The sequence below is a fragment of the Aethalodelphis obliquidens genome, unplaced genomic scaffold (assembly GCF_003676395.1).
Source record: "Aethalodelphis obliquidens isolate GAN/ISIS:26980383/991018 unplaced genomic scaffold, ASM367639v1 scaffold41, whole genome shotgun sequence".
Lineage (NCBI taxonomy): Eukaryota > Metazoa > Chordata > Mammalia > Artiodactyla > Delphinidae > Aethalodelphis > Aethalodelphis obliquidens.
In genome coordinates, this window is record NW_020837985.1 from 3,123,466 (window position 1) to 3,700,181 (window position 576,716).

Consider the following 576,716-nt stretch of genomic DNA (forward strand, 5'->3'; position numbering starts at 1 on the left):
GGTTAAGAATCAGCCTGCCAATTCAGGGGACACGGGTTTGAGCCCTGGTCCGGGAAGATCCCACATGCCGCGGAGCAACTAAGCCTGTACACCACAACTACTGAGCCTGTGCTCTAGAGCCCGCGCGCCACAACTACTGAAGCCCGTGCATCTAGAGCCCGTGCTCCACAGCAAGAGAAGCCACCGCAATGAGAAGCCCGCGCACCGCAACGAAGAGTAGCCCCCGCTCGCCGCAAATAGAGAAAGCCTGCACGCAGCAACGAAAACCCAACGCAGCCAAAAATAAATAAATAAAATAAATACATTTTTAAAAAATTTTAAAATATATATATATATATACAGTTGACCCTTAAAAAACAGGGGTTTGAACAGTATGGGTCCACTTATATGTGGATCTTTTCCAGTAGTAAATACTGCAATGCAAGGTTAGTTGAATCCAGAGGTGAGGAACTGTATATATGGCGGAAACGTGTGTGCGTGTAAATACTTGGATTTTCGACTGCGTGGAGGGTGGGTGCCCCTAACCCCCACGTTGTTCAAGGGTCAACTGTACATGATTTTACAAAATAATTCCTAGATCCTTTAGAAATACCTATTGGGTACGTACCATGTACAAGGCACTGGACCATCTGCTATGAAGGGTGCACAGGGTATAAAACAGGGTCTTTGTCCCAAAAGTGAGGAGGCAACATTAGCAACTACCTGCTGCACTTGTAAGTTGCAGGGGTAGAGCTAGAGAGATCTGTAAGCACACAGAGGCAACTGAAAGATAGTCTCTGTTCCGTTCAATTAACTTTTACTGAGGAGCTATGTGCCAGACCCCCTCCTAGATGCTAGTGATACCAAGTCAAAACAGAAACTATCTTCGCCCTCCTGTTGCTCAGTCTAAGGAAGTGGGGTGGTAATTTTTATATAATGCACAAAGTGAAGAGATAAATGTAGGCAGGGAAACAGGGGTGCATGGAAGGTGGTGAGTTCTGAGAAGGCTTCCTGGAGGAGGTGATACCTGAACAGAATTTAGTGGGATGAACAGAGTTTGCCAGATGAGAGGAGTGGGGAGGGATGGAGGAAGGTGTTTCATGCAAAGGCCAGGAGGTGCAAAGACCATGGGGGGAGCAGAGAACTAACTATATTTGATATTCCTAAGCCTTAAGAATGTTGTGGTCATCAACAGGGGGGCAGGCACCAAGTCATGAAGGACTTAGTGTGCACCACCAAGTGCTTGGACTTGGTTTTGAAGGCAAAGGGGATTTTAAGGAGTATGACATGATCACATTTGCATTTTAGCTTTGCTGGGGGTGGAATTGAGGGTGGGGGGACAGCAAGACTGGAGACAGGGAGGCCAGTTAAGAGGAGTCTATCTCATTAGCTTAAATTAGAGATGATGGAGAAGCCCTCAGTAGAGCAATGAAAGTATGGAGAGAAAGAAGCAGACTGGAGAATTACTTAGAAGATAAAATATGCAAGATTTGGTGATAGGCTAGAGCAGGGGGTCTCCAAAATTTGTTGTAAATGGCACGGACTTCCTCCCCATAGTGGAGGTCAAAAAAAAAAAAAAAAAGTCAAATACTTGCTTTATCAGTCTCCTTTGAAGCTAGGCCTAAATCAGTGGTCCTGACCAAAGGCCCTGAGTGAAAAAACTGCTTGGAAATGTTCCCCCTCTTCTGCTGTTTGCTGCCATGTCCACAATGTGATGCCCGGAACTGTGGCAACCATCTTTCAAACATGAGGTGGAGGCGGTAGGGAAACCTAAGGATCGAGTCAGTATTCTGCAGATGGCTGAACTGAAGGATGGAAATTACATGCCTGGGCCCGTGGACTACTGAATTAACCAATTCTAAAAGCTTTCCTCTGGATTTCTAAATACACGTGATAATGCGCTCCTCTGGTTAAATCCCTTTCAGTTAGGTATCCTTTTCTTGATGCCAACAGAAGAAGTGACTGCACAAGCAGGTTGTCTGAGTGGGTGGTAGGCTTCAGGTGTACACACATGAAGTGTGAGTTACCCACCAGACACCCAAAGCACAGTTGGGTGTATTAGTCTGATAGGTACTATTATGGTAAGAGCTGAAAAGTAGTCACGGGATCTGATAATTATGCACTTATTAGTAGCTTTGAACAGGACAGCCTGGGGGGAAGAACGGAGGCAGAGAAGCCAGATTGAGGTGGGTTCAGGAGTGAACCAGGAACAGGAAAGCACAGATGGTGGATATGGACTAATATGCAAGACAGTTGGTGATTCAGAAGGAGAAAGATGGGTGATAGCTACAGGGGTTCACACAGGATCAAGATTTTTTCCCCTCTTTTTTTTTTTTTTTATCTAGATGAAATTCACATGACATAAAACTAACCGTTTTAAAGTGTGCAGTTCAGTGGTATTTAGTACTTTCACAGTGTAGTACCACCACCACCTCTTTCTAGTTTCAGAACATCTGGATTTTTCCCACCTTTTGGCAATTGTGAATAGTGCTGCTATAACATTTGTGTACAAATGTTTAACTGTTTTCAATTCTTTCAGGTATATGCCTAGAAGCGGAATCACTGGGTCATAGGGTAATTCTAGTTTTAACTTTTTGAGGAACCACGATCAAGTTTGTCTGTTTGTTCTGAAGAATAATGGAAGAGACTTGAGCATGTTAAGGGGCTGAGGGGGGACATCTCCTGGAGAGGAGGAAACAGAGGACACAGAGAGGGGAGCTCATTTATGGAGCAGGACCTTGGTGCAAGTGGGAGGGGATCAAGCATTAAGCGGGATGGGAGTGCAGACGGAGAGGCTGGACTCAGGGAGGAGCTGGGACATTCATCCTCTGAGACAGGAAGGGATGTGAAGATGAATGTGGAGATCGATGCCTTTAGACGTGGGTGGCAGGAAGTTAAGATGCTTTACACCTGGTGGTCTCAATTTTCTTCACCAAAGTGAGCGGGTGGAGGGTGAAATAGCAGGGGCTTTGGAGGCAGGCAGACATGGACTTGAACTTTCACCTGCTGCTCACACCCTGCCAGCTGCCACTTAGTAGCCCTGAGCCTCAGGTTTCTCATCTGCAAAACAGACCACGTCCCCTCCTGCTGGGGATTCCGTAAGCAGCTGTGTATAAAGTGCCTGGCAGGCTGGAGGCTCTGTGCTGGGCCGCCCTCCCTGTTGTTACCACGGGTGTGAAAAGAACAGAGACGATTTGGAACAGGCATTTATGGGGGAGGAGAGGAGAAGAACGTGACAGTGGATAAGTAAAACCCTCATTGAGCGCCATTGAAAAGACTTACCTGGGAGCCATCCTCAGGCTGACGAGCTCGTTGTGAAGACAGAATATAAAACATGGAACTTCAGGGCTTCCCTGGTGGCGCAGTGGTTGAGAGTCCGCCTGCCGATGCAGGGGACACGGGTTCGTGCCCCGGTCCGGGAAGATCCCACATGCCGCAGAGCGGCTGGGCCTGTGAGCCAGGCCGCTGAGCCTGCGCGTCCGGAGCCTGTGCTCCGCAACGGGAGAGGCCACAGCAGTGAGAGGCCTGCGTACCCCAAATAAATAAAAAAAAATCATGAAACTTCAATCACAGTGAATGCAGCTCTGGGTGCCGGGATAGTCAGAGGTGTTGCCCTTGTTGGCAAGGAGAGGAAAGGAAGGCTGACAAATAGAGAAGGTAGGAGGTCTTGACTGTCAGGCAGGGGGGTTAGCAGTGCTTTTGTAAAGTGTCGGGGAGGAACGAAGGTTCTTACCACACTGGCACAACTTCCCATCAAGCAAGAACAGCAATGGAAGTGAAGGCACTTGAGGAAGCTCAGGTTGGGAGTCCCGTGTCTTTCTGCCTGTGTCCTTTTTCGCATCCCTGCATCCCGGGTGGTGACTCTCTGGTGTCTGCCACAAGCAGGGGAAACCTTCCTGGAAGAACACATTCAGGGAATTTTTCAGGGGTCAACAGAGGTCACATGGTGAACCAGAAAAGAGACCGTGACAGCCTGGTCGTCAGTAGGTCTGGGCCTCGGTTTCCTCATCTGTACAATGCAGGGATTCGTCTGGCTCACAGTGATTCTGACAGCTAAGATCCTGAAAAGACGCGGCCGGCACTTAACGCCACTGCCTGTGGAGCGCCCTCTCCCCTGCTGCAGAGCCCTGCCTCTGCTCTGCAGCCCCCTGCCTGCTACCAGGCTCCTCTCTCAGCCCTGATCCTCTCCACCTGAATCTTGCTTCCCCCAGCTGTCCTAATTAAATATGCAAGCTACACTTACCCTCTCTCCTACTCCCCCAAAGCCCTCACTGGAGAAAACTTAGCCACGACTATTGGTCTAATAAAAGCTTTATTGCCTCTTCTAAGTTACATGTTTAAGGTTTACTGGAGGCCTCCGACAGATATGGTTTAAGGCCAAAGGGTGAGTCTTCTGGCGGGAATTGTGGAGGAGAGGTAGGTAGGGCAAACTGACCTAAAATGTGCCCCACGTCTGTTTCTGTATCACTGCCTTGATTCCAGCATAAAGGACGACACAGGGACAGACGAGAGACTCTTCGTTTTTATAGAGCTTAGAAGGCTCCCCAAGGCATTGTTATCTAATTTGGTCCTCCCAGCAGATCTGAAAGGGAGGTCTGGCAGATGTGAGCAGTTAGGTGTAGCAGATCAGCGTGCTGGCCGGCCCTGAGGATATTCAGTTGGGCCGGAATCCTGGCCTCGCCCCTCACTAACTATCAATCTCTCTGTGCCTCAGTTAACGCATCTGTAAAATAAGGGTGATGATGATAATAATAAGATGCACTCCATGGGGTTATTGTATTAAATGAAGCAGTATCTGTGAAGCACATTCTGGGAACTCGAGGAGTGATTAATATTATCACTATTATTCTTCTTGCCCCAGCGTCCCAGCGGTCCCACTGGCTGGGTACCTGGTAAGAAGGGTGTAGACACCCTCTGGGTATTTGCTCAGCCCACCCCCTCCCAGCATTGCTTCCCTTACCCATGGGGGAGAGGTGCAGGCCCAGCAGCCCTGCTGGACGCTTAGATGAAATCAGGGGCAGCTACGTGACCCAGGCTGGGCCAGTAAGACCTTGCCTTGGGAACTTGGTATTTTCTGGAACGGGCATTCTCTCGTCAGCTTGGGCAGGTTCTTGAATCTAGGACTTAGGAACTGCGAGGCAGAAATGGATGCACAAAAGCAGAGAGAGGAAAATAAAGCGCAGGGAGAAGCATAAAGAGGGTATCACGTGGCAAGAGAGAGCGAGAGGCCGGGAGAGAGACACAGAGAAAGAAAATGGTACCTTGGCCCTGCCCTTTCCGGTGCCTAAGGGCATCCGAGAGTGGTGGGGAAGCGGGGGAGCTCTAGGGCCAGGAGTCTTTGGATTAAACTCCACCCTGCCTTTCTCTTCCTTAAGCATATAATCTTGGACAAATAACTTAACCCCCCTGTGCCTAGCTTCCTTGTCTGCCCCGCGGGTGCTATACAACAAAACCCTACCTTTTAGTTACTATGTCTTTCCCCTATTGTTCTACGATACCCTTGGGTGGGTGTGGCCTGGAATTACATGAGCTCTCATTGGAATCCCAATTCTAGCTTTCAGTAGCTTTAAGATTTGAGACAGTTCTTTGACTCCTTTAAACCTCACTTTCTCATCTGTAAAATGAAAATGTACCAGTCTCATAGGACGGTTGTGTTGCTGATAAATGCTTAACCAGCTGTGCCGATGGGGGGAACTCCTGATTTATTATAGCATTTGCTAATTTCCACGGTACAAATACTCCCACCACAGCTGATTTTAAGATAGCAATGTAACATCTTTGAATGTGGAGTTGGAAAGAGATGTGCTCTGTTATACCCTGTCCAGGTACAACAGACATAATTTGAGCCTAGAGAACAGTTAAGGGTAGTAAAATAAGTAGGAACTGATGAGTCTTCGGTTTTCAGCACATTTGTTGTTAATGTAAACTTATTTAATTGTGGGTTAACGTAATTTAATTTTTAAATAATTGTTGTGTTTAGTAGCTGGATTGCAAAATTCTTGAAAATTTAACCATCAGCCCTGGCGAGCGAGTCCACGCTGCCTTCCTTCCCATGCTTTTGATGAGCTACAGCTCAGAACCGACTTAGGAGAGAACCCAGCACATAGGAACTGCTCAATGAATGGTAGCTTATGTGATTCTTGTCATTTTTTTTTTTACACAATTTAAGATCGTAGTGGAAAAATCAGGAAAAAACACATTCCAAAAGCACCTTTTAAAGGAGCAACATACACTTGAGGTTTATGCAGTGTGATTTACTCATAAAATCACTGTTCTTGGCGTAAATACAGAACTGACACCAAGAAAAGAACTGAAAAGAACTGAAAAATGTTGGGTTAAAAAGTTGATGAAAATTCGGGACTTCCCTGGTGGTCCAGTGGTTGACTCTGCCCTTGCAATGCAGGGGGCACAGGTTCCATTTGTGGTAGGGGAATTAAGATCCCACCTGCTGCGCAGCACAGCCAAAAAAAAAAAAAAGAAGTTGATGAAAATTTGGATTTAATGTGGTGTTGCCTGTGAAGGCTGGAAGTTGGAGGCAGTTCCTCATTAGGGGCTGGAGAAGTAAGAGGAGAGATGCACGGGAGCAATGCTGCATGCAGTTAGAAGCAACAACCTCGAGTGTTTACGAGAATGCAGGCCGTATAAACAGTGTTATGCTAAATGCATAAGAAACAGGTAATATTCTACTCATTAAATACATAGGAACACACACGTGTGCATACAAAGGAACATTCCATAATTTACAATGACACATACATTTGTGCATCTGACAGGATCCAGGCAAGAAAAAGATAGGCATACACATTGCAGAATTGCAGAATTAATACAAGGACTATTTACAAAGACAGGAGCAGTGTTAGGAAAAGCAACCGTCAGTGGTAAAGTGTCCAGGAGCTAGGAGCAGCCCTGGGACCTCCACATGCCCTACACCTGAAGAGCTGAATGAGGTGAGAGAGCTCCCTGGAGAGGACCAGCCTCCAGGAGCTGGAGGATGCAGCCAACACTTTCTCCCACCAGAGGACCTTACTCACTGGCAGGTAAAGGGGTCAAATACCCCAGCTTCTCCTTCCTGCCACCTTCTGGCTCTCCTGACAGTACTTTTCATTGGCCAAACCCAGTAAAAACCCAGGGGGCAAACAAGCTGTTGATGTTCACCCTACAGATGAGCCGCCAGGGACTCAGAGCTGGACCAAGAGAAATGGAGAGTGGCCCTGGAGGTGCAAATAGAAGCTGCCCGGCACAGTCTTCCAGGATGGATGTGAATGGGGGGAAGCGAGAAGAAGTGGAGACTTGGTGTGTAAAGGAACATACTAAAACCCAGGAGTTCTTGGTCCAGGTGTGGGGGATAATCATGTCTTTAATGGAGGAGCGTAATTAACTCAACTCTCAGCACCTGAGGTCTAAAAGAAAACGCAAATCTGATATCTGGGGAAAGGTAACAACTATTCTAAAGAAGCCTTTGGAGATCACCCTTTTCTCTGGTGCTGTTTGCGTGGTAATCCAGGCCTCCCCATGTGAACTCAGGGCTGGAGAGAGAACTGACTCCTTGTGTGAAAGAATGTGGTGGCCACAGGAAGGGGCCCCGGGAGAGGACGGTGCGATGCAAATCAAAAGCAGAAATGTGTGGTGGGGAGGTAGAATGGGTCTCAGGAGTATTTTTAAAATCTGTGTTTATCAAGAAAAAGGAAGCAAAGACACGGAGGCAATTAGGAAGTGATGGTATTTCTCTTGTAAAAATGAAAATATAGATACGTGCAAAGGAAAACATCTGGCAGGCAATAAGTCCAAGTGTGAATGGTGGATGTTTTGGGGTGTGGATTATGAATAGCTTTTATCTGCTTTCCTATATTCTCTGATTTTTGTAAAGTAAACCTGAATTATTATGTAATGAGCAAGGAGTTAAGTAGAAAAGGTAATGCTATCTTTGCATAACCTTAATAGTTGAGAATTAGGATTGATGATATTTGAAAATTGTGCCACATTTCTTCCCTCTGCTCACTTTCTCCTCCTTCCTGTGCCTCCAGGTTCTGTAATGACTTTCATGCTCAGGGGAATGGGCTGATTCAATCATTTCCATTGTAAGGTCAGGGAGATGACCTGGGCTTGGTCAACAAGAGGGTTATCAAAATGATTACTTTATAACCACCTCTTGGGAACATTTTCTGCCTTCTACCAAGAGGCTGAGTAGGGATCAAAAAGTAATCCTGCTTAGAATTTCGTACTTATATTAGTTTCCTAGGGTTGCCCTAACACGTTACCACAAGCCGAGAGACTTAAAACAACAAAAATGTATCGTCTCACAGTTCAGGAGGCAAGAAGTCAGAAGTCAAGGCACTGGTGGGGTGGGTTCTTTCTGGGGGCTCTGAACGAGAATCTGTTCCATGCTTTTCTCACAGCATCTAATGGCTGCCGGCAATCCTTGGCGTTCCCTGTTTTGTAGTCGTTGGATTTAGGGCCCACCCTTATCCAGTATGACCTCGTTTAACTTGGTTACACCTGTAAAGACCCTATTTCCAAATAAAGACCATATTACACGTAGCCAGGATTAGGACTTCAACATTTTGGCAGGACACAATTCAACCCAACCCATGGTAGTGCCAACTGCCAAAAACTTATAAATGGCCTTAACAGAGAAAATTCATACTTGGGAATTTTCCTGATAAAATAATCATGAATATTTTAAAACTCCTTAATGAAGTATAATATAATACAGGGAAGTGCAGAAATCATGTGTTCAGCTCCATGAATTGTCACAAAGTGACACACCCATCTAATCAGCACCTAGGCCAGGAAGCAGCACGTGACCCTCTGCAGAAGTCCCCCTCTCATCCCCTCCTTTGTTCCTTACCTCCAACACCACAGATACAGTTTGCCTATTTTTTAAAAAAATATTTATATATATATATATTTTAATTTATTTAATTAATTAATTTATTTTTGGCTGCATTGGGTCTTTGTTGCTGCACATGGGCTTTCTCTGGTTGTGGTGAGCAGGGGCTACTCTTCGTTGCAGTGCATGGGCTTCTCTTGTTGTGAAGCACAGGCTCTAGGTGCGCGGACTTCAGTAGTCGTGGCACATGGGCTCAGTAGTTGTGGCTCGCGGGCTCTAGAGCACAGGCTCAGTAGTTGTGGCGCACGGGCTTAGTTGCTCCGCGGCATGTGGGATCTTCCCGGACCAGGGCTCAAACCCATGTCCCCTGCACTGGCAGGTGGATTCTTAACCACTGCGCCACCAGGGAAGCCCCAGTTTGCCTATTTTTGAAGTTAATATTGGCTTGGCCAAAACGTTTGTTCAGGTTTTTCTGCAACATATGGAAAACCCAAACAAACCTTCTGGCAACCCAATACATGTGAAATAATGTAGAGTCTACCTTTTTGTGTCTGGTGTCTTTCACTCAACATTACATTTGTGAGATTCATCCATGTCGTGGGTAGCCATAGCTTGTTCAGTTCTGATGGCTGTAAAGATTCCATTATGTGGCTGTTCCACAGTTTACTGCTGGTGGATATCCGGGTTGTTTCTGTTTTGTTTTTTGCTACTATACACAGTGCTGTTGTTAATATTCTCATACATGTCTTTCGTTAGATATACGTACATACCTCTGCTGACTATCCACCCAGGAGTAGAAGTACTGAATCACAGGGAAAGTGTATGCTCAGCTGTAGTAGGTTCTGCCCAAGCCTTTCAAAGTAGTTGTATCGATTTACACTTTCATCAGCAGTGTATGAGTGTTCTGGTTGCTCTCTACGATCGCCAACACGTGGTATTCTCGCTTTATTTTTAACCATTCTAGTGTATGTGGATATATTTTAGAATAAAATATTTAGCGCAACATTGTTCATCAGAGCAAACAAAACAAAACAAAAACGGGAAATGGTTGACATGAAAAGATGCTTTTCATATATTAAGTTAAAATGAAGTTATAGGGACTTCCCCGGTGGTCCAGTGGCTAAGACTTCACGTTCCCAATGCAGGGGGTCCGGATTTGATCCCTGTCAGGCAACTAGATACCACATGCATGCCGCAACTAAGAGTTCACATGCTGCAACTAAAGATCCCGCATGCTGCGATGAAGATCCCACACGCAGGGCTTCCCTGGTGGTGCAGTGGTTAAGACTGCCTGCCATTGCAGGGGACACAGATTCGAGCCCTGGTCCAGGAAGATCCCACATGCTGCAGAGCAGCTAAGCCTGTGTGCCATAACTACTGAGCCTGCGATCTAGAGACCATGAGCCACAACTACTGAAGCCTGCGCACCTAGAGCCCATGCTCCGCAACAAGGGAAGCCACCGCAGTGAGAAGCCGGCGAACCGCAACAAAGAGTAGCCCCCACTTGCTGCAACTAGAGAAAGACCACGCACAGTAACAAAGACCCAGTGCAGCCAAAAATAAATAAATAAAAATAAATAACTTTATTTAAAAAAAAAAGATCCTGCATGCAGCAACAAATATCCCGCATGCCGCAACTAAGACCTGGCGCAGCCAAAATTAGTAAATAAATAAAAATAAATAAAATAAAATGAAGTTATAAAACTCTATTAACCCCATTTTAATTTTTTTTAAAAAGAGAAAGACAGAAAGAAATCTGTGCATCTCTCTTTTCCTCACCTCCCTCCTATCTCTATAACCCCTAGGGTGTTCTGATCCCTCTGCCCCAAATGCTTCTCCCTCGACTCTTTTCACAGATGCTCATTCTCATGCTGAAGGCCTCATTTTAATCACCCCTCCTCAGAAAGGCCCTCCCCATCACTCATTACAAAATATGCCCTCTGAGCTCCATTTAGAACCCAGTTTTTTTTCCTTCCCGGTGATTAACAAGTTTCTAAATTTGTATAATGTTGTGTTGTTTGTCTTCCCTATAAATGCAGGGACCGTGGGTGCCAGACCATAGATGTGGAGCTCTACTCACAGCATTCAGACATGCATAGAGCTCACATTCTACTGGGGATAAGACAGACAAACAACATGATTGCAGATGGTAATAAATCCTTCAAAGGATACAGTAGAAATTAATACAACACTGTAAAGCAACTATACTCCAATAAAAATTAAAAAAAAAAAGGACCTACTGTATAGCACAGGGAACTCTACTCAGTGCTCTGTGGTGACCTAAATGGGAATGAAATCTAAAAAAGAGGGGATATATGTATACATATAACTGATTCACTTTGCTGTACAGTAGAAACTAATACAACATTGTAAAGCAACTATACTCCAATAATTATTTTTTTTTAAATCCTTCAAAGGAAGTAAAATAAATGGCAACTGGAGGAAGGCAATGCTGAAGAAGGGGAGTTGAAACTCGAAAGAACGATAAGAATTCACTCCTGAAAAGATGTGACGGAAATTATTTCAAGCAGAGGGAGGAGTAAGTGCCAAGGCCCTGGGGCAGTTTGACTAGAGGGTAGTGACAGAGTCAGGGTGAGGGTTGTAGATGATGAGATCAGAGAGGAAGGGGTGAATGAGATCATGAAAAGCCTGGTAGGCTATGCTAAGGAGTTTGGATTTCATTGTAAAGCGAATGGTAAGGCAGGGGAGCATTTTAAGCAGAAAATGATATGAGTTAATTTACAGCTTTTAAGATATCCATCTGGCTGCTCCATGAGTTGTTAAGGGGAATAACAGAGGTAGAAGCTGGGAGGCTATTTCATTGGTCTCAGAGAGATCCCAATGGTTGGAACTAGGGTGATAGCGGTAGAGATGGAGAAGGCTGTTTGGATTCCAGACATAATTTGGAGGCTGCACCACCAGGACTTGTTGATAGACTGGGTGTGGTTTATGAGGACATAGAGGAATCAAGCATGACTATTTATGATCTGAGTTACTGGGTGAATGATGGGGCCACTAACTGATGGGCAAGCATAGAGGAACAAGTTCAGGGAAGAAAATCAGTTTTGTTTTAAGCCTGCTAACTTTATGATGAACTTTCAGATGACTATTACGCATCCAAGTGGGGATATCAACAAGCTAAATGGATACATGAGTCTAGACTCCGGGGTGGGGAGGGGGGAGAGATTGGGACTAGAGATAAGGACTTGGGAATTGTCAGCACATGGATAGTATTTGCAGCCATGGGACCAGAAAAGAGCCTAGGGAGACAGTTGGATGGGCAGGAGAAGGGAGCCCCAGACTGAGCCCAAACTGATCAAAGGAAAAGCAAAATCTCAGTAAAGGAGACTGAGGAGTTTGGCTTTCTGCAAAGGAAAAACTCAGAGTGTTCGGTTCTATGAAAGCCCAAGAAGAAAGTGTTACAGAAATAGAATAGCCAACTCTGTTAATTGTTTTGAGAATTGGACTTCAATGAGAATGAAGAACTGACCCTTGAATTTGGCAACCTGAGGTTGTTGGTACCTTAATAAGAGCAAGGTTTTCTGGTTTTCTCGGTTGGGGTGGGAGTAGGAACAGTGTCTCAAGGGAATGGAAGCCTGTTAAGAATGTGTTGAAGAGAGACTTGTGGTGAGGAGGAAGTGACTAACCTCTTACATGTGTGTATATTATAATGTAAATCACACTGTGGTGGTCATGGCTGTCTCTGCTCCTACCCAGACAGCTCGCTATGCCTTATTCACCTCTGTATTTCCAGTGCTTAGTACAACACACCTGACATAGTAGATACTCACTAAATTGTTGAAATAGTGCTTGTAAATAAAATCCTGTGCCCAAGTCCTAGACCAGCCAGGTGCTCCGTATATAGCCTGGATACTTCACTTGAACTCTTATTGTTTCATCTATTAAATGGGAAAACTGCAAAATGGGGAGAACAATATTAATCCCACAGGGTTATTGCACAGATGGAATGTGAAAATTTAGAGCTTTGGAAGCTGTGGCTCATCAAACAAATGTGAGTTGGGGTTATTATGAGCGCATGACAGAGAATCCACCAGACTCCAGCTCTCTGACGCACCTGGCACATTGTCCCCTGAAATTTTACTTGCAAAATCAATTCAAATTGGTTTCAATACAGACACTTTCTCATGAACTGAAAGTCAGCCAAAAGACACAGAACAAAGAGCTGCAGTAATTGTTAGCATCTCACACAACAGGGCCGTGTTTACCAGAGATGCTGGTTTTAGGATCAACCTTCTCGGAGGAGGTCTTTCGTGCAATCGAATGGGGAGTTCTACCAGGCAGAATTTCAATAGCATTTCCCAGGGAAACAAAATTGAAGGGTTTTGCCAACACCCATTAGAACCAGGAATTGGCAAATGGATTTGAAGGGCTGAAGTCTGTTCATCTGATTTCCCCTCCCAGGCCCAGCTATGGGGAGGGTTCCCAGGCATTGGTGGTTGTGACAGAGGCATCTGTCTCCTCCATTTCACCCTCTGAGTGGTCTTTACCCTCACGTTCACCATCAGCATTGTCAGAGCAACATCAGTTTTTTGATCCAGGTGTTTCCTCCGGGCTTGATGCTTTGCAGACATAATCTTGTTTGCTCTTCACCACTGTCCCATGACAGAGGATCAGTGATGATTCCCATTTTACAAAAAGAGGAAATAGAGGCTCAGAAAAGTTGTCTTGCTCATGTTCCCACAGCCAGGAAGTAGCAGAGTAGGGATTTAAATTCAAGTCTTCCTTACAAATTCAATTTCACTACCAGCGATTGGTCTGTTCAAATTGTCTGTTTCTTCTTGAGTCAGTCTTGGCAGGTTGTATGTTTCTAGAAATTTGTCCATTTCTTCTAGGTTGTCCAGTTTGTTGGCATATAACTGTTGGTAGTATTCTCTTATGATTTTTTGTATCCCTATGGTATAGGTTGTCTTTTCTCCTTTCATTTTTTTCTTTTTTTTTTATAAATTTATTTATTTTGGGCTGCATTGAGTCTTCGTTGCTGTGCGCGGGCTTTCTCTAGTTGCGGTGAGCAGGGGCTACTCTTTGTTGCAGTATGCGGGCTTCTCATTGTGGTGGCTTCTCTTGTTGCGGAGCATGAGCTCTAGGCACGGGCTTCAATAGTTGTGGCATGCGGGCTCAGTAGTTGTGGCTTAGTTGCTCTGTGGCATGTGGGATCTTCCTGGACCAGGGCTCAAACCCATGTCCCCTGCATTGGCAGGTGGATTCTTAACCACTGTGCCGCCAGGGAAACCCTCCTCTTTCATTTCTTTTTTTTTTTAATTTGGGTCCTCTCTCTTTCCTTCTTGGTGAGCCTGCTTAAAGGTTTATCAATTTTGTTTATCTTTTCAAAAAACTACTCTTGGTTTCATCAATCTTTTCTATTGTTTTTTATCTCTATTTTATTTATTTCCTCTGTGATCTTTATTATTTCCTTCCTTCTGCTGACTTTGGGCTTTGCTTGTTCTTCTTTTTAAAATTCCTTTAGATGGTAGGTTAGGTTGTTTACTTGAGATTTTTCTTCTTTCTTGAGGAAGGCCTGCATTGCTATAAACTACTTTTGCTGCATCCCATAGATTTTGGAGTATTATGTTTCCATTTTCATTTGCTTGAGGTATTTTCTGATTTCCTCTTTGATTTCTTTACTGACCCCTTAGTTTTTTAGTAGCATGTTGTTTAGTCTCCACATGTTTGTTCTTTTCCCATTTTTCTTTTTGATTTCTAGTTTCATACTGTTGATTGGAAAAAATGCTTAATATAATTTATATCCTCTTAAATTTTTCTTTTTTAACATCTTTATTGGAGTATAATTGTTTTACAATGGTGTGTTAATTTCTGCCATATAACAAAGTCAGTCAGCTATCTGTATACATATATCTCCATATCCCCTCCCTCTTGCATCTCCCTCCCACCTACCCTATCCCACCCCTCTAGGTGGTCACAAAGCACCGAGCTGATCTCCCTGTGCTATGCGCTGCTTCCCACTAGCTATCTATTTTACATTTGGTAGTGTATATACGTCCATGCCACTCTCACTTCATCCCAGCTTACCTTTCCCGCTCCCTATGTCCTCAAGTCCATTCCCTACATCTGCGTCTTTATTCCTGTCCTGCCCCTAGGTTCTTCAGAACCATTTTTTTTTTTTTTTTTTAGATTTCATATATATATGTTAGCATACGGTATGTGGTTTTCTCTTTCTGACTGACTTCACTCTGTATGACAGACTCTAGGTCCATCCACCTCACTACAAATAATTGTTTTATTTCTTTTTATGGCTGAGTAATATTCCACTGTATATATGTGCCACATCTTCTTTATCCATTCATCTGTCATGGATACTTAGGTTGCTTCCATGTCCTGGTAATTGTAAATAGTGCTGCAATGAATATTGTGGTACATGTCTCTTTTTGAATTAAAGTTTTCTCAGGGTATATGCCCAGTAGTGGGATTGGTGTGTCATATGGTAGTTCTATTTTTAGTTTTTTAAGGAACCTCTATACTGTTTTCCATAGTGGCTGTATCAATTTACATTCCCACCAACAGTTCAAGAGGGTTCCCTGTTCTCCACACCCTCTCTGGCATTTATTCTTTGTAGATTTTGATGATGGCCATTCTGACCGGTGTGAGGTGATATCTCATTGTAGTTTTGATTTGCATTTCTCTGATGATTAGTGATGTTGAGCATCCTTTCATGTGTTTGATTGCAATCTGTATATCTTCACTGGAGACACGTCAATTTAGGTCTTCTGCCCATTTTTGGATTGGGTTGTGTTTTTGATATTGAGCTGCAGGAGCTGCTTGTATATTTTGCAGATTAATCCTTTGTCAGTTGCTTCATTTGCAAACATTTTCTGCCATTCTGAGGGTTGTCTTTTCATCTTGTTTATGGTTTCCTTTGCTGTGGAAAAGCTTTTAAGTTTCATTAGGTCGCATTTATTTATTTTTGTTTTTATTTCCATTTCTGTAGGAGGTGGGTCAAAAAGCGTCTTGCTGTGATTTATGTCATAGAGTGTGCGGCCTACGTTTTCCTCTAGGAGTTTTATAGTGTTTGGCCTTACATTTAGGTCTTTAATCCATTTTGAGTTTATTTTTGTATATGGTGTTAAGAAGTGTTCTTATTTCATTCTTTTACATGAAGTTGTCCAGTTTTCCCAGCACCACTTATTGAAAAGGCTGTCTTTTCTCCATTGTATATTCTTGCCTCCTTTATTAAAGATAAGGTGACCATATGTGCGTGGGTTTATCTCTGGGCTTTCTATCCTGTTCCATTGATCTATATTTCTATTTTTGTCCCAGTACCATACTGTCTTGATTACTGTAGCTTTGTAATATATCTGAAGTCAGGGAGCCTGATTCCTCCAGATCCATTTTTCTTTCTCAAGATTGCTTTGGCTATTCGAGGTCTTTTGTGTTTCCATACAAATTGTGAAAGTTTTTGTTCTAGTTCTGTGAAAAATGCCATTGGTAGTTTGATAGGGATTACACTGAATCTGTAGATTGCTTTGGGTAGTAGAGTCATTTTCACAATGTTGATTCTTCCAATCCAAGAACATGGTATATCTCTCCATCAGTTTGTATCATCTTGAATTTCTTTCATCAGTGTCTTATAGTTTTGTGCATACAGGTATTTTGTCTCCTTTGGTAGGTTTATTCCTATGTATTTTATTCTTTTTGTTGCAATGGTAAATGGAAGTGTTCCAGATTTTTCATCATTAGTGTATAGGAATGCAAGAGATTTCTGTGCATTAATTTTGTATCCTGCAACTTTACCAAATTCATTGATTAGCTCTAGTAGTTTTCTGGTAGCATCTTTAGGATTCTCTATGTATAGTATCATGTCATCTTCAAACAGTGACTGCTTTATTTCTTCTTGTTCAATTTGTATTCCTTTTATTTCCTTTTCTTCTCTGATTGCTGTGGCTAAAAAGTATTTCTGCAGTGTCAGTTATTACTTCTTCTTTTTCACTTCTAATTCTATTGATTTGAGTCTTCTCCCTTTTTTTCTTGATGAGTCTGGGTAATGGCTTATCAATTTTGTTTATCTTCTCAAAGAACAAGCTTTTAGTTTTATTGATCTTTGCTAACATTTCCTTCATTTCTTTTTCATTTATTTCTGATCTGATATTTATCATTTCTTTCCTTCTGCTAACTTTGGGGTTTGTTTGTTCTTCTTTCTCTAAGTGCTTTAGGTGTAAGGTTAGGTTGTTCATTTGAGATTTTTCTTGTTGCTTGAGGTAGGATTGTATTGCTATAAGCTTCTCTCTTAGAACTGCTTTTGCTGCGTCCCATAGCTTTTCGGTCGTCGTGTTTTCATTGTCATTTGTTTCTAAGTAACTTTTGATTTCCTCTTTGATTTCTTCAGTGATCTCTTGGCTGTTTAGTAGTGTATTGTTTAGCCTCCATGTGTTTGTATTTTTTACAGTTTTTTCCTATAATTGATATCTAGTCTTATAGCATTGTGGCCAGAAAAGATACTTGATATGATTTCAATTTTCTTCAGTTTACCAAGGCTTGATTTGTGACCCAAGATATGATCTATCCTGGAGAATGTTCCATGAGCACTTGAGAAGAAAGTGTATTTTGTTGCTTTTGGATGGAATGTCCTATAAATATCCATTAAGTCCATCTTGTTTAGTGTGTCATTTTAAGCTTGTGTTTCCTTATTTATTTTCATTTTGGTTGATATGTCCATTGGTGAAAGTGGGGTGTTAAAGTCCCCTATTATTATTGTGTTACTGTCGATTTCCCCTTTTATGACTGTTAGCATTTTCCTTATGTATTGAGTTGCTCCTATGTTGGGTGCATAAATATTTACAATTGTTATATCTTCTTCTTGGATTGATACCTTGATCATTATATAGGGTCCTTCTTTGTCTCTTGTAATTGTTTTTATTTTAAAATCTATTTTGTCTGATATAACAGTTGCTACTACAGCTTTCTTTTGATTTCCATTTGCATGGATTATCTTTTTCCATCCCCTCACTTTCAGTCTGTATGTGTCCCTAGGTCTGAAGTGGGTCTCTTATAGACAGCATATATATGGGTCTTGTTTTTGTATCCATTCAGCCAGTCTATGTCTTTTGGTTGGAGCATTCAATACATTTACATTTAAGGTAATTATCGATATGTATGTTCCTATTACCATTTTCTTAATTGTTTTGGGTCTGTTTTTGTAGGTCTTTTCCTTCTCTTGTGTTTCCTGCATACAGAAGTTCCTTTAGCATTTGTTGTAAAGCTGGTTTGCTGGTGCTGAATTCTCTTAGCTTTTGCTTGTCTGTAAAGGTTTTAATTTCTCCATCGAATCTGAATGAGATCCTTGCTGGCTAGAGTAACCTTGGTTATAGGTTTTTCCCTTTTATCACTGTAAATATGTCCTCCCACTCCCTTCTGGCTTGCAGAGTTTCTGTTGAAAGATCAGCTGTTAACCTTATGGGGTTTCCCTTGTATTTTATTTGTTGCTTTTCTGTTGCTGCTTTTAATATTTTTTCTTTGTACTTAATTTTTGATAGTTTGATTAATATGTGTCTTGGCATGTTTCTCCTTGGATTTATCCTGTATGGGACTCTCTGCACTTCCTGGACTTGATTGACTATTTCCTTTCCCATATTAGGGAAGTTTTCAACTGTAATCCCTTCAAATATTTTCTCAGTCTCTTTCTTTTTCTCTTCTTCTTCTGGGACCCCTATAATTCAAATGTTGGTGAGTTTACTGTTGTCCCAGAGGTCTTTGAGACTGTCCTCAGTTCTTTTCATTCTTTTTTCTTTATTCTGCTCCGCAGTAGTTATTTCCACTATTTTATCTTCCAGGTCACTTATCCGTTCTTCTGCCTCTGTTATTCTGCTATTGATTCCTTCTAGAGAATTTTTAATTTCACTTATTGTGTTGTTCATCACTGTTTGTTTGCTCTTTAGTTCATCTTGGCCCTTGTTAAACGTTTCTTGTATTTTCTCCATTCTACTTCCAAGGTTTTGGATATCTTTACTGTCATTACTCTGAACTCCTTTTCAGGTAGACTGCCTATTTTCTCTTCATTTGTTTGGTCTGGTGGGTTTTCACCTTGCTGCTTCATCTGCTGTGTATTTCTATGTCTTCTCATTTTGCTTAACTTACTGTGTTTGGGGTCTCCTTTTCACAGGCTGCAGGTTCATAGTTCCCATTGTTTTTGGTGTCTGCCCCCAGTGGGTAAGATTGGTTTAGTGGGTTGTGTAGGCTTCCTGGTGGAGGGGACTGGTGACTGTGTTCTGGTGGATGAGGCTGGATCTTGCCTTTCTGGTGGGCAGGACCACATCCAGTGGTGTGTTTTGGGGTGTCTGTGAACTTATTATGATTTTAGGCAGCCTCTCTGCTAATGGGTGGGGTTGTGTTCCTGTCTTGCTAGTTGTTCGGCATGGGCTGTCCAGCATTGGAGCTTGCTGATCATTGAGTGGAGTTGGGTCTTAGCATTGAGATGGAGATCTCTGGGAGATGTCTCGCAGATTGATGCTATGAGTGTCCAGGAGGTCTCTGGTGGACCAATGTCCTGAACTGGCTCTCCCTCCTCAGAGGCTCAGGCCTGACACCTGGCTGGAGCACCAATACCCTCTCAGCCACACAGCTCAGAAGAAAAGGGAGAAAAGAAAAAAACAAAAGAAAGAAAGAAAAAATAAGTAAAATAAATAAGGTTATTAAAATTTCAAAATTATTAAAAAAATAAGAAGAGAGGAAGCTAACCAATAAAGAAATCTACCAATGATAACAAGTGCTAAAAACTATACTAAAACAAAATGGACAGACAGACCCCTAGGAGAAATGGTAAAAGCAAACCTATACAGACAAAATCACACAAAGAAGCATACACATACACACTCACAAAAACAGAAAAAAAATGTATACATAAAGAAAAAGGAAGCAAGCAACCAAATCAATAAACAAATCTACCAATGATAATAAGCTCTAAATACTAAAGTAAGATAAACATATAACTAGGGAGACTTCCCTGGTGGCACAGTCATTAAGAATCCACCTGCCAATTCAGGGGACATGGGTTCGAGCCCTGGTCTGGAGGATCCCACATGCTGCGGAGCAACTAAGCCTGTGCACCACAACTACTGAGCCTCCGCTCTGGAGCCCATGAGCCACAACTACTGAGCCTAAGAGCCACAACTACTGAACCCCACGCACCTAGAGCCTGTGCTATGCAACAGGAAAAGCCACCACAATGAGAAGCCTGTGCACCACAACCAAGAGTAACCCCCACTCACCACAACTAGAGAAAGCCCATGCACAGCAACAAAGACCCAATGCAGCCAAATAAATAAATAAAATATTTTTTAAAACACAAATATATAACTAGAAACAAATTAGAGGCAGAAAGCAAACCCCAAGTCCAGAGTTGCTCCCAAAGTCCACCACCTCAGTTTTGGGATGATTCGTTGTCTATTTAGATATTCTACAGATGCAGGGTACATCAAGTTGATTGTGGAGATTTAATCTGCTGCTTCTGAGGCTCATGGAGAAATTTCCCTTTCTCTTCTTTGTTTGCACAACTCCTGGGGTTCAGCTTTGGGTCTGGCCCAGCCTCTGCATGTAGGTCGCCCTCTGGTGTCTGTTCTTCACCCAAACAGGAGGGGGTTAAAGGAGCAGCTGATTAGGGGGCTGTGGCTCACTCAGCCCGGGGGGAGGGAGGGGTATGGAATGTGGGGCGAGCCTGTGGCAGCAGAGGCCAACATGGCATTGCAACAGCCTAAGGTGTGCCATGTGTTCTCCCAAGGAAGTTGTCCCTGGATCATGGGACCCTGGCAGTGGCAGGCTGCACAGGCTCCCCGGAGGGGAGGTGTGGATAGTGACCTGGGCTTGCACACAGGACTCTTGTTGGCTGCAGCAGCAGTGTTAGCGTTTCATGCCTGACTCTGGAACCCACGCTGATAGCCGCAGCTCACTCCCATCTCTGGAGCTCATTTAGGCGGTGCTCTGAATCCCCTCTCCTCGCGCACCCCGAAACAATGGTCTCTTGACTCTTAGACAGTTCCAGCCTTCTTCCTGAACTCCCTCCCAGTTAGCTGTGGCGCACTAGCCCCCTTCAGGCTGTGTTCGCACAGCCAACCCCAGTCCTCTCCCTGGGATCTGACCTCCGAAGCCTGAGCCTCAGCTCCCAGCCCCCACCCACCCCAGCGGGTGAGCAGACAAGCCTCTCAGGCTGGTGAGTGCTGGTCAGCACTGATCCTCTGTGTGGGAATCTCTCCGCTTTGCCCTCTGCACCCCTGTTGCTGCGCTCTCCTCCGTGGCTCTGAAACTTCCCCCCTGCCCACCCCCATCTCTGCCAGTGAAGGGGCTTCCTAGTGTGTGGCAACTTTTCCTCCTTCACAGCTCCCTCCCAGAGTTGCAGGTTCTGCCCCTATTCTTTTGTCTCTGTTTTTCCCTTTTTCTTTTGCCCCACCCAGGTATGTGGGGAGTTTCTCTGCCTTTTGGGAAATCTGAGGTCTTCTGCCAGCGTTCAGTAGGTGTTCTGTAGGAGTTGTTCCACATGTAGATGTATTTTTGTTGTATTTGTGGGGAGGAAGGTGATATCCACATCTTACTTCTCCGCCATCTTGAAGGTCCTCCCCCTATCCTCTTAAATTTGTCAAGGCTTGTTTTGTGGCCTAGCATGTGATCTATCCTGGAAAATGTTCCATGTGCACTTGAAAAGAGTGTGTATTCTGTTGTTTTTTGATGGAATGTCCTGTAGATATCTATTAAGTCCAACTGGTCTACTGTATCATTTAAGACCACGGTTGCCCGACTTCCCTGGTGGTGCAGCGGTTAAGAATCCATCTGCCAATGCAGGGAACATGGGTTTGAGCCCTGGTCTGGGAAGATCCCACATTCCGCGGAGCAACTAATCCTGCGCGCCACAACTACTGAGCCCACGTGCCACAACTTCTGAAGCCCACGTGCCTAGAGCCCTTGCTTCACAACAAGAGAAGCCACCACAATGAGAAGCCCACACACCGCAACGAAGAGTAGCTCCCCCCTCGCCGCAACTAGAGAAAGCCCGCGTGCAGCAGCGAAGACCCAACGCAACCAAAAATGAATAAATAAATTAAAAAAAAAAAGACCACTCTTTCCTTATTGATTTATGTCTGGATGATCTGTCCATTGATGTAAGTGGGGTGTTAAAGTCTCCTACTATTATTGTATTATTGTCAATTACTCCCTTTACATCTGTTAATATTAACTACTATGATATCCTCTTCTTTATTGATTCCTTTATCATTATACAATGACTTTCTTTGCCTTATGTTATAAACTTTGTTTTAAAGTTTATTTTCTCTGATATGTATATTGCTACCCCCCATTTTCTTGTCGTTTCCATTTGCTTGAAATATCTTCTTCTATCCCCTCACTTTCAGTCTGTGTGTGTCTTTAGCTCTGAAGTGAGTCTCTTGTAAGCAGCATATAGATGGGTCTTGTTGTTTTATCCAATCAGCCAGCCTATGTCTTTTGATCAGAGCATTTAGTCCATTGACGTTTAAAGTAGTTATCAATAGGTGTGTACTGATTGCCATTTTATTATACTTGTTTTCTGGTTGTTTTTGTAGTTCTCCATTCATTTCTCTTTTTGTTTCTTCCTTTGTGGTTTGATAATCTTCTTTAGTGGTATGCCTGTGTTCCTTTCTTTCTAGGTTTTGTGTATCTATTGTAGGTTTTTGATTTGTGGTTCCCATGGGGTTCATATATATTGACCTATAACTATAGCTACTTGTTTTAAACTGGTAGTCATTTAAGTTCACATTCTAAAAGATCTACATTTTTTATTCCCCTCCCAACATTTTATGTTTTTGATGCCATATTTTACATCTTCATGTTTATCTCTTCACTGTTTATTGTAGTTATAGTTGCTTTTATAATTTTTTCATCTTTTAATCTTTGTACTAGCTTATTTAAGTGGTTGATCCTCAATCCTTACTATGCATCTGCCTTTTTTTAGTGGGATTTTTCCTTTCCTATAGATTCTTGCTTCTTGTTATAGCCTTTTCTCTTCCACTTAGAGAAGACCCTTTACTATTTCTTTTAGGGTAGGTTTAGTATTGATGAACTCTTTTAGATATTGCCTGTCTGAGAAGTTCTTTATCTCTCCTTCAATTCTAAATGATAATTTGCTGCATAGAGTATCCTAGGTTGCAGGTTTTTCCATTTCAGCACTTTGAATATATCATGACACTCCCTGCTGGCTGCAAAGTTTCTGCAGAAAAATCAATTGATAGCCTTAATGGGGGATTCCTTGTATATGACTCTCTTTCTCTTGCTGCCTTTAGAATTCCATCTTTTTATCCATAAGATGACAGGGTTGATCTTTATGGCCATGTCCACTTCTAATTTCTCTCATTTCCTAGAGGAGGAAGCAAGCAGGGTTGGGGGCCACAAAGGGCATAGTGGTCTGGCAGACAATGTACCAGCAAATTCCCGTAATGACAGGTCTCCCATTCTAGATAAGTCTGCGATAAAAAAACAGCTCCTCCAACAGCATGCCAGTATTTTCCATGACTACATCTGATGGGCAATGGGTGGGATGTATTGTTCTTGGTCCAGATGAGACCATAGCTGATGGCCTCCCAGAAACAACCAGGAAAATCTTCAAAAGGAATAGTTAGAATCTGAAAGAGATTGAGACTTGGCCTGAGGTAGAAGGGTAAGAATGAGCAGCACAAGTGGTCTTGGTTAAGGAAGGTATATGGGTACATTTGGAAGATTCCAAATAGGTTAAATGCTGGACCCCAACAAGAGGCTTTAGATGTGCAATGTGATAGTGTGACATTAGAAGGTGGGCTTGCCAAGAAAGTGGTAGGCATTATACTAGGACCTTATATTATCTTATTTAATCTTCAAAACAAGAAATTACAAGGTAAGTCTCATTCTCCTTATGTACGTATGTATGTACACACTGAACATGAATTCAAACAAAAGACTCTGAGGGGCTTCATATTTGTGACTTCCAACATTCACACTTATGTGCATGAATGCAAAAAAGACTGGAAAGGGATATACTAAAATTATACAATTATTAGCATAATTTTAACCATTTAAATTTTATTTTCCTTACATCTTTGCATTTTCTAAATTCTCTCCATGTATTTCTTTTTATGATCAGAAAACTCATATGATTTTTATCTATCTGGTCATCCTTTTATTTCCCCATTTAGAAGTTGTGAAAACTGAGGTTCAGGGAATGACTTGCTGGGGGTTGTACTGTTAGTAAATAACAGAGCCAGGAATTCAAACTCAGGTCGGACCAATTCGCAGCCCTGGGCAGAGTCAAGCCTGGGTGTAAAGCTTTGGTTGGGGCTCAGGGTTTTGTTTGTTTGGGGCATTGCGCTCCCTCCTGCCCGCCCCCCATACACACGTGTCTGTAGGCCTCCCTGCCTCTGGTCTCCAACAGTGGGGCTGTCTCATTTTCCTTCCCTCCTCTGTGTGAGGACAGTCAGCTATCTGTCCTGGAGCCAAGGACAGGATATCAAGGGCTCGGACTCATTTTACTTCCTGAACAGGGAAGTGGCCTAGCTCTGTGTAAACCATCAATTCGAGGGGGACGTATTTAGCTGCCCTCCCTAGTTGGCAGCGGGGAGGCGGGCAGGGTCCTGTCAGCCAGAGGATGCAGGCCCAGCTCCAAAAGGGTTTTTGTCTGAGGCTGGGCCCCAGGCCAGAGTGACATTCTTTGGAGGAGGCTGCCAGGCCACTGCTGAGAGGGGCACCTGTGGGCCAGCGAGGGAAGGAGTGAGAAGCCCACCTTTCTTCCAGAGAGGAGAGAGCCTGGGGGTAGGAATCAGCTGTTCGGGGTCCCCCGGGGTGCTGAGGCCATGCCAGCAGGTGCTTCAGGCTTGAGAAGAGAAGCGGAGACCCAGACTTCCACTGCCTAGAGACACGGACTATTCATTTCTCAGCCTTTGTTACGTCTGAATAAAATCCCAACAGGAGGAAAGAAATCCATTCCTTCCTTGACAGGTTTCTTATAAAAAAAACCTGAGTTCGGGCTTCCCTGGTGGTGCAGTGGTTGAGAGTCCGCCTGCCGATGCAGGGGACACGGGTTCGTGCCCCGGTCCGGGAGGGTCCCACGTGCCGCGGAGCGGCTGGGCCCGTGAGCCATGGCTGCTGAGCCTGTGCGTCCGGAGCCTGTGCTCTGCAACGGGAGAGGCCACAGCAGTAAGAGGCCCGCGTACTACAAAAAAACAAAACAAAACAAAACAAAAAATATGAGTTCACAGACCTGTCTAGTGGGAAAAGATATCCTATTTTGGAATTCTCCTCTTCTAACTCCCCACTTAGTACACAGTCACCGTTTGTGGTGGATGCACTGCCCTGATTCCCTTCGCAGGGCGGGTGCAGCCACATCTCTCTGTTGTTGTGAGTGTTGGCTGCTAATGCTCACAGCTGCCCCCTTCTCTGCAGAATCGCCCTCAGCCGTCAGAAACCATCTTCCCCTGGAGGTTACCCTCCTCCAGTCCCCCACCCTCCCAGCCACTTGTAGTCAATGACTGACACAGGGTCTCAAGGAGGCGCCAAGTTTGTGGATCAGTTCATGCCCCAGAGCCCCCTGTGGGATCAGGCTGAGGCTAGGCTGACTGAGTCCACATCCTTACTCAGCTCTTTCTCTGGCCTCTCCTGCTTCTCTCACTCCCATTCTTCTGAAGGTCCTTCCTTTACAAGTCTCATGCAAAAGAATCCCCATGTTAGGTTCTACGTCTAGAAAACCTGAGCTCAGAAACCCTTCTTTCATTCATTTATTTCTGTAAACAACGTATTGAGCCGTGTTATAGATGTGTTTGTATGTGTAGGGAATGCGGTTGTGAACCAAATAAACGTGGCTTTGCCCTCAATGAGCTTATATGGTCTAGTGGTAGGCGACACATACTAAAAAATCACGCACACAAAATACAATTAAGATGATAATTAGGGGCTTCCCTGGTGGCGCTAGTGGTTGAGAATCTGCCTGCCAATGCAGGGGACATGGGTTCGAGCCCGGGTCTGGGAAGAATCCCACATGCCGCGGAGCAACTGGGCCCGTGAGCCACAACTACTGAGCCTGCGCGTCTGGATCCTGTGCTCTGCCACAAAAGAGGCCGTGACAGTGAGAGGCCCGCGCACCGCGATGAAGAGTGGCCCCCGCTCGCCGCAACTACAGAAAGCTCTCGCACAGTAAACGAAGACCCAACACAGTCAAAAATAAATAAATTAATTAATTAAAAAAAAAAAGATGATAATTAGCACTGTGGTCAGAAGTGTAGAGTTACGAGTAAACATGACTGAAAAGTTCTAGTAATTTACCTATTGTCTCTCAGCTCCACAACTCTCCTACATTTTGCTCTAAGATGCTGGGGCTGGCACTCTGCTAACTACATTTCCCAGGTGCCCTTGCCCACTGTCTTTTTGCTAGGTTCTGCTAATAAGAGGCACTAGAAGGAAACTGGAAGGCAGAAGGGATGGAGAAGGAACTCACTTCCTGTGTTCTCTTCTTCTTGCCAATCTTTGCATCTGGCGGGTGCCCCCCTCTCAGAGGACTGAGCACCAGCTCTGCAGAGCCCCAACTCCACTGTAGCAGTAGATGGCTCCCATCCCCAGAACCAGCCTGCAGTGCCTCTTCAGATGTTCCAGCAGTAGCTCCATGCATCTAGGTTCTGGGAAATTCACCTCTTCCCTTTGTTCCCTAGTCCTAAGGTTGGCAATTGCTTCCTGCCACTTTTTTCCCCTGGGTTGCCTCAACATCTCTTTTCGCTCTTTCAGTCCTGTAACACCTGTATAACCACCTCCCTGCATTAAATTCCCTCTGGTTGAGGGAACCAGCCTCCTCAGTGTGGGCTCAACTTTGACAGTTTCCTTGGCTTCCTGTGAAACAGGAGGGAAGAGGGCAGGGCATAACCTTCTAAAGAACGACATAGCTTGAGGACACGACATAAACTGATTAGAACCAAACAGGTCCAAGATGTCAGACTTCCACTGGACCTTGAGCCTCAGTATACCCTCATTGTAACACATCAGTATGCTAAATGACACACCCACAGGTGCCATGACAGTTCCAAGGCCGACCATAAAGGTCAAAAAGTGGGTGGTGGCCCAATTCCTGGAAATCCCCACCCCTTTCCCCAAATAGCTGGAATACTCATTAGCCTATGCAATTATCCACCCCTATAAAAACGGACAACCCCATACCCTAGGGCCGCTCTTGCCTTCTGACATGGCCCACACTCTGTCTGTGGAGTGTGTTTCTCTCTAAATAAATCCACTTCTTACCCATCACTTTGTCTCTCACCGAATTCTTTCTGTGACGAGACATCAAGAACCTGAGCTTCATTAAGTCCTGAGACCAGGTGTGTGATCTCAGTTAAAAGACCGTGGGTTCAAGTCCCAATCTGAGTGGCATGGTTTCACTGGCTCAAGCGTGTCTTCTGCCCTCATCATGAGCTTCAGACTGAACTTCATGTAATCTGATTCTTCAGTTTGACCCAGCATCCTTCTTTGGGCAGTGCCTTTGGGTCTGGCTCAGGCCCCTTCTCTGGCTCTGGCCCTACATTGACAGTACCTGAAAAGTGGGGAGATATTTCAAAACCGTAAGGTCTTATTGGTGCCCTGCAATCAAAGCACATCTTCTTGGTTTTGTTGTGTGGCCCAGACCCATCTGGGTGGGCCTGCACAGGTCACATTTCCCTCATGGTCTTGTGGGTAAAAGGAACATACCTTAGGTCAGTTTTTCTCAGAAGCAGACCCTGAGCCGGAGATTTGCGTGTAACTAATTCATCAAAGAAGACCTCCCAGGAGAAATGAGAAAAGGAGTGGAGGAAGCAGGACAGGAAAGAGGAAGAAGGTAGGAAAGGGTGTGATTTCAGCTAACGTCCCAGCCTCACCCATATCCCCTGGGGGAACTCGAGCATAAATTACACCTCATAATTTGTCCCAGCTCCAGTCAAAGGAACTGTACCCTTGTGCCCCAACGATGCCCGCCCATTACCCGAGGGCAGTGCTGTGAGGAAAGTCACAGGTGTGATCAGTTCGCCTACAGCGGTAAGGGATAGGCACGGACAGTCCGCTGGTCCAAGGGACATGGGGGTTCTGGGTGGGGCACCAACACTGTCCATCATGGAGTCAACTCTATTAATCTCTCATTCCAAGAGTGATCACCAAGAAGGCTTCAAAAAATAGGAGAGGGGAGACTTAAGTTCACTAACGTTTCTTTGGTCAAATCCAAATTGTTGACCTCCTGTATTCCTTCTGAATTCCAGATTCTGACCGGCCCAGATGGTTTCCTCTTTCATTTCAATATCGGCCTAAACAAAACCCAGCTAGATTGATCCACAGCAAAAACAAACCAACACAAAAGCACAGCATGCTTCCCTAAGCCAAAGAGAAATGATGTTTTGCATAATCTGTTCTTTTTTTTTCTGGATATCAACACATCTGCTTGCCTCCAAACCTTGGTAATCAAGTGCTCATTATATGACGGTCCCATCAGTGAGTCTTTGTTGAGTATTTCGAAAGGTACTCCACGCTTCCTCCTCAAAAAGATACCCTCTCTCTACTTACTATCAACAGCTGATGCAGGATGCTAAAGAAGGCACAGTTTAGGCATGGACAACTTTCAGGTTAAAAATTTTTTAATGCCATATAAATAGCCCATCAAATTTAACTCTTCAGTGTGGGAGTACAATCTATAATTTACTCATCAAACATAAAATAACCCCCAAAGTGCCAAATTTTAGAACAGTGGTTTTACAGCCGGGGCAATTCTGCCCCACTGGGGGATACTTGGCAACACCTGGAGGAGACAGCTTCGGTTGTCATAAAGGCGGGGGAGGGGTGTGCTGCTGGCATTGAATGGACAGAGACAGTGATGCGGCTGAACAATGCACAGAACGGCCACCACGACTGAGAACTACCCAAATGTCGCTAGTGCTGAGGCTGAGAAACCCTGATCTGGGCTGTTTCATTTCATGTGAATTTTACATTGATTCTCTCTATCTAGGCTTATTTTCAGTCATCTGAACTTCCCAAATCCCAGTGTTTGAATAGTTTTGAGCACCAGTTAAGGGTAAAACGCTGTCCCAGGTGCTCCCGTATTGACTTTCGTGGTATTACTGAATTAGGAAAATAATGATTCACTTAGGGATGTTGAATGCCCTCCATCCGAGTTTTCTGAGTTCCAGCATCAGGGCCCTGTACTCAGTAGGAGGTCCCATGCTTGGGGCTTAATGCTCTGCAGTAGTGGTCTTGAAATTCTTAATACTTTTGTCTTTGAATTTGTGTTTTGATAGCAACGTCTGATGGGACAATGATGTATGTCCCAGGCTTGCAGCCTCAGCTCACACAGGATCCTGCTACCTTGCACCTGCCTGGCTGCCCGCTCTTCCGCTTCCACCCAGTGACCACTGCTGCCCTTTGCCCCTGGCAGGGTGTGGAGGGGCCTATGGTTGGTTTTGACTTCCTACTGGTTACTGCCAACCCTTGGGTGCCTGGGGCCACCCACACCCAGCAGGCACAACTATCAAGAGGCCACACCCTTGACTCTTAGGCAAAAATGGACCCCACTGGTTTCTCAGAATGGAGCCCGAGAACCATCTATGTCAGAATGATCTGGGGGGTTGTTAAAAATGCAGATTTCTAGACCTGGATCTGAATGCTGTACAGAGTCTCTCTGAGGCTGGGGCTCGATAATCCGTGTTTTAACAGGTACCCCAGGGCACTTCTCTGCCTTCTAGCAGATTTCTTCTGTGCCTCCTGCCGACTGCTTTGCTCTGGCTCTGAGCCCAAGGCTGCCCAATTCCAAACTAACGCTGGGCTCTGTCCCTGACCCTTCTGTGGCCTCTTCTGTCCTCCATGTTTGGTGGGTGTTCAGTCTGGCCTGTGTCAGAAGCCTGGCTTTCCTTCTGGGACTCTCCACTCAGCTGGCACCTTTACGGCTCTGTGCTGCCTTGGGTGGCACCTGGCTCTGGGGAGATGCAGATCCCGGCCCACCGCAGGCCTTGGCTGGCTGCTCGGAACCCTGGCTCTTGCCTCAGCCTTTGGATCCTGCTAACTCCTCTGGAACTTCATTTCCAAGTCCCCTCTAGTCCCCTCTAGTCCTGGCCACAGAGACACTCCATCTCACAGCCCCCATCTCTGTGATACCCTCAGAGTGCACCTTGGTCCTGAGTGTGGCTGCCCAGGGGCACAAGAGCTGTGGCAGAGAACACCATACTGGCTGGGGAGGTCTCTCAGCATCCCCCGTCCCCAGTACGTTTTGTTTGCTGTCTCTGGCCCAGGCCTCCTGCCCATGGCCTGTGGTCGCGGAGGCATGTAGTGCTCTGGGTTTCTGGTTTATGGATTTTAGGAACTACAGGGGAAACCTCAATTCTCATATGTGAATCACTCAGAGTAAGTGTTAAGGCTGAAAATACCTTTTTGTTTGTTTTTTTTAAACAAGTTAAAGAAGCCAACAGTAAAAGACTGGATGTTAGTATTTTACTGTTAAATATGTCAGTTGGTAGCACCCACCAACACCTCAGCGTGTTATTATAATGATACTAAGTCATTACGGTAATAACCAACATGGTATTTTATAGGTTACTTATATTGTATTTCATTTGAGCCTCATAGAATACTAATGGCTAATAGTTAGTTACTTTGTGCCAGGCACTGCTTTATGACTTTCATGTATGTTAATTCCATACCAACACAGGAAGGTTAATTAACTTGCCCACAGTCACACAGCTTATGAGGGGCTTAACCAGGATTGGCACCCAGGCAGCCTAGTTTCAAAGTCTGTGTTTAATGACAAAGCTATAACTGACTCCTATCAACCCAGGAAGGTAGATTTTAATATTCCTACCTTACATATAAGGGATCTGAAGATGAAAGAGGTGAAGTGACTCGTCTTGGTAAGTCACTGCTGCATTTTTAAGGGGGTGGCTTGGGATGTTTGGGCACATCGTCTGAATTTTAGTGGCCGTGTTCTTGAGGCCAATGGGGAAATGCCTGAGAAGTTGAAGAGCGTCATGAGAGTGCGTCTGGAAGTCCTGGTGGTAACGTCCATGGTCCAGGAAATCCCATTTCTTGTTCGTTTGGCTGACATTTTAATGCTTTTCTGAGCATCTATTGAGAACCAATTAAGTTCACACTAATGCACACGTTTTTGAAGCTAGGCGTTGTACTAGGCATGGAGGGTACTGAGATGAATAAATCCTAGTCCCTGCCTCCACGATGCTCATGGTTTAGTGGGGAAGAGAGAGAGAAAAAAATCAGGTAATTATTAACAATGATTTACATGTTGAGTGGAAACGATATGAAGATACTATGAGATAATAGCTGAGGAGGTGTGAGGGACCAAGAGAGAAGGGTGGAGTTGGGTGAACACACTAAGGGGAGATTTTCTAGTGAAGTGGTGCTAAGGCTAACAGGGTGAGTTTGCCAGTCAAAAAGTGGGTGGAGGGACATCTGCTTCTATGCATTAGATTTAGCTTATGATGTATCAAGTCTCCTGCCAAGAATAACTGGAAAGGCTAGATTACAAATCAAACAAGCAGTCAAATTAAAACAGCTGTTTGAAATGATTGGCGAGCAACCAAGGTAACCAGGACTTGAAAGAACAAGATCATAGAGAAATGAGTGATATTCTACACCACTTTTCCCCTTAAGGCATTTGTAGTTCATCAGGAAAGTCAATTAGAAGACTTTAAGAGCTAGAAGTCTAAAAATCTAAGCAAAATTTTTGTCCATCTCAAGGTACTGAGGGAATTTGAGTTCTTCCCAAAAGGAAAGGTGCTGGTAAATAGGCCAGATTTTTAATGAGACCACTGAACGTCCATGTCCTAAGAGTAAGGGCAAATGGAAATAGATCAAGCCTTACAAAAACAAACTCACACTCAAACCATCTCAATTTCTGATCTGATTAAGGTGATTGTTCTGTGCTAACTGCATCCAAGAGGAAGAGTAGTAAAGCCTCTCTGGAGAAATGTAACATCCAGATTCTCTACAAGTTTTCAAGAGAATGCCCAGCCTTTAATAAAAAAGTTACTAGATGTTCCGATAAAAGAGAATCAAAAGATCAAAACCCAAAGGAAAAAAAATCAGACAATAGAAATAGACCCACAGATGATCCAGACTTTGAGATTAACAAGCATAGTCTTTAAAATAACTGGGAAATTATTTCAAGAGAATGATGACAAGGTAAAGAATTGGATATATAGAAAAAAGCAAATAGAAAATATAGAATTAAAAAGTCCAATAACTGAAATTAAGAAATTAATAGATGTGTTTAACAGCAGATTTGGCATGACAGAAGAATAGATTAGTAAACTTGAAGAGATAATAGGAAATACCCAGATGTAAGCACAAAGAAAAACTACATGAACTACAGAAAAGAAAGAGAGAAACATATAAGATGTGGTAAAAAATCTAAAATGTAAGCAATTAAAGTACCATAAGAAGAAGGGAGAGAAAAGGGCAAAGAAATACTTGAAGATACATAGGCTGAATGATTTTCTGGAGAATTAAACTACCTTAAGTCCATTATCCCATTTGATCTTCATGGCAATTTTGTGAAGCCTAACAAAAGATATTCTTATATACATTCTACATTTATTATTATATCTCAGAGAGGCTAAGGATCTTCATTCGTTTAAAATGAAGTCATTCATTTACTCAGCAAACATTTATTGACTGGCATCAGTTGCAAACTTGTTAAGCAAAGCAATAAAGAGCATTGGAAATAATAAATATGGGAGTAAGTATCAATGAATTTTTCTTATTTTTAATTAAAAAATAATTAACTGTTTAAGCAAAAAATTGTAGATCTTATATGTGGGAGCTTAAATATGACAATAACAGCACAGAAGACAGAAGGGAGAGAATGAAAGTGTATTCTTATCAGCTCCTTACATTACACATGAAGTTTTATAATACTATTTAAAGATAGAATGTAAGTCAAAGATACATAATATAAAACCTAGACCGACCACACAAAGTACATTCAATAATCCAAAAGAAGGCAAGAAAGGAGGAAAAAAAGGAACAAAGAACAGATGGGATAAAGGGAGTATAAATAAATGGTTGACTTAAACCCAACTATATCAATAATTACCTTAAGTGTAAATGGTCTAAACACTCTAATTCAAAGGCAGATATTGTCAGACATAGTTTTAAAAACCCAGTAAAATAGGTGAAATTTTAAAAACCTGACAATCCCAAGTATAGGCAAAAATATGGAGCAGCTAGAACTCTCATATATTGTTAGTGGGAGTGTAAAGTGGTACAACCACTTTGGAAAACTGGTTGGCAATACTCATTAAAGCTAAATATATGTATGGCATGCAATCCAGCAATTCTACTCAGCAGAAATGCATACACATGTTCACCAAAAAAAAAAAAAAAAAAAAAAAAAAAAGTAAAAGAATGTTCATAGCAGGACTTTTGTAATAGCTAAAACCTGGAAACTACTCATATTTTTTTCAATATTAGACTGAATAAATGGTGGTATATTTATGTGATCGAATACTATAAGAAAAAAGAACAAATGGCTGCCATATGCAACAACATGGGTGAATCTCACAAAATAATATTAAATGAAAGAAGCCCAGATAAAAAAGCATATACTGTATGATCCTGTTTAAATGAAGTTCAAAACTGGGCAAAACAAATCCATTTGGAATGACGTCAGAATACTGGCTACCTTTTAGGGGATGGTATCTGGGAGAGGCCAGGAAGGAGGCTTCTGGACTGCTGATGATATTCTAATCCTTTTTATGCATAGTCGTTACTTGAGTATGTCAGTTCTAAAAACGCATCAAGCTGTAAATTTAGAGCTTGTCCGCTTTGCTATATTCATAGCATATGTCAATAAAATGTTACCTATTAAAAAATGGGGATGAATGACATTCCAGGCAGGGGAGATAGCATAAGCAAAGGCACAGAGGAATAAATAATATGGTGTGTGGAAAATTACAGGTGGCTGGATGTTGCTGGAGCATAAAATGTGAGGTAGGTTATAGCAGGGCTTGGGGAAGATGTCACAGTGGCAGCTCATGGAAGGCTTTGTGTACCCTGCTAAAGAGTGTGGACGGTCTTCTGAGGTCAGTTAGATGCTGAAAGATTCTAAGCAAGAAGTGACATATAAGATTTGGAATTAAAAAGAAATCCTAATGTCAACTGGCAAAGAGGGACAAAAAGAGGTGCAGGGAGACTAGTAAAGATGCTCTTGAAAAATCCAGATGAGGGATGATGAAGGATTGAATCAGGGCAGTGGTTGCAGGGATACAAAGAGAACAGACTTCAGCACTACTTAGAAGACAATATTAGTAAGCCTTTATTGAATGTAGGAGGTGAAAAAAAGTAGACCTGAGGATGATTCCTAAATTTGTAACACAAATGACTGCATGGCTGGTGGTTCCACCAGACAAGGCAGGGAGCATTCAGGAGTTCAGGGCTGGGGCAGAAGACTAGTTTAGTTTTAGACAGTGCGGACAGGTTTACCAGATAAGGTGGCACTCAAACTGAAGGGGATTCTTGGGGAGTTATTTTGGGGTCCCGTTACCTGGAATTGATGACCAATTTAAGTGCCAGGTCTCTGATGTTCTCTACAATTACTGCTTGGTTTTCTTGCCTTTTCTGGCTGTACTGCACATTCAAGACACAAAGCCACGGTTGTCAGCAGCAGATCCAGCAGCGCGGCCGCCCTGGGGTCTGAAAGACTTCATCTCGCTTTCCTCTGCGGCTCCAGACAAAGGCCGTCTTATGCACCATCTATTTCAGTCATTTTTATGAGTGCTGTGGAATATTTTCAAGCTATCCCTTTTAAGCATTATCTCTTGGCAGTTAAGAAAATAGATCCATTGCAAGCACTGGGGTTTCTGAAAAGGGGTTTAAAAATAGCTCAGGGCACTACACAGCTGCAGCTATCGGGAAATTGAGCCCTTTGCTTGCACTTTTGCTGGTTTCCATTTCAACATTGCAGCTGGAAACCGGTAGCTCTTCCTCTGCTGGGAACAGATGCAAAAAGAGGAAGGAATGGGCCAGGACCCTCTCTTGACTTGGGGTCACACTTGGCATCTGGGAATGCTAAGAGGCGCTGGGGTAATGGAGAGTGGGCGTACCAAACTCTTGGGTTTGAAAAGCCTATTCAATATTATGATATATCTTTATATTTGGAAATGAAAAAAAAAAAAAGAAGCCTATTGGTTTTGTCATGTAAATTATAGGAAGCAGATGGGATAAAATCCTCTTGGCCAATAGGGATAGGCAGAAAATACATTGACTGATAACAATGCTTTCTGGGCAGTCTCTCTGGAGGTGGTGTTATCGTCATTCCCACCTTGCAGGTGTGAAAACTGAGGAAGGGAATGGTTGAGGGACCTGCTCCTGGTCACAGAGCCAGGGAGTCAGGGAGGTGGGGTCACAGCACAGACTCCAAAGGCCTCGCTCTTAGTTATTGCTCTAGGTTGTCTTTTAACTGGGGGTGCGTAAGATTTTAAAGTGTCTCAAAAGGGAGCATGGATGTTTAAAAGAAGAAAAAGCTGGGACTTCCCTGGAGTCCAGTGGTTAAGACTCCGTGCTACCACTGCAGGGGTGGTGGGTTCGATCCCTGGTGGGGGTACTAAGATCCCACATGGCCCATGATACAGCCAAAAAAAAAAAAAAAAGCCAAGAATTAACATGAACAAATCTCTATTCTAAGCATCAGCTCTACCATGATGCCACTCAATGTTTGCTGAGTAAATGAATGACTGCATTTTAAATAGATGAACGAAGACCCTGAGCCTCTTTGAGACTCCAATTCTTCATCTGTAAAATGGATGCAATAATATCTTTTGGCAGCCTTCACAAAATTTCTGTGAAAAGGTCAAATGCGATAATGGGCGTACCCTGGAAAATCGTTCAGCAGTTAATTCAACCAATGGTTACTGAGCACTTACTATGTAGCAGGCACTGTTCTAGGTGCTGGGGATACATCAGTGCACCAAGTAAGCAAAGTCCCTGCTCATGTTCTATCAGGGGGAGATGGAAAGTAAACAGGAAATCTAGTAAGTAGGTAAAAATTCTAAAGTATGCTCCAATGATATATACATGTAGGTGATAAGAGCTATGGAACAAAGGAAAAGTAGAGAGGGGTAGGGGTGACTGGGGTGAGGACAAGTTTCAATTTAAAATCAGGTGTTCAGAGTAGACCTTGCTGGAAGGTGACATTGTGTTGACATTTTAAGGTGAAGGTGTTAGCTCTGCAGACTCCTGGAGTCTGAAGAATGTGACGGGTGGTAAAGTGGAGTTATGTCTAAGGTGTCCCAGGCCAGCAGGGCTGGTGCCCAAGAGCAAGGGAGCCAGGGGAAGGCGGTGGGAGAGGAGATTAGGGACTTGATGGGGGGGTGGGAGGGGGACGCTTTAGGGCCTTGTATGGATGTGGACTTTCACTCTGAAAGAAGTGGGCGCCCCTGGAGGGTTTGACTCGGACGAGTGACATAGACGGGCTTGTTGTAAAGGCATTACTCTGGCTGCTGAATTGAGAAGGGATGTAGGTGGCAATGGTAGAAGTGGGGATATGAGACTAGCTAGCAGGCTCTTCCAGTAATCCAGAAGTGAGGTCGCAAGTGTTGCCTTCTGTACACATTCTGAAGAAAGAGCCAACGGGACGAGATGAGCTAGGTGGACACGCCAGAGTGTGTGAATAGTCCAAGCGGAGAAAGGGGGTCAGGAAGGAGGCAGTGGTCACGCGTGGCAAATACTACGGACAGGTCAGTCTGGCCAGGGCAGTGACTGCCCGTGAGACCTGGCAACGTGGAGGTTGCCGGTGACCTTGACAAGGGCTGTCTCAGTGGAGTGGTGGGCATGAAAGCTGACTGGAGTGGCTTGAAGGAAGAATGGGAGGAGAGAAAAGTTAAAAAAGGTTTTTTAACTTTTAACTGTGACAAAATACACAAAACATAAAATTTATTTTTTTTTTTTGGCCGCACCTTGCAGCTTGCGGGATCTGAGTTCCCCAACCAGGGACGGAACCCACGCCCTTGGCAGTGAAAGCGCGGAGTCCTAAACACTGGACCGCCAGGGAAGTCCCCCAAAATTTATCATCTTAACCACGTTTAAGTGTACAACTCAGGAGTGTTAAGTACATTCACATTGTTGTGCACTCTACACCCGTTAAACAACAACTTCCCATTCTCCCCTTCCCCCAGCCCCTGGCAACCACCATTCCACTTTCTCTAAGAATTCACCACTTTAGATACCTCATACAGTACTTGCTTCATTCACTTAGCATAATCTCCTCAAGGTTCAGCCATGTTGTAGCATGAATCAAAATTTCTTTCCCTTTTAAGGGTGAATAATATTCCGTTGGATGTATACACCACGTTCTATTTATCCATTCATTCATCAATGGACATTTGGGTTGCTTCCACTTTTTGGTTACTGTGAATAATGCTGCTATGAACATGAGTGTGCAAATATCTCTTTGAGACCCTGCTTTCAATTGTTTTGGGTATATACCCAGAAGTGGAAATGCTGAAAAGGCATTTCAGCAGAGAAATGAGGCAGAGAAAAGTTTTGCTGCAAAGGGAAGCATAAAAAGGGGGTGGGGGTGTGTAGCTGACAGCAGAAGTAGGGTCACGAGAAGGTTTTTTTTTTGTTTTTTAATATGGGAGAAATAGCAGCATGTTTTCACTTGATGGGACTGATCCAGTAGAGAGAGAAAAATTGAAAATGAATTGCTGGAGCAGTGTTCTTGGGTAGGTGAAGGGGACTGGATCTTGTGCACAAATGCAACGGCTGGCTCCTTTGGGGCCAAAGGTGGGAAGGCAGAGTCTGTGGAAACAGGTGCAGGAAAGGCAATAGACTGGTGGCTGGAATTTGTGGTCGTTTCTGGTTATGCCAATGTTCTCAGTGGACCAGAAAGCAAGACTGTCAACTGAAAGTAATACATAATAATAGCTACCAACTTTGAGAGCTGAACACTATGCTTGGAGCATTGCTTCATTATCTGTAAGCTTCACAGTTAGTTAGCAAGGTAGCTATCTTTTTTTTAATCCTCATTTCACAGATGGAGAGAATGGAGATTCAGAGAAGTTAAGAAACTCGACAAAGTCACACAGCTAATCAGCAGAGGCACTTGTCTTCTCTCCAGGTTTGCTTGACGCTGAGGCCCATACTTTTTCTGCTACACAGCCTAAGATGTTCTCATTCTGTAACACCTGTCCTGTCATGAAACTACAATATTGATCTTCAGGGACCCAGGGCTCCAGGTCCCCTCCTCAAAGCATTGACTTGATATTTCAACTAAATATCTGTGTGGGATTGATTTGTTGGAGGTGGGAAGGTAATGAAAAGGGAACAAAAGAAAAGGGAACAATTCTAATAATTTTAAGGCACATCTTTTCATTCTCAATCTTGCTATTTAGAACCTGGTTGGAAACACCAGGTCACTAAGCATCAGTGACCAATTGCTCTCGCATAATTACACTTTGAATCAACTCATCCTTATTACACTAGGAGGTAAATGTTATTATTGTCTCCATCTTACAGACGAGAAACCTGAAACCTTAAATGTCCAAGAAAACGCCTTTGGAAAGTCATAGAGCTGCAATTTGAATCCAAGTCCCCAGCTTCAGAGTTTGTGTCCTTAACCTCTGTATTGTTCTGGTGGTGGGACTCCCTCCCCAGGGCCCCTGGGCCAGCATCTGCCTCTCGGCTCACAGTTTGGACAGTGGGCTGTGGTCCTTCACTCCTTCAGTCTCACTGTTCTGGTGACTCAGCCAGGCTGGGGCCTTCTCTTGAGGTGGAAGGGCCTGCCGTAAGAGGACTGACCCAGGCTGAGGGGACATCTCCCAGCACAGCCAGTTTGGCATGAGGACAAGAGCTGTGATCTGGATTTAGTAAAATCCTGGCTGAAAACTCATGTTGTAAAACAGGGACCATACTTTGTTTTCACAGGGTTGCTGTGATGATTCCAGATGCACATTTATAGCTGCTGAAGGTTCTCGAAGAAGGTGCAGAAGAGAAACCTTCGGACAGCATTAAGGTGACTCATTACAACTTGAAGCGACGTCTTCTCTAGACAAATGATCTTGTATTTTTCACTTCCAGATATCTCTTCTGCAGAAACATTGGCTCATGGCCCAGAGGTTTATATACGAGGAAGTTCATTGCAGTTGTGACTGCAATAGAACAAGATGGGAAATAACCTGAATGCCCCAGGATAGGCAAATGGCTAAACACACATTGTGGTACCTCCATACAATGGAATACTATGGAGCCACTGACAAAATGCCAAGCAAGGTTCTAGAAAGACCAACACGAAAAGAGTTCCAAGATGCAAGGTTAAGTGAACAGAAGAAGTCTCAAAACGGTATAATTTGATCTTATATTTATGAATGGGCCGATATATAAATTGGATTTTAAAATATATACCTACATTTACAATATATAATAATAAGTGCACGTTTTAAAACCCAATCACATATTGAAAATGTCTTCCTAACTGCATTGAACAAGGCCTGGATGGGTGTGACACCTATTTGCTAACACTGGGTGCCCCTGGGGCAGGGAATGGGATTGGGGAGAGAACAACGAGGGGCAAAAGAGAACATTTATAGACTCTGTAAATATATTTCAGCCTTAAAAATGTTTTATAGGGAATTCCCTGGTCGTCCAGTGGTTAGAATTCCTCGCTTTCACTGCCAAGGGTGTGGGTTCGATCCCTGGTTGGGGAACTAAGATACTGCAAGCCACGTGGCGTGGCCAAAAAAAAACAGAAATAAGTTTTATGATGATGAAATATTTGTTTACTACTCATATACCCAAATAAGACTATCAAATAGTGTGAAAAAAATAAGTAACGACTCCTAATGGTGAAATTTCAGGCACCAGGAAATAGATTGGTCCATATTCACTGGGACCCAGGATCCCTGGGTTCTGTTGGTTCTATTGCTGCCTCTGACACTAGCCATGTGATTTTGGACAAATCACCTTCTCTCCCTGGGCCCTAGTTTCCTCTTGTAATGAGGAGGCTGAGCTACAGTACCAGTTGATAAGCATTTTTATTATTAACTTCCAAGCATCGGGCCTCTCTTTGCAAATGCATTTTTGTATGTAGAAGACCAAAATATGAAACAACCCAACAAGAAAGTGTGTCAACAACCCAACCATTTGTGCCCCAGACCCATTATCAGGGCTGACATTTTCTGACTCTAGTTGAAGGCAAGGAACCAAATCTACCAAACAGAGCTGTACTGCCTCTCAAGTGAGTGGAAAATAACTGGGAGATCTGAAGTGACCGAGAGCTCACGCGTAACAAGTTGCACTAGCAAAATGTTTCCCTGAGCGTTAAACCCACAGCCTGGCAGCTGTCTGATAGCTCAGGGAAACACTTGGGCTCCAAGGAGACCATTGCTGTTTCTAGAGAGTTCTGTAAGGACCCCAGGTCTTTGGAAGAACCATACATGGGTGTTTTTCAGGGGAATCAAGTCCCAGGTTTTTGTGCCCAGATCCTCCAGCCCCAGCTTCAGCCCCTGACCCAGAGCTATGGCTCTGGGATGGCAGCAGGAAGACAAGGCCACTGGAGAAAAGGTGGCGGCAAGAGGAGAGGTCAGGTGCAACACACACCGCGTTGTGAAACATGAGGAAGGCTGATCGGTGTCCTTCCCCGGCTCTGAAAGGCGCCATCTCGACTTCTGTGGACTTGACTGCAGCCTCCTCTGGCTGGAACTGGCGTGATAAGGATCGTTTTGTCTCCTTTAGGAGCAGGGTTGGATACCTCACAGTTCTCTGCATCATTAGAGCCCAGGGACTGTACTGTCCATGTCCTGAGTTATAACGAGCAGCTCATCACTCAGAATGAAGCCTGGGCCTTGTGCTCATGGGATTCTATTCACATTTGGCCCAGACTGACCCAAAACTCAGAGGAGGTGGGGATAGAGGGACTGGAGTCCCAGAGGAGGGAAAGACAGATGTGCAGGGCCATTCAGTAGGATTCCTTCCTGGCCCAAGTCTTCTCCATGCGCAGAAGCCAGAGTTTCACACCTCCCTGACTTTTGCTGCCCATTTGTGGGATGGAGAGCTAGGGACCTGGGTGAATGACCAGTTAGAGTCCAAGTCCCCACTCCCACCAGGGCACACCAGCCTGGGGGTGAGGAGACCTGGGTTCATGTCCCAGTTGGGTCACTTTCTCATTGCAAGGCTAGTCACATGCCTTCCCTGGTTCTCTGTTTCATTTTCTTATGGGGTATTGGATTAGCTACTTTTCAAGCTCTCTGCCAGGCCTACCAGTGACTCTAGATCTAGACTGTAAGAGCCTTGACAGGGTTCTGCTTCCTCAGTAAGACAAAGGGAGTGAGGCACAGTGCTGAAGCGTGTGGATCCTGGGATCAGACTTCCCGAGTTTAAATCCTGACTCTCCTTTCCACACTGTGACTCTGGCAGCAAGGTTTTCAATCTCTCTGAGCCTCAGTTTCCACACTGGCAAAGTGAAGGTAAGAATTGTGGTTACTCCATATCGTGAGGAATGCAAGCGAGAATCCCCATGGAGCTCAGGACCCAACTCAGTAAATGTTCAATAATCCTTGGCTTATTATTTTGAATTTCTCTAGTCTATTATGGTGCCAAGATCACAGCAGGTATTAGCTAAAATTGTTGCTAGATAAAAACATCACATCTTACCTACCGGAGATTCAATTATACCACAGGCCAAATCACGTACCCCGTAGAGTTCATTCATTCGTAACCGATCAATCAATATTCTTTGAATGTCTTAGGTGTGGCATCCCAGACTGAGGATGCAAAGACATCAAGATCTTCCTCTAGAATTTACTCTGATACAATCCTACCATAGAACACACTTTACTGAGTAAGAAATATTTGTTGAGCATTTACGGAATCCAGAGAACTGTCCCGGTGTCATTGGGGACTCAATACGATGGCCCATTTCCCACCCACAAGTTTAGAATTTTAAAGGGAAGGAAAAGCACATACTTGTGAAGCAACTTAAAGTAAATTTCAAGTCCTCCTCCTATGATCCCCAGCGGGGACCAATTTGCATATCTGTGATAAGCGCTGAGCATTTGTGTGCCAGGGACAGGATCTACAGCATTCCATGCAGGAACCCACTCAGCCTCATGAGGCAGTCACTAGTGTTAAACCCATTTCACAGATAAAGGAACTAGTCTCACTGAGACTAAATAACTTCTCAAGGGTCACAGAGCTGGCAAGAGGCAGAGGTCTGTCCCCTCTCATCATACCCTGCTGTATCCATTTGCTGGGGCTGCCTTTACAAAGTACTACAGATGGGTCACTTAAACAACAGGTATTTGTTGTCTCACGGTTCTGGAGGCCGGAAGTCCAAGATCAAGGTGTCAGTGGGGCTGGTTTCTCTGGCAGGCTGAGAGGAAGAATCTGTTCTGTGCTGGAGAGGAAAGTCCCAGTGGTGCCAGCCACTCTCCCCATTGGGATGGACCAGCTGGCATGACAGGAGGGCAGGTAGAGAAGGCGACAGGTCACCTTCTGTGTATCAAAGTGTAACTGCAACAAGAATGAGAAAACAATGGCTACTGATTGATGAATTATTGTACTCCAGGCACTGAGTAAGGTAGTTTGCATGCATAATCTATTTATTCTGCACAGCAACCCTAACAGATAGATATTACCTTTTCATTTCCTAGATGAAAAAACCTAGATTCATAGAGATTAGGTTCTTATTCAAAAACACTGACCCCAAGGCTTAACCAACATGGTGTCTGGCATTTAACAATTAATGAAACATTAGTAAATATTATTTTACTACATGGCCTCCTTTCCCATGGAGCTTTTGGGTTAGAATAACACCCTTTTCCCCTTCCCTCTATTCTGGTTGATTTGGATCCCTGCCTGGGCCTGATTAGTTCATACCCTGGGGCTGTGGATGAAGCTGGTGAGTTACAAAGACAGTAGCCACAGGCTATGTGCCTTTGGAACAAAGCTGGGCAGGGCCACAGAAGAGGAAACCTGCCCACCCCTGTGCAGTTTTCCCTGAGCTGTGGGACCTTTACACACTCCACTCCCTGTGCAGGACTGAAGTGAGCCCAAGGTTTTATGCTGGAGGTCGCTCTTGACGTTGCTGAAGAAAACACCATTGTTTTAATTGTTCCAGAAAGTGGGCTGGGACAGACTTTCCCAGGGGCTGAGTCCTTGGTCAGAGACAGAGCAGAGGCTGGGTAGCAGTAGAAGCAGGGCCGGGGCTGGAGGGACCCAAGCCGGGGCCCTCTGGCTGCCTCTTGGGCTCTCCAAATGTTTTTCTGATTATAAAAGTAATGTTATCAATTATTGTTTTCTAAAACCTACAAAAGTCTATAAAATAAAAACCGACAGTTCTCCTCACAATCCTAGCCATAGGTTTCCACAATTATTCTGTTCAGAAATCAAAATTATATACACATATAGTCAATAAAAAGGATCGTATCATTCTTCATCTGCTTTTGCCACTTAATGATATGGGCACATCATGTTCTGTCTATACAGAATGCAGTTCTATTTAATGGCTGTACAGAGTTTGATTGTTTCACTGTGTGGAAAAAGCACAATTTATTTAACTGGAATTTACAGACTTTTATATTGTTTCCTATTTGTGACTCTCACAATATTGAAATAAAAATTCTTGTATATAAGTCTTTGTCTTCTTGACCAGTTATTCCTTTAGGATTAAGTCTTAAAAGTGGAGTTGCTGTATATTGGGAAAAATGAAAACTCTAATTTTAAAAGATACATGGACCCCAATGTTCATAGCAGCACTATTTATAATAGCCAAGACATGGAAGCAACCTAAATGTCCATCGACAGATAAACAGATAAAGAAGATATGGTGCAAATGCCATTTGCAGCAACATGGATGAACCTAGAGATTATCAAACTAAGTGAAGTAAGCCAGAGAAAGACAAATATCAAATGATGTCACTTACATGTGGAATCTAAAAAAATGACACAAATGAATTTATTTAAAAAACAGAAACAGACTCACAAACATAGAGAACAAACTTATGGTTACCAAAGGGGAAAGGAAGGGGGACGGATAAATTAGGAGTTTGGGATTAACAGATACACACTACTGTATAAAAATAGATAAACAACAAAGACCTACTGTATAGCACAGGGAACTATATTCAGTATCTTGTAATAACCTATAATGAAAAAGAATCTGAAAAAGAATACATATATATCTGAATCACTTTGCTGTATACCTGAAACTGACACAATATTGTAAATCAACTATACTTCAACTTTAAAAACGTGGAGTTGCTGGGTCAAAGGATAAATGTATTTAAAATAAAAAATTCGATGTGTATATGTGTATTTCCAGGTTGACCTTTGTAAGTGTTAGATGTGGTAACATACCCACCAACACTATTTGAGACGACCTGCTTCCCCTCCTCTGCCTACTAAGCACTGTACATTGTACATTTATGTCGTATTTGAAATTACATTTAAAAAAATCATGAATGAGGTTGACCATATTTTCTTTCTTTCTTTTTTTGGCTATATGTATTTTTCTGTAGTTGCTGGTGATATTGTTTGTCTCCTGGGGTGTACTCACAGGATCTTGAGGAAATTATAACCTTTGCTTGTATTACCAAGACAGAGATCTTCACATTGTTGGCTTTCAACTGTCTGGGGAAAAGGGACCAGTGACCGTAAGACTCAGAAGTCAGTTGTAATCATTCCTTCATTAATTCAGGGCAATTCATTTATTTATTCACTTGGAATTTATTCACTCTTTCTGTAGTAATCCATTGCTCTGGTTTTTTTTATTGGAAATTATTTCTGTAGTAATCCATTGCTCTGGAAATTATTTCTGTAGTAATCCATTGCTCTGGTTTACTCATTAATCATTTTTTCAAGTAGTTATTGAGCATCTGCTGCCTATGAAATAGCAGATCCCCTGGGGAACTCAGGGAAATCTGCTGTGGTGACTGTTCTTCCTGCCTAATGTGGACATCAGTCCTGTAAATGGTGCCCCAGGAATTCTGAGCCAGCAGGGTGGAAAGGATGGTGGGAGAGTCTATGATCTGGGAAGTCCTCCCAGAGGCGACATTAAAGGATCAGCAGGTTGGGTATGGAAAGATGCAGAAAGGGTCCCAGTAGGGAAGCAGAGGGAAGGGAGAACTTCACAGGAGGAGAAAATGGTACAAAGACAAAGGCGGTAGCGTGAGGCTGGCATGAGGGTGGCTGGAGCAAAGGTGCTTCTAAAACGTGATCAGAGGGAGATAATATGGGATTGGGATAGTGGTATGTGCCTGCTGTGCTAATGCATGTGGACTTTGCTCTGTAACCACCAGGGAGCTAGGGTAGGGCAGAACTGTGCTTTAGGAAGATGATTCTGGCAGCAGCGTGGAGGACATGTTGGAGGGGAAGAGACAGAGGCAGTGATGGCTGTTGACAAAATAGCAAAGGTGAGAGATGGAGAGCCTGTGTTGTTGAGGAGAGGACTGGGCTGGGAGTCGGAAGAAGTGGGTTCCTCTTCTCACTCTGCCACTAGCTTGTCTATAAAGGGAGCTGCTTTCAGAAGGGTCGGAAGACCATCTCTCAAACAGCATGAACCCAGCTTTGCATCACTCCACAAATCCCCAGCTCTTTGTCGAATATCCGCTGGTCTCAAGGTTCTCCTCCAGGTGTGGGGCAAATAATGAGAAGGCATGATCACCAGTAGTGAGGAAGGCAGCAGGCATTACGGCAACACCGCACACGAAGTCTTGCTGGAGAAGCAATGAGCTATTGAGATATTCTCTTTTCTTCTCTTTCATTCTTTTCGACAGCTGCCAAGCAATCCCATCCTATGAGTGCTCCATAATTTATTTACCTATTTCCTGATGAATTTCCTGAACATTTGCAAATTTTTGTTATGAACACTGTTGCCATGGAACTCTTGGTGCACTGGATCTTGAGCACAGGTAAGAGCACTTCTGCAGGGCAGGTTCTTGGTGGTGGAAGAGTGTACTTCAGACTGTGAGAGCTTTTACTGAATTGCCCTCCCCAAGGGTCCTCTTTATTATTCGAACGACTAAAGTGAGCTGCAGAGAAGTTGTGTCACTTGCCCCCGGACCATATCAATGCTAAGATTTTGCCAGAATCTGAGTCTAGGCGGGTCAGTCTTCAAACCTCTGTTCTCTCCATTACTCTATGCTATAAATTCCTGAAGATCTTTCCATTGTGACCCTCTGATGTTTATTTTTTGCTCCCTCACCCCAGAGCAACCAGCAAGAAAAAACCTTACAATGAAAGGTACCTGTTTGGGAGACAGAAGTGGGTCGGGGGTGGGAGGGCTGGAGTTCCACTCTAGGGTTGGCACAGGGAGGGGGACATGGCAACTCCCCAAGACAAGAGCTGGGGCGCTAGCTTAAATACGATGAAGAAAGGCTGAGTTTCTGAGGTGTGAGCACAGCAGCTCAGCCTAAGAGGGAGCCCTGGAGGCTTCCTGGGAGAACAACTGGAAAGCGCCCAGACGGCCTGCACGTTCATCTGGAAAATCTTTGATAAGGGGCTCTCAGCTCCACATCCTTCCTATTAGCTGAATTACCTGGGGTCCTTCTGACATCTCTGCCTAAAGGGGTGGTGGTGAGGAAATGGAGCGCTGGTGTCAATAGCATTTTTCTTGAGTCCCATTCCTGGCTTCTCCCCCTTTCTGCTCGCCCCCTCCTCCCGCCCAGGCTTCCACACACCGCCGTCATGGAGACTTGAAGTGACAATGCACGAAGTTGGGGGTTTCCCACAGTGAAATTCAGCCTCCATATGCCGTGCAGTGTCGGATGGGGGGGTTGAAGTCAGACAGCCAGGGCTCAAATCCTGGACCTTCGTCTTTGGAACCTAAGGCAAGAGACTCAACCTCTCATCATCCACAAAACAAAGATACCAATAAACCTGGTCACAGGACTGCTGTGCAGGTTGGGTGAAATCGTCATTGTGTTGCATTTTCCAGACTCCCCAGTTTGCTGAGGTGATGGCTTCTGACATTTGGCACGGAGGGGAGTGAGGATAAAAATAATGACAGCACTGGAGGGATGCTGACCACATGCTAGGCAGAGTTCTAAGTCTTCACATGGCTTGTATTAGCTATCTATTGCTCTGTAACAAACTCCCCCCAAACTTAAGTAATAGATGTTAAACATTATTTTACTTTACTCACACGGTTTTTGTGGATCAGGTGTCTAGGAACAGCTTAGCTGGGTGGTTCTGGCTCAGGGTCTCTTGTGAGGTTGAAGCCAGGATGTCAGCTGGGGCCGGAGGATCATCTGAGGGCTTGACTGGGGCCGGGGGATCATCTGAGGGCTTGACTGGGGCAGGAGGATCATCTGAGGGCTTGACTGGAGCCGGGGGATCATCTGAGGGCTTGACTGGGGCCGGGAGATCATCTGAGGGCTTGACTGGGGCCGGGGGATCATCTGAGGGCTTGACTGGGGCCGGGGGATCTGTTTCTAAGATGGCTCCCTCACATCTCTGACTTGTTTGTGCTGGTTGTTGAAAGGAGGCCTCTGTTCCTTGCCATGTAGACCTCTCCAGAGTTCTGCTTACGTGTCCTTATGCCATGACAGCTGGCTTCCCCTAGAGCGAGTGCTTCAAGAGAGCTGGAAGCTGCAATGTCTTTTATGACCTAGTGTTGGATGTCACACTCTGTCATTTCTGCAGGATCCTGTTGGTTACACAAGTCAGCCCCATCCAGTGTTGGAGGAGACTAGATAAGGACATGGATACCAGGAGGCGAGGATCACTGAGGTCATCTTGGAGGCTGGCCATGCATGCATTAACTCACTTAACCCCTGAAACATGCTCAGGGAGGCTTAGTTAATTAGAAGAGACAGGTGAAGAAGGAGGTGCTACGTGGAGGAGACCCAGATTTCAGAGGTCGTAGAGGCAGTGCTCCACGCCAGCACTGGCAGCATGGTGCCTTCCTGTCTAATGGCAGCAATGTCGCCAGTGGAGAAGCCCAGTCAGGGGTGGTTCATGAATTGTTCCTGGCTCTGTCGCTTCCAAGCCAGACTCTTTGGCCCTGCTGGAGATTCTGTGAGCGACCAAATATAATATGCTTGACTGCTGAACTAGTTGGAGAGCGTTCTACTACCTGCAATGACTGTTACAAACAGTTCAAAGGGCAGGGGACGTATCTCTCTTGTAGGCTGACTATAATGAGTACGAGGGAGACATCACGGTAATGTGATGACGCCAGTGCCACACCATCTTAGGCTTTACTGGCATAAACATAGCACCTAGAATAAAGGAGATGAGAGTGTATTTCTATTCTGTACTGATCAGAAGACGGTAGGAATATTACGTCTAGAGGCTAGTTTTTTAAAGAGGGAGAGTGACAAAATTAAACATGCCCAGAGGAGAGAGGCCAAGATGGTAGGGGAACATAAAGCATATTCCCTGACGGGTAGGGGATGTTTTCCCTGGAGAGAAGAAGACACTGAGGGGGCCATGGAAGCTGTTTCCACATACGTGAAGAATTCTCTTGTAGTGTCATAGTACAAATGGTTGGACAGACTCAGGTTCAAATCCTGGTCACTTCCTCTATGTGACCCTGGGCAAGGGCCCTAGCTTCTCTGAGTCATTTATGATAACACTTGGCACATAGGAAATGCTTAATAAGCACAGGCCCCCTGTCTCTTTACCCTCAGCACCAATGAGGGTATAAGAGGCAGATCTGCATTTGGTCTGAATACGTAATACAGGCAGTGAGTGCCTTGTCCTTGGAGGAATCCAAGCACAGGCTGGATGACCCCCTGGACTGTCTATCCTCATCAAGCCCTTCTGGAAGGCTGTGTTCCAAGCGAAGCATGTTATATGCATTTTCTCACTTATTCCTTTTCGTAATCTTATGAATTAGGCATTATTACGTCCATTTTACTGATGGGGAAACTGAGGTTTGTTGAGATTAAATAGCTTGCCAAGTGGCAATGTCAGAACTTGAACCCAGCTTTCTCTGACTCCACAGCCTGTGCGTGGTACCACTGTAAGTCTGCTGAAGGTGGAGGAGGGAAGGCAGGGAGGTAAGAGTGGGGGAGGGCAAACATAGGAGGTACTGGCACAGACGCCCTCAAAGACTCTAATTCAGAGCTTCAAGACACTTTGGTTTCCTCCTGGCTGTGAAACAAAGTTTGTGGCTCAGGCCAGACTCCCAACTCCTTGCAGAATGTCTGGCACACAGCTTCAACTTCTTGCTTCTGCATGCCTGGGAGGAAAGAGGCAGTGCAGGGGCCGAATGCTCCCTGAATGCCACGGCAGGCCCTCACAGCGGGGCCCCAGCGGCCAGCATTGTGCAAGCAGGAGAAGCGGGTCCTGGAATCCTTTCTTTTCCGGAGAATTTATGTGCAGGACAAAAGGAGCCATTATCCCCAGGGCTGCCGCGGCTGCTGCCCAGGCCTGTGGCCCAGGTGTCACGTGCTGTCCCCATCTCTCAGCCTGCTTTCTCCCTTTGTCTGCGGGAACACAGAGGCTTGGTCTCTGCTCTCTTCCCTGACACTGCCCCAGCCCCCTTCAGGCTTTGGACCCTGGCCACTGCTTTTCTGAAATGAACTTGAATCCTCGGTAGACTTGGAGACACTACAGTCAGCTCTGAGGGTGAAGGACCGGGTTTGGCTTTGGGATGCTGCTGCCTCTGGCTCCCCACTCTAGCACGTGCCCAAACCTGGACCCCAGCCCCGTCAGGCGTGCCCTGGCACTCTGCATAGTTTTCACCAGGCTCCTTCCTCTGTGCTCCTGTAGCACCTGGAGAGTTGACTCACTTCAGCTGTTAATGCCATGGGTGATGCAGTGTGCTGGTTGCAAAAGGGGTCTCTTGGGTCAACTCCCAGCCCTGCCGCTTACCAGCTGTGTTACCCTCCCTGGGCCTCAGCTTACTTGCCTATGAAATGGGGATGACTGGGCTGCTGTAAGGATGATGTGACTTTACTGTGGTCAGTAAAGCCCCTGGCACTGGTGAGCACTTAGTAGACATGGCTGTTACCATCATGCAACAAAACATGGATCCAATGCCCTCTGCGTATCGGTATCTAGGCTTGGCTGGGGAGACACAAAGGACAAGAGAGATGCAGCCGTGCTGCTCAGGGAAACATGCAAAACAGGAACCTGGGAGACTTCGCAGCCCCTGGAATACAGGTGGTGGGAGAATGAAATAATGCCATTTGCTGCAACATGGATGGACCTAGAGATTATCATACTAAATGTAGTTAAGTCCGACAGAGAAAGACAAATATCATATATCACTCATATGTGAAATCTAAAAAAATGACGCAGATGAACTTATTTACAAAACAGAAATAGACTCACAGACATAGAAAACAAACTTACGGTTACCAAACGGGAAAGCAGCAGGGAGGGATAAATTAGGGATTCAGGATTAACAGATACACATAACTATATATAAAATAAACAACAAGGTCCTATTGTATAGCACAAGGAACTATATTCAGTATATTGTAACAACCTAAAATGGAAAAGAATCTGAAAAAAAGAATATATATATACACATATAACTGAATCACTTTGCTGTATACCTGAAACACCGAAAATCGACTATACTTCTATAATATAATTCACAGACTAAAAACAAACAAACCAAGAACAGAAACTTTCTATTAAGGCCACACCCATCTCTACCCCATGTCTCAGCTTTCTTTTCCAGAAAATTTCCTCCAGAGACTAGCCTATCCCCAAACTCTACCGCCTCTCCTCCCATGTTCTCTCCTTGGTCCTCTCCCATCTCCTTTCATCCCCACTAAACTAACATGGTCAAGGTCCCCATGATCTCCATTTTGCCCAAACCACTGGAAAATTTTCATTCCCGTTTTACTAAAGCTTGGCTTGTGATTTGACCACCTGATCACTTCCTCATTGTGCTAGTTTTCTATGACTACTGTAGCAAATCCCACAAATTTAGTGGCTGAGAACAAAACAGCTCTGTAGGTTAGAAGTTGCTGGGCGGGTCTCACTAGGCTAAAATGCAGGCAGGGCTGTGTACCTGTCTGAAAGCTTTAAGGCAGAATCCACTTCCTTGCCTTTTCCAGACTCTAGAGGCTTCTAGAGGCTGCTCACATTCCTTGGTTTGTGGCCCCCTTCCTCCATCTGCAAAACCAGCAACACTGAATTTCACCAACCATTCTTCTGTAGCCACAGCTCCCTCTGACCTCAGTCAGGAAGGGTCCTCTGCTTTTAAGACCCACCTGGATAATACAGCATAATTTCCCCATTAAGGGACTAACCTTCATCACCTCTGTGATGTCTCTTTGCCAGGTTAGGTACCATATTCACAGGGTCCAGGGATTAGGATGTGGATATCTGTCCAGGGCCATTATCCTACCTACTACACTGATTCTTAGAAATTATTTTCACTTAGCTTCTAGAACTTTACTCTTCCCTTGTTTCTCCCCTACGGAAGTGGTTTCAGCCTCCTTTACTGGATCTTCCTTCTCAACTTTTTTTTTTTTTTTTTGCAGTACGCGGGCCTCACACTGTTGTGGCCTCTCCCATTGCGGAGCACAGGCTCCGGACGCGCAGGCTCAGCGGCCATGGCTCACGGGCCCAGCCGCTCCGTGGCATGTGGGATCTTCCCGGACCAGGGCACGAACCCTCGTCCCCTGCAAAGGCAGGCGGACTCCCAACCACTGCACCACCAGGGAAGCCCTCATCTCAACTTTTAAATGTCCAAGGAGCCCAGGGCTCAGTCCTCAGACCTCTGTACTCACTTTCCAGTAATCTCAGTCAGGCTACTTGCCCTCCATATGTCCTTGGCCTCTTGTCTCCAATCCCAATCTCCCTCCTGAGTTCCAGATTCGAAGACCATCAAGACACCTGCTTGACATCTCCTTTCCTGGCTCACAGATGCCTCAAACCTAATATATCCCAAACTGAACTCCGAATTCTACTTAAGTATCTTCTCCCTCCTTAGCTTCCTCACCTTAAGAAAAGGCATCACCATTTAGCTCAGGTCAAAAGCCAGGAGCCATTCTTGAGAAAGTACACTTTCTTGCACTCCACTTCCTAGGTAACAGCAAGTCCTGTTGACTATTCCTTCAAAATAAGGCTGGAGGCCACCCATCCATCATCAGTGTCACCATCAGCACACCGGTCCAAGCCACCTCTTCTCACCTGGATTACTGCAACAACCTTCTAAGAACCCTGCTTCCACCTGTGCCCCCCTCCCTGACACCCTCACCACCTATTCCCCACACAGCATCCAGGGTGAAACTTGTAAAATGGAATCAGCATCCCTTTTCCTTGCTTGAATCCTCCAGTGGCAACAGCTTACCATCCCTTCAAATAAAATGCAACATCTCTGGCATCATCTCCTAGTTTGTATGACATCTGACCCCTGACATCAGTCCAGTCTCTTCTCACACCCATGATCCCCTAATTTTCTGCATCCCAACCTCTTCACACACCATCATGTGTGTTATTGATGCAGTCTTCACGCGGCTGTTCCTTTGTTTGGAAGGCTCTTCTCCCAGATACCCATGTAGCTGTTCCCTCATTGCATTCAGGCCTCTCTGCTCAAACATCATCTCCTGTGAGAGGCCTTTCCTGCCTTAATTTCTTTGTATCATGTTTACTCTCTCTCTTCCCCACTAGAATATAACCTCCATGAAGACAGGCACTCCATTCTCTTGTTCAATTCTGTACCTGCAGCACCTAAAGCAGAACCAGACATAATAGTCGGCACCCAATATACGTTTGTTACCTGAGTGAATGAATGAATGAATGAAAAGGGAGACTTCCCTTGGGGAGGAGTAAGTCAGCCTGGGTGGGGAAGGCTCCTTGTAAAGAACATGCAGGAGTCAGAGACGGAGGCAAGGCTTCTGAGGGACGTCGTGTTCACGGCAACAGAGGCAGGCCAGAGGCTTTTCTTGGGGGAAGGCCAGAGGAGGCAGGTGAGCTGATGGAGTCGGTGGGGGGGGACCCCCAGGGGAAGCAGAAAGTCGGTGCCCAGGCTGGCATCCAGCTCAGACACTGGGACTCCTTTCCCTTCCACCTCATCGCCCTGGCCTTGGTAAACCCAGCAGATGGGCTCCCGGCAGGGACCTGCGTATCAGCTGGCACAGGCTCTGCTCGTGCAGGACAACTGTCCAGGCTTCTGCTCTCCAGCCAACACAGGCGTCCAGAATCACGGAATCCTGGATAGTAAAGCTCAGAGGAACCCCACCAGCTAGAGGCCAGCCCTGCAGCCGGGCTGTAGGTGAGCGTGCAATAATTATGCAGCCTAGAGCGGTAACAAGAACAGTGAAATCAGAGTGGCCAGCCGGCCTCTCACTGCGTGCCAGGAGCATCACTTAGCTTACCCCACCTCATCCTACAACAGCAACTCTGCGAGGAAGGAGCTATTTATCCTCATTTTAAAAACGGGACCTGCAGGCCAGAGAGGTGGAGGGGCTTATCCAAAGTCACACAGTCCAGAAGAGCTGGAACTGGGACTCGGTGCCCCTGCTCCTCCTGTTCTTCCTTCGTGCCCAGCACGCGAATCCCTAAGGGGTAATCAGGCACGGGGCCCCACCTGCACCCTCTTCTCAGCCTGCTTATCAGAGAAACCGTTTTTTTCTCATGCAGTGTGTTCCACTTCGTGTCTTGTCCTTTGTGTGTTGATTCCGGGCCATTTTGGAATCATATTTTGGTTGCTATTTTGGTAATGAATACACGTCATTAATTCTTTTGACAAACGTCCCCGGTGACCCGGCTCTGTGCCAGGTGGGCAGCGATGAATAATAACTCCAATGCTTACTGAGAAGCGTTTCCTCTGTGCCCGGCTCTGTTCTATGCGCTCTGCATGTGCATACCCTCTCAGTTCTCACAACGACCCTCTGGGGTAGAAAATGTCCTTGTCCCCATTTTTCAGATGAGGAGACTGAGACGCACCAGGTTAGTGAGTGACAGGGCTGAAACAGAAACCAAACCCACCCGACTCCATCAAGCGATAAGGTCTGAGAAAGAGAGGAACGGACACAGGGCTGTAGGGGTGAAGAGGAGGGAGTAACACGTGAGTTCGCACGTGAGTGGAAAATGAAGGATGGGAGGGATTCCACCAGGTAGAAGAGACAAGGGCATTAAAGAGAGGTACGAAAGTCCAGACAAACGCACGCAGGCCTGAAAGTACCGAGTGGCTCCATATACACGATGGTTTGTAGGCTTGGAGGTAAGAAAAAAGTCTTGCTTACCTTTTTGTTTATCCACTTGGCAATAAATATTTGTTGAATCTTTAAAAATTAAAGATTTCCTCTAGCTTGCCTCCTAGCTTTGGCGAAAGAAAGACGGAAAAAAGAAACGCTTGTTTGCGGGGCTCCAGCTCCGAGCCACGCCCTTCCACGTATGCACGTCAATCAAACCTCAGGACACGTCTGCGTGGTGAGCAGCGTCACCGCTTTTCAGTCGCGAGACTGAGCGCAACCCGGAAGTGCAGCGTTACGCATCCCACTCCCTCCTGAACCCGTTTCCTCCCCACTTTACCACAGTAAGGCCTCTGTAGGTGCTTCCACCTCTTGAGGTGACATCTGTGAAGCCAGCGGAGGGGTGTCCTGTGACATCCCTGCCTCTTCCTTCTGAGCACTTCCTCTTGCCCCCTTCCCATGACCTACCAAGACCCTGATCTCCTGGTGAAACCGCACAACTCCTCTCAGGACTTAATGAGGCTCGGGTTCTTTAAGTCTACGCACAGAAGGAATTCAGCAAGACGCAAAGTGATAGGTAAGAAATAGATTTATTAATATAGGACACTTGTGAATGAAATAATAACTGGACAGGCTAGAGTGCTCTGCCCTGAGAACTAAGTGGGCTACGTTTTTATAATCAAAGGAAAAGTGCGGAGGGGGAGAAGAGCACCTTCTTCCTCTTCCTCTGTAGAGATGTTGCAGGAAAACGGGGTGCGAGAGGCCGGTCACGTCCCAGGTCTCGGGTGAGTTTCTGGGATGGGCCGCCAAGTGAGGAGAGCATTCAGGGGCGAGCCGTGGTACAGTGGAAGCAGGTTGACTGAGAGAAATACACATCCCATAGGCAGAATGTGGTTCGTCTCAGAAGACAAGAGCGGCCCTGAAATATGACGTAGTCTGTTTTTATGGGCTGGGTAATTTCATAGGCTAATGAGTGGGAGGATTATTCGAACTATGTTGGAGAAGGGGTGAAGATGTCTGGGAACTGGGCCACCACCCACTTTTTGGCCTTTTATGGTCAGCCTCCGAACTGTCATGGCGCCTGTGGGCGTGTCATTTCGCATATGCTAGTGCATTACGGTGAGTGTATAATGAGGCTCAAGGTCTACTGGAAATCGAATCTTCTGCCATCTTGGGCCTAATCGGTTCTAACCAGTTTTTGTCATATCCAGTTTTTCTCAACGGCTATGTCATTCTTTAAGGGTTGTGACCTACCCACTTCCTTCCTGTCTCACTGGGACCTAATAGTCCCCTTGCTTTCAGAGCCATGTGAGTGATAGGACTTTCAAGGGAATAAGCATTTTTTTTTTAAGAAGATGTTGGGGGTAGCAGTTTATTAATTAGTTAATTTATTTTGGCTGTGTTGGGTCTTCGTTTCTATGCAAGGGCTTTCTCTAGTTGTGGCAAGCGGGGGCCACTCTTCATCGTGGTGAGCGGGCCTCTCACTATGGCGGCCTCTCTTGTTGCGGAGCACAAGCTCCAGACGTGCAGGCTCAGTAGTTGTGGCTCACGGGCCTAGCTGCTCCGCAGCATGTGGGATCCTCCCAGACCAGGGCTCGAACCCGTGTCCCCTGCATTAGCAGGCAGATTCTCAACCACTGCGCCACCAGGGAAGCCCATGTTGTTTTTTTTAAACTAAAAATTGACTTTATTATTTTTTTCTATTACAAAATGCTCGATTTCGTTGTTGAAAAAATTAGAAGATTCTGAAAAGCCTCTTTACCACTATGTGACTGAGGGCAAGCCTCATTGGCAATGAGCCTCAGTTTCTAGAAAGTGTCAAAGTGGATCAAAAATATGTATCTGGAGTGCACAGAGTTTGTATCCACAGATCTTATTGCAGCATTGTCTATGCTCTTGAGAAATTAGAAACTAATTGCATGTCCATCAATAAGGGATTGGTTAAATAAATTTGGTATATCCAAACAAGGTCCGTTAAAAAGTATGATGTCACTCTATCAAATATATTTGTTGAGTTAGAAACGTCTTGGCTTACCTTGGAGTGAATGAAAGCAGCAGTATAGTGGATGTAATAGATATTTTCTCCTTGCTTCTCCTGTCTACTCTCCGCCAGTCTCCACCCTGCTTTGTGCCCTGGAGTATTGGCCTGTCTGGACTGCTGTCAGTGGGCTTCCATGTCTTCTAACTCTGGCTGGGTTGGCCAGTGGGAGCCACTGACAGTTGGAGGCTGGTGGGGAGTAAGGTCAGAGTATTTATTCCTCTTGCTCCATCTCTGTTGGTTTTCCAGAGCTGACTGTCTCTCCTGACAGGTACAGTTTCTAACTGGCAACCCTTTCCATACAGCTCTCGTTTGCAGTAACCACTCCCTTCCCTTGGCCTTCAGACCTAGGGGTGACAGTGGCTCTCCCCTGTTGTTGTCCCTGATGTACTGCGCTATTCCTTGCTGGTGTTCCTAACCTGTGTCCCTTTATTAAATTCTCTTCAATTACTCACGTGAATGTTCCATCTATTTCTACCAAGAGCCTAACTAACACAATAATACAATCCCATGTAGGTAAAATTATATCCACCTATAATTCAATAAGGGAGATTTGAAAGGAAGACTTCCATGAAAACATTGTTGTCTTAGTGTGGTGAGATCTGGGTGGGACTTTTTTCTTCTTTATGCTTTTCTGAAATTTTTAAACTTTTCAACAATAGGCAGGCATTATCTTTGATTCCAATAAAACAAATGAGCTAATAAAACAGTTGTCATAAAGGTCAGATAAGAGCAGAACCTGAAAAGCGCTTTGTGTGTTGGGAGCTGCTGCTCAGTCTTAAAGTCCCTGTGAGTGTGATGATGTACAAAGATATCTAAGAGATTTGCATTGAGACCCAATTTCCTCCAGATAGAGATAAATTTCCCTCTAGAGAGGGGCTAGAAAATAAATGGACCAGGCCAGCATCCCTGGATTTTTTATTTTGGAGCATCTCAGCAAACAGTCAAGTTCAGAGCAGCTGTCCTCTGCCTCCTCCTGCCCTCAGGTCAGTGACCCACCAGACTTTCCCTGGCCCCCACTGCGTGCAAGGGCAGAGAGAGCCAGATGAAGCCCAGGGCAATAAACCGCAGCAAAACTGCCCCTCTGGTCTCCTGGGTCGGCATGTCTCTGCCCAAATGAAAGAGAGGACTTCCAAAGGAATGCCTCCTTTTTTCATAGAACTTGGTAATGAATTAATCATTGTTCATCTGGGCTGTGTGATCCTTGGTCCTAGTAATGGTGCTAAGACATAAATCACAGCTCTTTGCAGGTGGGGTTGAGGAGGGGCCCCAGGATAGCTGTGAAGAGCTGTTCTTCCAACACAGGAAAAAAATATCCTTGTTTTCAAGCGGCTGGGAGGGCATTCTGGGCTATTTATAATCTGCTGCCGAGCTAAGGCATTTTTGCAGCTGGGCCTGGGAGATAATCAGCACAGTTTTCTTCTCAAGCCAGGTCTGCAAAACAGACCCGTCTCCTTCGGTAGCCCACCCACCCCATCTGCCCTGGGCCCCCCCAGCCCGGCCTCCCTTTCTCAGCTTCAGTTTCCAAGAAAGCAAGGAGTGCATTTAAAAGCAGAAAGGCCAAAATACCTCAGCTCAGAGATGAAGGCAAGGATTGTGACCCACTGGCAGATGGATTTGCCTAGAACAGGCCTGTGGAATGTCCATGGAACTTGGCACAAAGGGCCTTTCAGAGCTTTGGGGAAGGGGCACATGCCACGGGCTCTGCTTCCTTCTCCCAGAATTTGCTCCAGATAGAAAAACAGGGTCCCAGGGAGAGCAAATTCCAAAGCACTCCCATTGTATGTCTTGGCAGGAGAGCGAGTGTAGAGACAAAACTTCTGGAACGCGGCTCAAAAGACCTGACTCCTAGTCCTTCTCTCCCGTGACTGCCTGGTGACCCGAGGCAAAGCCCTTTATGTCTCTGGACCTTGGTTTCCTCATCTATAAAATAAGGGACTGGGCTCAGTGTTTTTTCACACTTTTTTTTTTTTTTGCGGTACGCGGGCCTCTCACTGCTGTGGCCTCGCCCGTTGCGGAGCACAGGCTCCGGACGCGCAGGCTCAGCGGCCATGGCTCACGGGCCCAGCCGCTCCGCGGCATGTGGGATCTTCCCAGACCGGGGCACGAACCCGTGTCCCCTGCATCGGCAGGCGGACTCTCAACCACTGCGCCACCAGGGAAACCCTCACACTTTTAATTAAAGCTCATTCATAAAACAGTATTGCATAGGAGTGGAGTATATAAAACAGATACAAGCAGGGTAACTCGTTGAAGTGGAGGGGGTACAGGGGTTGAGACTGAAAGCCCACTGGCTTGGCCTCCTTCTCAGTCTGACGTGATAGATGAAGAATGTCCAGGAGTTTAGGGTTCCACAAGAGTTTGACCGTTGCTGGCTTGGTAGTGTCTAATATTCTAAGCTTTGAAATTCATTCATTCATTCATTCATTCATCCTCCACAAATATCTATGGAGCTCCTACCACATATCCGGCTGGACTTGGTGTTGGGGATAAAAAGATGGGTAAGAAAGCCATTGCTCTTCCTCATGAAGCTTGCAATCTAGTTAGGGAGTTTAAATATTGGTTAAATAAATAATTTATTCAATACTGATATTGATTAAATATATATATATTTAAGTTATATATATAAATACATGTAATATACAGAATATATATCTGGGTTGAGTGGTGTCCTCTCCCCAAAGCTGATGTCCTTCCCAGAACCTCAGAATGTGATCCTATTTGGAAATACAGTCTTTGCAGATGGAATTGGTTAAGAGGAGATCATACTGAAGTAGGCTGAGCCGCAAATCCAGTGTGGTTGGTGTCCTTATAAGAAGAGGAGAGGAGACACGGACAGAGACGCGTGAGGGAATGCTCTGTGGTGACCGAGGCAGAGATGCAGCTGCAAGCCAAGGGATGCCAAGGATCGTTGGCAACTAAGAAACTAGGAGGAGGCAAGAAGGACTGTTCCCTAGAGGCTGGGAGGAAGTGTGGCCTGCTGACACCTCGATTTTGGACATCTGGCCTCCAGAACTATAAGAGAATAAAATTCTGTTGTTTTAAGCCACCCAGTTTGTGGGATTTGTTATAACAGCCCTGAAGAAAGTAACAAAGATACAGCTGATTCTCACTCTTCGCAGTAGTTACATTTTATAAAGTCACCTCAAGTGCCAAATTGTCAATATTGAACCACTGCTCTTAGGGGAGATATAGGGTTAGGTTCCTGTGAGCCTCTAGTCACAACATTTTCATCAACCAATCAATACATAACCTTATTCTACGTGTGCTTCTGTTCAAAGACGTCTTATTTAATAAGTACTGTTGAGTCATTGAACTCATTCCAACAGCAACACAACTCTTACCTGAATGAATCTTATCTAACATGCATCTTTTCTCCATAAGGCACATCATGGCCTTCTGTGCTTAGGACACTAGACAGCACTTTGGCATTGTGCTTGGAGGCCATTTTCAACCGGGAAACCACCAACTGAAAGCCCCCAAATGCGAAAAACATGGCACAAAACTGACTGCAGAAAGGACAAATGCTTAGAGTCTGAAACAAGAAGCAGAGTGCCACCTTGTTGGACCTCAGCTGGGAAAGTGTGCATTGGGGAACTCAAACTTTTTACTTCTCTGCACGTACCCACAAATGACCTCAAAAGCACTGGGGGTATTGATCTGGGGGGTACAAATATATTTTAGGGAGAAGGCAAATTTACAAATACAGAATCTGCAATAGTGAGGATGGACTGTGGACACACACACAAGCACACACACACATTCAAATTATAAGAAACACTGGGAAGGAAAAGAATAGAGTATTTGAGAGAAGAGGGAACACTTAGCTGGCATAGTCAGATAAGTGGTGGCATTTTAAGCCGAGGCCTGAAGGTAGAGGGGAGCCAGAAGAGGAGGGCAAGATCGACCAGCAGAGGAGGGGCAGCTGGGAGGAAGTCTGGGGCATGAAAGAGCTTGGTGCATTTGAGTGAAGTGGGATGCATGAGCAAGACGGTGAATGGTATGGGGCGAGGGTTCTTCTTAAAGTGCAGCGGGACACTCTTGGAGTGTTTTGAGCAGAAGAATGAAATGTACAAGGCAGAGCTGATGTTCTCTCTAGCTGCTCCATGGATTCACGGGAACAAGATCTGGTTCCCCCCGCTGGCTAATCTGAGAAGTAAATTTGTGACGCTCTCAGATCCTTCTCTGGATTTATGCGGGCATATATAAATGCCAAACAACGTGTCACGGCATGGTCAGACCTCAGTTTGTTCTGCACGTAATGGTATTTAATGTTTAAATCAGATCTACTAGGCATGTGATGCCTCAAACCAAGGGAGTAAGACTTCCATGTGACCATTTCAGCTTGTACCGCAGGAAAGGGGAGGGAGATATTTTTAGCAGGGAGACCTCTCAGTGCCCCTAAACCACGCTGGAGGCACTGCCCTGCCCCGGCATTTGGTGGGCCTGACCTATCAGCTTTCATACTGAGGGCGTGGGCAGGCCAGGGTAACCCATGCTGCCAGGAATGCCTGACCAGAAACTGCTCTCGGGTGTGTCCTGGAGCTGCCTCCCCTTCCCTTGACCCCAGGACTGCTGGCTTCCTGGCCTTGTGAAATCTTCTAGAAGCAGGAAGGAGCCTGAGCTCTGTGCAAGGCTGCTTGAGTTTGACTTCACGGCTTTGCCGCGTGCTCTTGAACAACTTCCAGGCATCACTTCATTATGTCCGTCTAACATGAGTTACCATCCCCCTCGACCCCCACCAAACCCACCAGAAGAAACAGGATGGCGTTTCTATGGAGACACTTGGAACTCATTGGCAAGTGGTGCTCTGTAAGTGGAAAGCCCTGTGGCTGCCATTTTCTCTCCTTCCTTGAGGAGAAAGTCCCTTGTTAATCATGGAGACAATCTGAGTAAGCTTGTTCCTTGGCATTTGATGACTGAGAAAGCCCCTCTTGCTATGTCATCATATTTTCTTCCTCTTCTCTGCAGCTTACCAGCACTCCCTTCTGTAGGACATGCTGAGGAATGATTGTGAGTCAAAAGAAAGAATGACCAAAAAGTGATTTTTCTGGTCTGGTATTTAGAGAGAAAGTTCAACTCAAAAGTGAGCTATTCCAACCCTTGAAAGGTGAAGAGGCTCTTAGCTGAAAACACTTGGTCTTTTAATATGAAGACTGCCTGCCTGCCCCAGAGAAACTGCCTTTGTTCCTCAATTTACCTCAACCTTCAGCCTTTTCAGTCCGCAGGGGTTTGTAGAATCCATCCTGGCCAGGAACTGAGCTGTTGTCCCTGTCCTGACATCTTCTTGTGAGACCTTGGGCTAGTCTCTCACCCGCTTGGGGGCCTCCCTGTCTGCAAAGGGTGAATACAGGCAGCCTGCTGGGCAGCAGTCTCCACTTCCTTGGAGCAGGTATTTTATTGCATTCTTTTGTGCTTAAGGAATCCAAAATTAGATCCCCCAAATATGCCTGAGAAACCTTTACTCCATGGGAGCTCAAACCAAGTAATGAAAACCATCAAAAACAACTAGGCAGCCTGTGTCCTTAAGTCACCTCTTCCTGGGAGGTCCAGGAGCATCCTTTCTACTTTCCCTGAATTCTTCCCTGCCCTCCCCACAGGGCCATGCCCCCTGGTCTGCAGAGCGCGTGTTGGCACAGGGATGGACAAGCAGACCCTTGTGTGAAACTGTACTGGGGAGAGGACACCACTTTATAAAGCAGGACCAAACCGCTGGCTTCTGACCTCAGAAGCAGGTCTCCTGGCTAAAATCCTCCAAAGGGTTGCTTCAAGCCTCCCAAACTCAGTTGATGTCAGCAGAAATTTACAAAGGTACCTCTGGGTGTGGGTGCTGGGCTGGGTGCTGGGACGTGAATGTAGGAGGACAGAGTTCCTGCCCGAGGGTCCCAGTCAGGGGAGGCAGAGAGAGGCCTCTGAGGAATCTGCTCCCGTGGAAGGTGACAAGTGATGTGATGGGATAAACACAAAGTGCTAAGAGAAGGCAGACAAAAGGCTCAGCTAAGAAGTGTGCACAGACCCAGAGCCAGGCACGATTCCTGACCCAGCTGTCTATCCCACATGCAGCCTCAGTAAGAGACGTCATTTCCCAACGTTTTTTCTGCAGCAGTTTATGAAGCTTTTTCACACATAAGAGCTCACTTGTTCCTCACAAGCACTTGGGGAAACAGATGAAACAGCAGCAGCGACTTTCTCCGCTTGATACGTGGGGGGGGCTGAAGTCTCACCAGGGATGGTTCCCATGGCAGATGCACAGCGGTTACTGATAGTCATGTAATGAGCATCACTTCCATTGATCTTCCCCCGGGCCAGGCCTGTGCTGAGCCCTTGACAAACACGATCTCTTTTAATTCTCACAATTCTGCAAAACAGGTCTTTTTTCTTTAAAAAAAAAAAATTGCAATAAAATACATCTACCATAAAATTCACCATTTTAACCATCTTTAAGTGGCATTAAGTACATTCACATTGTTGTGCTGTCATCACCACATCCATCCACAGAACTCTTTATCTTGCAAAACCGAAATTCTATATCCATTCAACAACTGTCAACCTTCCCTCCTCCCGGTTTTTATCTTTTTGTGACTGGCTTGTTTTACTTAGCATAATGGCCTCAAGGTCCATTTGTGTTGCAGCATGCGTCTGAATTACTTTGCTTTCTAAGGCTGAATAGTATTCCTCTGTATATACATACACTGCATTTTGTTTATCCATTCCTCAATTGATGGACACTTAGGTTGCTTCCACTTTTTGGCTATTGTGAATAATGCTGCTATGAACGTGGGTGTACAAATATCTCTTCAAGAAAACAGATATTATGCATCCCCCTTTTCCAGAAGGGGAAACTGAGGCTCCGAGATGTTAAGTAATATTAAGTAATTGCTCCTGGTTCATCAATAATAAGTGGGAGAACCAGAGACAGGGTTCCTAACCATTGAACCATAATGCCTCTAAAAAACATGGATTTTAACGTTAAAAATATCTGAGTTCACATCCCAGCTCTGCCATGAACTGATTGTGACATTGGGCAAGTCACTTAGCCTCTCTGAGCTAAATTGTAAGGATACTGTTGTAAGGATGACGTGAAGTGATTTGCTAATTATAGTGCTGTCACATAGTTGGCGCTGAATAAATATTGGCTTTTGTTATCACTGTAACAACATGTAGCAAGTATGCAGGAGAGCTAACCCAAGAACCCGCACCCTCTGATCCCTTGGCTAGAACCTGCCAGGTGGGCTGCACTCCTGGCCAGATGCCAGCTCTTGCCAGCCTGGCTGTGAGTTGTGCTTAGACTACCTTTGTTACCTCGCACCTGGGACAGGCCAGGTCTGCAGCCTGGACCTGCCACCTGCACTCTGTACCAGCCCAGGGCCGAGGACGTCACGGCACTTGTGTGACAGCAAGGTACAAAAAAGAAAGCAGTGTCTGGGAGTCAGGAGAAGGGGGTCCTAACGCAGCGTGGCCACTAAGCAGACCCCTTCCCCTCCCCTCTGGGCCTCTATTTCCTCACTCATAGATCAAGGTTTTACAGGTGATGATTGCCATGGTCAGCATGTTCTGGAAATGTCTAAGCTGTGGCCTCAGTGTGGTGTTGTGAAGGCTTTGGGTTGAGCGGTCAGACTGTCTGGGCTCAAACCCTGGGACTGCTGCCTTCTCGCTGTGTAACCTTGAACCCGGGTCTTGTTACCTCTCCAGACTTGGTTTTCTCTTGACTAAAAACAGAGCATAAGAACAGAGCTTGCGTCATGGGCTGCTGTGAGGATTAGGTGAGAGTATGTGCCTGGCATAACTAAGTGCCCACTAAATGCTGGCTGTTAGTTTCCTCTTATGGTTATGGGAACAAATGCCTATTGGCTTCTTGACTTCTAGATGAGAGGCCAAGGGTAGTGAGAAGGGGTGTGGTGGAGCCAAAGGTCCCTCACCTGTGAACCTCGGGTTTCCCCGTGGCAGCAGGAACAACCATAATCTATGTCAAAAGGTTGTGATGGGGATTAAATGAGATCAGAACTGTAATTCTCCCAGCACAGTGCCTGGCACATAGTGAGGGCTTAGTCAATGGATATTGGTGGTAGAATTATTCCTATTTTAAAGTTTTAGAAACCTGTTTCTTCTCATAGATTGTTGGGAAGCATGTAAATTCATGTAACACCTTTGGAGGACGATTTAGCAACAGCTTTCAAAACTAGAAGTCCATTTGCCCCTCAACCGAGCAACACCACTTCCAATTGCACGAAATAGTCAGGAAATGATATATGTCCAAAGTTATCCACTGTAGCACTGATTGCAAATGTTCACCAGTTTAGAGCTGACTAAAATAAGTTATGGGTTGGAAAACTATACAGCTATGAAAATGATAGAGGAAACTCTTCATGTTCTAATATGAAAAGGTTTCTAAGGTATATTAGTTGAGAAAATTAAGGAGCAGAACACTATGTACCACTATACAAGGCTTGTCACTTGCATAGAAAGGAGGGGAGGTATATTATCATACAAGCACATAAATGCTTGTATATGCATTAAAAAAAATCTGTGGAAAGCTACACAGCAGGCACTGAGTTCCTGAGAGATAGTTAAGAAGAGGGAGAATTTTCACTGTATCTTCTTATAATTATTTTTGTAACCTTGAGAATGTATTAACTATTCAAAAAAATTAAGTAGAGTGAAATTTTATTAAGGAAAGAAGAAAGGGGAAGGCAGGGAGGAAGGTAGGGTGGGAGGGAAGGAGGGGGATGAGGGTGAGAGAGGGAAGGAGGGAGAGGAATCTGTTCCCAGCATCCTGGGCGGGGTAGAGTCATCAGATAGGACAGGAGAAGAGCAGGCCTACCCAGCCAAGGAGGGGCCGGACGTGCTGAGCATCACAGTTCACCACATCTGGCTGAGCTTGAATGTTGATTATGATAAGGAAGGGGACGCTGACTTACCAAATAGAACCTGGCACTGGGAGAAGTCTGGCAGCCCTACAGGCAGGCTGTCTTTCAACAGGGGTATGACAGAAAGGGCTGCGGCTCGCCCTTCTTTTTAGCAGCTGCTCCCACACTCATGGCCCCCTTCTGGGGTCCCTGCCACTCCCAGAGAGGACAACACAGGCTTAGCCTGTTGACACTCCTTCTCTCCTGAGAAAAGAGCACAGACAGAAAAGGAGGAGCCTATTGCCATGTTTTCTCCTTTCATTGTCTGATTTCTTAAACTCGTTTACATGGCAAATGTAAGAGCCAAGGGTACAATATTTCCTGGAAACAAAGTCTTAAACACAGGAAAGGCAGACGTGGTGATATTCATTCCCCAGGCCAGCACCCCTCTGTCCTCTTGGACGAATAATTTAGAGATCTGACTGTTGTCCAGGAGTTATAATAATTTCTTGTCATTGATGGTATGAATTTAGAGATGAATACAAAGTTGTATATATAGATGCATATTTCTGATTGTTTTCTCAACATTTGACTTTGTACACATCTTTTTGCCTAGGTTTTGGTACACATTACTATTATAATAATATATACACACGATATGAGTTTGTATAAAATTCATAAATACTGTATATCCATGGAAAATAATTACAAACATAGTAGTAATTTTGTTTGTTTTCACATCCTTTATCTCATTTGATTTTCAAACACCCCTGTAAATTAGGTATTTATTCATCACTTACTGAGCACCCATCATGTCCAAGGTGCTGTGCTAGGTCCTGGTGTTTCAGAGATAAAATGACACGGCCATGGTATCTAAAAGGTCTAGTCTAGTCACAGAGACCAACCAACACACAAACAGGTATGCAATTAATGAAATATATACAAGATGATGTGGGAGCACTGAGAAGGGGCACCCAACCTAACCAAGTGGTGGGCAAAAGATCAGAAAAGATTTCCAGGTGAGATGTGGTCTGAACTGAGACTAAAAAGATGAATAGGATATAATCAGGCAAAATCAGGGAGCCGGTTGACCTTGGACAGTAAAAACAAGTCTTCGTGCTCTGGGAGGAGGGCATAGGGAAAAAGCAAGGGAGTGTAGGGGAAAAGATGGATAAAAAAAAGGTTTTGAGGGAGAGTATGGGGATGGGGAAGAGAGAGAGAGAGAGAGACCCATTTTATAGATGAGAAAACTGAGGTCCAGCAGAGATGGATACTGACCACCCTTCAGTTCCCAGGTCAAGCTGCCCTTACCCCACCCTTTCCCATTTGAGTGGAAAGTAAACCACTTAGATGGTAACTAGACTTAATGTGGTGATCATTTTGAAATGTGCAGAAATATCAAAACACTATGTTGTGTAACAGGAACTAATGTACTGTTGTAGGTCAGTTGTACTTCAAAAACAAACAAACAAACAAACTCAGAAAAAGAGATCAGATTTGTGGTTAACAGAGGCAGAGGGTGGGATTGGGGATTGGATGAAGGAGGTCAAAACGTACCAACTTTCAGTTTTAAGATACGTTAAGTATGAGGGATGTCATGTACAACATGATAAATATAATTAACAACGCTGTGTGTTATTTGTGAAAGTTATTATAAGAGTTCTCATCACAAGGAAAAAATTTTTTTTATTTCTTCAATTTTGTATGTATACGAGATGATGGATGTCCACTAAGCTTACTGTGATAATCATTTCTTGATGTACATAAGTCTAATTATTCTGCTGTACACCTTATATCTCAATAAGACTAGAAGAAAAAATGAAAACAAATAAAAAATTAAATTTTTTTTTAAAAAAAGGAAAGAAAGTAGATCAGTTAGGCAGTCAAACATGGTGGTTGCAAACAGTGCCTGGTGACTTAAAGTCTTGACTCCTTATTCCACTCGGACCAATATATGGGAACCATTGGGTCAGCCGTCTTAAAGGGACCACTAGGTTCCTAGCATTTTTCTTCTGTGAACTGTAGCCAAATGATGGGAAAAATTTGACTCGATCTTAGGTGACTATGCCTAATTTCATGCTACATATTCCTCGGGAAACTTGTCAGCCCAGGACCTATCCCTTCATGCAGGGCCTTTATTTACTCGTTTGGCTCCCTTCCCTGGGGAGTGCTCTGGCTGGTTCTCTCGCCCCAGACACACCAGGGTTGATCCCTCACACATCTGGCTCAGCACCACCCACAAGTCTGAACAAGGCCCTGCAAACCACCTCTGACTTCACGGCCCAGTGTCCCACGCCCTGGGAGATGGGCTGCGTCTGGGCTCACTCAAGTCTGGGAACTGCAAGATCTGGGTGGACGGAGCTGGCCCAGTTCAAACCCTGCTCAGAGCTGGGCACAAGCCTCAGACATTGGGCTGTGGCTGGGAGGTGGCCCCCGGAATTTCCAGAGGAGAAGCCCTGTGGAGCGTGCAGGCAGCCGGAGAGGGGCGGGAAAGGAAAGCTCGTCTCAGCTCCCTGGGGGAGTGAGAGCAGCTCTTAGAAAGTGAGGGTGCTGAGCAAAAACATGGTGCCCAGGCTGGTGCTTAAGAAGCTAAGGGGTGTCCTGGGCGAGGGTCTGCAAAGTAGACCTTGAGAAGAGGGTTCAAGTGCAGGAGACTCATTAAGGAAGTGCTCCCAGGAAAAACCAGAATGGGAATGAAAGACATGGGACAGGGAAGAGGAATAAGCTAAACAAGGAGAGGCTGACCTTGAACCCAAAGAACCTTCATCCTTTGGAAGGATGGACTGATTTCCCGCAAAGTCCCAGCCTCCTCCTGATCCCAGGAAGAGAGCTCTGGAGAATAAGTTATACTTTCAGAGTTGGTCCCACAGGAGAGGCAGGGCCCTCACACTCCCACACTTAGGCATTGGCTAAGGGCTGCCTCAGGACATAAACTCCCAAGCACTTCCTGTGGGCAGAGTAGCCTCGTAGCCCAAGGGCAGGCCTGGGATGAGAGCCTCCAGTACAGACAATCAACAGCAAAATAGGATAGAAGCTGGGGAACGGTTCTCAGAAACTGTAAAAGGGAGTCAAAGGGATCTGGGGCAGGTAGCATAGGACTAAATTATATTCATGTCCCAGCTCTGTGTCTACCTTTGTGACCAAGGGCAAATTATTTGACAGTTTCTCAACTGTAAAGTGGGGACACTCATATCCCTTTCACAGGGATGTTGTGCAGGGTAGACAAGATAATGTGAACAGTGTTTAGCACAGGGCCCAGTGCATGTTAAGAATTATGGTGTCTGGATGCAGCAGATGCTCTTCTGGGAGGATTTTACTGGGGAAATTCTGGCGCCAGTCAACCTGAGATCCAATGCCTCTGTTTCTGCTCTTGGTGTTCCCCTCCCCCTGCTGGGAACTTCCTCCTTTCCCTTCTAGGAAACCCACTGGCTCCACGGCCTCTCCAAAGCCTGGTCAGGTAAAGTCTCAGGACCTCCCACCTGATCCCATCCACCGCCCAGTTGCTATCTCACCTTGGCCTTGCTCCCCCGAAGTATCAGAGCAGGGTGTTTAAGAGCCCAGGTTCTGGAGCCAGACCGCCTGGGTTCCAATCCTTACCCTAACACAGAGTGTGCAACCTGGCAAAGCACTTAGAATCTCTGTGCCTCGGTTTCCTCATCTGCCTAATGGGATAACAATCACCGTCCCTCTTAGCTGTTATGAGGCATTAGTGAACTAATGCATGCAAAGTGCTTAGAGCATAGTGCTCAGTGCCTGTTGGCTAGTGTGGCCATGGGCATAAAAAAGTCCTCGTGAGTCAGATCCCGCCCTTTTTTACAGCCCCCTGATTCTTGGGTTTATAATTTCCTGATCAGCCCCTGCTATTTTCACCCTCTGGCTCTGGGTTGAGCACCCACCCTCATTGCTGGAGCTCCAAGGCCACTTCCTGTTGGCAGCCCCAGATGGTCAGCACAAGGACAGTTACGAGCGTGTGCACAGCACTTTCCCATTTTCCATGCAGCACGTGGCTGATTTGACCCGTGCCTCCTTTTTAAATGAGGAAACCGAGGCCAAGAACGATTAAACAACTTGCTGAGTTTGCCCAGCTCCTAAGCAGTGGAGCCCAGATTACCACCTACCAGGAAGAACCAAGAAAAAGAAAGATTTAGGGGGCCACACAGGCTACCTTCAACATGTAAAGAGCTGTCACGAGGAAGGGGGAGCAGACTTATGGTGTGGCCCCAGGAAGTGGGACTAGGCCCAGTGGGCCCTGGTGGGATAGGACCTCCCCGCACAGGCAATGAGCTGAGGTGTTGTCTGGGAGAACTTAAAACAACGATAAAACTCATGAAAAGTTGATATGCTTTTATTAGCATCGCACAGTAGAAATTCTAAGCAACTTTAGTGATAAAATATTCTCTTGCCCCAGGACAGACAGCTCCCACTGCCCCTCTACTGGCTTGATTCACTACTGCCAATGAGGAGGAATTATAGGGAGTTAAGTTTCAACTTTGGTAAAGAAAGATCTTTCCGACAGGCAATAATGGAATGTATTATCTTGGGTTTGATGAATTATCCATCAATGGCAGTATACAAATAGAGATTAATAACGGCTTTTCTGGGATACTGTTCAGTAAACTACTGAATTCATTTGCAGCGGGGCCTGTGGGGGGAGGGGGGTTACCTTAAATGACCTTGAAGACACCATCCAGTTCCACGAGTATCTGTAAGGAATGACAGGGGAGTGATTGAAGCAACTCTGTTAAAGTTAGAAAAGGGTCTTTGAGTGAAAGAAGGATATTTGAGGTCTCCCCCACTAGGATGTGAGTAACAATAAGATAGAAATATTCCAGGGCCATCTGAGGACTGATGCCCTCATGAGCATTGGAAATGAAACCACTAATGGTCAGAATCTGGAAGGTCACAGAGAAGAGGACCCAAGTACTAGCAACGAGACCCCCAAAGGGAGCATAAATAATTCCGTCACACAAACCTAGGGCAGATTATTTAACCCCTCTGCATAGTTACCATCTTATTGGATTATAAATATTAAATAAATTAATATGTATAAAGCCCTTAGCACAGTGCTACATAGATATTAGCTATTATTATCTTTTCTTAAAAGGCCTACCCTAATGAGCTGTAAGCTTCTTTCTGCTCTGTGCATTTCTGTGAGCTCTCTCTTCTAGGAGGTCACAACGAAGTTATTTATCCCATCCAGATCCCGTTCCTGCTCCTTAATAGCTGTTAATTGACTTCTCGGGGGCTAAAAGCTTTTATATTTTTCCAGAATAATACCTCAGTGTCATTAGAATATGTTTAATATTACATATTATTTATTTGTTCATTTATTTCTTCATTCATTCAAATACTTACTGGACACCTACTTGGTCCCTAGAAATTGATGTCCAAGGGATAGAATGGTCAGTAAAAATAGGTTGGATCCTTGTCTTCACCGAGCTGACAGTCTAATCGGGATGGGGTGGGGGGAGTGGGTGTGGGACAGAGGTCACTTATAATATGGGATGGATGCAGGTGCAGTCACAGCTGCGGTGGTACTATCAAGAAAAGCATACAGTGCTGTAAGCCTGTGAAGTTAGGCAACACCCTGGTCTGGGGTGGAGCTTCCCTGAGCAAGTAACGCTCGAGCCAGGTCTCAAATGCATGTGTGTTAACTAGGAAGTTAGGAGAGTTCCAAGCAATGTCCTAACATCCATTAACTATCATTTAGAAAACACTGACTTTTGTGTCAGGCACTCTGATAATAACTTTATGTTGTTATTTCATCTAGATATCACCTCAACCCTTTGAAATAGAAATTGTTTGATCCATTTTACGGATTTGGAAAGTAGGACTCAGAGTGGTCCATTAACCGATGAAAGGTCATATATCTTATAAGCAGGATTTAAATTCAGCTTTAACTGCAGTGCCTGCGCTCTTAACCCTGTGGGCAGAACTGTCTTTGTATCTAAAGTCTAAACTATGCCTGGCATGTAGTAGATGTCGATAAATGCTGTTATATAAACGCTAAACTGAATAAAATTGTATTGAGGGGGAAGAAAGGCTCCCATGTTTAGGGGAGAAGCATGGCTAGATTGTATATCGGCAGTGGGTAGAGAGGGAAAGGTTTCAGGAAGAAGGAATTTCAGTGGCAAAGCCAGCAGGGGACGCCTGGCTTGAGTGAGGATGCTGCTTGAAAGAATTCTCTTCTTTGATAGGTAGTGAGCTCTTTGGTCATTAGAAGGTATTGAAGTTCAGACAGGATGAACACTTTGCCTACCTCTGAAAATGCAGTAGGTCTAAATTATCTTTCTTACATATTTCCATTCTGGAGCTTATCTAATATAAAGTATTCTTGCAAACAAGCACCCCAAATTCACCAGTTCCCAAAACCTCTTACCTAAGTGGAAACCTAAGTTGAATGAAGGTAGAAGGGTGAGCTGGCAGCCACTGAAGGAAGCCAGACAGCGTGAGAGACATTAGGAAAGACAGCCACCACCTGAATATCAAATGACTTTCAAACCATGGCCTTAGACAGAAGAGGTGGTTGTGAGCCTCTGGGACACTGCCTAGGTTCAGCATTCAATAGGTGGTAGATTTTTTCTTATTGGGCGCTCAAGTTTTTAAAATTGTTTTTTGACAGATCATTGCTTTTATTTCATAAACGAGGGCTTTTGGTCAAACTGGTATCTGAGGGGTTGAGGAAGAAAAGATTATTTTCCTCTCCTGCCAAGAGATTGTCCTTTGGCTCTTGCAAGAGTGGATCTTGGCAAGCCCTGTGATTTCATTCCATCTTCCTCATGCAGGTTAAGTGAACATTGCCAGAGGCCGAGGTCCCAGGCCTTCTGTGGACTGCAGAGTCTGGAGATGTGTGGTTGCTGGGAAGGGATGCCTGAACTTCCATTCCCCTTTCCTAGAGTTCAAAAGGTAAATGTGAGTATTCAAGTCACATTTGCAAATCCCAGGTCTTCAAAGCACAGAACCATAAACCTTGTACATTGTGGGCAGTATCTGATCCTATCCTCACAATACTGCATGACGGGTACCTACAGGTGAGTAACCTGTGGGTTAACTGTGCCTGAGGTTATGCAGCTGGAAAGTGGTAGAGGTTGTAGTTCCCTTCTCAGAAGGAAGCTAAATGTAGCAATTAAGAGGACAGTTCTTCATGTTGTTAAGAACTGGTTCCATCAAATTCGAGTTCCATCACTTTTTGATTGTGTGGCTCTGGGCAAGCTTTTAATCTCTGTAAGGCTGTCCCTTTGGAAAAAGTCTTCATCTTAGTTCTTGGGATACTGTGATTCTCAGGGTCTCCCTTCTGGATACTGTTCTTTCTCTTCTTTTTCTGTTGGCTTCTCTTCTTGTCTCATACATTGGATGTTGTCAAACAGTCCATTTTCCTTCCTCTTTTCTTCCCTTTTTCTCTATATTCCCTTCTCCTTGGCAGTCTCAGTCACTGTGGCATGGGAAAGAGCAAAGAGGGACTTCACACTGGCCTTTTAATCTTCCACTTGGATGACACACCACTTGTGCTCACATTTCATTGGACAGAGCAAATCACTGGTCCATATCTAACTTCAAGATGGATGTACTCTTGAATGAGAGGAACCCCAGGTGAGGAGAGCATTGGGTATCTCTTTTGGAGCCATCTTATACACACATCAGAGTCCTCAACTCTGCCTCTGTCTAGAAGATTTACAAATATGTATTTTTTTGTCCATTAGAAATCTTACAACTAATCATGCTTCCTTCTTTGCTTTGGCTGCTAGGAAGTTCAAAGCCAAATTTGCTGTCCACCTCTAGCAATTTTACAGGAACTATGGCATAAAGGTTATATGTTAACCTTATGGCTTAAATTTAATTTTATTTCATGTCCTTGTGTTTTCCTTTGTCTGCTATAGTATTTTTTTAAATTTTGTTCAAATTTGTGTATGCCACTCAGATCATTATTTGAATGAACCAGGGTAAAAACAAATGCATGCATATACACCTACCACACATCCGTACAATAGTTCAGCGCTCATCTCTCAGAAGAAATACTATTACTTCATTTCTCAGAAGTAATTTATCACTGGGTGTCTCCACTGGATGTCCTACAGTTACCTGAAATGCAGTATGCTCTAAACGAAACTTACCATCTTTCCCCTAAATGGTCTCTTTTACTTAAATTCCTCTTTCCATGAATAGCTTAACCATGTGTGGATGATTGAAAAAAAAATCTAACAGTCTTTCACCCCACCCTGTACCCTCATCCTATTGGTTTATCTTTCACAACTTCTTGACATCCAGTCAGATGAGTCATTCTGTGCTTTCCAAATATGCCATGTGTTTTTCCATTACCATGTCTTTGCTCATGCTATTTCCTCTGTTAGAAATGCCCGCCACCAACTCCCTACCTGTAGGAATGCTTCCCATGCTTTAAACCTCATCTCAGCTGTCTTTCTTTTATAATGTCCGGCCCCATCAGCCAACGAAATGAGAGTATCCTTTCCTTCCAATCTCACTGATTGCATTTGACTTGATTGACCTTACACTGTGCATTTCTCATATACTTAGTTTAGCTTCCTAACATTTAGGAGCTCCTTGGGGGCAAAGACCATGCCTTACTTTGCTTTGTTATTTGCAGCACCCAACTCTTTCTGGCAAGGTTTGAATTGCCTTGAGCCTGAAGTTCATCACAGGTGAACTTGACTTCATATCAAATGGGATCAAGCGTATGCCTGGCTCCTCCCTCTCCTTCATCCATCACATCTACAAGCTCTTCAAGCATCTCCTCCCAACGTATCCTAAATCTATTCTCTCTTCATAATTTCTACTCCTTTGGCCCAGACTCCATCATCTCTCACATGGGCAATTACAAAAGCCCCCTAATACCTCTTCCTGTCTTCAAGGCTGGTAACTCTAAAATACATATCCCTCTGTCGGCTTAAAACTTTTCAGTAGCTTCCAAACAGCAGTGAGATAAAGTCCAAGCTTCTTTCATGGCATAAAGCATTCTACGTAAGCTAGCCTTGCCCATTTCTGCTGTCTTGATGCCTCTCAGAATCTGTACTTTTTCTGGTCATACATTCCGTCCCAACCCTACTTAGGCAAATAGGACCAGCCATGTGTTGGGCATTTATTGTTTTTGTCTGCTCACTCCTTCTCTCCTTCTTTGGGTAACATATCCTACCCTTCTAAGAACATAGATGGCATGTGACCTATGCTGACTAGTTAGAGGATTTCACTCTCTTCCCCAGTGCCCAGATTTTCAAATTGGAGTTGAATGAGAGGTTTAGAGATCAGAATTGCCATTTTACACCCTGTGAAAATAAACCAACTCCGAGAGACAAGTAGAAACAAGATACTGGGAGCAAGTCCTCCACACAGCCCTGAACACCCTGGCTCTGGTTTCCAGGCTGATGCCAAGCCTGTTTGCTCAATTCTCCTCTCTATTCCATGAGCCATCCCATGAGCCTTCATTACATGTGACCATGTGGTTACTCTTTCTCTTCTCCACTAGACTGTAAGCTCCATGAGTGCAGGAACTATATTTATTTTGTTCTTAACTGTCTCTCCAACACCTAAAGTAATTGAAGGGCAGGTCTGTGGAGGAGAGTAGAGGGGTACGAACTACCAGATGGGCTCCCAGAGGCCCATCCAAGGTTGACTTTGCATGGACAGATACGTGATTCAGTAGTGAAAGAAGGAACTGCCTCATCCTCCTCTGTACTCTACATAAACAGGTGATCAGCTCAAGGTAAGACTTTCTTTCTGGTAATGGACTGGAACTTTGCACTTCCATCCATAATGGGCAGACATCATCTTGAAAGTATAATTTTTGAGGGGAGGTAATCTCATATTATTTATGAGACCTGAGTTTAGTGCCTCAGAATCCTTCTCCAGCTAGGCACCAAGTTCTCAAGGGCAGGTATATATCCAAGAGAATTGAAAACATATGCCCATGTAAAAACTTGCACATGAATGTTCATAGCACCTTTATTCACAACAGCCCCAAAGTGGAAACAGCCCAATGGCCATGAACTGATGAGTGGATGAACAAAATGTGGTATGTCTATACCATGTAATATTATTCAGCATAAAAGGAATGAAGTACTAATGCACACTACAACATGGATGAACCTTGAAAACGTGATGCTAGGTGAAAGAAGCCAGTCACAAAGGACCATATGTTATATGATTCTATTTTTATAAAATGTCCAGAATAGACAAATCCATAGAGACAGAAAGCAGATTAGTGGCTGCTAGGGGCTAAGAGGAGCAGAAATGAGGAGTGATTATTAATGAGTATGGGTTTTCTCTTTGGGGTGATGAAAATGCTCTGGAATTAGATAGTGGTGATGGTTACACAACCTTGCAAGAATATTAAACCTACATAATCATATGCTTTAAAGACTGACTTTTATTATATGTGAGTCATGCCTCAATTTTGTAAAGATCTTAAGGGTAAAAGTCTGATATTTTATGTTTTTTGTATTCTATACAGACTCTCATATCATTTCCTATTCTGACTGGAGCTTGACGCTAGAGTTTTGACTTTTGGTCAAGACTCTCTAATGCAGCCTTGCCAATCTGAATATGTGTTAGGCCTAGAGAAGTGTGGAGGAGGAAACTGGAATGAGGCACTGTTTAGTTGTCCATAAATAAGATAAATAAGACACCGTCATTGGACGGAGTGAAAAGGGGACCCAGAGCTTTCATCATCTTCTCCCCAGCAACACTCACAGCCTCAGCCCCACGAGTTTAGAATCATCAGGACTCACCCATCATGTTCTTAGCCCTGCCCACTAGAGGCCCTACACAAAGGTCCCGATCCCCAGGTCAGCACGCAGACTCTGTACAGTCCTCGATTTTGCCCCATCTCCCATCTTGCCACTTCCCAGCACATCTTCTGAAATCCATTGATCATAATCGGCAAAATCTTTTTCTCACCGAACCTCTTCTCTCTGTTTTCATGATGCTCTTGCTCTAACCATGCCCTGGTGATTCCCTGAGGACCAGCAACTCTGCAGGTCATGTGAAGAGATAATACCGTTCACCACCCTCCTGGTTGCAGTCTTCACCAGACCCAAGTGACTTGCCATAATTTCCTGAGGATTCTAGTTCTTAACCCACTGTCATTCTCTCCATCACTACTCCTAACCTAACTTGTGGTGATTTCAGTGTCCATGTAGATAAATAATGCTTCCAATGCCCTTGGCCTCTCAGTTTCCTGATTTCCTGTCCTCCAAGGACCTTATGTCTTAGCTACCCACTGCCATGGTCATACCCTAGACCTTGTCATCATCAGTATTTGCAACCTGACTACAATCTTAATTTTATCCATCCCTCTTTCCTGATCACCACCTCTGACTTTTCCAGCTCACTGTGTCTGGTATCCAATGTCAACAACTTTTCAGCATTTTCAGCATTGTCAGGGTAGGGATTGGTCAACTAAACCATGGTCTGCTGAAAAGTACAGCACTTGCAAAGACTGACTCCAGGGCCAGACAACCTGGGATCTTACTTACTCCTGCCCACTACTAGCTCTGTGACCTTAGGATAACTATTTAACCTTGATAAGCTTCAGATTCCTATGAAACAGTGAGACAACAATGGCCACAGACTCCTAAGATTGTTTGAGGATTATTATGAGGTACTGTAAAGTGACTAGCATAGTGCCAGCCCTATATGGAATTCTCAGTAGAAGAGAGTGATTATGTGGCAAACATCACACGTTTTGGTCAGTCTAGCAATTGTTCTTTTTCATTCAGGAATAGCACCCCAACTTTACTTGAGAATCAGCTCTTTTCCTGGTGTTGGAAGGGGCTAATCCCTAACCCTACTCCACGGGAAGTCACGGGAAGCCAGTCCTGGCCAGTGGGAGCATTCCAACCCCTGACCATAGTGAATAGTGACTGATTCAGGGATGGGCACATAACTAAGCTGGGTCCACGAGAGTCTCTTCAGGGGCTTTTTGTTGGAACAGTTGGGACAGAGAGGTCCTCCACTGGATGTGGGGCTGGTAGGACCTAAGCAAAGCCCACCTGAGAGCAGCCAACACAGAGGCATGTGGAAGAGAGGGACTGAGGGCGGCTGAGATCTGAGTCCTTGTGTCCAGCCATGTTTAAAATCTGCCTCTGGACTTGCAGTTACACAGGGCAATAAATCCCTTCCATGGTGCTTAAGCCAGTGTGAACTGGGCTTCTATCTCACCCAGAGTTATGACTATTAGATTTTATAGTGAAATACTAGTCTGCCATCAAAAATGATGATATAAAGCCGTACTGGGACACAGAGAGATGCTTATTGAATATTCTTAATTGAAAAAACAACCAACTTAGAGCATAATAAGATATCAATAAGAATGAGATTCCATTTTATAAAAAATATGTAACTATTGAAAGAAGTCTGGAAGGCTCTATGACAATAGGTTAGCAAAAGATATCTATGTTAACGGTTATATGTGCTACATAGCTTAACTTTGGATTTCTGTGGGTGGCGGGACTGTAGATAATTTGTATTTTCTCTTCTTTTTTGCCCGTATTATCTAATGTTTTAACAATGTGCATAGATTATTGGTTCAATATTTTAAAAGGAAGTTTCCCAAGTGAGAAAAAAAAAACAGCCCTTCCTTGCCACACCTGTAATCAGAGCATTAAATTCCGTCTTTCCTAGGGGCGTCTCTCAGGATCGTTGAGGGTGTCTGGGACTAGGTGAACTTGTTCTGTGGTTTCGTGGCTCCTAGGTGTGCCAGGCCTTATAACCTTGAACTGATGAGAATCACAGAACCACCATTTACAAGTTTAAATAGGTCTTGGGGCAGTTGAGAAATCAGAATTAATCAACTGTGCCCTCTTGGGAAAGGGGCAAACAGAGTGATATGTGTACAGAACTTTCCAAAGGGATTAATCGCGGCTTTGGGAATTGTGTGTGGTAGTGGGTGGGACTATGGGAATATTTACATGTGGTATTATTATCCAGCAGGCACGCTGCAGCCTCTTCACTGCTAAATGTTGTATGTCATCAGTTTCCTAGCAGAGAAAGATAGTTTTGCTCACACTTGGAGGGTGGAGATGCTCAGGACCTAGAAATCTTAAGTGACTCATTGAGGGGTGCACAGCAAGAACTGAGTTGTGATTTAGGGTTCTTGACTCCGTGCCCTATCTGGGTGCCAGTCATTTTCTTTCCGGGCTGCTTCAGACATGCACAGGCTGCCTCAAGCAGGACGGGCCTCCCTCCCCTTCTGTGAGCATATATTTTTTTTTTTGGTCGCACCACATGGCATGCAGGATCTTAGTTCCCAGACCAGGGATGGAAACCGTGCCCCCTGCAGTGGAAGCGAGGAGTCTTAACTGCTGGACCTCCAGTGAATTCCCCTGTGAGCATATTTTAAAAAGTCAGGTCAAAATAATTTTCTCCGGGTTTTTCCTTTTAGAAACACTCAAGTTCTCTCCTAGAGTCTATTCCTATCTATGCCCTAACTCAGAAAGCTAGATTCTCATGTGCCTGCAAATGTCTCTGGCTCCAAATTGGGATTACTGCCTAGAAAAGTTGCTACATTGTGTACATGGGGGAGGGTTCGCATTCTTGGGGTGTGGTGAGCCCTCCCCCAGTGGTTTGGTGCATCTCCATCCTATACGCCCCCCCCCATTCCCACCTCAGACCACTGCTACCACTCATCCCCTCCTCCGTGCACTCAATGCTCTAGCTCCCTGGATCCTGCACTGTCCCCACTTGCCATGCACAGCTCCTAACACCGAGTGGTGGTTCTACGGCTGGGATACCATGCCGGGTTCTTCTCTACCTGTTCATCCTATATTTTAGCTTCTCACTTACAGAGTGCTCGCTTGGTGTCAGGTTGCTGTTCTAAGACTTGACAAATGTTGACTCCTCACAGGAACTGATACTGATACCATGCTGATACCATGATTATTAGCCCATTTTACAGATGAAGAAACGGAGGCACAGAAACTTGCTCAAGATCCTAGAGCTAGCTGGTGCTGGAGGCAGGATTTGAATCCAGGCAGCGGGCTCCAGAGTCCGCCCTCTTAACCCCGCTGCTTTGCTTGTCTCCTATAGATGCTTTTAGCCTCCTGCCCTGTGAAGTCACCCTGATATGTGTTTTGGGAATTGCCCACATCCTGCTTTGTGCTTCCAGAGCACTTTGTTGGTCCCTCAAGGATTCATTTGTCATTGGCAGGGTTTTTATTAGCCTTGGTCCCCTACCAGCAGGGAGCTTTGCAAGGACTGGAACTTGGTGTGTCCATCTGTATATCCATGGCATTCTCACTTCCAGATCCTTTCCAAGTCTTTTTAAACACTGGAGATGTGAAATACATGTGGGCTAAAATGAACTGAAATTTAGCGAATGAGAAGGTCCCATAACAACTAAACCCTTGAAGACAGTCTTGGTGAGATGCTTCCGTAAAAAGTTTAACTTAAGCACAAAAAAATGCATAATTCTCATCCATCCGAGAGCTAGGTATTTTCTTTTGAGGATTATTCAGCGTCGTACTTTTCCTTCCATTTCTTCCAATCTTTTAGACATTTCATGACATGAGAGAAGCACCCATAAGTAGATAGTGATGAAAACACATTGAGTCATAGCATCTCCATTCTTGCCAGTTCTGTGACTTTGGGAAAGTCACTTGAGCTTCCTGAATCTTGGTTAGGTCATAATTATACTTAGTGACCTGACACTGCATGTAAGGCAGCTGGCCTAGGGCTTGGTTGACAGTAAAAGCTGTGTAAACGTGACTGTTGTCATCATTATCTCCATGGCCTGTCTGGCAACACCAGGAAAAAGAAAAGGAAACAGAAATCTCTGATATGTTTCTTAACACTCTGGAAAAAGGGTGAAGGAGTATAAAGTGAAGATGACTGGTCAAAATGAGAGCACCATAATAATGAATTTTATTTTCCCTTGCAGTCTTCAGTTCCTTCCTAAATAAATAGAAATGGGGGAAAAATATCTGCAGCAGTGCAATGTCCTGAAAGAAACAATTGCCTAAATTCAACTAAAACCATACTTACTCATTCAATGCACAATTACAAAGTATCTATACTATGTGCCAGGTACTGAGCTAGGTGTGGAGTTACAGAGCCACCTACATAGTCCCTGTCGTCAAGGAGCTCCCGGTCTGGTGTGGAGACAGACATGTAAGTGAATAACTCAAAATCAGAGCCAATTCCAAGGATATGCTTTTGTGTTAGAGAATTTATGGGAATGTAGAAGAAGGGCTATCTTGAAGGAAAGCTTTGTGTGGGAAATTGAGGTTTAAGTTGGGCCTTAAGGGGAGTATGTCAGTCAGAGTTGTTGGTTGCAAGCAACAGAAAGCTTCTCTAGCTAGCTCAAACAAAAAAGAGGAAAGTGTGGGAAGGAGACCAGGGACTCACAGAATTGTCAGCAGGCTGAAATGACCAGATTTGGAAAACAAGCAGAATCAAGGGAGCTGTGGAAGATGAAGACTATGACCCCCAGCAGAGATCACACAGAAGGAATGGGCTAATTTGGCTTTGATGCTGCTGAGAAGATCCTTTATCACTCTCTCAAGGTCAGAGTCCCAGGACAGCGTGTATGACAGGCTGAGCAAAGTCACATGATCAGCCACTGGCCAAGCCAGGGTAGGGGTAGAGAAGGCTCTTTAGTGGGAGTTGCCCGTTCTCTTCCATCAAGATCATCCACATGGAGAATTCCCCCGGGGCGATCAGTACTCTTAATAGTAAGTGATGCTGGGAACCAGACAGCAAAAAAAGACAACCGTCCTTTATGGGAGGTAGGATTCCAACAGTAGTAAGTGGCCGGGCAGCAGAGGCAGGCCCGGAACAGAACTGAATCTGCAAAGGTAAGGGAGGAATAAAGTTCATGGGAGGCACTTCAGGGCCGTCAGGCTGTGGTGCAATTCGGTAAGAGTTACATTGAAAGACAAAGGCAGATAGGTTGCGCCCAGATCACAGAAGGTCTTATAAATGCCACGAGTAAAAGTCGAGACCTTATGCTGTAGCCAAGCGCAGGGGCAGAAGTCTTTTGAGAAAATAAGCAGACATGCCTGGGAGAGAAGATTAGATCGAGGCTGTGTTTCTCATCTGTTTTCTCTGCGCGCTTGCACGGTGCTGAGTGCACTGTAACAACAGCAGCGAAAACTACAGGAGAACTTTGAGGGAAGAAAATGAAGCAGCGCAGCCTGTGGAAGCCCCCATCCATCAGACTCTAAGTGCGTGAATTTTTAGGAGTTGGCCCTATATTCTGGCTTGGCGGGGGGCGGGGGAGGGGCATGTAACCCAGGTTTAGCCAATCAGAGTATCTCCCCCACCCCCCGCCATTCTAATAGTAAGAATGGCTTAGGCCTAGACACATGACCCAAGGCCACAATGTCAGCGGCAGTAATTCGGGGCGCATTGGGAAAGAGGGCACCTCTTTCTGCAGAGTTGCTAAGTGGGTATAAGTTACAGTGGAGCTGCTGCTGGCTGCCAGGCCCGCCTCATTGGGAGACTCTGCCAGATAGTGACGCCAGTGCAGAGGAGCGTGGAGCTGGGATGGAGAGCGAGAGCGCTGGGGTTCTGGATCCAGCCGTTATCTGACCTAGATTTCCCAGAGATCAGTCTCCAGTTTCTGGAACGAACACGTTCTTTCTAGCTCCTCCTCCTTTCGTTCTCTCCTTTCTCAGTGAGGCCACTTTGCGTTGCTTTTGTTACTTGCAGCTAAAAAAAAGTCTGAACTCATAAAATTCTCTCTCACAAAAAAGGGGTGGAGTCAGGTGAGTGGAGGAGGGAGGCCTGAGGACTCGGTGGGCGCAGGAGAGGTCTTTACCGAGAGACGTCTGAGGCACCATAGCCAAAGGCAGCATCTGGTTCCTTTGGCCCCTCAGTCCAGCACATTTAGATAGTTTTAAAAATGGACTATGTCACCTTCAGAAGGGGGTGCTTGAAGTATCTGATGGCTGTTTTGCATAGCATGGTGATGGGACTGTGCAGGTTCTCTCTCTCTGCCGTAGTGTTTTAATGAACATGGAAAACTCAATGTTAACGTAGAGGATAAGTTAATAATAGTGGAAATTCAGGCCACGCTGGGGGAGATATTTAGAGAAATGAGGTCACGTCCCCAGTGCTCCTGTATAACACTTGGGAGACCACCCTCTCAATGTTCATTCAGGTCAGAATTTACAAAATGGGCGGCCTGTGGACCATAGCTGGCCTACAGATGGATTGCTTGGCTTGCAAAATATCGCGTCGGTGCGTACACACACACACACACACACACACACACACACACACACACACACACAAGTTCACCAATGTTTGAAAGTCAAGAGATTTTACATTTCTGGATTCCCTTGAAAAAAAATGGGAAGGTCTGTCCGCCCTGGACGCGTTTTGCTGCCGGCAACTCTAGGCTGGGCTGACGAGCAGCTCCCCCTTTAGATGGTGTGAGCGCCCCAGTCTGTCCCAGCCTCCCGCAGCTGCTGCATTCACCTGCCCGTCTCACCTGTAAGCACGTGATTCACTGGAAGTATTGCAAATTCTCCCGGACCCTTAGCTTTGGCTGCACATCTGCTTGTGAGTTAATTTCACTACTGCTGGTAAAATAATTCCCTGGAGCTATGAAGAGACAAGTTCAAAATCCTGGGGGGGCGGGGGCTTCATCCTGTAACACACACACTAGTAAACATCTTTGGGCTGGAAGCAGAAGTGAAGGACGTGAGGAGAACAACAACTAGGAAAATGATGCCCTTGTTTTCCTTTGGTTGTGTAACTCTAAACCCAAAGAACGGCGTCCTCTGGGGTCAGAGTGCCTAACTTTGAAACCCAGCTTTGCCAGTCATTGCCTGTATGCTCTTGGTCATGTTCATGAACTTTGCTGTGCCTCAGTTTCCTCCTCTGTACAAAACCCTATATTCTCTTTATAAAATGTAATACATTCTCTTCTCATAGGATTTATGAGTTATTATCTTTTGAGTCATTCATGAGTTTATTTATGAGTTATTTGAGAGTGAGGATTAAATGAGTTAACACACTTTAGAACAGTGCCTGGCACACAGTAAACACTCAATAAATGTTAAAGTATATGTATATATTATTTAATGTTTATATATTTATATGTAGATTACATATTAATTTTAAGGCTGTATTAATAGAAATATCATTTATCATGCAAAATTTATATGTTCTACATATATTTATACAAAGTACATTTTTGTGAAGTAAATCCTTTTTTTAAAAAATAATTAATTAATTTATTTATTTATTTATTATTTGGTTGTGCCGGGTCTTAGTTGTGGCAGGCAGACACCTTGGTTGTGGCATGCATGTGGGATCTAGTTCCCCGACCAGGGAACAAACCTGGGCCCCCTGCATTGGGAGCATGTAGTCTTAACCACTGTGCCACCAGGGAATACCCAGTAAATCCTTCTTAAAATCAGCTTCCATTACAAAAAAATAAAGTATATGTTTTAAGGAGAAATAATTTGGGAGAAAAGTTTTGCTTAGGAAACAATATGACAATGACAAATCTCAAGTCCCTGGGCATTGCTAGTATCTGCATCAATTTTTTTTCCTTCATTAATTACAATCCCTATAAATACATACTTCTGATGAGAGTGTAAATTGCTACGAGTTTTTTAAAAAATGCAATAAAACATTTTCTTTAAACATAATAAAACACTGTCAGCCAATAGCTCCTGAACACCAGAGCTCACCATGTGGATAGTTATTGAATGGGATAATATTAAAGCCCATCACGGGTGTTACCTCTCTGTCAAGCCAGAGTTTGAGTAGTTGAGCCAGATTCATAGAAATAGCATTTTTTACACAGAATTGGTATGTTCCAGTAAGCAAGAACGTAAAGTAACTTCTGTAATGGAATCCTTTTCTTTTCCCATTAGTAGTATCTAATAAAAATAAAGTATGTGTTCCTAGGGTATAAATAATTCAGATAGAAGAGTTTGGCTTGGAAAGGAATTAGACAATGTAATGCTTAGTGCCCAGGTGTCCTGGCGTTTACCTGTGTGGAGGCAGGAGAGCCTCTTGTAGCTCACAGGCTCAGAAATCAAAGTCTGGGGTTCACAGACTCCACCATTGATTGGTTGTGTGATTCTCGACAAATGGCTTAGCCTTGCTAAGCCTCAGTTTTCTCATCTGCAAAGTGACAGTGACTGTCTCACCCACTTCCAAGAGTAATTGCAAAGACTAAGTGAGATGATTCGGGAAAGAGCCTTGTTCAGGGCCTAGCCCTCAGCAATTTGTTGTTTTCCATATAGAGCCTGTGTTGCTGTAATTTTCCTTTGAAGCACTTTTATGATTCCAGGATCATATCAGTCATGCATTCCTTTCCCTCTTTTCAGGGGTAACAGAAAGGTCTCTCATGCCTGGTAATATGCTGGCAATGACATAACTCCCTGCACTCTCCCCACCCCTGCTTTTTCTTTCTTTCTTTCTTTTTTTTTTTTTTGTGGTATGCGGGCCTCTCTCTGTTGTGGCCTCTCCCCTTGTGGAGCACAGGCTCCAGACGCGCAGGCTCAGCGGCCATGGCTCACGGTCCTAGCCGCTCCGCGGCATGTGGGATCTTCCCGGACCGGGGCACGAACCCGTGTCCCCTGCATCGGCAGGTGGACTGTCAACCACTGCGCCACCAGGGAAGCCCCCTGCTTTTTCTTTGTTCTTTAAGTGCCAATAATGGTAATTGTATTACCATGTGATGGCATTAGAGGCTTCTCATTCATATGTGATGTTTGAGGTTTTGAAAAGCTGAAGTTTCAGATATTTTTTGAATATATCTTTTCGAACAAAAAATTAGATGTGTGAGGTTATTGTGTTGGAGGTTGGGTTCCATGGGAAGCAGAGTCTGAGATGGAGATTTGCATGTGGGATGCTTTGGAGATCAATGCCTGTGGAAGAGTGAAAGGAGCAAAGGGAAAAGTTGGTCTGTGATCCAGTCGAAACAGAGACCTCAGCCCTGCCAGGGAGACTCCGCAGCTGAGGATGGCACTGAGGAGTTGTCCTCAACTGGGGCAAAGGACCCAGCAATTAGAGCCCTGTGTTAAGCAGTCATGGCATGCAGGCCGCTCGGGGAAGGAGCTGTGACCTCGGGTGAGGAGCCCTCTCCACCTAAGGACCATTGTGGCAGTCGGGGGGTGGAGTGGGGAGCCCAGCTGAGCTGTCTGTTATTAACACTTTCAGCCACCAGAGAAATGATGCTTCAGTCCCGAAGGAGAGGGTCTGGATGGTGTAACTCAGAGTCCCCTAAACTCTACCCTGTGCCACTTAGACTCTTTTATTTAATATAAAGGAAAAGTGAATGGGGTGAACTTCAGCCCCTACTACTGTCGCCTGGCCCGAGGTAGCACTTAATACGCACAGTCCCCCTTCTCCACTACCCATCTCGGATCACCCTCGCCCTCAGCTAACATCTCTGCTGATCTAGTTGGCTTACCTGGTGGAGTGACAGACCCCCATGCAAGTGGCCTGAGCCCCTGGACACCCTGCCCTTCTCTGTGACTGTTGCATTTGTCCACGTGCCTTCTACATTGGGACGTCTTCACTGACGGGATAGGCCGCTGGATCTTCACAGAACGTATTTCCTGCCTTCTTGACCACTTGCGGCTTACCAACATCTCCCATGTATTTGCCACTTCTTACTCATCTGGTCTGATTAACATGATGTCATCAGTACCGTGAACCAGTGTGACACACTTTGAAACGTCTAGACAGTCTAGACACCTTGGCATATATTAGCTCCGTCCTGATGCTCATTTGGCATATAGTTTCATTCCTCCCTATGCGGCCAGATTGTAAATGGATACTGCTGTCCATTTCAAGTGAACGCAGACTGCTTTTCCTTCTCCCTTCTAGTAGGGATCAAAAAGAACGCATTCACTAGATCAGTGGCAGCATACTGTGTGCCTGAGAGCATGTAGTCTAATCTAATTAAGGCCCTATTTCTGACGTGGCAGTTGCAGTTGAGGCCACTGTTTTGCAGAAGGCCACTGGCATCCTCCGCGATGCATCTGGCTTTGGAGGCGTCACGGTAGGGATCACTGCCTCTCAGCCTTTGGGTCTTTAAAGGAGGCACTAATCTCTGCTGTCCTCCCAAGGATACAATGATATTTGGGATTATTCTGGATTAACCATGTTGGCTGTGGGGAGGGCCAATTTCAAAAGCTTCCACTGCATCTTTCCCATGATAATAGCTCTTACCCCACAAACCAAGGAACCAATGTGGATGCTCAGTGAACTGCCAAGTATAGCTATTAAAATTACATATTTGGGGACTGACCACTAGGTTTGTCCGTGGACATACTGGACCCACAGTGAGCCAGACTCAATTTATTACCTGGTCCCCATAAGCCCCTAATATCCTGAGGGGCCAGCTGACACTTCAGTTCTCAGATACCAATAACTTAGACCTGTGTCCAACAGTCCTTGAGATATTTGGATATCTGTCTTTCCCCAAGGTAGGATTACTTGAGTAAATGGCCATAGGTCTCCATAGCTCTATATGGGTCACCCCTAGTTTGGTCAACCATCCTGATTTTCCCAGGGCTGTCCCTGTTTAAACACTGAACAACCTCCTGCATCCCTGGAAATCCCTTAGTTCCCGTGCAAAACAAAATAGTTCATCACCCTAGACTCCCCCAATTCCCCAGGATGCACTACCACCTTGCCACTCATTATAACAACTGCATCCACTTTCCTTTGTTGGTTAAACATTACCTGGCCTCTATTATTTTAGAATTGCTCACCCCCAGGGAGCCCAGTTCTGTTACTGCATCTCCTGTGGTCAGCTTGGGTCGTCAGATGAGGGTCACCACCGAGCTTCTCAGAAATGCCAGTGACCCTTACACCAGAACATTTCCTATCACTTTGGCAGAGTTTCCTCTCCTCAGGAGGTTTTCAGACCTTAAGAGTAGATCCCTTCTAACGTGCCCACTTCCTGAAGTTGTGATTCCTTCTTCCATACCTGCCATGGTGATTTGGTATTTCTCTGTCACTTGGTGTTGACTATTGCTCTTTCCAAGCTTCCAAGGGCTCTTCTAGCGGTATGCTAGCACCATCGTTTATAGTCCTTGCCAGGATATCAAATCCTGTATCATGATAGAGTGCCCTCACATTGATAAACTCCACCTTACCCAACCTGATATTCTGACCCCCTGGATCCAGGACCCTCAGGATCCAGTCCCCACTCTCTTGCTTCTGCCTGTACATGTCAGCTGCATCATGCAGTCAGTTCATTGAGTGGATAATTCCATTTCTCCCCTAGTAGACTCAGGACTCCCCCGTCTGGTTTATGTTGTGACTTAACCCTAACAGCTACTGGTCTAGTGCTAGGAGGAAGGTGGAGGTAGATCCCAAGGAGGGTGAGTTACAAGACGGGGAGGCCTCTGAGTCATCTCCTAGGTTGGGGGGATAGCCTTTAACAGGGAGGAGTGGGCAACTTCTGCAGGCCAGAGGGCTCCGGGGTATCCCATATTTTCTAATGCATCAACATCAGTGTCCCTGTCTCATCTCAGGGTCCCATTCTTTCTTATCAGAGCCTGACTTGGGCATAGCAGACCTGCCTTATTTGGGAGTTTAACCTTCTTGGGAGCTTGACTCCTCTTATGATTAAGCCCTGGTCCTCATCTTCAGCTCCATCTTCTCTCCTGGCTGTGAGAGATGAGAGTTTCTTATTTGCTGGCAAGAGGCCCTCTGGCTTTCACACTTAGCCTTTAATTGCTAATAAACCACCATTAGTGTTTTATCATTTTTTTTTCTTTTCTAAAGCATCCATTTTCTCCATCAATAGCTATCCAATTCTATTTTATTATACTTATATTAAATATAATTGTCCACATATTTCTCAGCCTGATATATTGTCGCCATGTGGTGAACCATCCCAGTTCACAGCTGGGACTGTGTTAATAATTGCACTGGTGCACATGTGCTGGGGGTTAAGGCTCCACCCACCCCCGTGATGGAGTTCTCAGAGCCTGTTTCCTAAGACCATTCCTCAGACTCTTCTGGCACAGGTTGCAACATGTTCGGTTCCATGGGAAGCAGACTCTGAAATGGAAACTAATGGAAATGGAAACTAATTGTAACCACACTGCTGGGTGGAAGGAAGCTGTTAAAAGCCCCAACGTGGTCACAAAAAACTGAGATGAAATAAATGAAAAATCAGTTTTGCACGTTTGACTTTGGAACCATGTAAATATATTATTAAAAAATTAAAATTTGAAATTTCATTTCATAGAAAACTAAATTTTAAAAGCAGTTTATAAATGTCAAAAGTGAAATGAAATAAATGAACCTAATTGTGCATCTAGCTGGTGTTGTAATCACTCAGAAAGGAACTAGTTCTTTAAAACTCACTGATTTGACTATTCATCACGAGTGAGATATACTCTAAGGACAGAAATAACTTCAAAAAAATGTTTTAGCTGCTTCCAGTGACCGTATTATTGGTGGTAGCGTTTGAATTGATATTCTGAGCCTCCTGAGACAAACAGGAGCTCACACTCGGCCACACCTTCTCCCACCCACCCCAGTCCTGTCGCATATGCACTGGCTGCTTTATTTGGATAACATGAGCATCTTCGTCATTTCACCAGATCATCTGACAAGTCTTACCCCCAGAAAATTCAGAATAAGTCTATGTGCAACCCGTAAACACAGTCCCTAATATTCATGGCATACGCTTACAGTGGCCATGATTTCAAAATTATATTGTTTTAGTTATGGTTTTTTCCCTTGGCTGTGTGATGACAGGGTAAATAATGATTGAAATATGAGTGTTCTCATATGTTTTCCCACCCTCTGCTCATTAAGGAAGATTCTGACTTGGACTACTTAGGTCCTTGTCCGCCTCCACCCTCCAAGGAGGACCTGGTCTCGCTAGACCAGTTCTTGGGCTTTTGTGATGGGTAATCATAAGACGATGGAGAAGACAGGAAGACAGTAAGATGCACACGGGAAGCAGAGCTAGGAGTAGTTCATGGGGGATTATTGAGAACACGTGCAGCTGTGGTGTGTGAAGACAGTGGCCATTAGGGGAGAAAAGTGTTCATCGTGTTTGATAAATACAGGTTATATTGACATCGATTTTTTGCATGAACTATGTTTCTTTAACCATAACTCTACTTCTGAACTGGACCACATGGATCATGAATTTATAAATGATACACTTGCAATGAACAGAGACTTGCCCAAGTTTCTCAGAAAAGTTGCAGAGAGGATTTTAAGGACACAGAAGGGCTGTGATTGGGATTTTGGGGGCATGTCTGAAACAGAAGCAGTTCCAGGGATGATCTTCTCATGGGCTCCATTGTCTCATTCATATGGCTCCTCTGCTTCCTTTCCTCTGCTTTCCTCATGCCTTTGCATAGCCTCTCGTTACACCTGGCATCTGCTCCCACACTTCTGTTCGCCCATGGCACGTGTGACGGTCCCGCTCTACTACTGAATTAATGCCTCACGAGGGGGAATCTGATGAGCCCAGCTCATCTTTTTGAGTTGACCCATTCCATATGTGATAACTTACACTATGGTTTGGCTGCCTTGGGACTGGTACATACTTCTAATCTATCAGGTTCATTCAGAAGTGACAGGCTCAGTTGGAGGAAAATTTGGCCTCGGTGGCTGTCCCCTGAGCAAGCCTGTTGGTGGCACAGATTCTCCGTGAAGTGGTGTTAGATGTTGGCAAAGTGAGACGTGATGGTCAGGTCCCGGTATAACGGAAAGTGCAAGCCTGGATTCTGGTCCAGGCTCTGTCTAGTGTTGTCACTTGGAATGTCATTAACTTCTCTGTACCTCAGCTTTCTCATCATGAAACCTCCCCTCTCAACAATCACAGAGTTGTTAGGAGGACTAAGTAAAGTCATATGTGAAAAGGATTGGAAATTTTTTTGGTGCTTCACAAATGTAATAATACATGTTTCTTTAATACCAAGATACACATTTTTTCATTTTATTACTTTTAAATCAGAATATCTTTCAATTTATGCCTTATGATTGATTGGAACATTTAATGCTGTAGTTGTGTTGTTTCCCCAAATGTTATAAAGTCAATGGTACGTCTTAGAATCAATGGCATGTCTTACAGTAAATACAGTCTCTGTTAGTTTTCTATCACTGTGGACCACAATTTAGCAGTTTAAAACAATGCCCATTTGTCCTCTCACAGTTCCTGTGGGCTCGCCTGGGTTTCTCAACTCAGCTTCTCACAAAACTGAAATCCAAGTGTTGGCATTAAGGGCTGCTGTTTCCCCTGAGGGCGGGGGTCCTTTTCTAAGCTCACCAGTTGCTGGCAGAACTCAGTTCCTTGCAGCTGTACGGCTGAGTCCCTCAGCGTCTTGAGGCCGCCTACAGTCCCCTGCCATCCGACCCTCTTCAAACATGGTAATTTGCTTCTTCAAGGACCATGGAGAGGGTGCCTGCTGCTTCGAACCTCTCTGAGCTCTTCTGCCTCTAAACCCTAACTTAAAGGGTTTACCTGATTGGGTCAGGCCCACCAGGATAATCTCCCTTTCGATTTTGCTCGAAGTCAGGTAGTCAGGGACATCTGCAAAGTCCCTTCACGGTTGCCTCGCAGCAGCATGACCTAATCACAGGAGTGAAATGCCTCATGCGCTCAAGTCCCGGCCACCCTCAAGGGGAGGGGGTTATCCCTAGTGCGGACACCTGGGGGCAGGAATCCTGGGGGCCATCTTAGAATTCTACCACAGCAGCTAAAAGTCTAGGAAATACGGCAGAGCGATGAGGAGACTTTCCTTTTGTGTCTTCCTCCTCCACCTGAGCACTGAGTATCCAAAATGACTCTCAGACGCCCCTAGTGGAAAACTTATTTCTCACTCTTTTTGTAGCCTTTCCTACATTTCCCTCAGGGAGCCAGGTGTCCAAGGTGGCGAATAAACTTCAGCTGCTGGGATAGGCAGCTGGTGCCGAATGCTGCCCTTTGAGGAGGATTGCCCAGCTGTATTGGGGGTTCCTCAGAGAATTAAGCCCCGATGCCCCAAGGCACTAATTGTAACGGATTCACTTCTTTCTTATGCATCTGCAGTGGGACGAGTTGTGTAACATACTTAGGAGACTGATGAGAATCCTCATCAGAATCAGAGAAGAGTTGGTTCTGATGAGTAGCTGTGGTTGAGATCAGGTGGCCTGACCCCTTGCTGTTGTTTGCCATGGGTGCTGGTGAGGGGAGTAATAGCGTGGGTGCCGTGAATTTGCCATCCCTGCTTCCCTGCCTTCAGGATTTCGTGCATCACCATCGCAGACCAGCTCCTCTCCTTCAGTGTCTCCCAGATGGGCGATTGCACTGAACTCCACTGCAGGGCACGCAGAACATGTAAGAGAGAGGGTCCTTCTAATGTCTGATGGCCTAAGAAGTTTCCCACCTTGCACTCACTTCCTAACTTTACTATACTTTTTCCTCCTCTCCGTTCCTCCTAGTGTTAGTAGAAGGAGTCAAAGATCGTATCCTTAGAGCTAAAACTGAAGGCACTGGTGATCTTTGGGCAAATCGTGACTATACATCAAAGCCTTGCTTTGCCTTTAGAGGGTCCTTAATACATTATTGTTAGTAATGAAAATGCCTTGACAACTTCAATCAGGTCAATTCAACAGAAATCATCCCTCTTCTTTCTTTAACTAAAACCAGCAGTAACAGTCAAGCTTATTCACAACACCCTCTCTTGTAAATATCTTGTTTTCTGTTTCATTCCTACTGCCTGGCAAATGGCCTGTGTATAGTAACCTCTAAGTAAGTTCTTGATGGGATGAACAAATGAACGAATGAATTTACTAAACTCCTTCCAGGTATTCAGGACCAGATAGCTTTGTGTTTAATAATGTCCAAAGGTGCCACCTCTCTCCTCCCTTCATCATCATAAGACAGTTTAGGTTGATGGCAAGGAGAAAAAAAAAAACAACCGTGGGAAGAAGGTAAGTGAATTACACCAGGATCTGAGAGGAAACAGATAATGCTAGTGATTGTTCTTGTCAGCTTATAATAGGCAGGATATAAATACATGTTATAGAAGAGGAAATTCAAAAGAGACACAGGGAAACAAATTTGAGATTTTGAAAAATAGCATATTCAGGACCTGCTTACTCAGAGGCAGTTAGACTGTGACCCAGGGCAAATCATGCTTCACTTTGCTGTTATTGTTTGAATGAGTTGAAATTTCATAAGCCTGGGAGCCCCACCCGTTCCTGCCTATTTCATTGGAGCATAAACTATTTTTCAAGGGGTGAGGCTTGGGTTAAGGATGAGTGCTGTCCCCTCATCATAAGCCCAAATTCACAGAGATAAGTGCTGTCTTCTCGGTGACTCCACCCCCCCATCTAATCTTTTTTGCTAAACTTTAATTTTCAAGGCATTCATGGGACATAAAACCCTCATTTCCAGGTTTTCATTAGACATACCACTGACACATTTATTTTGTTTTGGGGTTTTTTTTTTTAAGTAGCTGCTTTCATCTAAAAAGAAAAAAGTAGTTAACACGCAGACAGCTATTCTGAGTTCAGGAAAATGACGTCCCTTGCCCATGGCATCTTGGAAGCAGAACTCAAAGTTCTTTAGCTATCATGTGGGCTAGGTGGCTGCTACCCTAGATGACAAGATGGGGTCTGCAAATTGTGCCTCCAAACACTCCAGGGATTCAGAGGCCAAAGCTTTGCAAAGGAAACTGTGGGCCTGATGGTGGTGTCTGGTTAAACTCCAGACCAGACAGATGGGGTCTACAATGGAAACCCAAGTGCTTGGCCAATGGGGAGCTAGCAAGCTTGGCAAAGCACAGGAAGAAGACACAGAGAGGATTCTCAGCCCACTCCCTCGAGCCTTCCACCTCAACATGTCCCAGTTGCTGACCTGCAGCCTTCTAGCTCTGGAAAATGCGACTGCCTCCTGTTCCTGAAGAAGTCCAGGAAAGAACCCAGCCCGTTTGGTCTTTCTTAACTCGCTTGCAGGGTGCACATCATGGCTAATTCACAAAGCAGAGTCCTTGCCTACATGTGTTACCCTCTTGGATAGAAGAAAGGTCTGTGCATATTAGATGGCAGATATCTAAAAGCTTAAGTCATTACTTAGGCTCCCAGTCTCTGATGCATCCCACAGTGACTGGAGAAGGGCTCAGGAAAACTTGCTCAACTGGCTTCTGGTGCTAAAGAAAGGTTTTTCTAGAATGGAGGCCACATTGACACTCAGCTGCCTTTGGGACCAGGCAGCCAGTAAACGAGAGAGTAATGTGGGAGATTATGACAGATGCAGACCGTGCCCTGCCTACAGGCTTCACATTCAGTGGTTGGTTTGTTTGTTTAAATCATTGGCCGGAGAAATCGAACACAGCTGCAGCCCATCTTTGGTTACTAGGCCAAGGGTCTGCAACACTCTGCCCAAGTGCTCTTCTGGACAGATTGGATGTGTTGTGTTCCCCTGCATTGCCTTGAGTTATGGGGGAATTAGACAAGCCCTCGATCCACCCCCACCCCAGGCCCCACTACCCACTCAGTGACTTTGGACAATTATCTTCTCCTCTCTGAGCCTCAGTATTTTCATTTGTAAAATGGAGACGATGCCCACCTCATAAACTCAGTGTGTGAGGGTGAGGTGAGATTCTGTACTGAGAGCATTTCCTGCTGCGTCCTGCCCACACTTAGAAATGGCAGTGAGCCCACAAGCCACGCTTACACATCGAGCCCCCAATACAAAGCAATCCTGGTGTCCAGCCAGGTCACGTCTGAAGTCATCCTTGGAGCCTCAGTTTGCACACCTGTCTGGCTCCTCATCTCCTGACCCATTCCTCTTCCTGCTGGGCTCACAGTCGCTCCTGGGCCCCAGCTGCACATCCAGCTTCTTGGCTGGACTTGGGGCTCCCTCCTGGAAGAGGGTTTGTATTCGTCCTCCAGAGGCACCTCAGCCATCCCTTCAAGAGGTATTTGGACTGGAATCAGCTGTGCTGCCTCCCGTCTAGGTTCTGAGGTGCCCAGGCTACATCACCATGGGTGGGGGACACCCATGGTGAGATGGAGGATTGTGAGATGGAGGACAGACTGAAGGTTCAGCACAGAGGGGCTCTGCTCACATGACCCTTCTTGGGGTCCCAGCAGTGGTCAAATGCTCTGTGGCTCAGGAGCTGTCTCCTTGTTCTTCTGTTTTTCCCTGACCAAAACCCTACCCATGCCATCGGTCTCAGCAAAATTCCTTTCTCTGAGAAGCTGCTATGAATGAATATTTGTGTCCCCTGCCCCCAAATTCATATCTTGAAGCCCTAACCCACAAGGTGGTGTTATTTGGGGGTGGGACCTTTGGGAGGTAATTAGGTTTAGGTGAAGTCATAAGGGTGGGGCCCATGTGATGGGATTAGTGCCCTTATAAGAAGAGGAAGAGACAAGAGCCCTCTTTCCCTCTGTCATGTGAGGACACAGTGAGAAGGCAGCTGCCTGAAAGCCGGGAAGAGGGCCCTCATCAGACAACAAATCTGCCAGCACTTTGATTGTGGACTTCCCAGACTCCAGAACTATGAGAAAGAAATGTTTGTTGGTTAGGCCAGCCAGTCTATGGTATTTTGTTATAGTAGACTGAACTAAGACAAAAGCTCTCCTTGGGTGACAATTATTAGCCCCCCTTCAACTACATTCTCTCAGGAAATAGTCTATGTGTGTCTTTTTCATTGCATTTATTACAATTTGTATTTATACAAATTGTATACTTGAGTGAGGATTTGTTCAATGTTTTCTTCCCCTATATTTTTTAGGCTATAATATATTAGGATATAGAGATATATTATATATGAGAAACTCCAGATGACATAACAGAAGTTTATTTTTCTCTCAGGTAAAACTTGAAGTTGGTGTAGTGTCTCTGCTCCACAGAGTCACCTATTTTGCCATCCCTAGGTGTCACCTCATTTATATGGCCCAAAATAGCTCATAGCCATATCCTCATTCCTGCCAGTGGAGGGGACAGAAGGGGAAGGGGCAGTGACACCCTTTCCTTTCAGGGCTGGAGCACAGTGCCTGACGTATATTGAGCAGCCAATAAATCACCTGTGGCCCTTATACTGCTTACCCGTCCTAGAACCCAGCGCAAGGAGTGTCAGTCACTATTTGTTAGTGGATAGCTACATAAATAGGGAAGTATCGATGCTCTGAAAAAGCCACACAACATTTTCTAAAGAAGAACTGGTGTCTGCTGGATCTTCTTCTGGCTTCTGGTTCCTACTGGTGCCTTCTCCATGGGCTCCTCTTTCCCAGGAAACAGCCTCTTCTTCTTGGATTAGACAGGCTGACATCTGTGAGATGACTGGTGGCTGATTTTCAGAGCCCAGCATCCACACCCAGTTCAAATGTCACCTCTTCTGTGAAGGCTTCCCTGACCCTCTTCCTCCCACTCGCTTCCTGCCCAGGAAGGCCTGGAAGAATGAATCACTTCCTCTGTACTCTTGCTGCTTCCTGCCCATTTCTGTTTGAGCTTTTATCCCACTGGAAACAGAGAGACCTTGGGCTGCTTCCATTTGGTATCACCGAGGCACAAGCCTATGAGGCTTGTCCTTCTACCCTCAACTATTCAGAGCCTTTGGCCATTAAAAAGAAGGTTGTCTCTACAAGATTATCAGAATGCGATTGAGCAAAGTCTTGAGGGCACACATGGGCACCACTTCTGCTGATTAACAAAGGACAGTATGCTGGTTGCTAGTAAGAAGTTCAGAGGCCAAGGAGAAGGACAAAGAGTATTGATCCCCAGCACTGGCCATCTGTGATGCTCTGAGGAACAGAAAGGGCACAGGCTACAGACACTGCTCAAGTTTCCAGGAACTCCCTGGTTCCGATGTTGGGTGCTGTTTGCTGGATGGAGACCAGCTGGGTCTAGAACACTGGCTCCTTTATATGGTGCCTCTTGGTTGAGAGCTTTCCTCTTGGGCCCCACGGGCTCCACTGACATCTCCCCTTCAGGGTGCCCCCAAAGGCTCGTTTCTAGGCTCGGATGAGGAGGGGGAAGCTTTACCCTGTTTCCCTTTGGATTTCTAAACCTCCAGTTTCCTCAAGGACAGGCTTTTGACAAAACACTCAGAAACTTTCTCTCTAGTTCTTCAGTATCATCCCTGTGCTGAGGCACAGATGCAGCCCCATCCGTTTTATAAAGAAAAAGTGGTCACAAGGCAGCAAGAAGCTTGAGTGGATGCTTGGGGGGAAATTCGGGTTAAGATGTCAAAGATCTTCTACCTCGTCACACTGTTTCGCTATTGTTTATACTCATCTTCCCCGCTCGACCGAAAGATGCAGGATGCAGGCTAGAACTCTGCATTGTTGTTTTTGCATTCAGGGCCTGCGTTAGGCCACATTTTTGCTAAATATTAAATGAATGGCCATAAATCTACATGACAATTCTTTGCTGGAAAGTGGTCATCACTTATATTTATAAGCACTTTCCAGATTTGTCTCCATTACTTTGTTTAATCCTCAAAACAATCTCAGTAAGGGAAGGTGGGCACTATTACTTCTCACTTGATGGAGAACAGAGAATTAAGAGACTTGCCTAGGGTCCCCTTGTTGGCTGAAAGCAGGGCTGACACTGAGCCCAAGGTCTGCTTGCTTCAAGGCCCACGTTCTTTCCAGTAGGAGAGTGAGCAGGAAAGGGAGACAGAAAGGGTGTGGACCGTTATCGGAACCCTGGGTCCCCTGTTAACATGCTCAGCTGTCCTTTGAAACAAAGTCCCTTATTTCAGGGTCAGATTGAAGTCTGTGGTCAGAGAATAATCTAGAAAAGGATGCTCATGCTGAATAACGCATCACTTGGTCACAGTGGCTAATTGGAGCCTTCACCAATTTAGCATGAAGTAGTTCTTCTCCAACTGTTTGGTCCCCTTTACGTTCTTAAAAATTACTGAAGACCTAAGAGAGCTTTTGTTTATATGGGTTGTGCCTATCTATATTTGCAATAATAAAAATTGAAGCTGAGGAATTTTTAAAATATTTATTAATTTAAAAATTAAAATTTAGTGTAAAGATCATTTTACAGTTTTACATCTTTAACGTAAAAGATGCTTTTGTCATTGTTGTTAGTTGTTTTTTTGATTTTTATCTCCAGCAAACATCATCTTCCTGTCCCCGATGGGAAGTGAGTCCCAAGTGAAGGGGCCCAGAACCCACTTTGGGAGTTGGAGGCAGAGACTTGGGAGGTCCTCAAGCTCAGACTCCCCCACTGGGTGTGAGATATATTTGAAGGGCCCATAACCGTCCCCCAGGGTAGGTTAGATTTCATCTTCTTGGCTGCAGGACCCTGGGACCCCTGTCCTGAGACAGAAGTTTGGAGGCACCCCTGACCCCCTGGGAGCCAGTAGCGATTAGGGAAGGCTGATCCTCACCCCTAGGAAATGTTAGAGATTTGCTGGGGTCAGCGGGGTCAAACTGGGACCCCAGTTTGGGGAGGGAGTTATAAGGAGATTGAGGAAACTGAGAGACCCACCAGACAAGAGCTGCGAGTGAGGGGAAGCCAGCGCTGGCTGGGGCTCAGCTGTCCGTTGCACTGTCTGGCTTGATGGAAGACAGCTGGATTCTCCAACGTGCCTCTGCATTTAGTCTCTTCCAACATGTTTTTTTCTTTTTAGTTGAAATGCATGTAAGATGTCCAATCTCTCACAGCTAGGTAGTGGGAAGGGAGGAGTATTTTAACAGCCTCTTCAGATAACTGTGGATATTCCTCTCTGATACCCGCAAAACTTGACAAGTGAAAGTCTCCTAAAGATTAGTTGCCATGTGGAGTCTGAAATTATACCAATGAATTGTTCATATTCTGTCATATTAAAACCCATTGATTGATCTTACACTTTGAATGGATCTTTGACCCGTGCTGATTTGTGCCATCATGCATTGGTCAGCGGGAAGCTCCTAGTGTACTGAGTTATACAGCTCCTCTACGTGTAAGCACGTTTCTTTACACAATATCAAACAAATCACATTTATTAATATTACCGCTGATATCATCAAAAAAGTATTTCAGTATTGGAAAGCTGTCAGGCTCATAGCAGCAAGTGAATTTTTTCCCCCCAAATTCTAATTTTCACTCAAAATCTCAAGTTTTATCATTAGCAACAAATATTGTCAGTTGCTTTCCTTTGTGTGATGGTCTTACTTTGTTTGTTTGTTAAGAAAATGTCTGCTAGATACCTAAGTCTGAATAACTATAGTTTGTCAGTCATTCTCTCAAGTACAAAATTGTATTCCATGGGGGAAAAAAGAGAGAACAAGTTAGCTTGCAACTCATATATTTGCAGAAGATTTTCCTTAAGACAAACCATCTTATTTTGGTATGCAGCAGAAATGCTCTTTGTGTAGTTCCCATTTAATTACACATTAGTGTAAGACTGGCTGTTTTCTCCCCTGTGAGTGCATGGGGGTGAAGAATGCAATGACAACCAGTATAGGTTGGTGCCACTGCCTTGGTTCGTGCTAAGATATCAGCAGTTTCACTGCCTCCCACCCCCCGCCTTTGCTTTTGCACCATCAGTTAAAATGTCAACACAGCAAAAAGCAAGTAACATCTTAGTTTTATCAGGGAAATAGCTTTGACCTTGAAGACCCTCTGAAAAAGGTCTTGGGGATGCTGGGGGTCCATGAACCATCATTTGATGGTTCAGAACCACTGACCTCAAGCAATAACTAGCAGTAGAAATTCAGAGTCAGCTGGTAGAGGAGAATAATCATTCCTCTTGATATCAGGAGATTTGTGTTTAGTCCCAGCCCTTCTCTGGGTCTCAGTTGTATCTTCTGTAAAAGGGGGTAATAATATCTTCCTTACAGAGTTGTTGTGAGAAGTAAGTCATGATGATGTAGTGAAAGTACATTGTTGTGAATAAAAAGAACTAGAGTCTTTCAGAGTCTATGAGTATCCTTAGGGAAGGGGGAAGCCCAGGCCTTGGGTCATGTTGCCAAGATGGCCTCTGCTGTGCTCACATCAGTCAAACTAGAAGGGAAAGGAACTTCTACCCGATAGTGTACTCTCCAGGGAATAGAAAGTAACTTGAAGCCTCTTCCCTCTCTCACTCCTTTGCCCCCCATGCTTGAATCTCAAGTGGGCCCTCAGTTCTACCCAGCAACCCTACATTTATTTCATCAGTTTACTCTTCCACTGTCCAAGACAACCACAGGAGAAAAACTGTGGGCTCTAGGGCTAAGCAAAGAGTTCTTAGACTTGACACCAAAAAGCACAATCCATGAAAGGAAAAATTGATCAGTTGGACGTCATCAAAATTAAAAGAGTTTGCTCTGTGAAAGACCCTGTTAGAATGAAAAGACAATCTGTACTCCGGGAGAAAATATTTGCAAGTCACTTACCTGACAAAAGACTTGTATCTAGAATATATAAAGAACTTTAAAAAATGAACAATAGGGCTTCCCTGGTGGCGCAGTGGTAAAGAATCCGTCTGCCAATGCAGGGGACACGGGTTCGAGCCCTGGTCCGGGAAGATCCCACATGCCGCAGAGCACCTTAGCCCACGCACCGCAATTACTGAGCCTGCACTCTACAGCCCACGAGCCACAAGTACTGAAGCCCACGCACCTAGAGCCCGAGCTGCGCAACGAAGAGTAGCCCCCGCTTGACACAACTAGAGAAAGCTTCACGCAGCAACAAAGACCCAATGCAGCCAAAAATAAATAAATTTATTTTTTAAAAAAAGAACAATAAAACAGTGTTAGAAAATAAAACAGAAAATGAGCAAAAGACCCTAAACAAACGTTTCACTGAAGAGGATGTATAGATGGCTAACAAGAACATGAAAAGATGTTCATCATCATTACCAGCAGGAAAACACAAAACACACTGAGATATCTTGGTTGTGATGTTGTGCTATAGTTAGGCAAGATGTTACAACTGACGGAAAATGGGAAGAGTGTTCACAGGATCTCTCTGTATTATTTCTTACAACTGCATGTGAATGTGTAAGTACCTTGAAATAAAAAGTATAATTTAAATGAATAGATTGATGATGTCACAGCCCTGCTCCAGACCTCAAAGAGTTTCCTGTCACAGTTGGAATAAATCCAAACTACTGATCATGTCTAACAAGTCCAATAGGGTCTGGCCCCTGCCTTGAATTTCATCTGCTACCATTCTCTTTCTTAACTCACTCTTTTCTTGGAACACAGGCTTTCTTGTGATCCTTTGAGTGTCCAAGCTTATTTCTACCTCAGGGCCTTTGCATGTGAAGTCTCCTCTGCTGGGAACCCACTTTCCCCAGATCTTTGCGTGATTTTCCCTCATCACTCCGATCTTGATCGGATACCCAATAGCGTGCCTTAGAAAATCCTTTCTCAACTACTCTATCCAAAATAACACCCATATCCTCTCTCTCATGTTACTCTGACAGTTTATTATATATGTATTTGCTAATTTGTATACTGCCTGTCTCCCTAACTAGACTGTAGGCTCCATGTGGGTAAAGTCCTTGCCTATTATATTTCCCACTGCAACCCTACAGGCATGGCACATGGGAGGTGCTCAATAAATCTGTCAAATGAATGAATAAATGTAAAAATGGCGAGTTGACATAGGTAAATGTTTGCTTTGCCACACATTATTCTGTACTAAGCTCTCCTTACATTCCTTGCAAAGCAAACCTACTGAGGCCTGGGACACTAATTTTTCCATAAATAGAAAGACCTCGGTTTGAGTCTCACCTCTGACACTAGGGTGGCCATGTGAATTTGAGCAAATCACCTCAGCCTTTTGAGTCTGCTTTCCTCGTCTGGAGTAAGGATTGCCCTAAGGGGCCTGGGGTAATAGATGACAGTAGCTCTTTCCTAGACCTTCTCCTCCTCCTGACTCCCATCTCAGCACATGGGACCACCATCCGCCCATGTGCCCAAACCAGGAAGCTGGAGGACTCAGTCTCTGTGCCTTCCTTCTCCACTGCCCCACACCCAAGCAGGTGCCAAGTCTTAACTAGTCTTCTCATAAATCTCCCCCACAGTTCCTCCACCTCTGTCTGTCTCTTCTCGAGTCAGCATCTCTTGCCTAAACCATTGTAATATCCTCCCTAATTGGTCTTCCCTGTATCATCCATACCACTGACGAAATAATTTTTCTACTATGCAAATCTGATTATATCAGTACCTTACCTAAAACACTTAAGTCATTCTCCATCGCTTTCCAGATGGAGAGCAGATTCCTTACCTTGGCACAGATCTGGCCCCTGCTCATCTCTTTTTTTTAAATAAATTTATTTATTTTATTTATTTATTTTTGGTTGCATTGGGTCTTTGCTGCTGCACACAGGCTTTCTCTAGTTGCGGCGAGCCAGGGCTACTCTTTGTTGCAGTGCGTGGGCTTCTCATTGCGGTGGCTTCTCTTGTTGCGGAGCACGGGCTCTAGGCATGCAGGCTTCAGTAGTTGTGGCACACGGGCTCAGTAGTTGTGGCTCGTGGGCTCTAGAGTGCAGGCTCAGTAGTTGTGGTGCATGGGCTTAGTTGCTCTGTGGCATGTGGGATCTTCCCGGACCAGGGCTCGAACCCATGTCCCCTGCATTGGCAGGCGAATTCTTAACCACTGTGCCACCAGGGAAGACCTGGCCCCTGTTCATCTCTTAATTCTGTTGCTCATCGCTCCCTAATACTTCCTATAAGCTCCAGCCACATGCTGAAATGAGCCATTCTCAGCCCCCTCTCCCTGACTTTGCACATGTTGTTCCATCTCTCTGCTGCCTGGCACCTCTGAGACTGTCAGGGTTCAGCTTAGCATCACCTGGTGGCAGCCCTGACTTGCCAGTCTGTTCAACATCCCTCTCTATACTTCCATGATAACCCATGGGCACAGGGCTTAACAGCACTATCACAGCACAGGGATTAACACACTAGGCACTGAATAAATGTTTATCAAATTAATCATTTGTGTTAGACATTAATAAGAATGTTAAACGCAAAAATCACCCATTTTCAGAGCTCCTCCAGTTCGGTGGGTGACCTTGGCCAGAGAATGAAGTCTGGCTTCAGAGAGACATGGGATTGAATCCCAACTCTGCCATCTAGTAGCCAAATGACCTTGAGCCTTAACCTCAATGAGGAAAGTAATGGGGCTTCTACAAAGTGTTGTCATGAGCATCGAATGAAATCATGCAAGAAAAGCACAGAGAATGTGGAGCTTGGCACATAGTAAGCATCCAGTGAGTATTAGTATATCTCCCTCTAGTGGTCTTGGCACAAGAAAAGAAGGCCAAAAAAAAAAAAAAAGAAGAAAGAGGATCAAGAGGCGCCAGGGGAGTGAGGATGGATGAGGAAGGGTGGACAGGGTGAGCTTGGTCTGAAGAGCTGTAGCTCTTTCAGTGAAGAGCAGGAAGGGAAGTGGGCAGGAAACAGCTTGAGGGAGTGGATGTCACCTTTTATAAACAATTAGAGCAGCTGATGTTGAGGGGACTGGGTGGATATTCCCAGCCTGCCAGTGGATCTGAGTGCACGGTGGCATTTTCCAGAGTTAGAAGAAGTAGAGGCTGAGGCTCACCTCCAACTTGAGGTAATCCTATCTAAAGGCCATTTCCCTGCCTTCCTTCCACCAAGACATTACAAGCACCTAGCTGATGTTCAGCACTGCCGCGCTGAAGGGTGAGCGCCAGGGTGAGTGCTGAAAGGGAAATCCACAATGGTCAGCTTGGGGTACTGCAAAGAGCACTGGCTTTGGAGTCCTAGCGGCCTGGGTTACACTCTGGGTGAGCCAAACACTAGCCGTTTGACGTTGACTTCATCATCTAACTTTTCTGACCTTCAATTTTCTCATCTGTAAAATGGGGATAAACTACCTACTTCGAAAGGTTTGGGGGTATTGAGATAAAGATGGAAAATGTTTAGTACAAAATAGTCTAAATTGCAGTTCCCTCCCTCTCAACCAACTTGCTCAGTCTTCTTTTATTCTTAGCACTCTGATCTAATATTTTATAGGATTTACTTGTTTATTTTCTCTTCTGTCTGCAATAGAACATAAACCCCAGGAATGCAGGGACTGTCCAGTGTCTCGTGTGCCACTGTAGTTCTAGCGCCCCAGCAGGGCCTGGAGGTGCTGAATAAATGAACAAATGAATTCTGTTCATTGAATCTCTTCCACTAGAATGTAGACTCCACGGCAACAGGATTACATCAGTTATTTATTGCTGTAAAACAAATCACCCCAAAACTTAGTGATATAAAAACTTTAAAACAATGAGAATCGTGATATCTGTGGATCAGGAATTTGGGAGGGGCTCAGTAGGGTGGTTCAGCTCGGGGTCTCTCCTGAGGTTGAACCTCAGGTGCCAGTGGGCTTATAGTCACTCGAAGGCTTCACAGAGCCTGGAGGATCCATCTCCAAGGAGAGGCTCACTCACGCGGCTGACAGTGTCTGCCAGGTTGGTTCCTTTCCCCATGGACGTGTGTCAGGGCTGCACTGACTGCCTTCCTGACATGGCAGCTGGCTTCCCCTAGAGCAAACAATCCAAGAGACCATGAAGGAAGCTGAAAATGCCTTTATGACAGAGTCTTATGCTACAGGGCATTAGAGCCACATGTCATCCCGCGTGCTCTATCGGTCACACAATCCAATCTCAGTTCAGTTGGGAGGAAACCATATGAGGGCGTGAATCCCAGGAGGTGAGGACCATTGGGAGCCATCTTGGAGACTGGCCACCACAAGGGTAGTTTGTCAATGTGACGCCAGTGCCTGATACACGCTCGGCATTCAAAAAGCATGTGTTGAATCTGTGAATGGACACTTATGTTGCCATGCTAGGCATTGCAAGGATCTCAGGCCCTGCCTTGAAGGAGCTGGGCTTCTAGTGGAAGAGATAGATACATAAAGAGATATTTATAGCTCTGTGTCCCACAGTGGAAGACGATCTAAAAATTCCAGGGAGGTGTCTTCAGTCCACTGCAGGGCAAGATGAGGGAAGAGTTCCTGAAATGGGTGATGTGGGTGGGGTTCTGAAGGCTGAATTGAAGTATCCAGGGGAGGAATGAAAGGAAGGAAGTTCCAAAGAAGGGGGAGAACATATGCAAAGGTCCAAAGAAAGAAGGGGAGACAGAGGAAGGGTGAAAAGGAGAGAGGGAGAGATGTATCATCAGAGTTGTGTTTATTCCCCTTTTATAGCCATCAGACTTTCATTAGTGCCCTTGCCTATAGTAATAATAGCATTATAGAGAGAGTAATAATAAGAATATAATAATAGGTACTATAATAATAATAAACAATAATGAGGGAAGAGTTGAAAGCAAATGACGGAATGACGTCTTGTTTCACTATCTCACAATTGTGTCTAGTTAACACGTGTGGAGCACCTATCAGGAGCCAGGCTCTATGCTAAGTGCATGGAATGCAGAGATTAATAACGTGGACGGCTTTGGTTTGTAAGCAGCTAAGAATATGAAAGGATAGGGCAAAGGCACATGCCTTTGTAGTAAGTACAATAGTTTGTAAGTATTGTGATGCGTTTCAGAATACTGTAATATATATTCCCTGAGAGGCACATGGCAAGGACTCAGAGGGCCAAAAGAGGGCGCTATTGCAGACATTTGGAGGAAGAACCAGCTGAGAAAATCTCAGACCAACCTGATCCCTTGTCAACAATGGTACAGTTTCTTTTCTAGACGGATTCAGTCTTTTGCAACACCTTTCCTGCATGCCTTCATCACCCCTCACCCCCAAGGGGCTCAGGGGAGAGCCCCTGACATAGGGTCGGTGGGGTAGTGGCAGAGGAGTTACGTGGGCTCTGGACGCCCCTCCGGTTTGCTGATCTTCTTAAGCAGTGTCAGATGTTGCCCAAGGGGAGAAGTGTGAGGAGGAAAATAGGAACAGCAGCAGCCGGGCTTTCCGAGACCCAGCTCCCAACATCTTGAGCTAAAATGATGACTTCATATTCATTCTCTCTGGGGCTTCCTCCGCATCCTTTGTCCTAAGAAAATGGAAGTCCTTCTCACGTGTTCTCCCCTGGCGCCCATTGCCAAGTACAGCAGGTGCAGGAGCAAGCAGTTGCTTCCTTTTAAAGTGAAGTGCATTGAAGCCAGGAGGCAATAGCAGACTTGTTCAAGCAGTGAGCTGGGGAGGGAGGCAGGGCTTCCGTGCACCAAAGCCAGGGTGAGGAAAGGCCCGGGAGATGGCCTGGGAACAGAGTCCCGAAGGAGGAGCCCGAGGAGGGCCTGGAGGAGCAGACGCCTGCCCCACAAGGAGGGGACCGGCTGAGGCTGCGGGGCGTTAGAGGAGAGCCTGGCAGAGCCTGGGCCGCAGTCCCACCTGGTACATCCCACCCCATCGTGGACGGGCTCTAGTCTCACAAGACTCCTTGAGGAGTCGAGGAATTCAGAAACCGAAGGACAGAGACCAGTTCCTCCCACCTCTCCTGAGCTCCCTGTGATCTCAGGGCAACCACTCCACAGGCTCTGAGGGTCCCCAGCACCGCACCCCATAGCGCAGCCCAAGGATATCAGCTGGCCCCCCGTGAACTCTTCTTTACACTAAGGGACAACAGCTTCACCCCGGTCACTGTCGCCCACACCACTGAGACAGTGAGAAACCTCCCTCTCCAGGTGGCATGAATCAGTCAAGCCACAGCCCCCGCAGTAATAATCTCCATGGAACACGAGCACACTCTGTCCCTGCCCTCACCCATGGTGACGAGTGAGGTCATGATGCGTGGGACTGGCTACAGCAAAGCCCAAGGGAGGAAGAGGTCAGTTCTCCAAGGGGTGGGGGCAGGACGCACTCTGGAAAGGCTTCATGGAGGGGGCGTCCTTTAAGTTGAACCTTGGGAAATGTGTCTGCCGAACAGACTGGATGGGGAAGGGTCTTAGGGAAGGAAACAGCTTGAACAAAGAGCAGCAAGACACACCAGGCACCTTTGAGTAGCTTTAGGAGGCTTCATGGGGGCGGGGTCAGAATGGAGCACGAGGAGTGATGAATCTGGAGAGAGGCAGAGCCTGAGTCACAAAGGATCCTGTGACCAAGTTGAAAGTGTGCACTTTGCCCTGAAGGTCAAGATTTGGGGAGTCATTGAAGGGTTCTAAACCAGAGAGTAACATTGGAGCAGGCTTTCCCTTTTAAAGGCTGTATGACCCCAGACAAGATGCTTAACCTCTCTGTGCCTCAGCTTCCATATCTGTGAAATGGGGATAATGAGAGTATCTTTTTCATAGGGTTTTAGCTTTTAAAAGAGATTGTATGTGTAAAGAGATTATACATGTATAGAGCTCAGCACGGTGATTAATATACAGTAAACGCTCCAGGAGTCATAAACTCTTACCATTGATACATTTTTGAAAGTTCACTCTAGTTTCCAGGTGGAGAAGGAAGTAGAAAAGAGCAAGAATGGACCAGGGGGAACACATAGGAGGCTCTTGCTACAGCCCAGGTGTGAAGTAATGATGGTCTGAGCTAACACGGAGGCACTGGGGAAAGACCACAATGAGCTGGAATGGGAGATGTTGAGAACCTTCTGGAACGAGTGGCTCTTGGGAAGTGGGGGTGGTGAAGGAGAGTTGTGGATGTGGATTTGCCTGCTAGTCACTGAGGTAGAAAATACAGCTTGGGAGACCAGGAAGGGGAGCGGGATAGTGGTGGTTGGTGTGTTGAGTTTGAGGATGTTGACTCGCTGGGAGACCTCGGCTGGAGGAAGGTCACCCAGGGAACAGAACTGAGAGTAGGCAGCACAGAGCTGGCATCTGAAGCGACCAGAGAAGACAAGATGGCTCAGGGACTGTGTGCAGCCTTGGAGAGAAGCTTGCCAAAATCTTTGAGGAGGTGGGCTGACGCCTCCTCTCACCCACAAGAGTGGGAACTAAAGAGACGCTTGAAGTCCTTGGCTGTATCGGCCATTAAGAATGCTGGGTTTTCTGTAAACTAAAGTTTATTTTCCAGGCCCTAGAAGTGGTTGAAAATAAAAGTGAATCACGAACTTTTTTTTTTTTTACACAGATAATTCTTTTCTATTTTTTAAAAATTTATTTATTTTATTTATTTATTTTTGGCTGTGTTGGGTCTTCGTTGCTGCGTGTGGGCTTCAGTTGTGGCGAGCGGGGGCTACTCTTCGTTGTGGTGCGCAGGCTTCTCATTGCAGTGGCCTCTCTTGTTGCAGAGCATGGGCTCTAGGCACGCAGGTTTCAGTAGTTGTGGCTCGCAGGCTCTAGAGCACAGGCTCAGTAGTTGCAGCACATGGGCTTAGTTGCTCCGTGGCATGTGAGATCTTCCCAGACCAGGGCTTGAACCTCTGTCCCCTGTATTGGCAGGCAGATTCTTAACCACTGTGCCACCAGGGAAGCTCACGAACTTTTAATGTGGTCTATTTTCCACATACAGATCTTCATATCTTGGGGAACAGGACCCCTCTAATATTTGAAATTTGAAATGGGGCATTACCACATCCCATGGTTTTAATCCCATGCCCTCTGTGGTCAAGGTCATGAGAGAAGTGCTTCCCTACTCTGCTGAGCCAGAGCCCACCTATCTTTCTAAACCCGACACACCTGCCATTATTCCTCTCCCATCCAAGGCAGCCAACGTGGAAATCATTCTGAATTATGTTCCACAGCAAAAGCAGTGAGATGTGATTTTTGGTAAAACAAATCTCTCAACTCTGCCTGCACATTAAAGTTACCTGTGGAGTTAAAAAACAAAAACAAAACGAAAAACCCCGTCTGGGCCCTTTCCTGGAGCTATCAGCATCCCTGGGTAGACTTGCTGTGAGGCCAGGATGGAGAGCTACCAGGGACCCATTTTCCTTGACTGACTAGCCTGGTCACTGATTACTGGGGAGATAACAGCACCACAGACCTGGGTGAAGAAGGGCAGCCCCGCCGCACACCCCAGTCCCCAGGCTCACGGAGAAGCCGCTTCTCCATGTGGCAGGCCCTCGGTGATAGCGGCTGGCTCTAGCTCCGTTTGTCAGGCCAGACAGAGCTGGCTCGTGTCAGCTCTCCGCATCTTTTCCAGGCCACCGATGTCTGCGATTGCATGGAAAGGGCTGTGAGCTCAAGTCTCAGCTCCTCCTTGTCCCAGATCACAGCCTGCTGTGATGGAAGCCTCCCAGGAGGACGCTTTCTGGCTGGAGTTTCCCTCCAGTGATCTTCGTCGGGTGAGCCTCCGGCACTTCCCTCTGCCTTGCTGGCAGTTTTCATGTCCCACCCTTGTCACTATTGACATTTTGGGCTGGATCATTCTTCACTGTGTGGGGCTGTCCTGTGCCTCGAAGGCTGTTTAGCAGCATCCCTGGCCTCCACCCACTAGATGCCAGTGGTACCACCCCCTCCAGTTGCGACAACCAAAAATACCTCCCACCATTGCCAGATGTCCCCTGCACAGCCCAAATCTCCTTTGCTTGTCACCCACTGCTCTAGGGGAAGACTCTCTGAGGGCAGGGTTCACGTCTAGTTCGGCTCCTTATTTCTTCCAGTGCTTCGCACAGTGCCTGGCACTCCGTTGATGTTTGCGCGGTGACTGTGAGATGAACTTTCTTTCTGATGGTTCATGTTTGTAGATGTGGGGAATGGAGAGCTTTGTGAGTTTCCCTCTATTGTCTCTCCTCCTCCCATGCAAGTATGTAGCAAGCCCTGTTCTTTGTCTCTGGAAAGACTTGTGCCCAAACTTGTTACCAAAAATCCATGAAGGTGAACAGGCTTTGAGAACAAAATGATTTTCCTCTGGATTAAGCAGAGATTTCCAGAGACTTGGGCAAGAGGTAAGAGAAAAGTCAGTGTGTTCCAAGGCTGTGGCTGGAAATGATGTACCAGGAGACGTGATCTTGGGCAGAGGCCCACGGCTTGGCCAAGACCTTGGGTCCCAAGTGTGGTACAGAAGCGGCAGAGACCACCTGGCCTGAGATAATAGGCATCTGAATGGGGGTAGGGGTACTGGTGACCAGCAGGACCCTCTGGAAACCTGGGCACTATGTATGATCTCAGATCCCTGGCACAAACTCTGGAGGACTCAGGGAAGAGAAACTCCAAGAATGACTGAGGCAGTATGAAGCTGGAGATGAAATCAAGTTGATTTATTGAAAACAAAGAGATGCCAGTATTTCCGGCACACAGGACTTCCGGGCTTAAGATTTGTACCATGGTTAAGTATGAAGTGTCAGATTAGTAATAGCTAATATTTATTGAATGCTTCTTATGTACCAGACACTGTTCTTTCAGGTTTTAGTGAATTGTCTCTTTTAATTTTCACAATATTCCTATTAGGAGGTTCCACTGTAATCATCAATTTAGGGATGAGGAATTGGTGACATAGTCTAGCTGGATGACTTGCTTCAAGTTCTGGTTCTAAGTGGTGGAGGCCGAATATGTAATAACAGTAGCAAACACAAGTGACACTTATTGTGTCAGGAACCATATAATGGGCTTTACATGTAATGATTTATTTAATCTTTACAACAGCCTAATGAGGTAGGTATTATCACCATCCCCATTTTATAGAGAAACAAATGGAGAAGTAGAGATTAAATAATTTGCCCAAGTCTTCCAGCTCATAGTCAGCAGACTTGGAATTTGAACTTGGAAAGCCTGACTGCAAAGTTTGTGGGTCCAACCACTAAGAAGTGCTCCTGAGACTCCAGGAAGGACCCATGCTCTTAACCATACTCTGCTGGGTGGGCACCTGGATATTCGTAAATGATCAAGTGGTATAACAGGATTTTAGTAGGAACCAAAGGGTGGTTAGAACCAAAATGGCTTGTTCATGTTCCTAAGAGAAGAATTAGGCAAAGCTATGAGCTGTTGGCTGAGCTCTGGAATTTCCAACTAATACTGAGCTGGAGACCAAGGCACCCACCCATCAAGTCATTAGTTTTCTTTATCTCTACAGTGGGGACCTCAGTGCTGATCTGAGGCTTGGTCCCCGAGGCTAGCAACTCCTTGGAATATGCTCACCAGAGACATTAACCATCTGAAGCCTGTTAAGAGGAGAACCCATGTCACAGAGGAACAATGGAAGCAATTGAGAATGTTCAACTTGGAGAAATCTGAGGGGGCACACAGGTGTTTTCAACAAGACCAAGGATCTGGGGTCAAACCAAGCAGGAGTCTGGATATCTCCTGATGCTTGATGGTTTGTTCTCAGCCACCTGGAGTGTTTTGGGTCCTGCTCGATCAGTTCAGGTTCCATAGCAGGCTCCCCAAATACAGCGAGCAGACTTTGTTTAGACCTTGATTTTGAACTAACAGTAAAGACAGTCATTGGGATTTTTTTGTTTGTTTTTGATAACCAGAGAAGTATAAATTTGGAAATGATAGTGGGTGATATTAACAAATTCATGTTATTTTTTAATAGGTGTGATACTGACATTGCAGTTATGCAGGAAAATGCTCTGTCCCACTCCTACCACCTACTTTTTTTTTTAAAGATCTATTTAAGAGTGAAATGACTTATTATGTAGAGTTTACTTTAAAATACTTCCAAAAAAATAGGTTGGGCTAGATAAAACAAGCGTGGCAAAAGGTTGATGGTTGTTGAAACTGGGTGATGACTACGTAGTGCGTTGTGGTCTCTATTTTTGTTTATGTTTGGAAATTTTTATGATAAAAAGGAAATTTATTCATGTGTCATTTTTACCCATAGATATTTTGAGTTAAGGAATACAGAGGTCAGGGGGCTAAATTTGACTCTGAGATTTCTTGATGATTCATTTAATAGAATCCAGTAGCCAACACACGTGTAACGGCAGAGGTCTGGGTCTAGGTCACTCCTACACTCATTTCTACACTTGCTTAAGCCTCACTTGAGGTGTTTTATGAACACATCCCAAGCAGGTCAGGGAATATTCTCTAAAGGAACTTTGTCCCAAGCAAACTGCCTCGCCCCAGTTATTTCCTTATCAAGGACATCCTCATTCATGGTGACATGAAGGCTTCTTGGCAGGCACATTTATCCCCAGAGATGACCCCTTCATTAGAAGTCAAATTTAGATTGGCCCTCAATCACATGGGAGAAGTCAGCCATAGGGTTGGAGACCTTGAAAACTTGGCATTGAGTCATGTCCTGCGTCAGTCTTTCTTCTCCATTGACTGCAGAGACTCTTAGTGCCTGGGACAGACCTTTACATATAATAGGCACTCAGATACTTCAATTACTACGGATAGAAGTTTTTGATTTTAGGTATACACAGCAGTGTTCATAGTATGGTAACTTTTGTATAAGGAAGGGGGTAATAAATATAAGTAAATATGCATATAAGCATGTATAAACACATATTTGCTTATATTTCCAAAAAGAAACAATGAAAGGATAACCCCCAAACTAATGAAAACGGTTATCACAGAGGAAGGGGAGGGAACAGGGTAGAGAGATGAAATTGAAACTTCTTTGGCAGTACCAGTTTCAATGTTATGTTTTACATGATTAAAAAACAAAATTGAACTTAAAAAAAAAACCCAACTACCTGGCTACCTGTTTTGACTTTGGAACGATGTAAATGTTTTACATAAGTTTAAAAACTATTAAACAAGTAAAAAGCAATCTCTAAAAGCTGAAAACCATTGAAATAAACAAACCTAACTATATATCAAGTTGGTGTCATAGTCACACAGAGAAAAGTAACTTCAGAAGACTGTAAACTCTGTTTTGGCTGAATATCCCTTGAGCAGTAGTCTTTAGCTTGGGGCACTTTTGCTCCTCCCCGTCCAGTGGATATTTGGCAACGTCTGGGGACATTTTTGGTTGTCACAACTGAAGGGTTGCTGCTGGCCTCTAAGTGGGTAGAGGGTAGGGGTTACGATGCACAGGGATATTCTTAAATAAAGATAAAGAATATATCGTAAAGGCAAAAAGAACTAAAAGTTGTCTTTTCAAGATCACCATATCAATGTTCTACTAACAATATAGGTGTTGAAATGTTTATAGGTACATTGTAAGATAAAGCACGTAAGTGATTATGTCATTGTCATTAGGTTTCAAGATTTTGAGCATAAAAGAAAGAGACACAAGTACAAAATCAGAAGCATTAAGTTAAAATGCTATAATCTAGATGCTACCAGAAAACTACTAGAGCTAATCAATGAATTTGGTAAAGTAGCAGGATACAAAATTAATGCACAGAAATCTCTGGCATTCCTATACACTAATGATGAAAAATCTGAAAGTGAAATCAAGAAAACACTCCCATTTACCATTGCAACAAAAAGAATAAAATATCTAGGAATAAACCTACCTAAGGAGACAAAAGACCTGTATGCAGAAAATTATAAGACACTGATGAAAGAAATTGAAGATGATACAAATAGATGGATAGATATACCATGTTCTTGGATTGGAAGAATCAACATTGTGAAAATGACTCTACTACCCAAAGCAATCTACAGATTCAGTGCAGTCCCTATCAAACTACCACTCTCATTTTTCACAGAACTAGAACAAAAAATTTCACAATTTGTATGGAAACACAAAAGACCCCGAATAGCCAGGCTAAAGCAATCTTGAGAACGAAAAACGGAGCTGGAGGAATCAGGCTCCCTGACTTCAGACTATACTACAAAGCTTCTGTAATCAAGACAGTATGGTACTGGCACAAAACAGAAATATAGATCAATGGAAAAGGATAGAAAGCCCAGAGATAAACCCACGCACATATAGTCACCTTATCTTTGATAAAGGAGGCAGGAATGTACAGTGGAGAAAGGACAGCCTCTTTAATAAGTGATGCTGGGAAAACTGGAGAGGTACATGTAAAGGTATGAGATTAGATCACTCCCTAACACCATACACAAAAATAAGCTAAAAATGGATTAAAGGCCTAAGGGTAAGGCCAGAAACTATCAAACTCTTAGAGGAAAACATAGGCAGAACACTCTATGACATAAATCACAGCAAGATCCTTTTTGACCCACTTCCTAGAGAAATGAAAATAAAAACAAAAATAAACAAATGGGACCTAATGAAACTTAAAATCTTTTGCACAGCAAAGGAAACCATAAACAAGACCAAAAGACAACCCTCAGAATGGGAGAAAATATTTGCAAATGAAGCAACTGACAAAGGATTAATCTCCAAAATTTATAAGAAGCTCATGCAGCTCAATAACAAAAAACAACCCAATCCAAAAATGGGCAGAAGACCTAAATAGACACTTCTCCAAAGAAGATATACAGACTGCCAACAAACACATGAAAGAATGCTCAACATCATTAATCATTAGAGAAATGCAAGTCAAAACTACAATGAGATATCATCTCACACCAGTCAGAATGGCCATCATCAAAAAATCTAGAAACAATAAATGCTGGAGAGGGTGTGGAGAAAAGGAACACCCTTGCACTGCTGGTGGGAATGTGAATTGGTACAGCCACTATGGAGAACAGTATGGAGTTTCCTTAAAAAACTAAAAATAGAACTACCATATGACCCAGCAATCCCACTACTGGGCATATACCCTGAGAAAACCATAATTCAAAAAGAGTCATGTACCAAAATGTTCATTGCAGCTCTATTTACAATAGCCCGGAGATGGAAACAATCTAAGTGTCCATCATCGGATGAATGGATAAAGAAGATGTGGCACATATATACAATGGAATATTACTCAGCCATAAAAAGAAACGAAATTGAGCTATTTGTAATGAAGTGGATAGACCTAGAGTCTGTCATACAGAGTGAAGTAAGTCAGAAAGAGAAAGACAAATACCGTATGCTAACACATATATATGGAATTTAAGAAAAAAAATGTCATGAAGAACCTAGGGGTAAGACAGGAATAAAGACACAGACCTACTAGAGAATGGACTTGAGACTATGGGGAGGGGGAAGGGTAAGCTGTGACAAAGCGAGAGAGAGGCATGGACATATCTACACTACCAAATGTAAGGTAGATAGCTAGTGGGAAGCAGCCGCATAGCACAGGGAGATCAGCTCAGTGCTTTGTGATCGCCTGGAGGGGTGGGATAGGGAGGGTGGGAGGGAGGGAGACGCAAGAGGGAAGAGATATGGGAACATATGTATATGTATAACTGATTCACTTTGTTATAAAGCAGAAACTAACACCATTGTAAAGCAATTATAGTCCAGTAAAGATGTAAAAAAAAATAAAATAAAAAGATGAGGTTTTATAAAATATATATTTTCTTTAGAAAACATTTAATGTATAGAAAATACATCATTTTCCCTCCAAATCAAATAAATATCTATCATTGAGAAAAAAATGCTACAATCTTAAATGTTCCTATGCCTGGTGTCTCAGTGGTCGTTGGCCTTTCTGTCTCCACTGGGCAGCTCATCCTCCAGGGCCCCTCCAAAGTGGGTTTTGGGTTCACAGCAGAGTGGTCTCAGGGTGTAGACAAACTTCTTACAAAGTGGCTGGCATCCAAGAGGCAGACAGCAAAGCCCCCCAGGCCAGTTACGACTATGCCTGAGCATGACCCAGCTTCTCTTCCACTGGGTTCTATTAGTCAAAGCAGCCCCAAGGCTTCCTGGTTTCAAGGAGGTGGTGAAACACGCTCCGCCTCTTGATGGAGGGGCGGCAAGGTCGTGGCACAGAAGAGTGTGCAGGATGGGAGATACTGTGTGGCCAACTTAAAAAAAACATGATCAATGATGACGAGGCAGGGCCCAGCCTCCCCACTGTTGGCTACAAACAGGGCTTCTGAATCCAGGCACCTCAAGGAATGGCAAATTCCCAACCCACTCGACTTGGAAATTGGTAAATTTCCAATCTACCTGACATTAGCTTATCAACCCATTCAGATTCATCAAGAATCTTCCTCAGGCTTCCCTGGTGGCACAGTGGTTAAGAATCCGCCTGCCAATGCAGGGGACACGGGTTCGAGCCCTGGTCCAGGAAGATCCCACAGGTCGTGGAGCAACTAAGCCCGTGTTCCACCATTACTGAGCCTGTGCTCTAGAGCCCGCGAGCCACAACTACTGAGCCCGCAAGCCACAACTACTGAAGCCCGTGCGCCTAGAGCCCCTGCTCCACAACAAGAGAAGCCACCGCAGTGAGAAGCCCACGCACCACAACGAAGAGTAGCCCCTGCTCGCCGCAACTAGAGAAGGCCCGTGCGGCAACAAAGACCCAGAATTCTGAGTTACTCTTGATTTCCAGACACAACTCCGTTTCCTCTGAGGGCAGTGTCGCGGACCTGAGAGAGGAAATCCACAGCAACCTGTGCACTGGAGGATGCTGAGCTTGGAAATCCCAAACCAGGAAATCCCCAAACCAGGTTTTCTTCCTGATCTGAATCCTCACGGTGAATGCTGCCTGCAGGCTGCTGATGAGGGGGAAGGGGCAGGGACAGAAAACCATCGCTCACAATGTGTCAGGGACTGTACTGCCCCTGCTCCACTCTGCTTTCTGGCCCACATCTGCCTCTCAGTCATCCCGCCGGTGGGAGTGGGGAGAGAAGACAAAACGCTGGAAAATGAGCAAGATGGGTACTCGGGGAACTCAGGAAAGGTGGGTGCAGGAAGGATGGTGGGATGGAGGGACACAACTTTAAAGGAACAATGTTGTCCAAGTGCTTTATCATCCCGGCAGCCACTCAAACCCGTGGAGACCAGCAGCTTTGTTGGTGTAGTCCTCATGCTGGGAAAGTTCTAGGGATGAATATATGGGTGAAGGGAAGAGCCAGCTGGAGAAAGTGGGATCATTTGGGGGAGCAGAGGGACTGTCGACAGGTGTGGGGTGCAGGCCCAACACTCCCCAGTGGGGCTGGTGTGGAAGGGCCGGCCTCTGCCCTTCACCCGTATATTCACCTCCCTCCAGGGGTAAAAGCTTTAGCTTTAGCCGTGCTTACTCCCTGCCAAGCCCAGCACCTCTCTTTCAGCCCCACACTCAGAGGCTCACCCCTGGCCCCGATCAGAGTAAGCACAGGAGCATGAGGGACTCTTTTGGAGAGGGAGGCAAAGAGAAGGCAGCTGAAGAGGAGAGAGGAGATTCAGTCTGAGCTTTGTGCAGCTCGGGGGCAGGACCGGGGGCAGGACCATGGGCAGGAACATAGCACACACAACTGGACCAGCGTCAGTTTTGGAGAGTGAATGGTGCTCTTTTGTCTCCATGTGGTTTCCACCCTGGCCTTCTCTGGCTCTCCGTAGTAACAGTGAACTCTTGGTAACGGGAAGTTGAAGAGTTATAGCCTGAGTTTTAACAAATATTATTAAGTGAAACTAAAAGTAGTAGTTCCACCCACCCAGGTCCTGAAGAGCACTGTTGCCTTAGCTTGTGGCCAGATGTCCCGGGTATCTTTCATTTTTTGCTTGCCAGCTATACCTTTCCCTTTGCACCTGACAGCACCTCCCTCAGTTTCTTTTGGGAAGCTGACTCTTTTGCCCTTTATGTGGTCCTAGCCAGGTCCCCTAATCATGATGCTTTACGCTATGGTACATAAATGACTCAGGCTAACAAAAGAGCTCCATCTCCTGGGCATAATGGCTGCTTCCGTGTGGGCATGTGACATAATCTGGGTCAATCAGGAACTACTCTAAGATTTTATGCATGGATGCTGGAAGAGATCATGTGCAACCTCCTCCAAAAGCTGTCAGGACTCTGTAAGCTTAGGAAAGTTGGTGAAGCTTGCCTGAGTGAGAATAAACCCAGAGGACTGCACAGCTGAGAGATGGGACAGTGAGAGAGGGAGAGGAATCTGACGACACATGTGAGTCCCTAGTGGGGACTCTAAGGAGCTTTAGCAGAAAACTAAGACTTTGTCCCAAGCCTTTCTCAAGCACCGCTATCCAGAGTTCTCTGCCAGAGCTAAGGATGCTGCCTTTCCACTTAAGCTTCTTTGTTCTGCTGGATTCAGGACAGTTGCACTTAGATTGAGACACGGGGGCTAGGCAGAGCATGGGGGTCAGTAAACAAAGTGTTCAGGCTGAGCCTATGCTAAATCAGATCGTGGCTATAGTTATCTGCACATGAAGTGAATTGGAAGGAAATAGACTAAAGCCTACTTGGGGTTTCTTGGGGAATTTTATTGCCTGGGAAACTACCATTCTGCCCTTACAAAGCCCTTGACCCAGAAGCAGGTCTAGGCTCCAACCCCACACCTGCAGGAAGGAACTGTGTCCCCAAGAGGGACGTGACCTTGAATGCTGTTTCACATGAACCAGGCAGATGCTTCCGAAGGGAAAAGTCAAAGGCCACGGAGCGTGTCAGCCAAGGGAGGTTCCCATGAAGAGCAGAACCAGGGTTGCCAGATGGACCCACCAAGCGACTCACTCACTGGCAGAGATGACAGTCTTTCCAGTCCCTGCCTGGTATGATTTGATCATTGCTATGGCCCAGCGACTCGTGTGTTATTTTTCATCCCCCTTCTGAGTGGGACTTATTATTGCAGTTTTCCTCTTCCTCTGCAGCCATTGTCTATTGGGTGTTGGAAGAGTTGCAGGGAGATCACTTGTCTCTTCAAGTTGTTGTGACACCAGGAGCTACACCTGGGCCTGACTGCTTGTCACTCAGGAGCTCCTGGTCTTTGAGCTGAATCAAAACACTTGGGATTTGGGGCTTGTCTCCCTTAGAGAAGGGGTAGATGTGTCTCTGTGTGAGGAGTGCCTGCAAACACTTGGTGGCCAAAAGCGTGGGTGGTGGCAGAACCCTTAGGCACCACCCAGTGCTAGTTCTTCCCTTCTTTTAGACTCATAAGACTCTTGATTCTTGGGTGCCTGGCCAGCATACTTCCAGCCTCCCTTGCTGCTACGTGTGGTCAAGTTCCCAAACGAAAGTGAGCGGAAATGATAAAAACAACTTCTGGGTCATGCCCTTAAAAGGAAGAGGCATATCTCCCTTCCCCTTCCCTTACCCCACCCTGCTGCTGGAATTCAGATGTACCTGGGAGCCATTTTGGACCATGCAGAGTAAGGGTGATCCTAGGAACAGCCGATTCTGTGTCCAAATTTCATAACCTATAGAAACTCGGCTGACCAGAACAGAATCTTTTCATTTTTGAGGCTTTTATAAATTCAGCAGCTCTGTCTGGGAAAGTATAGAAATCATATCCTATAAAAATTACTGTAATACTGGAAAGGTATAAAAGTGTTAACCTTGGGAAGCTATAAAACTAAAAGTAAAGATTACAATGAAGAAAATAAACAAATTTAAATTCCTCGTATTAGCACTTTTACTACTGGTTTTAATAATGCAAGTGTATGCAGCTTTTCAGATGGGCTACCTATGGGCTACCAGTAAGATACCTTTCTTGTTCTCACTCTTGCTTTCCATCTCTCTGTAACATTCCTCATAGAATTAGCCAAATATACTGAATGTTATCGGAAGTCTGGGGCCATAAAGAGCTGGATATGTAGCTAAACACATCTGTAGTGCAACTCTTACCCCCAGAACTCCCAAAAGAAATGTGTCCCTCCAGTACTATCTCCAGGGTAGGAGACTGACAGAGTTAAGGAGCTCATTTCCAAGGCACCACAGCCTCTGCTGTGGGAGTATATCATCATTTCAGGAAGAATGTATACCAACAATCCATGCATTCAGTTGAAAATATGCTCGTAGACCTCCTCTTAGTTTGCGGTACGCGGGCCTCTCACTGCTGTGGCCTCTCCCGTTGCGGAGCACAGGCTCTGGACGTGCAGGCTCAGCGGCCATGGCTCACGGGCCCAGCCGCTCTGCGGCATGTGGGATCCTCCCGGACCGGGGCACGAACCCGTGTCCCCTGCATCGGCAGGCGGACTCTCAACCACTGCGCCACCAGGGAAGCCCTCTCCTCTTAGTTTTTGAGCCACATATCAGCAGCAAGTCCGCTCCTTGTACAAGAGGAGGTGGAAACAGTAGTTTCCCTCACATCTATGAGTAGTATCTCCCCTCTGGCTTTCCAGTGTCTCAGAAAACATTTCCCTGGAGTATAATCATTTCTGTAATCAAAGTGACATGCTGTGCGTGTGCTGTCTCCTTCATAAGGTGTTTAGAGCATGTAAAAGAATCTGATTTATTAGATTCATAGTTTTAATTATTTGTTTATATAACAGCTTGATTACAAATTTGAAATCAATGTTTAAAAGTCAGGGGAAATTTAATGTTAATTTTTACTGCTTTAGTTGATTATGTGTAAATAGTGAATAAATATTTAGAAGTGTGAATGCTAAATATTAAAAGAACTGTTGTTTTAGAGGTTAATGAGTTAGTACATGCGTTAAATAAAAGACAGCTGAACTTTTCTGTCTATTAATAGCCACTCAGACATTAATGCTATGCCTAGCCAAGAATAGGTGTTATAAAAGCTAGTTTATTAACTTTTGAATTTCAGTCTCCTTATCTGTACAGGCAAGGGGTTGGACTCCATCATTGCTAAGGTTTCATCCATCTCTAAGATACTGGATTATTAAAAGTCAGGAACTCTTTTGCTCATGTTTATACCAGATTTTTACCATCCCAGAACAGTCAACCACACAGATACATGGAAGTCAGATCCTCCACAACAACTTACACCTCCAGCATGCCTTGCATTCTTTTATAATATCACAGCTACCTCTGTGTAAATAGACTGTCAACATTTCGTCAAGGCACATGGCTCATTGATAGGTTTGCCAGGCACACTCACAATCAAAACTCAGCCGGTCTCGTGACCAGCTTCAGCACGTCTTGGCTGCTGTCAGTAAACTTCTTATTCTGTGCGCTAGCTTCCCACAGCAATGGAAGAGAACAGAACTGCCCACTTCTTCTGACACGTTCCGTCAAATTTTTACAAAGGTTGAACACTTGAATAGTGCTTCACTGTTTACAGAGCAACTTCCCTTTCTCACGATTACCCTTGTTTTATAGATGAACTAAAACTCAGAGAGGTCAAATGACTCCTCAAAATCTCACAGCTAGTAAGTAGCAGGGCAGGACTCGGACCCAGGTAAGTCTGACTTTAAGCCCAATGGATTTTACATAAAAATAGCTCCAACTGATAGCAACATCTGTGGACCACATAAGGTGGTCATGAAAGCTGTTTTCCCATTTGCTAAAATAGAAACACTGAGTAACACTCATTCCAGTATCTCCTCTCCACTATATTAGTTCTTGGCCAAGGTTGTCTTTAAAGGCTGGACAGAAGGAAAAAAAACACCTGTGGTTTCAATTAAAGTGTATCAATCCATAAAGAGAACTAAGAGGAACTCCAAAATGTTGGTGCCTTTCTGCCTGCTGTCTGTGCCTGGTGCTTAGCTCTGTTATAGCACCATGGAGGAGTGTATTTTTTCCTTCCAACTGTCAATTGCCAACTGCTAACTGCTAACTGACCAAGGTTGCCTTGCTGATATCACGCCTGGTCATGTGACCTGCTTTGGCCAATGAAATGTGAGCAGAAGTGATATGTACCAGGTACCAGCAGAAGCTTTGAAGAGCTACTCTCTTATTTCCACTCTCTCTCTTTTCCCTCTGTCATGAGATCAGCATCTTCTAGACACAGGCTTCTCCTACTAGCATGGTCCCATAATGAAGATGTGGAGCAGAGTTTTAGGCAACCTATAAAGATCAAGTAATGTGATAAACCTTTATTGTTGTCAGCCACTGAGATTTGGGGGACCATTTGTTATTGCACCATAATTTATCCTAAGCCAGCAGATTCAAGCAGTTATGCCATTGTATTGGAAATTTTGGTCAATTCCACGGGACACTAGGCTCCTCAAGCAGGTACTATTCTTTACCATCTTTCAGTCCCAGAGTCTAGCAGAGTGCCTGGCATACAGTAGGTAACAAATAAATCTTTGATGAATGGATGGAAGGAGGGATGGATGACCAGTAGGATCTAGAATGATACTGTGAGTTCAAAATGGAGCATAGATTCCTCAGGATAGAACCATGCACTAACAAAACTCACATGAATGCCACTGTGGGCTCTGATTTCATCAACTCCACTGCTATCCAAGTAATCGTGTAGGACATAGCTGATTACCTCATATCATAATATTCTAGCTCCTGCCGTCCAAATCTGCACTTCCTAAAACATCATCTCTAGATCTTGCTGTTTGTGACTCCATGAGCCAGCAACTTCTGTAGACTAACCAGGAAAACACAATAGGAAACATGACACAATAGCTGTCTTCTCTGTCCCTGATGTCTTCAATGTGGCTGACCCCCCCACCCACCATGCCCATGTGAGTGGGAGAAAGGCAGGTTCAGGCAACAGCTCTTAGCCCAAGTATTCACCAAGAAGACACTGTGATGTTTCTTCCTTCTTTCACTGCCTGCTGTTTTCTACATGGCTCCATGTTAACAGTAGAGCATAGTAGTTCAGAGAACAGTCTTGATAGAGTAAGAAAGACCTTGATCAAACCTTAATTACACTATTCACATAGCATTGATGCCATTTGGAACTCTGGAACTATCAATAGAATGGCCTTTCAGGATTGTCCCAAGTTCAGCCAAGATGAACAGGCCAGTATAGAGAGATCCATTTCTTAAGCCCTTTTTTCCATCTCCAAACCCCGTCACATTTACAGCCATTCAGCCTGTTTGCTCTGACCCTGAGCTCAGGAATGTGGCTAGACCACAGTCTGGGAGCTGGAATATGCAAGTTGAAAGAATTTTTTAGACTTCTCTTCTTGCCTCTCCTCCAGTTCTGACAATAGATCAATGCATTTCTCCAGAATCTGCCATGAAAAACCTTACCTGAAGCTGTCAGGACATGTCAGATGTCACCTGCTAAATCATAAAAGTCCTTCAGAGTTATCAGGAACTTTTCTTCCCTGGCACCTGCCTCCTAAATCACGACCCAAACAACTCTGTCTGCTGTTCCCAGGGGAAGGAGAAGCAGCCATTCATCCCATCCTTTTCCTTCCTGCCCCCAAATGATCAACTTGCAGCCCCTTTTTCTCCTCTGGAGCTTTGTTCCAGGTCACAGCCAGCAACTATGGGTTCAACCACTCCCTTCCTCTGAGGAATCCTGTTGACAGAATACATACAAGATGATGCACCCTAACAGCACAATGACTAGGTGTTCTTTGTGGTTTGACACCTTAACCTAAAGTTTGCATTAAGTTTCTCAGACTTTGCCTCTTTTCTAGGACAGTTCCACCAGGCTGCTAATGTACTAGGAAGCTCTTCCTGCAGAGCCCCTAATCGGCTGCCCCTACTGGAGCCTGTCTCCCTCTGGCTCTGTCCTGACCCCTCTCACAGGCTACATCCACTGTGGACAGACATTCTAGCAGCTGGGGAGGGGCTCAGTGCCTCACCAGCAAACACCACCCTCCCTAGGAGCCGTGAGGAGTCATGCCACAGGTTGGGAAGTGGCAGGAGGGATGGGCTGGTGAAAAGTAGGAGAGCACAAAAGGTATGGCTGGTGGCCTAACACAAGTCTGTTCGTATAAAGCTTATTCAACTTAAATTTCCAGTAACTTCGTTAGAAATTCTGATGACGACAGTGGTTTTCTAAGGAAACAGAAACACAAGTGCAAAAGGCAATTCTCAGGAAAGGAATTCCATGACTTTTTTCTACATGAACATTTTCACATGATTTCATGCTTAGAAACATGGGGAAGTCCCAACATGGATGCTGTGTCCAGCATTCTGGCGACAGGAGGAAGAAAACCTAATGTATTTACTGTATGCCAGACCCTGTTCTCAGCACTTCCCCATGTTAATTCCTTTAAACCTCCTAACACCCTATGAGATAGGTTCTATTACGATCATCCCCACATGACTGATGAGGAAACTGAGGGATACAGGTGTTATTTAACAGAAAGGAGAGAAAGAGTGCAAGAGTGCTTGCCCGGGTGGCAAGTTTGCCAGGTGGTTACAGAGTGGCAAACCTGGGTGTCACATGTTATCACTATTTTTCTGTATGCAAAGTAATGTCCATTGAGTACATAGGTATTCAATCCTCTAATTCTCTAATGAAACTCTCAAAAATCCTAGGTAAGTATTATCAACTTCTGTTTTACAGATAAGAAAACTGAGACTCAAAAAAAAAAAATTTAGTGACTACCGATGTCACAGAGCTAGCAAGCCAGGATTTGTTTGTTTGTTTTGGGTTTCTACTTTTTATTTATTTATTTTTTGTTTTTTATTTTTAAAAATTTTTGGCTGCGTTGGGTCTTTGTTGCTGCGTGCAGGCTTTCTCTAGTTGTGGTGAGCAGGGGGCTACTCTTCATTGTGGTGTGCCGGCTTCTCATCGTGGTTGCTTCTCTTGTCGCAGAGCATGGGCTCTAGGCATGTAGGCTCAGTAGTTGCAGTGCATGGGCACTAGAGCATGTGGGCTTCAGTAGTTGTGGCATGCAGGCTCAGTAGTTGTGGCGCACAGGCTTAGTTGGTCCGCAGCATGTGGGATCTTCCCAGACCATTGTTCGAACCTGTGTCCCCTGCATTGGCAGGTGGATTCTTAATCACTGCACTACCAGGGAAGTATGTGGTTTCTACTTTTTAAAAAAAATTTTATTGAAGTATAGTTGATTTATAATGTTGTGTTAATTTCTGCTGTATAGCAAAGTGACTCAGTTATACATATATATGTTCTTTTTCATATGCTTTTCCATTATGGTGTATCACAGGATATTGAATATAATGCCCTGTGCTATACAGTGGGACCTTGTTGTTTATCCATCCTATATATACTAGTTTGCATCTACTAATCCCAAACTCCCAGTCTTTCCCTCCCCCACCCCCCCCACCCCACCCCTTGACAACCACAAGTCTGTTCTCTATGTCTATATCATATGGTATTTGTGTTTCTCTTTCTGACTTATTTTGGCAAGCCAGGATTTGAATGTTGAGATGGAATTCCACCTTTTAAGGTGGCTGAACAGCAGAAAGATACTACTTTCCCAAGGAGATGAGAAGCAGTGGCTGTTTTCTGTACACTTGTTCTAGGACAGGCTTGTGGCCAGAAGTGGGAATGAGCCTGGACAGTGATGGTGGGCACTGCCCAGTGTCCCAGCAGATGGCTGCCCTCCGATTCCAGAGCCTTGGCCAGCAGCCCGTCTCTCTTCACGCCATGACCTATTTTTGCTCACCCACTTAGCTCTCTGGCCTATTTCTTTCCTGAAGAGTTATTTCATAACCTTCGCTGAGTAACTACCACATGCTGAGCATAGCATTCGTGAACTTGGAGATGGAAAAAAAAATGTATCTTCAAATGATGCAGAGCAGTATTCTCAATCCAGGTAGAAAAATCAGAAGGAAAATTAAGAAGATTCTTGGACCTTCCCTTTCCCTTGCATTCAGGTTGGCTCCTTTTTACTTGGTATGCCTCAGATGGTGACAGTCAGAGGGCATCCTTACTTGGTATGCCTCAGATGGTGACAGATCATCAGCGATTGGGGGCCTGGATTGCTAGACCTGCTTTTCAGCTGGTTCCTCTGCATCCAGAAATTTCCACAACCTATTAGGTTAAAATCTTTCTCGACCCTGCTTTTCAGCGTTGCATCTTAAGTACGTCAAGCTGGTTTCCCATTGCCAATAAAACCCACTGTCCCTGCCGGGTCCTGCTGCCAAAATCAAAGAGTGAGTCAAAGAGTGTTGGTAAGTGATATAGAGGTGTTAATTTGGCAATGTGATTGGATACTGTTGGAAGAGCTGAGCTATAAGATGCTGGGACAGAGGGGCTGCCTATACAACTAAATGGGTGTCATTAGACGTAAAAGCTCCCTTTTTCTCTCCTTTCTGTTTCTCAAGTGCAAACCTGCTGGTTCTGGTGTTTCTTCCTTTTCTGTTTGTTTGTTTGTTTGTTTGTTTTGCTGTAGGCCTCCTACCCTACTCCTCAAGGTGTCTTATCTCTGGCTCCACCTTATTGCCTTATTCTCCAAAGAGAAATCCATGAATCTTAGGATTTTATAGAACGTAAGGTTAGAAAAACAGCAAACATAGGGAAGTTGAAAATCTCACAAATTTCTTATGGACATGGCCTCTTGTCGTTAGCTCTTGGCTCCCTCACAAATGTTGATTGGAAGCCCAGTTGGACCAGGACTCAGCTCTGAAGGTGGGGCTCACTCACAGTCACTGTCCTGGCCTGACTACCACCCTGGGATTTCAACATCCAAATCAGAATGTCTTACTCCCCCTGCTGGAAACTCCCCAGGCTTCCCGGTGCTTAGAGCAAGCTCTGCACTCCTTTACCTGGGCCTCCAGGCCCTTCAGGATTTGGATTCTGTTCCTCCAGCCTCATCTTTACCACTCTTCTCTTCATCCTGTACTCCACCCGATCTGGTCCTCTTGCTGTGCTTTGAACACCTCCAAGTCTCTGCACCACAGGAGCTTTGCACAGGCTAGTCCTTGTCCCTAGAACACCGTCATCTGTAAGGATGATTCCTTCTCATCTGTGGGTCTCAGCTGAGACAGCTAAATGCAATATGTGATTCTGAACTGGATTCTTTTGTTGGCATCACTGACATAACTTGAGTAGAGTTCTGAGAATTAGATAGTAGTCATTATCAATGTTAATGTCCTGATTTTAACACCTATATTTTGGTTATGTAGAAAAATTACTGAAAAATCATACTGACAAAGAGAGGTGATTGCAGTAGCTTGTCTCCAGCATGGCTGGCCACCACTAATTCTTTCTCCCCTATACACGCAAGCCAGAGTTGCAGCCTGCTCCCTTAAATGTGTCCTGACTTATGACTGTTTTGATCAACAGAATACTACTGAAGTCAGGCTGTGTGACTTCTGAGGCTAGGTCCCAAGGAGTCTTGCAGCTTCTGCCTGTGTCTCTCAGAATGCTTGCTCTGAGGGAAGCCAACTGCTATGTAAGAAGTGTGAGTACCCTGAAACCACCATGCTGTGAGGAAGCCCAAGCTAGTCACATGGAAGGATCAGGTAGAAAAAGATGCCCTCTGACTGTCACCATCTGAGGCATACCAAGTAAGAACTGCCCCACTGAGCCCATCAGGCCCAGGACTCTGAAAGATAATAATAACTTGTTTTAACCACTATGTTTTGGGTTTGTTACACATTTGTATATAACAAGAACAGTGGTTATATTTGAATGGTAATGGAACTATGATATATATAAGCTTCTTGTTTCTCTCCCTCTCTCTCTTTTCTTTCTTTTTTTTTTTTGCATTAAGCATTTATTAAATTTATAATTAAAGAAAACACTTATTTTCCCCTAGCACTTTGGGTTAAGAGTAGCATTACCTAGTGTACCTCCCAAGATATGGCTGTATCCACTAGGCAGAATGAATTACTCACCGTGATATCCATAGTATCTAACACAATGGATGGATACAGCAGATGCTTCGTATTTGTTGAATAATTGATGTATGGGCAGCACATTGAATAAATTCCTTCAGGATAAAAGGCTGTTTATTTATTCATCCATTTAGTTACTTAGAAAGATTTATGTTAGTCTGGCATCATGCTTTTTCTTTTTTTTACAATTAGTTCAATGCTCTCTTTAAAGGAGCTTAAAGACACCAAAAAGTGAGGCCATGTGTTTAAGGTATGATTTATCGTCTTTTCCCCCCTATACATTTATATCTCCATGTGATTTTCTCCTCTGCTTCCTTCTATAACTTCTACTCTATGTGGACATTTTGCCACCATACCTCTCCCTTTGTACATGTCTAAGAAAAGGTAGCACAAAAAAATAAAATTATAAACCAATCTCTTTTAGGAATAAAACTTAGATGAAATACCAACAGCTCAATTAAATCAATATATAAACAGACTACTACTTATGATCAAGTAGGATTAATTTCAAGAATACAAGGGTAACATAACATTAGAAAATTGGTTAATATTAATGAGTATGTTTCATAGATCAAAGGAGAAAAATGTGATCATCCTAATTTAAAAAAAAATTCTTAGTAAACTGTATCTTGAGGAATGCTTCCTTAACATCATAAAAATTAATATTGAACACTTACTGGGATATAGTACAGTGCATTAAGTTTTAGGGACTAAAACATTAAATAAGACAAGTTTCTGCTTTCAAGAACCTGAAGCATGTACTATTGATCACAAAACATTACCAGTCTCCTTTTTCTGCAAGTGGACCTTTGATCTCATAACTGGGAATTAATCCAATAGATATATTTCAAATTAAGATATTTTCATAATGTTTACTGCAGTATAATTTTTAGTAACAAAATCTCTTAACCTTAATGTCCAATAATAGGGGGATAGTTATGGAAATTTCTTCGTATTAGCTCAATGGAATATTATGCATTCATTAATAAGTTTCATTCAGTACCCACAATGTGCCAACAAGCTACCACATAGACTAAATTAGTTCAAAGACAATGTAGTAATGTTGAACACTGTATATTGCAGTAAAACTAGTTGTAAAAAGTATAAGAGAGTTTCTCAGCATTTTGGATCAGATAATTCTTTGTTGGCGGGTGTGGGTTTGTCCTGTGCATTGCAGGTTGTTTAGCAACATCCCTGGCCTCTACCAGCGGGTCAGTAGCACACCCTCCTGCTTAGCTTTGACAACCAAAAATGTCTCCGCACAGTGCCAAATGTCTCCCGGGGAGCAAATTTGCCTTTGATCAAGTATAATACATATTCAACATATAACACAATTTTCCATATATAGTTTTGTCTACAACTATATAAAAACCTATATGTAAATGAAAAAAAAAGTGGAAGAAACAATGAGGGAATAATACTTGCTATGATTATTGACGGAATTCTGGTTGTAATTTCTTTTCTCAGACTTTCTAATTATTTTAGCAGTAGATACAGCCCTTTTTTTTTTTTTTTTTTTTTTTAATGGCTGTGTTGGGTCTTCGTTTCTATGCGAGGGCTTTCTCTAGTTGCGGCGAGCGGGGGCCACTCTTCATTGCGGTGCGCGGGCCTCTCACTATCGTGGCCTCTCTTGTTACGGAGCACAGGCTCCAGACGCGCAGGCTCAGTAATTGTGGCTCACGGGCCTAGTTGCTCCGCGGCATGTGGGATCTTCCCAGACCAGGGCTCGAATCCATGTCCCCTGCATTGGCAGGCAGATTCTCAACCACTGAGCCACCAGGGAAGCCCAATACAGCCCATTTATAAGATGTGCCTTTTGAACAGATTTAGGAAGAGCTTTCAGTCCAGGAACAGCAGTACTCGGTGGCAGTGCCAATTCACCTTGGTGGGTGGATGTGTGGTCTTAATTTCCCTTATGTATCCTCTGAGTTCTAGCACTCCACAAAGTGCCTTTGGCTAGCTGTACATCTCCCTACATGTGTGTATCAGGACCACCAATTTCTGCTTATAGCAGTTCCCAGATGACTTGGTCTATAATTTCTGGTGCACCTTTGATACCAGCTGTGATGGTTAGTTTTGTGTCAACTCAGTTGGGCTACAGGGTGTCTAGATATTTGGCCAAACATTTTTCTGGGTGTTTCTATGAGAGTAATTTTGGATAAGATTAACTTTTAAATCAATAGACTGAGTGAATCAGATTTCCCTCTATAATGTGTGTGGACCTCATCCAATCAGTTGAAGGCCTGAATTGAACAAAAAGGCTGACCCTCACCTGAGTAAGAGAGAATTCTCCTACCTGACAGCCTTGAACTAGGACATTGGTGTTTTTCTCATCTTAGACCCAAACTGAAACTTGGACGCAAACTCGGGTCTTCCTAGGTTCCAGGTCTTTGGACTGAGACTGGAACTAAAGCATTGGCTCTTCTGGGTCTCCACCTTGCTGAATCCGTCTGCAGATCTTGGGACTTGTCAGCCATCAGGACCAGCAGGCGATAGTTACAGAGATAGATAGATAGATAGATATAGATTTGTTATAATATAAGGAATTTATTTGTTTTATTTATTTATTTGTTATATTTATTTATTTGCATACTATTTACATACTACCTCCTGTTTCTCTGGAGAACCCTGACTAATACACCAGCAAAGTTTCACCTCCAGGTCCAAACTGGGCCTTTCCAGAGAAGTCCAAACAAGATGTCACCAGCCTTGTAAATTCATCAGAATCAAACACGAGCCCCCACTAGTCTGGTTTCCATGTCTAATTCTCAAAAGGCTTTGACCTTGGGGGATTTCCCTGGTGGCGCAGTGGTTAAGAATCTGCCTGCCAATGCAGGGGACATGGGTTTGAACCCTGGTCCAGGAAGATCCCACATGCCACAGAGCAACTAAGCCTATGGCCACAGCTACTGAGCCTGTGCTTTACAGCCCACAAGCCACAACTACTGAGCCCATGTGCTGCAACTACTGAGGCCTGCATGCTTAGAGCCCATGCTCCACGACAAGAGAAGCCACCGCAATGAGAAGCCCGCCCACTGCAATGAAGAGTAGCCCCTTCTCGCCACAACTAGAGAAAGCCCGGACGCAGCAACAAAGACGCAATGCAGCCAAAAATTGATTAATTCATTTTAAAAAAAGGCTCTGACCTTGGGCTGGCCCACCATGTTGCTTATCACTACTCAGATCTGACCTTTCTCAATGGGTGAACCCACACTAAGCCTTTGTGCTCAAGGGCAAAGGTAACCTTTCCCTTTGCTTCTTCTTTTACTCTTAAGACATGATTTTGGCAAACTGTCTACATATACCCTAGAAACAACCTCAACTTGCTTTTGTATTGATTTCACTTCTCCACTTTCAGTGTTGGAAAATGATGGAAATCGGCAATCAGCAAGAGACGGCAATGCCCTGCTGTGTGACTGAGAGAGGACAATTCTCTCCTAGCCCACTGAGCTTTTTTTTTTTTTTTTTAGAAATGCAGCAAAAATGTATTCTGACAGATGCCTTCGGCTCCCTTTGCAAACACAGCTATATAGAGTAGGCTCAAAAAAGTGACAGGATGTTGCTTTAACTGCACTGGTGATGGAGAATGAGTTAGATAGGACACAGCACACACTGACACAACAATCACCCATCACAACTGTGGCCTTAGGATGCCCATGAGCTTTTGGGGGCAGGCAGACTTGCTTCAAGTTTCCATATATCTAAGTGTTCCCAGACTATGTTACTTTGTGACACAGGAGGGAGTTGTTACCAACCAGTCTCCTTTGCCCACCTCACAGCAAGCCAAACGCTGAGATGCTGAAGTTCATAGCTGAGAAAGAGTTTATTCACAAGGCAGCCAAGAGACGAGACAGGAGAACAAGTCTCATATCCACCTCCCCGGCGAGGAACTTGAGATATTTATGGAATAAAGAAGCAGGCTGGTCTTAGGCACGGGGAAGGGGGATTGGAGGTAGGGAAAAGGTGAGGTAATTGGTGTCCTAAGCAGACATACCTGGGTTACATACTTCTTCATGGGACACATGTTCAAAATTAGAGGCACTTAGCATGATCTGAGGGTGAAGTTTTCAGCCCTCTGACTTCAAAAGGTCATTCATTGGACAGCTGCACAGGCCCAGTTTTGTGATCAGTGGGTCCAAGCAGTGTTGGCTGGCTGGAACTGGGCAGCAGCTGATTACAGGTTCCTGGAAAACAACTTAAGCCTCCTCCTGCCCCATTACTATAGTGACCCATACGTCAGAGGCATTGTCTATAAGGGTGGTTAAGAAGTCTGGTGACCTCTTTGACATAAATCACAGCAAGATCTTTTTTGACCCACCTCCTAGAGTAATGGAAATAAAATCAAAAATAAACAAATGAGACCTAATGAAACTTAAAAGCTTTTCCACAGCAAAGGAAACCATAAACAAGACAAAAAGACAACCCTCAGAATGGAAGAAAATATTTGCAAAGGAAGCAGCTGAGAAAGGATTAATCTCCTTTTTCAGCTCATGCAGCTCAATATCAAAAAAAAAAAAATAACAACCCAATACAAAAGTGGGCAGAAGACCTAAATAGACATTTCTCCAAAGAAGATATACAGATTGCCAATAAACATATGAAAAAATGCTCAACATTACTAATCATTAGAGAAATGCAAATCAAATCCACAGTGAGGATTTGATTCACTTCACACCAGTCAGAACGGCCATCATCAAAAAATCTACAAACAATAAATGCTAGAGATGAACTGTGTTACTCAGAACTGAAAAGGCAGTAACTTTCAAAAAAAGATGAAGATTTATGTCTCTTGCTGAAGAAAAAAATGAGCAGGGCAGTGTGCAGTGTACCTGTCGCCTCTGCCTCTTCCCACTGATTAAGGTCAACATTCATCCAAGTATTCCTGAGACAGTCCTGGTTTCCAGTTATTGTCTCAGAATAATTATTCATAGAGCTTCTCTCACTTTCTGAAGTGTACTGGTTTGGGCAATAAATCATATGTTTACTTTATTGATGAACCACCGTGGAGTGCTGCATCCTGATGTAGCGCGAGACATGCTAAGAGTAGGGGCTGGAAGACCAGGGCTCTAGACCCACCTACACCACTGGGCCATGGGCTTGGGCAACTCACTTACCCTCTCAGAACCTCAGTTTTCCTGTCTGCAAAATGGACATGGTTCCTGCTCTGTTCTCTTCGCAAACTTGCAATGAGGAATAGGTGGCATTTTGGTATGAAAGTACTTGATCAGCTTTGCACTACCACACAGATGAAAGTTCTTTTTATGATGACAATATAGATCAGATTATTTCATCCTATTATCTAATACCTCACTAGGAGTTTTCTCCTTCATGCAGATGAAGAGAATCCATTTTAGAATAGGGACTGTCATAGGTAACAACTGACTTGTTCTGCACATGAACTTGACATTATGCAGGTGTCACATTGTAAAATGCCACACCCTTTGTGGATTTCCCCTCCCCCCTTTCCTCTCCCACCCTAATAAAGAGTCTCCATGTAATTCATCCCAAAGGACATGGTTGATCTTTCTGGATACTAATAAACAAAGAACTTGATGGTCCCAATCCTTTGTGAAAATTCACATTCTTGGTCATTTGTCCTGATGTTTCCTAAGACATTTATTCTTTTGTGGCAAAGAAAAATCTCAACACTGATTGCCAAACGTTGGTGATCTGAATACACAGGATTTCCTGATAGAATTGTTTTCTAGTGCAGAATCCTATCTTCACCTTTTCACCCATATGCGCTTCCCACAGAGATGGTGGACAAGGAGGCATGACTTCCTTCAGAGACATGACAGGCTTGTCTGGGCAGCTCCACTAGGACTTAGGACCCATGAGGTTCCACTATTGAGAAGGAGTCACCATTCATGGAATACATCCCCAGCTTTGCTTACCAGAAGCAGGCAGGCACCCAGGGCATCAGCTTTATTTTATCTGTACTTTCTGAACAATTAGTGGCCCAGTGCCATTAGAGATGTCATTTGTCACACTATAAACTTTGCAAAAGGAAGCAAACATGGAGAGCAGAACAATGAACAGTAAGTCAGAGATGCTCCTTCCTTAGATCTTTCAGGATGCGATTTAATGAAGTCAGTTCTCAGGATTTCATCTACAAGTAGAGAAATCCAGTGAATGAATTCAAAAGCTTTAAAGATATCCTCTCAAGTTGAAGTGTTTCTTCTTCTCCTTCTTTAGATGTGAAAGAGAGATGAAGAGGAAAGAAAACGCATTCATTCATTCAATAAATATTTATTGAGCTTCCAGGTACGTTTTTGATGCTGGGAATACAGTAGTAATTAAATAGGCAAAGAACTGCCTCGTGCAGTTAACATTCTAGTCAAAGAGAAAGGGGAAAAGCAAAGAAACAAGTACAAAACAGAATGTCAGGTAACAGTAAGTGACTGGGGTGCAATTGTTAGACAGGGGTGCCAGGGAAGGACAGAGTGGGTAATAACTCCGTGCTTCCAGTGTTACCTTTGCCTTCAGCCAAAGGGCTTCATCTTCTTTCTGCAACGCCCTTAGGAAGAGCTCTTTGACTGAGTCCCAAACCAGGCCCTTGATATGCTAAAGGACTTTAAATAATCCTCTCTCAAAACAAGAGCTTGGTAAAGAACGCAATTATTGTCTTGCAGCAAAATCTTATTTTTGAATGTCAAAAGCTAAATATTACCCCAGTCTGTCTCTTTGTAGGCCCTCAACAATAAGTCGTGATATCCCCCCCAAGCAGATGAATGGCTCAGGTGAACTGAAAAAAAAGGTAAAATGCATAAGCACGTGAATAATTTGCATAAGCACCCTCATAATTTCTAGGCTCCTACTGAGCCGCAGACACTATGCCAGCTCCTGACAGAACAATGTAAATAAGATACGGTGCTTTGCCTCAAAGACAAGTCTCATGGAGTCATCTATAAGATGAAGAGCTGGGACCAGATCGGTGTTTCTGAACAGGATGCTTTTGCATTTGGGACAGGACAAATTTTTGGTGTGTAGAATCTACCATCCTGTACTGTGTAGGGCATTTAGCATTCCTATCCCTTGCATTCTTAGTTTGCTAGGGCTGCCATAACAAAATACCACAGACTGGATGGCTTAAACATCAGAAATTTATTTCTCACCATTCTGGAGTCTGCAAGTCCAAAACCAAGGTGTCAACAGGTTTGATTTCTCCTGAGGCCCCTCTCCTTGGCTTGCAGATGGCCATCTTCTTGCTATGTCCTCCCATGGCCTTTTCTTTGTACACTTGCATCCCTGGTATTTGTCCCTTCTTCTTATAAGGACGTTAGGATTAGGGGTCCCACCTTTATGACCTCATTTAAATTACCTCCGTAAAGCCCTGTTTCCAAATACAGTCACATCAGGGGGGTTAGGGTTTCAAAGCATGAAATTTGAGGGGACACAATTCAGTTCATAGCAATTGGCCAACTAACTACTGGTAGCACCAACCAAAGATAGTCAAATATATTCTCACATATTCTCAAATGTCTTCTAGACTCCTAAGAGGAATTCCTGTTCTGTGTTCTACAATGCTGAGGATTTCCACATCTACTTTACATAGTTACAAATACCTGTTTGCCTGCCAATTTTGGCTCTCATTTTCTGATGACTGGGAGATGGTTCTCTGAGAAAAGTGCTTTCTTAACCAACTTCAGTAGAAATGTAATGCAGTACTTATATCATTAGGTAAAGCTGATAATATCAACTCTCTTTCAGAGTTTGCCAGCCCTAAATTCATATACTATTAAACACAGGCAGATAGACTTAAAGTGTTATTTATATAGTGCCTCCCTAGACTGAATACATTTTTTTTGACAAATGAATATCATAAAAGTCAATAGCATCTGTTTTGAGATCTAAAGCAAAAAGTATTTAATGAGGAGTGTAGAGGGAGGAAGAGTCTCAGGGGAATAAAATGTGAGTTCTAGATAGAAGGAGAAGACAAAGCATGACCCTCCGGCCAGCTGAAGTTAAGACATTAAACACGGTGACCAGGAAGTCTTTTGCATGTGATTTCCATATTAATACCAGCCCCATGTATCGAGTAGTTACAGTGCCAAGCGTGGTAATATGAACGTTCCATATATGCTCTTATTTGATTTAATATTGTTAAAAGCCAATTAAAATATAAGGATATTTCTGCAGCTCTTCACTCTTCCTCAACGTCCCCCTTCCCCCTCCATACACACACCTCTTGATCCAGTTTGGAGACAGAGATACCATGAATGAGAATGATGGTGCACTGGCCTAGGAAAGTGACAGTGGGAGAGCTGAGAAGTGGACATATTTGAGACTCATTTAGGAGGTGGGATCAGCAGAATTTAGTGACTTTGGGTTGTTTACGGGCTAAGGGAAAATGAATAGTCCAAGATGGTGCCCGGGACAACTTTTTGCCAGGGGCTGGCATACACTGCAGAATAAAATACTGGAGAAGGAATGGGTTCAGGAATTCAAAAGAGATCTATAGGGCTGCCATTGGGCAGGAAAGATTTTGTTGAGGGCCTTCACTCCCTCTGCTTCCTAGGGGCTTTGTAATTATCTTAAGCTCTTTGTGTCAGTTTCCTCAAAATGCGAAAAGCTGGAATACTCATTCCTACATCATACAGGATGGTTGTGAGGATGAGGTGAGAGAACATACGTGACAGTGTCTGGGGCATGGAAGGCATTGATCAAATATTCTTCTTCACCTTCTTTCTTCCTGCCAACTCTGGGTCTGTGATTCTACAGATACCCTCGAGTACATCAGCATCTGTAGGGATGGGCTGAGAGACAAAGGGTAAAATGCAGAGGCTGGATGAGGTAACATCTGGTATATTGGAAGATCAATCTGAAATTAGAGTTCAGGTGAAGAGTGGTATCCAAAAAGAGCAAGTGGAAAAATGTCCCAAAGAAATTATGTTGCTTTCACAGTTCTGACTGGTAACCACTCTGCTTTCCAGAATTTGGTGTATTTAGAAATGAATGAAGTACCCTTAGCCACAGACCAGGTTTCATAATGTGTACTCACACCTCAGATTTCCAAATGGTGTCCTCCTCTTCTAGGTTCCTGCATAATTTGAGACCAGTTTTCCAGCTTTCTACATTGTACAGCTCTGTGGCTCTAAGAACTAGCGTGCGCCTCCATAGCCAGGAATGAGGCCTGCTTCTTCTTGATCTTCTGTCTTCTGGAGGAAAATTGGTTTGCAGTAGGGTAGGGGCCAAGATGAGAACACTGCAGACAACTAACCTTAGAGAAAATCTGGCCAAAGAGGAGAGGTCAGACCCTTAATATTCTGGAGACTCTCTCTCTCTCTGTGTGTGTCTCTCTCTGCCTCTCCCTCTGTCTCTGTCTGTCTGTCTCTCTCTCCAGTATTTAATTCCAAATGGTTCATATTAGAAAGTATCCATGCTCATAATCCACTCAGGTTTATTTTTGTTAAATCTAATTGTTACAAATAGCACCTTATGTTTGCACAAATATTCTTTGAGATTACACAGGGATGGGTTACTCTGCAGCATAATTTATATTCTGTGGCAGGCTCACCAAACAGCTGCCTCTGGAGCCACCTGCTGACACAGTTTAGGATCCCGAGCATTTAATGTGACTAAGGAAAGAGTCATCCAGGCTAATATGAGAAAGGCACAATCTACACCCTGCTCTCTTGATCCCCTTGACTTACTGTAACACCAGAAGCAAATCCATACAGACATTTCTTTCCCCTCGCAACCCACACACCCAACCCTCCCACCCACCTTCAAAAAAGATGTTGCAATTTCCTTGGTATCTGTTTCAATCAGGCAGTCCTCTGTAGTGGGAGTCTATGGTTCTTGGGCTTCTGATATCTTTGGTGCTCTGTGCCAGCTCCTACTCCTTCCCTAAGCTGAGTCTCTCCTCCATTAAACTCCACCTCGGAGGTGCTGAGTCACAGGTACTTGGAGCAGTGATTGTTTCAGTAGAAAATCTCTGCACATATTCCCAGGCCAAATAATGCCAGGAGAAGTGGGAAGGGGAATGACAAAGAAAAGGAGCCAAAGATCTGCTGAAAGCACCAGAAAGCCCACCACTAAAAGTAATGAGGATAATCCTCAGGATGGAGAAGATGGTACCCAAGTTACTTTGGCTTAGAGTAGTTCAATTTCTTAGTAAAGAGTCACAAATCTTGTATGTGAGGCAAAGAATTTAATGATTAGGACATCACACTGCTACTCACCACATGGCTGTGTACCGTCTGCCAATCAGTGATTCCATCATTTAAAGCACCTTCTCTTTTAAAATGCAAATATCTCTGCAAAGGTTAAAACCTGACAGTGGACAATTTAGTGTGAGCTGTTCTGATCATACAATCAGATCAGCACTGTATTACTCAACAAAATACCATATACTCAGTGGTTATGGTTCTGGAGGTTGAAAGTCTGAGATCAGGGTGCCAGCGTGGTCCAGTTCTGGTGAGAGCTTTCTTCTTGGCCTTCTGACTGTGTCCTCACATGGTGTGGAGAGAGAGGGAGTGGGGTGGGGGGAGAGAGAGATATCAATCTTTGGTGTCTTATAAGGGCATTAATCCCATGAAGTTCCCATTCTCATGACCTCATCTCAACCTAGTTACTTCCTGAAGGCCCCATGGCCAAATACCGTCACATTGGGGGTTATGGCTTCAACATACGAATGAAGTGGGGGGCACAATTCACTCCATAGCAAGTACCAAGTTTATCTCTCAGGCACAGGAAAAGAGGAGAGAGGATTTTTTTCCCCTGGTGGTGGTGGCGGTGGTGATGGTGATAGTGGTGGAGAATCAGCAGTGGTGGGACACTTTTCACCATCTTAGGCAAGCAGGAGGATGCAGGGAAAGAGGGTGGGATTTGTAGGCAGGAAGGTTCCTGTTGTATAACAAAGAATTTGGCTGGTCTTTGTCCCCAGGTCCTGGGAGGGAGCCTCTAAATACTTGGAATTTCCCAAGTGATAGGCGTGTCCCCTTGGACCACACCTGAGTTCATGCTAATGAGGAAACTCCTGGTAGGACCCTAGAGAGCTTATGCAAATGAGATGGTTCAGGGTGGGGTTTGGCACACTGAGGAAGACCAACTATGTGATTAGAGGGTTAGGGCTTTTAACCACATGATATCAGTACAACCTCAGAGAGGGGAAGGGGGCTGAAGATTGAGTTTAACCACATGAGCACTAATTTAATCCGTCATGCCTACATAATGAGAAGCCAATAAAACATCTGGACACTGAAGCTCAGAGAAGCTTCCTTGGTTAACAATACTCTGTGTATTTTTACACACTGATGTGTTAGGAGGGTGATGTGTCCTGACTCCACGGGGAAAGAACACAGAAGCTCCATGTCTGGGGCCTTCCCAGAACCTCACCTTATGCATCTCTGCTTTTGGCAGGTTCTGATTTGTGTCCTTTTGCTATAATAAAACTGTAATAGCAAGTATAGCTCTTTCCTGAGTTCTGTAAGTCATTCTAGTGAATTATTGAAGCTGAGGGGATAGTGGGAACCCTAAACTTAGTCAGAAGTGCTGGTGACCCCCTAATTTGGGACTGGTGTCTGAAATAAAGGCAGTTTTGTGGATGACTAAGCTCTTTACGTGTGAAGTTTGGCCTGACTTGTAACTATATTCTGTGTATTACAAGTGTCAGTGTTGCAACTCACCAAGCAAAAAATGGCCAATTACACTTGTAATTTTGCTGAAGGTCTCAATGGGGCAGTTGTTTCACTGGAAATGAGCCTGGGTTCAACTTAAAGGTGCCATTGATCACACCTGGCCATAAACATCAAACTCCCCTAAGAGAGCCTCCTTCCCCAGTCTGCCTCTCAGGTTAGTCATTTTCCCTTTCCCTTTCCTCTCCAACTCTGTACCACACCCAATGGGAGAGAAAAAATTTGATGAGAAGAAAAAAGGGAAGATACGGGCAAAGCCCTAACCCCTCTCCCCTACCCCACGCCTCCACTACTTTCACCCTCCACTGCTAGGTTACCATGTGTTGGCGACTGTGGTGTTAGTGGATTCCGTATCAAACAACAAGAGATCACAAATGTTCACAAGGATGTGAAAAAAAGGGGACCTTTTTACTTTGTTGATGAGAATGAAAACTCGTGGAAAACAGTGTGGAGGTTCCTCAAGAAATTAAAAATAGAACTACCATTTGATCCAGCAGCTCCACTTCTGGGTATATATCCAAAGTCAATGAAATCACTATCTTGAAGACATATCAGTACTTCCATGTTCATGGCAGACAGTTTTAACTGTTATTCTCATTGGTTCTGGTGCCTGGGAACAGCCACGGTTGAAGAAAGGCAGAAGCTCACTTGACTAGTCCCCTATATCAGCCAGCCAGGGGTCAGGGCAATCTATTCAAACTCCTGTTCAAGTTGACCCTCTCAGAAAATCAACAGCAGGTAACACTAAATATTTGTTGAATAAATGAGTGGAAGAACAGAGGAAATAAGAGAAATGAGAGGAGAAATAAAAGAACTGGATAAGTTTTTCAAGCTTCAAAATAGGATATGCCCTCAATGCCTTCCAGATCTTGTATCCTAAGGAGTTAATTTAACCATTCAATATTCCCTGCCTCCTACTGTGCTGTGTGCTTGGAATATAAGAATGAGACAGGATTCCTGTGCTCAGAGAGCTCACCTGTTCACCTGGGTAAAGACATCTACACAGCCTGCTGCATCATAAGACAATATGGTAAGCAAATTCATTCATTTATTCATTCTTGAATCCATTTCAAGATGTTTACTGGATGCCATCCTCAAGAAGCTTGTAGCTATAGAAGAAAAGCCATTCTTTTCTGCTCCCCACATTCCTGCAGCCCCATAATATAAGAACTTCCTTTTTTTTTTGGAAATAGCAGAAAGTATCTTCTGCTCTTTATACCCCTGCCTCAATCCTTACCCCTTACTCATCTATGGGGTCAGGAAAAGCAACTTATTTCAGAGGTGAGATAGGGCAGAAAAGACTGAACATGTGTGTGTTGTTCAACCCACCATGGGCTAAGATTTTCCTGTTCATTTTTCACTTGCTCTCTGCTTCTTGTGCATATGATCAGTAACATTTCTGGGCAGGGTTTTTCTGCCTTGCAGCTGGGAGAGTAAGCCCATCTAATGCACGGGAAGACATAGAAAACCTTGGACCCAAGGCCAAAGTCTTGGGTCCAAGAAAGTACATGATAAAGAGGTCTTGGGAATCCCCAAATTTTACTGGCAGGAAACAGGCTATGAAAACTACTCAGCCACAAACATGGGCTACTGTTCAAGGGAACCAGAATATGACACCCCAAAATATGCCTCTTTGACATAAAAATTGTTTTAAGCTGAAGGCAGTTAAGAAAGAGCAAAGGTAAAAAAAAAAAGCTCTCTCTACCCTCCTCCTTTTCTGCTGAAAGGCAGGATATAAATTCTCCTTCACTGGAGATGACTCTAGACTCTTATCAGTACCAGAGGAATCTACAAACAAACCTTACTCCATTAGGTTCCTCCCATATATTTACTTTTTCACAGTTCGCTGCCCTTCGAAGCCTAAACTGCTTTCCTTTGTCTTATCATTTCTCTACTGATTTATTGTGCTTTGTTGAAGATGCTATGTAAGCCAGAGATCTACGCCATCTCTTTGAGTTACTCTTTCCTTGAGTCTCTCCCGTGTATATATGAAATGTACATATTAATAAACTTCTATTTATTTTTATTTTGTTAATCTGTTTGCTTTTTTGTTTTGTTTCATTTTTGTTTTTGTTACAGAGGGCCCAGCTGAGAACTTAGAAGGGGAGAAGAAAAATGTGTTTTTCCCCTCTCCTACACTGGCAACAAGATAATATCTAAATTTTAGGACCTTTCTGTTCAGTCTTATTTCTGGCCACCATGCTCTTCCTACTGAATGCCAAACTGTTTGTGGTTCTCAGAACACAGCTTGTTCTTTCACACCCCTGTGCCTTACTCTCCCCCACAATGTCACTGCTCCTGGCATCCCTACCCTCATCACTCTCCCCAACTCCCATCTGTCTGTGCAGAAAACGTCCACTCCTCATTTCAGCTCAAGTTTCATCTCCCAAGTTCAGCCTCCTCTGACTCTATGCCTTTCAGTCCCAGCTGACATATTACTTTCAGAAATCTTGAGGCTTTTGTTATGTCAACATATATTTCGCTCACACTATTAGACAAAAGCAACACCCACAAATCATGAAATAACCTGCTTCCACCTTGGCCTCTTTGATGGTTGCTGCGGGCAAGGCCCTACAGACTCTTTGAGAGAAGCTCTTCAATACAAACACTTAAGATCCTTAAAAGGTCTTTTGTAATTTGCTGACCCTTATTTAGACTATATTTTTTTCCCTAGGAGCACCTGATATTTGAACATTTCCCAGAAGCTATTTCATAATTTTAACCTGTTCTCCATCTGGAGAGGCTGAGATGAGAAAAGAAATTTTTTTCAAATGCAGCAGGTTCTAACTCCTATATATTCAAGGGCTGGTACTTTTAACTTATCTCTCTTCTCTCACATTTTATCACAGGCAGCAAGAAGAGGCCATGTGGCACTTTTAATATTTTATCTTGAAATCTCTTTAGCTAGAACAAGGGTCAGCAAAATACTACTGATGGGTAGGCTGTCCATTTCTTTGTAACTAAAGTATTATTGGAACACACTGGTGCCTATTTGCCAATTTTGTAGACTCGTGCCTTCGTGAGGAGTTGAGTAGCTCCTCAGACATGAAATAATTACTATCTGGCCCTTTACAAAATGAGTTTGCTGACTCCTGACCAAGATTGTTTAGCCCACTAGGTATATTTCTTATTTTCGATGTTGGCACAGATGACAGTGTTGCCAAATTTCTTCCACTACATAACAAGGACCTCTTTCCTCCATCTTCCACTTCTCCTCATTTCCCTTTAAACCCTCACTGACAATCTCCTCAAGATCCTTAGTCTTCCACTAATACTGCTCAAGGACCTTCCCTTTTCTGCTTGCCACCTGTTTCCATAGGCAATATCACATGTTTTGGGTTTTTGTTAAAAGTAGTACCACTCTTCAATGTACTAAATGTATTCTGATTGTCCATAGCTGCATAACAATTCATTCCAAAACCTAGGAGCTTTGAGTAAAAATAATCATTTTATGACTTCCTCTCATAGTTCTGGAGGAAGACTGGACTCTGCTGGTTGTTCTCACTTGGGGTCTCATGTGGTTGCAGTATGATGTTGGTTGGAGCTGAAGTCATTTAAAGTCTTTCTCACTCAAGCCAGGATAGCTTCACGTGGCTTCTCCAAGTGACCTGGGCTTCCTTGCAGCATGGTGGCTGGGTTCTAAGAGCAGGCATCGCAAGAGAATAAGAATAAGTCACATTTCGTCACTTCCCTCAGACTCCACAGTTTGAGACAGTTGTACAGGATTACTCAGTTCAAGGAGAGGAGACACAGAAGCCATCACTGGATATAAGGAGTGTCAACATCACCTTGCAAAAATAACATGTAGTTTGGGATACACTGTGGTGACCATCTTGGGAAAATACAGTGCTACACACCCTGCTACTCATCTACAAGAAATGTCATATTTCTCTACTTTTCCAAATCGTGGTTTGCCTTGGTGCACCCCACTGACAAGGGTTGGTGGAAAGTTCAAATTCACTCCTGTTCTTGTCTTCCTTTGGAGTTAAACTAGAGCTCTGAGTCTTTGTACAAACCAGAAATTTTGAGTAAAGTCTTTTTCTGTCCAGTGGTTGGTGTTGACAGATTGCCATGGCCAGAGTATTCAATTATAAGGCAAGCAGCACTGTTCATTCAGCACCTAACTCGGACTGTGGTGCTGGCCACAGCCACCTTACATGTATCACTCAGCCATCCTCCCATTGGGAATTCTGTCTCCAAGCTAGCCAAAGGTCTCTGCCACTCAGTGGAACTTCTATAAACTTTGTCCATGTGTCCCCAACCTTAAATCCATCTCTGTAGCTTCCTTACTAGTAGCTTTCATCCTTAGTTAGTTTCCATTGCAGAGAACAGAATCTCCTTGATTTGACATAAGGAGAAGATTTGCTATAACCATTAAATGGCTTTTGGAATCCTTGGGAGGGCTGAAGAAACAGATTGGGGGCTGAGTTTTCAGGAATGCCTCTCAAAACTGCTGCTTCGGGACTTCCTTGGCGGTCCAGTAGTTAAGACTCCCCCTTCCAATGCAGGGGGTGCAGGTTCGATCCCCGGTCGGGGAGCTAAGATCCCACATGCCTTGCTGCCAAAAAAACAAAACATAAAACAGAAGCAATATTGTAACAAATTCAAAAAAGATTTGAAAAATGGTCCATATCAAACAAAAACAAAAACCCTGCTGCTTCAGCTACTGCCATTACTTCAGATAAGTCTGGTAAATGTAATTTTAGCTTTCTGACTATATTAGTTTGCTTGGGCTGCCATAAAAAAAAAACCATAGGGGCTTCCCTGGTGGCGCAGTGGTTGAGAGTCCGCCTGCCGATGCAGGGCACATGGGTTCGTGCCCCGGTCCGGGAAGATCCCACATGCCGCGGAGCGGCAGGGCCCGTGAGCCATGGCTGCTGAGTCGGCCAGTCCGGAGCCTGTGCTCCGCAACGGGAGAGGCCACAACAGTGAGAGGCCCGCGTACCGCAAAAATAAAAAAGAAAACAAAAAAAAAAAAAGGAAAACTGAAGGACTGTTTTGGTGTGGAGGTGGGAGAGTCAAGGGTTTTGTTGATAGTGTAAGGCAGGGGTCCCCAACCCCTGGGCGGCAGATGGTACCGGTCAGTGGCCTTTTAGGAACTGGGCGGCACAGCAGGAGGTGAGAGGCAGGCGGACGAGCAAGCTTCCTCGGCTGCTCCCCATCGCTGCCATTATCGCCTGAACCATCCCTCCCCCCAACCCCGTGGACAAATTGTCTTCCACGAAACCAGTCCCTGGTGCCCAAAGGGTTGGGGACCACTGGTGTAAGGATCCCATGAAGGTGGGAAGTAAAGTGACTGGTAGTAGAGGGCTCATTTTCAGTGCCAAGCACCAAGGCTCTGTTGTGATAGGAAGGAAGGAAGAGATGGTTGCCGTGCATACTTAGTAGACTTGCATGTTTGATGTGCGGGAGATGACGGCTTCTGTTTTCTCTGTAATGAAAGAGGAGAGTTTAACTGCTTCTCTAAGTGTTATTCATAATGTTGCCTCCTAAACTAATTGTTTTATATGTGGATGGATGCCTTAGCTCTCTCACTGTTTCACAGGTAGCTAAATATACCTCCTAGTTCACAGCAGTGGGAACACACAGAAGGCGCTTAAAATACTCGCTTCATTTTAATTCTAATGATGATGAGAAATCTAATGATGGCAAAGAAAAGTATAAGCTCCAGTTGGGCCCCTATGATAAGGCGCCTGATAAGCGTGAGGGATGAGAATCAGAGTTGGCAAAAGACAAAGGCCACAAGGAAGAGAAATCCACCAGGACGCTCCTTCTTGTCCGGTAACCTAAGGGTTAAGACCAACGAGAACGAGCCATCACTGTTTCCTAGAGAGGCCCCAGCAAGCCCGCTGGGGGAGATGGGGGTACTTCCTGTTTCTGTCTTCCGGGTTTGAGAGGTTAGGAACGTGGGTTGGTGGGGTCGGAAGCAGAGGGGTCGCTTAATTCCGGGACGGCTGGGCTTGCTGGGGGTGCGGGGCGCCTTGTGTGTAACCCCCAGCACAGTGAGTTCCTTCTCGGGTGGAAGGGAGCCGAGGGCTGCGGGCCAGAGGAGCGAAGATGCGCCGCCCAGAAGAGGGATGTCAGTCCCGGAGAGGGATGCGGTTGCTGTGAGGGGCGAAGGCCCAGCCAGCATCTCTTGCTGCACGGGCAACTGCGCCAGCCTCGCCTACGGGGTCCCTTGAAGGACCGTGTCGACTGGAGATGATCTCCTCCCCTGGAGCTCACCCCGTAGTGCACCCCCGCCTGTGCTCCCTGCCAGCGCTTCTTAAAGCTAAGCTTCAGGCAGTGCATTTTCTTTGGAAGTCTTTTTAATCCAAAGCACTGCCCCATCGTAATCACCTCTTTGCTCTAGGAGAGTGAAAACAGCCTTTCTCTGTGGAGTGACATTTTTTAAAAATTATTTTAATTTTTTTTGGCTGTGTTGAGTTTTCATTGCTGAGCACGGGCTTTCTCTAGTTGCGGCCAGTGGGGGCTACTCTTAATTGCAGCGTGCGGGCTTCTCATTGCGTTGGCTTCTCTTGTTGCAGAGCACGGGCTCTGGGCGTGTGGGCTTCAGGAGTTGCAGCACGTGGGCTCAGTAGTTGTGGATCGCAGGTTCAGTAGTTGTGGCTCGCAGGCTCAGTTGCTCCGCGGCATGTGGGATCTTCACGGACCAGATCCTGAACCCATGTTCCCTGCATTGGCAGGTGGATTCTTAACCACTGAGCCACCAGGGAAGTCCCTGGAATGACATATTTAGGACAGCCTCTTAATACCATTTATGGCCTTGAGTTTGCTACCCTTTTGCTGAGAAGAACCTGAGGGCTCTTCTGTTACCAAAATTAATAGTTTCTTAGCAGGGAAAATGGTAGCATGTGTATCTGTTACCCAGACTCTTGCTTCTTTTGTAAAGACTTTGATAGAAATACGTAACTCAGATGGCAAGACATATTACTCCATTTGAACAACTTTCCTTTTTTTTTTTTTGCATTCAGGTATATGTTTTTTTCCCCCACTTAAACACTGGGCATATTTGTAATTTAGACAAGTTTCTTTTAGACTGAGGGTGCTTAGAGAATGCCAGCTTCCTTTGGCATAAGGTCTAGGGATGTGAATTGGCTTTCTAAAAACACAGTCAATATAGGAATTCCCTGGTGGTCCAGTGGTTAGGGCTTGGCGATTTCACTGCTGGGGCCAGGTGTGGAGAGTGGTGGTGGAAGTCAATATATTCCAAAATAAAGGTCCTGATCATTTGCAGGTTGGGGTTATGCCCAGCTCTGCTTTCTGCTCTAGTTGTTTACTGTATCAGATAAGAATGTTGAAGTCAGTGTCCAAACAGGTTTGGGACTGAATCCTGCTCTACTACTTTCTGGTTGTGTGTCCTTGGGAAAGTTTCGTAATGTCTATTTTGTTCACCTACAGCATGCTGGTATCTGTTTATACACTTCAGAGGGCTGTTGTAAGAATTAAATGAGACACGTGTAAGGTATTTAGTTCACTGCATGCCACATAATAGGCAGTAATAGGGTGAAAATGATAAGTACACCATCTTTTGTTTTCCATATGTGTGCCTTCTTTTAAGCTCCCATTTTTCCTGAATTGTGCTATTCTTTATATCCTGAAATGCCAAGTCCATGTATAACTGCCTTCCAGTGAAAGGTCACATTTCCAGTCCCATAAAGGAGCTCAGGGATTGTAGTTGGGTCCAGAAGATAAAGTTTAGGCTGAAAAGGATATTGTGATTATGATAGAGAGGAAGAGGCAAGGAAGAGTTTCCTCGTTGGCCTCCCTTTTATGTTTAGAGATTATTGGCTATAGTTATTCTAGCCCTACCTTGTCTTAATTTCTTGTTACTAGTTAAGTAAATCCTAACTTTCTTTTGAAATTGACTTCAAAGGTTTCATCCTTCTGTCAAGGACCCACTTATTCTTTGTAAACTAAACAGGGTGCTTTCTCTTTAGCTGCTTCTTATACCTGCATATTGATTCCTTAATATCTTATTGTTGGTGCCTTTTCCAAAAAACTACTTCATTTTTTCAATTAAAAGTGTTTCTAAATTCCAAGTGGACAGTGAGTATTAGTATTCATTCTGTTTTTGAAGCTTGATCCTCAGACTTTAATGTGAAGGTTTAATTTTTAAATTATTTCCCTAGGAAAGGTAAATCAGGTAAACGCGTAATTCTAAATACTTGCATCTGAGATAAGATTTTCTAAAAGAATTTCTAAGGCCCATGTTTCTTATTTTTAGTATGGTCCACAGAACATTCTATGCTTACAGTTGTTATGTTGCAGTAGTTGGAGAGGAAGGAAGAAGGAGAAATGTTAACAAATGCCTTCAAGCATAACCTGTTTCCTTCCACAGGATTTCTGATCCCTAACCTGACTGTGAGTGACCATTGTGATGGAACAAGAGCAAAAACTGTTGGTCTCAGATTCTAATGGCTTCACAGAGAGGGAGAGTTTGAAAAGCACTTTTACAGGTGAGGGATCAAGAAGATCTGAATCCTTTGGAAATTCGTTATCCAGTGCACTGTAGAATGTGTAGAAAGATCAGGGCATTAGAATGAGACAGACTTTAATTTGATTCCCTACTCTGTCACTTCCAAGCTATGAAAACTCCTACAGCCTCAGTTTTCTCATCCTTAAGAAAAGTGAATAATAATATCTGTCTCACATATTTTTTAGGATTAATGATACACTATATGTAAAGTTACTGTTCTTGCTAAGTAGTGGGTATCATTGTTATTTCTATGTTTGCTTAGGTTTAAAAAGAAATTTTTTTAATTAATTTATTTTTGGCTGCGTTGGGTCTTCGTTGTTGCACACGGGCTTCCTCTAGTTGCGGCGAGTGGGGGCTACTTTTCATTGCATTGCATGGGCTTCTCATTGTGGTGGCTTCTCTTGTTGCAGAGCACGGGCCCTAGTCGTGCAGGCTTAAGTAGTTGTGGTGCACGGGCTTAGTTGCTCCATGGCATGTGGAATCTTCCCAGACCAGGGCTCGAACCTGTGTCCCCTGCATTGGCAGGCGGATTCTTAACCACTGCACCACCAGGGAAGCCCCTGTTAACATGCTCAGATTTTAACTAAGGTTTTATCTAGTTTTCACCTCAGAGAGTGTTCTATTCATCTTCTCCCTTACTTTTTTCTATTAAGTCTTTATTTTTAGCTTGATATCCCTTGTGGCAATCGGTGAGAACTATTCAGATACCTCATTAGTGTTGTTGTAAGTACAAAACGTTCGTCTACTTGGTGAACACATAGAGTAAAAGAATTAAAACTAGCTATAAAAACTTTTTTTCATATAAAATAGTTTACGAGGTTTGAGTTTGTTATTCCCTCTCTTTCACCATGATTCAGAATTTCTTTCCCGTGGCAGAGACTAGCGAATGTGTTTAGACTATTTGTTTATTCTTGCAGGAGATGAAAGTAAGAATAATTTGGAAACTGTTCAACACAGTAACTCTAAGGCAGATAAAGAGAGAGCCTCAAAATGGTCTAAAAGTGATGGCCCACAAAATTGTAAGCATGAGGACACAAAAAAAATGCCATTGACATGGTCCCAGGGACGTGAAACTGAGTGTGATGATTCCTATGAGAATGATGGCAACTTGGAGAATCAGGGAAATTCTACAGGAAAAGAGGAGGAAAAACCCAATCACTGGGAATGGGACCCAGGACAACATACCAGGGCTGCCATCCAGCAGACTTCATCCTTTGGGGACAAACCTTACAAATGTTCTGAATGTTGGAAAAGCTTCAATAATAGTTCTCATCTTCGAACTCACCAGAGGACCCACTCAGGAGAAAAACCTTATAAATGTTCTGAGTGTGGGAAATGCTTCAGTAACAGCTCTCACCTGATTCAGCATCTGAGAACACACACAGGCGAGAAGCCCTATCAGTGTGGTGAATGTGGGAAAAGCTTCAGCAACACCTCCCATCTTATTATCCATGAAAGAACTCACACGGGAGAGAAACCTTATAAATGTCCTGAGTGTGCGAAGAGTTTCAGTAGCAGCTCTCACCTTATTCAGCATCACAGATCACATACAGGTGAAAAACCATATGAATGTCCGGTTTGTGGGAAATGCTTCAGCCACAGTTATGTCCTAGTAGAACATCAGAGGACCCACACTGGAGAAAAACCTTATAAGTGCCCCGACTGTGGGAAGAGTTTTAGTCAGAGTTCTAGTCTGATTCGCCACCAGCGGACACACACAGGTGAGAAGCCCTACAAATGTCCTGAGTGTGGAAAAAGCTTTGGTTGCAATTCTACTCTAATAAAGCATCAGAGAATACATACAGGAGAAAAACCCTATCAGTGTACAGAATGTGGGAAGAATTTCAGTCGAAGTTCAAACCTTATTACACACCGGAAGATGCACACAGGTGAGAAATCCTATGAAACGTCTGAATATGAAGAAAGTTTGAGTCAGAACTGCAGTGTGATAGACGAATGCCGAATCCAGCCAGGAGAGAAACCATATAAATGTTGTGAATGTGGAAAGAGTTTTGGCCTTAGCTCCCACCTCATAAGACATCAGAGAACACATACAGGAGAAAAACCTTACAGATGTTCTGAGTGTTGGAAAACTTTTAGTCAGAGTTCCACCCTGGTGATTCACCAAAGGACGCACACAGGAGAGAAACCTTATAAATGTCCTGACTGTGGTGAGTGCTTCAGTCAAAGCTTTAACCTTATCAGGCATCGGAGGACCCATGTAGGAGAAAAACCTTACAAATGTACTGACTGTGAGAAATGCTTCAGCAGAAGTGCCTACCTCATTCAGCATCAGAAAATTCATATAGAAAAGTCTTCTGCATCTCCTGAAGTTGAAGATTTTCCTCATGAATGGACTTGGAAAAACTGTTCTGGGGAAATGGCTCTTATCTCTTCAATTTCAGTCCCAAATTCATCTCCCTCCTGAGTCCCAAAGTCTGTTTTGTTTCCTTTCTTTTCTTATCGGAGCATTACAATTAAGGTGTTCTCTGATCACAGGGTTATAAAATTTCTTTGGTTTGTTTGCCAAAACATTTGGGAAAAGTCAACCTCCCACCTTAGAGGTTGGGAAGACCCAGATCATCGGGTCATCGGATCTGCCCAGTGAGAGATACTGCCAATGATGGAGAGAAAGAAGAATATTTTTTATTTAAGGTAAGATAGGAATAGCTTCAAAGAAAAACATGGAGAGAAATCTTGGGAGTCTGAAGATGAGATTGTCATTGAATTTCCTTATTTCCTGTTGCCTGATTGGGTAGCAACAAATCATTTCTGTCCTCGGGGATTTACCCAGAGAAAGGTTCATTTTGAACAAATAATGTGATTTCCTGGCTATTTTGTTGGGTCTTAAGGAAGAAAAGACTAATTTTTTTTTCTAATGTGTTTTTATTTGCTGAAAATTAACTTTTACAGTATCTGGAACTGCACTGCCTGGTACAATAGCCACTAGCCACGTATGGATATTTAAGTTTAAATTAAAATGAAATGAAATTTAAAATTGACTTCCGCAGTCACACAAACCACTTGCTGAGTGCTCAGTAGCCACACATGACTGGTGGCTGCTGTATTAAATATCACAAATAGTTCTTTCAAGATCATCATTCTTGACAGATCTAGTTCCTATAAGACTGTAAGAAACATGCTCTGGGGTTTCCGCTCTCCAAGAGGAATTTCAATATAGAATAGAAATGGTATAGAGTTGTTTTTATTTTTTTAACTTTGGCCACGCTGTGTGGCTTGTGGGATCTTAATTCCCTGACCAGGGATTGAACCTGCGTCCTTGGCAGTGAAAGTGTGGAATCCTAACCACTGGACTTCCAGGGAATTCCCTGGGATAGAGTTTTGAAGGTACTCAGGCCAAAAATTGGCTATTCTGATGATTGTATGTTTTATATTCAGCCATCTCAGTCATCTAGAGACGTGATCCCATTGTCTGGGCCAAAGCCAGATTAGGACGTAGGATTCTTGAATTCTATTTTAAGGTTTCCTGTCAAATGGTCCTTTCCCCTCAGTTTTACTATTCTATAAGTCCTCATCAGATCAGAAACTGGGTTCTTTTTCTAATAATTAACTCACTGAGTCTGAGCCAGTGTCCAGGGACAGTTTGCCATTGGAGCCCCAAATTCCTTAGTTCCAGCCTTGACAATTTTCTTTTGCCCTTTGGCTTATGTGGTGTGTGGATCTGGTAACTGAGACATAATCCTCCCTGCTCGTCTGTCCAATGGGAATGGTGCTTTGTAAAGTATTAAGATATTCCCTATGCCCCCACCTCCAGTTCTTCCTGCAGTGCAAAAGGTAGATGTACAGGAAGGTCAGGACTTGCCTAGGATTTCATCTTTTTTTTTGGAGTCAAAAATATATTTTATGAAGAATAGGTAGAGATGAATATTAGGAATGTGGAGCCAGAGGGGCCAATTACAGCTGCTGCAAAGGGCTATAGATACTGGTGGGTAGCTGAATTGCATGGGGATTATTTCTTTCGTGATTGTGGTGCTCCTGATACTGGTGAGGCAATTGTGTCTTTCTGTATTGTGATAGGATTTTAAAATGAAGCAAAAGCTAACAATTAAAAGTATTCAAGAAGTCTTTGGGGGTGATTTTCTGCTTTCCGAAAGGGGGAGAATATTATTGGGCATCATTGGCTTTAATGTGACCCTTACCTAAGCATACTTTTACCTATGTGTGTTACGTAGTATTACCCAAATTGTCTTAAACTCTAATATCTGAGGATAAGTGTTCATAGTATTTTTTACCACAGACAACTGAGTTTGATTAATGTTTGATAAGAGTTTGATTAACCATCAGTTGCAAGGCAGTAGCTGATGAGGTGGTGCGCAATCATCGATCCCAGTATGTATGGCAAGTAACCACTCTGAACCCGTTTCCTCATCTGTAAAGCAGAGATAATGCCTAGCTTGTGGGGTTTCGGTAAGGGTTAAATAAATGTTTGTAAAGCAGCTAGCCCAGTGCTTAAAATATAATGGGTCTAAATGTAATTGTTTATTATTAATGGAAACAAATTGAAAAATATCCTCCACACATTTCAGAAGCAGCAATACAGCCCCAAGCTTTCCTACTTGGGGATTCTTTGTGACAAACCTCAGGAACTCTGAGGAATAAGGTAGTATAAAAACACAAGACTGTATTGTGTTTTAAGTTTGCAGACTGTTGAAAACACTTTTATTTGATTCAGCTAATTGAATTTTCTTGTTGTTCATGAAACAAAGGATTTTAAGTTTAAGTCAGGAAAGAACAAAACAGCAAGTTCAATTTCAGTTAATTTGCATCTGAAAGAGATTAACAGTTGGTACAATTTATGTCTTATCACCATCCCTACACTATGTTTTATGACTGCCCACAATTATATAAAACCCACTCCACAAACCTCAAATATCTGTAGGAGCATAGACATTCACATTTTAGATGGGTAAGATGGGCTTTATTAGTAAAACAATTTGTCAAGAATCATTGTCTCTTTGGATTAAAAATTAGGAAAGCAGAAGAGAGATTTGTCACTTACCATGGAGACTTTAACATAGTCAAATTTAATCCTATTTGATGCCTTTGCCTCACTTTCATTAATCAGCAAATACGTTCTTTGTTTAGCTCCCAAAGAAGTAAATATTCTGTATTCTCTGTTTTTCTTGCCAGCACAAAGGATTCAACACCTGATTAAATAAAGCATTCTTTTTTACAAGTGATGTGTTTCATAGTTTCTTTTTAATTAAAAAGAAGACTCTTTCCTATATTCATTTTTTCGTACTCAGAGTGAGGGTTTGTATATTTTTTCCCTATAGTGGAGTGGGGAAATTCATGTTAATGCATATATTCACAAATATAGCAGGGAACTCACTCCCCAGCTGCTTTATAGCCTACAAGGAGGTATGCAAACGTATGTCTCTATTAAGTACCTGAGATAAAAGTTTGCTTCCATCATTCTAAGCCATTGAAGTTTGATCTACCAAATGGTCTTCTCCTTGGTGCTGTAGAAGTTTCCTTATTGATGGTGAGAGGTAGTAGAGTATGGTATGTGACAATTGCTCCTTATACATTAGTCCCACATATTCACCTTTGCCCATATCTCAGTTTCTGGTAATCATTGTAGTGATAAAACTCATTGCTTTTTATTCTGTATTTGAGTTTGTGTAATTCCTTTCAAGCAGCATAATCATTCATTCAACGAAAATTTACCTGTTGCCTAATATGTGTCTAGCAGAGGTCAAATGACAGTAGGAGGGACAGATGTAAGGATAGGTTAATAGTAGGAAAATGTGCAGCTTTTCAGATGACTCCTTTCTCCTTGCCAACTCCTAAATTATATTTATTATGCTGAACCCTCCATCTTCAGATTTAATAATTTGATAATCTGAGGAACTAGAGGTAACTGTAGATTAAAGTGGGTTAGGTCTTCTCTGAAAATGCAAGCTTGGTGAAGTTTGACACAATACTTTGCACATAGTGGTGCTCAATAGTTACTGAGTGGGTGTCATGTGCTTATATGTTTTATGGTAATGTCCAAGAGTATGTCCTTCCAGGATGGGTGTTTCTACTAGACTGTCAACTCCTTGAGTCAGAGAATGGACTTCATTTTTTGTAATCCCAGAGCCTGACAAAAAGCCTGGCATGTGAAGTGTTTGTTGGTTTTGGTTGAAGGGTATTCACCAATGGATAAAGTCTACTGGATTAGGCTGTATAGTCTCAGTGTCCCCCTGGGCCCTATAACACCATTGCTTGCCCAGTTCACAGAGGCTGGGGCTGACTTGGAAATGAAAGTGACTGTCCTAGGAAGCTGGGCCTATCCTCACACTAACACTAGAGGACCCTAAAATGTCCCAATTGTTCAGAATCCTATGGAAGTAAGACCCTGGGCTTTTGATTCAGACTGTCTAGGAGGGGTTTAAAACTTGTTTCAAATTCATGTTTCAGTCACTTACTAGCTTTGTACTGTGTACTCACCTTGTAAGATTTGGTAAGCAGTGAATGAGGTGAGATACCTGACATAGAATAGGTGCTAAGGAAATGTTTTTCTTCCCTGTTCACCCTCATTTGCTCATAATTTTGCCAAGTGTAGGCTCTAGGCGTGGAAATGTTCAATCGTTTTTCGGATTGATTGTTTCTATGTTTCTAAATTAAAGATATTAAGAACATTTAGTTCATGGCTTTGTTGTGAGGGTCAGTGAGATAATATATATAATATGCTTAGCATTGCTGATACCTAGTAATCACTCAATATTAGCTATTGTTACCATCATAAAGTGGCTCGAGACCACAATGGGTCTTTGGATTATCTTTGAAGTTAACCTCAGAGACAATCAAGTCAAGGCTAAGGATGGTCCAAATGCTTGCTTGTAAAGATAAAAGATGGAAACAGAATCTTGGTAATCATGACATAGTGGACACATAGTCACTTACAAGCAGAGGTAGCTTATGGGTGCTAAGATAGCTAGCTTGCTGATCTAACGTTGCTTAATTGGTAAAATCAGTAGATATTCTAGGATCTGACACAGTGAGGGATGAAGTGGAAGCTTTGGTTGAAAAGGGATCATGATTAATTTTGACCCATGCTAAGTCATATGGATAAATGGTCAGATTAAAGAAAATATTGACTAGACTGACAAACACAGGTGAGAAAAATTCCCCTTAAAAATAGCTTACTTTCTGATCATTAAATTGTACTTCTTTGTATATTTTACCATTAGCAAGTATTAATGTAGGAAATACATAAAAGTATGAAGACCAAAATACAAATGACCCATAATCATTTTCTCCAGAGATCATTCACCATGGAAGTTCTGGAATCTCCCAGTAACCTCTTTTCTGAGCATGTATCTGAATAAATATTTTTACAAAATGGATAATATGGACTATGTATATAGTATTGTCTTGATTTTTTCCTAATCATATAATTTTTCAACTAATTGTTTTAAATTAGTTATGAGGTTTTTAATGGCTTGATAATATTACACTGAATGATGTACCATAACAATTTAAGTGTTCTGACGTTGTATGTTTATATCGTTTCCTGTAATTTGCTATTAAAAATAACACTTTTTTGAATAGGTTTTTTTTGGCTGTTTTTGTTTTGGTATTGTGGTTGTGATTGTTTGGTTTTGCTGTTTTGCTTTTTGTTGGTGTACAAATCTTACTGTCCATCTCCTTTCTTAGAGTGAATTCCTAGAAGTAAGATTATTGAGTCAAAGGGCATAAAAGTTTTTAAAGGTATATTACTTCATTGCTTTTCAGAAATATGTATCAATTAAAATTGCCCCAATGAAATAATTTTGTTAAACATCTTATGGAGGTGATGGGGGAGATAAACATGTAATTCAAGACAAATACATCTAATTGATGAAAACCTTTTTTTAAGGCAGCTTCTTTGGATATGGATAATCTTTTTCCTTTTTTTTTTTTTTTTTTTTTTTTTTCTCATCCCTCTTACCCTGTCTTGGGTTAGGATCAGCTGAGACTCACTTTGGGTTGAAACACTTTAAGAACTGCTTGGTGATATGAAACTGGAAATCAATTACAAGAAGAAAACTGGAAAAGTAAAAACACCTCACAAACACATGGAAACTAGAAACATGCTACTAAACAATCAGTGGGTCAACAAAGAAATCAAAGAGACAGATGAAAATGGAAACACAACTTTCTGAAATCTATGGGACACAGCACAGGCAGTTCTAAGGGAGAAGTTCATAAAGATACAGGTCTACCTCAAGAAACAAGAAAAATATCAATCTAAATTAACATTAAAGGAACTAGAAGAAGAGTAAGCAAAGCCTAAAGTTAGTAGAAGGAAGGAAATAATAAAGATCAGAGTGGAAATAGATGAAATAGAGACTAATAAAACAATAGAAAAGATCAGTGAAACTAAGAGTCGGTTCTTTGAAAAGAAACAAACTTGACATGTCTTTAGCGAGGCTCATCAAGAAAAAGAGAGAGCCTAAATAAATAAAATCAGAAATGAATGAGGAGAAATTACAACCAATACCACAGAAATACAAAGGATCATAACAGAATTCCTTGAACAATTATATGCCAACAAATTAGACAACAAAGAAGAAATGGATAAATCTCTGGAAATATATAATCTTCCAAGACTGACTCATGAGGAAATAGAAAATCTTAATAGACCAATTATTAGTAATGAAATTGAATCAGTAATATAAAAACTTCCAACAAGCAAAAGTCCAGGTCCAGATGGCTTCAAAGGTGAATTCTACCAAACATTTAAAGAAGAGCTATTACCTATCCTTCTCAAATTATTACAGAAAATTGAAGAGGAAGGAATATTTCCAAACTCATAGTACAAGGCCAGCATTACCCTGATACCAAAACCAAAGACATAACAAAAAAAGAAAATTACAGAGTAATATCCCTGATGAACATAGATGCAAAAATCCTCAACAAAGGGACTTCCCTGGTGGTGCAGTGGTTAAGAATCCACCTTCCAATGCAAGGGTTTGATCACTGGTCAGGGAACTAGATCCCACATGCATGCCACAACTAAGAGTTTGCAAGCCACAACTAAGGAGCCCACTGGTCTCAATTAAGGAGCACATGTGCCACAATGAATGAGCCAGTGAGCCTCAACTAAGGATACCACCTGCTGCAACTAAGAAATAAATAATTTTTAAAAATCCTCTACAAAATATTAGCAAACCAAATTCAACAATACTTTAAAAAGATCATACACCACGATCAAGTGGGATTCATTACAGTGATGCAAAAGTGGTTTAACATCCACAAGTCAGTCAACATGATACATCACATTAAGAAAACAAAGGATAAAAATCATGTGATCACCTCAATAGATGCAGAAAAAGCATTTGAAAAAATTTAACATCCATTTATGATAAAAACAAAGTGGATATGGAGGGAACATACCTCAACATAATAAAGGCCATATGTGACAGACCCACAGCTAACATCATACTCAACAGTGAAAAGCTGAAAGCTTTAAGAGCAGGAATGAGACAAGAATGCCCATGCTCATCACTTTTTATTAAACATAATGTTACAAGTCCTAGCCACAGCAATTAGTCAAAAAAAAAAAAAAAAAAAGGCATCCAGATTGGAAAGGAAAAAGTAAAACTGTCACTATTTGCAGAAGACATAATACTATATACAGAAAACCCCAAAGACCCCACCAAAAAAAACTATTAGAACTAGTAAATGAATTCTGTAAAGTTGCAGGATACAGTATTAATATACTGAAATCTATTGCATTTCTATGCACTAATAACAGACTATCAGAAAGAGAAATTAAGAAAATCCCATTTATAATTGCATCAAAAAGAATAAAATACCTAGGAATAAATTTAACCAAGGAGGTGAAAGACCTATGCTCTCAAAATTATAATGAGGAAAGAAAGGTAACACAAATAAATGGAAAGATATACCATGCTCATGTATTGGAAGAATCAATATCAATAAAATGTCCATACTACCCAAAGCAATCTACAAATTCAATGCAATCCCTATCAAAATACCAATGGCATTTTTCACAGTAGTAGAACAAATAATCCTAAAATTTCTGTGGAACAACAAAAGACCCCAAATAGCCAAGCAATCTTGAGAAAGAAGAGCAAAGTTGGAGGTATCATGCTCCCAGACCTGAAACTATACCACAAATTTATAGTAATCAAAACAGGATGGTATTGGCACTAGAACAGGCACATAGATCAATGAAGCAGAATAGAGAGCCCAGAAATTAACCCACACTCATATGGTCAATTAATCTATGACAAAGGAAGCAAGAATATACAATGGGGAAAAGACAGTCTCTTTGATAAATAGTGTTAGGAAAACAAGACAGCTACATGCAAAAGAATGAAATTGGACCTCTTTGTTACACCATACACAAAAAAAAAAAAGAAGAAAAAAGAAAACAAATGGATTAAAGACTTAAAGGTACAAACTGAACCCATGAAACTCCATGAAGAAAACATAGTAATCTCTTTGACCTTGGTCTTAGCAATATATTTTTTTAAAATATGCCTCCTTAGGCAAGGGCAACAAAGTAAAAATTTAAAAATGGGACTACAGCAAACTAAAAAGCTTTAGCACAGAAAAGGAAACCACCAACAAAACAAAAAGGCAAACTCCTGAATGGGAGAAGATATTTGCAAATGATATATTTGATAAGGGGTTGATATCCAAAGTATACAAAGAACTCATACATCTCAACATCAAAAAAACAACAGCCCAATTTAAAAACATGGGCACAGGCCCTGAATAGACATTTTTTCTGAAGAAGACATACAGATAGCCAGCAGGCACATGAAAAGATGTTCAGTATCACTAATCATTAGGGTAATGCAAATCAAAACCACAATGAGATATCTCCTCACACCTGTTAGAATGGCTATTATCAAAAAGACAAGAAACAAGTGTTGGTGAGGATGTGGAGAAAAAGGAACACTTGTGCACTGTTGGTGGGAGTGTAAATTGGTGCAGCCACTGTGGAAAATAGTGTGGAAGTTCCTCAATAAACTAAAAATAGAACTACCATGTAACCAGCAATTCAACTTCTGGGTATTTATCCCAAGAAAATGAAAAGATTTTCATCAGGGGCTTTGATTTGCCTGAACAGAAGAACTGCTTGAACCTTTATTGAAGCCATTTTGGTTTGCATAAGCAACCAAAGAGTTTGCCCAGAAGCTGGGCAAATCTGTGCAGAAGATCAAGAGTTTCACCAAGTCCTTGGATTTGCTGCAAATGACAAGATTTCATTCTTTTTTTATGGCTGAGTAATATTCCATTGCATATATACCACATCTTTATCCATTCACCTATCAATGGACCCTTAGGTTGTTTCCATATCTTGGCTATTGTAAATAGTGCTGCAGTGAACATAGGGGTACATATATCTTTTCAAATTAGTATTTTCATTTTTCTGGATGGATCTGGAGGGTATTATGCTAAGTGAAATACAGGCATACTTCATTTTGTTGTGCTTCACAGATAATTGCATTTTTTACTAATTGAATACTTGTGGCAACCTTTCATCAAGCAAATCTATCATCACCATTATTTCAACAGCATTTTCTCCCTTCGTGTCACTGTGTCACATTTTGGTAATTCTCACAATATTTCAAACTTTTTCACTATTAATATATTTGCTTTGGTCATTTGTGATCTTTGATGTTACTGTTGCAAAAAGACTACAGAGATGATTAAATGACGGAATGAAAAGATCAAATGTGCTTTTTGTTTGTTTTAAAGGTTAACTGAATATTTACCTTAAAGGAGAAAAAAAAATGCATTCTAGTCAAACATTCCTAGATTCCTAAGCCAGATTTCCTGGGCTTGGATTCAGGCTCTGGTATGTATTAGCTACGTTACCAGTTCTCTGTACCTCAGTTTCCTTGTTTGTAAAATGGGGCTAAAAATAGTACCTGCCTGATAGTGTGGTTGTGAGGACAAAATTAGCTAATGTACGAAAAGAAGTTTTAGAATGCTGCGCATACTATAAAAGTGTCAGCTCTTGTCATGATTACGAAAGTATTATTACTTTCTGCCAGTAAGTGGGTGATTTTGTGTCATATTTTGTTGCCTTCACTTCAGGCTTGAGTGACAGATTTTTGTTTTGGAATAAGTGCAGCCAGGCCAACATTCAAACATACTTAAGTGATGGTTATATAGCATTTAATTCAGTTCAGAAAGTATAGGCATTCAGAACGTGCCTTATGCTAGGTATCACAAATGCTCTTCTTGCCCCCAGTTTGGAAGTGTATCTTTGACCGTACACAATGAAGAACGTGACTTTCAAAGGATTAAAAAGTTATCTACTTAGGGAATTCCTTGGTGGTCCAGTGGTTAGGACTATGCACTTCCACTGCAGTGGGCATGGGTTGGATCCCTGGTCAGGGAACTAAGATCCTGCGTGTCGTGGACAAAAAAAAAAAAAGTTACCTACTTAATATGAAAAAAATCCTCTTATGATAATCTCTAGTACAGGGTAATCAAGTAACAATCATCCTGGTCATAGTTGTATTCTCTTCTACAAGATTCAGCTGGCCAAGCTGTCTGTCATTTTAGCAGTATAGGAACTCACAGATACCAACAAGCAGTTTATTGAAGAATTATCTTCAGGAAAACGATTTCCCACACGTTAAATTGATTTTCTTTTCTTGAGTTGTTTTTAATTTGATGTGTATTTCAAGCAGCTGAATTTGTTACCAGTGAGGAATGTCAAGGAAAAAATCAAAGTTTTGGTTTTATAATGGGGAAAAGTTAAAGAAGTTATTGACTAAGAGTATTGGGGGGCTTCCCTGGTGGTGCAGTGGTTGAGAGTCCGCCTGCCTTTGCAGGGGACAAGGGTTCGTGCCCCGGTCCGGGAAGATCCCACATGCCGCGGAACGGCTGGGCCCGTGAGCTATGGCCGCTGGGCCTGCGCATCCGGAGCCTGTGCTCCGCAACGGGAGAGGCCACAACAGTGAGAGGCCCGCGTATCGCAAAAAAAAGTATTGGGGAAACACAAGATTTGGAGACCAGGAGTTTAACTTTTGGTTTCATCACTTATAAACTGATTTGGCCAAGCCACTTAACCTCTTTGTTTCATATTTGTTATTTTTTAAATCACAGTGGTTTTGAGTGTTAGATGATGCCTGTGAAAGCGTTTTGACACATAATTATTTCATTAGCAGATAAAACATAATATTTGGGGTAAAAAATGATAAGGACTACACTTACATAAACTCAGTAAACTGCAAGGAACTTTAGATTTCATGAAGACCTTGCCCTCTCCCTTCAGAGGCTGACTGATTTGACTTGTGCAAGGTCACAAAGCTGGTTAGTGGCAGCCAGAATATAGGTCTCCTGATACTAGTCACCTGGCCTTCCTACTACACCACTGTCATTCATCATTCATTCATTCATTTTTATGGACGATAAATTAAACGCAAAATACTGTGCCAGGTGCTGTGGGTGATTCTGATTTATCAGACAGATCCTCCTTCTCTCAAGGAACATAGGAGCTAGTGGGGTAATAACCGTAAGTGTATAGTCAGAGATTGGGATGATAAGGTATGAATAAACTATTATGTGACCTGGTGAGGATCAATGGAGACTTGGTAGAAGAGGTGACAATTCAGTCGTGCTCCAAATGGCAGAAAGGATTTGTACATGTCTTAGGGTTTAAAATAGGCAGTCCGGGGTTACAATAAGGTGAGCAAAGGCCTCAGTAAATTCTAGGAAGTTTCATTTTTTCATAACAAGGGCCATCTCTCACCCTGCGAATCTTGTAGATTGTATTGTTCCCAACAGAATGCTTGCCCTGGAAACAATTCATGTAACTTGCCCGGTGGCCTTGCTTGATTCACTCCAGGACGAGTGAAGGGCTGCTTCCCGTTTCCATGGTTCCCTGCCCACCCACTTTCTCAGGGCACTTACGACACATCTCTATTTATTTTACTTCTTTGCCCCGCACCCTCCTCCCTGTTTCTGATGTTAAGAGAACAAGGGCTACGCGCACAGTGTATCTTCAGCCTGAGTACAGTGACAAGTGCACAGCTGCCCGACAATTTGGGGTGAAGGAAGGGAACACCTGGCATATCCTCTCCTTTCTTCCTCCAGCAAACGCCTGCCTACTCCTTCTAGATTCAGCTGTGAACGTCACGTTCTCCATGCACCTGTAGCTGTTTCTACCGCCTCCCAGCACACAGTAGGCACAGGACAGAAAGCCTGTGTCTGATTCCTCTCTGTGACACCTGGGCCTGGCAGGTAGTAAGCGTTCCACAAATGCTCGCCGGATGAATGGAGACCTTCCGACATTAGGCGGCGGATCTACGGCGGGGTTTCCTTGGAACCAGCTCCACCTCTTTCCGGGTTGAATCCCAGCGGCTGGGACCGCGGCACTCAGGGCATCACCCCCTCCAGCCATACTGCCTCCCGAGCCAGCCAATATCTTCCCATCCGCCCAACGGGCGGCGGGCCCCCATCCCCACGCCCCCACCCCACTCCACGCAACCTCGTCCCAGCTCCTCTCTGGGCGGCACCTCGCGGGCCGCGCCGCCTACGATTGGCCAAACACGGCATAGCGCCATCTCGGCCTACGGCGCGGTGCGCGCCGTCATTGGTTGGCGGAGGCGGAGGGCGGTGACGGTGGGCGGGGCCCCGTCCTCTGGTCCCTGGCCCAGGCCTAGCCCATCCTCCGCGGAGGTGCACTGGGCCTGGCCATCAACTAGGGCTCCAGGCGGTTACTCTGGTTACTGCCGAAGCGCCGCGCTGGAAGGCTGCCGCCGCCCGCGAGGGATGCTGGTGAGGAGTCCGTCGGGAGCCCCCGCCGCCGCCGCCGCCGCCGCCGCCGCCGCCGCCGCCGCCGCCGCCGCCGCCGCCCTCTAAGGGTAGCGCTGTGGAAACTGCCGTGCAGCGGCTGGAAGGTTCGGGGGCTGGTGCCTCGGGAGCCGCGGTGAGGTGGAGGTCTCGAGGTAGGGGCTGCGCTTCCCTGCCCTAGAGCCGCAGTCTCCAGTCCGAGGCCATCTTTGGTGGGCGAAGGCGGTCCCGGCGAGAGAGGACGCTCACTCCTCACCGCCGCAGCCCTTGGCGCTTTCCTACCCGGCTGGGCCATCGCTGTCGGACGAGGCGAAGCCGCATTTTTCCCAACGCGAGATATTTCTTTGATGTTTCTCCCCCTGTTCCTCTTCTGAAAGGGCACCTGCTGCTGGTGAGAGAGAAGAGCAATTTTACTGCGCGACGAGCCAGCAACAAAATTTAGAACATCATCCGGAATAGCCCCCAGGACCCTCCTCGCCTTCCAGAAAAAAAAAGGGGGTGGGGAAATACATGGATTGCTTGAAAGGGGAGAGCCTGGTCGGAAGCTGTTGGAGCAGATTTTTAAATACTGTTTTTTAAATCCTGGAGAACGTTCCCCTCTTCTGATACTTTTATACTAACTTTATGTGATTTTGTAAATTAGTCCGATTTGAATTGTAATCCTGTGACGGTGTTTACTGGACTTTGGCCGGTCCCCCGTGCTACTTTTGGCAACACCTTTTGGGGAGAACATCTAAACACCAAAACCCTACCAGAAAAGATCGGATCTGAACATTGACCCGGTGTCACCGAAGAAGCCTTTAAACCATGTGGACTTTTCTTGGCATTGCCACTTTCACCTATTTTTATAAGAAATGCGGAGACTTCGTCTCTCTGGCCAACAAGGAGCTCTTGCTGTGCGTGCTGGTGTTCCTGTCGCTGGGGCTGGTGCTGTCCTATCGCTGTCGCTACCGGAACGGGGCCCTCCTCGGGCGCCAGCAGAGCGGCTCCCAGTTCGCGGTCTTCTCGGATATTCTGTCAGCCTTGCCTTTCATTGGCTTCTTCTGGGCCAAATCCCCCCCTGGATCAGAAAATAAAGAGCAGCTCGGGTCTAGGAGGGTAGGTTGAATTCCAAGTGGGCAAATGAATGAGTGTGTTATATTAAAATTAGGACTGGGTTTACTCAAATGTAAATATTCTAATTTAAAGGGCGAAAGGCTGCAGGTTAGATACTGTGGTAGGAATTCTCATATAGCTGGGTTGGTTTGTTTGTTTGTTTTAAAAGCTCTTGACTGTTCCTTGGCTAAATCCTTGAGGCTCTTAGGAATGATTGAAAAACCTTTGTTTCATTTAGTGTTGGTGGTGCCAGTGCTAAATGAATGGGTTTGATTATGGATGTTGATTTGATGATGAAAGTTGAAATGTTTGAATCACTAGGACAGAATCACCATCTGTGTTGGAAAAAAATATTTTTTTAATTTAAATCCTTTGGTAAGGATTATGTTTGAACCTGGGAAGAAAGAAACCCGCTGCAGGTTAAGTCTGCGGCTTATAAGAAGGGACAGCTGCCTGGGGAAAGTCACAGAACAGTGGGAAGAGCTGGCAGAGTAAAATGCTGTGTTTTAAAGTTTTAGGCAAAACACCCTCCCCTCCCCAAGTCTGCGGAGCCTTGAGTAAATCAAGGTCCTAAATCAGGAGACTAACGTGTGCAGTTCAGCCATGTTCCTAAATCAAAGGTGGGTCTTCAAATACGCGTGAAGTTATGATGATCCCTGCAAAGACAGCAGAGGAGGACGATGGTGGGAGATGAGGGGGGGAAGGTTGTTGAGGTCAGAACATTTCGGATTTGTTGCCCTTGGGTGTTTATACTTTTTCCCAAGAGCACTGGAGGATTCTAAGTATGGGAGTAATGATATTTGATTTTTACTTTTTAAGAAGCACATTCCAGTTTCTGTGTGGAGAATGGATTGTAGGAGTACAAGAGTGGAAGCAGGGATGTGGGGTGAGAGACTCCAGCAGTAGGCCAAGTAAGGGACGACAGTGACTTGACGTTAGGGTGCGTGGCCTACAGAATAATTCACTCTTTTTGGGTCCTGGATCCACATCATTTTCCTGTATCTGCAGTACAGATCAGCACGGTTTGCAGAAGAGGGGGGGCTTGGTTTAGAAGTTTTGCTTCACCACTGCTGACTGTGAGACCTTTGGCAAATTGCTTAGTTTCTGTAAGGATCCGTTGCCTCTTTTAGGTGGGAACAGCACTAACCTTGCTGGTAGTTATAGCGAATTGAATGAGTTAATGTTTGCAAAATGCCTGGTTCATAACTGTGATAAATAGTAGCTATTAACATTAGTCTAAAGGTAGTCTCCGTTAGGAACCTTTGGAGTGGTGCTGAATTCAGTGATAGGGTGGGTGTGGGTTGGAGGAATGGGAGGGGAGGGAGAGGGAATCTTAAATCCTCAAATTGACGTCTTTGGTGTCTTTGTCTGAGATAATGTCCCTCGAGGTCGCTGAGCACTAGTCCAGGTGGCTGGAATGTCGTTATACCACAGAGAAATTTGGGGGTAGGAAATCGGATTACCAGCAGTCACTATTGGTTCCACTCTGTGAACACCTCAGGCTTTCTGCTTATTTCCTAAATACCTGGGAATTGGTAGACTGTAATGAGTACTAAGTTCCCATTAGTGGGAGCTACTAATCTACTGACCAGGCTCTGAAAGATGTAACTTTCTCCAGAGTTCTCCTTCCAGGATTGTGTGTGTGTGTGTTTAACAGGGAAAATTTAGGAAGAATAACTAATAACAAATGGCTAAGATGACAAAAGGGGCTTTTCTTGCTCTCTGAACAGTAATTTAAATATAGACAGTTGCTCTGGCCATTAAGAAATACTGAGAGTAAGAGTAGACTCTATTGTGAAAAGATAATTTCTCTAAGAGAAATTATAAAAAAGTAGAATGGACAGGAAGGCCCCAGTCCATTATACAGGCTGAATGAATATTAGAATCACAGAGAATTAAAATTCTAAAGGATTTTAGGTTTTATCTCCTTCCTTTTTTATTAAAACCCTGTCAAAATGGCATTAAAACCCCATCAAAATTGCATTTAGTCTTAATCGATAAGGTCAGAGAACTCAAGGAAGATGGTTCCTTGCAGCTCTGAATCTGAAATGTATTCATATTTGTGAATCCACATACCAAGAAAAAATACTTATTACAGTATTGAACTGGTACTTCCCTGGCGGTCCAGTGGTTAAGACTCTGTGCTTCCCATGCAGGGGACGAGGGTTCAGTCCCTGGTGCAGGGACTAAGATCACACATGTGCAGCACACACGGCTAAAAACAAAACAAAAAATATTGAATTATTCTTTAAAAAAAAAAGTAACAGGCACTGTTATGCTCAGTGGGCATACATCTCTCAAAACAGGCTTTTTCATCTTCTTATAATCAAAGTAAAGGTTTTTACTGTCAGCCCAACGAGTGATAGGTTTAATGTTTGTCCTTATTCCTAAACTGCAGGGCCACTTGTTTGACTAGGCTCTCTTAAGAGTATCAGGATAGGGGGAAAGGAAGGTAAATTAAATATATTCTTATATGTAAGGACTAAAATTGTGAACAGGTCGAATCCCAAGGGACAGAATGAGTTATTCTCTTGGAATTTTACGATAAATATTCTCAATTAATAGATCAATAGCCAGGATTTGACAGTCTTTTTGTTATATAAAAGTGATTTTAGATTAAGGTAGATTTTTCAGATGAAAATCCAGAGGGAGAAAATAAAGATGAATTGTTGAAATATCTACAGGGTGCTGAATAATTTGCAACATGAAGTCATATCAGAAATTGTGTATGGGATTCCCTGGTGGCGCAGTGGTTAAGAATCCGCCTGCCAATGGGACACGGGTTTGAGCCCTGGCCCGGGAAGATCCCACGTGCCGTGGAGCAACTAAGCCCGTGCTCCACAACTACTAAGCCTGCGCTCTAGAGCCTGCGAGCCACAGCTACTGAGCCCGTGTGCCACAACTACTGAAGCCCGCACACCTAGAGCCCGTGCTCCGCAACAAGAGAAGCCACCGCAATGAGAAGCCCGTGCACCGCAATGAAGAGTAGCCCCACTCACCACAGCTAGAGAAAGCCCGCGTGCAGCAATGAAGACCAAATGCAGCCAAAAATAAAATAAAATAAATTAATTAAAAAAAAAGTTGTACATGATTTGCATCTGGTAGATGCTCAGTATATATTTGAAGCATTGAGTAATTAATGATAGAATTTTCCCCGTAAGTCTTTGAAGCCCCTTGTAAACATTTTTTATGTTTGGCCTATTATGGATTTATAAATATGTGACAGCATTTTCTAAATATGTCTGAATGATGGAATACACATTGAATTTTATTGGGATATTATTATACGTTTTTGTTTAACCAATATTTTGATATCGTTTTTTATATATGATCTGGATTTAAAAACATAACAGTTCATTTGGTTTGATAATGTTTAGGGTATAGTTTTTACCTAAGATGCAAATGTCCAGTGTGTCTATATAGTAGTATGATTTAAAGATAACAAATGTGGCTACATAATTCACTTTTTTTTTTAAAACAGTGCAAAAAAGGAACCAGTATTTCGGAAACAACCTTAATAGGAGCAACTGCCTCTACGTTGATATCTTCTCAAAATGATCCAGAAATTATCATCGTGGGGTCTGGTGTACTCGGCTCTGCTTTGGCGGCAGTGCTTTCCAGAGATGGAAGAAAGGTGACGGTAATTGAGAGAGATTTAAAAGAGCCTGACAGGATACTCGGAGAATTTCTGCAGCCAGGCGGTTATCATGTCCTTAAAGACCTGGGTCTTGAAGGTAGGTTCATAGTGATTTTCAGGAGTTATGTGGCATAAGCAAGCACTCCTTGCTATGACTGGTAAAAAGGTATTCCATTTTATTTTCATGTATAAAAGTTACTCTATTCATTTACCGACAAATTTGCATGAAAATGAGAGCAAAGGAGAAAATAAGCATGAGGAGATATGAAGTAGCCTTAGTGAGATAAATGAAGTGGCTAAAACATTGTAATGGTCAAAATTGAAGACTGGAAAACCAGAATGAGGACATGAAATTTAGTGAAAGGTGAAGGGAACTATCATTTGTGGAGTGCATATGATGTACCTGTTATGGAACCTTTTTTTTAAAGCATCATTCATCCATTAACCCAGTGCTTTTTAAATACTACTCATTTAGGAAATACTTATATTTGCTGTATGCTTTGCATGAGGTGCTGTACTGGGTGCCAAGGCTATACCGGTGAACAAGACAGATCAGCTATCTACTCTTGGGAATCAAAGTATAAATCTAGGCCCAGGCTGTGAACTGAGAAGAGCTGGCTTGGTATGTAGGGTAGGCAGTATGTTGTAGTAATTACCAGCATTGGTTCTGGCAGTAGATTGCCTGGGTTTGACTACCACCTCAGATACATAAAAAGCCGTGTGATCTTGGCTAAGTTACTTAACCTCCTGTGTATTAGTTTCCTCACCTGTAAAACTGGCACACTTAAAACAGTCCTTGTCTCATAGTTTAAGAGGATTAATTGAATTCATAAAGACAAAGCATTCAGAACAGTTCCTGGTATGTAGTAAGCACTATGTGAATGTTTGCTATTTTATTCAATGAACTGAAAAGGAGACCGATGTCGCCAGAAAGTATTGGGTAATGGGGAAAGGAGAGTGGCTTGAGATTAAGGTTGGAGAGGTAGGCAGCTGCCAGGTCATGCAGGGCTTTGAAGGCAGTGGAGCAGGAATATGACAGCATCCTGTTTACGCTTCTATAAGGGCTTCAGACCTTTGACAGCTACTCACAGTGACAGACACACCTTACATCCTGACTCAGTACCTACAAACATACCTAAATCAGACTGAAATTTTACTTTTTAAATACTTGTCATGATTTTACCCAAGTGTACAATTCACAGCTCGAAAGTCACTTCACAATTTACCGCTGAGTCACATCCTGCAGTTTGTAGAAAGCTGTTTTAAAAGAATGTGTGGATATGGTGTGGTGAATAGCCTCCAAGACTGTGGTGGTGCGGTAGCAAGAGTCAACTCAAGGAGTCTGGTGGGAGCTCATTGCTAAGTCCAAATGACAGATGATGGTGATTTGGACTAGTATGGTAGAGAGGATGTAAAGAGAAGTGGACAGATTCATGACCAAATTAAGAGGCAGGAATGGCATGATTTACTAAAGGATTGATGTGAGGTATGAGAGAGGGGGTATTAAAAAATGATTCCTAGGTTTTGATTTGAGCAACTGGTAGATGGCGGTGCTGTTTGCTGATAAGAAGACCTAGAGAGGAACAGGCACTGGGAGGAAGTTGGGAGACCTGTTGAGATATCCAAGTGGAGATGTCAAGTTGAATATATGAATCTCGAGTGCAGAGGAGTGAGTGATTTGAGCTGGCTGGAGTAGACACTTCAGAGATGTCCGCATATTGGTAATACATAAAAGCCACAGCAGTGATGGAGACCAGCTAAGGAGAGTGTGCAGGGAGAAAAGAGAGGACAGAATAAACCAAGTCCTGGGAAACTGATGTTCAGAGATTGGGTAAAAGAAGAGGAGCTTGCCAGGGAGACTGAGCGGGAGCTGGCAGAGTGGCAGAAAAGAGCCAGGAGAGTTTGGTGTCCTTAATCCAAGAGAGGAAAATGTTTCTAGCTGGAGGGGACGGGTACGTATCAGGAAAGGAAAGGAGCCATGTCATGGTTTGCTAATGAAGGGTCAGGTAAGATTAGTGTAGAGAAAGGGCCATTGGATTTGGCCATTTGGAGGTTGCTTGTGACATTGACGGTATTTTGGTGGAGTTGTGTAGACGAAACGTAGACTGAAGTGAGTGGGAGATTAAAAATTTGAGACTAGAGAACTACTCTCGAGGAGTTTTTCTCTAACAGAATACAGAAACGGCAGAGGTGAGATGCAGATGTGAGGATAAAGGAGGGTTTTTTAAAAAAATTAATTTATATTTGGCTGCATTGGGTCTTTGTTGTGGTACACGGGCTTCCCATTGTGGTGGCTTCTCTTGTTGCAGAGCACGGGCTCTAGGCGGTGGGCTTCAGTAGTTGTGGTGTGTGGCCTCAGTAGTTGTGGTGCACGGGCTTAGCTGCTCCGCAGCATGTGGGATCTTCCCGGACCAGGGCTCAAACCCGCATCCCCTGCACTGGCAGGCGGATTCTTAGCCACTGCGCCACCAGGGAAGTCCCCAAAGGAGGGGTATTTTGATACTAGATAGAGCATGTTTGTGTGGTGACAGAGAAGGTAAAGTTGAGAGGGAGGCGACTAAAGGGGTTACATTCATTGCTTCATTTAACAAATATTTATTAAGCATTGGCCGTATTGTAAGTACTGTTCTGGGTGCTGAGGCTACAGTAGTGAACAAAACAAAGATCCCAGCCCTCATAGAGCACACATTCTAGTTGCTAGTGTAGCGCGTGGTGATAAAAGATGAATAAATACAATTTAGAGTATATATTATGGTTATAAGGGCTTTAGAGAAGAATCAGAAAAGGGACATAGGGAGTTGAGGGTGGCGTGTAATTTTAAATAATGAAGTGGGAGAAGGGAAAGCCTCGCTGAGAAGATGACATTTGAGTAAAGGACTGAAGGTGGTGAAGGAGTTAGGGCTACCTGGAGGAAAGGACTCTCTCTCCAGGCAGAGAGAGAATCAAGGGGAAAAGCCTGGTGGGAGGAGTGAGCCTGGCCTCTTTGAAGAGCAAGGAAAGAGAATCGTGTTGACTTGAGTGGTGTGAGTTATAGAGAAAAGGTCAGATGGGCAATGGGGGCTGGATTCCACTGTGGTCCACTATATGGATTTGGCTTTTACTTCAAAGGGAAGCCACTGGAGAATCTTAAGAAGAGGAGTTATTAGATTTCACATTTTAGAAGTATGATTAGAAATATTATTTTAAAATATTCTTGTTATTGTGTAGAAAAAAGAGTAGATCATAAAGTGGCAAGTCAGAAGCAGGGAGACCTGTTAGAGATTATTGCGGAATCAGTGAGAGTTGTTGGCTTGGACTAGGGTCGTAGCCGTAGAGGTGGGGGAAGTGGTCACATTCTGGGAATATATTTATCTTCGGAAGGAAGAGTCAGTAGGACCGGCTGATGGATCAGATGTGAGGGATGAGAGAAAGAGAGGAGTCATGGTATTTAAATGAGACTAGATGACATTGCCAAGAAGAGGTGCAGGACGACCCCTGGGGTACTGTAACGTATAGAGGTCAGTGAGGTGAGCCGGGGCCAAGAAAGACGACCGAGAAGGAGCAGGTGAGGAGGAAAAGCAAAAGACTGCAGGGCTCTGGACCCAAGTGGAGAGAGTGCATTGTGAGGAAGGGAGGTCCACCTCTGTCCTTTTAAGTTTCCTAACCACCACCCTTCATGAGACGGTCACTTGAGGCAGATGTGACAGTATCCTGAGACAGGATTTTGTTACCTTTATCGTTGAACATCAGGCAACTGGAAATGCCCTCAGACTAATGACTGGACTTAGAATCATTTAGAAATCCAGCCTCAGGGGATATGTCCAAGGTTGTGGCAGCAAACCTCAGTGGGTTCTTATGGGTAGTTCTTGTAAGGGTGAGGAGAGCCGTGCAAGAGGGAGGGGAGCCACTGAGGTATTTTAGCCAGTCCACGCATCATGCGTACCTTTACTATCATAGCAAGAGTCCTTTTTAACATTCATTATGCTATCAGTTCCCCCTCAGGTGTGATGAGCTATGGATAATAGAAGCCCTTGAAATAGTTACTTTTCGGAGTGTGGACTTTTAATATAATACTGACTGACCCATCCTGGTGTGTGGGTTTTTAATAAGTGAATTGATTGCCCTTTGGCTTAAGCTTAATATCTAGAACTCTTCAAATTAATACATTATAATTTAAATGCTTTATCTTTATAATAAGTCTCATTATCCAGTGGGGAACCTCCTCCTCACCTCACTTTCTTTAGGATTATCTTGACTTTTCTTGGCCTTTTTGCTTTTCTGTATATAAAATTTAGAATCAGGTTTCAATTCCCATGAAAACAAACCCTGTCAAGATTAAGACTGAAATAGCATTAAATGTCTAGCTCAGGTTTAGAAAAATTGTCTTGGACTTCCTATCCATGAATGTGGTATACTCTCCATTCAGTTAGGTCTTGAGTCTATTTAAATAAAATGTCATAAATTTTGTTTGTCTTTTGTTATATTTACTCCTTGACTCTGATTTATATTTGGACTTCCATAAGTGATACCTATTTTATTATGCACTGTATACTCATTTTGAGGTTCAGACTTCACACCAGGTCATGGTACAAAGTTATGATTGGATTTCTTATGGATGACTCCACCCATGGCCTATGGTAGATGGCTTACTTCCATGCCATGTCTCAGGGCGTTGAATTGATTTTTTCTGGTCTCTGTCGTATTGACAAGAAATTTACGTATGGTGCCAAGTTCCAATGTCCATTGCCTGTGGGGGCCCCTACCTCCTATCCAGGAGTGGCCCTTATAACTCCAGCCTTTTAGGCTTGTGGTTCTGATGCCCTTATGCTATTGCCTTTAAAACTTGCTCACTGGTTTGACTTTGAAGTTGCTTTTCATTTTTAGCATATGCAGTTTTTTTGTTGGTTTTGTTTTTTAGCTTGCCTTTTCATAGAAAGCAATTCTGCATTTTTCAATGTGGAAGAGTTTTCCATGCCAGTTTATCTGATATGTTGATAGTAGTAGTCTAATATTGGAGCTATATGGTTAATAGTTAGTGACAGCTCTAAGTCCCATCACTGTCTTCAAAGTTATTAACTATCTAGTATTTGTGAAGCCTGAATTTCATTAAGGTTTAGGGTGCCATCTTCCTGCCTGCTTAAGGAAGTAAAAGTGCCAAAGTCTGTCATGTTTGATTTCATCAATAAAGTAGAAAGAGAGAGAAAGATTTTTCAAGAAATCTTAAATTAGACCTTGTTTATATACTTGACTTAGGATAATTTACCCAAGGAAAAATTTTACTGTGCTACTATATACTTTTCACATCATCTATATACTTTTCACATTGTCTGTTGTGTTCTAAATTGGACAGTTTTAGCATTTAAAGTTCTTCCATAATATAATTATGGCTTAAGAAAAACAAGCTATCTCAGTAGCTGACAAAACAAAAGTAGAAATACTAGATGGGCTTTAAACATTTACGTCAGTAAAGACTGGCAAAGAGATCCAAAGTGAATACACTGCTAACTGGAAGCTTTTAGGATGTATGTGTACTTTTCTCTGAATGAATTTTAACTGGAATAATTTAGAAACCATACCAAAAAATTAACTTACTTTGGTCCTAGGTCAGATGTGTGACAAGTATTCATCCAGCTTGTCCCTGACTGGACTTTAAGTGTGACTAAAAAGCATATCAGAAACTGATTTATTTTGATCTTAGCATAGATGTGTGATAAAAATTGTTTATTATAAAGTTTTCCTTTCATCAGAAATGAAGTTATTTTAATGTACTTAATCCTAATATATTTTAATGTATTTAAATATATATTATGTGACTATTTTAATATACATGCTAAAGTCCACTTTTTCACAGAAACGTATTTCCAATACTGTTAACCATTCTTTAGCATAATTTTAAGCCTGTACATAGTATTTTCTCAGTTCATACTTAATAACATACTTTACCTAACTTAGATTCATATTTAGGTTGTTTACAGTTATTCTTATTAGAGGTAACACTGTAGTGAACCTGTTTTTGTATATACCTTTAATAATTATTAAAAATATGAATTATATCTTTAGGATGAATATCTTAGATGGATTACAAGACTAAAATTATTATATCAAAGGATGCTAACTTCTTCATGGTTCTTGATAATTATTGCTGTACTTATTTTCTAAAATGTTATTACTTTATAATATGACCAGTAATATATAAATTTATCCATTTTATCTTTATCTCACTAGCAATTTTGAGAGATTTGGTGTCTTATTGTTTCAGTTTTATTTCACTGATTTTTTTAAATCAAGTTTTGAACATTTTTCCTGATATGTTCAATGTTTCTGTACTGCTTAGTGTGAATCATCTATACACTTTTACCCATTATTGTTAGGGTCTTAATACTTTTCCTATGAATTTTAATGAGTGAATTTTATATGTAAATATTTACCTTTTGTGATATTACGAATTTGCTAAGACTTGTCTTCCAGAAGCATTAAGATTTCTGAAATAGTTATAGTAATGTCCAGTTCTCCAGTTGGTATCATAGCTTTATGAACAAAGAAACTCATTTTCAATGGTCCATGTCCTCTTGGTGCCTAGTGTGACTCTGGGTATATTACAAAATTGATTTTTTTGACCTGAATTGTTTTGCAGATACAGTGGAAGGTATTGATGCCCAGGTTGTAAATGGCTACATAATTCATGATCAGGAGAGCAAATCAGAGGTTCAGATTCCTTTCCCTCTGTCAGAAAACAGTCATGTGCAGAGTGGAAGAGCTTTCCATCATGGAAGGTTCATCATGAGTCTCCGGAAAGCAGCTATGGCCGAGCCCAAGTAAGACTACAGCTTCAAATACATGATGTTAAAGAAACACATTTAAACTTGGCCTTCCTACAAATACTGTTTTATACATTTTCATAAGTGTTTGGGTATGGGTTAGAACATAGCTATTATACTAAAATAACCATAAGTTAGAAGAATGTTAGCTCTTCAATGCCTTTGTTAAGAGTATCATATAGATAACCTTCCTTTGAATGACATAGAACTATTGAGAATTTTCCTTTGACTAAATATGTGATCTTTTATGTGGTTGGAATTTAGAGGATATAGTTGTTGTAATTAAGGTTTAAGTTCATATGTGCCCATTTGGGAGTTGGGGTTTGTGGTTATGGTACTTTTTATTAAAAGTCAGGTTAGAGAACTTCAAGAGAAGATCCCTGTTCCATTCATATTAAGGACCTAGACTGACAGAACTGGCTGCTGCTCTCTCTCTTTTTATTGAGCTATAGTTGATGTACAATATTATGTAAGTTACAGGTGTATAGTGTAATGATTCACAATTTTTAAAGGGCTTCTCCTCTTAACTATTAACTTATATTTGTCTCTAGCCCTATGCATTATAATGGAGGTTTAAGTTTTAAACATGAGAACCCTCATGTCATTGGCAAAGGCTTAAGTGTTGACAAAGCAAGTGAAATGAGTGGATTATTCTTAGAACTGAAAGAATTTGATATCTGTGGAAGTAGTATATGTTCACTGTAGAAAAATGGAAAAATACTCAAAAATATAAAGAAGATTGTAAAAATTATCCATGATCCTTCTAACTAGAAGTAACTACTCTGAATAATTTGGTAGATAAGTTCGAATTCCGTGTATGAATTTGTGTGGGTATGTAAAATTTTTCTGCATGTATTTTATTTTTTAATGAATGAGATAAAACCGCATGTTACTTTTTAAAATGCTTTTTAAAAAATCATTACATTAGTAATATGTATTCCATTTTAAGAAATTAGAAAATTAAGGGCTTCCCTGGTGGCACAGTGGTTAAGAATCCGCCTGCCAATGCAGGGGACATGGATTCAAGCCCTGGTCTGGGAAGGTCCCACATGCCGCGGAGCAACTAAGCCCGTGCACCACAGCTAGTGAGCCTGCGTGCCACAACTACTGAAGCCCGCACGCCTAGAGCCCGTGCTCAGCAACAAGAGAAGCCACCACAGTGAGAAGCCCACACACCTCAACGAAGAGTAGCCCCCGCTCGCCGCAACTACAGTAAGCCCGCGCACAGCAACGAAGACCCAACACAGCCAAAATTAAAACAAATTTAAAAAAAGAAAGAAATTAGAAAATTGAAACCACACCAATTCTAAAATCCGTTAATGATCTTTTTGCTTTTCGTCATTCCAGACCTTTTTCTATGTACATGTGTGTCCAGTTTACATGGGTAAAGTCAAGATACAGAAAAGGGAATTTTTCACTCCTTATTTAAATTGTTCAGTTATGCTACCAGAGCATTTATTTCTGTTTATTTATCTTGTAGCACAAGGTTTATTGAGGGCACTGTGCTGCAGTTACTAGAAGAAGATGATGCTGTGATGGGAGTTCAGTACAGGGATAAAGAGACTGGAGACATCAAGGTGAGATATGTCAAATATTAGCTCTTCCTAAGAGATTTTTATTTTCTTTTTCTCCTACTCCTTTAAAAAAGTAGGCTCACCAATTTATTATTCATCAAAGGGACCAAGATCTCAGCCCTCTGCACCAAACTGAACACATTGTTCTTTAGAATTGTTCAGAATGCTGTTCAAATAACTTCAGAAACAAACACCACGATTTTAACTGTATTAAAAACTGAAATGAGAAATGTACCCTAGGAGAGAAGCAGAGGGGAACTGGAAGATGCAAAAAGGAAGGATTCAGCATAAAAGAAATAATTAGAATAAAATATTGTTTAAGTAAGAAAGGCAAAAAGTAAGAGAATGTCTGGGGAAATAGCAGAATAAAATAGTTTGCTCCTGTTGGTTTAGTAAAGAAGAGAAAGTCCAAGGCTTATCTGTTGATTCTTCCCGGCTGCTCCATAGGGTAACCACGTCCTAGGAATTATACTCTAATGGGGGCAATTACAAGATAGTATAAATACATACATCTACATGTACAAAAATTCTTCTAAGCCCTAGCCACTAACTGAAAGCACTATGTGAAGTTAGAAAATTCTAGCATAAAAGAATGTGGTTAGTCCTTGGAATTTGTAATGAGATTCAATCCTCTATGGGCTGTGCTTGCTTTGTAGCAGTTTCCCCCAGTGTCCATCAAAGTAGCTTAATCCCAGATGGTTTGGATGGTAGGGCTTTGGAGGAAGGTGATCCTCAGGGACTCAAGGGGAAGGGTCTCTAAAGATTGGTCGTGCATTACCTTCAGCCCATGTAACAGCTCCTTCAATAGCATCATCTTCAAATACTCTGTAATGCCCCATAATGTATTTAAATTTGTTCATGTACCTTTTAAAAGAATGTCCTTTTCACTGTGTACTTCTAACCATTTAGCTGAGTATTCTTTGTTTTTGTTGTAGGAACTCCATGCTCCATTGACCGTTGTTGCAGATGGACTTTTTTCCAAGTTCAGGAAAAACCTGGTCGCCAATAAAGTTTCTGTTTCTTCACATTTTGTTGGCTTCCTTATGAAGGTACCATAGGAATGCAATTGTAGGAAATTTATTTTTTTTAATTTATTATACCATAGGAATGCAATTGTAGGAAATTTATTTTTCAACTTGAAACTTGAAAATTATTAAAATATTTTATTTATTTGTTTTTCTAGAATGCACCACAGTTTAAAGCAAATCATGCTGAACTTATTTTAGCTAATCCGAGTCCAGTTCTCATCTACCAGATTTCACCTAATGAAACTCGAGTACTTGTTGATGTCCGAGGAGAAATGCCAAGGAATTTAAGAGAATACATGACTGAAAACATTTACCCACAATTACCTGGTAAGAAATAGTATTTCACTGCCATTGTAATCTACTGTCTGCAAGCAAGTCTCACAAGAGGCCCTTCATTTCCAGTTCTCACTGAAGCTTTGTCTAAATTAGGCCAAAGATAAGGATGGCAGGTGAAAAATTCATCCAGTCAGCTACACTGGAGCTGAATGAACTATTTAAACTAGCACATAAAAAAATCTCCAAGTAAAAAAAATAGTTTCAATGTATTTTTTCTTAGTAATAATTAGTTTTCTGAATAATCATTAATAGTGGCATATATGGTATTTTTTAAGGTAGTCTGGATAGCAGTCTAGGTATGTGAATTCTTGAAATAGCTCTTACACTTAATTACTTCTTGTGCTTGGTTTTTGTAGAAATGATAGCTACCATATATTGAATGTCTACCATGTAAGAGGTGTTTTACAAACATAATTGAATGTCTACACAACTACCCTATGAGGTAGGCATTATGATCCCCATTTTACAGATGAGGAAACTAAGATTCAGAGAGGTTACTTAGCTTCTCCAAATACAAACCTTTAGTAAGTGGCAGAGCCAAGGTGGAAAGCAGGTCTGTCTGGCTCATACATCTCTGACCTCAGAACATGAGGGCTGTAAGGGGTCTTTCAGACATCTTTGTAAAACACTCATTAAAATTATTATTTTTTGAGAATAGGAAGATGTAAGAAAGAAATGTAAACAAATTATTAAGAATATTGATAAAATTGAAGGGAAACCCTGCTTGCCAGTTATGATATGATTATAGTAATAGCACATTATCCTTGGTATGAGTACGTTTTATTTAAATATTATGTTTTTTAAGTTATTTTTTAAATTAAGCAAAGTTATTTTTTAAACTAAGTGAAAGCACTATTTAATAATTAATGGAATATTAACAGAAATTAAGGTATACATGGACCAATTTAGATTTTTAACAATGACATTTTCAGCACTTCAATACATTTTCACTCAGTTAAGCCACTTTTGAAGCTTTCAGATGGAAAGAATGAGTTATGCATATTTAGGAAAAGGATAGTTAATAATGTGATAGTTTTAGCATTTTTTTCTTTTATATAGATTTTTTTCCCCCAATCCGAAATTTAGTTGCAGCAGACTGCCCTGTGTAATTTTATGCTCAAATTAGTTAAGTTATGGAAATTCTACTCATTGTAGGAAGGAATAGTTTCAGCATAGGCATTCTGCTCCTATATTCCAAGATTACGAATTGTATGAAAAGAAAGTTTATTTTCTATGCAGGTAGAAGCACAAAACTTTAAAACTGGGAAGTATCTCAGAGATAAGCTAATCCAACTGTTTCATTTCTAGATGAAGAAACTAAAGCTCAGAAAGGTAGTGCTCTATACACCTTACCCTTTTTCTACTGTACATACCCTCCTGCTGTTTGTGAATTGGTGGTATATTTCATCTGATCTTACAGAATATGGTGGTGACAGTAAATTAGGCGTTAAATATATGATACCTAGCACTTAACATTTGGAAGAGAGGTGGGTGGTTTTTCTCCCTGTCTCATCTCATCTGGATTTGCTTCACTTTTCCTCAAGTTTTCTGGTTCACCCAGCTCTATGTTTATCTATTTACATTAATTTTCTCTTAGATTCCTTAGTAATTCCTTAGCTTGAATAACTAGGTGCTTAATGAACAATTTTAGTAATAATTAGTTCTTGATTTTTCGCAAGGAATATATGTAACAACCATAACAGATGTGTAGTAGGTATTTGTTTATTCTTGATAAGAAAATGTGGTAACTTGAAATTGGCATGTTATAAACCATTTATTTGGTGGGGTGGGCTTTACTGCAGATCACCTCAAAGAACCATTCCTAGAAGCCACTCAGAATTCTCGTTTGAGGTCGATGCCAGCAAGCTTCCTCCCTTCTTCACCAGTAAACAAACGAGGTACTATTTTATTGGACTGATTTTATAAAAGATATTCCAAATATTCAGATTCATTACTCCAAATGACATGTATGTGGTACAGTTTGTAACATGTGGTACGGAAACTTGATTACTGTGGATTAATGCATTAGTAATACCAAAATTAGTTTTATATCTACTATTTAATATTCAGTACATATAGGTCACTGTTCTAGTTATTGGAGATACAACAGTTAATTAAATACAGTCCTTAATCTAGAGAAGGCAGTTTTCTAGTGAGAGATATAGACATATAGTTTCAGAACACTGATCATAAAGGCTGTAATGAAAGCCCACTCATGGTACCCCAGATTCACTGCGAAGGGGTGGGGTGTACAAGGCAGGGAGGGGAGCCTGTGAACTGGGAAGGGTGATTAGGGAAGACATTGCTCTGGAAACAAAGCTGGACTTGGGGCACGGAGGGTGAGTGGGAGCTCATCAGGTGGACAGTGAGATGAGGGACTTTTTCTTTTTTTTTTGGCTGCGTTGGGTCTTCATTGCTGCCCACGGGCTTTCTCTAGTTGCGACGAGCGGGAGCTGCTCTTTGTTGCGGTGCACGGGCTTCTCACTGCGCTGGCTTCTCTTGTTGTGGAGCACGGGCTCTTGGCGCGCGGGCTTCAGTAGTTGCAGCACGTGGGCTCAGTAGTTGCGGCACGCAGGGTCAGTAGTTGTGGTGCACGGGCTTAGTTGCTCCGTGGCATGTGGGATCTTCCCGGACCAGGGATTGAACCCACGTCCCCTGCACTGGCAGGTGGATTCTTAACCACTGTGCCACCAGGGAGGTCCTGAGAGATGAGGAACTTCTAAGTAGGCAGAACAACATCTACAAAAGCTAGGATGGCCGAGAAATGGTGGCACTTAAGTGAACTCAAGTAGCTTCCTATGGCTGGAGCATAGGATAGGTGTCAGAGTGGTAGAAAGGTAAGATATTTAAAGTTTAGTTTTAATCCTATAAACGATGGAAAGTCATTGAAAAGTTCTCTTTTATAATAGCTTTATTGAGATATAATTCACAAATCATATAGTTCACCCATTTAAAGTGTACAGTTCATTAGTTTTTAGTATATTCATAGGTCTATGCAACCATCACCACAATTAATTTTAGAACATTTTTATCACACCAGAAAGAAACCCTGTACCCATTAGCAGTCACTCCTCTTTTCCTCCCAGTCCCCAGGCAACCATTAATTTACCTTCTGTCTCTATAGGTTTGCCTCTTCTGGATGTTTCCTATAAATGGAATCATATAATATGATCCTTTGTAACTGGCTTCTTTGAGGTTCATCCATGTAACATGTATCAGTCCTTCATTTGCTTTTATGGCCAAGTAATATTCCATGTATGGGTATGTCAGTACTACATTTTGACTATCCATTCATCAATTGGTAGACATTTGGGTTGTTTCTACTTTTGGTTCATACCTGTGTATGAGTTGTTGTGTGGACATTTATTTTTATTTTTCTTGGGTATATACCTAGGAGTTGAATTGCTGGGTCTTAGGGTAACTCTGTTGAATGCTTTGAGCAACTGCCGAACTGTTTTCCGAAGTGTCTGACCCATCTTACGTTTCCATGAACAATGTATGAGGGTTCCGATTTCTCCAGATCCTTGACATTGGTTATTATCTGCCTTTTTGCTCATAGCATCCTAGTAGATGTGAAGTGATATCTCACTGTGATTTTGATTTGTATTTCTCTGATGGATAACGATGTTGAACATATTTTCATGTGCTTATTGGCCATTTGTGTATCTTCCTTGGAGAAGTGTCTGTTCAGACTTTGCACATTTTTTAACTGGGTAAATTTTAAAAAATTTATTAAGTTCTAAGAATTCTTTATTCTAGATATAAATCCCTTATTAGATATGATTTGCAAAGTTTTTCTCTCATTCCATGGATTGTCATTTTGGTTTCCTTGATGGTGTTCTTTGAAGTTTTTAATTTTCATGAAGTCCAGTTTATCTGGTTTTTTCTTTTGTCACTTTTGATGTCATATGTAAAGTCTTTGCTCAACCCAAAGTCATGAAGATTTACTCCTATATTTTCTTCTAAGAGTTTTATAGCTTTAGCTTTTACATGTAGGTGTTTTGATTCATTTGAGTTACATTTTATGTATGGTGTGAGGAAGGGGTTCAGCTTCTTTTGTATGTGGCTATCCAGTTGCACCAGCCCCATATGATGAAAAGACTATTCCCTATTGAAGTGCCTTGGCAGTCTTGTCAAAATTTGACTGTAAATGTTAAGAGTTTATTTCTTTCAACAGTATTTTGTAGTTTTCAGAGAGTAAGTTTCACATTTTTGTTAAATTTATTCCTATTTTACTCCTTTTCATGCTATTACAAGTGGACTTATTTTCATTTTAAGATTCTTCATTGCTAGTGTATAGAAAAACATTGACTTTTGCATATTTAACTTGTATCTTGAAGCCTTGCTGAATTCATTTATTAGTTCTAATAGTTCATTGAAAACTTTTAAACAAGGTAGTGGCATGACTAGAGTTTTGTTTCAAAGATACTACTCTGATATGTTGTGGAAGGTGGTTTGGAGGAAAGTTCAGACTAAAGCCTATAGTAAGGCTATTTAATTATTCCATGTAAATGATGATGAAGGGCCTTAACTAGGGTGTGGCAATAAAAATGGAAGGTAGAGAATGGATTTGGGTAGCATCTAAGATGAAGAATGCATGAAACTCAGTGATTAATGGTCGTAAGAAACAGTGAGGTCTCTTGATGGATCCCAGGTTTCAGGCTTAGATAATTTTGCCACCTATTTGCTGACATCGGAAATATAGGGAAAAGTGTGTAAGTTTAGGGAAGTGTGGAGAGATGATGAGTTCACTTTTGGACATAGTGTGAAGGGCTGGGAGGTCATTTGAATGGCCAGGTGGAGCCCCACTGAAAACAGGAGTGTGGAGCCCTGAGGAGAGGTGTGAACGGGAGCTGTCGATATACTGTGGCTCCTGAACATAAACAGCTGTCATTTGCTATGGAGAAACATGCATCATAAACTACCAGTCGTATGAACAAACTATACTGCAAAGCAGAATGAAAGCCAGTGCCAAACTGATATAAACAGCATGCTGTGAGAACATATCCTAGTTGGTGGGACTGGGAATGTTCCATGGAGAAAGAGGAATAAAAGCTGGTTATAGTTTGTGGTTTTTAGTGAAGGTATTAGACTAATACATAAAAAACTTGGATTAATATTTAGAATATACCTTTTCATAAATTAATATATATTATGTGTATTCTATAATTAGTTACAAATGTAGTATATTGTGACATTACAGAAAAAAGTTATCCATAATTCTGCCACCTTGCCACTATTACTATGGTTGGCTATTTCTCTCAGAGACAAAATTAAATAAATACTTTGTTTAACTGTCCCTCTAAGTCATAGGTCATTAGCCAGGCTGACAGCTGATGGGAACCTTAGTCAGGAGCTTGGTCAGGAGGTGTATCTCGAGTCAAAGTGCAGAGCTTTCTGCTTCCGTAGTTTTGTTTTTAAGGGGGCCTAATTTTCAGCTAAGATTCAATCGAGGCTTATTCTCCTAAATTAACTTCTGATGGTTTTGGAATATCTGCCTATTCCCTTGGAACCTACAGACATCTCTCTATAACATGCTGGCAGCAAATATTACTGTGAAACGTCAACGACCTCTTGATTTTTTTCCCTTGTGGAAGGCTTGCTATTTATGCATGGATGCCTGTACATTCTGTGTTTTTTCGTGGAAGAGGCCTTATAAATATTTTGACATTGTTTGACTTAATCTTAGGGTCACATGTGAGCTTTTTTTTTTTTTTTTAAAAGAAGATGTTGGGGGTAGGAGTTTATTAATTAATTATTTATTTTTGGCTGTGCTGGGTCTTCGTTTCTGTGCGAGGGCTTTCTCTAGTTGCGGCGAGTGGGGGCCTCTCTTCATCGCGGTGCACGGGCCTCTCACTATCGTGGCCTCTCTTGTTGCGGAGCACGGGCTCCAGACGCGCAGGCTCAGTAGTTGTGGCTCACGGGCCTAGCTGCTCTGCGGCATGTGGGATCGTCCCAGACCAGGGCTCGAACCCGTGTCCCCTGCATTAGCAGGCAGATTCTGAACCACTGCGCCACAGGGAAGCCCATACATGTGAGCTTCTTGAGGGCAGGGACCATGTTCTTGTTCTCACTGTATCCCCAGGGTCTGGCACATATTAGTTACCCAATAAATATTAATTGAATCAACTCTTGAATTTTTGCCTGAATAAATTTTAGTCATGATTTAGTCCCTTGTATTTTCACATTCTCATTTACTAGCTCACATTCAAAATGTTTATAAATTACCAGAGTAGTCTTTTTGTTTGTCTTAAAGGATGCTCCAGGATGATGTCATAATCTACTTTCTCTCTTTTTATAGGTGTTCTTCTTTTGGGAGATGCTTATAACATGAGGCATCCTCTTACTGGAGGAGGAATGACTGTTGTTTTTAATGATATAAAACTATGGAGAAAATTGCTAAAGGGTATCCCTGACCTTTATGATGATGCAGCTGTTTTCCAGGTAAGATATTATTCTTTGACAAAAAAGTCACAAAACAGACTTTTTTGGGGGGCCTAAGAGGAATGGGGCTTTGAAGGGGAGGTCTGTACCTAGGAGCCTGGTCCTTAGTAGTGATTCTTAAGCAGTCTTGTTCAGGATTAAGAACTTGACTTGTAACCTGTGAATCTTTTAGAATCTCTGTATTTGGATATTATATAACATTGGATTACATGGGCCACTTAGCTTCAGAGATGTAACTCATTGCTCTGGAGATTTTTTTTTTGGTGGGTGTGTAAATGTTGAACAAGGCATAATTACTGTACAACAGTCCTCAGGATAACTATCAGTTTAGGGGATTATAAACATCAGTTTGTGCTCTTTCTCTCTCTCTCTCCCTCTCCCCCCTTCCCCTTCCTTCCTTCTTCCCTCCCTCCCTCCCTCTCTCTTCCTTCCCTTTACCATATAATAAGTGATCTTTTTCCTTTTTAGGCCAAAAAATCATTCTATTGGACAAGAAAAACGTCTCATTCCTTTGTTGTGAATATCCTTGCTCAGGCTCTTTATGAATTATTTTCTGCCACAGATGGTAAGTGCAGATATTTTTAAAAGAATATTGCTGAAGTGCAGGGTTTTAGCACAGGAAGGGAACTTAATTACAAAAAAGTTAGTGATTAGGCCAGAACTAGAAATGTTTCCTGAGTCTGCTAACTTCCAAGTTGGTAGTCCTTTTTGACTCAGCCCTTGAGCAAGATTTTTTCTAATCATCATGTATCCACCACTTTGTGTGGAAGGCTGTTGCTTCCGGAGACAGCCTTAATAGCAATACCTCACTAATGTGTCATTATTCACCCCTCTGGTCCAAATCAGATGCATAAAATTGCGATGCAAATCTTATGCAAATGCATGGGACTGTGATGGAAGATCTTTCTGGCCATGAATTAAAAGGCAATATAGTTGTTAATCTTTTTCTTCCTGAACACTAGTTTTAATTTCTTTTCAAAGTTGTATTTTGTAAAATGAATATGAGCTTCATATCAAGCCTAGATTTTGTTAAAGTGCACAAGCAGAAATATTCCCACGCTTTTGTTTTTGTTTCCATATGAGGTGATGGTCAATCTATACGTTAAGGAAAACATGACTAAGCAGAAACAGTGGTAGAAATGGAGGAAAAGGCATCTGTGCCACCTCCCAACCATGGCCGTATACAAATTAGTGAGTGGTAGGTTAGTAAAACTAGACCTTTAGGTTTTCAAGAATAAATATAACTTGAATCTCATTACCTCAGGTGTTTACAACAAAGCTATTTCTATGACCTGGCTGAGGCCCTAGTGATCTGTGCTTTGGTGATCTGATTACAAAGGATGATACAGTACAAATACTTCCTGCAGAGTCTCTAGCCATCGTTCTTGCTAAAAGAAAAGACAACTTACTGTGATATGCCAAGCAAATCTCTCTTGCTAGTTGAGCATGGAAGTTACAGTGGCTGGTTGGGCAAGAAAAGAACTAAATTTGGAGTGTTTCTAAGCTCTTCTTTCTAAGCTTTTCTAAGCTCTTGAGTTTCGTACATGATGAGTTTGAATCTGCCGACAAAACAACATTAAAAAAGTTACGAAATAGTGGAGGAGGAATGAGCTTTATTGGAGTAAAACGTTACCAGTTGTACCCTTTTTCATCTTGTGAAGAACAATCTAGACATACTTGAGAAGAACATTGATTCTGTACTATTAAAAAGGTTATTGATTATATTATGTTGTGAGGGCTTAATGAATTATTTTGAAAAGTATAAAAAATGTACACGTATAAGGCATTATTACTCTTCACAGCTGTTCTTTTTACTTGATAATTTACTGCTCAGAGATATGGATCAGGCATCTTAGAGACTGGGAATCTGGTTTCTAGAACTGTGTTTTTATAAGAAAAGTGTTTACAACAAAGTAGTTTGCATCATTTAATGAATTTACAACACAGTCAAGGAAATAGCTTTTAAATAACTAACTTCTAAGACCTGCATGTTTAGTAATTATTTACTAGCAGAAAACGTTTATTCACACTTAAATTACTATGTGTAATGTGACTTATGAAATTTAAAGGAAATCTTGGGTTGCTGAAATGCCAGCACTAGATTTTTTAGAAATTATCTGTAAGGTGTAATAAATGTTACACATTCATTTTTTTTCTGACATTTCATTAATACCCAGCATAAATGTGTGGATAATTTGATCGGGAGTAATTTTTAACTTTTATTTTAGATTCCCTACATCAACTAAGAAAAGCGTGTTTTCTTTACTTCAAACTTGGTGGAGAATGTGTTGCTGGTCCAGTTGGGCTGCTTTCTGTGTAAGTTGTTTCGATGACACAGAGGAAACGGGTGTTCCAGGTTTTCTTAGGACAGTTGGGTTTATGAGTGACTGCAAGCACCATTTTATCATCCAGTAGCATCCCAAACAAAACGTAGCCCAGAGAAATGAAAACAGGCAATAGTTAGTGCTGCATTTTTGTTCTAAGAAACAGGGTTGATTCTATGGGAACCGTGATTAACAGAAGTTTATACTTAGAATTTAATTCTGTTGGGACTCATGAAACTCAGTAACAGTTCTGATGGTGCAGACATACGTAGAATTATTCTTGGGAAGTCTGCAAAATGAAATTCTTTAAGACGTTTCCCCTTCGTCTGCTATCTGAATGTCAACACTGTTATCTTTTGAAACATCTAGACTCAACAAGCCAGGCAATCCAGCTATTTCAGACCGAGATCTCAAGACTAGTGAGAGAAACAGCTCAAAACAGACAATTTAATAAACGAAGAGGAGGTACTGGCTTCTCTGACAGGGGTGAAGTCTAAGTAGTTTCTTGTAAGAAAAAAAATTTTTTAATTTGTCCCTTAGTTGGCAGATACAAGCTTATAAAGTCCCCTAAAATGTGGAGTGTGTGTTTACCTTTACAGATGATACATAATTGGAACCTCTTTATGAGTCAACTTTCATTTCCAGGTCTTACTTATATATATACTTTTTATCTTTCCTATTTATTACAGATTGACTCCTAATCCTCTGGTTTTAATCGGACACTTCTTTGCCGTTGCAGCCTATGCCACATATTTTTGCTTTAAATCAGAACCTTGGATTACAAAACCCCGAGCCATTTTCAGTAGTGGTGCTGTATTGTACAGAGCGTGTTCTGTAATATTTCCTCTAATTTACTCAGAAATGAAGTACTTGGTTCATTAAGCTTAAAGGGGAACCATCTGTGAATGAATACTGGGAACTTGCCAAGTCTGAAGAGACTTGGAAGAGATGTACATAGCACAGTACTATACCTCTTCTAAAGTGGGAACTCTTGGACCAAGATTGGGATTAATTTGTTTTTGAAGTTATTTGTATATAAACATGTAAATATATACTTTAGTTTGCAATTTCAAATGAAGGGTACAATAAGATAGATATGTAAAAGAAATGATTGTTACCGTAAATTAGTGCTAACACTGAGGAACTGCAGTTTGTCTTTTGAATTCAGTATTTGGGATGAGTTACTGTGGGGCATGCAAATAAAATGAAGAACGAACTCTCATGTCTTTTTGCCTCGTGCTGTGGACTTCTTTACGTAACTTCATGAAAAAGAAACCAAAGTGGGGTGGAAAATGCGGAGGGAAACCTATTCTGTTAAATAACTCCTGACGCTGGGGAAGTTGCCTTAATATCTCTGGACCTTATTTTCCTCATCTATCCACCTGTCTTTCCTCACTTATGCAATTGGATAAGGTTCTTTTCTGAGTTCTTGGAAAATATCGCATTTATATGGAAAGGCAATCGAGGGCTTTATATAAATTCCACTGTGTGACATTAATAAGCCAGGCTAGGCTTATTTCAAGAAACAGTGAATGAACAAATAAGCACTTGCAATATCTGGCATAATGCCTTAAAATCAGTCAGACTTTACTGAGTTTACAGTACATTTGAAGAGATTATGGACATTCAGAAGGGTATCATGAGACTTAAGTAAATCCCCAAATATCACTAAAGTAAATTGCTTCCATTAAAAGAGCAGTAAAATACAACCAGGAATTTTAAGTAACTACTTCAGATTGTAACGATTAGGGCTAAAATTTTATTTATAAAATAAAGCTTTTATAATTAACATTTCTCTTGTTCAACTTTTAAGTTGAAATTTTTTCAGTTGAGGAAATTTTTCACTAGCCAGATCACTTCACCTTGTTTTAGGACAGTGTATGTGGACTCATTTGCTTGGTTTTGTGAAATTCCCCTCTGATGATAAATCATACACTTCAATTGTCTGGTTAAAAATACACTTTCTTAGATCTCACCTTTTTATTAGCTGGCTTTCTATGCGGGGAACATTTTCACAGAGAACTAAAGCTCTCATTTCATGCAGTTACTGCAGTACATCTGATTACAAATGAGAAACAGCAAGATAGTTTTGAGAAGTGGACGTACGATGGCCACAGACTTACCGGCTGAGTTCACGTGTCAGCTTCTGTGGGTGAGACTCCCAAACTCCTTACATGCCAGGCAACTTTCAGTTCACTTTTAAAATTCCTCCCTGGGTTTCCACCAAGCTGGGCTGATAAGCCTTCTGCTTCCCTCTGCTGACTAGATGCTTTTTAAAATCCTTTCTACAATGATGGTGAAATGAAGCATATAAAGTCATTTTTTTTCTCTTCCAGTATCTTAGGATTTGAGACCTTCTGACAAAAGAAATAACTTATCATAAAATCAGAAAACTGAAGGGAACCAGAGAAATCATTAGCCCTGATTTTATAGATGATGCCAGTAGGCTACCTTGGGACAAAGTTTAACTAGTGGCAGAATCAGGACTCAAGCTTTGCCTCCTGACTACAAATTAATGCTGCTTTTCTTACTATTTGCTAACTGACTGTCAAGCACATTTCAGATACTGGGTGTTTTTTGTTTGTTTCTTTGCTTGTACCTCTCCTCTCCAGAGGACATAGCTATACAGTCAGAGTTAAAACACCTTTCTTACTCCTATCTAAATCGCCACAAGAGGATGGCAGCTCCTCTTTCAGGGTAATTTTCATTCAGAAGTGATTTAGGATTTTGGAGGAGTTAAAAGCTAATGGCTAAGCTGTTATTAAAAAAAAAAAAAAGGGAGTGGGGACTTGGGGTGGGGCTCAGGGCTTGCTGAGGAAGGAGCAGCTGAAGTTGGGGAGTCCTACAGAAGGGCTGCAGGGAACCCCCAAGGTATCTGGATTGGAAGAGGACATTGAGCCTCAGACATGAACAAACTTCCATGGTACGTGGTCCACGGATTGCATGGTCTCTGCATCTGCTACTAGTCTCTCTGGTCACCATGTGCCTGCCAGCCTGTCGTGGATGTGACCATGGACACAACACTGGACCTACCAGGCTCCTCTCTGACCTTCCAGACGAGGTTTTTTGCAGGGTGAATATGTGGTTTTTGAATCATAGGCAGAAGGATGACTTTGGGTACTGGCAGTACTATTTTACTGAAAATCTGGAGTTGCACAAATAGTTCTCTAGAACATAAAACTAAATGGATTTATACACAACAATTACACTCAGCATTTATAAGAGGCAGTACAAAATGTGTTCTGCTTCTACATGATATAAATTGTATATAATACCATGATTTAAACAATATTAATTAATTAGTTCCGTGAAATACATCTTACTCAGAACGTCTGACGTTTCCCACAATAAAGGGAAAAAATGCAGTTCTTTGAGCAGTTGAGTTTCTTTTCATTTCCAAGTTCATTTTAGTGACGGTGGGAAGATTTAAGGATAATCCTTCCATTGAAGACGCAGAAGTCAAAAAACGTCACAGGACTGTTCTGAACTCATCAAAAATGAAATTAGGCACGTGTGCTTCAGCAACCTAAAAAAAATAAGAGTTAACTTTCATAGTGTTATAAGAAGCAATTCAAATTTTTCCATATGAAAATTAAAGACACGAAGACATCCTTTGGAGCAAGGTGAATCACAGGGAAATACTGGGCCACTAATTGAAACCACCACCTTCTGCTTCTGGTGTCCTACTGCTGGTGTCTAATTTCTTGGCACTGCTGACATCTGAAGGGATGCTATACAGCTCCCTGTCCCCCCACCCCCGCCCCAGACGTGAGCTCCTTGGCTCTTAAAGGCACTTGGATCTGCAAGGATGCGCATGCCTCTGGGAAGTACTAAGAAGTAGTCTCAGGTCACCTCATAATTAACTGATGGCCAACCTCAGTCACTTGCCAGAACGGGACATCTGGCAAGTGACTGAGGCCAGAGGAGGAAGACCCTCAAAGGCAGGCATTCCTTAACTGTGCTGGGGAAGCCCTCAGAGGGGTGGGACTGGGTAAATGGGGTGGAATGTAGAACTAGGTGATCTCCAAGCACTAGAAATTGGTAGTCTTTAAGAGCAGTATTTAATTTTTTTCTGACTATAAAGTTATCACCTGCTAATTAGAGAAAATTTAGCAAATGTAGATAAGTATAAAAAAGGAATAATCTCTAATCTCAATTCCTTATGAGAAAACTAAAACTGCTAATTATTTTGTATCAAATTCTTCCAGTTTACACACACACACACACACACACTCAAAACTAGAATCACATAATTTTCTGTCCTTCTGCTAAATTTTATGTTCTGAATATCCTTACATGTACATCTTGGTGAACTTTTGCATATATACCCAGCAGGTAAATTTCTAGCAGTGGAATTGCTGGGATCAGTAAGATATTACAAAAGTTTTTTAAATAGATAAAGTCAAATTGCCCTCTCCAGAGATAAGCAAATTTACATTCCCATTGATAGTACTGAGAATTCCCATTTCTTTGAAACTTTCCCAAGCACTGGGCGCCCAACATTTTACTTTTTACCCATTTTACTGTTACTTTGATTCATGTCCCTTTAATGTAAGGTTGAACATCTTCACAAACGTTTACTGGCCACTTGTATTTCTTTTCCTGAAAACTGCCTGTTTCCTGAAAGCTCCCATTTTTTTTTTTTTTTCGGTTGGTTATCTTTTTCTTATTGATCTAGAAGAGCACACTATAAGTTAGAAAAAAAAAGTTTTGTTAATAGTTTTCCCAATTTTTTAAAAAAAATTTTGAGACATCTGACAGAGAATTGTTTCATTACATTCAGCACTTATAAGAGATGAAATCTCTAAATCCTTTGTGGCTTCCTCCTTTGGTGTTATATATAGGATGTTCCGCTTTAGCCTAAGTTCTATGAATTTTTTTTTTTTTTCGGTACACGGGCCTCTCACTGTTGTGGCCACTCCCGTTGTGGAGCACAGGCTCCAGACGCGCAGGCTCAGCGGCCATGGCTCACGGGCCCAGCCGCTCCGCGGCATGTGGGATCTTCCTGGACCGGGGCACGAACCCGTGTCCCCTGCATCGGCAGGCGGACTCTCAACCACTGCGCCACCAGGGAAGCCCAGTTCTATGAAATTTTAAAAAATTCTAACCCCCCTCCAACTTATAAACATTATCTGGGATTTTGATTATAACTGCAATACGATTATAAACTAGAAAGAACTAATACTTGAGTTTCCTCATTCAGAAATGTGGACTTCAAAATTTTATAGTTTTTTCCTAAATATTCTTTCATATCTCTTACAGAGTTTATTATTCTTGGCTATGTTATTTCCTTGCTAATTCTGTCAATAGGATCTTTTTCACATTATAGTTTTGAATTGGTTATTAGTGTATTCACTTTTTATATTATGTAATCAGCTTACTTTCTGAATTCTTATTGTTTTAATAGTTTTCCACAAGTTTCTATTGGGTATTCAAGGAAGACAAATTCATTCTCAAAACAAATTTGTCTTCTTTTCATTATGCATTTTAAATCTTTCATTTCCTATTCTATTGTCTGGAACCTGTACAACAAAAGCAGCAGTGAGCATCAGCACCACCATGTAACTCTTATCGTCCTGACCTTGATGAGAATGCCAGTAGCACTTAGAATTAAGTCTGACCTTGCTAGTTAATTTTAAAAGCATCATCTTTGGTTTTTGTTATAAAAAAAGTAACTTTGATTCCTAACCTACTAATTTTTCAAAATCAGAATGGCTTTTCAGCATCTATTGAAGGTTTTTTTATATTTCAGGGTCAAGCTCTCCACTCTCAACTAAAACTTACCAAAGTGGAATTACTACTGAGAAAAGAAAAGAGTATCTTAGGAGGTGGAAAGTAATCTGTCATTTTTGGAAACGGTGGTTGTATAGCACTTCAACCGTGGTGTGAACTTAGCCAAACTTGCTGTGGGAAGCAGGTTACTGTAGAGATGAAAAATGAAGCACACAATCATTCTCTACCCCGACCCCTTAAGGAATTCTCCCCTGGAGCTCATCTTAGCTCCTCAACAGGCTGAGCTGCAGACCGGAGGAGGGTGTGGTAGAGGGCAAGAAGAGGGAGGAAGCTGTGTTCAACCCTGTCTTCTCGCAAAGCACTGAACACGTGGAGGAGGGGGAACATCTTAGAGCCGAGCCGGGGATAGAGCAGGGCGAGGGGCTCAGAGGTGTCCACTGGGAATGAGCCTCTGGACTTCATTCCTCATGGGTCCAAGGCTATGCTTCATACCATCTTTCTACAAAAAGGGCATTAATATTGTTCTTTATCTACTGCTTACCCTCCTGGGTAGCTTTGTGTACCGAACATAATCCTCCAGAAACAGAAGGGCACCCACAACATCTGCAGGCATTTCTGGTATCTTCTGGCTGCAACAGAGAACAGTCTGGATCGGTTAACTGCTTTGTACACAGTGGACCCTCAGTCAAAATACTGAAAGACTAAAAAAACGACAGATGACTAAATGAAGCCAAAGTAGAGGCACATCTACAGCACCTCCTCCTGAGTCACAGCAAGCCACATCTTGCTGGCCTGTCTTCAGAACACAGCCCGGAGGATGGAATCAAACTTCTCTGAACGGCCTACACGGGGCTTCACCACATGGTGCCTGCTGACCCTTTAGGGTAGCAGAGGAGACTCAGGACCCAGCATCTCATGCAAATAACTTGTTTCTATCCCAGAAAAGCCACATTTGGGGTGGGGGAGGGGAGAACTAAAGGTTTACAAGCTTTATATCATGTAGGAACTTCCGTGCAATTTGTTCCATTACACACCAGGAACTCGGGCTATGCTGCCCACGAGGTGCTCCCTGACACTCCACTGGAGGGTGGAGCCATCCCTGGGCAGTGGCCCAGTGGGAGGACACGGGCTCACTGAGGTCTGAGCACAGTGTCCAGGATGCAGAGGGGCAGGCCTGTACTTTCTCCCCACGGAGCTTGCTGATGGTGGTTATGACGCATTCACAGTGTGTGCTCCCAGGGCTCCTCGGCAGAGTGACTAAGGATGGGCACACCTTTAATTGCCCCAAACAAGGAGATGTGCCCCGACCTGCTTTACAGAGCCAGGTGAGCAGTCAGTTCCTGTCTCTACTAGGGGGATGATAAGAGGAATTTGCCATGCGAGGCTCCCAGCCCATTCTGTAACATCAATTCCATTTTTTCCTGGTTGGCCTTCTGTACCTTGTACACTGCTCCACTGTGGAGCGGATAAACTGGCCGATCAATGCCAGGAACTGTTCTGTGTACCGGGAATGAAACTGCTTCAGCAGGGTGAGCAGTCCCAGCACGAGTGGCGGCCAATCCACAGGGTCGGCAGGTTTTCGGCAGACCATGCCTGCAAGGACCGACAAATTACAAATTACCACCAAGCGAACTGCTTGCCTTAGGCAACATTCATTTAGTATGAATGTTCGTGAATGTCAAAACGTCTGGGGCCCACATCATCACTGGCAGGTGATTACGTGAGGGAATGATAATCCAGGACTACATTTTGAATTAGGCCCAGGATTTGGTGGAGGCTTCTAGTGGTCTGAAGGATTCAACATCCTAAAATGGGTACTAATTTTTATAATTACCATCACTGTTTCTTTTGGATTATATAATTAATGGATGCAACTGTAGAAAAATTTAAAGATATAGATAAACGTAAATGAGGAAATAAAAATTGCCTAGAATCGGCTTCTGTTAATGGCAGCATGGCATACTAAATACCTTGAAGTACTCTCTTAAATGAAAACATTCAAAATGCTGGATAAGATTTTAAAAGTATCTTTAAACACAAGGTTAAATGTTACACAAGAAAAGAACGTGCAGAAATCAGGACAGTCGAAGAAGGAAATATGTCAAGTGAGTGAGTGAGTGCCAAAGCTGGGCTTTTCACTAAGGATTTCTGCCCAAATCTGGAGACCTTGACCTTCTGCCTGAATGGCTGTATGGGGAACAGGAGACAGACCACAATGTTGAAAACAAAACAAAACAAAAGGACGTGGGTTTGAGCCCTGGTCCAGGAAGATCCCACATGCTGTGGAGCAGCTAAGCCCGTGCGCCACAACTACCAAGCCTGTGCTCTAGCGCCCGTGAGCCACAACTAGTGAGCCCGCATGCCACAACTACTGAAGTCCGCACACCTAGAGCCCATGCTCTGCAACAAGAGAAGCCACTGCAATGAGAAGCCCGTGCACCGCAACCAAGAGTAGCTCCTTCTCGCCACAACTAGAGAAAGCCCGTGCGCAGCAACAAAGACCCAACACAGCCAAAAATAAAAATAAATTAATTAATTAAAAAAAAAGGCAATCAACCCAATTTAAAAATAGGCAAAAGACTTGAACAGACACTTAACAAAGAAAAATATAAAGAAACAAACAAAAAAGATATAAAGAACAGCCAAAAAGCACTTGAAAAAGCGCTCAACATCATTAATCATCAGGGAAAGGCAAGTTAAAACTATAATGAGATACCATACACACTCATTAGAATGGTTCAAATTAAAAAGACTGAGATGGCCAAATGCTGATGGGTTGTAAAATGGTACAACCACTTTGCGAAAAGGATTGGCAGTTGATTAGAAAGTTAAACTGGTCAGACAGACCCGCAGATCCCATATTTGGGTTTTTGTGAAGACTGGAAAAACTAACTTAAGATGCCAAAACAAGTTACCTAACCCAGGCCTTGGCAATTCCAAATTACTCAATGCCCAATGCAAAAGACTCTAGCCATACTCAGAACATGGAGAAGTAATCCTTTCCAGGTGGAGAACAAAAGTGATGTTTACAACAAAAACTTCCTCTGAATGAGCACCACAGAGATTCTTCCTTAAAAGACCAAGGCAGGCATGCGTTTCTCAGATCAGTCTTGAGAACAATGCTTACAAGGTTAAATAAATGTTTTTAGGGTCCACAAACATGCTGATGTTCCTTCCTCAGTCCTGCTTTTCTTTAATTTGATCCCCGACTTAACACATCAGCCTAATTCATGAAAAGTACTGTAGCCAGGGGACTTCTCTGGTGGCAGAGTGGGCACAATGCAGGGGGCACAGGTTTGATCCCTGGTCAGGGAACTAGATCCGCAACTAAGAAGTCAGCATGCCACAACTAAGAAGTCAGCATGCCACAACTGAAGAGTCTGCATGCCGCAACTAAAAAGTTCCCACATGCCGCAATGAAGATCCCACGTGCTGCAACTAAGACCCAGACGGCCAAAATAAATAAGTAAATATTAAAAAAAAAAAAGAACTGTAGTCAGGTATACATACATTTCTAAGACACTTAACAGTTCTGTTCTGTTTTGTTTAAAGATCTGGGAATTCTGATCTTCCACTATCACTATTCCACTGGAATAGTGACATATTTCCCATAAGGAGTCGTATAATCAAGGAGCCTGACCTTAACCATACATGCAATGAAAGAAATATTACCTAAGAACGAGACCACTGAACAAACCGTCTTAATGAAAACAAGGTATCTTCATGCACTGACAACTCACCATTATAAAGAAGCATATATTCTTATTTTGTAATAACACAGGGACAAGACAGGGAGGTCATGAATCTCTGAATCTTGAGATGAACTTTTAAGTCCATCTTGGGATGGTTCTTTACATTGATTTTGACCAACATACAGAAAAGGATCCAGCATCAGATAAGCATTTGCTCTGTGAGAGGTACTGTCATAGGTATTTTTGAAATCTGCTTGGCCTGAGAGGTTAAGTAACTTGGCCAAAGTCACACAGGTGATAAGTCATGAAGCCAGAATCCAAACACACACGTGTTCCCTCCCTCTTATGGCAAGGACTTACTGGGCGCCACCATGGCCTGCGTTCTGTGGCTGTAACAGGTATTGTTACTGGGGCTGTGTCTGGAATCAAGGAATCTTTTTGAATGAGGGAATAAAAACCTTACAGAGAATCCACATCTTTATCCTAAAAAAAAACCTTTTGGAATAGGAAGGGAAATACTTGAAGGAAGAAATATATTTTGGAATTGCTGGTTAAAAAAAGTATATGGTTACATTCATGGAAAAGCTCTTACAATACTTTCAGAGTAAATTAAACTCTACAGCAGACTCTAAAAATCTCTACTTAGATATAAAGTTTGGAGACAGAGGAAATACCCAGGAATCTTATAAAAATGTTCAAGATAAAGTCAATGACAAAAAAACATTGGGTTATATCCTTGGACAGGACAAATATACTGATAGCCTTTGGTATCTATTGTTTGTATCAAGTATTTTCAAAAATAAAGTACTGGATTATCCCTGGATTAGTCTCCTGTACGTAACTATATTTTTACTCTTCATACCAAAGTTCCAGATACACAGTAGGCACATGACACTTGTTGAAAGAACATTAACCAAAAAGAAGTTTCTTTCCCACCATAATCAGCTCCTTAAAGAAGAGAGAGAAGCAAAGGTCCCACACATTTTACAAGTTGGATAATCAGCCACTGTAAATTAAAGGTGGATTATACTTCGTTGATATTAAATCCACCGTCTGCATCATATTTCAGAGGCCCAAAGACATGGATTTTATAAACACGCAATTAACTATGAAAGACCTCATGTGTGACATAGCATTCTATACCAAGAGCTGTTTGGTTAGATGTTAATCTACCGTTATTGTTCCTTACTGCAAAGAATAAATGTCATACAGTACCTAGGTTTTTGCTGTACTGAAGTTTTGGCAACTGGGCGATCAAAAATAGAAAGTTGACAACCGGGAAGTAGGGTAAGCGCTTTGTTGTTATGTATATCTGGAAAGAGAAGGGAAGAGATGGGCTCTTCACATCACACAATACCACAGAACACATTTTCAAAGGGAAGCTGCCATTTATTTGTTTGCTCTTCTGACTGCTGAAAACTAGGATGGTTCCATTAACTTGCTGCCTTCAGAGTTTTATTTAACACCACTGACCATTCCCCCACCAAACAGATACCCACTTGACAATTAGCCCTGTTGGGATGGGAACAATTTTGCTTAGATTAGCAGTTACCTCCCCCCTGAATCCTGTTAATGTCAGCAACAAAAGGAGGGGAGAAAAAGGCGATGAGCAAGAAAGTCAAGGCAAAGCTGGAAGGAGGGCAGAGGGAGGGAAAGAGAAAAGAGGGAGAAAGAAAGAAGGAAAGATCCGTAGAGCCGTGCGTGGCGGCGAGTAAGCAGGAAGCAAGCAGACGTCTCTTTGTCCAGTGGCTTTCCCGCAGGCAATGCCACAGAGCAGTCTCTGGATGTAGCATCACCCCAGTTCACGGGGCAGAGAAGTACAGTCAGAACACACCCAGCCATCTCCCTCCTCCCTGTTGGACCGGTTCCCTGGGAGGTGGGGTGGCATCCTGGCCAGGAGCGCCCGCTCTGGTCAGACTGCCAGGCTCCATCGCTGGCTAGTGTGGAGCCCTGGGAAGTTATCAACCCCTGAGCCTCAGGATCCTCCCCCAACAAGGGCACATTTAAGGGACTGCTTTGAGATCAAGTGACAGCACCCATCATGGGGTTAACACAGTGCTTGGCACATAATTACAAAATGTTAGGTGCTATTTAGGTTCATAATTTTTTACCCCAAACCCAGGGGATTGTATAGATTTCAGAATTTCATATTACAATAAAGATTTTAGAAAGGTAATATAGAGTCTAGGGTAACAACCTGTAATGAAAGTTATCAGTATTTCGGCATCAAAACATGAAAATTCACAGGAGTATAAACAGCCGCAAGTCAGTTTGGGACGGGTTTTGGCACCAAGTGAGATCTGGCACCAACTTGTGGAAAAAACTTTCAGTTCCCAGAGGTTTATGGAGATCAGAATTGCAGAAAAGGACTTGTGGCCCCAGACTATGATCGTGATTACTGTCAGCCACAGAGGGAAGTATCTTTGGGCAAGAAGGATCAATGCCACCATTTAGCTGCAGTTCAAATACCAACCCGCAGAGAAACCTAAAACGCATCTCCTATAGATATAGCGCTTTTCACTTTTCAACGAGTTCTGACAAACACTGTATCACTTGATTCCCACAGCCCCGAGTGAGGCAGGGATGGTGTGATCATCCTCATATTACACGTGGGAAACGGGAGCCCAGAAAGGGCGGGAACTCAAGAGAAGGGAGGCTCCAGGATGGGAACCAGGTCCTCCCAGTACCTGAGCACAGCGATCTGGGCCAGATGGCCTTAGGTACCACACTATCCCCCACCACACCATCATATATTTTAATCGTTAACCTTGTTCAGTGGGTTGTGGATGCCAGCTGCCTCCAGGTAGGCTGTGATTTCATATAAGAGTGTGTTATCTTCTTTGGGGTAAGGAAGTGAAGGGTCCTGGTAGTGGGCTTCAATATCTGCTAGGAGAGCCCTAGATGAAGGAAAAACAAAAACAAAAACAAAAACAACAGTGATAAATATTAGAGATAAAATCAATCTAGACAACAGTTAATACAAGCTATGATCTTCCAGGGATCCAGTGTCCTCACCTGTAAAACAAGGGCTTGATCCTTCTAATTCTCAATTTCCATACCTGTGATTGGTTACAAATGGAAAATTTGACCTAGAATTACATTATCTTTTGGAGTTCACCCAAATCAAATGCTTTCACCATTCAAAGTTTTATGAATTGACTGAACTGTTTTCACTACCTACTTTGTCAAAAGCACTGACTTTGTGACCAAGAATCACAGATTATTTATCTTGAGGCAGGAGGCTCGAAAAGAGAGCAAGCTGAAGGAGAGGTAAAGGGTGTGGCTGTGCACCGGGATGCGTTCTCACAGCCACACCCGGGCAGCAGTGCGCTTCCACCCGCCCTCAGAAGAAATAGTGACTCAGTCCTGTGGAAAGCCAGGTGTGGATTTTGGTAATAATTGCCTTCTCAGTCTGTGCAAGTACCTAGCATGGTGTCTGGTGTGTATTAAGTGATCAATATATGTTGGCTGAATAAATGAATCTATCAAAAAAAAGAAAAAAAAAGAGAGACAGACCAAGACAGATTTGATTACCTATGGGAAGAAAGCCTGTAAATTCAGAGAGCCTTCTCACTCAAGAAGAACTTAAAAGAGCAGGTATTGAACAAGAAACTGGAATGCTAATCGATGATGAACAATCCAGGCCCACAGCTGGCTGTTTCAAATGCCGGCACTTACTTATTGAGATTCTCCAAAGCAGCGGCCAGATGTTTGGAGTCAAACCGACAAGAATAATTTAATTCATTGGCAATCTGTTGTCTCAGAATCTGCATCTGCCCAACCTGTGAACAAGCAAGAGAGAGAACAGGTAAACTACACAAGGATTTCAAACAGATAGCGAGGAGACAGACAAAAAGATGACGAGCTTTTATTGGAAGGATCACAACATTCTAAAGAAAAATTCAAGGATTTCCTGGACTGCCTTTATGGCTAAGGCCAGCATCATCCCTAACGGAGCAGAGGACCCTTCAAGAAATGTCTGGAGAGATTCCTGTACACCAACTTCAAAATAGCCCTGATGTCTAACAGTTTACAAAGTGATCCATTAATGCTCAATTGTCCATGGATTAAAGGTGTGTGTTTTGAAGCTCTATTTTTGATCTTTTGGAATAAATTCTCCATGTTCAGTACCCACTAATGAGAAGCCCTACTTCCTTTATTTGTCCTAAACTGAAATTTCTCAAGTCCTAAGGATGTCATTTCACTCTAATATTCGGTCAATATAAGCCTGTCTACATCACTCAGGATTACAGATCAAGAAATAATCTAGGTAATAAAATAATCTACATACAATCTTCCAAGAAGGCCCTTCTAACAATGATAACCCCGAATCCGGAGGTTCTTAACCTTTTGTCGGCACCTTGGACCTCTTAAGGAATCTAGCGAAGACTATGGACATTGTCTCAGAATAATTCTTTTGAATGTACGAAATAAAACATACAGGATAACAATGGAAGCCAATTGTAACAAAATGTAATTCGCAAGCTATTAAAAGAATGGATTTGTGACCTGGAGTTATGCTAACACGGTGGATCAACCATTGTAATTTCCAAGTAATGATGAGCATAAAGGATATTTGGAGGTATCCACGGCGACTGTCAGGTGTTAGGGAACTATCTTTGGGTCAGTTTGAGGTAAGAGTTCAGCTGGCTCTGACAAGTTCAATTTGTTGGTATCATAAAGTCAACAGTATACCCTAACTTTTTATGCAGTAAATTCCTTCTCTTTTCTAGAAAAGCTATCCCTAAAAGATTAGCAAAGGGGAGAGGAGGAATACGAAGGGAGGTTGTTTAGTAATGATGGCAACAATAAAGAAGAAATGAACACATTTCCTCTGAGTTGTTGGGAGCAGAGAAAGGAAAAAAAAGAGTGGTCTTCTCTAAGAGTGAAGAAAAGGTATCACTTAGATCAATGGACTTTATAACAGTTAAAAGTGTCAAACGACCTCAAATGTACTACCTTCGACCACTATTCTTATGAGGCTACTCTACTTATGTCAAGAAAATAAAAGTGAATCCAAAAAAATGCTATTTGTAAGTAAGAAACCTTTTATTAACAGAAAACTATTATTATTTAAAAATTAGAATAGGGCAAGGCCAAGAAAACAGTGGGTTCTTCCAGGCCACTCAAAAATGTCCCTCCAACCTTGTCTCTGCCCATATAATTCCTTGCTTAATTCTAGATACTCTATGTCAAGGATTCCCTAGAAAATACCAATCTGGAAATGGAAACAGAAATAAATGCAGTTTTATGTAACTTGTTCTTATTTAAATAAGATACTGGAGAGGTTAAGGAGCCTGGGAGGTGATAAGCTCATTCTACCTATTTGTTCGCCTATTAGAGAGCTCTGGACTGTCACTCTTTCTCTCTGTGATTTCTCTAGAGCTGCAATGACCAAGAGAGCAGCCACTGGCTGCCTGTGGTTGTTTAAATTTAAACAATTAAAATGAAATAAAATTTGAAATTCAGGTCCTCACTCCCCACAAGCCACGTTCTAAGCGCCCAACAGCTCCATGTGGATAGTGGCTGCTGTCACTGTTGAAAAGCACAAGTATTTCCATGCTGTTCCAGATTATTATGCCCATTTAGTGACTGCAGGTTCCCTAATTCAAGACAAAAAGACAAATTGGTCCTTGGGGGTTTTAATGTAAAGATCAGTGATTTAGACCCAAGACTTGGCTACTATTGAATTACCAGCAATTATTGATACAACTAACAGTCGTCCATAATAGTCACTGGGAAACCTCCAAAGCCTCTTCTAAGCATCTCTGTAATCTCTCTTGGCTTCCTACAGAGGTGAGACTCAGGCCAGTCCAGATTAGGGTGGCAAACTGACAGCAACTCATTAATGAACTTGTTACATAAGGATGGAGTATAGCTGAGGGAGGAAAACTTCTATTTCCTTCTGTGAAAGCACCTCTTGCCAAAAGTCATTTCAAAATGAAAGTTTTCTTCAGTGAAAGAAAAACAATGAATAGGCCAATGAAAAGCCCAGTCAAGAACAGCCAAAGATCAAAAGAACTTAGAAATAATGACAAACTGAAATGTTGTGTTTTTGTTTTGATGGCCAAAGAAAGAAAAGTGGCTTTCTTTGGGCAACCAAGTTACAAGAAAATAATAATTAAAAAACCATAGCCTTGCTTCTCCCCTCTCTCCCACGACATACCTTCATGATAGCTTCCAGATAAGCGGTCCATATCTTCTGTGTTTTGGCAATGGCAGAAAAATAAATTTTATTCGAATTTGCTGAAAGGTTAAAATATGATTTTCTATTTAGTAACTTTGGAAAGGCTACAGTGTTCTCTCTACCTCAGCCTCGTTTCAGAACACTTACCTACAATGCTTTTTAGGGGGCTGATGGCATTCATGAGGGTTTTTAAAGTATCCTGCACAGTTCTGTCTCGCAAGATAATTTTCTGAAACATGCTGAGGAAATTCTAAAACAAGAAGGCATGATCGAAGAGCAAAACATAATGAATAAATACTCCAGTTAACTAAAATGCTATGCAGAACACAAACTAGCTGCATTCACACAACGCTACAAATAGGATGACAGGGAAGCAGCAACTTCCAGTTCCCATCAGAAACACCCCTGTTAGGAGGAGTTGCTGGTTTCCAAGATGAAATTCACAAGAACAGTCTACCCATAAAAATACTATGCTGGCCAAAGAAACTCCAGTTTATTCTCAGTTCTTATCTATTTAACAGGAGTCATATACACATGCCTGATATCAGTCTAGGAAAGCACGAAAGAAAGGTTAAACGAACTACTCTCTTCTCCGCCAGGGTAGCAGAAAAACGCACGAATGCCAAAAAGCTCACCTGTAACTCTTTGACAATCATAAAGCACAGAAGCCTGTCTAACCCATTCAGACCGAAAGTCCCCAAGGTGTTCTGGATCTCTGAGAAGAGGCGGCTGCTGGTCACCTCTTGATGGGTTTTCATATCATACCAAGTATTCAGCTGGTCAATGTGGCATGTCATTCTAAAACAAAAACAAAACAAACTCAAAACCCAAAAGCAGCTCAGAATTCATCCTGAAGGGATGTGGGATGCAACAGGATTAGGGGCATTGGATAGGAAGAACAATGGTTTCATGATTTGCGCTTTAATAACCTCTGCATCTAGGCACCCAAGACATCTCACGGTGAACGTTCACTGGGCCAGAAAGGCAAAATTCAGTTAAATCACCTCTTCCTGCCCTTGCTATGTGACCAGTTTGACTGCTTCATTTCCACTGGGTTGGGCTGCTGTTTGGAGTCCTGTCTTGAAGACAAGGCTAGATTCGGCCATCAGGCTGGAAGGCTTTAGAGCCCTGTTGTCTCTCTGGAGGGTCTTTCTTTAAATATCCAGAGACTAGGGACAAAACACAGTCTTGTGTCATTTCCAATTTGGTAAGAAAGGAACTTCGAATCCTTGTGTCCTCACATCTGAGACTATGATGACAAAGCCATTTCCTCTTTCCTCCCAGTTCTGGTCATTGACCAGCGATTCCCTTTTAGACTCAGGAGTGTGACGATGGCAATGATAACAACCAACAACGTTTACCGAGCGCTTCCTATGTGTCAGGCACTGGGCCAAGACCTTTCCGTGTGCTCACACTTCATCCTCAGAATAGCTGTGATGTACGAGCTGTTTGACCTTCATTTTATAGATGAAATAACCGAGGCTTCCAACACCATACCCATAACCACCATTTTAATGGTTCTCAAATGTTGGCGTACGGACCTAAATCACTGGTAGAGCATGTTAAAAAACAGACGCCCAGATCCCATTTCTGGAGAGTTGGATTGGGTAGGTCTGGGGTGGAGTCCCAGCCTCTACCTTCAACAGCCTCCACAAAATAATATGCCCTCAATCCTAAGAGCCAATACATATCTTTACTGAAATGAGGCTTGGGAGGGAATTAAAAGAGGCTCAGGAGCTAGGGAATTTTAAATTTGGAAGTAAATGGAAGAACAAGATGACTTCCAGAGCCACAGTCTACTTTCAGGCCTCAGTGTCCTGCTTCCAGCGCTCAGTGCTGGCACTTTGAATGCGTCAGTTGAGAGGCTCCCAATTTTGATGATGAAATCATATACGACATGGAAATCCCAATCATGCTTAATCCTTTCTGCCAGTATTAACACGGCACTAGGTGAGTCAGGTGGACAGTTTTCTAGGAGGGCTTCGGTGACCAACCCATGGGTGCCCAAGAGAAGTCAAAGAGCGTTTCGGATAATTTACGCTTTCTGGCCCATGAGGCATAGACAGAACTCATTTCTGCTGAAGGTGACATCTGGTTTGTGAAGCTTCATAAGTTTCGAAGGACAAAATCAGCCTGAATTTGAAGGTAGTATAAAGAAGACGTGTGATACGGACATTCAACTTACACAAAGCCAACTACGCACGCACAGCTGAACTGAAAAAGAAGAGAAATCATCTTTCCATGGGTAAGCACACCAGGCGGAATGACTGAACAAGCACGACCCAGGGGTGAACATAAGACAGCAGGCAGGAGCCTGCTTTCCCCTTGGTTGGGCTTAGTACCAACTGCTTCATCAGAGGCTCAACTGAAAAAAAATGAGGAAAACTAGCTCAGCTGGACTTCTGAGACAGGCAGCGTCAAGCCTCCACTGTGGTGCCCACCTGAAATATTCTCAGGGCTGTTTTGATTATGAGATTTTCACCTATGTGACTGTATATAAACTGTGAGTCATGGCTGCAAGTCTGCCCTTGAATGACACATGCTTTAACAGTTGGGTTCCAGAGTCAGAGCACCCGATGTGTATTCTGGGTCCACTGTTTATTAACTTCTGGGCAAGTGATTGAGCTTTTCTGTGCCTCAGTTACTTTGATTTAACGTGGGACGAATAACAATGCCTACCCCTTAAGACTGCTGTGATGAGTAAGTGAAGGATGTGTGCCAGGGGCTAGGAAGAGTGCACAAGGTGAGTGCTCAAGAAATGCTGGTCCTGGGACTTCCCTGGTGGCACAGTGGATAAGACTCTGCGATCCCAATGCAGGGGGGGCCCAGGGTCGATCCCTCGTCAGGGAACTAGATCCTACGTGCACCGCAACTAAGAGTTCACATGCCGAAACTAAGGAGCTGGTGAGCCACAACTAAGGAAGCCGCATGCCGCAACTAAGGAGGCCACGTGCTGCAACTAACGGGCCTGCCTGCTGCAACTAAGACCTGGTGCAGCCAAATAAATAAATATTAAAAAAAAATTCTGGTCCTTATGCAGAAGTGCCTGGGTGGGGCTAAGAAACAAGGAGGTCATCTTAAAAGGTCAGGGTATGAGCTGGCAAGTGCAAGAGCCAGTGACTGCAATGCAGGAGTGTGCCATAGGTACACAGGCACAGAGGAGCAATTTGGAATTTTAAAAGTTTTAATTAAACCAGAGAGTCCACAAACCCAAGTGAGTAAAATGTCAGCTGGAAAGCAAGAGAAGCAGACTAAAATAAGAGGTGGCCGAACAGACCTTATAATTGTTTTCATCTATATGTCTTTGGACTGGGGTCTCCTCAGTCACACTGAGGAAAACATGCAGTCTCAGAAAAAGTGAAGTTAATAAACCCATTAGAAAGGCTCCAATTGTGGCAGGAACAAGGGTGTGATCTAAGTAGATGTGATATACGTTTAGAGAGACACTGTCCATGGCGTTCAAAGCCCAGTGGAATTCAGATACACCTACTTTGGGTCCGTGATCCGCAAGATTTCTCTGCAGAGTCTACCAATAAATGTTACGGACTCATCCACAGGGGTAAACTTTGGTATTGGAATATGTGTGGACTGGTACATACTTTGCCAGTCTTGAATCTAGGAAAAAAAAAAAAAGAACCCCAAGAACATAAATATTTAGTACATCTTTGATAAGGTAACCTACTTATCCTTTACTCACATAGTTTTACAAAGACAATGTTGCATGAACAGTGAATATAAATGCTCCTTGATTTTGAAGAAGAAATTTTCAAAATTGTATTAATAGCCTCTCAGAAACGCCACATATAATATATATAAAAAAAGAAATATCTTTGAAAAAGTGAAGTGATTGAGGAGAAGTGGAAAAAGACAAGAATTTCTGGCTTTCTGTCTTATAAGTTAACATGTATCAATGTAATAATAAAATCAAAAATATAAGGCTGGAAGATACATAATCTTTTGAAAATGTCACCTGAATCATGTCAGTCACCTAATTAAAAACTTGCAGAGTGGCTCCTTGTTAACTACCAACTAAAATCAGTCTTCTCAGCGGTGACACTTAAGAATTTGGTGCTCAAGTAACCCAATAAAAAAACAGACATGGGGCTTCCCTGGTGGCGCAGTGCTTGGGAGTCCGCCTACCGATGCAGGGGACACGGGTTCGTGCCCCGGTCCGGGAAGATCCCACATGCTGTGGAGCGGCTGGGCCCGTGAGCCATGGCCGCTGAGCCTGCGCGTCCGGAGCCTGTGCTCCGCAATGGGGGAGGCCACAACAGTGAGAGGCCCGCGTACCGCAAAAAAAAAAAAAAAAAAACCACAATGAGATGCCATTTACACACACTGGGATGGCTATAATTTAAAAAAAAAAAAAAAAGGAAATTAACAAGTGTTGGAGAGGATGTGGAAAAACTAGAACCCTCAGACACTACTGGTGGGAATGAACAAATGGTGCAGGTACTGTGGGAAACAGTTTGGTGGTTTATAAGTTAAATGCAGAATTACTAAATGACCCAGCAATTCTGCTCTTAGGTATACACTCTGATCAAACCCAGCTGACCTCCTAACTCTTTGGAACTCCTGATCACTCGAGTTATAACGACTACACCAGACAGCTTCATTCTGTAGCCATTTAATTAATTAAGTCTGCTTTCTCCTTAGGACAGTAAATTCCGAGAGGTGAGGTGTCATATAAACTTTTCTGTGACCCTCACAGCTTCTGAAGGTATTCGTGACTGTGTAGTGGTTACTGATTTTTAGTAACTATTGAAATAAACTTTGTTGTTGGCATTTCTGAGGTTTGGGGCACGTACGGGGCATGTCAGAAGTAACAAATAGAGTCAAGCATATTAAAATCTATTTAGATACCTTTGTTCTTAAGAAGTTATTACACTCTTGTTCCACATTGTAATTTATAATACGAGATACTTCCTCCTGCCAAATCTTCAGACCGTAAATGTTGACATAGTCCTGAATGTATTCAAAAGAACGATGGAACCCATCCATGGTAGCTCCCAGCTCTTTCAGCTTTGGCATCAATTCACTTGGCTGTGCATAATAAGAAACAGAAACCTATTATATTGTCATAGACTGCCACCCCCTAATACCTACATTAGACTTTAAAGGATACCCCAAGTGAGAGACCGCAGTGACGGTTTGGGACAGCTCTGGAAATACTCATTTCCTACCTCATCTAGGAGGAATGGTAATTTATGCCAGACATCCAGCAAAGAATAGATTTCATTCATTTGGAAAGAAAGCCTCATATAAAAGAATATATAAAAACTGAATGTCAGTGATTTCTCTCATATCATTTGATGACTCTAATCTTAAGAGTTAAAACATTTTAAATTGAATTTACTGATGTGAAAGGTACTCTAGATGTAAATTTCAGGCCTATTCTTTTTCTCTTGAGAAAAATGACCATATTCCCAGAAAGATCAAGCAAAAGAAAAAATTACAGCCTTTATAGTGCCAATCTGTTTTAGGTTTAACAAATTCTTTTCGCTATGAGAAGGAACCTGGAATCATAAACATCAGTTTAATTCTTAAACTTGGGGATCAACAGGTGAAGGAAAGGACTGGTTTTAAAAAGGATTTTCTTATAATATGAATGGATTATAATATAGGATCAAAAAACATATCAATTGACTGTACTGAACATGATATAGTAGATATATGTTAGAAGGTAGGAAAGGTCTTGTTCATAACAGTTAAAAATGGTGTTCTAGAACATTCTGCAAGCCGAGTAGAGGGAAAGGACAGACCCACTTTGGTGATCTGGTACCTTGGCTCGAGGGTTGAAGATCAATCCCCTATGAAGAGCAAAAGCCACACGCTTAACCAGCTCCTTCCTTATTCCATCCTCCAGCAGTTGTTTTGGGTCCACCTAAGTACAAATCGAAAAGCAATAAATTCCAGGAAGGAAAAGCTCAGTCCTGAAGAAATCCGGAAGAAAGATAGTTTCCAGAGTCCGTAAGGGAGCACTTTCCTATCTCATTACTTGACAATCAGGATTTCTTTTTTGATTTTGTGCAGCTTGGATAGAATTATTAAAACCTGTCACCTCTGTAAGACTTGGTTTATCTCAGTAAAATTCATGATAATTTTACAACATGACATTTCAAAGATGATGGGTATGGAAAGTTTTAAACTGCCTCACATTTTAATCATTTCATTAAAAGTTAAAAGTGCCTCTTCTCATCACAGGAGGAGGTGGGAGATTGAAGGGCCTGCATCTGAAGTCAGTGCACATGTCTCCTATGGAAGTTATCTGAGGGCATCTATAGTCATATGAGCAAAATCAAGTTTGGGGTTGGACCACTGAAGATTTAACAATTCTCTTTTCTTTCAGCATTCTTGGGATGCTGTTAGTAATTAGGGAGATAAAACAGGAAAGCAACTCTGCTATCTAACTATATAGCTTATTTTGCTGATTCTTTTTTTCTGTAATGAGAAAGCTTTTGTTATTCCCTAAAAAAGTCTCCTGTCAAATCCATAAAACATCAAATAGTTTTAACACACTCCTTTGAATTCCCTGAGACTTGTTTCTTTTACTTTTAAATTTGTCAAGAGCTATTATTTTAAAAGTTATAAAGACAACTGATGTGTTCCATCTGGGTTTGATAATATTTAAATTTCAAGGAAGATAACTGGAATGAAAAAGTTGCTGAAAATACAAAAGCCAGAGGAACTTGTTGGACTACAGCGTGACCATGCAATCAGTAAGAGCCAGACTGTAGAGATAACAGGTCAAAGGCCTTGGGTTCTTCAATAGACAAATTGTAAGGAAAGAAAGGAATGAGGGAGAAATCTGAGGAGTGAATCAGCCTTAAAAGACGTATATTTTTTGAAATGCAAGTCTGAACCAGAGTGTCTAGAAATTTATTTTTGGATAATAAAACTAAACAGAGAGACTGGGAGTAGGTCAAGGCCCATGAGGAGGATCCTGCGGTGGGAGCTGTGGCTGAATTATATCTCTGGGCTTGAGTGGTGGTGAGAATGAGTGGTCTTTACTTTATAATAACCGATCAAGCTACATAATTGTTTCTGTAGCTTTCAGCATCTGTGCTCTATTTTACAAGAGAAAGGTAAATTATAAATAAACATAGTCAATGAGAACAAAATCAAAGAAGTAACATGAAGTTTCCAAAGAAATATTCCTTATAAAAACAGATTTAGTGGAAAAGAGTTAAATGTTTTATGAATCTCATGGTCTTAAATGGCTCTACCCAATTCTTCCTAGACTTCCACCAATCTGTGGAGTGCTCCCAGGGAAGGGAAAGACCCCTTCACACAGCCCCTTCCTCGCAGTTCTGTCCACACCCCCTGTGGTTAACAACAGTTAATAGTTTTCATTGGATCCTCCAGACCTTCCTCTGTTAATTTATATACATATTTGTCCTTAAATATATTTAATTTAAAAAACTATATGGGATCATAATACATACACATACATACACACACTGTTCTGCAATTGCTTTTTTCACTTTACGTTTTGGAAATCTCCTAGTGGCAAGTTACTTTTGAATGGCAGCAAAGCAATCCACAGTATGAATGCACCATGATATATTTAGCCATTCTCTTACTCATAAAATGTCTAGGTTATTTCTATTTTTTTGGCTACATCTAACAATGAACATTATATGTATATCCCTGTGTGTATCTCACTTATTTTAAGTCATATTAACTAAAGTGATTTTAAACTCTTTGTAAGGGTTTGAAATAGATCCTCAACATTCAAAGGTTAAAGATTAGTGAAAGCCACAGGATCCCACAAAAAGCCCTGAGTTGTTAAACTGGCAGAGACAGTCTACTAAGTTTGAATGAGGTCAAGATGATATTCCCTCTGCTTTTATTATCTGAAAGATTCTGGCAAAAGCCTTACATTTTTCTTAAGCAATCCTTTCTTTGATAATTATTGCTAATTACTAGGTTTTATTACATCCTACTGGTCACTTTGCATTTAAGACTAACCTGGTCCTAGGATTTATCATCATTTAAGGATGAGTTAGGAGTGATAACCTGTGTGTGTACTTACTCTCTGAATATCAACTGAATTAAACTGGCACCAGGCCTAAAGCATGTTTAACAGAATCTATTAATATTCCAGGACTACAATGGTATTTCTTTAACACATTTCCAGAAACCACATGGTAAAGTTCTGTTTCTATTTAGGTTCATTTCCTCTATTTTCTTGGATTTCATTAACACAAATGTTATATCGATGGAAATTTTTTTAAAAATCGGAAATGTTAAGATTTTGCTAATTATCAGACAAATGGAAAAATAAATAAAAGCACCATGAACTGTGTGACTGGGTCACATCACATCACTAGTCATTTTAGAATTACAAATTAAAACAGCAATGAGATACCACCTTAGACCCCTTTGGAGAACAAAAATTAGAAAGTGGATAATGGCAAGTATTGGCAAAAATGGGGGAAGATACACAGGAAACAAGTCATGTGAGGAGGCATTCTGGCATTATTGAGACAAAGTAAGTACAAATGTGCCCTAAGACTCAGTGACCCACTCCTGGGCAAGCAGATTTCAGAGCAATTCTTACACAGGTCTGTGCTAGGAACAAGTTCAGAGATGCTCATCTCGACGCTGTTTATGATAACAGGAAGCACAGGTGTGAAAATGAGTGACATAGGTGTCTGTGCCCTGGGGAACAGTTAAGTAAAATGTGGAATTCTCTGCAGCAGCAAGAAGTAACCAACTACCTGATCCACAGCAACATAAATTAACTTCAGAGCAGTAACTAGTGAGAAAAGTTGGAAAAAGAATGAGACTTAGAGAAGAATATGATTTAGATAAATCAAAACCATGTGCATACATAAAATAACACCACTTGCTAAAAATAAGGATACTTGCATATTTATGGAAAGAAATCAAACATATAGAGTGGATGCTATGGGGCATGGGAATGGGCGTGGGCATCCAGGAGAAGAGAAGGAACAAAAATAAGAGAGGAGCTTGCATGCCTCAGTGATGGCAATGGCCTGTGGTCAGAGGGGTACAATGATCTCAGCTCTCTGCACCTGGAGTGCGGTATAAAAATACTAAAAAGAAAGAAAGGCTGCAGGCAGGGAAGGGAGAAACAGTGACTGAGCGAGCTACTTTGCCTAAGGGAATTGAACTATTTTGTTTTCTTTGTTATTACAAAAATTCAATAAAACAGATTTTTGTTAGAGTTAAGGAACTCCTGGGTGTTATGAAAAATAAGGATTATAATGCTGTCTTTTCCTCTGTCAATGAGTAAAGTGAAGATGTGAAATGAGTAAAGTGAAGATGTGAAAGCTGCATGTGAAACAGCAAGAGGCATAAGATGGTAACACTACCCCACAGGATAAATTCTGCAATAATCCAAAGGACGAAGACTTACTATGGGGCCACAAAGGCCAGCATTAAGACCATTACCTTGATGATGCCGACCAAAGTTGTTTTCATCATTAAGATGCCTTCAGTAAAAATGGAAATAGCATGAGTAAGCTTGGCAACCTTTAACAAAGAAAAAGAGGTTAATGAAGTACTTCTCATAAACGACCCATCACTTCTATGGGAAGCTAAAATAATTGACTAACAGTTCTGGAATGGGCAAAGACAAGAGAAGCAGCGTGCAGCTTTAGGACACCTGTGTATACACGTCCTGGTCAGAAATGAGGTTCTGTGGTGTTGACCACTGTTAGACATACTGGGTGACTGAGTCAGAAGATGTTAAATCATTCTTTACCCTTTGACCAATCATTTCCCCTTCTTTGGGCCTCAGCATTTCACGCATAAGATGAAAGCAGGACTCAGTGATATGGATGATCCCTTCCAAAAAGAAAAGGCTCAAGGGGATTCTGAGAAGGTAATCTCCTACTGCCATCCACATTCTTTTCAAACAACACCAGGAGACATTGGTAAGGTTGACTGAGGCTATACTTTTGAGTTAGAATCAATGTAGAAATTCTGAGCTTGACAATCTCAATTCCTGATGTAACTTTTGGAGCTGTGTCAGAGGATATGAAATTGATGCTTGTTATCACATTTTCAAATTTCACTTGATTTTATTTTTCACATCTTTAAGTTCAGGGAAAAAGAAAAGCAGAGGTGTTTTGGGAAGAACAATTTCTGAGGCTGCTTAACTGTGGAGCGGCCTTAAAAGTCTGGCTGCAAGAAGTGGTTCACGGAATATGGATTACTTTGAGCCACTGATTTTGTGTACAAAGCAGGAACCTGAATGGGAAAAGTCTAGGCAATGTAGCCCAAAGAGAAAAAAGGTTGATGTGCTGAGACTATTCAAAAGAAAAGTAACCAGCTGAGCTCTACTCCCTCTGAGAACATTCTGGCAGGCGAGGCCGTGAATGACACCAGGACAAGTTAACGAATGAAGGTATAATTGCACTAAAATGGCAAAACCTGGTTATTGTTGAGAGTGTGGAAAAAGATCAATAGACCAGAATTGATCTGGTGGCCCTGGGGATATGGCAGGTGACACGGACCTGTGCTATTTCATGGTTTGGGGGTTTCAAAATCAAAAGGCAGAAGTCAAAGGGACACAGCACCTCATATCGTGGGCCAAGCTGGGCATAGTCCCTCAGCTTGTCCTTGTCCAGCCGGGTCGGCACTTCAATGATATCGTGGGTCTGAAGCTTTATGATCTTTAGAAGGGAAGTAAACATGCTTTCCGGAATGATCTGCAAAACCTTTAATGAAAGGGAAAAGAGGAAAAAACAAACGAACCTCTATTTTATTTCTTAGCTGGTAAATGGTATGATGACAGTAAGCACAGTGCCCGTGTATATGAACAGCGCTTCGTCTGCAGGAAGGGCTGCTAAGGGCCTCACAAGAGCTATTTTAACAACTGCTCTCAGGCACAGGGCTACTTTCCTTCAAACATTAATTGCTCACAGGATATAGAGCTAATTCTCATAGAAATGATGCAAAAGATGTATCATTTCCACATTACAAGTTTCTAAAAGGCTGAGGTTCAGAGATGTTAAGTAACTTGGCTGTAAAGCCCTCAGCTAGGATGTGACACAGGAAAATTTTGAATCCAGGCCTGTCTGGCTCTATGCTACACCATAAGTTGTTGAAGCAAGGACCAAAGTGCTCCTGAAAACTTTGATTAAGTTCCAACTAGAATGTGCCGGATCTAGATCTGGCTCTTTTACCAACTATGACTTTGAAGAAGTCACCAAGATCTCTGTTTCTCCATCTCTACGCCTATAAAATGGGGGCTAATACCATCAGCATTTAAAAAATAGGTATGAAAGTTCTTTGAAAGTAAAAACACAGCTGCACATCCACAGTACTGGTTAAGAATAAGTTTATTTTCAGGTATTGCAAATTTCTGGAATTAAATTAAGAATAAGGGAAAGGTATACAACACTACTATGTATAAAACAGATAAATAACAAGGACCTGCTGCAGGGAACTATATTCAATGTCTTGAAATAACCTATATATATGTAAAATTGAAGCACTTTCCTGTACACCTGAGGCTAACACAACATTGTAAATTAACTATACTTCAATTAAAAAAAAAAGGATAAGGGAAAGGAACACAGGTGTACTTTTTTCAGGGTCCCAAGCACATCGTTTGTATTTAAAACAGCAGTTAGTTTGCCATTAAAATAAACATCATCTTGATGCATTTCTTACCTTTCTCACATAGGACACCAATTCGCCAGAATAATATTGAGATACACTGAGAAGGTCAGGGCTATTTGCTTGATTAATACGAAGAAGGGGCAGGTCAAGGGCAGAGGCAAGCTGGAAGGAAAATAAGATGTATCTGTTTCTCTGTTTCAAAAAGTCCTAGAAATCTCTCTTTTTCCAGAAACAGTAACATACAACAAAACTCTTGGGCTTTGCCCAAAAGAGAGCAACTACTGAACTTCATCAGTGTCATTCATAGTTTCTGACAAGATACAATTTTTTAAAGCGACAGTCATCTGCTACGGCAGTGGTTCTCAAATTGTGGTCCCTGGACCAGCAGCAACAGCATCACCTGAAACCTTGTCAGAGATGCTGATTCTCTGCCCCACGCAGATTTACTTAATCAGAAACTCCGGGGCTGGGGCCCAGCAATCTGGGCTGTGACAAGCCTTCCAGGTGATTCTCCTGCATGCTCAAATTTGAGCCACTGAGCTACAGAAGGCAGCTACTCCTCTATGGAAATCAGACATTCTGATTGATGGACTACCATACTGAGTCTAATCTAAGATGACACGGCTTGTAAGAAGTGCCATTATTTTATGCACTGCTCAAAAAGAAAAAACATGCCGACAACTATGATATGCCATCAATTATACAACACATCCCAATTACAGAGATGTTAAAATATGAAAGTGCACCTCAGAATTGATATATATGGTAATTCCATCAGAAGACACTGAGTAAATTATTTGTTCATTTATCACGAAATGAAATTACCTTGAGAGAAGGGCCAATCTATGCCCGTGTTGTTTAACATTATTCCCTAACCTTTAGAGGAGATCCTACATTGTAGCAGAGGCTCAACAAGAATTTTTTTAAATGAATAAAAGGATTTTATTCATGTCTAGGGAATAAAGGACCCATAGGACACACATTTTTAGTATCCTGTAAAACTTTAAAAAAATCTATTTCTTCATTTAAAAACAATTTTCTCTAAGACACTCTAACTTCTATTATTAATTCAAACGTTATTTCTGGCATCTTTTGCAACTATGCTCTCATGAAAAACTTCCTAACAATTTTCAGTCTATAAAAATACTTAAATTAACCAACTTTCTAAAAGGGTGAAATCTTGAACTGAATTAATGAATGAGGTAATAATGAAGGCCAACTCTTCCCTAGTAACTGAGAATGCAATCTCACTGTTATCTGCTTACCTTTAGGAATGTAGCTCTGAGTTTAGTGACCATGGATGGGTTTACCCTTATGCTCTCTTGCATGATAGATGTGAAACTGTAAAAAGAGATAAATAGTAAGGAAACATTCATAATGGCCTTCATTGAGGACAAATGCCAGGCTGTCCATGTTACCTGTCAATTAACTGCCAAGCAAAAGAAAGGTCCCCAACGATCTGCATTGTGATCAGGACCTCCTCTTTAATGTTAATGGTTCGGATCATTTGGTGGAGAAACTTGCGAGTATCAGCAAGAAATTGACACACTTGCAGATTTGATTCCAACTGGTGAAATTCTTGAACCTGAGTTACATAAACACACTGGATTTTAAAATTCTGAATGGCCTGTATAGTGTCCACTTTTCCTTGAAAACACTTCCAATAAAGCGCACTACTTACTAAGAATGTCTTGGCAAAATTTTAATTTCAAATTATAATTTCAGAAATGTATAAGCCAAGTCAGAAAACAATGCATAATTTCTGAGATTAGAAAATGTTCCACAATTTCTTATCCTGTACATATATGACGTAATAAGCAAATATTCCCATTTTCCATTTCAGTATCAATAAACATGTATTGAAAAATCCTTCTAATTCTGAAAATTTGCAGGATTGTTAAAAAACAAAATAAGTCACATCACAACCAAGGTGCTGGCACTTGCACATCTTTAAGTTCTTTTGATGGGCTCTTTAAAACAAAATAATGATTCCACAGCGTTTTGACATTTTAAGTACATAATTCAAGGGGCCTGGGCTATATGCCAAAAGAAATAATGCAAAAGAGAAAAAGTATCAGAGATTTACAAAGTTGCTTATAGTGGTACTATAGACTAGAAAATCCAAAAAACAACCAAAATAGAAATAGCACAAGTGAGCAATTGTTCTGGAATAGCTAGGGAAACTGGCATGCTAACAATGGAGCATTATACTGTGTTGCTATAATAGTGGCCATCCTAAAATCCTTGCAAAAGTAAGAAAGAGCCTATAAGAAAGTCTTGCAAGTGAAAAAAGTCTTAATGTACACTTATATCAATTGGAAAGGGTTCCAGACGAGGATGGATGATGTTTCATATAATCTATATGTTTATTGTTCTGATGTTTTTGTTTATTTTCCTGGTTAAACATACAATTAAACTTTTAAGAGTGTGGAGGTATAGGAATTCCCTGGTGGTTAGGATTTGGCGCTTTTACTGCTGTGGCCTGGGTTCAATCCCAGGTCGGGGAACTGAGATCCCGCAAGCCACGTGGTGTGGTCAAAATTTTAAAAATACAAAAAAGGATATTATAAAAAAAAAAAAGGAGTGTGGAGGTATAATTCCTTTTTTTTGTACAATCATTTTTAAGTAGATAAAAGGAAACTTTTTTTCAGAAAGAATACATCACTTTAAAAGCATATGATCGTTATACAACTATTCTCATTTTTGTGTATCCATCCCTTTCTAGGTTTTCTCCCCAAGGCACACACTTTTTACAAACCTAAAAGTAGCGCATACAGTGCAATTTTGTTTTTGCTTTTACCTCCTTACCACAGTTTTCCCAATGTTTCTATACTGTCTTCATAATTTTTTTTCCAAGACTACATGTTCCTGCAAATTGAAGTATCATAATTTTTACTACCATTCTCTTTATTATTGTCATTTAATTATTTTCGCAATTTTAGGGCACTGCATATAATATTACAGTGAACACATTAATTTATATTGCTTTTGCTTCTGATAAAATATTCTCTTAAATATATTTCCAGGAGCAGACTCCTGGGTAGGTCAAAAAATATGATTCATGATCCGAGAACTGTCATTTAAAAAGACTTGCCTTACCTCTTCCAAAGCCTGTATTAGTTGCACAGTTTTTCTGCCCGCAGCAGTAGAATCATCATAATTTAAAGACAATATTTGTTTTGAGATCTCTCTGAACCAAGCTTGAAGATTTTCTATTAATACAGAAACAAGAAAAGACTACTGAAATCCCAGAATTCCTGCAGTGGTGGCTTTGAATTTAATTAAGTAATCCTTTACAAATCTAGCTCTTAGTCACAGAGCTTTTACTATGTACCTAACATTGGTCTTAGGAATTTTCCAAACAATAACAACAAAAATGCCTCGGGCACGTGACCTAGTAGAAGAGATGAAACTTTCTATATAAATAGCTTAGTTTATAACACCTGGCAGAAAAGGGTTAAAGGCCCAAGTTTTGGGTGGGCCAAAAAGTGCCTTTGGTTTTTTAAGTAAAAATAAAAGACACATTTTTCATTTTCACCAAGAACTTTATTGAACAATGTAATCACACTTCTGTTCCACTACTTTCTGCCAATTTTCAGGCAACTTCATAATTCCATCTTCCCAGAACTTTCTCTGTTTTTGAGCAAAGAACTGTTCCAGGTGCCTTTTACAGTCTTCCAGGGAACTGAAATTTTTTCCATTAAGAGAATTTTGTAAAGACCGAAATAAAGGGAAATCCAAAGGTGCAATGCCAGGTGAATATGGCAGATGAATCAGAACTTCCCAGCCAAGCTGTAACAGTTTTTGCCTGGTCATCAAAGAAACATATGGTCTTGAGTTATCCTGATGGAAGATTATGCGCTTTCTGTTGACTAATTCTGGACACTTTTCGTCGAGTGCCACTTTCAGTTAGTCTAATTGGGAGCAGTATTTGCTGGCATTAATCATTTGGTTTTCCAGAAGGAGCTCATAATAGAAGATTCCCTTCCAATCCCACCATATACACAACATCACCTTCTTTGGATGAAGACCGGCCTTTGGTGTGGTTGGTGGTGGTTCATTTCGCTTGCCCCACGATCTCTTCCATTCCACATTATTATACAGTATCCACTTTTCATTGCCCATCACAATTTGTTTTAAAAACGGAACGTTTTCATTACATTTCAGTAGAGAATTGTATGTGGAAATATGGTCAAGAAAGTTCTTTTTGCTTCACTTATGTGGAACCCAAACATCAAAGCGATTCACATAACCAAGCTGGTGCAAATGACTTTCAACTTTTTTTGTTTTAAATTGATTTATTTTTGGCTGCCTTGAGTCTTCGTTGCTGTGCGTGGGCTTTCTCTAGTTGCGGTGAGCGGGGGCTACTCTTCGTTGTGGTGCACAGGCTTCTCACTGCGGTGGCTTCTCTTGTTGCGGAGCATGGGCTCTAGGAGCACGGGCTTCAGTAGTTGTGGCACATGGGCTCAGCAGTTGTGGCTAGCGGGCTCTAGAGTGCAGGCTCAGCAGTTGTGGCGCACGGGCTTAGCTGCTCTGTGGCATGTGGGATCTTCCCGGACCAGGGCTGGAACCCATGTCCCCTGCATTGGCAGGTGGATTCTTAAGCACTGCACCACCAGGGAAGCCCAGACTTTCAACTCTTGATTTGGATATTCTGAGTATGTCGGCTATCTCCCGTGTGGTAAAACGTTGATTGTTCTCAATTATTGTTTCCATTTGATTGCTATTGAACCAACTGGTCTACCTGACTGCGGAGCATCATCCAGAGAGAAATCTCCAGCACGGAACTCTGCAAACCACTTTTGACACGTTCGATCAGCCACAGTACCTTCTCCATAACTGCACAAACCTTTTTGTGCGTTTCAGTTGTGTTTCATACCTTTCTTGAAACATAATATGCCACAAATGTTGTTTTTCTTCCATCTTCAATATTAAAATGGCTATTCAAAAATTCACCAATTTGTATGTGTTTTTTTAAATGCATGCTGATGTGACAGGTGTCACATACAATCTAACAAAATTGTTTCAAATGAAGTTAAAGACAACTAAGTGCTACTAGAGCCACCTTACGGGAAAAACTGAACAAACCTTTTGGCCCACCCAATAAATGTTGTAAACTGATGTGTGCAAAGACAGTAGTCCAGGTGGGGAGGAGTCAGGAAGGAAGTGAAGGATGTGACACAGAGTTAAGAGGATGGGTAGAGGTCTGGACAGGCAGAGGGAGGGAGAGGGAAAATCTGTCCCTAGATGAAGAGACAGACATGAGCAGAGGCTTTGGGGCAAAATGACAATGGCGCGTCTTGGAGGGCAAAGAGGGACCAACATGCAGGAGAGTGAAGTGTGAGTGGTGAGTTGTGGGGAGTCTGAATGGATTAGGTGGTGCCATTTGCTAACCAGCCAGGCATTTCTCAAGGCAGAGATGGGGAAGGCCGTTAACATGCTCTGAGGACCCTCAGTGAATCAGGCCAAGTTTTAAGCTTAGTCTCATTTAATTTTCACAAAAATCTATGGAGTAGGAATTAAAAGCCATTTCTCAGATGAGGAAGCTGATGCCCAGAGATATTAAGAACCCTCTGCTGCGTCACACAGTTACTAAATGGAAGAGCCAGGACGTGCAAACCGTCAAAGGCTTCGCTCTTTTCACTTCACCAAGTTGATTCTGTAAAGGTTTTTTGTTTTATCAATGGAATGATTTCACTTTAATAAAAGCACTTAAGGGCTTATAATCTAAGTTATTTTAAGAACTGACATAAAGAATTAGCTATAATTTTAAAGATTTTTTGTAGGACTGAGGGACAGCTATGGAGTAGCTAAAAGAACATAGGAGGTAATGAGTGAGATACAGGCTCTGGACCTTTGTTACCCTCGGCAAGTGATTATAAAATAATAAAGATGTTTATCTCACAGGGTTCTAAGGATCAAATGAGAAATATCTGTGAAAGTACTTCCTAACTGAAATATGCTATAGAGCCAAAAAAGTATAAGATATTGTTTTGAATAAGCTTTGAAACATTGCTGGTATTTATAAGAACTTAAAAGAGACTAGAATACAGATTAATGTGTCTGATTAGACAACTAATCTGGTTAGATTGGTCCTGGTGATTCTTTGTTTTTTAGATACAATATGCTGACCTGCAAAACATGTTGCCAATTTATATCACACCACTAAAAACTGCTCTAGTTTTTCCAATAGGAATATTAATGAAATTTGGACATATTTTTTGACCAGCAACAAATAAATCAAATACAATAGTCATAAGCTTGTATTAACAATAGTGAAGCTTTTTAAAATAAAAATCTATATTATTCATCAATTATACTGTATAATTAACTTTATCGGAAATAAATTTGACAGTGAAAACAAATATTAAGCATCAAAAAAAATAATTTGTCACCTTAAAATTCAGAATGGTTTTTCAGGGGCAATTTGAAAGGATCCTATCTATAGGACAGGAGCCTTCAAAAATTTGAAGTGATACCACAATTTTCCTACAGATAAAATTTCCTAAAAGAGGCAAGATTAAAATTGTTAAAGTAAAACTTGAGCTATGTTGTTTCAAAACAGTCTGCAGGTCCCCACTTGTGCCACTAGATGGCAGATGCGTCAGTGAAGAAGAACCAAATAGGACTGAACACAAGACTCTTAAGATATCATTTATGTTAGCAGTTGGTAATATTCTTGGGTGAAGTATCCTGAGAAGATCATGAAAGTTATGCCCCCATCCCCATGCACATAAAATTACACACTAATGACACACCAGTTCTGCATACTATGGTGGTAGGGGGAGGATATGACTCTATAAAATACTATTGTATTTATGAACCGGAGTACAAGAACCCATGATTTAGCCCAACCTCTTACTTCAAAGATAAGAAACCTGAAGTCCAGAGAGAATATGAGATTGCCCAAGGGAGCACAAGGCTAGAGCAACCAAAACTAAACTTCTGATCTTCATTAGCAACATCCCAGCATATAATGAGGACACAGTAATGACTTTTTACTCTGCTAGTTTCTAATAATCTGTGTATACTTTTCAAACACACCAATAACTCCTCTTCAGCAATTACCATTTTTCTCCACTCTGGTTAGGGGTTTCACTCCTGAAAAGACATCAGCAAGCTCCGTCATCCGCTCTGAGCCCTCCTTCTTGTAATGTTCCCATTTGGCCTGCTTTTCTGAAAGCATTTGCTTGAACATCTGTTGAAGAGACAGAAGAGATTTACTGATTTAAGAGAAAATCCAGCTTAGGCAGTTTACTAAGAAAGCCTGAGCGAAACCCAATTTATTATAAAAATAGGTGCCTGACATCAGTCTGATGCCACCTCTTAAGCATTACTACTTTATACAAATTGGGGGGCAAAAGCTAGACCATCTCTAAGACAGTGGCTCTCAGACCAACTGAGGCAAGGCGAGTGTTGGTTCTGAATTGGCATTAATGTCTAGGGCTAGTTCCTGAGGCCACCTGATCCAAACCCCCAAAGTTACTTTTACAGAACCTGGACATTCCCAGGCGTCTGTGATTTTTATTATGTCCATAGAGGCTTTTTTAGGAGTAAGAGACCAAGCCCAGAATTTCCTTGACTGAACTCAAATCCTCAAGGTCCTTAGGTCAACCTTGTTAAAATGCAAACTACCACCCTACTTAGGCCCTTTCCAACAGGTTCTCGTGGCTTTTAAGATGAAGACTAACACCCCGCAAGGCCCAGCGCAGGCTGCCCACCTGTCAACCTCACTTCCTACCACCTTTCTCTTGCATTCTCTCCCCTGCAGCCAACTGGTCTCTCAGATCCTTGAACTGGCCAGGCTCTTCCCTACCCAAGAGGACTTAGACATAATCTGTCCTCTCGCTGGGATGTTCTTCATCATGCTCCCCCATCTTTGTCTTAGCTAACTAACAGGTTCCTTCCTCAGCTCCCTTCTGAAACTCTTGCTTCTCTTCTCAGGGAAGCTGTCAAAGCTAGGACAGGATCCTTTATTTTAGGTACCCAGAGACCTATGTTCCTCTCCTATAGAGCGTATACCTGCTTTTACTCATTTTCATTTGTGTAATTCTCTGATTACTGTCCGCATGCCTCATTAGACTGTAACTTCCACCATCTGGTGCATTTTTTCCTATCACTGTATCCCTAATGACAGTAGGCACTAAATGCTTGTTGTTTAATCCTGTTCTTTTCCTATAAGAATGATCCCAGACAGCTAGAATCTGTAGCCTGAATCAGAGACACAGCTATAAAATCCTAATCTTTAAAAAAATTTTTAAGCATAAAAAAACTAAGACTTTGGTGATTATTCATTCAATATTTTTACCTCTTTGAGTATAAACTCAAATTGTGCAGTATCCAACAGCAATTGAAAGAGGATCTTGGGATTGTACCTAGAGTCTGTTAGAATCTGGTCCTTGATTTGACGAAGGCGTTTGTTGTTTGGGTCACAGGCTAGACATGGGAGAAAAGAGTTTCCAATTTATTAAATGTGTAGAAAATATCTATAATAAATAAGATGAATTCTTAAATACTTTCATTTCCCTTTTAAGCATTTAAAAAGTAACAAGCAAAATGTATATCAATAATAGGTCGTAAAATAAATTATATTACACCTATGCTATGGAGTATGCACAACTGAACGGTTAAATATGACATTGAATCTGACATGGAATGTCATCGTGATGTATTGTTGAATGAAAAAAGCAAACTGAGCACAGTGTTGCCAAATTTTTTAAGCGTTGTGTGGGTGGTTTATTATCGATTGTCCAATATGATGGGTCGAGCCTTTTGTCACCATTTCCTAAGTGCGTGGCCTCCTTGTGTCCTGTTTGAAGCTGCCTTTGTTTTAAGCATTGATCTCTGCCATTCAACTACGGACAGGTGTGCAGAAAAGATTTAACACAGCAGGCCCAAGACTGCCGTCTTCAAAAAGGCTTGTTTGCAAGGCCGGCTCTTGGCTGGCATTAGGGAATGTGGATTTTGGAAGAGTTCCCACCATGTTGAGAACTGGTAAGAATGGCCCACCATGCTTTAACTCTTTGTACAATGTGGTTTATTATGAACACCTGCTTTCCTCTGGGAGTTTGGAATTTTGTTTCCTGCCAGGTAGAGGCTGCCTTGATGAGCCCCCAATAAAATCCTGGGCACTGAGTTTCTAATGAGTTTCCCTGGTTGACAACATTTCACACATACTACCACAACTCATTGCTAGGGGAATTAAATGCATCCTGTCTGACTCCATCAGGAGAGAACTCTTAAAAGCTTGTGCCTGGTTTCCTCTGGACTTCACCTCAGGCACCTTTTCCCTCTGCTGATTTTGCTTTCTATCTTTTTCCTGTTACAAACCATCGCCATAAATACTACTATATGCCGAGTCTAGTAAAGCATCGAACCTGGGGTGGTCTTGGGGACCACTGATACGACATGGAAGCAGGGTTACCCACACAAAGCTGTGGCACCTCCAAACAGGAAGAACCAGACCTGAGACCATTCTGCTCTTTGTAAAGGCATGACTGGCACTCAGAGCTTTCTGGATTATCTACCACCTAGACCCCTCTCAGCCAGAGAGCTTATGGCTACTAGGCCAAGTTCACAAAATTAGGCAGTGATGACCCAGGGATAAGACACCAGATGTCTTGATTCCCTGGTCAGCATCTCAGTTGCCAAGCTAAATCATTTCAGATAAAATAAACATTATGTTTAAAAAGTATATAGGCTAAGAAATACTGATATTTGCTGAAATTGGTTTACGGGGTCAATTATTTATGTAAGAAAAAAAATAAAATAGGATAAGGTAAAATGTTTACAAGTAAAAGCTACTTAGATTGCAAATAAAGTCAAAATAAAAACTTTAAGACAATAAACACTGTCAGAAAGTTCACAGCTGATAAGGTACAAGGACCCTGATAGTTGCTCTAATATCACCCGTGCTCATTCCTGCTTTCCAGCCCCCCCATCAGCATCTTAGGAGGTCCGGCAGGTACAGAACGACCATGCTTTCCGAGCACATGTCAGTAGTGTTTTTGGTGCTTCAGTCACGGTGAAGCCTGAGCAACGCTATTTTACATATTGATTTCCAAGTTACTCCATCGGAAGGAGACTCATGACAACCTGGAGGACGGCTCAGTTTTCACGGGAAACTGCAGAGTTCTGATTTACCATGCATTCTCCAGAACTCCCTAGGAAGAAATATATTGGCACTGATGACACTGATCACACAGAGACAATTTTTCAGCTTCATGTTTGCCTAACTTAAAAAAAAAAAAAAAAACAGAAAAAAAAACAAACTTGGAAGGAGTTCCACTTGTCTTTATATTAACTCTAATTCAACAAGAAACCTTCTGATACTAATTTGCTTTCATTTTTGCACAGGAGACATCACTGTGCATTAACAATTAGCTGCAGAGAGTTAACAGGAGGGAATACGAGAAATCTGCGCCTTCCTTTCTGCGTGCCATGGCCAAAACACCATGAAAGCTAAATAAGCAGTTACTTTCCCCACATATGACTCACAGCCAGATAGACAAATCATTTGATTCTTGTAAACTCTGACCTTGTGCAATCAGGTCAGACAATTGCCAGCTCAGAAATGGAAACAGATGTGGCTGAAAAGCAGAGAACCTGGCAAGCCGAGGCTGTCCCTGGCAGGGGCACAAATCCAGGAGACCGCTGGCTTCCAGAATGTATGCACGGCTGTCAGGCACAGTTGTCCAGAAGACAAAGAGGAGGCTGAGTCACTAGAAACCCACAGTTGCCTTTACGACAGGATAAAGAGAGGGCTCGAATTGTTTATATGCTTCAGAATGTAAGACTTTTGGTAAAGAAGATTACAAGCTGAGTCAACGTAGTAAAATCCTCAAATTAGGACTGGATTTCATGTTAAACATAAACTCGACTAATTAAAGACTAGTCCACTAGATGATTCGGCCCTGTATTCATGCTGAGAGTAAACTGGAGAGAGATCTAGGCCAAGAATCGAAATGATGAAAAAAACAAAACTGGAAAGCAGCATTTGTGGGAAAGATTTGAGAAGCTGGAGATTTCTGGTGTGAAGAGGGAAGGCTGAAGAGAAATTCCACATTTTCAAAGAGATGAAGGATGAAGAAGTCCACCTGCTGTTCTCACTGCTGACCACTCACAGGATGCGGAGACAGGCGGCAGCTAGAGGAAGCGTCAAGGGCATCTTGCCTGGACGGTTTGGGAGACGGGGCTACTGTGTTACCGAGGTAGGCTGCAGGATTATCTGGCGTGTGGACAGTTTTTCTTTGAGAGACACAGTCTTACTTGAAAGAACAAGGAGGTGTTGAAAGTGGGACCAGGGTAGGTGCTCAAGGAAAGTTAGCTGAGTGAAAAACAAAAAGCAGAGGCTTGGCTTTCCAGAGCTGCTAAGTGACACCACTCTTAGGGGAAGGAGTGTGCAGCTCTGGGGGAGGGAACTCTTTAGTAATTAATATTGATCGAGCATTTACTAAGTATGAGGACTGGGTCAGCTCCGAATAAGCTCAGGTATTAGTCCAACCTACTTAATTTTGTACTATTAAACCAGGGGTTTTAAACTCATGGGTTTAGGGAATTCCCTGGCGGTCCAGTGGTTAGGACTCTGCAATTTCACTGCCACAGGCCCGGGTTCAGTCCCTGGTTGGGGAACTAGGATTCTGAAAGCCGTGCGGCAGAAAAGCTCCTGAGTCTGATGGCTAATAGGGTCTCAGAGAGGGTCATGACCCAGAAAAGATTAAGACCCCATCTACCATAATTAAGCACCCGGGTCTAGCCAGTTCCTCAGCAAAATGCAGCCATGTTTCTCTGTCCTTCCAAAATCATACTTTTCTTCCATCATTTCCCCAGACTAGAATTTCTTCTGCTTTTTACTATAAAATCCTATCAAGGGCTAGTCAGTTCCTGTCTCCTCTGTGGAGCCTTGTTAGACCACCTCTGCCCTTCTACCCCAAGCAATGTTTCTCTTCTGCTCTGGGCTCCGGACTCAAATCCTACCAACTATGTTACACATCTGGCTGTTAGGTGCTGCCCTGGCCCTTGTATTAGTTTCCTATTGCAGCTGTAACAAATTACCATAAACTCAGTGGCCTAAAAATGACACAAATTTATTCTCTCACAGTTCCAGAGGTGAGAAATCGGAATGGGTTTCACTAGGCTAAAATCAAGGTAGCAGCAGGGCTGTGTTCTTTTTTGGAGGCTCCAGGGGAAAACGGTTTTTTTGTCTTTTCCAGCATCTAGAAGCTGCCTGGACTCCTTTGCTTGTGGCCCTTTCCATCTTTAAAGCCAGCAATGGTCTACTGAGTCTTTTTCATGATGCCATCTGTCTAGTTCTGACTCTTCTGCTTCCAGAAGAGTCCAGTTTAAGGATATCCCAGTTTAAGGACACTTGTAATTATGCTGGGCCCACTGGGATAATCTCCTTTCTTTAAGGTCAGCTAATTAGCAACATGAATTCCACCTGCAACTTGAATCCCCCTTTGCCATGTAATTTAACATGCCCACAGGTTCCAGGGACTAGGCCATGGACATCTTCGGGAGGGTGGGGTGGGAAGCCATTATTCTGCCTACTACAGACCTGCAGCTATACTTTTTCATATGTAGACATCTGATCTCCTCAGTCTGACCAGTGACAAGCTCCTCAAACTTGGGAGGTAAATTTCCTCATATTCCCAAGCACCTAACAGGACCTGACACAGGGGCTGTTCAGGTGGGCCACTGCTTTATCCAAATTGACACAAAAATGACTAACTTAGAAAAGCAGCTTGATTCTCATTGAAGGGCTAAACCACTTTGCATCACGCAGCAGATCTGGGTTCGGACGGCTATATAGGGATGAATACAGATGGTCACACCTTTTCGTGTGTTACCTGAGTCTGCGGTATGAAGCATCAGCCATCGAATGGTGACATTGCAGTCTCTCAGGCAGTTCAGAAGCCTCGGGATGTTATCCAGAACCAGATCCTCCCTCAAACAACCTTCTTTCAGGAACTGCTGCGCTTGTGCGTGCGCCCTTTCGCTGACAGTAGCGTATCTGCTTGCCTGTGAAAAGAAAAAAAGACCTGAATTACATTTCAGAGAAAGAGAGAATCACTTATCTTGAAAGTGAATCACACTCAAAAGAATCCCTCGACAAATAGTAACATTTCTATGTGAGACAAACAGCACACGGACTGTAGTTGATAAGGCTCAAAGGCAAGTGGCTTATTGGATATTTTTGAAAAGAGCACTGGACTTAGAATTGAGAGACTAACATCTAGAAATATTGGTGTGACTTTGGATTTAACCTCTGAGTACTGGTCTCTTCAAACGTAAACTGGAGAACTGGAGTCGCTGGCTCCTGGTGTCGCTTCTATTCGTAACTTGGATGGAAAGAGACACAAAGGCAGAAGCTAAATGGACCATTCTTCCTATTATTATCGACTAACAAGGCAGAGCAGAGCAGAAATACTCAAAAGGTGAGTTTCTACATATAAAAGCTTAACAAAAGAAATACATCTCAGCATATCAAAACTGACCAGCCTTTTTGGAAATTTGGTCATTCTGCTTTACCTAAAGCAAGAGTTAAATGGTAAACATCATTAACCTAGTCAGGTTAGCTTAAAACAACCACAAGATGTGGCACTGGAAGCCTCTGAAGAACTTCTTGTAAAGTCATGAACGAGAAGATGTGATTTTGGAAAGGAATTTCAGTCATGAAAAATTAACGCTCTGGGGCCAGTAAGTATGGGAGCGCCACTTTCTCTAATATATTTCTAGGGGATGTGCCAAAACTGAAATTATTTTGTGCATTATTTATGGAATTCAATTTGCTTGAATAAAACATGCTGAAGTTCCTTGAGTCAGTATTATTCTATGCACATTTGGAAACTCAAAAACTCAGACAGATAGGCTGAGGAAGATAATCACTGTTTAGAAATATCAAGTATGCTCCCCAATAAAAAGATTTTATTTTGATTCTTCTGTATACTCAGATATTTATTTCCTTTTGCCCTGGGTTCTCATCAGAGACAGAATATAGCCATTTCAACTTTAAGGAGATGCCTGTCTTTAGTCTTGTTGCTTACTTCACACACCCGAAATGATGAGCTTAAATTACAGTGAAAGGGTGTATTGTCCACATCCAGTTACCATCTTCAACACTCATCCTACTGACGAAAACATTAAAATTCTAGCTACTAGTGAAGGGAGCTCTGTCCATGAGGACAGTCTTTAAGCAGGAGTAAATGAAGTCACCTGGGGCCAGATGTCACACTGGTTCATTTTAGGGTGTTGACTCTTCCTCAGGATCCAGGTCTCCAATTTATACAGCCCACATAAGTTAAAATTCTACAATTACCTCTCTTATTCCGATGTGCAAAATTCACCTTTCATTAATCACTGCACTAAAATGTCTATGTGGGCATCTTCCAAATCGCTTAGGAAATCTACTTAGCTCGTTTCCTACGCCATTAAAGCTGGTGTGCAGTTGTTTGAGAATCCTCCCGATTAGCCAGAACCTACCTGTTCTCTGACGTTTGAAAGGTCCAGGGTATTGTTTAAAGCAGTTTTTGCAGCTTTGTAGGGTTCCCAAGCATCTGCTAGATTAACTGTGATCCCCATGTAAATACTAATTACCTGAAAGAAGAGACAATCGTTCAGTATTTGTTAAATATCTACTCGCTTCAAAGCAAGGGGCTGGGAAAATACAAAGTTATAGAAGACATCACCCACTCCTTCAAGTTTAAATGCCGTTCCAGTGAAAAACCAAGATTTTCCAAATATACAGGGAAGTGGTTTTCCTTATGAGCACTTGGGAACAAGAGTGACTATTAAATGTTGCTATTCATGGGAAAATAACTAAAACAAGGTTTTCCTTTCAAACTGCTGTGTGTAGGATTCCTTGGATGAACAAAAATGAAAGGGGAAAGAAAAGTAGATACTTTGACTGGAGTAGGGGTTTTCCCAAACATTTTCATCTCATCTTTACACTCTTAAAATCAAACTAAACTTGTCCCCCAAATTTCTGTGAGCAGAGTGGCATTGTGTTTCACATTCATTCTTTTTAAAATTATATGCAGTTCCTCTTTATCCCTATTAATAGTCTCCTTTAAAACTCTTTGGGGTCTAATATTTTCTCACTAGCTTTTTATTGGTTGGCATTTGTCTGGCATATCTTTTATTTTATTTATTTATTTTTAAAAATTCCTTTATTTTCAGCGTGCCAGGGTGCTTTTTCAGGAATGTATCTTGTAAGTATCATGTAATTGGACTTTGACCTTCCTTAATACTAAAAGTGTTTCTGAGTATAGCATTATGGACAGAACCTCTTTGTTAAGCTTAGGCAAACGAAGCCAGACTCTCGGAACTTTCCTCTTGGCTACTCAACTCCCAGCACATGGGTATGATTCATTTGTGGATAGGAAGCATCATCTCCTAATTGTAGGCTGCTCTTCTCCCCAGTAAAGCTCCTCATTCAGGCCCCTCATAATAGCTGGTAAGAAGTGAAATAAAATCTGCTCCCTGAGGACGTGATCCAATTCACTGTCCTCTGTTAAAACCTCTATGTGCAAAGAAAACATTTCATACATATTAAGTACAATGTCAGTCTTAAACCTTTAAGAATTAATAGTTTTAAGTGAAATAATGTTTAAAAAGTTACAAGCACATCCTTGCAGTAATGTAAACCTTGGCCCCATTAACATTAGCTTATAGATAAAACTTACTATAAATGTGCAATTCCTATTCACAAAGTGACAAATTAGGTAAATTCTGATAGCTTAGATTCATAAAATAGAAAAGAATAAAGAAATGCTTATGTAACTTAGTTGAATCTCAGTAGCTAAAGCGAGATACATTTTAACACGAGGTTTTACCTTGAGACTATCCATGTAAAGAAAAAAAACACAAATGGAAGCTTCAGGAAATTTTACTGGCTGATTTATTCCTTCCTGATTTATAAAATTCTCGACAGGCTTAAAGTAATTTTACTTAAGTGAGTTTATGTTTCATTATTTCAACATTATGACCTTTGGATTACAGGCCAAAAGAATGGAAAAATCAGTTCTCCGGCAAGCTTATCATAGAGAAAAAAAAGACTAATAGCAATACTTGCCCAATTATCTGGAAAGTATTTATCCACTATCTCTCTCATTTTTGCTTGATGGGTATGAAGAATGGAAGGCTCAAAGTAGAGAATTACATACAACATGGCGGCCTGATTTGCCAGAGCTGTGCTCCGATGTTCTGGCAATGGATACGCTGAGACCTGCAAGACAGAGACCAGACCAGGAGAGGCAGATGTTAGCAACAGCTGAACTTACATGTGCCAAATAAATGACCTAGTTCTAGGACACATCAGCCTCTCAAAAGTCCGTCTCCTTTGAGGATGCCGGGCACTGGAAACAATTCTCGGATTATGGCATTGGGAACCAGCGCCTTCTTTCTTATCTCTAGCCACATGACATTCTCTTGACTACCCTTGACTCTGCTGCAATTCTAACTCTTTTCCCTAAAAAAAATTTAAAAAATGTAACCCTGCGTCTCCCACTAGTTGTCCATTTCTGAGTCTCTCCCATCACAGACAAGCTCTTAGAACTGACAGATTCCACACTCACTGGTGCTCTCACCTCCTGTTTATTCTTCAACTCACTGACATTTGATCTCCACCGTTACCTCAATGGAACTCCCTAGGGCCACTCATAACCTCACAGTCAGCTAGTTCAATGGACTCTTTTTAGCACTCTCACTTAAATTCTCTGAGGAATGAAATTCTCTCCTCCTCTGGTTTCCCAGACACCACTCTCTCTTCTCAGGCTGCATGCTTTGTGCTCTGCTTCTCTCTGTCTTTCATAGGCTGCTGAGTCCCAGGGCTCCATTGCCTCATGTATTAGGAATCTCTGGCTCCACGTAGTACATGGCGCCTCGAGGACCATGAGCAGAAAGGGAGGAAATTATTACAAGGACAGACACAGCAATGCCTCATGGAGCCCGCGGGCAGGAATGTGGTCGGGTCCTGGGATGGGGCTGGAGCTTCGAACCAGAAAGCCTTCACTGTTTCTCCCCTGGATGTGCTTGCTCAATTTTTCTCTCTCTCCAGACTGTTCTCTATCACATGGCAGAATGAGGCTGCCCAAACTCCAAGTCTTGCATGTTGTGAGTAAACCCATGTCCAGAAATTGTTTCTCAGGCCCAATTCCAAATTACCTGGAGACAGGGAATCTGATCCATCTTGGGTCAAGTGACTGGCCCTGGTCCAATCAGCTAGGGACAGAGGAGGTGGAGGGTAGAGAGAGGGGTGGACACACAGCACAACCACAGCTCAACCCCGGTGTTAATAGAGGTCACAGGGCAAGGAGAAAATTGAAACACACTCCCTTGAGATATGGGCAAAATGGACCACCTAAGAGGCAGAAGAGTTAATAGAAGGGTTAACGAGAGGCAGTAAAGAAACAGCGTGGGCTTTGAAGTCATACAAGCCTGCAATCAAATTATGGTTCTGCTGCCTACTTATGTGATGTTGTGAAAATTATGTAAGCTCTCTAAGCCTTATTTTTCTCAACAGCAACATGAGGATAGTGCTGTCTATTTTGAAAGATTATTGTGAAAAATAGAGAAAACAGTATTTGAAAAAAACCTCCTATGATTCTGGTTCATGTTGAATTCTCAATAAATGGCAACAAATATTATGGAGACCTGGTATCTGCAGGTAGCTCCTCATTTTGAGTTGTCTTAAAAAACCAAACAAAACAAATAACAACCAAAAACTCTTTATTTACACTTAACATGTTCATACAAAAAACTAGCAGGCTACCTAAGAACTGTACAGAACAGGTGTGCTCTGTAATAAATGATATCCAGTTATCACAGGTCCAACTCTTTACTCTCTTCTAGTAAGAAAAAATATATATAATACCTAAAATTATGTTTTCTTTAGGAAAATGAAGGCAAATGGTAACTTTCTCTGGTACCATTTTGAGTGAGTGAATGGTACACATACTGGAGAGGAAAGTGAGCCTTTCCAACCCTGCTCATGCTGCCTCATTTGCCTGGGCTGCCCGGATATCCCCTTTGTCACCTGTTGCAATCTTGCTGCCCCTGTCACATGCTTCACAACACGCTGCACTTCCCCTAAGATAACACCCATCTGGCTTTACTGGAATTCTTTTGTCTGTCTTCTTTCTTCAGCTACAAGCTCATTATGAGTAGGGACCAGGGCCTGCCTTCTTCAGCAATGGATCCCCAGCACCAAGCACACGGACAGCCACATACTGCACACTCAGCAATCATTTCTTAACTGAACGCCTAAAAGAATGCATCTTCTTTCCAAATATAGCTCAAATCTCATCTCCTCCTTGAAATCTCTAATACTGCCCTAATTAATATCCCTCTTTCCTTAACAATTCCAAGGCACAACTCAGAAAGTTTTAAATAGTTTCTAGCTGCTTTTACTCTTCTGAGGAAGGAGAAAAGAAAGGAGCAATTGAGGAGGAAGGTGAAATCAGTCTTTTAAACTATTAGGACAGATTTAAAAATAGACTTAATCCCCACCTGGTTGTAAATATCATCAGATCTTAGCCGGCCGATGACCATGCTGATGAAGGTCTCGTTGATAGGCACCCTCTGGAAGTAACTCTCAGGATAGTTGGGTGGTCTTTTGGCTCCTGGTTGGCTGGAATAACCTGTACTTCGAAGCAGCTTACAAATATCATCCATATTCGAATCAGCAGAAGATCGAGCAGCACTGAGCCATGTTTACAATGGGAAATAAAGGGCCAAAGAAACCGCATATATTAGAAATGCAAAGTCCAGCAAGGCAGAAGAATTTCAGTATAACTTGACTTTATATAATTTTAGATATGACTGTAGGTCAACTTATATCCCTAAAATTCAAAATTATATTTTCAAAAAGCCTGTTGTAATATACCAAACTGATAAGATGGGTTCCTGTATGTATGTACAGTTTTATGTGAAGGTCCATGATCCGTTTCCCCAAAATCCTTGGGGCTGGATTTGTTTCAGAATACAGCGTTTTTCAAATATAAGAAAGTAATGATACATATATCATGTACGATATAATATTCCAGCAGGGTCTTAGAGGGCATTCCATGATCAAGATATATTAATATTTCTACAATAAAATTTATGAACATTCACACAAGTGAGATAAATAAAGACTGTCTATAGCCTCATGTCTGCTCCAGTCAGGTGCTGACTCCAAAAGATTTCAAGTTAGGTCAGGTTTGCTGCCAACGTAGTTGCTCTGTATGCATGTTGTGCATGTGTGTATGTTCATATATTTTTGGCAGAGTTCTTTGGATTTCAAAATTGTGGATAAAGAATGTGAACCTGCACCAATTTTCATAAATTTAAACAATAATTTTTAAAAAGTCTATCAATTTCAAGTGGGATATACCAACTGGTTTTTCTTGGTAAGATGTACCTTCTACAGAGATTTAAGCAGAACATCTGTGATTTTTCTGGTGGCTTGAAGTAGTAATCCCCCAAAGAGACTCAATCTTAGACTTGAAGATGACCTCCTATCTGATATAAGAATCTCCTTTACTACTGCTCTGACTTGTAATTGTTCAGTGTCTCTTCAGTAGTGGATCCTCACATTCTAATGAATTAGCCATTATACCCTAAGGGACAAAGCCGGATTGTCAAAGCTGGGCTTGATTAGCAGATTTTTTTCTTCTTCTTCATGTTGTTTATGGTTTTTGTTTTTCCAGGTACTTTCAGAAATAGAGGCAAGACCATTCATAGCCCATTTTAAAAAACATGGATGGTCAAACTGATGTGAATGAATTACGCATGCTGGTGGATACTCTCCTCACATCCTGATAAAGCTAAAGGAACAGGCCAGCTGAGTAGCCTAATTTATTGCTGAGAAGGCGGCAGTACCAAGTGTGGCTGAAAATACAACATCCCCAAACAATCCCTCTCTGTTGAGGATCTGCCTTTTTGCCCTATTTATTTTGTTCTAATTTGTAAGTCTGAAAATGTTAATTCTAGCCTGCAAATCTTTAGCCCAAGTTCCTGACTCCTGCTTATTGACTGTTTCTTCCCCGAATCTTGATTATTTCTTACATTGACCCTGTATCCAGATTCTGACTCATTTATTTAACAAATTGAAAACTGTACATTAGGGACTGAAATCACAGCTGGTTAAGGTGGGTCCTGTTTTTAAGACCCTGCTTCTTGAAGTCATAGCTCTGTAAAGACACATGTAACACATGGTTGGGATGTGTGTTACTGTTTGTTCTGTTTTGGGTTCTACATATACATGGGTAAGAATTCACTTTCAACCTGGCCCTGAATGATAACTTTTCAAAACGTATCAACCTGAAAATGATAACAGAAAACTCATTCATTTCCTTACATCTGCCAAGGAGTAGTATTTGAAAACTTAAAAAAAAAATTCATTAGACTGCCAAAATTCCCAAATTAATCTTTCAGGTAAGGAAAATTCACATTCCTTTTTAAAAAAAACTGAGGTATCATGATGGACATGATAAGCTATATATCGTTAATAATCTATAATAAATTATATATACTAGATTATATGACATATAATCTATTATAATGATGATGAAATGAAACACAGATTGTTATATTTCTACATTATGTATTATACTTAGAAGTGATAAGAATCTTACACTTTTGCATTCTAGATCACATTGCTGCTGTTCACAATAAAAGGAGGATGGAAACCCACACTGTACTTTACCAATAGCAGTGCTTTTGGAGGGTGTAGTCTTAGCCCAGGGATACCTGTATCGATAGTAAGAAACGAGCATTCTCTCTCTGATTTCTCCTTCAATCTTTTGGTCGATGACCAGGAGCATAACTCCATATAAGTACAGTGCTTCACACTATGATGAGAAAAAGACAACAGCCAAGTTCACAGGAGTACACATGCTTATGGAGTGAAGCTGATAATGTGTAAAAGGATCACTCTGCTCTGGTTCCTCCTAAAAACTTTATATTACAAGGAGACTGCAGGTTCCCCCCAAAGGGTTCTCACCTTCTGTACTGAATGAGCTTCGAAAAGTTTATGCAAAATAAAGTTTAATTTACAATGACTATCTTTCAGTTGGTCTATTTTTCATATTTTGCTTGGGATACCAAAATGGAATCCCAACATTATGAATACATAATAAGTCATTCACTTATTTAACAAACATTTCTTAAGTGATCATGATGTACTAGGTACCAGGCTAGATGTCTGGGATGCAAAAGATAAAGAAGATAGGATTGTTACACTGAGGAAGCTCATAACCTGCACACAATCTTTATTCACTTGTAGCTCTCCTCAAAGTCTACTATGTTCTAAATTCAGACAAAGACCTGCCAGTTAGAAGATAATTATCAGTTTAGTTTGCTTCTCCTTAAAGAAGGATACACTGTATGTATTTGTGACTTACAGGAAAAAAAGTAACGCTAAGTTTGACATTCTTGATTTTTAAATTTTAAGCGATCACTACTACTTACTAGAAGTTGTTTTCCATCTTCATTGAGAAGCACCGTTTCTAAGGTTTGCTGAATATAAACACCTTCATTGAGATCATCTAGATATCTAGAAATGAAACCCCAGAGCAAGTTATTCATTGATAATAAAAATGTTAATATCTCTGAAGAAGGACAGTAAAGATTTTTAAAAGATTAGGCAAGATACCAGGCATTCTGGCCTTCAAATAGTTTGTGGCCATTCATGCTCTTAGGAATAGATTGGTGAGCAGGAACTCATAGTGATCAGGGCCACAGATTATTTATGGCCACTCCAAGTAAAAGGAATATTCCATAGTCCTGATTTACGAATTACAGATATCTTGGGAATAATGGCATAAAAACATGGACTAGTTAGTTTAAAAGCTAATGAGTAATGAATTCTTATGGGCTAGAAGGAAGAGAATATTGTCTGGTCAGGGACAAGAAGGAAGGCTATGGTTACCAACGCTACAAAAATAAGTTCTTTTTTTTTCACTTCTCATTTATAATAAACTAAATTAGGATCAAGATTGAAAGCCAACTGACTTGGTACAAAGCAAGATGATTATAATCCTTAACAAGAGCAGGAAATAATATTAAAACTCTAAAATACTTAAGATGACTAGTGCCACAGGAAGGAAAAGACAATTATCCACGGTATAAGCTAGTAAATTTCTTAGTAACTCAGAAAGATATACACGTTCTAGTCCATCCCTTCTCCCTCTCCACTATTTACTATCAAAATAAGCTATGACTAAATTAGTCAATACCTGTTTAAGTCTACAATATATTTATGCACACTTTGAAATGCTAAATAAAATCTGGTCACAATTTCTGTGTTGTTTTCCCGAAACTCTTCATCTAAATCCTGTAGCTCTGGCTTAGCTTCCAGTTTGCTTTCCCATAATTCTGGACCCTAAGAAGAAAAACACATTTATGTGAAACATCAAGAAAAGAGTCACAAACCAATAGAATTATTGGTAACAATTTCAAAACAGTCTTTTAAAAATGTGTTCTTATGCCTCAAAAGGGATATCAAAAATTGAAAGCAGAGGAACAGAAAGTAATGAAGATCTCAGAAGCACAGATATAAAATCCCTTTGAAAGAAATGGACTTGAATTGCAACAATTGACATGCTTTTAAGTGTGGGGTACTTCAATGTGAAACACATTATACCAAAGTTATCTTTTTAAGATGTGATTATATTGTGTTAGGGCTTCCACACAGTATATTATTTTAAAGTTAGCTAATACTAAATTTGGTTGAAAAGCTTTTCTTTTTAACTCCTTCTCCATAATTACTTAACCTCTCAGAGTCTCCTGGTTTCCAAGGAAAGCATGCTTTTGTAGAAAAGACTGGTAAGAAAAGCTGTTGAGGAAGATTACCTTAAAATAGCTGAAATCAAATATGATATCTCCGTATTTCTGTTGATCAGCTCGGTCTTTTAACCTGAATACAGCAGGAATAAACTCAGAGAGCCTCAGAAGTTCAGCAATGATGGCATTGCCACAGGAAACAATTCTTAGGATTGCTTGGCCACAGAGGTTATTCTCAGCCAGAAAGTCCAACATCGTGAGGATAATCAACTACTCTGTGCCCGGCCACAGGAAAATGTGTAACTGGCTTCAGAGCTGGGGTCTGTAAATCATCAGATGAAACCAGGTCTGCAGATACACTGGCCGCTCCATTAAAGGACCTGTATCCCCCCCCCCCAAAAAAAAGTATGAAAATCTCCATTTTTTTAAGGAACCACGTGAAACACACACACAATATTTTTCTTCCAAACTCACTGAAAAAAATTTATAACACATAATGAGTTCTGATATGGAGGGAGGGCATTTAATTTCCACTCTTCATGTTTTCCTTGTAGAGGAACTTTGCTAAATTGCTACTCTTGGCCTCTTTCTCAACACTTTATTCACTTCTCTCCATGAGAAAAGACTTGATGTAGCTGATCCCTGAGCTTGTGAGAAGGTTCCAAGGTGCCCTAAATTGGGAACAGATTATTAAATTTTCCTTTCAGGAATTGTACCACTTCTTTTACCTTTGGGAAAAGATAACTATGCCCTAAAATCTACTAGAATTAGATGAGGGAACTACCTTTAAAAATGTTTTTTTCAGGGGATTCCCTGGCAGTCCAGTGGTTAGGACTCTGTGCTTTTACTGCTGAGGGCCTGGGTTCAATCCCTGGTTGGGAAACTAAGATCCCACAAGTTGTGCGGCACAGCCAAAAAAAAAAGAAAAAAAAAGTTTTTTTCATATGTCAAGTATGGGAGGTCCTGTTATTGAGACTAATATATGCCTGAGAAATGTGACAGGGTGACTCTAAAAGTAAGGACAACTATTTCATACTAAGCAGTGGAGAAGTTCTGATTAGGAATGTATCTTCAAATTATATCATCAAAACTTCTGACAATAAGTTTTATGCTTAACAAAATTGAGAGTGAAGTTGCAGAAACTCTGTACTCAATGGACAAACCAAGAACAAGTCAAAAGCTGGCTTCATCAAATCGTGATTTCGATAATACAGTGTTTTGTACTCCACAGTTGTCTTTCATAGTATGAGCTTTAAATGGGTAATTTTTGCAAAAAATTTCCAAGGCATCATTCATTTTTCCAAAGGGCCTCCCAATTCTTTTTCACCTCATTATCTTTTGAAGTGTTAATTGTGTCATCATCTTTGTTGCATTTCTCTCCTCTAATTGTTAATTTAGCTAGGTCATCATTTGTGAACTTCATGGAAGCCTAAATTATTTTTCAACTTCATAAAGGCCTGTGACTTCCCAACATTTGCACTTTCACTTGGCATTGGGATCCTGCTCTATCAACATAATGTCAACAATTAAGAAAACTGACCAAGGGACTTCCCTTGTAGTCCCGTGGTTAAGACTCTGTGCTCCCAGTGCAGGGGACACGGGTTCGATCCCTGCTTGGGGAACTAAGAGCCCCACATGCTGCATGGCCTGGCCAAAAAAAAAAAAAAAGACTGACCAAAAAGTAAGAAAAGTAAGAATTTAATGACCAAATAGACAGCTTTGGACAAGGATAGCTGAATGAGGACTAATGTTACAAGTGGTCAGTTTATTAAGATGTTCACATCAATGCCACTTTTGAGTTCCTCTGTAGCCACAGCAAAACATTCCTCAATGCCTGTCACACATTTTTAAAGTTCACCCACGTGATGAGCTACCTACTGTAGGTATCTATTACCTGGAAGCTCTGTATAACCCTTCAGGGTTTTCTTTTTTCCTTTTGGAAGTTTCTATCATTGATTCACAATTTGGAAATGTCTTCATTTACTGGGATGCTGTGGCAGCAACTGCTGGCTCCTCAACAGTACTTCCCACTCACCTACTCCTTTCTTATTCTAGAGGACAAAACAGTCAGATCCTCACTTTCCCTCCCTTGAAGCCACGTTAGACATGCGACTCACTTGTGACCGATGAGATAGAAGTCTATGGTAGAACTTTTAGGAAATGTTTTTTTTTTTCTCCAGCTACAAAGAGAGAGGCATGTCAAGAGAAATTTCTCTTGTTGCTCTGGCTATCCACCTTCTTCTTGCCTTTGAGTGTGGTCCAATGAATATTTGATGCCTGAAGCTGCAGTAGCCACCTTGAGACCATGAGGTAACAGGCCTAAGAGAAAAAACACCAAGAACCTGCAGACTGTGGTGCTGAAGGAAAGAATCTAAATTCTTAATTGATGTTACTGATTCCTTGATTCAACTGTGGCACTACCTACCTCTGTAATCCTTGTTAAATGGACTGCTTTTATGGTTTACCTAATGTTAATTGGGTTCTGGATTATATGCAGGTGAAAGCATTTCCAATGATACAGATTCACTTACTCAACAAATATCTACCCAGTGCCCACTATGTGCCAAGCACTGTTTTAGGACCTGAGGCTACCGTAGTGACCACAACTGACTTCCTGCTTTCATGAAGCCTACATACTATTGGGAGTGGGACAGAGATAAACAAATAAACATATTACATATCAGGCTTTGATAATGCTGTAAAGAAAAGCATGACAAAGGGATGCAGCGTGTTATTCTACATACAGGAGAGTGTAAAAGCCTCTCTGGTAAGATGATATTTGAGCAGAGGCCAGAAGCAAGTGAGGGATCAAGCAGTAAGGGTATCTATAGCCCCTAAGATGGTCCCCAATGACCTCCACCTTCCTATTCACTCCCTGAGTGTGACTTACTGTCTCCCATCTAAAGAAGGGAATAGGGCAGATGTGAAAGATGCCATTTCTGAAATGAGATTGCAAAAAAGACTGTGACCTCTGGCTTGGGAGCCCTTTCCAGCGTGTGTGTCTTGGGAGAAACAAGTTGTTAGGTTGTGAGACAGCCCTGTGGAGGAGCCCTATGGGACGATGGAGAAGTCTGCCAACCACCACTTGAGTGAGCTGGAAAATAGATCCCCCCAACCCCAGTTTGTGTTCACAGCACAGCAACCTCCCAAGAGCCCCTGAGCCAAAGGCACCCAGCTAAGCCACATAGCTGATTCCTGACCACAAATGTTAATAAGACAATAAATGCTTATTGTTTTATAGCCACTAGGTTTGAGGGTAATTTGTTAGTTTACTGATAGTGATCTAAGAGAAGGGCATTCCAGGAAGGGGTTACAAGTAAGTACTACGGGACAGAAGCAGAGATAGGGGAGGTGGAGTTGGGTCCCATAGCAGAGATTACTGAGAAGCCACTACGGTTGTCCACAACTCTCTCTCATGAGGGTTGTGTATAATACACATTAAGGCATAAATTAGTAACAACTGTGTTCAGTTTTCTCTGTGATGCTTGCTTGTTAAGACACGTTGATCTCTAACAGGCTGAATTTCAGATAATTTCATTCCATTTTTCCCACTGAAACGGACTGCCTTGGAAAATAAGACAAGTGAGAAAATAAAGGAAAATGAGAACAAAAGTCACCTGAAGTCCTCTGAAGACCACTAAACTAACCCAGGTCTCAGGAGGATGAAACTTTAGACTCAATTCAGAGAAGGTAAGGCTATGATGAACAGGTCTAACTGCTACCATTTGGGTATCAAGATAGGACAGACAACGTGGCCAAAGAGAAAACAGCTTAAAGCAAGTCAACGTGACCTGCCTTCTTTCCCAACAAACAGACAGACAGATATACTCGCGCCTGCACGCATGTGGTCAGGGAGGCTTAGGCCTGGGATAATGACTTAAGGTCAAAATTCTTGTGTGTCCAAGTCTTATTTTAATCCTTTTTACCTAAGAGTTACACTGCAGGCAACTTTCAAAATATTATTTGGCTAAAGTCTTTGGTAAATAGCCTCACTGTTGGCTGAAAAACTGGTCCTAAAGAACAGAATCTAAGAAGCATAATTAAAGATGCCTAATCATGTTGCAGTGAACTCAGAGGTAGGTGGCTTTATAGAAGATGTTAAGACTTAGTTGAGATTAAAAAAAAAAATTCACTCTAGAATGAGATGCAAATAAACATGGTAGAAGAAGCTATATTAAATCTTCCTTTTTTTTTTAAATTGGGGTATAGTTGCTTTACAATGTTGTGTTAGTTTATGCTGTTCAGAGAAATGACTCAGCTATATGTATACATATATCCCCTAATTCCCTCTTTTTTGGATTTCCTTCCCATTTAGGTCACCACAGAGCACTGAGTAGAGTTCCCTGTACTATATAGCAGGTTCTCATTAGTTATCTATGTTATACATATTATTGTATATATGTCAATCCTAATCTCCCAGTTCATCTCTCCCCCGCCCCCAACAAATCTTCCTTTTAGAGGTTCTGCTGGTGCTAGGGATGAAGACAACTCATAAAGACCAGCTTTCTCAGTAGAGGCTCTCTTACCATTTGACATGCAATGAAACCAGAGATCCCACTCAATTTCCTAATTTTGTTTTTACAAGGCACCCAGAAAAGTGGTTGTAACTTCATTTTCAAGAATTTGGTACGGAATTATGATTTTTAGTTTGGAAAGTAATCCTAGACAAAAGACAACATGCTTTCAAGAATAAAGCATGGCAACATCATACCAATTACCCAATGAGTACAGAACTGAATTCTGAAAATTAAATTGCCCTGGGAAGAACCAATCTTTATCCTACTCAGAGGACAAAAGAAGATTGATCTATTTTAATCCTTTTATAAAACCTCAGCTCCATAAAGAAAGAAGCACTGGTCTCCACCAATCCGTTATCAGGAACAAACTATAGCGGTTGTTGATCAAAAGGGACCGGCATATCTCTTCCAGAAAAGTTCTAAAATAAGCCTAATCACTCTAGTCTGAGAATCCTGAAAAAGAAAGAAGAAAAACCGGAAGGTGTTCCCTGTTGTGGGCAAAGGCAGTAAAGCCTCTCTCTCCCCCTTCTCCCAGCAACTCCTAGGCTGGAGGAAGCTCCACGCACTTGGAATCAATCAGGAGACCCGGTTCCATTACCGGCTCTGTGTTTTTTAGTTTTTTTAACTGTACGACCACAGACAAATTAGGACCCTCGAAACTATTTTTTGAAATTCAAAGGACTTTGGCATGTCGTACATAGGTGGGGGAATTAAGGTGCAGAGAGGAGCAATGATTTGCCCAAACTCACAGCCCGTGGTAGAACTGGAATTCAAACCCGGGTCCGTCAGACCGTATAAGTTTCCACCAACCACTCAGGTTTCTGGAGAGTAAATGGAGAAATGACGACGTCCACAGAACACTGCTCCCGGAAACTTGGAAGGCTCAGATGCAGACTAAGCAGCTGAACATCACTTCCTAAAGCGCCAAAGAGGTGTGGAAAATTGTTTCCACCTGAGTGGAGGAGATGCAGAGCCTGGACTGCAGCAGCAGCTCCAGGAAAACCCTCAGTCCTCCACGCCAGGCTCCCCCATCCAGACCCCACCCCATGCCGCAGAAGCCCCCACCAAGGCCAGCGCGGCCCAGCCCTGGGGCGGGGGAGGGGACGGAGGACGTGAAGGAGTGGGCGCGCGCACACCGCCCCTACTCACCTGTCACGCGGGCCGCGCCAGGGCGCACGCGCAGGGCCGGCGGTCGCACGCGGAGTCAGCGCCCCGGCCACCACCCCTCCGTCTCCGCAGGGGTTCCCTTCTACCCCCAGCCCTTATCCACAGCCGGCCAGACCCCGGCTTCCGCCCGGGGCTCCCTCAGCCGTCACATGACAAAAGGGCGGAGAGCGGGGCGGGGCGTCATGTGACCACTCGCCGGCGACGACTGATGACGCCTGAGCCCGCGCTCGCCGTTTCAGCGACAGGGGAAGGGAGTTAAGGAAGTAGTTGGGGGTCCTGGTGTGGGGAGTCTGGGCGCAGCCAGACGGAGCTACATCGGGCAGCCAGGTAAGGCAAGAGCGGAGCATGGCGATGGGGAGGGTGATGGGAGGTGTTGCCTCCCTCTCGGGCTCTTCGCCGGTGCCGCGAGCTACGGTCTGTGGACCTGTGTTATGGTCCTGGTTCTTTTCACGCCACAGCAATGAGGCTGGGGCGGTTTACCTCCCTCTCCAAGACGCCATCTCTCCATCCTTGGGCTCTATGTGTGTGGGGCAAAGATCACGAATTCTTTTTTTATTTTTTATTGAAATATAGTTGATTTACAATGTGTTAATTTCAGGTGTACAGCAAAGTGATTCAGGTAAATATATATGTATACTTATATATAGAGAGAGAGAGTGATTCAGGTAAATGTGTATATATATATTCCTTTTCAGATTCTTTTCCTTTATAGGTTATTAAGATATTGAATATAGTTTTCCGTGCTATACAGTAGGACCTTGTTTTGCCTATTTTATATATCGTAGTGTGAGATCACGAATTCTTGATCTAAATAAATCTGGTTTGAGCCGGCTTTCAAAGCAGGGCCTTGGGCAGATCGTTTAAATAAACTCTCTGGGCGTCAGTTTCCTTTTCTCTCCTATAAATGGTTGTGAGGATTAACCATAATGAGAACGAATTGTAGGGGCACCAGTTTATGGCTTGCCATAGGGAACCTAGAAATGGTGGTTTCCGTTATTGATGTAGCTCTGCCAAATCTTTATTGGTCACCTATTTTGTGTGAAGAGCTGTTCTATGTTATGTGGAATCTGTCAGAATTCTAGTTTAAGTTGCTCCCAGGGTGAAAGAGTGGCAGATATGGGAGCAAGTAGTTATGATGGTTTTTAAAATAGAACGGGGTGGGGGGGGGAGGGGGAGAGAGAGAGAGAGAGAGAGGGATAGTGGTAGCATGAAGGAGAGAACAAGCAACTGAGAGGGCTTCATAAAGATGTAACCTTGCATATTGGAAAAGAAGATACAGTTATGGCTGAACTTGTATAGGGCCCTGTGGATTTAAAGGAGGTCAGCACAGTATCTAAATTATTTGCTCTGTGCATACCACTTGTACAGAAAGATGAGAGGAGTATTTTTATTTTTATATTAGCTAATAATTGGCCTCACCTACAGAGAATCTTTTTTTTTTTTTTTTTTTTTTCAGAGAATCTTATAAACCTGCTCTGATCTGAATGTTTGTGTCCTCCTCCTACCCCCACCCCCAATTCCTAAAGCCAGTGTGATGGTATTAAGAGGTAAAGCCTTTGGGAAGAGCTTAGGTCACGAGGATGGAGCCCTGCTAATAGGCTTAATACCTTTATAAAAGAGGCTCCAGAGAGCTCCCTTGCCCCTTCTACCATGTGAAGACACAGAGCTAGAAGGCCCTGGCCATGAATCACCAGAAGAGGGTCTTCACCAGAATGCGACTATGCTGGTGCCTTGACCTTTGGACTTCCCAACCTCCAGAACTGTGAGAAATGTTTTTGTCGTTTATACGTTACTGTGTCTGGTATTTTGTTACAGCGGCACCAACAGACAAAGACAAGGCCTGTTAGGGAAGGCAACATAACATGCTAGGGAAAAGCTCAGGAAGTGCATAACCTTGTTTTAAACTTTCTTTGAGACCATAGGTACAGAGAACAAAACAGTCACAGTTCCCTGGGGAAGGCTCCAAAGGGGGTTAGTTTAAACCAGGGTTTCTCAACCACTGCACTGTTGACATTTGGTGCCAAATAATTCTTTGCTGTGCGGGGCTGTCCTGTGAATTATGTACTTAGCTGTACTTAGTGGGAGAAATAGGGAAAAGTGCGTTTAGTCCATCTTTCACCTCCAGCCATTCTCTTTGCTCCTCGATCTGAGTCGTTCCTCTTGATAGTGCAGAATTAACAGACGAATGTTTTCCCCACCTCTCTGCAAGTGTAAAGTTTCACTGGAGTAATGTGAATTTTGCATTCATATAAGGATGGCTACCATGTAGCAGACACTTTACATTTATCCTGGATTACATTAATCCTTATATACACTGTGTCGTAGTCAGCTCAGGCGGCTATTAAAAGAATACCATAGACTGGTGGCTTAAGCAACAGAAATTTATTTCTCACAGATTTGGAGACTGGAAGTTGGGGACCATGGTGCTGGTATGGTTGGATACTGGTGAGGGCTCTCTTCCTGGTTCGTAGACAGCCACCTTACTGTATCTTTTCATGGTGGACAGATAGAGCAAACCCTGGTGTCTCTTCCTCTTCTAATGACACTGATCCCATCATGAGGGCTCCCCCCTCATTTAAACTTAATCAACTCCCAAAGGCTCCATCTCTATATGTCATCACATTGGGAGTTAGGGTAAACATAAATTTGGGGGGGACAAAGTTACCTCAGTGTTCTCCATACTTGAATTATTTGGGGTGCTTCATAAAAATACAGTTTCCTCAGTGTCCACTAGAGACTGATTCAATAGGTCTGAGATAGTATCCATTAATAACTGTATTTTTAGTAAGTATTTCAACTGATTCTTAAGATCAGACAAGTTTGAGAAAACTACAAAATTTAATTTAGGGGACTTCCCTGGTGGCGTAGTGATTGAGAATCAGCCTGCCAATGCGAGGGACGCGGGTTCGAGCCCTGGTCCAGGAAGATCCCACATGCCGCGGGGCAACTAAGCCCCCGCTCCACAACTACTGAGCCCGCGTGCCACAACTACTGAGCCTGTGCTCTAGAGCCCGCGCTCCACAACAAGAGAAGCCACCGTAATGAGAAGCCCGGGCACCACAACGAATAGTAGCCCCCATTCACCGCAACTAGAGAAAGCCCACACACAACGACGAAGACCCAACGCAGCCAAAAATAAATAAATAATAAATAAATTTATTTTTAAAAATTTAATTTATTCTTATAATAATGTTGTGAGATAGATGTGATTATCTCCTTTTTACACGGGAGCTAACTGAAGATAGAGAAGTTAAGCAACTCAACCAGAGTGATGCAGTTTTAAGTGGGGTGGACAAGGTGGAATTTCCAGGCATTCGTGTCCAAGGTCAGTTTACTTATGCGCTATTCTGTATTGCTGCTCACAGTATTGTATGATTAACTTGATGGTAATATTTGCTCTCATTGTAAAAGATTATATGCCAGACATTATTCTGAGTGTTTTGTTATACGTATGAACTCATTCAGTCCTCCCAGTAATCCTTGAAGTTGGCACTGGATCATGCCCATGTTGCAGAAAGGAAAAGTGAAGCATTGAGAGGTTAAATAACTTGCCTAAAGTTATTCAGCTACTTAATTGGCAAAATCAGGCTTCGAGCGCATGTAGTCTGGCTCCAGAGGCTACAGTGTTTAACCCCTACTAGAGTTTTTAGTCATTAACCCCTACTGGTATCACCTCCATATTCTACTCTATAATGTAACTAATGTTTATTTTTAATATAAACGTGTTTCATGTTATCTTTAAGTAAAATTAATATTCCAGGAAGATATATCATGTTCATACTGTGGCTTTACTCCATCTGGCTTACCCCCTGGTGTGTGTGTGTGTGTGTGTGTGTATACACTTTGATAATTGTGTTTCCAGAACAGTGCTATCCAATGCAGTAGCCATTAGGCACATGTGGCTATTTAAATTTTTTTTTGATTTTGCATTATTTTAATATAGCAAAGCATTGACAAGAATAATAAATAGGCAATTTATTTGATAAATTTGGTTTTATAAAAATATTTGTTGAACAGAGTTGCTTGAAAAGAGGCAAAAAGACAGTATGTAAAAATATTAGTGATGAAATATTTACATATATCTATTTCAAAAATTAGAATAGAAAATATTCTCCATCTAGAAGCATTACTTCTGAGATTACCAGGTTCCCTGGCACCTGTAGTGTTTCACAATTTAAAAAAATCATGGTCTTCAGAGAAGAGTCATATGAAGGTGTCAACAGTTTCACATTCATATCATGACATGCAGTTTTGAAGAGAATCACGGGAAATTCTATGAAAAATTAAAATAATAAGACCACATTGAGATAATATATCTTCAGAAAAATACTAGTGTCATAGTATTAAAGACAGAGATGGCTAATAAACTGATTAATGAATGTAAATATGTACCAAGAATAACAGTTTCTTTTTTTTTTTAAAGTTTTGGTAATCAATATAAAAAGATTTCTAAATCTGTTTTAATGCATGTAGATATATGTTACTATTAGTTTTTAAAAGTGTAGTTGACTTCCAATATGGCTATTTAAATTTAAATCGATTAAAATTAAATAAAATTTAAAACTCAGTCACTCTAATCACATCAATAGTCATGCTATTATGACTCTCAGTAACCACTGCTAATCAATAGTCACACGTGCCTAATAGCTTCTGTATTGGACAGTGCAGATTATAGAACATTTTTGTCATGGCAGAAAGTTCTATTAGACAGTGCTGCTCTAGACAATTTAGACTTACACTAGAATCAAGATTGACTAGAAAACTGAATTCTTGAACCATATCATTTGATCTTTGCAGGATTGTGTTTTTTGAGTAACAGTTGGTGTTACAATAGGTATACCCCCAAATCTAAATGGCTTTGCACAATTGAAGTTTTTTATTTCTTTCATGCATGGAGCCTGATTGGTGGGCAGTTTTCCTCCAAGCAGTGAAGTAGGAACCTAGGCTCCTTCCATTTGGTGGTTCTCTATCTTCAGTATGTGGCTTCTAAGGTCATTGCTTGCCTGTTTCAACCTGACAAATGGGAAAGAGTGTGGAGATAGAGTGCCATTTTCATGGATGGGGCTGGAAATGGCTTCTGTTTCACTGCCTTGAATTCAATCATACTGCCACACCTAACTGCAAGGAAGGCTGCAAACTGTGGTCTAGCTGTACGAGCAGGTTGAAGAGGAAATGGGTTTGGTGGGCACTGAGCTGGAATCTGCCACACGTGTCCTGTCCTTAGCTTACCTTGAGACATAATCTAAGAAACAGTCCTCAGAAGCTTACTATTACTGTATCGTAAGAATATTATTAAGGACATTTTTCAGTGTGATTCTTATTATCTCATACGTGATGATCCGTGCTGCCTTGATTGCCATGGAAAGCCTTATTTTTCTTGAGTTCTTGGCGTACTTTATGGAGAAAGAGAATTCTGTAATTTTCACTTTTTGTTTTGCTTGTCAGGAAATCTCATAGCCAAATTTGTATTTACAAATATAGTGCTGTGTAGAATCATAAAGAATCCTAAAGCTTATATGATTACATTCTAAATTTTCTCATGTACTTGGTTTTCCCTTTAATCTGTTTTTTGGTCCTGATTTTTATGAATTTACATATTTTCCATCTTATTGCATATGTTTGTGTTTATATTGTGTTAACCATCCCAACTTGTTTGGTGTAATAAAGTGAGATTGTAAATAAATACTGTCTTTCACCAAAACACACATATTCAAAACACCATTATTGTTGTTTTTTTTTAATTTTTTTTTATTGAGGTATAGTTGTTTTACAATGTCATGATAGTTTCTACTGTACAGTGAAGTAGAGTTCCCTGTGCTATACAGCAGGTTCTCATTAGTTATCTACTTTATACATATTAGTGTGTATATGTCAACCCCAGTCTCCCAGTTCATCCCACCCACCCCCCCACTGCTTCTCCCCTTGTCATTATTGGTTTTTCATTCATATACGTGGTCATGTCTTCTCTCAGTGTGAAATTTTAACACCACAGAAACTCCCAGAAGATAACATAATGAGAACCCTTGTTCCATCATCTGGATTTTAACATCTGTAACATTTTGCCATATTTGCTTCAGGTCTTGATTTTTAAGATCATTTAAAGAAAAAAAACAGATAAAGTTAAAGTCCCTGGACCTATAAGGTCTACCTGGACCTTTATCCTTCATTAAGACCCTCTATGCTATGTTCCAAAAAATACTTGCTGAATATTTGTTAATTGAATGATTTGAATTGATGACGAGTTGTATTGTGGATGTTTGTAGTAGACGAACACCTCAAAAATAGAAATTAACATCTTAAACATCTTCTCTGTGACCTTCCCTTTTTATACCCTGTGTCATTTTTAATGAATCTAATGATTGACAGGACTACTTGTTGAATGAATGGGTGAATTTAATGAAAAGGGACCAATAATTGAGAAACTCCTGTAGTAATCCAGTTGTGAGGTAAACATGGTGGCAGTGGAGAGGATTGGAAGGGCCACAGATACTAGGCAGCTCAGAGACAGTCAAGCAATCTGTCCATGGTCACTCAGCAGTACAGTGGCAGAACCTGAATTCATGCTGTATCAGTATGGTTATGAGAAAATACCTTTTTTGCTACCATACAGCCTTTCCTCTAAGCCTGTGTAAATTCTCTCCACTTTTCTGGATGGTTTCAGTGGACTGAATTTCAGGTGGTTTGTGAATTAAGCAAAGATGTCTTTTTGTAGGGAGCTTTACATAAGTAGTCCAAAGCTTAAAGAGTTGTTGATTGAAGATACAGATTAGGGAGTGTTTTAATATGAAGATAATAATTGAAACTATTACAGTGGGTGAGCTACCAGAAGATAAGAATTTACAGAAAAATTCTATTTTTTTCTTAAACAGAATCTGGGATCTCACCAAGTCTATAAATCTTAGAACCCAGAGGAACTGTCAGAAATAAAAGTTTTCTTATAGTTTTCAGAATTCAATATGTATATGTGTCAGATAAGTTAAAAATTACAGGTTTTCAAAATTCTCCCTTATTAAACTATTTTATTGCTACTATTTTCATTTTTTTGGAAGAATGCTTTATATGAGCAATGTACTTTTTCTGACACACTTATGTTTTAGGTTTTTAGGAACTGTGCTGTTGTTGAATTCTTCAGAGAATCAGGGAATCTTTTGGAAGAGGGTGTTCTCCCTCCTTTATATACTGAAGTACATCTTCTTTATTTATTGAAATTCATCTATTGTGTTTGGTGGCCCAGATGATGGGACAATGCTTTGATATCCTTTCAAGTGATATAGAATGTAGATAATTGTGTAGCACTTGTGGGATATTGGATACATTCATATGGATGTTTATAGTGGTTCTGTTTTCCTATGCAGTTATTATTCTTATTCATAAATTTTGTTTCATTGTGTTTGAAAACTTAGGTAATAATTTCAAGATGCCAGGGCGTTCCACTTCAAGTTCAGGTTCAACTGGTTTTATATCCTTCAGTGGTGTAGAATCTGCACTCTCCTCCTTGAAAAACTTCCAGTCCTGCATCAGCTCTGGAATGGACACAGCTTATAGTGTTGCTTTGGGTCTTGTGGAAACTCAGAGTAAGTAATAATTAAAATTTATTTCTTTTGTGTCTATTTTGATGTAACCCTGAGTGGTGGCATTGCTCTAGGGATGCAAGATACCGCTCACCTTTTGGGTAACCTTGGGACAATCATTTAATCCCTCTGGGCATCTGTTTTCTCATCTTCTTTTACATACCACATAGTGATGTACTGCGGATAAGATGAGATTGACTCATTCATATGTGTTCAGACCCCCATGAGCCACTAGAGACTGCACTAGAAATTTATGGGCTGAAACATGAAGGTATCTGACCTCAAGGAACATACAATCAAAAGTATGTGACATTTGTGGGACTTCCCTGGTGGCGCAGTGGTTAAGAATCCGCCTGCCAATGTGGGAGACATGGGTTCGATCCCTGGTCCAGGAAGATTCCACATGCTGCTGAGCAACTAAGCCTGTGCTTCACAACTACTAAGCCTGCACTCTAGAGCCTGTGAGCCACAACTACTGAGCCCACACACCGCAACTGCTGAAGCCTGAGTGCCTAGAGCGCATGCTCCACAACAAGAGAAGCCACCGCAATGAGAAGCCTGCGCACTGCAACGAAGAGTAGCCCCTGCTCGCCGCAACTAGAGAAAGCCTGCGTCTAGCAACAAAGACCCAACACAGCCAAAAAAAAAAAAAAAAGTATGTGACATTTGTGAACTGTACAGTATACAGCATTATGATAGTTATTTTCCAGTAATTGAACTATATTTTGTTCATGCTTAATTACTCAGTAGACAGACCAAGCCGATGCTAGGGGTACTGGTAAAAGAAGGCCTCTACAAAAGATGAGAAAAGTTCAGTCTTGCTGCACTTGACCACAATTTTTTGATGAGAAGATCTAGAAAGATGTTATTTGCTTTGTTTGGGTTAAATTTATTTTTATTTTATATTATATATGGAAGCAGGGGAGCAACATAATCGTTTTGTTTTCCTTTTAATATCACTGTTTTTCAGCAATTTGATGGTGATGTGCCTTGGTGTGATTTTCTTTGTTTATTCTGCCTGGTGTTCTTCGAGCTTTATGGATTTGTAGGCTTACAGTTTTGATCAAATTTGGAAAAAAATTCTGCTGCTATTTCTCTCCCCTCTCTTCTCCTTCTGGGGCTCCAATTACATGTATGTTAGGCTGCTTGGTAATGCCTCATAAGTCACTGAGGCTCTGGTGATTTTTTTCAAGTCTTTTTTTCTCTCTGACTTTAGTATGAATAGTTTCTTTTGCTGTGTCTTCAAGTTCATTAGTCCTGTCTTCTCAAGTGTCTAATTGACTAAATCTATCCAGGGAATTTTTAATTTCAGAGACTGTATTTTTCAGCTCTAGAAGACATGAAAAAGAATTAAATGGAATCTTATTTCTCTCCTCATTACGCTCATGTTTTCCTCTGTACGCTTGAGCACATGGAGCGTATTTATAATAGCTACTTTAATATCCTGTCTGCTAATTCTGGCATCTCTGTTGCCACTTGTGTGTATTATGTTGTTGAGTTTGGGGATTTTGTCATCTTCTTTTAAAGAGTATTGACCTTTGTTTTGGTTGGCAGCTAAGTAATTTGTGGATTAGGCTGATCCATCCCAGGCTTGTTGTTAAACTTCCTTAGGGCAGGTCTAGTGTAGCTTTACTTTAGGGCTACTTTAGCCTTGTTACAAAGCTTGCTCTTTGTGGAGTCTCTGTTGATTGCCCAGAGAGTTCAACGAAAAAGCTCTACTCTGCTGGATGGAATCTGAATGCCTTCCAGTCCTGCGTAAATTCTGGGAATTGTTCACTTCACAGCTCCCAGCAGTTGTTCCTCAGCAGCTTAGGATTCAGCATCAGACTCAAGGGGATCTCTGTGCAGATCCCTCACGGGCTTTCCCTGCATGCCCCCTTCTGTCTTGCAAAACGCCTGCTACTCATCCTCCCTGAACTCCAGTCTCTCTCTTCTCAGTCCTTTAAGACTGCTGTGCTCCTCTTGGATTCCTCCTCCATTTTGCAAGCAAGAGGGCAATTGGAGGACTTACCTCACTTGCTTTCCTTTTCGCAGGCATCCCAGTTCTGCTCTGCCTATTGTCCCACTGCCTGAAAGCCGTTGCTTCATATATTTTGTCCAGCCTTATAGTCACTCATGGCAGAAAGGCCAGTTCCATACTAGATATTCATTCACAGCTGGCAGCAGAAGTCACCCATCATCTTTAGTGGGTGGCCTCTAAGGGTCTTACCCCTGTCCAGCCTGATTTGTAGTCTCTTTTTGATGGTGTTGGATATTCGGCTTTGGTAGGTAGTCCTGGGTAAACTCATAATAAGATCTTAAATCATAAGAGAGAAGGGCTGGTACGTAACCTCCTGGAGGATTGTAGTCAGTTTTTTTCAGGATTTGCTTTGAAGGCTTCTTAGTATGTTTGATACCGAGTTCATTTTTGTTTGTTTTTGTTTTATTTTTTTAAAATAAGTATATTTTGATGCAAAATGCAGCATCTGTTTCATTTAAAAAGAAATATAAGCATCGTTTTTTGAAAGATTCATGCTCTAAAGCAGGGATTGGCAAAGTTTTTCCATGAGGGGTCAGATAGCAAATGTTTTCAGTTTTGTGGGCCATGTGGTCTCTGTCGCAACTCCTCTGTTGCAGGTCTGACAATTATTATAAAAATAGTTTTGACCCTGTGGACCTTGTGGAAGGGTCTTGGGGACCACCTCCTGAGAACTGCTTATGAACCTGAATTGGAGTGCTTATGAGCAAGACTTTGGTGACAGGAGAAACTCCCTACAGAGAGGATGCCTAGGGTGACCCCCACTGGAGTAATAGAGCAAGAGCTTGTTAGGAGAGCAGTTTTCTTGTGACGCCCGACTGAGGTGCCGTCTGAGGACCCAGAGAGTAGAAAAACACCTGGTATTTAAGTAAATTTGAAAGTAACTCAGCCTCTAACAGTAGATGAAAGACTTTTAGGAGACAGAGCCCATATTGCTACTTAATTGCAGGATTTGGAATCAGCCTGATACGGTCTCTAGTCCCAGTTCCAGCTTTAGTTCTATAACTTGCTCAAAGATAGGTAATTTCTTTGAACTTCTAATTTTTTATCTGTGAAATAGAGATAAAAATGCCCATTTTATAAGGTTGTTGGGGTTAATAAGATAGTATATGCAAAGTGCTGTTAGTGTAGTGTTTATTCAATAACTATCAAAAAGTATAGGCAGCAATTAGAAATTTAAGGGTCAGAGCTTAGAAGAAGGGCCTGTGATGTGAAGAGGGGAGCAAAGGTGGATGAGTTTGGAGTCTATTTAAGGCTTTTGGTTTGCGTGCAGCTAAATCAGTAATTCATGTTAGCCAACACTACAATGATTAATAAAGGTTTCTTCCTTCAGGTTGTTTACAGTTTAGCTGGGAAGCAAGACATATACATGCTGTTCAAACATTAAGTGAACACTGAGGGCCTAAACATTGAACATTAAGGTCCTGAAAGAAGTTAGGACTTTATTATTGGATGGTTTAAAGTAGAGGAGGAATGTGGCAAGATCCAGGTCTAGAAAGATAACCTCATGGCAATACTGAGGATGCTGCGGAGGATGGAGATACCTCAAGTAGCTAATGAAGTTATTTCAGTAGCTCAGGTGGAAAAAGTAAGTTCAGCTAAGATATTATAGTTGAGGTGAAGAGGATTCGATTTGTGTGCTTTGTGTCTTATATTATGCCCCTACATTGAGATATAGGCAGGATAGTGTAATGTAAGAGTGCAGAGCTTTGTGTACAGAATGCCTGGGTTCTTGTCCCAGCTCCATCACTTATTATTTTTGTGTCCTTGGACAAGTTTTGTAACCTCTGTTTTAGATTTCTGATTTGTAAATGGCATTATTGTGGGGATTAAATGAGATAATACTTACAAATTACATAGAGCAGTCATTAATACTTAATAAGTGCTCAGTAAATGTTAGCTATCATTTAGTCATTTGGTTTGCATTTGAGTTGACTATTTTCTTGGGCAATAGTCCATGGACTGGGAGAAATTAAAGTGCAGAAGAGCAAGTGGGAAAGTCCATCAACTATCTTCAGAGCAGAAATACTCCCTTTTCTTCTTAGCCTTATAAGATTAGACACACTTTCTGTTGACCTTTCGGGTTGCCCAGTTTCATCACAAATTAGAATGAATTTTGACAAAATAGGTGGTAACAATCACTTGGGGATCATTTTCTCACTTTGCACTGTAATTCTCTTGTCACTATATTATTAAATTATTCGTGGAGGGGATTCCTGCTGCCGAGAACTTGGGTGGTGATGTGTTTCGTTTTGTTTCCTGTTGGTTGCATATTCCTATACAGGTGCTTGTCCCTATTCAACTTTCTAGCATATTTGAAATTATCACCTTTCCTCGTGTTACGTTACAGCTTATGGTGTCTGGGCAATTAGACTCTTGCTGCCACCCTATCTATTAGTTTTTCTCTGAATTTATTGGTATTCTAGTAATTCTTTATTTGAACTAACTGGGAAATGAAATTTGTTACGTTAGGAGATTTTTCAGATAACCAGAGCTTATTTTTCAGATTTTAAAGTTTATTATGTACTTTTCTGTCTTCTTAAGCAGAATGTACTGACCTAATTTATCAGAGCTGTAGGTATCAACATCATCTTTAAGCAACTGAATTTTCATAAGCCCTTTAAGTTTAGTCAAGTAAATTTGAGGAATGGCCCTTCCCTAAAATGTTAGTGTACCTCAGGGTTGCGTCCTCTCGTCCTGCCTCTGTGTCAGGGTGTGTCTTCAGGTGGCCTTCAGAGGTTTGGTTAACATTCTGCGATTCCATGGAAAATGTATGTGCCTGAGGATTGACAGTTCTTATCAGATTCTTGCTGAATATTTGTGAGGAACGTTTGGAAGAAAAGAGTAAAAGGATGTCTATTTAAATTGCCCAAGGGTCCAGTAGATGAGAAAACTGTTGGAGGGCTTCTGGATTTTACTCTCTATATTGCTTTTCTTTCTGTGACTTGCTGAAAGAAACAGAGCAGAGAGACTTCAGTTATTATGGTCAGGCAGGTAATTGGATGTTTGTTGAACTATTCTGAGGTACGGTGATGATAATGATGGCCATAATGATCAAAAGATGATAATAGCTTGATTGGTTACACACGTCAAATGTGTGCAGGCACTGTGCTGTTTTCACAAGTGATATCTCACTTGGTCCTAACTAATCCTTCAAAGTAAGGACTGTTGTTATCCCCACTGGGTACATGAGCCACTGAGGCCTAGCGAAGTTAAGTGCTCTCCAAAGGTCACACAGTTACTAAGTAAGTGGTGGGAGTTGAGATTTGAGCATAAGGGACTTGACTGCAGTTTCTGCCCTTAACAATTACACTTTATTGAAAATTGATTGTGTTTGTCTAATGGCATTTGCAGCAATTGGATAATATTGAAATAACATTTAGTGGTATTTAGCTCAGAAAATTTTGGTTATTTTGTTGAGGTTAACATTATCTGATTTTTCTTTTTTGTCCCTCTTCTTCTTCCTTTCCTTCTCCCTTTTGAATTCCGAAATGAGGTTGCATGCTTTTTCTTAAACAGCCCATCAGCTTTTGTCCTATTCTGCTAGTGAAGTTCTCAATGACTTCCCTTGGACATTCACACGTTCCCTGGACTTTAGTGTCTTCTACTTGTAAAGGCAGAGTTGAGTCTGGTCGTGGAAGGAAGAAGCTGGGAACTTTTGGGGTCATTGTACTGACCCTAGTCTGTCTATTTCTGGACTTGCTGTAATGTTAGGAATATCAGTTCCTTTTTGGTTAAGTGATGGCTGTCAGGTGTCCTCTCCGTTGCAGCCAGTTGCAGTCCTGATTGATAGAAGTGATACAGTGAATTGATTGAATGATAGTCTGTTCTTTCATGTATCCAGAATTTGTATTCTCATTAAGAATCATCATCTTTTTAAACCGGATTCCTTTTTTTCTCACCTTGGTCTCCACCTAGGCAATAAACAGAGCTTTCACTTTGTGACAGTTACTTTAGAGTTAATGATGAATAAAGAACAGCCATCAGAGTTAAAAATTACATGGCCTTAGAAATTTGTGCTTCTCATGAATAACTGAACTTTCAGATTTGCAAACCTTAAGCATTCAGTTGAGTGCATACTTCTGAATCTGGAGGCTTCGGTGGGTAATATTCTAGTTTTTCCCCTGATATAAGGCATTCTAAAAATCTAAAAATTTGAGGGATAGAGAGAAAAAGAAAAAGAAAATTATGAACACCCATAACCCTATCACCCATCACCTAATTTTATGAAAAAGGAGTAATTATTTTACTTAAATCTTTTATGTTAAATTTATTTTGAAAATTACTTAATGGTTTGAGAAGCCAGCACGTACTGACCTCACATTCTCAAGACTTCTTTTCTTAGGAAGATCCACATTATGGATTTTCATTATGCTGTAATAAATTTCTCCATCTAGAGAACTGCTTCTTATAGCCAGGACTCTAGTTAAAGTGGGAAGGTTTCTTTTTGGCCTTGCTCTTATACTTTATTCCATAATTATGTTATTGAGTAGAAGCAGTAATTAGAAGAAAGTAATAATAGTGGGGTGGTGGCCACAAAGACAATAAAAATAACAACCATAAGAAGCCAATGTTTGTATTTCTTATATAGCTTTTAAAGCTGGAGTCAATTATAAAAGCAAAATGTTATTATAACTTAAATAAATGAAGGCCATTGAAAATTATGGTATCTGTAGTGTTAAAAGTATAAAGGCATTGCCTACAGAGTAGTAAAAATCCAGCTCTCTCTAAAAGCTCAGTTGTTTTGCCTATATCTTCATATTTCCCAGGTGTAAGGAAAAGCTGCTCTGTTTCTACTCTGCTACTCACAGCGCTTGTGACACTTCTAGCTCCACTTCCCACTCCAAGCAATTTTCCAATTCTCCAACTGGGTGTCCTACAATTCAATTCAATTCTGATACTATTTACCTGGAGTTAGTGTCAGATCTCACAGGTTAAGCGCTCAGTCCCATAAGACTGCCCCCACTGCCCTTGGGTTCTATAATTTGCTAGAGCAGCTCACAGAACTCAGGGAAACAGTTTATCTACTAGATTACCGATTTATTATAAAAAGCTACATCACAGGAACAGCCGGATGGAAGAGATGCAAAGGGCAAGGTAAGTGGGAAGGGGCGCGAGCTTCCATGCCCTCTCCAAGCTTGCCTCTCTGCCAGCACCTCCACGTGTTCACCGACCTGGAAGCTCTCTGAACCCTGCCCCTTTGGGTTTTTATGGAGGCGTCATTCAGTACCCACGCACGCGCAATTAAATCATTGGCCACTAGTGATTGAGTCAATCTCCAGCCCTCTAATCATGTGGTTGGCTTCCATGGCAACCAGCCCCCATCTTGAGGCTATCCAGATAACCCCTAGCCACCAGTCATCTCATTAGAATACAAAAAGACTTTGATCACTTTGATGATTCCAAGGGTTTTAGGGGCAGAGACCAAATATATATTTCTTCCTATTATGTCACACCAGGACTGTGTGTGTTTGTTCATTGTAGTGGCATTATTTGTAGACTCTACAGTTAATCAAGTGAAAAGAACTTCTGATGAAATACGTTTTTGGAGGAGATTGAAATATGCTAACAAAAAGAATCACAGGGAAAATTTTCACAATGATGTATATATTAGGGCAGTGCAATAAAGTGAGAAAACAGCCTTGTAACATCTATTAAGGCCCACAAAAAGATTTACCAGAATAAAATTTCCTGTTCCTTTTCCTCAATCCCTCTTCTTTGTCATCAGCAGTATTCATATTGATAATCCATTAATGCCATTTTGAGGCTGAAAGGAACCTTAGCAGTTAGGTATCTCTGATGCTTTTACTCACTGGTTCTTACTTCAAGGAATGGGAGCTTTTCAGAATGAGTGAGGTTTGTCAGCCTCTAGGGTTGGGCAGAGAATAGGAATGAGGAAGTGGGGGTGTGTGACAGCCCTCCATTCTGCTCCCTTACTGGTTATGAGTACAAAATGAGTACATTCCCTCTCTTCTTAACATTAATAAAATTTAGACTTGCTTTCAAATTGTGCTCAGGAAGTTGCCTGTGAGCACAGGATCTGAAAATCTGAGCATGTGTTTTGTCTGGCACGATTAGGTGCTTGAAATTTAGAAGGGCAACATGTCCTCTTCTCAGAATCTCTAACCCTTTGCCCTGCTTGATTTTTCCCCCTACTACTTAACGTCACCCCACCTTCTCACATACTGTATCATTGGTATAGTTATTTGGTTTGTTGCCTGTCTGCCCTGTACGTAAGCACCGTGACTGCAGGGATTTTTGCCAGGTGCCTCTAATTCCCCCGCCCTCGCCCCTGCTGTTGCCTCTATCAGCACTTGGTATATAGAAGGCACTCAAGAAGTGAATGAATATATTTAAAACCTAGTAGGCAAATTAATATAAAAATTTCCTCGAATTGAGTATCTAGCTCATTTATATATGCACACAGGTTCATATCCATGGATCCATATATCCACTCCATCCCTGTATAGACCCCATCTGTATAGCCGTATATGCATAGTGTATATACAGTAGTGGGTGGTTTTGCCCTCAGGGCACCTTTGGCAACGTCTGGAGACATTTCTGGTTGTCACAACTTAGAGGCAGGTGGTGAGTGTGCTACTGGTCTCTACCAGCCTCTAGGTGTTTAGGTGTCGCTAAATATCCTACAATGCATAGGACAGCCCCTGGGCAACGTCCAGCCTAAAATGTCAGCAGTGCTGAGGCAGACGAACTGTGATATACACATATGCACATACATATTCATTAACTCTGGTAAAAGGAAAATATTGTTTTTCACCCAGAGAGGTTTTGAAATTTGCCTAGTAGAAAGCATAGGCAATACTAGGGGTTCTTTAGGTAAATAATACCTGAACTTTTATTGTATGTACTGCTTGCTGGAAGTTAGGGATTTTTCCCTGTTTTCAGAGGTTCTTCATGTTCTCCTTATATTTTATATTTCTTTTTTGTGTTTATTGTATTTCCCTGTCTGGTCTGTAAGGTCCTTGAGGGTAGGATTCATCTATAGTCATCCTCATACCCCACCTTCAGAGCCTGGCAGAGGGCTTTATACATTTTAGGTCGTCTGCAAATGCTTATTGATGAATCAGTCAATCAATCAGTCAAGTAATTAAGGAATTTGGGTGTTGGGTTGAAGCAGCCATAGTAGGAGAATTAACCCCACTCACAGAAATGGGCAAATGCCACAAATCAAGCTGTTCTCATCAACTGGAGAGCTGGTCTTTCAGGTTACCACCATGCCACAGGGCATTTCTCACATTGGAACATATTTGCATTTGGTAGATACGGTTGGTAAAAGACTCCAAAGGTTACAAAGCCTGAATGCTGGGGGAACTTCAAGGTCAGCCTTTTCCTCAGCTGGTGAGATTCCTGGTACTGTTGACTTGTGTCTTCGAAATATGTGTGAGATGTTGCTATTAAATGTATCACTACCATAATCGTATTGTTTAGTCTTGACCTGGGAACATGCCTCACCTTCTGATGTAAGCTTTTCTCAAAGTGTTGAAGTGGGTGAGGAAAAGAGAGCCGCCAGAGCTGACTGTAGGCAGATACTATTAAATAAAGGTGCGTGCGGTGAAAATCACTGAAAGAGGTAGCCTTATCCTCACTCTACAGATGGGAAAATGAGGCTCACTGAATTGAAGTAACTTACCATAGGGCACACACCGAAGTGGCAGCCAGGGAATTTGAATTTGAAACCAGTTTGGCCTGATTTCAGCTCCTTGACCTAGATTAATCTGGCGCCCCTTTCTCTTTTTGATGGCCCTCAGTTGATGGCAGTAAGCCTTTCTAGCTGTGATGTAAGAGGCATTTTTTTGGGTATATTTTCTCTACTTCTTATTGCAATTATATGAGGTTTTACATCTTTTTTTACAAATGAGAAAATTTTAAATTCAAAATATTAATTAGTGAACAGTTGAGCATTTGAACTGGCAAAGTAGTATGGCACTTAGCCCCATGCAGTGGCTCAGCACAGATTCGTCTTTGCAATGATAGTGACAACGAGGAAAGTTCTTTGTAACAAATCAGTTCCAAGATTTTTTTCTCGTGTTTAAAAAATTACTATTATTTACATTTTGCTTTTGACCCATCTTTCTGTGACATATTTTTATGAACTCACTTGTGGGTAGAGGGAAGGTTTGAAGAGAAAAAGGAAAGAAGAGTTTTGTCAGAAACTCATCCTATTGTGGGCATTTGCTCTTAAAATGTTAGAATTAAATAGTTGGTCTCTGTGGATATCTAAATTTATATCTTGAAAGGACAAAATCAAAATTAATCAATAGAGCAAGTCTTTGAAAATTCTTTATATTTTATGCCGCCGATATTAATGTCTGTGATGTTACCTGTCATATTGGAGGCTTGGTTTTGCATGGTTAGCCTCTCAGAGTTGATTTTTTTCTCTTAACTGGTAAGTTTGCCGTTTAAGCCATGGAGTAAGGGATGGTATATACTTAATTGTGACTGTGTGGACCAGTGGCCATACGGGGCATATATCTCATGACCCAGTTTTCTTACTTCAAGCATATAACTTTTTAATTATGAATAAATAGATATTTATTAAAAGGGTTTTTTTGGGCTTCCCTGGTGGCGCAGTGGTTGAGAGTCCGCCTGCCGATGCAGGGGACGTGGGTTCGAGCCCCGGTCCAGGAAAATCCCACGTGCCACAGAGCGGCTGGGCCCATGAGCCATGGCTGCTGAGCCCGTGCGTCCGGAGCCTGTGCTCCACAATGGGAGAGGCCACAACAGTGAGAGGCCTGCAAACATCTAGGTGCATTATGGGACTTTTCTTACTCAACCTCAGTTTAAGTTGTTATTTAAAGTAACCAAGTTCTCCTCTAAGACCTAAATAGAAAATAAACAGTTTAGCAAGGAATCAAGAAAAAGATTTTTCTCTTTTCTCTTGATGACTTTATAACATAGTTGCACAGGAATCATTAGGGTAGGTGACTCAATTTAAAAATCACCAGTGTTCTACCTCCTTGGCTTTTCATGTGTTCCCCCTTTTCAGGTGAGCCCCCTTAAGATGCCATAACCTAATATCCTGATACCAATAAATGCCTTTTCTTTGTTTCACAGGGCTTTTTGCTTTTTTATTGTATTTTTGTTTTGTTAATGTGTTTGGTCTTTAGAAATTAGAAATTGAGCACTTTTGTTCATTGATGAACCTAAGTTTTAAAGACTTTGCACTTAATTTTTGTGTAAGGACTGATTAATCCAGTGGTTCTTAAACATGGGAGGGAACCACTTAGAGGGCTTGTTGAAACAGATTGCCGGGCCCCACTGCTAAAGTTTCAGTAGATCTAGAATGAGGCCAAAAATTTGCACTTCTAATGAGTTCTCTGGTGGCTGATGCTACTGGTTCAGGGACCACACTTTGAGAACCCTGGTCTAATCATTTCGCCTTTGACAGGAGAAACCTATGCCACTAGGTGGCACCAAAACACTTCTTATGAGGTAGCCACTGGGGCCTTACTGATCTGTGTGTGTTGATTGCGGGGTTCAGAATTGTGTAAGAAGTACAGTCACTACATTATTGGAATCTAGTAGCTTGGAGCCTGAATTATTCCATATATCTAAAAATACAAAAATTGTGCTGTTTCTATCAGACCAGAAAAACTGTAGGGCTATTAGGATCACAACATTTTACGATCAGCTCTTCCAGGAATGAGGACTAGACCGCTCATTTCCACTAGCTTTATTTCTAGTTATCCCGGTTACTCAGTTCATTTACCAGCAATAGATGCAGGCCCTGTCACAAAATAGAAAGATACATCTCATATTTATTATTTATTATTCTGAGTTAGTGATCTTGATTTTTGTTGTTGATAACATTTAAAAACCACTTTAAATTCTGTCAGTGGGCCAAATGTATGGGGCACAATTTTGGGATATTAAAAAGTGTGAAATGTATTTTCCTCTCCTATTGACTTCCTTAGTCAGAAAGTTGAGTAGTTGCCTTTTTGAGAGCTACGGAGAGGAAAGTTTGAGCTGTTGTTGGCCTCACCTCCTCACCTCACCTCACCTCACCTCCTGTTATGGTGCACTCTCACTCCGTAAATTTCCAACTATTCCAACGCCTCCAGATTTTCTTTCTTCCCCAGACTGTAAAAACCTGAAGGTTGGCTTGGTTTCTGCACATGATGGAATGTGTGGAAATAATTGCTTGCTGTACTCTCCTGCTTGCTAAGCTCCCATCCACATTGGGATGTCCCTTTTTGAAATAGTAAATGAGTCATATTTTAGTTTTTAAAACAGAAGACGTATAGTACCTAAATACTGCCAGGGTTTTTCTAGATGCTTGTGAATAATATTTGTGTTGATTCTATTTTTTCTTTTTCATTTCTTTTCTTTTTTTTTTTTTTAAACTTTTGGAGCAGAGGCATGGGTTAGGTTTCAGTGACCTAATAGGTATGAAAATGACTACTACGGGAGAAACTGAAGTGGAGTCACTCGAACAGATTTTAAAATTAGACTAGCACTTTATCATATATCTTTGATCATTGAAAAGAATTAAGACTAGTTTAATTCTAGGCAAAGATGACAATTCATGGCAGAAGTAGAACAGGCTTTAGGATCGTTTTTGAAACATTAGATCCTTTTTAAAAGAAATAAAAGTTTGTCTTTCCCTAAGCAGAAAGGAACTTTTATTAGGTTGGTGATTAACAGGTGAAACCAATGTGATTATTCTAGAGAAGATTTTTTTATTATCCAGACCTATTTCTCTCTCTTTCTGTACTTCATACCTGAAATTAAGTGTGTGTTCTGGGGGCTTCCCTGGTGGCGCAGTGGTTGAGAGTCCGCCTGCCGAAGTAGGGGACACGGGTTTGTGCCCCGGCCGGGGAAGATCCCACATGCCGCGGAGCCTGCACGTCCGGAGCCTGTGCTCCGCAATGGGAGAGGCCACAACAGTGAGAGGCCCGCGCAACCCCCTGCCAAAAAAAAAAAAAAAATGTGTTCTGTATAAATGTAATGTGTTATTTGTATGTAGCAGCACTGTCCAATAAAAATATAATGTGAGCCGCATGCATAATTTAAAATTTTCCACTATCCTTATTACAAAATGTGAGAAAAAAGAAGAGGAATTAATTTTAGTAATATATTATTTAATCTAATGTGTCTAAAATATTACCTCGACTTGTAATCGTTATGAAAATTGAGTTATTTTTATACTTACATTCTGTTCTCAGTCCGGACTAGCCTCATTTCATATGCTTAATAGCTACACGTGGGAAATGGCAGAGGGCGTTTCACTTTTCAGTGACTATCAGAGGAGGGCAAAAAATTGTAATGGTAGTTAAATCATTTAGTTTTGCAGCTTTTTAGCAGTTTTGGTGAATATTCACATTGAAACTTTGAACCAGTTGGTAAAACAAGATAATACTATCTATTGATTTCTTTTCCTTTTTTTTTTTGTACTTGTCAGTCCTTTACCGCTGGCATGATTGGTATTTTAGGTTTTTCCCAAAATTGTTTAACCCCCTTAAAATCACTTACTTCTCCAGATCCTATTAATATTTGCCTCTTCTTGAAATGTCGCATCCCAATTTGACTCCATACCTACAGTACTTCCATATTTTGTAACTGATGTGGTAAATTAGTTTCTTGCTAGTGTTGAGCAAGCTAGAGAGGCTAAGCCTCTTAACTTCAGCCAGAATATACTGGTTGCTGTAATCAATTAGGCCTGTCAGCAGTTGACCTTGGAAATGCTAATTTGCTTATCCCTGGGTTCTGCTTCAGGCACTGCCTTTCCCTCTGTGGGTGGGAGTTATGAACCCAGTTTGGAGAAGAACTAGAGGCCCTTGGGGCAAGCTCCAAACGGATGTGCTTCTTGCTTCACTTTTGCATGTGACCAAGTTGCAAGAGGCATTCCTTGCATGAATTTCTTTGAAGACCTTTTAAAGTCGGCACTTACGCCTAGACAGAAGTTGAGAGGAAGCTTCATTGACATTTGGATCTGCCCTTCCCCTGCATTCTAGCACCATCTGCCATAATGAAGTTGATTAAAAATGAATCCATTACTATTTCATTATATCCCTTGATGGGATTTTACTTATGATAAGTAACCTAGCTTTTTAATCCCTCCCAGTTAATTGTTGCATTTTTTATGGCTAAATAATATTCCACTCTTTGGATATACCACATTTTGTATATGCATTCATCAGTTGATAGACACTGGATTGTTATTATTAATAAATTATTATTCGGATGTTATTAAGAAATGCTACTCTGAACATTTGTGTACAAATTGGAATCTCATTGTGGTTTTGATTTGCATTTCCCTAATGGACAGTGATGTGAAGCTTCTCTTCATGTGCTTACTGGACATTTGTGTATCTTCTTTGGAGAAATGTCTATGCAGATCCTTTGCCCATTTTCGAATTGAGTTATTTCTGTTTTTGAGTTATAAGAGTCTTTATATATTCTAGATACAAGTCCATTATCAAATATATGATTTGTAATTTTTTCGCCTTCTGTGAGTTGTCTTTTTACTTTCTTGATAGTGTTCTTTGAAGCATAGAAGTTTTTTATTTGAGGAAGTCCAGTCATCTGTTTTTCCTTTGTTCCCCGTGTTTTTGGTGTCATACCTAAGAATCCATTGCCAAATCTAACGTCATGCAAATTTATTGCTAATTTTTTCCTAGGAGTTTTATAGCTCTAGCTATTATATTTAGATCATTTTGAATTAATTTTGTATATGGTTTAAGTTAGTGGTCCAATTTCATTCTTTTGCATGTGGCTATGCAGTTGTCCCAGCACCATTCCTTCCCCACTGAATAGTCTTGGTACCTCCTTGTTGAAAATCAGATGACCATTGACACACAAGTTTATTTTTGGACTCTCCATTAATTGTATTCCATTGATAGAATTCTGTATGCCTATCCTTATGCCTGTACCACACTGTCTTGTAGCTGTTGCTTTGTAGTAAGTTTTGAAGTTGAGAAGTGTAGTCCTCCAACCTTGCTGTTCTTTTTAAAAATTGTTTTGGGTCTTTGGGGTCTCTTGTAATTCTGTATGAATTTTAGGATCAGCCTGTCCGTTTCTAAAAAGAAGCCAGCTGGGATTCTGATGAGATTGCATTTATTTAGATCTTATTTAAGTTCTTTCAACAGTGTTTTCAGAATATTAGTTGTACATTTCTTCTGTTAATTTATTCTAAAACATTTTATTCTTTTTGATGCAATTGTAAATGGAATTACTTTCTTAATTTCATTTTCATATTCATTACAAGTGTATAAAATCGAGCTTGTATCCTGCAACCTTGCTGAACTCGTGTGTGCGTGTGTGTGTGCGTGTGTGTGTGTATTTTTTTTAGTGGATTCCTTAGGATTTTCTTCATGCAAGGTCACGTCATCTGTGAATAGAGATAGTTTTATTTTTTCCTTTCCAATCTATTAGCTTTTTATTTCTTTTTCTTGCCTGACGCTAGAACCTGCAGTAAGTTATTTACTGAATACAAGTGGCAGGAACAGACATCCTTATCTTGTTCCTAATCTTAGGGCAAAAGAAAAGTCTTTCATCATTAAGTGTAATGTTCTCTGGAGGACTCCCTTCCTCCTGCAGTGTCCTTGCAGCACCCTCTATTGAGAAAGGTTAACATTACGCTCACTGTAAGGAGAAATGCTTAAAGCAATTTCATTCATTATCACAGAGCATGTATAAAAAGATAAATTTTGGGCTTCCCTGGTGGCGCAGTGGTTGAGAGTCTGCCTGCCGATGCAGCGGACACGGGTTCGTGCCCCAGTCTGGGAAGATCCCACATGCCGCGGAGCAGCTGGGCGCATGAGCCATGGCCGCTGAGCCTGCGCGTCCGGAGCCTGTGCTCCACAACGGGAGAGGCCACAACAGTGAGAGGCCCACTTCAAATAAAAAAATAAAAAAAATAAAAAAATTTAAAAAAAGATAAATTTTGAGCTGAGAGGCAATAAATTGATTAACTGGCACAGCACACAAATAAGCAAGTGGAATAAAGCTTTAAAAGGGCTGTGATAGAAACCTGTGTGCAGGAATCAATGGGGGCATGATGGAGTTAATAGTAGATTCTAGCTGAGGACCTTTAGGAGAAATTTCATGCCGAAGATGATGACCAAAAGATGAATAGTGTCTCCTATAGAATGGGAGAGGGTATCTCTGAGGAAAGCAAAGGTGAGAAGTAGTCCAAAGAACTTGGTATCAAGATCTGTGAAGGATCTGGGGTTTTTACCCTACATGGACGCTATCAAGTTAGCCTGCCACAGTTTCATGGATGCTGGCGGAAGACAGGAGACTCCTAGGTAAGAGACAAAGGCCTTTCTTGTTGTACATCAAGCCATGTGAGTATTATGGTCCTGTAGGTTCACTCCCAATCCGAGTCCTTACAGGGGTGGTATGGAAGAGCCCAGGGCGATACTGTGGTGGGCTTGGGTTGGAGCTGAGGAACCTTGAGCTTGGGGAACCCAGATTTTTATAATGGGCAGTAAACCTGCCTGACTTTTGCTCTGGAGGAAGACATTATCTTTATTACACTGCCCTTTGCTTTGGAGGGAGACACTATCTAGTCTTCCAAAGCTTTGTTCATTATGCAAACATCCTTGAAAAGATAGGCTGGAACAAAAGGGCAGTGCATGCTTCTGCAAGATGTTCAGAGATGTGTGAGACCCGTGAAGAATTGTTTCCCAATGCCTGGCAGATTCAGGGAGATGCAAGTAGTTCAGATTGAAGATTATCTTCAGTTTGGGCCTTTCTAAGATTTTTACCACCATGTGTTATAGCTTTAGTACTATCACATCGAGAAGATGTCGTACATCTCACAATATAGTAATAAGGCCTTGGTTACTGCCAGGTTCCTTTCTTCTTTCCCTTTTTTCCCTAATGGGCAGCAAAATACTTTGGTTGGCTAGGCAGACTTTAAGGACCAGTTCTGGAATCAAGTAAACTGGGTTCAGGCTCGGCTATGCTAGTTAATAACATAGTGACTTTAGGTTTTGGTTTCCTCATCTGTAAAATAGGGGATAATATTGTAAAATAGGAACTAATATCTAATGAATGTTTAATTATGTGCCCACAAACATCTCCCTTATTCCCACCTTATTTAGGGTTGACGTGAGAATTGAATAATATGTTTAAAGTGCTCTCCACAATGCTTGGCACGTAACACTCACATTTTATTGGTCAATTACCTTTTTTTATTAAACACATACTATTATTTTTATTTATTTATTTATTACTATCAGCTATAGTTTTAATTCAGTCTCCAAAGAGTCCAAAGAGCTATTTTTATTAGATCTTTTTTTTTTTAATTGAGGTGTAGTTGATTTACAATGTTGTGTTAGTTTGGGGTCAATTACTTTTTGACCAATACAAATAACAACCAAAAAATGTGGGTTTTTGTAGTTATTTGGGCCCTTTGCAGAGTAGAAAGGTGGATACTTTGGAGCTCTTGGTTGAGAATTAGTATTGTATAAAGTTAGTATTGTACAAATTTAATATTGTACAAATAGCCCTGAGTTAAAAATGCAAGTTCTGTTATCTACTAGCTGTATAAGTTTGAACCAGTTACTTCATTTCTTTGAGCTTCCTTTTTTGTGTGTGTAAAATATGGCCAATATCTCCTTTTCCTAGTTCAAAACAGTTTATATGCTTTGTCATATGCCGGATCTACTTCTCACCTTGGCTGGTCAGCCTGTAAACACGTACTTCAACTATAAAGAGAATAAGTGAAAAAATGACTTTAAAGTATATACCTTCCTATTGGGATGGAGAATGGCACTGAGAGTGTGTGTTGAGTGAGGGCCAAGTGTGTTTGTGAGCGGGAGGGGGAGAGGGAGTATGGGCATTACCTTCTTAGTAGGAAAAAAGTGACATCTATGATGATTTCGGAAGCAGAAATGTGTTCTAGTTTCAGAAAAATTAGTATGGGATTTAATTTCAAGCAAAAAGGATCAGAGCTCCTTTGGGACAGACTAAAATAGACATTTAAACTAGTTACAAAGAAAGGTTATGTAAACTGTTACATAGAGGATGCAGTTTTTGTTAGTGCCCTCTACTCTCTTAGAATGGAGACTTCCAGAGTCCTTAGGTAGTTTTGGAGTTTGTTGAATTTGAAAGAATTGCCCTATATCTGCCTTATCTTTCCAAAGAGCACTATGCACTTGTGTTTAGATACTTACTAATTGGGAAGCGAAATACCAATACTAGTCCGGTAACGAATCCTACCAGATTCACATACCAAATTCCTATAATACCCAGAAGGCTTCTCATAGACCCAGAGGGCTGTCAGAGATTACCATGCAGGTCTAAGAGATGTTTCACATGCTCAACTGTGAAGCACTTTCTTTTCTTTACTGTTTTATTTTTTGGTTAACTGATTGTATGTTCCATTAATATTCCTCTCATTCAGGTATTTAATGAATGTTTGCATTTTCACTCCAATGATATTGTTTTTACATCTCATCCTTACCATTCTTGGCAATATCACCGGTGGGGGAACATCTCAAAACATAATCAAGGGCTTCCCTGGTGGCGCAGTGGTTGAGAGTCCGCCTGCCGATGCAGGGGACACGGGTTCGTGCCCCGGTCCGGGAAGATCCCACGTGCCACGGAGTGGCTGGGCCCGTGAGCCATGGCCGCTGAGCCTGCGCGTCCGGAGCCTGTGCTCCGCAACGGGAGAGGCCACAACAGTGAGAGGCCCGCGTACCGCAAAAAAAAAAAAAAAAACAAAAAAACCATAATCAAAATCCTTCACATAATCTGTCCCTCACATTTTAGTACAGTTATAGCACAAGTGGAACAGATGACTGCCGTGTGAATAGGGATTTTATTATACTTTTGTTCTATATTTAATGCTTTTAATTGGTCGCAATTGAGCACCACGGGAATAGATTTCTCAAAAGAACCTTCAAAAAATACATTTGCCCAGATTTGAATTATCAGTTAGAGTTTAACAGGTGACTGATTTAACTTCTCTTTTTCATTAAGAGTACATTTTAACTCTGGATCTGGAAAAGAAATGAGGTTTTAAGAGATAGGACAGGCACTCATACATTTATTAGAGGTATTGAGTATTTCTCATGTGCTGTATAACTACTCTCCAATGATGGCCCCCAGCAAGTCTTCCCATGCTTGTGATTGCATGCTATTCCTCATATCAAGAGATGGAGCTTACTGGGGTAGTTTGTTAAGGAGCAAGAGATGAAATTGGTACCAGGAGTAGAGTTTAAACCCACATTGGCATATGCCCTTATTGCTGTAAAACAAGCTACCTTGAAACTTAATGTGTTAAAACTGTAAACTTTCTTTTGTTACTGTCTCATGATTCAGTGGGTTGACTGAACTGGGCTGGGAGGTTCTTCTGCTCCATGTGAGGTCAGTTAAGATGGCAGCCATTTGGGGGCTCGACTGGGTTAGAATTTGCAGGGTTGGCTCCCTTACATGGCTGGCAGTTGGTTCTGACTGTTAGCTGGATGCTCAACTGGAGTTATTGACCAGAGCCTTAGGGTTCTCCTTCACGTAGCCTCTCCACATGGTTTGGGTTTCTTCCAGCACAGTAGCTGTTCCCAGGGGAAGGAAGCAGAAGCTGCCAGACCTGTTAAGATGTGGGCTCAGAAGTTCCAGAACATCACTTCTACTGTGTCTAATAAGTCAAAACAGTCACAGGACCAGCCTCAATTTATGGATAGAGAAAATAAACTCTACATATCAGTTAGGGGGTAGCGTTCATGTGAGGGCCGAAAGGATTAATACTTCCTGTGCTAGGTGTTGCCAATATAGCAGTGACTAAAATAGACCTGGCATTTGTGTACTGAGCAGAGGCTGGAGAGAATAGGAGAGGGCCAGAACAGGGGTAGAAGGCTCTCATAAGTCAAATTAGAGTTTGGACTTCTATCTTTCGGGCAGTGAGAAGCTGTTAAAAAGTTTTTAAAATCGGAATAAGATAATTTGTATTTTGCATTAATTCTCTGGCTATAATGTGGGAAATGGCTTCCTAGGAATGAGCCTAGAGGTAGACCAACCAGTCAGGAGGCTGTTGGGGTCCCAGGCATTAGATAGTAGTGACTTGGACTAGGAAGGTGGCATGGGGTCTGGGCAGATTCATGAGAGACAAAGGAGGGATGATTGATGAAATTCAGTGATCTACTGAATATGGAGATTAAGGGAAAGGAAGGAGTCAACAATGATACTCAAATTTCTGACTGAAGCATCCCCGTTAAGAAAGGCCCGGTTTGGGCTTCCCTGGTGGCGCAGCAGTTGAGAGTCCGCCTGCTGATGCAGGGGACATGGGTTCGTGCCCCGGTCCGGGAAGATCCCACATGCCGCGGAGCGGCTGGGCCCGTGAGCCATGGCCGCTGAGCCTGCGTGTCCGGAGCCTGTTGCTCCGCAACGGGAGAGGCCACAACAGTGAGAGGCCCGTGTACCGCAAAAAAAAAAGAAAAGAAAAGAAAGGCCCAGTTTTCTAGCCTGGTGGCCATTATTTTGCTATTGCTGTGGGAACAACTTACCACAAACTTAGTGGCTTAAAACAACACAAATGTATTATCTTACAGAGCTGGAGGTTAGAAGTCTGCAATGGGTCTCCCTGGGCTAAAATCCAGCTGTCAGAAGGGCTGTGTTCCTTTGCGGAGGCTGTAGGGCAGAGTCATTTTCTCGTCTCTCTCAGTTTCTAGAGGCTGCTCATACTCCTTCCATCTTCCAGGTCAGCAATGGCCAGTCAGGTCTTTCTCATCCCACATCACTGTGACATTGACTCTCCTGCTTTTCTCTTTCACTAATAGAGACCCCTGTGATTATATTAGGTGCACCCAGAGTAACCCAAGATAATGTATCTCCCCATCTCAAGGTCAGTTGATTAGTAACCTTAATTCTCTCTTTGCACGTAACATACATACTGACAGGTTCTGGGGATTAGGAAATGGACATCTTTGGGGGGCTGTTATTCTGCCTCTGACAAATGGGAACTGGAAGACAAATTTTGGGGGGGAAATGAAGTCAGTTTTAGACATGTCTCCCGAGTAGAGATGACCAATAAGCAGTTGGTCTTTGAGTTCAAAGTAAAGGTAGGATTTGGAAATAGCCTACATGTGGGATTTGAAGCTATGAAATATATATTTGTTTCTGAGAATATGTTAACTGAAAAGAGGGCCTGGGCCAGCATTCTGGGGGGGTTGGTGCGAACAGATGAGATTGAGGAGGAGCTACTGGAGGGTTAGGAGCAAATCTAGCAGGATTTGGTTTCAAGGAGGTTGTTGTATCTTTGCCTGGAAAGGATCCTTAAACATCTTTTTTAACCTACTTCTATTACAGATCAGGAAACTGAGGCCCAGAGAGATGAAATAACATGTCTAAGATAGTTGAACTAGTTGACAGATTTGCTTCTTGATTCCTGCTTCAGTTTGCTTGCCACAGTGCAACCTGAGTCTGTTTAATCTTTTTATTTTGAAGATGGTGTTGAGAAAAGATTCCGCCTGTGTGTGTGTGTATGTGTTTCGCTGGGATTCTGAATACCAAGAGAGAAAGTTGCAGTAATAATGTTATCTAGCTAATGCCTTAATTATATGCAAGTAAATTCTTTATACCAAATAACAACAGTTAAGAATTATTTTTTTAATCATGTAGACTTTTCTAAGTGTAGCTTCACCTCTTTGGGCAGTCTCTCTTTCACCTCATTTTGTGTGTACATGCTCGCTCTCTCTAAATAAACTTTTTATTTTGGAATAATTTTAGGTTTACGAAAAGTTGCAGATAGCGCAGAGAGTTCCCATATACACTCACCCAGGTCTTCCAGTTGTTAAGATCTTACATTTCCATGGTATGTTTGTCAGAACTAAGAAACAACATTGGTACATTACTATTGACTAAACCAAATAGGAAATTCCAGACTTTGTGGATTTCACTAAGTCTTTTTTCAAGACATTGTCCAGGATCCAGTCCTGGCTATCATATTGCATTTAGTCACCATTTGCATTTAGTCACCATCTCCTTAGTCACTTCTTCATCTGTTTCTTTTTTTCATTTTTTCTTGGTTTTTATAACCTTGACAATTTTGAGGAATCCTGGTTAGATTTTCTGTAGAATGTCCCTCAATTTGGGTTTGTTATGATTAGATCTGGGTTATGTGTTTTTGGCAAGAAGACCACAGAAGTCTAGTGCCCTTCTCATCACATGATACCAGGGGATACATGTCATCAACATGATTTACTGGTGATACTGACCTTCATCACCTGGCCCCAGTAGTGTTTATCAGGTTTCTTTACTGCAAAGTTACTTTTTTTTTTTCTCCTTCTACATACTGTTTTTTGGAAGCAAGTCTAACTCTACCCACACTCAAGCGGGGAGAGTTAAGCTCCACCTCCTAGAGGGACAAATAGCAACATAAATTATTTGGAATTCTTTTATAGAGAATTGTATTTTCCCTGTCCCAGCCCCCAAATCAGCTGTTTCTCCAAGGAGTTCTGGTTCCTTATATCGGAAAATGGTATTTAGAAACTAAGATCTGGGCTCTGGGTGTGCTTGTTGCTACCAGAATGTCACTGCTTCTAGGTCCTTTCAGCAGCAGAGTTAGGAAGTATATGTATGGATACTAACACATGTGTACACACATAACTGTCATTATTTCTGTATCTATCCATCTGCATTTATATTAAGGTAACCATGTGTTCATACTGACGTCTTCAACTCTAACCTGGTACCACGTGCTTAAATTGTAGTAGTATTCTTCCCTTGTTTATCTGTAACTTCCTTCTTCGATGTTAAGAGATCTGGTTCCCACTACCCACCATCCGTTTACTTATTTGTTTACCCCAATATACATGTAAAGCAGTTTCAGGATTATTAACCCATACCTCCATGATGGACAGCTTCATCAGCTAGCATACAATGCTTATGTACAGTTCTTCTTGTCTTTAGCGTTAACAGTTTTCAGTCAAAACACCGTTCAAGGTTACGTGGGTCAGCTCCTTTTTCCCCCCACTTCCTTCAGTGAGCTTATTATGTCAAACATTTGTAATACAGTTAAATTCCTTTGTCATAGTCTACATTCCATCCCAGGATGCTTCTGATCCCTGATTGTTGCTTTCTTGTTGTTTTTGTATGCATTAAGGTTTTGTGAGTTAAATTCATATAGGTTTTGACACTGCAGTCTCTGTCTGAAAATGTGTGCTATACTGAAGACATGTTTGCTGACAGTAGTGTTGGAAGTGTTATTCTGAGACCAGGGCTATGAATGAGACCGTAGTCACGTTTGTAGGTCAGCATCCAGGGTTAATGAGTCTACCGTGTTCAGAGGTCAGGAATAGCCTGTATATCAGGAGCCATCAATAGTCACAGGTTTGGAGGTGGTGGGGTTTAGAGGATTAGGCAGATCTCAAATACAAGGTAAAGAGTTATGTTATGTCATTGAATCAGGACACAGATATTGGAACTTAAAGTGATGGCAAATGGAATCTACATGAAAGGACCATATTAGGTGTATGTGGTACACAGCCAACAGGAGCAGCACTGTGGTAGCTGCTGTGAGTTCTGAAATGGAAAGAATGCTTGGAGATTTAAGTACTTGAAGGGAGACATTCTTTCTCTTTGAAACCCGTACAGAAATGTTTCTCAAACTGTAGTCCTCAGCAGCCTGTCTTAGAAACAACTGGGATGCTTATTTAAAATTGCAGAATTGGAGCTTCTGAAAGCAGAGCACGGGAATCTGTATTTTAAAAAAGTATCCCAAGCAATTCTGATACATCCTGAAGTTTGAGAACCTCTCCTCCTGTAGTGAGGGTGAGATGCCTTGCACAAAGTAGCTGTATACTTGTGTTTACAAAGTGAATTGCACATGAGTTCTCATGCCTTCTGATCAGAGAGCCAACTTCGCAAGTAATGTTAATACAAATACCTAATGCTTATTGAGTGTTCATTCTGTGCTAAGTGCTTTCAGAAGATTAGCTCATTTAAGTTGTATGGAGAAGATACTATTATTATCCTCTTAACAGAAGATTGATAAAATTAAGGTTTAGGAAGTTTGAATACCCTCCTCAAGATGACAAATAATTCTTAAGTGGTAGATTCAGAATTCATACCCAGGCATTCTGCCTCCAGAGTCCATGTTGTTAATGATGTTTGAAATCTCTGCTTTTAGGAGTTCATGCCAGCCATCCCCATAGTTTCAGAGATAAATTAACCCATCTAAGAAAGAATAAGAGACTGTTAAAGTCACACTACCATTTTGGTGCTTCAACAACTAAAAGTTTGCATGTGTTCATATTTTACTGTTTATATTCAGTGTTAGAGTTATATTCCTGAATCCTGAGAAGAGGCATGTATCCTAAAACAATTTTAAAACTGTTTAAAAATACTTAAAATAATTTGACAGTGTCACATGAATGTAAAAGTACAGTACACAGAGGATAAGAGTAAGATCACAGATGTATAGATTCTTAGACCTGAAATGGACCTTAAGGTCATCAACTCTCTCTTATAGTGAGGGAACTGAGACCCAGAAAGATGAAATTATTAACTCAAAGTCTCTGAGCAAATTATCGACAGCCCCAGTTGTCCTGATTCAGTTCAAGACCATATCCACTTTCATTCTGTTTCTTGAGTATCTTTATGAAACAATTAAAAATTTTATAACTAGGATTATTTTTCAAGTACATTCCATTTAGATGAACCTAATTAAAAGTTGCACAGGTGTTCACTGGGGGTGACAATTCGTGTCTGAAATTAGAAGCAAATCTTGTAAATTTGCAAGGAATGTTGGATGCAGTTGGAAAAATAGATGTGAATAAATGACTGCGATATTTAAGTAGAAAAGTTTTTTGCGGTACGCGGGCCCCTCACCGCCGTGGCCTCTCCCGCCGCGGAGCACAGGCTCCGGACGCGCAGGCGCAGCGGCCATGGCTCACGGGCCAAGCCGCTACGCGGCACGCGGGATCCCCCCGGACTGGGGCACGAACCCACGTCCCCTGCATCGGCAGGCGGACCCTCAACCACTGCGTCACCAGGGAAGCCCGAAAAGTTTGTTTTAAAACAAAGGCTTTTGTAGAATGCATTATTTATGGGATCTTACATTCAGTTCTAGTCTTCTAGCTTAATAAAGGGCCAAAAATAATTCAGGAGTATAAAAATAGGAAAACAGCTGGCTGACTTATAGATTTGTTGAAAACATGGATTTGAAGTAACGTTTCCTTTTTTGTCTTAAAAATTCTTTGAATTCAGAAAGAATCTCAGAGAAAAGCAATTTATCATTTTAACTTTAAAACAAGGCTTCCCTGGTGGCGCAGTGGTTGAGAGTCCGCCTGCCAATGCAAGGGACACAGGTTCGTGCCCCAGTCCAGGAGGATCCCACATGCCACGGAGGGGCTGGGCCCGTGGGCCATGGCCACTGGGCCTGTGCGTCTGGAGCCTGTGCTCCGCAACGGGAGACGCTGCAGCAGTGAGAGGCCCGCGTACCGCAAAAAACAAAACAAAAAAACGTTAGAACAATGCATCTCAAATTTTACCAGGCTTCAGCATCACCTGGAGGGCTTGTTAAAATACAGATTGCTGGTCCCCTCCTCAGAGTTTCCAATTCAGTTGTCTGGTGTCAGACCTGAGAGTTTGCATTTCTGACAAGTTCCGGGGAGATGCTGATGCTGATGTCAGGCAACCACTCTTTGAGAACACTGAAGTCAAGAAAATGATTTACAATAAAAAGCAATCATACTCCAGTGAGGTAATTACAGACTAAAAGCTGGTCTCTTCGATATCTGTTACGTAAAAGATTTCTGTTGATTCATGTTTCTATATTTTACTAGTAAAACCATAACGATGACACTGAGAGACATAATGTTATGAGGTCCCTTCTGAGTCACTATGATGAAATTATATTAAATGTGGTTTAAATTATATGGTTAAATGTACTTTTTTGGTAATACAGTTGTCTGAAAATTAGGAATCTGTGTGTGGAGTATATTAAGGGAATACTTTAGTCATTCCATATGCTCACCAACACTTGGTCTGGGTACTCTTTAGCCATTCTGTTAGATACGCAGTGGTATCTTACAGTGTTTTAATTTGCATTTCCCGGGTGACTGATACTGTTAAGTACCTTTTCGTGTGTTTATTTGGCGTTCATCTCTGGTGAAGCGTCTATTCAAATCTTGTTTCCAGTTGTTTGGAGCTGTTTTTTATTTTATTATTTTTTTTGAGTTTTGAGAGTTCTTTTTGTATTCTGAATACAGTTCTTTATCAGATATATGATTTGTGATACCTTCTCACAGTCTGAGCTCTTAACAGATTATTTTGAAGAGCAGAAGTTTTACGTTTTGATGGCATCCAGTTTATCAATTTGCTGTCGTATGGATTATGCTTTTGGTTTTGTATCTAAGAAATCTTTGCCTAACCCAAGTTCCCAAAGATTTTCTTTATAATTTTTCTAGAAGGTTTATAGTTTTACATTTAAGTCTGTGATCCATTCTGACTAAATTTTTGTATGTGGTGTAAGGTAGGGGGTATAGATCAAAGTTTCTTTTCCTGGTTTTTTTCTTTTTGCATATGATAGCCAGTTGTCCCTGCATCATTTGTTGAAAAGACTATCCTTTCTCCACTAAATTGCATTTGCTTCTTTGTCAGATCGGTTGTCCATATATGTTGTATGTTTGTACTTCTGGACTCTGTTTTATTCTGTTGGTCAGTCTTTATCCCAATACCATGCTACCTGGATTACTAAAGCTTTATAACAAGTCTGGAAATTGGATAGTGTTAGTCCTCCAACTTTGTCGTTTTCAAGGTTCTTTTGGCTATTCTAGGTCCTTTGCATTTCCATATAGATTTTAGAATTAGTTTGTCAATTTCTACAAAAGGTCTGCAGAGATTTTGATATTGTGTGCCCTGCAGCCTGGAAACTCCCTCAAGATAGTAAGATGGGCCAACTATAGGTCTCATCTCATATGGTTCCAATCACTCTCCTTCCTTCTTCCTTGCATAAGTCTGTTGTCTTGCAAACCACTTTTCTTTTTTTTGTTGTTTTGTTTGTTTGTTTGTTTGTGGTACACGGGCCTCTCACTGTTGCGGCCTCTCCCATTGCGGAGCACAGGCTCTGGACGCGCAGGCTCAGCGGCCATGGCTCATGGCCCCAGCTGGTCCGTGGCATGTGGGATCTTCCCGGACCGGGGCATGAACCCGTGTCCCCTGCATCGTCAGGCGGACTCTCAACCACTGCGCCACCAGGGAAGCCCCTCATTTGTTTTTATTTTGAATTTTTTGGGTGTTTCAGGCAGGAGAATAAATTTGGTTCCCGTTATTCTATCTTGGCCAGAAGTGGAAGTACTATGGTAGACTTTTGATAAACAAGAGTAACGTCACTTGTACTTGAGAATTTGTTAACCATATGGGAAAAGGATTAGAGGGGAAAAGATATTGGAAAAGGAAATCATTAAGGAAGCAAACCAATAATATGAGAAAGAAACAATAAAGATTGAAATTAAGGCAGCTGTAGTTGGAAAGGAGATAATAGTTGACTTGAGCAGGCAGAATTGATCAAACTAGGGAACCAGTTAAATGTATTATGTGCTAAAGAGAGGAGTCAAGATGACTTCAGGGATTAGGTCTTGTATGTGGTTTATTTGAGTTTGGATGCAGAGACTGAGTGCCTGTATGTGGGATGTGATTGATTGGACCCTCCCATTTTATAAATACTACTGCAGCGTTCCAGAGCCACTTAGTTACTCATTTAATATTAATAGTTCTTTATTTCTTACTTTGCAGTTCATTGTAATTGTCATCCAGAAACCGATACAGTAGTGGGAGATAATTCCCATTACAGAAGTAGTTTACTTCATCCAGCAAAGAGTTCTCTGAGACATTTCTAGTCAGTTTAGGTGTTTATAGATTATTATTTCTTTGATAAAGAGGCTTTTTTTTTGAACTCTTGAACTTTATTTATTTTTTTATACAACAGGTTCTTTTTTTTTTTTTTAAGCAGGTTCTTATTAGTTATCCATTTTATACACGTGAGTGTATACATGTCAATCCCAATCTCCCAGTTCATCCCGCCACCACCACTTCTGTGACTTTCCCCCCTTGGTGTCCATACATTTGTTTTCTACATCTGTAGGCTTTTAAAGAAGGCAAGACAGAAACAGTATTTGGAGTCACTACTGATTTAAGTCAGGCAAAGTGAAAATAAAACATCTTAGAAATGATGAGATAAGTAATGAGAAAAATAAGAATGACCTTATAAAATCTCTGAGACATCTTTTCAGGATCTTGTACTACGCAGAGGTACAAACATAAGGAAAAATGCTGATTAGATGGGACAGTTACTATAATGCTTGTAGTAAATTATGATAGACTTATTTTCTGGAGCTGTCAGTGATTTAAGATTGATTTGCCATTGTTTTCATGAAATCAAATATATGTTACCTCCCAAAAATAATTAACATAGCAATTATCCTCCAACAGATAGGAATGTGGAATACAGTTGTTCCCTCTTGTGATTGTGGCCCTTCCACTCTTAAAGAAACGTTTCTCAGACGAAATACTTCTCATTTAGACCAACACTTGAGAGTTAGGTAAATGACAGAGATTACAGTCCCTGTCACCATAGGTCTTATGATCTAATAAACTTCTTATCATATCTCCTTGAACTTAAATTTATAGTTTTTGAGGACTTAATTTCTGTTTAATTAAAGTGTTCCTTAATTAACTTTCTATTTAAAAGTAGGCTGACCCCATTTGTAATTTTTTTCTTGGTTTAAATTTATTTGAAATGAGTACAGTGATATGCTGGTCTAAGGTAGTTGCTATTCATTAACCTTATTTTGAGTAGCCATCTCATTTTATGAACTTACTTGATGTTTTTGTTCTTGATCATCCTAGTTTCTCTCCACTCCCCCATCCCCTGTTTTGTTGTTGTTGTTTGGTTTTGTTTGTTTGTTTGTTTTTGACCAGAGCGACTGCCCTGATACAGTAGGGATGCTTTCTGCATAGATCTTAGGAAGGCATTCGGCAAAGTCTTATGACGTGGAAATGGGTTATGCCAAAAGGATGATGATTACTGATGATAACTGCAGTTAGAGGAATGGACTCCGTTATTTAATCGACCCTGATTTGCATCTTCCCTCTGCAGCTTGTTACTTGTATGATGTTGCTTCAAGGTACTTAACCTCTCTGAGCCCATTTTTTTCCTTCCATCAAAGGAATGACAGTGTCTTATCCACAGTTATTGCAAGGATTGAATGAAATGATGCATGTAAATTGCTTAGCATAATGTCTGACACATAGTAAATGCTCAGTAAATGTTAGCTATTATTTTATTTAACTTCTTGGGAAAAAAACTAAGGTAAGGTTGTCAAATTTATGGATCACAGAAAATAGGGGAGGCTACCTGATATTTAGATGACATTTTGAAATTCAGAAAGACCTCCACCTCCTGAATAAAATGGAGTAACAGCTTTCAGAAACATGAAATTTGACAATCTTAAGTTTTGAATCTTTAATTGAAAAATTCAGTGGTACTAATATAGGAAGGGAGAGGTCTGGCTTAATAGCAGTTCCTGTTGAGTTTTTTGTTTTGTTTTTAATTGACAAGGTCAACCCAGGATCACAGTGGTACACATATAATAATAGTATTATCATAGTCTTAATTGGTTAGCCTGTGGCTGTAATTATCGTTTTTTTTATTCCGGAGTCCATCTTTAAAAAGAGACACTGGTACATGAAGCGTGTTTAAATGAAGGCAGGAACTTGAAGGAACTTGATGATCATTATTTATTCTGATGAAGCAAAGACTCGAAGAGTAGGAGGTATTTAATAGCCACCTTCAATAGTCCTTCATATCTTCGAAGGACTGTGAGCTGGAAAAGTTGACTCTGTGGCCCAGCAGGTGGCTCTTCTGTAGCTCTGGAGTTGAGGACTGGGGTTCAAGTTCTACTGACATTGAGGCATGACTTCAGTGGCATCACTTAACTTCTCTGAGCCTCAATTTCCTCAACCGTAGAAAACAGAAAGTAAAATAACTCTACACGGAGGTTATGAGGTATAAATGAGTGAATGTGTGTGAAAGAGCAATTCAGATTTATTGTTGTCATTGCCTAGAATTATTCTAGGGAGGCCCTGAATCAGCTCTCTCTTTGGACCAACTCTAATAATTAGAACCGCTCAGCAGGGGAATAAGCTTTCCCATAATACCAAGAGCCAAACAAAGGCCACATAGTTATATCAGGGCTTTTTAGAAATTTTTGTGTAGAGTGGAAATTTGTAAGAGTTCCTTGAGGGAAGGTACAGTGTTTATCTTGTTCACTGCTCTCTCCAGGGCACCCAACACAGCGCCAGGCACATGGTCTGTGTTTCGTAGGTATTTGTTCAATGAGTGAATGGAAGTTCCCCCATTAACACTCATTGTATTCTTTGTTTAGCATTACTCTTTTCTTGTATTTAATGTTTGTGTTCTTTTCCCAGCTGTTTTTCTTTGCCTTTATGTTATTTTAGAATGGATATTTTGACTAAATATCAAAGCATACTTTGACTAAACTGAAGCAGCCACTCATGGTTCTTTCTATTCAGGCACATTTACTGGCGACTAGGGCACAGAGAGAATACTGATATGATTTTCAGTGTCAGGCATTGTGAGATTTGTCTTTCTCCAAGTATGGCCATTTTAAATTTCTTATTTCTCTGTTTCTGTAAGTATCTTAATTTCTGTAGACCTTTTAAGAGAGAATGCCTTATATGTAGAATATTTCCATGGGATTGCATTCCCAGGCACCTCATAACAATGATTGTCTCTGGAGAGAGAATTTGGGGATTGGAGACACCACATTATTGTTCTGTTTGAATTTTTCAACCATGTGCTTAATTACTTTCTTAACTAAATGCCCTATTACTTTGCAAAAGTGAAGTGACTCGATGACTCCATAATTCAATAGATACTAGACCATTTGAATAAGCTTTTCAGAGAATTTACGCTTATATCTCTTTGCTAAGTTTTTCATTGGGCAGTTTGTCTTTTTCTTGCCTCACTGCGTTTTTTATTTTTTTTAATAGATACTAGCTTAAGTGAAATAGGTTTGTATTGGGGAATATTGCAAAGTACACATAGTTAACAGTAAAATAGCATTCTTTTATTTAGGGTCCACTATGTTTAAGACATCCTGTTGGGTGCTTTACCTACATTCTCATTAAATGTTTTCAATGTTCACATGAGGTTTAAGCCTTACTTCCTTTGGTCTTTGCTGCCATAAATTCATGCCAGAGCTTTGATGTTGAACCAGAAGTCAAAGCCAGGCTTTGTTTCTTAAGCCTCCTGGGCCTTCAGCCCTCCCACTGTAACTAAAACATGGGCATAGTCAAGGATTTGAAAACCAGAGAGAAATGGCTGTCATTGAAATTAAATATGTTGGCTGGAATGCTGCTGTAAATACTGCTTGCTGCCTTGAATTCACTGTTTCTTTCCAGTCTGCCAGGGATTAGATAGGAACAAATGGACAGGAAGGGTATAGAAAAGGATTTACATCATGTAAAAGACAGACTTGACCTTGAAGATTCGAGGGGCTTGTAATAGCTAGCCAAAAGAGGTCTGTGGATATGTTTTACAATGATTGATGCCCATAGCCTGAGATTCGTAGTGCTGTTGGTGACTGATAGAGACTAGATTGTATCCAGAGATTGAGTTCTAAGTTTAATTCTTTTTTTTTTTTTTAAATTTTATTTATTTATTTATGGCTGTGTTGGGTCTTCGTTTCTGTGCGAGGGCTTTCTCTAGTTGTGGCAAGCGAGGGCCACTCTTCATCGCGGTGCGCAGGCCTCTCGCTATCGCGGCCTCTCTTGTTGCGGAGCACAGGCTCCAGACGAGCAGGCTCAGTAGTTGTGGCTCACGGGCCCAGCTGCTCCGCTGCATGTGGGATCTTCCCAGACCAGGGCTCGAACCTGTGTCTCCTGCGTTGGCAGGCAGATTCTCAACCACTGTGCCACCAGGGAAGCCCTATAAGTTTAATTCTTCATAGAATTTACTTCAAGCAATATTTTGAGTTATACCTTTACTATGGTGGTTTATACACATTCTAAGGAAATATCTATCTATATAATGAAAGATGGTCTCCATTGCTTTGGGGTAGAATTGTTTAAGTCAGTCAGTCAGTCTCTCCTTCACTTTCTCTCACTCTTAAAAGAAGGTAATGTTTAGGAGAATTTCTTTAGCCAGAGAACCGATTATTCATTATTCCATGACTGTTGCATGAAGTACGTTTTACTTATTTCTATGTGGTAGTTCAGACACTACTGCACATGCCTTCCATGCTTCAGGCCAGACCTGAGGGCAATTCCTAAGTCTACCACTTACTAACTGTGTGACTTGGGACAAATGATTTAGCCCTAGTGAGCATCGGTTTCCTTATCTTGAAATGATGTTTACTAATACCGACTTCACGCTGTTGCGACAAAGGATGAGTAGTGAGTTCATCGTGCGTAGTCAGTGTGCAGTGAAGATTTAATCTATGCCTTCTCTGTTCATTCCCAGGGTTTTTGTTTGACCATTTAAACTGTAAATCAGCCTAGGTGGAGAGGACTGAGGGCATTTATTTAGCCTCTGCACAAGCCGGTAAACAACTAATGCACACTACCTTTCCAGACACATTCACCCCCTCACTTGTTAAACCTGTTAAACCTTCTGTGGGCAGGCTTAGCTACTCCTACTTGCTTCTAAGCATTTCCCCCTCTGCCTGGCCTGTAGTAAGTGCTCAGTAAGCATTTGCTAGGTAAGTGAGTTTCTGGACAGTAGTGTGTGGGTGGGTAGGATAGCGGATTGTTGACAAAGCTTCTCATAGAGCGTTGCAGTCTTGTGAGTTTAACTTCATGCTTTGGTCTCTAGTTAGTAGAAACAGCTGAGAGAGTTAAAGAGATGATCTTCACTTGATTCTTTTTGGTTCTATGGGCAAAGTGCTTTCAGCATTTAGACTAACTACATTTGCAGAGTAGTTATCCATTCTGTAATAATTGTAATGGCAGATAACATTTTGTCAGTGCATACTGTGGGCCAGGCCCTGTGCTGATCATTTTAGCTACATTTTCTCACTTAGTCATGTTGTGAGTTAGATACTGTTATTGCACCCATTATACAGAAGAGGAAACTGAGACTCCAAGTTACGTGCCAAAGACTACACAGCTAGCAAGTAACATAACGTAGATTTGAATGTAAATGGACTCCAGAGCTGGCTTTTTGAGTTATTGTATTATACAACTTCCCTCTTCTGTATGACTATGATAAGAAAATTGTATAGGGGGTAAAGATGATTATAAAGGTCAATATTTCACAAAGATTTCCCCCATATTCACTGAGCTTATAAAAGAGCCAGTTGCTTCCTAGTTTGTGTCATAAACTGTTACACTTTTCACTATTATTTCTGGTGGGAGGCAGTTATATAATGTGGATTCAATTTTAATTTTACCACACTAATATCTGTGTGGAGGAATAATGGGGACTAAAGTACGGGGTAGTGAGAAGTAAGCAAGTTTCTATTAAATATTGCTCAAGCAGTGAATAAGTCATTAAATTTGACTTCTGATGAATATATAATGATTGCTTAATACTAGGCTGCCAGGAAAAACATACACACACCCACTCATAGAGGAAGGTGTGTGTGTAATATATATTGCTTGAGATAGTTGGAGCTATATTTTAAAAGTGGAAGGGGTTTTTTTTCCACAGAAGGAGGGAGAGGCAATATGCTTTATACTGCCATTTATTTGAGTTCATCCAAAAAGAAGAAATTTCTTGCTTATAAAATATAGAAGAATCAAGTTTTAATTTGAAGAGATTAGGAAATATTTATTCCCTGTTTCAGAAAGTAAAAATCTCCCTATGTGCCACCTATTCTAGGAAATTTAAAACATAAATCAGGCGATTCCTGGCCTCCTCTCCTTCCTTCCTCCTTTCCAAAACGGACACATATACTTTATGGCACTGAGAATTTATCAGATCCTTCTGAGTGTGTGATTCATGTGGAATTGGAGTCACAACCCCAGAAGAACACTAAATGACTGCTTTGTCTGAAAGGTTTGGTATATTACTAATAAAATGCATGGAGTTGAATTTATTCAACTATATATGATTGGTATTGTTCCTGTTCAGACATGCCTGTGTATGACTTTGTAGAATAAAAAACACCTGCTTCTGCGGTTTTTGTTTGGTTAGGACAAAATCTCAGGAAACAACTTGACCATGGGCAAAACTGCAGTTGAATCAGGGACAGAAAGTTGGAAAGAATAAGTAGATGAAATTTGTCTTGAGGGTGTGCCGCCTGAACACATACACCTGCACACGTGTCCTCGTTGTAAAGGTAAAGAGGGCTTATGGACCAAGAAGGCGTGAAGCGTCTGGTCCTATTCTGGAGCTTAGGGAGAATTCTGGAAAACGACCCTGTGGCTGAAATCATAGGCAACAGCAGGGCAAAGGAAAAAGACATCCAGTAGTGTAGAGAGGGAGCCTAGAGATAAAGCTGGGATGGACATGCTAGGGGAAGGAGGAGGACAGGTGTCTTCATCTTCATGTTTGTTTCACTGAAGGCAGTTCTGCTGAAGACTTGAAGGACGTTGAGGGAACTTATTTGGCTCTGGGTCCTGTGTGCTCCCAGACCTGCTTCAACTGTGCTTCCCAAACCTTAGGGCTAGGCCTCAGGGAAGAGAATTTATTTCTCTCCAGTGCATGGCTTAGGCTGCTCCCCAGGACAGCTGTGGCTTGGGAGGGGCCTTACTTAGAATAGTTGGTCAAGAAGCTGCATCTCTTAGTGGCATCAGTTACCTTCCATTCTTGCTGAACTGGTTGCTGGTATGGAAGAAAAGCTTGACTGGTCTGTTGACCATGCCCATCTGGACTTGGGGAAGCCAAGATAAAGAATCTTCTTTATCCCCATTTTTTAACCAGTAGCCAAGAAAGTGGCATTATGTGGAGCTAATAAGGTGGGAATAGACACTAGACAATCTTGGAACTCACCCTGGATAAACTCTCATGAGTCTGAACTGTGCTACATAAGAATTACCATATTGTTAAAGGCTTACTACCTATTGATACCTTGGTTAGCCACAGGGGACCTGAAATTTGTCTCACCTGAGTCTGCCTACATCTGTGAAAATAGCTAGTCTCCTCCCTTGCTCTCCTCTCTCAGACCTCCCTCTTCTCCCTCATTTTGCACGTCTTTCACTTTTGAGACAACCCGCATTGATTGCTAGTTTCCATGTAATTGTTTTGCTTTCATAAGTGTTCCTGCCTCAGCCATTATCTTCCTCTCATTGAAGTCTCATGAATTTTAAGTTGAATTTGATTGCAACACTAAATCACCCATTTCTGCTTAATGTTCTTTATGTAACATGTACCTTTAATGCCTTATTCAGCACTTCAAAATGAAAGAATAGTAATAGTTCTCATATTGCTGTTAGTGCGTTCTGACATTGAATAACAGGTGACATGTCTAATGATCAGCGTGGCTGCCTAGATTGCATAATTACAGGTTTGTTTGACTTTAGGAGGATCATATGCAGGCCATCTGCATCCATTCAGATACTTCTTATGTTAGATAAATATCAGAGCACTTCAGTATAAAAGAGGTCCTCTTTCAGCGATTATCACTCTTTAGTTTTCTAGGGCTTGCCAATGAACAGGAAAAAACAAAATGAAACAGAAGCCATCCTTAAAGAATGGGTTTAATTCTGTGGCCCTTCCTGGTCTAAATGACACTTTGTAAGTTCTTCAGGTCCTGTTAGCAGCGCATGGTGTTTGGGATAGCGCTGAGCAGGGTCACTGGTACAGACAAGGCACGTTTGCCACGCTACTGGCGTCCTTACAGAAGGAGTTATAATTGTTTAATACAAATCAAAGATTATCTGTGCCCTCTGGACTTAATTTGCTGGGGCAGGGGTTAGGGGGACATATTTCAGCGAGTTATTGAACTAACTTCTTGGAGCAGTTTCTTAATCGGTGTGCCAGATGTGTCACATCGGTCCCACCGAGTCTCCGAGCTCTCCCCAGGAGACCTCCCCACATATTTATTGGCTTGTAAATGAATGTTCAAGTGTATCACTTAGGTTCATTTGATTAACACAAGCAAGGGTTGATTATAATAAATTAATGCTCCTTGAATGGCACATTGAAGAAAGGAGAATATTCCTAGACTCCCAGACCCTGCTTGGCCAGGGGAGGACAGTCAAAGACACGGGTAATAGAAATGGTTTTGACACTGGGCTCCACTCAGAAGTACCTCTGCATGTGAAGCCTTCCAGGGCTCTTCCCTTCCCCTGAAACAGTTCTCTGTTGCTGCCCTTGCATGGCTGCTACTTCCATCTCTGTTGTTGCTGGTGCTCTTGGCCTGGTACAGGTTGACTTGCCAGGTGCTAGAGCTGACTTAGTCATTCTCCTAGCATTCAGTGGGTGACTTGGTTACTTTTATAGCGCCTCCAGTTAGCCTTGCTGATGGGAAAGATCACTCTCTTCACCAGTGTTAAAACTTAGCAATCTTCTAAAAGGGGAAGATCATTTTCTTTTTGTTATCGGTTTCCTCTACTAAGGAATTTGGGAAAGCTTTTCCCAAATGTGATCGGACCGGGCCCAATCACATCTGAGTGGCGTTGGCCAGTGTCCTACTTGGAACAGACCACCGGGAGCTGAGATGAAGCTCAGGGCCATGACTTGCCCCCCAGTCCCCCCCACCCCAAGGGTTTGTTCCCTGGATATCCATGGAGGAGTTGGAGGTGCTTGTCCTTCTCACGTTTAAGCACCTTTTAGCACAGGAGGCTAGTGTACATACTTTGCAGCTAGAAGGTCTGAGTTGGAGGCCTAGCTCAGCCACTCACTACCGTTGTGTCCTTGAGCAGGTGACTTCAACTGCTTGGTGCTTCGGTTTTCTCATATATAAAGTGGAGCTAAAACTACCTTTCTCTTAATGCTGCTGTGAGGTTTAATGTAAACACAGTACGCTAAGTAGTCTTGGCTCATAATAAAGTGCTTACCAATTGTTAGGTACAGCTATTATTATTATGTATATATATTTTATCATTGCAGTTACTTTTTGGCTTGCAGAGGTGTGCTACAGTAATATTTGCCTCTCTGAGATTGTCATTCTGTGAATTTTAACATCATTTTTGTAATCTTCCCCCCACACTCAGCGCTGGTGCCAACCTTTTTCCTGTGGAAAAATCACACTGAAAATAGAATAGGCAAATAAGTTTATATTACATGTCTTCTTTGCATTTTAATTCAATTGAATATCAGAGGCAGGACAATTTTTAGTTTGGTGAAAGTTTAATTTTCAAATTTATTATATGATGGCCATATAAGAATATTGAAGGAAGAGTTCCTATAGTTCTTTGTTGGATCCATCATTCTTGCCCTCAAATGGATTAAAGTCTGTTTGGAAAAATGAGACAAATTCATATAAGGAAACAAGATTGTTTATGGTTCAAAGTGCCAAAGTATCAAGTATAGTTGTTAAGATAAATTAAGTGAGATCCTTCTAGGCTGGCAGAGTTTAAAAGCAGGTAGGACCTGAGCTCAGCCCTTGAAGGATGTGTAGGATTTGGTTGGTTTGGATTTTTAGGAAGGGCTTTCCCTGTGAGAGTGGGAGAATTTTGGTAGTGGGATTATATACTGTGGAATAAAGGAGCAGGGAACCTCTAGCTGGTCAGTCTCTCTGCACTCCCAACGCCCCAGCCACTTTTTAGTCAACAGCCAGCTCCCTGTTGATGTGTTTATCCCTTTTCCTCCTGAGTTCTTCAGGGCTTTAGTTAGCCTTTTTCATGCAACACTATGCTCTTTCCCCACCTCAGTTCTTTAGTGGAACAGGACACATTCCCTGTGCCTTCCTTTGCCTGGTATTTCTGAAACATGAACACAAATAACATACTTAGAAAGAGGCTTTATTGTAATAATAAGGGAGACAGGGGTTAACAACTACTTGATACGGATGTTCTCATGACCTCTCTTCCAGATGCCATTGTGGGAGTCTCTTGTCTTCCGTCTCTAGTCTCTCCAAACCCTTCTCCCCAGCAGATGAAAACATTGACTTGAGCCTGAAGTTATCTGACTGAGCATCACTTCCAGGTGTGGTGTGGCGTGGTTCTCGGTTCTTCTCAGGAGTAGCTTCCTGCTCTCTTCTGGTGTTTTCCCTTTGTCGCCTCAGGCTGCACTATTCATCACTTAGGTTCTTTAGCTTGTCCCAACATTCTTGGGCCCTGGAGCCTTAGCTGAGGCTGCATGTCCACAGTTGGCCTCCTCAGGTACTTCCCTTAGGCTTCCTGCCATCAAATACTGGCAGCCATCGCTCACGTTCTCCTTTGCAGGGAAGGTCTCCTTGGCCTTGTATTTGAAATTGTTATCTGGTTCAAGTCTGGCTATGTCTATGGACCTTGATAATGAGAATCATCATCCTGCTTACTCTGAAAACTTTAATGTCGAAGGCATATTTCTAAGTGCTTTAAAAAATTAACTCATTTAATTCCAGAGGGGGGTTGCCAACATTATGTCAATTCCTACTGATTTAAGCCCCTGACACATTTTTATTTCTCATACTTGAAAGACTTTTGCTGCTGATACATCCTTTAGTGAGTTTCTGTTTAGGTTGAAGTTGCCACTAATTATTGCACTTTTGATAAAGCAGTTTATGCTGTTAGTCTCTGCTCAGGTTACCAGCTTGACCCACTTTTTCAATGGTCCCAGTATCAGAATCTATTACACATAAAATATACTGATTCCACTAAGAAAAGGAAAAAAACACACACACACACATCATCATTTCCTTTAACTAGATAAGGTTTGTGTGAAACCAGGGGCCTATTTTTCTTTCTTTCTTCTTTTTTTTTCTTTTTTTCATTATTTTAAATGGGAAAAAATTAAATTACAGGCCAACCCCAAACCCCTAACCAATTTACTTAAATGTAACTATATACAGTAAAATGCCTGTATAAGTCACAACCCATCATTATTAGGATATAAATTGTTTAAAATTCTCTTCCTGATCATCAAGCAATTAATAGGATTTTTAACAAACATTTGTTGTATATATGGCAATAGATACACGTTGGTACCAGCAACAGCTAAGCAACATGTCTCTTTCATTGATGTTTGGAGATTTTCAAACAGTCTAACAATTTTTTATGGAATATGACTTGAGAGCTTTCTCATATACCACTTTGTTAAAAATGTATTTAATTTGGGGAATGTAAATACAAATTTTTCTTATATAAACATTGCCCCTTCCCACTCCTCAAAAAAAAAAAAAAAAGCTTATATTGAGGGATATGTATGTTCTGTGAAGTCTGGGTGTTAACAGCCAAGAGATATTCTACCAGAAGCGTGTTAACCCAGAAGATATTTTATGGAGTGTGTTTATAATTGACTACTGTAAAACTAAAGCATAATTTAGAAGTCCAGGAAAATCATTTTTTAAAAGCCAAATGTAAGTGGGTTTTATATTATTTCATGACTTAGAGATGAACTGTTGTACTGTTCTTCAGAGTGGACAAGAAATACTGCCATTTGTCTGAGCCAAGTTATTTGAATGAGGAGTCTTTGAGTGTGTGCATCCCCTAATATGATTTAAGGACTCCAGTTTTATTTTCATTTCTTTCAGCTTTTTTAATGTTAACGTTTTTATTATCCTGTGTTCTCTATCTTTTCCCGATCTATTATTAAATTGTGTGTCTAGAGCTTAAAAAAAAAAAGTTTAAAATCACTTTGAAGAATATTATCTTGCTTTTCCAATCTACTAGTTGCTTTCTATAGTCTCCTGTTTCCTGAGGGTCTTCTAATTTTTAAATATAGTAAGTATAGTTGTTTCATGCTCTGACTGATATCTGAAACATTTGGGAATCTGTTTCTGCTGATTTTTACTCTTTTTGGCGTGTTTTCTTGTGTTTTTCCTTGTAAGGTTTTTGTTTTGTTTTTATTTTTTGTCCCCTGTAATCTACTCATTATCCTTAACAATTATTTGTAGGGTTATTTGAGGCCTCAGATACAAGTGTCTTTTCCAGAGGGGAGTACGTGTGGGTACTTTCATTGTGAGACCACCTCCTACCAACATCAGAGCTCAGGTTCCCAGCACCACTCAGGTGAGGGGAACCCAGGCTGCAAACCCAGGCTGTGGCTTGTTGATACAGTTTTTCAGAAACATGTTTGTTTTCTCTCTCCCTCTTCCCTCTGTTCTGCTCAGTGGCCAAGGCCAACCTCCCTGCAGCCTGGAGGAGCAGAGTGGGATTACTTACGGTTCATCTTTATTCTGATGAGTGGGGACCCAGTTTACTGGGGGAGGGTATGCAACTTTGATTTCCTGTGTTCAGCTTCTCTTTTTTGGTTTTCCCTAATTTTGCCCTGGTTGTTTCTTACTATCTTGTCACCCTTTTGTTTTTAAGGAGATTACTCTTTTTCCTGTTTTATCCAATCATTTTACTTATTTATTTATTTTTATAAATTTATTTATTCATTTATTTCTGGCTGTGTTGGGTCTTGGTTGCTGCGTGCGGGCTTTCTCTAGTTGTGGTGAGCGGGGGGCTACTCCTCACTGCCGTGCACCGGCTTCTCATTGTTGTGGCTTCTCTTGTTGCAGAGCACGGGCTCTAGGTGCACGGGCTTCAGTAGTTGTGGCACATGGGCTCAGTAGTTGTGGCTCACAAGCTCTAGAGCGCAGGCTCAGTAGTTGTGGTGCACAGGCTTAGTTTCTCTGCGGCATGTGGGATCTTCCCCGACTAGGTCCCGAACCTGTGTCCCCTGCATTGGCAGGCGGATTCTTAACCACTGAGCCACCAGAGAAGCCCTCCAGTCATTTTAATTGTCTTCAGTAGGAGGATTGGTCCACATAACCCAACCTACCATTACTAGAAGTGGAAATCTTCCTTATTTGATTTTTAACAATACTACAAGGTTCATGTGCAGATATATAAGTGGGCTGCTTCAATGGATGAGGGAACTGAGGCTGAGAAAAGTGTAGTGGTTGATTTAAGATTGTCCAGGTAGGTGGCACAGCCTGGAACTCCTGAGTCTGAGTCTACATTTCCACCTTTGAGACTTTTTCTACTGGGTGTCTTCTTCGAATTTTGAATGAAGCAGCCATATATTGAAGGCATTTTTTAAAATATGCAATACCTTTACAAAATCATTTAGATAGACCATTGATTGATAAATTATGTTGGTACAGCTTTTTCCAAATACGGCATTTTTTTGTTGTTGTTGTTGTTGGGGGGTAGGAGTTTATTAATTTATTTAAATTTTTGCTGTGTTGGGTCTTCGTTTCTGTGCGAGGGCTTTCTCTAGTTGTGGCAAGCGGGGGCCGCTCTTCATCGCATTGCGCGGGCCTCTCACTATCGCGGCCTCTCGTTGCAGAGCACAGGCTCCAGACGCGCAGGCTCAGTAGTTGTGGCTCACGGGCCTGGTTGCTCCGCGGCATGTGGGATCCTCCCAGACCAGGGCTCGAATCCGTGTGTCCCGCACTAGCAGGCAGACTCTCAACCACTGCGCCACCAGGGAAGCCCCAAATACGGCATTTTAAATGGAAAATGATCATTGCTTTCCTTTCTTTTTCAGCTGAAGTGAGTAGTGAATACAGTATGGATAAGGCAATGGTTGAATTTGCAATGATGGATCGGGAACTAAACCATTATTTAAAGGCTGTTCAATCTACAATAAACCATGTAAGTTTATACCACTCACCTAGTTATATTTGGTTACAGCTCACTGACTTAGAAACACAAATCAAAATTCTTTTCTAACCTTTAATAATTTCTTATCCTTACTGTAGTAGCTATTAATCTCTTCTTAATCAGGAAGTTCACAGAATAGGAATCTTAAATATTTTCCCAGATAGGCCACCTAGGTTTAATTAGGATATTACATCTGTTTTAGATTTCCTTGCATTTTCTGGTCTCGAATTTTTTAGTCTAAGCCTCCTTCGAATGTGAGTAGTTTTTTATAAAATGCTACAAATTGCGTAGGACTTGTTTTTATTGTTATATTTGCTTAAGCATACAATTTAGACCAGGTTTAGTTACTCATTCTCCAGCTTTAACGAATATGCAGCTATTGCAAAATTCATAGAATCAGATAATAGGGAGAGGTTTTAGAGCAAGGTTACAAATAGAGAAGCGTGGCCTTTTGGTTTTTCCAGAAGCCAAACTTGTCTTTGTTGGCTCCAGCATGTCACAGGAACAACACATAAGGCAGTTAAGGTGGGAACATAGCAACATCCTTTTCAGCAGTACTGTGTTGAGCAAGAAATGAGCAGTATGATTGCAGTAATGTTTCTGAGAAGTGCTTTGTCCTCTGAGCAGTGGAAACTCCCCTTTGAACTGATTTCATATACCTGTGTAATAGGATGTCTTGTACTTCTGGTTTCTTTATTTGCTTTTTCTTACTTATATCTATGGGAAAATTCCAAAAATAAAATGCTTTACAAGATTGGCTACTATTCAGTGGGAGATAAATTTTTGAATATGGTTTAATACTTAAGCTATAGTTAAATGGGTATATATGTTCATGGTTATATGCAGTTTTTCTGTTCTTTTCTTTCTTTAAAATTTTTTTTCTGTTTTTTTTTTAATGGTTAATATTTATTAAGTGTAGCAGTTGTGACTAACTTAAGAATGTCTGCTTATATCCAAGTAATACACTCATTCAACTTGTACATTTCTGGTGTTTCTAACCATTGTGACTGTCTTGGGACTGTGAATATTCCTTCCATAGGAAAATATGAAAATGATGTCATGTTAGATTCTTAAACTAGATAGCAAAGCACTTAGACCAGAGGTTTTCAACTCCAGCTGACCCCTAGAAACAGCCAGTCCCTACCCTACACTAAAGAGATTCTGATTTCATTGATCTGGAGAAGGATTGGGGCACCAGTATTTTTTAAAAACCCATTCTGTTATGTATCCAATGTTGAAAACCACTGCCTTAAAAGAACAAGGCTGACTTTATAGAATAAAGTGTGTTTGTTACCAAAGATCAGAGTTAGGCTTATTGTATAGATCAATCCTGCCTTGACGCTTACATTCTATGGAGGTTATTTGATAGGCTTTTCTATCTTTAACCTTGATGTTTTGCAAATATAACAGCACGATGTACATTATAGATAAGAAAACAGATTTTGGAAGTTGAAGAACTTAATGTGGATTTTTTTTCTATTAAACCCTAGGATTCACAGATATGTAAGGTATTTTTACGTGAAGAATTGGACTTTTCCCCCTTCAAAAAACTGAGTCATAAAAAAAGAAAAAGCAACCCTCACCCTCATGCACATTCAGTAGTTAATAGCATTTCTTTCATCCTGAGGCCTCATCCCATTACACCCACCCTACTAATCAGGAAAGAATATAATTGGAGTTTTATCCAGCTTTTCAGCTCTAACCTTACGCTAGAGTATGGAGTAACTTGGATTTAGTGATTCTAATGCTTGTCGGGAAGGTCCCTGGTCTTTAATAAGAGAACACATGTTTATTGCGTTTTTTTCTCATGCAAAGTTGTGCTCTCTATATAAGCTTGATATGAGACCAAGAATAGCAAATCCTAGTTTAATAAGATTTCTAAGACCTAAAACCATATAGAGACATAGTGGGGATGTGACCATTATTTTAAGGGGAATATTTTACCCTCTTTATATACTGTGTACTCTTTACATAGTATGGACATTTATGGACATTGCTATCTTATTGCCTGTTTTGATGAGGAATAAAGAATGAACAGCAGATTCAGAGAGTCCAGAATGGTATAGCTGTTCTGTGCTATAGAAATAGCAGTGGTCTAGGGATCAGAAATTCTTCCAACCCTGGTGCTTCCATTTTCTAAGTTATGATCCTGGGTCAAGAAACTTAACCTCTTGGAATCTCGTGTTCTTCATCTATAAGGTTCTTGGCCTGCCTATTTCACAAGATTATTATGTGAATCAGATTAGATATTGTGTATCAAACACTTTGACATTCATAAAATTTGATGGAGATAAAGATACTATGTTATTACAAACCCAGATTTCCAAACATACTCCTGAGGAAGGTGGAACTGGATCTTTCTTAACGAGTACTTTGCTCACTTTATTTCAGGGCTTTGAAATAAAACTTTTATTGGCTTTGACCTGTCCTCCCTTGGAATTCAGGAATCATATAGGATTAGCTATAAGCTGGTAAAGTTTACAGTATGAGGTCTTTATGATCTCTAAAACAAAGAAATTGTTTTAAGTCAGATTATTAGGAAAGAATACAGAAAATAGGAGCCCCTGTTGAATCTCGTTTCACTTCTGCTCTGTCATAGACTTTTAAGAGCTGCAGTACTTCCATTCCTGTATCATTTGCCAAGATTCTCATCCACCCCGTGGTCTTTCTGTTTATGAATTTTCATATAGTCATAGAAAGTTAAAAAAAAATTTGTCATCATCAAAGAGCATTAAAGTTTATCATTTAAATAAAGATCTCGCTCCTGCTCTCACCTTCACAGAATTCTGAAGGTTATACACCGCTGAAAAGGCTTTAGAAGTTTACTTTGGAACCTTAGATGTGGTTCAATTTACCAACAATCCCTGGGAAGTCCCTTTGGCATCCAACAGAAGCTCTCAGATTGCCTTTCTTTGTCCTTTAAGAAAATAGAGCTGCTAGAGCTGAAGAATAGAGCTGAAGACTTTATTTGGAATCAGTATTTATTTCAGCGCTCTGAAACTTAAAAAAAAAAAAAAATGGGACTTTGTCCCAGCTGTTTTGTAGAGGGAATATCATGCAGTGAGCACCTAAGGGGGGAAAAAAAATTCCCAGACAGTCTATAAGTTATTTATAAAAACTTCCAGGATAAGTGGGTTATATACCTGTCACAACTCTTTAAAACATGTAGAACCGTAAACAGAATTTCTGTATGAACTCTTTGGAGACTTTCAGTCATGAGACCACACGTGATGAAAGTGTTTTGAGAGGTATAAAATGGCACATAGATATGCTATGATACACTTACTTCTTTTATTGCTGTTACTGCTGAGGAAAAACTTCTCTCAGTTTCATGTTGAGAACAGAGTGATGTTCTGAACATTAGCTTTTGATGACCTAACGTTCCCTTCCTTGATTTCTAAGCTTTTATTATTTGAGTATCTTGAAGGGGCACCATTGGCTGGCTTTTTGTTCTCAAACATTCACTGAACAAATATTTTCTAAACATCCATGTGCCAGGTTACTTCTAGGTGCAAGAAAGAGGAGGTCAATCAGCAAAGCCCATATGATCTCACCTTCAGAATGTCTGAAGCCTAGAGAGGGAGACAAACATTTAACAAAGAACAATACAGATGTTATTTAATGATTGTTGTGCTGTGTACTACAAAGGGAAAATAAAGTTTTCAAGGAGTTAATAACTCAGGGGGCATATCAGCTGGGAGGGGGGAGTGGGTTGGTGGTTAGGGGACTCCTTCCTGATGAAGTGATATTGAATCTAAGATGAAAGTCAAATGAGCCTCAACATGGGGATCATGATATATAACTTCCCTGTCTATGTGACTTTTGCATGAAATGGAAGCGTCTTTTTTTTTTCCTCAGTGTCAGAGTTTCAGAGTGCCTTGATCAATCCAAAGGCTTAATTTGAGAAAATTAAGCCAGAGAAAGCCGATTTTTATACATAGAAAGTTTAAAGTCTATAGAGTAGTTGAGTAACCTACCTAAGGTTGGTCGAGGATTCATTCATCCACAGATGTGAGCGGCTACCATGTGCCAGGAACTGGGCTTATTAAAGCAAGTTATGGCAGTAGTTGATTTAAGAATAATTTCATTACCAGTATTCTGCTTCTCAAGCCAGTTCACTGGTCAAATGGGTTATCCCTCTTGAAGTGAGACTCTTTATCATGTATTGAATAAACAGTGGTAATACTGTGTATTTCTGGTTCTGGATTTATGTGGTGGTTTTAAACTAAACATGGAGTCCATCGTGGGCTTCAGATTCCAGAGGGTGGGCACCAGCTTAATTCAAGGAATCTTCAAATCTATTCTCAGGTATGTGTTTTTTCAAATAAGAGATGATAAAGCGTCCACCACTATCGTTGGGGTGGTCTTTGCAACTTTTTATAGTGTTAATTCTCATAGTGAGAAAGGATGGGCCCCCTGAAGCTAAATGACAAATGACCTAACAGGTTCAGATTAGTTGCAGATAATATTAGCAGTCAGTGGTAAAATATATATTTCCTGTGCTTTTTGATGAGCAGCCTAGTCCTAGAGTTTAGCAAAAATAACTAAAGCTTAGGATTCACATTATACTTTGCATTTTCTTTATCATGATACTTAATAGTGCAATTTTACTGCAACAAACTTCAAATCTTAAAAGAATTGTCACATTTTACCTGTATATGGTTCTTTTAGTAGGTGCTACCTTAGCATCTTACTTTATGGAAAATCCAGAGTGTTGTATTTTCTTCACCTTCCTCTATTACTCTGTTTTGGGCTACATGCATCTTAGAGATTATCTAAGATTTGGAAGCATTTGAATCAGATTGCTGCCACATATTTGTTGTGTGCGTGTGTGTTTTTTTAAATAAATTTATTTATTTTTATTTTTGGCTGCGTTGGGTCTTTGTTGCTGCATAGGCTTTCTCCAGTTGCGGTGAGCGGGGGCTGCTCTTCATTGCGGTACGTGGGCTTCTCATTGTGGTGGCTTCTCTTGTTGCAGAGCACGGGCTCTAGGCGCGTGGGCTTCACTAGTTGTGGCACGCGGGCTTAGTAGTTGTGGCTCACGGGCTCTAGAGCACAGGCTCAGTAGGTGGCGCACGGGCTTAGTTGCTCCTCGGCATGTGGGATCTTCCCGGACCAGGGCTCGAACCCGTGTCCCCTGCATTGGCAGGCGGATTCTTAATCACTGTGCTACCAGGGAAGTCCCTGTTGCGTTTTTTTAAATCCGTTTTTTATAACAGTTCCTACCAAAAGCGTAGGGAGGGAGGATATTTTTCTTCTTAACCTAACAGGGGCAGTTAGTTGCTGGATCGGTTTATTGTGTTGTTTCTTATAAATCTGTTCATGGATATGTCCTGTGTACTGTGACTTTTACTTGCTAAGCTAACCTGAACATTTAGTCTGCATTTTAAAAGTAGCGTGTTGAGAGTTAGCAGAGTGGAAATATACCTCACGTAAGTTGTTGAAACCAACACAATCTCAGATATAATAAAAGAACAAGGTGGGTCAAAGGTATAGCTTACCTCAGCCTTGACATTATGCAACTAGTTTAGAATATTTTTAATATCGCTTCCCTATGCCTCTTCACCCTTCACCCTTCACCAACTGGTAAGCTTTGCCTTTTGTAAGTCTTATTTTAAAGTTACCTTAACATCTTCTGCTTTAACATGAAATCTTATGAGCTATCTTGTAAGTTGGGAGTTACTATTTTAGTTATACCAGATTTGGGGAGCATTTCTCACTTAGAAAGCTAAAAATTTATAGTATCGGAAGAAAGTTCCAGGGCAAAGGATGTGATTTATTGGCTATCACCATCTTCTGACTGCATCTAAGAATGCATCTCACATTGTGAATCATTGACAAAAGAGAAAGGAGGGTAAATTTGTTTGGGATTATGACAGTTGAGGACAGAAGATTCCTGAGCATGAGAGAAATGACTGTTGTCAGCAGAATAGCAAGAAGGTGAGAGAGGACAGTGGAATTAGTGAGAATCTCTTGGAGCCAAGTGGGAAAGTACTGTGGAATCCCCCTCTTCTCCACTGCCTGCCCTCCATGGTGGTGTGTGGTCTCTTAACACCTTTCCTGTCAAAGTTAACAGATGCTCCACATATAAGCCTTTTCATCTGTAGAAATATTGCCCAGATGTGGAAATTAACCAGGGGGGAAAAAAGTTGATGTAGGTATTCACTCTTCAGCCTCTTGGCCCTGGAATGTATGATTACTGGTAATTAATTTCTATTCCGTTCCTTTAGAACTCCCTCTGTAGTTATTCCGAAATTAAGGTTGTGTTTGGTAGCATTTTTTCTAATGCTAACAGAGAGAGTTAGGTCTGGATATAGTATTTCACTAATTGAGTTGTCTCTATAGGAAAGAATCCAGATATAAATCTCTTAGGTTACCAAGTGAAGTAGCTACTAATAGGTGAACATTCTGGTCTTGTGCCATATTAAGACTTCTTATCATGGGTAGTTTATAGAAATCCATCTTCGTGTTTTGTAGGTACTAAGTGTTGGATTTTATTCATAATTATAAAAACGTTTACACTCTACTGGGTCTTAATGTGCCTCTAATGCAGCATTTTCAGAAGTTTGCTCTGTAATACTAATTAATCACGATGTGAGTAAGTATAATAGGAAAAAAGGATTTTGTGGTCAAATAAGTTTGGGGAGTGCTTGATTAAAAGAATTTCCTTAAAGACTCCAAAGCCCTTAATATGCTTTTATGCATTGTGATTCTCCAAAGGAGGAATATTTAGTAATTTCCTAACCTTACTTGAAAACCTCTTTGGGGGAAGGACTGGAACTCTACAGAACCCAGTTTGGAAAACGCTTCTGTAGTCTCAATCCCTGTACCTTACAGAAGAGGCTAAAAGATGGATTCAGCAGTTTGTGGTAGAGTTTTTGTGACATCCAGGGAACTGGGGAGTATATCAAACCCCCTACCTAAAATAGACCTACAAGATGTTTCTATGCAGAAGATCAGGAAAGGGCCAGGCCTCTGAAAAGACTATATGTTATTCCAACAGTGAAAGAGAGGAAAGAAAAGTTTTTTAAAACATTCAGTGGTTGCTTGGCTATGTCTCTTTGAAGCAAACAAGACCCCCGGTGTGGGGTATTGGTTCAGGAAAGTGGAGAGAAGGAAAAGTTTTCAAGGAAATGAAGAGAGGAGGGGATAGTTTAGGTAGAAAGGACACAGCAGCAGTGTGGACAGAAAAAAGCATACAGACTTTGAAAGACCTGGTTCAGCACAACTCTCAATGCTTATTGAACACCTTGGCCTCAGTGGTACTGGGCGATCCTGGCAGGTAACTCCTTGAATTTTTTTTTTTTTTTTTTTTTTTGGCTGTGCCACGCGGCATGTGGGATCTTAGTTACCTGACCAGGGATCGAACCCACGCCCCCTGCAGTGGGAGCTCGGAGTCTTAACCACTGGACCGCCAGGGAAGTCCCACTTGAATTATTTAAATGATGTGAATGTTCTTTAATATAGCAAACTCCTGCTTATTTCTGACGTTGGGCATAGTCCGTATGTAGCATCAAACCCTTATTTTAGATAATCACTTGAGCCTCCTTCCATGTCAAACTTTTCACCATACTTGATAAGTATTAAAGATCTTGAGATGTTGGCCATTCCCCACTATCTAGCAGTGGTGCTCATGGGCAGTGAAAGAGTGTAGGCTAACTGCAGAAGAGAGATGGGAAAATAGTTTGAACTACGGAATGGATCACCAAATGTTAAGATTCACTGTAAAATGAATGCATTTGCAGAGTGTGGAGTTGAAAGCAGTTGCTTGTTTATTAATCTCATAATTAAACTGTTCAGTTAGTGCCAATAGTATGCTTAGTCTAATGAAGGGACAAAAGCCTCTTGACATGTGTTTATAAAATAGCTACAAAATAGTACTAACAGTGAAATAGTTTGACACAGACAATAAAAACATGCTTAAGAAATTCAGAGTAAGGGAGAAGAGCCTTTGCTTAAATTTCGGCTTTTCTACCCTCTAACTCTGAGCCTCAATTTCTTCTTAAAGTGGGGGTGATAGAATATAGGTCAGAGAGTTCTGGAAACGATGAAAAGTGATAGCATGAAAGCACCTAAAACAGTTCTGTCAAGACTCGTTTATAAAGTTGCCCAGAGAGTTCTGTAAAGGAGAAGTCATTTCCTTTGATCAAATTTAAATAGTATCTGAAGAGGAAATTTGAGTTAAAATTTAGACAGTAGAGTAGGCTGCAGGAAACCGTTGGGAAAGAGCAGAGATGATTATGTCCTTGAGAGGTTGAAGGAAGGGCTTCTTTCCTTAGAAGGAGTCTTCTGGTAATGGGGGCAGAGAGGATGTTGGGGGGAAGTTGGTGCTCATACTGTTGTAAGCCAAAAGGATTGGGCAGAATATGGGGGAGCAGGCCAGTGAGATGCATGGCATTTGGCCAGTTGGATGTGAAGTCCCCTGATCAATAAGTCTACTTCTGTCTGCAGCAATGAGAAAGAGATTGCTCCCTTTAACATGTGCTAGTTAGGGCTTCCCTGGTGGTGCAGTGGTTGAGAGTCTGCCTGCCGATGCAGGGGATGCAGGTTTGTGTCCCGATCCGGGAAGATCCCACATGCCACGGAGCGGCTGGGCCCGTGAGCCATGGCTGCTGAGCCTGCGCATCCGGAGCCTGTGCTCCACAATGGGAGAGGCCACAACAGGGAGAGGCCCGCGTACCGCAAAAAAAAAACAAACATATGCTAGTTAATGGCAATGGAGGGGGAGCCACACTAGAGATACAGACCAGACAACTAAGTGAAAACTTTGGTAATTCACGAATAACATTTGATGTTTTCTAAAGTAAACAAAAATTACTTAAAGATGTAAGCAAGATAGTTCAATAAATAGCATAATTATATATACCCAAGTGCACAGAGAGAAATATTTCTTCACTTACATTTCCATCTTTAAATAATATTTTTTTATTAGTAGCACCCATTTGAACAAATATTGGGAGAGAAAAATGTGTTGGATTTATCCCTCTGATGTATCATATGCAAGTTGTCAGCTCTGTTTCAATTGTGTAATCTGTATGAATCGTTGACAAATGAAAGAAAAGAAATTGTATAAATGGAGAGACTGTAAATGAATTTCATTTTTCAAGCCCTGTGTGAGTTTGCAGTTGTCCTGGTAAGGAAAGCTCTTTCATTCTGAAGTGGAGCCAGTGCCCAGTGAACTGTCATTGAGGGAATGGTGAGGATTTCTTTTCATTCTGTTTCTCCCTTAAAGCATCAAGCTTCTAGCAATAGTGACTTTCATTCTTTTGTGTCATGGCCAGCCTGATATTTTTAACCACTTGAACTTTCTGAAATTTCATTTCTTTTTGGGCTTTTTTTCCCCCTAATTTATTTTTATTTTTGGCTGCCCTGGGTCTTCATTGCTGCGCGCGCAGGCTTTCTCTAGCTGTGGCGAACGGGAGTTACTCTTCCTTGCGGGGCGCAGGCTTCTCATTGCAGTGGCTTCTCTTGTTGCGGAGCACGGGCTCTAGGTGCGCGGGCTTCAGTAGTTGTGGCTCGCGGTCTCTAGAGCGCAGGCTCAGTAGTTGTGGCGCAGGGGCTTAGCTGCTCCGCGGCATGTGGGGTTTTCCTGGACCAGGGATCAAACCCATGTCCCTTGCATTGGCAGACGGATTCTTAACCACTGCGCCACCAGGGAAGTCCCATCCTCTTTTTTTTTTTTAAGGGAAATTTGTGTTACATAATATAGGATTCTTTAAAATAGTGAAAATCCTTATGTGCTGTCCTCACCAAATCAATTTATTTCTTCTCTCCTTTATTTCATCTTAAAATAATCATTCAATTATCTTCTAATAGAAAATGATATTTTGGACTTCCCTGGTCGTCCAGTGGTTAAGAATCCACCTGGCAATGCAGGGGACACGGGTTCGATCCCTGGTCTGGGAAGATCCCACATGCTGTGGAGCGACAAAGCCCACGTGCCACAGCTACGGAGCCCACGTGCTGCAACTACTGAGCTCACGTGCTGCAACTACTGAGCCCGCATGCTGCACAACGAAGAATAGACCCCACTCGCTGCAACTAGAGAAAGCCCGCGCACAGCAACGAAGACCCAGCACAGCCCCCCCCCAAAATTAATTAATTAATTAATTAAAAAAGAAAATGATATTTAGAAAGACCAAGTCATTGTTACTTAAAATTTAAAACAGTAACCAGGAATAGTTTAATACGATTGCATCACGTGACTGATTTCCAGACGTCCTGACTTGCTTGCTTTTTACTTTCTCCTTGGCTGACACGCAGGGGTCTCACATGCTTCAATGCCTTCCAGTTGTCTCATCTATTTGTGATTCTTGGAATGTTACTGGTAGTGAGGAGCAAACCCTCTCCACCCATCAGGTTACTCTCTGTCACCCTGAGGTTTATTTTAGCCCCTACCATGACACAGAAGCCAGTAAAACCACATGAAATGCTAAATCAGAGCTCTAAATGGACTAAATGCTGGGTGTATTCAGAGCATCCCTCTTACAAAATCAGAAATTAAATATGGCTCATGAGGTATAGTTACACAGTGTTTTAAAAAGCCTAAGCAAAAATATCATATGCTCAATTTTTTCTTAGAAGAAATACTTAACATATTACTTAAAGCACCTATAAATAATATAGATGAAATTAGAATATGTCATGCCACATTTTCTATAATAGTAATAGTATTGCTCTGCCAGAATGTGGAATGAAAATGTTTTGGCTTTGTAAGGTAAAGGGTGTATGATCCCATTACAATAGTAAATTGTTTGGTGTTACTGTTCAGTTTAATTATTGTGTTTTTTTCTACACCTATCTACTGAAAAGCTGTGTTGACCTTAAGCACGTTTGCAAAATGACCTAGTAATATCTGCACCTACCTATGACAGAGCAAGTTCTTGATTAAGAAATGAGATAACCTATGTGAAAGCACTTGAGAGGTAGAAGTGCTATATAAAGGCAAAGGCTCATTGTTCTGTCCTGTTAACTTTTAACTTCTTTCTCTTGTCTCGAGAATGTCCACCACATGCTGATTTAAACCGGTGAACTCTTCTAAACCTCCTAAATTCAGAATAAATGGTAGTAGGTGACTTGTGTTTTGTTTCCTCATGTTTATTTTCTCATGCCACAGCTTAAACTGGAAGGAAAAAATGTGTAAGTTTTACACTCACCTTTTGTCCTTAATTTAGTCATCCTTTTGGTAAATGCTTATTTCTGCCCCCCCCCCCCCCCCCCCGCCCCCTGGCCCCAAGAGTTTTGCAGAAATCTCATGTAACAGTTCAACAAGTGACTAATGTAGATTGGGCTTGCTTAGTCTCTGAGTCACTTTATTATGAAACACTTAAACTTGAACATCTATCTGTAACAATGAGGAAATAATATAAAACAATTTATACTTTCTGATCTTATGGTTTTAGTGACTAACTCATCAGGCAACAATGAAGAAGGAAATTAATGAAAATTCACAATGTCAGACGAAATTAGACAAAAAGTCTCAGTAAATCATAATCACCTTCACTTCCTTTCTCCCTTTTCTCAACAGTTGATGTTTCATTGATAAGAGCGTTGGGCTGGGAAATAAAGATCTGACTTCTAATCCTTGTTCTGCCAGGCTATGACCTTGGACAAGTCGCAGAAACTTCTGTGCTTCAGCTTCCTCATTTCTAAAATGAGGAATGATGCTATTTGCCCTACATACCTCACTGGGCAATTGTAGATAAAATCAGATTATAAATAGGAATGTGTTGTGATACTGCCCCCCCAAAAAAAAGTGAAAGGTGGTATATGGTTATGATGTCCTGACTGTCCCCATCTGACATCTCATATCTGAATGGCCACAGGCCCAAAGAGTGAAAGAGACTGCCTGAATATGCCAAAGAGGATCAGAAGGGAGTCTCTGTTAGCTCTTGGAACTGGAAAGAAATAAGATACATTCCCAGTGTTTGGATTTCTGAATTGAATCATGAAATACAGTTTCCAATAGAAATAACATTCAGTGGCTAGGTTTCCAGGCTAGCCAATTTTTAAAAAAATGATATAATCATAAATAGTTCATTGTGATCCAATTTCTATAAACTGTAACAAAGCCCGTTTGTGGTATTGGTTTCAATTTGGTGTTTCAGATGTTCTGGAGGACCTAGCCTATTGGATGATAATGAATTCACTTCTCCTCTGGCTTCCCCAGTTACTTGATATTTGCCTACAGGCTGTTGATGGTTTACTTAAACCAGATTTGGAAATATCGGTCTCTACTTCAGTCCCCTGGCCCTTTGACTAAAAGAATCTGAAGCCAACTTTCTTTGCCCTGGGTAAGGGATGAGGAGCCTTCTGGGATCCCTGACCTCTTTAATGATCACAGTAACCTTCCAAGTTAGGTAAGGTGGATGATGGACTCTGAGCCTCAGGAAGGTTAAGGGTCATACGCAGGTCACATGCTTAGTCTTAAGAGGTGAGATTGAATCTTGGTTTTTTGATATGTCATTCAAGGCTCTCTTCATGACATCTCCATACCTCAAGACAGATGTAGTGGAACTTCCCTGGCAGTCCAGTGGTTAAGACTTTGCCTTCCAATGCAGGGGGTGCAGGTTCAATCCCTGGCCAGGGAGCTAAGATCCCACATGACTCAGGGCCAAAAAACCAAAACATAAAACAGAAGCAATATTGCAGCAAATTCAATAAAGACTTTTAAAATGGTCCACATCAAAGAAAAACAAAATCTTTAAAAAAAAAAAATATATATATATATATATATATATAAAAGATGTAGTTCGTTGAATTCACTTTGAATTGTAGTTTTAGTTGGGAGAAAGTGTTTTTGTGTAGTCTTGGTTATAAAATATGCTTATGATCTTATACATATCTAACTGTAAATTTCCCAAAGGTAAAATTTTAGTCAGTGAAAAAGACTCTTCACACTGATTTGACATGCATAGGGAGGGATTCTGTTAATATTAAAGAACTGCTTGAGGAAAAGAATATTGTTATATGGAACTGTTATATTAAAAGATGGAATAGTCAGTCTTTCCATAATAATAGTAAGCCTAGCTAACATTTCTCTAGTGCTTGCTATGTGCCAGGCATTGTTGAGGAACTTTTTTCTTCTTGCCAGCTTAGACTACAGATTTGCTGATGATTAGTTTTTAGGAGCAGGGAGGAAGAAGTCTCTCTGTGGAAGAAGGCAGTGAAATGGTCAGTAAGTGGCATGTCATGGAACATGTAAAGGATGTTTCACTGGGGTAGTGGAAATAATACTGCAGCTGGAATTAGAAGACGTAGCTTCATCCTTGCTCCTCCACTGCCTAGCTGTGTGACACTGTGCTAGTGACCTGTCCTCTTAGAACATTCAGCTTCCTTATTTGTAAAAAGAGGATAATGATACCTCACGGGACTACTGCGAGGATTAAGTGTGATACTGTAGGTAAAGTTCTTAACTACGCGTGCCCTCACAGGAAGTGAGGTTTTATATAGTAGGCATTGAGAGAATATTAATTGCTTCTTTTAATCTCCGTGCACAATGTGTTTGTGAATTTAAGTTGGAGAACAGACTATGAAACCTGGTTTATAAATTTTTAAATACCATCCAATTTAAAGATGGTATTTCCCTTTGGCTGCTGCCTTCTTTAGTGCTTCAGGGTAACGTGCAGGGAATCAAGGAAAACAGGTTATGCCTAGAAGATCTGGGTTTCACAGGGTGGCCACCAAGTCTGGAAACATAGGTGAATATGCAATAAATGGCTTAATGATATAATATTATAGCCCACTACGAAATCGTATTGTCTCTGCCTTCAGACTTGGTGGCCACCCTGTAGTTTTAGCTTTGTTATCTATTCGGTGTTCCATTCAAGGAAATTATTTACTCTCTCTGGCAGTGAGAATCAAATTATATAAATTATTCTCACAAGTGTTCTATGTACTATGAAGCACCTGTTTATTTTTTTCTTGTGGTACAGTGGCTTTTGATTAGATAAGATGGAGAGAATTCATTTTCATTTACTCAGGAAATTTTTCTCATAGGTGACAAAATGGAAGGTGAAAATCAGTTTGATAGCTTTAGTAGTGGGAAATAATTTCAAATGAAAGGAAGCCATATGAATTATAGAGAAGGCAACATCAGAGAATTTGATAGGTGGCTAGATGGGAATGAATGGAGTAGATAAAGGATAAGGAGCATTAATAAACCGCTGGATTATTAGTAATTCCACAGTCTTTACTGTGTCGGGTGAGATGTGATAACTGAGAGAAGGATCCGGCCTTGTATCCTTGGATTGCCCTCATTCTGTGCTATGGATATGTGGTATGATACAAAGACAAGGGATTTGAAATCAAACTTACTGTTTATCAGAATGTTAGAAGATAACTTATGGATTTTTAAAAAATGTAAAAATAGATATTTTTACATTTAGATATAGATAGTTATAAGCAAAATAGATGTAAGCAAATAGATATAAGCAAAAATAGATATTTTGCTTCTTTCTTTTTCAGGCCCTATAGTTACATTAAATGGGTTTTCTGATGGAAACTTGGCAAGAACAGAGGGAAGAAAACAATTAGCATTTCTCTTTGGTTACAACAGAAATGGTGAATTTGTTCCTTTGGTTATTCAGATCCTCTAGTTCATGGAGGGAGTTACTGGAGGACCCAGGAAAGACATGGAACGTGAGAGAGAAGTTCTTCTTGTCCTCACGTCAGTGAGCGTGTGATGGGTTGGGTACTCCTCAATGGCCCAGGTGCCAAAGGCTGGTCTTCTGGTCTCGAATGCTCCACGAAACGGAGCACTGCTGCCCCGTTCTCCTCCCAGGTCTTTTGCTTTCTTCAGGAGAGAGAGCACCAAGTGTGTATATCCCTTCCCCTATCATCTCCCCTCCACACACACTCACACACACACAGACTGGAGCAAGAGATACTTCTTTCATTGTTCAGATTCTAAAGCAAAATAAGCTTCAGTATCACCAACCACTGCTGAGCTGAATGGAAAAGTTTATCTAAATGAGTATAAGAAAATCAAGATCCCCAGTAGTTAGGACTTTCCTTAGGAGCCTTGATTTTGATGGATGTAACAGAAAATAAGCAGGTAGGGGAGGGACTATATAATACAGGCTTTGTGCATTGAGAGCTGCATTGAGAGAATTGCTAAGTCAGTCCTAAAGCAAAGAGGTTTTGAAAGGAATTATGCTAGAAGGGTGGGAATAGTTTAGATATGAAAAAAAAATCAGTGAAATTCATTTTTGTAAAGCACATGTTTTTCCCATTAGAGAAGCAAACATTGGGACCGTTTTCCCAGTTCCATGTCCTTGAGGAGGTGAGAGCAAGAAAGGGTAGAACCTTAATCCTTGACAGTAAAGTATACGCCATCTGGGAAACTTCTCCTTGACTATCATTTTGTCAGTGTCGAAACTAACCTGAAAGTCAGTTTGGTTGTCCAAAGGTCTCCTTAATCATGTACTTAGAATATTTCATTTGATAAACATTACCTGGCTTATCGTGTCAAAAACTGTTGGAAGAAATTTTGAAATCACTAATCGATAGATTTAGTTTCTACAGAGCATTTATTCGTTTATTTATTTGGGGACTGCTCCTGAGTTTAAGCCACCCTTCTTAAGAATATAACGTCTGTGTCACAAACTCATGACAATTGTGGTAAATATCGACACTGAACACAGTTCTTTGTGTAAATACTAAGGTATGCTTAAAAGGTCCCTTTGACAGGCTCTCAGGAATTTCTGCATTTATAAACTGCATTTAGTGCAGAGAAAGGAAACATTGGGAGAGGAGAGGAAGAAAAGGAAAAAGACTGTAGTTCTTTTCTCCCCGTTCCTGTTTTTCAAAATGCACAGTGCACTCCGAGGCCATTGGTTCCATGTGGCTTCAAGCTTTCAACCCCCTGTCTCCTTGTTACCTTGCCCTGCCTGTCTGACATCACATAAGACGTGGTGCACTGAGAATAGAGCTTTTTTTTCTTTTAAGTGCCTAGTGTGTTTAACACTGTACTAGGTACCTTGTATGCATCACCATGTATCCTCACAACAGCTGGGAACGGTGGGTACCATAACATTCTTGTCTTGTGTAGATGAGGAAGCTGAGGCTGAATGAGTTGAGGGAATGGCCCTAGGTTACAAACCTGGTGAAAAATCCAGAGGACATTGTTCAGTCATTCCCTTATTTGACTTTGCTACTATGGAGGACTCCCTCCTGTTCGAATTGTTATGTTCCCTTAACTTTCATGACAACACACGTCTGACTTTTCTTCTTGCTTCCGGCCACTTCTCCAGAGTCTGCCGGTGGACCCTACTTCACCTCTCCAGCCATAAAATCTTGGTATTCCTACCTGTTCTTTGACTCTTTTGTCTTCTTTGCGCTCTCTTCTTGAGCTTTTAACTTGAATTACTGTCTTTGTGCTGCCGAGTCCCAAATCCTTATTTCCATTCCAGAGCATGAGTCTGAGAATCACACACATGAATTCAATCATCTATTTGATCTCTCGCTTCAGTGTGCTTCTTAAATTCAGCAACTCAGAGAGTTTTCCCCTTGATTTTCTTCTGAGATTCTGTAACTGAGGAAATGGCGATATCCTCCCCCACAGTTGCCCACATCAGAAACCTGGTTATTATCCTCCCTTCTCCTAGCTCCTCATAGCTCGCATTCCATCACCAGATTTTACTGATTCTCAAATGAGGTTGCCTGCCTCATCCCCATTTTCACAATCTCCACTCTCCCATGAATAGTTTGCTGCATGAAGTTTTGCTTTCTTCTAGTATGTTTTCTAGCTAGTAGCCCAAAAACTGTTTCTAAATTGGAAATCTGATTATTTTGCCTGCCTTTTTCACAACTCTGCCCTCTTCACTTATTCCTTATTACTTTCAGGATTAAATTCAGACGTCTTTACCTGGTCTGTAACCCTGCTTAACTTGGTAGCCTCATTTTTTACCATTCTTTTACGCTAGTTCTTGGCATGTTCTCTTGCTTCTGGGCTTAGTACACATTATTCTTTCTGCTGGGAGTGCTCTTCTCTCACTTTCAAATAGGTAACTCCTTCCTGCCCTTCATAAACTTAGTCTAGCTCTTTTTCAACAGCCCTCCCTGACATCACCCGGTCTCTGTTCGCCAAATGTATCTTGTGCTCTCATAACACCATACACTTAGTCGTTTTTCATAGCGTTTGTAACTATAACCCTATCGTCTCTCCAAAACCATGTCTCAGATATACAGCTGTCTTCTTTTCATTCCCACTTCATTTCATTCCCATAGGCATTTCACTTTTAACCTTCCCAAACCAGCTGTTCCTCCAGACTTCCCCATCTCAGGAAATGGCAACTGTACCATTTCATCTAGAGAGGCCAAACCCAGAGTTGTCCTAAGTTCCTTAATGTGTCACAGCCCATATCCAGTTCATCAATAAAGCCTATTGTTTCTACCTTCAAAATATAGTTAGAATCTGACCACCTCTTGCTACTTGCTACGTCTTGCTACCCTAATGTGGGCCGTTGTCTCCTTTTGCCTAGGTGAATGCAGTAGCCTACTAACTGGTCTGCTTCTAACTGGTCTCCTGCTTCTGCCCTTCCTCCCCTAAAATCTATTCTCATCATAATAGCCAGAGTGATCCTATAAAAAAGAAAACCAGGTCTTCTCACTCCTCTGCTCAAAACCTTCCCATCTCTCTTAGCCTAGAGGCTAAAGGCCCCACGTTGGCCTCCCTGGCCTGGCCCCCTTACTCCATCTTCACTTCTGACCTCATCTCCTACCACTCCACCCTGCCCTTTTTAATTTTCTTCAGGTCTCTGTTCCAGTGTCATCTTTTCAGTGAAGCCTTCCCTAACCATCCATCATACAGGAACTCACCTACCCCACCCTGTTTAACTGTTCTCGACAACACTTATTACCATCCAGCTAATTATATCTTTTCTGACTGTTTTTCTCAACTAGAACTAAAAGTCTGTGAGGGCAGAGCCTTGGTCTCTGTTTACCACTGTATTCCCAGCATCTAACGCAGTGCATGACCCCTAGTGGGCACTCAGTAACTCTGTAGTGAAGTCTAAGAAGAAGTTGTCATGGATTTAGTAGTTTTGCAGACATGCCAATCCAGCGAGTCCCAGATCCCATACTGATGAGCATTTCCAGTGCTTGTAGTTACACCACTCCTTTCCTCAGTTTCCCAATCTGTAACATAGGGATGTTCTTACCACTCAGGTTGTTTGTTTGTTTGTTTGTTTGGGGAAGATTAAATAAAATATCCCTGTGGAGTGCTTAGCTCAGTACCTTGCCCATAATAAACTATAAATTGAGAGCAGTTGTTGCTACTGATACTCCGCTAATTCTTATTAGAAGACCACGTTTAATTGGTTATCCGTTAGATTTTAAATTCAGCTGTATCTTAAACTTGCTATTGTGATAATAATGATAGTGTGGTTGCCAGAGGCGAGGGGAGGGGATGAAGGAGGGGGATTGGGTGAAAGTGCTCAGAAGTGCTCAGACTTTCAGGTGTAAGATAAATAAGTTCTGGGGATGTAATGTAAAATAATAATAATGATAGCAATACTAGTTATTAATAATAGGAGCAATTATCATTTGAGTGCTTACTGAGTGCCAGGAAGTATTCTATAAGTCAACACTTGTCAGTAGAACTTTCTGCGGTAATGGAAATGTTCTATATCTGCACTGTAAAAAGGTAGCCACTAGCTACGTGTGGCTTTTGAGCCCTTGGAATGTGACAGTGTGAGGAACTAAATTTTATTTAATTTTAATTAATTTAGGTTTGAATAACCACATGTGGCTAGTGGCTACCGTATTTGCGTTTCAAAGCTCTAAATTCTTTAAGTGCATTAATCCATTTAGCATTCGTGAAATGCAAAGACTTTGGTAGAGTTATAGAGGGGGAGGTCAAGTTTCTGAGAGGTTGCCCAAGATTTCACAGCTTGTATGAGGCAGAGCTGGGATTTAAAGGTTAAATCCTTAGGTAATCTGGTTCCAAGGCACCTCCTTCATGTCATTCTCAAGAATTGAAGTCCCACAGGCCAAGGGCCAAGTTGACATGTCTGTGTTCTTGTTGCAGGGAAGCTGAGAAAGTGCATTTCTGGTTCCCGCCCCAGTGAGGTTATCACTCATAAGGTGGGAAATTGCCCAAACAGAGGAAAGGTTCAAAAGATTCTAGACCAGTATGGCTGCTCCGCCTCTGTATACAATTTCCTTCCAGACTTATTAATCTTGCAAACTGTGCAACAAGAAAATGCTTCCTACTAACATATTGCAGCCCTCTCTCATAAAAGTGAAAAATATGCTCTGTCTTCCCCCCAAAGGGGGAAAGATGTAACGTCTTAAGTTACTGTTTCCAAGTCTAGGATATTTGGGCCACACTTACTCCTTTATGTCCATACTGTTCCATTATGGTACTCTGTAACTAGTGAGCCACCAGCTTACTTTTTATAAAATGTTAGGAGGAAAGGAAAGGGAGAAATTAGTTAAAAACATAAATATGTACATGTCAGACCAAGGAAGAAATATGACGGGATACTTAGCTTTTCCTATTGGTCCTGAACCATAGTTGGCATTTTAACTCCCTTCTCCAATACCCATTTCATGTTCACCGTCAACCAACTCCTGAATGAGGTAGGTTTTTATCTGGCTATAACACCTAGGCTTTCATTCCTGGGATATCTGTGTTCTTGATGGTTCTACCTGTATGGAGTTGTTACGGACTTTCATTATTTTTTACCACTAGACATGGCAAAACCAGGAGACAGTCCAGGTTCCAGATGCACACCTCCTTTTCCTCACTCTGTAGCAGCAATCCTGTTTACCCTTGATAATTCAGATTCAGTGCCCCAACCAGTTCTGTAACCTCACTTTGTGTCTGTCTAGTCAGTGTCATGAGAAGCTCAAAATTGCTAGGTTGCTGTTTAAGTTTCCTAATCAGTGAAGGCATTGTTGAGTCCCTTGGTGAAATCATTCTTCTCTTGAGTACTAAGACTATTAGACCAGCAGAACTCGAGTTGCAGCCATGGGAGAAAAAATGCAAGTTGGTCATTAGGTGTGATGAGGGGGAGAAGATTTACAACTCATTCTAGTTTCATCCCTTGGTTCCTAGGTCCATGTGTTCTGACTATCAGAGAAACAATGTCACATATTATTCACTGGTTACAGGCATCCTGTGGGACATTAACCTCATGAGGCGCTGTCTCCCAGGCAGCACTGGAACTGAATCTTCAGTAGATGATTTAGCATTTTAGGAGATCATCTTTCTGGATAATGGGGTACTTGGTGAGACCAGTATATCCTATTAGCATCAACCCATTGCTGTACTTTTTATTCTCAAATCTTGAGTGAGATACCATAATGATAAATAAGGCATTGAGTAATTCTGTAGATGACAGAGGCTTGGTGGACAGGAAAGGCAATTCCAAATTTCAGAATAAGTATCTTTTCATGTGAGAGCTAACAAATGACCACTGAAGGTTGAGGATATCTGCCTGAAGTCAAGTATGTTTTCATAAAATTAAGATGAGGTATAAAAGTTCATTCTGAGTTGGTACTTGGAGGCACATGCAAAGCAAAGTTAAGTTGAAAGGGAGTTTCTAACACAATTTCTAACAAACTTCCAAGGGGTGTTGGGATTATCAACTGAGATGATGATGTCAAGCTTAGCAGGTGCCAGTCATAGTAAGCATTCAGGAAATGTACAGTTGACCTTTGAACAGCAGGGGTTGGAAATGCAAGAGTCCACTTACACACAGATCTTTTTCAATAAATACACAGTTGGTTCTCTGTATTCACTGGTTTCGCAACCTGGATTCAATCAACCGTGGATCAAAATTTCCATCTGCAGTTGGTTAAATCTACGGAAAGGAAACCTGCAAAATGGGAGGACCGACCATGCTGTACCATTTTATCTAAGGGACTTGAGCATCCTTAGATCTTGGTATATGTGGGGTCTCCTGGAACCAGTCCCCTGTGACTGCACTATTGTTTGTAAGGAAATGTGGTAAAATCAGTTAGCTAATTCAGGGCCCCCGCTTAGAGCTTGACTGCCCCTATTCATTCTTTCATTCTCTTCAAACAGTCCTCTGCCCCTCCCCCTCCCTCGCTCCCCCCACTCTAGACAGGTCCCAAATGTGCAAGTCCCCAGGGAAAAAAAGAAAGAAAGGGGGTTTGAATTAGTTGCAGCCATCTGTCACTGACTCAGTATGACCTTGGGCAAGACGCTTAACCTGTGAGCTGCCCGTTCCTCACATCTGTCAAATTGGGATAATGACACTTGGGTATATAAGGCTTTGAACCACTCAGATGAAAGATTTTGTGCAATTGCAAAGTGCTTGTTAATAACAACAATAAAAAATCCTCATCTCACCCTCCCCTCAGCATGACCTGTGTTTAAATAGAGCAGTGCCTAAAAAGATTGCCTATGAAATGATGTCCTCTATATTTCTGTGGTTACATGCTCTCCTACCATCTAATACGTTTCCTTCACAGCACTTCTCACAGCTGGTGATAGTGTATTTGTTTGACTCTTTGAATAGTACTGTTTTACTCCACTATACCCCAAACCCCATGAGACCAACAGGGACCAGGTTAGGCTGTTTACTGTTGAATCTCCAATGCCTAGCACAATGCCTGCATGTGGTAGGCATTTGGTAAATATTTATTAAATGGATGAATAAATGAATAAATAAATAAATAATGCATATTTCTATGAATTCTGCCCAGAGAAGGAAAGAAAGAAAAAAAGAAAGAGCAAACAACAACAGCAACAAAGCCCAGAGAGACAAATCAGAAGTTTGGTTCCTTTGCCCCCAGCCCACCCTCCCCAATATGGGAATCCTGTTACTGTACTGTATAAATATGCGACTCCTGTTGGTCATAATCTTATAGTGGGATTGGTGCCATGAGAAATTATTGGAGTAATTTTCAACGGCATAAATGTTTAGTAACAGATGCACATAGATGGCAGGTTGCCTCATTCAACTGCCATCTGTTAGACAACTGTCTATTCCAATAGGACTGGTCCATTAGAACTAGACCAATGGCACTTTCTCACAGGTTTAAGTTTATTCGTTTTCAATTTTTTTCTGAAAGGCTTGAAAGAGGAAAGATGTTTCCATGTCTGGTTGGCCGCTGCCCAGTAATGGTGTATTACAACACCTTGGCAAACTGAGAAGTGCATTCAGTGTGTCATAATGTTCAACGAGGAAGTGTTCCCTCTTTGCTGTTTTTGTCAGAAGTCAAACTATATAATGGCACTAGGAAACTCACTCAACTACAAATAACTGGGTCCAACAGAGTTCAGTGCAGATTGTGCAACTGACAACAGAAACGGGCATGAGATGAAGGGTATAATCCATGCTGGTCATCATTAGCGTGTGTGATATATGTATTTTTTTTTTTAACAGGGCAAAGGCAGTGTAGTAAACTCTGTAGAAAATATAATGTGTTTCCATTGCAATTAGGTTATAGTCAGTGAAAGCATAATGATTCTTAGCCTGGACATGTCTTTCATTGAAAACTTTTCCAAGTTTTTTTGCTATATAAAGGTGGAGACAGTGTTGGCCTATATAAATTTACCCTGTGTATGACCAGTTGGGTTGGTGGTGTGTCGTAAGTGTGGGCCAACCTCCATAAATGTCTCAGTGCTTAGCATAATGCCTGGTACCCAGTTGGGGCTCTAAATATTTGTTGAATGAATGTTCTAGGACCAGCTGAGGCAATTCTCTCTGGATTCCCATGAAAGTAGGTCCCATAGCCTTAGATCAGACTGACTATGAATTAGAACTTGGAATACTTAACGTACGAAGCATAGTGCTTCTCTCTTTTATGTACCTATAATAAACTTCTAAAGGCTGTGTGATTTCCAAAATGTAAATCATCAGGTATATGTTATTTTGGGAGCTAAACATCTAACAGTGGCTGTTCTGGAGAGAGTAAATCCATCTGAGTCTTGGTTCAGTTACAAGAGTGACTAATTTTATACTAGATTCTCACATGATTCAAAAGTGTATGAATGACTCAGCCCATTTAATATCCTTAGCTCCTGTGATCTCCCCTCCCAGTGAAATAATAGCTATCAGGCAATAATGATAACTGGAGGAGGAGACCTTGACTTTGCCCTGTGGCAATAAAATAATACACTTTGAGTAATTGCATATGTGTACAATATTGTTTGAAAGAAATGAAGTGTATTATCATCATATAATTATTAAAAATTTTATTTTAAAGCATGTTGAAAATAATACATAGTTTCAGTATGGGTAAGGACCAAGTTTGCCATTAGTTCCTACCATTATTTCTTTTCCTAAAACATTGAGCCTCTGTTCATAGGGACAGAGCCACCACAGGTCTGACTTCATTGTTACAGTCAGCTCTGTGATTTGCCTTCCTTTGCTGACGTCAGAGAAATACTGCAGTCACAGGGGTGTTGGGTTCCTGTTAAATGCAGCTAAACATTCACAGTGATTTTGAGCTCAAACTGAGCAGTTAGTTGGAGAGTCTCTGGAACATTTGGCGATCTGTGTGTTCTGTCCTATCACTGCTCCATGTTTTTGAAACAATTCATTCAACAAAAATCTGCATATTTTGGAGTCAGCACTTTGTGCGTGTGCATCTGGGCTCTTGCTAAAGTCCTCAGTGAGCCAATCATAGAGTCCAACGGACACTTCTCAATCCTTATTTAGCTTGACTTCAGTGCAGCATTTGGCAGATCTTGAAATGTCCTAGACTTTTGGGACACTTTCTTTTGGTTGTCTTCTTAACTCTTACACTTTTTCTTTCTAGACTCTTCTAGCTATCCCATAAATGTGATATTCTCCAGAGTTCTCTCTTTACTTTTATTTTGTTTCTGTTTATTTCATCTCCTTGGTAATCCCATTCATTTCCATGGTTCCCATTAAAATCCATACCCTGATTTCTCCACGTGGGTGTTCATGTCAGTCCACAGAGCTGCGGGCCTGGATATCCAGCCACCCTGGAGATATATATAATTATAAACACAACAATAACACTTACTCCTCATTGACTGTTCTCTGTGACAGATAGCTCATCAGTGCTGTATTGTTTCATCCCATCTCTTCCTCTCCACAACACTGTGAGGGAAATACTGTCATTATTTTCTATCTACAAGTGAGGAAATTAAGGTTAGATGCATTTAGTAACTTTTCTAAGGTCATTCAGTTAGCAAAGAGCCTAATTTTTAATCTCAAGCCTAGAGCCCAAGTTATTCATTAATACTTGGGATTAGCATGTCAGAATGGAATCCTTACTTTCCCCTTTCTTCCCCACACCCATCCTTCCCATTCTTCTCTGTCCTATTTGAAAGGACCATATTTCATTCCTAAAGTAGAAGTCTGGGAATTGCACTAAACCTCCAAAGATTGTGGATCACAATAGTACTTTGCTTTTTATGTCCAAAATATCTTGTTTGCGCTAAACAGAGGTTTCAAACTCCTGGCTTCAGGCTGATGTATTGTTTGGACTATACATTGTTTTAGAGACCAAAAAAAAAAAAAATAGGTGTCACAGAAATCTAGATTTGTAACTTTTCTTTAGAAACCTGGGCATGCTCTCTCACGTGGCAGCAGTGACCCGGAGCTGTGCAGCGGCTTCCTCTCACCTGGGGCTGTTGCCGGCTACTTTGACATGGTCCTCACCACTGCCTGTTGTCCTACACTTCTTGGGGGTTTCCTCAGATCCTTGCGTGTCCAGCCTTGTGGGCATTTATGAGCTCTGGTAAAGACTATTGTTGTGCTTTCGCAGCTGGTCTTCTCCCCTCTCTAGTTTTTGCCCTAGTACTTGAAGGATTTTCTCAAATGAAATCTGTTACTTGCTTTCTCTTAGTGTTTCTGATTTGTGTTTCCCCACTGGCTGCTTCTCAGTCCACAAACATGTTGAAAGCTCTATGCTAAAGTTGGAAGGAAAGAGTAAGAAAATTTAATGTCTACTGTGTACCGAGTTAAACACAAACATGGTGTAATTAAGTCTCCATGGCACTGACACGGGTGTTCCTGATTCCTAATGAAGTGAGAGAAACCCAAGGCCTAGAAGGACTGTCCCCAAATCCACAACTTAGGGACCCAGACCTGCCTGATCCTGAGGTACATGTTCTTTCTCCTCCATCATGTCAGCTTCACTCCAAGCTACTGTTGACCTCTGTACAAATAAACAAGTGTCTTTTGCTGTGTTTTTCCCAAGATCTGCTTCCCATCTCTTTCTCCTTCCTTTGCTGCCAGACTTTGTTCACTTGCTCACACGTAACTCCGTTAGTCCCTCTTCTCATGTCACTACAGTAGAATTTGGTGTCCCTGTAATTCACTAGTTCATCAAGGTCATTTGAGCACCTACTGTACAACAGATAGTACACTGGGCACCAGTGAAATAATCCTTGCCCGAGAGAAGCTTTGCAAGCTAGTAGGTTGAAACAGATAAATAGTTCCAGTGCAGTGTACCAAGTACCTGGTAATTAAATCCAGTGGTTTCTTTTTTAGCCCTTATCTTACTTAAGCTCTCTTGCATCATTTTTTCCAAAGGACAAGCGTCTCTTAAGGAATTTTCTCTTTTCCTTTCTTCTTGGCATGCCTTACTCCTGGTTTTCTTCTTTGCTCTTTTTTTTTTTTTTCCTTAAGAGGTCCTTTTGCATTTCTCTTCTCTTTTTTCACATGCTCTCATTTTAAATTTAATTAGTTGCCCATATTAAATGTTAAAAATCTTGAGGTCATTATCAGTTTCTTGTCTTCCTCTCACAAAATGACTCAGCGATTCTGCTTCAAAAATAGTGTTACAGTTTGGTCAAGTTGCCTGCCCCTCTACCATTAGTTAACATAGTCCAATAACTTCTTTCTCCCTTCCTATCTTAGTGCATCCTCTATGCTTTAACTACAGCCGTCATTAAAAAAAAGAAAGAAAGAAATTTCTCATTGTATTATTACTTTATTCCTTAGAATATTTTAGTGTCTTTCCCTGCTGCCTATCAGGTCAGGCCTCATGTGCATAGCCTGGCTCCCAAAGCTGTTCACCACCCTACTCCCAACCAACTTTTCTGGTCCTCTCTCCTGTTTAGCTACAAAGCTTAGCATGGAGAGGGCACTCACTGGGTAAGTAGGTAGTACTTAAAAACATGACCTTTTCTCTCCCCAGGGCAGTATTAAATTCTTTCTCTAAGTATGGTGTCCAATAAGTTTACTTCTCAGTAGTGTCTATCATTTAAAAATTATAATGGTGTAAAGATTAACAATCTGTTGGGTTGGCCAAAAAGTTCATTTGGGTTTTTCCATAAGATGTTATAAGCTATTTTTAAAATTCTGTTTTCAAAATTCTTTAGCCCAGTGTATGAACTGAACTGTGTTCCGCCAACATTCATTATGTTGAAGTCCTAACCCTTAATATCTCAGGATGTGTTTGGACATAGGGTCTTTAAAGAGATAATGAAAGTTAAAATGAGGTCATGGGGGTGTCTCATTTTAATCCAATGACTGGTCCTTTTAAGAAGAGAATATTTGGATACAGAGGGAAGACCGTGTCACAGGGAGAAGCTGGCCATCTGCAAGCCAAGGAAAGAAACCTCAGAAGAAGCCAACCCTGCTGTCACCTTGGTCTCAGATTTCTAGCCTCCAGAACTATGAGAAAATAAATTTCTGTTGTCTAAGTCACCTGGTCTGTGGTACTTTGTTATGACAGCCCTACCAAACTAATACACCCAGTGACTTAAAACTGAGGTTTTGTGTCTTGTATCTAGGAACTTTATCTGTAGGAAAGCGATGGACTGAGGATCTAATAGATCCTCTCCTCCCATCTCAAATTTCTTTGAGGTATTTTACATTTGTCCTAGGAGAAGAGGGCCATCCTTACCTTTTCCAGGCTAGGTAACACTTATGATCAACTAACTACTCAAAGAATGGCTTTTTTCTTTCCCCTTTTGGGATTATGTATCTATTTATCTTAAAGATACAAACGAAGCAGGAAACCATTAAAAATATAGTTTAATCCCCATTTATTGCATTGATTTAAACAGGTAGTGAGCTTAGTATTTTCCAGGCTCTCATTTTGATAGCTAGAGTACAGTAAGTTCTCTTTGCAATGGATAGCTATGCCAGCTGCAGCATCAAGTTTCCAGAGAAGATATTTGCCGCAGTGAATTTTATGTACTTTAGAGCAGTTCTCTCGAGGTTCTGCTGTGGGGGGAGGAAGTACTCTGAATCACTAAATTTGGTGTGTTCAGGTTTTCCTAGTCATACTTCAGGTTGCTGTGTTGTCAACCTCAAAATGCCTACCCTCTCCATCCCTCAACCCTGCACTCTTCTGCCCAGCTCCTCAGCTGTGGTGTAGTTGAACGAAGGAAATGAAGTATGCTGAGTGGGTTAGAGACTTTGTTGGAAGAGAACATCTGCATTTGTTGATAATCTGCTCAGATCAGATCTTCTCTGACCATTGCAGCTTAAATAATAATTTCATACTGATCGAAGACCTTGAGAAGGTTCACCTGTATGCCTGCCTGTGATGTCCCCCTTAACATCTCAGGTGGATGTGAGTTGACTTTATTTTATAAATCCAGAAAGAGAGCCCATAATTCTTTTCTAAAAACTCATAATTTATTTTCTGTATCTATCTACTCTGACCTCTTCATGCTGCTATCTTGAACTTGTTCTGTCCGGTGTAGAGGCAGAGGATAGCCAGTCACCGCGTATAATAGCTCTTATTCTTGAGATATAAGGCATTATTAAATTGTCTTTCTACCTTCTCTAGCCAAACTGAGCTTTATTGGTTTTTTAGGCTTACAGGACTTGGTTTAGATTTTTAATTACGTATAACTTGTCATTAAGGCTTCTCCATGTTTTTTCACACCTCTCTTTGATGGTGGATCCAGCACTGGTTGAGTTTCATCAGTACAATGAGTAGACAGTTCCTACACTCTGTACTTTAAATATGGATTTAGGCATTTTGGTTTCGTGCTTAATTTTCATTTTCGATTCAGCTAATTAAAATGCATAGCAATTGAACAAAAGAAGATTATCTAATTCTTTCCTCCATGACAAAAGCTAATCGAAGCAGAGGGCTTGCAGATCGTCTTTTGACTTTGAATGGTAAAGCACAATTCTTTCCACGTTTTTGCCTGTTTGAAAAATTTATAATAAAATATTGTGAGGGGTAAAAAAGAATAAAGATTGAGAGTTTAGCCTTGAACAGAATAGGGGCACTTTTTCCTTGTGGCAGCAGGTGGTGGAAGTTTAAGGTTGAAATCTTACCTGTTTTGTGAAGTGGGAGCCACACTCACCTGCTGGGACCAGGGGCCAGAGAAGAGGAGTGCTGAAGAGAATGAAGGATGGAATGAGCCCTCGGGAGGAAGGAGAGGGGACTGAACAGACCTAAGTAAAAGGAAGGAGCCATCATGGTCAAGTTCTGGTGAAGGTGGAGGACACAGTTGCACTGGTGTGAAATTTTTCCCCAGCAGTTGTCTGGACGCAGCAAGCTAGCAGGGCAATTGAAGGCATAGCTTAAGAAAGGAAACTATGGGATGGGATGAATGATTCCCTCTGCTGTTCACTAGCAGTCTGTTCTGGAACAAGTCCCAGCGTTTCTGGTTCTCTGTTGGGGGGAATTCTGTTTTCTACCTCATTGTACTTTTATTTGAATGAAATGAGAGAAAAGTACTGTTACAAGACTGTGTCATTGTTAACTTTTAACTAAAGTAACTTTATTGTCTTCCTCAGGTAAAAGAGCATCCAGAAGAAATACCCAATCTAAAATCATTAGTGGAGGAGAAGTTTTCGGCTTTACAGAATAAGAATTCTGACGCAGACTTTCAAAATAATGAGAAATTTGCACAATTTAAACAACAGCTGAAAGAACTAAAGAAGCAATGTAAGTCAGCATGCTTTGCTTTGGTTTGGCTTTTTGAAATTAGGGAACTGACTGGATGAACAGTCCCAGAAATCTGATCTTATAGAGTTCGCTTATCTGCTTGGCTTGATCCTCTTTCTAAATTGCTTTTGTATTGTTGTTGCAATTCTGTATTTGGTCTAACTTTGGTTCACATCAGCCTGCCCATTTCTGAAAACCAACAGTTTCCACAAAGTGCTAAGAAAACTCCCCAGCAGGTAGAGAAAGTTACACTGTTATTGTCCCACTGCTGGGGAGGGAATTGGGAAAATAAAACTGAAAGCTATTTTATTAAAATAACGGTGGTGTTTTTTCACATTTTAAACTGCTGTGCCAAGCTTTAAAACAACCATACCTTGATTCTAGTTTTGCTGTTTTAGAGTAGCAGGAGCAGTGTCTTCTCAAATATGAGACCAGAATTCTCCTGATCCCTCTATCTTGGTGGTAGTATAAATTCCATGTGAGCTTTGGATTCGTTGCCTTCCTAAGAAACTTTATTATATTCAGGTTTTTAATGAACATAATTTTGATTTAAAAATGAGAGTGGAAAAAATTATTAGTTGTACCCAAAAAATTTTGTAGACAGTGTTGGCAGAAATATATATTTTCTATACAGTGAAGTACATATGTCCTTTTTTCCCCCGCTCTTTTTCCATATAGTCCACTTAACAATTTTATGTAATTTTATTGTTTTTACATTAGCATCAACTTTGTTCTTTCTTTTAGGTTTGAGGCTCTTTTATTCCTTAAAGAATTGAGGCAAATAAAGTTTTTTTTAAAACTTTAGTTTTCATATCACCTTCATTTGTGCATACACATGGAACAGAAATGCATGATATATAAATTTACTTCGTGTTCATATTTGTACTTAGTATAGGGATTCATATTTTGAAATAGGCTTTCTTTTAAATATAAGCATTTTCTTTAAATTGATGCTGAGATCTCAAAAAATGACTGAGGAAGCTGCTTTACTTTTGTCTATTTTACAAATAACTTAAGTTTCACAATTTGGAATGTTTTGCAATCATGATGAGACTTTTGCTTTTACTGTAGATTTAAACAGTAAGCACTTTTTCCCACATTTTAAATCCGTTTTTTTGTTCTTCATTGAACAACACAGCTACCAAAATCTCCCTAATATAATTTGCACTGTTCCCCCAAATGGGTAATAATCCCCCAAACAGGTAATAATTTGTTAGTGCCTTTCTGGTCTTAAGATGCTAGGGAATTGAAGTTTTGGTCTTGGTCAAAATAGCCAAATGTATTTTATTTTTCTACTTGGAGCCAGTAATCACAAATTATGGCAGATTTAGCATCCATCTGATCATAATTCTTGATTTTTTTAGATATTTTATAATACAGATTAAAGGACAAATACCCAAAAATAGAAATTTCTTCCCACTTTGTTATTGTTTACAAAGTTACTATTCCATAAGAGAAAACTATAAAGATCTTTAGAATCATATGCTCACGTGAAAACACTTTATAATTAAGGATATATAATTCAACAAAATGATTATTATTGGAATTATAGTTACTGTTTCTTTAATTCTCTCTAAAATGGGGGGTGAGGGAGAGGTTTCCCCAGGCCAGCAGTATATACATCATTTGTCTAGACAGTTAAAACTTACGACAGAGTAAACTTATATTGAAAGAAGAGCTCCCTTATGTAAGGTTTCCTTACATATGATAACACTAGAATTAAGACAGCTTTCCCTTTTATTTCTTCTACAGTAGTCTTTTAAAAAGTCTCAAATGGTAGAACAAGCAAAATATTAAGACTCTCTTGAGATGCCCTATAAGATGCGTATACTTTACTTGCAAAATGTGATTTTTTTGTGCATTATTATTAACGCTATCAATTAAACTTGCACCATGCCTACTGGATTTCCTTTCTTTAGATTCAACACCAGTGAGGATGCTGATTAGCACCGGGCTCCTACAGTTTTTGTGGAGCCAAGTCAAAGGGACTGTGATTTATAAAGAGGCCAGTGAATCTGTTTATTTTGAGAGGTATTCTGAAGGCAAAGAATTAGAATAGTAATTTTTTTTTTTTTAAAGATTGGAAAAGACAAGCCAGGGAGAGATACTTGCATCTAGCTGTCTGTTTTGACAAAGGCTAAAGCGTTCTTATGGTCTGCACATAGCAGAAGAGTTCTTTCATGAAAATCACCCCACATTTTCACCAGATTTATTCTACGAGGACATAAATTGTATGGGATTAAATTTTACCAAATCAGGATTTAATGAAAGAAATGCCAGGAAACTCTCAGGTGGGGGAAGTCGAGAAGGAGATTGAAATGAGGCCGTCTGCCAGGTGCCCTGACCTAAGGACGTGCTCCCACTCGGCCTAGGCGGCCCTGCCGGCAGGAATCCGTTCACCCCACTCTAGCTCAGCAGCCGGTTCTCAGACTGTCTGGTCTCAAGATCCCCTTACATCTGACAGTTTACTGAGGGCCCCCCAGACAGCTTTTGTTTCCATGGGTTATAGCTGTTGGCATCTAATTCGAAATCAAAACTGAGGAATTTAAAAAATATTAATCCACTTCAAAAAATCGATCATATGCCCATTACATGTTAATACAAAGAACGTTATGACATAACGTTCATATATTTTCCAAACAAAGAAAAATTAGTGAGAAGATTGGCATTGTTTTCCATTTTTGCAAATCTCTTCAGTTTCTGGCTTAATGGAAGGCAGCTGGATCCTCGTATTTGCTCCTGCAGTCAGTCTGTTGTACACTGTTTTGGTTGAAGCGTACAAAGAAAATCTGGCTTCACATACAGGTAGTTGGACTTGCTGAAAGGATCTTGCAGACCACTTGAAGTTCTCACTTTGAAAACCACAGATTTAGGCCAGGGATCAGTAAATTATGGCCCATCGGCCAAATCCAGCCTACCCCCTCTTTTTCTATGGCCTGCTAGCTAAGAATGTTTTTATTTTTTAATATGTTTTAATTGTTGGGGGAAAATGTCAAGAGAAGAATAATGTGTGACGTGTGAAAATTATATAAAATTCAGATTTCAGTGTTCATAAGTAAATTTTTGTTGGAATATAGACACTCATTCATTTACATGTTGTCTATGGGTGCTTTACACACTAATGGCAGAGGTGAGTTGTTACATCAGAGACCATTTGGCCCACAGAACTTATATTTACTATCTGGCTCTTCACTGAAAAAGTTTACCAACTCCTGGCCTAAATTAAAATCAGAAACAAGGGAAGGTTTTTGTTGTTGTTGTTGTTTTGTTGTTGTTGTTTTAACTTCAGATTTTTTTCATAAATACCATGCATTTGTCTCAGGTATATTCAGAACACCTTGTGTGCCTGCTGTGTATGAATCATTGCAGCTGGTGCTCTGAGATCAAAATAAGGTAGAGTCCCGGTACCTGGAGAAGACAATATATACAAATGTGAAATAACGTGAGAACCATGAAAACAAATATCCAATCAAAAGCAAAGACAAAATGTCAAAAACAAGTATTGGGTTGGCCAAAAAGTTCCTTTGGGTTTTTCCGTAAGATGTTATAGAATATTATATATTTCACAATATTATATAATGTAGGCCCTAATGGAGAGAGTCAGAATAGGAATGCAGATTTTATCTGTGTCAGTTGATAGGGGCTGCCTGGAACTGTGTGTTCAAAAAGATTCTGAGGCTGGGTTCGGGCCTAGCAGAAAAGAGTGTGCTGGAGGATTACGGTGGAAAAGAAGAGGAGCAGTACAGATATCTGGTATTTACCATCCCTAGAATATAAGGGTAACAGATACATTGTACTCATTTAAGAATATGCGTACTCTAAAGGTCAAATACTTCAGTTGCACACAGTAAGGTTTTTTAGTAGTTATTTGCATCTTATGGATATTGCCAGGCATTCAGTCCATCTTCTATGCATAAATTATTTTATCCCTGGGTACCCAGTGTCCTCTGTATTAGAGATACTATGTTGCCCCAACTTCACAGGATTATTACCAAGATTAAATGAGATAGTAGATCTTTGCAAACTCTGAAAGCTTACTTTAGACTTTATTATTGAGAAAGAGCTAGTACAGCATAGTGGAAAGAATATGAGTTTAGCAGCCAGAAGACCTGGGTTTGAATCACTTAATAAGTAAGTAGCCTGGTCTCCCTACCAATGCCACCCATTTTTCTTAGTTCTAATTCTTGGAGTCATGTAAATCGAGATTGTGATTGAAGATAATTTTTATACTTGGCGGTGGTGATGATAAATGAGCTAGGGAATAATTTCACAGAAAACTACTTCCCTAAATGGTAATCATGTTCTTACTAACCCAAGTTGTAAAATAAACAATATGACTTGGTTTAGGGCAGACAGAACCAGACTTTGTTACATGAAATTATTTTCATTTATCTGACCAATGTGTTCACATAATGTTCTCTCTTCCTTGCCTCTTTTACCTAAACAGTTTACACTATTACAACTCATGGTCTCCTGCAATTTTAACATCAGGAGAACTTAATTAGAATGTGCAGGCACCTCTATACAGACACTTTCTCAAGTCATCACGTAATCTTTTTGGCGTCCTTTATTCATTTACCCATTATATGATTAGCAGGCATCAGAAGCTTTAGTGTAGGTCATCAAGGCAGAAATTGAGGGCATTTGACAATAATTCATACTTAGAAACCCTTACAGTTTAAGGGCTTCACTTTGTGTTCAAAATAGAGTTTACTGTGAATCTGAGATCTTTAGTATTAAAATAAATTAATATGAAATGTAATTTTGATGGTACATTTAAATGTTATAAGAGCGGGCTTCCCTGGTGGCGCAGTAGTTGAGAGTCTGCCTGCCGATGCAGGAGACACAGGTTCATGCCCCGGTCAGGGAGGATCCCATGTGCCGTGCAGCGGCTGGGCCTGCGAGCCATGGCCGCTGAGCCTGCGCGTCCGGAGCCTGTGCTCCGCAATGGGAGAGGCCACAACAGTGAGAGGCCCACGTACCGCAAAAAAAAAAAAAAAAAAAAAAAAAGTTATAAGAGCATGTCTTTTTTAATGCAAATTTGCTAATCTGAAGATGTTCACCACAAATTTAACAGTATATTTAGGTCATATAGGAGATATGCAGAATATAAGATACAGAGATATTTGAATCCATGAGTGAAACTCAGAAATCAATTTCAGTGATAATGATATTTGTATCCGGATATATCTATACAGACATAGGAATTTACACTGTAATCTTGTAATTATACGGGTTCACAGGAATTTACACTGTAATCTTGTATTTATATGGGTTCACAAAATAACTATGTACCTTCACTTGAAACATGCTCGTTATAGCTCTCAAAACTGATAAAATAGGGAGTGGCCATTCACTTCACAAAAGGATTCACCTCAAGGAACCCGTTAGATAGGGAGTTCTTAGGAACAATAGAATACCTTTACTTTACTGTTCTTTATGGGTTGCTTACCCCTTCCTTCAGCATCTATTCAAAGCCGCAGTGTAGTTCCATTGGGTAGGCACTTCCGTGTTTTGCCTACTGCTGTATTCCTTGAGGTCTAGGCACATGGAATGTATATAGCACGGATCCTTGATAGTCACAAGAGTCTTCAGGAGAACTGTCATATACTTGAGAGCTTAGGCTGTATTTAAAGGAGACCCCTGCCACCTGTGCCAGTCCCTTGTTGCTATGAGTGAGGGTGGACCCAGTGTTGCCAGATCTTCAGGTTCTTTTGGAAAACCCAGAAGCTTAGCTGATTATTTTTCAGTTACTAAATTTTAAAAACACTGTGCAAACTCAGTTTGCGATCTTTGATTTTGCCTTCTCATAATACCATTTTTCAGTGCCTTGTTATGCACTTAACGAGGGACATCAGCCTTAATTTGGCCAATTAACAGTAGATTATGATTTCTTCAGAGAAAGGGATGGTTTTGCTTCAACACACTTCAAGGTAAGGCCAGAATGTGTATTTGACATCATTTGGGAATGTGGAGTAGAAACCCAGTGGATTCTCTTGAAAAGCGGGTGGAGATTTTATGGTGAGGGGCCAGGTATGGGAGTCCCTAACCTACTTGCAGGTGAGCAGTGGAGGTATAGAAAAGATTAGCATCTTTGAAGATGGGGAAGTTGTGTGTGAGTTTTGAAGCCTGGAAGGAAAGAGATGAGGAAGAAACAAAGGTGGTGGTGCCAACAGGGAAAAGGGTTGTGCCTAGAAATCCGTTGGATGCATTTAAACTACGCCAGGTGTTGATCAACCTGACTTAATCCTGATCCCCTTCAACCTGTAAATTTCTTTGTTGTACAGCATAACTGTCTATCCAAACAACGTGTGTTGCTGGCCGGCAGTTAACCAAAGCCCAAGACCCTTTAAGGCAGGAACAGTTGCTTATTCATCTCTTTGTTTCTTTTGTTCCTCATCTAATCAGAGCTCAGGTAATATTTACAGAACAGAATTATTCAACTAGAAAAAGAGGGTCAGAACCTAGTTAAGGTAGTCTGATGATAAAACTTCTTTTCCCTTCAATACTGTGTCATCAGCAAAGAAGAAAAGAAGAGGAAGAAAATTAGCATGTATAGAGTTGGGATCTAAAATCAGCAGCAAAGGTTAACAACTTTTATTGTCTTTGAAAATTCTTTATTTTTTAAATTACTCAGAAAAGACATCATACATGACTTTGTGCTTATAACCCATTATAGTGATATGTTGGTGTAAATGTATAGTATATGTAGTAATACATAGATTTTAATACCAGCATATTATAGCATAATGCTATAATAGCAGCATAATGCGATAATAGCAGCATAATGCTCAGGAATGGATGCTCACTTTTAGTGTGATTGCTTAGAACATTTAAGTAAATTTATACAAATTTAAGTTTGCTGGCTCTTCTATAGACATTTTTATCATCTCTGTGGCCCTCAGTTCATCTTCATTTTTTTCTTTGATGTTGACGACACCATCACCATTCATTTGCTGGATGACCATTAATTGCTGAGAAATGCTAAAAAGTCGTAAGTTTCACAACAGAGATTGACTTTTTCAGGCTGTATTGCATTGCTGGCCTAAGGACTCATGCTCCTTGAGTGAAATTTATCCCTATGGTGATGTTTCATTCTCTGTGTATTTGCCTCTCTCCCTCTTCCTCTTTGAGTCATTCAGTCTGATTCTTTTGTGGCTCTCTCCTCCCTTCTGCTTTCTTTGTGTTTCCCACCCCATATGGTTTCTCTTTCCTGTAGGTCTTTACTTATGTAAGTGGTAGCTACGTGCTACCATTCCCGTCTTAATGATGAAGCAGCTTCAGAGAGATTAAGTGATATGCCCAAGGTTACAAAGCTAGTAAACAGTGGAACCAGAAGACAGGAGATGCCAAGGGTAGAGAGAGAGTATTAGGAAGAGGTGTAACTATCCTCTCTCTTCTGTTTCATAAAGTTATTTCCTAGGAATTTTTACATCTTAAAGCAGATTTGAGGTACCAAATAAATAATTAGTGAAGAAAAATATTAATTCAAATTAGATTGATTCTGTTGTGGTAGAGTTTTAGTCAGGGCATTAAGCTATCAGGGAGCTCTTTGGTAGTGAAAAATCGGCTTTTCTACGTGTGCATTGTAATAAACAATAAAGATGCCCATCTGCTCCGCCTTCACTCTAGATTTTTCCCTGGTCCTTTTGGAAAATAGTAATATTAGAAGTAATAACCAGGTTTTGTATAGTGCCTACTACGTACGGTATTTAATCAGTGCTTGTTGGATTAATGAATAACGTACAGGCATTGTTGGAGGGCCTACCTATGGAAGGGGTATGGAATTTGCATACTTTATATACATTATTATTTCTCACAAGGGGTATGGTATTTGCATACTTTATATACATTATTGTTTATTTCTCACAACTCTACAAGAGAACTGTACCCATTTTGTAGATTAGAAAATATGCAAAGAGAGGTAATATAACTTCCCTAAGATCATAAGTGCTGAAATTCAAACCCAGGTTTAGGTGACACCAAAGTTCATGTTCTTTCCCTTATATACCACACCAACTCTTGAAAACACTTGCATGTTTTTTCTCTTCTCTCAACTCAAGCATTTCACGCATCTTTAAAAATTGATGTGTCCTAGGACTCCTGAGTAGTGAAGAGTTTGTTTGGGTCTCCCAGATTATAGATCTACATTGATGTCCTCTGATGACACTGATGGAATCTGTTTCATCTAGCTGAGAGAGAATCTCTTGCTTAGTCACTTCCATTTAGAGATCAGGGAGTAGGATTCATCTCAGGCATCATATAGTACTTTGTATGTGCTTGATATTGCCTTCAAGGTAGCCCCTAGAGAAACACGTAGTAGCTGAAGCCCATTTTATAGATAAAGAAGGCAAGTGGTTTGGTCAAGGTCACAAAGTAAGTTACAGAGTGAGACTTGAAACTAAGTCCTCCTTTTCCAGATCCCAGTAAATAGTGCCTAAGAATGCCATTTCCGGTGTGAACAGTTGCCGTGCCTAGGGAGAGAGGAATAGGATATTTATTGCACCACAAGTTTAGAACAAATTCCAGGAAATGTATTTCAGGCATAACGGCAATAATCCCGTGCACATACATCATCCCTTTTAATCTTTGAGACATCCACGTGCGGGAGAGGAATGTGTGAAAAATGCAGGTTCTGTTTTTAGCAGACTGAATCCTGGAGGTGACATATTTACCCAGTGTCTCACAGTCAGGAGGTCACATGGATAACAAATACATCTCCGAGGAAACTGGGAAGCTTTAGAATGAGAGATGACTATAATTAAAGTTATTAGGGAAGAAAGATTGAGTTTATCAAGGGAGAAATGAGTCAGCAGCAAGTTTAAACAGACTGTGATCTATGGGTGTTTCTCTCCTGGTGACTTATTTTGAGAGAGTGTGATGCCATCCGTGCCCAGAAAGCAGCCCGACCGAGAATAGGAGTAAATGTCCTAGGGACGATGCACATAATGCTTAAGAAAAGAATTGTCTTGTCCTGTCAAGTTATTAGTCCCTGAGGCTGGAAGATTGACGTGTTATAGTCGTTAGATTAGTATATAATGTGTACCCATCTGTAGTTGACACCCACCCCAGCCCAGCCCCTGGCAACCACTGTTCTTTGTTTTTTTTTTTTTTCTTTTCTCCATATAGTTTTTACTTTTCCTGAATGTTGCATACATGGAATCATACAGGGTGTAGCCTTGTAAGTGGCTTTTTTTCACCGAGCAGAATGCATTTGAGTTTCGTCCACAGTTTGTTGTTGCGTTGCGTTGCTGAGTAGTATTCCATCATATAGATGTACCATAGTTCATCTGTTCATCTATCCAGTCATCAGTTGAAGGACATTTCAGTGGTTTCCAGCTTGGGGCCATTATGAATAAAGCTGTTATAAGCATTCACGTACAGGCTTTTATGTGAATATAAGTTTTAATTTCTCTTAGATAAATATCCAGGCATGGGACTGCTGGCTCCTATGGTGAGTATGCATTTAACTTATAAGAAACTGACAGACTGTTTCTGTTTTGTAAATAAGTTCATTTGTATCATTTTTTTAAAAATTAGATTCCACATATGAGTGGTATTGTATGATGTTTGTCTTTCTCTGTCTGACTTGCTTTACTTAGTATGAAGATGTCTGGGTCCATCCATGTTGCTGCAGGTGGCATTATTTTGTTCTTTTTTTGTGGCTGAGTAATATTCCATTGATTATTTTAAATTAAAGTTACTTAAGAAACAACCAGGGGAAGATGGACACGCTGACTTCCTTTGCCCCTCCCTGGAAGCAGGAAATACATCTCCCACTTGAAGGGTACCCTCCCTATACCAGAGGTAGAAGGCATCCTTCTCACCAGAGATAGGGAATTTAGGGCCAAGAAAGTTGTGTAAAAACACCTTGTTACTCCTTCACTAACTTGCTACCCCAAGCCCAAACCCCTTTTACTTGTCATTTTCTCACAGATCTATTGTTTCCTTGTCTAAAAGGTATAAAAGCTGCCTGCTTGGGTGACTTCTTTGAGTCTTATTTTTATAGATTCCGTACATACAAAATTAAATTTGTTTTTCTCCTGCTAATCTGTCTTATGTCAACTTAGTTATTAGACCAGTCAAAGAACCTAGAAGGGAAGAAGAAAAGTTTTCCTCCCCTACAATACTTACATGAATTACTGAAAATTAAGATACTTTCCCAGTATTTGTAAGTTTCTTTTGATCTAGTCAGTAATCCTATCTTATTACGTTAGTCCATGAGAATTTATTCCTTATGCCTGTATGTTTGTTTATATTGATGATCAGCTTCTTAAGTGATTTATTAAATCATCTTTTTCACAGTCCTTTGTAGAATTTTCCTGGGGACTGATGTGAAATTTGGCAATATTTAATATCACAACTTTTTTTTCATCCCCTTTTGAAAAAATATTATGGTGACATTGGTAAATCTAAAGTCACCCAACACCTCTCTCTATATCCAGGATTTTTTTTAACACAAAGATTACTGACAATATTTCTTCAATTGTATCTGAAAGTTCGCTCAATATATTTTACTTTAACACGTTTTAAGTATCTAAGGATGACTTACTGTATCTTATCTTCATTAGACTTCAGCTCTCACTTAATAAAGTTTTAGAAACTTTAAAAAAGAAACTGACAGACTGTTTTCCAATATGATACCCTCCTGTGTTCCTCTCTCAGTGTATGAGAGTTGTAGCTGCTGTGCCCCCTCACCAGCACTTGGGTTACTTTGGTTTTAATTTTAGCCATTCTAATAAGTATGTAATGTTATCTCATTGTGAATTTAATTTATGTTTTTCTAATGACCAGTGATATTGAGCATGAAGTTCATTTTTTATATTTAAATTTTTCATATAACGTTCATGTTTTTCTATTCATGTATCTCGAACATTTATCCTTTAATTCATTCAAGAATCATCATAGTTTGTGGCAGTGGTTCTCAAAGTCTGTTCCCACACCAGCAGCGTCAACATCACCTGGAAACTTATTAAAAACACAGATTTTCAGGTGCACTCAAGAGCTACTGAATTGGGAACTCTGGGGATGGGGCTGAAGTTTAACAAGCCCTCCAGGTGATTCTCCACTAAGCCAGAGTTTGAGGACCATTAGTTTGCAGTAGTGGCACTTACCCATCACTGGATATCAGTATCAGCTGTGCACCTTAAAAATAAAATTAGAGCTCAGTCACCACCCCCCAGAGTTACAGATTTAGCTGGTGTCTGATGGGACTCCAGGCATTTTTTTTTTAAGTCCTCCAGGCGATGCTGATGTACAATCAAGGTTGAAAATGATCTACCAAAGGTTGTTTAGCTAGGCATTGTAGAGGACACAAATCTGACTTCTAATTCCAGATCTCATGTAGCTTGTTGTCTAAAAGGGAAGATCCAAAAATACACAGCATAGACATAGGCACATATAAATTACTCAGCAATTATCTAATAAATTAAAGTGTACTTGGTGTCTTGGGTTTGAATGGAAACTATAATTCTCTATCTCAGAGCCTCAGTTTTGTACTCCATGTTGTACTTCACATTCATTCGTTCAACCAGTGTTTATTGAGTGTGATGGGAATGTAACAGTGAAGGAAATAGACAAGTCCCTGTGCTTATGGAGCTTACATTCTGGTCTTTGGCACCTAGTTAGCATCTACTCACTTTACAGAGTTTAGGTGGAATGCGGTACACATCTTAATAGCTCTAAAAAGAAGTTGTCGATTCATATGTGTAATTTGATAGCCTTAACGATCATATTTTCATATTTTTGTTATATTCAAGAATTGTCCTTCAGAGTTATTTGCCTTGTATTTGTTAATATTAGTCATGAAATCCTTTTTTCTTGATAACTTTTTAAAGTCATGTATTTAATCAGCTCCACTGATAACAATGTTAAGGGCAGAGACTGTCCAACCCATAGAAAGATCCTGGAATTTGGAATCAGAAAATATACATTCAGATTCTGGCTCAACCAAATAATAGTTTGTATTTTTGATCAAATCAATAGAATTTTACATTTCTGTAAAGTGTAGGTCACATAATAATAATAATGCTTCCTAGCCCACAGAGTTGTATAGGGATTAAACCAGATATTTTTAAATGAAAAGTGAAAGTGTTTTATAAACTGTAATATACTCCCCAAATATTAATTTCCTAATCTTTTTTTAACTTGCTTAAAGGCATAACTTTAATAATTTCTATTTCCAAAGTTATACATTTTATACATCATTAGCAGTTGGCATAAATCCTCAAGTGCAAGGAAACAAGCTCAGAGTGTTTTAGTCATTTCGTAAAAGTGTTAAGAGATTGTAATGAAGGATAAAATAGGCTGTCAAGTAGTTAAGGAATGTTCTATCATTGACAAGGGTGTGAACAGAAAAATGTTGATAAGGTAACAAATCATTTTTCAGTACAATATTGGTTTTGGCAACCTTTTCTTGTTAGGGAGGCAGGGAGTGAAGTGTCAGGAACAGCCCTAGTCACATAATGAACCATGCTGCGTCTGGTGAAATGTATTCATCGTGAGTGGACGTAATGGAGCAGATGAAAAGGAGCTGCAGCTATTATGACTGTGTCCTGCATGAGTCTTTACTATATTAGGGATTCTCTTACAGGTACACTCTATGTTTAACTGCAGAGGATCTGCTTTGTGTTTGAACCTGGCTATTTAGCTTTTTTTTTTTTTAATCACCTGCTGACTTATTTCAGATTATATTTTTTAGTGAACTAGCACCTCTGTTACGCAGAACACTGGGCTAGGCAGCAGGAAGGCAAGTAATTAATTAATGTCTTGGGAGTGAGAGAAAGTAATTAATGTCTTGGGAGTGAGAGAAAAGTAATTAATGTCTTGGGAGTGAGAGAAAAAGGATACTGGTCACTTGAGATCACAGGGTCCTAGGACTTGACTCAAAGAACCTGGAGAGGAAATGAGAGTGGGGTGGAGGGGGTTGATGAAAGGTACTGAGTAGAGCTTTCCAAAATAAATGTAATCAGTCTATTTTTTAAAATAAAATAATAAAGTTTTCCAGGTCAGATAAATTAATCAGTTTTCTTTAGTATGGGGTGCTTAGTCTTCATCATGCAGTTTGCATTTGGTTGGAATGTCACCTGAGCCAGAGCAGCACTTGTCCACGGTGATTGGCACTGTCCGCAGCGCCTAGGACAGCACCTGGCATGGAACCAGTGCTTCATGTATATTTGGGGAATGATTGAAGGATTGCAAAGTGGGGTTAAAACTTAGTTTATGGAAGCTTTTTTCCCCTCCGTGGGACAGATATTCCATGACAGATCCTGTGATGCACACTAGTCCTGGGAATGAGAGGACAGAGTAAGGTGTTGTGTCCCTTTTCATCAAGGTTGCTTTGGTAGATCTGGGCAACAACCATGCTCTAAGTACAAAGTGTGGCTGCCAATTGGCTGGAGGTGTTCCCAGACTTTCTGGCAACCTTCCTTGCCCAGTTTGACCATTGGCTGCTTACTGGTAGAAGGTACTTCCTTCCTCTTTCCCTAGGGGGGGATACTATTCATTGACTTCAACTGCATAAAGCAGGAAACTTACAAGTTAGACTCAAGAATTTTTAATTCCTTCCCCCAACCATCAGGCTTAGTAACCTCCATCTCTCCTGTTCATGTGATAGCATTGACTTTTCCACCCACACATAAAACATTAAGTTGATGATGCTTCTTACATTCGATAGTAGTATAGAGTCAAGAAAATATAGTAGTTGCTTATTTAGGTATATTTTCCTTCTGCTTTAGAGGACAGTGGCTTTATTTTACATTAACCAAAAGTAGAAGCAGAAAATTATTCCTACAAAGAGATGAGTAAGAATTTTCAGCCAGTTAAGAAGATGTGCTATCTAGTCCCATTCCTAGAACCCTCTACCAAGCCCTTCTCCATTTCTTTCTGCTCTCACTGCTACTACTGCTCAATTTCCCATTTTACTCTCAGCCTACGTGCTCCCTGCTCCAGACTGGCCTCTTGTCAGTTTCTGCCAGAGTGATTGATCGTTGTAAAGTGTAGATCTGGCCATGGTTGTCCACCATGTGGTCTTTCAGAGGCTCCCCCAACCCTCCTAGAATAAAGGCCCTTTTTGCAACCAGGATGTTTTGTTTTGTTTTGTTTTGTTCTACTTTTTCACCACTTTCCTCTATGCCCTTTGATCCCAACACTTGCAGTCCCCAGAAAGTATTGTGTTCTCTTTCACCTCCAGACCTTCACATTTACTAGATCTCTTCATGGAATATTCTGCTTATGATCCACCTCTCCCTTCACTTGGTTACAACAGAGTCTACCCTTCTACCTTAATACAGATATCACTGACTTCTTGGAGTCTTCCCCACGGCAGAGTAAGTGCACAGGTATCATGTGAGACCTTTAAGAAGCTTTAATCTGGAGAGGGATATCTAATAGCAAAGATTAGGAAGGTTAGCATGTGAGATTATTTGGCAAGAGAGGAATTTGAAGTAAAGTTTATAGCGGCTTTGAAATAGGCTGATTGTTTTGTTTAAATAGTGTGCAAAATGGAAACCAATACTGAAATATCCTATTTATACTCTGATATTTGAACGTGTATGCATACTGTCCTTTAAAATAAAATATTCTGTGTTCACTGCTTTAGGCGATGGTGCATGCCAGCACAGACAAACTGACTGAAATATATTAACTTTCTCATCTTGACTGACTAATTTGACTTGAATAGCAAGTTCCCCCAGGACCCCACCTCTAAAAATAGAAAGTATATTATTATGTTTTCAGAATTCCAGGCTTTGAGAAACAATAAGCTATTCTGGTTTTGCTATGATGGCCGTTGGCCTACAGCTGAATTCTGGTAATTGCACGAGCTGGAGACTAGAGTTTGAAGTTGGAGGAGAGGTGGAGGCCCCGAAGGGGCAGAAGGTTGGGAGAAGCGTGTTAAAATTATAGGTTATAAATACCAACAATGTAGTTATGAGAGGATCAAGCTTAAGCTTTGATAATACAATAATAATTTAAGATAACTATAATCAACTGAATATTAAAGGTACAGAATATATAGTGAGACTCTTTAAAACGTTTCTCTGGTAATTGTACTTTGGGGAATTAATTCTAATAAAATAACCCCCCAAAGCAAATTCTTTTATACAAAGATATTTCTCAGTGATATTCAGTAGGAAAACTTGGAACCCAGCAAGAGATTTGAGGAAATCACTCATCTAAAAAATGAAACGTTAAGAAAATGCTTTATAATATAATATTAAATTTTAAAGCAGTATAAATATTGCATATGTATTGTGATTACCATTACTGGGTAGGAAAATACTGTAAGCCATGAACAGAAGTGGAAAAAGGCACAGGACATGATTACCAGCAAGTAATCCAGTTAGAGCATAAGTACCTGGGACATAAGATTACAAGGGTAAGTTGGGGCCGATTTATGGAGTTACTTGTTGCCTTAAATAGGATAGTTTAATTAGTAAGCCATGGGTTAGGGTTAGGGTTAGGCGCATTCAGTTTTTCATTAGGTGAGCCATCTGATTGTATTCAAACTGTAAGAAGATAAGTCTGGCTGTGGTATATAGGGCAAATTGGGGTGGGAAGAGGTCTTGTTACAGTGGTCCAGTTCGGTACTGATGACATTCTTTTTTCTTTCTTTTTTTTTGGCTGCGTTGGGTCTTCATTGCTGTGCACGGGCTTTCTCTAGTTGCGGTGAGCGGGGGCTACTCTTTGTTGCGGAGCGCGGCCTTCTCATTGTGGTGGCTTCTCTTGTTACGGAGTGCAGGCTTCAGTGGTATGGGCTCTAGAGCGCAGGCTCAGTAGTTGTGGCGCATGGGCTTAGTTGCTCCGCGGCATGTGGGATCTTCCCGGACCAGGGCCCGAACCCCTGTCCCCTGCATCGGCAGGCAGATTCTTAACCACTGAGCCACCAGGGAAGCCCCCGATGACATTCTGAATTACAGTGGGGCAATTGGAAAAGACGTCGAACGCAGGAGGTGTAGTGGAAGTAAAATCTTTAGGACTTGTCCACTCGTTTAAAACAATAATAGACGTAAGAGAATAAGGAGTTGAAGATGGCTCTGAGGTTTCTGGTTTGGGTAACTGGGGAAAAGATAATACCATGAAAAGCAGCAAGATGTCTCATGGAAGAGCTGGTCTTCAGGTGGGGAGGAAGACTCAATTGTCAAGTATATTGAGTTTAAGGGCCTAGGTTTTGGCATAGATCTTCAACAAATGGTTGGAAATGAGGAAAGCGCTGGTGTTAGACCGGGGCTAAGGAGAGGAGGAGAGAGGCTCTTCACACGTTCCTGAGCAACAGCTGGAGCTGTGGGAGTAGGTGACCCATGCAGGGGGAGGAGTCCAAGAGAGTCAAGGAGTGGAAGAAAAGGAGGAGCCAGCAAGGGATGCTCGGGTGGCTGAGAGGAGGACCAAGGGGCACATGGGCCAAAAACATTAAAGGGAGAAAGAGTGTCTCTTCTTGGTATCATTTTCTTACTTTAGTTGAATTTCCTGTTAACAAGGATGCACAAACTTCTCAGTCCTAGACCGAAAATTATTCATATTTTTTGTATTTCAAAATTCATAAACTAAATTCCATAATCTAATAAGATTGGGGGGCAGAATTAGCCATTGCTTTTGATTTTCTGTGTTTTTCCTTCTTGTTGGTAGTATTGATTAAGAGTTTGCTTCACTGCTTCTTTTGCCCCTCCCAGGGGGTGGTGTTTAAAAATAGGGGTGTTTAAAAATAAAGATTTTTATCCAATTTTGAAGCAAGAAACACATTGTGTAGTTTAAAAAAAAAATTCTCATGGTACATGAGGGGATGGAGATGAGTTGTATTCATTTATTAGATAATAGATTTTTTAAAATCAATCAAAAAGCTCACAATTACTTTTTAGTTAGAAATTGTGCTTTAATCATAATTGGAATATTTTATTCAATTATAATTAAACATATAAAAATGATTTGCATTGGCTCTAAAGTTCAAAACTGCTGTGGAATAGCAATCGGCATTGTGACACCACGTAAGCGTTCAGTTTTAAAAAGTGGTGTTGGGTTTCCAGCTCTCAGTCAGCTTTAGTTGTGGAATGAGCCACCCCAGAACTTAGTGACTTGACAAACCGTTCATTTGGATCCTGATACTGTGGATTGGCCACTTGGACTGGGCTTATCTAGGTGACTCTGCTGCTGGTCTGGCTGGGCTCACTCAGACAGCTGCGGCCAGCTGCCTGGTTGACTTGGGGCTTCTTGGTCTAGGGCACCCTCAGTCAGCACAGCTTGTCCCTGCTTCATGCAGTCTCACCCTCCCGCAGATTAGTTCAGGTTTGTCCACAGAGTGGTAGAAGGGAGATAAGAGCAGAAGCAGAGGATCTCTTGAGGTCTCCGCTTGGAAATTGCACAGTGTAACTTTTGCTAGGCTATTAGTCAAAGCAATCGCCAGGCAGCCCAGATTCAAGGGATGGGAGAGTGGACACTGCTTCTTAATGGGAGGAGACAGAAAGTACTGTGGCCAGGTTTTCACTGTGTGTGTGTGTGTGTGTGTGTGTGTGTGTGTGTGTGTGTGTGTGTTACTAACCTCTCTTCTCAATATGCAACCCTCAAAATAAGGGGTAATTGAAGTAACCTCACTTTTTTGAGTCATCCCTTTGATCAGGGACGTGTTTATTCAGATATCAAAGCAACTGAAGAGATAATTTAGCATAAGTAAAATTTAATTACAACTGGTTTACTTACGTGGCATATGTTGATTATACATTCAACAAATTTATATTCAAAAATGACTATTTAGTGCCTGGCATTAGGCCAGGTATCTAGGAATAGAGAAAAAAGAAATGTGGCATATTCTTTTGTTTCAAGAAGTTTGTATTCTTACAAAATGGGCAAAATTTATATCCATTCAATCCAACAAGCATTTATTATTGATGTGTCGAGGACTGGGCTTTAATCAAAGATAGTGCACACAGCTGGCTGTGACTTTGTCCTTTTAGTGGAGCAGAGAAACAGATACTTAAAATCACTGTGATTCAAAGCAAAGTAATAAGTGCCATGAGAGAAATATAAACTGAGTGCCGCCGAGTTAGAAAAAGAATAGGAGGCAAACGATCAAATGCCAGGATATGTGATTCATATAATTAACACCTGAGAAGGGAGAGAGCTTTGAAACCAGAGGGTGATGGCTTCATAGAGAAAATGAGTTTTGAACAAGACTTTGAAGAAGAGGTAGAATTTAAGTGGAGAGGTGAGAATCCTATTCAATTTAGGATTGAGTTGTGTTTTCCCAAGAAAGTAATTATTTAATTAAAGAGAGCCTTTTAAAGTGGCGGATATTAAAGAGCATGCGATAATACTGTAGAAAGACCCTGTAGAAAACATTGTGCTGGCAAGATGGCTGGCAATTTTTTTTTCCCTCCAGTTGTGCCGAGGCTTAATTTTCTTTCATCCAATATTTGTGTACCTTGGTTGGAAAACTGAGTAGAGAATATCTATTTTACTTTATAAGGGCTATGCACACTTCATTTTCACTGAGTAGTGCTCACTTTACTTATATATTGATTGGAAAAGTAGAAATAAATATCGTGTGTCCCTGCTGACAAGGAAATCCAAAATTAACAAAAGTAAGGAAACCCCCATTGAGTAAAGGGGACTGGTACTTCCTACAAGCATGTCTGGATCTATTTAAGAGCTAAGTTGGTAGAAATTAATTGGGAATTTCCTTTCCTAAATTTGACAAGTAAATTTGCTTTTCAAACTTTCTGTTCTAGTTTGTTCTGTTTAAACAATTTAAACTATTTTGAGGAGGATTGATTAAAATGCATTTTATTGGGGTTATGACTGAAGGCCTCTAAGTCAGAATCCCGCCATGTTAAAAAATGCATTTCATTTAATGCTAATTGAATAGTACAATATCTAAATATATACCAGTTGCCAAAGTGGTCAAAATAACTGTATAATTAACAGTAGAGTCTAAGAATCATTATTTTAGTAAATCAGAGCCAGTATTTCACTGTTTAAATGTCATTTAAAATACATAAATCCCATTGTCTAGTCTCATTGCCTTGTCCTATGAAAGCAGTGACGCTTGACTAATACTAACTTGAACCTTACAATGTGATGAATTCGTATAGAATTTTTTGAAACTTTCCTACTACCACAGTTATTTTCAGTGATGAGAATTTTGAGAATTTATAGTAGCTTTTATTATTTCATTTATTTTAATAGCTGGAATGTGTTTTCATTTCAAAGAGAATGTATCACAGGGCTATTATATATTGAAAATGAGATAACACATGAAAGTATTTTGTAAACTGCAAAGTCCTATGCAGATATTTGTGAGATCATATTATTGTTCTGAGATTGGCACTTATTCTTTCAGGTTCGCTAATAGTAGTTCATAGCTTAGTTCTAGAGTCACACTTTTTGAGTTCAAGTCTGGGTTTAGCCCCTCACTAACTGTGTAACTATGGATAAGTTAAAAACAAAAAAAACTCTTTGTGCCTCAGTTTCTCTGTCTTTTAAAATGGTATACTAAGAGTATATCCACTTCATAGGGTTGTTGTGAAGATTAAATGAATTAAATATGAAAGTCACTTAGAACAGTGTTTTGCACACCATAAATGTTATATGTGTTAGCTGTTGTTTTCATCACCACCATTATTATCACCGCATGATGTAGAATGGATAGATAATTGCTCTTAGATACATGCTAATCAGGTTTTTCTCTATGGAATTCTTCTACTCTATGACTTGCAGTTTCATCAGATAGAGAGCTTACTGAGATCACGGACTGAGTCTCATCAATTTTCATGTCCTCAGCATCTAGCATAGTTCCTGGCTCATAGTAGACATTCAGTAACTGAATGGATTATATTATATAATCACACACATGACCTATTCAGAGAGAAGTACTATAGAAGGAGTGTGGGAAAGGGGGTAGCATTCAGTGTCTGTATACTGTTAGTCTCTCTTTCTGATCCACCTTCTCTTTGCAGAGAAAAAATAGTTTCCTCTCGTTCCTTTCTGCCTCTCCAGTCTGTCCTCCTGGAAGCCTCTGCAGCCTCACGTAGCCACTCCCCGTCAGGCTGATTTCACTACAGTGCCTTCTGTGGGAAAGCTTTGATGACCACTGCTGCCCGAGATTGTCTCTTTTTTTCTATGCACTATATACATATATATTCCTGGCCTTTTTGACTGTTTTTATCTTTTGATTAGGTAATATATGCACATAGTGTAAAATAGACAAAGTACAAAAGACTGTGGTGAAAAGAAGGGTCTTTGCCTTCCTGAGAGGCAGTTACTATTGCCGCTTTCTTTTGTATCCCTGTTAGAAGTATGTGTATCTGTGTGAGTGTATATTGATGGTAGCATGTTAGACACGCTGTTCTAGTTTGCGTTTTTTCTTTTTCACTTAAAAGATTTTGGATATTCTTCCATATCAGTACATTAGGGCTTCCTCATTCTTTTTATTGGCTACATAGCAGCTCGTAATTTTTAACCAGTCCCCTGATGGTGGGGATAATTGTTCTTTGTTACCGACATTACTGCAGTGGATATCCTTATGTATACAAAATTCCACACAAGTAGGTCTGTATCTGTAAGATGTGAATCCTGGGAAGTTACTGAGTCAATATATAAATTTAAAAAATTTTACTTTGGAGGACAAATTGCCCTTCATAAAGATTATATTAATTTAAATTCCCATCAAAAATGTATAGGAGAGCCCATTTCCAACACACTGGCCGACTCAGGTGTTATTAAACCTTTTGGTCTTTGCCATGTACATAACCCAGGGAAACTGCTCTTATTCTGCTTCATACCATTGGTTATCCTTTAGAACATTTCTGTCTATCTCCCATACGTTAGCAACTCTCTGCAATTTTGAATAATCTTATATTTTCATTGACTATGTTCCTTAACTTTTAGGAGAGTTCTACTTTCTGCTGTTCTATTCCACTGACATATACTTGTCAGACCACGTATCCCAAGTTTTGGCATGAAAAATACACTCATTCTTTCATGCATCTTTGCATTGTTTTCCCCCTCAGTTAGTTACATGTCATAGTGCTCTATGAATGTTATCCTAAGTGGGCAGAATCTACCTATTTATGTAAGTTATTTTATACTATTTCCTGCCTTTGTGTTAAATATTCTAATTAACATGACGGGTGTCTGTTACTATATATACAACTCATTCTCAGTACTCAAACCCTGCCTATTTACTAGTACTGGCTTTTACCTTGTCAGAGATGCTAACACAAATTCGCTTAAAGATACCAGTAAGATTTTATGACTTATTTCCTGGTAGCCCTAGAGAGAGCCTTTCTGGGTCTACTCTGCAGAGCTGGGTGAGGTAGGTGGGAAGAATCTCATAAAAGATGCCTTTCTTGGGTAAAGGAGAAGCTCAGGGACTTGGCTGAGCTAATGGGCTGCCCCTGCAGAGCCGAGGCCATGAGAGCCGGGTAGCTGGGCAGGGAGGCCTAGTTCTTAACGAGGTTATCATGTGCACCCCTCCAGGCATCAAGGTGAGAAGAGTAGAGCGGGCAGTGAAGTTGTTAGCCAGGCTGAAGTTTGAGGCAGGGAAGGATTCAGGTAAGTGGTTCAGTATCAAACCATTGAAAGTCATTGCCAGGGAGTGAATTATTTTGACAGCTTAGATAGTTTGGAAATTGGGGATTGTTGATCAGATACAGAGACACAGCGGGCTAGAAAGTACTGACTCACGGAATCAAACTAACTCCTTTATTAAAATAACATTTCTAACGGTGGGATGGGAGAGGTTTGTTGTATACAGCTGTAGAGTTTATTACACACTACACAAAAGCGCCTGGCTGAGGTGGCAAGGGGTGGCTAAATACTGGTCTCTGTTCTAATCTCCAAGGCATGTGCCCCATGTGCCCGGAGGAATGTGTGCCTTTTTCTAATTCATCTGCTCATTTCAAATGCTCAGGGTAGGCAAGCAGAGACTTTGTTCCATTCGTCTCATGTCATGGACTCAAAGTGAAGAACATTCTCTAATCTGTTTTTAAAACTTCTGGGATCAAAGTGTAATAATATTTTCTGATCCAAAAATTGCTTTTGGCAGTAAATGATAACAACTGGTCATAGTTCAGTTCCCTTTTATAAAATGAGGATAGGAAAGAAGAGAACTTAAGTATTTGGCTTTAAAAGAGTAAACCCCTTTATGAAAAAGAAATCTGAGACATTTGTGCTCTTTTTTCTTTTTAAGCCTTTATTCTCATCCATACAATTTTCTTTTTTGAGAACACTGGCAGCAAAATGCATCAGGCCTTAGAAGAATGTCTTTTCAGCCTTCATAGGGTTATCTCCATCCCAACAGTGTAATGAAACTAGTCCTGTTATTAATTGCATCCTCACTTGGCCAAAGGGTTCACCATTCTGAAATGTGATTTGAATGCCCATATCCTTCCTAGGCCTAAGCTTCTCTCCGGTATTTTGATAAATAAACATTTTATGGGCTGGTTTGGCTCAAACTCGGTGTCTTAAACAATAGAGTCTACATAAGGCACTCATGCTGCCCCCTTTCTTTTCTCTGTCTCTGTCTCTGTCTCTATTCTCTGTCTCTGTGCTTCTCAGTCACAATTCTGACCATTCCCTTGTCTTATCTCTGGTACACTTTAACTGTGTTTCCTTGGTAGCCCTTTAAGTTTGCAATTCTTGCTTTACATTTAGGATACCCTGTAATCATAGAATTAAAGCAGGAAATTAGAAGGTAGAATAAAAATCTGCCCCTAAGAGTTTAATAGAGAAGCATTTTACGCTGAATAAAGAACATTTTTATTTCTAGTTTTAAGAAATGTTTTTGAATATTTTCATTTCGTACCAATATCATACCCCCAAGCACTCTTCATATTTAATTACCATTAGGCTGGGCTGGGCTTGATAGCCAGATAAACACAAGGTTGGTAGACAGAATTAGGGAACTATATCAAGGTTTAGAGTACCAAGGGTCAGTAGTAACCCGGTCACTTCCAGCCAGAATATACACAGACAGTGAGGTCAAGACAAGTCATAGGTCAGAGCAAGGTAGACAAACTGGGAAACCGTATTAGCATCCAGGGCCCATGGGAACAAGAGAACCCGGAATCTGGGCCTCTAGGGCACCAGGAAATACGTGAACATTAAAGGGATGAGATCAGAATTGGCAGAAAAGGAGGCTGGAACCAGGCAAAGAGGCTGAGTGGCGGGGGCCCAGGGTCCAGACAAAGGGACTAAGGGTCCTGGATAAGGAAACAGATCACTGGGGAGTCAGTGCAGGGCACAACATGAAAGAAAGGAGTTTGCCACAGAGCAACCTCATTTGTTTAGATTTTTCTTTTTAATTAATCGACATTTTTTTTTAAAGAGCAGATTTAGGGTTACAGAGAAACGAAGCACATAGTACAGAGATTTTTGCCTCGCCCCCGCAGCTACAATTTTTAACGTCTTGCGTATTCGTGTGGTCTGTCAGTTACAGTTGATGAACCGATATTAATACATTACTGTCAGCTGAAGTCCACCATTTACATTAGAACTCACTCTTTGTATTATATTGTTCTGTGGGGGGATTTGATGGTAGAATACGTATAACATGAAATCTGTCGTTCCAACATCTTTTCAGCGTGCAGTTGAATGGCGTTAAGTGCATTCACCTTGTTGTGCAACCATCACAACTGTCCATCTCTGGCACCTTGTCACTATCCCATAATGAAGCTATAGCCATTAAATGTTCCCATCCCCACCCCCAACCACTGGTAACCACTGTTCTGCTTTCTGTCTCTGTACATTTGACTGTTTTAGGTACCTCCTATAAGTAGAATTATGTAATACTTGTCTTTTTTGTGCCTGGCTTATTTCACTTAGCACAGTGTCTTCAAGGTCCATGTTGTAGCATGTAACAGAATTTCATTCCTTTTAAAGGCTGAATAAGATTCCATGGCCTGTATATACCGCATTTTGTTTATCCGTTCATCCATCAATAAACACTGGGGTCGTTTCCACCGCAGGGCTGTAATGCTACTAATGAACGTTGGTATACAAATATCTACTTATAAGTCCTGCTTTCAAGTCTTTACACCTAGAAGTAGAACTACTGGATCAAATGGTCAGTGGGTTTTTGACTAATGCATAATGTCTTGTATCCACCATTATAATATAAAGAATAGTTTCACTGCCCTGAAAATCTCATGCTTCAACTCTTCATCCCTCCCCATCTTTGCCTCTGCTTAAATGTTAGTATGTTCCTTCTGTGAAGATTTAGTTACTGTTTATATTCCTCTTAATATGGAACTTCCAAGTACAGATAAGTAGGATCCCTGGTATTGGTAGAGTTAGTGAAATCGGTGATCAAGGTTGTGAGGAAGCAAGAAATTCTGATAAATTGTTTTTCGACCCTTAGGCTTTTAGATTGTGAAAGTTACCTATACAGTAAACAGAGAGGTAACAAATACAGAGCTTTAGAATACATGGGTTTCAAATGAGATGTTTTGTAGGGATACAGGTTTGTAATTTATCTGTTTATTCCACAGAGACTTACTAAGTATCTACTATATGTCAGGCCTTGCGCTAGATGCCTTCTGTGGGAATTAAGATGCAATTCACGCAAGCCAGACCTAACTGGTCAGCTTTTTGACTCAAAGGGACTGTCGTTGTGCCCAGTGCTGTCATTACTGGGTGCTTTGTGTGGCTGTTTTCCAGACTTGCCTTGCTCGGATTACCATTTCTCTATCTTCTCCAGTTGCTTTCTGACCTAGGCCTTTCCACTCTACTTTCTTTGTGCCGGTGACCAGTTAAATATAAGAAACAAACAAACATCTACTGGGATATAACATGAAGAGGAGAAGGCTGGGTCCTTCAGGCGGCTGTGTTCATGGAAGCAGTGGTCTCCACATATTTCTGACTGTTCTCCCCCATCCGGAGGAGCATGCACCTCCTGATATTTTGTTCATTCATTTTTAATACACGGTCTGCATAATGTCGGTATATACATGATTAGTGAAACAAAGTTTTTTTCCCCCTCATTTTTTAGACAAAAGTTAATTTTGAATAAAAGTTCTAAGAGTTTGCATACTGGGGTGCATGCATCCTACTTTGGAAAGCTGGGCTGGGATAGCTAGCTGTAATATTTCTTTGCTGAGCAGAATAGCTAACCATGGTATACGACTGCAGCGTAGATTCTGTAGATAAAGCTGAGGATTCTAACAGCTATAAATAGACAGGCGGATTTAATTAGGGGAAGGTCCTGGCATCTATTTCGTAGTCACTGTGTTACTCAAGTGCAAGAACTCCATGTGCATTTGCAATAGAAATAGCATATTCTGAAAAACTGAAATTTTTTTTTAGATCAGTCAGATATTAGCCATTCATTTCTCAGAATGAGAATTTCAGATTCTTTCCATTATAGGTTATTACAAGATATTGAATATGGTTCCCTGTGCTATACAGCAGGTCCTTGTTGTTTATTTATATCATATACAGTGGTGCGTATCTGTTAATCCTAAACTCCTAATTTATCCCTCCCCCCGCTTTCCCCTTTGGTAACCATAAGTTTGTTTTCTATATCTGTGAGTCTGTTTCTGTTTGTAAATAAGTTCATTTGTATCATTTTTTAAGATTACACACATAAATGATACATATGACATTAGTCTCTCTCTCTCTAACTTCCTTCACTTACTATGATAATCTCCAGATCCATTCATGTTGCTTCAAATGGCATTATTTCATTCTTTTTTATGGCTGAGGAATATTACGTTGTGTATATATACCACATCTTCTTTATCCATTCATCTGTCGATGGACACGTAGGTTGCTTCCATATCTTGACTATTAATAGCGCTGCTATGAACATTGGGGTGCATGTATCTTCTCGAATTAGAACAACCAGTATTCTTTAAACACCCTGTGAGTGTTCATATTACCAGACTCTGACCATTCACTGTGCATGATACTATATAATGATTCCATTTGGTATCTATAGTCCACATTTCCTCCTGGTTTTGCTAGATAATTTTTAAGCACTTTAGTCCCCTGCGGCTGCACCATCAGAGACGTGTAAGTGGTTGTGACTCAAATAAAATATTACAAGATATTGAATATAGTTCCCTGTGCTATACAGTAGGTCCTTGTTGTTTATTTATAAACAACAAGGAGCCAAATAAAATCCATGAACAACAATCCACTAAAGGTACTTTAATGGTACAAACTTTTAAATGAATCATGAATAGTATCCTTTCTGTGTAGTTGGCTATTAGGGTTCTGGAGGGGCAGATAGACAGAAGGAGATGAAAGAACAGCCTAAGTTGCATTTAGTGTTTCCAGTGTTCCAAAGCCTGGCTATAAATGAAAGATGAGCATTCCTACTTAATTTATCTGGCTAGATTCCTGTGCCTAATGGCTGCATATATACCATAAACACTGTGAAGAAGCAACCATGGAAACACTTGTTTTCTTGTTGGGCTAAATTTACTCTGGGTTGAATATTAACACAGTGCCTGGCAGTACTTTAAAAGCAAAAATAGCTTAAGCGTGACTCACTCTGAGTCATTTACTGCTAGTGTGGCTATACTGCCTAGAGCTTGACATTGAACAAGTTGGCAGCCTGTATTGCTACATTTTTTTCTAGGAACTCTGAACACATTTCATTCTTGTGAATTCGCTTGTGCAAGATATTAAATAGAGTAATATGTTTATTTTGTTTCAAAGTCAAATGAATTTGAGAATGGTGAAACTAAAGTATTTTTCTTGGGCTTTCTGGAAAAGCCAGATTCTCAGAATTCTCCTGTGGTTAAGGACTTACTTTATTTTATAAAGAATTAATAAAATGCTTAATAGATGCTTGGGCTTTTCTGATCGAAAACATCAGACTGCCATGAAAATCATTGCAAAAAAACAAGCTTAAGTTGTACCAAGTTGGATTCATTAATTTTCCGACACTACTTGACAAGATGGATTGTGCCATTCAGAAAGCTTTTTCTTTTACTTTTTCTTACTGCTTCTTCTAAAAAAAAAAAAAAAAAGTACGGTGAGGCATGCAGCCTTGGAGTTTAGTCGGGTGTATGACTGTAAACTTCTCTCTTGTTATTAAAGGTTATATAATGGGAAGTTCATTGGTTTTGAAAGGCAGACCAAACCCACCCACAGGATTTCTATTGGCCCTTTAAATGCATTGCATGCCTTTCCCTGGGTAACCCGTGTGGTTGAGAAAGGAGTGAGTGGCTTGTTGGCTCACTGCAGGAAAGCCTCTGAAGGTTGAGTTGATCTCATCTGGGCTGGGGTTAGGAATGGCTGGGAATCTAAAACTATATATATGAGGATGGTTTTCCCTTGATGTTGCAATCTTTACTTTAACATGTTTTTGTGTTTAGTTTCTGGAGTTGCCTAACAATATAATTTCAATTGAGGCTTGGTTTCAGCTCTTTTATTATAAACTGTGGGAACAGGATTTTTTTTTTTTTTCTGTTGAAGGGCACTGTCACTATGCCTTAGGATTTCAATGATTTGTATAGAAAGACAGCCTAAAACCAAAATGAGCCTAAGCTAATGATTGATATTTGAAATTGTTTTACCATAAAATTCTTACATGAGGAGATGTAACTCTGGCAGAGAATTTCAACATAGTTGCATAAATGGTGCTTCATATTACAACTTGTTCTGTACTTGACTTCATTGAAATTAATAAAAGGACCTCTTTCAGAAGGATCTGGTGAGTTAGCATCATTATTTAGGAAAAAAAAAAAAAAAAAGGAAAAGACTTACTCATAATGTATCCTGTGTTGCTAAGTTTGCAAAGTTAGCTATCTCAACCACACCCAAAAAGCCCTTTCAGAAGACTGAAATCCACTTATTCATTTATGCTGGCTTAGAATTTTCTTCCCAGTAAAGTAAAACATGAAAGAGCTGAGATCGATGTGAAATTTCCCTGAGATACATAACGATTTCATGAAGAACTAACATTTGGAAATGGAGTTGCGGCCAAGTCCTGAATCTAATAATGTAGTTCCTTATTCTGTGGTTAAAGAGATCCTTTAAAGCAGGGCTTTCCGACTTGGGCCTTATAGGTGCTAAGAATATCCCCAAGGTGCTTTTTGTACCCCAAAGGAGTACCATCGCCCTGCCCTAGATCTAGAGGAGAGAATGCCAGGCCTGCTATAGCCTTCCCTGTGTCTTGGTCATGTGGTCCCTCTGCTGCTACATTTTGGCGGCATATAAATGAGTTAGTGATTTGTATGGCTTGAAAATTAGTTCAGCAAGGTTTAGTTAACCAGCCCTTTCTGGGTTGTAAACTGAAAGGGCCTAGTCTAAATGAGTCTCAGCACAGCCCGGTAGCCACTCTGTTATTGTGCAGTTACGTAGATGTGTCTCTTTCCATAGAAATGTATTAATTAAAACAACATAAAGACTTCACTCAGGGTCTAGCATAAAGTAGGCACTTACTAAAAGCTCAGTAAATCTGAATTTATTTATACGGCAAATATTACAGCCTTATTTGATCCACAAAGCTTTGTTCCTTTTCTTTCATTCATTCCTGTACTCAGACATTTATGAGCTCTTATTATATGCCGGAAACTGTAAGATATTTGAGACAAAAAATTAGTAAGCCTTCAAGAAGTACATTCTTAACTTGGAAAGGCAGGTGTACAAGTTATTAAATACATTAGTCATATGCTTTCTTTTTTTTTTAAGTGTAGATACAAGGATGTTGTTACCTTGCAGTAGTAACATTTTTTTTTTAAACCAGTGACAATCATTGACCTTCTCTGAGCACTTCCTGTGTAGCCAGCCCTGCTCAAGGTGCTGTGAGCTGGGTGGTGGTATCATCTCAGTTTTACAGAGTAGGATATTGAGGAGATTGAGTTGAGCAATTTGCCCAACTTCATATTCGTGATTCAAACCCAGAAAATCTGGCTTCAGAGTCCATGCCCTTAGCCATTACGTAAACTGCCTCTTGTTGACTGCCTTTGCTGAGGAAAAAGAAAGAACTCTTTAGAAGTAGGAGAAAACGGGAAGTCAGCACACCAGTGATAATGTGATCTCTTTTGTGAGATTTTTCTTTTTTAATTAGTGATTGTTTTGGAGTACTTTTGTAAAATCTATTGCTAAAACGAAGTGGCTTCATAAGTGGGCCACATCTGAGAGAGATGGACTGCTTACCCAGCATTACCTTTCTTAGGCTATATGTGCTGATCCCTAAAATGAGCTGAGTCTGAGAACCTAATGTTCTTTCACATTACCTCAGAGACTAAAATCAGCTCTTAAACCAGTGTTGGTTTCTGCCGTTCAGAGAGGCACCGTGGGGCAGTGCCTGGAAACAACTCAGCTAACAGGAAAGCCTTTTCCTTCAATGGAAGGCAGTGCCGCTTCTCATCTTGCTGCTCTTTTAAGCTCTCTGACAACCTCCTTCTGTCCCTTCAACTCCATTCACCTCAAACCCAACAATTCCGTTTTTCTAGTCAACACTACTAACCAGTTATTCAGAGCCCTGCAGCTCTTGTTTCTTCCTTGGCCCTGTCTCAGTTCCTGAGAGCTGCAAGAGAAGTGGAAGAAGTAAAAATCACCAGCCCACCCTGTTCCCGTAACCAGTAGTTTGCCAGCATCCCCTGCAACGCAGGGTCTAAAGGTACAGTGAGGGAAGAAGTTTCTCCAGGGAGGTCCCTGATAGTTAATATTTGTTTCGTATTGTGCTTTGGGGTACATTTGTTTTTATTTAGTAAGATGCTCCCTTTCTTATTTCTTGGTACATTTTACAAGGAAGTGTTCTCTTAACATGGGAGCAAATCATACGTCTTTGCTGAACAGAGCTGTTTGCAAGGACACTTGAGTTTTCACTAGAGGGGGCACAGCCTTTGGCAGTTGTAAGCAGGTTATCATACTGTTTAGTGAGGTATAAAATAACACACCTTAACTAGGGATTGAATGCATTTCCTGGTACAATATTAGCATTTTCTTATTTTTCAAGTAATGATTTCCAAATGATTTTTTAATAGACTTGTTCCAGTTTTATCAAAGTATATCCTTCAGTCTCTGAAGTTGCCCCCACTCAGCACCCACATATGTAACACTTTATCTACACTTTCGATTCAGTACAACCTTTATATTTATTTGTAAAAAAGAATACATAAAATTTTCTTCGAGAAAACCAGAATCAAGCATTTTGTCTTGAGCTTTTCCTTGGCACATTAAGCTGCCACATTGGGAGTCGAGGTGATGTACTTTGGAAATAAATGCATTCCTACCCTGAGGACATTATGATTTTTGACTAAATATTCTCGTGGCCCAGTCTTTCTGTGTTCTTTGTTTGAAACATGTCCGATCCTGGCGTTTTAAAATAACATTTTATAAATTTGCCAGGAAAGGAAGGTGACCATACAATTAGCAGAGGGTAAATTCTAATCATGGGACATTCGCGTGGGTCGTTTGTACTTGAAGACAGTGCATCCTTTGTGATTGAAGATAGTGCAAATGAGGACACCGGGTGGCCAGGAACAGAAAGTGGGGAGGTGAACAGCTGCTCGGTCTATGCTGTGCCCCCTCATACCTGCAGCCGGGGTCAGTTCTAGATGTTATCCTCTAAGCTTGGGGACCTTGAGGGTTTGGGCAGCCAGTTTGGGCATTGCAGAGTGCTCCAGTGTTTTTCTAGGTTTCCACTTCCTGGCTCCTGGAGAAAGGAATGCCACTTGTCAGAGAGGGAGTAGGAGTGACTCTTGAGAATAAAAGTGTGGTTTTGGAAGTGAAGTTGGGGGGCGTAGAAAAGAGGGAGAAGCAGAGGAATAAACACGAATGGGGGAGAAACTTTAGGGAGGAAGACAGTGGAGAGGAAGAGACAACTTTCCCTCTCCCCGTTCCACAATCTGGTTATTTCCACTTTCTCCCTTAGCTTCCGCTTTTCCCTGCCCCTTCAGTGACACTGCCCTCCGAAACCTCTTCCCTCCTCCCTCTCTGTCATCTGTTTGTGTCCTTCCCAGTCCCCTGTCTTCACTGTTCACCCACCTCTATCAGCTTCCTTTTAGTGGCCCCTTCCCACTTTGCAGAGGGCTCCACCAGGGAGCGCCACATTCACGGCCACAGCTGGTGCAGCCAAAATCACTCAGGGTCTCTTTTAGAATCAGCCTTCACTACCCAGCAAGCTTAACCAACCTTTCAGGTTCCCTTCACGTCAGAATGAACCCCTGTACTCATCCTCGTCCATCTTCCAGTCGGGTTGGACAGTCTCCAGATCTGTGAGACGCGAGATAGGAGAGGACCTTCCATGTCCTAGACATTGGGGTAGAGGTTTCCTTAATGGTGTCCACATGGCTTCTGCAGGTAATGGTGAGGAAGCATGGGGATTCTCCCTCACCTGTGGAGAGGGTGACTACAGCTCAGACAAAGCAAGTAGCGCGGCTGACAGGCGGCTGAGCTGGAGCTAACGGAGTCTCTCCCCATCCAGAGCTGGTGCTTTGCTGCCTACTGAATGACCAGTCAGATGTTTACTTACTCCGCTTTCTGTTTAGAATTCAGGAAAACTTCTCTTCATATCTTTTTCTAAACTACAGCATTAACTCTCGGTGTTTGATCATGTCTACACAAATATGTTGCAATTAATATTAAGAAGCGGGAAGTCTTTTACTGGGCTAATAACTGTTTTAGTATTTGCAAATCTGGCTAAGCTTTAATTAGAATTTCTTGACGTTCAATCCTTTTAAAAACTACTTTTCTAACTATACAAATGTATATGTTGTAGAAAATTTAAATAATATAAAAGACAAAAAATAAAAATTGCCTGTAGTCCCACCACTTGGAGATAACCACATATTAATGTCTTCTGTATTTCCTTAGTCTTTTTTTTCTTATAAAATATGTCCTTGCAAGATTGGGATCCGTTTTGTGTTCTGATTATTTCGCTCAGTATAGTGTGAGTTCATTAAGTATTTGAAAATATGATTTTTAATTGATGTCTAATATTCCATTTATGTATGTATCATGATTTTCCTCTTTGAATCATTACCCTCTATTAATATTCACTCACTAGTAGGCTGTCAGTGGATGACAATTGATATTATCAGTTTAATAGTTTAAAAATAATATCTTGTTCTTTGAGTCTGAAATGTCAAAAATTTACCATTTTTAAGTCATTTCTTTCTTGTTTTTAATTTATGTATTGTAAAGATTAAATAATAGTGTATTTTTCAGGTAGAAGTTGTTTTCTAAAAATTACTTCAAAAGTTGAGACAAGTGATTGGTGTTTTGTTCTGGTAAAAATTTACTCCTTTTGGAAATGTTGTGATACATTTATTTGGCAGACCTTTATTAAATCCCTTCCGGTACAAGGTGTTAATTGCTGAGAATTAAAAGAAGAAAAGCATGCTTTCTGCCTTCAAGAAGCTTATAATTCATGCAGGTAACATATGTAAACATAAGTTTATATTTAATACAAATATAATAGTAATATTATAATGCAAAGAAATAAATACGAAAGTAAAGCTGTAAACAGTGTGCAGGGAGAACACGAAGAAAAAGTGGTTAATTCTGATCAGTGGAATAAAGGGAAGACTTCCTGGAAGAGTTGACATTTGAGCTGGGCATTGAGACATGGGTAGAATTTCATTGAGACGGCAGTAAAGGACATATGAGGCAGAGGGTGTAAAATATAATCAGAACCACAGGGGCTTGAGAGCGCATGTCATATTTGAGAGCAACGTGTCTTGCAGATGGGTCGGTGTGTGATGTGCCAGGGTCATGGGGTCAGGTGTAATGGGAGCGAGGCAGAGGGCAGTAGAAGTAGTGAACCTAGAGCACGAAGGGATCAAACAATTGATGATCGATTAGTGTGTGTCTGGCTCTGTGTTACTTTCCTTCTCATACACAGATGATCGCATTTGATTTACGTAACAGTTTTGTGAGCTATTAATATCACCATTCGAAAATGGAAATAAAAGGTCAGGGAGCCTAAGTGATTTCCCCCAAAGTCACAAAGCTCGTAAGAGGCAGGGCCAAAACTCAAACCTAGGCCTGAAAGTCATGCTTTTTTTCCCCACTACTTTCCTAGGTTGAGCTATGAGTATAGAAAGTTGTAAAAACCACATTCCAGTGTTTGGAATATTGTGTACATAGTGCTTTTTTTCTTTTCTTTTTTTAATGAGTGATATTATCTGACTAGTGAAGATACTTCTAGTGGCAGAGCAAGGAATGAGTTGGAAAAAGATATTGCAAGAAGTGAGGCAAGATGGAAGACTCCTACAGAAATCCCAGCAAGACATGGAGAAGCTGAGCTACTGAAGAGGTGGTGGAAATGGAGGGAAAAGAAGTGGAAGAGATTTTGAGAAAGAATGTAAACCCTTAGTAGACTGATGGTCTGAAGGCAGTGAGGAGGCCTAGATTAGATTAGTTGTCTCAACTTTTTAAAAATCACATACTCTAAATAGTTAAATACTTTTGAGCATGAATCCAGTATGAAAGTTTTAATATTTAACCCCCTCTCCTGTGGATTTTTCTTGTGCATACTCATTTCAGGGATCACTGGAATTAACTAAGAAGAATGGGTGTTCTGGGAGGTTGGCAGGAGGAAAGAAAGGGTAGAAGCGAATTAGAGTTTGGTTTTGGACATGATGGGTTCAAGATGCCTAAAGTAGTGCAGTCCCTTGAAGATGCTTCATACAAAGTTGGAAGTGAGTCCTAAAGATTATAGGAGAACAATACCAAGCTTATGTTCTGGTGGTTGATTGTTTTAGTGTTTTATCATTTGATTCTCAACTAAATATTTACAGAGTTTTGAAACTGTTATACTTGGTCTAAATTAAAGAGTATTCTTCAAATAAATCTTTTGTGTAGTCTAAAACATGAAGGTCTTTTAGACTGTAGTTCATTCACCTATTTAGACTTCTCAGAATATTCAAAGGTATCAACCCTAAACGTGTCTTCCAAACAGAGATTCATCCAAAGCTCAGAATGTCTTTACAAATGGCTTATGCTTTTCAGTGACTTTCTCAAAACTATAATTTTCATTTCCTTCTGGCCATCACTCTCTTACTGAGTTAATACCTATAAGGCCTAACCCAGAATACTTTCAATTTACTAAAACCCTCCAATTATATGATTAAAGGCACAAATGCTGGTTGATGTTTTTGGTTTGGTTCAGTTTGGTTTGATTTTAATTATGAATACGTCAGCCAACAAAATCTTTTATCATTGATATTCAAACCATGTTTCCCTTTGGGGAAGTAGGGATGAGAAATAGCTGTAGTTCCTCTACATTTCATGAAATCCAATTAACTTTTGTCTATTTTCTGCTCAGTGTCAATATCAGTATCCTTGATGAATATTTATTGAAGGCCCGAGGAATAGTAGCACTCCTGTAAGCTGAGCACATGCTGATGTGGAAAAGCACCTCTTCTCTTTTATTGCTTATTGGATAAAAGGCACAAAGGACTTGCCAGACTAGGTCACGTTCACAAAATTAGTCTTTGGTGCATTTGGGCAAAATAGATTCTCAGAACAAGTACCTGAAAATGGAAACCTTCCTATTGGAGGAAATGACAAAGCAAAATCGAATCCATGGGTCTCCCTGATCTTGACCCTGTCTCTGTTAGACAGCAGGGGGCAGCTGCATGAGATGTTAGTGCTTTTGCTGCCTCTTCTCTCCCCTGAGCTCTGTACACAGCAGCTACACAACTGCCTGGACGGACAGCAAATTTTTGCGACTCTGAGATACAAGATTAAGGCCTTGAACACAATCACAGTATAGATTTGTGGTTGATAAAAATTACAGTATCTGATTTTACATCTCACACATATCATCCTGGTCTCTTGTTTTTAAGTCTTTCTTCCAGAGAATTTTTGAGAAAACAGATATTTAGGACTGTTAGTCACAGAGTAAACCTTACAGTCTCAGGATGTTTATAGTTGTTTTACAGGTAGTAGCAGGATGGTCCAGTAGACAGGAGGTGCTGTGCCACATAATGAAGAGTTAGTAAATATGAATGAGTGATTGCTGCCATCCCTTCAAGAAAACAACCTGTTTCTGTAGCTTTTCAGTGAGTTCACAGTCTGTTGCAGCTTTGTATTTGGCCAGCGTGCAACAGCACAATTATTGTAAGAGCAAAGTGATTAAAGCCTTTTAAGACCTTTATGACCTTTAAGACCTTTATGACCTGCCATTTTAATATTGATAAGTACTCAGAGACTAACCTATTTCAGGCCCTTCTCTTTCCCTAGAACAGTTTTGTTTCCTTTTGTGTTGCCACAGAACTCTGATCATACTCATCCTGACACTTTTGCACACTGTAGGACACACCCACTAATGAATAATGAAATGTTCTAAGCAGCAACCCAACTGTAAAAGGTCGTGACCAGCATTTTATTAAAAAAGAAAAGATACTGAATAGGGTAGATTAAAAAATACCACAGTGTGAATCATGTATAGGAAGAGTAGTGTTTCATAAAACTTCTGTTTCACTTAAACATGTTTGTGTATCCTGAGTTTGTAATGTAAAATGTATTTCTTACTGTAGGTCATAGTTAAAATCCTGTTTTGAAAAACACTTCATTGTAGCATGAATCACGTCGTCATTTAATTGTTTTATAAATCTGTCCGCTTGAAAAAAGGAATTGCATTTTCTTTGTCTTTTAATTCCTAATACCTAGGACAGATCTGCCTGACACAGGTGTTTAGTAAATGTTTGTGGAATGAATGAAAGAAAGAAACGAAATTCACTTAACTTCTCTGAGCCTTGTATTTTTCATGAATTAGAATGTCACCCGCCAGATCTCAGAGTGTTAATGTGAAGAGCAGCTGAGATAATGGATGCGAGAGTGCTTTATGTAAGTACGATGTGCAGAATAAGGATTATTATCTGGCAAAAATTTTGTTATTGTTGGGCAGATAAGCCTCAGGAACTCCTGAAATCTTAAATCAGTGTTCTAAAGATGACATATTTATTGCAGTACTATTAATAGTACTGCATTATCATCCCTTTTTAGGTAAAAAGTTAGGAGACAATCTTCAAAAATTAAGTATGTGCCTTTTCTTTTTATTTTTAAAGTTTTTATTATGGAACAGTTCAACATACAAAGTAGACACAGAAGATGGGCTTCTGTGCACTCAGCTCTACCTTCAACCAAGCAGTAGCAACTTGAGCCAATTTCGTTTCATCTGCATCCTTTCCTATCTCCCCCTTTCCACGTTACTGTGAAGCAAAGATGCATTTCTTTTCTTCTCTCCCATTCCTCTCTCTTCCCCCATCCTCCTCCCTCTTTTGTTTACCTTTTCAAGTATGTAGAAATATTCTTAACATTCTTTTAAAATAGAATCATTAGTACCAAGCAATGCAGGTTGGGAGTTTAGACTAAAGTACTGTGGTACTGTGTGTGAATGAGCTATTCTGTGACAGGAACTAGCAGGTAAACAAGATATTTTATTTCCCAAGATTTTCATCCGATGGTGACCAACTCCATTGCAAAACAATGATCACATTCCAGAGTCGTAAGTAGTTCTGGAGGCTTAGTTACACAATCACCAACTCTGTCATCTTCTTCAGAAATGTGACCTTACAGCAAAGTAAGGAGTCTGAAGTATGACAGGTCACTTTTTAAGTTTTTTGAAGTTTCGTTTTCTATCATGTAATAATCCTCAAGCTTTTGACCTCTAGCTAGGCAACAAAAAGTACCCAGCTGAAACTTTTGGAATACTGTTAAAACTATAATAAACTGTGCTTTAAGACTACAGCCCAGGGTTATAACATGCCACTCAGCAGTTAAAATCCACTTGGAATCCAGAAAAGAATTTTTAAAGCATCACTTATATTAGTTTATATTGATCTTTGTTTGATTTTCATAATTTTGTGATTTGGCCCTTAATATGATAAAAATACAAATCCACATAATTTTAAACCCTAAAGATATTTAATTCTGTCAAATTTTATTTGCCTAGAATTTTTCTTCCTTAAAGTCAAATGTAGAGTTTGTTTTGATTTTGAACAAGGTATTGCTAAGTTTTGCCCACTGCAACCATTGAATAGTCAGAAACTTTGCATGTCTCAATTGTTTTGAGGTTTTTATGTGTTCTTGAAAAAATGTTTCCAAAATAAAATGAATATAAATGCACTTTTATTTTAAAATATTTCAAGCCATATTTGTACTAATACAAGGAGGTTGCTTGATACCCAAGCGGGGAGGGTTGAGGGTTGAGAGTGACAGAGAGATGGAGGAGGTGAACCTCACATGGTAAGAGTGTCACAACTCCAAAAATGTTGTAGATTGCACATCTAGGTCACTTTCTGTCAGGGACATCACCATTCTTCCAGTCTTCCCTGATGGAAACCAAGACGAAGTCTTTATCTTTTCCTCTTTCATTCTCTACATCCAATAAATAGATCTTTATTGATTACTTATTTAGAAAAATCTCCGGGCTTTATCTTTTCCATTCCCGCGACCAGGGCATCAGTTCTGATCTTTATCAGTGTACCTCTGGACAATTAGCATTTGAGAAGAAATGAACTGATCCATTTTGACCATGCCATTGTATGTACACTTAATTATTAAAACAGTCCTGTGAGGTAGGACAGTTATCTGCATTTTTCAGATTGTATAAACTGGGTAAGCTCTTTCAAGTATATGATATTGCTAAGGAATCTCCTTGCTCTGAGTCTTTCTCCGCCTGTAATGCATTCTGTGCAAGAATACCAAGATGGTCTCCCTAAAATGTGACTCTTAATTTAATAACTTACTTAGTAAAACCAATAGTTACTGATCTAGCACTTTACAAATTACCAGGGACGTTTCACGTTTGATTTCATTCTACACAGGCTAGTCCATGAGGTTAATGTTATCTCATATTACTACTTCATAAAGTAACCTGTAATGACTTCTGTTTCCCATCACGCCAATTTTAAACTCTTAATATTAATGACATTCTACATTTTATGCCCTGGCTCTACATCCATTTAATCCTGCCTCTCAATGTAAACTGGAGTTAGCTTTAGCCAGGTGAATGCACTTCTTTATGGTCCTCTCTGGGTACCATTCTAATTTCTCCCCTGACGTCTGCTCACAGCACAACTCTTGTTCACCAAGGCCACTTTCCCCCCACTCCTGCCCTCTAACTTAAACTCTACCAGTCCTGCAGGACCTGTTTCAAGTCCTACCTTTTCAAAGAAGCCTTCCCCAATAATGTCTGTCTTCCTGGGTGTTTTTAGTTCTTGATATCCTTTGTCGTATATGTTTGCCCTTGAATAGAATTTTAAAAATTTCCCCTAACTATAAAAGTAGTATATGCTTCACGTACAAATATTATATAGGATATTTGAAAGTGAAAAGATCACTCCTGGCTTCCCAATTCCAGTCTGTAGAAGTAACTAATGTGTCTTTAGGGTCGTATTTCTGTGTATAAGCAAGAATATCCACAGGCACATACACACACACACACACACACACACACACACACACACACACACACACCTATTTACACACATGGAGATAGCTATAGATTTAGATGTATTTTATGCACCTACACCATCCTACAGCATTTTTTTTTCCCACTTAACGATATATCTTGGAAGTCTCTTCATGTCAGTGAATATAAGTGATTTCATTTAAACATATATCTTTATTGCCTCAAATTGTTTCATGTCAAATTGTTTTATACCTATACATCTGATCTTCCCTCACAAAAAGAAAATGGAAACTCCTCAAGGGCAGGAGTAATTACACATTCATTTTCTTTTCCAATCCTTTACTCTTTGTTCTTTGTACCTTTATTGCATATTTCACTATTCATGCTGTGGGAAATCCAAAATGTTTACTTCTCATAACCCCTAAGGAGTTAAGATCTAGTAGATAAGAATCTACATTTATACACAGAACTGTAACACAGGAAGAAATTGAGAAGTGACACCAATTTTTGTTACTGGAAATATGGCTGATTAAGTTATTTGAACAATTATCTTGCTGAAAATTATTGAAACTGTTGAATATGTATAAGAAAACATCCTCAGAGCAGCAAAGACCTGAAAATCTAAGGAACCATAAGGAAAAGCAAGAGTTCAGCGAGAGTTTTTTTTTTTTTTTTTTTTTTTTAGGGTTAGAGTATTTATTTATTTATTTTTTACATCAGCGAGAGTTCTTTAGAGAACTAAAGCTGCTTTTACCCTGAGGACATTTGCTGATCCAGGCAAATTTGGACTTTGCCTGCCTCACGGGTAGTAAAACTACACAGAAAGCTTGTAAATGGCTAACATGAAATTTAGCGTAATGATTTTGGGGGCGGTGCAGAGTTTCTGGGGTACTCAGAATTCTCTGTTTATTGACCTGGTGGGAGCTCTGTGGGGTAATTTATTTTCCAAACTGAGCGTATTTGTTTTGTGTACTTTTCTGTATACATGTTATAATTTATAAGCAAAAATTAAACATAAAAGAACAAGTTATAAAACAATAATATGATCTCACACGTGTGTATATTACATAAATGTATATGTGCATGTGTGTATATTATATAAATAGAATGTGTAATATATAAATTTCACACATTGATAAAATATAGAAATTTATGTTTATATATGTGTAAAAGTATGTGTGTTTGGGGGATGCAAAAGTTTGTGTGTGTGTACGCTTTTCAAATACAGAGAAAAAGATGTGAAAGAGTATTCTCCAACTACTGAAGACAACCTCGAGAGGTAGAATGGGGGGGGAGAAGCGAGAAAGGAACTTATTACACTTTGTGCTTCAAACCACTGTTGTTACATTTTTTTTTTTTTTTCCGGTATGCGGGGCTCTCACTGTGTGGCCCCTCCCGTTGCGGAGCACAGGCTCCGGACGCGCAGGCCCAGCGGCCGTGGCTCACGGGCCCAGCCACTCCGCGGCATGTGGGATCTTCCCGGACCAGGGCACGAACCCGCGTCCCCTGCATCGGCAGGCGGACTCTCAACCACTGCGCCACCAGGGAAGCCCTGTTGTTACTTTTTTTAAATAATCATTATTATTTAGTATATTTTAGAAATAGATTTTTTTAAAAAATGGCTTCTGTCTCTGCCCCTTATATATAAAAGTATGCTTTCCACCGGGCTCCATACCACTTGGCAAAGTACCTTTTTTTCTTTTTTTTTAATGTCTTGTTCCTTTGCTAGACTGTAAGCTCTTAAAGGGAACAAGACAATTTTTATCTTTGTTTTTCTTATATCTAGTTAATCCTGGTATATAGGGGAGGATCTATAAATGCTAGTGAAAAATGAATGAAAAGTATACCTTAAGAAGAACTTAGGGCTATAGGTGTCCAGTAGATGTGTTTCCTTAGAGGCTCTTGTTACACTTTTGAATATTATTTTGTATCTGGCACAGCAGTGGGCGTAAAGTTGGCACAGTGAATACAGGTCGATTTGAATTTAACTGACACTTTGTGGAACCTGTAGGCAAATGTGGAGTCTACCATGTCGTGCCCCTCTTGATCCCAGAAAGCTGGAAAATGAAAATACTCTCTGAAAATTAAACTACGAAATTAACAGCTAATAGATTAAAGCCAAGGGAGGCAATGTGATCTTATGAGACATAAAGACTCCTTGGGCAGAAAGATTTGACTGTAACCTAATTGAGGGTATTGACATCTTTAAAACACACAAACATATAAAATGTCCATCAGAAGGGCATTTTCTCTGTCTCCAAAACAGAGAAAAAGAAAAGCTATTAATGTAATTGTCATGATACCTAACAAAGCACTGTCTGACCAGTAGCACCTGCCAGGTTGAGGCAAGCATCCAACCTGCCTGGCAGGTGGATAACCCTGTGGTACAGAGCTGCAGAGCCTCATGCCATTTTGCACTGGAATCCTGCATAATTAACTCCACTTGCTCTGCTTCCGTGCACACCAAGCTTCCCTCTGGTAATTTGCCTTCCCAAGGAGATAATTCACTATCAGGCTGGTACAGACTGATGCAGATTCAGTATGCCTGATTCTTCTGGTGTCCACTGTAAATAATAAAGTCGCCTTCTCTTTTTTAATACATCAGTGTCTTGTGAGTTTTCTTAGCATGAGTCTGCATTCCTGGGTCCAGTCAATGAGAATCGGGTATCAGAGTCTGCAAGGCCCATCAAGGTAAATACTACCTTGTGGGCATCTGATGGAGCGGACTGCTGGATTTCCCAGGTGGTACCCATCCGTGTCGTCTTGCTCCATGTTCCCTTTCCATTCCACACTTCACCAGAAAAAGTCTTCCCAGAAGTAACATGTTAAGAACATCTTAATAATGTGCACATTTCAGCTAGAGTGTACCAAATAATATTATGTCAATGACAGTAGACCCTTATCCTCTGGGTGAGTGTTATCTGTTTGGTTTTGTAAATTTCACACCTGTACGGATGAATGGAATGTATATTGTAGATGTCACATGGTGAGGACCCCCAACAACTCATATCCAGTTCTGGCTTCACAGCCTCTTCTGGCTTCACTTCTGGCTCTCATCTCATTGTCAGCATTGATCCTGGCGTCATACTCAAGTCACTTCCTAACCTGGGTCTCTCTTGCAGCAGTGAAACCTAAAGAAGATGGAGGACACAATGATTTCGACCAGATTAAGGATAAGGATGCAAGTAGAGCAGGCAATGGACGAGGTTATAGAATTTTTTTCTTCCATTCTCATCTTTCTCTCTTTCCTCAAAATAGTCCCAGTAGCATTTGAAAGGGTTTCAGAATCCCACACACTGCGATGGAAAAAATAAAGCACAATTTCTCAGTGCCATGTTCCACTTACCTATGAGTACAACGGCATGTAAACCAGATTTCAAAAAATCATTAACAGCAGTGTCTTGCCAAAAAGGATATCAGAGTAGATAACAGGGCAAAACTCAACTACAACTCTTAAGTGAATCCTGGAATTTTTTAAAAATTGATTCTTGCATCAAATAAGTACACGGTTAGGTGGCACTTTGATAAATGGTAATTTTTCCCCTTTCTCTCCTGTTCCTCCCCTTTCACCCCAACTTCCAGCCAGAATAATTGATCACTAAATTTCACCATACATTTATCAGGGATGTACCCAGAGCAATCCTTGTTATCAATCTGATTTAAAATAATATATCTTTTATTAGTAGATTAGGACCTCACAAAGATTTCAGATAGCGCAGGTAAATATAGAATCTTTAAAAGACTTATTTTGTACAAACTTGGTTCTTTGAAACTATTGTTTTGACAATCACAATTTTGTCCATTTTATACAGTGGAGTTCTGCAGCAAAGTAAGACACTATTGGATTATTGTGTTAAATTCATGAGGCTCCTGTATCTGTATATTACTCAGAGCTGTTCTTGTAGACTGATGTTAGATGGGATGGGGATGAATTGCTTTATAGGTTTGTGGGCCATTCCTGATTATTTAGAGGCTGATTAACCAGTCAATGAATTCTTCAGGCCTTTTGACCAAATTCACCATCCTCTGGCTTTCATTTTCTTTGGATGAAAGATGATGCTACCGAGGAAAGGGTCCATTTTTCATCCCCACGTGAGCAAGGTTTGTTTCACAGCCAGAGGCAGCTTGAATGTAAGATCAGGTTTACACTGTGGACCCTACAGTATTGGAAGTTAGGCTGGGTAGCATCGAAACACTCAAAATCAAGCCTATCGTCACCTCTGAAGTACTTGTCCTACTTTAGTAGATTAGTAACAACATGTTATGACATGAAAGTTTGCATTTTCTAAAGCAAAACAGGCAGTATAGTATGTTATATGGTGATATGTGGAAATACCACCCCCCCCAAAATAAAAAGAAAGAAAGGAAAATCATATTCCCTAGCTTCATTAAATGTTAAATTAGTGGGGAGAGGCTGACCGTAGTCAACATTTATAAAAAACACCTACAACTCTCAAAACTACCTGTATTTTTCAGAACTTAAGTACATTTCCTTACTTTACCAAAGTGCATGATATCTTGGCAAGATTCTTGCAAATTTTGAAGTGCATAAATTACCCTGAATAAAGACAAAGGAGCAGAGTGAGCCAGAGACAGATGGTCACCTGAATAGTAATGAGCATTTGACCTACTCCTCTCCCTGCCCCTCTTTTCTCATAAGCCCAGGCCGCTGCCTTCCTTTTTTCTTTCTTTCCTTCTGTTGAAGGTCAGTGTCTAGACAGGGATTCACTGGACAGAACTGCAAAGACAACTAGAGTGGTGGGACAGAACTATCCTGAAGTTAGGCAGCGTTATGGCAAGCTGAAGATGCAATTTTCAAAACTACAGATATCTTCAGACTTTGACATCCTTTGTGATGAAGCGCTAACCTTTCACACGCTGGCTGCGTAAGGACCGTATATAAAATGGCAGAGTAGACAGAATTTCTTTTTCATTCTCTGTTCTACCTTTCTAAATTCTTTTTCTGGCATCCTCTGGTTTTCTTCAGTCCTCCTGCAGCTGTCTAACTTCTCTGATTCTTGTCCCTTTTCAGTAAAAGGTTCACCATAAGGCTTGATATCATTAAGTCAGTCTCTGGGTATATTTGTCTGTGTTGTATGTATGTATCAACATTTTGTTTTTGTTTGTTTGTAATATAATTTAGAATATTCCTTTCTAACCAAATAAACTCCAACGGTAATATTTCTTAAGTTTCTAGAATTATTGACTCCTTAGGCAGTCTGAAAGTTACCCTCAAAAATGTATATACACATAGAATGTTGGGTACAATTTCATGGTGTTCATGCCCTCTTCGTACCTGTTTATGGATCCCAACTGGGTTCAGAATCCCTGTCCCATGATGAAAATTCCAGTTATCTACTTGCATGGTCACTGGTGATATTTGAAAATATATTCATTCACCAGATGCTCATCGAATGCCTACTCTGTGCCAGGAACTCTGCAGGGCATTGAGATACAGTGACCAGGACACTGGCGCACCCGTCAAAATTTACAGTGTAGCTGAGGAGACAGACAAGTAAACAGACAACTACAATACAGAATAGGTGCAGCAGCAGGGAAAGTACAGGATACTTCAGAGAGCACGTAAGATGAATGTTTAATTCAGTTTTGGGGCATCAAGAAATTCTCTTCACAATGATACCTGAGTTGTTCTTCTAAGTAGAAGGAATGCTATGTACATAGTCAAGAGAATTATAGACTTATATGCCTGTTGAGAACTTTACGTTTGATATTAAAGGGCCTTAAGTTGAGGGATGATAAGTACTGCTATAACTGAAAAAGATAACTGACTGTAGCATGGAGAATGGGTTGGGGGAAGCAGGACTGGAGGCTAGGAGACTTCAGTAGTAACCAGTAGACACTAATAGTGACCTTAACAGTGCCGGTGAAAAGAAGAGGATGAGTTGAAAGGATATGAATTAGAAACCACAGAATTTAGTGATTGAATTAATTCCTTCAACAAATATTTGTTGTGCTGCTGTCTGTTGGACACTCTGTGAGGTATGGTGGTGAATTGTAGAGACACCATCTCTGTCTTCAAGTCTAGTAGTCATGACCTCCAGGCTTCTGGATTGGACAGTTCAGTGGATGGTGATGCTGTCCTCCAGAGATGGAACAGACGTGTCTCCGACTGAAGGTCCCTAGACAGGAGAAGTGCTTCTTCAAGCTATAAGTGCACCTGCTGAGATCCCAGGATGTCCCTGCAGTTGTGAATTGCTGTGTCTAATGAGAGACGTTACTGATGGTAGAATGTTTCCATATGAACAGTATTTGGGGAGAGACTTGAGAACCACTGATAGAGATGACAGTTGGAGCCAGGAAGTGGATGAGATTACCCAGAAAGAGTGTATTGAGTGAGAGGAGAGGAAGGGTGAGGATTGGACCTGGCAAAACAATGGAGAAAGAAGAGGAACCCAGTGAGAAAGCCAGGAGTATGTAAAGTGTGTTCCTAGATGGAGCCAGTGGAACAGATGGGAGGAGTAGCAGTATGGCAGCAGCAGTCAGCATCAGGGTAGGCTTCTGGTTCAAGATGATGACCTGAGCTTACAAATTACATTTCACACGTTCACCACCACCTTAGCTAAAGGGAATCATGAATCTTCACATCACAGGTAGCCAGCAGAAAATAATGAAATTTTATGCTATGTGAATTATATCTCAAGAAAGCTGTTATTAAGTGAAGAGAATAATAATGATGAAGAATTCAATCTTTAAATATATTCTAACAAAATTGTTGTATTTAAAAAAAGAATAAACTATAAGCATCACATGTGTGCGGGTGGGGTAGAGTGGAGTGAGGGAGAAGATGTTATCCACAAAAGAAGGAGAATACATTTGTATCCAGTTACCTGGTAGCACTATATATGCAAAAAGCAACAGAGCATCACCTTAGACATCCAGGGGAAAGGGTTGTTACTCAAATTTTACGGCCAGCTGAGGCATCTTTTCTTGAAAGGGCATCAGAAAGGTCATCTTTGATATTGAATGATTTGCGGAATATCCCACTCATGTACTTGCCCTGGAAAAAAGAAAATTATGCGAAGACATGCAAGCACCAAATAAGTAATTAGCAAGAATAAAGAACCTGATAAGGGGAAGAAATGATAGTAGGGTATTTTTTTCTTAAAGTGGTAGCGAATTAATTGTGAATAAGAGTTGTTAATATAGTAGTAAGCCATAATACTAATGATAAATGAGTCCTCAGAAAAGAATTATGTAACAGACTAATAATAATGGGGATCTGCGATTATAAAGTGTTTCAACAATTTGGCAAGCAGAAGGAAGATGGAAGAGTGCAAGGAGATTCCAGAAACTGTTACTTTCTTATTGGCATCTATTAAGAAGTACAGGATATGGTGGTGCAGTGGTTAAGACTCCATGCTCCCAATAGAGGGGGCCCGGGTTCGATCCCTGGTCCAGGAGCTAGATCCCACACACATGCCGCAACTAAGAGTTCGCATACCACAACTAAGGAGCCGGCGAGCCGCAACTAAGACCCAGCACAACCAAATAAAAAAATATTTTTTAAAAAGGAAGAAATACAGGATAAAGAAAGTAAAGTCAAGCAGTACTTGAGTAGAAATAGGATGAATAACTTCCGAATCAATTGGCTAAGAATGAGGGGGAAAGCAAAAGTTTTGGAAGCATAAAAAACAGAATATAGTTTTAAATTAAAACTGAACTTATTACCACACAGTGACTACGCTGTTCTGTTAAATGACAAGGATTCGCTTTTTTAAAAAAAATCCAACTATAATATGATCCTGAGGCACACCTTTAAAAGGAAAAATGAGAGGTCTGTAACCATAGATGCAGAGGGAATTTTTAAAAAATAGATTTGAAAGGAGTAATATGTTTAACCTTATGACAATGAATTAAATCTGCAAAATGAATGACTGAAAATAGATTTAAAACAAAAAATAACCAAAATTGACTCAAAATGGCCAAAATTGTGAATGACGTTTACAAAAAGAAGATTAAAAGAAAGATTCTTTGCTCCCCAAATGTGCAAATCCTAGACATATTAATTGTTAAATTCTGTCAGATCTTAAAGGAACGGATATTTTCTGTGCTAGTTAATCTATTTTAAAGCGTGGGAAAATACAGAACATTTCCCAGTTTATTTTAGGAAACTAGGATGACTTATGACCAAATTCCATGTTTTGTCTTTTTCTTAAAAGTTAAGAACACTTTCACATAAAACTAGATATATGAAATCTTAAGTCAAATATTAGCAAATAAAATCTGGCAGCGTATTGAAAGAACTGTACATATGATAAATTTGGATTTGTTTCAATAATGTAGCATTTATCATTAGAAAATCAATTAATTAGTAATCATGTTGAGGTCAAAAGAGGAAATCCTCTTCCAGCCATTTATTTCTATGAGCCAAGCATTACTCTGGTGATCCAGCAGTGAACCGAAGCAACCAAGCCCCTTTCTCTGTGAAACATAAGTTCCGCTGAGAGAACAGTAAGAAATAAACAGACAGATATTGTAATAAGCACATGTAAAATTTTGGTGTGTGACAGATTTTCAAATCAGTGGGGGAAAGTTGGCTTATTCAAGAAAAACATTTGGAACCATTGATAATGTTTTAGTGACACTACTTTAAATCCAAAGTTTATATTTTACATTAAAATACATTCCAGATGAATTGAAGGTTGTAATGTTAAAAATTGAAGCCAAACTATCAGAAGAAGTAATCAATGAATATTTATATTGCCTCATATTCTGTTAGACCTTTTCAATCATGTCAGAAGGAAAAGTGCTTGGAAAGATTAACGAGCAGAAGGATAACGTCGCTCTGTTTCTGAGACGATAAGGACAAAAGCAACTGCTTCAAACTTGCAAACATTCAGCAAAGCATAACATTTGGAAGATGTATTTGAAAGTTTTATATACAAAAAACTGAAAGTTCAAGGGGTAAAACCCAACATTATTACTTAATACATTAAGTTTTTGCAGCCAAAGTCCAGCTGTACTAATAAGACTCACGAACATTTTTCAAGTGCTTCTTGCAAGCTAGATGTTGTTCTGATGCTTTACATGTATTATCTTACGTAGTGCTCACAACAATCATCTGAAACAGGTACAGGTAGTATTTTACGTATTTTACAGGTATGGATGCAGAGACACAGGAAGGTCGTAGTAGCCTGCCCGAGAGCACCCAGCTAATAACTGGCAGAATCAGCTTTGCAACCCAGTCTAGGGCCAGAGTCTACTTTCCTAACGAAAGTAGGAAAGTAGACATGTTGTACCAAACAAGTCTCTTAATTTTCTGATTTGTTAAAATCATCAAAAAAAAAAAAGATTCAGGGAGGAGATAAATTTAACTTAATCTGTGTGAAGAATAAATCTGGATGATAGTTTTTCAACTCACAGCTGAAAATCCACTGGGAACTTGTGAGGAATACTTTTCTCACATATATGCAGTCTGTGCTGGAAGGTCTTTGTGGCAAGTGTTTAGAACTGAAGTTTTGTTCAGTTGCCAAAATAACTTCCAGAAAAATCACTTTGGAGAATTTTTGAGTAAAATATTTCCCTGTTTACTCCAAAACAAATTAGTGGACTTTGAATGGCACTCATTTCATCCACATATATTTGCAAGGCTGGTTTTTCTCCATCCGTGACTGTGAAAGCAAAGTGGTTTGATCAGCATGGCCCATGTCAAATTCTCTTTCCCACACCACTTAGGTTAGAAGGCAAACATTTTCATCAAGCAAAAATACTCAGTGCTTATGTTGATCAGAGCTTTTAAGCAAAATTTTTTTTTCCCTCAACATCAAACAAACACCCAACTCAATTAAAAAATGGGCAGAGGACTGAGTAGACATTTTTCCAAAGAAGACATACAGATGGACAAGAGGCACATGAAAAGATGCTCATCACTAATCATCAGAGAAATACAAATCAAAACCACAATGAGACATCCCCTCACACCCGTCAGACTGGCTGTTATCCAAAAGACAACAAAAAACAAATGCTGGAGAGGATGTGGAGTAAAGGGAAGCCTGTGCACTCTTGGTGGGGATGTAAACTGGTGCAACCAGTAGGGAGGTTCTTCATAAAATTAAAATCAAACTACAATATGATCCAGCAGTTCCACTTCTGGGTATTTTTCTGAAGAAAACAAAAACACTGGTTCGAAAAGATATATGCACTCCTATGTTTATTGCAGCATTCTTTACAATCGCCAAGATATGGAAGCAACCTAAGTGTCCATTAGTAGATGAATGGATAAAGAAATTACATACACACACACATGTATAATGGAATGTTAATCAGCCATAAAAAGAATGAAATCTTGCCATTTGCAACAACATGAATGGACCAAGTGAAATAAGTCAGACAGAGAAAGACAAATGCTGTATGATTTCACTTACATGTAGAATCTAAAAAAAACAAATGAACAAACATAACTAAACAGAAACAGACTCATAGATACAGAGAACAAACAGGTGGTTGCTAGAGGGTTCGGGTGTGGGGGAATGAATTAAATAGATGAGGGAGATTTAGAGGTACGAAATTCCAGTTACAAAATAAATGAGTCACGGGGATGAAATGTACAGCATAAGGAATACAGTCAGTAATATTGTAATAACTTTGTATGGTGACAGGTGGTAACTAGACTTATCGTGGTAATCCTTTTGTAACGTATAGAAATAGTGAATCGCTATGTTGTACACCTGGAACTAACATAGTATTGTAGGTCAGTTCTACTTCAATTTAAAAACATGGTTCCCCCAAATCTGCCATTGTTTTAATATTTTAAGTTTGGGATTTAAAAATATATATTTTAAACATTAAAGGCAGGATTGAGATTTTTAAGTTTAGTTAAAGGTGGCATGGACTTTTAAAAAACATTGAGAAACTATTTTATATGTATGCTTATTGGTATGGAAATGTGAAGATGCTCACAATGGATTTTTCAAAAACAGCAAGCCTTCTACATCCTCTCAGATTTTTCTAGCTCTCTAACTAATCTGAAAAGGACTGAGATGCTGTTGGAATCTCATGATACTATTGAATTTCTATTTATCCTTCTCTTTTTAAAGAGTGTAGTGTATCTCTATTGATTGCTGTTGAAATGTTTATAGCATAAGTCTATTATTTCCTTATTGTGGATGAACATTTATTAATTAAAAATAACCCTCTTGGGGCTTCCCTGGTGGCGCAGTGGTTGAGAGTCCGCCTGCCGATGCAGGGGACACGGATTCGTGCCCCGGTTCGGGAGGATCCCACGTGCCGCGGAGCGGCTGGGCCCGTGAGCCATGGCCGCGGAGTCTGCGCGTCCGGAGCCTGTGCTCCGCAACGGGAGAGGCCACAACACTGAGAGGCCCGCGTACTGCAAAAAAAATAAATAAATAACCCTCTTTTACTTTTTTCACTTTTATTCTCATGAATTGAGGTTTATCTGAAATTATTATAGCTATAATTTCTTCTGATTATCACTTGTCATGTCACTTCCAAACATTTATTAGTTTTTATCTTTTAAATCAGTCTGAATCTTGATCTTTTTTTTTTTTTTTTTTTTGCGGTACGCGGGCTTCTCACTGTTGTGGCCTCTGCCGTTGCGGACCACAGGCTCCGGACACGCAGGCTCAGCAGCCATGGCTTACGGGCCCAGCCGCTCCGCGGCATGTGGGATCTTCCCGGACCGGGGCACGAACCCGTGTCCCCTGCATCGGCAGGCGGACTCTCAACCACTGCGCCACCAGGGAAGCCCTGAATTTTGATCTTTAAATAGTGAGGTTTACATTGACAGTTGACAACAATGTTATTTATAACATCAATATTAGCCTACATATACTAAATGTTTATGTATATTATAATAAAAGTATATACAATATGACCCCCAATTTTATAGAATAGACTTAAATCTCTGATATGCCATATGGAAAAGAATCTAACTCACAGCTATTAAAAGTGGTTATCTTCGATGTTGAAACTACAAGTGGTTTAAATTTTTATATATATATTCAAAGTTTTTGTGGTAAAAAGGTTTTGTTTCCTAATTTTAAAAAGTTTAATAAGGGACTAAGACAGTAAACTATAGGACAAAGACAAATGTCAACAGCTATCTTATACTCCAGCCATACCCATTAGAAAGTATAATGGGAGGGAGGGACAAAATTAACAAGCAGAGAACCCAATTCTCGATAATAATATAAAATGCCAGAAATGAGCTTAAGAAATATGTAGATCTTTTCAAAAAACAAACTTAAATTTTTCTGAGGTACTTGGAGCAATGGGAAATTATATCACAGGCCTCAATAGGAAGACAGTGTTTTTTATTTGTTTTATTTTAAATATTTATTTATTTTTTTTTGGCTGCGTTGGGTCTTTGCTGTGCGTGGGCTTTTTCTAGCTGCGGCGAGTGGGGGCTGCTCTTTGTTGTGGTGCGCGGGCTTCTCATTGCAGTGGCTTCTCTTGCTGCAGAGCACGGGCTCTAGGCACGCGGGCTTCAGTAGTTGTGGCACACGGGCTCTAGAGCACAGGCTCAGTAGTTGTGGCACATGGGCTTAGTTGCTCTGCGGCATGTGGGATCTTCCCGGACCAGGGCTCGAACCTGTGTCCCCTGCATTGGCAGGCAGATTCCCAACCACTGCGCCACCAGGGAAGCCCCAAGACAGTGTTTCTGTTTTTGATGTTGGGGGTAGGAGTTTATTAATTAATTTATTTATTTTTGCTGTGTTGGGTCTTGGTTTCTGTGCGAGGGCTTTGTCTGGTTGTGGCAAGCGGAGGCCACCCTTCATCAAGGTGCGCGGGCCTCTCGCTATTCACGGCCTCTCGTTGCAGAGCACAGGCTCCAGACGCGCAGGCTCAGCAGCTGTGGTTCACGGGCCTAGTTGCTCCGCGGCATGTGGGATCCTCCCAGACCAGGGCTCAAACCCGTGTCCCCTGCACTAGCAGGCAGACTCTCAACCACTGTGCCACCAGGGAAGCCCCGAGACAGTGTTTTTTAAATGGGAGAGACTTGAACATGTTTAAATTCTAATGCAAAAAAGAAGAAACTTAAATTTTTCACACAAGGGAAGGAATGATATTTCTTCAAGTAGCATCAGTAGCATTTGGTGCCTGAGTAGACCTTGAATAAAAGCAGGAGGTAGTGATATTTCCAAATTTCTAACTTAGGTTCCTAGGCAGAAGAGGATATCATTAACTAATAACAGCTGAATAGCAACCGTTTATTGAGGGCTTATTAGGTATTAGACAATGTGATAGTTATTTTCATAAGTTAGCTGATTTAATCTTTACCACCATCTGAAAGTTATTAACCCCACTCTAGATAAAGAAGCAGACTTTTTGAGCAAGGATAGATCTATCGCCTAAAGTCTGACAGAAGGCTAAGTGTCAGAGCTGAGATCTGACCTTGGACCTACAGTCTAAAGTCTTTTCTTCCTACAGTATACTCCACTATGCCTTCGCCACCAGGCAGAACCCAGAAGGAGAAGCAGGCTTTGGGTTAGGACCATGAGTTTGTTTTTTTAACATATTGAGCTTAAGAGATTAACACAATATCAGTTTGGAGGGAAACCATTGGAAATACAGTCTGGAGTCTGGAGAAAGACTCAGCTACAGATATCCTTACCAGAAAATGGTTGAACCCTTGCAGATAGCTGAGATTGCCCAAGGGGAGGGAGTAGTCAGCAAAAAAGAGGATGGAACTAATTCTGGGAACACCAACCTTTAAGAAGCAAGTAAAGAGAAGCTAATGTATGAAACTGGAAAGGGATGCTTAATAGAAGAAAGAGGAACAAGCGGGTAAAATAAACACGCTGTACTTCATCAGTTTTAAGACAAGTGTTTTTGTATTTTAATATCTCTAAGATTGGCATATGTCTTATTATCATCTTATAATTGATGGATTTTTTTTTTTTTGCTTACTGTATAAAATAATGGGGCATTTTATAACTGAAGGAATACAGTTGACCCTTGAAAGCACAGGTTTGAGCTGCATGGGTCCACTTACACTTGGATTTTCACCTGGACAGGGGGTCGGTGCCCCCAACCCCGACACTGTTCAAGGGTCAACTGTATTTTAATGTGGTAGTTAACAGTCAATTAAAAATCAATTGTGTTTATCCATTTCTAAATTATTTTATAATGAAAGCATATGTTTCACCTGTATAGCTTATATAAACAGTGCATAAATTAGATTAAATGGATAGTTAAACGTGGAGTGAGCAGTTCAGAGGTTCAGGACTCAAGCCCTGGAGCAGAGCAGGGCTGTTCAAATCATCCTCACCTATCCCTTGGGCAAATCTCTTTACTGCCTTAAGCCTTGCTTTTCTTACCTGTAAAACAAGGATTCACAAATGATACCTGTTTCTAAAGATTGTTGTGAGGAGTAAATGAAGAATACACATAAAGCACTTAACATTGTGCCTGACAAATGAGTAAGCTGTCAGTCAACTGTAGCCATCATTACTGTATTCTGTATTGCTGTTTCAGGTTGCGAAGAAATAACTGTCCTTCTGTTCCCACCCCAGGGTACTGCCACATCTCTTTAAGTAAAGCTACGTTCCATCTGAAGTAGACAAATATGTTGGAAGCTTATGTAAGCTCCATGTTGCCTTGTCTTGAAGAATGTTCAGCTGTTACCTGCTAGAGAATTTGAATTAGCAGGTGTACACAGATTCTGAACCATTTTGTGCCCAACCCAAAGCCTTGCTTATAGTTGGTATATAAAGTACTGTGATAATGATTAACCCCGAGGAGCAGCCTTTCTTTTTGCTCTAAACAAAAAAGATGCAGCCTTTGTGGATGGGTGTTTGGGAATTCCTGCAATATGTCTCAAATGGCTTGCAAGAGTTTTATGTTTTTCTTTTTTTTTTTTCCAGTTTATCTCTGATCTGTTCCTGGGGATCTTGTCGTTTCTCAGATGTTGTGTTGGGCAAGATGTAGTCACTGCATAAACATTGGGTAGGAAGTGCAGATAATGTTATAAATATACCTCTTAGTTTGTGTAGTAAACCAGCATCCCGTGTGATTTATCTTTATTATTTATTTATTGCTAAATTAGCATTGTGCCCTTCCTCCACATTGCTTAAAGTGCAGTCATATAGGCAGTCTGATTTACAAGGTAATTGCATTTAGGAAGTTACATTTTAAATGTTCTGCTTGGCAGGAAAAGAACTCTGAGGGAAAAAAAAATTCATTCCTTTGGGGAAAACTGATACTACTTTCTTGGTAAAATGCTTCTATGTATTCAGTGAATTGACAATTCCCACCATTTTTTTTTTTTTTTTTTTTTGGTAGTTGTAGTCATTATAACTTCTATAAGATTATCTAGTGTTTTGGAAGCTCCTGAGAAAGCCTAGAAGAAATTAAATATTTTCAGGTCTAACTGTGTGTTTCTAAAGCTATAATTAGTTATCTCTCTGTATTCAACAAATTAATTTTTTTTAATTTGCTCAAAATTCAACTTTTAGAATTAGGCTTGTGATTTGAACCGTATTAATGTCAAATTATATCATTTCCTTTGACTTTAATAATTACATTTAATAATTCAAACTCGAACACCTCAGTTCACATTTGTGTTTGCATCAGTCATGTTTAGATGCCTAATAATTAGGGTCTTATGCATTCTTCCATATTCTGTTTAATGTCTAGATGCATGTCAGTGCATAGTATTTGAGTCATCGGTGTGCCACAAAACATTTTACCAAGACACATAGTGCATCATCAAATGATTGAATTACACTGATAGCTGTAAATGGGACACAATTTGCAAAAGTAAATAGTGTCCTCCTTTAAAAGAAAGAAAATTAACAGTGCTCATCACTCAGACTCCAAGGTTTAATTAACTCTGACTTGCTAAAGGAAAGAAAGTGAGCAAATAAATAGCATGTACATCCCACAAATAATAAATTATGAGTCATTGCTATTTTTTATATAACTGACCCACACAGAATCTTTGCCATATTCTTTTGTCTATGCGCCTCAGGTTTTTTGTTTGTTTTGGTTTGATTTGATTGGGTAAAGTGAAAGACTATGATTTGACTAGATTATAAATCCCTCCAACTTCTAAAATGCTGTAGAACTGATTTCCTTTGAGCCTTGTTCCTGTTGCTAATTGATGTGGTTGAGTGGTCTGGAATCAGCCTCCTTGGTGCAAGTTATTGTGAAGTTCTGTGAAGGTAGCTTGGTCCAGGAATGAATGTATTCATTCAACAGACACATGGCATGACCGTGAGTCCTAAAGGAGCTCATGGTCCAATAGAAGAGTATGGTGGTTTTAAAACATGGCCCCCCCCCCAAATTCTTTGACACTCCTCCTGTCAAAAGTTAGAGCTCTACCTACCCCCTACCCCCACCCCACCCCCTTGAATCTGGGCCCTGTGACTACCTGAAGATAGATTATAGCAGAAGTCTATTCTGTTTCTACTCAGAAACTATATCAGTTTCTGGGCCCAGGCCTTAAGAAACTAGCAGCTTCCACTTCCTGTCTCTTGGAACACTCACTCTTGGAACCCAGCTACCATGCTGTGAAGAAGCCTAAATGGCCCTGTGGAAAGACCCAGGTGGAGAGGAACTAACAGGCAACACCTGCTTGTCAGTGCTATGAATGAAACATCTTGGGAGTAGATTCTCCGGCTTCGGGAGAGCTGCCCTGGCTGACACTGAGTGGAGCAAAGACAAGCCATTCTCACGGAGCCCTGCTCAGATTGAAGATTTGTGAGCAAAATACGTGACTCATGTGTTCAGCCACCGAGTTTTTTTGGTCAGAACAAGGAAGTAGACGTGCAAGCAATTTTGAAGCAATGTAGAGTTACAGTGATGGCAACGTGCACCGGGTATCACAGGAACACTGAAGAGAGACACCTAATCCTTCTATCAAGGAAGACCTGCTCAGGGAGATGACAAGTCAACTGAGTCTTGAGTGAGGAAGGGTTAGCCAGGTCAGGGGAGAAAGGGTTGGGTGTTCTGGGCAGAAGGGAAAACAGTGTGACGAGAAGCAGAGGCACGAAGCAGCGTGGTGTGCATGAAGAGTTATGAGCATTGAGTGTTGCTGGAGCACAAAGCTGGGAATGGGAAGTACAGATGAAGTAGCCAGGGAGGTGGGCAAAGTTTGAATCATGGCAGGCTGCCAATGAAGGCATACTGTAACCAGACAATTTGGTGTTTCTGTTATTGTTCTAGGTAATACCAGAGCAATCTGATCAGAGTTTGTGTTTTAGACAGATCCTTCTACCACCATGGAGAAAATAGGTTAGAGGGTTTTGAAACTGGGAGCAGGAAAATCCGTTAGGTGGTCATTGCAGAAGTGTAGACAGGGACAGGGAGGCCTGAATTAACACTACAGTGGTGGCGATGGGGAAGAGAAAGCAGATTCAAGAAATATTTAGGGGGTTAAAAAAAAAAAGAAGTATTTAGGAGACAGAAAGGATAACACTCAGTAACCATGGAAAGGGCAAAGGGAGACTTAGATTTCTAAGTTAGGCGACCAGCTAGATGCCAGTGCCACAAGAAGGGAGCAAAGGAGAGCATAAGGAAGACTATACAAGTCAAAAATTAAGAGATTTAAACTATAAAGATTTGGCAGTCACTGTCACAGATGGTAGTTGAAATTATTAAATGGATGAGCTCCTAGGGATGAAGCTCTAGGAGTACCCTGAGATTTAAAAGATGGTCAAAGGAAAAGGAGCTCACAACAGATTTGAGGGGAAAAAATAATCCAAGAAGTTCCAGGAGAACCAAGAAAGAGCTGTCTCAGAAACCAAATGAGTAGAGTTTCAAGGAGGGGATTATCTTGTGTGTCAAATGTCATCAGCCAGTCGAGTAAGATGAGGATAGATGAGAAGTCATTGATGACTTTAACCAGGCAGGGCAAAGCCATGTATCAATGGTTAAGTGAATGGGAAGTAAAAAAGGTCACAGATGGTACAGCCAAGGGATGAAGCATAATTGGAGAAGAACACAGAGACATGAGAGCGTTTGGTGGTGCTGCTGCTGCGGCTGGTGGTTTTAGGGGGATAGAAAATAGGTAAATTTCCAAGGGTCTCACGCCAGTAAAGGGGAGGAAGTTGAAGAGAGAAGAAGAAGAAAGTGTGAGGGCTGAATCGGGAGATTGGGATTGACATATACACACTACTACACATAAAATACGTAACTTTAAGGACATACTGTGTAGCACAGGGAACTCTTCTCAGTACTCTGTAATGACCTATATGGGACAAGAATCTAAAAAAGAGGGGATACGTGTATAGGTACAACTGATTCACTTTGCTGTACAGCAGAAACTAACACAACATTATAAATCAACTAGACTCGAATAAAAATATTTAAAAAAAAAAAAAAAGAAGAAGAAGAAGAAGGTGTGATTCATGCAGTAACATCCAGTTGGAGGTAAAGGGGCATAGGGTCAAGGACAGTCCTTTGAGACTGGAGGAATACCATAAGCGTAGATGTATGTGGTGTTATGTGAGTTGGACAGGGCTGCCACGAGCTTTGCAGTGGGATGCCAGGGACCTTGGTTGGGTCTCCCCAGAGAATTGTAGAACAGCAGCATTTTAGTCCTTGCTGGTCTGGTCCTGTTACAGCAGCTCCCACAAATTTTTAACGGTAATAATTATCAAGAAAATAGTAACTTCTGTTAATATGGGCTTTGTAGTTTCTAAATTGGTGCTCTCAACAACTGTGAAAGAAAGATGGATCATGTCATTCCAGTTTATAGACTAGAAAGTGGGAATCTCAGGGGTTAAGGTCATGCTGCTAGTTAGTGGCTGAGATGATAATAGAAATCAGATCCTCTGACTCCTAACCTTTTTCACCTATGCCACACTGCTGTTTTGAAGCTAAAACTAGATTGGGTTCATCGAATCCAACCTCCCCTTTTACAGATGAAACAACTGAGTCAGCAGCCTGGTAAAGTGAAAAGAATGTGGATACTGCGGGTCAGGTTTTCTGGGCAGCCAACTCTGAGGTGGAGATGAGCGTGGAGAAGTTAGTCAGGGAGTGCTCTGGGGATGAGCACCCCTGGAAGGGAAACGAAGGAAGCAGGACTGGGCAGGGGGAACAGGCAGGCTGTGATGATACAGCCTCAGCAGAAGCTTCAGCCGACCTGCAGGGAGTTCTGAAGATGGATGACCCTTCAGAGCTGTCCTGAGTGGGGGAAATGGGGCCAGGCCTTTATACCTTACTGATCGGCCATTGGATGCTGGTCACCCCAGAAAGGGGGCATAATCTTGGGCAAGGTGATTCTCTTCAGCTAAAGTGGTCCCCAAAGGAGACTGAGAGCAGAGAGCTTTCTGCCAGCATTACTCCCGGCTCCCTCATTCCTAAGGAGCATCTTTGGGGTCAGCCACCCATGGGTTTGAATCCTGTCTCTGCTGCTCCCTAGCCGCTCTGTTTGCTAGTTAATGTTAGGCAGATTCTGGGTAAGCTTCTTTAACCCTCAGGATCCTCTCCTGTAAAATAGAAAAAAAATAATGTGAGAACTCACTAAGCCTTGATTTCCTTATTTGTGAAACAGGAAGATAATTGAACCATCCTTTGGGGGAAAGTTGTTAAGAGGATCCAATGAGATTATAAAGTTACCAGAGTACCTGCCACTTTTAGGAAATTAGTTGTTATTATCACACCGTAGCTCGGTGCCAGATACATAATACTTGCCGTGAAAGTTGCTCCATAGATATTTTATTTAAAAATGTTCCAGAAAGACTCAGTGACTTCCTAGAGGCCAAAGTCAGGGCTGGAATGCATCGTACTACACTACTCTCGGGTTTAGGCTTCAAATCTGGGAATATGGGAGGAGATACCTCTACGGTGAGTCAGAGTGTGACTGTGGAAGGAAGTGGGCCCTTGAATGTGACTTTACCTGGGAGAGTCATTGCTTTGGCTAAGTCACTGGTGGTAGCCCAGTGTGCAGATGTGTTTTTCAGAATGGAACCAAGAGGGTAAAATTAAAGATGAAGTCATCTGAGTAGCAGCACCTCAGCAAAACAGCACTGTGGCAAAAAGATGATTATAGTGTGGTTACTTTGATTCATTGGGGCTAAATATAATATCTAATAGTATATATATATACACACACACTACAGATAGTATATATATATAGTGTATATATATGCCATATATATGTATACATACAGTATATATCTACAGTGTATATATATGCCATGTGTGTGTGTGTGTGTGTATATATATATATATATATATATATATATATGTATGTATGTATGCCATTTTTGTGCATCCCCAGCAGATCTGGATTCCAGTCCTGTGAGCTCCCTCACTTACTGGCTTCTGGACCAGGGATAATTCACTCTCCCTCTCTGGGCTTGAGTTTCCTGTATAAAATAAGGATTTGGGTCTAGGAGAGCCCCATCCTATTCTCTCATGGTCTAGTTCTTTACTTCCAAGTATACCACACTGCACAGGTACGTTAAGTCAAGTCAAAGCATGGCTGCTATTAGCCCATAGATGAATAATCTTACTCCACAGGTACAGGGGAGCATAAGGTGCTGAGGACGGCTGCAGACAAAAGCGCTGGCAAAGAAATCCTAATATTTACATTTTAGTGAAGGGGAGAAAAAATCTCTGTTTTATGAGTCAACCCAAGTACTCCATAGTCATCGCAGAATTATGTTCTTACCTGCAATTTTTTGTGGAATTATCCCAATTAGTTTGACGTTTATTGACAGTCACCATTGTGCTGGATACTGTGCAGAGCAAGTGTATGTAAGCTGCACCCCAGCTTTGTTAATCTGGGGAGAGCATGCAAGGGTGATGCAGTTCACAAGGTTGGAAATGCTGCACTTCTGGTTTTCTATCAGAAAACCATGTTAGGTGTTCAAATGTAGTCTAGATCCAAAATCATAGAGCCTTCATTGTTTCTGCAAGCATCTGTTTTTCCCTTTTTCAGTTTGGCTGCTGTGCTCTGCTGTTAACTATTTTCATGTAATTGGGTTTATGACAAGTAGCTTTTGAAATATTGGCAACTAAACTCTCATTGGAGATTCCTCACACTGAAGGGCTTTGAATGTAACTCTTTTGTTATTATCTTGAATTCTGGAAATTTAATCTGTATACTTACACTTTTGAATTTTTTCTTGCCTGACCCATTATACATTTTCACAGAACAAATATTTAATCCGTACAATTTTGTAACCAAGGGATTTAGAGATTAGCTTTGAAAATGGGTCAGGGAAAACCGTCTACTTTGGTTTAAAACTAATCAGGTACAGAAGTTAAAAAAAGCAGTTTAGAAGCTTTTGAAAAGCATTTGTGAAATCAATTTTATGTAATTTTATGAAAGCTGCTGTCTGTATAGCTGATGTATGAGTCAAACCTTCACTTAGTCTGGCCACTCCTCCTCCATCCACTTATTATTATTCATCCATCCTTTTATTATTACTTTTTTTTGGCCATGCCACGCTGCACAGCATGTGGGATCTTAATTCCCTGACCAGGGATTGAACCCATGCCCCCTGCATTGGAAGCACGGAGTCTTAACCACTGGACTGCCAGGGAAGTCCCATCCATCCGTTGTTTATTCTTTCATTCAACAAATATTGCTCTAGACACCTGGGGTAACAGATGAATAAGACAGCCAGGGTTTACTATGTGCCAGTTCTGTGCCAGGTACTTTGAAGCCTGGGGACTCAATGCTTATAGCTCCACAGTCTGGTGTAATGGATGAGCCATTTACTGAGAATCCAGTTGTTTTCCTAAACTTACTGGTAAGCTGTATGACTTTAGGTAGGGCCCATTCTATGTCCGTTTCCTCATCTCTGAAGTGATAATGCTCACCCTATTTATTTTATAGCTTTGGTGAAAGAAATAAAATAGTGATTTTGAAAGAGCTTTGAAAAAAAGTATCAGGCATTATAAAAAGACAAGTAGTAATTTTGAGACCATGGTAGTGGTTGTGATCATTTTGTTGCCTCTTTGAAAAGGGCTGAGGATGAGTACATATTTATTTATCTAGTTTCTCCGGAACTAGATCTGTATGTTTATGACGGTCAGCCTTAGCAAAAATGTCCAGTTGGTCCTATAACGTTTGGGGAGGTCTTTTCTCTTAGACATTGGAATGCCCACTTATCCCTGTTGGATCATGGAATAAATCATCATATGGGGAAACTAAAAAATTACTTCTAGCTTCATGTTTGATTTACTGTTAGGTTTTAGGTCTACCGTGTTTATGTTCTGGAATGCAACAAGAGGTCTGATCTTTCCTAGAGCAAACCCAATCCTAGATGCACTCAAGAATCCCTCTCAAATATTAGCTCTAGAGTATGGAGAGATTTTTGCGTTTTACTCACTGCTGTCTCCCCAGTGCCTAGAACAGTGCTTAACAACTCACACTCACTAAAGTTATTCTTAATGAGTGAAAGCCTCAGTCTACCTACCATGTAGTGTTCTGGTACTCTGATACCCCCAGCTAGATGGCTTTTTGAAGGCAAGGGCTATACTTTGTCTCTGGATTTCCAGTGTCTGGCACATATTTGATGTTTAGATGCTGGTCAAATGAACACATGGACAAGTATAACCCAGGGCCATGATGGATGCCCCAAGATCAGGACTTCCCAGTCTCTCCCTTGAGTAAGCCCTGAAAGCAAGAATGGGACTTAGTCCCAGCAAGTCTGAGGCATAGCCCAAATGGCCTGCTACAACTGTGGAATTTCACTGAAGTTTTTTTTTTTTAATCTTCATTTTATGTTCACTGTAGACTTTTTATTCCATTCATGTTCTGTACAGACTTTGCTCTTGAGTGAAGTTTCTTAAATAATGAAAATGGTGTATGGTCATAAGGACAAACAGTACCATCCATGTCTCCGTCTATGGGAGGAGAGTGCATAGGACTATATGGACGTGTAAATGCTCTTTTTCTTTTAAGATTTTGTTTTTCTTAAGTGTGTATCAGAGGGTCCTCCTCTATAGTTGGGAAGAACAGAAAAAGAAAACTCTTTCCATCTGATCATTTTCCTTTTTTTTTCTTTTATCAACTTTTTCCAGACAGAATTTATTTATTTATTTATTTTTTTATTTTTGGTTGTGTTGGGTCTTCATTGCTGTGCACAGGCTTTCTCTAGTTGCGGTGAGCTGGGGCTACTCTTCTTTCCGGTGCATAGGCCTCTCATTGCAGTGGCTTCTCTTGTTGCCAAGCACGGGCTCCAGGCGTGCGGGCTTCAGTAGTTGTGGCACGTGGGCTCAGTAGTTGTGGCTCCCGGGCTCTAGAGCTCAGGCTCAGTAGTTGTGGCACACGGGCTTAGTTGCTCTGCAGCATGTGGGGTCTTCCCAGACCAGGGCTCGAACCCGTGTCCCCTGCATTGGCAGAGGACCAGGGCTCAAACCCACGTCCCCTGCATTGGCAGGCAGATTCTTAACCACTGCACCATGAGGGAAGTCCCTGATCATTTTCCTTACACTTGGCCTTACTTCTGAACAATTTATGGGCATCCTAGAGAATTTCAGGTCCAGTATACCTGTTAGGGACACACAAAAAAGGAAAGTGCTGGGAGTTTAAGATTAGAAATAGAAGGAAAAATAAAAGACAGAGCAGCAATAGACTTGTTTTCTTTCCAATTAAGTCTTAGCAGAGGTAAAGGGAGTTGAGGGCAAGGAAACAGACCTTGGAATTATACTCCAGTGTTTATTCAGAAGGATGAGGAGAGATGTTTCTGGGAATATCATAGGATAAAAGCCTCTGATTCATAAATAAAGACATTGAATATTTACTTTGCAGAAGAGACACAGAAGCAGAAAGGGGTCCCTTTCCTAAGCATATGTTGTTTTTATTGCTTTACTTTAATGAGTATAGATCTGTATAGGGGCTTTTATTCTTATGGTATTTTAATGGAAGATTGTGAAAAATGAGGCCAGAAGTTCAGGAGCAAACTGCTGAGGGAGTTGAAAGCTAGTCTAAGAAGTCAATACTTTATCTTATAAAGGTGATATTGAACTACAGAAGAACTTTTGAGTGGGGAAGTGCCTAGTCAAATTAATATTTTTAGAAGTTTAACCTGGTGGCATTATGGAGGAAAGAGAAGAAACTGGAGATAGGAAGAGTGCTTACTTGTGTGTTAAAACAAGTATCTTTGAGCAGTATTTTTTTGGTTGGTAAGGTTAGAAAAGCAAGTAAAGGGTGGTTGTGAGATATGTGACAGAGGACACTGGAATTAGGCACTGGGACTTAACATTGGTTGTTAGAAGGAGGAAGAGGTTAAAGAAAAAGGACCCCAAGTTTTTAGCATGAGTGCCATAAATAATGGTCAATCTATTACCAAAAAATGCAAAAGGAACCGTTTGGGGTGTGAAGGAAAAGATGGTATATTCAGTTTCAAGCATGTTTTCTTTGAAGCAGCGGTGTGATGAGCAATTAGTATATCCCTTAGGTTGTGGAGGGTACAGACTTGGAACTGGGAAAGCAAGTCAAGGCTAAAAGTGAATTATTTAGAAGTTGTGTATCCAGATAGAATATTGGTGTTTTAGCAGGAACAACACAGAGGGCTGAGATGGACACACATCCATTGGCTAAAAATGGGAAGAAGTATCATAGGAGGAATGGTCTGAGATGGAGGAGGTGCAAGGTCCCATAGTCTTGCAGGAGCCAAGGGAGGAAGTAATTTCAGGAAGAATGATGTGGCCAGCAGTGCCAGAGCCTGCAGATCAAAACTAATGAGTAATCACAGGAGTCATCTTGAGCTTAGAAGATGAAAACTGAGATCCAGGAGGAGGAAGAGTGTCAAAAAGTGGGAAGCTAAAATAAGAGGTGATTCTCTTGGATGACCATTGCGTGAACTTTACCTGACGTTAACTCGATGGATGACACTGTTCCTGGATGACTAGTGGACAAGTAAATCTCTCATGTTTGATCAATTTCAAAGACTTTTTAAAAATTGGCAGATATTGGGGAGAGAGCATGTCTTATTTTTTATGTATTTTTAAGTGTCATAATTCTCCTTTTTATTTCCACAAAATAGGAGCTTCTTGTGCACAGCTGTCTTTGCTCATTCTCCAAAATGGATTAAGATAGATTTGGTGCTCTTACTTTAAGTAAGAGAAGCTGGTTTATGTATGACTGATTTGGTTTTATGGGTCCAGTAGCATTCCAGAGCCAGGAAGTAAGATGCTGTTTGTCATTCACTTTTTCTCCTATATCTGGGGAGCAAACAAAACCATACCACTTTAAAATTATACTCTTCTGTATGCCACTCAGTATTTGATTAATGTATTTCCTGTTCCTGTCAAAACTTCGATGAAGAGTTTTTTTTTTTTTTTTTTTTACAGCAGGGGTTCTGATAGGTGTGAACATTCTATGATCACAGCTTCCTACAAAATCATTAAGACTCTAGTATTATGCTTTGAGTGTTTGCTTCTTGGCAATAGTTCATGGAATCTGACCAAATCTAAAAGCTTAAAGGGCAAACTTGAATCATTGAGGTCTGTCTTGCAAAGGATAACTTAGTTCAATTGAGTCTTAATAACAAGATACTCTGAATCAGTTATCATCATCATCATCTGTATTTAAAAACATCAATCAAATTAGTTGCTCAAGAGCCTTTTACCAAGCTGAGAGCGTAACAAAAAAAGTCGACATAACTGGTTACCATGTCCTCTGGAAGCCTTTCAGTCAGTCATTCATTTAACATTTATTGGGTACATATGTAGTTTATGGCAGGCTGAGGTAAAGGCCAGCCACTGCCCTTAGGGTTCTTCAGGACCAGTATCTTTACAAGTAACCAGAGTATCATTATAGTGTAGTAGATGTAGTAGCAGTAAGCAGCGAGCCAGCTATAAAGGAGAGAGTGACTAGAGGATCATAGGAGAGAGGTCAAAAAATGAAGTTGGAGACAGTGTAGAAAAATTCTTTTATCACTTGCAAAAGAATCTGAATTTTATCATGAAAGCAGTGGTGTGTGTTGAATTGTTTTATACAGAAGCAAATCCTGATTAGCATTGTGTTACCTGTGGGGTAGGATGACCAATCAGTTGAAGGGGGAGGGAAAACTGGAGGCAGGAACACGGATCTAAGACTGTTGTAGTCATTGCGGTAAGTGAGGAGGGTCTCATTTAAGGCACTATCAAGATGGGCCAAGAGGGAAGTAATTGAATTGGGGAGAGATTTGGGAGAGGGCAGTAACTGGTTGGATGGAAGAAATGGGGAGACAGGGTAGAGTCAAGGACAAGTTTCCAACTTAAATTCCCCAGGCAATGGGGGGGGGGGGGCAGGGACAAAAGACAGAGGTGTCAGCCTTTGGCTATCTCTGACAGGAGGGAGATTACAGCCAATGCGTCATCCAAGGCTGATTCAGTCCCTGACATGAATCCTACCTGTTCATCGTTGAAACCAATGATGAAATGACTTTGGCCTCTTAAAACTGAGACCTTTGGAACAGTGCTGAATAGGTATGAATCAAGTTTCAAAGGTAGGAGCCTTAGCGTTCCTACATCAAGGTTCTGGAGAGTGTGTAAAAGTGCTTGCTTTTACTGCAGTGGGACACTCTTCTGATAGTGGCTTTCGGTCCTCCTTCTTAATACTCTGTAATCATATGTACCTTTTACGTTTCACCTTTCACCTTGATGATGATTATTATACTTAGCACTTTGTATCTTCAAAGAATTCAACCACATTGAATAATTAATCTGCATAATATCCCTGTGAGTTAGTAGGTGGGGATTATTGCCCCATTTTCCAGATGGGAAAACACAGAGAGATACTCTGTGACTTGCCCAAGGCTATATAGTCTCACATTGACAGAACTGATATGTGAGTCTTCAGCTGCCTTTATCTTATCGTACTCATACTACAAGTTTATTGTCAGTCTTAACCTATTAGACTATGTTTGTCACTTCACTTATTCAAAAATCTTAGCATTTAGACCTAGAAAAGGGCAGGATACAGGAAAGAGTGAAAGTGGCAAAATGACTAAGCCCTGCATGTGGGTGGTGGGAGGGCAGGGGTTACTGGGAATAGTAATTATAACCAAGTCTCAACTCCACTGTAGCCAGGGAAAGAATTTCCATTTTCCAATGACATGTAGTGAAGCGACATCATTTCAGCTAACAGACCAGCCAGGCATTGTGTCAGGGAGTCTCCTGTGGCCTTTGGTGTAACACTATACACAGCAGCAAGAAAACAGTTATTGTAGAAATTGTGTTTTTTATATAAATATAAAACTGTTGGGCTTCCCTGGTGGCACAGTGGTTAAGAATCCGCCTGCCAATGCAGGGGACACGGGTTCGAGCCCTGGTCTGGGAAGATTCCCACATGCCACGGGGCAACTAAGCCCATGCGCCACAACTACTGAGCCTGCGCTCTAGAGCCCGCGTGCCACAACTACTGAAGCCTGCGTGCCTAGAGCCCGTGCTCCACAGCAAGAGAAGCCACCGCAATGAGAAGCCCGCGCACCGTAACTAAGAGTAGCCCCGGCTCGCCGCAACTAGAGGAAGCCCGTGCACAGCAACGAAGATCCAACACAGCCAAAAATAAATAAAATAAAATAAATAAATTTTTTTAAAAAAGAAAAAATACCAAAAAACTGTGTGGTGTGGTGGAAAGAAAACTGACTTTTCAGCTAGAGCTAGACAGACCTGGGTTGAAATCTCTTCCAAAACGGAGCTGGATGACACTGGGCCAGATCCTTATCCCACAGCAGTGTAAGAAGGATTAGATGATGATGTATGTCAGCTGCCTGGCATGGAACCTGACAATTAGGGCTTCATTAATGGCTGCTGTTATTTTTATTCTCATTCAGAGACAAGATGTAATGCTCTAAGGGCCTTTTGATTTTTCTGTTGAATGACTGGACCAGGTAAATTCAACTCTTGAGGAATGACAGCTTCTTAAGGAAGCCAGTGAAACATTTTGATAATGAGTCAACTAGACACAGTATCACCCCTTGTTCACCGACAAATATGGGAAGGTAATTTCGGTAGGTCAGTCATCAGTGTGTGCCTTCCAAAACATTATAGTCATGTTACAGTAAACTTTATATTTGTTGCGTCACAAAGATTTATTGAAGTGATAAAAGTTATTATGGAAAACAGTGTGCAGTAACTATGGTAACAGTTATTTGATCTCACAGTAATTGGCTAAGCATTTAGTTGCACAATACTTGCACAATGCCTTCCTGGTTAGTTCATTAAACAAAATTAGCTTTTGTTTGAACTGCCTTTCTACAGTGTCCTAAATTTGATTTTAGTTCAAAAGAATTGGAAAGTGTATTTTAAAACTACCTTTCCAACTTACAGTTTAGGGACGTATTTGAGGTTGCAACTGGTTTTTATTTAATTCTTTATTTATACCACAGTATGATTGTGATTCATCAGCTCATCCTCTGAAGTGTCTTTCAGTTTAGTAGAGTGGGCTAGGAAATGCGTGGTGAAGTTAAGAGACCAGTTTCTGAATTCAGGCCCTGTTTCTGACTCATTGTGGATCGGGGTCAGCTGGTGCCCTTCCCGTGACTTAGTTTCTATACCTGTGAAATTGGGTTGCTGCATTTTAAGTGTTAGAATCCTGAGATCTCGTGAATGTGGCCATTTCTTGGTAACCTGCTGGTCCTCTGACCACCTACCTGGAGCTAGTAGGGGCCCAGGTGTTCTCAGGTGCCTCTGCTGCTCTGACTAGCATAACTCATGCTGCATTCAGGTTCCTCTCCTTCTGCAAGATGGATTGTACAGCAGATGAGTCACCGAAATGATGTCATTCTCAAAGGACTTCCAGAGCTCTTGAGACCAGGGCCTCTCAAACTGTGTTCAAGAAAGGCATATCTACTCTACCCCCCTCCCCACTCACCCCCAATATACAGGCAAAGCGTAACCCATACTGTTTGGCAGGTGAGAGATCCTGAGCACAAAGGAAAGCTTCAAGCTTTCAACGTTTCAAAACAAAAATAATGAAAATGAAACCAAAAAATGCTTTAACTTATTTACTAAAATTGAGAGGTAAAATTCCAAAGTAAATGTAGGGTTTTTAAAAATTCAGTGAAAGTTCCTTGTATTAATTTCATTTTAATTCCTGTCAACGTAGTGATTTGATTTTTAGTTCAGTTAATTGTTTAAAGACAAGACTAGCTTTTAAAAACTAGTTGCTTTTTGAGTTGTGAGGCAAGCTCTTCTCTCAATTGACTGGATGTCACCTACCAGTTTTCCATTGGGCAGATGTTTCAGGGGCCACGACGTTTCCAGTTCTGTGCATATTTATTTGCCTAATTAGTTTGATTTCTATATAGGATAAATGCATCTTTAGTTTATCACTGACTAGGGTTAGAATTCTAATGATAAGAATCTACTTGTGCTTGGTTGGTCATGAAAGTTTTTTGGCCAGTCTGCGGACAATAAAAGTAATAAATGAATGATAAGTTATCCCAGGTGGCTTCAGCACCTGACTCACTTATTTTTTTTTCCCCCATCTGTCCCATTTTTGCTTTTATCCTGTATGATTTTGGCATCTACGCTGGAAGGACTCTTCACACCTCTTTTCTCTTTCACATATGCTTCCTTCTTCAAAGAATAATATTTTTCATTCCATTTAGAAAAAATTTTTGATGTTCTCTGATGCAACTCTCATTGCAGCTTCTGTGAAACTTGCCCCTATTTCTCTCCCACCCTGTTCCCTGTCCCCTGACTCTCCCATGTCATTTGTACCTAATTCTTGGGGCATACTTCACATCGTACCTTATAACTTTGGGTTAAAAGCAATCTTCCTTTGAGTTAAAAACAAAATCCCCCAGAGGTAAACCACTCCTTATTCCTCCCTGTGTCTTCCCATGGTATCCAACATGTAAGACAATGCCCATGGACAGCCAGCCAATGAATTAGCTTCATTTTATTGGAAGACCTAGTATTTTTTTTTAACATCTTTATTGGAGCATAATTGCTTTACAATGTTGTGTTAGTTTCTGCTGTATAACAAACTGAATCAGCTATATGTATACATATATCCCCATATCTCCTCCCTCTTGCGACTCCCTCCCACCCTCCTTATCCCACAGCTCTAGGTGGTCACAAAGCACCGAGCTGATCTCACTGTGCGATGCAGCTTCTTCCCACTAGCTATCTGTTTTACGTTTGGTAGTGTATATATGTCCATGCCACTCTCTCACTTCGTCCCAGCTTACCCTTCCCCATCTCCATGTCCTCAAGTCCATTCTCTTACATCTGCGTCTTTATTCCTGTCCTGCCCCTAGAAGACCTAGTATCTGAACACAGGACTCTCTGTCCCCAAAACCCAACCTCTTTCACTTTTTCTAATCCATTGGCTCCCTTTTGATGACTTAGCCCAACATGAATTCCACGCTAAGCCAATTCATTAAAGCAGTCACCACCACCCTATATTCCTTTGATCTCTTGGTCTTCTGTGCTATCCGTCAGCCAGAGGTCTCCCTCCCCCTCTGGGTCTCCTGTCCTGCTCTAGTGCTCTGGATCTCTGCTAAAGAAATCACACAGATTCTTCCAGACATGGCTTTTTACAAAGACAGGCCGCCCAGTTTATTTAGACAGAGAATGTCCAACCCACCCCCAGCCCCTGCAGTACCTACGGTGACATTGACAGTCATGAGCACATTCTCGATACAGCCTTCCAGGAAGCCAATACCGATTGATGAGAATTGAGGTAGGAAATAAAACCTATTTGTCACTCTGATCCACTCCCTGACTTGCTGCTGCTGAGTCATTTTCCCACTCTCCTCTATTAGTCTTACCACTAACGAAGGAACTTAACAACATAAAACCCTCCTCCTTACTCCTGAAAAACTGGGTGACTGATTGTTTTCTTTTTTATTTTTGCGGTACGCGGGCCTCTCACTGTTGTGGCCTCTCCCGTTGCGGAGCACAGGCTCCGGACGCGCAGGCTCAGCGGCCATGGCTCACGGGCCCAGCCGCTCCGCGGCATGTGGGATCTTCCCGGACCGGGGCACGAACCCGTGTCCCCTGCATCGGCAGGGGGACTTTCAACCACTGCGCCACCAGGGAAACCCCTGATTGTTTTCTGGACACACCTTTTCCTTGCTTTTGCTCTCACTGCTTCTTCTATGTGGCCCATCTTCCTCCTATCACTGTCGGTAGTATAATTAGTAACAGAGTAGTCCCGTTTTATTGTAAGTTTCATGAAGGCAAACTCATGTGTATTGTCCCTCATTGTCTATACAGTGCCTGATAGAATACACATGGTAGAAACTCAACGAGCATCTGAATAAAGAAAGAAGGAAAGAAAAACGGAAGGAAGGATGGATTTGGCACAGGTAGTGTACTGCACATATATCTTTTCATTTCCTTTAATGACCCAGAGAAGTCAGTATTATTAGCTCTATTCCAGATGAGAAGATGGAAGCTCATAGAAGTGACTCTGCTAGTAAATGGAAGAACCTGTGAAATGTCTTTCACAGACCTGCCCAAATGCTGTCTCCTCTGGAATGCCTTTTATTATCCCTTCAGCCATGGCCACAGCTCTACACACATGTAGGGGACCCCATCCACATAGATGACACTGTGAATGGCGCTCCCTGGAGTTGTGCCATTTGGTGGCTCTGGTGATAGCTCCCTCCTCTTTGTTTTCATGGTACTTAAGGTCTTTCTAACAACAGTTTTCACACTCTGCCTTACATCCTATATTAAAGTCCTGTTTCCCCTACTAGGCGATGAATTCCTTGCGGGGCGGGAAAGTGCTTTCTGCATCTGTGTCTCCTGTTGGACGTCCGCAGAGTGGCTGTTGAATGGTCGGACATCCTGTCTGCTGGTTTACTGAATTTGAACTTCTGTGACATGAGCTCTATCAGCCATCCTCTTCCTCCCTCTGTGCTCCCTCCCTCTATGCTCACCCTGTATCTTTCCTGCCAGTTCCCGAGGAAGGCATCTCCTCCTCAGATGGCCTCTCTCTAGCTATTACGGTCAAGGCCCTCACAGTACTCATTAACCGCTAGGGGCACAATGACTAAATGCTATTGTACTTTTCAAGAACCTCAAAAATGTTGGCGATCTCAAAAGAAAAATTATTGGCTCTAAAACACAAAAAAGTACAGGATCAAAAATAAGTGTTAAAGCAAACAAATATAAAACCAAATATTTTGTCATCCTCATAAAATGTTAAATTTAGCAGTGATTACTGAGAAGTCATAGCAAACTATAAATGAGTAGCCGATGGCCAAATAATTTAAAAAACAAGACTACAAAAATTCTTGCAAAACTATTTTGGCAATAAAATTATTTTTAATTTGGGTTATGAATACAACTTTTAGTATGGTTGATACGATGTGTTTTTTTGCTGGGGGGAGGGTTCCAAAAATTAAACATACTTGAGATCTTAAAAATAAAGCATCTGGGTTTACAATGCTACGCACATAGCCCTAGAAGTATTTGCTGGATTTTAATTGATTGCAGTTAAATGATGGTGGTTTTGTTGTTATGGAGGGAAGGAAGCATGAATATTTTGTTATCTTACTTTTATTCTGTTTTGTTCTACTTTATCTTATTGATGAAAAGAAAAAGAAAGTGAAGGGAATTCTCCCGTCTTATGCAGAATGAGTGCCACATTCCTATGTAGATACTCAGCAATCTTTGGGGCTCTCAGGTGGTACCAGTAAGAGCTTCCTGAATGCTCTGTCCTGGCCCTGCTCTCAGGTTAACTTGCCATCCTGTCTGGTTCCTTCTGAGAATAGGAAGTCCAGGGCGGCACAGAAGTCTTGAGGGCAGAAGGCTGGAGTTAATGAAGGAAGGGATGGTGAGGCCAGGATGTGGGAGCAGCCGGGGAGCAGAAGTACACGCCATACTAACACATGTGGGAACTGACCTCTCCCCTTGCCCGTCACCGTCAGGGTGACTCAAAGTGCTGACCTGAACCACTGTTTTAGATGCTGATTATGCAGCGACCCTGTGGACAGTATGGTAGAGGCATTTCGTCAGCAATGAGTGAGACAGGCTGGGACCTGGGACACCCTTTGCTGCAGTGCTGCAATGCTTGCACCCAGACACAATTCTTCTCAAGCACCAAAAGACAAAGAAACTGTATGGGACTAAAAATAACTGCGTGCATGCACAGTTGGGACAAATTCTGGACCCAAAAGATACAAAAAGACCAAAAAACCGAACTGCCATTTTGAGGGGCCTGTAGCAAAAGCAGGGTGTCAGGAGCCAAAGCAGGGTACTGAGCATGCCCCCCTGCACACACCACCACCAGAGGGGTGAGCAGACCACCTAAGCCATGTCTCTGGCCCAAGCCCCGGACACACCCCTACCCTCTCCTCACATAAGGAACAAGCTCGCCACCCCTTCAGGGAGCAAGCAAGCCAGGGAACCTGTTGTTTGTTCTCGCTCCCTGCTGCTGCAGCAGCGGCCCCAATAAAGCCTGGCCTGAATTTCTTGTCTGGCCTCTATTCAATTTCTGTTGATTGGAGGAAGGCCAAGAACCCTGGTCGGTAACATGAGTGTTGAATATTTAAAAGTTAGGTAGATTTTTTTTTTTTTTTGCAGTACGCGGGCCTCTCACTGTTGTGGCCTCTCCCGTTGCGGAGCACAGGCTCCGGACGCGCAGGCTCAGCGGCCATGGCTCACGGGCCCAGCCGCTCCGCGGCACGTGGGATCTTCCCGGACCGGGGCACGAACCCGCGTCCCCTGCATCGGCAGGCAGACTCTCAACCACTGCGCCACCAGGGAAGCCCTTAGGTAGATTTTTGACATGCTTTTGCTTAGATCAGGAGGGGTATTTTTCTTTTTCTTTCTCTTTTTTTTTTTTTTGGATGTTCTTTTGTTTTTCATTCTGTAATATAAATTGCCATCCTAGAAGCTGATATTCGCTTTAACTTGTTCAAAAACTGCTGTAGACCTTCATAGCTTTCGCTAGCTATTCCTAATGTTCGTATGTTATTAAGCTGGAGGTTCATACCTAATATTACCCCCCTGCTAAATCTCTAGCAAGGATTCAACTCACAGTGAGAACCAGGCTGTGATTGGAACTGAGGAACAGTCAGCTGGAGGTCAGAGCCATAGTCCAAGGAGAAAATGTAAAGCCTATTACATGCATTGAGTGGTTGGTATAGTTATTAGAATACACCAACTATAACCACCATGAAAGGAGTTGTTTTTTTTTTAAATAAGTGGATTCATGTGATCTACCATCACTGAAAGTTTATAGTTGCCAGTTAAATACATATGTATTTTTCAAAGGAAATCATCAAAAAGGACATTCCACTCTTTTTACAAAGCTATTTTCTGGGTAAATATTTTGATAGATGTGGTTCAGTGCACCTGGGAGCCTGAGGCAGTGAGCACAGATGCAGTGCTGAGATAGATCAAGGGTCTTTTTTTTTCTCCCCGTGTATATTGCAAATGGTTGATTGTGGTGGCATGAACGTTAAACATTTTCTTTGCCACTGTCAGAAGAGTAGTTTCCTTGTGAAAAATGGTCTTATTATTTAAGAATGATAATGACCATGCTAAGACTTCTCTCAAATAAATTTACAACGGAGTATATGACAATTCAAGCATTTTGTTGAGTAAGATGCCTAATTAGAATCGAGTTACTAGACTGGAATGAGTAAAGTCTGCTAAACTTGTACCAGATACAACCTAAGTGTTTAGGGTTGGAACGTTTACCAGCTGTAAGGCCTGAAAGATACATTAAGAGGGGAAGATTGCTACTTTGGTTTTTCTTTTTTTCTTTTCTTTTCTTTTTTTTTGAAGCTTAGAGTTGAAACACTAAGCAGGGTTAAATCATAACTTATAATTTATTAAAATAATCAAGTACGCCATCCAACTTTGTTGTTAGCAAATAAACATACACATTTAAAATGGTGGCTGCTTGGGGACTTCCCTGGTGGTCCAGTGGCTAAGACTTCGTGCTCCCAAGCAGGGAACCTGGGTTCAATCCCTGGTCAGGGAGCTAGGTCCCGCGTGCTGCAACTAAAGTGCAACTAAGACCCGATGCAACCATATAAATAAATAAATATTTTTTTTAATCTTAAAATAAAATGTTGGCTGCTTGCCTATCTTCTCAGTAAATCAGTTGTGTGAAGTGACATTTTTAAATTGTAACACTTTGTTTTTCCTTTGAGCTAAAGTCTTGGCTTTCATCAGCCTTAAAAAAATTTGCCCTTGTGAAGGTGGCATTGTTTATTTGCAGAAAGATGACATAGTACACCCAGCACAGTCTTCTATACTCTTCATAAATTAGCAAGCAATGGCTTGAACTCTATACCAAGAGCATGTATTTCATTTGTCACTTTTTGTTTTCCTGCTGGAGTATAAGTTCCTTGAGGGCAGGAACTGTCTTTATGTCCTCATGTAGAGGTGGTTGAATAAATGTTGAAGGACTTACTGCTAAGAAGGTGACAGTTTTCTTGAATACCTTAAAAGCTATCCAGGAAACAAATGGTAAAGATGATTTTTTTGAAGAAACCAAGAAAAACCAAGGTTTCTTTCTTAGCAACACAAGCAGGAACATGGGTCATGTGAGTTAGTTAAAGGAGTCACACTTCTTCCAGTCCACCTTTGCTGGAAGTTGGTTCATTGTAAACTTAGTCTTGTGTTTCTGTTGGAGAAAAATAGGTCCAAACATTCCCTCAGAGAAAGCCTACATAAATGCAGCAACTGAATTTGATTTTCCAAAGAGTATTTCTAAACTGATGAAATGTCCTTTTAAAACCATTTACCTAAAATGTTCTGTGATTGCAACATCTGCTAAGCCTATTATGTTCTTTTATTAAACAGTTTTATTGTTCTGTGTGCAAACTGCTTATTCAAAGCAATAAAGCAGAGTTGACTGCAGACTTTCTAACAAGCAGGATTTTTTTTTTAACAGTGAAAGAAACTACATATTCCCTATCATTATACATGGTATTAAAACAAAAAATCCTATTCAGAAAGGATTCTGTTAAACTCCTTAAGAAAAAGAAGGTCTCTATTTGAAGTCTAGCTGATTATAATATAAAATGTTACCGAATATGTAATTCTAGCAGTGCTTTTGGCTCCTTAAATGTTTTTTTAGGTTTTTGTTTGGGACCTAGACAGGAGAAATCACTTAAATGTCTGTAGTTTCTTTTTTTTGTTTTGTTTTTTTAAATAAATTTATTTATTTATTTTTGGCTGCGTTGGGTCTTCGTTGCTGAGCACGGGCTTTCTCTAGTTGCAGCGAGCAGGGGCTACTGTTCGTTGCGGTGCGCGGGCTTCTCATTGCCGTGGCTTCTCTTGTTGCGGAGCATGTTGGCGTGCGGGCTTCAGTAGTTGCAGCATGCGGGCTCTGGGCATGCATGCTTCAGTAGTTGCGGCACGCGGGCTCAGTAGTTGCGGCTCCGGGCTCTAGAGGCTCAGCAGTTGTGGTGCACGGGCTTAGTTGCTCCGCGGCATGCGGGATCTTCCCAGATTAGGGCTCGAACCTGTGTCCCCTGCATTGGCAGGCGGATTCTTAACCACTGAGCCACCAGGAAAGTCCTGTAGATTCTTTAACTAAGGCACAGAATTCAATAGTAATTCACTGACTAATTGAGGAAATATTTTTACTACATTATAAAATCCAAAATTTGGTAAGGGAAATCTCACTTTATCCTGATGTAGTTTATCTGTAACTATATTTGAATTGAATAGACATGTTTAATTTAAGACTTTCTCAAATGCATACTTGCCTCCCTGGCTGCTGCTCTACTAAGCTCCAGTCTTCCTAAATAGTAGCACAACTGCAGAGACCACAGAATTTTTCAGGAAGAAAATCCTGCCCACCCAGAAGGGGTCAGTAAGTGCAAATGTCAACATTTTGCCTATAACCCATGTGACAATTATAAGCAGATTAAGGTGGCCTTAAAAAAGAATCAGAACTCTGACCGGTGACAGCCTTTCTTCCTTAAAACACGTGAGTGAGATATAGTTAGCTATTTGCCCACACTGTGCAGAGCACTGCAAAACAACAGCATGGGCCATTTGACCTGGAGCCAATGAAAGGATGCTAGCCCAATTTGTAACTTTTGTGATGGTGCCGTAACGCTGGAGACATTCTAGTTTTGGAGACAACGAAACTAAGTGGAGAGAGAGCTGTCGGTTTATCTGCAGCAAAGATGAAATCTCAGTCACTAAATGACTAAAATTTCAATGTACTTTACAGCAAGGCCAGCAGAGTAGTCTGTTGGGTATATCAAAAGGGTGATTTAGAATCTTAGAAGGCTCTGATGCCCTTCCAAATCTTCCTTTACACTCTATCTAGCTCATAGTTTACAAACTCAGGACCCTATAGGGGCCAAGGAGGAAAGTAAGTGGGTAGAGCTGGTCCCATTGAAATTGGCGAGCTAGAGAATAGATGCCCAGTCTAGTGAAAGAATTTGCAGTTTTTCTAGAGAATTTGAAAATTGGGACTTTTGAGTGAAATCTCTTAATTTTTAAATACTGGCTGTTGATTGGAAATTTAAAAGCAATATGTAGCCGAACAAAACTTGTCTGCAGGCAGTATGTGATTGGTGCGTATTACCTCTGCTTCACCAATTTCCTTGGTTTGAGAGGCAGAACTTACCCTGTTGATTTGGGGCTTTTGTCTCTTAATTTTAAAACACAGATATAACCCTGAGAAAGTCAGCACTTCGGTATGTCAATGAAGACTTGGTAATTTCCATTGAATTCCATTCAGCACACAGTTACTATGCATCGTCTATAGATCATACGTTGTGCTCAGGCACTGACAATGATGACAGCAGTGCTCTACAGCCCACGCCTTCAAAGTGTCTGTCCTCTGTGCAAGAGCAGGAGACCTGTGTTACGTAGGACTTGGAGCCCCAGTGTAGAACCGTGTGAGGCAGCCCCGGACTCTCCTTCTTGCAAAATTTTTACCTACATTGTGGATGGAAATTATGAGAACACTTTTGATGAGGGCAGCTGTGCCGTTGTAGGAAGGCCATCTAGCATAGCTGTTGAAAGAGCAAGTCATAAAGCAAACTACCTGAGTTAGAATCTTGATTGTGCATCTTGATAGTTGTGTGACCTTGGGCATATTCTGTAATCTCTCTGTGGTCTCACTCTACACATCTGTAAGTGGGGATAGTAATACTATCTATATCACCAAGTTATCATGATGATGAAATAAGGTAATGTTATATGTAAAGCTCTTAGCACAATGCCTGACACATAGTAAATTATTAACTACTGCTACTATTGTTGTATTTAATTTAAAAAGCACTGAACTCAGAATCAAGAGAACTGGGTTTAGGCACCCCCTCTGCCTCTTTCAGTAGCTGTGACCAACTAGAAATCAATCAACCTCTGTGAATATCAGTAAGATTAGGATAATGTGAAGATTAAATGTAATTGTGTATTATAACACGTACACAGATGAAAAGTATTATTTCATAGTGGGAAAGGGCCGTCAACATAACAGCATGGGGAGGGGACACAGCACAATCCATGTGTAGATCGTAGGGGAACCCAAGGCCGATTTTGCCTATTTTTCAAAAAAAATTTTTTTTTTTTACTTTGGGGTACTTCCACTTTGTAAAAACATACCCCCTTGAGAGAATATCTCCCCAACCCTCACACCTCCTTTATTCAACTTACTTTAGAAGAGTTCCAAACTGTGCCTAAGACTGAGGATGACATGAAGATGCAGAGCCAAGGCTGTAATCCACATGAGGGCACGAGAGGTCTGGCAGAGGCTCAGTGTATTGAGACCAACCAATCCTTGTCTCAGAAATGAGGAAACAGGATTAGAGATTCCACCCATATCCGGAACTGTTGAACCAGTGATTTTTGTACCACCCCCAAGATACTTAGATTCAGTTGTTTTTAGGATTTCAGCTGTCTCTCTGACTTCCCACGTTTTTGAAGACAGCTTTCAAGTTTGTTTTGATATCCTTAAATGTCTTGGGGAAAAAATGACATAGTGGATATGGGGGCACCTGCAGAGCTTCTGTGCCATGCTCAATGGATGTGACTTGAATCTGAATCTAAAGAGAAGACTTTCCTGCATCACTTTATTCTGTGATAATATTAGTGTAACTACTAACAACAACAGCAACAAAAAGTGTAGTACCACAGTCCAGGGAGTACTTTCTTTTTGTTTTGTGAAAAATAAAAAATAGCTTAATACAACCAAGTGAGGCTAGATAGATCAGAACAGTGAAAACCCTGTTCCCGTCTTGGAGCTTGTGGAAAGAGAGCCTCATTTGTACATATTCTTTTTATAGCTAATGTGCTAATGGGCTCAGAGATAACACCTGTGTAATTTATTTTTAAAAATCTTACTGAAATCTCCATATCGGTAAGATTCTAGGAAAGAATAGCAACAGCTGGCCTCACATCTGCTTGAACGATGCCATGTGAAAAGGATTCTAAATATAGTTGGAATTGGGGTCAAATGTATGTCTATGCTGTACTACAAAGTATCAATGGAACTAGATCTGAAGGAGCTATCATTAAAATAACCTAGAACTAAAATGGTATGATTTTCTCTGGAAAGCACCAAATATTTATCTTAAGCAATCTTTGCTTAAGGTAGCAAACTTGAAATATAACTGGTCCATTCCCATTTGCCAGATGGAGAGAAATACCAGAGCTTAGAGGAGTAAAAATAATCACATCAGCCCAAGAACATAGCTTTTTGTAAGCTATTTTTCATCACATTGGATAGCTCAAGAATGCCTTGCTTCTATTTTTCTCAGCCCTTGAATTTTATAGCACCTGAGTTAGCAACTCTCAACATCCTTACTTCCTTCCCTCTCTTTCTCTCTCCCTCCCTTTCTTTCCTTTTTTCCTTCCTTCCTTCAACAGATATTTCTTAAATACCCACTCTGTGCTGAGTAATTTATTACACCCCAAGGAGCCAGAGAAAAAAAAGATAGATACAGTTTTTACTCTCAACAGAGTGTTTAAGTGACATAGTAGATTTTATACTTTAAAGATGGAGGCTTAGATAACACTGTACTTGTACTTACTTACTCTTAGTAAGTATCAATAAATAACAGCTATATGTGGGGCTTCTCTGGTGGCGCAGTGGTTGAGAGTCTGCCTGCCGATGCAGGGGACACGGGTTCGTGCCCCGGTCCAGGAAGATCCCACATGCCGCGGAGCAGCTGGGCCCATGAACCGTGGCCGCTGAGCCTGCGTGTCCGGAGCCTGTGCTCCGCAACAGGAGAGGCCACAACAGTGAGAGGCCCGCGTACCGCAAAAAAAAAACCAAACAGCTATATGTGAAAAGAATGCAAGATTCTATGAAACCTGTAACAACAGGTCCAATATAATAGCTACTATTTATGGAACACTTACAATATGCCAGGAATTCCATACACACACACACACACACACACACACACACCCTTACATAGATACTTACCCAGTGTTGTGTTTAATTATTACAACGTTCTAAGGGTAGATGTTATTATCCCAATTTACAGATGAGGAAACTGAAGCTCAGTGAGGTTGGATTGTCCAAGATTATATGGTTAATAAGTGACTGAGCCAGGATTCAAACCCAGCTCTGTCTTGACTAAAATTTGAGCCGTTAACCATTAAGATGCACTTTGAAGTCTTATTTGTACAGTCTCCATTGCCTGTTGCTGCATGCTGACCCCAGACACCCTGCCACTAGTAGCACTAGTTTCCCCACCCTCCAGTGCCTGGAGTAACTAATTTGTACTTCCCTTCCCTAACCTTCTGGTTCTGAGAATCACAGGGCTACCAGAAAATCAAAAGGAATTAATCATCAGCAAAAGTTGAAGGTCTTTGCTTTAACAGTTACTTTCCTTTGTATTGATACATGACTTTACAGTGGTAATGACAAGAACTATTCAATGGGCGATCTCTTCCAGATTTGCACAATTTTCAGAGACTCCAAATAACATCGTCATATGTACCTCATGCACCGTATATTTGCGTAGAGCATTATGTCTTACAAGACACTTTCACGTCTAAGAACGTGCTTAAGCCTCACATTCTGGGCTACAGCATCACCCTGGCCTAGAGCACAGAAATTGCTCCCAAGTCAGTAGTTTCTAGCAAAGCTGAGACTGAGATCTGACTCCTTTACCTCCTAACAAAATCATGTTTGTGTAGTGACTGTAATCCCCTGGATGGAGGGATAGTTATCATTGTTTATCCCAGAACTTCAGGAGACACCGATGAGGTAAACTTTCTCTCCTCTCACTACCTGAGTGCTTCTCTGTAGGGCTTTATTGAGCATGTAAGAAACTTTCAGACTGATAAGATACAGAGTTTGTCTCTTGCTCTCTGATGTTGCTTCAAGCCCAGTGTCACTGTTTCACGCCTGATCTGTTGCTTCCCACAGATGCCTGACCCTACGACATATTGCTTGACAACTCTCCTGGCTAGAGACAGTTAGAAGCTAAAATTTGTTAATATGGATTACGTAATTAGGACAACTTTCTCCTCCGGGACCTTTTCCTTCAGTTATGTCTCTTCCACAGTATCATTAGTCTCTCCATCTCTGCCGGCTTTCCTCTCAGCCTGGAGACCCACTCGAGTCTCTCCATCTTTACCTTTACAATGATTGATAGATAATAGAGAGAGAGAGGCCGAGATCATCCTGCATTTGCTGATGCATCTTCCCTTGCTTCCCCTTCTCCAGCGAGCTGCTTAAAAGCGTGGTCTGAGTACCCAGGGGCCCCTTCCTCTCTTCTTTCACTCCTCTGTCACGACAACCTGGTCTCCTCCACTGCGCCAGTGCACAAATCTCCAGCAACCTGCAGATTGCACGGATTTTTAGTCTGTATCTTACTGAGTTTCTTTGCTTCGTTTCAAATCTTAATGCTGACGACTTAATGCTGCTAGAAGTGCATTGCCTCTTACTTCATCTCCTTTGTTGAGCTTCCTGACCCCTCTGCCTTCAACTAAAATAATATTTTTTAGGATTGTGTCTCTGGCTGCTTGCCGCCCTCTCTACTGACTTCCCTTGTGTTATTTCAGTTATTGTCACCGCCACCACCACCACCTTTATGCTGCCGGGTGACATCTCCAGCCAAGGTCCTGCCCTATTACCCTTCTCTCCACTTGGGTGACTCAGCACTGCAGCTTCAACATGGCCTTTTATCTTCAAAATTCAGCTTTTCCTCCTGCAATTCAAGTAAAAAACGTTGAGTCTTAATAGACCAACTCCCCTCCTTCACTCCCAGTAATTACATCTCAATTATTTTGCCTCCTAGATAATTTCTCAAATCTGCTATCTCCCTATGCCCTGCCTTTCTCGTGGCATTTGTCTTATGTTCTTCCTTGTGTCTGAAATGCTTCTCTCACCTTTGTTTTTATTATTGTTAACGTGGTTAGTGTCTTCTTACTCATTCTTGAAGACCCATTATAAGCCTTATTGCCCCTTTACTTCTTTACTTTATGTACATATCTGTCTTAACACTGTCCAGATACCGTTTATCTGTCTTCCCCACTGGGCTGAGCTTCTTTAGTACAAATACTATTCCCTAGTCTTATTCTTCATCACGCTCCCAGAGACTACAACCTAAAACTTACTAAGGACTCAATACATATTTGTTGAACTGAATCAAACTTTCTAGAGCAATCAGAACACGTGAACAGCATTGGGAACAGGAGCTTTGGAGGAAAATATAGACAGTTATCCCAAGCACCTCATTCGTGCAGCTCTTACAGGACTACTGGATATTAACATGTAGACCCTCTTCTCTCCCCCATCTTTGCCTTGTACATGAACTTTATATGCTCCTTTCTCTTAGCATATCTGTCTGTGCCTCTACTCGTAGTCTGCCTGACTCCTGCTTATTCTCTTGGGCTCAGCTCAAAGGCCGACCTCAGGATGGATTAGATGCCTCTCATCTGTGCTGGTATGTCTAGCATGGCACTTAGCAGAGGGCATTACGGTTTCCTGTTTCCTTGTCCATCTTTCCCAGTAAACGGTGAGCTCATTTAGGACAGAGACCAAGTCTTACTCCTTAACGTTCACAGTGCCTGACGTATCTCTGAGGAATAATGAGAGAATACACTTTAAAAGTAGATGTTTGTGGGTGTGCCGTTTTGAAATCTCTCAAGTATATCCATCCCTTTCCCTGCATATCCCCCTGCCCCAAATACAAAGCTTAAGTTTCTTTTCTTGAGTAAGACCTTAAAGCCATGTATTTTAGGTGTGTTCAAATTCTGGTGTCTCCAGTAAACAGTTGTTAATCAGACTAGCTGATCAACTACTGAGCTTAAATCAAAACATTCATTATCAAAGCCTTTTTGTTTATGAGTACAAATACACCATTGATGTTTATAAGAAGAATTATTTTCTGCCCTGAATGTTAACTAGCCACAAAAGCTGGTGTACACATGTGATAGTGTTTTTCACAGAGTTTAAAGAATGTTGGCCTTTGATGTTCTGCCCTTGAATGGAAATGAGCCTACTTTTTAAAATCACTGGTGAGGAAAATGGGAAACTTCTAGGCAAACACCTTAGAAGCATTGTTAGCATTCGTAAGTATTAAAATCCAACAGATGCATTGTGTATAACATAGGGGAAAATCTACTTTTTTGGAGAATAGCTCCTATGTCTTATGCTATGAAAATGAATGAGATTAAATAGAATATTAATATTTCATATTAAATAGAAATGTCTCAGTTAAGACATGATTGAAAGCAAAAGACCCTAACACAAAATAGCTTTAGTGAAAAAAAAAAAAAAAAAGCTACAAGGAAGTAAGGGTGTTTCATGGGAAAAGGGATGAGAACCAAAATATGAAGTGGGCTCTTTAGGTCTTCCTCAGACCATAAAATCTCCCATCTCTACTGCTTTACATGACTTGCTTCTTTTTTCTCTCTCTCTCTAGACTAGCTTTCTCAGTTTCCCTGGCCATCTGGCGGAAGATGGCCACGGCTTAGCCTTCTAAGTCATATATCCTCTTTCATTTCAGCTGAAGAGCTCAGACTGAATTAGAATCTCTCAGTTCCAATTCCAGACTCTTAGAAGAGAGATGTTGTTCTATATAGTATAGGCCAGAAGTTCACTGTGGTCAAGGAGACAGAGCCATGTGATACATACCTGGTTACCTTGGCACCCGTATGAATGCAGAAAGAGGCAATTCTCAGGCAGGATGGGCCATTACGAGCTAGACAGACAACCCTGACTAGCACCCAAAACCAAGGAAGCATGAAGTGAAAAGTACAACATAGTAGCACTCATCCCAGTATATATCATTTATAAGCTTATTGCCTGTTTCCTCTACCAAACTATATGCACCTTGAAGCCAGGTACTATATCTTAATTATGTTTAATCTTAATCTTCAGTTATGTTTAATCCTAGTACCTGGAGCAATGCCTGACAATAGGCATTCAGTTAATATTTACTGGATGAACAGAAACAGATATAAGTTCTGCCTTCATGGGAATTACAGTCTGGTAATGAAAGCAGGCAATAAGCAAACAAGCAAATAAAAAGCTATATGGTAGTAAAAGCATTAAAAACATTTTAAGAAGGGGAGAGAGAGAAAGGAGTAGTTAGTGAGCAAGAATAGAAACTTTCAGAAGGTCGTTGATGGTGTTAAAACCCAAAGTAGCTATATACCAACTTTGTTTATTCATCCCAAGAGGCTGGAGACAATAATCATAAAAGATTCCATTTACATTTCGTTCCATTTATAACTTTAATACACACAAAGAAATTGTGGTTTATATTAAATACATGGGCTACTAAAAGATTGCTATAAAGAACTATGTGAAGAATTATAAATAAATGTGCTTAGTGTTTGGTGATAGCTTTTAATTTTTATCTGACAATTTGTGATTGTTCAACTGCTAACTCAGAACTTGATATAATTATAAAACAGTTCTCTGAGATGGTGAGTGATTAATCAAGTGCACAATTAGAGATATACTTTGGCCAGCTCTGCAAAGAGATCTGGATTAAGATTACAAATAATCCAATGCAAAAGACATGTTCTCTAAAGAAGAATCTGGCAGGATCAGATGATGATCTTTCAATCCTATCAACAAAACACCAGGATGTGTTTTGTGGTTATGACTGAAAGATTGTATCCAGTGATTTTAGTGATAGTAAAAGAGACTAAAGGAGAAGGGATGTAGGAAATGTGTTTTATTAGTATGCTTGTTGCCAGTATCTAACAGAGAAAGAACTATTCTGGAAGCAAACCAGCTCCCCTAAACAATAACTAACAAAGCCTTTACCTAGCTATATTAATTAGAGTAACTAACAGGTGCTTCTGTATAAACAGCTACAGAACCCCAGTGGCTTATTATTGTGTATTTTTCCCTATGTAAAGTTCAATGCAGATTGGATTGGGACAGAATGGATCTGGTCCATAAAGTTACTCAAGGACCCAGGCTCTTTCCGTCTTGTGGCTCCTTCTGAGTCCCCTCCATTAAGGCTGGTCCATGGAGAAAGAGTGAGATTGGGCCAGATCTAGACAAGGAAGTGCACATCACTTCCACTCACATTTCACTGAGTAGGACTGCGTCACATGTACCACACCTACCTATGGAAAGGCTGGAAAGACATACAGTTAGGGACCCAAGAGGAAGAGGAGAATGTGGATATAGGTGAACATTCCCAGTGTCTACCACACTAGCAATATGTGGATTCAAGAAGCTGTGGAAACATGGGAAAAAAAATGTCATGAAAAAGCCCTTTGGGGCTTCCCTGGTGGAGCAGTGGTTAAGAATCAGCCTGTCAATGCAGGGAAGATCCAGGAAGATCGTACATGCTGCAGAGCAACTAAGCCCGTGCTCCACAACTGCTGAGCCTGCGCTCTAGAGCCCACGAGCCACAACTACTGAGTCCGCGTGCCACAACTACTGAAGCCCACACGCCCTAGAGCCCATGCTCCGCAACAAGAGAAGCCATCGCAATGAGAAGCCTGCGCACCGCAACTAGAGAAAGCCCGCGTGCAGCAATGAAGACCCAACACAGCCAAAAATAATAGATAAATTAAAATAAATATTTTTTTTAAAAAAAGCCCTTTGTATTTCCAAAAGAATTTTGTTGATAAAATTTAAAATTTTTGAACAAGTTGTCTTAAAAAAGAAAAAAAATAGGAATTTAGGAACTGTCACTCAGAAGCTTCATACCACTGGTATTATCATTGGCTTCTATAGGCCACTTACGTGCTTCCCTGTCAGTGATGGAAAATCCAGAAGAAAATTAAGACCATACAGATTCTGAAAAGTACCATATCTAATCACAGTGTGGTAGTTCTCGTCTTTCCGCCCAAAGCACAATTATGATTGTGACATACCCATCAAATAATATCATCTCCTCCAGGAGGGTTTTACAACATGAAAAACAAAATTTAACTGTTGGCAGGTCATACTTGCTTAAAACCTGGAGTAGCATTTCCCAGCCAGAAATTTGGGAAAGAATGAGATTCCGTAGTTTTACTTTGACCTGTCCCAGTAGGACTGGCTTATATCTGATACCATATGCTCCTCTCTATGATAACAGTAGCTATGCCTGAGTTCTGTTTCAGGGATTCTGTAAATCTAAATTCTATTACAGTTATAGCTTACACTATTGAGATTTGCTAGATTCCAGGCATCATTTGAGGTACTTTACATCTTCATAGAAATTCCTGTGGCCTGTACTACAATTATTCTCATTTTGCAAATAGTGAAGCTGAGGTACAGAGATGTCAGCGAGGAGCAGAACTCGAATTTAAATGCAAGCAGACTAGCTCCAGAGCTCATCCTCTTAAACACTAGGCTAAAGTATAGGAAAACCCAGAATAACAACCGCAAAAGACCACCTAAGGATTTCCTGACAATAAATAGGAAATAAGAGTACTGTCCCACCTTGTACCCTCAGGGGTCTTGTCTGATAATCCACATTGGAAGTAACCCCTGCCCAGGAAGTTCCAGATTTTATTCAGGAAAATGCAACCCAGGCAAATGAAGAGCATGAATCTTTTTGTAACCAGGAATGACTGACTAAAATTTGGGAGACGGGATTGCATTTTAGATGCCCCAGATTCAATTTGGCATATAGCTGTATTGGTGCCGATAAGCTTTCCCCATGTAGGGTAAAGCATTCTTGGTTTGATTTTTATTTACCAACTCCAGTTGGTTATTTTTAAATGTATTTGAATTCCATTCAATAAATCATAGTTGAGCATCCACTATGTGGAAAGCTTTATGCTAATTATTGCAGGGAATACAAACAGGAGGGATGCTTAATCAGCAAGGATACTGATTTGTAGAGGTAGCAGGATTATCTTAAACATTAGTGAGGTCCCTGAAACTCTGAAGGCCGTTATTTAGGTCTTGAGCCTTTAGCTGATAGGTTACGTGCTGACTGTTGTGCCAGAAGTCACCCTTGCTGTAGTTAAATGACCATATTTCCTTCTGTCTGATATGTTAATATTCCTTTTTTTTAACAGCTTTATTGGATATAATTCACCTATCATACAGTTCACCCATTTAAAGTACACAATGCAGTGGCTTTCAGAATATATTCACAGAGTTGTGAAACCAAGCACAATCAATTTGAGAACATTTTCAAAAAGAAGCCCTGTATCCATTAGCTTCACTTCCCATTTTCCTCCAACCCCCTCAGCTCTAGGCAGCCACTAATCTACTTTCTGTCTTTAATAGATTTACTTCTTCTGGACATTTCATATAAATATGCATATGTGGTCTTTCGTGACTGGCTTCTTTCACTTAGCATAATGTTTTCAAGGTCCATCCATGCTGTAGCGTGAATCAGAACTTCATTCTTTTTAGTGCTGAATAACATTCCATTGTAGGGATAGAACACATTTTATTTATCCATTCATCAATTGATGGTCATTTCAGTTGTATCTAATTTTTGGCTGTTATGAATAATGCTGCTATGAACATTCGTGTACAAGTGGACATATGTTTTCATTTTCATTTCTCGTGGTATTTGGGAGTGTAAATGCTGGGTCATATGGTAACTCTATGTTTATCCTTTTTAGGAACTTCCAGACTGTTTTCCAAAGCGACTACGCCATTTTACACTCCCACCAGCAATGTGTGAGGGTTCCAATCGCTTCACGTCCTCGTCGACACTTGTTATTATCTGTCTCTTTGATTGTAGCCATCCTAGTGGTTGCGAATTGGTATCTCATTGTTTTGATGTGTGTTTCCCTGACGGATTAATATTGTAATATTTATTTTACCAACCTAAGACAAAAGCTTCAATCTTATGCTTTCTTATGCACATAACGGAAACTGCCTTACATTACTGGCTTGATTTTCTAAAACAAAACCATTGTTCTATGCAAGATGAATGTCATTTATGGGGTTTGAGTTACACCTGGAAGAATACGACGTGAAATGACATGGAATTCAGATTATGAACTCATATGGGAAATTTGTTTTGCAGGATGAATTCATTCACAGTGTTTTGAGACCTTTATCTAAGCTACTTAAGTACTCTTATGTGACATTTCCTGGGTAATCTAGACAGCACTTTGGTTAAATCCACAGTGTGATGTCATCCAGTAAACGCTTGAAAGTGGAGATGCATGTCTCCTCTGGTTTTATCAGTCTAGATTAGCAGTGTGGTTCACAGCACAGTGACCTTTTCTCCTCTGTGATCCATCAGTCTGTCTCTCATTGTGGGCCAATAATCTGTCACCTGAAGCTACTTAAAATAGGTTGGACTTTCTTGAATGTCATGTTGCTGTGATGACATTGGGGTTTGGCTGCAGAAGAGGGGAAGCACTGTTTTATGACTTTTGGTTGCTTCCATATCCCTTGTTTCCAGTAAAAGCACTGTGATTTTTAGCCTTTGCTTATATGCCTAGACTTTACTCTGTACCAGTTGTACCTTTCGTCTCTTTACCTATTGAGGCTCCTACTGTGGTTATCTTTGTCTTTCTGTCAAAGAAAAAAAAATGAGGGGCTTAGAAGGTATCAGGGTTTCACCATCTTGATTTCGCCAGTTAGCAGATATGTTAAAAAGAACATCCCCAAAGGCCATTTGGTGAGAAAAGAAAAAAATAAAAAGTTGATCAAAATGAGAGGATGCTTTCTTCAGAGGTCTCAGGACCCCTCAGAAAGCATCCCCCAAAAAAGAGACCCCCCCAAAAAAAAAGAGACCCTAATGGCCTGATCATCCTCCCTGACCCATAGAGAGAATGACCACATAGATCCAGATTCTCCCCGTTAGGCTCTACATGCCTGTTTCCAGTTAGCACATCTTGGAGAAGGTCTGGGAGGAACAAAGGAGGGAAGGAGAGAAAAAGAACTGTGAGTGGGTAATTAATCCGTTCATAATATATCATCATATGTTCTGCTTTATTTGTTCCTTAACTTTTTTTTTTTTTTTTGAGGTACGCGGGCCTCTCACTGTTGTGGCCTCTCCCGTTGCGGAGCGCAGGCTCAGCGGCCATGGCTCACGGGCCCAGCCGCTCCGCGACATGTGGGATCTTCCCGGACCAGGGCACGAACCTGTGTCCCCTGCATCGGCAGGCGGACTCTCAACCACTGTGCCACCAGGGAAGCCCTGTTCCTTAACTTTTAATACGCATTTTTGTAGCTTGGTTTGGGGTGGAGGAGGGGAGATTGGAAGTATCAGCCAGGCTTATGGGCAGAGCTTGAATTTTGCCTCCCCCCAAAATAAAGGGAAGTAATAACTTTATACATTTAGAGAGCTGGGTATGTTTGTTTGTTGAAGCTTTAGTAAATTCCATTTTGAGCATTCTATTAATTAAAATATTATTTTGACTAAAACTTAAGCATATGATGACCCAATGATAATTGTTGCCTCTAATGAAGATCTTAAACTACCCCATATCTGTGCCCATGTGCCTTTAGAACTCTAGAAGAAGAACTAAAGAGTGTTTATTAAAGTAAGAATTATAGTTTAGAGCCTTATTTTTGCAAATGATTAGCCCTTGAGTAATAAAACATAATACTGGCTAGCACTCATTGAGCATTGATTTATGTGCTAGTGTATACTAATAGCTTTACATAGATTATCTCATTTAATTCCTTCCATAGCCCTCTGAAATAGGTACTGTTATTATATCCCCATTTTACAAACTGAGGTTTAATGAAATTTAGTGCCTGCCTTATCCAGAGCTCGCACCCTGAGCTCTCCAACAAACGACTTCCCCTGTGTACATGCCATATTAATGAGTACTATAGCCCCCCCATTCCCTCAACCAAATCACATACTAGAAATAGCGGGAGGTGGGTAGAGGGGTGGGCAATGGAGAAATGTGAGAGAGAATATGAATGAATGAATGAATGAATGGGATAGCAGACCTCAAATAGGGAAGAAAATTGATGAGTTTTGCTGTAGTCGAGTTTGTTTTTTTGTTTTTATTTTTGTCATGGTAGTTTTTATTAAAGCTTTTAAGATTCCTTTTCCATCTTTCACATTCTTGCACACAAACGTGGAGCAATAACTGCTTAGGAGAGGCAAACCCAAGGCTGGTTATTTCCATAGGAAAAGGCGAGGTGTATCTTCCATGGAACAAAAATGGATCAGAGATTTTGCTTGCTCTTTTCTGTTAAGAAATTAGAATAAAAAAGAATATTATACTGGTTTTCCTTCAGAAAGCCACGCACCTCTGATTACCTATTTTGCATAGAAAATATAGGGTATATTTTAAAATTCAGGAAGCATTTTGTTTGTCATTGCAAGCATAAAGTTATTTATAGTCACTTATTTAATTAAATTACTATGATCACTTCGCTGGGCCATTTTACTGTAATATCCTAAAATCAATGAATTAATTAACATCTCTCTCACATTCTCTCTCTCTCTCTCTCTCTCTCTCTCTCTCTCTCTCTCTCACACACACACACACACACACACACACACACGCTTCCTACACACCCATTTTTAACAGCCTCTGTTTCATACCATTCATGCTTTTTACTCAAGGTGTGTCTGAGTATAAAGTAGCTGAAGTAAGATTCCTATAAAAATGGCTTGCCAAAAGGCAGCTCTCGATGCAGGGGACGCGGGTTCGTGCCCCAGTCCGGGAGGATCCCACATGCCGTGGAGTGGCTGGGCCCGTGAGCCATGGCCGCTAAGCCTGCGCGTCCGGAGCCTGTGCTCCGCAACAAGAGAGGCCACCACAGTGAGAGGCCCACGTACCTCAAAAAAAAAGGCAGCTCTTTAAGCCAATAATCTCCTCCAGTGTAAAAGAGACTCTCTAGAGTTTCTCTCACCCAGCCCTCCCCCTCTCCTGCGAAGGTAGCCCTTTTTTAATCTGCTCTATAAAATCTCCACTAAGTAGTCATCTTTGATTGAGGTACCTCCTGGGACAGGAAGCTCCTTCCATTTTCAGGAAGTTCTAAGTGGTGAAAATGATTTCCTTTGTTGAGCCAAATGTTGTGTTCTCTGATACCTGCTTTTCTCACCACTAACCTTTCTAGAATGAAACAAGGTGCAAACTAGGGTGGAATATCTTAATTAACAAACATTTATTTGTTATTTACAATAGGCAATTATGAAATGCTTCAAAATAGTAATATGTGTACTTTGTAACATTAACCGTTGATGTGGGAGAAAAAACACAGGCTTTGAAGTCAGATAAGAGCAAAAATGATGCTGACCGTATGCACTGTTGTAAGCACTTTCTATAAGTTAACTCAATTAATCCTGACCACAGCCCTCTGAAATACGTACTACTGATGTCCCCGTTTCTACAGATGAGAAGATTGAGACACAGAGTTAAGAAACTTGCTCAAAGTCACCGGGCCAGTAAGTGTCAGAGCCGGCATTTGAAATCAGGCATTCTGGCCGCAGAAACCCCTCTCTCAGCCCCTAGACTCTGCTGACTCAGCCAGAGCATCTAGTCCTGCAGCAGTACCTTATAAGCCAGGCGATGCAGGGAGTTTCCTTAAACCGCCTTCACTTTAGTTTCCTCATCTCTAAAAATGGGCAAGATTATTATAAGAATTAAATGGAATACCATTGAACATGACCAGTGGTTCTTAACATCTGTGAGTTTGGTTTTGCTTTTTTTTTTTTTTTTTTTAAATACTTTGTGGTATGTGGTTTGCTGTCACCGGTTTGAGACTCATGTCAACATTGCTTCAGAATAAGCAGGGTGGGTTTTTTTTTTAATTAATCTTCTTGATAACTACAGAATTCATTACAGAATTAGCATGGGTAGGATTAAGTTTGGGGTGATATTAAAGAGTCTGACTTCATAATCCCAAGGGGGTTGTTCCTCGGATACTTAAAATGCACTTCCTTGCTCCATTTATCGCTGAAATATTTATCTGCGTGGATACTCAAGGCAGCACATTTCATGAATAGCTGATGCTAGTAAGAAGGAGTGTGTCGTTATTTTTCCCTCTATTTCATAGCTCCTTTACTCTGACCCAGTGAACTATTCTGAAAGCAAACCTTTAAAAATATGAATAGCATCACCTGCAAATATTTTGAATTTTAAATCTGTACACGGTGAGACTCAGGAGGTTATAAATATTTTGGTTAAGGGGGGTATATCATAAGTGTTGGCTGAATCACGAGGTAATGTATCCTTGTGCTGCCTTTTTTTGAAAGAGAAAGGAAGACCCCTAGAGAAAATATCACAACTCCTTTTATGCATTTATTTAAGGAGAATTAGGGGCTAATTAATTTCATCGAGAACAGCTGGAGAACTTTTGAGTGTATGGCAAGAGAATGCCATGTGGTTTGAAGACTGTTACTCTGACCCCAGAGTCGTGCTTTTCTTGAACTGTAACTGGGTCACTTCAGGGGCTTTGTCATTCAGATCTCACTCCAAGCCAGATCAAAGATAACAAGGCAGATTCAGAGATGTCAGAGGTCGTGGTATCTCAGTAGAGTGACGCTGTTCTGTTCAACAGTCATCTGTTGAATTTAGTCATTAGGCACTGCGGAGACAAGCATGCAGTGGACACTGTCCCTGCACTCAAGTGTCCAGTCTGTGGGGAAGGCGGGAACAGGTGGTTTCAGTGCAGTTCAGCACACCTTACGGTGGAGGGAGATACTAGGTGCTTTGAGAGTAGAGAGGAGGGTCACCTAATCTAGCCTGGGGGAGGGGGCGTGGGCATGAGGATGGGGCTCATCCAGGAAGGCCTCCTGGGCATGGAGTGCTGAGATGAGTCGTAAGGGTGGATTAGCACGTGCCAGGTGACAAATAATGTCCTGACTCACTGACTTCAAATCGTATCTTTATTTGACTGTTACAGAAAAAATTCATTTCTGTGTCTCAATGATTAGCTGATTTTGTGAAGTATAAGTTATAAGAAAACAACAAAACCAGTTGGGCCTTTTGGTCCCTGAAATGAACAGTCTGCCTTACCCATTTGGCCTGACCTCCTCCATCGTAACTGGAGCAGGATTGGCTGGGGAGTGCGCTGGAACTCCAGCGGCACGGGCTGGTGGAAAGGGGGCCCTGGGGAGATCGCCCGCCTGTATGGCTGGCAGCCCAAGGGAATTGTAGAATCAGCCAGAGTCGGACAGCATCATTCAAAGTAGTCATCAGCCCTGAAGGTTGGTCCCTTGGCCAAAAGTAATAGTAGGCAGTGGCTCCTGACAGGCAGCCTACATCCCTTATTACCTTGGTGACCTTCAGCAAATTCCTTCGCCTCTCAGTGCTTTGTTTTCGCTCAAGTAAGGACTAGTAATGGGGGTGAGGATTAAAGGAACTAATTCATAGAAAGCACTTGGGACAGTTTCTTGTTCGCTGTTAGTGGACAGAGTCCAGTTCTCTCTGAAGGGGACCTAAACGTATCGGTACCTGTGCAGTTCAGTGAGGTATTTAGTGCTGAGCTTGAATTCTCTACGGGGTATTGGTTGACCATCCAAGGCAATTTATTCATTCATCATTCACTCAACACATACCTGCTGGATGTTTCCTAGGTGCCAGGCACTGCTCTGAGCACCTGGGGAAAAAATGAGAGGAATCAGTCCATGCAAAGGAAGAGTCCTAGAATGTTCCAGGAATGGCCAAGAGGGCCATGTGGAATGAGCAAGGAGAAGCAATATAGGAAATGAGATCAGAGTGGCAACAAGGGGCAGATCTCACAGAGCCTCACAGACCATTGTGAAGACTTTGAGGTCAAAGTCAAAATGGAGTGAGAACTAGAAGGAATTATAACAACAACTGCTGTTTACAGAGCTTGTAGAAGTGCTTCACCTGTGTTATCTGATTCGATCATAGAGAGAGAAAAGATTAGAATGATGATGTAAGGCAAACGACACTGTCCCCAGCGAGGAATCTGAGCTAAGTGGGGCTAGGGGGGCTGCCTGGAGCAGTATTGGAACCCAAATCCGTGTGACTTCATGATACTCTGCTGTAATTGAATGAGCGTATGGGTGTGTTTGCCACCAGATTGGTTGTAGCAAGGCTGATTTCAGCATCTACTTGACCACTCCACAAGACCAGTGCCCAGGAACTGGGGAGAAACTCGGTGTCCGTGCTTTCAAAGGACTTCAGAAATCAGGGACAGAGAATTGGAGTGCACAGCGCTCCCACACAGAAGTGCTTTTCCGGGACACCAAGCAGTAGGACACAATGTCGGAGCTCCAGCCTCACACTTCCCAGCGACTTCGGTTTCTCCAATGGATGCTGTAAATGTGGTCACTCCACATTTAAAGACCCTGGTGTGAGTGAATGCTTTTTTTTTTTTTTTTTGCGTGGTACACGGGCCTCAAACTGCTGTGGCCTGTCCCGTTGTGGAGCACAGGCCTCGGACGCGCAGGCTCAGCGGCCATGGCTCACGGGCCCAGCCACTCCGCGGCATGTGGGATCTTCCCGGACCGGGGCACGAACCCGTGTCCCCTGCATCGGCAGGTGGGCTCTCAACCACTGCGCCACCAGGGAAGCCCTGAGTGAATGCTTTTTAAGGGCAGGGCAGGGTAGAATCAAAACCCAAAATACCAAAGGTTCAACTTCCTGTTCCTAACCACATTAGACCAGAAAATGAGGCAGCTTTCAGAGCAGGCGTCCCCACCCATGAACCTGCAGTTCAGCTTTGACTCACAGGAACCTGTGGGAACTCAGACTCCGTACTCTGAAAGAAGTTGTTCTCAACTGAATGGACACCCCCAAAGTCAGGTTGAGTGTTCAAGACCAAACTGCAGTGCAGAACGTAAAGGACAAACAGAAGTCTTGTTGGGAATGAGATCATTTCTTTTGCAATTTGTGAGACCAAATAATGACCTACGCAATCAGCTTCTTAATTCATATTCAGCTATTTTGAAATCAGTGATGATTCTTTAAGGAGGTGAACTGTAAGATAAAGAAGAGGAGGTTAATTTTTTCCAAGTGTATAAATTAGCCACCTAATATGTGCAAATTAAGTCATCTCTGCCCCCCTCCAGCTGTTTGGGAGGGACAGATAATGTTCAATTATGGTGCACTCTATCTAGGTGTTCTGTTAGCCATATATTTCAATTGCTGTACATAGATTCAGCTGTTCACACTCAGCAAAAATGGAGACAAGGACTACAGTGAAATAGTACAGGTGATGCCCATCAACTACTTAAGCTTATATCAGCCAAAGAAACAGCACTCTTTCCAACACGGAAAGAGAAATTGTTCCGCTTTTCTAAGAGATGGTCAAGTTGGCTTTGAGTCATATGAAACTTTTATTTTATATTTGACTTTAGAGTTCATTCTCTAGATAAGTTGTGAATTCATTGTACTGACACATATACAGGCCAGAATCAAACCTGATTGTGAATTCCAGTCTCTGACAAGATTTAGACACAGGCAAATTGTTTGACTTCCATTAGTGGCTAGTGAATAGCCTCATTTTCCAAATTTATTTTTTTCATTAAATAATGGCATTGTTGTGATGAGTAAGTGAAAAATATATATAAAGATCCCGACAAGTCATCTTGTGTAAGTGATAGTTCCACCCCGTTCGTAAGAAGTGTAGATGGATGTGGATTGTACCTCTGGGAGCCAGTGAAGGTTTTTAGGCTGGGGAGTGACATGATTCATGTAGGTTTTAAGGAAGATGACTTTGGTGTCACTGTGATGTGTGAGCTAAATAGAGACCTAAAACAAGGAAATGAATGAGCAAATAAATGGTGACAAAGACCAGGGCCTGGGTGAAGGCTGTGTCAGCCGAGATGCAGGACGAACCCAGATTGGAGAGGTTTTAAACATAGGATTGAGAGAACTTGGGGACTGTTTGAATCAAGGGGGAGTAGAAGGGTCATCAGAAGTAAAGGATGACTTTGAAGTTTTCTAGCTTATGGAGATACTGAATTAACTAGTATCTATTTTACGTTTGGTAGTGTCTATATGTCCATGCCACTCTCTCGCTTTGTCCCAGCTTACCCTTCCCCCTCCCCGTATCCTCAAGTCCGTGCTCTAGTAGGTCTGTGTCTTTATTCCCGTCTTACCCCTAGGTTCTTTATGACATTTTTTTTCTTAGATTTGAGCTAAGGAATTTAATACATCGTTTGATTTAGTCATCATGCCGACTTTATGGAGTAGGTAACATCGAGCGATGTGACAGTTGTAAAAATTTAGACTCAGAGAAGCCCGATGCTGTACGACCAGTCAGTGTATCCCTAGGATTGGAATGTGGATTTTTCTGACACCAAAGCCTCGCTTGAAACTGCAGCAAGAAACAGGCCTTTACTGCAGAGAAGGGGAAATGCAGTAGGGTTGGGAGGGTGAAGATAAAACTTAGTTCTGGAAACGTTAACCTTGAGTCACTTATGTCAGGCAGAGATATCTTGAGGGCAGTTGGAAAATCAGGCCTGTCGCTCAGGGGAGGGGGTGGGGGGAGATAAAGAAATTTGTGCGTTGTCGGCATATGGTTGGCGTGGGGGAGTGAATGAGGTCACGCAGCAAGGGATGTATAGTTAAAGAGAAACAGACCCTAACGAAATGAAGGTGAGACGTTGAACGCTCACCTAGTTTAGGAGTTCAGAAACACTCATATACCTAGATGCAGTGGAATTTTTTCTGGCCAAAGTATAGCACTGTGCTCTGGTGTATAAATTTGACTGCCTTTTATTTTTCATTAGTTAGGTATTGAGTGTCACTACGTGTCAGTCATTATTAGAAGTTGGTCCCTGCCTTCACAGAGCTTGTAGCCTAGTAGAGAGCCATAAATGAAAAAGCAATTAAAGAGTAACAGGTCATTATCAAGTACAGTATAGGTTTCTGTGTTATTACAGAATGCTGTTTTAGAGTCCTGTGAAAGATTGGTTCCAAAGCTAGACTTGGGGGTCAGTAGCCAAGGAATTAGGATCACAGGTCGTGATACGGAATAAGTTTATAATTAAGAAACAATTGCTGGACCTAAAAATAACTAAAGATTATCTCTGCGGAAATGCTTGAGAATGATTACAAGAAAATTTGAGATAATATGTACTGAAATTAATTTGTTTACAGGTTATACAGGAAGCTGGGTTTTTTAGGTGTGTAAGGCAAAAATTAAATCTACAAAAGATAACTTCTGCAAGTCTTTGAGGCAGGCTGAGGCACCATCTCTAAGTCAGTCTCCCACAGACAGTTTTTTCTCAAGGGTTGCAGTTTTTTTTCAGGTGAGCACCAGATGAAGTCGTCAGCTTGCCATGAGGAGCCGTGTTACACTAGAAAACACATATCTTTTAATCACAGACTTGCACTCCACACAACAAGACCTGCACAGCACGGGAGGCACACGGGGAGCTAGCACCACCGAGAGAGAGCCGGCTGCTGCCGCCGCCCCAGGCCCCTTCTGGGACCCCGCTGTCCAATCTAAATCCTGTCTCTGTCTCTTTCTCCTCCCCACGATGCTTGAATCTCTGCACATAAAATGATATGATGCACTCCACTGTAACAAATATTGAGAGTCAAATGGGCACACTGAAATTTCTTAGATTTTTTTTTCCTGGATGTATAATTGCTCTGACACCTGCATAAAATGTGGAAATAGAAAATTTATTTTCCATCAGAACAGGAAATTACCAAGCCTTCATATTGTACCGTAAGTAGCTCAGTCTCAAATTACAGCCTTTACCTTGATATTCATTCCTCCTTTGGAGAGGTTATTTGCATAATGGTTAAGAGCACAGCCCTGGAGCCAGACTGTCTAGGTTTGAATTCCTAGTCCACCGGTCACTGACTTTGTGACCTTGGGCAAGCTACTTAACCTCTCTGTGCTTCAGTTTCCACATGTGTAAAATGAGGGTAATAATAATACCTACATCCTTAGGGTTATGTGAGGAATATAAGTTAATATATATAAAGCACTTAGAACTGTACCTGGCATATACATAGTAAGCGTGTGTACCTGGCATATGTAGTGAGCAATCCATAAAGGTTTGGTGTTAGTGTTGTTACTGTATTATGCTAGTGGATAAAACAGCATTTTAAGATGGTAGCCAGGGCTTCCCTGGTGGCGCAGTGGTTGAGAGTCCGCCTGCCGATGCAGGGGACACGGGTTCATGCCCCGGTCTGGGAAGATCCCACATGTCGCGAAGCGGCTGGGCCCATGAGCCATGGCCGCTGAGCCTGCGCGTCTGGAGCCTGTGCTCCACAACGGGAGAGGCCAAAACAGTGAGAGGCCACAACAGTGAGAGGCCTGCGTACCGCAAAAAAAAAAAGATGGTAGCCAGGCCAGTGAGGATAGATTTCCCCAACCCACTGCAAATCAGTCACAGGTCAGCTCTCCTTTCACTTAGTGTGGAGGGAAGAGTCCAGCATTTATCTCCTCTTATTCTCTTTCAACACCGAGGATCAATGGTCCATGGTAGAACTAACTGAGAGGGTAGTCAATTTCAAGCCCCATAGCCAGAGACAAGGAACTCTCTCTCCTTTAAAATAGAAACCTCCTTCCTTCCAAACACATGTGCAATGGCTATGTTTAGAAATCTTCCAGGAGCAGGATGGGAAGATAGCTGAAGGCATGGTATATGGAGTGGTGCCTCGTGTATGATAAGGAAGATGGGCAGCCAGCCAACCAGCCATCGTGCTGTCTCTGTTCCGTAGTGTGTTGTCAGATCAGAAGGGGGATATGACTCTTTTTCTCTCTAGCTGAACTTTTCTGTCAATCCTACTGAGCTGCCAACTGAAAGCCCCTGGTTGCCACAGTTCTTGGGCTTCTTTGTCTCAGAGCAGCAGAGAACAAATCCTAGATTTTTAAACAGGTGGTATGAGCTCCAGCTTGGAGTCAGCTTCACACCTCATATTGTGAAGCGACAGAGCATCTCCCTGCTAAACCCCTTCCCTAACTTGCCCTAAGATCCTCTGATACTGACCTCCTTACAACAGGAAGCTGCAAAGCTGTACACTTGATATAGTTAGTAGAATAAAATCATCAACTTCTTGGACTTATTTCTAAAACCCCACACAGTGGAGTTATAAAGGGCCTTTTGACCAAGCAACAGTGTAGTTTACTCCCTGGAGGATGTGTCAGATCTTGTTTCCTTTTAACTGCTTAAGGGTTAAAAACCATTACTGTGGTCACAGAGGTCAGACAGCAGAGTGTGTGAGCTGGATCCAGCCCCCAGATGTGTTTGCTTTGGCCCACATAGCTGCATATACATATATCAGTTAGTTGCAACATAAAAAATTGGGAGATTTCACATAGCAATCCACATTTCCAACTTTTTATTTTAAATGTGCCAGATCTGACAACGCTGGGTCTTCCCTCCTTCCCATGGGGAACAGTTTGCCTGAGTGGGAGAGCTGCCCCCATCGGCCCCTCCACTTTGCAGGGTCCCCTCCTGGCCCACATCCTTTACTCTTGCTCATTTCCTAGCCCCAGAGGCGTTGACGTTTATAAATCTCTTAGAGCCTGGTGCCATTTTCTTCACAATATAATCCCAAATGAAAAGGGAAAAATCTTCTCATTACATTCCATGACCCAAATGTAACAAGATGCTAAATACTGAGTCTCGGGCCTTTGCTCTCTGATTTAAGACGAAGAATCACAAGTAAAACATTCATTGTGTCATTTATTTAAAAATCACACAGTTGAAAATTATCCTTGCCTGATGTTTTTCCTGAGCCAGAGAACAGTCCTTTTGTCCTCTAACCTTTTTCATGGTAGCATTTTATGCTGTTCTGGTTACTACCAGTAATACGGGCTAAACAACAACCCAAAGTTGAACCCTCCGGCCCTGTCCTTAGTCCTCTCCTTTTGGCTGCTGAGAGATTTGAGGTTATAGGCTGGCTCTGGGGAAGAGAACGTGGAGATCTAGAGGGGAAATAAGGTACACGTTTCGCTTCCACTGAGTCATGGGGCCACATAACACAAAGGTGATGTATGCCGAAGTATTTGTAAATTGCTTTTACTGGGAAGTCATTTGCCTCTCTCTCTTTCCGAGCTACATGGCTAGCCCTTCCCGCATGGTTCTGCAGGGCCCCCCCCACCCCCGCCATTCAGGCGAGCATACTTCAGTTGCTGAAATCTGCCCCAGCTCGAATTCTTCTTCCTTTGTACCACTTCTTTATTCTGAAGATGGAACGAACGAAGAGTACATTTCTTGTACCACCTGCCAGCCACCTGAGGGCAATTAGAGCGTGGTAACATGAGGCCAGCGCACAGCAGTCCATGAAAGAATTGTGTCATGGAAGTACAAAGCACAGTTATTACTGTGCAGAAGTTTAATCAGTTTGCAAAAATGCATTGAACACTGGGCGCTTTGGATAAAAAAGTCATATGTGAATATTAGTCATTCATTCCATTGTCATCACTGTTTCAGTTTACCATAGAGATGTTTTATTAGTTCGTTTAAATTCCCATGACTCCAATTTCACATGAGGTCGTGGACTCCTCAACTGAAAAGTTTTTAGTAGCTTTGGTAGGTCTGAAATTTTGGAGTATTGAGCAAGGCCTACAATGAGCTAGAACATGATCTAATAAGATTGGACTGTCAAAACAAGAAGCACCAGTCTGTGATTACAAGGTTTTTAAGAAGAAAATGTTAAAGCTCTGCTGTGAGAACCTCAGAAAGATAATAAAACAGGTTGGAAGCCAGTTTCTTTTTCATTTCTACTCTGATAGGTGGGACATCGCCCTATTTAAGCAGCAACAAAGGCAGTGGAATGAAGTGTGATTAAACAGAAACAATAGATAGTATCTTTCTATTGGGAAACTCTAATTGTGTAATCAGTAGGATGAAGCATCAGAAAATACTTGAAACATTTTGTTAGAGCCCCAAAGGATACTCAGAGAGGCTAGCTCCAAAATGCCCAAATAGAGAAGATACATCACTACTGGTTAATAACAGATTGGAGTCAGAAGTGAGTTCCATTCCCAGGCCTCCACTGTGAGATTTGAGGCAAGTTATGTAACCTTTTTGCTCCTCAATTTTTTTTTAAGCCCTAAAATGGGAATTGGAACATTATAGAATTGCCATGGGGATTAAAAAGAGATAATGTGTGGAGACTTCTTGGGGCAGTACCTAGTAAATGATGAGTGCCCAATGAGTGACAGCAATTGCTATTTGGTTACATGGAAATTCGCAATCACTTTTGATTTTGGATATTCAATATGGTTTTCGAAATAAAGGCCGACACCATAGTTTATTTCTAAGTTTTCCATAATTATGTTTAAATCCCCAGTCGCTCTCAGCCCCTTTCCTTAGTTTTGCGTATACTTACCAGTATCTCGTTCATTCTCCAGTCATTTTTCACTCTCGGCCAATACCATTCTAATGAGTAAATGCTTAAGATCCAATCTGAATGGAGGTTTAGGCTGACTCTGGGACTGAGTCACTGATTTATTTCAGCGTTCAGGAGCTTTTCTTTTTTGTTTCCTGTTCATTTATAATTTTTGCGTCATTCCTTCTGCTGAATTACAGTGTAGCAAATGACAGAATGCTTATGAAATGCCTTGTGTTTGTAATCACTTACAATAAAGCCTTAATAGAGAGTATAGTTTATTGATGAATTTATATAGACTACAAGGGGGAAAACCCATTGCTTGTGGTGTTCTCATCTCTAATATGTTACATAATTACTACAACTGAAAGTAATTGATTTTACCAGATTCACTGGGGGTCAGAGTTACATCCTGGTCGTTATTACCTTCAAACTATCTTCTTTTTGTAACTTGGGGGAGGATTTTGTTCTGGGGTCCCTACTGCTGTAGCATTTGCCCTTTCAGAGAACTTTGATCTGAACACCCACAGCTAGAGGCGGAAGCAGATCATTCCTTTCCTCTACCAACTAATAGAAACCTTGACGAAAAGGGCGCTCCTCAATTCTGGATGAAATTAGGCATCAAATAAGAATTCCCTTTAGCTCAGTTCTTTGCTTCATTTAAAACCCAGAGTCTTTGTAGAAGTCTAGGGGGGAAAAAAGTACACAAATTGTTATTTCATTTTTCCCATAAAATCTCCAAAGAAGGGAATCTTATTTTCACCTTAGACTCTCAGAAACATGGACAATAGAACCAGTTCATTGCTCCAACATAGTTTATGATGTCACCAGAAATTCTTGATAAAACTGTCAGCATGAGTATGCCATTCAATTCATAAACCATGCTTTATTCGTGCTTTGTTGTGTAATATGTCAGCATTTCCCCTTTCTTTCCTGTAAACTGTAACTTTTCTGGTGATTGGCATTTAAAGTCTTTTCCTGATTAAGGAGTTGTCAGCTGAAATCATCAGGGATTTCCCCTTAGCTGTTTTGAAAGAAGTCTGAAGAATTTAATGTGTTGCTTGGAAATTAAGAAATTTGGAATGGTTTGTGTGAATCTCAATGGTGAAATAGAATCAAGAGAGGATTGTTTTTCTTGAAAATAAGATAGAGTTACAGAAGGAATTAGAAAAACTTTAGAAATAATCAAGTCTTTAAAACATTTAATAAACTGTAATTATCTGTGTTCTGTGCTTTTCAAAAGATGTACTTATTACACTTTAGGAGCTATTCTGAAATAGAAACATTAAAATAAAATTTCAGATGCTTGGAAAGTGGTTTCTTAATTTAATTTCCTGGTTTACTTGGAGTTAACAGAAATCTTTTTTGTTTTAAGACATTGTTAGAAAACTTTCTGAAGTGTCAAGCCATGTTGCATCCATAGTGCCACCAGAACGAGGATGGTGACTGGAGTTGTATTAAATATACTAGACAGGACAGAAGGAAACAGATCTGTTTTGGGCACAAGGGTTATGTAATGAGCTTTCTGCCCAGTGACAGGATGGGGTGGGGTGAGTAGGAGACAGCTGGTTGGTGTGATAAAGAGTGGGGGACCTGTTTGAGAAGAGTGGTTAGGGAAAGCCTCTCAGAGGAAGTGACTCGAGCTGAAACAGAAGGAATCGTCAGGGATAGAGCACAGGGAAGAACTCAGCAGGTACAAAGGAAAAGGAAACAGCATGTACAAAGGCCCTGGGGCTGGAGTGAATTGTTCCGGAAACAGTGAGGAGGCAGATGTAGCTGGAGCATAAGGCAGGAGGGGTGAGGTAGGACCTGAAAGGTAGGAAGGGGCAGCTCTGGGAGAAAAGAATTAGCAGTTGTGTTCATTTTATGAAAGCTTCTTACTAGTGTGTTTCAGAATTATCCCAACTCTAAATATGGCATGTGAAAAACACTTTGAAGAAATAGTAAAAAGCCTGTATGCCAACTCTGAGCCAGCTACAACTTCCAGATTTGTATTTGATGACAGATAGGCTGTACTCTTAGCTGTAAAGAGCAGGACCTCGTGACTTGCCAGCTACACCTCTCTTGTCGTCATCAACTTCCACATAAACTAAGGACACCGAAGCAAATCCTCAAAATCAGTTTTGCTTTGTGACTGCTCTTCTGCATCACCCTAAACCCCAGCATTTGTGCTACATGTGCCCCCTGTAGTTAGGAATAATTTCCTAACGCCCCCTGTTCCTTCACAGACAAAGTGGGGCACAGCTAAGTGTGACGACAAACAAAGGGGAAACCCCACAACTTTACTTTCCTTCTCTCAACAGGTTAGAGATATTGGTTTTGCAGGACAAAATGAAAAATCTGAGAGACCCAAAATGATAGACCCAAGATTCAATTTACCAGCAATTACCAATACCAAATAGTGGCAGAAAGCGACTGATGCTTTCTTACTCTCGTCTTCCAACAAATACCTCCTGGGGAGCCCTGTGTGAGCAGCTTACTATACCACATTTCTAGTTATTTAGAATAGTGGAAAGTGAAAAAGATTGGCATGTGGTATTCAAAGGCATGGGGTATTCAAAGACTGGTATTTGAATAGGGTAGCAAACATACAGAGATTTGAGTTGGAAGGATGTAGGAGATGATTTGTTCAAAATACTTTAGCAACTAGAAGCAAAGCTTTTAATGCCTGAGTGGATATTCGGAGCAGCAGGCCAACTCTTCTGTGCCATTAAAAGCTCATACAGATTCCATAAATCAGTAACGTGCCTTTCTAAGCTTGCAGTTTCCTTTCAAGGAGACTTGCATTTTTAGACACTCAATCCCTCCCTGAAAATAACCCAGCCCAGCCCAGGTAGTGGTTGTCTGCCAGTTGTCTTTCTTACACCTTTGGAAGTGGGGCTGTGATCCTGGCAGTTGCTTTCTTTTCAGTAGCAAGTGCTGTATAGGGACCTGTGGGCTTTCTTTTAAGCTACTGAGTTCCTTCATTGTACACCATGCCTGAGCACTGTGCTAGCTATTGGTGATACCGTGATTAAATAAGATGCTAGATGGGATCTAGATGGAGAAATGGGCAGAGTGTGAGAAGTACTATAGGAGCAGAGGTGTAAGCAAAGTGGTATGTAAGGGCAGAGTGAGAGCAACTGATTCAAGAAGGGAGGTGAGAATCAAGGAGGGCCTCAGAGGAGTAAGTAGACTCACATGGATGAGTTTAAAGGAAGAAGATATAATTAGGCACAGGAAATCACATGAGCCAAGACAGACACAGAAGAATGACCATGCATAGCATGTTCCTTCATCATTGACTTTTCTCATGTGACTAGACCTTTTTCCTTTTAGAGTGTGCGTTGGGAGCAGATAGAAGGAGAGTTACAGGGATAGAGGGACTGGGACAAGCAGAGTGGAGGAGTGTAGGGGTCGGGAGCTCCACATACGAGGAATATATGAGGTTTAGAGTCAGAAAGACCTGGATGGCCCGTAGGCGGTTCCCTTACCTCAGAACTCCAGTTGCCACATCAACAATGTGGGAAAGCTTCTATCTGGATTCCTCTGAGGATGAAATGAGGTGCATAGTCTATAGCATAATCTGTAGAATAATCAAGGGCTGGACTTGGAGTCAGAAAAGACCTGTGTTCAAATCACGCTGCCTTCTTGTGTTACCTAAGTAATTGTGCATGTCCCTGACCCTCAGCTTTCTCACCTGTACAATGGGAATAATAGTATCCTCCTCATGGACTTAAGAGGATTCAATTAGCTAATTCATGGAAAGTGCTTATTAGGACAGTGCTGGCTACACGATAAGCATTAAATGTTAGCTGTCCTTCTCCTTCACCACCACATGTCATAGACCCTCACAAAGGTTAGCTCATGTCCCCTGCGGAAGTATAATGGTTTGCAGTTTTCAGTCCCTTGGTAATTTATTCACTCTGACTATGCTGAGAGAGAACTTGGCCTGTTTAGCGATTATATTTCCTCGGAAGGGGTCTTCCTTTCAGGCCTCACTGCATTCATTTTCCTTTGTTGGACAGTAGCCTCATTTTTGCCAAATGCCTGATGGTGACAGGTGTCATCCCCAGGCAATAAATAGCGTACTTTCTTCTCGGATTGTACTCTCCTGGTTTGGTAGTTTCTACACAGTTTTACTACCTTCGACAGCACATGCTTAAGCTGAGTACAACTCAACTATATATATCTAAGCTCAATATTGTAGTAAGCATATGGCCCAAGGCCCTGCTTTCAAGTGGCTGACTACCTGGTTGGGAAAATAGAACTTACAGAAAACAATTAGGCAATTTTATGAAGAAAGTACGGCAAGGTACAAAGTCTATTCTAAATATGTTTATGACACCGACAGTAAGTACATTGGTCATGGGGGGCAGGGTGGGGACAGCGGGGGAGAAGTTGCTGGAGTTTTTAGGGGAGGCACCAGGCTTTAGGAACTATCTTATAACCAACCAACATGTCTGAAAATAACCATAAGTTTTGGTTTCATATCATCCCTCCAGCTTCCCAGCAAACCCTAAAGATGAGTCCATCCTGGGAAAAATAAGACTATGATTTAAAGCCAGTGATTCCCCAAAAGATCCCTTTTTTATACCTCTAGTCTCCTCCATGCTTTGAAATTCTTGTTTACCAAACTGTATTTATAAGTAATAATCTGTATTTTCTGTGTTTTATTAATCAAAGACAGTTGCCCAACAGAGATCTTAATCAGCATAAGAAACAGGAACTCAGTATAGCAAACTGTTATCTAATTTCAGTTTACTGAGGAAAAAAAAAAAAACTAAACTGTCTCACTTATTAATTATGAGTTTAGGATATAAACTCCTGTTACTGTCATGTACATGTGTATATCCAGGAGCTATGAAAATTCCAGAAACCATACAGGAAAAGATTGATAACTTGGACTACATAAAAAAAAAAATTGAAAACTACTCATGGCAAGACAACAACAACAACCTGAGGAAAGTCAAAGAGAACCCATCAGCTGACTGAAGGGGAAAATTGTAATTCATATGGTAGAAGATTAATTTCCTGCACAGGTTCTTACAAATCAATAGGAAAATGAAAAATCAATTTTCTAAAAATTCAAAGGACATAAATAGTTCCATAAAAAGGAGTACTGGTCACCAGTAAGCATATAATAAGATGTTTAACCTTGCAAAAGAAACGAAAATAAAATCACTTTTTTGCCTATCAAAGTGGTAAAGATGTACACATTTGATAATACTCAGTGTCGTAGAGTATATGGGAAAGTAGGCATTCTCGAAAACTGTCAGTAGGAGTATTGATTGTAAAACCTTTTTGGAGGGCAGTTTGGCAAAATCATTTGCACTTAAAATGCACCTACCATTTAACCTAACAAAGACACCTTAGATAATTTATTCAACAAATAAATCCACTCACAGAACCAAAGGTATGTATGCAGTGATGTATATTGCCACATCTATTATATCAGCCAAAAACTAGAAGTAAGACTTCAGCTTCTGATCAAGATGAGGCAACACAGACCACATTTACCTCCACCTGACCTCCACCTGAAACTTTAAAAAAGAAAAAAAAAAAAAAGGATAAATTATATGAAATAATAGCTCCTAAGACGTACATCACACATCAGAAAGCAATGATCTTTGAAGACAGGAAAAGAAAATGAACCCCTGATTGCTCCAGCTCACTGCTTGGAGAGAGTCTCCAGGCCATAGTACAAGAAGCAGAATATAGGCAGATCCCTGTTGTCGGCCTTATTGGAGGAGATGTAGCTCAAAGTCCAAGGAAGCCAAGACAGTTAGTCTAGAGTAGAGAGCTGCGCAAAGACAGAAACTTGGAGAGCTGAGGAGGTCTCCCTTGAGTATTGAGTACAGAGGAGTGAATGCATATGAGGAAATGACCCAAGGCCAGAGAAAGAAAAATCTAAAGGATCAGAGAGAACAGTGCCTGGAACTCACAGAGGGATGGGAATAATGTCTGTTCTCAACAGCCAGAAAGGACAAAATTTCATATTTCAGGGGTATTGTTAAAGTCTTGCCTCAATAGTGGAGCAAAAATTAACCATAGATGAAACACAGCTCTGGTCGCCCTGAACAATCTCAAAAGCAAGATCCCAGAGGACAAAACTGTTTCCAGTTAATTTAACTGCATCCCAGAACAAAACTCAAGAATGTTTATAAGAAGACAAAAATAAATGTCACCCCACAATGCTTGGCATCCAGTCAAAAATTAGCAGGCAAGCATAGTAGCAAAAAAAGACAACCCATAATGAGGGGGAAAAAAATCAATCCATTGAAACTGATCCAGAAATAGCATAGATATAAAAATAGGTAGGCAAGGGTATTAAAATAATTGCTATGACTGCATTCCATATGTTCAGAAGGCTAGAGGAAAGATTGCCCATATTAAGTAAGGAGATACATCTTTTTACATCTTTTTAAAGACACAGATTAAACTTCTAGAGATGAAACCTACAATGGCTAAGATTATTTTAAGGAAGGAGGGAGGGAGGAAGGAAGGAAGGAAAGAAAAGAGCGCTGTATGGGATTAACAACAACACAGACTTTGCAGAAGAAAAGACTAATGAACTGGATGACATAGCAGTGAAAACTATCCAAAATCAAACACACACACACACACACACACACAAGACTTTAAAAAAGTGAAAAGGGTACCAGTGAACTGTGGGAAAATTTCAAGGAGTCATATGTATGTGTCATTGAGGTTCCCAAATGAGAGGAGAGAGATAGGAAGACTAAAAAAATATTTAAGGAAATAATGACTGAAATTTTTCCAAATTTGTTGAACGCTATAAACTCATAGATCCAAATTCAACAAACCCCAAGCACAAGAACACATGAAGGAAACTACACCAAGGCATGTTGTAATCAAATTGCTTAAAATAAGTGATAAAGAGAAAAATCTTAAAAGCAACAAGAGTGGGAAAGGATGCATTGCATACAAATCAACAAATATAAAGATGACAGCACATTTCTCATTAAAAAAAAAAAACAAGCTAAAAAACAGTGGAGCAAAATATTTAAAGTACTGCAAAGAAAAAGACTGTCACTCTAAAATTCTTAAAAATATCTTAAAATATCTTTAAAAAATGATGAAATAAAGACTTTTTCAGACACAAAATATGAAAGAATTCATCAGCAGTACCTGCATTACAAGAAATGTTAAAGGAAATCCTTCAAGGGAAAAGAAAATGATACCAAATGTAAAGCTGGTTCTACATACAAAAAAATAAAGAGCACCATAAATGATAGCTATATAGGTATATATCAACATTTTTTCCTTATTATTTTAACCTCTTTAATCATTAACTTTCTTAAATAAATTTTTTTATTTTTATCTTTGGCTGCATTGGGTCTTCGTTGCTGCGTGCGGCCTTTCTCTAGTTGCGGCAAGCGGGGGGCTACTCTTCGTTGCAGTGCATGGGCTTCTCATTGCGGTGGCTTCTCTTGTTGTGGAGCCCAGGCTATAGTTGTACAGGCTTCAGTAGTTGTGGCACGTAGACTCAGTTGTTGTGGCACACGGGCTTAGTTGAGTTGAGTTGTACTCAGCTTAATCCACGGCATGTGGGATCTTCCTGGACCAGGGCTCGAACCCATGTCCCCAGCATTGACAAGCGGATTCTTAACCACTGTGCCACCAGGGAAGTCCCTAATCATTAACTTTTTAAAGCAGAAATAACAACAATGTTTATATCAGATGTAGAAATAGAATATAGAATATATGACAATAGCACAAAGGCCAGGAGGGGAGAAATGGAAGTATACTGTTTTAATTCTCTTATAGTATAGATGGAGTAGTATAGTAGTATCATTTGAAGGTAGACTGTGATAAGTTAAAGATATGTACTATAATCTAAAACAACCACTAAAATACCACAACAAAGGATTATAGCTAATAAGCCTACAAAGAAGATAAGGTGGAATCATAAGGAATACTCAATTAATCCAAAAGTTACTAGCACCCATTCCCCTCCCCCCCAGAAAAAAGAAAAAGAGGAAAGAAGTAATAAAGAACGGATGGGACAAATAGAAAACAAATAGCAAGATGGTGGGTTTGAACTCAGTCATATCAATACTCATTAAATATAAGTGGTCTAAGCATAGCAGTCAATAGACAGGGATTATCAGACTAGATATAGAAGTAGACTCCAACTATATACTATCTATAAGAGACTCACTTTAAAAAAAAACAAAAAGAAAATCACTTTAAATATAAAGACACAAATAGACTAAAAGTAAAAGAATGGAAGCACATGCTGACACTAATCAAGAGAAAACTGATGTGACTATATTAATTAGAGAAAGTAGATTTCACAGCAAAGAATATTACCAGGGATAAAGAGAGTCATTTTATAATGTGAAAGAGGTCAGTTCATCAAGAGGGCATACATTGATGCATCTAATAAAAAAGCTTCAAAATTATTGAAACAAAAACTGATAGAACCGCAGGGAAAAATAGGTGAATTCGCAATTATAGTCAGAGATTTCACAACAACTGATAGGCAAGTACTCCAAAAATCGGTAAGGATATAGAAAACTACCACCAAATTTCACCTAATTGACATTTATAGAACTTTCCACCTAACAACAGCAGTTGTTACTTTTCAAGTAACAACTTTTCAAGTGCATATGCGGTATTTACTAAAAGAGACCATGTCTCAATAAAATTAAAGGATTCAAGTTACAAAAGTATGTTCTCTGACCACCATGGAATAAGTTAGAAATCAGTAACAGAAAGATATCTGGAAAGTTTCTAAATATTTGGAAACTAAATACTTCTAAATAACCTGTAGTCAAAGAGATCAAAGGGAAATTTAAAAGGATTTTGAGCTAAATGAAATGAAAACATAACATCAAAATATATGGAGTGCAGCTAAAGCAACAGAGAGAAATTTGTAGCATTAGACACCTGCTCATGTTAGAAAAGAAGGAAGTTCTCAAATCAGTCACCTCAGTTTCCATGTTAAAAATTGGAAAAGAAGGGCTTCCCTGGTGGCGCAGTGGTTGAGAGTCCGCCTGCCGATGCAGGGGACACGGGTTCGTGCCCCGGTCCGGGAAGATCCCACATGCCGCGGGGCGGCTGGGCCCGTGAGCCATGGCCGCTGGGCCTGCGCATCCGGAACCTGTGCTCCGCAGCGGGAGAGGTCACAGCGGTGAGAGGCCCGCGTACCGCAAAAAAAATAAAAAAAAAAATAAAAAAAATAAAAAAAAAAATGGAAAAGAAGAACAAATGAAATCAAAGGTAACCAGATGAAAGAAAAAATAAAGATCAGAGTGGAAATTAGTCAAATAGAAATTAGATAATCAGTAGAAAAACTCAGTGAAACTAAAAGCAGTTTGTTTGAGAAATCGACACAATTGATATACCTCTAGCCAGACCAAGGAGGAAAAAACAAAGCAAAACAGAAAGATTCTATTAATTACTAGTATCTGGAATGAGAGATGTTACATCAACATAAGCATTACACATGTTAGAAGGATAAGTGAATATTATGAACAGCTTTATGCCAATTAATCCAACACCATAGATGAAATGGACACATTCCTTTAAAGCCTCAAACTACCAAAGCTCACTTATGAAGAAATAGATACCTTAAATAGTGCTGCATCTATTACAGAAATTTAATTGCAGTTAAAAAAAAAATTCCACAAAGAAAACTCCAGGCCAAGATGGCTTCATGATGAATTTTACCAAATATTTAAGGAAGAAATAATACCAATCCTACACAAACTTTTACAGAAAATCAAAAAAGAAAATACTGGGACTTCCCAGTGGTGCAGTGGTTAAGAATCTGCCTGCCAATGCAGAGGACATGGGTTCAAGCCCTGGTCCGGAAGATCCCACATGCCGCGGAGCAACTAAGCCCGTGCGCCACAACTACTGAGCCTGCACTCTAGAGCTCTCGAGCCACAACTGCTGAGCCTGTGTGCCACAACTATTGAAGCCCACGCGCCTAGAGCCCGTGCTCCGCAACAAGAGAAGCCACCGCGTGAGAAGCCCGTGCACTGCAATGAAGAGTAGCCCCCGCTTACCGCAACTAGAGAAAGCCTGCGTGCAGCAACAAAGACCCAACACAGCCCCCCAAAATTAAATAAATAAATAATTAATTAAAAAAAAAATACTGCCCAACACATTCTTTGAGGTCAGCATTACCCAGATACCAAAAACAGTTATTACAAGAAAGCTACAAATAAAATATTCCTCATAAACATAGATACAAAAATTCTAAACAAATTTTTAGCAAATGGAATCCAAATATATATTAAAAAGATAATACATCATGACCAAGTAGAATTTATTTCAGAAATGCAAATTTAGTTTAACATTTGAAAATTGATCAGTGTAATTTACCATATTAATGGATCAATAGATGTGGAAAAAGCATTTGACAAAATCCAATATTGATTCTTGATAAAAGCTCTCAGCAAACTAAGAATAGAAGGGACCTTCTTAAACCTAAGAATGGTGTTTATGAAAAACCTGTAGCTAAAATCATAGTTTGTGGTAAAAAAAAACTGAAAGCTTGTCCTCTCAGGAAACAAGCAAGGATGTCTACCCTCACCACTTCTATTCAGCATTGTACTGGGTATTCTAACAGTGCAATAAGGTGAGAAAAAGCATAAAAAGCATCTAGATTGGAAAGAAAGTAGTAAAACTCTTTATTTGAAGATGACATGATCATCTGTGCAGGAGATCCAATGGAATCTCCAAAAAAGCTACTAGAACCAGTAAGTGAGTTTAGCAAATATGCAGGATACAGGATCAATAAACAGAAATTATATTTCTAAATACCGGCAATAAACTATCAGAAATTGGAAATTATTAAATGCCATTTATAGTATCAAAAAATATGAAGTACCTATAAATGTATCTGACAAAAGTGTGCAAGAGCTGTCCACTAAATACTACAAAACACTGCCGAGAGAAGCCAAAATAAATGGAGAGACACACCACGTAAATGAGCTGGAAGACTCAATTTACTTAAGTCGTTTCTCACCAAATTGATCTGTTGATTCAAGCAACCCCAATCAAATCCCAAGTTTTTTGGTGGGGAGAGGAGGGAGAGGGCGTGGATATTGACAAGCTTGTTCTGAAATTCATTTGGAAATGCGAAGGACCTAGAGCAGCCAAAATAACTGGGAAGACGAGGAACAAATTTAGAGAAGTTATTCTATCTGACTTCAAGACTTTTAAAGCTATAGTAATCAAGAAAATGTAGTAAGATAGACACAGTTAAACAAATTAGTGGAACAGAATAGGGTCCAGAAGTAGACCCATATAGAGGCAACCAATTAATTCTCCACAAACATGCAAAAACAATTCAGTGAAGAAAGGATAGTCTTTTTCAACAAGTGGTCCTATAGCAATTGACTATCCATATGTTTAAAAAAATAAACTTTGAAAAGATATTGAAATGGACAGAACGTATTGAAGTGAACACTTAAAATATGCTGGTGACAAATAAGTACATGTGAAGTCTCTTTAGTCATTAGGGAAATACAGATTAAAATCATAATGAGATATCACCACACACCTATTAGGATGGCTAAAATTTAAAAACAAAACAAGACAAAACTGACCAAGTGGTAGCAAGGATATGGAGTATGTCAGTCTCTTACACAGCTGATGGGACTGTAAAATGATACAACCACTTTGGAAAACAATTCAACAGTTTAGTTAATGTATACCTACCATATGATCCAGCCATCCCATTCCTAGGTATCACACAAAAGCATTGGAAACATGTCCATACAAAGACTTCTAGTACACAGATGTTCATAACAGCTTTATTTGTAGTCATTCAAAACTGGAAACAATCTAAATGTCCATCAACTGATGAATGGATAAACATTCCATGGTATATCCATAGAATGTAAGACTGCTCAGCAAAAAAGCAGGAACAAACTTTTGATATATGCAGCAAGGAGCCAGGAATAAAGAAAAAAAAGTACATACTTTATGATTCTTTATATAAAATTCTTTGCAGTGCAAATTGATCTAAAATGGCAGAAAATGGATCAGCTGTTGCCTGGGAGTGGGGAGTGGGAAGGGGTGGAAGGAAGGGATAACCCAGGGCAAAAGGCAATTGGGGGAATGATTGATTCACTATCTTGATTGTGGTGATGGTTTCACGGATACATAACCTATGTCAAACTTATCAAATTATACACTTTAAATATTTGTTCATTGCATGTCAGTTATACCTCAGTAAAAGAGGGGGACCGGAAGCTACTTAAATGTAGGGGATTCATTAAGTGAATTCTAGATACCTATAAAATAAAATATTAAGCAGCTATTTTTAAAAATGAAGTCAACTTGTGTGTGCCAATATGAAATGATCCCCAAATATATTATTAGATGTAAAAATCAAGGTGCAAAACAATATATATATATATATTTTTTAAGGTTATTTCTTTTATTTATTTTTGGCTGCATTGTATCTCTGTTGCTGCGCGTGGGCTTTCTCTAGTTGCGGTGAGCGGGGGCTACTCTTCGTTGCGGTGCACATGCTTCTCGTTGGGGTGGCTTCTCATGCTGCGGAGCACGGGCTCTAGGTGCACAGGCTTCGGTAGTTGTGGCACACGGGCTCAGTAGTTGTGGCTCGCGGGCTCTAGAGCACAGGCTCAGTAGTTGTGACGCACGGGCTTAGTTGCCCTGCGGCATGTGGGATCTTCCTGGACCAGGGCTCAAACCCGTGTCCCCTGCATCGGCAGGCGGATTCTTAACCACTGCGCCACCAGGGAAGCCCCCAACAATATATATTAACATATATATGGTTCTCTTTTGAATGAACAGTAGACACGTGTGTGTGTGTGTGTGTGTGTGTAAGGGATTTCTTGAAGTATACACAAAAACCTAACAGTAGTTATTTCTGAGGACTGGAATTGTGGGTTGTGGACAGGGAGGGAGTCTTTTATTTCTCATTTTATTCACTTCTGTTGAGTTTTTAACCATATGCATGCATAATTTTTTAAAATAAGCCTAAAAAGAAAACTCTGGTTTAAAAGAGAGAAAGAGAAAGGAAAGGGAAAAACAAAAATGGGGAATTAATTACCAACTGAAAAATACTTGTTTTTTATTCCTTTGAACCATTACAGAATGTTGCCTTTAAAGGAGACTTTAAAGATTATTCCGGGTTAAGAAATTGATTTTATGGGTTTGTCCGAAATAACTTAAATATTTTGTGCCTCATTTCTTGGTCAAGTTGAAAGCAAGAGAGTATTATTTTTCAAAAGACCCTTTCATTGAGCTAAAAAACAAACTTCTTAGTATTGTGTGCGAGGGACAGCTATATTACAAAAAAGCAGGTGCAGAAGTAAGGAGGTTGGGGGTATATTTTATACAGGTATTGGGCATAGAATGTCCAGAAATAAAAGGTGTTGAAAGTAGTATTTCTTTAGGAATATTATAGATTGGAACGTTTGACCTGAAGGACTCATTTCTCCAATATGGAAATATAGGTATATAATTGTCAAAGAATTTAGAGGCAAAACTGTATTAGGTAACTAATTATCATAGGGTTTATTACAAATGGGTCTAACAAAGGTTCTCAACATCTCTAAATGGGTCTGAATGGATTATAAATAGATAATCTGGGAACTCCCTTTGAATCTTTTGAGATTAGTATGTATTAAAGAGCTCCTCCTCAATAAAAGGTTGCCTATTTGTGAACTGTTCTAATTATGGGTGAGGTTTTCCAGCACAGGGAAATACATTTTTAAAAACTGTGTGCTTTAGTGAAAGTAACTTTTAAGGAAATAGCACTGGTCATTTTTTCAAGTTTGTTAGTCACTTTTAAGAGGCAAACATCCCCCAAAGACCCTTCACTGGCCCTTTTCTACAGATTCTTTTGATCTTTTTAAAAATTCTCACATTGAAATTGACTGTCAGAATCATGTCTGCAAGTAGCATGTTCTAAACCCAATGGTAGAGACCTTCGTGATGCATCTGTCTTTACAGGTGATTCCTAAGCTGTTTATAAGATCATGCATTAATGCAAGGGTGAAGTGGAGCTAAGTATAATAATGATATTCCCCATTTAAAGGTCAATTTCCATGCCTGTCGCATCAGCTTCTAGTGAAAAGAAAATAAACGTGTATAAAAGCACACGGAGAGCTATGAACCTGTGAATGACTGAGCACCTCAAGAGCCGGAACTGGGTTCTGTGCCCGGCAAAGGGGTATCTTGATGCACATTTTCATTGGAGAGATTCGGGGTGCTGAGCCCTGTTGGTTTGGTAACTTGATTAGGGGCCAGGCCAGAAGTGGTGATGAGTAGGTCTCTCCTGAAAGCCCAACTCAGGGATTTTCAAAATGTGGTCTTGAGGATCGTCCATATGATTCAGAGGCTGGTGCACAGAATCTCAACCTTACTGTTTGTTTTCTTACGTGAATCAGTGATAGGATATCCATCATCACTGTTTCATCAGAAACAGTATCAGCCTTTCCATTAATTCCAGTCAGCTGGGTTTCCATTTTCTTGTGGTTTTCCTCTTTCTTTTTAGTGACAGGGGAGTTACAGTCTTCAAATGTTATAGTTGGAAATAATATCCCAGGTCATCTAGTTCTAACCCTCTCATAGATGAGGAAATGTCTGGTTACTGCGTCAGCGAGACCTGAAGTCAGATCTCCTGACCCCAGCTCAGTGCCTTCTCTGCTACCTATGTCGTGCCTGTCCCCTCAGACAAACAGTCTGCAAGCCAAAGAAAAGTGAAGAGCGTTGTTCAGACTCACCCAAGATTGAACTGTGAGTTTAGCTGCAGAGAAAACCACTCTTGAATCATGTTGCAGCATCAAGGATGTTCTCAGTAACGTTGCCACCTGGGAAACCAAGTCTGAAGTGTAGCAAGACCAGGCTGACCTCAATCCACAGCAGGGCATCCTTTCTTAATAGGTTCTCTCAGTGAGACAATAAAGATGTTCTTGGAAGTGTTTGAAAACCCAGCGCAGCCTTGCTGTTGCACCCCGGGTTTGTTCAGCCCAGGGAACTGCAGTAGCTCAGCACTGCAGGAACCCTAGGCTGTGTGCAGGGCTATTCAACTTGGCTCTTCCTTCAAAGCTGCCACAACCCCTTTGAATTGCCATTGTCTTTTAATATCCTGTTTCCTTTCTTTTTAGTTAACAAGAACATTTCCTTTTGAACAAATACTGTGCTTTGTTTAGTTTGGAGTTAGGTGTTTATGTGGATTTCTACTTGGAATCCACATCAACCTTTGATTATAGACAACTTCATTGCCAGATGATCTTATTCTCCAGCAGTGCCCCTGTCCGGCTTGTTCCACTGGACAAACTCAGAGTCTGGAGGCCCTCCCTTATCTTGTGACCCCATCACAGTATAGAGACTGGTAACGAGTGTGGCCTCTTGGACCAGAATTAGCAGTGGGACATTGGGCAACTTTACCTCTGTGTGCCTCAGTTTCCTTGTCTGTAAAATGGGTATATTTGTAACCTGCCTCATAGAGTTGTAGTGAGACACATAATGAATTGGATTAATTCACACAGAGTGTTCACTTAGCACAGGGCGTGGAACGCAGTGAACACTCAATAAAATGATGGGGGGTAGAGGTAGTGATGGTGCTGATATTAGTAGAATGGTCATTATTAGCACTTCTCTCCAGACCCCTACAAAAGAACCACCGTTACCTAAACTGTTGACTTTGGGGCCAATGAGGTTAGGAGTTAGAGTCAAAAGTGGGTAAGCTGAACGGGGAGGAATGATGATGTAGGAACAGGAGTGGATGGGTTGCTTCAAGGATTTGGAGCATGTAGCTTTCAGAGGGGTGGAAATAAAGCTGCTCTCTTGCTAGGGAAAAGCAGAACTCGTTCTGTGACCCACCATGAGAAGTATGGCAATCTGCTCCACTGCCCTTTTGATAATCTCCTTGGGAAGGAAGGCTAGTCTCAGAGGAACACAGATCTGCTCCAGAGGTTTGAGTACTTCACGGACCAGTGATAAGCTGGCACCTGGAGGACTCCAGATTTAATTCCACGTCTAATGACATTCATTTCTTCAGCCTTGAATGTATACTAGGTGCTGAAGAAAACAGTTTAGATCTAACCCTTTAGAGTTTCACATCCCAACAAGAAGGGGCAGTCCACATGGGAAGGCTGCGGGTCTGGGATTTGGATGAGTGGTGGGCGTCCTGACACTGGCTCTAAAGAGCACGAGGCCTTGAGCGCTCACCTCTCTCCAGGTCACATCTGTAAAGTGCGGGGTTTGAAGTAGATGACCACAGGCTCCTTTCAGTTTTAATGTAATACTGAGTCCACTAAAAGGGAAACCCAAACCTTGTTCCCCTTATGTGTTCAGTCTTTGAGTTTGTGCTGACACTCTCAGAGAGGGGGTAAAATGTCTTATATATAAAGGAAGAAAGGTTTCTCATAATTTTGAACAAGTCATTAGGCTTCTATGACTGTTTCCTCACCTGTAAAAGGGTTATCAGTACCCAGGGCTCTCCCTCATATGGTGCCTCCTATGAACATGAGATAATAAAAAGATTGTAAAACGCTGTGTAAATGTCAAGCGCCATGTAATGGGAAAGAGTGACCTCAAATAGGGTAGGAAAACAGCATGCGGAAGACGAAAACTATACATTTTCTTCTTCCTGAAGTTTAAAAAATATGTATTTTCTGCTTTGCTTTTTAACAGAAAACAACTGAATGCTTTTTGTACACTTTTCTATGAATACTTTATAATAGCACAGTTTGGGGGCCGACCTTCAAAAATCAGACCGTGTTGTAAGAAGTTACTTCAACAGAATCCAAATTGGGTTTCAGAACCGAAATCCCCTTGGAAAGAATTTAAGACAGACTTATTGTATTTTTTTTTTGAAGTATAGTTGGTGTATAATATTATGTAAGTTACAGGTGTATAATATAGAGATCCACAGTTTTTAAAGGTTATACTCCACTTATAGTTATTATAAAATATTGGCTATATTCCCCATTTTGTACAGTATATCCTTGCAGCTTATTTTATACGTAATAGTTTTCATCCCGCACCCCTACCGTGCCCCTCCCCCTTCCCTCTCCCCACTGGTACCCACTAGTTTGTTACTGTATTTCAACTTCCAATCAATAATGAAGTTGCAGCCTATAGTCTGGTCCACCTCTTGCAATCACAGGTTTATCTGCAGGGGTAAAATTTGGAAAGTTTAGAAAATGATGGAGGATGTCTGGTCTCTAGGGTGCTTCTTATAAGCCTCAGTCAGCTATGGCCTTTAGAAGGACAAATAATAGTTCCCCAATTCATTTATTTGTCACCTTTCTCTGAAGAGATCAAAGCTGCTTTGTGGACTTAAATCTATTTAATTCTCACAACATCCCTGCCATGTAAGTAGCTCCTATCACCCTCGCTCTGCTGACATGGAACCCACAGCCAGATATGAAAACTGCCTTTTCAAGGGCACTGACACCATCAATCCAACATCAAGAATGGGAGGTGGATTCAGATTTTCTAAATTATATTTATTATCTTCTTTCCATTTGTCCAAATTCCTCTAAGTGAAGCACATCTGAGAATTCCATAGGAGACATACTTTTGTCTCCAATTCATAGATTCCTAGAAACCTGGCAGATTTGCTGAGCTTTCCTATTCAGTGTTGGATATTCTAGAAATTTTGACCTAAAGCTTATTAGATATTAAGGTCATGTTTGTAGTATTACGTGGTTTATGGAGTCAAATATACCAGGGTTTGGCTAGCTCTGTGAACTTCAGTTTTCAACCAAATGTGAATACTTGCATCAGAGTTGGTTCAGTGAAACGGAATAATGTGTGTAAAATGCTTACCACAGGGCCTGGCACACATAATAAGCCTTCAGTAGATAAGAGCGCTCAGACTACAAAGCAAACCGATTCTTAGGTTCGTTCTTCCCTTGTCAATAAGGCTTTCGCTGGATCTTTAAGCTTTCGCCAAGCAGATCCAGATGTATTACAGGTTTTTGTTTTAAAAAGAAGCTTCTTATGCTGCTATAGCAAGCCTGTTGCCTTTTCCCATTCCTTTCAGCCTTTCAGGCTGGCTGCGCAGGACTCGCTGCACTTTAGCTTGGATTTCTATCAAAACAAGGTTACCTCTTTACTGACCCTGTGAGTCTCATGAACCAACATTTGATTTCAAAATTCTTTGGGTTTTCTTGCATGTGGTAAGCTCCCATGTAATATGCTTGGAAATAGTCCAGTTTGGGTTCTCCTCAAGAGACAAAGAGAAGGATTAGATGATCTAATGGGCCTTGGAACTTGGAAGAGACAAAGTTGTCTGAATGGAACGCTAAGCTGTGACGCCAGTGTCATAGGCATTTATAGCTGCCAGTGATCTTTGTTCCCATAGGGGGGCACATGCAGAAAATAAAGTGTACTGAGCCCCACTCCAGATCCATGGAATAAGGATCTCCAAGAGTGGGCCCGGGAGTCTAGATTTGTTTCTAATATTGTTTTCTTTGTGGTCCTGATACACTGCCAGGCTTGAGAACCACTGCTCAAGGCCATTTTCCAGATGAGGAAAGTAAGGCCCCAAAACTGCCACCTCCAAGATCACACACATGGCTAATGGCAGAAGCCTGCCTGGAACTCAGGTCTCCCTCCCCGTCAGTCTAGGGTTTTCCCACTACTCACTCGGACCCCTGGGTCCACTGGTGACTCCGGAGGAGTGGATGGAGCTGTCTGTGTCTGTACGTTCTCATCGATGTTATAGAGATAAAAACTCCTGACCTTACAGGGCCATTGGGAGGTTAAATTAGTTAAAGGGTATTCAGTTCACTTCGCTCTTCACTCAGAGCCTGTTCTTTAGACTGAAAGAGTGCTAAACTAAGCCATTTTGCAGAGAGGTCTGAGTCATCTAGTGGCAGCTGTCTGTGCCCCACGGGAGGTGCTTTGATCATTGTCATCTAAATGCGTGTGTTAAGTACTGTCTGTGGCACCTCGCTCCAGGCTGTGCTACGTGAGTTACCCAGATAATGGTCTCTGCCCTTGAGAACAGTGCTGAGGCTAAGGGGCCTAAAGTTTATTCACACAGCAGCAGAACAACACAGATAGGCAGATAGGCAGACAAGACTGGGCATCCGAATATACCGAATTCAGAGAATCTAATCTTTGAGCCTAGAGGGAGCTTGGAGACATCCAGTCTGCCTCCCTGGCTTAGACAAGTGAAGCGCCTTAGCCCAGGTCACATAGCAAGTCGGGAGCAGGTTACCTGATCTGACCAGCATTCTCCCCACGTCCCCCTGCTGGAGCAGAATTGTTTTTCTCAAGGGTTAGAAGGTAACAGTGTCTATTATATTTAATCAGGAAAGTTGGGAGCTGGCATTTCAAGGACATCTTGAGATGAGAGAGCTCAGAATGTGGGCATAGGGGATGGTGGGCAGAGTGTGTGTGAGAAGGATTGGGCCAAAAAGGATTATGAAATAACTTGAAACAATCTAGAAAGAAGTCTTGAAGCAGTAGATGAGGTTCTTGGGCATGTTTTGTCCCACAGAGGGAAGTCACGGTGGGATGGTGAAAGGAAGGTCAAACACTCAAAATTACTGCCACTAAAAGGTCTGGGATGGGGCGGGATGGAGTGGTTGGGTGATGGGAAGCAGATCTGGAGGTTTAAGAAAAATCTTTTCCCCCGTTTCTTGACAGCTGTCATATGTCGAGGCCCATATATAGCATTTTACGCAAAATGTTTTTATCCTCAGAGCCACCCTACCACACAGGTGTTGTTTTCCCATTTACAGATGAGGAAACACTCAGAAGGATTGGGTAACTCGTTCAAAAACACAGAAGTACTGAGGGAGGCAAGATTTAAGCTCATGTTGTCTCCTTCCGTGAGGTCTCTCTGAGAACACTGGGAGGAAAGTTATAGACATCCAGCCAGGAGGAAATTAAAATTGTCCCTTTTTGTCTGTAAACAAAGAAAGGAACAATAGAGGGGATACTGCACAGGCTGAGAGGTGGGAAACCAACACCAGCTCTTGGAGTAGTCTGAATTATGCCCCAGAGAGGACCAGTGGAACATGGCTAGAGGTTACTTATTTGTCAGATCATTAACATGGGACATGATACAGTGAGACAGAGGAGAGGAAGACTCACAGAAGAAAGATAAGCAGATGTCATATAAAATAAGAGTTACTGGGCTTCCCTGGTGGCGCAGTGGTTGAGAATCTGCCTGCCAATGCAGGGGACACGGGTTCGAGCCCTGGTCTGGGAGGATCCCACATGCCACGGAGCAACTAGTCCCGTGAGCCACAACCACTGAGCCTGCGCGTCTGGAGCCTGTGCTCCGCAACAAGAGAGGCCGCGATAGTGAGACGCCCGCGCACCGCGATGAAGAATGGCCCCCGCTTGCCGCAACTAGAGAAAGCCCTCGCACAGAAACGAAAACCCAACACAGCAACAATAAATAAATTAATTAATAAACTCCTACCCCCAACATCTTCTTAAAACAATAATAATAATAAATAAGAGTTACTGATGATTTAGGCTGTTTCAGATTGAGGACTAAGCATTGCTCAACTGAAGGGGAAAGTTCAAAGTGGGTAGGTTGGTTGATGTATCCTCTAAACAAATAATATAGTGGCACTGCGTGAGCTAGATCCTCAGAAAACATCATTTATGGCCCTGTGTGCATATGGCACTGTACTAAGACACTATAACAAGGAAGTGAATAGTCAGGACTAGGAAAATAACAAACTAGGAGAGGCCACATATAATCACACAGCACCTTGTAGTGGAGGGAGAAGAACAGGGAAAGTTAAGCCCTGACAGGACCTCAGTGCCAGGAAGAGGGGATCATTGAAGCGGTTTTGAAGAAGATATGAAAGAATTGAGGCAGAAAACAAAAGCAAACGCATCCAGTCTCCTGAAATCCAAGGGAAAAGAAAGGGAGAGAAGACCTGATGGGTGCTTTACTATGTGCTGCGTACATTAAAGAATCAATTTCCTCAAATTAAATAAGGTATTCAGTTAAATTCTCAGTCCTCACAACAGTCCCGCCAGTTGAGTGTTGTCCTTTTTTACAGACGAGGAAACTAAGGCTCTGAGAGGTGGTGCCTTTCCAGCCATCAGACAGCTAGGGGAGGCAGGATCCACCTAGATCTGACTCTGAGGCCCTTGCTCCTTCCTCACTGCCCCAGTCACAAGTTGGCTAGGAGATGGGGGGGACTGGTTATGTGCAGAGTCGGAAGCTATGAAAGGATGACGAGGATCAGAATGGATTCAGAGAAGTGAGGATGCTGGTGGTCTCGCTGAGTGAAACTGCTGTGGAACAGAAATGGGAGAAGTTGACCACAGGGAAATTCACGTGGTCGGGTTCACGGTTCATTTGCCATGTGTGGCATTTTACTGTCTGGAACGTGGAAGAGTAAATATTAGCTGCATCCAACTTGTGCTTTTGGAGAATGTGAGTTCCTTGTTTGAAAATGCTTTGCAAGCCACATTTTAGTCTTTGGGCTCCCAGATCAGTACCTCTTCATATAATAGTTCCAAGAGAAATACTGGCTCCAATGTGTGGTTTTCATATTTTTAAACTGATGGTCCTGTTGGCTACCTAGACATTCACACCAGCAAGACATCTGGAAGTTATGGGAATCCTTTCCCCCAACTAATACAGTGGTTTGGCCATCTATGTTCAGTAATGTCCCCAGGTCTGACCTCCTTGCCCTTTTCAATGACCAGTGGGCCACTTAATGTTTGTGAGATTATGGGTTTGTGTGAATTGCAACTAACTGGTGAAAAAATAATTATAATTTGGGGAAATGAGGTTTGTCTATATGAGGACTTTGTAATCTGGAGTATGAAAAGAAGAATGGGCAAATGTTTTGTTTTAAAAGTACCTAAGTGTCTATGGCATAGTAAGAAAACGTATTTCAGCTACTGACTTAATTTCTGTTATTGTTACTGGCTTATAGCCCTACTCCTCCTCTAAGTATGTGTCAGGTCTGAACATAATTCTTCTTTGTAGTCCATTGACTCTTGGAAAATAATGCTGTGATTATAAGGCTTCCTGAATACTGTTTTCAACATGTTAGTAATAACCGCATTGTACCTGTCTGCTATACTTGGGTAAACATCTCTGTTGCTCAATTTATACTTAACATTGGTCATAGTGAAACATGTTTTCATCACTTGAAATCCAAATTTTATTTGCTGGGTTAGTAATGGCCATTTATTTCTGTAACATAAATTAGGATGTTGTGCAAGTTTGGTTTGCAAATAGGTTGACTCTTGAAGGCAACAAGTTTGCCTTGGAATCAGTATGAAGAGTCATTTGAGTTGACTACCTAAATATTCATGAAAATCTTTGTTTTTTTGGTTTTCAGATAGTGGTAAACTTTGATAGTTATTATAAGGATAAAGGATTTAAAACTGGAATGGTTTTTTAAAACTATAGAGTCCACCTTCCTTCCTCTTCTCATTCCTTTATTTTTCAGGTTGGAGAAAGAACAATAGCTTAAGTGGCTTATGACCTCCCAAGTGGCAGAACCCAGAACTGTCAGTCATTCCCACTTACTATCCACCAAAGTACTGTTTTCCTCTCGTTGGCAAACAGTTCACTTGAAGGCACTGTGTTTTTCTACCCTAGATGTTGGGCTGGAAAAAAAAAGAAACTGTCTTTTACATAAAAGCTCTTGAAAATGTTTCTTTTACATCAGATCAGCAGAACACAAAAGTTTCTTCCTGCCAAATTTCCCCAAGTCCTCTCTGCTTGAATTTTCTTCTCACTTTTCTTTTGAAAAGCCGTGTTCCCTTTGCACTTAGGAAGAACGAATCTTATTTGTCCTGACAGCAGTATGCAAACATCTATTGCATCACAGTTCCCAAGCAGAGTAAAAAAACCAACAGTCCTTTTCTGAATTTCATTAGCAATGGCAGCAAACATTTCATCAGAACCTCAGAAGCAATCCAGAGAAGAAAAGAAAAATCAAGTTAGCAATTATATAGTTAACATTATACAAGATGAAAGCCTGCATTAGAAAATCCTGAGTGCTGTAAACTCTACTTTTGAATCTGCCTTCAGGCTGTCTGTCCTTTCAAAATGTGGTGCCTGTTGGCAGGAGTAGGATTTGAAATGAAATTCATTACAGGAGGAATAAATACAGTGTGTATGGTGAAATTGAATGTTTATGGAAAAGGTTTTTTGATAAGGACCGAATCAAGCCATCACAATGCTCAAGACATCTTTGGATATGAAATCAGACCAAAGGTTTTTTAAGAGAGTCTCTGAAAACTTATTTATAGCTCTGTCCCTGAATTTGCAATTGACCCGAAGGGGCAAGGATGAGCCGACAACTGGGGAGAACACAGAGTACCTCATCACAAGATATAACTTCTCCTGAGAAATCTTGTCCAAAATGTTGCATGTTGATAATTCACATACGGAGAGGAAAATTTTTAACAAGCGCCCTGACACCTTGCTGCTCTGGAAGGGTCACTGCTTAGCGGTATCTGGTGTCATCCAGGTCTGCCTCATTCCCCCAGCATCCCTGAGCCAAGCACTTAGAGTTCTCCAAATGTACCTGGACCTCTCTTGCCTGTAGGCCTTGCGGGAGCTCCCCACCCTGCTTGGAATCCCCTTTCTCCTCTGGAAGCCATTGCTGAAGCTCGTAGAGCTTATTCCACTGTATTTTAACGGCACTCTCTCCCCTGACACTAGACAGTGAGTCATTTAGGTCAGGAGCTCTGCTCGGCCTTACTGATGTTGGTGAACACAGGACCCACCGAGATGACAGGTCCTCAGTTCATGGTGGTGGCTGGGTGGGTGGAAGAGGAAGAAGCAAGCAGACAGCCTCCTGGGTAGCTTACATTTTAGGATGCATTTAAATAATAATAATAGTAATAATAATAATACTGGGGAAATATCAGTAATATCAGAAAACCTGACTTTAATATTGCTTCCTTTAGTGTAATATACATAATAGGGTATCTGTGCATATCACTGGAGTTGCTGCTCTTAAACCCATCTGCTGAGGATGATGGAATGGCAAGCATTGCTTTCTCTCACCTTTTTGCCTGTGCTCATCTTACCTCCTCTTCCTTCACGATTCTTCCCAGCATCACTGTCCCTCCTGCAGTCGTGTTTAGGAGCCTCCCGGTAAGCTCCCCCGGACCCCCTAAGCTCACGTCCATCCTGGTACTCAGCCCGCCAGGATAGAGTCATGTGTTTTCTGGTCCATTTCAACCCCTGGCCTTTGCATCCTCCGTGCCTAGGAAACAGGGGTGGTCAGCAGACATTTACTCAGTGAAAGTTACATGAATCATTCCTTGAGCCCCAAAATGAGGAAGAGAAAATAGATTTTCTTGACATTTTATTCCCAATCCATAAGCTTTCAATACTGTAGTCTCTTCTTACAACCTAAGGTTTAACCCTATTTAGGGCTACAACTCTCAGTTATCTGACAGCTGTGAGACCACTACCAGACTGTCATCTGAAACTGGGTTAAAATTTGAAAGCTGATGCTCTTTACCGTGTCCTGACAATGATTAAGTTTAATTGCCATCTTTGTATTAATTCTGAAAAATAAAGTAACTGAATTCGTTCTGAAAAATAAGAGAAACCAGTCGTATTTTTAGTATTTATTCCTTTCTAGTTTGCCATCATCTGTAAATCTCTTGTCAATTGAAGCACGTTTGACTGTATTCCATTCTCCTCACTTGTTCTCACTTTGCCGGTCCATCTCCTTACAGGTTGAATCATATTTTTGGAATGAAATAGTCATAGGCTTTTTTATCATTAGCTATTTTACAATTTAATTTAGAAGAGGGAACAGAATGATAAAATTAAATACGAGAGGCCCTCTGTGTGTCATCAAGTAACCTCATCTACTTTTGGTAACAAAAATAAAATTCCCTTTAAATAATTTCTAGCTCGTTCTGAACCAACTCTGTACAGCTGAATGGCCTTCAGACTGTGTGAAGATTACGAGAGAACTCATCTCTCCCTCACGATGAGCCCAACCAAGTTTTTCCTGACAATTAAAATTTTCCTTTTCTTAATTTCATTCCATCACTCCTAATTATGACCCCTGTAATTAGTGTGCTGATTACCTCCCCGGCACAGTGTCTCTTCCTCCTTGATGTTCCCCCTTTATGGATTTTTAGCCTCCTCCGCTATTGGCGCCTGAATTCCCTGCTACCTTTTCCCTCACAGGGCTGCTGGTTGAGGGACTCAGAGTGAGTCTTCCCCAGTCACTTAACCAGCTGTCTCACCACATTTGGCTTTTGTCTCAGTTTTCAGCTGAGGAAGAGAATTGTCCTCAGGGAAACCGGAGAGCTACTGTACAGCCTTGTCCTTCTGCGATGTTGGGGGATGTGTGCTCATGAGTCGATGCTGTCTCACTACTTCCTGCACAGTCCAGATCAGGTCCACACTCTAGGCTGGAGACTGGCTCAAACAGCATCACCCTCATTAGAAGCTCAGAAAGGTAGTTAGTTGAGATCTTCCAGTTTTTCTATAGAGTTTGTAAAGGAAGTTCTGAGAGCCATTTTGCTTCTTTCCTTCCTTCCTTCCTTCCTTTGTTTTGTCGCTCCTTACCATCTTTCACTCCCATTAGTGCTACCTTTTGGAGCTCGTGAATGTCCATAGACCGTACACTGCAGCACTAGAACTTGGACCCCCCCAAAGGCTTTGAAAATGAACAAGATCAGCCAGTCGCCCTGCTTTGCGCTTTCAGAAACTGTCTCCAGGGTTCTCCTTCCTCATGACGTTCTTGTTACTGCCTGGGTGTATTTGTTAGGTTCTTTTTTCCAAAGAGGGCAAAACGTTTCATCTCATCTTCACTGTATCCTAATGAAATAGTTGAGAAGAGACAGTGTTCGCCTGAAGGAACTTCAACACCTATCCCCCAATTTATGGTAGTGCCCCGTGGTACCTAGATCTAGACTTAACCCACCCCGCTGAAGTCCATGCCTTACAGAGCTCTTCTCTGGGTCTTGCGCAGAACCGCTTTTCTGCAGAAGAGCTAGGGGGTGAATGGTGTAATTTTTAAGCCACCCTTAAGATTGGATGCCAGGTATCAACCCTGAGCCCCTATCATGCGCCACGCACTGTGGTGCAGAGATGATGAGCAAAGGTGGTCCCTGTACTTGAGCGGCTTACACATTAGTCAGGGAGACAGTGGCAGAAACAGGTAATTACCGAGGATTTAAGTTTGGGAGGGATGGGGGAGCCCCTGAGTGAGAAGCTTTCCCAGAGGAAGGCAGTGGCCTTGGTGAGATTCTCTGTGTTTCTGCGTGGCCCAGCCACTGTCAGGCCCGCTTCTGCCTCCCTTAGCGAGCTCGCTCCTAATTGCCACCTGCCCTGGAGTATGTGAGCTCTCACTGGGAAAGAAAATTTATCCCTCCTGACATCTTTAGGTGAGAATAAGGAAAAGAGTAAATGCTAAGCATATTGTCAAGTGCTGTGAATGTCACTGGGCGAGGAAGTTTTAAAAGTGTGATTTCTCCATGTTTACAAAACGAACAAATGACTCAGATCTATTGTACGCATTCACAAGAGCTGTGTCCTAAGCTGCTCCCGATTTTGAAGTCATGTGTCTTCTTCCTTTGCATGTGCGGAAGGTTTTATAGAGGGTGGAAGGGGGGTGGGGGGGACAGAAGGAAGGCTTGGCCACAGGACTTTGTTCTAGGTGTGTGAGCGCCGCCAGGGCCCTTCCTCGGGCTCTGTGGTGTGGAAGATGCCCCATACCCCTCACCTCTTGCTTCCTTTCTTCTTTCTCTCTCTCCTTCCCTCCCTCCCCCTCCCCCTTCCCCTCGACCTCCTCCCCATTCTCCTTCTCTTTCTCCATCTCTCTCTGTCTCTGTCATTTTTCTTCTTCCTCCCAGTTGGCAGGGATTTTTTCCCCCTTTGGTATGTTTTCTGTTAGGCTAACTTCAGACAAGACCCTGAAAACTGAAAACAGATGTCGAGGTGGCGCAGAGCGTCTTGTGGGTTCATCACTCTCGGAAACCCCGACTGTCTCTGCGCACTTTGCAGGCTGGGAGCTGGGCTGCATTTTGGGTGGCTTCGCTGACTTTGCGGCTGACAGGACTGTTGAGCCTCACTAGATCTGGTCCCTCGGGCTCTCACCTTTTTAAATTTCTTCCATATGGAATGCACTTTGGGGATTAGTCCCCTTTCTTTTTTTTTTCTTTCTTTTTTTTTTTTTTTTTTTTTTTTTGCGGTACGCGGGCCTCTCACTGTTGTGGCCTCTCCTGTTGCGGAGCAAAGGCTCCAGAAGCGCAGGCTCAGCGGTCATGGCTCACGGGCCCAGCCACTCCGCGGCATGTGGGATCTTCCCAGACCAGGGCACGAACCCGTGTCCCCTGCATCGGCAGGCGGACTCTCAACCACTGCACCACCGGGGAAGCCCTATTCCCCTTTCTTTTTTCTATTCTTTTTTTTTTCTTGTTTAAAAATGACTACACTGTGCCACCATAAAGAAGAATTTTTAAATAGATCAAAAATAAACCTTGATACTCTTTATCAGATGCATGTAGAAAGGAAAAATACGCATATTTAATTAATGCCAGATTCTGAGGCGTCTTGTAACTACCATGCTGGGTAAATCCTACGGAGTAACATACCTGATTAGACTTGAGGCCTGCCCTCACTTAGTAAGACAAATAATTCCCCCTTCACTGAGCTTTATCCCACAATGGACGTCTTCAGTGCCTCTTTACCTTTTATTGTCTGAAGATCAAAATTTATCATTTATTTCGAGAAGCTTTACAAAACAAAGTATGATATTGGTGCTGGCTTTATTCTGTTATTAAAGTCTTGCATTCTACACAGGAATTTCATTTTTGTTTTGTCTAGAGCTTCGAAATTAGAGGAGATGGAAGAGAAGATGTTATATAAATTACGTTGTGTTGGATTACCTTGTAGGGAAGCAGATAAGTTTGAAATATTACAACTGTCATTAGGATAATAAATCTCGAATGTATCAGGGATGGAAATGGTGTCATAGTCCCTGTCTTACCCAAAGCTGAAGTGTTGCAGTTTTAAGGTTGAGCAATTAAAAATTGTAAAGCTCCTTTTTAAAATATTATGATCTCTAGACTTGATTTCGTTATCTGTTTCATTTTGACAAATTGAATAAACAAATCCATCCATCCCCATTGCCATGAGTCCTACTTTCTTCTTAAATATTACTTGGTCTCATAAACAGTACCGGTTATAAAAAGTACAAATGAAATAATTATTCTTCAAAAATTAAAAAATGCCCTTGATTCCTTCTCTACTGCCAGTTCACATATACAGTAGTTATGCCACCAGGACACAGTGGACTGCAATATTTTGTCGTATTTTCTTTCAGTCTTTTTTCTGTATACCATATTTAAGATTATTTAATCACACTACATATATAGTTTTAATTTCATTTTTTCCACCTCTTGTTATAAGCATTTTCTGATGGTAAAGATTGTTCTTAATTTCTATCAGATTTTGAGTGGTGATGTCACCATTCATTGAAATTCTCAGTCTGTCAGTCAAATATCTAGATTTCCCCAGTGTTTTTCTCTGTTATAAAAACTGCTGTACTTGAATGTCACTACATGTACACTCTGGCTAAACTCAATAGACTTAAGATGATTTACACATTTTTCATAACTGATGATTATTGTACTTTCCCCTGGGCAAGGGAATAGAATCAGAGATGATATAAAGACATAGTGTGGAATAGTTTGTTTCTTGGAATACGACCTCTATCATCTTGCCTTTTGGTAGTTTGCTTTTGCTTTTTGGTAGTTTGCTTTTGCATTCTCTTTTGGAACAGAGAATGGAGAGTGGAATGACCTAGACAGTGTAAAATGGCTCCCTTTCTGGAAAAAAGTAACTAGATCAAAGACCGGCTTGTCTTATTCTAAAATATTTGCCTACAGAACAGCCTTCTTTACTGTTTTCATCTTATTATCACAGTCAGTTTATATATAACAATAATCAAAGCATTCTCTTGCTTTGGCAACCAGTCACTCAGTGAACATTTATTAAGTTCCAGCACCTTGCCTGGCTCCCTGAGAATATGAAGATAAATAAGGCAGAGCTCCTCCCCTCAAGGAATTCATAGTCTAATAGGGAAGATGGAGAAGTAAACAAATGATTACAGCATCTACAAAGATATTCTGGGGGCTGAAGGAGGTATCACCTCTGCTTTGGGGCTTCATGGAGGAAATACTTGAATTAATTTAGTCTTGAAGTGTGGTCACAGATTGCTAGGGGAAGGGCTAGCAGAGAAGTAGAATAGCCTGGCAAGTGTGAGCAAACTCTAATGAGTTTGGGATGGATATGGGGAATGGGATTGAGGAGGGAGATGAAGATGCTCTGGGCCGACTAATGAAAAGTCTTGTTCTTGTGCTTAAGAGGCCATGGCTTTAGAAAGATGAGCTAGGGTGTAGAAGGAGGTTGGGGAGAGACTGAGGCAGAGAGATAAATAAAGAACTTTTGCAATATTCTAAATAGGAAGGCTGGGGACTTGAATTAGGACAGCAGCAGTGAGCATGAAAAAAGAAGGAGACAGAGTCAGGGTAGTTTAAAGATAGAGATTGGAAAGCGTATAGAAATAAGTTGCATCTACTGTGTTGGGTACCTGGATAGGTGGTATTTGCAACCCTCTAAAATAAGGAAACATAAGATGGACCCAGATGGGATTTCTCATCTTCTGATCTTTGCTTGCTTCATACTCTTCCCTGGATCTAAACAATTGAGAGCTGTATACCTTCTCGATGCCGGCAAATCAGTTTTCCTATCATGTGGTTTTCTAGTTAATTGCCCAAAGCAAAGAAATAGAATGTGTGCATTCGGTGATCTGCTTTTTCTTAGAAACCTAGAGATGGGCATCAACCTTCTCTGTACTTGCATAACAAGTACTAAATGCATGTACTGAATTTGGGGATATTTTCAGTATTTATTGACTTAAAGTGGATATTGTATGACCAGATCTCAAAGGATTGGTTTTTGTCCCACCAGTAGAATGCACCAGGTTCTGATTACTTTAAAACCCTCGTATTTTGACATACGACGTATTTTGACAGTATTTAAAGAAATGGAGGCAAATTAATACATGATGTCAGCTGAGGACAAAGAACGTGTCTAAAACAACAGCAGATAAATTAATAAGTGCATGATAATGTGACAGGGTACATCTTATGAAAATCTCAGCTCATTTGGAGGTTATAAGCTGAAACTCTTTATTCAGTTTACTTTCAAGATCTTTAGAGGAGTTTGTTGAAAGAGCTGTGGAAGTGAAAGCGGCCAGGAAACTAAAGATGTTGATAGTGCCCGGTCAGCTAACTACACCTGGGCTAATTTAGGCCTCCCTCTGCCCTGGGCATGGAAGGGCTCATCCCATTCAGAATCCTGGGTCGAGCAATCTTGTGGTTTCTCTTTGGGTGAGTCCATAGCACATCGTTTTCATTTAATAGAGCATATATGTTGCAGGTACCCACTCTATGCTAGCTCCGTGGGAATTCTGAGTAATAATATTAATAATCATAACAATATTTATTGACCCCCCTGCTATTTGCCAAACACCCTTCGAAGAATTTTTCATACATTAGTTCATTTAATCCTCATACAGCTCTGTGAAGTAGATTCATTCTCTGTGAAGTAGACTGTAAACTCCACTTTACAGCTGAGAAGATGGAAACAGAAAAAGGTAAAGTAACTCACCCAGGAGCACCCAGCTGATAAAGTGATGGGACCAGGATTTAAACCCAGGCAAGCTGTCTCCGAGCCCATGTTCCTAAACGCGCTAATCCTCACTGCCTGAGTGTCCTTCCCTCTTCTTATCACACCTCCCTGGAGAGCATGGCTTAGTCATCACTTTCTCAGGGAGGTTCACCTTGATTCCTCACCCCACCTTCCGAGATCTTCTAGGTTACTCTTCTTCTTTATACAAAACATATTTGTTATTTCACTCCCTGCACAGAATATAAGTGTTTGTATCTGTCTCTCCCACCAGACGTGATTTTAATCCTCTTCATATCCATGGGCATTTGTGTAGTGTTTGGCACAGAGCAGGTGTTCAATGAATACAACTTGAGTTGAGTTGTTTTGGCTTGAACACACAATGCTTGTCCTCAAGGAGCTTTCAATCTACCTAGAAAAGAAGTTCCATCCACGTGAAACAACTGAATAATGAAGAAATTTAAGCTAAAAGAGTATGGTATATACAGTAGGTGTTATAGGATTGCAAAGGAAGGAGATTGGCTGCAGGGATTGGGTTAGGTTGAGTCTGGATGGGTTGGATTGTGTTTGGTTGGACTGGATTGGATTGGATTGGGTTGAATTGAATTGTATTGGATATGTATAGCTTCTTCCAAATGCTTAGAATCTGAGATGAATGTAGACTATAGCTAACCGAAGAAGGAAGAATACTGATCAAAATGTTGACCTGAGGTAGCTGCGAATTAAATGCTCATGTTTAAGGGGGCAGCAGAGTTGTTTCAGACAATGTGAGCTGAAAGATCCTCCTCATTGTCACCGATCAATTATGAGCTCCTCAGAGAGGCTGACCCTGTTAGTTCCTGGGAGCTTCTTGCCACAGTATCTTGTATGTGCATAGCCCTCACAAGACTGCTTTGTGTTGTATATATCTGTCCTGTGTGACTGAACTCCCTGAGGGCAAGGATTATTTTTTGCCAATACCAAGCATACAACCTGGCACAAAGTAGTGATAAAAATAACAATAGCAGCAACAATTTACAGTTATATAGCATTGGTTTATAATAAAATATATACATGATAAATAACATTTATCAGAACCTAACTATGTTCTATCCATTGTTCTGATTATTAACTCAATCTACTTTTGCTGAATATTTTTTGTTGAAATTGTGTTTGTTGAATTTTGCTATCCTATGAAGAGTATAACACCTAGGAAATTTTTGATTCTGTAGGCCCTTTCTGGACATGATCTGCATTTTAATTCTGCAAAAGCTGTTCACACACAGAAGAGTCTTAGCTCTTAGCCAGTGCCAGAGAGTTTCAAAACTAGGATTCCCTCAATAGTAACTTGACCCAACCAAAGTGCTAGCATTCAGGGCAGGCCACTCATCCCAGGAAGAAACTAAGAAGCATTCAGGACAGGCCACTCATCCCAGGAAGAAAGTAAGAACAAGGCTAGATACCCATTAGTAGTAGAGTAGACCCCAAAACAACGCGCACGCACGCACGCACACACACACTCCTCTTAATTCCAAGCCAAAGAGACCGAGCCTGCTGACCCACTTCTTTTTCCTTTTGGAGTCTAAGACATGTCCGAGTTCACAGATGAGGCCACTCATAACCCCGCCTGTGGGCTGCTTGGTGGGGCAACAAGTCAGGAGTCGGCACAGACACATATGCAGACACTGTGACTGCAGAGCTTCCAACTTGGAATCAACCTTCTTTTGCAGGTGAGGGAGGGGATCTCCCATGTACCAGCTGAGCTGCTCCAAATGCACCATCCCAGAACAGTGCAAGTAAAATAATCCAGGCAGCCCAATAAGCATTTCAGGCAGGCAACAAATATTTGTAAAATATTTGCTACTAACTTTTAAGGGAAAAGTGCTTTTAGAAAAATGTCTGGGGCTTAATTGAAAAAGCACATAGCAATCAACTTTTATTCCCAGCTGACGTAAGACTGTCTGTCAGCCAAATTTGGGTTGCCTGAAGACAGACAAGTGACTAATACTAGGGCTGTGTGTGGCCAGGCCCAAGTGTATTTTCTGACCACAAAACCATGTCTGGATTCTCCTTTGTAATTACTACACAGCCTGTTATAATCGTAACACTTACATTTACTTGCTGCCTTTGACGTGGAATTCAGGGTCCAAGGCTGTACCCCAAGCTAGAGTGAAGTCCTCTCTGTTATTTGCCTAAAACCTGTAAAATCATTATTGTGTGAGACATGTGTGTGCGTCTGTGTCTGTGTGTGTCTGTGTTGCCGCATCTGTTAAATATGTTAAGTATATCCTTGTGAAAAGTATGCCCACTCCTGCCTTGTTGGATGAAGCACTTTACTAATGGGATGTTTATTGAACACCTACCACTACATGCCAAGGACATTTTAGAATCTAGGAAACAGCAATGAACAAGACAGTGAAGTCCCTGCTTTCCTGGAAGAGAACAGGAGTAGGGAAGAGTAGAAGAGAGGGAGACAGACAAGAAAGTAGCCCTTAAAGAGATGCTCTGTGCAGTCACAACAGAGCGATGGGGTAGAGGAGGGCTGGTGTCTTCTTTCGCTTACGAGGTCAGAGAAGGCCTCTCCAAAGTGATAACATTGAAACCGACATTTTAAAATGACAAGAAGGAGTAGCACAAGCAAAGATCCGGAGGGCAGAACATCCCAGGCAGGTTAGGATAGCAGCCGAAGAAGAGAGAGAGCTTGGCATGTTCAGAAGCAGAGGAAAGACCGGTGCGGCTCGAGCACGGTGGGTGAGAGGGGGACTGGTCAGACGAGCTGGCTGTGTAGGCCCCTGTAAGAAGCAGGCGGGGGTGGAGGGGTGGAGGTCGTGCCCCCTGTAAGAAGCAGGGATTCTAGTTAGGAGGCTCCTGAAGAGGTCTGGGCAGAAGGCCGTAGTGCTTTGGACTAAGATGCAGTAGAAATCGAGAAAAGGGGCTAGATTTCGATTTAGGGAATATAGTTGAGAACCAGTCAACAGAACTTGCCAGTGGTTTGGATGTGAGGAATGAAGGGAAAGGAATAATCAAGAATGATTCCAGGGACCTCCCTGGCGGTCCAGTGGTTAAGACTCCACGCTCTCAATACAGGGGGCACTGGTTCGATCCCTGGTTGGGGAGCTAAGATCCCGCATGCCTCACAGCACGGCCAAAATAAATAAGATAGGTAGGTAGATATATAGATAGATAGATTCCAAAGGTTTGGGCTCGAGCACCTAGGAGGAGGATGACTGAGATGAGGATTTAGCTGTTCACTGACAGTCATTACTGACTCACCGTGAACCCACATCTTGGGATCCAATAAATGCCCTCCCCCGCCTCCTAACCTCACATCACTGGGGAATATTCATAGACTTTTGGAAATCCTTGATTGTTTACCTAATTACTACTACAAGCATTTTCATGTCTTCTCTTTTTGGTTTTTATTTTATGACATCAAAAAAAATCCCATTCAAGTTACTAACTCAGTCCTGATACATCCCTCCTGGGTGCTCTGTACATATTAGTTCGTGCCCAGGTTTCCCTCCTCAGCACTTCGCTTGGGTGCCCTGGGCCCCGGGCATGGATGTTAGGTGTGGGTCTGAGACCCATCTGGGCGGAAGCTGACAGCTGGCGCATATACTTCTGACAGCATATGCCCTGTTTATGTGGATGGAAAACAGTGTGACTCATCATCTTGTTCTTCCTTTTTTAATCAGAAATTCTTTTTGAGATCTCTTGAATAACAAACGGATTTAATCTGCTTACTTCTTTATTATAATGGTGATATTTTCTACTTTTGCCTTAAAAATATTGTGGAGGCTTCAGTTTTCTTGTCTATTCAGTAGGAATAACAATAGAGTTGTTCTTCATGGGTGTTTTGTGCAGATTAAATGAAATAATGTATATAAAGTGCTTAGCATAGTAGCTGCTATGTAGCTATGTAGCAGCTACTACTAAACTTGAGGTATTATTAGTAATAAAATAATAATCTGGGGGAGGGAGGGATGGCTCCCAGAACCTATACACTGGTTTTAGTATTCAAATTAAGCAGGCCAAGAAAGTAGAGCTATACGTTGATTTACCGTACTAACTCCCTGCCTGACTTTGGACAAAACCTATAATGTCTTTGGATCTCCGTTTTCTCCAATAAATGAGGGAATAAGGATAAATAACCTCAGTTTAAAACTTTTGTGATTCTAGTAGACGATCTGTATTTTTTCTCTCCAATCTTCCTTTCAGCGGGCTTATCAAAAAGTTTTGTCTTTGGGCTTCCCTGGTGGCGCAGTGGTTGAGAGTCCGCCTGCCGATGCAGGGGACGTGGGTTCGTGTCCCGGTCCAGGAGGATCCTGCATGCCGCGGAGCGGCTGGGCCCGTGGGCCATGGCCGCTGGGCCTGCGCGTCCGGAGCCTGTGCTCCGCAGCGGGAGAGGCCACAGCAGTGAGAGGCCCGTGTACCAAAAAAAAAAAAAAAAAAAAGTTTTGTCTTTTTGTATAGATTAGTGTAAGTGACATTTATTGCCAGATGTGACCTTTTGTTTCAGCACACTGTAGAATCCCAACGTTAATATCACTTTCTATAAATATAGATTTCGGGTGAGGAAATGTTCTAGCTCAAGAGAAGTTTAGCTGTTGCAGCTCTTTCTCTTTTTAGACTCTCGGTCCGTGGGCTATTACTCACCATTGGCATTCTTTCCCAGTCTCACTTATGTCACCTTCTTCTTTCGTGATCGCTGCTGTTGATAGCCACCTACAGCTTCTAAGTTCCCCACTCAGCCTTCCCTAGTGGCTGGCATTGCATTTGAGTTGTGCTTTCTTGCTTCCTCTACTTTTTGAAATATAAAAATAGAAAATTAAAAAAAAAAAACCCACAGTCTTTCACATTGGCTGAACCCTGTTATTCATCCAACAGATTTTCTGGTGAATTCCACAGTATAACGTATGCAGTCAGAAATCTTTCAGTTCAGAGGAAGCCCTGTGAGAAATGGACAAAGAGATACTTTTATTTTGACTGTCAAACGCACAATCAGAAATGGGCGGCAGCAGCCTGCAAGAGGAGGCTTTGGAAAGTGAATCAGAGAATCAGAATAGCTCTCAGCTCTGCTCCTTGACTTTTCTCCTTACCTGTCCAACTTTCCTGAACCATCGTGAAGAATAATTGGGTTGGGGCTTCCCTGGTGGCACAGTGGTTGAGAGTCCGCCTGCCGATGCAGGGGACACGGGTTCATGCCCTGGTCCGGGAAGATCCCACATGCCGCGGAGCGGCTGGGCCCGTGAGCCATGGCCGCTGAGCCTGCGCATCCGGAGCCTGTGCTCCGCAACGGGAGAGGCCAGAACAGTGACAGGTCCGAGTACCGCAAAAAAAAAAAGAATCATTGGGTTGGTAAGAGGACTCTTTTTTAAGAGTCTGACTCTTGCGCTATTCATACCAAAGACAGGTCCTGGGAAGCACAAAGACTCTTCATAGATCTAAGGAAAATTATTTCAGAGGCCGCAACTCACATCACAGCAAACATACTAAACTATGGCAACTTCCACATTAAATATAATTTTATTGCTGGCAAAATTTTTTGAAGATATTTTTACAATTTTGCTTTGGAAAACGGTTGGCTACAAGTAAGTGATTTAACCTGTAATTGGCTATTAATTTCTCAGCAATTATCTTAGCATACTTGGGAATTATTAAATTAAAACCTAAATCCAGCGTATATATTGCTTCCAAAGGAAATATTTTTGATTACCAAATCAACAATTAATGAAGTTAACCCAACATTACATTTTGTAGACCTTTAAAATTATTTTCCGTTTTGTAGTTATCCTGTTTTGAAACCAGTAAATGGTTTTCAAGGTCTCAGACCTTTTTATCGGCCCTTGAAAAGCTGAAAGGCCCCAGGCATCATACCTTAATGACCAATGGTTAGAAAACGCTCTGTCTGGGAAATCCTAAGCTCTGAGGGCTTCACTCTTGCCTTCTTCAAGGAATAAGCGCTGTTTGGGGGACATTTCTCTAAGAAAATACAACAAGCTGGCATATAAATAGCACTAGTTGCTAAAACAAAGAGAAACCCCTACCAAAAAAACAGAGTAATTGGGGGCAGAATCCCTGGGTTTCAGCCATAAGTTCACTGGGTGACCTTGAACAAGTGCTCTGTGGCCCTTTTCCTGTTCCCAGTAGTACTTCTCCAGCATATACTTCATCTGGCCAAGGGGGAAGGCCAGGGCCAGCAGTTGTAGGAACTAAAAGATGTGCAGAACCATCTCAACTTAAGAAAAGGGTCTCCCTCACACATTAAAAGCGAGGCACTTTTTAATGTCTATATTCAATATTTTGCCAAAATGAAAGAAGGAAGGGAAGGGAGAAGAGAGAAAGGGAGGGGAAAAGGGAGGAGGAAGGACTACACTGTCACTGCACTGTCACACTTGTGTTTAAAACACTACTGATCTTTGATTTCAGTGCAGAATGACAAGTCTGCCTTCTCCAGAAGGAAAGGCTTTCATATGAGATTCTCTCAGTACCCCATTCAGAAGCCATCTATTATCTAGTTTCCCTTGGTGAGGGGCAAGGACCATGAAAAGAACACAGATATCAGAATCAAATAAGTTATATTCAAAGCTAGCCCTACCACTCATTTACTCAGCAGTTCTCAAAGTGTGGGCCAGGAACGCCTAGGGTACTCTGAGAGCCTTTCAGGGTACCCACAAGGTCAAAACTATCTTCATAATAATACTAAGATGTCATTTGCCCTTTTCACTCTCTTTCTTTTCATAAGTGAATTTTTCCAGAGGCTATGTGATGTGATATCACGACAGACCGGACACATATACACAGATATCAAAATCCAACTACCTTATGATGATCTCTGATAATATCTGAACTGGAATCTCCTCCAAATCTTTTAGAAAACTCCACTAATGGAATCTAGTTGAGAAACTGAAGGAAGAAAACTATAATATATAGTTCTTCTTCACTCATTAGTGAAGTTCTTCACTCATTAGGCCCTTTTCTTTCTTTGACCAAAGCCTACAAGCTTTTTGCTCCTTTATCAGGTACTGTGTCCTTTGATTTAATTTTATTCATCCCCCCAAATGAGAATAATTCCAATGAAGTATTCCCTGACTTTCGATGTACAATGGATTACTAGAGTTATATTTATTGCTCTGCCCTGCAGACCGTGATACTCACCTCTCTGCCACCATAGAAAGCATCAGAAACATCATTGTTGTTGGAAGTTGCCTCAAGGAGCCATTACACTATGGAGTGGATGGAAAGACACATTTTAGGATAAATATAATTTTGCTCACTTATTTTCATTCTTTGAAATTGTTTAAACTAGGCCTTCTTAAACCTCTTATCACTTCTTACTGGACAGAAATTAAATGTGTAGACATTATTTTTAGACTGGCGAAAAAATAAATATATAGTATGCAAACCGTGAAAAAAAAATCCAACTATCTTCTATTAAGCCACACATTAAAGATATTTTCACAAATGTAAAACAATGCCACTCTTATCTCTAACTTTTTTTTGTTCTGGAAAATATAATTACTTTTAATTTTTTTAATGTCATTTATGTTCACATGTCATGGGGTTGTTCTTTTTAAATGAATTAATAAATACATATTTTTAAATTCCTAAGTCTTAATGTCTAACATGGCAAATCTTGATAAATATAAACCACATTTTAAAAGTTTATTGGCATCCTCAATAATTTCTAAAAGTACAAAAGGGTTCTAAGACCAAAAAGTTTGAGAATCGCTGTATCGTCCAACAGTAACTATCATTTATTGAATGTGTCTTTGTGCCAGGAGCTATGCAGAGCACACTAAATTCTTCACCTCTTAATCTTTGCAATAAAGTTATAGAGACGTTAAAAACAGACCTCGCTAGCACGAGGTCTCACAGCTGGAAGTGACAAAGATAACCACGTCCTTCTGACTCCAAAGCCACATTCTTGATTAGTGAACAGTACTCCCTCACAAATTCACTCTCTGTAACTTTGAAAAAGTTATTTCGCTGCTCCAAATCTGTTTCCTTACCAAACATGGGCAGAGTCCTGCCTCCCCTGCAGAAGAGTTAATATGCATCCAGGCGCCTAGCACAGGGGCTAACACCAAAGAGACCCTTCCATCCCTTCCTGTCCTTGACATGTTAGACCAACGAGACTCAGCAACTTCCCTTTTTTCTCTCTAGATGGTCTTCAAGCAGACAGAGAGGCTGACGGCACAGAAGGAGTTGATGAAGATATGATTGTGACCCAAAGTCAGACCAACTTCATCTGCCCCATTACACAGGTACTGTTTTCTCCTCCTTCCCCTGAAAGAAAAAGCGATTCACTTCATAGAGGCAAAGGGTTCCTGTTTGCTTTCTGACTTCATTTCATGTCTAGAGTTGAGGAGGGAGGAAAGGAAAGGGATGAGAGTTGAAGAGTATACCTGGGAAAGAGTTTTCAGTCAGTGATGCCCTTAGGGATCTAGGAATAAACCTGGCCCACAGGCCAAGTGTCATTGGTGCCACTGGTCTCCCTGCATTTTCTGATGTGGTCATCTGCCCTAGGAGTTATCTAGAGCCGTGAGATGGGGAGGTTAAACCTCGGAAGTCCCAGGTCTAGGCAAACATAGTGCCAAATAATTGTTGGCTTGGAGAAGTTACTGGAAGCTGATCACTATCATTCCTGAAAGCCTGATGTCTCCTTGATTGCAGTTGGAAATGAAGAAGCCAGTGAAAAATAAAGTGTGTGGCCACACCTATGAAGAGGAAGCCATTGTTCGCATGATTGAGTCCAAGCGCAAGCGGAAGAAAAAGGCCTGGTGAGTTGCCGCGGGAAGGGAAGTGACACCTTCCCAGCGGTGGTCAGTCCGAGGCGGTGCGTTCACGCTGGAGGAAAAGGCATTTAAACTTCTCCCCTGAAGTCCATTCAGCCGGAGGGATCGTGTCAACATGGAAAAACAGGACATGAGGGAACAAATTAGTAATCTGTTCAGGAAGAAACTAAAGGAGCTTCAACCACACCTTCAGAACATGAGAAAAAGGAATTGGATGTAATGTTAATCATTAGATAATAGGAATTTTTATGAATTTGTGCTGGAGCCTGAAAAAAATAGAGAACTGTGATACTGAGAGATTTCTTTTCCCCTTTCTATATGCACTTACCCAAACAAGAAGGAATGGTTAAAAAAATTATTTTTTTTTTTTTTTGCATTCTGCAATACAGGTAGTTTGTTTAAAAAAAATATTAAGTCATCATCCTAAGATAAGAATTCGTATCCAGTTGGTCTTGATGATCAAGATTTGATTGTCCGGGAAAACCTTTCATATCTTTAATTACATAAATAACTTACCAAATGGTTTAAGTAAATTCATGGATGACTGCAATGAGAAAAAAATTTTTAATTGGAATGTTTAGAGAATCTTTCTTTTATATATATATTTCTACCCCTTTCTCTCTCTCTCTCACGCACACACACACACACACACACATGCTCCAACCCTGGGGGACCATGGCTCAGTTCCTGTAATAACCTAGAAACCTGAGTTGGCTAGCCTAGCTTTGACTTGGTTGGCATTTCTTATGCTTTTATCACAGATTTGTCGAAGGAATGGAATTGCAGGTGTGACCAGTTCTCAATGGACTTGTGATAACAGTCCCTTTGATGTGTGGCTTGCTTCTCCATCACCCAGAAGTTTGCTGGTCCAGACCTAGAACTGGAATTCCCCACCACTCCTCATCTGGGTGTGGACTTAAAGATAGGGCATTTGAGACTGCAGATATCTTGATGGTCATTCAGTCAAGTAGTTTGCCCTATTTATTCTAGAAGAACGGCCTAATGATTACAAAATCGAGATTGTTTGAGCACATTTTTATCTGTTTTGACTTTCCAGCTTACAACTGAGATACCATATTTCCCTAAGGAACCTTTCATTTTCCCTTGTGAGTGTAATTTTCTTTGTTTCTGGACTTCTAAGGCTTCTTTTTCTCCTTTTTTCTATGTTTAGTCTCTGAAAAACAAAATTTTAATTTTTTGACATAATTGCTAAGAATAGGTATTCCCAGATAGTTCTATGTCACAGGTCTTCTTCCTTAAAGTTTGTGACATTCTCCTCTAGTCAGATTTGAAAAGGGCAGGCACTGATACAAAAGCACATTTCTCCCAAGTCCCAGGATGGCTGGGAGCAACTCCCAGAGCAGGCTCACATTTAAGTGCATCTTCTTGATTACATACTTTGATTTTCTAATGTCCTTTGCCTTTTTTGAATTGTAAATGATGTTTGGAAGCACTTGAGTAACACCCGTCATTTGGAAAAGGTGGGTATTTTTCTGTCGTACTTCTATAACTCGGGTGCAGATTCCGCAAACTCTGCAGGTTCTCATAGCTTAGTTAAGAACAGTTAAGTCCAAGTGGAGGAAGTCTGGAAGGATTACAGCGAAGGTACTATGTTTGCTGGGCCTTGAAAAATGAGAAGGATTTCAGAGAATGGTGAAGAAGACTCTTTCTAGCCAAGAGGCTCGCCCTATTCAGAGTCTGTTCCACTTGGGGGATAGTAGGTACAGCAACAGTTATTGCATGTTAGCTGGTGATTAGAAGGATGCTCTGGACAATAGCAATAGGGGAATGGTGTATGTAAATTCTCTCTCTATTCTATACTCATTGTAGAGGGTGTTAAATGTCATGATTTCATTAGTTTCCTCATCTATAAATTGATGATAATAGTTGTAATTGCCTCATTGGTATGTTTGGAATTTGAATAAGATATATGTAGAGCACTTAAAGTACCTGTCACATGGTCAGTAAACTTTATCCCCCATCATCATTATCCTCATCATCATTCTTGCCACCATTATTCTGTAGGCATGAGAGAACACTGCAGGGTTTTGAGGGAATAAGGCGAGTCAACCTGGGTTTTAGGAAGTTACTCCAGTAGCAGTTCAAGAGATGGATGAATAAAGGCATGAGGTGAAGATGTCAATTCAGACGCTTTTGCAGTAGATTAAGTTACAGATAATGAGAGCTGGGATTGAGGCAGGAGTCATAGGTGGAGGGAAATGAGGAGGAACACGATCGTGGAGGTACGATGGACAGAATTTGGGAGCCGGAAGTTGAAGGGAACAAGTGGAAGGATGACTGACATTTCTCAACTGGGTGTCTAGAAGGATGGCGATGTCATTAGCCGACAGAGAGGTCGTAAGGGGAACACATTTAGGAAGGAATATAAGAGGCACAGTTTGGGTCATGCTAAGTTTGAGGTCCTAGCAATACAGCCATCTGGAGGTATCCAGGAGGCACAGAAAATGTGGGTGTTTGAGCTCGGAGAGAGCTCTGAGTGTGAGATGTTGACTGTAAGGTTATCGATACAGAGGAGTCAGAGCAGCACAGGTACAGCTCTGGACCAGATGTGACAGCCAGCTGAGAACCCCCAAGGACGGGACCTTGGCCTGGCTCTGAGCAACGCGAGGCCAGGATCCAGCTCTGCTCTGCTTACCGCGTTCCCCCAGCACCTAACATAGACCCACAAAAAAGCATTCTGCCATTTTGAAAGGGCAGTCAAAGGAAGAAGACTCCAAGCAAGCAGTCTGAGACGTAGCCAAGAGAGAAAGGATGAGAGATAAGCGAGTTGGGTATCACAGGAGCCAGTGCTGGAGTGCCAGGTACATTGTATTCGGTAACAGGTTAGAATCCAGGGCCTCTTCAAATCCTGCTCCAGAGGTTCCTGATTAAACGCGAATTAGTGTTGTTTCCCAGGACACATGTTAGGGCGATGAGCAGTTCTGGCTTCCCTTTGTTTAAAAATGTCTATGACACATCCAGTCTGAGAAATCTCAGTTTTTCCTCCTTGTTGGTTCCAACTATGTTTTGTCAGACAGGAGTTCCAGTTACATTGTGTTACTGGCACTGACTCCATTTTAAAGTCTCCATTGTTGAGACTTTAGCCCTAACTAAATACAATAGTTAGAATAATTCCTTAAAACACATCTCTTAATAACCAGGCTGTTTATTATCTTACTAATAAAGCTGCCTTATGATTTTCATATTAATAAGATATTTCCTGTTATCCATAGTCATTTCTTTCCTTTTTTGTTTAAGAACAGAGGCTATATTAACAAACAGTCACATTTAAGAGTACAATTAAGTTGAACAGAAAGGTGTCGTTGAATAGCAGAACTCCAGCATTGCGCTTGGAGGCCCTATTTTAACCATTTACCAACAAGTCCATTAACCTCTCAGAGCCTCAGTGTCTTCATCTGTAAAATGGAAATAGCGACATCTCACAGAATTTCAGGATCAAAGGAACAGTGGGGAATTCCAGTCTAGGCCTGGACCAGCAAATTTCTTGGCAGTGGAGAAGCAAAGCACTCAGGAGAAAGCTCTTTTTGGACTATAGCACGCTGAACAAATAGCAGTCGGGTTATTGAGGTCAAGACTGTTCATGTTTGTATTACTTACCTCACTGCTTGGTGACACATTATTTTAGACTCAGAGGATGTAGGATAGAGTTACACTCTGTGTTTAGGTATGATGGGAATCCATCCCACTCACATTTCTAGACCTGCTTTCTAGAGCTGGGCTGGACTTTGGAATTCTTGGGGCCCAGATCCAGGAGCTCGTCAGACCCAGAATCCTGTACTTTTGAGCTGATGCTGAGGCCTAGGGTCCCCAGAGCCTCTGGGACCCCCTAAGACTCGGTCCCTTCACTCAGCAGACACTTACACGCTTGCCCGCTGCTGCAGTGGGTGGAATGTTCTGCCCTGTCAGTGACCCCAGTTCAGGACCCAGCCTCTCCTTCCAGGCCTGTAGGTCTGACTCTTTCACAGTAATGACACGAGAGCTTAAGACTGTGTGTTGCCACGCCTATCTTGCTCACCAGGATGTCGTGGGGATGAATGCACTAATGCTTATAGAGTGTTCTTTCTCCAGAGGAGGAGTGCCCTGATTCAGTATCATGTCATTATGACCTTGTCTTCTCCTCTTTAGTTTAGAAACTTGTGTTTGTTTAATTGAGACGGGGTGAGAAACAAGGTTCTCCTGCATCGACCTCTCCTCCGGGAAGCCTTCCTGGAACCCCCATTTGTGCTGCGCAAGGTGCCCCGCCCCTGTGCTCCCACAACGCCTGCCTCCTGCCAGCATTGTAGGTGGGCCCGGCTCTTCTCCACAAGGTTCTAGAGAACAGAAGTTGTGTCCTAGAGCAGGAACCAGCTTATCGAGCACCTGAGTGAATTCCGGGACCGTTGTCGCACGCATCCTACTCATTCTCACAGCAACGCTATGCTCTGCCTTCCTAGAGGAAGAAACTGAGGCCCATTAATGACATCAGTTGCCCAGAGTGTCACAGCCAGGAGGCTTGAGCCCAGGTCTTTTTCACCCTTGAGCCTGTAGTGTCTTTAGGCCGTCTGGCTCCCATTGGGAGGGCTTTTTGGTTAATGCCTCTGTCCCCTGGGCTGATACCCTCAGTGAGCTCAGACCTCTTTGTCTGACACGGGTGGCCCTGGGTTAATGTGCACGCCAGCTCTGCAACTGACTGGTGTGGTTAATCCCATCACACATTCTCAGAATGCTCTCATTTACTGACTAAAACCACTGATGTCATCAGGAAGTCCTCCCCACCTCCCTCTCCACTTCCCTAAAGCAGCTTATTCACTGTCTGACTATTGGTATTAAAGACTTTGTTCTGTGAAGTGGGGGAGATTACAGCCTGGCAGTCAGTGAGAATGATCAGTGGGTTGATAAGCATTAACGGAGGGTCATCCCAGCCACCGACTTCAGGTTGCATTTCCATGTCATGGAAGTTGAAGTGATGAAAACTGCCTTTGCTGAAGTCAGGAAAGCGTCCGTATCCTTTTCATAATCTCACCTTATTTACTTTCATACTGAAAGAAAGAATTCACTTTGAGACAGCAGGGTGTTGTAAACCGGTGTAAAGCATTTCTCAAGCACCTCCAATCCTTCCCCTAACGCAAAGCCAAATCATCATACCTGGGCCAAATCACCCCCATCGTCTTTCATATGATTGCCTTTCTTTAATCACATTTTAACACATGTCCCCAGCCATACAGGACACATTTCAGTATTTTGAATATAAACGTTGTTAGCAAGCACACTATTCATTACATTGGTTAATGCTCCTCTAATATAAAGAGGCCTTGGGCCAGAAACCAAGACCAAGAGAAAGTGTCACATTTGTGTTGAACTGTGGAGCTTTCTACCGCTGGACAAATTGGAGCTCCCACGATCCGCTTTCTTCCTCTTCTGGTTTATAGCGTTTGTCTTGAACTTGTTCTTTTTGATCTGTGCTTTTTGGAGGGCTGTCTCAGATCACTGGGCCAGAGCTCTGTGTGGGGCAGGAACCTATATTTGTATTTTACAGCTGGGTGCTTGGAACTAGCACAGGGCCAATCACATAAGAGGGTCAAATGAATGCACGAATGTGCGCCCGTCTGTGTTGGAGGTATGCAGTCTATAGACAGATCAGCAGCTTTCATCAGGAGACTGGGGATAGTCATAGGAGATGGTGAAGGGAATGAAAGCTATTGAGCACTGTGTTGCCTGGAGCCCCGTGAGATTGGGATTCTGCCCTATTGTAAATCTGAGGACACAGAGGCTCCAGAAGGTAAAGTGAGTTGCCGGTGATCTCATAATGAGCAAGTAGGCATTGGGGTTAGAGTTCAGACCTAGGTTGGCTTGACTCCAAAACTGGGCACTCCACCAGAGTCTGGTTCATGTTGAGAAGAAATCAGGTGACTTCATCCAGCCCACTGCCTTCAGAGGAGACCACATGTAAACAGAACCGTGACTCACCCACTGATTTCTTCAGCCACAGCTTTTCCCCTGAGTCCCCATCAGCCCACTCAGTCTCTCCACTGTGAGGACTAGTGGGCATTTCAGAGGCAACATGTAGCAACCAGGACTCCTGCCTGACTCCATCCTCTCCCGGCTTTCCCGTTGTTTCCATGGAGATGAAGGGTATCACCATTCTGCTTCAGCTCGGGCCAGACTCCGCACAAAGCTCAGCTCTTTCCTTTACCCTCCACATTGGGTCCATCAGCAAGTCCCATAGGTTCTATTTCCGGTTGTATCCCAAGGCTGCTCACTGCTACATCCTCATCCAAGCTGCCCTCACTCTGCTGGCTGCTGCACAACCCCCCTCCCTCCCCTGCTTCCCCTCTGCCTGTGTTCTGTATTAAACAGCCAGAATCGTGTTTTCTAAATGTAAGCCAAACCCCATCCCTCCCCTATCTCCACCCCTCCATTGTTTTCACATTTAAAATAAAATCCAAAGCCCCACACGCCCTCCAACCAAGTCTCCAAATGCCCTCCCTCTTGCCCTGGGCATTCCAGCCACACTGACCTTGTTCTTACTCCGGGGCACCAAGCGGCTATCTCCTCGACTTCTACACGTGCTGCTGCCCCAGCCCGAGCCTCACGCAGCCCTTGTTCTAGATAAGACCTCCCAGTGAGCCTTGCCCTGACCCCCTCTAGATAAGCCCCTTAGCTCACACTCTCTCCCTTGACCCTGCTTTTTAGCCTTTGTAGCACTTAATGCCACGTGAACTCACAGCAAGCATCTATGCAGTTGAGTTAGCGAAGATCTGTCTCCCCCACTGCAAAGTGAGCGCATTGCCCTGCCCCCAGTGCTGGACAGGCCCTGGCTTAGTGAACAAATGACCCGGTGAACAAATGAATAAGCGCACATCGGTCCTGATTTTTTAAGTGTGCTCCTTTTTTGGTAAAATGTCCTCACGTAAACACTACTCAGCCGTAAAAAAGAATGAAATTTTGCCATTGGTAGCAACATGGATGGACTTGGAGGACGTTATGCTAAGTGAAATAAGTCAGAGAAAAACAAATACTGTGTGATATCACTTATCTGTGGAATCTAAAAAATACAACAAACTAATAAAACAAAAAAGAAGCCAACTCACAGAGAACAAACTCGTGGCTCTCGGTGGGGAGAGGGAGGGGGAGGGGCAAGATAGGGGTGAGAAGAAAAACAAGGGGTTATTATGGGATTATATGAAATCACCTGTGTGAAACTTTTGAAAATTGTAAAACACTATAGAATTTAAAGAATCTTTCATTCAATTAAAAAAAAAAATGCCCTCACTTAAATTCTTGCATGTGAGAGAAGTTTATGCTGAAGGCATGAAGGTGAAGCGGCCTGACTTGATCTTCTCATCCCTCACAGTTGCCCGAAAATTGGCTGTAGCCATACAGACGTGAGCATGTCTGATCTCATCCAGGACGAGGTGCTGAGGAGGGCGATTGAGAGCCACAAGAAAAAACGTCGTCAGTCTGACTAGGAAGACCACCTGCCTGCAGGGAACTCCGCAGCCTACCTCCTACCCCAGCCATCTGTAGAGAGGAATGCTTGTCAAAGCACTTCGACTGGCTGCATAGCATACTTTGGGGTAAAACTGAAGGTTTTAGTGTATTTGAAAGCCTTTTTCTATGTTACAGTAAACATTCAAGCATATTATATTGTTTATTTTTAAGTGTTCTGCAGTTTTAAATAAAACTTTGATTATCTGCGTGTGCCCTATCTGTGCGCCTCCCGAGGTGTAAATGCTTCCAGTGGTAAAGCCTGGGTGGTGCTAGGCTTCTCTATTTCTAATCCTTCAGACTGCTTTTTATTATAGTTTTCACAAAAAAAATGTCTTGCAAGGCATGTTTGAAATGCAAACACATAGAAACACCCCCAACTGCAAGCATTTTCTATCAGGATAGTAAAGAATAGCATGAGGGTGTAAAGCAAAGCCGGCTTCCTTACCTATATTTACTTTGTATATTGACAGTTCCAAATATGTAAATGCTTTTGTCATTCTGATGGGCACAGAATGCTCCAGTAGCTGGCTTATCAGTGCGATGATAATTGATGCCATAATGGAAACTTTGCTGCAGCCTGCTGAGATCCTGAAGCGTCATCGGAAGCAACCACATCCTGGCTGTTCTCTGCCTTGCTCCGTGGCTTTCGGTAAGTGGCTTCAGCCCCGTGGGGCTGGGGGGTCTTCAGCCACGACACAAAGATATTGAATAAGATGTTCTGTACTGTCCCTTCAGCCCCGAAAGTCTGTAGACTTATGACCAGCAGGGTCTTTAAATTGAATACCATTGATTTATATTCCATTTGTATAAAAAGTGCTAATCGATTCACAGTCTACATAGCAGCCTTTTATCAACTAGAATAATCAATTAAACCTACCAAAGCATACCCTGACTACACTAGGAAACCAAGAATAACTAATAATGGCTAACGTTTATTGAGCACTTACTGTACACCGGGTGCTATTCAAAGCACTTTACATATAAACTCCTATAATTTTCACAGCCTGATGAGAGAGGTACAGTTATTATTCCCACTTTATCGTTCCCACTAAATGAGGCACAGAGAAGTGGAGTGACCCGTGGAAAGTCACAGAGCTAGTAAGTGGCTGAGCTGGGATGGGAACTTAGATCATCTGGCCCCAGGGTCTGGATTCTTTTTTTTTGCGGTACGCGGGCCTCTCACTGTTGTGGCCTCTCCCGTTGCGGAGCACAGGCTCAGCAGCCATGACTCACGGGCCCAGCCGCTCCGCAGCATGTGGGATCTTCCCAGACCAGGGCACGAACCTGTGTCCCCTGCCTGGGCAGGCGGACTCTCAACCACTGCACCACCAGGGAAGCCCTGGATTCTTAATCGTATGCTCTCCTCCTCCCTATCGATTTATTTAGAATCTAAAAATATACTCAGAGTCCACATTTAAAAATGGAACCTTTTGTAAATAAACAAGCATATACATGTTTGTGCAAAAAAAAAAGTTCACTAAAATGCAGGAAGTAACTGGATTTGATGTCTAATAGGCAGTAAAGGCCATGAGATAATAACACATTTGAGTTTCAAAGCATAGTCTAAAATGGAGCAATTAATTTTGAAAACACTTTCATGAAATTCAGAAAGGAGTATGACATTCCGTTGTCTACAAACTAATTTTGAGTTTCTTAAGATGCTTTACTTGAATCAGACTTCCAGAGGAAATGATTATGTTTAAGCCAGAACAAACATACCTTTCATGGAATGTGGTTCTTTTGTGAAATAATTTGTTTCCTAAACAGATAGGGGCAAGCATGAAATGCTTGCCCAAGGTTGGATTTGCATTTTCCCCTACTCTTTCCAAAGAGGATTCCGGAATATTGGTGTGGACACTGATATCGGTTAGAAAAATGCAAACACCATTCTACTACGGAAAAGGTATTTGTATCCTGTGACATTTTTCCTTCTTTAGTCTCCAGAAACATATACTTGTCCAGCCAATTAACAAATTTGAAGTTTTATATAAAACTTATTTTTATCTTTGAAGATTCACCATTTGGTTGTCATTATCAATCTGGTATATTTGTTAAATTACCATTACAAGAGTTTTCCAAAAAAGTGAAACCTTTTCTTCAAATGAAATCGTATTTGTCTTACTGAGAAACCCAATAATAATATGACAGCTGGAAGGGGAGCAGTTCTAGTCAAAGAGGAGGTGGGAGTTCAATCCCCTTTTCCGCAGGGCAGCCCCAGTCTTATCTGAGATCACCCAAGGCCCCATGAGTGACATTTGAAAACTGCACCAGATATTGTAGCTAAATCATTTCTTTCGGATGCCTGGTTTAGGACTTGGATAATTGTGTGAACATGGCATTTTAAAAAAATTGCTAGTTCCTTTAAGAAATTTCCAATTGAGTAAGTTTAAAACATTACCACAAACTCCAAACAATCAGATGATTTCTCTCTCACCTTATATAGAAGTTCAAACACGGAGTGCCCAGTTTGAAGCAACTCCTGCTGGGAGCACTGCTCCCAACTGAACATGCCTCAACTCAAGTTTTCTGTGAGGACAGAGAGATTACAGGACTGGGGGAACCGAGGCCACTGGGAACTGATCGCTGGCCACACACCAGGCTCAGGTCTAAGTGCCTTAAACATATCACCTAAGTGAATCCTCCCTACAACCCTAGAGGGAAGCGTTATCGCCCCATTTTACAGATGAGGAAACTGAGGCTCGGGGTCATTAAGTCATTGGCCTGAGGTCACTGGCTTGTGAGTGGTGGTGGTAGAGCTTATATTGGGATGGAACCATGAGTGCAGAGGGAGTGCTCTCACCCACTGGGCTCCCACTGGGTTCCCTGCCCCAGGGCCGTAGAGGATGCATAAATGGTCAGCAGACCTGCACTTCTATCCCATCTTCCTTATTTCTGCTCCTGAGACCGCCATTTCCGGCGGGGGAGGAGGGGGGCACCGTTTTCCAGTCTCGGGTGCATTTTGCATAGCCCTGTGCTCCTCCCCTCGTCCCCTCTGCAAACACCCCACCAAGTCCAGGCCCTCCCTCCTGGCTTCGCACTTAGGCTGTTTTCTAGCCTTCCAGCTGGTCTCCCACCTCACAGCCGCCCCCTCCCATGTTAATCTACTAGAATACTGATTGGGTAATTCTATATCCTTTCCTACCGAATGAACTTCAGGCCTGGCCTTCAGGATTCTACCCACAGACCAGCCCCACTTCTGTCTCCCCAACACTTCAGTTCACCTGCTCTCTTCATGGCAGCGTTTCTTCCAGAAGTAATGGCATATTCCTAACCAGCACATGCAGATGACCTTGGGCAAGTCACTTTACTGATCCAGCCCTCAGATTTGTCACATAAGCTAAAAGGTTTGGACTTCTTGCCAAGGTTTTCTTAAACCCTAAGATTCCTCTTCAATGAATCAGTCCTATGCAAAGTATATGGCCCTTTTGAAGGAAAACAAGCTGACTTGGATATTAGAGTATATTTGAACCCAATGTGTATGTTGCATCTTTAAGTATTTATTCAGCAAACACTTTTTAAGGCCCACTTTATGCCATGTTTTGTGTTAGTCACTTTGGATACAAAAATATTCCTTCCAGAGCGCTTCTTGTCTAGTTGGGGTAGACAGATATGTAAAAAAATAAATTGCATAAAGGGTTATGTGAGTGCCATGTTTGGGGAACAGTAGCACAAAGAAAGGAAATACAGGAAAATTATTGAGTAAGTAAAAATTGTGTTTTAGTAAATCAGGTCACAAGATTCAAAACAAGTTAATCAAAAGTTTGTGAAACCTTCTGATTGGGATATGGGGGATAAATCCTGAGGGTGGATAACCCAGTGGTACTGGAAATCTGTTATGTTTTGGAAATCTGCCTTCTAGCTTGTGTCAAACTTTGTGGAAGGGGGTAACTATTCTGAAAGGAAGGCAGTTAAATCTGAGTGGGAACAGGAACTCTCATATATTGCTGGTGGAAATGCAAATTGGTGCAGTCACTGAAAAGTTTGGCTTTTAAAAAAAATGTTAAACATGAATTCACCCCACAACCCATCAATTCCAGTCCTGGGTATCTACCCGAGAGAAGTCAAAACTATGTTCGCACAAAGACTTGTGTGTAAATGTTCATAAGGAACATGCTTTATAATAGCAAAAAAGTGGAACCGATCCAGATATCCAACTGGTGAGTGGCTAAACAGAAGCGGTGGGTCCATACAAGCGGAATACTATGTGGTTATAAAAAGGAATAAAGTATCAATGCTTGTAACATGGTTGAACATGATGCTGGTGAAAGGAGCCAGTCACAAAGATCAAATATTGTATGAATCCACTTACATGAAATGTCCAGAAAAGATAGCTCTATAAAGACAAAGTAGATTATTGGTGGCCTGAGGCTGGAGGTGAGGATGGAATTGCTTTGGGGTGAAGGAAATGTTCTAAAACCGGATTGTGGTGAGGATTACCCAACTCTAGATTTATTAAAAGTCATTGAATCCAACACTTAAAACAGGTGAATTTATGGGGTATAAATGATATAAATCAGCTGAGGGGGGCACTGCTTTACAGGAGAGGGAGGGGAGGCCTTTCCTCCTGGTCATTTGAAAAGACGGGACAGCTATAACAGCCATTGATGCCCCCAGTTCAGCTGGTAACCACATCTCTATCAATATTCTGAGAATCGATTTTGCATCTTAAAGATTAACATGAAATAAAAAAGAGTTCTATTCAAGCCTCAAGAAATCCAAGAAAAAAGAAGCAATTACTTAAACAAAAAATCTGTTAAGGGTTAATGACAGGATAAGATAAAATAGGATTGCTAACAATAAGGAATTTGATTTTACCTATTTCTATGTCTTAATCTCCCAATTGTAGATTCATTTTATCCGCAGTGATCACTAATAGTAATCAATAGTTCTAATTAGCTACTTTTATTATTTTTTTAAGTATAATGGAGTGAAAACCCTGGCTAGTTTCTTTCTCTGTTCATCCTGCCATTGGGAAGGATGAAACTGAGTCTCCAAAAACGACCCCGTAACCATTTAGTGGTTGGCAGAATGACCCAAACTTGTAACAAGACCATAAACGTTCATGACCACTAAAAGGAACATTTAGTGGGGATTTGTTTTCATGAACAAATACAGAATTTGTTTTAAAACAAAAGAAAAAGCAAGACACACTTACAAAAGGAAGCGCAGCCCAAGGACCATCCTCCGTCATAACCAGAATACAAACCAGAAGTGCAGTGCTGTTAAGAAAGAAGTCAGAAGGCTGCTGGAATGTACGGGAAAAGCTGCCGTTCAGAGTCAGGGAAGACTCTGGCCGTCAGGCTTTGCGTGGGCCCTGAGCTGATAACGGTCCCCACAGTTCACAAGGAATGCGGCGACACTGATGAGTCCAGAGATCAGCACAAACAAGGCTCAGGATGATGAAACGTGGATGCTATGCTGGAAGGCACTGGGATGTTTTTGCCCACGGAGAAAAAAAACTGAGGCTTCTGTTTTACACAAAACATGGGGCTTTTTGAAATATTGCAAGGACAATTGACAATAAGCTCCATAAGAGGGCCAGTTAAAAGTTCTTTGGTACTCAGAAGAAAAAACTTACTGTAAGCGTCTCAGCACAAGAGCTCTTATCCAGGAAACCATGGATCCCCAGGAGACTGTGAACAAAATTCAGAAGGTTTACAAATTAGTACGGGGAGAAAAAGGACATCTTTACTTTTACTAACCTCTAATCGGAATTTGATTCCCTACAATTATGAATGCAGGCAGTGAACTCCAGGAGAATTAGCAGTATCTGACTTCATCACCAATAAAAATGACATTTTCACATAGCATTCCTGCTGCTGTAAAGATAAATTTATACTCATCTCTTCTTTTAAAATACAGTACTTAGTTTGCTTCTGGCAATGATGGACTAACAGAAATTGGATTTACCTCCCACCTTTAACAACTAAAAACCTGAACAAAATATGTATGAAATTGTGGTTTTCAGACATTGGATGCTGCCCTTGCTTCCTGCCTAAAGAGTTCCCAGGCTACCGTCGAGGGAGAGGGACCTAGCTGGAGCCTGGAGGTCTGTCTGAGTTGAGGAGACAGAGTTGAAGATCAGGGAGGCCAAGTAGGTAGAATGCGCAGAGCAGACAGCTAGAGAGCAGAGAGCTGCTCAGAGATTGAGCTCTGAGACCAGCAGAGGGTCCCCCTGGAGTCTTCAGCTGAGTCATCATCAGCGCGTGCCTGTGAGGAAACTACCTGAGGCTGGGAAAGAACCTCCCAGAGGATCAGCGGGAACAAAAACCAGAGCTCACACAGGCCTAAGATGTTCCTTCTCCCACCAGCCAAAGTGGGGCAGAGTTAGCCCTGGACTAAAGGATGCATTTGTCTGCTTAACAGTGCTCATAAGCAAGCCTCAAAAGCAAGGGTAGGCAACTTTTTGTGTGAAGGGCCAGACAGTAAATATTCTCAGCTTTGCAGATCACTTGGTCTCTGTTGCAATCACTCAACTCTGCCATGGTAGCACGAAAGCAGCCACAGACAGTACGGAAATGAATGCTCGTGGCTGTGTGCCAATAAAACTTTATTTATAGACACTGAAAATTTAATACAATTTTCACATCACAAAGTATTCTCTTTGATTTTTTTCAACCATTTCAAAACAGAAAAACCTTCCTTAGCTCATGAGCCATACAAAAACAGAAAGGGAAGCCAGATTTGGTCCCTGGACTGCAGGTTGTTGACCTCTGATCAAAAATATTGAACTGTCTCTGATTAACAGTGTCCAGACAAAGGCTCAAAGATATTTAAAAGAATATAAAAGAAATAAAAAAGCCATCACCCAGCAATGTCAAATTCACAATGTCTGGTATCCAGTGAAAAAGTTCCAGGCATGCAGTGAAGCAGGGAAATATGATCCGTAATGAGAAGAGAAATTATTCAATAGAAATAGACCCAGAGATGACACAGATAATAGAATTAGTAGGCAAGGGCATTAAAAGAGCTATCGAAAAATATACTCCATGTGCTTTAGAAAGGTAGAGGAAAGCACAGAATGTTGTGGAGAGACATGGAAGATATAAAAATGGCTAAATCAAATTCCTAGAAATAAAAGAATATATCTGCAGTGAAAATTACACTGGGTGGGGGCTTCCCTGGTGGCGCAGTGGTTGAGAGTCCGCCTGCCGATGCAGGGGACACGGGTTCGTGCCCCGGTCCGGGAAGATCCCACATGCTGTGCAGCGGCTGGGCCCGTGAGCCGTGGCCGCTGAGCCTGCGCGTCCAAAGCCTGTGCTCCGCAACGGGAGAGGCCACGGCAGTGAGAGGCCTGCATACCGCCAAAAAAAAAAAAAAAAAAAAAAAATTACACTGGGTGGGGTTAATAGCAGATTAGACACTGTAGTAGAAAAGATTAGTGGGGTTGAAGATACAGCAATAGAAACTATTCAGTGGAAACACAGGGAGAAAAAGGTCACAGAAAACAGTAAACAGGGCATCAGTGAGCTGAGGGACAGCATCAAGCAGACTGGCACACATGTATTTGGAGCCCCCAAAGGAAGGAAGATAGATAGGAAGCAGAAAAAGTGAAGAAATAAAACACAGTACTTACTGAATCTGCTAGATCCCATTTACTGTGTTAAAAGAGAGCCATATCTACTAGATCACAAATTCATTTTTCAAAATGGTTCCATAACTATATTTCAGTATTATTGGTTTCCTTTGTAATCTTATGCTTTCAAAAGCATTGTTCTAAGCAGGGGTGGAACACTTCACTCAACCACCCAGGAGTCCAGGGCACGGTGAAGGTCTACAGCCCTGTGGACACTTGTACCTGTCTCTGTTGTGGCCCTCTCTCTCCCACAGTTCTGGGGCATCCTCTGGCGGGGTGTGCTGTATTCACACATCTCCAGCCCCTAACACAGAGCCTTGGCACCTCACAGATGCTTACTGATTAGTAAAGAGGACTTGGAAAAAAGAAGAATGTTCTCTATGTCCTTGGAAGATTAAATAAGAAGGAGTATGCATAAATTAATGAAGGTAAAGTTTCTCCCAGACCCATGGTAGTTAGCATCTGTCAGAGTTCATCTGACACATTTCACATACATTATCCCATTAATCCTCCCAACTGCCCTGGATTCAGATAAGGAAACTGATGACCAAAGATGAAGTCTTTTCCCAGGTCTCTGAGCTTGTGAGTGATGGGGCCGGTGTTGGAACCAGAACCCCCAAAGCACATTCCCCTGTGTCAGGGCTGTGGTTTGACAGGAAAGAACTGCTGGGTGAAGGCAGACCAAGTCCTGGGCCAAACCATGAAGTAAGTGTGTGAAGTCCCTGAGGAACCAGCCTTAGTGGTTCAGATCCTCTCAGGTGGAGTCCCCAGAGTCTTCTAACACTTGGGTCTAACTCCCTTTTATTAGGCCATGGGCCCTCAAGGAGGGGTGGTGGGTGGTGATGAATCAGATATTGTGAGAGGAGGTCCCAGCTCTTGGTCTTGCCTCAGCCTCTCACAAGATCTCTTCCTTCAGAGGAGCCTTCAGGATGTCTTTCTTTTTTTTTTTTTTTTTTTTTGCGGTACGCGGGCCTCTCACTGTTGTGGCCTTTCCCGTTGCGGAGCACAGTCTCTGGATGCGCAGGCGCAGCGGCCATGGCTCACGGGCCCAGCCACTCCGTGGCATGTGGGATCCTCCCGGACCGGGGAACGAACCCGCGTCCCCTGCATCTGCAGGCGGACTCTCAACCACTGCGCCACCAGGGAAGCCCCCAGGATGTCTTTCTTGATTCCGTTGGTGAGCAGTAGAGGGTGGGGTATCGCGAGGCTGTATTTGTTCAGGCTGCATGTCACCTCCATACAGCTTCGGAAGAGCACCCAGTTCTTGCAACCCGAGTCTGATTTCTATCCAAGACAAGTGTTTTCCTCCCCACTACCCTTCACCAAAATGAAAGATAAGCTCCCACATCACTGAAATGATTCTTCTGCTAGAGGTAGAAGTAATACGATGAATATGTAATTCAAGGTTGGCTGGAATACAATCCAGCAAAAGTGTGGAAACTTCTCAGAACCGAGGGTCAAGCTTCAGCACCCCTGGGTGTTGGAGATGGTGGTGAGAGCTTCCTTGCACTTTATCTCATGCTCTCCAGCTGCACTGGGTACCTTCTACCTTGTGACTTACTGTGGTGTCTCATCTCCCTCCCTCGACTGGGTTCTGAGGGTGGACTCCACATCTGGACCGTGTATGTTCCCCAAGCTTCAAGGTTTCTCAAAGGGAGGTCCAGGAACACCTTTATCCAGGGATTTGAAAAGCTTGTTAAAAATGCAGATGACGACTGAGTCAGAATCCTGGGAGGCAGGTCCAGGAATCTGCGTTTTAACAAGTTCTCCAGCTGATTGTGATTCACACTTCACATGAGGACTGTAGACATCTGACATATAAGGAAAGGCCCAAATGAATTCATGCTGGGTTAATAAAGCCAAACAGAATGGCATATATACACAGTGGAGCTACAGCTATCTAAACACCACATTCTTATGTCAAAAGCTCAAAAAAAGACCGTAGGTAAATACAAAGAGTTGTACATCTTTTTCTTTCTTTACTTAAAAAAAAATCATCTGCTGAGTTGAAAGCTTGATGACCCACTTCATCCTGATTGTACGCGTCCCGCCCTCCCTGCCAATTCAGATTTCACTGCAGACTATTTTTAATTGTCCCACTTGGTGGCAGCTGTTCATCTCTATCCCCCAGGGCCCCATATACTGTAAAGTCTCAATTAAACCAAAACAAACAAAAAACCCATCTTACTGGCTTTCCCTCACCAATCTAGCTTTCATACACGTTGAAAGCTTGGAAATGGACTCATGTGGTTCCAGAGAAAGAAATCTCTAACCATCCCCTCATCTGGATCTAGGCTTGGTCCCTATGTTTGGCATGAATATCGGATTCTCCCAGAAAGTAGTGTTTCCCAAACGCCGATTGTTCAAGCTCCTCCATTAGTTTTGCCACACTCTCATAACCTGTACTATCATTTGCTTAATTTTTTTACTTTAATCAAGCCAACTTAAAAAAAATGTTTAGCCTCCTCCTAAGTAATAGTATACATGAAATTGTGGGTTTGATGTGCTAAGTATCTTTTAAAACATATTAAAATAAATAGGTAATTCTTGAAATAAAAGAAATGGGTATCTTGAAGCAGCTACAATCATCCCGAGTGGCCCTTTGGGAAACTCTTGCACAGAGCAGGGCTAGGGGTCCAGGCCAGGGCCCAGAGCCTTCCCACACTCACCAGGGTTCTCTTAAGAACCACCCTCCACAGGCTGCTAGCGTTGAAATCAAGTCCCTTGAGAGGACATTGACACCACTATGAAGCTCTGGTAATTAATCATCAAGACATACCCGCCCACCCACTGTGGTTGGGATTTCAGCAGGCACTGCAGAAAGATGGCCCAGGACCAGGTTTGTGCTGAGTTTCACATGAGGAGTGTGAGCCCAGGAACAGGGCTTTCTGGGCCCCTGGGGCTGCCTGGTCTGGTTCATGCCCCCAGCACTCAGCCAGGCATTCCTGCTTCTCCCCCGAGTCAGTAACCAGGAGCTTACCCACACATCCCATCTGTTTCCTGAAGGCAGGTGACATCCCTGCCAGCCGTGGAAGCTTCATAGGGAGAAACCAGCTCTTGGCACCCTAGAGCACTTGTATTCTACAAATCTTTTTCCTGCGGATCCGTGTTTGCCTTGGAGGCAACGTCCTGCATCTCACCGCATGTCAGAGGTGACTGTTTAATACCAGCAAAAGAAAACAAGCTTCACACCGCACCGAGCTAAAGGTGAGGCGACAGCTGGCCGATGGTTGATGATTCACCCAGGTGGACACGGAACCAGAGGCGTGAAAGAGACCGCCACCCAGGGCCCACATCAAGTCACAGATGAGAACCCCAGCTGGCTGCCCCCGGAGCGAAGAGGGATTGCAACATGTTTTTTGCTAACCTCAGCTCTGCAGAGCAGGGCACTCGGGGAGTGAGGTTTAGGGAAGTCAAGCATCCTTCGGCGTTTTTCCCAGAACAGCTGGGCTTGTCAGAAGACGCCAGTTCCAATTTCACTCTCTTTCTCACTAGCGCTGTGACCTCAGGTGACTCCATGAAGTCTGCTGTGTCTCTGTAGCTTCACCTGTGAAAAGGAGGTCTTACCCCCTGCTCTTGGGGCTGGCTGTCCAGAGCCAGGGGGACAGTGCATGTAGAAGGAATTAAGTACTAATGGCCGAAGCCTGGCTGGATGCTTGGGGAACCAGGGAAGCCTGCCTCAGCTCCTGTTCCTGCTTTCAAGACAGTTCATTTGAATGTGTGTGAATGAAGAAAATTAAATAATGCAAAGTACCAACCAATTTATAATGGGTTACCTGGGGGGCTGGGACTGGGGGGTTTGGACCAGGTTTGAGAGTGGGGTAGTTCAGTTTTCTAAAATAAACATTCATGTCTTTATAATTCATTACATCTTTTTTCAAGGGTAATTCTAGAGTCAAATTGTGCCACCAGCTCGGTGAGGCAGACACAATCCTTCAGGATGTAAGAGGAGTGACAAAGCCCTGTGGGCATCAGTGGTCAGAAAAGACTTTGTGGACCGGGGAGACTCACCTTGGGCCATGAGGAAGGGACAAATTTGAATGGACGGTGGGGGGGAGCAAAGGTCATGGGCAGCAGCAGGAACAAATGCCCGATGTGGTCCCAGTGGGGCAGGAGTGAGGAGAGGTTGGGCGGATGGGAGCCCAGACTTCTACAGGGGACTTGAGCCCGCAGAGGGAGCCATTGGACGCGGGTCAATACGCATGTACTGTCCGAGTGTGCAAGGCCTTTAGCAAATACTAGGAATGTTAGCACTTGGGGCAGTTAAGAGACAGCGGAGAAAGAAAACTCTCAGGTTTAAAGAGGGAGGGAAAAAGGTTCAAACCATAAGCAAAAAGACCCAGGGACAGTTAAACCACAGAACATGTAAAAAGAAGCTGTGCCCAGGGATTTAATAAAATTTCCACATCTTAAAAGTGCACTGGGTGGGGTCTGGGAAATGAAAAACAGTCATTTGTGTCATCCTTTTCTCCCCCAGGGAAACCAGCTGAGAGCCACTCAAAGCTTGGGCTTTGGCTGATGGGGGAAGTGGCGAGGGAGCACAGATAAAATCTGACCCCTCCCCTCTCAGACCCAGGAGCTTCGCAGGAGATGCGCTTGGACCTCACAACGCATGCCAGCTTGGCTGACACCTTCCAGGGGACACACAGGGCGTTGAGGGCTTCTGTCCTGGGCTGAGTCCCTGTCCAGGGCCCCAAGCCTGGCCTTGGGATTTGGCAAGAGTCCCTGACCTCTCAGCCTCCACCCATGAGATAACAGGACAAGAACCCCTCACACCCTCGAGCAGAGGTTGAAAGGGTGAAATGAGTCAGGGTACTGTTCTCTGTCCTTGTTGTTTATTCACAGCTCAGATAAGACACTTGGTCATGGCCATGGCTGTGAGACTGTTTCTTAGGGAGAAAGAGCGCTTTTTCTGTCAGTTCCCCCGCAGGCAGCCTCCCGTCTGGACTCTTGGTGCCGGGGCAAAGCCTGAAACTCTGGGAGGGATGCAGGAGTTAACAGGCTCCCCGGGGTAGCCTGGGAACCACCCCACTGGAGTTCCACCCAACAGATTTACCGAAAAATTCTTGACCAACGTCCGCGGGTTGGAGGTTCATGCCAAGGACTTAGCCAACACTACCGCTTTGGATTTGCAAATCTGCCCTCTGAATTTGAACATGCAGTTGTTGAAATTTGTTTTCTGAACTATGTGTGTGTGCACACAATAGGAGGGATGTAAAAACACACACCCTTCTTACATATCGTCTGTTCTTGGAAATGCTAAAGCCGTCTCCCGAGGGAACCCAGCAGTAGCAATTGCAGATCCCCGACCTAAGATTCTGAATTCCAGCTCTGCCGTTGACTAGATGTGTGCTTGGAGCAAGTTTCTTTATGGCCCTCAGCCTCAGTTTGCACATCTGTAAAATGGGGGGGAGGTGTTTGTGAGGATAAATAAGGGAATGTATGTGAAGTGTGAAGGTGGATCCTGGCACGTTATAAGTGCTCGATAAATAGGAGCTATTATGAGCAGTTTCCATCCCATAAATCTTTATTGAGTACCTTCTATGTGCCCAACATCTAGGCGGTGAACAAAACAGACAAGAAGTGAGGGAGCTGGGCAATAAACAGGCAGAGGAGCAAAATGCATAGTGTGTGAATGATGACAAGGGCCGAGGAGAAAAACAGAGCAGGACCAGGGAAAAGTGTAGAAGTTGCAAATACGGTAATTAGGACAGGCCACAGGAGAACGTGCTGTTTAGGCAAAGACAGGGGAGGGGTGAAGAAGCCCTAGCCACGCGGATGCGGGTGTGAGGGAAGCGTGGTCCAGCAAGGGAGACCCCCACCGCTGCAGCAATGCCACTACTGCTGCAGCCCTGGGCCTCCATGCCCGCTGGGCTTTGTGTGGGGGAGGTGCGTGCTGCTCGGGACTCCCCCCGGAAGGCTTTGTCTCAGCACCAGTTGTCTCCCTCAGGCCCATTCCATCTATTCCGTCCCATCAGTCTATGGCCTTCCCCATCACTCTGCCAGACAGAATGTTCCGCCTTCCCCGAAGCTCCGAAGCCCCCACCTGGCTGTGGCCTGTGCAGGTGCTACTCTGTTAGCCTGGACCCTTCCTTGCACCCTCACCGCCCTTCCTTTCCACCTGCTAGCTCCTCCCCCAGCTCTCAGCCTGGCTGTTCTCTCCTCCACGAAGCCTCCCCGCCCCTGTAAACCGCCCCCATCCCCGCCCCACCCCCGCCCCACCGGCGTCTGCGTGCGGTACCATCTTTGGTTTCCCCCTGCAGCCTGCGCGGTCCCCATCCCAGCTTGGACACAGGGATGCGCTAGACTGTGGGTTCCTTCAGAGCAGGCTCTCGCGCTGCCATATGGCAGGGTATTTGTGAAAGGAGGGCAGGAAAGCCGGAAAATGTCTCCTCCCCCAGGGCCTCCAGCCTCTCTTGGGAGCTCCATCAGGACCAACCCCCTCTAGGCCTCAGGTAAAACTTAGCCCTTTGGGGTAGCGTACTTTGGGGGGGCATCTCCTTTTTCCTCCAGAAGCTTCCCGATAGTGTGGGTGGAGGAAGAAGCACAGTCTTCTCCAGTGGGGGAGTGGAGAGGGGGTGGGTCCTTCCTGGGATGGTTAATCAATTACATTCCCTCAGGATGGGGGGCGGAGGGCGGGGAGGACTGGTTCCAGGACCCCCGAGAATACCAGAATCTGAGGATGCTCAAGTCTCTTATATAGCACGGTACAGTATTTGCATATAACCTACGCACATCCTCCCGTACACTTTCAATCATCTCTAGATTATTTATAACACCTAATACAATGTAGATATAAATACGACGTAAATAGTTGTAAATACCATGTAAATGACATGTAAATAGTTGTAAATACCATGTAAATGAGATGTAAATAGCTGCCAGTGTGGCAAATTCAAGCTTTGCTTTTTAGAACTTCCCAGAACTTTTTTCCCCAAATATTTTCCATCTTTGGTTGGTTGCATCCACGGATACAGAACCCCTGGGTACTGTATCTTGTCCACAAACCAGCCGAGGGATTTTCTTAATCGCTATGGGTGACATGAAGGAAATTACAGAGTTCAGAATCATCTTGTCTTTTGTCGATATCAAGAGGAGCCCTGAGATTAGTGAAAATGGAAGCAAAAGCTCAGAAAAAATCTAGTGAAAAAACAGTGAGAGCGAGAAGAAACGAAGCCATGGGGAGGAGCTCTGTGAGCCGAGAACTGAGCTTTACTTCGGACCTGCCTCCGCCTGCCGAGGTCCTGAGCAGGCAGAGCTTGAAAGGTCCCTGTCCTAGCAGGGGGGTGAGGCGTGCATCCAAGTGGGTGCAGATGAGTCTCACGAAGGGCCCAGAAGGAGAGTGTCAGGTGGTGATATTGAGGCATTGATGTAATTTTTACTCCACCCTTCCTGGGGGGAGGGGGCGATGATGGATTTGTGGCCTCAGAAAGGGCTTCTGGAGAGGTGTTCCTGCTGTTCTAAGTTGGAACATCAGAGGTCTCATTCCACGAAATGCTGAAGACCCAAGGAAGATGGGTTCCAGAACAAACTTGGATCTTGGTGACTGTGTGGTACACCAACCACAGGACCCTCCAGGACCAAGGCATTTGTTTCCGCAGCTGCCAGGAGCTCGAGCTGCAGACCTGAGGCCCTCTGCCTTCCCCGGGGCTGCTGGTTGACAGGGGATCACAAAGGGGCCAACTTTTTAAGGCTACCCCAGCTCCAGAGCCTTTGTTGCAGGTGCATTACTCATCTCCCTCTGCCCAGTGTGCTTCCTTCACCCCCCCGCCCCACAGATGTGGTTCCCAAGAATGCTCCCCACAGACTCCCCATATGCAAATCTCTGTCTCAGAAACTGCGGGGAACCTGACGCAAAGCAAAACCTGCATCTCTGAACTGTTACGTACACGGTGAGTCAATTCCATGAGGGATCCCACCGGCAGTGTGGGCTGGCCTGAGAACCCGTGGGACAGTCATTGGGTACTTGGGAGAAGGCGTTCAGAGAGCCACACAACTGACTTTTAATGGCCTTTGAGGACAGAGAGGGTCCAGGCCATCACTACTCCCTGGGGACATGTGGACCCTAGGATTTCCAAGCTGGAAAATTTTCTCTTTCTCTCTTTTTTTTTTTTTTTGGCATTTCTATCCAGTGATCGGCAGCCTTCACCATCTGGAAGTTCTTCCTTACTTCAAATTGGAATCCCTCCTTCTGTGATGTATCTGCATTTCCTCTCCCTTTTCCTTTATGGAGCTGTGTTCTTGCCAAGAAAGAAAGTTAAAAGGGAACAAAGACATATGGTTTTCCTATTCAGACTGACACCCACAGTTGAGGAGAGTCAGAGGAAAGAGTTCAGAATAGGGCAACAGAAATACATTTGCATGGACGGCACCAACATCTGAAACTCATTTTTTAAAAAAGTAACCAAAACAGTGAGTTCTCCTTTTTGTCCCATTTATTAAATTCTGGAGTACTAAGAATATATTGGAGACCCTACTCAGAGGTGGCTTGGTACAGAGAGCTGTGGATTTGGAGATTGACATTATGCATTAAAAGCCTATTTGCCGGACTTCCCTGGTGGCACAGTGGTTAAGAATCCGCCTACCAATGCAGGGGACACGGGTTCGAGCCCTGGTCCGGGAAGATCCCACATGCCATGGAGCAAGTAAGCCCGTGAGCCACAACTACTGAAGCCCGTGCACCTAGAGCCCGTGCTCCGCAATAAAAAAAAGCCACCGCAGTGAGAAGGTCATGCACCACAATGAAGAGTAGCCCCTGCTCGCTGCAACTAGAGAAAGCCCATGCGCAGCAACGAAGACCCAACGTAGCCAAAAATAAATAAATAAAACAAATAAATTTATTTAAAAAAAAAAAGCCTATTTGCCATATTTGCCTATTTGCCACCTGCTAGCAAGGTGACCGTGGGAAAGGCTCTTTGCCTTTGAGCCTCAGTTTTCCTTATTGTACACCAGCTACACCTGCCTGGGTCACAGGCTTGTTGAGAGAGTTCAGCTGAGGGCATGAAAGAGCCCAGTAAACCAGGAAGCACTATTGTAGTGTGAAGAGTCAAGACTGAAATCCTGAACAATTCCTTGAGCAAAGTCCCGCCACATCTTTTTTCTTTTTGAGAAATAGACAAACTAAAATTCGTATGGAAGCGCAAAGGACCTAGAAGACCCAAACAATTTTGAAAAAGAGCAAAGTTGGAGGACGAATACTCCCTGATTTCAAGTCCTATTATAAAGCTACAGTAGTCAGGACAGGGTGGTATTGGCCTAATGATAGACAAATAGATCGATGGAACAAAAAGAGAATCCATAAACAGACCTACACATAGATGAATAACTCAATTTAAAAAAAGAACAAACAAGGGTGCAAATGCAGTTCTGTGGAGAAAGGATAGTCTTTTAAATAAATGGTTCTAGGACAATTGAATGTCCATATGCAAAAAAATGAACTTTGGACCATACCTTTTGCCATATACAAAATTTAACTCAAAATGGATCATAGGTCTAAATGTGAAACCTAAAACAATAACATTTTTAGAATAAAAAACATGGGAGAAAACCTTTGTGTCCTTGTGTGAGGCAAAGATTTCTTAATTGCAACCTCTAAAGTATAACCCATTAAATAAGTGGATAAATTGAACTTCATCAAAATTTTTAAACTTCTGCTTTTTAAAAGACACTATTAAGAGAATGGTAAGCCACGCCACAGACTTGGAAAAAATATTTGCAAATCATGCATCTGATAAAGGACTTGTATCCGGAATATGTAAAGAACTCTCAAAACTCAGTAATAAGAAAACAAACAAGTATAAAAAGTGGGCAAAAGATTTGAACAGATCTTTTATCGCCAAATACAGTAAACAGATGACAAGTGAGCAGGTTTGAAAGATGCACAATATCATTAATCATCAGAGAAATGCAAGTTAAAACCACAGTAAGATACCATGACTCATATATTAGAATGGTTGTCATGGACTAATGTTTGTGTCTCCCACAAATTCATATGTTGAAGTCCTAACCTCCAATGTGATGGTATTTGAAGATGGGGCCTTCGAGAGGTGATTAGAGTTAGATGAAGTCTTGAGGGTGGAGCCCCCATGATGGGATTGGGGCCCTTATAAAGGGATGAAGAGACCAGGGCTCGCTCTCTTGCTCTCTCTCTCTCTCACTCTCTCTCTGATGTTTGAGGACACAGTGAGAAGGCAGCTGTCTGCAAGCCAAGAAGAGAGTCCTTACCAGAACTGGTCCATGCTGGCACCTTGATCTCAGACTTCCAACCTCCAGAAGTGTAAGAAGATAAACTTGTGTTGTTTAAGACACCCAGTCTGTGGTATTTTGTTACGGCAGCCTGAGTGGACCAAGACAGTAGCTAAACTTAAAAAGACTGGCTAAAGGTTGTCAGGGCAGTGGGGCAGCTAGACCTTTCACACACGTGAGAATATAAACGGTGCAACCGTTCTGGAAAACAGTTAAGCCCTTTCTTACAAAGTTCAATCATACCTACTGCTATCTAGTCTTTCTCCTCCTAGGAATTTGCTCAAGAAAAATGAAAACATAGGCCCACACAGAGATTTGTCCACAAATATTCACAGCAACTATACTGGTAATCACCACAAGCTGGAAACAACCCAACTATCCATCCACAGGTGAATGGATAAACAAACTGGGGTGTCTCTATCACATGGAGTACCAGGGCCTTGGCCAGGGGTCCGTGGGGCATCAGTGGGTCAGATGCGCAGCACTCAGGGTGGAGGCCTGAGGGTGATATTCCAGGGGGGCTGACTCTCTGACGTAGAGCTGGTCCAATCCTGCACACCAGGACCTCAGAGACCGCCAGGCACGGAGCAGAGGTGGCAGCTGGCGGAAGAGTCTGAAGCAGGAGTCTGAGTGCTGACCTGGCCACCGCTTGCCCTATGACCTCGAGCTGATCCCTGAATATTTCTGGCACAACAGAAATGTGATTCTAACTCCACTTCCTTTGGGATTCCTCCTGACCCCTTGACCCTCCCATCAGAGCCTTCCCACGCTGGGCTGTGTCTGCCTTGTTATCGGGTTGCTCCCTCATGGCAGCGACCTGCTTGTTCACCAGCAGCTGGCACACAGTTGGTGCTCAACCCGTGTTTGCCAAGTGGTCGAAACAGCCGCTACGTGCTAGGCACTTGGCATGTGACAGTTCGTTTAATTTTCTAAACAGTCCTGCAATGTGGGTCTCATCGTCCCCACTTTAGAGATGAGAAAACTGAGCCTGAGTGAAATGACTGAAGTTATCCAGAGACACAGGGCTATTAGGAGGTGGTGCTGGAATTTGAACCCTGGCTCATTAGACTCCAGAGCTCCTGAGTTTGCTGCCCCACGGAGCTCCCCCAGCCTCTGAGGAGGGGACGACCTTGCCTGCCTTTCCCCCACCCCCACCGGCTGGACCCCATGAGACAGTCTAGAGAGTGCTTGGCGAGGCTCGCCTTGCTCCCAGCGGGGTTGCCCCTAAGAGAGCTTTGTGGCCGACGAGGGGGCGAGCTCACCGTGTGGAGTGCGGTGTGTAGGCCGGGTGGCCGGACTGGTTTGTGTTTGGGGTGTGCCACCCGTGAGCCTGGTTGGGTTTCTCGCAGGTTCCCACGGAGCTCAGCTTTTTCTGGGAGGTATCTGATGCTCTCTTCCTCGCTGGCTGACCGGGCAACGACTCCGCTCGCCCCTCTGGAGGCCTCAGTCTCCAGCCCGACCGAATTACTCAGGGGAAGTCAGAGCTCATCATTATTTGACTAATCCTCATGTGACAACACACGGGCGACTGTTTTTTTAGCCAGAGGCAGGGCCCGGCCCGAGTGAGAGCTTTCTCCCTGCAGCTTTGCCCCGTCTGGGCCTGCAGGCTGAAAGCCTTCCCAAACCCTGGGAACCTGCATCACCCCATGTATTAGTTTCCTAGGGCTGCTGTAACAAATTACTACAAATGTGGTGGCTTAAAACAACAGATGTTGATTCTCTCACTGTTCTGGAGGCCAGAAGTCCAAAGTCAAAGTCCCAGCAGGGCTCTAAGACTCCTTCCTCGGCTCTTCCAGCTTCTGGTGGTTCCAGGTATTCTTGCTTATTGGCTGCATCCCTCCAGCCTCTACCTCCATCTTCACATGGCCTTCTCCTCTCTCTCTCTCTCTTTTGTTTTCTTTTCCATTTCTTGTTTATTTTTTTATTGAAGTATAGAGTTGATTTACATATAAATTGTGTTAATTTCAGGTGTACAGCTAAGTGATTCAGTTCTATATATATATATATATATATATATATATATATATATTTGTTTTCAGAGTCTTTTCCACTATAGGTTATAAAAAGGTACTGAATATAGTTCTCTGTGCTATACAGTATGACATTGTTAGTTACGTATTTTATATATATATATATGTCTATCCGTTAATCCCAAACCCCTAATTTATCCCTCCCCCACCTTTCCCCTTTGGTAACCATAAATTTGTTTTCTATGTCTGTGAGTCTGTTTCTGTTTTGTGAATAAGTTCATTTGTATCATTTCCTCTCTGTCTCTTATAAGGACTCTTGTCATTGGATTTAGGACCTACTGGGATAATCCAAGATAATCTCATCTCAAGATGCTTAATTTAATAACATCTGCAAAGACGCTTTTTCCAAGTAATGCCACCTTCACAGGTTCCCAGCGGACAAATCTTTTTGGGGGGCCACCATTCAAGCTGCTGCGTCCCAGAAGTTGCCTCTGTCAGAGCCAGTTAATGGCACAGACGCTTCCCCCCTTGACGCTTCTCTCACTGTCCTTTCCTCTCCATTCCAACACTGCTGTCCTGTTCGGACTCGCTCTTCTATTGCGGGACAGGTGCAGTAGCCTTCTAACCTGCCCCATTTTCATCTCCTCCTCTCATTCTCTTCACTGCTCCAGGGGGGATTTTTCTAACCCTCAAATTACCCCGTATCATTCGTGCATTAGACACTTCAAAAGGACAAGTCCAATCTCCTTGGTGTGGTGTTTGAGGCCCTGAGCAGTGCTCAGCTTCTTGTCCAGGCCTCTGCCTACACCTTCCACTCTGACCCACCAAAGCTGTAAGGCCTTTAGACAAACTGTCCCCTCACCTTGAAATGCCTTTTATTTATGTTCAGTGCCCAGCAGACTGGCCAGAACCTCAGGGTGGTCTTCGCCAGCTCTGCCACATGTCCTGAGCACTTGCCACCCATCAGCGTTATCCGCTGACATGCCCAGGGCCTCCCTCAATAGAGTTAGAGCTGCTTGGGAGCCAGAAGGGCACGGGCTTTACCTCTGTGGCCACCATCATGCCCAGCGCAAAGCTTAGCACAGGGCAGGTGCTGCTTAAGGGTCATGGTGAGTGACACAGTAATGGTGAGTCACTCAGAGGAAGAGACCCTGCTTAACTCATTGGTTTAATTCTGACAGCATCTTCTTTTTTCCCCCCGCACATCTTGTTTTCTTTTGGCTGAGCCATGAGGCTTGCAGGATCTTAGTTCCCCAACCAGGGATCGAACCCTGGCCCTTGGCAGTGAAAGCATGGAATCCTAACCACTGGACCGCCAGGGGATTTCCCCCCCCCCCCACATCTTCAAGTTATAGGAATTGAGCTCCTACAATGCGCAGTGGAGTTGCTTGAAAGAGCTTGCCTTTTGAAATCAGACATCACTATAAAGCCTCCTCGGTCACTTATTCTCTGTACAACCTGGGCAGGTCACTGGATTTTTTGGAGTCTTTACTTCCTCATCCGAAAACTGGGACTGATTTTGCCTCCCTCATAACACTGGCAATATAAACATAGCATTACCATCTGACACAGAAATTCCACTCCTAGGTGTTTATCAAAGAGAAACGTGTCCACACAAAAACTGGTACACGAATGTTCACAGCAGCATAGTTTGTAATAGGCAAAAGGTGGAAACAACTCAAATGTCCATCAGTGGATGAATGGATAAACAAAACAGTCTATCCATACAATGGAATATTACTCAGCAGTGAAAAGAAATGAGGTATGGATACATGCTACAACATGGGTGAACCTTGTGCTACGTACAAGAAGCCAGCTACAGGGACTTCCCTGGTGGCGCAGTGGTTAAGAATCCGCCTGCCAATGCAGGGGGACATGGGTTCGAGCCTGGTGCGGGAAGATCCCACATGCCGCAGAGCTACTAAGCCCATGCGCCACAACTACTGAGCCCATGTGCCACAACTACTGAAGCCCGCACACCTCAACGAAGAGTAGCCCACGCTCTCTGCAACTAGAGAAAGCCCGCGAGCAAGACCCAATGCAGCCAAAAATAAATAAATAAATAAATAAATTCATAATTGAAAACAAAAGAAACCAGCTACAAAAGACCACGTCCGATATGATTCCATTCATTTGAAATGTCCAGAATAAGCAAATCTATAGAGCCAGGGCCTGCTCCCCTACAGCTTCCTTACATACTTTTCCCTGAAGGTTTTACCAACCTACATAAGGGGCCCAGGGTTGGGCTATAGCAGATGTAACAGAGAGCCTCTGTCACCCTGGGCAGGTCACCTCCCTCTCCTGCCATCTACCTCCTCATTTGTAAACTAGGAATAATCATAGCTGCCTCAACCCTCGAGGAGATGGTGACAGGTGGATGGGATCGCAGACTGAAAGGACTTTAGAGCCCGTAATTACTATTTTTGATATGACTCCACTTTCCAGGGAAGTACCCAGGAAGACATCTGAGCGGGAATGTGACAGCTCCGTGTACCTGTCTGCTTGTTTCTCTATCTCTCCTCCAGTCTGTCGGCTCCATGGGGGCGAGGACTGTGCCTTTTGGGGTCATTAACGGATGCTCAGTGCCTGGCATGGTGCCAGCACACAGGAGGTGCTGCAGAAATACTTGTGAGTAGAAGAAAACATGAATGACTGTGGCAAAGAGGATTAAAGAAGGAATAAAAATCGTATAATATGTCCAACGGGTGTCTACCCACCTCCCTGCTCACTCCTCCCCTGCCTGCCCCGTGAATGCCAGGGCCCCTCGCCTGCTTCATTCATTTACCAGCTCTTCGTTTGTTGGGCGCCCACCACAGGCTGAGCTGAGCTTGACACCAGTAGATGCTGCCAAAAGGTTTTCCTGAGCGGTTGTCCCCTTTCTCCAATGGATGCACATCCACCCTGCCCCACATACTCATCAGTGCTTGATGATACGCGCGCGCACGTACGTGCACACACACACACACACACACAGACACACATATTTTTTAGGCCGCTCCATGCAGCATGCGGGATCTTAGTTTCCCGACCAGGGATCGAACCCGTGCCCCCTGCATTGGGAGCACGGAGTCTTAACCGCTTGGACCCCCAGGGAAGTCCCAGCTCTTGATGATATTAATCCTCCCTTTCACTTGAACAATTCTAAAAGGCAACTTTTAAAAGGCGTGATGTTCTCTACTTTCTAATACTCATGAAAACAAACACAGAAATGTGAAAAGGATCCATTCAAGCGCCACCTCGAATCAGGTGGTGCAGCCCTGGAGGGACACCTGCATCCCCTCTGAGGACCTGCCCCTCCCAGGCCCTCCCTTCTCCGCTCCATCCTCAGGGTCTCCCTGAGTCTCACCCACTCCCAGGCTGCAGGGATTGCCTACCATGCACTAGGCACCCTGGGGGCTCTGCACAACCCCAGCTCCGCCGCCAGCCCCCACCTCAGCTCAGGCTTTCCTGAGCTCTGGCTCTCACAGCAGACACCCAGGAGCTGCCGGCACAGTCCTGTACAAACACAGGCAGACCTCGGAGGTATTGTGGTTTCGATTCCAGACCGCAGTGAAAAGAATATCTCAATAAAGCGGGTCACACGAAATTTTTGGTTTCCCAGTGCATATAAAAGTTATGTTTACACTATACTGTGTAATGCTATTAGGTGTGCAATAGCATTATGTCTAAAAAAAAGCAATGTACATACCTTAATTTAAAAATACAAAACAAAAAAAATAACAACAGTCACATCAAAGATCACTGATCCCAGATCACCGTGACAAATCTAATAACAAGGAAAAAGATGAAATATTGTGAGAATTACCAAAACGTGACACAGAGACACAAAGTGAGCAAACGCTGTTGGACTTGCTTGATGCAGGGTTGCCACAAGTCTTCAATTTGTAAAAAACACCATATCTGCGAGGACGATAAAGCAAAGTGCAATAAAATGAGGCACACTGGTACCTCAAGGAGATTTTCATCTCCAGCCCCACCTTCCGACACAGTCTGGAAAACGGGCTTGCCCTCCAGGTGCGGAGTCAGTCTCTCAGCCCAGCCAGTCAGGAGCTGTGCCCCACTGGGTCCCCTGCTCCTCCCTCGCCCCTCCCCACATGAGGCACCCAGATCCGGGTCCCCTCCTCTCAGACTACCCCCTTGCCAGTGCCACTGCCTTCATGGGATCCTTGCCCTCTCCTGCTGGCTGGCCTCTGACAGCAGCTCCTAAGGGGCCTCCCTGCTTCCAAGACTCCTACCCCTTTCTGTCCATTCCCTCGAGGCAGCCAGAGTTAGACCTAGAATCACAGATCTGGCCATCCACCCCTCCCTGCCTGTTTCCCAGGGCCCCTGGGACAAAGTCTACAACTTACACTGACACTCAGGCCCCTCCAAGTGTATCCCTCCCCCCTCCCCATTTTCTCCTGTTCCCCTCCCCCTCACTAAGCCAGCCGCGGTGCCTCCAAGGCTCTGCTCAGGCTGAGCCCTTTGCCTGGAATGCCTGTGCCAATCTCTGTGCGATAACCAGAATTCAGCTCAGCTATCACCTTCTCCAGGAAGCCTTCCCTGATCTCACCCTGCCTAAGCCCATCTCAGCTGGGTTTATTAGGTGGCCCTGCTCTGAGCCTCCAGGGCCCCCTGCTCCTCTCCACGCTCTACTGAGCTCATCTGCAGATGACTCCGGGGGCCTGGCTGTCCAGTCTGTCTCTATACCCCTGAGTCTGGCAGGTCGGCAGCGGCACTAAATTGAGCTGAAGCCCTCTCCTCTGTTCTGGGATCTGACCTTACGTAAGGCTCCAAAGCTGCCATGGCAGGAAACAGGTTGTCACCACGGCCTGAGGGACACCGGGGCCAGCCAGGAAGAGAGTGGTTTCTTGGGGGGAGGGGAGGCGGGGCGGTGGAGAGGGGGACCTTCTCACGTCCTTAGCAGCTAGCTGGAATGGCTCTGGGCGGGCAGGCGCCTGTGGGAAGTATGACTGGTATGCAGGCTCCTAGCTGCTCCCGCCCTCCCCCCTCCCCCTGCATCTCAGTTTACACAGGTCTGGCCCTGGGGGGCAGGGCTGGACCCCGCTCTCCCTGCCAGGCACTCTGAGGGGCAAGAATCCCCATTTTTCATGTTGTCACAGAAAAATGTCCACGATGCTTAGAATACCTACTCTACCTTCGTCCGAGGTGATGAACTGAGGCCACGTGGGCATGGTGGCCATGGGCACAGGGCAGTGGGGAGGGGTTTTGAGACTGCCCTGCTCTGGGGTCATCTCAGCCCCCATGGATGCTGGATGGGCGGCCTGGGCAAATTAAACGGAGACAAGAGAGTCCGGACCCTGCCGCTGGCCTTTGAGCTCTGGGCTAGGGACTTGCCACATCTTTCCTCATTTATCCTCACAAAGGAGCCCTAGGCGTTGGGTGATCATTTCAGGTTCAGGAAACTGGGTCAGAGAGGTTAAATCAGCTGCCCTGCTGGAAGAGGGCAGAAAAGACAGGGCCATCTGACTTTCAAGCTCTGTCCTTTTTTTTTTTTTTTTTTTTTGCGGTAGTTGGGCCTCTCACTGTTGTGGCCTCTCCCGTCGTTGTGGAGCACAGGCTCCGGACGCACAGGCTCAGCGGCCATGGCTCACGGGCCCAGCCGCTCCGCGGCATGTGCGATCTTCCCAGACCAGGGCACGAACCCGTGTCCTCTGCATCGTCAGGCGGACTCTCGACCATGGCGCCACCAGGGAAGCCCCAAGCTCTGTCCTTTTTAATACGCTTTTTAAGTAAATAGGAATAAGGCTTCCCTGGTGGCGCAGTGGTTAAGAATCCGCCTGCCAATGCAGGGGACACGGGTTCGAGCCCTGGTCCGGGAAGATCCCACATGCCAAGGAGCAACTAAGCCACAACTACTGAGCCTGTGCTCTAGAGCCTGCGAGCTACAACTACTGAGCCTGCGTGCCACAACTACTGAAGCCCGCACGCCTAGAGCCCGCGCACCGCAACAAAGAGTAGCCCCCGCTCGCTGCAACTAGAGAAAGCCCGTGCACAGCAACGAAGACCCAACACAGCCAAAAACAAATAAATAAATTTATAAAATTATTTAAAAATAAATAGGAATAGTGATAATATAGCCTTGTTAAAAACAACAGACTAGTATACATATCTGGGAAGAAGCAAAAAGCAAGCTTGGAATTCGAAGAGCTGCCATAAATTATTCCCTCAAGAAAGAATCTCCCAGCCCTCCCCCACCCCAGATTCATGTGGCCTACACCCCTGGCCCATCGGGGAATCTTCTCACGAGTCACTCAGTCAAGGCCTGCGCTCTGTGGCCGTCCCCCTTTCCCCTGTGACAGGAAGCTCCGGTTACCAGGGCCGTGGGCCATACTAGTTACCACCAGGGTCACATCACCTGGGATTCATGCGGTGTCAGGGAACAAGCCCAGCGCGCTCTGGGAACCTGGGCTGCTTGGTGACTCTGCCTCTATATGGGTAAGTCCTGTTACATCTCCTAGCCTCAGTTTCTGCAGAAATGGTGTGAGGTTCAAAGGCAGGGAAGCGTGGGTAAGCCCTTCGCAGACTGGAAAGTGATTGACAAGACCGGAAACGTACTGCTGTCATTATCACCGTTTGAGGCCCTGAATGCACTTTCTGGTTCCACCTGGCTTCCAGGAGGTTCCCTGGGAGTCTAACAGTGGCTCATCACTTAAGTGAAGGAAGGACAAAGTACTGATGTTCTCATAAGGTGTTAGAAACACAGTTAATTGGGGAAATATGTAACTCATTCAGAGGACCACCTGGCCTGCCTCTGTCAGCCAGGTGGCTGAGCAATTGCTGGGCCTCTGAGCTGCTCAGGCCTGGGGTGCCCTGTGCCGGCTCAGCCACCAAAAGCAAGACGGACTAGTGTGTCTGGCACACAGCACCCAATACCTAGGGCCCAGTACACTTCTAGGGGCCACGCAAATGGTTCAATTTTCATTTCTTTTAAAATCAGAAGAAAAAATGAATATGTCCATCATTATACCAAAGTGTTCATAAAATATAACATTACTTGCTAATTTATTTCATGGAGGAAGGGGCCCATGGAGGCAAACTACCTGAGGCCCATGGAAGTCACAGCGAGGTCCTGGCAGAGAGCAGTGTCTGGGGAACAAGGCGAGTCCTTTCCTGGTTTGGGGCCACTCAGCTTGTGAAAGTGGTTTGCAGAAATGGTCCCAGTTCTTCTCGCTACAGAGGCAGCCTGTTTTCCAGCCCTTGAATCTAGACTGGCACTCTCAGTTGCTTTGGACAATAGCTGTGGCGCAAGTGCCCTGGAGTGAGTTCTGAGCCTAGGCCTCCAGAGGTCCTGCAGCTTCCATTCTCTAGCTTTTGGAATCTCAGGACCACTGTGGGAATAATCCTGGGCTAGCCTGATGGGTGATGAGAGACACAGACTCAGCTTCTTTGTCACCCTGGCCACAGCCGGCCACTCCTTAGAATCAGAGCTGCCCAGCTGACTGTGGACACGGAGTATGACCAGCTGAGACGGACAGAAGAACGGTCTAGCTGACCCTGGCCCAAAGTGCAGGCTCACAGAGCTGTTAGCTAAATAAATGCTCATTTTAAGCCACTCCATTTAGGGGTGGTTTGTTATGCAACAAAAGCCTAATTAAGGCAGCTGCCTCCTGCCCCGAGGAAGAACTTTTGAATGAGGAGGGGCGGGCTGTCATTCCATCTTCTAAGTGGGACAAAGCCTAAGGGGTCAACTAGACTAGTGTTGCCCAAAGGAAGTGCAACGTAAGCCACAGATGTGAGCGTGTGTGTAATTCTATTTTATTTTATTTTTTTGGTAGGGGGCTCTTTTTTTAATTGAAGTAGAGTTGATTTACAATGTTGTGTTAGTTTCAGGCGTACAGCAAAGTGATGCCGTTTTTTTTCCATAATAGGTTATTCAGATTCTTTTCCATTATAGGTTATTACAAGAGATTGAATATAGTTCCCTGTGCTCTACAGTAGGTCCTTGTTGGTTGTCTATTTTATATATAATAGTGTGTATCTGTTCATCCCAAACTCCTAATTTATCCCTCCCCCACCCCCTTTCCCCTCGGGTAACCGTAAGTTTGTTTTTCTAGGTCTGTGAGTCTGTTTCTCTTTTGTTAATAAGTTCATTTATATTGTTTTTTTTAGATTCCAGCATATGTGTAATTTTAAATTGTCTAGGTGACATATTGTTAAAAGTACAAAGAAACAGGGAGATTAATTTTATTATTTATTTGTATTTTATGTTTTAGTTATGTAGAACTACATTCACTCAAATGGAAAGATGTCTATACAATAGTGGAAAAGGCAGGTTATTAAACAGAAGGAAGCCATAGCTATTTAAAAATTCTCCCCTCGAGTAATTCTAATTTTTAGTTTAGGTTTCGAACCACCCCCAAGTTGAGCCCCTTTCTTTCAGAGATGGGGCCAACTGAGGCCAAGAGAAGGGAAGTGACTTAGTACAAAAGCTAGGAGGAGGGCCAGGGCTCCCCAGCCCCCAGACCAAAGCTCTGTTTCCTAGACCCTTCCTCACTGAACCCGGAAAAGGAACGGGGGCCGAGGGCTTCCCTGGGTTTACAGAGCAGTAACTCTAAGGGAGCCAGCCCCTGAACTCAAGGTCAGGGGAATGAGCAAAGGGAAACGTGGGTGGCACTCCCTGATTTAAAGCTGAGATGAGCACTGTTATAATCCTTACTTTATTGATGGGGAAACTGAGGTACCATGTGGTTAAGTCACTTGCCAAGGTCACACAGCTGGAGAGGGGCAGTCATGACTTCAAGACAGGCAGGTCTCTGGAATCCTTACTGTCAAGTGTTCCCTAAAGCTACCCACATTCTTTCTTACCTTCTTTTCTCCCTTTTGGGCCGGGAGTACAGACACTCGTCTGCAGGAGGCGGTGGCTGTCGCGAGGGCTGAGAAGTGGGCCAGAGGAGAGTGAAGAGACAGGACCAGGGGGGCTTCACAGTTGCTGAACACTTGTGCTGGGCCAGGTAAGGTGCTGGGCGCCTTACGGCCACCATCTCATTCCGTCTCCCAGAGTTCAGGGTCAGTGGGAGGTTGGCGCTTTATCTCGCTTGACAGAAGAGCCGGGTGAGGCTCCCAGAAGTTAAGGATCTTGCTCTCCATACTGAGCTGCTGGGGGGCAGAGCTCAGAGGCTGCCTCTGAAGGGGCTACACAGGCCAGGGGCTCTAGGTGAGGCTCTGAGGGAGGTGGACTCTGGCCTGCCCTTCTGGCTCCTCCTTCCCACCTGAGGCACCCAGCCATGGCTGAACACTGCTAGGGAGGGCAGAGAGCAACGGGGTGTATGCGCTGTAGGTGGCCTGCGCTGTCCCCACCAAGGGGCCCCTCCCTCGTCTCTCCCTGCTTCCTTCTTTCCACCACCATTCCAGTTAGCCTCCCTCCCTGCCTCCCTCCTTTCCTTTCTTCCTATCAACAAAGGATAACTGAGGATGCACTGGTAGGTGAAACAGATGTGGCTGCTGGCCTGATGGCATTTGTAGTCTGGGGCAGTGGGGAGTGGGGCAGGCACTAACCAAACAACTGCACAGATAATTTTCCTATGATGGTCAGTGACATAGAGGAACTGTGAACACTGGATGCTGGGCGCAGTAGTAACAGTGACTCAGCTAATTTAGTTTGGGGGTTCAGAGAGGTCTCTCTGGGGAAGGGACATTTCAGCTAAAACCTAAAGGATGAGTGGGAGTTGGGGGGGAGGAGAAATGGGCAGGTGGTGAGATGGAGACTTTCAGAAGCAGACTCAGCATGTGAAAGGCCGTGAGACAGAAAGTGGCTGCCACGTTTATATGGAGAAGGTGTGTCTGGAACATGACTAGGAGATGAAGTTAGAGTAGGAAGGGCACAGAGGCGTCCAGACTTTATTATATTTGACAGAGGTATTTGGTGAATGCTCTGAGAGGTAGCGTTAGGCCCCCCCATTGACGGTCCACTTTCCCTCCCCCTGGCTTCACTCTGAGCCATTGACCACTGGGGTCCAGCCAGGCGTGCTGTCCTTGATGTCTGTGTTTTTTGTGCCCACAGAGGGTGCACTGATTCATTCAAGTTCCCCCACTCCAGGCAAGTGGCAGCACCTGCTCTGGAACCCAGGCTGCCTCGTTTAATTCCAGGGGCCACTCACATATGTGTCCCGCCTTGTGGGAGCAGGCTGTCGAGAGCCTCTGTAAATCTGGACTCATTTCTTCCTTCCCCAATGCAGTCGCATTGTCCGTGCCCGCAGGCCCTCCCTTGCTCCACAGATCTGTGCTGTCCATCACTCCTGCTTCTCAAGCCTGCCCGACAACCTCCTTGGTTTCCCAAGTACCCTCTCTACTGCCCACAGAAGCGATTTCAAACTTCTCTCCTTGCCATCAGGCTTCAGAATTGCCTCGGCCCCAGTCCCCACTCTTGCACGTCTCCCCATGCCTGGCACACGGAGGGTGTTCGGAATATACTTTCAGGGCATCCCTGAGTGCGGGGCAGAGGCCCCCTGCCTCTCTTCTTCTCTCTGCCCCGGATGAGGCGGACCTCAGGCCTCCTAGCTCCGGAAAGGGACACCTCCATGTTCCCAAGAATCCCCCCTCCTCTATCTGTGTCCCCTACTCAGGAACTGCTTCCTTTCTGTTCCGCAGTTACTCACACTTATTCTTATGCAGAGAGAGCAACAATGGACCGCAATTAACCTAGTGTTTCCTGCGAGGAGTTGGCTGAGGGCTGTGAGTCACCCTCAGGGCAGTGCCAGAGAAGGCTCAGCCTCCCCTGCCTCCCCGAGGGAGAGCGTGTTCAGACCCCACATCCTGCCTCTCCCCGGCGAAGAGCGGCAATACGGCCTGAGGAATGTAAGAGGTAAAACTCCAGCTTTGCAGCTAGATGGTTACTGATGCCCTAGGGCAAGTCCTGACTGTTCTTAGCAGCTGTGTCACCATGGCCATTTAGCCTAACTGCCCTGAAGCGCTCAGGAGGGCGAGGCTGCAGAGCCCTCCTCACAGGGCTGGGTGAAGTCTGAGTGTCCTCATGCCCACAGAAGATCCGCCACATTGAGGGGCTCACGACAGGGAGTCTGTGCAGACATTGGCAAGGATGATGATGATGGATACGATGATGATGCTGGTGTTTGGAGCCATGCTCTGTGGATGTGGGAGGCCACCGGATGGCCTAGCGACCTCTGGGAATGTTCTCGATGCCTGCCCCCAAATCTGGCTTCTGCCCAGGCTCAGGGGACGCCATGGAAACAATGGCTGCTCTGGGGTAGGTGACTTGGGCCTCCTGGGCACTGCCCTTGAAAGGGATAGAAGCTGCCTAGGGGATGTGAAACGCCAGGCAAGTAGACTCCACGGGCCGGTCAGAAGGCAAGGAGGAAAGAGCGTCTCCTCGAGGGAAATCCCTGCTGCAGCCCCAAAAGAGAAAATGCAGGGGTGCCCACTCGCTATCTACCCAGGTGGTCCATAATCTCCCCCAATTCCCACCGAAGCATCCACTGGCCCTGGTGGTGTCACTTATTCTGGGCACACCCTCCCTGGGGCAATGACAGTTGAATCTCATCTCAGAGGGTGTATTTTGGGTGAAGATGGGAGATGCCTTAGTCTACCTCAGGGTTCCCTGCCCCTGACCTTAGGTTCCAGGCATGGAGAAGGAAAGAGAAATTGGCAAGAAGGTGGGCAAGGCACATTTTTGAGCAGCTCAGCCCAAAATGTTTATTGTGTCCATTTCTCATTTGGACAACACTGCCACAAGCCCATTTTACAGAAGAGGAAACTGAGGCTTAGAAGTAAGGATTTGCACCAGTGACAGAACTTGGGCTGACCTCTGGCTCATCCTACTCTAATGTTGATGGCAAAATTGAGCTCTAGCTTAACTCTCAATGAAATGACAGAAAAAAAATATTTAAAAACAAAACAAAAACACCCTCATAATCATTGGAGGGTGTCCCCTTGAAATCCCAGTATTTTTTTTTTTTTTACTAAATACAATTTTATTTTTAAAATTTTCTTAAAAATTAAAAAATATTAATTTTTATCCTTTATTGAGACATAATTGACATACAACACTGTATAAGTTTGAAGTCTATAACATAATGACTTCACTTACATACATCATGGAATGATACCACAATAGGTTTAATGAACATTCATCATCTCATGAAGATACAACATTAAATAAATGGAAAAAAAATCTTCTTTTCCTTGTGATGAGAACTCTTAGGTTTTACTCTCCTAACAACTTTCAGTTATAACGGACAGCAGTGTGAATTATCTTTATCATGTTTACATTGCATCCCTAGTACTTGTTTATCTTACAACTGGAAGGTTGTACCTTTTGACCACCTTCCTCCAATCTCCCCTCCCCCACCTCCCACCTCTGGTAGAGACAAATCTGCCTCTCTTCCTATGAGTGAGTTTGTTTGTTTTTGAAGCATAACTGACCTGCGACACTATGTTAATTCCTGGTATACAGCAGAGTGATTCCATATTTCTATACATTTCAAAATGATCACCATGATAATTCTAATTGCCATCTGTCACCATACAAAGATGCTGCATGAGTAGTGGCTATATTCCCCACACTGCACATTTCATACCCGTGACTCATTTATTTTGTAACTGTAAGTTTGTACCTCCTAACCTCCCTCACCTATTTCTCACTTCCTCCCACCCCACTCTCCTCTGGCAACCACCTGTTTGTTCTCTGTATCTATGACTCTGTTTCTGTTTAGTTATGTTTGTTCATTTGTTTTGTTTTTCAGATTTCACATATAAGTGAAATCATACAGTATTTGTCTTTCTCTGTCTGACTTATTTCCCTCGGCATAATATCCTCAGGGTCCTTCTATGTTGTCATGAATGGTAAGATTTTATTCTTTTTTATGGCTAATATTCCACTGTATGTACATAACACATCTTCTTTATCCATTTACCTATTAATGGACACTTAAGTCCCTCCCATATCTTGGCTATTGTAAATAATGCTGCAATGAACATAGAGGAGCATATATCTTTACAAATTAGTGTTATCATTTTCTTCAGATAGATATCCAAGAGTAGAATTGCTGGATGGTATAGTAGTTTTATTTTTAATTTTTTGAGGAATCTCCATATTCTTTTCCATAGCAGCTTACCAATTTACATTCCCACATTACATTACTAGGGTTCCCTTTTCTTCACATCCTCACCAGCACTTATTTGTTGTTTTTTGGATAATCGCCGTTCTGACAGGTGTGAGGTGGCGACTCACTGTGGTTTTGATTTGCATTTCCCTGATAATTAGTGATATTGAGCATCTTTTCATGTGCCTGTTTGCCATCTGTATGTCTTTCTTTTTTACTTTTTAAAAAACTTTATCAGATTTTATTTTTTGCTTTGCTATTAAAATTTTTTTATAAACATACTCTTCATATTTATTTTTTATTTAAGAATCATTGTCAGTTCATTCACCATATTTTATTTTTAAAAAATTTTTGGCTGTGTTGGGTCTTCATTGCTGCGCGCAGGCTTGCTTTATTTGCGGCGAGTGAGGGCTACTCTTTGTTGCGGTGCACGGGCTTCTCATTGCAGTGGCTTCTCTTGTTGTGGAGCACGGGTTCTAGGCATGTGGGCTTCAATAATTGCAGCACTGCAGGCTCAGTAGTTGCGGCACATGGGCTCAGTAGCTGTGCCACAACAGGCTTAGTTGCTCCGCAGCACGGGGGATCTTCCAGGACCAGGGCTCAAACTCGTGTCCCCTGCATTGGCAGGCGGATTCTTATCCACTGTGCCACCAGGGAAGTCCCTTGCTATTTAAATTTGTTTTTAAATTTTATTTTACTTTTATCTTTTTCTTTTATTGGAGTATAATTGCTTTACAATGTTGTGTTAGTTTTTGCTATACAATGAAGTGAATCAGCTATATGTATACCCATATGCCCTCCCTCTCTCTTGAATTTTATCTATTTTTTAAGGAAATAAAATGTTAGAGTTTCAGCTATATATCCATTCCTTCTCCCTTCCCCCTCCCATGTTTATCTTCTTTTACTATACAGTATTTATCCATAAACAATTTATGTTTTATGTTTTGCAGTTCACATCAATGACATTATACACCACACATTATTTTGCACTTTGCTTTTTTTTACTTAACGTGTTCGTGAAATATTTAGGTTTATGTGTAAGGACTTATTTCATTTACTTCATCTGCTATAAACGCACCCATCATATAACTAGAGTTTCTTTATCCACCCTTGATGGAGGTGTTGTTGCTTCTGCTTACACCCTTTAAAAATAGTGCTGCAGTGAAAATCTTTGTGCACACCTTCTCTTGTCTATGGGGAAGTTTCTCCAGGGTCTTGCAGCCTCCTTGAGGACAGGGATTATAGCCCCCCCCTCCCCCAGCCCTGTCTAGAAATGGGCACATAGCAGGTTCTGATATTTGGATGTTTATTTGTTTCATAAATTTATTTATTTATTTTTGGCTGCGTTGGCTCTTCATTGCTGCGCGCGGGCTTTCTCTAGTCGCGGTGAGTGGGGGCAACTCCGTTGCAGTGCGTGGACTTCTCATTGCAGTGGCTTCTCTTGTTGCAGAGCATGGGCTCTAGGCGTGCAGGCTTCAATAGTTGTAGCACGCAGGCTCAGTAGTTGTGGCACACGGGCTTAGTTGCTCCGCGGCATGTGGGATCTTCCCAGACCAGGGCTTGAACCCGTGTCCCCTGCATTGGCAGGCGGATTCTTAACCACTGCATCACCAGGGAAGCCCTGGATGTTTGTGTGTTGAATGAGTGAATTCAAGAAGTTCAAGACCACCCAGACAGCACACATAGGGCAAACTGTGCTAACTGCCTCTCTAAATCCCTTCCCTTTCCCTCGTTAACACAGCATGCCCGCCAAGTAGTGGATCGCCATTGGCCTAAACCAATCATAAGAATCCTGTTCCTGCTTTCCATCTCCCCTAGTGGCAGGGAGTGGCCACGTGACCCAGTTCTGGCCAATGAGATTGAAAGGATGTCTGGATGGGAGTCTGTGGGTGGGCTTTGCTTTCCTGGTGAAAAGGGGCTCTGAGACTCTTCGCTGAAGATGGCCAGGACAGTATCCCCTGCTCCTGGACCCACACTGCTTTGCAATGTGACTTTGCTGCTCTTCCATCAAGAGGTGGAGTTTATTTCTCGCCCCTGTGACTGGCCTTGTGACTTGCTTTGTTTGACCAAAATGTAAAGAGCATAACATTGTGGGACTTCCAAGGCTTTGAATTTCCAAGAACTTTGAAGCAAACTCTTGTTCTCTTGCTGTTCTGAAACCACCATACAAGGAGGCCTCAGCAAGCCTCCTAGAGCAGGCAGGGGCTGGCAAACTATTCTTATAAAGGGCCAGACAGTAAATATTTTACTTTTTTTTTTTGGCCGCACCTTGACATGTGGGATCTTAGTTCCCTGACCAGAGATCGAACCCATGCCCCCTGCACTGGAAGCACAGAGTCTTAACTACTGGACTGCCAGGGAAGCCCCTAGATAGTAAATATTTTAGACTTTGTGGGCCATTCAGTCTCGGTCACAACTACTGTGCTGTTGTAGCGTGAAAGCAGATGATACGGAAAGGAATGTATGTTCCAATACAACCTTATTTACAAAATCAGGCAGCGGAGGCATAGTTGGCTAACCTCTACCTTAGAGAATGAGAGAGCAGTGGAGGGAGATAGTTTCTTACTGCAACTGTAATAAGTGACGTAACACAAATTTACTATCATACAGTTCTGGAGGCTCCAAGTCCAAAACTGGTCTTACTGGGGTAAAATCAAGGTGTTGGCAGAGTTTGTTCTTTCTGGAAGTTTCAGGGAAGAATCCACTCCTTGCCTTTTCCACCTTGTAGAGGCCACCCACATTCCTTGGGTAGTGGTCGCCTTTCAGCAGTGGCATCACTCTGACCTCTGCTTCCGTCATCACATATCCAATAGCCAGCATCAAGTACCAGATATTTGAGTTAGGCTCTCTTGGACAATATAGCCCCTACTGAGCCTTCAACTGATTGCTGTCACATGACTGAGCCCAATAGACCAGTAGGACAACTGCTAGCTGGTCCCAGCCCAAACTCTGACCCTCAGAAACATGAGCTAATAAATAATTGTTGTTTCCAGCTACTAAGTTTTACAGTGGTGTTTTAAGTGACAATAAATGACTGATACAGAAATATTTGACACCAATAGTGCCACTGTTTTGTGCCCTTCCCTCCTTTTTCAGCCTTGAGGGTAGATGTGATATCTGGAGCTGCAGCAGCCATCTTGCAACTTGAGGGAAAGACCAACAGAATCACGGTGAGTATGGCTTTGACATCACTGTGCTGCCAAAATAACAACAGTCCTTGTTCAGTTTTGAATTTCTTTTTATATGAGAAAATAAACCTGTATTTATGTAATACTATAATTCCAGCTACTTGCAAACTTAATAACATCTAACTAATACATGGCAAGTTGTCAGGCCTCTGAGGCAACTAGGAAAGAGTCAGGGATAGCTAAGAATTAAGAAGGCAGAAATGATGTTTGACGGGGGAATTTCGAAACCTGGGTCCCAGTCGTGTTCGGTTCCTGCTTCTGAACCTTGACCTGCCATCAGCATAAATATCCGGAGAACCTCCTTCCAGTGGAGAGAACTTGGAAAGGACCCAAATGAGGAATGTCTGAAAGACACCTGGGTTCAGACTCACTGATGAGACTTGGAGCTCTTGTCCCTTGGCCGTGTCTTCCTGAAGAGAAGTGACTCAGGACAGTTACAAAACTCTGAGGCCCGTGTTTATTTACACTTGGACCCTTTCACTACTCTGGGCAGGAAGATTTCCAGCCTTAGGTTGTTCTCCCAAAGGAATTGTTGCTGGGACTGGGGAGTGGCCGGAAAGAAGCTGCACTTGACTCATAGCAAAGAGTCAATGGAGCACACAGGTGAAGGCCAGGTGGTTGTTTCAGCAGGAAACATCCCAAAGCAGGACCAGGGCCAGCCCAGGTCCCCTTCTGCTCCTTCCTCCTTCCTAGAAGGTTCCAATTCCATCTGTGAAGAACCCCCCTGCACTTCCTTCCAAACACACACACACTCACACACACACGCACACGCACATGCACATGCACACTGGAAATGTGCTTTCTCTCCTTTCATCTACAAAAGCTCTTTTCTTCTCCATTTTGTAGATAACAACAACGGTTACTCATTAATGACTGCTTACCATAAGCCAGGCCTGTGCTAAGAGCCTCATTGGTATTACCTAAGCAAATCCTCACAGCAAGCCTGTAGGTGGGTTTAAAATTGCTCATTTGACAGATAAGGAAACGAACATAGTGAGGTTAAGTGACTTGTCCAAGGTCACACAGGCTGTAAGTAGCACAGCCAGGATTAAAATCCAGGCATTCTGATTCCAGAGCTCAGACTCTTAACCACAACCCTCTCTCACCTGCAGAGGAGGAAAGTAAGGCTCAGAGAGGTTAAGTAACCTGCCTGATGTTGCAGAGCCAAGATTTGCACTTGGGTCAGTCTGGCTACAGGTTCCTGTAATTGTTCTTACCCTGACATCCACCTCTGTTTGCCTCTGAACTATCCTGACAGCGTCACCCATCACCCCCAACTGTGGAGAAATGAGCACTAGACTCAGCGTGTGGAAGTCAGATTTGAGCCTTACTTCTGCCCTTTCCTCATCCTCTGACCTTGCGCAAACCGATGTTGTTGGCTGTAAATGGAGACTTGGGTTTGCCCCTCCCACCTGAGTGGACTTTGTTGATTAAATGTGATTAGGGGTGTGGAAGAACTGGATCAACTGTGGGGTTGGTGGTGGTGTTCTTGCTGTTTTTCTAACGCCCCAGCCTGGGGTAACTGTATTTCTGGACTAGCGTTTGACCTGCAGGGCCTTGTTCTGGCAGCCAGGTGAGTTTGGGGTTTCCTGATGCTGTGGGAAATTACCATCCTCCATAAAACACTCAGGAATGCAAGGGGTTTGCAATCAGTTACTGCATCAGGAAGACTCTCTCTCGGTGGGACCATTTTACCCTCTTCCCCACGCAGGTGCTGGCTCAGCCAGCCGGAGCTGGGGCATTGCGGGGAAGGATATAGGTGCTTCCTCTCCCACCACCCAGACAGCGCCTGCAGCAGGACCAGCTGGACCTCGGATCTAACCCAAACACCCCCAGGAAAGTGCTGGTCCTTTGGGGGGATATGACGAGAACCAGGACACCGAAGCCAGCCTGGGAAGTGGGGTGGGGGACATGGATGGACTGGGCAGCAGCCCCCTGCCCCACCCCACCTCAGAGGGTCCTCAATCCTGCCCTGCCACTAAGCAGCTGTGACACAGGGCAAGCAGCACGCCCTCTCTGAGCCTTGGGTTCCTCATCTGCAGAACGGGAGACAAATTCATCCGGATCCCATAGGGAGATCAATGTGTGTTTTCACCCTCACTTTTTATTTATTTCTTTATTTTCAGCTGCATTGGGCCTTCGTTGCTGTGTGCGGGCTCTAGAACACAGGCTCTGTAATTGTGGCACACAGGCTTAGTTGCTCTGCGGCATGTGGGGTCTTCCCGGACTAGGGTTCAAACCCCTGAACCCTCACTTTTTTTTTTTTTTTTGCGGTACGCGGGCCTCTCACCGTTGTGTCCTCTCCCGTTGCAGAGCACAGGCTCCGGACGCTCAGGCTCAGCGGCCATGGCTCACGGGCCCAGCCGCTCCGCAGCATGTGGGATCTTCCCGGACCGGGGCACGAACCCATGTCCCCTGCATCGGCAGGCGGACTCTCAACCACTGCGCCACCAGGGAAGCCCCACCCTCACTTTTTAAATTAAGTCCTCAGTAAGCTCTAGCCACAGTCATTGTTATTATTACTCTCTGACTCTGCCTGGCCTGTTTGACCCCAGCAGCACCATGGAAAACCCGCAGTTTCAGTCACCTCGGCCCTGCCACCATGACCTTGAGACCGTTCCTCTGACCTCCGTGAACCTTATTTTAGGGACGGGACTATACTCACCAAGTCTGTGGGTCAGTGGTATGAATTCAATGAGAAAATGGGTCTGGAGGGCCCGGCCCAGTGCCTGGCACAGAGGAAGTGCCCGTCAATGGTGGCCTTTATCATGAGTCCGGCTTGGATGGGACCCTGAGGGAAGCGGAGCTGGGGAACAGAGGAAATGATTGTACAGAGGTGAGTGGGGGAGGGAGCCTCCCCGGGGGCGGGCAGTGACAGTCCTGGGCTGCCCGGGCCCAGCGCAGCCCTACTTCCACTTCGTTCTCTACAGCGGCATTCATCCTCTCAGCCTGGGAACAGCGAGGGAGGGAGCCCTTCCGCGATGCCGCACCGGACACCCTCAGGATTTTCCCATGCCCTCTGTTTGCTCGCAGGTTCCCACCCGCGGACTCGTAAAACGTTTTTAACCCTCTCCTGCCCCCAGGAACTCTTTTCCCGCAAACATCATGAGGGACTGGACTTTCAGATGATAAAAGTCATCCCCGAAGGCAACGGGGAGGTCTTCCTAAGCAGCAGCGGGCTGGGGCTGCCACTGTGCACGTCTCTTCCCACAATTCTGTGCTCAGTGGCCTCATGTGGGTCCTTCAGAATGGGCCACAGGGGAGTATTTACACCATGGAAATCGGCAAATACTACAGCGCTGCACAGCTTATTAAACATTCACCGGCACCCCTCTGTCCCCCAGCAACTTGGAAATGAGGTTGACGTCGGAGTTAAAGTAGGATTGGTCTTCAGCGGAGGAAACCGGGGGGCAGACCATACAGGTGTGAGAGAAGAGTTGGGGGACCTTCGCCCCCTTCCCTGCCAAACTCCTAGCAAGGTCAACTGCGGTAACTTCTAGAAAGAGAACTGGAGAGTGATGGTAGTTTGGGAAGCAGAAATCTAATGAGACAGTTGTCCTGATGTCTGTTTGGAGAAGGATGGCAGGGGGCTGGAGTGCACAGAAAGGGAGCTGGTCCGAGGACAGGGGTCAAGCAGCACCTGTGGTGTGGACGGCGGCCATGCTGTCTATCACTGGCATCGCCCTCTGTTCGCCCGGCGTCCCTCCTATCAGCTTCCTTCTTCAGAACCTGGACCTCCCTCTCCCATGAGCTGTGTCTCACACCGACTGCACCCCGGGAGTGAACTGGATTGATCCATTCTGATTGCCAGGTGTACCAGTTAGCTAGAGCTACTGTGACAAAACACCACAGACCAGGTGGCTTAAACAGCAGAATCTTTTTTTCTCACTGTTCTGGAGCTCAAAGTCCAAGATCAAGGTGTTGGCAAGTTTGCTTTGTTTTGAGCCCTCTCTCCTTAGCGTACAGGTGGCTACCACGTCCTCACATGGTCATCCCTTGGAATGTGTGTTATCTGTGTCCTAATCTTCTTTTCTTATAAGGACATCAGGCATATTGGATTAGGGCCCACCCATATGACCTCATTTTCACTTAATTACCTCTTTTAAGGCCCCATCTCCAAATAAGGTCACAGTCTTTGGTACTGGGGATCAAGGACTTCAACATGTGAATTGGTGGGTGTTGCAGGAGGTTGACCACAATTTAGCTTACGGCAGCAGTAATTGATTCAGAAATGGGCATATGGCCCAATTCAGGGCAATGGTATAAGAGAGGATGTCTGCTGGGGGTGGAGCGGGGGCCTCTGGGGAAACCCTCATCTCTCCTGTGGGAGAGCACAGGGAGAGATGCTCTCTTCTTCCTTTGAAAACTGTCATGTTGGGATGTGATACCCAGGCCTGCTGGAGCCGACAATGAAGGTGGTACCTGGAACCCTCCAGGGCTGAGTCAGTGAATCAGCCAACCCTGGAATCGACCCAAAGTTGTCCTTTGGGTTTAAGCTGGTTTAAGTTAAGGTTTTGGTTACACCTGAAAAACACCCTAACTGCCATTTGAAGCAGAGATAGTCAGGGGTCTACCTACACCTACTCTCTCCATCTTCCTGGGCTCATGGCAGGACACATGTCATTTCTCAGCTTCCCTTGGAGTTGGGTGGGACCATGTGACCAAGTTCTCACCAATGGAACGTGAATATGAACGCAGGTGCCCTCTCCAGGCTGTAGTGGGTGTGCCTCCTTCACCCATTCCTCCCCTCTAGCCAGAGAGGACCTGATGTGGTTGAGACCTGGCCTTGACCATGTGGATGATGTGCTAGAGCCCCAGCATGGAGGGAACCTAGGTCCCTAAAAATCTGTCAATCAGTAATGGTCACCTCGGAAAGTTACAGGGGAGAGAAACAGTCTCTGTAGCCTTCACACAGCTGCTTCCTGGCTATCTTTGGTAAAGCAGTAGAGCTTTGCTTTAACTAATACATCATCTTTATTCTAAGGTGGAGAGAGTTTTGCCAGAGCAAACTTGATGGTAAATGTTTCCTGCAGAGGACTTTCTTTCCCTTTAGGGTCAGGGATGGCTTCGAGCTACCGCGGCTGAAATAGACTTCTTAATACTGCCAAGTCCCCTTTGTGGATTCCATTTGTGCAAGTAAGTTTCCGATAATGTGGCTTCCTGTGGGCGGCTTGTCCAGGCAAAGGGAATGCTTTCATTGATCTGCTGATGCGTACATCCTGCTCTGCCCGATGCCTGCCTTTATCAATGTAGCTCTCACTATGTGTCAAGTTCACAGAACCCGGTTCAAGTGAATCTGCTTCTGACGTGTATCCAGACTCTACAAGGACAATGTCAGGTTCCAGAGCCTGGCCCATGAGGAGGCTTCTGGCAGAACTAATCTCTCCTTCCTGTGTGTCCCTCTTCTATTATCTATTTCATTTTGCTACTGACTTCCTTCCCATTCCACTGGGAGCTCACAGAGGACAGGGCTGCACTCCACTACTGGTGTCTATCATGATGCCTAGTGCACAGGAGGAGCTCAGTAAGTATGGGCCCAATGAAGGCTGACTTTGGCCAAGGACAGAGATCCCTTCCTGAGCCCCAGTCCAGATTCACCCCAATATACAAAATAGGAATAGTCCCCAAAGGTCTTGAAACAAGTTTTGATAAGTTGAATTGTGTTTTACATGCACTAGGTAAGCCCTCCCTCAAACCCACAGGTGAAGCCATGTGTAGTCTCACTCCATACCCATAGGTTAAGCAGAGGCACTTACTCTATGGTTCCCTCAAGAGAAATGGAGAGAGAGAGACTGTGAGGGAGGGAGGGAGAGTGAGAGAGAGAGAGAGAGAGAGAGAGAGAGAGAGAGAGAGAGAGAGAGAGGGAGAGGGAGAGGGAGAGGGAGAGAGGGAGAGATCAGGGAATGGAGCAGAGGAAAAAGGGAGGACAAGTGCCTGGAGATGGTCCAACCTTGGGTTTGAACTCTGGCTCCCAGTCTTTCTAGCTGTGTGACTTTAAGCAAGTGACTTAGCTTCTCTTTCCTCAGCTGACAAGTGAAGATGATCATATCAATCTGTAGGGCTGTTGTGAGGATAAACGACATAACATATGCAAAGCACATAGAGTGGGTATCCAGCAGAGGTGGGTCTTCTTCTCCAATAAAGGCAAATCATCTTTGACTGGACAGTCTCCCAGAGAAGGAGGTGGCCTGAACCCACAGGCTATGTGGACGACTACCCCCCTGCAATCTTTCACAGAAAGCCAGACTTTTGTCTACCAGGTTTGCATAAGATGAGTTATAAAGTCTGCAAACCCCTTGACATCTGCCCCTACTGAATTTGCAGCTGCCAGTTAGACCAAAGGGGAGAGGACCTCCAAGCTGGGAGCCGGCAGGCCTCTCTGCCACACTGCTGAGATGGCCCTCCCACCCCATGCAATTGCTGCGACCCCACGTGATCTGCCCCAGCCCCCTCCGCCCTTCAGTTCTTGCCTGCAGCCTTCCTCAGGAATACTGCGGAAGAGCCACAGGCCTCGAGTTTTTTAAATGGAAATCCCAGAAACCAAACAGTCCTGTACACGGGGCCAGGCTTCCTTTGAGAATGAAGGGAGATGGGCTTGGCTGGCTGCCACCCGGGCCTCATTCAAGCTGAGTGAGGGAAAATGGTATGTTTGAAGAGGCAAGATGAATTACTTCAAAATAGCCTGAAGATCTCAGATCAGATCACGGTAGGGTGGAGCTTTTTTTTAATGAGAAAAGGGAAAAAGAAGCCCGTAGGATATGTGTGTGTGTGTGTGTGTGTGTGTGTGTGTGTGTGTGTGTGGTTTGATGAATGCTTTATATGTCAAGATGACTCGCTGTGAGGCAGAGCCAGCAAGGTCTGAGCACAGGGGCCTCCCCAAATCCTGGGAGATGCTCAAGGAGCTTATGGGGCAATTATCTGAGTTTTGAGAAAATGCCTTTTCCTTCCTGTCAGCTCAGCTCATGCTGATCCCAGCAGAAGAGAAGAAAGTGTCTCTAGGCAGTAGGGCCACCTGGTCGTGAAATCCAGCCTGCAGTCTGCTGGCCAAGCCCTCTGCCAGGTGTGGGGTTGTGACCCTCCGGAGGAGGGAGCTCCCTTTTCTCGTCAGCCTCTAGAGGTGTCCTATGGGCTGGTGAGGCCCTGCCTGTCAGACCTCCTAATTTATCCAGAACAGTTTCAGAATGTTATACTGGTCATCCATTGCTGTGTAACAGATCACCCTAAAACTTAGGGGGTAAATGATTCTGTGGGTCAGGAATTCAGAAAGGACAAGGTAAGGACGGCTCTTGTCTGCACTGTGATGTCTGGGGCCTCAGCTGGGAAGAAGCGTAGCTGAGGCTGGAGGATTCACCCCCAGGACGGCTTCCTTGCTCACCTGTCTGGCGCCTGGGCTGGGATAGCTGCAGGACAGTCTCAGCTGGGTCTTTCTTCTGGAGGGTCTACCAGTGTCCTCTCCAGCACAGTGTTCTCAGCGTAGACGGACTTCTTACCTAGCCACACAGCGTTCCAACTGCAAGTGTCCTCCAGAACAAGACAGAGGCTGCGTGGACTTTTGTGACCCAACCTTGGAAGCCTCAGAGTGGCACTTTCGTTGTACCTGATTGGTCAAAGCAGTCCTGAGCCTGTCCAGATGCGAGAGACTCTGCCTCTCAATAAAAAAAGTGGCAAAGAAGTTGCAGCTATGTTTTTATAACTATCACAGTGGTCTTCTGGGCTGGGCAGACAGGAGGAAAGAGGGGCACCCCTTATACCTAGACTACCCCAGTCCCTCTGATGGGGAACATCTGTTTCCAGGCTATGGGCCCTTCTCTTTTTTGCCATCTGGAGCGTCTCTTGGGAAAAGAGGATCTCAGGGGAGCACTTCTGAGGATGCAAGCTCAAAGAGCTCCAGGGGCCATGCTGCTAACATATATGTGAGGTGGCAAGTGTTAGGCAATAAGGAACAGTGGGGACTGTGGTAAACTAGACAGTGCATCATCACTGCAACGACCTACAAAACATGCTGCAGATTGGATCTGGCCTCTGGGCTTCTGATTTGTAACCCTTGACATTAAATAAAAGAATCAGTAGCAGAGATGGGGCCTCAGAGATACAAAGGCCAGTGGTTTTCAAACTCTTTTTCTCCAAAACAGTGGAAGCCTTTTCTCAAACACGATCTTACAGAAGCAGCATGACATGGAACATGTGATGGAAACTGGAATGGGAAGCCCAGAAACCCACATCAGCTTCCCGCTCTCTTCTTTTTTTAAAATAAGTTTATATATTTATTGTTTGTTTATTTATTTTTGGCTGTGTTGGGTCTTCATTGCTGCATGCTGGCTTTCTCTAGTTGTGGCGAGCGGGGACTACTCCTCGTTGCGGTGCGCGGGCTTCTCATTGCGGTGGCTTCTCTTGTTGCGGAGCATGGGCTCTAGGTGCACAGGCTTCAGTAGTTGTGGCTCGCGGGCTCTAGAGTGCAGGCTCAGTAGTTGTGGTGTACGGGCTTAGTTGCTCCGTGGCATGTGGGATCTTCCCGGACCAAGGCTCGAACCCGTGTCCCCTGCACTGGCAGGTGGATTCTTAACCACTGTGCCACCAGGGAAGGCCTCCCGCTCTCTTCTTAAGTTACTGCCATGAAGCCCAGGGTTCCAAGGAACCCAGTCCGAGAACCACCCGTTTACCATCTTCGTGCAGAAAAGGAGAAAAGTGAGGCCCAAACTGGGGAAGTGACCTGTCCAAATCCACACTGTGAGCTAATGGCAAAGCCAGGCCTTGAACCCAGGTCTTTTCTGACATGAAGACCTATGCCCTTTCCACAGGCAATACAATGAATGCCTTACATGTGCAGGAAGCTTAATAGTCGACAAAGTGTTTTCACCTGTATTAGGACAACCTGCTGCCTTGTGTCTGTCCCCCAACCCCTTCCCAGCCTACAGGTGATCTTGGTGAGGGCAAGTGACTCACCAGCTCAGCAGTTAAGGGCTGGGCCGGGGGAGGGAGGTGATTCCCCAGCCAAGTGGTAGAGAGGGTTAGCCATTGTCCATGTGCTGGAAGAATTAAAGCAAAAATGACCCAAGAGCCAGTGGCCAGGGACAACTCACAGATGAAAGGTGCAGCAAATAACTCTGAAGAAAGTGAGGGGTGTTTCACCATTTCATCTAAGGCAGCTGTGGAGCTGTGCCCGCCCCTGGATCCGGGAAACTTCCAGCCTCTGTCCCTGAGAGGCTTCCAGTCCAGCCACCCTGACAAGTGCATGTAAACCCTGGGCAGGCCATCATGGAGATAAGTAATAGATTGTCCATGGTCTTGCAAGGCCACCTTTTCTGTGAAGTCTGCCCTGATCCTTCCTTCCTCTCCCTGCCAACTTATTCTCTGCCTTCCAGGCAATCGACTGTAGACATTTGTTTATATTTCTGTTTATTCTGCCTTTTCCACTGAGGCTCATTCTGGAAGGGCAGGGATTATGCGAATTACGGATCAGGTCACTGGAAGAGCTTTTTTTTTTTTTTTTTTTTTTTTTGCGGTACGCGGGCCTCTCACCGTTGTGGCCTCTCCCGTTGCGGAGCACAGGCTCCGCATGCGCAGGCTCAGTGGCCATGGCTCACAGGCCCAGCTGCTCCACGGCATGTGGGATCCTCCCGGACCGGGGCACGAACATGCGTCCCCCGCATTAGCAGGCGGACTCCCAACCACTGCGCCACCAGGTAAGCCCTGGAAGAGCATTTTAAAGGCAAAAGGCAGAAATGAGCATACGAGGAGGTGGGAGAGAAGGTGTTGGTGGAGCTCCCAGGAGTCCGCCATGGGGACCAGTGCCTCTCTCTTAGGCCTGGGCGATCAGCCCTGACCTGGCCCTCTGCCCGCTGCATCTATCCCCACAAGGCCAGGGTCTGTGCCTACATAGAGCCTGTACCTGCTGGCCTAGACCAAGCTCCAGGTACCAGGACTGGGGAATCCTCTGCCCCAATGCCCAGAACATGCTTCTAGGGTCCAAGAGTTCTTTCCTGGGTTTATTTTCCCAACGTGACCTGCTGTGGGCACCTCTAGGACTGTGGGTGGTCAAGGAAGGGCCAAGGGCAGCACCACGGGTGAAGATGTTGGCATGGCCAAGGTGTGCCCTGGAGACCTTACAGGGGGAAGGCAGGAGCTGGGGCGGGGGGGGAGAGAAGGGGTATCAGGTCACAGACTCTCATTTTCACTTCCGTCCAGCCCCCCACAGATGTTAGGGGGAGGCCTGGATGACCTAAGGCTTCCTGTGTTCTTAAAATTAATAATTAAAAAAAAAAGAAAATTAAAAAAAAGAAGTAATATGAAATCATCATGTTAAGGTCAGATTTGAGGCTCTATGAATGTTAATTTTCTATCTGTGTATGTGAATGTTTGGTGGGGGAAGGGTAAGTTCTTAAAAGATAAAGATTTTTACTGAACTAAAAAAAAAAAAGATACAGGAGGAGAAATATATGGATAAACTTTCTCTTCATTGGGAGACTGGGTGGTACATAAAGCAGAAGGAGCCAGACTTGAGGTCAGCTGGACCAGGGTTCCGATTCTAACTGGCCACCTTCCCGCTGCGTGGTATTAGACAAGCTAATCGACTTCTCTGAGCCTTCTTGTGGATCTGTAAAGTGGTGGTAATAACTAGTTTATGAGATAATTTTGAACGTTAAACAAGAAAACAGACAAGGTTCTACCATATGGGAGGAACTCAGTAAATGTTCATCTCTTTTCCAGTTTTTGGAACTTTATCATAAACACTAATTTTGTTTTTCTTAAATACGTCCCAATTTTTTTGGAATGGGTACGACATTCAGAATCTTCCTAATGGCGCTGCCAGGTACCTACCTGGGCATGAATGAAAATGAATCAAGGCTGAGCTCATCAGTAGCCCAACTTTGTCCCCAAAAAATCAATACAGGTTTTCCCCACATTATGTAATATATGCTTTCCTGAGACATTGGAGGTAAATCAATTTTTTCCCCAGTTCAACGTGTCATCCTGTGAGCATCCGGTGTCAGCTCAGCATTGTGCTGAGGCTACGAAGGGGACACACACATACACACACATACACAACCAACTGTGATTCTTGCTTTCAAGTTTCCTATATTTTTACCAAACCACACCACAAATGTGCCAAAGGAGCTTGCTAAATGGCATCACATGGTAGACCCTTTTATAAAGCAAAGAACCCTTTTAAGACAGGAAGAATTACTATCCAATGCACATCCTATTTACTTATATATTTGTATTTGTCAATTTGAATTTTCATGGTGAAGGCCTTTTCCAACTCCAGCATATGGTAAACCGATAATGAATATTTGTTGACTAAATGAACAGAGTTCAAAATCAAGGCATGCCCATATTTGATAATCATATTTGTGTGTGGGTAGATAACTCATAAGGACAAATAGTTTATAGCTATTTGTTCCCATAAGAATCTTGCAGGGGAGGAAAAACAGGCCTTTGTTATGCCCATTTCACAGGTGAGGCAACTGAGGGCTATAAAGAGTAACTGACTTCCTCATATAAGTATCTGAAAAGTCTGATGGGAGTTCAGTCCAGACCTTGCCAGCAGGGAAAGCCCCAGCAATGAAGTCAGGAAAATTTTAGCTCACTTGTCCCCTTGGCTGACTTGATCTCAGGACCTGTCAAGAGTACATGTCTGTCCTCCCAGGCATGCAGGCTGGAGGCCCCCAAAGCTTCAGCCCTTTCTTTTTCCATATCCTTTTGCCTTCCAGGGCTAGACATTCAACTCTGAAATCTGTGCCCTATTCTCCAGTCCCCTGTCTTGGCCCAAATGCCTGTTCTCCTTCCCTGTCTCTCATCTCAGGCCCTCCCTGTGGGTGACCCTCTGCCCTTGAGTACATTTGTTTGGTTGTCACTTACTAAGCCCCTCCTTTATAACAGACACTGGGCTGGGGACTGGAGACACACGGCTGAATAAGACATGGCCTCTGCCCTCTGGAAGACAGCTGAGTGGATAGTGCCATGAGAAAAAGCTAGATGGAGGACTCAACAGCACTTAGCAGGACATTTAAATTTGACTGCTGTGCAGGGGAAATCTGTGTGGGGTCTTGAAGGATGAATAGGAGTTCATCAGATTGGCAGTGGGAGGGGAGGGAATTCCAGTGGGAGGAAAGAGCACAGGCAAAAATGCAGAGGTGTGAATTAGTAAGATCTGTTTAGGGCCCTACCAGGAGCTGGCATGGGTATGTTGCTAGCGAGGAGACAAGAAAGGTGAGACTGGAATGGGAAGTAGGGCCAGGAAAGTGGGTGTTTGGATTTTATCATCTGAGGGTCCCTGCCAGGTTTTTAGGCCAGGGCCTGATGTGATCAAATTTAAATTTTAGAAAAAGTACTCTGATAGCAGTGTGGGGAATGGATTAAGGAGCTCAAGGATACATTTTGTTTTGTGCACCATTATATCTCCAGCAGCTAGTAGGTACACTGGCAGGGTAGGTGCCCTTGTATGTTGAAAGGGTGAATGAGTGATCCAGTTAGCAGCTTACTGCAGAAAACCAGAAGTTTCTGAACTAAGATCATGAGAGTAGAGAAGAGTGGATTGACATGGGAAAGGTACAGGGTTTGTATCAGTCAGGAAAATGGAACCCAGGCCAGGAAGTACAGTGGAAAAAAATTAAAGCGAGGAACTAGTTATGAAGGTATTGGAAGAGCAGAAACAAACATAGAACAAAACAACACAGTGTGCGGGGTGGGCCCAGCGGTTATCAACATCACGAAGCTGCTTCCACCCTAGGGCAGGAGGGATGAAAGTTGTGTCACTTGATCCCAGGAGCCAGAGCGCCTAGAGCAAGCTAGGGCCAGGAAGAGGGAGGCGGTGCCTTGGTCGGGTCCCCCAGGAAGCCGACTGGAGATGGAGATTAGCATGCAGGAGGTTTATCAGGGAGTGCCTGTGGAAGGGGAGGGAAGGAATAGGACTGGCTGGAGAGAAGAGCTGTGCTGGAGGCAATCTCAAGGAAGAACTCAGTTGACCCTAAATGGGCGGCTGAAGCCGGGTTGCTCTTCAGAGTTGGCTCAAGTTCGGGCGAGGAGGCTGGACTCCACAATCACCTGTCATTGGATGTGGACCTCCTGGGAAGGGAGTGTGAACTGGGGCAAGGTAGCCCTTCTCAGTCGAGGCAGTTTCCAAAACTCCCAAAAGGTGTTCCTAGCAGTCCCGGGGTGGAGGGTTGGGGGGGTGTGGGTGGATAAATCCTTCATTCCTGTAGGGAGATCTGGCAGCACGTGGCAACAGCTACACAGAGGGGCTGGCTAGCGGGGCCTGGGCCACAGAGGAGGTGCAGCCAGTGCCCAAAGCAGCACCCTCCCATCTCCCTCCAGGGCCTCCCTCTGGGCAAAATGGGCTGTAAGCCAGTGGGCAAGGGAGCATGAGAAATAGTCTGCAAGGGGCAGCTCCAAGAAGCTGAGGAGGGGCGGCAGGGGGTGGCTGTGAGACCTAGCAGGTCTAGGATGGACCCAGTGACAACTGAGTGGGGGATAGGAAAACGGTGGATTCAAGGGGAAATGACTGCCAGGGATTCTGGCCCTGGGGATGGGTGGTGGTGATGCCTTTCTCTCAGAAGAGGCACTGAGGGAGATGCACACCTTGGAGGAAGATGCTGGTGGCCCATGCTGAGTTTGCCATCCAAGTGCTGATGCCCAGCTGGCAGCTCAATGGATCTTAAATAAATAGCACAAAATGAACTTGAAAGAAGGAAAACCTCTGGTGGGTTCTCGCCTGGTTACAGGATTAAGCGCAGCCTTCTCAGCAGGCATTGGAGCTTTTCACGTTTCCCCCAATGACATGTGCAGTGCAGGCTCCGGCTCCGGCCTTGCAGCCACCCTGGCCTCTTTAAGCTGACCCTACCCTTCCCCACATCCCTGCCCTCCCCCCACCCCACCCCAGCAACTCGTTTACAGTCCCACACATCCCCCCAGGTCTAATGCCTCCTAGAGGGACTCCTCCCTGACTTCTCTTTTCTCTGTACAAATTGTAATCTTCCCTGAGTTCCCACAAATGCTTAAGAGCTTGAATGCATTCAGTAGCTATTTGACCACAGCAAGTAACTTAACTTTGCAGGCTTCCTCTGTGTGAAAAAGGGCAAAAAATAACCCCACTGGGTGGCTGTAAAATTGCAGTGTGTGTAAAGTGCACGTTACAGACCTCAATTAATGTTAGCTATTATTACTAGTTTTCATCTTCTAATCCCTAGCGTCTAGTTTAGCAGATGCTTCATTAGTATTTGTTGAACGAATGGAGATTTGATATGGAAAAGGATTTATCCTTGGGGCTCGACCTGGTTTTAGAAAATGAAGTATTTAGCAGAAGTACAGAAGGGACTGTCTGATAACAGTTATCTATGTTGGGTGTCCAGGGACTCCAAATGGACCTGGTTCTCGAAAGAAAGAAAACCGACAGATTCTAGGTTGTTTTTTCACGGAGCTTTGTGCAGGGTTTGACACACATCTCGAGCTCACCCAAATCACGTTGCACGAGTGCATGCACACGCCCTGGCAGGGTTGCCCGGGTGTAGGCAGCATCACTGTCGGTGGCCAGGATGACTTAGACTCCGCTCCCCGGCCACCACGGAACCGGGCTGGCCCCGGCGTCCTAGACCCTGCTGCGCGCACGGAGGCTGGGGAGAGGGCAGGAATTCGGCGACGGCCACGTGGGCCCCTTCCGCCCTCTCCCCACATCCTTTGTTTCCCACCGGCCCCGGCTCAGGAAGCTCTTTCTGCGAGTCACCGCGAAGGGGCGGCCCGAGAGCCCGGAGGAGCTATTTCCGTGCAATCCGGGCGGGCGGCAGGCGCGGGAGAGGCGTGGAGGTGGAGGCAGCGCAGAAGGCCCAGTGTTTGCTCTTATTTCATCCAACAGAAGGTTCTATTTGTGGAAGCGAACAGACGCTGGGGATTAGAGCTGGGAGGGGGCGGGAAAAGGAAAAAAAAAGCCACATCCACTACCACGCGCAGGTCTTCCCCGGAACCACCGCGTGGGGGTGAATGAGTGATTCTGGAATTCATCACCTTCTCTCTCCTCCCTTCCTCCGGCTACCGCCGGGCCTCGGCGACGCCCACGGCTCCGACCGGAGGTCCCAAGGCTTGGGGCACTGGGGGGATCCCCGGGGCAAGAGGTGTCACCCCGCGGCTGCAGCGAGCGGCGGGTGCTGAGAGCCCTGGTGCGCGCGCCCGCAGTCCATTGTGCTCGGAGTGAATGGGGAGCGCGCACCAATCAACGGTTGCTTCGCCCCCCACGGCCCCTCCCCTCCCGCCCACTTCCCCGGGACCCTGACGTCACGGGAACTTTTCCTCCGCCCCCTTCTCCGGCTTCTCGCGCTGAGCCCGCGGCCTGCGGGAGGGCGCGCGCCTCCTCCCGCCTAGACCGGCTCGGGGGGCGTGTGCGCGCGCAGGACACGCCACCTGCGCCGGAGCGCGCTCTGCCCGAAGCATCCCCAGCCGTCGGGCCACCCCCGTCGCCCCCGCCGGCCCAGCTGCACCTCCCCTCCGCTCCGGTGACTGCTCGCCCGGCGGCAGGGCCCGAGTCGTCGCAGCCACCTCATTGCACAACCCGGCTTCCCAACTGTTTACACAGCCTGGCCTGTGAGTGTATGTGTATACAGCGTGAGTCACCGGGAGGCGGAGGAGGTGGAGGAGAAGGAGGAGTGCACTGGCCGGGATCGGTGCGGCGCACACACTCACTCACACTCAGTTACCCTCTCCGAGAGCGTCTGTCTCGCGCACACTCACGCCGGGAGCCCGGAGCGCGTAGGATCCCGGGCGCCGCGGAAAAGTTGGTCCGGCTTTCGCTCCGACACTTCTTGCTTCGGGAAGTGCATTTGCTCCGTGGCTCCGCCGAGCCTGCGGAATCCTGTTCTCGCTGCTCCGGACCTCGGAGGCCGCCGCCGCCTCTGCTTCCCCGACTGTCGGCAGCCTCTACAACAATAGCGAGGCGCCCCGAGCCGGTACCCACGGGGATCCGGGGACCCGAACCGGCCTCCTTTCCCCGGACGCGCGGCCACCGTGGTCCTCGCGTGTACCGCGAGCGCCCGGGAGCGGCTCCGGCTTTGCCCCCCGTGGGGGCAGAACCAAGCTCCGTCTGCAACCTCCATCCCGCGGGCTGGAGTAAGTCGCGGCGCCGGCGCCGACCCAGTTGCACCTTCCCGCGCCGATCCGAGGACGTACAAAGCCGGGGCCGCCCCGGCCGGGGACGGGATGCGGGTCGGTTCTGTACGCTCTGCTATGAGCGGCGTCTCGCAGCCCCGCGCTCCGGCCTTGCTACTCCCGGTCGGCCGGGGCGCCCCGGCCAAACGCCTGCTGGACGCGGACGACGCGGCGGCCGTGGCGGCCAAGTGCCCACGTCTCTCCGAGTGCTCTAGCCCCCCGGACTACCTCAGCCCCCCTGGCTCTCCCTGCAGCCCGCAGCCTCCGCCCGCCGCTCCGGGGGCTGGCGGCGGCTCCGGGAGCGCGCCGGGGCCCAGCCGCATCGCCGACTACCTGCTGCTGCCCCTGGCCGAGCGCGAGCATGTGTCCCGGGCGCTGTGCCTCCACACCGGCCGCGAGCTGCGCTGCAAGGTAGGCACCCAGGGGGCCGGGACCCGGGACCCGGCGGGGGGTCGCGGGGTGAGGGGACCCGGTGGCAGGCAAAGGTGTTTGGGGTCTCGCCCGCCGTCGCCCGGGGGCCGAAGGTGCCGTCAGGACTTGGGCTTGGGGCAAGGCGGATAAGGGGGTTTGAGCCCGTTAAGGCAGCATTTGACCCGGGTCACCCTATTGGGGATTGAGGGGTTCGGATGGAGTGGTATAGTGGGGGCTTGGCGGTCGAGAGGAAGTGCGGTGCTCAGTTGCTTTACAACATCTATGTTATTTGCTTAGCGCCGAGTTTAGTGCGAGGCGTTCCACATAAGTTGTGGAATTGATATGGATTCCAGGGCCATGCCATTCCCCCTTTCCCATTCTCCTCGCTTCCCCCGCCCCTCGTTCTGGAAGGACGCCCTGCTGTGGGTGCCTCCTTGGAGCTTGGAGCAGCTGGCAACTCTCTTGCTGGGGCTGCGAGGCACCCGGGCTCAGCCGTGGGTGGTAAGGGGGCGGGAAGTCCGTGTTGGGCTCCCGTCTTGGGGATTCCGGCTGGAACCCGCGCTGGAACCGGAACCCTGTCCTCCCCAGAGAGTAGTCTGAGAGGGTCTTCCAGCGAGGGCGGGGGGTCTTTGGCCGGAATAGAAATGTTGGAAAGCCCACACCGACTAGGAACCCTCGCTTCCATTCATGTCTTGCTTTTCCGGCCCGCGATTTTCCTTTGAACATAAGGGGCTCCATCCTGGAGGGGATACAACTCTTGCAAACAGGATCCTCCGCACTCTCCTCCAGCGCCCATAGACGCAGAACATTCCCACAGGCCATGCACCCTTTGCGAGCTGGACACCCGGGCCTCAGACATCCCTGAGAAGCCTCCGGGCTGCTCGTTTTCACCGGAAACATAGGGTCACCCCTCAGTTTAAGTCGCTCTTTGGTTTTCCGCAACTCACCTGACCCCCCGAGCTCCCCTTCCCTGGCCTCGCTGCTGCCACCTACTGTCCGACCCGAACGAAACTTCACATGTGTGATCGAGCCCAGTTTAAAGGGGGGCAAAATCTTTTCTTCGTGGTGGCTGGGGAGCAGAGCTCAGAGGGTATGAGTGTGGGCTGGGGTGGGAGGAGGGGGGCAGCGGAAAGGTTTTTCGAGCTGGTGCCGGAGCAACCGAGCGTCAGAGGTGGGGTGGGTCTGGTCATTGTGCAACCCCTTCCAGTTCCTCCGAGCAGATAATAGCTGAATCCAGATGGTGACAGCCCGTGTGTCACCGTTTCCAGTTGAGTCTAGGATATGAGTAACAGGACTAAACAAAAGGCCCTTAAAGAGACCAGCCAGCTTCTTAGAGAAGATGCTACCCATGTCCCGAGTGAAAGTGAGGATGGGAGTTGGTGTGGGGGGGAGATAAGTAAACAAATGAACCCCCCCCCCCCCCCCCCGAGAGGATCCCGTATCCCTCCTGTGGGAATTTTAACCCAAGACTGCTTATACCTGAGTCACAGCCTCGGCAGGTTCCTTAGGGCTGTGTTGACAGTCTTGCGCTTGGAGTCATCTGCTCCTTCTGAGTAATGACAGAGCTGTACGTTCTCCAGCTGTATGTTCTTACACTTGGAGGCTGCAGAGTCACCATGTCCTGTGCTCTCTCTGGTCTGCAGGAGGTCATGCATTTCCAGAGGCTGCTCCTGGAGATCCCAGGGGGACCTCTATCAGCCACTTTGCACAGCATTACCTGCCAACGAGAAAGGGCCACAGAGGGTGGGGACTTAGGAGCTTAGCTCTCTGGAGCCGGAAGGCCATACCTAGAAGACTTCTTTCAAACCATCCATATGGTAGCTCTTTGGAGATTTGCTAGCCCTAGATGCTACTGCTTTTGGGTGTTAGGAGTAGCCCAGGCTGCATCAGGTGGGGTTGCAGAGCTAACAGGGGTTGCAGGAGGTTGGGGTAAATGAATGGAGCCTCACTTTCAACCAAAGCCCAGAGATTGAGAACTGCAGCCCAGGATCTGGGAGGCAGCCTCTGCTTTTCTAGCCTCCTAAGTGAGTCCCCTTCTCTCTGCAGGTGTTTCCCATTAAACACTACCAGGACAGAATCCGGCCTTACATCCAGCTGCCCTCACACAGGAACATCACTGGCATTGTGGAAGTGATCCTTGGGGAAACCAAAGCCTATGTCTTCTTTGAGAGGGACTTTGGGGACATGCACTCCTACGTGCGCAGCCGGAAGAGGCTGCGGGAAGAGGAGGCTGCCCGGCTCTTCAAGCAGATCGTCTCTGCCGTTGCCCACTGCCACCAGTCAGCCATCGTGCTGGGGGACCTAAAGCTTAGGAAGTTTGTCTTCTCCACAGAGGAGAGGTGAGCGGCCTCCACAGCCTCTCCTGTGCCTTTTGACTCCAAAACGAGGGTGCAGGTCGAGCAGTTAGGTGCAGGGTGTTGGTTCAAAACAACACCAAGGGCTCAGTTGTCCCAGAGTCAGTCTTTAGAAATCCTCTCTCCAGAGGGGCCAAAGCCAAAGTTGGTTATTCTGCACCCTTGTGGACGTGGCCTGGGGACACCTTGGTGCGTCTGTGGGATGTCACGTGAGGACAGGATGCCCTCCTCGCTTCCACCCCAGGATCAGGTTTATTCCCCATCGTTGTCAGAAAGGTCAGTTCTCCTGGGGTACAAATGTCAGTCTGCCCTTCACAACATCCATTCCTAGAGGATGTCTTCAAACCCTTGTTTATACCGAGTGGGGTTTTTTTTCTTGTTTTTTCCCCCCTGTTTATTTACTTATTTATTGTACCTAGTAAGTATCACAGAGCTGGTCAGACTGTCGTAGTTGCAGAAACCTATCCCTTTCCTTCACACCACACTCCTATTATGAGTCAGGCTTGGCCCCCAATATTTTCTCCCCATTCTCCGGTGACTTTTTAGACGTCTTGTTTGGATGCATCTTCAGAAGATAGCCACAGTTGAATGAGAAATGGAAGCTGGCTAGAATTGGTTGCTAAATATAGATCATGGCTTACCTCATAAAGAACAAGATGAGCTTGATAAGACAATAATGTGACATTAAGATTCAGAGTTGAGGTTTCAGTTGAGAATTCAGGAAGCCACAGGAGATAAACCTTACCTGATTTTAAGAGGTGGGCCACATCCCTTGTGGAAAGATTAAAAGCAATACCATTGTAGAATTGCACAGGTGGGTGTGTGTTACTTCGTTGTAGGTATTCATGCAGGGCTCACCCCACCTGTGCTTTTTTTACCCTTGACTTCAGGTCCTATGAAAAAGTATAGGGTTGAGTTGCCAGAAAGCATGGCTTTGTGTCTGACCTTGCAAGAGTCATTGGATCATACTGATTAGCAAAGAAAAGCAAAGTGTTGGTAATGAAGAAGTTTCCAATTCCTGGAACACTCTCCTTTGATATGGTGATGTATTTTCTGAAACACACCTTACACACCTCCTTGCTTACTGTTGAAATCTGCTATTGCACAGGCGAATGTCATGTGCGTGGAGTTTGGTAACCCGAGGGTTAAGCAATGACAGGCTGACGCTAGTCGTGTAACCAGCACAGGTGCAGGGTTTTAGTACTACAGCAGCCAATCAGTGGCAGACAGTGTGGGTTGAGTCATATTTTCCGTTTACAGAACGAATGGGTATGGGACGGGGGGGGGGGGGGGGGGGGGGGGGGGAGGTCAGGCTGAGGACATACTGAAGTTAGCACATGTATACTACACTCCAGGGAACAGGAAGGCAGGAAGAAGAAGAAAAAAAAACAAAAAAGAACTAGACCTTTGAGAGGAAAAGGAATTGACCCAGTAGCCCGTAGCAAATGTTTGCATCTAACTTCGCAAGGAGTGACTTACTGACACAGGGCTGTTTCAGAGAACCTGGGGGGAGCATAAGTGACCACCATGTATTGGAGACTCCCCACATGGCTCTGGGCTTTGGGGGAGCCAAGAGGCTTGAGTGACTGGATCTGAACAAGGAGGCACCTGCAGCTTCATCAGAGAGCCTTAACTAAAGATGTTTCAAACCTTAGTTGTTACCTGAAGAGATAAACCCTTACCTGAGTAAATGAGCTCAGGTGTTGATGTGTCATCCTAGGGTGTGCGTGCGTGTGTGTGCGTGTGTGTGTGTGTGCATGTGCACACATACGAGGGCGTTTTAGGGCTCCTGCATCTTTCAAATCCACCAGCTGCTTTTCTTTGTCCTTTCTGTCCAGGCTAAGCATTCTTTGCAATTAAACATCCCAATAAATGTAATTAACATTCCATGTACGTTTTCCGTCATGGCCGTCATGGCTTGGGCTCAGGTGGACAGAATCCCCTCTGTGTGTATATATCGATGTGAACAGGAGTGCTAACAACCTGTGTGCAGTAACAGTGACCTTGGGCTCCGTGTTCTGTAATGTTCTGTAATGCCAAGCAACGGGTCCAAGTAGCTCTGGCAGTCAGTGGCATGATAAGAGATAAGATCCACTTGTAGGATGCCCAGGCTCTCCCTGAAGCAGTAGGATAAACTGCTCTTCCCTGATAGCTTTTGGAGAAATGTCAGCATTCCCCTGAGACAGGCTCCCACTGCTGCAATGTGAACTTTGTAAATTGTGTAACCCCTATTAGGATATGTCTTATAAGCTGTAGCATAATGAATAGTATTTGGGGCTTTGCATCATACCCTCCACCCCAGGCTCTCTCTCAATACTTTGCTAATGTGTATTGCAGTTTGTATTGGTTTGTGAAATCCTGAGTCCTCCAGGGTGATGCAAGGCACTGCTAACTGGATGAAGGGGTAACTGGCATTCCTTGGGCCTTTGCGATGAGTACTTGTGGGCGCTATTATTGGGAAGGCCTTGGTTTTCATAGTAGCTGGAAGTAATGGCTTGTTTCCTCTCTCCTACAGAACCCAGCTCAGACTGGAAAGTCTAGAAGATACACACATAATTAAGGGAGAAGATGATGCTTTGTCAGACAAACACGGCTGCCCAGCCTACGTGAGCCCCGAGATTCTCAACACCACAGGGACCTACTCCGGAAAGGCGGCGGACGTTTGGAGCCTCGGGGTGATGCTCTACACCCTTTTGGTGGGACGCTACCCCTTCCATGACTCAGACCCCAGTGCCCTTTTCTCCAAAATCCGACGTGGACAGTTCTGCATTCCTGACCACATTTCCCCCAAAGCCAGGTGCCTCATTCGCAGCCTTCTGAGACGGGAGCCTTCAGAAAGACTCACTGCTCCAGAGATCTTACTCCATCCCTGGTTCGAGTCTGTCTTGGAGCCTGGGTACGTCGACTCAGAAATAGGAACTTCCGACCAGATTGTTCCAGAGTACCAGGAGGACAGTGACATCAGTTCCTTCTTCTGCTAATCCCCAAACCTCAGAAACCTCATAATTCTCACACATGGCATTTCCATTTCTAAAGATGGACAGGCCTTTCCTGCAGAGCTGTTTCCCTTAGTGAACCTTCGCCAGCTGTCCCTGTGTCAGATATGGGGGTTCCGCATCTTTTACAGGTGGCAAGGAGTGTGGATATCCTGCAGCATGTGATCAAGTGACATGAACATTCTAAAGGGAGGGGAAATGAATCGCACAATGGCATTTTGGGCAATAACCATATTTTTAACAGGGTGACAAATAATTTGGGCCCATAAACCTGCCATCTTCGAACTTGTCTTCGGTAGCCAGACTTTTGCTACCCTAGCTTCTCTGATCGGAAAGTTGTTTTTTCTGGTTTGGTTTAACACTCACCCTTTCTTCATCTTTTTGGAGCAGACTGTTTCAGGGGCATAGGAGCCTGCCTGAACCACGAACCCAGAATTTCTCCTCCATTTCCTGCCAAGACCTCATTTGCACTAATGCCTTCTTTCTGACCTTGAAATGCGCCCTCCCATCCCTTCACTATAAAAGCACTTACCAGCTAACTGTGGAAAAGTATCATAAAAGATTCAAACTCCTGGCTATTTTAGAACTCTGAGCTCAGACAGAGAGACTGGAGACTTTTAACAAGAATTTGAGCACTTGGAAACCATTAGCTTTCTTGGTTCCCCTCAAATATGTTAGCAGTTATCCTTTACTTTTTTCCCCAAGACCATCTCAGGGTGGAGCATTTTGTCTAGGAGGAGAAAGATAAGAAGGCTCTCCACTCCCTCTCCCAAGAGCAAATGTTAAACATCTTAGTGCTTCAGAGAAAGTGAATTTTGGATAGTCTTAGACGGTTCTTGGACTAACTTCCAGAATTATACTTTAACCACCGCCATGGGTATGGTCTGCAGTTTTGCATGACAGGTTGTGAATATTTCGGATGTGGTGTGGTTTATGAATACATCTGCAGCATCAGTATCTGGGATGAAATAGCAAGCCCCAAATCTTTAAACTTGAAAGGGACGTTAAAAGTCATCTGGTCCAACTTCTTTCGTTTCTCTGCCACCTCCCAATGCAGAAATCCGCCCCCCCCCGACACACAGCTTCTTTCACAGGTTGGGTCTGCAACCTCTTTTTGAATGCTTCCAGAGATGGGAACTCACTACCTACAAAAGATAGAGCTTAACAAAGAAACTGCAACTTGCATTAAAAAAACAAGTACAGATGAAATATCAGTAAATAGACAGTACTGAAATCAGGTGATTAAACGGGTAAACCAAACATACTGTATTTTGAGAAATGGCACAAAAACAGGCAGTCACTTTTAAGGGCTACGCCTAGGCAAACTACTAACATGCATTGTGAGAATACCGTGTATACCTCACGTACTGTGTACTTTGTACATATAGTGTACCTTTTATACATATGTCCGATTTTTTTGTTGTTGTTCTGGCTCTGACGCTTGTTCTGTTGTCTGTGTCTGTCTGAATAACCTGCGTGTCTAAGGCCACGTGAAATGTGAATGATCATTGGCAATATTACCTTGACAGAATCATGGGACTTGGAGAAGAGGGAGGACAGAAGCCTCTGTCCCACTAACGTTCTTGTGGTTGCTTGAATGTTGTATCTGTGATACATGACCCGGCTGAGGACTCTGGGCTGGCTGGGGCTTCGAAACACTAGATCCTTCCTGTACATGTGTATATATGTGAGACGGCTGTTTCTGACTTGTAGAGAAATTTTAATAAATCTGGTTTCGTAAATGGGTGCAGTGACTTTCTTTGGAGTCCAGTCCGCCACTGCCTGGTGCACTTTCACACCGAGGCTGCAAAGGTCTCTGGCATCAGGGCCTGGGATCTCGAGGAGGAGATGGAGAAGTAAACAGATGATGATTATTATGTGTGACCTTTGACAGCTGAGCCCATTCACTTTTTCCATTGAAGTGAGCAAATTCATTTTGATGGGTGAAACCAATTTGGTGAATCAGGTTGGTGAGGGCTATGGGTTGAATTTAGAGTCGAGAAACATTTCAAGAGGAGCATACATAAAAAAGCCTTGAGTTGTAAGAGTCCCTCTGACTTATGGTCCTTTTTAGTTCAGGGACCCTTGAGAATTTGATGAAAATCGTGGACACTTCTCAGAAAAATGTACATGTGTATCCAACAGAATTTTGTTGTAATTTCAGAGGTCCACATACATCCCTGAAGGCATCACAGGACTTCTGATGAGAACCAACCTCCCCCCTTACCTCCCCCATTAGACTTAATTAAAATGGCTGAGGCTCTTCCATGTTTCCTGTAAGTGTGAAAATGGAACTAAAGGATGGAACACTGAAAGCAACATTATTTTGAATTACAAAGGCAGAGAAAGAAAGGATTTTGATTTGATTAGGTGTATAGCCTCACTATCACATCAGAATTTATTCTATATGAAGTCAGTTAGCATCCAGAGTGATTTTTTTTTTTTTTTTTGCGGTACGCGGGCCTCTCACTGCTGTGGCCTCTTCCGTTGCGGAGCACAGGCTCCGGACGCGCAGGCCCAGCGGCCATGGCTCACTGGCCCAGCCGCTCCATGGCATGTGGGATCTTCCCGGATCGGGGCACGAACCCGTGTCCCCTGCATCGGCAGGTGGACTCTCAACCACTGCGCCACCAGGGATGCCCCAGAGTGATTTTTAAAAAAATATTTTCATTGTAAGTGTAACAAATATATAGAAAAATGCACGTAGAAGTGTGTGGCTCTGAATTTTCACGAAACAAACACACTGGCCTAACCTACAGTCAGGGCAAGGAAACAAAACACTGCCAGGACCCCAGGAGCCCCCTCCTACCCGTTTCAGTCCCTACCTGACACCTCCTCCAAGGGTTACTACCATGGGACAGAATTTTAACTCTTAAGTTCTAATGGTAAAAGTTAGAATGAGGATTAAGTCATCACTCTGGGCTTAAATGAAAAGGCATACAGAGATTACAGGTGACACAGTTGCCCTTTCTAGGACTTAGGCTGAGATCACTCAGGAAAGAGACCTATGACACCAAAGTAAGTGCAACTCAGGCCTCGTGACCCAGGAACTTAAGAAACGGAAAAAGCACAAAGCAACACAAGGAATGGTCAGATGCCTGAGTAGCTAAGAGACTAGGAAGCTGGGAGTTGACCTAGGGCCATTCCACGAAGAAGACCCTTAAACCCCAAAGTTCCTGGGTCCTCAGAACATACACTGCAATTTCTCCCTGCCCTGATGAACCCAGGCGAGGCTCTGCACAACTCCTAGGGCACACAGAAGGCTAATACTTTGGACTTCACAGAACTTTTTAATCTAAGGATTTCAAAATACTTTGCAAGCAATTAAGGTTACAGCACCTTTTTGTACTGTCGTTGCATGAACAAAGTGGAGAGAAATATGGGTCAGGATTGGCTGGGGTGACACGTGATGCCACAAATCCATAAATTTAATCTCTTCAAAGGTTGGAACAAATCTGGGGCAATCACAACCAGTTACATTATAGAAGGTTGGAAGGAGAGTGTACCAGTACTCGTTAAAAGGCTGATCACTTTTATTTTCTCTTGTACCCTCAACATAAATCATTCAAGTAACATATCAATGTTTATTCATATTGTACTTTCTAGAAGTTTTCACTCTTTTTCTCCCCTTTTCCTTCTCCCTCTCCTTCTCTCTCTCCTTTTATATTCACAGCAGCCAAGTGAAATAGGCAAGTCAAATATTATTTGCTCCATTTGATAGATGAGAAAACAGGCTCGAATGTCTTTCAGGAGCTACTTAGAAGTAAGCAGCTCAGGGCTGGGACATAAACTCAGGTCTTTTACTCCTTGTCTAATGTTGCGGCTATGTCTGCACACGGCTGTTTAACTTCTTCTGGAGAATGACGACTGGAGAAGACGGTTCAAGACAAATACAGATACTGAGATTTTAGCCCCCTCAAGGTCTTCACAGTGATTCAGTACCTCAGTTATAAAGGTGGGAGCATTACTGAAGATGAGAGATATCCATTATTCAAAAAACATTTACTGTTCACCTACCATGTGCCAGGCACTGCGGTAGACCCTTGGGAAACAGAGACCAAGACTCAGTCATAGCTCAGTGAATAGAAAGCTCCATGAAGTTGGGGACTGTGACCGTCTTTGTCACCCCTGGCTCTCAGCACTCAGCTCAGTGCCTATCACAGGAAGGTGTCCAATACCAACATGGATGGATGAGTGGGTGGGTGAGTGGATGAGCGAATGGATGAGTGGGTGGGTGGGTGGATGAGTGGATGGACGAGTGGGTGGGTGAGTGGACGAGTGGGTGGGTGGGTGGACGAGTGGATGGACGAGTGGGTGGGTGAGTGGATGGACGAGTGGGTGGATGGATGTGTGGATGGATAAATGGAGGGATGTCCTCCAGCAGCTCAGAGCCTAATGGGCCTCCAAGTCAGAGAGCCGAGAGCACAGAAGCCGGGATCTTGTGACTGGGGTCTCTTCCTAGCTCTGAAGCTCTTCCGCTATTTGACCTTGAACGAGCAGATCTGCCTCTCTGGCTCTCATTTGCTCATCTTTAAACAGGAGTGATACTCTTTGACTTCTTCGGCCTCTTCAGTTGGTATTCTGTGAAAAGAGACTGATTCTGTGAAAACAGGGCCTACGATAATCTTTGTCAGAGGGACCATCGGAATAGCTTTATGCTTCCTTTTAAAACTAGTCACAGGCAGCGTGAAATTAGAATGAACATTTCATACTGGATGAGAAAAAGCATTGTAGCAATGAAGATTATGGAACTGGCTTTTCAGTATGACTTTGGCTCCCCTCCAAAAAAAAAAAAAAGAGGAGTAGGATCTCACTACCAACCCCTGGGAACTGCCCATATGAGATTTCAGTGGATTCTTAAAGACCCCAGTAGCAGTCAATGACTTACAGTTCCTAGAAGAGGTAGGAAAAGAGGAAGATGGTCTCTTTCACGAATATCACACCTCAGTCCTGCTTGATGCTTGACAGTACGCGTCTCATTTTATCTTCTCAGCAACCCTGTGAAGTGAATGATTTGTTCCCATTTAGCAGATATGGATGCCGAGACCTAGAGGCTGAACAGTGTGTCCAAATTCATGCAGTGGGTGGATGGGACTCAAACCCAGGCCTGTTTGACTCCAGATCTTTGCCTTTTCCAGTCCGGTGCTTTACGTTTTGGGTTTGATGTGCTAGACCAGCAACATGATATCTTCTTTTTGGAGCAGCCACTGTGCTGGGAGATTTTTTGCCAGGAAGTGTACCATATGCTGGGTTACTCCTTGTTTTAGTCTATGATGTCTACTTGCTGATTCTTATCAACAGAGCCCTCATGGCGTACTAAGAGCTGTGCTAAGTGCTTCACGTGAATTAACAAATTACCTCACAGCACCCCTATAAAGCAGTACTGGTATCATCCCCTTTTTATAGATAAAGAGACTGAGGTTCAGAGAGGGTGAGGGATTTATCCAAAGTCACACAGCACAGCATTCATCCAGAGCTCTTAACCACGAGGGCTTACTGCCTGTTGGTTTTTAGAACTGGGAGACTTTGTAAACGATTTAGTCCTAAATGCAATGTGGCATCCTGGAACAGGAAAAGGACGTTAATGAGAAAATGAGTGAAATCCAAATAAAGTCTGGATTTTAATTAGTAATAATGTGTCACTGTTGGTTTCTTAATTGGGACAAATGTACCACGGAAATGTAAAATGATAGGATCAGGGGAAACCGAGTGAGGGATATTCGGCAACTATCTGTACTATTTCTGCAACTTTTCTCTAAATCTAAAATTATTCCAAATAAAATGTTTATTATAAAAAAAAGATTTAGTCCACACTTACCCCATTTTAGGAGGGGACACCAAGGCTGAGACTGGGAAAGCCACAGCCAAACAGCAGCCGGGCCACTCCTGACCAAGCTCCCACCCCCGCCTGCACCCGGCAGCTCAGCTTCCTGGGTGCAAGCTGGTGTGCTGTGCGTGACCTTCTAGAATGTGTCTGGCCCCAGATGAGATCAATGTCAGGCACGTCCATGGAGTGAGCCAGAAAAATTTTGGACGTCAGACACGGCATTTTGAAAACATCGGTTCTGAGGTCTGTCCTTTCAGGCAGTGACTGCATGAGTGTCCCCAGCACTTTCCTCACCTGGCCGTCGCACTCGGTCAGCACAGCCCGGCGAGCCAGGCCCGTGGCTGTGCAGCTCAGTCATGATCTCAACTCCACGCCTCGTTAGCTAGCAGGCAGCAGGCGCATCCCCCGTAGAAGGCTGGACTGCGAGGGCCTGTGGGGTCAGGGTTCAAGTACACTCCAAACGGACTTCCCATCCCCGTTACACGCGAGGAGGCCTTTGGGAGGTGAAGAGCCACCAGACCTGCTCCCTGTGGAGCCGTAGCTGTCAGCAGCCGGGAGGCAGGTTCACCCACACTCCCCCCATTTTATGGATGGGGGAGCCAAGGCTGAGAGAGGGGAAAGAACAGCCGATTCGCAGCCAACGCTCGTCTTGTATTTGAAATTTTCTGTCTCAGTAGCTGCAGTCAGAGTTGGTTTCCAAGTTCTTGCTCATCAGCACCTTTCTCACTTCTTCACTGGGGAAGTGAATTTGTGGAGGACATTTCACGGACAGCCCCTGAACACTCAATATGCTTTTGACACACTGCTGGATGTCCTGTGCCAAGTGTGAACACAGAAAGGGAATAATTAGAATGACTGTGATGATAGGAACCCACGTGTACTGAGTACTCATACCTGCCCAGCACTGCCTTAGTCCTCTACAGGCATGGCCTCATTTCATTCTTGTAACAACTCTGTGAGGAAGGCACTCTCATTTGTCCCATTTTACAGGTGGGTACATGAAAACCCAGAGAGGGTAAGTAACTTGCTCAAGGTCACACAGCTAGTAAATGGGATCTGAACATAAGGAGTCTCATGCTAATGAATATGCTCTTAACGTGTGAGTGACCTGCTCCCCCATGTTGGCAGATGTTCATCTTTTATATTTATTCCCACAACTAAAGTCCTATCATGTCAGTAGACCCTGAGCTCTCTTGGGGTAAAACGCTTTATACTTCCCAGAGCTGGCAGGAAAGAGGAAAGAGCTTGAACTTCGGGGTGAGAGAGACCTGGTAGCAAATACCAGCTTCATAGCTAATTCGCTGTACGACCCAGACGAGTCACGTGACTGCTCCCTGCTTCAGTTGCAGTAAGAATGCCACCTATCCCCAATGCTGTGGCGGTGAGGGTTACATGAAGTAAAGCTGTTCAGTGTCTAGGCCAAGGTGCCTTGTAGGTGGCTTGAAATTCAGGCAAATCCCTTCAAAGTAGAAAGAATCCAGGCTGGGAAGTCAGTGGACCTGGATTTGGATCCCAGCCTCCCTCTTTACTTGGTCTGTGGCCTTCAGCAAGTTGCAAAATCTTTCTGACGCATCATTTCCTCATCTGTAAAATGGGTACATAAAAATAAGTGTTTTGCAGAGCTGCAGGGCTGCAGGCAGGATCGGTGATAAAACACACAAAGGGCCTGGCCTGGGATTTCGGTCAGAGATTAGTGTTCCCATGTTCCCATTGTCATTATTACACGTCCCCCTCTCTCCTTTGTCATAACTGTTCTTTTCCTTCTGGCTTGCAGGCTTGCCAGGTCAGAGTGTTGACTGTTCTAGGGGGCAGCTTAGATGGGAGGGCCAGTCTCGGGGAGCAGGGCAGTGCCCAGAGCATTAGCCTTCCCACTACCTGCTTCCCCGAGGGGGGCTGGTGACCTTGGCCTTAGTCAGTTCAAGTGAGCAGAGAGCAGTCTGGCTTCTCTGGCTTTGCCCAGCTGGCCAGCTCCTCCAGCGTCTCAGAAACCCACCTTGGGAGCCTGGGGGGACTTGAAACTGCCATTTCACAGATACCCAAGAGGCCTCACTGGGATCCCACAAGGAAAACAGGGATTAAAAAAATTAACCCATGCCCAGTTTCTGCAGAGGCAGAGGTAGCTTAGTTCTAGCCAGCAGGGTGGCAAAGGGAGGAGCGTGGAGTTGCAGAGGCCCAGGATTTGAAGTGCGGCTCTAGAACTTACCCGCGGAGGGAACTCACCCACCTCAGCTTCGGTTGTCTTATCTGTGAAATGGGTTAGTGAGCATTCGCACTTCCTGAGATTGTGCAGTTTAGATAAGATCATGCCCGTAAAACATTTCCCACATGCCTGCCATGTATCAAAGTCTCAACAAATGTTGGCTACCAACAACTGGGGTCAATGATGGCCAAAAGCAGTAAGTCAACTCATTAAAAAAATATGCTTAGTGGTGCTTCTCATGAGTGGGGTTGGGGATCTTGTTAAGATGCAGATTCTGTTCATCAGGGCTGGGTGGGGCCGGAGACTCTGCATCTGCAACCAGCTCCTGGGTGAAGCTGACGCTGTTGACCAATTAGGGCAACATGAGATTGCCACCCATTTTCAAACAGAGACCCGTTAAGTCTCAGTTAAGGTGAGGTCATTCCTGAAAATGGGTATATTTTGGGTAAATCCAGGAGAGGGGAGCGGCGAGGACCTAGTATTACTGAGTAGCTACTTGGCATTGGGTGTGTTGAATGAATCATCGCTTGCAATCCTCACGGCATCTGAGGGATATTATCATCTCCTTTGTACAGATGGGGAACGGAGACTCAGATGTTAAGTGCTCAAGGTCACAGAGCTCACTAAAGACAGGACTGGGATATGGACTTGTCTGCCTGCCTCCAGTCCCATCACCTTTCTCAACCTCAGAGGCAACGGCCAGTGCCTGAGAACACAGCTGAAATAAGACCTTGGTTTCCCAGTTGGCAGAATGAGTGGCCTGTGTGTAAATGACCTCTAAGCTCCCTCCCCAGCCTCCTGTTGGAAGTGTTTGCCAGTCCGTGTGCTCTCTACTCTTACTCAGCATTCACTTGGCTGTGTCCCCATGTTGCTTCCTTATTTGGTGCTGACGTTCTGGTTGCAGATGCATCAATGTCACCCTGTCAAGTTGGGAACACCAGCAGAGCTGCTGGACCCAGTCATCTTCCCAAGAGCTGGCCAAAGCGGTGCAGTGGTGACCAGAATAAACTCAGCACCCGGGCCAAAGAGAACATTCTTCCACACCCCAGAGATGAGGCTTTCGGTGTCCCTGCAGGTAGAGAAGGCCACTTGCGTCAACTGGAAGTCATGTGGGGTCCAGTTTCACCTGGAGCCCAGTCTTGGAGTCTTAACCCCGCAGGGCCTGGGTGCTAAAGGGTTTTGTTTGAACTCACACTTGGTGAGGCAGGCAGAGGCACCTACATGCCTCAGGTGGGCTCACACATACCTCCTGGGCTCATAGAGCAGAGGTTCTGAGAACTGGGCAGGATTTCAGAAGGACATGTTGGCCGGAGCTAAAATCTCTGGGTTCAAATCCTGACTCTGCCACTTTCTAGTGTGTGACCTTGGGCAACTTATTTAATCTCCCTAGGCCTCCGTTTCCTCTTCTGTAAAATGGGGCTAACGGTAGTAGTTGTCTGATAGGGATGTGGTGAGAATTGAACGAATTAACACACGAACAGCCCTTAGAACAGTGTCTGGCACATGGCGAGCAAGCAGGCCATCTCCATAAAATGTGACATCTGTCAGAGCAGGGACTTACCTGCTTTTATTGTTGGATACCTAGTACCTGGAAGAATGACTAGAGTGGTGGGTGCTCATGAATATCTGTGCAATGATTGAATCAGAGAGCTCTAGAGTGTGGTTTGCAAACTGTGTTCCAAGGAACGCTAGGGTGCCTGGGGCCACTGCATGGTGAGTTGGCGGGAGCGTGAGGGAGAAACACTTGAGAAGGAGTCAGCATCATTCTGTTCCTTTCGCCCGCCCAGAGCTTCTCCAATTTATGCGCTGGATCTATGGTTTCTACATAAAATGATATTTGGAGGAAGACTTTTGCAGCTCAAAAATTATTTGAAACTATCAATATCTAACATTTGGTCCCCAGACTGTCAGACTGCCCTGGGTGAGGGTTAAGAGTGCTGATTTCCTGACTCCACCAATGATCTGCTGAATCCCATTTTCTTGGGAAAGGACATGCATTTTAAATCAATTTCTTAGGGGATTCCTATTCATGCTAACATCCAAAGAACATGCTTCAAATCATTTTACAAGTGGGAAAGTTGAGACCTTGTTAGGTGACGTGCCTGGCTCAGGGGCTTCCAGGCTGGTGTAAAGGTGTCTTAACTCCAAGATCAGTGCTCTTTTCATGCTGCAAATTCTGTGACTCTTAAACAGGTGAGGCCCTTGCAGAGACCCCTCCCAGGTTACGAGAAGGGGTGCTGGGAGGGAGACAGGACCGATCAACACTATCTCGGCCTTGTGGGAACTTTCTGCCTCTGGGAGCTTTGCTCTGCCCACACATACCGCAGGGTAGGCACGCAGCGGGTGTTGGAATGGAAGAAGGAGCAAATGAAAAAATGACATTCTTATGGAGAGATAGAAACAAAACATGTGCAATGTAATGGCAGGTACTACTGAGATCTGGGAAGAAAGTAAAACTAGGTAAGGGATACAGAGTGATAGGTTGAGGGACTATTCTAGATAGAATGGGGACAGAAGGTCTTTTCTGAGGAGGTGACTTTGAATACAGACCCAAGGAATGTGGGAGATGGAGTCATCTAGTGGAAGAACATTCCAGATAAAGGGAACAGCAAGTGCAAAGGGCCTGAGACAGGAAAGTGCTTGCTGTGTTTGAGGACCAGCAAGGATTGAATGAGGCTTAAATGAAACAATGTGTGTAAATTTCTTAGGATAGTGTCTGCTGCACGTTGACTGTTACAATTACTGGTGTCATTTTATCTTCATGATGAGGACAGGTTCCATCAGATTTGCATTTTATTTTATTCTACTTTCTGTTATTTAAAAGTCATATTCATTGAGGTATAATTTCCCTACAGTAAAATTGACCCTTGTCTAGTGTACACGTGGATGAGACTTGACAAATGCTTCTACCTGTATGAGTCCCACCACAATGAAGATTTCAAACATTTCTATCACCCCAAAAGTTCCCCTGTGCCTTTTGTAGTCACTCTCCTTGTTTATCCATAGCCCCTAACAATCATTAATCTGATTTCTGTCCCTAGAGATTTGGAATCATACAGATATAAATTTTTATGTCTACCTTCTTTCACTCGGCAAAATGCTTCTGAGATTTCTCTATGCTGTTGTATGTATCCTAGTTTGTTCTTTTTTACTGCTAAGTAGTATTCCATTGTGTGGATGGAAACCTATTGTTTACCCCTTCACCAATTGAAGGACATCTGGGTTGTTTCCAATTTGGGCTTATTACGAGTAAAGTTGCCATCAACATGCATGTACATGTCTCTGTGTGAATGTATGTTTTCATTTCTCTTGGGTGAATACCTAGAAGTGGAATTGCTGGCTCATATGTTTGACTTGATAAGAAATCACTGAATTGCTTTTCAGAGTGGTCATACTGTTTTGCATCCCCATCAGCAATGTATGAGTGTTCCAGTTGCTCTACATCCTCACCAAGATTTTGTATTGTCAGTTAATTAGTTAATTAATCAATTAATTCATATTTTAGCCTTCTTAGTAGACGTGTAGTGGTAACTTGCTGTGGTTCTAAATTTCACTTCCCTAATGTCTAGTGAGGTCTGGCATCTTTTCCAGCGCTTATCTGCCCTCTGCATCTCTTCTTTGCTGAACTGGTGAATCTGGTCAAGTATTTTGCCTAGTTTTCAGTTGGGATGTTTGTTTTCTTATTGAGTTGTAGGAATTCTTTTCATATTCCAGATGCAAGTTCTTTATCCAATACATGTTTTGCAAATACATAGTTCCTCCCTGAACATAACTTGTCTTTTCATGTTCTTAAAGAATGCTTTTTGAGGAGGTGAAGTTTTACATTTTTTTAAAGCCCAATTTACCACTTTTTTCTTTTATGCTTCATGTACTTTCTAAGAAAAGTTTTGCCTAGCTCAATGTTACAAAGATTCTATCCCGCATTTATTTTCTTGTAAAAGTTTTATCGTTTTAGGTTTTTTTTTTTTTTTTGCGGTACGCGGGCCTCTCACTGTTGTGGCCTCTCCAGCTGCGGAGCACGGGCTCCGGACACGCAGGCTCAGCGGCCATGGCTCACGGGCCCAGCGGCTCTGCGGCATGTGGGATCGTCCTGGACCAGCGCACGAACCCATGTTCCCTGCATCGGCAGGCGGACTCTCAACCACTTCGCCACCAGGGAAGCTTCTCGTTTTAGGTTTTATATCTGGGTCGATGATCCATCTTGAGACTTTGAGTGAACTTTCATATATGATATGAATTATAGGCTTTTTTTTTTTCCTTCCATATTGATCAGCCAATAGTTTCAGCACCATTGGTTGAAAGATCTGCTTTACTGAAAGATATAATAAGGCTTTGCCCACCATTCCATGTACAATAGACTTTTTAGTCCAGTGTGAGTGATGACAGAGAAGGGGTGAAGGTACAGATTGGGGGGAGCGTCGTGTGAGAAGCGGAGCTCCAAGTCCCGTACCAGTGGCCCACATGGTAGCGAACAGCAGGCATCTCCACGATGAAACCGCCAGCCCCGAAGCAGGGTGCAGGCCGGCCGGGGAAGTGCCTGGTCTGGTGTTTCTCTTAGTGTTTCTCAGAGATTTGCACTCATCTTGCGTAAACTGCGGATTAGGAAGGCATTAGGTAATGAGAGGGTGGCTGGAGCGTATTACACACCAGGCTGGCGTGAGGCCACGGAATGCAGCCTACGGGGACGGCCTTGCTCAGCAAGTCAAACAGAGCTGGAACCTGGACGGGATGACTTCCCCTCTCCCTCCTGCAGCCAGGAGGGAGCTTCTGCTGGGTCCGGCTGGTCTCTGGAGCCTCAGTGTCTCACAGCCTCAGGAGGTGACTGTGGGACAGGAAGGTCCTGGGAGCTGCGTAATTCATTCCACTTTAAGGAGGAAGCGAGGAAAATATTGAGAAATTTAAGAGAAATGGACAAATGGACCAATACGGTTGGAGTCATTAGCATCCCTCTGTCACTGATAGATCAAGCCGGCAAAAAATCACATGAACATAGACACGATCCAGCAAACCGATCTGATTAACATTACGGTGATATTAGCCTCATATAATGAATTAGGAAGTGTTACTCTGCTTTTATTTTCTGAGAAAATTATGGAGAAGCTGTAGCCTTTCTTCCCTTTAATATTTGGTGTAATTTACTGGTGAAACCATCTAGGCCTGGTGATGTCTTTTTTGGAAGGTTTTGATTATTGACTCAATTTTAAAAATGAATATAGACTTATTAAAATTATCTATTAAAAAAAAAGAAGGAGGTATGATGCAGAAGCTTTGCCTAGAGGAAAGTTAGCGACAAATAAAAATTCATTCCAGCCCTCCTGCCTGCACCGCCCCCTGCCCCAGTCCCTGCATTGCTGACCTCCCTCAGGACCACTCAGATGATTGATGCTCAAATATTTGGGGAGCATCTTGGACGAGCTCACAAATTCTCCCTTCATCTTATAGGATGAAGGCATGACCCCTGCCCTCTAGGTGTTTACGTTCAAGCTGTGGAAGATGTGAATTCACGTGGTTAAAGGTAAAAAGGAAACTAATCTTCACTGAGGGTCTCCTCTGTGCCAGACACTGTGTCAGGGGGTCCAGAGGTTATTGGATTTATTCCCACAGCAACTCTGTGAGACCGAGATGGTCATCCTCATTCCTAACGTGAAAACTGGTGCTCAGAGAGGTTAAGTAATTTACCCAAGATTGCACAGCTAGTAGTGTCAGAGCCAGGGTGTGCCCTCAAGACTCTCAGACCCCAGAGCCTGTGTACTTTCACTAATCATGTTGCAACACTATGTACTAAGAACTCCTCTGGGGCCTGTGGGGGTCACAGAGGGGAAGGAGCCTCAGTGTCTAACTACAGGCCCTTGATGTCTGGTGAAGGGTGAACAGAAATAACTATGATATTGAAGTAATGCAGACAGTACCATGGTGCTCCGGGGGGTCTGGGTAGCATTTGTGGAGGAGGTGGCATGTCAGAGGGGTCTTGAAAGACAGAGGTCTGTATTCTGCAGATATGGGGCTGGGGAAGAAGACCCTGGAGGGAGAGAACAGTGATAGGAATAATAACAGCACGCCCAGCATTATTCTGTGCCAAGACCTGTCATGCCTTGCAAATCCAAACTCATTAAATCCTTAGATCAGTCCTAGGAGGTAGATACTATTATTATCTTTATTTTACGGTAGGTCAGAAAGGTTAAATAACTTGCCGGTGGTCACACAGCTGGTAGATGATAGAGCAGATATTAAACCCAGGCTCTGGAGGGGGAAGTGAAGTCAGCCAGGAGTGTCATATTTGCAGGGGCAGCAGGGCGGAGGGTCAGATTGAAAAGGTAGGCTGGGGCTGGCTCCCAGAGAGTTCACACGCCAGGCTGGGGAGTCCGGCCTTTGTCCTGTGACCTTGGTGACCTCTGGGAGGCTTTGAGGTAGGGGAGTGATGTCAGCCACCTGTGTTCAGGCAGATGACTCTGGTAGAAGGGGATGCCCGAGAGGAAGCAAGATCGTAGGTTGGACAGGGGTTGGGAGGTTTCTGTCCTTACCCCGGGGGGCACAGATGGCTGCAGTCTGTATGAGGGTGGGGGAGGTGGGGGTGGGTGGCAGGGGGAGGGGACTTGCCCAGATGCAGGTCTGACCTCTTATGCAGCGGGCGCTGAGTGGGAGGTGGATGAGCTGTGACATGTGCTCAGACCACGATGAACAGCAGTGTGGCATGAAAGGCTGTGCTGTGTGGTGTCCATGAAATGCCGTTGGAATCCTGCGCCTGGAGGTCAGACCCCTGTGCACTGGGCTGGCTGAAGGCAGCTTCAGGACAGAGGACAGAGGGGGTCTCCCCAGAGGATGGACAGACGGAAGGAGGAAGCCATGCACAAGTGTTTCCACTGTCTTGATGGACTCATCTGCCCACTGGGGCTGCTGCTACCTGCCTGCCTCAGAGGGTTCACAGGCATGTTTTGAAGGCCAAATGAAACGATGCTTGTAAAGCACGTGGTGAATTATTATCTTGTGCCCACCTACAAAAGGAGCTCGGTCCCCTGGGAAACTGGGGAGCAGCTGGTGGCTGTGGGAGTTGCTTCACTGGTCAGCAAACGCACTGGCTTCTGGTGACCTGGAAGGGGGCCTGCTTTGCCCTCTGATGACAGCAGGCTCACTCCCCTTTCTACAGGAGCAGTGACTGAAGGTGGACTTTTCACCTCGGAGCAGAGTAAACCTAGGCCAAATGGAGGCGCTCTCAGTCTTAATTCACCAAACCTCAAGGGCACTATGCCAGGGTGGAGGTGTGGCTGTGACTAGTGCCTGGTTCTTGTCTTCCCAAGGCTCTCAGTTTAGCGGCCCAGGTGTGATAGAGTATTCCTGTCCCCTTTGAGTAGGATTGCACATCATTGCCACGTTAAACACCTGTGTGGTCGTTTAACTTGCTTTGAACAATGAAATGTCAAAAGAATAAATGTGTATTACTTCTAGGTGGAAGTTTTAAAAGTCAACACCTTCTTTAATGTGTTTTTCTTTTCTCTCTCTCATGATGACCAGCAATGTCCCCAAAATGGGATGTACTGTCCAGTTGAGTTCCTGAGTGAAGCTGAACAGAGGGGCAACCAATCTGTGCTGGACACATAGGGTGAGTGAGAAGTAAACCTGGGCTGTTGTAAGCCACTGAGAATCAGGTGCTCTTTGTTACTGCAGCATAACCTAGACCATCCTGACTAATACACCAGGAAACAGTCCACCATAGTGGTGAGGGAAGTGCTGGAAATGAAAAACATCGTGTTCCATGGGAACATAAAGGAGTAGAGGAGGGAACAAAGATTAACCCTGTAGGGAGAATTCTCTGATGGTTTCTTTTTTCGATCCGGTACTCATTTACTCCTTCCAAAATTTACTGAAGTAGAAAGCATTATCCTCATTTTTCAGGTAAGGAATTTTCAGCTCAGAGATGTTAGATTTCTCAGTGTCATTCAGCTTGCCTTGCATGGAGACGGCATTCAAGTTTAGGTCTCCCTGCTACCTATACCCTGGACTTTTCTTCTTTTTTGTATTAATAATAGCTAACACCTTAATACACATTAATAATAGTAGCACCTCTCATGTGCAAGAGTCTGATGGTGTTCTAAGAGCTATGCATGAATGAACTCAGTTAATCCATATATAAACCCCATGAGTAGGTGTATTATAAACCATTTTATAGACAAGGAAACTGAGACCAAGTGACTTACCCCATGTCACACAGCTGGCATTTGAAGCCCAGAAGTCTGGCCCCAGAGTCCATGTTCTTAACCACTGTACTAGGCTCAGCCTGGTTCTTCTGTGCCCATGGGGGAGACAGAGGACCCCTGAAATAACTCCTCACTCTATGTGCTTTGCCTGGGTGATCTCGCCACCACCCATGGCTTCAACCATTGTATGCCAACTGTGTACTCAGACAGATCTTTTCCCACTTGTCATTAAACCTCCCTTCCTGGACGTCTGGTGCATATCACAAACAACCAGTTCCAGTCCTTGTAGGTCATCTTCAGGCTCCAATCAGCAAACTGTATCAAGTGATCCTTCTGCTGAAAATCCTGCCGTGTCTTTTCAATGTCTTCCCCTAGTATTGGTGCCATGGCTGTTCCCCTGCCTCTTTCTCCAGTCTTTCTTTTTCCTCCTCCCTTTGCTGATCTTCTTTTCTAGAATATTCTTTTCTGACAGACTAACCCTTTAAGACTGAAGTCAATAGCAGCTTTACTTAGGAGAGCCCCAAACTGGAAGCAGCCCAAGTGTCCATCAGTTGGTGAATGGATAAACCACTTGTGGTACGTCCATATGATAGAGTACGGCTGAGCAACGAAAAGGACTGTACACATACACAACAACGGGGATGACTCTCAGAGACATGAGGCTAAATGAAAGGGACCAGAAACAAAAGACTGTATGATTCCAGGAAGTTCTAGGAAAGGCAATACTATAATAACAAAACTCATCAGTGGTTTCCAGGGGTTGGGGGTGGAGAGGGCAGGGATTGGGTACAAAGATGCACAAAGGAAAGTTTTGGTTTTTTTGGAAAGAAGGAAGTAAAACGCTCTTTATTCACAGATAACGACCACTTATATAGAAAACCCTATGCAATCTGCAAAAGGACTCCTAGAACTAACAAAGGAATTTTTTTTTTTTTTTTTTTTGCGGTACGCGGGCCTCTCACTGTTGTGGCCTCTCCCGTTGCGGAGCACAGCCTCCGGACGCGCAGGCTCAGCGGCCATGGCTCACGGGCCCAGCCGCTCCACAGCATGTGGGATCTTCCCGGACCGGGGCATGAACCCACGTCCCCTGCATCGGCAGGCGGACCCCCAACCACTGCGCCACCAGGGAAGCCCCCAAAGGAAATTTTTAAGGTGATAAAATTATTCTAGATCATGCTTGTGGTGGTGGTTACACAGGCGTATACATTTGTCAGACTCATAGAACAGTTAAAACAGATTATTTTACTTATGTAAATGACACCTTAATAAAGTTGATTTTTTAAAAAAACCTTATTCATGGGGTCTGGCCTGGGGAAGCCTTGCAGATCTCTATCTCTATACCCCAATCCTCCTCGTGCTGTATTTTCTCAGTCTGTTTTCAGACTCACATCACTTTTTCTGTTTTGTGTCTCACATTAGACTCTGAGCTCCCTGAGGCGTATCTTGCACGATCACCATCACTGAGCACAGTGGCTCACACTCACTGGACATGCAAGGAGTATTTGGCTAAGGAAGAGCTGTTAGTGACTTGCCAAAAGTAACGCAGCCACCTGAAGAAACCTTTCCTTGCGTTCAGGATCCTATTCAAGCCCCCAATCACTTGGCTGGAAAAATCTCTGACCCAAATGCTGCAGGTTGTATCAAACCTCAGTTAACCAGCTCTCTGGTCTGAAGAGAGGTGAGAGCAGAGGGTGCAGATGGGGCCTGACCACACATCACTGCACCTGGAGCAAACTCTGAGCAGAGGGTCTCTTGGTCACCGTCACACCCTATCCCCTCCCTGGCCCAGCTGTCTATCATGCATCCTGGAATGTAACCAGAATCCCCAGGAGGGAAGGGACCTTATCTGTCTTTCTCATAGATAGTTCTCGATGCTTGACATGCAATAAAATGGCAACAGCTCTTCTAAATGACTAAATTGTCAAGTTTGGATACCTGGAATAAGCAAGTTGTTAGTTTGTAGCTAAACATATTAGAGTCATTTTAATTTCTGGAATGGGGGGCAGCCAAGGCAGGGGTCATTCTCCCATCCTACCCCCAATTGTCTTTAACCTTAAATGGTGGTCTGACGCTTTGGGGGTAAGAAACACAAGAGAGGTGGCGTCTCTGAGGTGTTAAAGTCTTGATGACCAGGTACATTTTGGAGGGGAGTCGTGAATGGGACTGGGTTACTGACATTTTGGACAATGCTCTGTAGAAAAATTTTTAAAAAGAATTTCATTTTTTAAGGAGAGTTTTAGAGTTACAGAAAAATTGCAATGATAGTCTGGAGAGTTCACATATATTTTACACCTAGTTTTCTCTATTAGTAATGTCTTAAATTAGAATGGGACTCTTTTCTTTTTTTTGTACAATTAATGAACCGATATTGATATATTATTAGCAACTAAAAATCCAAAGTTTATTTAGATCTCCTTAGGTTTTTTTTTTTTGCGGTACGCGGGCCTGTCCCTGCTGTGTCCCCTGAGCCCCACCAGCTGACATCCTGTGCCAACTATGAACAAGGCCATCTTAGATCATCCAGCCCCAGTCCAGATGCCAGAGATGTACAGTAGCAAAAGTAACTCCAACTGATACTAGCAGAAGATTCCAGCCCAAACTGTTGACCACAGAACCATGAGCTAGTAAAATGGCTGTGATTTTCAGACACTAATTTTTCTTTTTTTTTTTTTTTTGCGGTATGCGGGCCTCTCACTGTTGTGGCCTCTCCCGTTGCGGAGCACAGGCTCCGGACGCGCAGGCTCAGCAGCCATGGCTCATGGGCCCAGCCGCTCCGCGACATGTGGGATCCTCGCGGACTGGGGAACAAACCCGTGTCCCCTGCATCGGCAGGCAGACTGTCAACCATTGCGCCACCAGGAAAGCCCGAGATCTCCTTAGTTTTTAATCTAATGTCCTTTTCCTGTTCCAGGATTCCATCTAAGATAGCACATTCCGTTTTTTTGTGTGTGTTTCCTTAGGCTCCTCTTGGCTATGATAGTTTCTTAAACCTTCTTTGTTTTTGATGACCTTTTGAGTTTGACCTTTTAACGAGATTTGAGGAGTAACAGTCTGGTATTTTGTAGAATGTTCCTCCATTGGGGTTTGCTTGATGCTTTTCTCATGATCAGTCTGCAGTTACGGGTTTTCGGGAGGAAGACCACGGAGATAAAGGGTTGCACTTATTTTTAAGATCTAAATTCAGTTAGTTTAGATGAAAATGTGTTGTGGTTGACACTATATGCTCGCAAAATTACCATGCTGATAAGAGATAAGAGAACCTGAACTCCAAACGAAAACAAAACAAAAAAATTACACATATTGTTTTGCACCTAATTTCACACACCCAATTCCCCACCAGCAAAGCAACAATTACTGCAATTTCTGGATCTTGATAACTTTTTCTAAATGGACTCAGAATGAACCAGGAAGCCATTGCCTTTCCCACCTGAGATCAAGCTCTTTCTGCTTCAGGGTTTTCTTTCTGAATGAATCTTCTTGGGATCAGAAGGTAGGGAAATCATTCTGTTCTCAAAGGTCTGCCCAGCCAGGGAGCCCCTTACTTTCTCCCTTCCTTCCTCACACATTTATTAAGTTCCTGTTATTAAGTTCCAGGAGATATGCTTGGGCTGAAAAGATAACCAAGTCCTAGCAGGACTGATGCCTGCAGAGAGTTGGGTTTGGAAGGAGGGACACACAATGAATGAAAGCTGTCACACCTTTCAGGTCCTGGGGAAGTAAGGATGTACCTGGGACTGGGTGACCCAGTGGAGGGGGGGTGTCATTCTTTGGGGTTTGTATAAAGCTTGCCAATCAAAAGAAATCAGGCAGCATAGGAAGCAAATAAAATGAGCATGTTAACGAGCAGGGTGGGCTCTGCTTGCCAGGGGCCAATGGAAGCAGGAGTTAGCAAGGACAGTCTCTCCCTGCATACCATCAGACTTTGGGTGAGCGAGAGATGCATTTCCCTTCCAAGTTCTGCCTGTGTGATGGCAAACAGTTTGCCTTGTACCCAAGCTGGCTTGCGGGAGGTAACCCAGTTTATCCAGAGGCAGCGCTATGTGGTACCAACCCCTAATCCTTAAGTCCTTGGCTCTTTTCCACAAAGCTAATGTCAAAACAACCCCCGGGAGTGGGCAGCACACTGCTTTGCAAAATGTTATGAATCTTGAGCCAGAAGGTTTGGGTTCAAATTAAAATGAATGAAAATTGCCTCTATTTGGGGGCCATATGAAAAGCCAGCTTCTCTACTAAAGAAGCTGTGTGTACTGTGTCATCCAATCCTCCTAACAGTATGAGATAATCATACTAATGGGAGTTACAAATTATTGAGCATTTATTTCGTGCTAGGGCTGTTTAAAGAGCTTGCTGCGGATGACCTCATTTCCTTTTCACAACAACCCTCTAAAGGCATACATCTCAAGCACGGAGCTCGATCAGTTTTTACCTCTGTGATCACCCAGCACCTAGATTAAGATACAGGACGTTTCCCAGCAGGCTCCCTCGTGTCCCCTCCCCTCTTCTCCTCACCCCCAAGTGACCACTCTTTTGACTTGTAGCACTGAAGACGAGTTGGACCCATTTAAAACACTATTTTTATTAGGGAGGAATTCGTATAACAAAATTCACCACCTTAAAGTGCGCAATCCAGTGCCATTTAGTACATCCATACGGTTGTGCAACCAACAGCTCTATCTAGTTCCAAAACATTTTCAGCGCTCCGCAGGGAAACCCTACACTCATTAAGCAGCTGGCTCGTATTTGAATACCGAATGTAATGAATCACACATTGTGGTCTTTTGGGCTTGGCTTCTTTCTCCCCACATACGTTTGTGAGAGTCTGTGTGTTGTGTGTGCCGTGGGTACCAGTATCATCCCCACATTATAGATGAGGAAACCAAGGCGCAGAGAGGTTAAGTAACCTGCCCACGATCGCACAACTGTTACACAGTGGAGCTGTGACCCCTGGCAGTGTGGCCCCGGAACCCTGCTCCCGGAGCGTGCGCCATATTGCAGGAGAGGAAACCAGCTCCAGGGAGTGAGGTAATAAGCCGAGAGCAGCCAGCCAGGGTTTCAGCGAGATTCCTCTGACTGCAAAGACCAAGCTGTTGATAACTAGGCGACTTCCCCGTTGACTAGCTGTGTGACGTGGGGCACTTTTCTGGGCCTCAGTTTCCCAATCTCAGTAAAGCCTTCTGAACCTTCCTTGCTGGGCTGTGGGAGGTTGGCTGAGAGCCCTTGAAAACCTTGGGGCGCCATACAAACCCAGACATTAGGATTTAGTTGGCTCTATGCTGTCGCGGTCCTTTGGGAACTTGGCAGGGGCTGGCCGGGCCCTCGAGGAGAGCTGGCACTGCTTGGGGCTGGGGCAGTGGGAGCCCAGCCCTTCCTGTTCTCTCTGAGCGCTTGTAGAGCTTTAGTGTTTCCTGTGCTTGGCTCCGTCCAGAGTTATTGCGCCAAACCTTGAAAATCCAGGGTCTCTGCATGTAAGGAAGTTCACCTTCAGAAATATCCCTTCTCAGCCTGTGGCCTAGAATATACATCCTCTGGACAGGCCCTGCTGGAATTCCACAGGATGGCATTGTTTTCCTTATGAAGGTAATTATCTGTTGGTTCAGAAGTCAGATTGGGAGCAAAAAAGAAAGTCAAGGGCGTTTTTCTCATTAGCCCATATGCACCACTTTATTCCCACTTTAAATGGCCTTTTTTTTTTTTTTTTGCGGTCCGTACGCGGGCCTCTCATTGTTGTGGCCTCTGCCGTTGCGGAGCACAGGCTCCGGACGCGCAGGCGCAGTGGCCATGGCTCAGGGGCCCAGCCGCCCCGCGGCATGTGGGATCTTCCCGGACCGGGGCACGAACCCGTGTCCCCTAGCATCGGCAGGCGGACTCTCAACCACTGCGCCACCAGGGACGCCCTAAATGTATCTTGAAATGAACAATTCCTTTAAACTCCATGTTTAACTGACCTTGAAAGAGGACCTGCCTTACAGATGCTTTAAAAATACTCAATTTTAGTACAGCAGAATTTTTGGCAAAGAGGTACGTTCTGAAGCAGGCTGATTTATATATGAATGTGTTTCAGTTCTTCCTGTTTTGTTGAAAGGGCCTAACGCAGATGATATCAAGAAACCCACTATTTGTGCAATATTCCAAAAATATTTACTGTATAGGGCAAATAAAATACTTGAAATAATCGTAAAACAGTTGTACCTGGGGCAGATGGCCTCTCAGGGTTTCTTCAGGCTTTATGGCTTCATAGTCTAAGGAAAATTTTTTAAAGTAGTTACTTGACCTGAGGGGACCCCATATTAGTTAGGGCTGTACTCTGAAAATTCAAATGATTATGATCTCTTAAATACTATTTCACTCTGGGGAAGAGAAATGCCAGAATAAAACCAAAAGACCATCACCACAACGATGGAGAATTAAAATTGACCTGCCTGTTCTTTTCAATGCATATCTTACTAAGGTTTGGATCTTTTAAAATCACCTTATCAGTATAATTCTTTAGAGAATGTTAGGTCGTTCTCCTGCAAGGATAAAACTGCACGAGCACAGGACACCAGGATTGGTTAATACGTACCTTGGTGTGTTTCACTTCGAGCCTTGTCATCCCTTAAGAATATTGTGGTGTGAATGTGTTCACTAGGCCTGCATAATAACTGACCTCTAGACCTGCTGAGCTCTGCCACCTATGACAGTTCACATAGGTTAATACTGAATGTAAACTAAAATTACAATGAGAATTGTTGTATTCAATTTTTTGGCTGTAATGCTTTTTGTGATTTTTAGAAAAGGAAGCACCTGTGTTACTTTATTACTGTAAAATTTTCTTAACCAAAATTTGGTGAATTTCACTAGTCAGTCTACCTCACATTTTGTTCATGATTCTAAATTGTCTTAAGTTGTGTCTACAGTATGTTCTTGGCCTTTAATTTGGTGAATGTATTAAAATTCTCTTCCACCCCCCACCCCCAGAAAAAAAAAAAAAAAGAAAGGGACCAGATGTGGGGCAGTGCTCTCCAAGGGGCTGGTGATTTGTTGAAATGAGTCCCGTTATGTACCCAGGGCCAGAAAGGTCGCATATTATACAGAGCAGACTTTATACTGTCAATCCTATAAATGAAGAAAGTAATGTCATATCATGAAACATCATACTCCTGAATAACAGTTCTCATCACCCTGGGATTCCTGCGAAGTTTCCAGTATTCCTCTCAATCTGGTAGCCATTTCGTATGTACACTGGGAAAAATGAATTCAGGTTCTGGTGGCCTCATCGGTCTGCTCTAGTATTCCTTTGGGCACCAAGTCTTCCACTCTAGCCTTGCTTAAATCCCAACACTTCCCTTTCCAAGTGGTTTCTAAGGGGAAAAATAAAAAGAATGTTCCAGAAGGCTCTGCTGGCTCAGGGATGATTTGCCAGAGCAGTTTCCTGGATTACGACCTCTCCCCGCCATCAGCAAATCATGTGAAACCAACTCTCGTCAGCTGTAAACCCTGAATGTGGGAAAAAGAGCTGACACACAGGGCGGGTTTTCATAAAGTTGACATTTCTCATGAATAGCAAATTCCTGAATGTGGGCCGTTGACCAAGCTCAGGAATTCTCATTAGCTGGTGCTAATCAGGCATGACTCTGGCTGCGCCTGCTAAAATACTAAAGTACTCTGTATGGGCTGCTGAGCCCTTTGCCTCCCTCGCGGCTCCGGCCCTCCTCAGGGACCCCCGCCACCCCACAATCCAGCAGCAAAAGGGTTAGTGCTGACCTGGCAAAGGCCTTCCAGACGAGGTCCAGCTGGGGTCTGCACCTCGTTTGGCTGGATCTGTGGCAAACTGGTGGGTAAATAAATTACACACCCCTCCTGGCTGTGGGGTAGCAGTTCCTTCCTCAGGCCCTGCAGAGATATAGGCTCGGGCCCCAGGCTTCTTCCTGCTTCCTGAGAATGAAACCTCTGATCCCCCCACTTCAGAGTTGAAGGACATCTAGGAAATGAGTAAAGCTGATTGTTTCCCATCCAGAAGCCCAGTCCCACCCCTCTCACATCCACACTCCCCAAACAGTCAACATTAGCTATTTTTTTTTCCTACCCTCATCTCTGTAGCATTTCCTGGTTTTCCCAAACACAATTAGTCACTTCCTTCTCTGTGTTCCCATCACACTCAGAAGGCACCATATCTCTGTGGTCCAATTTTATTTTACGCACACTGTGATTTTTCTCCTATGGACATGTGAAAGCTTGTATTTCTTTTTCTCTTTTTGCTTTGGCTTCTGGGAAGCTCAAATCCTAATTTGTAGCTTCACACGGTCAAGGGATTGATGTGTATGTACTTTGTGAATTGATTCTCCCTGGCTTTATCTTACATTCAGCCTTTCTTTCCTCCATTTCTTTGTTTATATATATTTGGATTATCTCCATCTATGTGACCCGCTTCAAATTAAAAAACATTGTTTTGCATTATCAACTTAAATGAGGTATAATTTACATAAATAAAATGTATCCACCTTAAGTATATAGTTTGATGAGTTTGACAAATGTATACACCCATGTACCACCACTACAATGATGACAGGGAACACATTTCTATCACGCAACATTCCCTTGTACCTGGTCCCAGCTACCGCTGATCAGCTTACAGCCACTGTATATCAGATTCACCTTTTCCTAGCGTTTCATATAAATGGAACCATACAGTATGTGGTCTTCTGTGCCTGGCTTTGTTCACTTGGCGTAATGCTTTTGAGACGCTTCCATGATTTTATGTATAGCAGCAGTGGTTCCTTTCTATTGCTTAGTGTTCCATTGTGTGGATATATCATAATTTGTTTGTTCATTCTCCTGTTGATAGACATGTGAGCTATTTCCATTTCTGGGCTATTATGAATATAACTGCTCTATTTATATACAAGTTTGTATGTAGAAAATAAAAGACAGCTGATGTATTATTCAAGGTCCTCCAGAGAGACAGAGCCAATAGGATTTATCTCTCACCTATCTATCTGTCTATCTATCATCTATCTGTCATCTATTATTTATTTATTGAAATTGGCTCACATAATTATCTAAGCTCTCAAGTTCCTAGATCTGCAGCTGGCAAATTGGAGACCCAGGAAAGCTGATGTTTCAGTTTGAGTCTGAAGGCAGTAAAAAAAGTCGATGTCCTAGATCAATGGCAGTCAGGCAGGAGGAATTCCCTCTCACTGGGGGAATGGTCAAGGTTTTGTTCTATTTAGGTCTTCAACTGATTGGATGAGGCCCACCAGCATTAGGGAGGGCAATCTGTTTTATTCAGTCTACTGATTTAAATGTTAATTGTATCCAACGACATCCTCACAGAAACAACCAGAATAATGTTTGACTAAGTATCTGTGGTCCAATCAAGGTGACATATCAAATCAGCCATCACAGTTGGTATCAGTAAACACACAAATAAACATAATCCAATTGGATTACTGATTTTGGCTTCAGGGCTTGCCTCCCTGAGTGGGCCTGTTTATCAATTAGAATACATTCATCTGCAGGTAATAGGAAGTCCAATACCAATGGCTGGAGTAAACAGATATTTTTTTCTCCTCACATGGCAAGAAGTTTGGAGGTGGGGGATGCTGGCATTGGTTCCCCTGTTTGATGGTGCCACCAGAGATCTGAGTTGTTTCTCCTCTTCCTCTTCCACATCCTGCTGTGGTCTTATGGTTGCAGGATGCAAGGTCGCCATCCTGAGGCCTCAGGTTACAAGCAAGGCAGGGGAAAGGGGACTAGGGAAGCAGAAGGACTGGGAGACACAGCTGAATCTGTCCCCTCTTCTCAAGAAAGTAGAGGGCAGTTTCCCTGGCAGTCCAGTGGTTAGGACTCGGTGCTCTCCCTGCTGTGGCCCAGGTTCAATCCCTGGTCAGGGAACTAAGATGACACAGCCAGGAAAAAAAAAAAAAAAGAGAGGGAGAAAGTAGAATCTTCCCAGAAACCCCACCTGGGGGATTTCTCCTTATACCTCACTGGCCAGAAATGGGTCATGTTACCACCCTCAAGTTGCAGGAAACCGAGCATCAGGACTGTCATGTGTGGTTTGGTCCAGTCAAAGACACTTGGTTACCTCAAGTGAAATCAGAGCTTGGTAGCAGCAAGGAGTGTGGAGTGGGTATTGGGCAACAACTGATTTCAGAAGCACCCTGGTGGGGAGAGATGGACCACAAATCAGAGAAACAGGGGTCTCCATCCCAGCCCTGCCGTTCCCCACTCTGTGATCTTGCGCAAGCCGCTGAACTTTCCCAAAACTATTTCCCAATTCTGTGAAATGGGACTCATTCTTCCAAAATTAAGATAATGCCAGTGAAATCACTTTGCAAAGGACAAGACAGATATGAGTCAAAACCACTACTACTGTGGAACCCCAAAAGATTGAGCTTTCTCCTCAAATCTCAAATTCTCTGCCCCTCGTCCTGCCCTGCTGTACCTGACGGCCCATGAGGTTTCTCAGATTCCAGGGGGGATGGAGATAGTGTCCACCTCATGACTGGACTTCATCCTCGCTGCCTTCTGAGCAGCCCATGGTGAGTCTCCAATCTTCCCCCCTGCTCTTAGCACCTTCTAGAGACTGGAGCTTCAGGTGGAATCCCCATGTATGCACTCACTCCTTGGGCCAGTGCCAGGTCACGGGGTCACCAGGGCTGTTTACTACCCTGACCTTGCTCCCTATCACTCAGGAGTCAATGTTGTGCAAGTTCATCCAACACCGCGTCCCCCCCGACCTCCGCCATGAATGGTTTCACCAAACACCGCAGTGGCCTGGGCTTCCCACACTCACCCAACAAACTCTTGGCTCCTGACGTCTTTCTGTAACTTTCTGTCCTTATCTTCTCCTTTTCCTTCCTGTGACATTTTAATGCGTCAAGCTCTTCCTGTCTTGACATTGTGACTTAACCCTACCGGCTTTAGCTTTTTTTTTTTTTAAGTTAATTAATTAATTTGGTTGCACTGGGTCTTAGCTGCAGTAGGCGGGCTCCTTAGTTGCGGCACGTGGGCTCCTTAGCTGCGGCATGAGAACTCTTAGTTGCGGCATGCAAGTGGAATCTAGTTCCCTGACCAGGGATTGAACCCAGGCCCCCTGCATTGGAAGCACGAAGTCCCATCCACTGTGCCACGAGGGAAGTCCTAGTACCCTGGCTTTAGCTTTTTAATTGTAGTTCCTTTTCTTTTCCCTCATTCTCAACTCATATATCCACCCACCTCAATCCACTACCTTCACCCCCATCACTTCCCTGAAATAAATAAGTTCCTGAGAGCCAAGCGCCCTGGAGATGTGTTAGATTTTCTCTTCCTGGTGCTCTTTGTGGCATCCATATTTCCCGGGACACTTCTTGTCATTCTTCTTGTCTTCTTCAACTTTCACCCCATCCTCCAGCTGACCCTCGAGTGCTGGTGTATCCCCTGTTCTGACCTCACCCTGTTCCTCTTCTTGAAACACATGCAACCTAAACAGTTTCTTCTCCTTCCACTGTTGATGTTGCCCAGATCAATATTTCCAGCCCAGGTCTCCCATTTCAGAACACTCTTTACCAATATGGAAGCTGAAACACACAGAGGTTAAGTAATATGTCCATGTTCACAACTATGAAGGGGATGAGTATGTTTTCTTTCTTTCTTTTTTTTTTTAATTGAGGTGTAGGTGATTTACTATACTGTGTTACTTTCAGGTGTACAGAAAAGTGATTCAGTTATTTACACATATATATTTTTTTCAGATTATTTCCCATTACTGATTATTGTAAGATATTGAATATTGTTCCCTGTGTTAAACAGTAAATCCTTGTTGTTTATCTATTTTATATATAGTAGTTTTTATCTGTTAATCCCGCACTCCTAATTTATCCCTCCCCCTCCTCCCTTTCCCCTTTGGTAACCTTAACTTTATTTTCTATGTCTGTGAGTCTGTTTCTGTTTTGTAAATCAGTTCATTTTTATCATTTTTTTTTAGATTCCACATATAAGTGATATCATACAATATTTGTCTTTCTTTGTCTGACTTACTTCACTTAGTATGATATCTCTATGTCCATCCATGTTGCTGCAAATGGCAATATTTCATTCTTTTTATGGCTGAGTAGTATTCCATTGTGTATACACACCATATCTTCTTAAACCAGTTGTCTGCTGATGGACACTTAGGCTGTTTTCATGTCTTGGCTATTGTAAATAACACTGCTATGAACCCTGGGATGCATGTATTTTTTGGAATTAGAGTTTCAGTCTTTTCTGGATACATACCCAAGAGTGGGATTGCTCGATCATATGGTAGCTCTATGTTTAGTTTTTAAAGGAACCCCCATACTCTTTTCCATAGTGGCTGCACCAATTTACATTCGAAGGGGCTGAGTATTAACTCCAGCTGTTTATTTCACCGACTTGCTCGCAAACTGTCTGTAGGGGAAAGAAGAGACAAGGTACAGCAAGGGGACTCACATTTATTGAGGACTCACTGTGCACCAGGGACTAACTGAGCTGGTCACCTTCTTGTCATTGCATGTACTCTTTTGTGATTTCATCAATCCATGTTTTATAGGTGAGGAACTGGGGGACCAGGGAGGTGGAATGCAGTGCCTCGGTCACAGCTGGTAAGTAGGGCAGCTTTTTTAAAAATTTTTTTAAATTATTATTATTTTTTAATTTATTTTGGCTGTGCTGGGTCTTCGTTTCTGTGCGAGGGCTTTCTCTAGTTGTGGCAAGCCGGGGCCACTCTTCATCGCGGTGCACGGGCCTCTCACTATCGCGGCCTCTCTTGTTGCGGAGCACAGGCTCCAGACGCGCAGGCTCAGTAGTTGTGGCTCACGGGCCTAGTTGCTCTGTGGCATGTGGGATCCTCCCAGACCAGGGCTCGAACCCGTGTCCCCTGGATTAGCAGGCAGATTCTCAACCACTGCGCCACCAGGGAAGCCCCAGTAGGGCAGCTTTAACTCATGCCTCCTGACACCAAAGTTTGGGCACTCTCTTTTTCATTACCCTGTGTATCTCTTTCTTTAAAAATCCAGATTTAGACAGATGGCCTTTTAGTTCCAACGAGTCCAGACCATGTGACCTTTTATGCCATCTTTTGGGATGAGGCCCTGATGGGAATGGCTGCAGAATGGCTGCATAACACAGCAGCAGGCACAGACACTGTCTCGAATTAGCCCGGGTCAGCAGTTGCAGTCTTGGCAGCCACGTAATGTCAACCCTGAAATTCCTTGGACAGGCTCCAGTGGGCTCCACAGCCAGCAGGACACTGCGAGAGCCATGGGAAATCTGCTATCTACTGTCAGGCCTTCCTGTTAAACTGGGACTCAAATTGTTCCAGAATTATCTGGCTGGTTGTAACTGCAGGGGAAAGAATGAGTTAATCCTCCTGTCTGGGCTGTTCGCAAGAAGCTGTGTGCTTTGCTTATTAAAGTCTGCCCAACGTGGGAGGGAATAAATGGCCCTTCCAGGAGGGAGCCTCCTGAAGCAGTAGAAATCATTTTCTCTCGGTCAAGTGCAGGTCAGGGGTTGGAGACCTGCCCACAGGTTTAAAATAGTTGGTGCCAGGCCTGTGGATCTTGTCTGCTGTGTTCTGTTCATTTAACAAGACTCCCTTCTCTCTTACCTCCTTAATCAGGCTTCTGCTGAGAGAGTCTTATGCTCACAAAACTTCTGAACTGCCTTTTCAAATTGCCCTAATTTTTTCTTTCTCATTTGGTGGTGGTTACTGTCATAAACACAAATTTCAGAAAGTCACAACACACCAAATGAAAACCCAGCCACTCCCTCACTCCCCCGCCAAAGTAAATCTGATGTGTAAATTTAACCTTCTAAAAACATCCAATTTCATCTTGCAGAGAAAGCTCTCTAGATGAGGTGTAAACACAATTTTAAATCATAAAAAAAAAAAAATGACAGAACAGAAAACACAAACCATAAAAGAAAAAAATGATAAATTCTACTCAATCAAAATGAAAACATATGCCCTTTGAAAGACAGTATTAAGGAAATGAGATGATAAGCCACAATCTGGGAGAAAATATTTGCAAGACAAACAGTCTAATTAAGAAATGAAAAAAAAAAAAAAGAAATCGTCAAAAAATTTTTTAATAAACACTTTACCAAAGATCATGTACAAATGTCCAGTAGGTCCAGAAAAAGACACTCTGCACTGTTAGTCATCGGCGATATGTGAATAAAAACCAAAGTGAAGTACTAATACACAGACACTGGAATGACTAAAGTTAAAAAGACTGACAATGCCAACTGGAATTCTTGCACATTGCTGGTAAGAATGCAAAATGGAATGACTGCATTTTATTTTTAAGATGGTAAAAAAAAAATGTGCTATATTTAGAATTAGCCAACTGGACTCAGCTTAGATGATCCCATTTTTTTTGCAACATCCAAAATATTGTAGGGAGGGATCAAATGCACACTGTCTTCTCACCATGAGACCTGGTCAGAATGTTGGCTTTGGCCAGCCCAGGTAGTAGAGCTTCTTTTTTTTTTTTTTTTTTTTTTTTTTTTTTTTGTACGCGGCCCTCTCCCTGCTGTGGCCTCTCCTGTTGCGGAGCACAGGCTCCGGACGCACAGGCTCAGCGGCCATGGCTCACGGGCCCAGCCACTTCGTGGCATGTGGGATCTTCCCGGACCGGGTCATGAACCCGTGTCCCCTGCCTCGGCAGGGGGACTCTCAACCACTGCGCCACCAGGGAAGCCCAGTAGAGCTTCTTTACAGCGTTATTTGGTCTCACGGTTATTGACCTTGATATCCATGATGAGCACCAGTGTGAACTTGATCTTCTTGGCCAACTTCATGGTCAGGGTGCCTGATGATGGCAAATGGTCAAGCTTGTTTCTCCTGGGGATGCTCTTCCTTAGTTAGTTGGGCTGCCTCTGGGCCACAGTGTCTTGGGCCGCTGGAAGGTAAGTGACATATGGCTCTTCATGGTTTTGGTGGCTTTAGACATATTTCAGCACTGTCTTCCTGGTCGTTAAAGCCTTTGCTTTGGATTGGGTTTTGGTAGAAACAAGGGCTTCTTTTTTCACTTTTGGTGCCATCTTTGTAAAAATCTGGGAAACAGCTTTGGAAAACACTTTGACACTTTCTTTTCTTTTTTTTTTTAAACATCTTTATTGGGGTATAATTGCTTTACAATGGTGTGTTAGTTTCTGCTGTATAACAAAGTGAATCAGTTATACATATACATCTGTCCCCATATCTCTTCCCTCTTGTGTCTCCCTTGGCACTTTCTTATGAAAGTAAACAAATACTTTCTGTCTGATCCATCAGTCCTTAGAGAAATGAAAGTATAAGTCCACACATATACCTGTATGTGAATATTCACAGCAGCTGTACTCGTAACAGCCCTAACCTGGAAACAGCTGGTGAATAGACAAACAAATAGTGGTACCTCCATGCACCGGAATACTACTCAGCAAAGGAATAAACTCCTGATGTAAGCAACAACACGGGAAGATCTGAAAATCATTACACTTAGTGAAAGAAGCCAGACTTCAAAGGCCACACATGTGATTCCAGAAGTACAGAGACAGAAATCAGGTGAATCGTTGTCAGGGGCTGGGGAAAGAGGGACGAGAAGGAGATTGACTGCCAAAAAGCCCAGGAGACCTTCTGGGAATGACAGAAATATTCTATATCTTGATTGTGTTAATGGGTACGTGACTGCATTTGTCAAAACTCATGAAGCTATACTCTCTCTCTTTTTTTTTTTTTTGCTGCGTAGGGTCTTCGTTGCTGCGCGCGGGCTTTCTCTAGTTGTGGCGAGCGGGGGCTACTCCTTGTTGCGGTGCGCAGGCTTCTCATTGTGGTGGCTTTTCTTGTTGCGGAGCACGGGCTCTAGGCACGCAGGCTTCAGTAGTTGCAGCATGTGGGCTCAGTAGTTGTGCCTTGTGGGCTCTAGAGCGCAGGCTCAGTAGTTTTGGTGCATGGACTTAGTTGCTCTGCAACAAGTGGGATCCTCCCAGACCAGGGATCGAACCCATGTCCCTTGTGTTGGCAGGCGGACTCCTAACCACTGTACCACCAGGGAAGTCACTGTACTCTTAAAAAAGATCAATTTTGTTGCATGTAACTAATACCTCAATAAACCTGGCTAAATGTGAGTCATGAAAGTTATTTTGAGCACAGGCTTTAAAATTGGTGGGTCTGGATTTGAACCCCTGCATTCCCACATGTTATCTTTGTGACACTGGACAGATGTCTTGACCTCTTCGTGTGTCCATTGCTACATTTATAAAACGGAGTGTATTGGTCAGGATAGGCTAACTGCTGTAACAAATAGACCCCAAATGGGTCATAATTCAAGAAAGGGTTTTTGGTTACATTACAGTCTAAGGTGGTTCCAAGTTGGTGCTGGCTGTTCTCCATGCAGTCACCTGGGGATGCTGGCTTTCAGTGGTTTTGTCGTCTTACAGATGTAGCTTCTAAGGTCACCCTGGGAGTCATTTTAGCCACCCATTCAACCAGGAGTTAAAGAGTACATGGAGATCTCATGGGCCAGGCCTGAGTTATACCTCTATTCATGTTACAGTGGAGAGAACTCAATCACATGCCACACCTAGCTGCTGGGAAATGTAGTCTAGCTGTGTGCCCAGGGTGAAGAGAAGAACATGGGTTTTGGTGAGCAGCAAGAGGACTGGGATAAAAGGATATGGCATATAGCATCCCACTAAGGGCGAGATGGTTGGTATGAATGTCAGTCATAACATCTCCATAATATTATCCCAGCCTCAATAATAATTATAATTTATATTATAGAACAGGGCCCCCAGACTCAAATGGCCACAGGACCAAGAATATAAAATAATTGTGAGTTTGGACTGGGTTATAAAAATAGGGAGTGGTGAAGTCTAGAGCTGAGCTGGAGAGACAATATCCTGTCTAATGGCCTATTGACTCCCCCAGATCGTAAACCCCTGTGTTGGGTGAACAAAATGCATCTGTAAAGTACCTATAGTGACTTACAACAAAGTCTCATATTCACAACAAAGTCTCGTATTCTGCAGATGCTCGATGGTCCGCCAGGGAGGCAGATTCTGTTTGTGAGTCAGCTTCCAAAATCCATTCTTCCATTTGTCCTGTTGTGAGAATCGTGGCTGGGCACATAGATGGACAGCTAGATTGCCTTTCCCAGCATTCTTAGCAGTTTGGTGTGGCCACAGGCCTGAGTGGTTGCCAGTGGAAGTGATGTGTGCCACTTGTGGGTCTGAGACTTGAGTTACTTGAAAACTCTTCTTTACTCTGGCAACTGGAACCCAGCTGTGATGGTGACCCAACTTGGACCAGGCAGAGAGCAATGATATTCTAGTCTAGGGGATGGTGGAACAATAGGACATAGGAGCCTGGGTCCCTGAATGACCAGGTGGAGCAGAGCCTCATTGCTGACCTGGACAGCTCATCTCAGGACTGTTTCATGAAAGAGAAGCCTCCATATTATTTAAGCCATTGCATTTCTGGACTTCCTTGTTACAGCAGCCCAGTCTTCACCTGATTGATATGGTCAGACCCATTTGCTAAATGCCTTGCCTGTCTCACCAGCTTTATTGTTTCTGTAATTCTAATCCAGACTTCAGCTAAATTCAAAGTCACTACCATGTTAGAGGCCTTCGGAGTTGCTCATGGATAGTCAAAACTACTGACTGTGGAAAATATCAAACATCCAATCAATCAGTCAATCAATCAATCAATCAATCAAAGAACATGTTTAGAAATTGTTTATTTTCAGCTTAGGAACAAGAAGAATGCATCTCAGGAAAAGGAAAGGGGAAGGAAACTCCTTTACTGAGCCTGTCTCATGGGCCAGGTGCTGGACTAGGCATTTACAGATGTAATCCCAGGTTCTGACCACATAACTGCTGTTACTTTACATTGCAGATGAAGAAATTGTGGTTCAGAGAGATAAAGTAGCTTGGTCAATACATGGCATGGAGTTGAGGGAATGGGCTCAAACCGTGGTGGCATAAAGGAAATGGGCCTTGTACTGGCTGCGAGGTGCCCTTAACCTTTTGCAGACTCCCTCTTGGAGATGGCAGCTCAAGGAAGCCTGGATGTTTATGAGGGCAGGTGAGCAGAGCTTCCCAAATTGTAAACCTGATCATGTCATTCTCTTGTTTACAACCCTTCAACAGGCCCTCATGGCCTTCCAGATAAAACCCCAAATTCTTACCGGCTTGGCAATCAAGACTTCAGTCACCTGACCTCTATTTTCTAGCCTCACCCATCATCATATGCTTCTTGTACTGTTCACAGGGAACAGTGTGAACAAAGAACAGCTCTTTGTTCCCTTGCCTCCTGCCCTGACTGTCCACTCTTCCCAAACCCCCTCCCCTTTGCTGACTTCCATATGTTGCAAGATGCAGACGTCACCTCCTCCAGGCAGCCCTCTCTCCCAAAAAACCCTCTGTTCCTGCTGGGTTCATGCTCCCGCTCTGTGCTCTCTCAGAGCCGTTGATTGGCTGTGTGGCCCCGTGTATATTGTGTAACCTATCTGAGTCTCAGTTTCTGCAGCTGTAAAATGGCTGTGATAGGAACTGTATGGACAACACAGAGATGTCGAGAGGTGGAGAGAGGTCATGTCTGTGGAGCTCTCGGCGTAGTGGCTTGCTCAGAGGACGCTCTCAGCCTGTCAACCACTCAGCACTCTTTAGTGTAGTTCTCTCCTTAAGCATCTGCCTCCTGCAGGAGATTGGAAAGGACTTGAAGGCCCCATGTAGCGCTGTTATCTCCAGCATCTAGCCCAGGGCAGGACACAGCAGTGATCACTAAAGGTTGTGCAGAAGCCAACACCTAGGAGCTTCTCTGGCTCTTTTCAGGGAAGGCCCTGTAGACTAATGATGTGACTGACTTATTTGGTGGAGTGGTTACCAGCATCTGTGCTTTGAAGATATGCAGGGACCTGCCCGAGGCCATGCAGACGGTATTTGACAGAACAAGGACTTTTGTCCTCTGTGCGGCCACCTGATTGACTAAGGGAAGGAGGTGTTTTGTTTTGGAGGGGGAAGGAGAGGGGACAAAGAAAGCACCAGACCCGCCACTTTCTTTATTTTGTTCTCTGCAGCTCGCGTCTGAGACGCAAAGCCCTGGGAGAGCAAGTTCACGTGCATTAGAGCAATGCCAGCCCTCACCATGCCCCGGTCCCAGTGTTCTGACAAACTCTCTATGGCGCTCTCTTGTTTATCTGCCCAGAGATCCTTTTGGGTTGGAACTATTTTAATCTCCATTTTACAGATGAGGAAACTGAGGTTAAGTAACTTGCTGAGATCACTCTTTGTAAGGAGCAGGACTGGAATTCAAGCACAGGCCGTGGGACCTGAAGCCCACACGTGACCCTCTGTGCAATGCTGTCCCAGGCTTTCCAACCCAAGTTACATCAGTTACTCAGCACATCTCTCCCAGGCACCTCCTGGCAAAGGCATTATGCTAATACAGAGATGCAATGATTCCCAGAGGAGGGAATAAAGGAAAGCTACACACAATCACTGGCCATCGCTGACATTGATGAGGTATTTACTGTGTGTTATGTGCTATTCTAGAGACTGTGCACGTGTTAGACTTATTTAATTCTCACAGGTAACCTTTGTGATAGGTGCTAGGGTTAATCCCCATTTTACAGCTCAGGAAACTGAGGTTTATAGCTTGCATAAGGATGCATAGCTCCTAAATGGTTGAGCCTGCATTTGCACCCAGGCTATTACCCCATGCAGCTTTGCAGGGTGCAGTCATGCTGTGGGTAGCATTTGGAATGGGCTTTGAAAGAGAAAAGGTCAAGGGGAGATGCATGCAGCTGGGTACCAATGAGTAGGTATCCAGTAAACCCTTCCCACCCCGAAGTCAGTTCATATGGTAATCCACGACCCAGGGCTGATAACATCTCTGGGAACGGCTTGGAACACCCATGAGAAACTGAGCGCAATAGTTGAGCAATGCAGCTTCATCTCTTGGGGAATGGAAAAATCTGGAAACGGAGGTTCTGGGAATTTGACAGAGCCGCAGGTCTGAGAGTCCCTTCCATTTTCTCCCTCTAGCCTCAATTTACCTTGCCTGTTTCTCCACCTCTGAGCCTTTTCTGTTGCCTATGAAACTTACTCTCCCCTCCCCCTGCCCCTCCAGTCCCCGTCTGCCCTTTAAGGTCCCTCACTGCTTGTGACGGTTGTATGCCCTCCCTCCCTCCCCGGGGCAGAGCCAGCAGGCTGTGGGCACCTTTATCCACATCATTCTTGAAGGGCCAGCTGAGCCCTGGGTAATATCTGGGCTGTGGAGGCAGACCCACCTGCACTGACACTGGTAGAGGAATTAAGCTAGTGACTTAGCTAGTCCTGGATTTGCCCAGGGTTAAAGGTTCAGAGAGGGAGAGTAAATCTACTTAGGTCACGTGGAGAATTATTAGAGAATTCCTTTCCTGGTTCTGCTTAACTAATCTGAGCCTTTAAAATGGGGAGAGTGATACCTTCAGGGGTGGCATTTCCCTCCGTGCTCAGTCTATGAGGAAATTAGCCCTACTCCCCACTCACCCCTTTGTCTTTGCAGATTTACGAAAAGTTTCCTACCACTTCTTTTATGAAGTGGTAGGAAACTAGAGGTCAGAGGATCTTGCTTAGAGCATTTCAGTAACCCTGGGAGTGTCTTGCCCATACAAAAATGCTCAAAAGATGTTGGTTAACAAAACGGCCTTTCAAAGAATGTCCAGAGCCCAAGCAGAGTCCAGAATCCCTGGGGCTGTTTTGGCATTTCAGCTGCCATGTCAGAACAGTACCCTTGTAGTGCACAGGGGTCGGCTTTCCGGAAAAACCTGTTCTGGGGACAGAGACCAGCCCAGGGGAACAGGGTGTTAGGCAGCCATCCCAGAGTGAGACCCCATTTATCTTTGTGCAGCTGGTTGGAAGGGAGCTGAATAATCATTTACATGCTCGTTGTGACAGGCACCTGGGCCCCAGGTAGAGACAGGTGGCCTCGGGTGGCCTGGGTATTAATGTGGCTAATTAGGTAGATTGCTTCACTGGGAGATGGGAGAGATGATGGGGCCCTGGGAATCGCAGTGGGAAGGCAGCCCTTGTGGGACCCAGCCCTCGGTGTGCTCATCGATATGCTGTTTGGGAAATCTGGGGTGCCCCAGCCAGTTCCTGAGATGGCTGATCCCCACAGCTGCTCTCTGCGACAGTCTGCGTCTCCGGGATGATCTTGGCATGGCTGCAGAGGGAGAGATGGGCCCTCTGGGAAGGAGAAACTCTGGGGCCAGGTAGAGTGGCGCTGACAGATGGCTTGATGATGATCAAAAGGTACACCTCCCAGGTCAGGAGGAAAATGCCGCCCCCTGGAAGTAGGGAAAAGAAGAAACTTGCCAAGGACAAGTCCTTGTAGGGTATTTGATCCCAGAGAAGGGCAAGTGTGTTTTCACTATTGATCTGGGCTTGATCTTATTTCTAGCTCCGAAGAGAATAAAAGTGTAGGCTCTATTTCCTGTTCTCTATGGCTGGAATTGGCCACACCTATAAAGTTCTGTGAAGACTAGTGACACACCAGCTTATGCTGGAGCTTTAAAATAAAAAAAAAGAGAAAACCAAAGATCAGTGCCATTCACGAAACTACCGACTTCACTTTACAGTGAGTAAGCAACTACAAATTGGACAAACAAACCCAGTCCATTTCCCTGTATCTCTGCCCTCATCGTAGGGGCTCCAACCCCAGAGAGTCTTCTACTTAAAGATAGCAGTTTGGAGATCTGAGCAAACCCAGCCCAAGAGCAAGTCAGTGTGACTTAGTTAGTCAAGTGGAAATAAGCCAAAACTTTGGGAAGAGTCTTAAGCACAGCTCTCAGGAAACCAAGTGGTGTATCTCCCACCTATTTTAAAAATGTGTCCCCTGGTTTTTGTGAACACCTATGACTTTGGGAAGCATTTGCTGTGTTTATGTATTAAAAGCTTTTTACAAGTTCTGAGAGAACACTGAATTTGTGAGAGTGTCACTTCTTGGTGTTTTGGGGGGATGGGAGTGAGGGTGAGGGATGGGCAAACCAATGTGACCTTGGCATTTCCTCTTTTTGAGCTGGAGAGCCTGTTGCTTTTCAGGAATAAGGCTCTGATTCTTTATCATGCTAAACTGGAAAAGTGTTTCTCCTTCCCTTGTAGATTCTTCCCTCTCTTGCTGTTTGATGAGACAAAATGTAATTCAAGCACAGTTCTTTGTCCACAGTAGACGTCTAATAAATGGTAGATCTCTTTCTGGCTCTCTTTTAGTGCCTTTCTCTCCTGGTTGTCATGACAACATATCCCTCCCCCGCCATTGATTATAACATGCTGTTTTGATTTAGTAACAACCTTTATTTATTTATCTGTCTCTTTATTTATTTATTGGCAAGGTTGGTGTGTGTGGTGGGGACAAATGTTGACTGCAAGGGGTACCCTGATTCCCTCAGTGTTAGCATTTGAAAACAAAAAGCGAATCTTAGAATTGAAGGGAGTCACTAGCTTATCTGAACGGACTCAGGAGCAACACGGCTCAGAAAAAGAGGCACAGGGTCAAGGCACTAGGCAGCGTTTGATGAAGCTGACCATGTCTGCCATCGGGAGATGCTTCTTCCTTCGGCTTCCAGGACGCACTCTCTCTCTCTCTCTCTCTCTCTCTCTCACACACACACACACACACACACACACACTCTCTCTCTCTCTCTCTTTCTCTCTCTCAAAAGGAAAATTTCCCCACTGTTATTATGATATAATTGACATGTAACATTGTGTAAGTTTAAGGTGTACAATGCAGTGGTTTGATACATGTATCTAATGTGAAATTTACCAGAATAAGGTTAGTAAACACATCCTTCGCCTCACATAATTACCTTTTTTTATGGTAAGAACTTTTACGACCTCTCTCATAGCAACTTTCAAGTGTACAGTACTATATTGTTAACTACAGTCACCATGATGTGCATTAGATCCCCAGAACTTACTCGTCTTCTAACTGGAAGTTTGTACCTTTTGATCACTTTCACCTCTTTTCCCCACCTCCCTATCCCAGCAACCATCAGTCTGTTCTGTTTCTGACTTGGGTTTTCTTAGATTCCACATGTGAGTGAGACCATGCAGTATTTGTCTTTCTCGGGCTTGTTTCACGTAGTATAATACCCTCAAGTTTCACCCATGTGGCAAATGGAAGGATTTCCTTTTTTAATGGCTAAATATATTCCATTGAATATATATACCACATCTTTATTCATTCATCCATTGATGGACACTTAGGTTGTTTCTATGCCTTGTCTATTCTAAATAGTACTGCAGTGAAATGGGAGTGCAGGTAGCTCTTCGAGTTAATGAGTTCATGTCAGCAGTGGAAATATAGTCAGCAGTGGAATTGTTGGATCCTATGGTAGTTCTGTTTTTAATTTCTTTTTTTTTTTTTAAATAAATTTATTTATTTTGGGCTGTGTTGGGTCTTCGTTTCTGTGCGAGGGCTTTCTCTAGTTGTGGTAAGCGGGGACCACTCTTCATCTCAGTGCGCGGGCCTCTCACTGTCGCTGCCTCTCTTGTTGCGGAGCACAGGCTCCAGATGCGCAGGCTCAGTAGTTGTGGCTCACGGGCCCAGTTGCTCCACGGCATGTGGGATCCTCCCAGACCAGGGCTTGAACCCGTGTCCCCTGCATTGACAGGCAGATTCTCAACCACTGCGCCACCAGGGAAGCCCCTGTTTTTAATTTCTTGAGGAACCTCCATACTGTTTTCCATACTGGCTGTACCAATTTACATTCCCACCAACGGTGCACGAGGGCTTCCTTTTCTCCACACCCTCACCAGCATCCATTATCTCGTGTCTTTCATAAGAGCCATTCTAACACACATGAGGTTGTATCTCATTGTGGTTTTACTTGCATTTCCCTCATTAGTAACAGTGAGAACCTTTTCACATCCCTCTTGACCGTTCGTACGATTTCTTTGGACAGATGTCTCTTCAAGTCCTCTGCCCATTTCTCAATAGAATTATTTGTTTTTCACTTACTCACTTAAGGTGCCCTAGAGGCATGGCCAATGATACCTATCTAAGACGGCTGCCCAGTTTCCTCTCCAGTGACTCCCTTTTCTACGTGGGGTTTGGGGCTGGTCGGGATGCTCTGGCAGTGTGGGGGGTGTTCAGGTGGCCGGCCAGGACCCAGGGGCCTTCTCCTGGCCTCCCGATGGATGGCTGGGGCCCTCTCTGCCACACCCCTGGACTCTTTTTTGAAACACATAGAAAAGGGTCAGGAAGATGGGTTCTCCTCAGGCTGAGGGTGTTTACTGGGTCAGGCGGACTGATTGCAAAATGGAGATTGGGAAAGGGTGAGTGGGGGGCAGGGCCCAGGATCTCAGGGCTGTGGTTGGACCCCAGCAGACCCTCCAGAAACAGCCAAGTGCCCTGCCAGCTGCAGAGACAGGTGATCCTCAGATGCCACTGCTTCCAAGGGCAGCCGACGTCTAAGTGCTCGCTAGAGCCCACAGCCCAGGCCATGCCAGGCTTAACACACCTAGAGTGACACCTGGCACAGAGTGTTCAAGCCGTGTTAGCTGTTGTGATTACTAAGAGCCCTGTGCCTGGCGTTGCTAGGCTCTGCCTCCACTAGAACAGGGCCCTCTGTGCCCTGCCTCTTCCCTTGGTGACTGGTCCCACCATCCACCCAGGAGGGTGGAACGGGTCCTCTGGACATCCTGAGAGGGGCAGGAAGGGCTCTCAGGCCCTAACCTAGCTGCCAGGCAAGACCTGACCTGTTCCCTTTAAGACCACATGTCCGTTAGGCCGTTTGCTGAACCCTACACCAAGCAGGTTAACATGTGTTCCCACATCCCAGAAATGGGGTTACTGAAATGGCAACAACACACACAGACCAATGGTGGCAGCGGGAGGTAGCAGAGGGCCCTCTCAGCAGCTAAGAGGCCTGGACTTTCATACCGATCACATAACTTTGCACCTTAGTTTTCCCATTATGGTGAACACAGTTCCCGCTGAATCCTTCCGAGGGGTCTTGGAAAGCATCAGATGGAGTGAGGGGCAGAAGGTGAAGGTCGAACTCCAAGCTCTGCCATTTATTAACTTTGTACCTTTGAACAAGTGACTTATATCCTCCCCCAGCCTCAGGGCTCCTTCCTGTACAATGGGAATTATCATACCAACCACTGGGGTTGCAGACTCTGATCACAGCATTCACGTGAGGAGGGTGAAGGGCACAGCCAGGGCCTGAAATGGGCATCCGTGTGGGCTTGCATGCTCTACAGCACCCCCCGGGAAATGGGGAGTCCTCATGCTGTCTTCATACGGATTGAAGAGCCGGCAGGGTGTAAGGTCTTGCTTTGCGCTGTGCTTAGAACCTTCCTGGAGAGACTGTCCTAGGCCAGATACCCAGGCCGACGTTGCACAGTAAACCATAGTCAGTTAAGATGGCTCTGGAGCCAGGCTGCTTGGGTTCCAATCCCAGCTCCGTTTCTTCCTAGCTGTGTGCCGTTGGGCAAGTCAGTGAACCTCTCTGTACCTTATTTCCTAATCTCTGAAGTGGGGATGATAGCAGTATCCTCTTCTTGGGTTATTTTGAGGATTGAAATGAGTTAATTTCAGAGCACTTAGAGTAGGGTCACATCAGTGCTTATAAGTAAAATAAATTACCACCTATCCTGTGCCCTTCCTGAAGCCCCGACCCCCTGTGTCTGGCCACTGTCAGGAAGTGAGGACACAGGGAGAAAGCAGGCTTCAATGTCCCTCATCCTCAAATGATTAGGTGAGAAGAATGGAGGAAGGTCAAAACCACCTGCTTGCTTTGGGCTTCATCTGAAGTGAGAAGTGAGGTCTGCTTTCTGCACCTACCACTTTGGTGAACATCTGTCTTTCGGCAACAGGTAACCAGAAACCAGAACTGGTCAAACCAGGGCACCTGCCCTGCACCCCCCTTCCCCCTCCCCCTCCTGACCCCTGGTTATAAGCTCTGCTGGCCCTCTGTCCAGGCAGGCGGAAAACACTTCCATAAAGCACAAAGCAGGAGGTCCCATGCCCAGACCCCACGGACTGGCCTCAGGTGGACAGAGCACTGGACTTGGAGCCCACAGAGCTGGTTCTGGGTCTGGGTGTAGCTTTGGTTCTGGGGCAAAGTCTTAAAAGCTCCCTGAGCTTCAGTCTGCCCTTTAGTAGAATAGGGACTGTCATGAATACACGTCAGAGACAATAGAGGCAAACGTGTGTTGTAAATAGGGAAGCTCAGAACAGTGGGTAAGGGATTATCATTGAGTAGAGCTGCCAGTGCGACTGGCAACTTCCACCAGGAGATTCCTGCACAGCCTGTCCTGGGTGCGGGGAGTGGGGGTGTCCAGACTCAGCTAATGGTGTAGAGTCTCAGGAGAACCCCACATGCTTGTGGAGCTTGGTCGGCGGGAGACCGGCTGTGGGCACTAGAGGTGCGGCCACATCCCCGACCTGAGACAAGAGTTCTTATCTGGTTTCTGTCACTGTGGGGCTTTGGCAGGTGGTCACTTTCCTTCTCTGGGCCCTGGTTTCATCTTCTGTGAAATGAGAGGATGGTGGCAGGAAGCAACACTGTGTGGCAAGCTATAGACCGACTAGGTAATGTATGTGAAATACTTTTGCAAACTCTATGGGCTACAACATAGAAATAGTGCTGGCCGGACATTTAGGCTCTAGTCCGGCCTCTGGAGCAAGCATGCTGCGTGACTTTGGGCGAGTCACTTCTCTCTGAGCCTTGTTTTCTTCATCTATGAACTGAGCATCTGGGGCTGGATCAGTAGTTCCAAACCAGCTACACATTAGAATCCACTTGGGGGACGGGTATAAAGACACAGACGTCCCACCCCTTCCCAGACCAACTCAGTCAGAATATCTGCGTGGGGCATCAGGATAATTTCCCAGCTACCCGTTTGTTGCCAATGCTTGGCCAAGGTTGGGACCATCTGTCTGGTTGATCGGGAGGGGCCCCTTCTGGCTTAAGCTTGTTAGATTTCTTGGAAGTTGGTGAGATATGGTGGTCACAAGTGTCACCAACACTGGGGCCGCCATCCTCCCTGCTGAGAAGCAGGGATTCTAGCCCAGCTGCAGAGCATCTGTCCTCACCTCACCTCTGGCTGTGCACTAGAATTTCCTCGTGGAGTTTTTCAAAAACTTCCATAACTGGGCACCGCCGAGAGCAGAGAATACAATATTTGGGGGCAGGACCTCCCTATTGTGAAAGAGCCTCCCAGGTGGTTCTCATGTGCAGCTCGAGTTGAGAGCCACTGGTTTAAAAAGGGCCAGTGGACCGGAGAAACAGAGACCCCCTACCTCCCGGCCCCTTCCTTTCCCTGCCCGGGGTGCTCCCCCCGGATGGTGTGCTCTGAGTGAGGCAGGTGGTCTAGAGGTTAAGGGCATGGACTCTGAAGCCAGGTGGGCTGGAGAATTCCAACTCTACCTCTTTATTGGCTGTGTGACTGGGTTCAAATTATGCGACTGCTCTGAGCCTCCGTTCCCCAATTTGTAAGCTGGGGCTTGTGGCAATACCCACCTCATGGAGCTGTGGAGACTGAAGGAGGTAATGCACGGAAGGTCTACAGAATAGGGCTTGGCACGCAGTGCATGCTGGCTCTAATATGGGAGCAGGGGCTGAGTCTTGTTCACTCCAGACCCTCGAGTTAGAGTCCAGTAGCCCCAGCAGTGACCTGTTAGGTTGGATTAACCAGAAGCCTCTCTATAAACGATAGGCTCATAGCCCACATTTCTAGAGTTCCTTCCTTGATCTTTTTTCCCTAAAAGCTTGTTAGCTAATTCGGCAGTTCTTTACCCTGACTGTGGATCAGAATCACTGGGAGAACTTTTGAAAATGCAGATCACCAGGCCTAACCCTCCCACTGCCCCACCCCTAATGAGTCCTTATTTAGCAGGTCTTAGGTGTGGCCCAGGAATTTGGGATTTGGAAACGCCTCTCAAGGGACTTTCACATTCAGCCAGGGCAGAGAAACGCCGCCCTTGATGTGAGCCTGTTGACTTACCTCGGCACGCGCACTCACGGATCAGAGGAAAGTTGCCAGTCTGGGAATCTGGATTTTTGATTCAGAAAATATAACTTTGCCAAACTATTTTCTAATGGTGAGGAAATTTTTCCATGGAGCCGTTTATATTGGGTTGGCCAAAAAGTTCATTTGGGTTTTTCCGTACCATCGTATGGAAAAACCCAAGTGAACTTTTTGGCCAACCCAACATTTTCTCACCTTGTGGTAGATTGAAAAACAGATTTTGCAGCAACTCCCATCAAGAGGAAGAGTCTATTTTGCGATTCCTTGAACCCGAGCTGGTTTTGGGGAGTCGCTTTGACCAGCAGAACGTGGCGGAAGTGCGGTTGTGTGAGCTCTGGAGTCCAGGCATCCGGATGCTTTGTGGCTTTCACCTTCGCCCCTTGGGATGCTCCCCTGAGAACCCCCGTGTAAGGCAGCCAGTTCACCGACTGGAGGATGGGAGGCCACATGGAGGAGAAATGAGGTGCCCCAGACAACAGCCAGCACCATCTTGCAGACTCATGCTCTTCCAACAGGAAGACCATCTTGGACCTTCCACTCCACTGGCCGTTCAGTGGACCCAGACAAAACCAACAGAGGAGCTGTCTAGCCGACCAGCAGAAGCGTGAGAAATCATCAGTCATTGTTTCAAGCTGCTATGTTTTGGCCTGATTTGTTACATAACAATAGACGCCTGAGATACATCTTATCCACCCCTTTCAACTCAGAATTTCTATCATCAGGACAGGTCCCCAGAATAAGGGGCAAAATTGATGGACTGGAACAAAACTTACCCCTAACCCCCTGGGGTTTGAACCTGGCTCCCAGGTTTAGCCCAACATGCTAAACAGCCCAGAGGAGGCCCACATGGGGGCTACTGGGGCCGAGGTGATGCAGACCCCAACTGGCCTGTTCACCTGTGGAAGCCTCATCCTGTAGGTGGCCCGAGGCTCCGACTGTCCCCACCAACCTCTGACTGCGCTGTAGCAATATCCATTCTATGGCCCCGGAGCCTTGGGAAACCCTGGCGCAATCATGAATGAGTTAAATGCTATCTGATCAGAAGCCAGAGGGCCTGTTTTCATTTTCAAAACTCCGTGTGTCAGTGACTCTAATGCAATGTCCAGCAATGTCTTGAGCAAGTGACCGGCAGGGGACATAGGATGCTATTTACTCAAGATAGTCCCATCACGCAAAAGCAACTTGCCTAACCGGGTTTGTAAGCGATTGTTACGAGACCACCATTGCAACAGGGATGGCCTTGGGTGATGGTCTCAGGAAGGGGCCGATCCCTTCCCCCAGGCCAAATTTGGGGCCATCTCTCTGTTTTTGGAATCCTTGGGGCCTGGGTTTCTGGCAAAGAGCAGAGAAAAAGGGTGATTGGGAAATCCCACCTGGATGTGGAATGGTCCTTTTAAGGATGGGTGCCCTGGGGAAGAAAGCTTCATGCTTCTTCATGGTCCATCTCCCCAGCCCCTTGGATTCTGCCTCCGTTTCTCCAAATTCCAAATGCAGTTTTCCTTCCTGAGAGCCAGTCGCACACACCTTGCTGTTTTGGTCTTCCAGTTTACAAATCCTCTGTTCCCTCTGCCGGTGGAAATGCAGAGCTTTCCCCCAACGTCTCTTACTTCCAGGTGGAGTCTCCATCCTGTACCTCGTCATCCTCAGTGTGAGTCTTAGACCATCTCTTTGCTCTGTACCCCCCAAATTCCCAAGATCTTGAAACTTTAGGAGATGCTCTTGAAGATCTTCTGGGGCTCACAGGGAGGAGCCCCGTCCTCTCCCCTGTCCCCCACCCCCCCATCCCCTGCTCGCTCCCAAGTCTTACTATTTCTAAGGCAAAACACCTCTCTCTTACTGGTCTTCCCCTGCAAATCCCCTCCCAGGCTCACCCTGCCTCGCAAGTACCCATCAAGGTATTTATAATTCCCCCCTCCTCACACACCCCAAACAAAAACAGCTCTCTCCTTCAGAGAAATCCTGGCGTCAGCTTTCATTTATACACTTTTTCTGTCTTTACTCCATGGATTGAGATTATAACTGGGCAAGACGTTTTAACCCGGGATCTCCAACTCCCCAGCCATTTGCCTATCTCAGCTTTCAGGAGGGTGAAGGCAGATGTCTCGGGGGGAGGTGAGACGTTTCTGCCACTGAATGCCTGTCCCCTGTCGCCGTACCTAAATGCCCACATGCACCAGGTGCTCTTCTCAGTGTTTTATATAATCTCTTTGAATCTGCAAAGCAGTCTTAGGAGGTAGATACTATTAGTATCCAGATTTTACAGTGATACACAGCTGAGACAGAAAGTTAGTAACTTGCCCAAGACCATGTAACTCGGAAGCGATGGCACAGGGATCCTGCCCTGGTGCTGTCCTGGTCTCTGGCCCCCTCTTTGGGGCTCTCTGGCCTGGGTCTGTGCCTGCAGGCCAGTTCTCTCTTAGCAATCAGAGCTGTGGGTGGGTGACAAGACTGCGCTGTAGGTGGGTAGAAGTTCAGGATGTGGATTGGAAGGGATGGGGTGTCCAGTGGTGAAATGCTGCGGGCAGGTGGGCTTGCCACCAACCTCTTGCCATTGCACCCCAAGGGCAGTAACAAATCCTGCCGTCTTCGGGGCGGTGGCCTTGCAGAACAGGGTGCTGTGTCTGCGGGTCTGGACTCCTCCTCCTCTTTCCCCCATTCGTCCGCTCCCCATCAAAGCGAGTGAGCCACTCAGCTACTTCAAAGCCCTTTGCAACTCAGGCTGCTCACCGTGATGGAGGGATGTTCCCTGAGCGTCTCTCTTGGCCCCTGGAGGCATTGCCCAACACCATGTTTGTCAAATGATCGACATGGCCCGGTGTTTTGAAATAAAGTTCTTAAAGAGAAGGCAAAAGTTTTTTTTTGTTTGTTTGTTTTTTTCCCCACAGAGGAGAATTTCTCTGCACTGCGGGAGGGGTGCATGATCTCAGATAGATAAAGAAACCTGTCCTAACTCAGAAAATACAAACGTGATTAGACTCTCCATTGGCCTTTGGGAGAAAGCATTTTTCTTCCCAGAGCAGCTGAATGATGGGAAGTTTATAAAGCAGTTTATAAAGCTTGGGGGCTGGGGATGGTGAGGGAAGAGGTGATTACCGCAGGCTGAATGGTGGGAAGGCGGATGAGGGGAGTGGATGATGGGACGAGCTGTTCAGCTCCCTGTGGAGAAAGGCATGTGATTTAAGGGTGTGTGCGTGTACTGGGTGCTGGGGTTAGGGTGGGCTGCTTGGTGTATTGTGGGAAGCGGGAGAGTGATTATGTGGGTCAGTAGTATTAAGGGATGGTGCTAGGGTGGGCTTGGGGGTATATATGTGTTTTGGCTGGAGTGTAGGATTATGACTCGAATAGTGTATTAACAGTGTGTTGGGCAATAGGTAACAGAAAACTCAACCCATAGCAGCTTCAATAAGGGGATTATTTTTCTCACGGAACAAGAAGTCTGGAGGTGGGCGGGCAAGAGGTGGTACAGAAACTCAACGGTGTCATCCAGGTCCAGGCTTTTTTGATCTTCGCGCTCTGCCATCTCAGTGTGTGGACTTTCAGCCTTCTGGGTACGAGGTGGGCATCGTGCCCATTGGCCAGGCAGGAGGAAGGAGCAAGAGATCACACCAGCTGGGGCTGTTTACTTTTTATTAGGAAAGTCATAAACTTTCCCAGATGCATCCTCACTTCCCAGCAAACTTCTGCTCGTATTTCACCCGTCACGACTGTGCCATATGGTAACCCCTTAACAGCAAGGGAGATGGGGAAGTTGGTTATTTGGTTTTCCCACCTATCTACTAGAGGAGGACGTGGGAGAAGGAGGCGGGTGTGGCTGTGGATCGGCCCAACTCCAGCGCTGCCCCAAATGGGAGACTGAAATGCGGTGGGGACGGGTTGCAGTGTAGGTAAGAGGGTAGTTGGGAAGGTGGTCCAGCAGAAGGAACACGACCTTTTTGTTCAGACATCATGCAGTCATGGAGTTCTTGGCAAGCTGCTTGCCTTTTCTAAGCTCTGGTTTCCATGTGCGTCTGCTCCGTCCTTTCAGGACACGTGCGCTGCTCTGTGTAAATGCCCAGCACGGCACCCAGCACTTAGTTGGTGCCTGGCCGAGGGGATTTTTGTTATAACCTGTGTGAATGTATATGAGGAGTGGGGTTTAGCAAGGAGGGGAGGGATGCTCAGTGTCTGCTCCCCCATCCCTGTCTTGATCAAAAACTTGCTCTCGTGTTCAGCTTTAAGGTGCAGGTCCCTCTGTGTTTGTGTTTCAGGCAGGGTTTCTCAAAAGAGCTTGTGGGGTGGGTAGGGGGTGGCGTTTGGCCCCTTCAGGGCAGAGGCCCACAGAGGAGACAGCCGGGAGGGGTGAGGTATGGGAGCTGGGGCTGGATGCACCCCTTCTTAAGAAGAAGTGAGTGTGAGGCAGGCTGTCAGGCCTGTCCTCATGGTTCCATCGAGGAACCCTAGAACGTGGATGTCATCAACCGCATTCTCAACACGAGGAAGCTGAGACTCAGAGAGGGGAAGTTCATTGTTCAGGATGCCACAGTTTGGGGTTTATGTGGGACCTGGAGGGCAGAGGAAAACCCAGGGCGTCCTGGAGCGTGGGGGTGGGTGGAGAATCAGCCGGGGCTGGGCCTCCTGGCGCAGGTGGGTGTGGGAGACTGTGTGTGAGAAGGTGGGCTCCCAGCTTCCCAGCAGCAGGCCAGGCAGAGACTGAAGGGCACTGAGGTGATGAAAGCTTTGTGACTCATTTCTACCTGGCCCACTGGCGTTTCCACCTGAGCGCTCTGGAGGCCAAGCAGCCCCGGGGGTGCAAGGGTTGGGGGGCTCCGGGTATCTTTCCAAGGCCTCCCCCTCCCCCCACCAGGGCTGATCATTTAGGGGCTTTTGTCCTTGAGCCTTTGCATATGTCATTCTGGCTCTCAGCTCGCCTTCTCTCCTCCCCACTGATGGCTGCTTTCACAAAAGTGGCCCAAGCCTTGCCTCCTCCAGGAAGCCTTCTCTGGTTGCCCCCACCCACCACACACTCCTGCTACCCATCAGCGCTTAGAGGGCATTTGGCTTCTGCAGGTGGGTCCTGCTTTACACAGTATGAAGGTGCAGTTGCTCAGAGAAGACAAATAAAGGGGAGGACTGTTCTTCACTTTACAAACGAGCCAGTCAAGTATCAATCACACACTAGAAAATGATTCGGTGTGAGGAAATTAGAGTTAAGCCCAGGCTACTCCTAAGGCCTACAATGAAGGGCACATGTGTTCAGTTTCAATCATTTACATGTTTTATTTTTTCAAAACCAGTTGAATTCACTTCCCCTCCCCCTTTCTCCTTTTGATGGGAAAACAACATAAAAATAACACCAAAGATTTCTTTTTTTGGAAAATAGAGAAAAAAAACCTCTCCACCCATCAGCCCTCTTATTTTTGAACATTCCAGTCTCTGTTCACATGCATATCAACTTAAATAGCTGCAACTGTGGAACTTTGACTTGACTGCTGGGCTCTGAGCTTCCTGAAAGGAAGCAGAGACCGATGTCTTTTACCTGACCGCCAGCAGAGTGCCAGCCGGTGGCAGACACAGGATACAAGGGTTATTGTTACTGTCGCTATCACTCCTAGCTTGGTTGAGTCAGAGGTTGAGATCACTGCCCTCCTTTGGCAAGTTGAAGCCACCCCCTCCCTCATTTGATCCTCACAACAATCTGGCAGGTTAGGTGTTATTCCCTTCGTTTTACACAAGAGGAAAGCCGCTTACCTGCCCAGAATTTCAGAATTACAAAGTGGCTGAGCTGAGATTTGAACCTAGGACCTTTGAGTTTAGAGCCCATAGTTCTGTCATTGCACTAGGGTGCAGCACTATTCCCATCTGGGGCTAGATACTCTTGGCTGTGTGGGGCTGTCCTGTGCGTTGTAAGATGCTGAGTAGCATCCCTGGGCTCCACTTGCTAAATGCCAGTAGCGCTCTCACCCCCACCCACTGTGACAACTAAACATGTTTCCAGACATTGGCAAATGTCCTCCAAGGGACAAAATACCCCAGGACTGAGAACCACCGCAATACAGTAAAGATTAGCAGACCGTGCTGCCTTTCTTTGATGTCCTTTCCCAGGGTTTAGGGTGGCATATATACAGTAGGCGCCAATCCATGGGGCGGCCTGCTAGGGCCCCTTGCTGTCTGGGTTTGTGGTTGGTCCAAAGGCAGGTCCAGGCTGTGTAAGAGGCACGGAAATGAGGATTTGTGTCCAGTCTCTGGCTCAACCCATGGGTGGCTGCAGCATCTCTTGGCACCCTTTCTAAGAATTTGGGGTTTGCCTGTCCCTCACTGCACCCAGATGTGTTTGGGAGACTCATACTTACGGGGTGAGTCCTGGGCTGCTGCTAGCACTCCCCGCAGCACTGGACAGATTAGGAAAATGCGCCCCTTCCTTAGCCCTGTCACAGGGCACAAGGCTTGGTGAACAGAACCTGGGCTGGATTCCCGCCTCCGCACACCCTCTCAGACGCTCTTGAAGAGTCCACAACCTATACAACCTTTCACAGCAGCCCCAACGTAGGGGCTCTTTCTCCCCTTCCACCCCATGAAGGCAGAGCCTCAATAATGGAAGCTCACGGATGACTTTTGACCTAAGACTCGAACTTTTCCTCCCCCAGCTTTGCCCTGGACTTGCTCATTTATTCACTCAACAAACACGTTAAGCATCTGTTTTGTGCAAAGGACACATTTAGAAACTTGGGTTTGGAGCATCAGAAATGAGGTAGTACGTTGTAGCGTGGTGATTCTCAAAGTCTGGTTCGGGACCCTTGCAGGGGTTCTGTAAGATCCTAGGATTTTCCCTATAGACTTTAATCCAAACAGCGTATTGCGCAATCCTGAATGTAGGCGCAGAGGCGGAAGCTCAGCTGTCTTCTCTTAAGCTCAGCATTAAAGAGGTTGGCCAGATGTAAAACAGTGCCACCCTTCTCAGTAATTCTTGTCTTGTTTTGGAAAATAGGGTTATTTTTCATGAAAAGGTATTATTTATGTTAAAGTGAAATGGGTTTCTTGTTATTTTAGGTGAATTAATAAAGATGAAAAATTTTTAAGTTTTAATTTCTAATGGAGCAATCACTGGGGGCCTTGGTGATTGTTAAGACACTAAAGAGGGCCTGAGGCCAAAAGTCTGGGGACTCCTCATGTGGTGACAGAGCCCTGGGCTTGGAGGCCTGGACTTCAATACCAGCCCGGTTCTTTTTTGTTTTTTTTTGTTTTGCGGTACGCGGGCCTCTCACTGTTGTGGCCCCTCCCATTGCGGAGCACAGGCTCCGAACGCGCAGGCGCAGCGGCCATGGATCACGGGCCCAGCCGCTCCGCGGTATGTGGGATCTTCCCAGACCGGGGCACGAACCCGTGTCCCCTGCATTGGCAGGCGGACTCTCAACCACTGCACTACCAGGGAAGCCGCCATTGCTGACAATTTTTTGTTTGTTTGTTTTTTGCGGTACGCGGGCCTCTCACTGCTGTGGCCTCTCCCGTTGCGGAGCACAGGCTCCGGACGCGCAGGCGCAGCGGCCATGGCTCACGGGCCCAGCAGTTCCGCGGCATGTGGGATCTTCCCGGACGGGGGCACGAACGCGCATCCCCTGCATCGGCAGGTGGACGCTCAACCACTGCGCCACCAGGGAAGCCCACCAGCCCGGTTCTTCATTAGCTGGTTGTGAACTTTGGGCAAGTCCCTTAAATTTTCGGAGCTTCAGTTTTCTCATCGGTAAAGCGGGAGCCCAATGGCCTCCTCAGACGGTGATTGTGAGAATTTCGGCTCACTTGCTGGAACCCGTGGTCTGTTGAAGGTGCTACTGGTCCTGGAGGTGAGCTGAAGGTCGTGTGGAGGTGCTCAAGGGGGAGGTGTTGAGTGGACACCACCATGGGGGGGTGGGTACCAGCCTCCCCTGCAAGGTAAATATGTGAGGATTGGGAAAGGTGGTCAAAGGAAAGGAATTCAGTTTGTGAAATAGCTTCAAAGGGGAATTGGAGGCAATGTGTTTTGCCTTTGATTATTTTGATGGTAACCACTGTTGAGTTTTGTAAACTGCTACTTACGGTCTCTCCCTCTCTTTTCAACGGACAGAGAGGCCTTCTCAGGGTGCAGCTACCTGCCCTTGCTGGGGTCCATTCAGGGGAGGCGACCACCATGTCTGCCGGCACACAGCCCTGGAAGTGGCTTCAGAGAAGTCCAAAGACCCAGAGCGCCAAGAGGGGACCAGACGTTAGTCCTGACCAGGCAACTGACGTGGAGCTTCACGACCGCACATGCCATCTTGGGGCAGCAAATGACCCTTCCACCAGCCTGTCATGGTACTGAATTTCCACCACATGAGATTTCTTCTTTGGGCTATGGTTCTTTTTTTTTCTTTTTTAATTAATTAATTTATTTTTGGCTGCGTTGGGTCTCCGTTGCTGCGCGTGGGCTTTCTCTAGTTGCGGCGAGCAGGGGCTACTCTTTGTTGCGGTGCGCGGGCTTCTCATTGTGGTGGCTTCTCTTGTTGCAGAGCACGGGCTCTAGAGCGCAGGCTCAGTAGTTGTGGTGCATGGGCTTAGTTGCTCCGCGGCATGTGGGATCTTCCCGGACCAGGGCTCGAACCCGTGTCCCCTGCATTGGCAGGCAGATTCTTAACCACTGCGCTACCAGGGAAGCCCTGGGCTATGGTCCTTACTTACCAGAAAACTTCTACCAAAGTATGAATAACTTGTCACCAGCCAACGAATGCCTCATGGTGGCCTTATTTATTTGATAACAGAAAGCCAGGCTTTGGGGTTACGAGATGGAGGATAGGTAAGTTTTAAATGTCACGGGCCCTATCGAGTTTCCAGCCTCTATGTCTTGGCTTTTCCTTCTCCTGGGGCCCCTGAGACCCAGCCCTGGGGTTAGGAGCACTTCTGTTCTGGACATGATGGGTCTCAAATCTTTAAGTCTAAGAACCAGGGACTTAGCATCCTTTCTCTTGTCCCTCAGCTCCCTTTTGTCTTATTTTTCCCAATTCTGGTTCAAGTCTTTTATGACCTCCACCTAACGAGGCTCTACTTGCCTAAATACCAAGAAATGTCAAATTGGAAACTTGTAGGGTGATAACTGGGAGCTTGTGTTGGCCCTGAGATCTCTATCCTCATCCTGATGATGCTGTTTACCTACTGCCCTTCTAATGAATTCCTGGCGGCTTCGTTAAGGCCTCTAGTGGGTGCATTTGACATCGTAACACTCCCTCTCCCAAATGTCCACATCCTAATTCCTGGAATTTGTGAATATGTTGCCTCACCTGGCAAAGGGACTTTGCAGATGTGATTAAGTGAAGGCTCTTGAGATGAGAGATTATCCTGGATTATCCGGAGGGCCTGATATAATCACAAGTGTCCTTAGAATAGGGAGGCAGGAGGGTCAGAGGCAGAGAAGGAGAGGTGATGATGGATGCAGAGGTTGGGCTGATGCGATTGCTGGCTTTGAGGGTGGAGGAAGAAAGAGGCCATGGGCCAAGGAGTGCAGGTGGCTTCCGAAGCTGGAAAAGGCAAGCAGATGGATTCTCTCCTCGAATTTCCAGGAAGGAACACGAGCCCGCTCGTTTAGCCCCTGGAAGCCCATTTTGGACTTCTGACTCCTGGAATTGTAATAGAATAAATTTGTGTTGGTTTAAGCTGGTAAGTCTGTGGTGACTTGTTACAGTAAAAATAGGAAACAAATATAGTTGGGAATAAGGACTGTCAGAAGCTGAGAAAGTGGTAGGTAGAAACCCCTCAGGATGCAGGGAGATGTCCTAGTATAAATAACGCATGGGTTCCACCGTCTAGGAGCTTACAGTCTAGCAGTGGGACCCAGACTTAAGGCAAAGGACTCCAGCGAGAGGCGCAGAGTGATGAGCGCTAGAGTGAAGCTGCAGGTCAAGGGCAGGTGACAGAGATGCGGCTTCTGGTCAGTGAGTTCCTGGGAGGAGTCCTATAAGAGGTGACATTTGAGTTGGTCTTTAAGGGAAGGATAAGATTCCCGCAAATGGGCAGAGGGAACAGCACGAATGATGGCACAGAAGTGGGAGAGCAGAGTATGAATTTAGAACCCAGGGTAGAGTTGGGTTTGGAGTCAGTGATTTTCTATCAGGATGTCTGGCTATAAGCAACAGACAACCTCAAGTCCTTTCATACAGAAGGAGCCCCGAAGTAGGGAGTGTCCAGGTTGGCCAATATGGTGCCTCGACTGCCTGGCCAGGGACCCCTGTTCTTTCCCTCCCCTGTTCTGCCACCGTCATCTCACAGGGTTTGCCTTGGCCACGGCTCTTCACCGCAGGAGGGCTGCTGGTAATTCGGGGACCTAGTACAGACATGACAGTGTCTAGCAGAGGACGGGGGACTGTTTCTGTTTCTTTACATGAATGTCTACTGATCAGCAAAGAAACCTTCCCTAGAAGTTCCCACTCCTCTTTTCCTCTGCATGTTTCCAAG

General features: G+C 42.9%; 5 protein-coding genes across 14 annotated transcripts; 4 read left to right on the forward strand and 1 right to left on the reverse strand.

The window, feature by feature from the left end:
- The first annotated feature begins 143,277 nt into the window (after positions 1 to 143,277).
- Positions 143,278 to 153,404, forward strand: ZNF572 (zinc finger protein 572). 2 transcript variants are annotated; one of them, XM_027132420.1, is made up of 3 exons: positions 143,278 to 143,370; positions 145,710 to 145,827; positions 146,765 to 153,404. In XM_027132420.1, exons 2-3 carry the CDS (start codon positions 145,749 to 145,751, stop codon positions 148,273 to 148,275), a joined length of 1,590 nt encoding a protein of 529 aa, XP_026988221.1. In that variant the 5' UTR covers positions 143,278 to 143,370; positions 145,710 to 145,748; the 3' UTR covers positions 148,276 to 153,404. The 2 variants fall into 2 exon arrangements, with proteins under 2 accessions (XP_026988221.1, XP_026988219.1); XM_027132418.1 differs by lacking the exon at positions 143,278 to 143,370 and adding an exon at positions 143,995 to 145,417.
- A 7,125-nt stretch (positions 153,405 to 160,529) lies between these two features.
- Positions 160,530 to 185,086, forward strand: SQLE (squalene epoxidase). The gene is made up of 11 exons (XM_027132426.1): positions 160,530 to 161,723; positions 165,202 to 165,454; positions 171,971 to 172,151; positions 173,635 to 173,731; positions 174,664 to 174,777; positions 174,912 to 175,083; positions 176,895 to 176,990; positions 181,394 to 181,536; positions 182,005 to 182,101; positions 183,765 to 183,852; positions 184,550 to 185,086. Exons 1-11 carry the CDS (start codon positions 161,433 to 161,435, stop codon positions 184,740 to 184,742), a joined length of 1,725 nt encoding a protein of 574 aa, XP_026988227.1. The 5' UTR covers positions 160,530 to 161,432; the 3' UTR covers positions 184,743 to 185,086.
- A 79-nt stretch (positions 185,087 to 185,165) lies between these two features.
- WASHC5 (WASH complex subunit 5) lies at positions 185,166 to 239,699 on the reverse strand. 6 transcript variants are annotated; one of them, XR_003438354.1, is made up of 30 exons: positions 239,501 to 239,612; positions 233,904 to 234,214; positions 233,288 to 233,433; positions 232,521 to 232,605; positions 231,801 to 231,901; positions 229,578 to 229,770; positions 227,143 to 227,295; positions 225,552 to 225,665; positions 223,919 to 224,090; positions 219,379 to 219,506; positions 218,139 to 218,268; positions 214,170 to 214,282; positions 212,489 to 212,655; positions 212,336 to 212,411; positions 211,122 to 211,232; positions 210,023 to 210,163; positions 208,893 to 208,973; positions 205,255 to 205,356; positions 204,336 to 204,515; positions 202,963 to 203,087; positions 200,108 to 200,270; positions 199,620 to 199,722; positions 199,452 to 199,531; positions 196,964 to 197,067; positions 196,053 to 196,182; positions 194,501 to 194,597; positions 191,033 to 191,186; positions 190,135 to 190,222; positions 187,184 to 187,386; positions 185,166 to 186,145 (listed from the first exon to the last, which is right to left on the reverse strand). XR_003438354.1 is itself a non-coding variant. In XM_027132423.1 (30 exons), exons 3-30 carry the CDS (start codon positions 234,087 to 234,089, stop codon positions 187,330 to 187,332), a joined length of 3,480 nt encoding a protein of 1,159 aa, XP_026988224.1. In that variant the 5' UTR covers positions 234,090 to 234,214; positions 239,101 to 239,267; positions 239,501 to 239,613; the 3' UTR covers positions 185,427 to 187,329. The 6 variants fall into 6 exon arrangements, 5 of the variants coding, with proteins under 5 accessions (XP_026988222.1, XP_026988224.1, XP_026988223.1 ...); XM_027132423.1 differs by adding an exon at positions 239,101 to 239,267 and having other exon boundaries at positions 185,427 to 187,386; positions 239,501 to 239,613; XM_027132422.1 differs by adding an exon at positions 235,952 to 236,153 and having other exon boundaries at positions 185,427 to 187,386; positions 239,501 to 239,610.
- A 44-nt stretch (positions 239,700 to 239,743) lies between these two features.
- NSMCE2 (NSE2 SUMO ligase component of SMC5/6 complex) lies at positions 239,744 to 464,344 on the forward strand. 4 transcript variants are annotated; one of them, XM_027132427.1, is made up of 9 exons: positions 239,744 to 239,845; positions 246,922 to 247,092; positions 288,606 to 288,716; positions 294,195 to 294,200; positions 317,393 to 317,536; positions 358,970 to 359,053; positions 456,016 to 456,116; positions 456,526 to 456,632; positions 464,002 to 464,344. In XM_027132427.1, exons 2-9 carry the CDS (start codon positions 246,936 to 246,938, stop codon positions 464,114 to 464,116), a joined length of 825 nt encoding a protein of 274 aa, XP_026988228.1. In that variant the 5' UTR covers positions 239,744 to 239,845; positions 246,922 to 246,935; the 3' UTR covers positions 464,117 to 464,344. The 4 variants fall into 4 exon arrangements, with proteins under 4 accessions (XP_026988228.1, XP_026988231.1, XP_026988232.1 ...); XM_027132430.1 differs by having other exon boundaries at positions 358,973 to 359,053; XM_027132432.1 differs by lacking the exon at positions 239,744 to 239,845 and adding an exon at positions 285,019 to 285,131 and having other exon boundaries at positions 246,995 to 247,092.
- A 51,114-nt stretch (positions 464,345 to 515,458) lies between these two features.
- On the forward strand, positions 515,459 to 523,816 carry TRIB1 (tribbles pseudokinase 1). The gene is made up of 3 exons (XM_027132433.1): positions 515,459 to 516,720; positions 518,767 to 519,059; positions 521,590 to 523,816. The coding sequence occupies exons 1-3, from the start codon at positions 516,361 to 516,363 to the stop codon at positions 522,053 to 522,055; spliced, it is 1,119 nt and encodes a 372-aa protein (XP_026988234.1). The 5' UTR covers positions 515,459 to 516,360; the 3' UTR covers positions 522,056 to 523,816.
- Positions 523,817 to 576,716: the final 52,900 nt, after the last annotated feature.

Coding starts and splice junctions, on each gene's coding strand:
- ZNF572 (XM_027132420.1), top strand. CDS start 145,749: ATGGAACAAGAGCAAAAACTGTTGGTCTCAGATTCTAATGGCTTCACA. Junction 145,828..146,764: donor TTTGAAAAGCACTTTTACAG/GTGAGGGATCAA, acceptor TTATTCTTGCAG/GAGATGAAAGTAAGAATAAT.
- SQLE (XM_027132426.1), top strand. CDS start 161,433: ATGTGGACTTTTCTTGGCATTGCCACTTTCACCTATTTTTATAAGAAA. Junction 176,991..181,393: donor TTCACCAGTAAACAAACGAG/GTACTATTTTAT, acceptor CTCTTTTTATAG/GTGTTCTTCTTTTGGGAGAT. Junction 182,102..183,764: donor ATTATTTTCTGCCACAGATG/GTAAGTGCAGAT, acceptor CTTTTATTTTAG/ATTCCCTACATCAACTAAGA.
- WASHC5 (XM_027132421.1), bottom strand. CDS start 234,089: ATGTTGGACTTTCTGGCTGAGAATAACCTCTGTGGCCAAGCAATCCTA. Junction 231,902..232,520: donor AAGATGGAAAACAACTTCTA/GTAAGTAGTAGT, acceptor TTCTCATCATAG/TGTGAAGCACTGTACTTATA. Junction 211,233..212,335: donor TCAGAGCTACATTCCTAAAG/GTAAGCAGATAA, acceptor TTTTCCTTCCAG/CTTGCCTCTGCCCTTGACCT.
- NSMCE2 (XM_027132427.1), top strand. CDS start 246,936: ATGCCAGGGCGTTCCACTTCAAGTTCAGGTTCAACTGGTTTTATATCC. Junction 359,054..456,015: donor TAGAGCAGGCAATGGACGAG/GTTATAGAATTT, acceptor TTTTCTCTCTAG/ATGGTCTTCAAGCAGACAGA. Junction 456,117..456,525: donor TCATCTGCCCCATTACACAG/GTACTGTTTTCT, acceptor CCTTGATTGCAG/TTGGAAATGAAGAAGCCAGT.
- TRIB1 (XM_027132433.1), top strand. CDS start 516,361: ATGCGGGTCGGTTCTGTACGCTCTGCTATGAGCGGCGTCTCGCAGCCC. Junction 516,721..518,766: donor GCCGCGAGCTGCGCTGCAAG/GTAGGCACCCAG, acceptor TTCTCTCTGCAG/GTGTTTCCCATTAAACACTA. Junction 519,060..521,589: donor GTCTTCTCCACAGAGGAGAG/GTGAGCGGCCTC, acceptor TCTCTCCTACAG/AACCCAGCTCAGACTGGAAA.